Source organism: Canis lupus, chromosome 14, assembly GCF_048164855.1.
Source record: "Canis lupus baileyi chromosome 14, mCanLup2.hap1, whole genome shotgun sequence".
NCBI classification, from domain to species: domain Eukaryota; kingdom Metazoa; phylum Chordata; class Mammalia; order Carnivora; family Canidae; genus Canis; species Canis lupus.
This window is the reverse complement of record NC_132851.1, coordinates 54,120,185-54,696,900: the sequence shown is the minus strand read 5'-3', so window position 1 is coordinate 54,696,900 and position 576,716 is coordinate 54,120,185. Positions and strand designations below refer to the sequence as shown.

Genomic DNA, 576,716 nt, shown 5'->3' with positions numbered 1-576,716 from the left:
AATGATAAAAATGTGTTGATACTCCTTGTTCAGAACTCCTATGTGATCTTGAGGAAGTTATTATTATTATTATTAAAGCATAGTTGGCGGGATCCCTAGGTGGCGCAGCGGTTTGGCGCCTGCCTTTGGCCCAGGGCGTGATCCTGGAGACCCGGGATCGAATCCCACGTCAGGCTCCTGGTGCATGGAGCCTGCTTCTCCCTCTGCCTGTGTCTCTGCCTCTCTCTCTCTCTCTCTGTGTGTGTGTGACTGTCATAAATTAAAAAAATTAAAAAAAAAAATAAAGCATAGTTGGCACACAATATTGCAGTAGCTCAGGTGTACAACCTAGTTGAGGAAGCTGTAATCCTTGACTTTTTCCTAAATTGAAAATAACTGAACCTGAAGATCCTGTTTCAGTTCTAAGACAATTTATTGCTACATATAGGATGAGGAGTCATGCTTAATTGTAAAACATATAAAAGACACATTTTAGTTGAGTTTTATGGATGCACAATAAAATACAATAAAAATATTTGATTACATACAATTTTTAGTATTTATAACTCAATGTAATTACTGGTTTTGAAAGAAGAAAAATCTACAAGATGTTAATTAAGATTTCTATCTATAGCTTTGATATTTCACTTTTAGTTTACTTAGGTAAAATATTGAGTATTTTTTTTTAAGTAATCTCTACACCCAACATGGGGCTCAAACTCACAATCCTGAGATCAAGAGTTGAATGTTCTTCAGAACATTGCATGTTCACTATCTGACTGGGCCAGCCAGGTGCCCCAAATCTTGAGTATTGAAAGAAGGGGAAAGTATATGTAGTAATTGAATTTGCTTCATTACTTCTGAAAACTGCTTATTAAGAACTAATACATTACCCATTTTGATGGTGCAGCTCCTTTTATATGTTGAGAGTCCTTTAAGCAGTTTTTGTAATTCAATCTAGAAGATAACAGATAAGGAAAATGACCAGCAAATTGAAGATCTGTCGTTAAGCAACTATTTTTACACTGTTTCATTCAATGTTTTACTTATTAATAGAATATTTTGCATGCTAAATTCCCATCTTTAGTAGTTTCTTGTGTCACAGAATAGCATCCTTATGCTTTTATCAGGTAATTGTAATGAGATATGATGTTACTTTACCAATATGGTGTTTGTTTTCTATCCAATTTTAATAGGTCTTAACCATGCTTGCAACATTGGAATAACCTGGAAAGTCTTTAGAAAAGATTACTATATCATAGATTCAGAGATTCTGATCATTTTGATTGGGGAAGAGTCAGGCATTAGGTACTTTTGAAAAGTTCCTTAGATGATTCCAAAGTGGAATCTGGACTGAGATCCACTACCATAAGTATTGCAGACTATATATATTCTGCACACAAATATTTAACAATATATACTATTGTAAAATATGAAATAACACCATTATAATCTTATAATATGTTATTATTATTTATAATTTCTATTATACTATATTATACATACACATAGATATATAAATATAATATATCGGTATTTTCCTGATACTGGTATATTATTTCCTAGTTTGTTATGAAACCAGTTTGTATATTTCATTAACTTCTGTCCCAGAGTTATATTGTGAATAAAGTACAAAATATTTCTTCATAAAATATGAATTAAATTGAAAACAGCGTTAAAAATAGTCAAGTTTAACAAAAAGAAATAAAAGGCATTCAAATTGACAAGGAAGAAGTCAAACTATCCCTCTTTGCAGATGACATGATACTGTACATAGAAAACCCGAGACTCCACCCCAGGATTGCTAGAACTCATACAGCAATTTGGCAGTGTGGCAGGTTACAAAATCAATGCCCAGAAGTCAGTGGTATTTCTATACACTAACAATGAAACTGAACAAAGAGAAATTAAGGAGTCAATCCCATTTACAATTGCACCCAAAAGCATAAGATACCTAGGAGTAAACCTAACCAAAGAGGTAAAGGATCTATACCCTAAAAACTACAGAACATTTCTGAAAGAAATTGAGGAAGACACAAAGAGATGGGAAAATATTCCATGTTCATGGATTGGAAGAATTAATATTGTGAAAATGTCAATGGTACCCAAGGAAATTTACACATTTAATGCAATCCCTGTCAAAATTCCTTGGACTTTCTTCAGAGAGTTGAAACAAATCATCTTAAGATTTGTGTGGAGTCAGAAAAGACCCCGAATAGCCAGGGGAATATAGAAAAAAAAAAAAAAAAAACAGAGCCGGGGCATCACAATACCAGATTTCTACAATAAATGGTGCTGGGAAAATTGCACAGGCACGTGCAGAAGAATGAACCTAGACCACTCTCTTTCACCATACACAAAGATAAACTCAAAATGGATGAAAGATCTAAATGTGAGACAAGATTCCATCAAAATCCTAGAGGAGAACACAGGCAACACCCTTTTTGAACTCAGCCACAGTTAACTTCTTGCAAGATACATCCACGAAGGCAAAGGAAACAAAAGCAAAAATGAATTATTGGGACTTCATCAAGATACAAAGCTTCTGGGCAGCACTGGTGGCTCGGTGGTTTAGCGCCTGCCTTCAGCTCAGGGTGTGATCCTGGAGACCCCGGATTGAGTCCCACGTCAGGCTCCCTGCATGGAGCCTGCTTCTCCCTCCTCCTGTATCTCTGCCTCTCCCTCTCTCTCTCTCTCTCTCTCTGTCTCTCTTGAATAAATAAATAAAATCTTAAAAAAAAAGATACAAAGCTTCTGCACAGCAAAGAAAGTCAACAAAACTAAAAGACAACCTACAGAATGGGAGAAGATATTTCCAAATGACATATCAGATAAAGGGCTAGTATCCAAGATCTATAAAGAACTTATTAAACTCAACACCAAAGAAACAAACAATCCAATCATGAAATGGGCAAAAGACATGAAGAGAAATCTCACAGAGGAAGACATAGACATGGCCAACAAGCACATGAGAAAATGCTCTGCATCACTTGCCATCAGGGAAATACAAATCAAAACCACAATGAGATACCACCTCACCCCAGTGAGAATGGGGAAAATTAACAAGATAGGAAACCACAAATGTTGGAGAGGATGTGGAGAAAGGGGAACCCTCTTGCACTGTTGGTGGGAATGTGAACTGGTGCAGCCACTCTGGAAAACTGTGTAGAGGTTCCTCAAAGAATTAAAAATAGAACTGCCCTATGACCCAGCAATTGCACTGTTGGGGATTTACTCGAAAGATTCAGATGCAGTGAAACGCCGGGACACCTGCACCCTGATGTTTCTAGCAGCAATGTCCACAATAGCCAAACTGTGGAAGGAGCCTCAGTGTCCATCGAAAGATGAATGGATAAAGAAGATGTGGTCTATGTATACAATGGAATATTCCTCAGCCATTAGAAATAAGCACCATTTGCTTCAACGTGAATGGAACTGGAGGGTATTATGCTGAGTGAAGTAAGTCAATCGGAGAAGGACAAACATTATATGGTCTCATTCATTTGGGGAATATAAATAATAGTGAAAGGGAATAAAGGGGAAAGGAGAGAAAATGAGTGGGAAATATCAGTGAGGGAGACAGACCATGAGAGACTCCTAACTCTGGGACGCGAACTTGGGGGGTGGTGGAAGGGGAGGTGGGCGGGGGGTGGGGGTGACTGGGTGAGGGTCACTGAAGGAGGCACTTGACAGGATGAGCACTGGGTGTTATGCTATATGTTGGCAAATCAAACTCCAATAAAAAAATAATAAATAAAATCTTTAAAAAAATACCCAAGTTTAGGAATAGAAAAAAAAGCGTAAAGTTTTTGATATTTGTAAGTACTGTACTTTGAATATGATATTGTTTTAGGTCCATGAAGTCCTCTTGCTTTCCTGACCAAAAGGTCATTTTGCTATTCTAGCCAAATGAGATTTGAACAGAGATCAAGGTGTACCTAACCTTGGATTTAATTCTTCATGGAAAATACTTTTTCCATGATTCTGATGTGATACATTGTTACATTCTCTAGAGGATATTTAAGGATATTTACATTTCAAACTGAATATTAATCTACATCTTTGGTCTTTGCATGATGATAATGACTTGCCTCCTGTTCTCAAGAAGTGGCCAGGAATATCATGTACTTATGTAAACCAAATGCCAGCCAAGACCTAATTTTAGGGTAGGATCTGAGTAAAAAAGTCAGCAAAAGAGACATTATTTTTTAAATTTTTAAAAAAGATTTTATTTATTTGAGAGAAAGAGCGAGTGAACGAGAGAACGCGTGTGCAAGCAAGCCAGGGGAAGGGCAGAGGGAGAAGGAAAGAGAGACTCTCAAGTTGAGCACGGGGCCCTACACAGGGCTCAATCTCACAACTGTGAAACTATGACCTGAGTCCAAATCGAAAGCTGGCTGCTTAACTGACTGAGCCACCCAGGTGTCTCGAGAGACATTATTTTTAATATTACTTTTTCTTATTGTATTACTAGTATAAATAATTTTATTTTCTCTATTCTTGCTACTATTATTATTTTTTCGTTATTATTTACTGCCAATGACTTCTATTTGCAGAGGTGGGATTTATGACATTTTGCTCATTATTCTGTAGGTGAGTGAGGTTTATAATGGGAGAATGTTTTCAGCTCAGCAAGCCTTAATTTAATACCCATTATAAACAGTGCATAGATTTGTGTCCATGAGGATTAGAAAGGTAATGAGACAAATATCTGTCCTCAGGTGTTTTATAATGATGGGAGATACAACTCAATATATACAGTTTAGAATGCTGAGAGGACTATAATAGGGTATGATAATTAATATTAACTTTTAAATAACTATCCTTGTCTTATATTTTCAAAACTATTAGTGCATGCAGTTTTTGCTCTAAAATATGATTATCATCATAGGTGGATTTGACTAGACAGAGCAGAATATGATTATGGTTCTCACACATAAAAGATACGCAAGCCAATTATATAAATGTGTCCTAAAAATTATAGTATTTTGACAGTTTTTTGAGATTTGTTTTTACACATGAAGACATATAAAATGTAAATTTTGCAGGAGATATTCTTTTGATATTGTAATTTTAGACTTGTAATATTGACAGATAAGAGACAAACTTTCTAAGTTAAAAAAAGTCATTTTAATGAAACAGAGTGTTAGTTTTGCCCGTTGTGGCCATTGTTGGAGTCCCATATCCCAGTGACCCACCTGAGATTACATGCATGAGCAGTGAAATTTCCAGTGTGTTTCTGGCTTTCTTCACAAGGCCTGGGATTCTTCTCTCCTTTGCCTGAAGTCTTTCCCTAGTTGTGGTGCGAGCTTTGTTCTATAGCACATGGCAACTAGGAAGTGTGAGATCATGAATATTCTCATAGGAAATTCTTGTCCAGTGGGGAAAGTGGTCTTAAAGAAATGCTTCATCCCTTTCTCAGGTGGAATGATTCAGGATGCATGTTTCATGTCATCTCTCTGAGTGTACCCAAAAGACTAGAACTCCATAAAAGTAACCTGCTTATTGATGCTCTCTCATTTATTTATTTTTTTTTCTTTCTTTCTTTTCCCATTTTAAAATTTGTGCTTCTAAGATCACTATTTAAAATCATCCCCTTGTGTAAGCATTTGTTTTGGGGGCTACCAATACAAAGACATCTCTCAATATTTATTCTTACCTACTCTATCACAGAATAAGAAGCCTTGAGTTTGGGCTGTGCCATGGCTTTTCACAATGATTTCTCTGCTCTTTTTGCAGCCGTAGATGATCATGTAACCAATCTTTATTAAGTAGAATATGGGTAGAAATTTTTGTGCCCTTAAATAATAGGAATATCTTGTCATCTATCCTTTTCTCTTTTCACTCGATAGAGGTAAGCCATCTTGGCCATATAGAAGAAGGTTTACTGCTTTTGCAAATTTGGGAACGACAACAGAAACCTGGATACCACAGACCAGAGAGCCTCTGTAGCAGAGTACAACGCTTGTATTTAAGGTATTACTTAAAAGAGAAACAGGCTTTTCTCTTATTTCTGTATCTCTCTGTTACAAAAGCCCAAACTATATTGCAATTATTGCATCGTCTACACAGATTAAATATAAATGAATAGGATTCTCACAGATTAAATATAAATGCATAGGATTGTATCTAAGAGCAGAATTATATTATAAGCCTGGTGAAAACATTTTTTCTTTAGTAACATATATCACACCTAGATAGAAATAAGACTAAGAATTCTCTAAGAGATGATGCTCACCTCATTTTAACACTCTAAATGTGAGAATTTTAACTGAAATTGTCAGGTAGAATTGTATCACTTCAGGAACTACTTCAAACAATACTTGAAACAATTGTTTAGCTTCCGTAGTTATAAAATGACATAGAAGTAAGAAAATACAATTGAATCTTCTCTCTGGAATGAGAACATTATACATTTTATGATGTATTGACTTCAGCATTCAAATATTCAACAATAAAAATAGTTTGTTGGTTGTGATATGAACTTCCAGTTCTTCTCACCTAAGGACTTCGTGGTGATGAGCGACTGAGCAATCATATGCATTTTTTTTTTCAAGATTTACCTGCCGACTTAACAAATCTGTATTTAATAAACAATCTCCAGGCATTTGATGAACACCAGAGGATGGAAAGCAGAGTATTAGTGAGCAGTGCTGATGGTTCTTTGTGAATTGGCCATTCAATGTTTTTAGGATACTTATTTTTCGTTTTCAGAATATTTTTGGTCTCTCATAGCATTTTGTTTCAAGCATTGAGTTTTTATCAAATATTTTCCGTGAATATTTTTCCCTGTGATATTTCCTGCAAAGTGTCTCTGATTATTTTACTAAAGAATGGCTTCTTTCTCTAATTGGAGTTTGCTGTTCTGCATTTGTGTTGCTGTTATTTTCTGTTTCCTGTATGCTCTTGGGTAGATTAGGGGCATTATGTTTATTCCTTCACTCATTCACTCACCCACTTGTTCATTCATTCACTAATTCAAGCAATGTCCCTTTTCATTTGGGGATCAAACTGAAGACATGCCTTGATTAATATCCTGAACACCCACCTTGTGGCATTGCATTATTTGTAACCATCCCATATCCTTGAAGTGGACTTCATTTGTTCTTATATTCCTGCCTTTGGTGATTTCCACTGTAATCACATACTCTCAATATTATTCTACAAAAACATTAGGTTTCTTTTAAGCTAACTTAAAATTGAACTCCCTTATTTGCTCTGGATATAGTCTCCAATTTGTTATTAATGACTTACATTCACCTTGACATGTTTGAGATTTCTAGTTTTGCCTGTTCATTTAAAAGGTAATTGTTTTGGTCCTTCTCAGTAAAGTGAAGAAGGAAAATACGGAAATTTTGCTAGAACAAGGCTGTGGAGAATCCTCAGAGCCATTAATGGAGAGAAAGTTTATGTTCTGAAAAGATCAGTGACTTCTGTGGGCTGAGATTATTTTGAGCCCTGGTTTTCTCCATCATCAAGTCCTCCTGAATACATTATTGTTAATCTCTTTGTTAACCTAATGAATTATTCCATATATAATACTCACACTTAAGTAGTGTCATAAGGGTAAAAGAAAAAGGTTTTTTATTAACGGAAATGTGCAGACTAAAATACAAAATGAAAAGCATATTATTCTGTTTTCTTTTGGCTTCCAGTGATTTCAGTGAAAAGACATCAGAAGTTTAGTGCTTAGACTTATCTTAGTTCATCGCTTATAAAAACAACTGTGTCTCCTGTTTGAATTTAATGTAAAATGGACATCCTGAATCCATCCCAAAGTATTTAGGGATTATAAACACTTTAGTTTTAAAATCATGTCTTATACTACATATGAAAGACACTTGGCTTTAATGATTTATTCATCATTTCCTCATTATAGTCTTCTTCAGTCCGATATAAGGAAGTGGGTATCTGTTAAGTCATGCAGGAATGAAGAGCATGATAAACATTCCTATTCTGTTCTTTATGCTACTATTCAGTGAGGAGATTCTGGAGTACATGAGGCAAAGGAAATTTCATCTTCTAATACATTTAGATCACATTTCAAACTGCCAGAAGTGGTTCGGCATCTTTTCTCTACAGCCTGGCAAATTAGGCTATTTTAACGTGATAAAATATAGTCTTGATGAAAACTTTTATTTTTAGTTTTGTATCTTATAAAGGAGGCATACAAAATCACTGTGTCTGTGTATGTGAGTGTCTGTCTACCCCCATATGCTGTCATAGACAGTTGGCATTGCCTTGGCAGCTTTACAGGATCAAATTGCTGCATTCAGTATTCAGTGAAAGCAAAACCAGCACTGCCTCTTCTCCCCATCTGTAAATGAGAGAAAATCAATCTCTGTAGGTTTGAGTCTTTTGTTGTAGTCAGATAGTTATAAAAATTATAATAAGCTCCTTTGGGGAAGGGAAATGTTCATTTGATTTTGTAACAACAGAGCCTTGCCAGTACCTGGCTCATAGGAGGTTCTCAATAAATCTTTTTTAATCAATGATTTTTTTTAAAAGAGAAATTGTATCATTCCTTCTGGATTGTTTCAGAAGTTTAAAAAAGTATAGTAAACTACTTGGTGATGAGAATAGCTTCAGAACCGAGGTAACTCATAGGAGGCTTTTGTAAGATCTCACTTCTGTGAAGATTATTCTGCTTTCCTTCTTCCTTCCAGATCTCCTATGAATACCTCTCATTGGTGGGAATTAACCCAGAGATTCTGGGAAGTGTAGTTCCCAGGCTTTCAGCCCCTGTGGTATAGGAGAGAGCATAGAAGTGGAGGACTCTTGCTGAGTTGCCAAAAAATAATCCAGCACAGCTTTCTAGGCACAACTCTTACATGAATTACCTGGAAATGGCTGTATGCCGCACATCAAGTAGAATTCAGTATGACTGGTCCAAAATTTAGGCTTATACAAGGATTAATTGCATACTGGTTTCAAAAAAATATGTAACTTATATTTATTTTATCCTAAAGATTTATCTTTATTTTGAAATCATTTTTTACTAATTTTTAGAATGCTTCTACTAAGGGGCACCTGTGTGGCTCAGTGGTTGTGTCTGCCTTTGGCGCAGGGTGTGATCCCGGGATACTGGGAAGGAGTCCCATATCGGGCTCCCTGCAGGGAGGCTGCTTTTCCCTCTGCCTATTATGTCTCTTCCTCTCTCTCTGTGTCTCTCATGAATAAACAAAATCTTAAAAAATAAAAAAAAAAAGAATGCTTCTACTAAAAGCTAGGATAAAAGTGTCTTCTTTAATGTCCTGAATGAGGTATGTTATCTGTCCCCCACCCCGGCCCACAGTCTCTTCTGTCAAAAAGTAATAAAAAAGTTTGGAAAGAATGTTCTCCCCACCAAACCTTAAATACTACCTAGTATGCGGTAGGTGCACAGTATCTATTTGCCAGACGAATAATGAAATAAAAAATCATTTGGGATATCAGTGTTTAAAAAGTTTTAATTTTGTTATGAAACATCTCTTTGATGTGGCTGATAGCTGAAAAATGAGTTTGGCTTCTTTTTATGTTATTCTTCAATGTTGATTTCAGTGCTATACCTTGCCTTCTAGGAAGCCATCTCCAGTAGAGCCTACCACCAGATACCTTCTTTCTATAGATAGGAGCAAGATGTGTTGGGAATTGGTGTAGGAATAAATGCAACAGTATTTTGGAAAGACAAATGACTTGAGTTATAAGATCTATGTCATAAACTGTTATTCACCTATCAAGACTGAGATTTCTATGATTTAGACAATTTCTTGCCTTTTTCCTTTTTTCTCTGCATTCATGGTATTTTCTACATATTTCATTCATGGTATTTTCTATATATTTCAGTAATGAAGTATGTAGAAAATAATGAAGTACATTCATTCATTTTATATGAATTCAATTTGTCCACATTCATTGTCTGCTTTGCATTAGGTGTTATACAAGGATTAACATACAAACAAAAATGTAGTATCATACCTCCTTTCAAAAATTTCCAGTTTAGTTGTGGAAATAGATGGTAAACTAAAATTTTAATATTTTGAGTGAAATATAGGCAAAGAGATATCCAATGGCTGCAGTAAAAAACAAACAAACAAACAATAAAACTGACAATGCATTTAATGTAGAGAGAAGTTTATGGCTGGAAGTATATGGCATTCACGTTGTACACCTAGCAATTAATTCATAGGGTCTTAATTGATTAATAAATTCCCAGAGCAACTTTATCAGTAGTAATAAATAATTAAAAGTCTATTTTTGTGGAGCACCCGGGTGGCTCAGTCAGCTAAGCCTGAGTCAACCTTCAGTTCAGATCATGATCTCAGGGTCCTGGGATAGACCGCCTCTTCAAGCTCCTTGCTCATCGGGAGTCTGCTTCTCCCTCTCCCTCTGCTGTTCCCTTCTTGGGCTCTCTCTCTCTCTCAAATGAAAAAAAAATTATTTAAAAAAACCCCGATATTTTTGATTGATCTAAATGTCACATGACATATTCTGTTTTTAAGTACAAATTTTAAACATTTCATTTGTATGTAATCCTGTACTAAATGCTGAGTTTTTCCGAAGCTCTTTTGTGCTCAGCAGGTTAAAACCCAGTACTGATTCTAAATTGGAGGTAAATTGGGAAGTTTGCTTTCATTTCTTGGTAGTGATGGAAATGCAGTGTTTCCATATCTTTGAAAATCAGTTCCTCCTGTGCTACCATGGCTACCTTTGGTTTATATTTAACTGTAAAGATCATATTGGAAGTGATTCCATGAATTTTTCAATGGGCCCGCTCAAATCTAATTCAAGGTATACTTAGAATAAATTTTGGCCCACTTGAGAGCACATATGAAGGATTTCGCTGCCAGTTAGGTACACACTTGACTCATCCTTAACTCATACACTGATGCATGTTCCCGACGCATGACACCAGCCTCCTACAGCTTTCCATCCCACAAACACACTACTGACTCCACATGGCACAACACCCACCACTCCTCAGGCCATCAGGATCACTATAATGTATTTTCACAGAGATATGCAAGAAAGAACACACACAGCTCTCCCACACAGCTCGGAACAATCATGCAGAGGGAAGCACAGTCTATTCTGGTTTCATATTCCTGTTCTCCAGAGGTGAGTGGGCAGATCCAAAGATGATGATGCTGTAATGATCTTTATGGTCATAAAAACATCTTTAAAAAATATTCAGCCGATACATTCCTAGGGTTATTCAGTCGTTAAAACTGACTCTTAGTTGATATGGATCAATTCACCCACTTTTTAAAATAAATGCTTGGTCTTTGGCATAAATTCTTCTCTGTAACTATCAGCCCCCTCCCTATGAAGGTAGCCAATCTAGGTGGTCAAGAAAAATCTACTCCTGCATTTCAAATGCCAGCAAGCATATTATTGTCTGCATTTGAATCCCTATTAAAAACAAAACAGAACCAAGACAATAAGTTGGGGCACATTCAAGTCAGGACACTTCACAGATAACAGAAACAAGAAGGTAATTGTTAAAACGTGGGAAGATGTCCTTTAGGCGTTCAGGTATTTACAGGCTTCCTCAGTTTCAGCGTTGATATTTCACGAGTGCTCTGTAGCAATAAACTGAGAGCCAGGAGACCTGGCTCCTCCTCCCAAATCTGCTGCTTAGCGCTTGTGTGACCATGACAATTGACTATATTTCTTAGTCTCAGCTGTCTCCGAAGTAAAACTGAGTATCCAGTTTTATATGATGCTATCTAAATGTAGTATAATACAACTGGAAAACACACACAAACACACACACACATTTTTATTAGATATATCTCTCAAAGAAAAAATTGGGAGGAGAATGTAGGGAGAGCTATAACATTTATTGAACATCTTATAATCATCTTACATAATCCTCAAAACCGTCATAGAGTTAGGCCTCTCCCCTCCCATCTCTCATTATTTACTGGAAAACAGAGCCCAAAAAGTGGGAATACAATGTATAATGTTCCCAAAGTAGTAAATAATGTAACTAAAAGCTCAATGTATTACACTAAACTATCTGGAATTATCAGTCTCTGACAAGATAGTATTTTAATTATGAGTGACCTCTATTTCAAATTTTAGGAGATATTTAAGTATTAAGGAAAACTATAATTATTAATAGCTTTTATCCTAGTAAAAGTATTGTACTGTCCTTGTAAAGTGATCTTTTATATTTGAATGTTTGGACTTTACTTTTTTAAATAAAGATTTATTTATTTGAGAGAGAATGAGAGAGCAGAGAGAGAGGAAAGGTTAGAGGGGGAGAGAGAGAGAATTGTAAGCAGACTCCCTGCTGAGCACAGAGCCTGACTTGATGCAGGGCTTGATCCCATGACTCTGAGATCATGACCTGAGCCAAAAGCAAGAGATGGATGCTTAACCAATTGAGGCACCCTGAATGTTTGGACTTAAAATTTTTTTTAATCTATGTTAAATTATTGAGTGGTGGACATTTTTTGTGTGTGTGTGCATATTAATACATATTTCTGGTTCCTTATAAGGGAAATTTCTGGTTAAAGGGTCTGAACTATTTTGAATTTCTCTATTCATACTAAAAAATTAATTTCTAAAAAGAGTTGTAGAGAATTACACTTTCATTTGAGTATATCATCGTGTCTGTCTCTAGCACCTATACTAGTAATAAAAATCACTTTTACTAAAGGTATTTACTAGTTTGATTAGTAAAAAATGCTATTTATTTTTTGCTTTAATTTACATTTAACTATCTTGAAGGTGAACATCCAATTTTATATAGATTTTTATATTGCCAACTTTATCTATCTGGGATTTATTTTGTTGTAATGAGGTGAGGTGAGGATATAGTTGGAACTTTTCCCTAATTGGAAGCTCATTTTTTTGGACATTGTTTCTCACCATCCTCTCCTTATTGATCTGTAGTACTTTATTAATAATATATTAAATTTGTTTACTATTAATACTAGAAGTTGCTTCTAGAGAATATATAGCCTTGTAAATGTTTTTGCCAGAATGTTACTGTTTTCATAATTATAATTTAAAAATATGTTTTAATAGCTCACAGTAAAGTTCTCTTATTTTTATGAATATCTCCTAATACTTTTGTTAGTCTCACTTCATTCTTTGGATACAGTTCAGGTTAAACCCACACATATGTTTTAAAAGAAAAATCACTTGTGTTTTCATTGCAAGTATATTACATTTATTAATATATCTGACCAGAGTTGATATCTTTACATTACTTAATCTTCTCATCTGGGGACATGATATATGTCATATATCCTAGCCTTTTTAAAAACTTTCAGTTATTACAAGTTATGGACAACAGATAAGTAGAAACTATAAGGAAATTAGAGTCAGGATCACAGGAAGGTAGCTGAGTCAATTAAGTCAAAAAGTAGTAGAGAAATGACCAGAGGATTCTTGCTGCTGAAGGATAACAACACAGTGAGAACTCAGGAGCATCCTTAGTCATCAACATTAGTCCAGCTTCCAATAATCTTTGGTTGCAATTTCAACAGTATCCTAAGAGAATACTCTTGGAAGCCTGGCTGTGGGCTGTTCCTATTTTGTTCTTATATTCTGGTTTATTTTTTAAATTAATGCTTATCCTCTGAGATAACCTCCTCATGTCTTTTTTCTCTCTTCCTTTGTAAAAATGGAAATATAATTAATATACCAGATTATATTAGTTTCAGGTATATAATATAGTGATTCACAATTCCATACATCACCCAGTGCTCATCACAACAAGTGCACTCCATAATCTCCATCACCTGTTTCACCTATCCCCTAACCCATCCCCTCTCTGGTAACCATAAGTTTGTTCTGAGTCTTTTGAGTCTCTAAGTTAAGAGTCTTTTTGTTTGTTTCTTTTTCTTTTATTCATTTGTTTTGTATCACAAATTCTAAGTACAAGTGAAGTCATATGGTATTTATCTTTCCATGACTGGCTTCACTTAGCATTATATACTCTAGATCCATGCATGTTGTTGCAAACGGCAAGATTTCATTCCTTTTAATGGCTCATATTCCATGGTATTTATATACTACCTTTCTTATCAATTCATCTCTGAATGGACACTTGAGTTGCTTCCATAATTTCAACTATTGTAATTAATGCTGCAATAACATAGGGGTGAATATTTCTTTTTGAAATTTACATTTTCATTTTCTTTGGATAAATACCCAGTAGTGGCATTTACTAGATCATGTGGTAATTTTATTTGTAAATTTTTGAGGAACTTACATATTGTTTTCCACAGTGGCTATACCAATTTGCATTCCCACCAGCAGTACATGAGGATTCCTTTTTGTCAACATCACTGCCAACATTTATTTCTTGTGTTTTTGAGTTTAGCCATTTTGACAGGTGTGAGGTGATATCTCATTGTGGTTTTTATTTGCATTTCCCTGATAATTAGTGATATTGAGCATCTTTTCATGTGTCTGTTAACCAACTGTATGTCTTCTTTGAAAAAATGTCTATTCATGTCCCTTGCTCATTTTTAGATGGATTATTTGGGTTTTTTTTTTGTGTGTGTGTGTATTGAGTTGTGTAAGTTCTTCATATACTTTGGATAGTAACTACTTATTGGATATATCATTTGCAAATATCTTCTCCCATTCATTAGGTGGTTTATTTTGTTGATGGTTTCCTTCACTGTGCAATAGCTTTTTATTTTGGTGTAGTTCCAATAGTTTAATTTTGCTTTTGTCTCCCTTCTTAGAGAAGACGTACCTAAAAAAAAATTTCTATGGCCAATGTCAAAGGAATTACTGCCTGTGTTTTCTTTTAGGGATTTTGTGGTTTCAGATCTCACATTTAGGTCTTTAATCTATTTTGAGTTTATTTTTGTGTATCATGAAGAAAGTGATCCAGTTTCATTCTTTTGCATGTAGCTATCCAGTATTCCTAAAACCATTTTTTGAAGAAACTAGTCATCATTTCTTTTCTCTGCCATGTAAAGTTTTAAAAGATAGTAATTACTTATTCTTCTAATACACTATGAAATTTGACTTGCTAATATTTTATTTTCAAATTGTGCATCATATTCATAAGTGAGATTTGATTACTTCTGTTTGTATCATACAGTGGCGCTCTTCACTAATCCCTTGTTTGATTTGGTTGCCTCAGCATTACGTAGCACCGGGAGTGATTTTTACAAAAAAGAATGATACATGTAACTTTATGGTTGAACACTTGGAATATGAACACTTGGAATGTGTGTGTTTTCCCTCAAGTCTTTAAATATTAAAGTAGGGATCCCTGGGTGGCGCAGCGGTTTGGCGCCTGCCTTTGGCCCAGGGCGCGATCCTGGAGACCCGGGATCGAATCCCACATCGGGCTCCCGGCGCATGGAGCCTGCTTCTTCCTCTGCCTGTGTCTCTGCCTCTCTCTCTCTCTGTGTAACTATCATAAATAAATAAAAAAAAAATTAAAAAAAAAAAATAAATATTAAAGTAAAGAAAATGTTTTAGAATTATAGTAAAAAATAAATGTTGCATTTGCCAAATGTATCCTGATCTATTTATTTATTTACTTACTTATTTTTTAAAGTAAATACTTTTTTAATTTATTTTAAAAATTTTGTATATATTTTTAATGGAGTTCGATTTGCCAACATATGGCATAACACCCAGTGCTCATCCCATCAAGTGCACCCTTCAATGCCCATCACCCAGTCACCCCCACTCCCTGCCCACCTCGCTTTCCACCACCCCTTGTTCGTTTCCCAGAGTTAAGAGTCTCTCATGTTCTGTCTCCCTCACTGATATTTCCCACTCATTTTCTCTCTCTTTCCCCCTTATTCCCTTTCACTATTTTGTATATTCCCTGTATGATTGAGACCGTATAATGTTTGTCCTTCTCCGATTGACTTACCTCACTCAGCGTAACACCCTCCAGGTCCATCCATGTCAAAGCAAATGGTGGGTATTTGTCGTTTCTAATGGCTGAGGAATATTCCATTGTATACATAGACCACAGCTTCTTTATCCATTCATCTTTCGATGGACACCGAGGCTCCTTCCACAGTTTGGCTATCGTGGCCATTGCTGCTAGAAACATTGGGGTGCAGGTGTCCTGCCGTTTCACTGCATCTGTATCTTTGGGGTAAATCCCCAACAGTGCAATTGCTGGGACATAGGGCAGGTCTATTTTTAATTCTTTGAGGAACCTCCACACAGTTTTCCAGAGTGGCTGTACCAGTTCACATTCCCACCAACAGTGCAAGAGGGTTCCCTTCTCCACATCCTCTCCAACATTTGTGGTTTCCTGCCTTGCTAATTTTCCCCATTCTCACTGGTGTGAGGTGGTATCTCATTGTGGTTTTGATTTGTATTTCCCTGATGGCAAGTGATGCGGAGCAATTTCTCATGTGCTTGTTGGCCATGTCTATGTCTTCCTCTGTGAGATTTCTCTTCATGTCTTTTGCCCATTTCATGATTGGATTGTTTGTTTCTTTGCTGTTGAGTTTAATAAGTTCTTTATAGATCTTGGAAACTAGCCCTTTATCTGATAGGTCATTTAGAAATATCTTCTCCCATTCTGTAGGTTGTCTTTTAGTTCTGTTGACTGTTCCTTTTGCTGTGCAGAAACTTTGTATCTTGATGAAGTCCCAATAGTTCATTTTTGCTTTTGTTTCCCTTGCCTTCATAGATGTATCCTGCAGAAGTTGCTGTGGCCAAGTTCAAAAACGGTATTGCCAGTGTTCTCCTCTAGGGTTTTGATGGATTCTTGTCTCACATTTAGATCTTTCATCCATTTTGAGTTTATCTTTGTGTCTGGTGTAAGAGAATGGTCTAGGTTCATTCTTCTGCATGTGGCTGTCTAATTTTCTCAGCACCATTTATTGAAGAGACTGTCCTTTTTCTAGTGGATAGTCTTTCCTGCTTTGTCAAATATTAATTGACCATAGAGTTGAGGACCCATTTCTGGGTTCTCTACTCTGTTCCATTGACCTATATGTCTGTTTTTGTGCCCGTACCACACTGTCTTGATGATCACAGCTTTGTAATACAACCTGAAATCTGGCATTGTGATGCCCCTGGCTCTGGTTTTCTTTTTCAATATTCCCTTGGCTATTCGGGGTCTTTTCTGATTCCACACAAATCTGAAGATGATTTTTGGGGATCCCTGGGTGGCTCAGCAGTTTAGCGCCTGCCTTTGGCCTGGGGCATGATCCTGGAGTCCCGGATCGAGTCCCGCATCAGGCTTCCTGCATGGAGCCTGCTTCTCCCTCTGCCTGTGTCTCTGCCTCTCTCTTTCTCTCTCTCTCTATCATAAATAAATAAATAAAATCTTTAAAAAAATGAAGATGATTTGTTACATCTCTCTGAGGAAAGTCTATGGTATTTTGACAGGGATTGCATTAAATGTGTAAATTGCCCTGGGTAGCATTGACATTTTCACAATATTAATTCTTCCAATCCATGAGCATGAAAAAATTTTCCATCTCTTTGTGTCTTCCTCAATTTCTTTCAGAAGTGTTCTGTAGGTTTTAGGGTATAGATCCTTTACCTCTTTGGTTAGGTTTATTCCTAGATTTCTTATGCTTCTAGGTGCAATTGTAAATGGGATTGACTCCTTAATTTCTCTTTCTTCAGTTTCATTGTTAGTGTAGAGAAATGCCACTGATTTCTGGGCATAGATTTTGTATCCTGCCACACTGCCGAATTGCTATATGAGTTCTAGCAATCTTGGGGTGGAGTCTTTTGTGTTTTCTATGTACAGTCATGTCATCTGCAAAGAGGGAGAGTTTGACTTCTTCTTTGCCAATTTTAATGCCTTTTATTTCTTTTGATTATCTGATTGCTGAGGCTAGAACTTCTAGTATGATGTTGAATAGCAGTGGTGAGAGTGCACATCCCTGTCATGTTCCTATTCCTGATCTTAGGGGAAAGGCTCCCAGTGCTTCCCCATTGAGAATGATATTTGCTGTGGACTTTTCAGGATGGCTTTTAAGATGCTGATGAATGTTCCCTCTATCCCTACACTCTCAAGAGTTTTGATCAGGAATGGATGCTGTATTTTGTCAAATACTTTCTCAGCATTTATTGAGAGGATCATAGGTTCTTGATTTTTCTCTTGTTGATATGATCTATCATGTTGATTGCTTTATGAGTGTTGAACCAGCCTTGCATCCCGGGGATAAATCCCACTTGGTCATGGTGAATAATCATCTCAATGTGCTGTTAGATCCTATTGGCTAGTGCCTTATTGAGAATTTTTGCATCCGTGTTCATCTGGGATATTGTCTATAATTCTCCTGTTTGGTGGGGTCTTTGGTTTTGGAATTAAGGGGATGCTGGCCTCATAGAACGAGTTTGGAAGTATTCCATCTCTTTCTATCTTTTGGAACAACTTTAGTCGAATAGGTATGGTTTCTTCATTAAACGTTTGATAGAATTCCCCTGGGAAGCCATGTGGCCCTGGACTTTTGTGTCTTGGGAGATTTTAGATGACTGCTTCAATTTCCTCCCTGGTTATTGGCCTGTTCAGGTTTTCTATTTCTTCCTATTCCAGGTTTGGTAATTCGTGGTTTTCCAGAAAGGCATCCATTTCTTCTAGATTGCTGAATTTATTGGTGTGTAGCTGCTCATAATATGTTTTTCAAATTGTTTCTATTTCCTTGGTATTGGTAGTGATCTGTCCTTTTTCGTTTGTGATTTTATTAATTTGAGTCTTTTCTCTTTTGTTTTTGCTAAGGTTGGCTAATGGTTTATCTCTTATTAATTCTTTCAAAGAACCAACTCCTGGTTTTGTTGATCTGTTCCACAGTTCTTCTGTTCCACAGTTCTCTATTTCATTGAGTTCTGCTTGAATCTTTTTAATTCTCTTCTTCTGCTGGGTGTAGGTTTGATTTGCTGTTCTTTCTCCTGTTCCTTTAGGTGCTAGGTTAGCTTGTATATTTGAGTTCTTTCCAATTTTTGGAGGGATGCTTGTATTGCGATGTATTTCCCTCTCAAGACCGCTTTTGCTGTATTCCAAAGATTTTTGAACGGTTGTATCTTCATTCTCAGTTTCCATGAATCTTTTTAATTCTTCTCTAATTTACTGGTTGACTCTTTCATCTTTTAGCAGGATTCTCTTTAAATTAACCTCCACGTGTTTGAATTTCTTCCAAATTTCTTCTTGTGATTGAGTTCAAGTTTCAAAGCATTATGGTCTGAAAATATCCAGGGTACAACCCCAATATTTTGGTATTGGTTGAGACCTGATTTGTGACCCAGTGTGTGGTCTATTCTGGAGAAACTTCCATGTGCACTTGAGAAGAATGTGTATTCAGTTGAGTTTGGAGGTAAAGTTCTGCAAATATCTGTGAAATCCATCTGGTCCAGTGTATCACTTAAAGCTCTTGTTTCTTTGGAGATGTGCTTAGATAATCTCATTTGCAGCCGAGAGTGCCGTGTTGAAGCCTCCCAGTATTAGTGTATTATTATCTAAGTATGACTTAACTCTGGTTATTAATTGATTGATATCCTTGGCAGCTCCCACTTTAGGGGCATAAATATTCATGATTTTTAGGTCCTGTTGTTGGATAGATCCTCTAAGTATGATGTAGTGTCCCTCTTCATCTCTTACTACAGTCCTTGGGATAAACTTTAATTTAGCTGATATTAGGATTGCTACCTCTGCTTTCTTTTGAGGACCATTTGAATGGTAAATCATTCTCCAGCCTTTCATTTTCAGGCTGTGGGTGTCCTTAGGCCTTAAATGAGTCTCCTATAGATAGAAAATAGATGGGCCTTGCTTTTTGACCCAGTCTGAAACCCGTGTCTTTTGATGGGATCATTTAGCCCATTCACGTTCAGAGTTACTATTGAAAGATATGAATTTAGTGTCATCATAATACCTATTCAGTCCCTGTTTTTGTGGATTATTTCTTTGGGCTTCCTCTTTCTTTTACAGAGTTCCCCTTAATATTTCTTGCAGAGCTGGTTTGGTGGTCCCATATTCTTTCAGTTTCTGCCTATCTTGGGAGCTCTTTATCTCTCCTATTCTGAATAACAGCCTTGCTGGAAAAGTATTCTTGGCTGCATGTTCTTCTCATTTAGGACCCTGACTATATCCTGCCGGCCCTTTCTGGCCTGCCAGGTCTCTGTGGAGAGGTCTGCTGTTAATCTAGTAGCTCTCCCCATATAAATTAGGGATCTCTTGTCTCTTGCTGCTTTAAGGCTTTTCTCTTTATCTTTGGAATTTGCAAGTTTCACTATTAAATGTTGAGGTGTTGAATGGTTTCTATTGATTTTAGGGAGGACCTCTCCCTGTTTCCCTCCCCACATTAGGGAAGCTCTCAGCTATGATTTGTTCAAATATGCTTTCTGGTCCTCTGTCCCTCTTGGTGCTCTCTGGAACCCCAGTTATATGCAGATTTTTCCTTCTGAGGCTGTCATTTATTTCCCTTAACCTTTCCTCATGGTCTTTTAATTGTTTTTCTCTTTTTTCCTCAGCCTCCTTCCTTGCCATCAACTTGTCTTCTATGTCACTCACTCATTCTTCTACCTCAATAACCCTCATCGTCAGGACCTCCAGTTTGGATTGCATCTCATTTAATAGATTTTTAATTTCTGCCTGATTAGATCTAAATTCTGCAGTCTCGAAGTCTCTTGAATCCTTTATGCTTTTTTTCCAGAGCCACCAGTAGCTTTATAACTGTGCTTCTGAATTGGCTTTTTGATATCGAATTGTAATCCAAATTCTGTAACTCTGTGGCAGGGAGTACTGTTTCTGATTCTTTTATGGTGAGTTCTTCTTTCTAGTCATTCTGCTCAGTGCAGAGTAGCTAAAAACGAGTTTTACTGGAAAAAGGAAGAAAAACAGAAAAAAAAAAAGAAAAAAGAAAAAAAGAGAGGTACCCTCTGGTTCTATATACTGTAAATCCCTCGACTTCCCTGGAGCTTCCCAGCGCTGCTCGGTGCAGAACTTGCTCTTCCCCTGTCCTTCCAGCTGGTCTTCTGGGGCAGGGGCTGCTGTGCTGGTTCTCAGGTGTGTGCACCTGGGGGAGCTGCCCCATCCCCCCCCTGCACCAGGTGCACGGCTCAGCGGCAGCTGTAGACCCTTTGAGGCCCCTGTTACCTGGCGGTGGCCAGGTCCCCAGCCCTGGAGTCAGCTCCCCAGGAATCACCGCAGTCTCCCGGTCCGCAGGGGCCTGGGTGCTCCCGGGGCGGGGGGCGCTGCCCTGCACAGCTGGGGGCCCCGGGGCAGGAGCGTCCTCGCTGTCCTGGGCCCTCCCCGCCTCTGCCTGTCCCGGGGGGAGCAGGAGCCCGGTGTCCCCGGCGCCCTGGGATCGGGGCCTGCGCCTATGGGTGGGTGGCTGGGGCTGCACCGAAGGCAGCAGGTGCAGCCCCCCCACCCCCGCCCCGAGCCCCCGCCGGACCCCCGGCTTCTCCCCGAGGCCCCCCGGAGCCCCCGCCCGACCCCCGGCTTCTCCCCGAGGCCCCCCCTAGCTCCCCCGACCCCCGGCTTCTCCCCGAGGCCCCCCGGAGCCCCCGCCCGACCCCCGGCTTCTCCCCGAGGCCCCCCCCAGCTCCCCCGACCCCCGGCTTCTCCCCGAGGCCCCCCGGAGCCCCCGCCCGACCCCCGGCTTCTCCCCGAGGCCCCCCCCAGCTCCCCCGACCCCCGGCTTCTCCCCGAGGCCCCCCGAGCCCCCGCCCGACCCCCGGCTTCTCCCCGAGGCTCCCCGGAGCCCCCGCCCGACCCGGCTTCTCCCCGAGGCTCCCCCAGCCCCCGCCCGACCCCCGGCTTCCCCCCGAGCCCCCTCCCGACCCCGGCTTCTCCCCAGGCCACCCCCAGAGCTCCTGCCCGACCCCCGGCTTCTCCCCGAGGCCCCCCCAGCCCCCGCCCGACCCCCGGCTTCTCCCCGAGGCCCCCCGAGCCCCCGCCCGACCCCCAGCTTCTCCCCGAGGCCCCCCGAGCCCCCTCCTGACCCCCGGCTTCTCCCCAGGCCACCCCCGGAGCCCCTGCCCGACCCCCGGCTTCTCCCCGAGGCCCCCCCAGCCCCCGCCCGACCCCCGGCTTCTCCCCGAGGCCCCCCGAGCCCCCGCCCGACCCCCGGCTTCTCCCCAGGCCCCCCCGACCCCCGGCTTCTCCCCGAGGCCCCCCCGACCCCCGGCTTCTCCCCGAGGCCCCCCCATACCCCCCCCGAGCCCCGGCTTCTCCCCGAGGCCCCCCCAGCCCCCCCGACCCCCGGCTTCTCCCCGAGGCCCCGCCAGCCCCCGCCCTCTCCCACTCGGCCGCGGGGTGCAGCCTCTCCCCGGGCCCCCTCCTCCGTGAGTGACCCTGGGAGCCTGGAGGCCCCGCGGCCCCTCCCGGTCCCGCCCGAGGTCCCTGCGAGCGCTTCTCCGCGGAGGAATCGGGGGTCGGTGAGGTTCCCGCTGCTCCGGGCGGGGCTCTCCTGTCCCTGAGGCTGTGGCCTCAGCCCGGCTCCTGCGGGGGGGGGGGGGGTCCCCCACTGGCTTCTCTCCCCCCCACCTTCCTACCTTGTTAGAAGCACAAACTTCTCTCTGTAGCGTTCAGGCTGTTCTCTCTTTAAATCTCAGGTCGAATTTATAGGTTTTCAGGATGATTTGAAAGTTATCCGGGTGAGTTGGGACAGGTGACGGGGACCCTACTCCTCTGCCGTCTTGCCCTGCCCTCCCCCCCCAAAGTAAATTCTTAGGTGCAATGTTGGACTTGAACTCATGAGCCTTAGATCAGGAGTCGCATGCTCTACTGACTGAGCCAGCCAAGCACCTCAATATTTTTCTTTTTTAAAAAAACTAATCTCTACCCCCAATGTGGGGCTCAAACTTACAACCCCAAGACCAAGAGTTGTGTACTTTACTGACTGAGCCAGCCAGGTGCCCCATCCCACTGTTTTATTCTAGTTATCAGTGACTTACCACTGATTACTTTCTTCAATGAAAGTAGAACTAAATAGTTACTGAATGGACAGTGACAAAAACAGAAAATTTATCAGTATATTTATGTTTTTTTAATAATAAATTTATTTTTTATTGGTGTTCAATTTGCCAACATACAGAATAACACCCAGTGCTCATCCCGTTAAGTGCCCCCTTCAGTGCCCGTCACCCAGTCACCCCCACCCCCCGCCCTCCTCCCCTTCCACCCAGAGTTAGGAGTCTTTATATTCTGTCTCCCTTTCTATCAGTATATTTATCGAACGCCCACTACATTTTTCAGAACTGGGCTAAGTACTTAGTATTCATAGATTTATATAACTGGTTGCCTATTCTTACAGATCTACAAAGTCTAGGAGTAGAGAAAATATATATGTCATTTATTATAATTCAGTTCAAAAAGTGGTATAAAAAATATATACAGGATGTTCTGGGTTGATGAGAAAGTACACTGAGTACCTTACTTTTTGTTGTACCAGGCCCTGTGGCAAGTTATAATAAAAAACCAGCACACTTTGGTGGCTGGAGAATCTACACTAGTTCAATTAAGTCCATGTCATATACCATGCATTTATCTGACCAGGGGTAAATTATTTAACTTCTGTGCCCCAGTTTTCTTGTCTATAAAATGGGAAAAAAAATACAATCTTCATAAGATTGTTCTGAAAATGGGGATCCCTGGGTGGCTCAGCGGTTTAGCACCTGCCTTTGGCCCAGGGTGCGATCCTGGAGTCTCGGGATCAAGTCCCACGTCCGGCTCCCTGCATGGAGCCTGCTTCTCCCTCCGCCTGTGTCTCTGCCTCTCTCTCTCTCTCTCTTTCTCTCTCTCTCTCTCTCATAAATAAATAAATCTTTAAAAAAAAGATTGTTCTGAAAATTAAATTACTTAACATATTAAAATGAAGCCTAGCATATAGTAAGCAAAATATAATATTAGCTTCTATTATGAAGAAGATAAATGGAAGCGGAAGAAGAAAGAAGAGGAAGATTAGGAGATAGGAGAAGGAAGAGAAGCAGCAGCTATTAGTGAATGAAAGAAATAGTAATCTAGGCAATCCAAACTTCCCGGAAAACATTGTATGAATAGTACCAGATGAATGCATGATGTTAGATGTGAGTAAGGGATCAGCAAAGGCTTCCCAGAGGCAATGACTTCTAAACTAAATCCCCTAGGAGGAATCGGTAAACACCCAGCAAACTTGGCAAATTTGAGAGAGAAAATCACTGTTGAATGAAGAAGAAAATTCTGTAACCTACCAGAGGCAAGAGAATGCATGACTGGAACACAGAGTGTGAGGTTGAGGTTGAGTTCTTTTTTTTTTTTTTTTTAATTTTTATTTCTTTATTCATGAAAGACACAGAGAGAGAGAGGGAAAGAGAGAGAGAGTGAGGCAGAGACATAGGCAGAGGGAGAAGCAGGCTCCATGCAGGGAGCTCGACATGTGATTTGATCCCAGGACTCCAGAATCCCTGGCCGAAGGCAGGTGCTAAACTGCTGAGCGACCCTGGGATCCCTGAGGTTGAGTTCTTTTTTTTTTCTTTTTCTTTTTTCATTTATTTATATATATATATTTTTATTTTAGTTTGGTTTGCCAACATATAGCATAACACCCCATGCTCATCCCATCAAGTGCCCCCCTCAGTGCCCATCACCCAGTCACCCCAACCCCCCCGCCCACCTCCCTTTCCATTCCGAGGTTGAGTTCTTATAAGAACTGATGCTGGTTGATCTAAGTGGGATCATGATCAAGAAGGATCTTTGCTAGGACTCTTGCTAGTTGCAAATGAAAGAAAAGCTAGTCCAGAACAACTTAAATAAAGAGAAAATTTTTAAGTTCTTACAAATGGAAAGCCCAGGAATAAAGATGGTGGGGTTCAAACAATGTCCTCAGGGTCTTCTCTTTCTCTGTCCTTCCACGGTTTTTCTCTAATCATTTATTATCTCTGAATGAAAAGATTTACCTTCATAGTTTCAAATACAGCAGGGAAGACATTTCTTTTTTCTTTTACACATACCAGGGGTTGGCAAAGTAGTGTCTGAAGACCAAACCAATTCTGAATTCATTTATTGTAATGGACTGAATGTTTGTGTTCCCTTATCTCCCAGATTCGTATGTCAAAATCTTAACCCTCAGTGCAGTGGTACTAGAAGGTGGAGCCTTTGTGTGATTAGGTTATAAGGGTGGAGCTCTCATGGATGGGATGAATGCTTATAAAAGAGACCCCAGAAAGCTTTCTTGCCCTCTCACCGACGTGAGGATAAAACAACAAAATACTGTTGACAACCTAGAAGAGTGCTTTCCTGAGACCTGACCATGTTTGCACCTTGGACTTGAACTTGGAGTCACCAATATTGTGAGAAATAATTTTCCATTGTTTATAAACCACCCAGTCTGTGGTATATTGTCATAGTGGTCTGAACTAAGACAGCCAGCAAGCTAAGAATGCTATTTGTACTTTTAAAGGTTTGTGAACAAACAAAAACAAACATGGATACATAACTGAGACGGTATGTGGCAGGACTCTTAAAGCCCAGCATATTGTCATATGGCTCAACTCCCTTTCTCCAGTCTAAGTTCTGTGATTATTGCAGAGCCTGACTGAATTGGCTTCATGCCCACACCGGACTAAAAATGAAACCAGCTTAATCTGAAACACCTGGACTGAGAGCTGAAGAGGTATAGCTGCTCTGAGAAATATCAGAAGAAGATCTGGGGCCATAAAATTATCAACGCCTGATATGCCCTTGCAGGCCATCTTGAAGACAAGCTACTTTGTCTTGAGACCATCAGGTTGCTACTGAAGGCTTTTTATGGTGTGGACTTGATTGCTTACATTTGTGTTTGAATGTAGTCCAACATTAGGACTAATTTCAAAATTTTAACCTATTTCCTGTGAGTTTTTCTGGCCCTTAGCACTTGCAGAATTCTTTCACCTGCAACTTAAGAGCCTTTTCCCTTGCCATATTACTCCGATGAGTATGACAGCAGGTTCTGGAAGCACAGAGACTAGGACTCAAAAGAAGCTTCTGGCCAAAGTTCCAGACAGAGGATTTAGATGCATGCTAGCAGAGCAAGTTTCTCCCCCTTCTAGAAACTAGGTAAGATTCAGACTGGAAATAGCCATGACAACTGAAGAAGAAGAAATGGCATTTCCTCCTGGAAGAGGGGTGGGATGGAGTGGGTGCTGTGGATTAGTAGAAGAGTTATCTCTTAGAGAATGGCTTTTCAAACATTAACGTACATATGCGTCACCTAATTCATTGTTAAATATTTTAATTTAGTAGGATTGGGATTATGCATCTCTTCCAAGATAACAAGAGTGAAATTTCTGGTGGTTCACGGACCCCTCTTCCCTTTGAGTAGCAAAGGTGCAAAGTACTAGGGAGCTACTTAGAAGTAGATTCAGTGCCTACCTCTTCTTGTAATTGTCCAGGGAGAACTAAGATGTGTAGCAGTCAGCTCATTGGCCATTAATTCAAAGTGACATTTGCCTCACAGCCTTTGTTTCCCTTCAAGTCCATTGTTCCATTGCTTGCAAAAAGCCCAGAAACAGATGGCCCTTATAATTTTAATTGAGCCCTCTATTAGAGCAGAAAATAGAGGTTTGAACAAATTGGTAGTGGTGGATTAATGAAAGGAAAGCTTTGCTTCATGCCCACTATAGGACTAGATATAATCAGTTCAAAATTTCTCTCTGGGGATGCCTGGGTGGCTCAGCGGTAAGCATCTGCCTTCAGCTCAGGGTGTGATCCTGGAGACCCTGGATCGAGTCCCACATCGGGTTCCCTGCGTGAAGCCTGCTTCTCCCTCTGCCTGTGACTCTGCTTCTCTCTCTGTGTCTCTCATGAACAAATAAATAAAATCTTAAAAAAAAAATTTCTCTCTGAACTCCAGTACTAGTATGGGTGATGGATTGGAACAAGAGGCAAGACAGGAAATAAAAACACAGGATGCTGTAATATTCTAGAGGAGAAACAATAGTGTTCTAAATTGAGATGGAGACACAGCTGAGACAGATAAGAGATCTGGAAAGATAGTGTCAGTAGAACTGATGGAATTTAGTCCTTGATTTCACATGGGGCATAGAGGAGAGGAAGGAATCTTGAATAATATCTACTTAGAATTTGGGAAAATTTATTTCAATATTGTTTATTGAGCTAGAAAACATTGGAGAAGGGGCAGGAGGAGCTGTTTGGGACTAAATATTTAGGAACATATCTATGATGTTTGAATTTTGGGTGGAGACATGAAGCAAGGGTGAGAATTATAGAGACCGAGAAGCAGAGATTAAAAGGACTAATCCAAAATCCGATTCAGTGAACTACTGGAGCTGTGACTGGAGATGGGAGTAATGGGGCAGGGAGTAGAGAATAAAGTAAGACTTTAAAAGTAGGTGGGGGTAGAATAACAGAGGATTTTGAATGCTAAACCGAGACTAGCAAATTGTTTCTGAATTCCATTCCGGAATTTAAGCAGAGGAGTGACAGAGTCTAAGACAGAATTTAGGAAGAGAGAAAAGGAGGCATCTTTTATCAATGCATTTTATGTAACAGGGTTTATATTAATTATCTCGTTTCGGCATGGAGGATGAATGGCGTTGGGCTTGTAAAAGATGATGGCAAATTGCCACAACTCTAAGCCTGAGAGTTACAGCTCCATTCTTGAAACACAAGAAAGCTTTTCTTTGAGAAATGCGCTCTTGGTTAGTATTCATTTCAAGCTGGACTACATAGTTCAGTATGAGTATATTACCTTTAATACAATGACCTGTGGCCACCAGGCATCCACACTGTAGTTATTTTTTGGGGGGAAGTGAATACAAAGTTTTTGTGTACCTGTCATTAATACACTCCAAAATTTCCGGAAAATCTATAATGCTCTTATCAATACATTTATCCACATTAGGTCATCTAACTTTTTTATTGTAGATTTCCCTCTTGGAGGTCTTTACCTATACAATATAGATTGCTCTCTAGGCTAGAATATAGATACGTATCTTTTGAAACTTTGCTTTGCCTTAATTTTGGGAATTCCTTTTCTGCTACTGTTGAATTTCCTGATTCCTAGATACTCTCTCTTCCTCTTCTGGTTTATTCCTGATAAAGTAGACTTCTTAGTAGGTTCTCGATAAATGGTGCACGTGAGTTATAACTTTTTAGACATTGCATGTCTAAAATGTTTTTTATTCTATTCTTCCAATGACTAATAATTTAGGTAGATAAAGAATTTTATAGTGCAAATATTTTTCCTCAAGGATATTCCATTGTCCTCTCTCTGTCCCTAGTGTTGCTGTTGATATGTTCTGTATCATTCTGATACTAGATATTTAATGTGTCATTGTTTTTATTTTTATTACTAGAATCTGTTAGGATGTTCCATGTAGTTACAGAATTTTGTGCAACATGATTTGTTGAGAAAGTATTTTCTGTTTATTCAACTGGGCTTTCAATGGTCTTTTTCATCCAGGATCATATTTTCCTCATTCAAGGGAATGTTCTTAAATTATTTTGTTACTAAACTTCTTTTTGACTTTTTCTTTTCTTCCAAGAATTGTAATATTTAGATGTTGGAGTTCCTGGATTGTGCCTAATTTTCTTCTCTTTCTCTTTTAATATCTATTTTTTCTTTTGTCGTATTTTCTTGAAGATTTCGTTTTGCTTTTTAAAAAATATTTTATTTATTTATTGATGGGTGACAGGAGGAGAGAGACAGAGGCATAGGCAGAGGGAGAAGCAGGCTTCCTGTGGGGAGCCCAATGTGGGACTCGATCCCAGGACCTCAGGATCGTGGCCTGAGCTGAAGGCAGACACTCAGCCTGGGAGCCACTCAGGTGCCCTCTTTTTACTTTTCAAATTTCCTATTGATCTTAAAAAATTTCTTCTATTACGGTTTTAGTTTCTAAGATATCTTTATTCTGTTCTGATTATTCATTATTTATCATTTCCTATTATTATTCTTTGAAGACAAGGTTTTCTTTCATCTTTCTGAAGATACTAATCATGTTTTTCTTTTGAAGTTTTCTTTTGCTTCCTGTCTTGTTACTGTTTCTTCTGATTTATTTTCTAATATATTGCTATTTTTTTCTGAATGTGTTATAAGAGGTTTTTCTGGAAGAAATAGACAGAATTTTTGTAGACAGAATTCTAAGATGTCCCCTCAAATTCTTGCTCTTGGTATATATGCCTTGTAGAATCCTCTCCCTTTGGCTGTGGTAGACTTGGGAATATTGTGGGAAAGTCACTCCTTTGATTTTTATATATAGTCACTTATGAAATGTTTTGTTGTAAAAGATGGCCTTTTTGCAGAGTGGAGACAGAAACACCACAAAGTAGATTAGAAGCTCTGAGTATATGAACTGGCTATAATTAAAGTCACTTGATTTATGTCTGATCAAACTTTACATCCCAAGATTGACCTTCTTTACCATCTTTAAAAAATAGCACCTGTGGGACACCTGCATGGCCCAGTGGGTTGAGCCTCTGACTCTTGGTTTTGGCTCAGGATGTGATCTCATGGTCATGGGATCCAGCCCCTTGTGGGGCTCCATGCTCAGCGTGGGGTCTACTTGAGATTCTCTCTCCAACTCCCTCTGCCTCTCCCTTTTGTGCTCTCTCTCTCTCCCTCTCTAAAGTAAATAAAATCTTTAAAAAATAGTACTATCTCCTTACATTTTCTAAATTTGCTGAAAACAATCATCTGTATATCCAAAAAGCTTATCCAACTTGAACTAGGATAAATGCAAAGATAATCCTATCCAGATACATTGTCAAGATGCTAAAAGTCAAAAAACCTTGAAAGCAGTTAGAGAAAAATGATTCATACATATATGCAAATTCCAATAAAATTGACAGCTAACTTTTCAGAAACAAAGGAGGCCAAAAGGGAGTGGGGCAACATACTCAACATATTCAAAGTGATGAAAGTAAGAAAAACAAAACAAAATTGCCAACTAAGAATCTTATATTTAGCATGATTTTCTTTTAAAAATTGAGGCACTTGAGTGGCTTAGTTGGTGAAATGTCTGCCTTCTGCTCAGGTCATGATCCTGGGATCCTGGGATGGGGCCCCACATCTGGCTCCCTGCTTAGCAAGGAGTCTGCTTCTCTGCCTTTGCCCCTCCCCCCCGATTCCTACTGTCTCTCTCTTGTCTCTCTCTCTCTCTCCCTCTCTCTCAATAAATAAATAAATAAATAAAATCTTTTTTAAAAAACTAAGGTAAATAAAGACATTCTCAGACAAGCAAAACTGAGATAATATGTTGCTAAAAATTCAGTCTTACAAAAATACGAAAGAAAGTACTTTGGGCTGAAAGCACCTGATACCGTACAGTAATTCAAATCCACACACATGCAAAAAAGTATCAGTAGAGGCAGTTATGTGGGTATTACACATGGCAACATAATTGCATATCTATTCTCTCTTTTTAAAAAACTAATTTAAAATTACTTGCATAAAACAATATATATGTATGTATATAATTACATTCTTGAGCTTATAGCATATAGAAATGCAATGTATTTATCAAAAACAGCACAAAGGAGATGGGTGGGAACAAAGCTTTATGAGCAAGGAAATGACACCAGATGGTAGTTTGAATGTACAGGGAAAAAATGAAGAGAATTAAAAATGATAAATAGGAAGATTAACATACAAACTTCAAAAATACATATTTCTTCTTCTTTCTTCCCTTATCTTTAAAAGATATGAGTATAAAATATTAATATACTAATGTAATGTAGGGTCTGCAACATATATGTATATAATATGTATAACACATTACAGAATGGGGAGGTGCAGCTATGTATGAATAAAATTGTTATGTTTTACTGGAATCAAGTTAGTATAAATCTGAAGTAGATTTTGGGAGTTAAGATATACAAAGCTCCAGAGCAATCATTAAGAAAATAATTTTTAAAATATAATAAAATTATTAAAAGAATAAAATGTTACTAGAAAGTATCTATTTAATACCACAGAAGAAAAAAAATACCAAAGAAGTCAGTGAAGGAGGGACAAAAATGATAGGAATCATGTAGATAACAAAATGTAAAATGGTGGATATAAATCTAACTATAGTCACAATAACATTAAATATGAATGAATTAAATAATCAAGCCAGATCATATCAAATTGCATTAAAAAATCCAGAACTCAACTATATGCTGTCTATAGGAGATACATTTTAGATTTGAAGATATAAGTAGGTTGAAAATAAAAGGAAAATATAATAAAAGGATTTATCATGCAAGCAACAGCCATAAGTGAGACGAAGCAGCCATACTACAATCAGACAGAAAGAATTAAAACAAATAGATATCTGAAAAGCCTTAGAGTAGTTGAGTAAATATAACCATTTTCCTGAGAAACCAAAGTGCAGTAACTGAAGGGCTTTTTTCTGGGGCTGAGCACTTAGTCCAGAGAGGAATACTCCAGCCTCTGTCCAGGGCCAGGTAGATATGGGTTTGGTGGTGTTGGTAGATCTACGCTAACTAGGAACTTATTCTGGGTACTTGAAAGGTAGGTCGGCCTGAGAGGGACTTAAGTGTTTCAGACGTGAAGTTTCATTTCTTTTTCAAGCTAGTATCTTCCTTCCACCCTAAACTGTGCCCATGTTCTCAAGTCTAGAATTTTTTCAGGTTCAATCTCTCTAAAGCCTGGATCCTCTGCTAGGTTGAGACTGAGTAACTGCCTAAGTGGGAAATGTAGGGAAAGGGATTTAAGGGGGACATATTAAGATTTTCAACTTAAAAGAAAAGTAATCTTTTTTTTTTTTTTTTAATTAACCCTGACCCATATTTTGGCCTTAATCTTTTCAGGGCTTTCGAATAGGAATTTCCTTCTTCCTAACTGCCATACCAGTTACCTTCCATCTGCTATTTATTTTCCAAATATTTACTTCTTTTATATATTATCTCCTCTTTGTCTTCTTGGATTTATGCTCCCTCCCCTTACTATGATTTTAGTGGGATTTGGGGGAGAGCAAAGATAAATGTAATTATTTGATCTACTGTGTTTGATCTTAAAGTATAGCCCCTTGAAAATAGTTCAGCAAAGTAAAAATAATACAGCTCAGTTAAACAGATCTTGGTTCAGATGCTGAGTCCATCTCACACTGATGGTATTGTAATAAATAGCTTACATATTTTCTCTGGGCCACTATTTTCTCAATGGGAAAACATACATAATACTGTCTACCTCATGGGCATTACGTGAAAAAAGATACATATATATAGTACTTTCATGGCTTGTTTCTTTGTGGCTGTAATCATTATCATCACCATCATCATCATCCTGGCTCCAAATAAAATAAAATAAAATGTGACCCAAGTGTTTTAGATCAGTGTTGAAATTCTTCAGCTACTTAATAATTTATTATTATTTGATTTGAAGAAGAGTCTTCAAACAACAAGGGCCAATATAGTTCAAGCTACTGCTCTGCTGTCTTGGTAAGAAAAAAAATTTGCTTTGAAGAGAATGTGAATCATAATTTTGGAATCTATTAAATGTGAAGTGGAGATGAGAAAACAGAATTCTGTTTTGTTTTGTTTTTAAAATTATTTATTTATTCATGAGAAACACTGAGAGAGATGCAGAGACACAGGCAGAGGGAGAAGCAGGCTCCCTTTGGGGAACCTGATGCGGAACTTGATCTCAGGACTCCGGGATCAGGACCTGAGCCAAAGGCAACACTCAACTATTGAGCCACCAAGGTGCCCCTGAATTCAGTTTTGAGGATTGAGGTGGGCTGAGGTGCTAGTTTATAAAGTGGCCACATAGTTATAGTGGCATAATAAGAATTTAAATACTTAGAAATATGAGATTTGTGAGATGTCATGAATTATATATGATACTTGAGGAAGAATTCAAGATATATAGGTTTTTTTGGGTCCATTTTTCAGCTCATTGCATTTAAAAATTTTTCATTTTCCTCTTCTTTGTCTTACGGTTTTAAATATGATGGCTTTATGGCCATAAGTCTTCCTTGATTAATACTACTTGCTTGTATTCATGATGGGTCGTGTTGTCTTTAGTAATGAATAATTCATTCATAAAATAATAAGCACATTCTCATCATTCCAAATGAACCATATGAGTGTTAAATAGAAAGTTAAATAGCTCCTTGACATTCTCATGAACCAGTAGTACCAGAGTAGAATCTGATTGCCTAAAATGATAAGAACTAAGAACAATAAAAAAGAATTAAATCTTCAGGAATCAGAAGAAATAAGGGCAAATATCTGATTGTCGTAAATAATAAAAACTTGCTATTCAATATTTAATGTGTACATCAATGTATTTTAAGGTGTGATTAGTATCAAAAGCGAAACATCTTTTATTTGAACAAGAGCTTTCCAATCTTCATAAATGTTTCTGTATTTAGAGAATTTTATTCAGACAAAATACCTTTTGAATTGAAAACTACCCATTAATTAAATATTTTTTGAGTGGCTGAGTTGCACATATTTCATGCTACAGGATTTAAAATTATTGTGTTTTAATGCTAATTAATAAATTTGCCCATGTATTTTGTAAATATCCCCAAGGAAGGTAGTCTGTAAAATAATAAAATTGCTGAAGCACAGGTATTTATCACTGATCCAATAATATTTTATGTACCCTGTAAATGCTATATTATGAATTTTATACTTCCTCTATCTTTGGTGCAATGTACATTCAGTTTTTTTCCCCATGAAGTGAATTTCACAATCAGTAGATATCTCTGAACAATATTTTGTTACAGCTTCATGAGTCCTGTAGGTTTACCGAGTCATGTTATTTTTTCCCCCTGGGTAGTGATAAGGAACCAGATAATTTGAACCCAAATTATTTATATTTTTAAATCATTCTTGATATCTAAGATATAATTATCTTTTATTTACTAGATCTATCATATATATTGCTCTTTGCCACTTACTTTTAAGTGTATCACTATCTAATCTAAGTTTGTAGCACTATAGACATCAAAGTCAAGTTCAGAACTGGATGCATAGACTTAAGTAACAAAATGAAGGGAAACCTGTTGCGATTCTTGGTTTTGCATAATTAAGAGGGTAAAAGTAACTTTCAATCCTCCCAAATGCTCGAAAATGCTACCTTACATAATTAAGTATACACAAATATTTGATAAATATATGTAATAAACCTGTTAAAGAGAATTAGTTTTGTGAGGAACAGGATTACTCAGTAAAATAAGCTGGATAAAGGTATTGAAATTTTAAATTCTTTTTCTTTTTATTAGTTTCAAAGATAGAATTTAAGTGATTCATCAGTTGCATATGACACCCAGTGCTCATTATATCAAGGGCCCTCCTAAATGCCCATCATCCAATTATCCCTTCCCCCTACCCACGTCTCCTCCAGCGACCCTCAGTTTGTTTCCTAGAGTTCAGTGTCTCATGGTTTGCCTCTGTCTCAATTTTTATCTTATTTTTCCTTTCCTTCCCTTCTGTTCATCTGTTTTGTTTCTTGAATTCTACATACGAGTGAAATGATGTGGTATTTGTCTTTCTCTGACTTATTTTGCTTAGCATAATACCCTCCAGTTCTATCGATATCATTGCAAATGGCAAGATTTCATTCTTCTTGATGGCTACGTAATATTCCATTGTGTTATATACCACCTCTCCTTTATCTATTCATCCGTTAATGGACATCTGGGCCTTTCCCATATTTTGGCTATAGTGGATATTGCTGCTATAAACTTTGGGGTGCAGGTGCCTCTTCAAATCACTATGTTTGTATCCTTTCCCCCTGGGTCATGCGGCAGCTCTATTTTTAACTTTTTGAGGAACCTTCATACTGTTTTCCAGAGTGGACAGTGAAACAGTGAAAGGGGTTCCCCTTTCTCTGCATCCTCACCGACATCTGTCATTTCCTGAGTTGTTAACTTTAGCCATTCTCATTGGGTGAGGTGGTATCTCATCGTGGTTTTCATTTGTATTTCCCCCAAAATCAAATGATGTTGAACATTTTTTCATGTTTCTGCTAGCCATTTGTATGTCTTCTTTGGAGAAATGTCTGTTCATGTCTACTGCCCATTTCTTGACTGGATTTTTTGTTTTTCGGGTGTTTAGTTTGATAAGTCCCTATTAGATTTTAGATACCAGTCCTTTATCTGAAAAGACACTTGTAAATACCTTCTCCCATTTTGTAGGCTGCCTTTTGTTTGTTTGTTTTTACTGTGTTCTTCACATCAGCTTTTTATCTTGATGAAGTCCATTAATTCATTTTTGCTTTTGTTTCTCTTGCTTTTGTAGACATGTCTAGCAAGAAGTGGCTGTGGCTGAGGTTAAAGAGGTTGCTGCGTGTGTTTTTTAAATTCTTAGGCCATTTCTGTCACTGATCTGGTTTGGGAACTTGCACAATTAACTCATTCTGTTTATTTTTATTCTAAAATAGAGATTGCCACATCAACTCAACTAATGTCTCTATGAGAGAGAATAAGGAATAAAAAGGAATTAGAAGTGAACGGCCAATGACTGTTATTGAACCTCTGCATAGCCTTGAAACTGGAGATGAAAAGGTACTTAACTTTTTACATTTACACATATTTGGGTTATTGGGTCTTTAGGTTTTTAAAAAGATTTTTATTTATTTATTTTAGAGAGAGTGAGCAGGGAAAGGGGCACATGGAAAGTGAGAGAGAGAAAGAATCCTCAAGCACATTCTTCACTGAGTGCAGAGTTGGAAATAGGGCTCAACAGGGGGCTTGATCCCAGGATGGTGGGGGAATGGGTGGAGGGAATTATATGGAGAGGAAAGACTTAATCCAGACCTGTAATGCATTGTGTTAACTGTATTTTTTCACCCAGTTTTTTTAATGAGGAGACAAATTTATATTCTATCATTCAAAAATACTAAATGAATGCTTAAAGAATATGTAAGATTGGGACACCTGTGTGACTCAGTGGTTGAATGCCTGCCTTTGGCTCAAGGCATGATCCTGGGGTCCCAGGATCGAGTCCCACATCGGGCTTCCTGCATGGAGCCTGCTTCTCCCTCTGCCTGTGTCTCTGCCTCTCTCTTTCTTTCTCTCTCTGTGTCTCTCATGAATAAATAAATAAAATATAAAAAAAGAATATGTAAAATTTTACTCAGGATTTTGGAGGATACAAAAAAATCAGACCCAGTTTTTATATCAAGGAAATTAAGCTCTTAAACTTACATGAGTAAAAATATTTGTAATACTAGATAGAGTGAAATAAGTGCCTTAAGAGAATGAGAGATAAAATGCTGTGCAGATTTTATGATATGCAATAAAATATATGTGGCCTGGTGTTTATACTCATATGCAAACTGCAATTTTTATTTTTCTTAGATGTCTGCAGTTTTTCATAACTGGTATTTCACTTGGTTCTCAACCAGGTGCTTAGGTTAGACCTATAATCAGTTACTTGTTAGTTCATGCTCAGACCAATGCAATTAACATCTCTGTGCCCCAGTTTCCTCATCTGTAAATTTGGGACAATAAAAATAGCATGTACTTCACATGATTTTTGTAAATTTAAATTAGATGTGTTGGTAAAACATTATGAACAATGTCTGCATTATAGTGAGGGGTAAGTACATGAGCTCAATTTCTTACTGATACTACTGTTTTTACTTGGCTTAGATTTAAAATGATGGTAATTTGAACTTCATTTTTACTTTTAAAACATTAGGATGCTCTCATCAAAGAACCTGACAGTAGGAAGTGACCAGCAGTTTTGGTCATAGAATCAGGCAGATATAAACTTAATCTAAAATTATGGATTAGAGGGACACCTGGGTGGCTCAGTGTTTGAGTGTCTGTCTTCGGCTCAGGTTGTGATCCCGAGATCCGGGATCGAGTCCCCCATCAGGCTCCTGCAGAGAGCCTGCTTCTCCTTCTGCCTATGTTTCTCCCTCTCTCTCTCTCTCTCCCTCCCTCAGTCTCTCTGTCTCTCTCTCTCTTTCTCTGTCTCTCATGAATAAATAAATAAATCTTCTAAAAAAATTATGGATTGGAAACAGTAAAATTACATATTCTATGTGACATGATTTTTTTGTTTTTTAAAAAGGCATAATTCAAACAAAAAGATTTTTAATTTTAAAAATCATAAGAAGGAAAATTTTCCACTTTTCCTGTGTTTGTCCTAAAGTATGTTATCTGGCTTATAGAGAAGGCTCCAGAGACAGGCTAAGAATACTATTAGTATGTATGTATACCCAATTTTGCTTCAGGCTCTTTCAACTATAATGGATATTAACAGTTCAAAATGTTTGCATATAATTTCTCAACTCTCTTTTAAAAATATTTTTTACCAAGCTGGAATCTATGCATTTTTTAATGTGCATGTCTGTAGTTCTATTTAAAAGCTGAATATCACCTTTCTGTTTTAATAAACATTTCTCAGAACTTTGTATGAAATGAACATTTTTATTATTCTATATCTATAGTTTGAGATTAAAGTTATAAATAACATCCTTTATATTGAGATATTAACATAAAAGAGGAACATTTTGGTAAAATGCATACATATTCCTTTCTCAGTTATATAGAATTTGAATTTGAGAATTTGTTGTGTTTGACATGTCATTATTAGCATTTTAAAATTAAAAAGGATTTGAGATTAAAAGTTTTAGACACAAAGGTCTCTTCATAGTTGTTAAAAAATTCCTGAGCAAAAAAAAAAAAAAAAAAAAAAAAAAAAAAAAAATTCCTGAGCATACACGATGGGAAACGAATAATAAATGTGTTCAAATAGAGATATATTTCACTGTAGCTTTACAGTCAGGTAGAGAAATATTTGTCAAATCTTTGGACTCAGAGTAATTTTTTATATTATTGTTATTATTATTAATTTCTATTAAAGAAATAAATAGCAAGCTAGTTGAGAATATTCAAGTAGATATTTAAGAGAAAGCAACAAATTTCATTTATATAAATGAGAAAGGCTTAGTAAAGATAATAATAATATGGTAATTGGGAGGGAATAATATACTAGAGCCTTTGGAAAGCCGAATTTAAATTTTCAGACCGTTTCCAACATTTGTTTTAATTCTTTTCATTCATAATAGTTGTTTCTCAAGGGAATGTTTTTATAATGAGTATTTCTTGACTGGAATTTCCTATTTGCTTTATTGTGGGATTATTTAATAAAACGTAATATCTATTATTAAAAATAAATAACATATATATAATTTATTATATGAAAACAACACATAAATTGTCATTATATACTACTAAGGTAAAATGTATAAGTCTAATTTTATGAAAAATGGGATCTATATGAGTAGTCATTTGTTGTTATTTTAGTTTTATTTATCTATAAAAATTCTCAAAACTAAGTCGGAATTAGAGTTTAAGAGCCTTCTTAAAAATAAGGATGGTTGGGCAGCCCAGGTGGCTCAGCGGTTTAGCGCTGCCTTCATCCCATGGCTGGAGTCCCGGGATCGAGTCCCAAGTTGGGCTCCCTGCATGGAGCCTGCTTCTCCCTCTGCCTGTGTCTCTTCCTCTCTCTCTCTCTCTGTCTATCATGAATAAATAAATAAAATATTTAAAAAAAATAAGGATGGTTGAATTTTAGTAGTGTGGGACTAGAGACGATTAAAACCCATGCAAGCAAAGGTGAGTATGATCCCAGCTTGGGACAGAGTTAATTGAAAACTGGTCTTGGCTGCAAGAAGAAGAGGGCTATCCAGAAAAATAAGTAGAAAACATTAGAGATGATAATTAACTGTAATATAACTCTAAAAGACAATACTTGAAATATTTTTTAAAGTAATCTCAGCTGATTCTTAGCTTTTGCCCCAACCCTTTATACAAAATGATAAAGGAGGACAATACCCTCACTTACACCTCCTGCTCCTTCCCTCCCACTCTTATCAAACGTATTTTCTAGCTATTACTTGGATTAATTTATTCTAAAAAATACAAATTATTAATATAATATAATATAATATGTATATAGTTGTCTATTTTTTTTCCATTTGTCATGCTCACCTTGGGCTTGATAGTTTCTTTCTTTCTTTAGTCTAGAATTCTGATTCTCAAATTTAGAAGCATTGACTAAATTTATCTGGTTAAGTCATTGCTCATTCATATCCCTCATTTTATCCATCTATAAAATGGGCTGCTTACTGAATTCCAATACCAAATAAACTTGAAAAATTTGTTGGTAAAAATGTCTTTCTTCAAATCAATTGCGGGGAAAATAATGAAGAAATATTAGTATACTAGAGACATGAGACTATTTCTAGGTTACAATGCAAAATTACATAATTTACATGAAACTGGTTAAAGAATAAATTGCACTGTAGGAAGTGTTCAATTATGATAACCAAGTCAACCACTTCTCCCCTTAGTATAAATTGAAAAGTTCTTGTCAGCCTGCTCAAACTACTAAAATTATTAAGAGACAGTAATGTTCTTGTTCATGCAAATTATAATGTAATTTGATTTTGCCTACTTTAATGAGAGAATGGTGTATTTCATGCTTAAATACAGGCTCACACACAACTAGTCTCTCAAATGCATAGATAATGCCTAATCACATTTTGAAATGTCTAATACCTACTTTGTTTAAGCTTGAAACTCTTATTTACTACTGATCATTGTTCTTAAAGGTATTTCCTGCTTTATTTTAATTCAGATATCTCTTCCTTACTTTTTGTTTATCCACTTATTACTTATAATGATTCTTCAGTTCTTTTATTTTATATATACATTTATTTGTATACATTTAAGGGGCACCTGGGTGGCTCAGTCAATTGGGTGGCTGACTTGATTTTGGGATTCTCTCTCTCCCACCTCTCAAATAAATAAATAAATCTTTAAAATAATAAATACATTTAAGTATATACATTTATTTAAAAAACTCCCATCTATAATTTATTCCCTTAAATTACAAAAGTGAAATGCGTTCAAAGGTAGATAGAACTAAAATACAATAAGCCTATAAGATGCCATGGGTTGGGATGAATAGTCATTTGAATATGTTCTACATGAGGGGAGCCTGGGTGCTCAGATGTTGAGCATCTGCCTTTGGCTCCAGTCATGATTGTGGGATCCTGGGATCGAGTTCTGCATCAGGCTCCCTGCAGGGAGTGTCTTTGCCTCTCACTCTGTGTCTCTCATGAATAAATAAATAAAATCTTAAAAAAAAATGTTCTACTTGAAAGGTGATACTGGAAGTTTGTTTTTCAAAATTGTTTGAGATTTCCTAATGAAATCAAATAGCAAATAGAACCATAATTTTGTCTGCTATGTTTCACTGCCACTGATTTTAGTTGTTGATTGAAACAGCAATTATAGGATGCCTTTTAAAATCCATGCTGAAGATGTTGGCAAGGATGAAGAGAAAGGGGAACCCACCTGCACCGATGGTAGGAATGCAAACTGGTGCAGCCACCCTGGAAAACAGGATGGAGTTTCCTCAAAAAAGATAAAAATACATAGAAAATAGATAAAAATAGATTAAAAAGATAAAAATAGAACTATCCAATGATCCAGCCAATTGGACTAGTAGGTATTTACCCAAAAAATGCAATACTACTTATTTGAAGGGACATGTGTACTCTGATGTTTATAGCATTATTAACAATAGCGGAACTATAGAAACAGCTCAAGTGTCCTCAATTGATGAATGAATAAAGATGTGGAGTGTGTGTGTGTATGTATGTATGTGTGTATGTGTGTGTATATATATAATGGTATATGTAATGTATATATATAAAATATATATAAAAATATATAATGGAATATTACTCATCCATCAAAAAGAATGAAATCTTGTAATTTGCAACGATGTGGTTAGAGCTAGACAGTATTTGGCTAAGTGAAGTAAGTCAGTCTAAGGAAGACAAATACCATACAATTTCACTCATGTGGAATTTAAGAAACAAAACAGATGAATGTAAGGGGGAAAAAGAAAGGCAAATCATAAAACAGACTCTTAACTATACAGAACAAACTGAGGGTTGCTAGAGGGGAGGTAGGCAGGGGGATGGCTTAAATGGTGATGAACATTAAGGAGGGCAATTGTGATGAGCACCAGGTGTTGTATGTAAGTGATGAATCACTAAATTCTATACCTGAAACTAATATTACACTGTATGTTAACTAGAATAAAAAAAATTAAAACATCCATGTTTAATGGTTTTAATATTCTTTTTCCTAGAATTTAAATCTTTTGTCATTCTATAAGCAACTGCCATTTTTAAAATCAATATCTTTGTTTTCTAAATCAACTTCAGAGGGGCTTCTGGCTGGCTCAGTCAGTAGAGTATGACTCTTGATCTCAAAGTTGTAAGTATTGGATGTGGAGCCTACTCAAATGAATGAATGGATAAGTAAGTAAATGCACCTTCATCAAAGCCTATCGACTATTTCTCATATTTTCACATATACTTACGGTTATAGCAAATGATACTCACTTTTTAAAATTTTCTTTTATTTTTTAAATATTTTATTTATTTAGAGACACACACACACACACACAAACACACACACACACACACACACAGACCCAGGCAGAGGGAGAAGCAGGCTCCATGCAGAGAGCCCAATGTGCAACTCGATCCTGGGTCTCTAGGATCAGGCCCTCGGCTGAAGGCTGCGCTAAACCGCTGAGCCACTCAGGCTGCCCGATACACACCTTTTAGATATAAGAAAGTAACAGAGAATATTATGCATCTTGTTCTTAGTTATAAATTTGAAATAATTTGAATAATTTAAAGTTAAGAAAATAATTTTTAAAAATATTAACTGTTTAATAAACAAAACAATTATTGCTATCTTCTTTGCCCTTGTTATATATTAAGAAAATGAACTCCATGTTTGAAATGAAGGTAAACTGAAGAGAGCTGTACAATTCTTGGAGAGGGAAAAGTGTTTTCCCTCAATTTACTAGAGAGTGTAAATGCTCATTGTCAGGAGAATCAGGTTTATATTTGTAAAGAATTAGATGTGAAACCATAGGATATATTCTCATTGTTTCATGTGGATATCCTTAATAATGCCTCAGGATCTGTGAAATCTGTTTTTCAGGCAAAGCCATATGATGCTGCCACAAATAAGTCTAAAGTGCTGCTAACTGGGACTACTGTATTGTGTCATCTCAGCCTAATTCATTTACAATCAAATAATAAGATCCAAGTAAAGCCCTGGTGTCTGTTTACTGCAGCTGGTATGATTGTAATTTATTTATATCAATGAAATTACAATAGACTTAGCAATTATATCACAGGTATTAATAGAAGATTACATTGCCTTAGAACTAATGAGCGAAAAGTATTGATGTTTTGGGATGGATGGATCCATAGTAAAGAACAGCAGATATTTGTTTGCCAGACTCTTATATGCTTTTATTCAATGGACATTTACAAAATTTCTATAATTCTTCCTAAAAAAACTTGAATAAGTTCAGACCCTAGATTTAAGGAGGTCAGAGTTTATAGGGATAGGGGTCTCTAAACAGAGTTATCTTCTAGGTGAACATAATCATGGGAGAAATAAATTCCACATTGTGTGGTCAGTGTGAGTTGTGATAACATTAGTGCTAAGAGTAAAAAGAGTGTGAGATGTGAGAGGTGGCTGACACTTTAGGTATATGGGCTATGTGCAAAGGCATAAAAATAGAAGTTACCTTCTTTTACAAGATTATGTGAAGTAACAGAAAGAAGCTAGAGTCTGTGTAAGGAGTTAGCATTGTGTGAGTGGAATTTGTAAGAAGGGGTGACAGTGAAGGAGTAGGTGAGCCTGAGAAGATAGTTCAGAAACTGCAAATATATTGAATGGTAAATTGTATGTATTTGTATGACATGAAAATCTCTAAAAGGTTCAACAGGGAAGTGACATGATCACAACTATGTTTTAGAAAGCTAGATGTGGTGCCAGAGTGGAGGTGTGACAGATGACTAGATAGCAGAGAGGAGAGAAAGAAGTGAGACTCAATAGGAGGCTCTGGAAATACTTAATGAGTGAGATTAAACGGGTTTGGGGTAAGGACATTATAATTGGAGCAGAGAAATAAACACATAGAGGTGACAAGGAACAGAAAAAAGAATTGGTAATGTTTCAGTATGTTGGATAAACATCCTGTTTTCAACTTATCAATTACATTTATCTCATACATATACATTTGTCTAAAAATTATTTTGTTCCTCTCTTGTGAGACTGACGAAGGTTTAGTAATCAAATGAGTTCTCAAATGGGCTCAGATGGGGATCCCTGGGTGGCGCAGCGGTTTGGCGCCTGCCTTTGGCCCAGGGCGCGATCCTGGAGACCCGGGATCGAGTCCCACATCGGGCTCCCGGTGCATGGAGCCTGCTTCTCCCTCTGCCTTTGTTTCTGGCTCTCTCTATCTCTCAGTCTTTCATGAATAAATAAATAAATAAATAAATAAATAAATAAAATCTTTAAAAAAAAAAAAAAGAATAATTCAAATGGGCTCAGATGAAGTAGAATTAGAATAACCAGCCAGACTGAATGGGAGAAGAATATAGTTTCATGGAATCTGCCTTAAGGTAGTTATTGCTGGAGTTTTCTAGAGATACCTCTGCATCTTAGATTACCCGAAGCATTAGCCCAAACTCTAGTCCCACATTCTTGGGGCTGGAACTTTACTGTTTTACATGGATTGAAATAACAAAATTGTAATTGCCTTTGTGTTTTTTCATGAATATTTTGCCCTGCTGCTATTAATCTGGTAAAATGTGAAATTCCTTAGATAGGAATGAATTTGGCTTTTGACGATAAGAAATTATAGATGATGACTAACGACTTGACAGGGATACAAGGTATGATTCCCGCCCCCGTGTTAGCATCAGAATGACTTTTGGCCCATCTTGCCTAGAAGGTTCCAGTCACATTCGGCATGGATTATGGCACACTGAGCTGCTGCTTAACGTGTTCTTAGAGCCAGAAGATCTCAGGAGGGATTCCCTGTGGAGGATGTTGTAATCTCCCACTGGATGCTTTTTCCTCCTCCTTTCTTCTTTTCTTTGCTTTGAAGAGCTGGACAAGAAAGGTATCCATGCTGAAAGCCGAGTAAACCCGGAGGGCAAGTGCTGACATTCATGAGATCAGAGTCACTTTTGCAAGAGCTAACCAGCAGGGTAAACAGTTTGCTATAGCTTTAATAAATGAGAGTAATAGAAATGGTATCAGATCGGTTAATCTGCACACTTTTCATTTTCATACACAGCTAGTAGTCACTGAGCTCTCTTTATCACACAATTATTTTTTTTCCAATTCCCTTTGCTCTTTCTCACTTAACTCCTCAGTCTGTATAAACCAAAAGCAACATTCTAAAATGTGATGTGATTATTGGGAACATTTTGTTGATAAAAGATGCTCACACAACAGGAGGAAATTAAGTTGTTACTGACATTTCTCCATAGAAAGTGGAAATCTCTGCAGCTGAAAGACCACACAGTGGAATTTCCATTTAGCAAACTCTCTATGACTGTGAGAACTTCCTGGTAATATCAGATACTGCAACTTCAGACATATAGACTTAAATGAATAAATGGCAGTGTTGAATATGCTGTGGTGCAGAATTCTAGTTCTCTAGGGAGTGTCCAGTGTCCTACATAATAAATCACAGGAAAAGATTAAAAATAAATTAGGACAATGCTGTACTTCTATTTTATTCTTACACTAAGAACCTTGGAAATAGAGAAAAGGTTATTTCTTACTTTATATTTTCAGCCAATTCTCTGTAAGAAAGCTGGATAAACACTACACGTTTGAGAAAAGCCTTCAAAAACAACATGTTTTAATTTATGAGCATTTAAATTTCATCCAAAGCTAGGATTTAATTACAATCCAAGATTGAATCAGCAGGAAAGTGCCCCTCATGATGCTAGATCTGTTCCTGTCCACAATGGTGGTCTTGGATGTTTTAAAGAATTCCAGATATGTGGAAATTTTACCTTTGCTTTAGATTAGAGATGGAAGCCTTTTCCAAGCTGGCCATTTATATATTATAGTAATATAGTCTGAACCTATCATAAGTCATCCTATGGAAATTTCCTTTAAATTTTACTATTGATAAAGTCACCAATGCCATGGGAAGACTAGATGTCTCATTACTGCATCTAATGTAATAATTTAGTAAAATAGCATTTGTTTTTCATCGTGCAATATAGTAAGATTCAGGTAAAATATTTTTCTATGACTTTGTTAGTCAGTTAATGTCTATCAAAGATGAGAAAATTAAAAAAGTTATGCACATTGAGACCTCTCTCAACTTTATGTTGTTTTCACACATCTGAGGGGATATTTTGATTATATTATTCTGATTTTCTCTCTTGACTTTCTGTTTATAAGGACTTTTATGTGGCTAAACTGAAGTTTCTGTTGGTTTCAGATAGTGGATAGATGGAATTAGAATTTATGCCAATATGCAAAGAGTAAGATTGAATTAATGTTTAATTTCTGAACCCCCCCAAACTTATTTTTCCAGAAGAAAATAGGTTTGAAAGAAGACCTTGGAGTGGATTTTTTCTGGATTTTCTTAATGTGCCAAAGTCTATACATTATTGGCACAGACTTCTGAAATTTTTCCTTAAGTGTGGAGGGCACAACCTTTATGAATAGCCATTATTGGCTTGGTACCTGTAGTAGGAAGATATAATGTAAAAGCAATAGACAGCTCAAAGCTCGTCCTTTTTGGTCCCAAGGAATTTTGAGAGATAAAGGGAGAGAAAGGCAGATAAAGAAAGAAGTGAAGGGATCCCTGGATGGCTCAGCAGTTTGGCACCTACCTTTAGCCCAGGGAGCAATCCTGGAGTCCCAGGATCAAGTCCCACGTCGGGCTCCCAGCATGGAGCTTGCTTCTCCCTCCTCCTGTGTATCTGCCTCCCTCTCACTCTATGTCTATCATAAATAAAGAAATAAATCTTAAAAAAAAAGAAAGAATGAAAGAAGTGAAGACTCTAGGTCCCAATCTCTCATTTTCAGACTTCGTCTTGGACAGGAGAAGGTGTGTTTTATAAGTTAAAGGAATTGCCAAGGGTAGGAACACTTACCTAGATTCATCTCTGGAACTCTGGAAGGAGATGTCCGTAGAAAACTAAATTTTGTAACTTAGCATGGTTTACCTGGAGAAGAGATGTGGTTTAGCTTTCTGATTTGCTTCAAGTGAGTATGAGGTATGGGTAGGATGCTTGTATGACCATGCTCCCACTGGGAACTTTTGAGGTGATGTGATTGTGCTTCACTGATTTAGAGGCTTTTTTTTTTTTAAGACTTTATTTATTTATTCATGAGAGACGAAGAGACATAGGCAGAGGTAGAGGCAGGCTCCATGCAGGAAGCCTGATGTGGAACTGGATCCCAGGACTTCAGGATCACGCCCTGAGCCGAAGGCAGGCGCTCACCAGCTAAGCCATCCAGGCATCCTTGATTTAGAGGTTTAGGGATGGTTTGCCTATTCCAGGTTCTGGATGGAACATGTGGAAGAGATACAAGGAGATTGACAGTGTTGGCAAGGGCTGAGGTGAGTCAGAGTTCACCACTAGGCTTTGATGAAGTCTTGCAGAGCCCTGACAATGAATTACACAGGACATTCCAGCACCCTTCCTACTCTGAAGTCATAAGGATAAAGTAAGCTCCCTGATATACCCATACCTTACTTTAAGAAAGAAAAGAATAAAAAGGCAGGAACGTAAAGATGGAACATCTACCAGAAAAGCCTGAGTAGACCAAAACACCTCCCCAAAATTAAAATAAAAGGCCCACAAAACTTTAAAACAGTTCTGTATGGGATTTGAACTTTTAAGTATAAAAACCAGAAGTAAATTAAATAGTATTATATGGTGGGGATGGTTTTCTTCTGTGTGAGATGGTCTCTGGTAGAAGATTAGGCCAGATTTAAAGAATAAAAGAGCAGTATTTTTCAGTGTACTTTCGAATACTGTGGGAGAAAATTTAACAATCCTACATGTTTATATGATGCTCTGTACTCATTTGGGTCTTAAAACCACAGCAAAATATTTCTCATAGCATTTGACAAACATCATAATATTTGGGAACTTTTCCATTAAAGCAAGGACAGTTTATTAATGTATTAGGGTTCTATCACTTTAGAACCAATTATTACAAATTTAGCAGCTTAAAACAATGTACACTTATTAGCTCATAGCTCTGTAGGTCAGAAGCCTAGGCAAGCTCAACTGGGTTCTTTGCTTGGTCTTCTGAGGCAGAAATTGAAGTGTCAGCACATCTGAGCTCTTACCTCGAAGCTCTGGGGAAGAATCCACTTCAAGCTCATTCAGATCACTGGCAAAATCTAGTTCCTTATGGATTGTAGGTCTGAGGTCCCCATTTCTTGCTGGCTGCCACTTGAGATTTATTCTCTATTCCTTGAAGTGACCTGAGTTTTTTCTCATATGGTACCCTCTGTCTTCAAACCAGCAATGGCATCTCAGATCTTTCTCATGATTTGAATCTCTCTGATTTCCTCTTCTGTTACTAGTTAAAGAAAACTCAGGCCTTTTAAAAGGTTCATGTGATTAGATTTGGTTGATTCACTGGAATCATCTGCCTTTGGATTAACTAAAAGTCAGTTGATCGGTAACCTTCACTAAGTCTTTAAAATCACTTTTGTCGTGCAACCTAACATAATCATAGGCATTATATCTCATCGAATTTCCAATCTCAGTTTTGTGGATTAGGGAAGGAAATCATGGAGGTGGGGATAGGGCAAGGAGGACCATTTCAGAGTTACTCCCACCACTATGAGTTTTTTTGTGTACTTTTTCATATAACAGTAGACCCTAATAATAAAGTACTGTTGACTAGGAAAATAAATAATACTGTTGATAACAGCCATGATTAAATTATTAAATATTAATAGTCAACATGATTAAAGATCCCTAAATGTATGATTGCTTATCATGAAAAAAAATTATTGAATATAACAAACTCTGGTATGTGCTGATGACATGCTCAGGCAAATTGTATACAATGACTTTCCCTGTAAAACTCACAGATTATAGGAAAAGACAGATGAATAGGTAGATGATTACAGCACAACTGATAAAGATGATCATATATAGCCATATAAAAAGTGCTATAGAAAGACAGAAGCCTGTGAAGTCAGTGGATAATTCATCAAGAAACATTGAGAAGATCCTAATTCTTGTTTGCTCAAAGCTTAGAATTTTCCTCCATATGATAAAACAACACAGGTTCCTTATGGAAAGCTGGAAAATACAAAAGAAATAGAATGATAATAACATACAATCCAACTATCTGAAGATATCTTTATATTGTTGACATATTTCTTTTATGTCATATTTTTGTATACATATTTTATAAAGCTAAGGTTATAGTTAAGGGTGTACTTCATATTCATTTTAGCATACCTCTTTTATATATAGTATATTAACATTTTCTGTATATGAAGAATTTTATAAATATTAGTCTCAGTTATTTAGCAATATTTCATCATATGGAAGGACCAAATTTTAAGTGACCATTCCACTTGTATATTTTAGTTGTTTCTGGTATTTTGTAAATATAAAAAGCTTGAAGTCACTGTTTTTTCACATTGTGGTCATGGAATTGACTCTAGGGAGAACTGTGAGTATTCATAGGGTAAAATGAAAATTCGATTTTACATATGTTGGGAATAATTATAAGTAATTATAGATGTGATGATCAAAATCAGTACTATTAATTTCTTATATGGAGGGTTATACAACTTAAAATAGTCAAATAACTTCTTTAACAGAAACAATTACATCTGAGGATAGTAAAATAACAGTCTTCAAAATTGTTTTTCACACTTTTGTAAGTATATAGTATATATTACAGTATATTTTACATATATAATCTCTTTAAATGTAATATAAAGTGATGTATATATCTCTCTGTATATAACATATATTACATATGTATATAATGAGAGAAAGATGGGGGCAGTGGAAATTTTAAGGAATTAGCTCAAATGTTTGTGGAGACTAGCAAGTCAAAAATCTGCAGGGTGGGCCCACAGCCTGGAAACCCAAGGAAGAGTTGGAGTTTGAGTCAAAGGCAATCTGCTGGTAGAGGTCCTTCTCTGTCACGGTGGAGGTTAGTTTTTTTCTTAAGGTCTTTAAGTGATTGGATGAGGCCTACTCACATAAGGTTTACTGACTTAAATTTTAATCCCATTCAAAAAAATACCTTCCCAGAAACGTCTAGAATAAAATATTTGGGTACTGTGACCTAGCCAAGAGGAAACATAAAATTAACCATTTGAGGTGCCTGGGTGGCTCAGTCAGTTAAGTATCAACTCCTGGTTTGGCTTAGGTCATGATCTCAGCATCATGAGATGGAGCCCCACATGGGAGTCTGTGCTCACCATGGATTGATTCTGCTTGGGATTTCTTACCTTCCTCCTCCCTCCTCTGCTTTCTCATAAATAAATAAATAAATAAATAAATAAATAAATAAATAAATAAATACAATCTTTAAAAAAGAAACCCAAAACTAACCATCACACAGAATAATTATGAAGAGTCATCAGCAAAAATTTGGCTGTTTGAGGTTTGACTATGGGTTCTCTGTGTTCTCTGAATTGAATACACTTAAGATTTCTTTTCTAAGAAACATAATGACATGAGGAAAAAGTCTGAAAAATAGCCAAAATATGGAGAGGGAGAAGCAGACTCTGTGCTGAGCTGGGAGCTCTATCCTAGGACTCTGGGACCATGCCCTAAGCTGAAGGCAGTTGCTTAACCAATTGAGCCACACAGGTTCCCAACCATAAGTGACTCATTTTTTTTTTAAGATTTTGTTTGTTTATTCATGAAAGACACAAAGAGAGAGGCAGAGACATAGGCAGAGGGAGAAGCAAACTCCTTGCAGGGAGCCTGATGTGGGACTTGATCCCGGGACTGCGGGATCACGCCCTGGGCTGAAGGCAGATGCTCAACCGCTGAGCCACAGTGGCATCCCCATAACTGACTCTTAATGATAGAGAACAAACTGAGATTTTATGGGGGGAGATAAATGGGGGTCTCGATGAGTGATGGGTATTAAAGAGGGCACTTGTGATGAGCACTGGGTGTTGTATGTAAGTGATGAATCACTGAATTCTACTCCAGAAATCAATATTGCACTGTAGTTTAACTAACAAAATTTAAATTAAAAAGAAAAAGTCTGAGAAAAAGTTATCATCAGTATTGAGCTAGTAGTAATAAATGGTACCTGCAAGTGTCCTTAAAGGACAAAAACTTTTCTGCTTTTAACTGTTCTAGTAGGAAGATGAGATATTATTTACTACTTTGATAAATATCTCTCCAATGAGGCCTATTGGTGGTAAAGGTCATATTAATAAATAATAATTTGAATTAGACAATATTTAAAGGGAACACAGTGTTCTAATTTGGGATGCATACAATTACCCAAAGAAGAATAATCGAAAAAATTGACTAGCCTAAAATTCTTTTCTGAGTACAAACTATAGGGGAATTTTCTTATATGAATAACCAGGGAAACATTGTAATTAATATATTTCTATATGTAAATTGTTTGAGAAGCTCTTGAAAATAGGTCTTTGACTTGCTTATTTAAAATAAATCCCTAGCTATTTTGTCTATACCATACATTAATAGAATATGAAAAGGATTGGTTAGATGAACTAAGGTAAACTACAGTTTAAATCCCTTTTAAATTATTGAAAATTCCAAGGGATTGTGAGTTAATAAAAGTTATTATGCTTATGTTAATCTTTGGAATGTATTTTTCCCACAGAATTCTATGGTTTATTTTTTTGTCAAATAACTTTTATATCAAACATATTAGTAGGAATATTATTGGTAGTTTAATACTTTAGAAAAAACAGCATGTAAATTTGTATAAAATTTTAGTCTTATGTACAGGAATGTTTTTTAACTTGGGTATAACAGTGCTTATTTTGGGGAATAGGCCATTTAAAACTGACCTCATTTAATATTTAGCAGTATTAATCGAAGTGGTTCTTTCATAAATTTCCCCCAAATGAAATGAAATACAGATCTCAAGTCTTACAAGGGATAATAAACTAATAAAATCATGGAACGAACTCAAAAAAATCAATAATAGAATTATCGGTTTTCTGACCTAATCTGAAACCTTCACCTTGGTCAGAGCTTTTTAGTCCTGTGATTAACTAGGTAATCCTAAATCACATGGCCTTTATCTGAATAAGACAATAAAGGTTTAGCATATAGAATGCAAATCCTATCAGCCATGTAATAGGTCCTATACCTCAATTCTAAATAATACTTAAGGAAAATTGTTTGAATTAAGAATTACTTAAGAATAAAGATTAAAAACCTACCATTCTTTTAATTTAGCATTATAGCTACCCTCACTTTGTGATTCTAAAACTGCAAGTGAATAATATATCATACATTAATCCTAAATATTATTATTTCTTTTAAATTGCTTTTGGGTTTACATTTTAGAGAAATGTTAATATTTTTCCAAGTGAAACCAAGAGGAAACTAGCATTTATGTTTTATTCTATTTTTTCCAAATTACAAATGTTTTTCTGACCTTTAAATACTCATGAGGGGAAATAAAATGAGCATAAAATATTTGCCTTAATTGTTTTGCATTCTGTTGCTTCATTATGAATCTTAACAGCTTAATTATTCCCAATGTCATTGTAGGGGAAAAATATCAAACAGGCCACTGAAGGGACTATGGGAGTTTCAAAACCATTTCTGAAAGCAAAAGAAGATCACATAGGTGGCCCCCTTTTATTAATATAGATAACTTGACTGAATTACTCATAATGCAGCAGTTACTATTTTTATGCCAAAGTCTTAGGGAAAGAAGAAACGGTTTTCATACCATTCTTATAAATGGATAAAGACTACTCTTTCAGAGGCTAGTGGTTTCTCTGGGAAAATTGTGATTCAACAAAATATAGAATACTTTCTGAGATTATTTTACTCTAAATGATCAATACCATTTTCAAGGACTGTGGAGATCACAGAAGTGAGTTCTTTTATCTCCACAATTTCTTATATACACATTTGTTAATAAAATCTTTAAAATTATCTCTATGTTCTGAATTCTGGATTTTAAGTAATACAAAGATATTTACTTAGGTTACTGTTCTGTGATGACTTTAAAGAGTACTTTTCTTTTACAATGTGAGTAAATACATAAGGTATTTTATACATATAATATGCAACTGGTGGAGTATGGAGTGGTAGGAAGTGACTTACCCACACATCCACTATAACCTCTTGATTTGTTTTAGCTCAGGATACACAGCAAACAAGAATGAAACATGTTACTATGGCTTTCTCTTTCTTTGTCTTTTATCACCTTCTGGGCACATAGATGCTTTCTGTGTAGGAGGAGTTCTATCAGACTGAGAACGAAATCAAAAGCTTTCCTCTTTCCTTTTATTCTCAAACCTAAACTAGCATTCATGAAGAAAGTATACCAGCTTCAGACCTCTAACGCAACAGCAATAATAAATATTGTATGCGTAAAGGTACAAATATAAATACTAATCTTATTAATGATAACGGTAATATTTTACATTTACCAGATTCCAGGTATGTTGTTTAGATTTTATAATATTACCTGATGTAACTGTGGGAATGATTTCAATAGATGAATAACTATTATTACTGTTATTTAAAAATATTATTCTTCAAAAAAATATTCTTCTCATTTGTAAGTGTGGGAAATGGAGGCACTAAAAGCTTGAGTAATTTGCACACAGTAAATTAAATTAAATGGCTGGTTGGAAATACTGGACTTTTAAAATTCATGAGTTAACTTCAATATTCCCCAAGAACATTTGATTTTGTAGCCCAGAGAGAAACTCATCTCATTAAAAATTTTCCTGCCAGTTGCAGCGTCCCCTTCATTTCTTCTACTTTCTTTTCAACTATAGCCCCTCCCTCACCCTAACATCTAACACATTTTCTTTTTGTATTTGCTTTTTTTGTATAATGTATGTGATATATATAAAATGGTATTCGTAATACTTACTGTGATGGCCACTTTTATGTGGCAACTAGACTAGGCTGTGGTCCACAGATATGTCATTCTTCTTGTTAAGGTATTTTTTTTTTGGATAGAATGAACATTTAAATCAGTAGACTTTGAGTAAAGTACTGTTTTGTTTTACTTATTTTTTTTACTTTATAGAAATTTATCATACTTGCATGTTATTTTAGTTTTTTATAAAATATATATACTTGTATATATTTTAGTATTTTAAAATTTTATTTTTAAACCCCAAATTATGATCTAATAGTTCATCTATGCTGTTGAATGTAGCTGTAGTTTATATCACTGCTCTATAATATGCTGCTGTATTACTAAATACTGTAATTTAAAATTTATTCTTGTTTATGAACATTTACTTTGTACCAATGTTTCGTGCATTTCTATAATCCTTCTTGTGCATGTGTCTTAGTATACATGTGAATGAGTTTCTTGGAATATATCTTGGAATCAAAGTATTGGGTAGCAGGGTATATGAGTGCTCCATTTTTTCAAAAAATGCACCTTTCATTTCATGAGTAATGTATAGGTGTTTCCATTGATTCACATCCTTTCCTAAAACTTTCCAAGCAAGTTGATATGAAGTAGGATCTATTTTTCTTTCTTATAATATGTAAGCATTTTTTATTCTGGGCACTATATTTTTTTCAGTTATATGTGTTACAAGTATCTTATCCCACTTTATGGCTTATTATTTCACATTCTTTGATATATTTTTGGTAAACTGAATTGAAGTACTCAAGTTAATATTTCTTTATCTATCTATCATCTATCTATCTATCTATCTATCTATCTATCTATCTATCTATCATCTATTATTTATTTTTGGTGCGAGGAGGTTGGGTCATATTTAAAAACCAATTTCCTCATCCCAAATTAGAACTGTAATATTCTGTGGTTTTATGCATACATATTTTTTGGATTTTTTTCTATAGTTAATTCTTTAATCCATCTGAATTTCTTTTTTTTGAGAGGGAGAGAGAGAGAAAGAGGAGGGGCAGAGGGAGAGGGAGAGAGAGAATCTTAAGCAGGCTACATGCCCAGCACAGAGCCCGATCTTACAACCCTGAGATCGTGACCTGAGCCAAAATCAAGAGTTGGACAGTTAACTGACTGAGCCACCCAGGTGCCTTTTATCAATCTGAAATTGATTCTAAATAAATGAAGTAGGAATTCTTTTTTTCTTAAATGGATTCACCAGTTTCCTGACAACATTTATTGACATCTCTTCTACCTTCTCTCCTTACTTCTTTACCCCCAATCTGGCTACTATATTCACATGTGTCCCAGTTCAAGTTCTCTAATCTGTTGCATTGATTGGTTTTTATCTCTTGGCACAAATGGTACATGTCCAAATAGCATAACTTTGTGATGGGTTTTGATATCTGGAAAGAGAAGTCCTCTCACTTAATTTTTCTATTTTTGTCCCAATTATTCTTTCTTTTTCATACTTCCACAATAACTTTAGGATCTGCATTTGAAATTCTTGTTAGAATTTTACTGAGTTGGGGTCCCCGGGTGTCACAGTTGAGTAAACATCTGACTCTTGGAGCACCTGGGTGGCTCTGTGGCTGAGCATCTGCCTTTGGCTCAGGTCATGATCCCAGGTCCTGGGATTTAGTCCCGCATCAGGCTTCCTGCATAGAATCTGCTTCTCTCTCTGCTTATTTCTCTGCCTCTGTGTGTGTGTGTCTCTCATGAATAAACAGATGAATTTTTTTTAAAAAAAAGCATCTGACTCATGGTTTTGTCTCAGGTCATGATCTCAGGGTTCTGAGATCAAGGCTCACTTTGGGCTCTGAATTTGCCATGGAGTCTGCTTGGGATTCTCTCTCCCTCTGCCCCTCCTTCCATGTTCTCTCTCTTTCTAAAATAAATAAACAAATCTTTAAAAAAATAATTTGATTGAGTTGATTTTGTAGATTAAATTGGTGTAACTTTACGTCTTTTCCCCAATTTAATGTTTTTGTCCATAAACACAAGATATATCTCCATAAACCTTTAATGTCTGTCAACAGATGTTAATATTTTTGTATGGGTCTTACACATCTCTTGGATATTTCCCTGGGTATCTCATCAGTTGCTAATATACAGTGTATATTTTAAAATAATTATGTGTTGCTGATGTATAGAAATGCAATTTATTTTTAAAATATCAATCACCTAGCTATCTAACTTGTCAAACTCTGTGATTATTTCCAATAATTAGATTCCAAAGTATTTTCGATTTTTCATGTAGATAGTCAACACATAAGATGACTCTTACTTACTTTCCAATTTTAAGTCTTTCTTTTTCTTGTCTTAATGTAAAAGCATGGAAAAAGTCTTCACATTATGCAATATATCCAGAATCTGATCTTGTCTGACCAATTGCCCAGTGTCCATCTGGTCTAAGACATCCTTTATTTTTTCATGAGGATTATTTTAATGGCTTCCTAACAGTTTGCCCTTACCTGGCTCCTACTCTTTCACTCACATTTTATCCTCAACAGCATAGCCAAATGGTTTTACAAGTCTCTAATGGTTTTACAGCTCTCCACGTTTAATTTAGAGTAAAAACCAAGTCATTATAAAATGTACAATGCTCTATAAAATCACCCTTCTCTTAATCCCCTTTCTCTCACTTTATCTTCAATCCCCTGTTTCCATTGCTTGCAGCAAAAACTATTAATTCCCCACCTCATACCACATAGACTTACCTCCTACTTGACTCATAGCTATGGTGATGGGTATTTCAAATCCCCACCAGTACCGTCCTACTTCAGATACTTGTGTACCTAGTTTCTCTGCCCGTAGACTGACTCTGGCAGCCAGGAGATTGCTGAGCCCATTGCAGGGCAGCCCAGAAGTACTGGATATGTGATGTCATCCCTTAGCCTGTGGGGGATGGAAATCCATGGATAGATATTCCTGCTTCCATCTCTCTTGCTGGGGAATTCTAAGATGTTGTGTACATGCATCCTCAGCTAGTCCTCAGCAGGACTGAGTTTCATCAACTCACCTTAGTTTAGCCATTTTTTCTCTGCTTTGCATTCCTCCCATTCTTTTGCATGCTCTTCAGGATCACCTCTCAAATAACCTATGAGTATCCAAATCCTTGATAATGGGATTAATACCATGGAAACCTAGTCTAGAATACTGCCTTGGCCATGCTGACTGACCTCTTTGCTACTTTTCAAACAGAAAGGCATGTTACTGCCTTAACACAGTTTCACTTTCAGGAATGCTTTTCCTTCAATGATTAATTTCCTTCATTGCTTTCATATGATTCCTAAATACTTTCTTCTTAATGGGGCTTAGTGTAACTACCTATTTTTGAAAAGTTTTTATTTAAATTCCAGTTAGTTAACATACAGTGTAATATTAGTTTCAGGTATAAAATTGAATGATTCAGCACTTCCATATATCACCCATTGCTCATCACAAGTGCTCTCCTTAATCCCCATCACCAATTTAACCCATCCCCTTCCACTCACCTCCCCTCTAGTGACCATCAGTTTGTTCTCTATAGTTAAGAGTCTGTTTCTTGGTTTGCCTGTCTCTCTCTTTCTTTTCTTTCCCTTTACTCATTTGTTTTGTTTCTTAAATTCCACATATGAGTGAAATCATATGGTATTTGTCTTTCTCTGACTTATTTCACCATTTTGCTTATAATAGTCTCTAGCTCTATCCATGTCCTTGCAAAAGGCAAGAGTTCATTCTTTTTTATGGCTGAGTGATATTCCAGTGTGTGTGTGTGTGTGTGTGTGTGTGTGTGTGTGTGTATCACCTCTTCTTTATCTGTTCATCAGCTAATGGACACTTGGGCTTTTTCCATAATTTGGCTATTGTTGATAATGCTGCAGTGAACATCAGGATGCATATATCCTTTTGAATTAGTATTTTTGTATATGTTGGGTAAATATCTATAGTGCAATTGCTAGATCATAGAGTACCTTTATTTTTAACTTTTTTGAGGAACCTCCATACTGTTTCCCAGAGTAGCTGCACCCATCAGTAGTTTGCATTCCCACCAGTAGTGCAAATAGTTTCCCCTTTTTTTCCACATCCTTGCCAATACCTGTTGTTTCTTGTCTTGTTGATTTTAGCTATTCTGACAGATGTGAGGTGATATCTTATTGTAGTTTTGAATTGTATTTCCCTGATGAACAGTAATGATGAGCATTTTTCATGTATCTGTTCACTATCAGTGTGTCTTCTTTGGATAAATGTCTATTCATGTCTTCTGCCCATTTTTTAAGTGGATTTTTCATTTGGGTGTATTAAGTTTTATAAGTTCTTTATATATTTTGGATACTAACCCTTTATCAGATATGTTTGAAGATATCTTCTCCCATTCTGTAGGTTGTCTTTTAAGTTTGTTGGTTGTTTCCTTTGCAGAAGCTTTTAATTTTGGTGAAGTCCCAATAGTACATTTTTGCTTTTGTTTCCCTTGACTCAGGAGATACATCTAGTAAGAAGTTGCTACAGCTGATGTCAAAGATGTTGCTATCTGTGTTCTCCTCTAGGATTTTCATGGTTTCATATCTCACATTTATGGTACAATGACCTCTTTAATGCTACAACCTGTGTCACACACCACCCTTCCACCTGTGTACTCCTGACTTTCTTTAATTTCCTCTACTTTTCTTCTGTTTTAAACATAGTTCAGATTATAACATTTATCATATTTATTTAACATTTATAAATCTTTATCATATTTTCAGATTCTATCATCTAGGTATTTATTAATTATGTTTACTGTTTGTTTTCTATTATCCCTTACCAGAATGTAGGTTACTTGGAATTGGGGATCTTTATATGTTTTATTCACTTATATATCACAAATGCCTATAAGAGTACCTACTATAGGTTTAATCAACATGTTTTTAGTAAGTGAATGAGTGGATGAATCAATGGACATATTTGAGTCATTTGTGATGTTAAAGATTTTAATGTTTCTCCATTAAGAATATTTGCTGTAAGGTTTTGTTAAATCTTTATCAGCTTAAATAAATTAATTTCTAGCTATGTTTTGAATCACCTTTTCTGGAAGACTTTATAATGATGGAAAGACATATATCTTTAAAGTGATAGAGTGATAGAACTCTCCTCCAAAACTATATGATCCCAGAGGGTATATCTTTGTGTGTGTGCATATTATTTAACTATTGTTTCACAGCCTATAATTGTTAGAGGACAATATAGTCCTAAATTAGGTTTGATGTTTTAATTACTTAAGAATCTAGTAATTTGCTTGTAACTATTCAAATGAATGACATAAAATTGTTGATCTCACTTTATTTTCTTTGTATTCTCTGATACATCTGTGTACTCTTGGTTCCCTTATGTTGTTTATTGGTTACTTCCCCCCTTTTTTCTTCATCATCAGACTTTCCCAATTTTTGCCTATTATTCCTTCCAATATCAAGCTTTCAGCTTTACTTTATCTTTGCTTTTAGATCTTTTATTCTACTCTTATCTTTTCTATCTTCCTCTTTCTACTTTCTTTGTGTATACTCTACTTTTTGTGTTCTTTTTCTAATATCTTAACCTGGATATTTATTTCATTAATTTTTCACATCTTTCTTTTGCAATATAACCACTTAAGACCATAAATTGGTACTGATTTCATTATATTCTGCAAGTCTACTCTTCCGTAACTCTTTCAAGAGAACCGATAAATATTTTATTTTTAGAACTTCAAAAATAGGGCAGCCCGGGTGGCTCAGTGGTTTAGCGCCACCTTCGGCCCAGGGCGTGATCCTGGAGACCCGGGATCGAGTCCCGCGTCGGGCTCCCTGCGTGGAGCCTGCTTCTCCCTCTGCCTGTCTCTGCCTCTCTCTCTCTGCGTGTCTCTCATGAATAAATAAATAAAATCTATATAAAAAAAAGAACTTCAAAATAGTTATAACCAATCCAGTGAGTTTTTTTGTAGTTCCTACAATATGCTATGTGCTATGACAGTGTTGAATAACTCATAATCTTAATTCTAAGCCCAGCAAGCTCATATTTTAGTGAGAAACAGATACATAAAACAGGCAATTTATAATCTAGAGTCATAGGTGCAACACAGGGGGAAAAGGTAGTATAGGAGCAGAGTTAAAAGTTAATATCTTTTCCAAAGCAAGCAATGGAAATTATAAACAAATATTCAATTATTGAGGAGCTATTCTGAAGTGCTTCAAATGTGATTATTAAAATGGAAAAGAAAATTGCTGTTTTTGCACCATAATGAATTTTGATGGACAGGGGAAGAGAGAATTCTTCACAGTTATTTCATAAGTTTTCATATTTGATAATGTCTGAATCATTTAGTACTAAATAGTTTAGTTTTCACTATGATTTCTTCTTTGATTCCAGAATTGTTTGATCATGTAGTTCTTATTTTGCAAATATATGAGGATTTTAAAAAATTATATGTTATTAGCATCTAATTATATTAATCAGCGTTCTCCACATAAACAGAACCAATAGGATGTATGCATAGCTTATATGATTTTGGAGCCTGACAAATCCCAAGATCTGCAAGATAAGTCACCAAGCAGGAGACCCTGGAGAACCAATGTTTTGATTGAGTAGGAAGGCAGGAAAAAGTTGTCCCACTTTATAGACAGTCAAACAGGAGGAATCTTTCTTTAGTAGGGAAAGGGTCAGCCTTTTGTTCCATTTGGGCTTTTGTTCTATTGGAAGCCTACCTATGTTAGGGATGGCCACTTGGTTTATTTACGCAGTCTACCTACTCAAATGTTAATCTCTTCCAGAACCATCTTCTCTGATACACACAGAATAATATCTGATCAGATGTCTGGGTATCCTGTGGCCCAGTCAAGTTGATGGATAAAATTAACCATCACATTAACCTTATTTCATAACGGCTATAGAATGTGGTTTCTATGACAAGTCTTTGAAATTTGTTGAGAACATATTTATGGCCAATTTGTCATCTTATTTCATGTGAATTTGAGAAGATAGGTATTCTCTAATAGGTACAGAGTTTAAAGATGTGTGTGCATGGACATATGTGTGTATGTTTGTGTGTGTATATATATAATTGTATGTATATATTATACATATATATAATTGTATGCTTTGAACAGGGTATTGTTTTAGCAAAATAGAAAACTGAGTGGTTTTTTTTTTAAGATTTTATATTTATTTATTCATGAGAGACAGAGAGAGAGAGAGAGAGAGAGAGAGAGAAGGACAGAGGCACAGGCAGAGGGAGAAGCAGGCTCCATGCAGGGAGCTGGACTGGGAACTTGATCCTGGATCAGGCCCTGGGCTGAAGGCGGCTCTAAACCGCTGAGCCACCAGGCTGCCCTGAGTACTTTTTATTTAAAATTCAGGGACAGCCCGGGTGGTCAGTGGTTTGGCGCCGCCTTCAGCCCAGGGTGTCATCCTGGAGACCCAGGATGGAGTCCCACGTCGGGCTCCCTACATGGAACCTGCTTCTCCCTCTGCCTTTATCTCTGCGCCTCTCTCTGTGTCTTATGAATGAATAAATAAAATCTTAAAAAAAAAAAAAGATTCAGTGTGGCTAAGAGTTTTAGAATTCATACCAACAAAACTGAGACTAGATTCCTAGACTTCTCAATTATGTACTATACTTTTATTAATAAAATTTTGTATTTAAAAACAATTAAGTTATCTTTTACTCATTTATTTCACATTTTATTCGCAACATTTTCTGCATAATCATTTTTTTTTTCTCTGTGAAGTGTCCTTAAGTGTCCTTTCTGGTTTCTTGAAGCCTGCACTTTGGAATCATAAAAGAGGAAAAGAGACATACTCTCTGCTATCTGTAATTATAGTTATTCTCTGAGGCAAAGAATACAGAATGGCTAGGATGGCTGGATAGAGAATATTGGGAATCATGGGGAAAGAGGAAATAAAGGAAAACATAAAGCCCAGAATAATTTTTTTAAAAATGCTAGATTAGGGGTGCCTGGGTGGCTCATTGGTTAAACCTCCAATTCTTGATTTTGGCTTAGGTCATGATCTCAGGGTTGTGGGATTGAGTCCTGTGTTGGGCTCCATGCCCAGCAGGAAGTCTGCTTGAGATTTCCTCTCTCCCTTTCTCCCTCTTCCCACTCTCTCTCTCTAAAGTAAATAAATAAATATTTTTAGAAAATTACTTAGAATTTTTCCTACAACTAAGATAAATCATCAATTTCTAGACTCAGTTTATTCCTTTTGAATGCAAATATGCTTTCATACACTCATATCCTTTTCAAATTTGCTCTGGATGTCAAAGTGAGCCAGAGCTTACCTATGTTCCTTTGGTCCATATAAGTCTGAGAATATAGCATAAATTATAAGAAAAGTTTCTACCTGATATAAGTACCTTGTTGTTATTGATAACATAACCCATACTAATTTTAAAACCTAAACAAAAGTAAGTAAATGAAACTTATAATGCTCTGGCCAATACTGAGTCTAATACTTCTGCTGCTGTCTTGCTATCGCCTCAGTTCGTTACTTCAGTTTCAAACTGAGACTTAAACCATTGAAATGTTTAACCCTAGACTGCAATGAACAATTCTAATTTTTTCATGAGAGGAGCATTACTGATTCATAATCATAATATCATCATGTCTTTCCTTTTGGAGTCTCTGGTAGATATATAGGCTTTGTTATTTGTTAAAATGAGAGTGAATAAAACTATATACATATATATTCCAACTATGACAAATAGCTACTGGAAAAGTATTTGCTCTTCAGAAACATTTTTCATATTCTGTCTGCCTAATTTTAGTCACATAAAATGTTATAATTAGCCAATTTACATCTTAAAATGCAAGTAAGAATTGTTTTGCATGTTTTCCACAGATCTCCTAGCATTCCTTTTCCTCATGTTTCTGTGCATGGAAGTTGTCCTCGTGTTTGCTTCTGCTTTTAATAACTTGAGACATTTACAGAGTACTGCCTTTGCGTCTCGGAGGTCTCTTTGCCCAAAACATCTGGATGATGCTTCTTAAGTAATGACCAATGGAGATTGGAGTCCACAAGCCTCAGCCCCTTGCCGAGGCTCAAGACAACTCATGGACAACTTGTATTCCAGAATATCTCTGCAGAGTCAGGCTGAAGCTACCTACCATTCTAAGACTTGGGCTCAGATGGCCTGCCTATTCTTACTGCTCTTACTTCCTACCACTTTAATGGTTTTCCCAAAAGCATTTCCTTATAAATCACTCACATATAGATCCTCAAATCAAGGTCTACGTCTGGGAAGTTGGCATAAAGATATTTAACCTTAAATTCACAGGTAAAATATGTCTCTTACCTCATCTTTAATGAGATGTAAAATATACCTGAGTTTACTCTTTAGACTCTAATAGTTTTGATTTAGGCTTCATTCTTGTAATACCCATAGTAACACAATTTTATGCCTTGCGTTTCATTCACAATTTATCAAGTTACAATCCTAATTTGCAGATGATTCAAAAGCCATTGCATTTGAAAGTCCCATTATATCTACAGAGATATAAAAAACTAGACTTGAGAGTACCAGAAATTACTAAGAATTCTCTGATGTATACTTTCGAGTGTGCAGTCACTTGTTCCCATTGAATTCTATGTAAGAATATGAAATTCTTTGACTTCGTGGCTATTTTGAGAATTCCTGGGCTATTGAAATTAATGGACAATCTTACTAACACTAATGCTAGATCAGTCACTGAAAAAAAGCTACAAAAATAAATAATGTATTTTCCTTTAGAGAATTTTCTGTATAGTGTATAGCTAGGGAGATGGTTTTCTTGAAAACGGGTGAGCAATTAGTCATTTGATATTGCTGAAGCTCAAATATTTGTAGTAGGTCAAAGTAGCTGGAGGTTTCCTAGGAGGAGAGTGTACTGCTGGGATAAACCAAACAGGAGAAAGAGGGTTTTTACAAATGATCACACCATAAAAAAAACAAAATAGAAATTACACACCTAGAAATCATTCAACTCCTGTCATAGAGTACAGGGGACTGAGTAGAATAGAAAGTGGAAAATAAAGAACCATGAACAATCAAACGAAATGGAAGCTTTTGAAAGTGGAAAGATGGAAGAGATACTTATTTTAATATATCACAGTGGTCATAACACTATGTTATGTGCAACAAACCTAAGTTATGTGATTAAAGGTACTCTGTTATAGATTAAAACTTAATTTTTAAAATTATAAAACCTAAATTCCATTTCCCCTCTAAACATGTAGGCAATAGTTATGAAGCTTGTTTTTATCTAGGCTGCAAAGAAAATCCCAGTAAACTATAAAAATTCAAGACTGTATAAGTCATGTTTTATATTATATAGAGGTGCAAATAAATTTTTGAAAAACCCCCAAAAATAATACATTTAAAAATCTGGGCAAAAAAGGAAATTCAAATTATAATTTTAAATGTGAGTCATAAGCTTTTCTCCCTTGTAAAGTATTCAAAATTAGGTAGATGCATGATTTGTTAATAAAGATAATATGACTGCATATCAAAATTTTGGTGAATAAATATGATTTTTTTTTGTTTTGGGTAAAATTACAAACATACATAAACTCATTTGTTATATACGTATATGATCTTATTTCCAAATAATTGAGTAACTACTGGTCCCGTTTATGTTGATAAAGTGGGGAGAATTCTTAGATTATACCCAATAACCTTAGCCCTCATGTAGTGTTTTCCCTATGGATGTGCATGTGAATGTCTTCCCACATTCCCTGTGAATATGAGATATTACTTTCCTGATTATGTTATACTGTACATTAAAAAGGAGCTTTTCCAGATTGGGCCTGAACTAATCAAGTAAGTTATTTAAAGGCAAAGAGTTTTCTCTGGTAGGTAGCAGACAAAGAGATCGGAGAGCAACACTCCTCCTGGCTCTGAGGGCACAAACTGCCAGGTATTGAACTGCCTAAGAGGGTCCTGTGTCAAGGAACAATGTGTAGCCTCTAGGACCTCAGTGCAACTCACAGCACAGGCAACAAGAAAGCAAATACCTCAGTCCCAAAGCTGCAAGGAGATGACTTCTGCCAAAACCCAAGTGATCTTGGAGACAGATATTTACTGAATCAGGCCTCCAGATGAGAACACTGGTTGGCTGACACTTTGATTTCAGTTTTGGAGACACTGAGCATAGGATCTAGCTAACAGCCCTAACTCACAGAAACCATGAGATAATAAGTTAGTGTTGTTCTAAGTTGTTACATATAGGGCCCTTGAGTGGCTCAGGTGGTTAAGTGTTCGCCTTTGGCTCAGGGCCTGATCCCAGGATATGTGTTTACATGATTGTAAGCATATATACATTCACCCGTTATATGCATAGATGATAATTTGCAGGGTAAGTACCAAAATGTCAATGGAAATTTTTGATGGTGCAATTGAAGTGATTTACATTTTCTTATTTTCTATAGTGAATATTGTGTAATTAAAAAATATATACATAGGAAGCTAATAAAATGCTATCCTAGATTTAATATGAGGTCGTGGACCTTTAGTTTTATTTTCTTTCCCTTTTCAAAAAATTTCATTGTTGTTATCTTTATTGAACTGCTAAAAACATTTATAATATCTACGTATTAGAATTCTTCAGAGAAATAGATTCAGTAGGACATAAATATATCTAAGAGGAGATTTATTCTAGGAATTGGCTCACTTGATTCTAGAGGCAAGGAATTCCACAATCTGCTATCTTCAAGCTGGAGAACTAGGAAAGCTGGTGATATAATTTAATCTGAGTCTGAAGGTCTGAGAACCAGGGGGCAGATGATATAGGTCCTGGAGTCTGAGGATTGGAGAGCCAAGAGCATCAATATCTGAAGGCAGGGGGATCCCTGGGTGGCGCAGCGGTTTGGCGCCTGCCTTTGGCCCAGGGCGCGATCCTGGAGACCCGGGATCGAATCCCACGTTGGGCTCCCGGTGCATGGAGCCTGCTTCTCCTTCTGCCTATGTCTCTGCCTCTCTCTCTCTCTCTCTCTGTGTGACTATCATAAATAAATAAATAAATAAAAAATATCTGAAGGCAGGAATATATCAGCATCAACAACTCACAAAGAAAAAAAGAAAATTTGCCCTCCCTTTGCAGTTTGTTTATTTGGCCCTCAACAGATAGAATGATGCCCACCCATGTTTGTGAGGGCAGATCGCTTTACTCAGTCTACTGAGTCAAAGGCTAATATCTTCCACAAACATGCTCATAAACATACCCAGAAATAATGTTTTAGCAGCTATCCAGGCATCCCTCAGCCCAGTCAGGTTGACACAAAATTAGCCATCACAATCTGTCTAATATATCAGAATAATATAAGTAGGGGTCACCCTCGAACCACATATTGAACCAGAAAGGCCACAACATGAGTCCCATGGTAGATCTGTCATATATAAATCAATATCAAGGATGTATTAATGCCTCAACAATGCCCTTATAAGCACTGGGGACAACAGTGAAGCAATGTGTCCTTGTCTAGTTGACATTGGAATACTGTTTATACACAGTACACATTTCTTTGTACTGTATTTACATAGCTTAATGGGGTTTTGAAAGGTCAGAATTAGAGCTGTAGACATTTGGAGCTGTGAATTACATACAGAGGCGTTGTTGAATTCTTAATTATATTATTAAAGACTTTACACAAGTCTAGTTTCTACCAAAGAATAGATTGCTTTTGGTATACACCAATTTAAAACTTTTATTTTCACTTCTTTTTCAGACTTCTATATCAGATAAGAAATTACTATGTTCCAGCTTCACATAAAATAAAAACCTGGTCTTTCTGCACTGTTCTATATTTTCCTGTAGTATATTTGACTTTTTCTAACTGGTGAATACCAAGAATTATCACTGGAACAAGATGAATGTGTTTTCTGAAAGTATTATGGGAAAACACTGGACATGTAATACTAACTGAATAAAGACACTGATTAGTTTAAATTGTGTTTCCATTAGTTTTTTAAGTTTCTCATATGCATTTTTAAATAATCCCAGAAGGAAGCCATTGAAACAATTGAAGATCCAAGTGACTTCAAGAAAAATGACTATGCCAATGGGAATTTCGCAGAGTTTGCAGCAACAGAACAAGTGAAATTTCTCCAGTCATGGTGACTTTATTCTCTTTTATGTTTTTCCTATTAGAGCATGTGTGAGAATCAAGTTTCCTACTTTCAAGTGAAACTACATTTATTCTCTGCTAGGAAAGGTTTGTTCTTCATCTAAGAATCTCATGAATTGGAAGAAAATAAATAAAAAATTCAGAAAAGGAAGTGAGTCCTTACCAATAAGCAATTGCTTTGCAATTTTAATGGAAAGTGAATGAAAGGCAAATGAGTTTTCAAAACTATTTTAAGTTTTAATAAGTTTTGCCTGACTGCTTTTGTGAGAATAAATATAAGATATTTGGGTAACCTTAGGCTGACTATTAGACCAAAAACATTGTTTTAGTTCAAAAATGAAATATTAATGAACAGAAATTGTTTGATGATAACAATAATAAGATAAACTACACAGTGCTAAGACTATAGCTAATATATAGGATGAAAGAATAGAGTTCAAAAGGCTCTTCATAGGCTAAATTGAATGGGACAAAACTTACTGTGAATAAATATATACTACATAGGTTTGTACATAGGTTTAGTAATATATCTACAAAATAAAGATAGGGAGATCTGGTTGGCCAAAGTTCATGTGAATGAGTCTTGAGGTTTTGTATTTTTCTTTTGCTCTTCTAGAGCAATAACATTACTAATACTATCTCCCCAAGCTTATGCCAGCTTAAGATCCCTTAATACTAGTATTAATACTACATTGATAGTCCTTCGATTAAGAAGGAAAGTTGATCCTCAAGGATCTGCCCCAGTTATAACCACATCTGACCTATTGTATTCAGTTTTGAAAAGTTGTAGTTTACAAATAGAAAAATACAAAGGATGGTGAGGAGTCTCTAATTTTTGGTATATGAAAAGTGGTTTAATGAAATTTACTTCTTTGAGAAAGAGAAATAATATGAAAGTTGTATCATCATAGCATAATAATTAACTTGAAGAGCTGTGCAACCAGTCTTCTTGGGTTTAATCCAGTGCTACTGGGCAAGTTATTTAACCTTTGGTAGATTTCTTCAATATCCTTCCGCTCTCTTCCCACATCTGCAAAACAGCATTGGCAACAGGGCCTAATTTATAGAATTGTTGTTAGCATGCATTAAGAGATATACACTAAGCATATAGAACCATTCCTGGAACATTGTGCTCGATAACTTTTGGTTATTATTGTAGTTCTTCTTAATATACTACTAATTGGAAAGAAGTTTGTATGGAAAAGGAATTAAGAACTCTGGTTTTATAGGGAAGAATTATTAATGACAGGTTAAGCTTAAAGTAAAGAAGATTAACTCAATATAAGAACTTGGAAACAAGGGTGACTGCATGGCTTAGTCTGTTAAGCATCTATCTTTGGCTCAGGTCATGATCCCAAGGTCCTGGGATTAAGTCCCCACATGGGGCTCCTTGCTAACCTGGGAGCCTGCCTCTTCCTCTGCCTTCCACGTATGTGCACTTTCTCTCTCTTTGTCAAATAAATAAATAAATAAATAAATAAATAAATAAATAAATAAAATATTAAAAAAAAACAATTTGGAAACAAAGTTAGCATGGTCTTCCTAAATAAAACAATGAATCCCTATTCCCAGATAATTTTTAAAAGCAGACAACAAGGGTCATACATATATGAGGGAATCCTAGAGTGAATGGGAGATTGAAGGAGATAATCACTATAGTTCATTTCCACACAGAAGATCCTGTGTTTCCAAAATGTTTTGGAAAAACACTTTCTGATTGAGAAAATAAATGTTTAAAATATAGATTATATTCTATTTATCAATTATACTTCAATAATGCTGGAAGAAAAGAAGGAAAATAAAATATAGGCTATCGTAATTTATAGAAATTAAAATAATATATTGTGTCCTAAATATGCCCTTATTTGTTATTAAGAAGCTATTACATTAAAGAAAGAAGCTATTAAATTTATATTTTATATTAAGTAATATTGCTATAAAGTAATTCTGAGCCATGGCCAAAAGCAAAGCATAGATGACATTGATAAAGCAACCTTTCTAACTGTTGTTGCAGGGAATCTGAGTGAAGAGATTAGTTGACAAAGAGAGAGGAAATTTTGATTCTCTATTCTTTGGTGCTTTGAAAAATCATGCTTCTGAGTATAAGAATCCTCATATGCACTCAAGGGATCCCTGGGTGGCGCAGCGGTTTGGCGCCTGCCTTTGGCCCAGGGCGCGATCCTGGAGACCCGGGATCGAATCCCACATCGGGCTCCCGGTGCATGGAGCCTGCTTCTCCCTCTGCCTGTGTCTCTGCCTCTCTCTCTCTCTCTCTGTAACTATCATAAATAAAAAAAAAAATAAATAAAAAAAAAAAGAATCCTCATATGCAAAAAAAGATTATTAAATATCAACTTTTCCAAGTTCTTTGAAAAAAATCATATATTCAATGATTACTCATTGGTTGACTTTCCTATGTGGGTATTTTCAGATAGTTCTATTTAATGTTAAAGCCATTTTTCTTCACTTATGCAAACTCACCAGCTTTCCCAATGGAGTTATCAAGTAGAAAGATATTAATCTGCATGTACATTGTAAACCAAATATATTATAGCTTGAATTAAAGTATAGAGTTCTGTTTGTAATAATGAAGTCTTGGTCTGTAACCACAGTAAAGGAGCAAAGTAGTGAGCATATGCTGTATGATTTCTATGTTCATGTAGTATCAAGGGTACCATGATGCACACACACACACACACAGCACAGACACAGACACACAAATTGCCTGTGTGTAGCCAGAGAGGACTTCTGAATGATATTAATTGACTGCATATATAGTATCTCCTAAAAGTTCCTGTGAATAGTCTCATTACTCCTAATGTGAGTTAAATTCAAATGGATTCATTTATGGAGAATTTTAAGATTCTCTGTAACCTTAAATTTTGTGTTTCTTCTACCTCTGGGGCAGAGGAAGCTGTGAGACAGCATTGTGATGAAATGAAACAAATAGATTATTTTACCACAAAACCTAAAATTTTCTGTAGACAAAAACCAAAAGAACTTGGTAGATTCAGTTGCATTTTAATTTACATGTTGACCTAGCTGAGTTTTTCTCTTTAAAGCAATGAAGATGAAACCAGTGGCTTGGCACCACACACATTACAACCAATAAAAAGAAAATGAGCTAACTCCCTCAAAGGGGCATTACTCTTTTTCTGATTGAGCTCTGTATAATGCTGTGCTCTGTGGAAATTTTAATAGTGTCACACAGTGAAGCAGGCTAAGGGACCATAAAACCTTGCACCTTATCTGTGCTTGAACAGTAACCTACCATTGATCTTTTTGTACTGCTATGCTAACTGCAAGTGCAATTATGAGATTGAACCTAATTTACCATGTGGATCTACCCAAGTAGAATGCCAGCCAAAATCAAGTTCATATTCTGCATGCATTCTAAACTAATACATTTAACATTTACATTTGAGCAAGTATTTACCATCATACTTCTGAGGTCTACATTGTCAAATATAACAAAATTTTAGAAGCTCATATGAAAATTACTTCCATATTGAATTATCTCTGCATTGTTTTTGCCCTCATAGATCTGTGCCTTTCCTTTGAGATGTGTTGCATGTGGGCAGATGTTTAATTTGGGATGATTTCCAGTTGTTATTTTTTAAAACTCATTATCAGAATTCTCTTCATTTTACAAAAATACACCAGAAAAATGAAGATGCAATTTGGATAAAAAAAGACATTCCAATAATTCTTATTTTGAGGTAGAAGAAAGAATAGATGTTGAAAATATAGTGAAAGCTTGCTTGAAAGTAAGGTTTTTAGTCTAAGGCATATTTGTTAGCAATTAGTCTTATTTATATATGTAAACATCAGTTTTAATTTTTATAAATTTTCAGTTTTTAGTTTGATAAAATTAGGCAGAAAAAAAAAAAAAACATTGAAAAGCCAGAGTGAATTCAATGAGGTCAATTACCGTAAGACAAGCATTTGAAAATTCTATTGAAAAAGGAATTTGAACAAATGTATTCTTTAGTAATAACTGAATTATATTAACAGTTCAGGAAAGTGAAAATCAGAAAAAAGTTATGCAATAAAAATATTAGAAAAAAGCAAACAAATATTCAATTTAGTCAAAGCAGTCTATCTCTATAAGTAAAGAATGACTACAAAATAGTATCTACTTCCATGACCTGGAGCAGACCTAGTTAACGGAGATGTTACCTTACTGAGAAGAATTATTATTGCTCTTCATTATTCAGTCATTCACTTAGTCATGCACTCATTCATTCAGTCATTCAATCAAGAAGTCATCATGGGATGGTTAATATAGGTAATCTACCACAGTAATTTGCAAAAAAAAAAAAAAAAAAAAAAAGAAGAAGAAGAAGTAGAAGAAGGGGGGCACAAAATTTCCTGGAGTTGTATCCACACTCCTTGCATTATAACTTTGTAGCTCTTTTCTGTATTTGGTGGAGTCTATTTTGTCAGTCCTTGAATCTGAATTGGCATTGTTGCCGTTGTTGAACAAGTGATGTAGCAGAAGCAATACTGTGCTAGCTCTAAGTATTAGCCTTGAGATGCCTTACACACAAGGACCTCCCTGGAAAATCTGTCCAACTACCACAGGTACAAGGCTGAGCAAAAACCTGCCAGATCATAGATCATAAGATTGCCGTGGCCTTGACTACCTTGTCTTCATGCAACAGTCAGCCAACCCTTGTGAGTACAACTATCTCACTGACTGCAGACATGTGAATGAGGTCAACCGAAGTAAAAGGAACTTCCCAGCAGCACCTGGCTCTAGGTGACCCACAGAAAAGTGCACTAAAGTTTAAGTTCCCTGAGTTCCTGAGATGTTCGCTTTACAGTAAAAACTGATAGTTAATCAGCTCGTTTGGAAAATGATGTATATATAAATCATTAGATAGTTATACTTTTGTAGCTAGATTTTATACGGTGTCCTTATTGCAATGTTTTTACTTTGTGAGAGTAGGAGTATGAATTTAGAAGTTGGTAAATAGATATTTTAGCTCATTTTCTTCTTTGGATTAAATTTAATACAGCCAAAGCATTGCTTCCCTCAGGAATTTGTCACTGTTTTCTCACCTCAGGAAGGGGTTTTCCTTATATAACAGGGACAAAATTCACCATCTCAAACTAGCTGAGAGCACAGCATGTGCTATTCAACAATTCTGGAAAAAATTGCAGCCATTGTTTTATATTTCTAGTTTGTGAGATCAAGGAATATTTATCTCCTTATGGACTTTCCTACTTTTATTCATGAATTAAAAAATAGAGTTAAAATATTTTGCCATCTGTTTCTTTTTTTTTTTTTTAACAATATAAGCATATGTCAAGTTGTTACTGGGGCTGATTTACTTTATTCAATGAGATATTGAAATTTTTCTACTGTAATTCTTTCAAAGGTTACTTAATTACATTTCTAAGCTCTGCATGTTGGGAAAAATCTTTATGTGTGTGGGAAAATAAAATTTGGAATAACAGGGCAAAATACTGAAATTTAGATGAACTATATTATATCAAATAAGTTCACATAAAAAATCTGACCATCAGCCAGTAATTTTAATAGGTACTATTTTAAATTTATCAATATTATTACAAGAATAATTTACAGCAGAAAGTAAAATAGGTAACTGAGAAATATTTGAAATTAATAAACATTAAAAGAGTTAGTTATCATAAAAGACTTATTTCATACAAGCAGTCTGAGTAGTTGACTTGCTTTTATTATAATGAATATTTCTTAAAATTTGTGTATTTATTCAATGGTCTTTATAGTATTACTGTAAATAGTCAATTAGTAATGTTAATTCCTTGTGAGATGTGCAGGGGTTAATATAATCTTATACCTCTTATTTTATTATTGTTACTAACGTAACTCTACTATTGGCTTTTGTTTACATTATTCTTGAATGATGACAGACAATATGGATATTTTCAATTGTTACTATTCTCTTTTGGGATCCCTGAGTGGCTCAGTGGTTTAGTGCCTGCCTTCAGCCAGAGCGAGATCCTGGGGTCCCAGGATCGAGTCCCACATTGGGCTCCCTGCATGGAGCCTGCTTCTCCCTCTGCCTGTGTCTCTGCCTCTCTCTCTTTCTGTATCTCTCATGAATGAATAAATAAAATCTTTGAAAAAAAAAAGATATTTTCAATTGATACTATTCTCTTTTGAACTTCTATTAAGCTTCTATTAAAATATTTTAAAAATGATGGTGGAAGGGAGTTAGGGACAGTGAAAGGTAGTGGTTTTTGTATAAAAATGTGGGTATACACATGCATCTATGAAGAGAATAGAATGGATCCAAGAAGAAGTCACATTCTTTCTCTTTATAGAGATTCAAGTGAGATTTATTTCATTTATCAATAGATGAACTAATTATAGTTTGATAAATTGGGATCTTTCTGCACTTTAAAAACTATCTTACAGAGTCTCTGATTTTAGCTTTTTATGCAGTGTCTTAGTCATCAGATTCATTTTGGGATAAATAATTTATAATATATTTAATACATTTTTATGTGTATTTAAGTATCATGGAAAAAAAGATCTTTCTAATTAGCCAAGTTTAATATGACTCTTTACCCTCTGATTTGGGTTCAATTTTTATGAATATTGTGAGCTATATATTTCATATTTATATTTCAAAATCATAAGAAAAACACATGAACACACATTATCATCTTGAGATTCAGCTGATCTTCAAAGTTTTGAAGAGCTGTGAGTTTTGAAAGGTTTCTTTGCATACCAACTGGAGAAATATAAAAAAACTGATAGATATTTTTCATGGGAAAGGAGAATGAAGAAATAGTGAAAAAGTGAATAAATAGCTCTTTCCAGGACATTTTAAAATCAATGTCACTGATCTTTTAAAAATCTATCTATTTATTTATTTATTTATTTATCTGTTTATATGAATTCAAATTCAAAGTGATTATATAACAAAATTTGGAAATTTATGTTTAACAAGTCTTGCTACTATGCATTAAGAATTATTCTTATTTAAAAAAATTCTTATTTGATATTTCACAAAAAGTTCTTCAGCATTTTTTTTATTTTACTGTTTGAAGGAAAATGTAATTTTTTCTTAAAGTTGCTGAAATGTAAGTTTTTTTCAAGGTAACAAATCTTGAAAAGAAAGCTTGTGTGACCTTTCTTGGAATAATGGGGTGTCTTCAAAAATGATTCTCTTAGTTAGAAATTAAACATAATTTAAATCAAAATTTTCAGTCCAGGACTAATTTTATTGTTATTTATTTTACAAATAGTTTTATAAACCATGATATGGCAATCTTTAATAGTATACTCTGTTGGTTTAGGCATTTGAGAACAAAATGTTCTTGCAGATGTTTACTCCAAAACTCTTTCCATCAGTTAACTGTAACTTCAAAAAACCACAAACATTTTATAAAATGCACTAAAGAGATTTTAAAAATTTATAGGTCAGAGTTGGACCAAATACAGTTGAACTTCAAACAACATGGGGGTTAGAGGCAGCGACCTCCTACATAGCCAAAGTTCCAAGTATAACTTTTGACTTCTCCCAAACTTAGCTACCAATAGCCCACTGCTGACTGGAAGCCTTACCAATAACATAAACAGTTGATTAGCACATACTTTGTTTATATATTACATACTGTATTTTTAGAATAAAGTAAGCTAGAGAAAAGAAAATGTTATTAAGAAGATCATAAGGAAGAGAAAATACATTTATAATACTTTATTGAAAGAAATCCATGTATAAGTGGATTCCACTGTTCAAACCTGTGTTGTTCAAGGATCAACTGCATATTAATTATCGATAATCTTCAATCAATGCTCTAAAACAGCAAGACATATTCTTGGTTCTTTTTCAATGTCTTTTCTTAATTTTTCAAAAGAAGTTTTGATTGGATTTTTTAAAAAAAACTAAAGTTGGATATTTGTGAATAATACTCTTTTGGGGCAAAATTACATGAATTCAAAAAAACTAGTATCTGTAGTGCAATGACTATTTACCACGGACAGTGCCAGGCAGTTTGTTATACGTGACATTTATGATATGGTTCAATGGATGAAGAATAAGAGAGAAAAAGAGATAGGAATTTCAGTTGCTAATTGATCTTCATTTTCAAATCATTTTCCCGATATTTCTCTCTTCTTTTGTGTTGCTATCCCCACATCATTTCTGTGGAAACAAAGCTCTATTCACAATTAACAACCTTGAAAAAGGGTTAATTGTTAAAGTCTGCCTTAATTTCAGATTTTATTACATTGTAACCATTTTTTATAGTTTAAATATAATGAAAACAATTAATGGTGGCTTTGGTAAACATTTTTGCAATAATAAGATAAATAATAATATGTAACAGTAATATTGACAATAATGATAATCATTTCAGGCAGAAAATATGGTCTTTGAATGACAAAAGATTGTAATTGTAAGTAAAACAATTTTGAAGCAAATCTCTTTGACAGGCTGCTGTTTTTCTGCTTTCTAATATTTATTCCAAAGCCTATTTTGTAATGCCACCTGTACTCGTTTGTAAATATTCAGGCTAAGATCACATGTTTTATTGTCACAAACAGGGTAATAGCTTGCACCTGGACTAGAAGAAAAAAAAAAATCACCAAGAAGACCTTGCTGGAAAGGAATTCAGCCTGTGAGGGGGTGGCTTGTGTACTTGCCCCTTGTCAGGCCTGTTATTTATGTTTCTTCAAGGTGGGAGAGATAAATTCTCCATTCATAGTTATCCAGCCCAGGTTTAAAAAGTAAAGAAATTTCATTTTTTGCCTTTCAGTCCTCCTACTGGAATTTATCATACACCACACACAGACACACACACTACCAATGACAATAAAGGTGCTTGCTCAATGTAGTTTAACTTAAGATCCAAGGCCTTTAGAAATATGTAAATGTTCTTTTAGTGACTGTGAGTCACTGCCTGTTATTTTTTGTTGGTTTCCCCCTTGTATATTTCAGAGTAGAAATGCAATTATCCAGGTGATTGGTCTGTAGGAGGAATGTTTTAGGCAGGAATGGGTGTTTGACCAAAAATCTCCAAGGGGCTTAAAAGGAGGGGGAGCAAAACAGTTTCCAAGATATTTTCACTTTCCAAGTTGTTATAGAATGTGCTTGCATTATTGCAGCTTCTGGAGTCCAATAAGCTCACTAATAATTGTAGTCATCTCTGAATAGCTCAAGTGGGAGCAGTTGTTTCTCACAAATTCCCAAGTAAAATTCTGTACTTATGAACTGTTCCATTCTGGGTACATGTCAGGAGTTACAAGTACTGGATTTTTGCGGAGAATTGATTATTCTTATAAGAAACAGTGAAGGTGTAGATGAGAGCTTCCCAAAGAAAGGATTAAAAGGCAATTTCCCAGATACCTCTTCTATTTTCCTTTGTTATACAGCTGATATGGTACCACAAATTGAGGGGAAGAAAAAAAACAACTAATAAAATTAACAGAATTGATTGCATCGTCTGGCATCCAAGCTGGGGGAAGCAGAAGAGGAGTGGGGAAGAAAAACAAAAAGAAATATTACTTTATAAAAACACAGAATCGATACACCAGAAAAAATATTCCAATAATTTAGAGATTAGACATTAACATGCATGAAATTGCATGAATGCTTCTAAAGTATTGTTCTTTGTAATTTGTAAATTATATTGCTCTTTGTATTCTATTTGAAAGAGTAATTTTATACCAGTTTTCCTCCATAACATTTGTAACTGCAATGATTATGACAGACCATGGAGTAGCATTGATTAATCCATGCTTAAGGGTCCGATTCGGCTTTCTATGTTCTAGGACCAAATGGAGTATACAGATGGTACAGAATGAAGCAGGCTTCAATTACTGGTTAGAGCTATCAACAGGGAGATCACATCCTCCTAACCTTATAGTGCCTATTCTGAACTGAATTCTTTATAAATTAGTTTACAGTAAAATGGCACCTAGTAGGATGAACTAATTTATTATATCATCTTCTTCCTCAGCATTCAAAATTTGCTATTCACTATTGTCTGATATATCTTGTTCAATGCTATAATGGAATTACTGTCATTAAATTCTTTGAACAAACTATACTTTAAAGAATGTAAGTTGCCATCATCACCTTATTGTTAATAAGTCACAGGGACCCCTGCTCACTTGATATTGATCCTCAGCATAACACCATAGTAGATGACCAATTAAATGTTTAAATTAATGATCACACATTTTAGTGGACTTATGGTGTTTATTGCATTATATGAATATGGAGTATAAGTGAAAGCATAATATTTTATTTTATTTTAAAAATATTTTATTTATTTATTCATGAGAGACAGAGAGAGAGAGGCAGAGACACAGGCAGAGGGAGAAGCAGGTTCCATGCAGGGAGCCTGATGTGGGACTTGATCCCGGGACCCCAGGATCACACCCTGAGCCAAAGACAGGCGCTCAACCACTGAGCCACTCAGGCTTCCCAAAGCATAATATTTTAAATTCCAAATGGAGAGCAGCTCGGGTGGCTCAGCGGTTTAGCACCGCCTTTAGCCCAAGACGTGATCCTGGAGACCTGGGATCGAGTCCCACTCAGGCTCCCTGCATGGAGCCTGCTTCTCCCTCTGCCTGTGTCTCTGCACCTCTCTCTCTCTCTTTCTCTCATGAATAAATAAATAAAATCTTTAAAAAAAAAAGTCCAAATGGTAATCAATGAAGTTTCCGTAAAATATTCAGATTCTTAAATTATTTGTGGTAGTTTTACATAAGGCATAATCATCCTTCTGGATGGGCTCTCAAGAACCATGGAATTCAGAATCCAAACCTTAGATATAAATTTTATGAATGAGTAGATTAATTCATGGTCAAGTTATTTATTTATTATATCTATAAAATGAGGTTAATTCCATTGGAATGTGTAAAATGTTTGTTGTATGCATATATATTATATACTATATATTATTATTAATGCTCTGAATAATGATTTAAAAATACCTTGAATAGTATTATGTAGACTTGATGTATGTATCTACCACACCTTGTTGTATATCAGGCTATTCACACATTTATATTACGAGCCTGGTAATATAAGGCATTTTTAGTTGCAAACCTGCAAAGCTACTTAAGGTGTCAAAATATGAGGGATATCTCAGTGCTGAGCGTTTGCCTTCAGCTCAGGTGGAGATCCTGGGGTCCTGGAATCAACTTCCTGTGGAACATTGGCCTCCCCACAGGGAGCCTACTTCTCCTGCCTGTTTCTACCTCTCTCTCTGTGTCTCATGAATGAATAAATGAAAAAACTTTTAAAAGATGTCAAAATATGAAATAAATACTATTATAAATTCCAAATATCACAGCATGAAATTCCTCATAAGCCATTTGTTTGCACATACCAGATTTCTATAGTTTGTAATGTCTGGGACATCACTATTGGTTTATTTTGCCAGAGAGATACTTTTGATAATAAAATATTAGTTGCCTTGCAGTTTAGAAATTCAGTCCATTTGAATCAACCATTTGGCCTAATTAAGTGTTGAAGGAGAAAACTCAATTTTAAAATAATGTGTATCTGAATAAATCATTGATATTGATACCTGTTAAAATATCTGGGAAGGGTTTTGTAATTCCCTTTGGTTGTCTCAAAGATTTCCAACACCACGTTGCTGCAGACAAAATGAATACAACAGATCTCATTCATCATTTCAGAGTTAAGAATATAGAGGCTTCCTTACATTTTCCTGAATTTTCCTTAGATTAATGAGATGTATAGATAATTTTAAATTTCTGTCATATGGCTTACTAGTTGTATTGCTTTTAGGTAATGTGTTACCTCGATACACATCTGTTTACTCTTCTACAAAGAAAGAGGTATGAGCATAAAGAGAACATGTACAATGTGTGTGGCATGGAGGAAGCACATCGTGTGCTGAGTCTGTTATTGTACTCTAATGAGAAAATACATTGGGAAAACAATGGCACATAAAGTAACAGATAAACCAAAAGGCTTGGTCATTTTGTTTTGGTGTGCACTATGTGTTTGTCCAAATGTTCTATACATGTTTTTCTATTCTCATTTTACCTTGAGTAATATCGCCATTATTTTTCCTTCACTGAATAAATGCCAACAGATGATAGTTTTTTGAGGTCCAAAGCACTATGGGCATTATTATATGACTCCATGGACTCCTTATATCTAGGTTATGAAAAATAAGTTATATGTTCTTGTCAATCCATATTACCACATGACACTAAAATGGTGTTAAACTGGTCCACTGTAATTTTACATCATCTGCACCTGTGTTATGGCATTGCCCACCTAAAGGGAACAGTGAGGATAACATAAATCTTGCTATTCAGCTCTGCAAGTGATGAATGATAACCACATTGTGAAAATTATGAAGTAAAGAAGTAAAATGTTGATCAGAAATTCCATCATCTATCCCATAACTAGAGTAAATTCCATACATTTCTCCTCTCATTGTGTTACTTGTTTCATTTTAGAGATGGTTTTCCCAGCATCATCAAATCCTGTAAATTGTATTGTTTATAGGCAAAAAAATGTGACCTCATTGTATATGATTTTGCTCAAGAAGCGCCTGGGTGGTGCAGTTGGTTAAGCATCTGACTCTTGGTTTCGGCTCATGGTCATGAGATCCAGCTCCCTCTACCTTGGTGCAGTTTGGTTGAGATTCTTTCTTTCTCCTTCTGCTGCTCCTGCTCATGCTCAATCTCTCCCTCTCAAAATAAATAAATAAATATTTATGATTTTGCTCAATTAAAATGTATGATCTGGTTTAAAATGTTAAATTCTCAGTGTTTTACTCTATTTTGAGAAGGATTGCAGAATATCCCAGATTTGACCTGACAACAATATACTTTCTTACCACACAAATTAGAATGTTTATTGTCTCCTTTCCACTTCAACCTTGGCACAAGGTGTGAAAAATAATTGTTTCTGTATTTTATTGCCATCTGTTGTATGACATTACGATCAACTGCCTTTTTTTTTTTCTGTTCATGGTGTTTTTTAAGGTTTCTCTTTGGCACTCAGGTCATACCATCTGATTTTGCGGCTCTGTGCCTGTGGGTGGACATCTGGAATAGTTGGCTTAAATAAGTTTGAGCTTGTTTCTAGTTTAGGTAGAGGCATAGTTCTCAATGGGTATTTCCTTAGATTATCTGTTGCAGTAAATTGGTTTTATTCCAGTAGAATATCTTCCATTGCACTTGTTTTCAAAGCCATCCAGTCTCTTGTGTAGGATTCTGGTTTCTTTCCAGTTCTTGCAGCTGTAGGTTAGTAATATGATTACATTTGAGTTGAATATTCTCAGTTTTATATCTGTGCTTTTAGTTTTTGTAGACTTCTTATAAATAATTTAGGAAATAGTTTCTCCTTATGCTGAACAGTATTCTATGAATTCATAATATAAAGTGGTTTAAGTTCTAGATTGATGTTAATCTGAAGAGTGTTATGTTAGTCTGATGTTAGTCTAAAGAGTGCTTGGTTTGGCATAATCTAAACATGAGATTTACTAAGTTAGTTGGATTATTTGAATCTTTTGCTAAATATAATATCTTTGTACTTTCTCTGTAGGTTGCTTAAAAGACAATGTCTGTTGCATGTAGTTACCTCCCTGAATGGTCTCCCTACTGATGTCAACATAAAACAAAGATATTCTCCTTTGAGGATTTGAAAATAAGTGAACTAAGTCAGTGTAGAAAAAGGACAGCAGAGTGAGGATAGGCCCCTGATACTACAGATCCAGTAAGAGGGAAGTGCAGTGTTGAGAAAGCCATAAACAAGGTTTCAAGAAAAAAGTCAGAGAAAAATTAGAAAATTAATTATATTTCTTTTGTGTTTCAAAATATGGATTAATCATCATTCCAGAATCTTCTAAATTATTAGGAAACTGTTATTCCCCGAGTACTTTGAAAGGAGATTTAAAAATATATATATATTTGCTACATTTGACCTCATCAGAAAAAAAATGTAAATACTCTCTCTAAACTGTGCCTGAATACAAGCTGATTTATCAATTGCTCTGCCTTGAATTGCCTGAAGCAAAGCTGATCCTGCATAAAAGGAACAAATGTTCTCCTGTTGACACCATAAGTTAACTTTTTTGCGCAGCTATCATGATTTGCACTCATTATCTTCTATGGAGCTCACTTTGTGCTAAATTCTTGAATGTGACTTGCAGTACACTATTTGTTCTCCTTTGGTTTACTCTCTTCAGGTGAAAGTTCAGTATTTCGTGTTCTGCCTATATTAGTATTCTTTTACAAATTAAATAAATGATTTCTATTATTTAAAAAGCCTTTTCACTTTTTCAGTATATACTTCAAAACAGCAGCAATGAAACCTTCCATATACCACAAGGAAATTCCTGTAACAGGTCAGCAATAATCAAGAAATTGTATGTAGATAACTTTAAATCAGAATTCTTATAATGATTTCAAGACTTCTCAGATGTTTTTATTCACTTAAAATACAGAATTTATGTATCACATCACCATCTTTTCCGACTCAAGCAGAAAAACAACAACAAAAAAAACTTTTAAATTTTATTTTCTTTTGGGATGCCTGGGTGTCTCAGTGGTTAAGCGTCTGCCTTCCGGCTCAGGGTGTGATCCCGGGATCCTGGGATTGAGTCCCACGTCGGGCTCCCTGCATGGAGCCTGCTTCTCCTTCTGCCTGTAACTCTGCCTCTCTCTCTCTGTCTCTCACGAATAAATAAAATCTTTAAAACATGTTTTTTAAAATTTTCTTTTAAATTTAATGATTTCATTTTATTAAATTTTATTTCACTTAGTTTATTAATTTATAAGCTAAGCTTATAAATTAAAAGGATATTTTTAACATTCATTATCAGAATAAACGATTCTTAAATGTAGAATTCACAAGTATGTATCATATGCCTAATCAGGGCATAGCTTTCCCTCAGATGTTTCTTCTTGAATATATGAAAAAATAAAAATCTCAGAATCTACTAGATAATTCTGATGATAACACCAACAACCACTTAAGAAGGAAGAGATAGAAACTAATTAACATTTTATTAGAACAGTAATTCTGTGAATGCTTAATTGATTGCTGTTGCAATACCCCTAGGGGATGTTTGAATATTTTGAGAGTTGGAATAAAATTCCCATCCTCAATAGGAAAAATTAATTTAAGTTCAAATTAAAATAAACTGCATCAAACCACTATTTTTGAAATAGACCATTTGTTAATTTCAATGTGAATTCAGAATGTAAATATAAAATCAATGATAATCTGTAAGATCATAGATACCAAACTGTAAGGAAATCCACTAGTTTATACACTCTGAACTCTCACCTGTTGAATAAATGAATGGATGGCTCTTGAGGAGAAAACTTTAATTATCAGAAAGATTCCGTAATATTGAATCCCAATTTCTTGTAAAGTTGGATAATAAATTAGTATTTGTGAATTTATAGGAGTGGTTAAAAAATAAATGTAAAAATAATTTGGTAGCAGGATTCAGTAAAAAAAAAAGTAATGTAAAAATAATTTGGTAGAAAGATTTAGTTAAAAAAAACCCACAAAACTTATTTGTCACCTACTTTGTGGGTGTAGGTGAAAAAGGGACAGTTTTCCCAATCTATACAAATGATCTTACATAGGTACAGGGCAAAGTTGTGGACTTAAACGTCCAGAATTGAAATGCTAAGTGTATGAAGTAGTTGCAAGTGGAATGTCTCATGAACCATAATAATTTACTCTAACTCAAATTTTAACGATATTCTGGATATCTGGCTTTTAGGAATGCCATTGCTTTTGATGGTGAATATCAAACGTTTAACTTGGCTTATTTTGTAGACTTATGAACATTAGAGAATTTTTTTTAAAGTGCCTTCGTTTAGTCCCCTCCCTCCCCCCCGCCCTGCTCAAATTGTGACCTATATGGGTGATTTTACTTCACAAAAATGTCTTTCTTACCATTCTGGTCCCACATCCATTTCTACTAATTTGTAAGCTAAACTAGTGGACCCTACCAAATTCAATGATCTATATGTTTTTTTAAGTTATTACCTTTGATATGATTTGTTATGTGACTTTTTAAAATATGTTTTATTACTATTTAGGTATAGCAAGGCTAAAAGAAGATTGTCATTGAAAACATTGTTACATGCACAGTTTCCAAAAGGAAGGGGCACACCATGCCACAGAAAGACACATAGAAAAACAGGTTCTATCTAGAGGCAGAAGGAGCGAGGAGAAAATGTGGGCGAGAGACTATATTGTAGTTCTACAGGAAGGAGTATGTAGGATAAGCAGGGGGTAAGACTGGTTAGTTTGAATAATTTCTGTGGGCTCTGAAAAAGAGGCACTGTCATTAGTTGTCTGGTACCTGGTCCTGGAGTCCAGGAATAGTGGCTCTGGTTACAAGGATGGGCTCTAGATTGCTTGATTTACATTTAAAAGGCACATTCAAGAGCGCCTCTGGGAATTGACTAGCTTTGGGAGGGGCAGTCCCTCCAGAGACAGCAAGGCCTTTGCTGTCAAAGCATAAAAATGCAGAAAATAAAAAGTTATGATTAATGGAGTAGTAATAAGTAACTAGAATATGTACCCCCCCCACACACACAATTTTTTAACCAGAATTATTGATGTAAGGAAATCTCAAACTTAGGACTGTAAGATTGGCAAAAGCTGGAAGAACAAAAGACAAAAAGCCTGATGGCATTTGAGCAGCTGTTGATGATAGCTTAAGGAAAAGTGAGTACAATGTTATTGGAAGCTAAAGACCAGGGTATACTTGTGTAGTTTAGAGAATTATACAGAAGTTGCCTGCAGAAATGTGGAAAATAGAGAATATAACTAATGAGCTGATAACTTTGCTAAGACAATTTCCATGCAGAGTAATTAAGGTACTTCTTGGTTTCTTTGCATTACCATTGTTAAGTTCAAGAGGAAAAAGATAAACTTAGAAGGAACTGGTGAATACCAATAAGCAAGTATTTGTTGATTTTGAAAATAAACTTGTTCCCCATTCACAGCTCTGCAGATGCAAACAAGGCTAAATTTAAGAAATTTAAAAAGATCATAGCATATTGTCATAAAAATTCGATCTATAAATGAAGACAAAATACAACTGTGTGGCCCTTTGTAATGTGTTCAGGATTTAAGGTAGTACTCTGGTCAGGCAAAAATTCCTTTTCATATCTCATTGATCCTATGTTAAAAAAAAAAATAAAGCTCCTAAGCCTGTAGTGGACGTAGCCCTAAAATACCCCAATAGAAAGTTATTGATATAAAAAGTCTATTTCAAGGAGACTTGTGAGTGTGGATTTTATCTAATTGAGTAAACTATGATAAGATTTATAAGCAATCCATAGATTCTTTAAGAAAATGATATTGGTGAAAACACTGTGAGCTTGGATGAAAAGACACAAAGGCATTATCAAATGAAAAGATGCCTTCCAGTGATGGTCAGCAATCCTTAGCTTTCCTTGGCTTGTAGATGCATTATTCCAATTTATGCCTTTGTCTTCACATGGCCATCTTCTCCCTGTGTCCCCTGTCTCTGTGTCTCCCCTCTTTTTTAAAAGGACTACTGTCATATGAATTAGGGCCCTCCTTAATCAAGTATGACCTCATCTTAAATTGGCAGATTATATTTACAGAGACTTTACTTCCAAATAGGGTCAAATTCACAGGTACCAGACATTGGTACTTCACATATCTTTTTGGAGGTCTCAATTCAATCCGTAATACTCATGAGCTAGAATACTAATAAACGTACTATTTGTAATAGCATAAAACTGGAAACTCTTCAGTTACTCACCAACAGTCAAATAGATTAATCAATCATGGTATATTCATGCAAAGATGTACCATAAAACAATGGAAATTCGCCTACAACTACAGACAGCAAAATGAAAAAATCTGAAAAGCATAATGCTGAGCCTAATAACTAAAAAACAGTGTATGTGGTATGATTCTCCTTAAATAAAATATAAAACCAGGCAAATCTCTTTAATTAGAAATCAGGAGATTGGGTATACCTAAAAGGATTAGTGACTGGACAGGAGTATGAGAAAAGCTGTCGGGGGTACGGGAAATCTTGTTCAGTGATGTGGGTGCTAATTACATGGATGAGTTTATTTTGTGAAAATTCTTTGAAATGTACACTTATAATACATGAACTCCTATGAATGTTTTAATTTTGATTAAATGATTCTTAAAATTAAAAAAAGAGATGCCTTTGGATCCTCAAACTCCTGTAGGTAGGAAACAGGTGAAAAAAACCCATTTATTTGCAAACACTTTTTTTTTTTTTTTTTTTAATGGCAAATGAAGAATAACTTAGAGGAAGCTACTAAAACCTAGAATGCAAAGTCAAGAGCTATGAGAAATCTTTTCTGGCAATGTGTGCCCAGGTGGAATTCAGAATTTATATGGACCTGTAATTTCTTGATGCCTTACATTTTTTAATGTATGCCTTACATTTTTAAATAACTCTTTTAAAGAGTTATTTATTTGGGGGGAGGAGAGAAAACACAGGGAGAGACAGAGGGAGAGAGAGAGGGAGAATCCCTTGCTGAGCACAGAGCTGGAGGAGGGGCTCCATCCCATGACCCTGAGATCAGGACCTGAGCTAAAATCAAGAGTCCAGTGCTTAGCCAACTGAGCCACCCAAGCATCCCAAATTTTCCTACCTTTTAATCTGAAGGATCTATTCTATAGCATGTCTAACCATGATGTGTTGGGGTTATGAGGTAGAGAATTTCACTGACAATTGGATCTGATTTTGATCATGAGATCCTGGACTTCAGTCTTGAAACTAATGTCATAATGGGATAAGACTTTGGGGGATCTTGAAGGAGGGATGGTTGTATTTTGCACATGAGAGTTGTAAGAATTATTATGACAAGAGAGTAGACTGTGGTAGACAATAGTTTCCAAAATTTGGTTTCAACAATATTTCTCGTTATACATACTCTTCTAAAAGCTTGCCCATTGTTATTTTAACCTGGTAATATGAGTCCATCCTTAAAGTTTGATGAATTAGAACTAAATGATCATTTTAAGATAAGATAAAAATTCTCACTCTATCTTTACACTAATGTTTGTAAATGTATAGATTTTTAAATATCTCATTTTGATTGATAGTTATAAATCAGAATAGATAGAAAAATTAAATTGGAAGGGCTTCTGGTTGGCCTGGTCAGAGGAGCGTGTGATTCTTGATCTTGCAATTGTGGGCTTAAATTCCATGTTGCTGTAGAGATTACTTAAAAACAAAATCCTAAAAAACAAAAACAAAAACAAAAAACCCTAAACTGGAGCAACACAGTTTGGGTATCACCAGATTATTTCTCCTAGTCAGTGACCATGCTTTCAAGTCAAAGAGGTGGTTTACAAAAATGACCTTTCCTAGGAAGTTCAATTTTTCCTCAAATTTCTGTGTTGCTTAATGATCTTTTAGATTGTCCTAAATATACATAGGCAGATACTCTGACAATTGTGTGAAAACAGAAAGGTTGTGAATTCCAGTGCTTGTTGTTACAAAATATATTATATGAATTGCCATTCAGATTGCTTTTTGTTTTCTGTACTACTCTCTCATGTTCTTCACAAAATTAACTTCATGAATATTTTTATTTTTTAAAATTATTATTTTTTAGGGATCCCTGGGTGGCGCAGCAGTTTAGCGCCTGCCTTTGGCCCAGGGCGTGATCCTGGAGACCCGGGATCAAATCCCACGTCAGGCTCCCGGTGCATGGAGCCTGCTTCTCCCTCTGCCTATGTCTCTGCCAGTCTCTCTCTCTCTCTCTCTCTCTCTGTGTGACTATCATAAATAAATAAAAATTTTAAAAAACCATTATTTTTAAAATGATTTTATGTATTCATTTGAGAGAGAGAGAGCACAAGCAAAAGAGAGAGGGAGAAGTAGGATTTCTGCTGAGCGGGGAGCCTGATGTGGAGCTCGATCCCAGGACCCCAGGATTATGATCCAAGCCGAAGAAAGACACTTAACTGACTGAGCCATCCAGGTACCCCTAAAATTAACTTAAAAAGACAAACAAACACATATCTTAACCACTCCACTACTTATTCTTATTTTAAAATTGAGGAAACTGATACATAGAAAATTTACGCAGTGAATTATTCACTTTACTGAAAGTCACAGTGAATAAGTGGGGAACACAATTTGAACCCAGGCACTTTAATTTCATATCTCTACTCTGAACTATTACAGTATTATATATATGAAGTGAATCTTTGTATTGAATCAGCAGGTACTAAGTGAACATATTAGATTGAACTACATTTTTGACCCTTAAAAATGTCAATTTCATGTTTCAACCAATAACAGTTGAGGTATCATTTGAGCAAGAAAAAGAGTAAATAACTTAATTTTCTGTGAATGAAAAGTCACAATGAGAATAAGAAGAAAATATGCAAACTACAGGATAGTAGATTCTCTAATGCCCAATGATAACTGTGCCTTCAAAAAAATGATGGGAAGAGTGATTCTTGATGTCTTGACTTTCTAATTAATTTAAGGATCCCAAGATGGGCAATGAGAGGAGGCCCCATGGTTCCTAATGGATATGTAAATACAGCTACAGAGATTCAGTCTGTAACAGAGTCAAAGACTGCCGTCTGGCTTCCCAATGAGAGGCACATCCTTGGTCAACTAGTCTGGGAGCTGATTGGTTAACTGGAAGCAAATCCCTAATCAAGTAGTTATTTCCTTGGTAAGGTATTCTTAATCAGCAGGGAATAACAGCACAAAGAGGATTTAATTTTGGATTTTATAGGTTGACAACAGTTTTTCATTTTGCTTGGATTTTGACATGGGATACATGTATATTTTCAGATGCTAGGCAGTGAATTCGTTCTTTTCCGCCTCCCCCAGATAAATAATTTACCTTAAAACTATATCCTAGTTGAGGGAAAGGTTGGATGTCTGCACTTCTCAGAGCACCTCTGACTTTCTCACTTTTCTTGAACAGTGTGATCTTGGATAAAATAATTTTTCTATGTGTTCATGTTTTCAATTAAATTTATTTACTTGATTTTGAACTACCATGTAACTGATCATGTGATGAGATGATAGAGATATGTCTTTGGCTATGATATTGTCCCTGCAGTTTAGGAGAATTAAGAGTATCAAGAAAATCTAAACAGATTATCAGCTTCTATGTTTGAAAACAGTTTTAAAAAATATATGAAATAACAGATAAAAATTGTTTTTGAAAACATATATTGTAACTGTCGCAGTATTATAAAATAAAATGTGGTTATAGTAATAAATAATAATGGTATACTTATTGAGCACCTACTCTGGGTAAGCCCCGAGAAGTTCTCATCTTGGCTTTGAAGTGCCAATTGCTGCAAACTTTTCTCTCATATAGCAGCATCTAGAATTTTCCCATGGACCCCACATTATTAGTCAAAGCTCTCAGAGATAGTTCTGCTATGGAACAAGAAGCATAGGTGGAATTTAGAATTATTAACATAGCATAAATAATTAATGCTTACTTTGATGAGAAGAAAGTGAGGAATGGATTTTTGCATAAGAGATTTAAAGTAAACTTTGTTAGCGAGTGTGATGAGAAAGATGCATTAGGCAAAATGTATAGATATATATTTATATGCTATATAGAATAAATCTCTAAATATGTACCTTATTAATGTATTTGTAGATTAAAAATATATTCATATTTTATTATAGGCTTCAATCTATTTATAACTAATATATTTAAGACATTTTATTTCACAAGCTCAAATACACCTGAATCAATACTTTTAAAAAATAATAATAATAAAAAAAGACAGGGAAACCAAGGGAAAAAAATGAAAATCTCAAAGACAAAGCAAGGAAATTCAGCTTGTAAATAGCATGGAGAAAAACAATATCTGCCAAAGGCATATAAAGGAGTAAAGAAGATTGACTCAGAAAATGAGTCCAGTGTTTAAAGAGCATGAAATGAAAAACAATATACAGTGTGCTGTTATAATGTTTTAAAGCATTATGGATTTTATATTGGTGTTCATGGCAGTATCTAATCTGCCTTAGAAACTTATTTTGACATTGTCTTGTACTCAAGATGCACATCAAAGAACCTTTTCTACCTCAAGTCTATCAGAATCAGGCTCAGGAATAGACATCATATCTTAATATGCTCAATTGTCATGTTTTACCAGATCTGAACTATGATGACGTTTTTGGGTGACATGTAATGGGAGTTAAACAATTGTGAATTTCATTCATCAGAAAACAAAACATAGACATGTTTGTGCAAAATACATTCATTGCCACATGCTTGATGGAATGCCTCAGTTGACTTTCTGAGAATTTAGAGTGCAATAAAAGTGAATTAGTGATGATATCTAGCATCTTTGTAAATAAAACATAACTCTGTAGGAGCCGATTAAGTATCTGGGTGGCTTAGTCGATTAAGCATCTGCCTTTGGCTTAGGTCATGATCCCAGGGTCCTGGAATAGAGTCCTCCACTGGGCTCCCTGCTCAGTAGGAAGCCTGTTTCTCCCTCTCCCTAGTACATACACATGCACATGTTTACCCTTCCTCTGTCAAATAAATAAATAAAGTCTTAAAAAAAAAACCCAAAACATAACTCTCTATACGTCTTTTTTTTAAGAGTGAAAACAAGTCATTCATCAACTTTTTTGGGGAATAAATTTAGCAATAGCCAACTACTGCCTACGATTTGCTAGTTTAATTTTAGGGGGAAGATGGATAAGAAATCCTGAAAATTCATTCTGAATATCTTTTGCTGCACTTTTAAAAATGAGACCAGCCCATTATAAAGCCTCAGTCAACATCACAGGACCAAAAAACTTACTTTGCATTCTCTGAAAACATAATTTAATTCAGCTTCAGTTTTATGGATTTATCTGTAATGAGAATCTACCAATTAATTGTAATATGTGTGATTCAATTTAAAAGTTACAATCGAGCTTTTGTGGTATAATTCTACAGTAAAGCAAATTAATGCATTTTAGACCAAAGTTATTACTATTTATTTGTTTATTCTAAAGGTGATTATAGTAATGACTTTCGAAAGATAGAAATATCAAGAAAGAAAAAATTATCTTATTAAAAAACATGGGATAATCCTCAGTCATAGTTATATCTGCTAACTGGCTTCTTAGATATTATATGTTTGTATATAAAATAGTTTATGCTCAAACTTGGTATTAGCTAGGATGATATATATTTTAAATGGTGATACTTTGTAAAGTTAAATATATTTCTCCCCACGTATATACCCTCATGGTCAAAATTGTCTGCAAAAATTCTGTGCCTCGGTTTTCATGGTTTGAAGTGGAGGGCACAGATTTTACAAGTGTGAATCAATATTGGCAATAAATATATATTGTGGTTTTACCACTCAGTTAAAAGACTCATATTGCCAAAAGTGTACTAATTATTATTATACATTCAGAAACCAAGCCATTGGTTTTTTAAATTAATTTTAAGTCTGTATTTTTGAATAATTTATAAGTAAACGTCCAAAGTAACCAATGGTATCTCACAAAGGGCTTAGTAAGCTTTAATTCTACTTATTGAAATTTTATTATTTAATTGCCATTAATGGAGACAAGACAAAGTGCTCAAAAATATATGGGATCTGGGCAATGTGTACATTAGAATGAATTAGAGTTCTTGTTTTGGTTCTTGATCTCTCACACATTGACTGGAACTCTTAGACAAGTTATGACTACCTTTTTATTCATATAGACCTGACATGTCAAAGAAGCATAAATAATAAAATAATACATATGAAATATCTTTTAATTGGACAAATATTAAAGAGTATGAAAATGCAACGGAATATGACTAAAGCTCTATCAAACGAGTTCAATTTTGACTGGCATTTCCTGAATTATCAAACAGAAACTCAGGAAGATTTGGTTGCATAGCTTTAGCCAGTGTGAGAAGTCAAATTTTCCTTCAGTGTCTCTCTGTTGCATCCTCTATGCCCTTCTTCTGATACATTGTTCCCCTTTGTCCAATGTGATCTCATTCAGTGCAAGAAATTCAAACATAATCTTCACGTTAGTGAGGCTCTAATTTATATCTTCAGGCCAAATCACTCAATTTGACCCTCAAATTGATATCTTCAGGCCAATCTGTCCACTCCCCATTCTCTTACACATTTTAATTTTTTTCATGAAACTTGCAAAATTCATAGTTATTTCATTTTTTTGTGTATTTGTTTTTGTTTTGGTCTTCCTCACCGTAACATAAACATTTTGAGCTTAGTTGGTTCATAGTAAGCAATTAGTGTAAGTACAGAGTTACCATGTCTAAAACTCTTGTGTTTCTCTTACACACTTCTCCTGTCTCCCAAATCCTTCCCTCACTGAGTATTCTCTATGTGACTACATGATACTAGCAACCACATAATTACATTGGTTAGAAATCTAGGTCCTTACCTTTCCCTCTCTTCTAATATCCCAGTCCATCAATAAATCACCAATTTCATCTTCAAGGTATATCCTATAAAGCACTATCATTTCTTTATTCTAGGAAACCATCATCTCTCACCTGAATTATGTAACAGTTTTCTAACTTGCCTCATTTACCTCTACACTTAACTAGAATTCATCTGTACAATATCAAGAGTGATTTTTGCTAAACATAAACCTAATCATGCTATTCCATGCTTAAACATCTTCAATAGTTTTGCAATGTACTACTAATAAAAAATTCCAAAATAATAATCTGCAAATTCCTGCTTGTTTTGTGAATCCTCATTGTCTTTTCAAGATCATCCCTTGATGATCATCCCCTCATTTTTAATTAAGGCTTTGCTAAATGAATAATTTAATTTCTTAACAGTTGCTATTTTTCTCTTTCTTTCTGTGTCCAATCAAGCTAGACTTTTCTCCATCTCTGGGACAAGGCATTCTCTATTCTACCTTAGGGTATTTGCATACATCCTTTCTTTTATCTGGAATATTTTTCCTTCTCTCTCCAAGTGGTGAGTTCTATCTCCTCCTTAATATGAATGTTTCAGAGAGGTCTTTGCTGATCTTCTTCTTTAAATTACGCACCCAGCCCTCATGTGCTCTTTCATGTTTCCTTCATAAAACTTACAAAATTAATAGTTTTTTTTTTGTTTTGTTTTCTTGTTTTGTTTTTGTCTGTCTTCACTGTAATATAAAGTCTTTGAAACTAGAGACTATGCTGATGTAGTTGGTTTAGCTCCTGGTAAACAATCACTAATTACTATGGAATGAATGAATTCCTGAATTCCTTTTGTCTTATAATGTAGCTGACTCAAAAAGCATATCAAAGGAACCCCCCCCCCCATAGATTTAGTAAACAGCAAAGCCATAATTAAAAAGAAATATTGAAAAAAATAAATAAATGAAAAGGAATTTTGGACAGTCCAATTAAAATGTGGTGTTAATATTTAGGTGTCACATATTCGAATATTAGTACAAGTCAAAGTTCCTTTAAAGAAAAATTAACACAATTCTAATTAGCAAAAAAAAAAAAAAAAAGAAAGAAAGAAATTTATTGTTTCACATGAGATAAACCATGATTAATTTGGACTGGTTGGGCTGGATTCAGGGGCTACTGGACACAGGGGCTCAGAGAGCATCATTTGCCTCCTCACCTGATGCTATGATGAGATAAAAATTTTCTGATTTCCCAAGACTTGCATTTTGCTGGGTGGGTAATCTTAGGAGAAACAAAAGAAACCCAACAGCTTATTGAGTATCTTAGGTAGACTGGTTCAAGGAGGATGGTGATTGGCCTGCATTGGCTATACTGCTGTTTTGAGTCAATAACCTTCCCAAGGAATACTCCTCTTCTCTGAGCCTTGGGTCATATGCTCATTTGTAAGAGAAAGGTACAGAAAACAGTTGCCTTAGAAGAGCAGGAATGCTATTAGATGAAAACCAAAGTATGCTAGAAATAAAGGGCAAATTATATTTCTTCCACTTATTTCCTGCCAAAAACTGGGGCTGTTTCATTTTTAATTAAGGCTTTGCTAAATGAATAATTTAATTTCTTAACAGTTTTGACAAATGTACTTTAATAGATAATTTTTGTTATCCCACTCATGTACATTTTGCCTACAATGTTCAAGTCATAATATGTAGGTAATGGCTACTCTGTTGACAAGTATGAATTAACTTCTTCATCTTTCATGTACAAGAGACAAATATAAAAATGCTCAAATCCAAATTTATTATTTAAGCTATGCATAGGATTTGGCTCACAATACTCCTGGGGTATCTTCGTATCCAGGAATGCCAGGCAAAAATTAAAATTTAACCTTTTCCAGATACTTCTGAATGTGAAAGAAAATTGAATATAGACTCAACGCAGTTGGAATTGAATCATTACATCTATAACTAGAAATAGTACTTGACCTTTGATGGATTAGATTTCCCAGAAGTTTAATATAGATATTAGTATTTAATTACAAAAAATGTAGCAAAGATTAAGAACATAATAAAGCCAGAAAAATCTTCTTATACATATATATTTTCTATTATGGTCAATTGCGTTTTCAAAAAGCATCAAAGTGAGAAATGACAGTTATAAAGAATAGAAAAATCTATTTTCATCATTTTAGTCCTTTCAGTGAGAATGTGCTAAAACAGATTTTGCCTAGGGCTCTAACATCCATCCCTGAACAGAAATAATACATTTGAGGACTTTTGCATGGTTTTTGATATTTAAAAGTGGTCTTTTTGAAATTTTGTTTCTAAGTAGATATTATTTACGGTTTGTGGCACATGATGAATTCAATCTATAAATCAGCCTCCAAGCACACAAATCTTGTTGGCTGCCATGTTAGTAAATCAACTCACCTAAATAATCTTGAGACTCTGACAATGATGCGGGCTCTGCACTTGGAAATTTAGCCATTGCCTTACCGTGAGCTTGATCTTCTGACGTTTTAATGGATTGAGGTCCTATTTCTGATGGTTCAGTTTATACGTGGGCATAAACTATTTTGAGCACATCAGAACTGAGAGCTAAGAGCTGATGATCATGTTTGGAGTCAAACTGTCCTTTGGATTAAGTAGGGCAGGGTAAAGTGGACATCTAAAGAGTTTTCATTACGTGTGCAATTAACTGCACTAAATAATATCATATATATGTATAGCAAAACAAAACAAAGTAACACTAAAGCAATGGATAGCCCCTAGGGCAGGGGATAAGGCGAATATTTCCAAGAATTTACCCTGTCTCTTAAAGTCCACTACATTTACTATTTATTGTGTGTGTGTGTGTGTGTGTGTGTGTGTGGATTAAAAGAAAATGAATGGTATTACTTGAAGGCATAAAATCAACTTCTAAGAAATGGGGTCTTATATTTGAAGCTTTAATTATTTAATTCTACTTTCTTTCTAATGTCTGGAATTGTTTGGCAATAAATTGTGTTCTATCCTGCTTCAATTACTAGTCTTTTCAGATCTGACTGCACTTAATTACTCAAGATGATCTGCTAAAAGCTACATCTGGAAACAATGTCACTCTCTTTGTTTGGCATTTAAAAGTTGGACTTAAGTTGAAGGAATACTTTTAACCACAAAGCTTTGGGGAAAAATTAGCATTGCCAGAATCTATGCATTTAGTTTAAATTCTTTATGTATTTACCTATTCAGTGTTTGTTTTCTAAACTGCGCAGGTGTCTCTCTATCTTTATCTTTTCTCTTTACCTTTATCGATGCATCTAACCAGAGTTTCCAAGATAATTGCCCCTCTGGTATTAAAAGCAGATCTACTCATCAATTTTATATGCTGAGCATAGTATGCAAAATAGTGAACTTAGCCTCTGGAATGTCAAAGGCAATAGAGGGTGTTCACATTTGAGGGTGATTTTAATTTTAGAAATATCACAGGAACTCTTTAGAATTTGTCTTATAAAAATAAAATATATGCTTCTGTTCAGTTCATAATTATTTGGCCTCTTCACAGAGTACCTGGTGGACATAGTTCACAACATGTGGAACATGTGAGTTGGGCAGATTTTATAATATTTTGGACTCTAGATTTGCTTTATACCATAAAGATACCTGGACTTGCTGTTTTTTTTTTTTTTTTCTTTTTTTTTCACCTGGGCTTTAAAAGATTACTGTGGTAATAATGTTGCCTTGCTTGAGGGTGAATCATTACAAAGGTAGCAGTAATATTAAATTAATAGCATATTTAGCCAAATAATGTATTTTTAAAAACTAAGGATAATCTAGATACTAGTGAAAGAAAATACAATTTAATGCAAAAATAAGATAATTTATGGGGTGCCTGGTTGGCTCAGTCACTTAAACCTCTAATTCTTGGCTTCAGCTCAGGTTATTATTTCAGGGTCATGAGATCGAGCCCCATGCGGGGCTCCACACTCAGCATGAAGTCTGCTTGAGATTTTCTCCCCCTCTATCTCCCTCGCCTTCTGTCTCTCCCCCTGCTTGCACATGTTCTTGTTCTCTCTCTCACTCTCTGATACAAACATAAATAAAATCTTAAAAAAGAAGATTATTTCTATTGCCTTTTTTTCCTAATAATATTATTTCTGATATACTTTTCGATGCTACAGTAGGAAACATGGTTATGTTTTTTACTTCACCATGATATTAAATATTTTTGCTTATAGCAAATAATTCATTTTTAGCAGAAATCCCTGTTTCTTAAAATTCATTTTCCTAAGTTTTAAGTAATTTGACAAGGCCAACCTTATGTCATATCTTAATAGATTGGCTGAGGCTGGAACGAAATGTGAATTAGATAGAATGCAATTCATTTCCGATATTTGATTTATAAGGCAGAGTTAAATTTGTTGATTAAGAGGCAAAGTAAAATCAAAGAAGTCTGAATGACACTATTCAGAAGCTCAACCATTTTGTATTCTTGATAGCAAACTAATCGTCAAATAAAGATTACTAAAGAATTGGCACTGTGTGTCACTTTGGCACTGAAATTAATGCTGTATTTGGCAGAAATCAGATGTGCATCATCCATCACAGAAGATGATCAGTTTATGTCTTCAGAATCTACTAGCTGCATGGCTAGATATTGCAGGGTAAATTGTTTATGTTGTTAATTATATCAATAGAGTATTACATTATATCAGCTTATCCATTTTGGAATATTTGTTCTGATGGTAATGTATGCATTATACAGTTGAATCAATTTAAAATCAACACTGTGCTGCAGTGTAGAGTGTATAAATTGTATTACCTTAATAGAGCACTTACTGATGGGAAATAATTTAAGATTGAATGGTCAACAGAGGTCTTCTCTTTGAGTGCAACACTTCTAAGTCTTAGTGAAATTATTCATGGTTGAGAGATGAAAGGACTAATGTCCTGATATCTGTGTTTCTATTACAATTATGCTGCAATCGAAAGCATTTTCTATACAGCTTGTAAAACTTATTATTAAAGAAAAGCCACTCGTTCAGGTAAAGTTCTACTGATAGTTGAGGTGATATTCAGAAGAATAAATTAGAGTTAGTTTCCCAAGTTTTCTGTTAACTCTGGTGTATATCTGTCATTTCCTCATGCTGTCATGAAGAAAATACATTATACTTTTAAAATATGAGAATACCGTGAAATAAATCCTTCTTGGACATATATGTTGTAACAATAAGATAACAAATTACTTTTGATCTAAAAAAAGTGGTAAGAGTTTGAATACTTCTAAACTTCTTTCCCTTTCTTGCTTTTGGTGGATAAAAAAGTAATGGAGATAATCTTACATATCTGGGTTCAATGACCTGGATCAAGCAAGGATTGTAATAGCACTGGATTCAGAGTAAACAATTAAACAATTAATTCTAATAAGATGGGAAGGAAGGGCACCCGTAGGTGGCTCAGTGGTTAAGTGTCTGCCTTTGGCTCGGGTCATGATCCTGGGGTCCTGGGACTGAGACCCACATTAGGCTCCCCACAGGGAGTCTGCTTCTCGCTTTACCTATTTCTCTGCCTCTCTCTCTCTCTCTCTCTGTGTCTCTCATGAATATATAAATAAAATCTTTAAAAAATAAATAAATAAAATGAGAAGGAAAATATGATGCCATCAGATGCAGAGAATTTGAGGATATGGAGATGTAGACTAGAGAACATGAATATAAACTGCATATTCTTACTTTTGCAATCATTATTCAGATTTAACTGCCTAACTGCTTTCTGGTCATCTGTATGCATTTGATAGGAATGAAGCATGATGAATAAAAGTGAACATGCTTCTCTATAACTCACCATACTGACATAAAATGTTGACTACCTTTACTTTGCAGCAGATTTAAGGTGGAACACTAAGGGACAGGAAGTATTCAGATATTTGTAGAGGTTTTCCAAATAATTTAGCATAATAGAAATAATGTTAGCAAGCAGTTAACAAAGATATTTGGTAAGTATGTCTCCTTGATATATCTACGAGAGCTACATTGATAATTTAATTTTTCCTAGATTGTTACAAGATTATACCACTGCTATGGTGCAAGAAGTTAGAGCTGTACTAAATTTGAAGTAAAATTATGTCATGAGGATACTTCAAAAAAAGGTTTCCACCAATCTTTATTTCCATTTCTTTCAAGTAGAAGGAAAATTATATTCTGTTCCACTAACATATCTCATATGGTATCTAAAAATATCACTATGTTTAACGGCAAGAAAAAATTGTTAGCCCATATAAAAATGTACTGTAACTGTACATTTGATTTTCCAGGACTAGTCAGTGCATGCAAATATTTATTTCTTCTTCTTTCACTAGTAGCCCCTGCAGATTTCTAGTTTCAGCTGGCTTAAGAATTGTTTTTCTTAACATGTTTTTGAGCTACTCTCAATTTCCATTTTTAGTTTTTTTCTGTATCTCATTGCCTTTGGAAGAAATGAATCTACTTTCAGCATGTTTTCTCCTGCTTTCTGATGGAGAAAAGGGCGATAACTCAATCCCATGCCATCTCCTTGTTCCATTACCCAGTTTTCTTTTGGTTCCTCAAGGGGCAACTGTGGCTCTCATAGGCTTGTTGTTCCTTTATTTATCTGTAAAACCTTTTATTCTCTATCTCAATGCCATCTGTAGTCCCCATTTCATTTTCTGCCTTTGCTTTCTGGATCGTTTTTGTGTGTTCTTTAAATCAAACAGGCTGTTTCTGCAAGGTTAATATCCTATGTACCTTTTCTTTTTTTTTTGTCTTTGATCATTTTCTACATTTCCCTGGTCCTTCATATGGCTCATTTACAACTTCACATAAAAGTTTATTTCTTTGAATTCCCTGAAATCAACCCATGAATACTTTATGTTTTCTCCTTGGCTTTATCCCACTTAGGACTCCATTTTTTTGGCGTATTTCCTTTAGCAGAACACACATTTATCCCACTGTGCCTTTTTCCTCCTGGGGTTTGTTTGGCTGCTCTTTAAGGACCTTCTGTAAGATTTTTGTTTTGGAACCAACAGATCCACATTCCATTCAGAATGAAAACTCTTCAGCTGTTTTATTTTATTTCAAACCTATTTCTTCTGGGGCAGCAACAAACATTTCAAAATGGCTTTTACTTCTTTCCTACCACACAGTAAACAGATCTCAGGAAGGGATGAGATCTCTCACTTTATATACTCTTTCCTGCTTCCTGCTATCTGAGGGACACTAGCACGGTGATCAAAAACGTATTTTCACCCAGCTGTGTACAGCACACACACAAATAATGCAGAGGCTTTTACAAAGCTATTGCTAAAACTTTTAGGTGCACTATGGTAAACTGGAAAAAATCTTTCCCTAGAGAACATTGTAGACTAACACATGCTAATAATCTTCTTAGGCTAAATGAACTGCGAGGTTGTGTTCAGTTCTCTTTCATTAACAACAGAGGATGAATCGACTGAATTGTAGCCGAAATAATTTGCAATTAGACTTCCAGAAAGCCATACGATTCTAACCATAAGGGTGTGAGGTTATGGACTGCATCATACAAAGATATGAGAGAATTACTGACGCTGGTGATTTTTAAAATCAAGGAAGGTAAATGCTTTTGGAAGGTATGGAATGCCTCAATGTAGGGGAATGGACAATATTTCCTTTGGGAATTCTATTGTCCCTTCCAGCACTATAATTTTTTTGATTTATTTGGATAAAAGTTTTCTTGATGGTGAGCCAGAAATTCTGTGTGTAAATTTTGCTCCTGGGACTATGTTCCAGCTGCAGGATGCTGAGTTTATGCTCCTGTCAAAACACTTAAATTTCTGGAGAGTAACTTATGGACTAAGAGAATCTAACCAATGGAGTCATTAGCTTTTCCTCACTTCATTTAGCCAATATCTCTATTTAACTCTTTTTCAATCCCAGTGAAAATAGTTTCCTCTTAAAAATTCCACATTGGTACTTACTTCCACATTTGTCCATATAGAGACATATTTCGGGTGAAGGGTTGGACTTTTGTGTTTTCTTCTTTGTTATTTTCTGGGAGAAAAGTTCAAATTTCTTTTATTTTTCCTTTAATTTATTTACTAACTTAAAAAAATTTAGTTTTAAATGTTGAAAACACCTCTGTTTCCATAAATTTGTGAGTTTCTAGCATTGCCTTTTAATAAGGCCATATATAATGCAGCCTTTAATTCGGCAATTTAGTTTAATAGCAGGATAGAAGCATTTATGTTTCTAATTGTTATTAATGAATAAGTGAGTTCAAAGTATTGTTTTTAGTTTCATTCTTTAAATAAAAGCAACATCCCTATATATCTTGACCACACATAGCAAAGTTTTGGAGGAACACACTAGGAAGTGTTATTAATGGCTACCACTGGGTTATGAGACTAGAGGTCACACGAAGGAAATAGGGAAGATAGAGAATGTTTATTTAACATTATATACACCTTTGCATTACATGTAATCATGACTTTGTGATTTTATAAACTTATTCTGTATTGCTGCAAAACAACACCAACTTTAGTCACCATTGTGTCAGCAACCAATTTGCCATAGATGTTTATAAGGCTCCTTTCCCACCAACATCAACTGGAGAAAAAGAAAAATTGTTGAAGCATTTGTTTCTCCTTCCCTCAACTCAGGAATAAATTAAAAGCAGAATCAAGTCACAGACATATTCCAGAACTCCTTCTAAATAAGACATGTCAAGAAAACTAGCCTATCACTGTAACTTTTCTCTCTTATCATTTCTTTCAGAGGAATTATCATGCAATGCCAACTATGGTGGATGAACAAACCCCTTATTTTTGTTTACTAAAATGCAGGGCAGAGACAAAGGCAGAGGCTAGCTCTTAACTTGGTGTGCTTGCCACACTGGAAAGCAGTTCTGTGTAGTTGCTGCTGTCCTTTTTCCCTCTAGATCTGCATGTGACTGTTGAATTTAAGAATGGGGGTTGTCTCTTCTCTCCATCTGTCAACACTCTAAGAAGGCTGGATGAAAGAATCTGAGTTCTGAGTATCCGACAGGTAAAATACGGGGTTGATGGGTCTCAGACAAGGTCGAATATACTTCATTCTTGCTTGAATTTTAGCTGCAACAAATTCTTTATTGCAGCAGTAGGGAGGAGGCCATGGAAATCTTGCTACTTAACTTATTGCTGCTCCTTAGAAATGACCTCCACCTAGACTCCTGGCCTTCATTACAGCTTTGTAACTAAATCCAGTTGCATTTTCCTTCACTACAAAGGTCCTTCCTGTTCGTTTGTCCCTAGTTCCCAAAAAAACACTCTACTCAGTTTCACTCCCAACAGGAATGTGAAATTTCTTCTGCTTTAGTCACCACTGTGAATGTCAGGGAGGGTCTTGGCTTTAGGCATTATATAGCCTTGTCTTCTTTCCCCAACCTTGTCCTATGAGATTGGAAGATTTGGTTGGAAGGTGGATACTTCACACTAGTTTCAAGATCAAATACTTGATTACTCAATCTGTCTTAAGGCAGTAAGTTCAAAGAAAAAAAAAAAACACTAACCTCAGAAAAATAAATTGTTGAGAAATAAATTAAAACTCTTTCAGGATTAGGGGTGGTGTTTACATATGAATGGTCAGTTCCCTTCTCAAAACTGTAAATTAATAATCCTGTGTTTCGAAGGCATAATGATGTCACCATATTAAATCAATACTGTTGTCTTTAGCTTGACTGCTAGATGAGAAAAAGCTATTTTCCCCATCTTGCTTTCAGAGCCATTTCTTTCCAAAAACACAAATTTCTAAGACAATATTCTTCTCTATAAAACATTGTTTAATAATGACTACATTAGCTTAACAGGCAGAGTCGAGGTTCTGATAATTTATATAGGAAATATATAAATGTACAGATAAAAGTAGGTAAAATCAGATCTTAAACATAGCTCTGAAATGTGTGTGGATACAGTAGCAATTGCACACTTGAAGGCTGAGACTGAGCAGGACATCCTATTTTTAATTGATCTTTACCTATGATTTGCTGTTATTTAACCAACTCCAACTCTGTATAGCTACAGAAAGGAACATAATGCTTACATCCGAGAAAAATAGGATGTTGCAGTTTTAAAATACAATTAATATAACACAAGTATTCCATTCTTGTTTCACTGGGAAGGAAATGGATATATAAATCAACCAAAAAAGAGTTCATTTGGGATGTGGGCATTAGTGATAAATGTTAATCAATCAATGAGAGCTTTCCAAGGTAGAAAGTAAGATAGCCCAGTGCTGAGGAAGTAAAGAGCTTGGAAGAGTGTTGCAATGAAATATAATTTGCACCCTTCAGTTTTTCAATCTCTCTTGTAACTAAACTTTCTGGTTGTTATAATAACCTCCCAATTGATTTGTTTGTTTCAATCTGGCCAACAAATATTTCATTTTCCAGAGTGATCTTTCTGAACAGTCAAATCAGTCACCTCACTTTATTAAAAGCTTCTTGTTACGTGTAGAATAAACCTCACTGTTTACTATGGGCTGCAAGCCTTGTAAGGATCCCTACTTACCCTTTCAGTTTGACCGTTTTGTTCCTCTTCTCTTGGCTCCTATGCTCCAGGGAGAGCTGTTTTATTTTATTTATGTGCTTATTTTTATTGAACTATAATTGACATATAACATTACATTTCAGCGTACAACATAATGATTTGATATTTGTTGATACTGTGAAACTATCTCTGCAGTAAGTCTAGAAAACCTCTGTGGCAATCCATTGTTTCTCACTTGTTTTCTTGTAATGAGAACTTTTAAGATCTACTATCCTTGAAACTTTCAAATGTGAATTACAGTACTATTAACTATAGTCACCATGATGTATATTACCTCCCCGTGACTTATTTATTTTACAACTGAAAGTTTGTACTTTTTTTTCTCCCTTCACTCATTTCTTTCAAACTCCTCCATCAACCTCTGGCAACCACTGATCTGTTCTTTGTATCAGTGAGCTTTTTATTTTATTATTATTATTTTTTAATCAAAACCACTTTTTAAAGAGTCTACGTACAGGTGAGATCATATGATATTTGTCCTTCCCTGTTGGAATGGTTTCACTTAGGATAATGCCCTCAAGGCTTATCCATGTTGTCATTTATGGCAAGATTTCATTCTTTTTTTATGGCTCAATCGTATTCCAAATAGTATCCCACATATTTCTTAATCCATTCGTCCATCAATCGACAGTTTGGTTGTTTCTATATCTTGACTATTGTAACCAATGCTGCATTGAACATGGGAGCAAATATATTTTTGAGTTAGTATTTTCATTTTCAGATAAATATGATTAATAAGTGCTATAGCAGTATCATATGGTAATTCCATTTTTTATGTTTTGAGCAACCTCCATATTGTTTTTCATAGTGGCTGCACCAATTTTCATTCCCACCAACAGTGTACAAGGGTTCTCTTTTCCCCACATCGTTGCCAACATTTCTTATTTTTTGTATATTTGATAATAGCCATTCTAACAGTTATGAGGTGATATCTCATTGTGATTTTGATTTGCAATTCCTGATAATTAGTGATGTTGAGTACCTTTTCATGTACCTGTTGGTAATCTGTATGTCTTCTTTGGAAAAATATCTATCCAGATCCTCTGACCATTTTTTTTTCAGATTTTTTTTTTTTTTTTTTTTTGCCATTGAGTTAAATGAGTTTTTGTGTATTTTGGTTATTAATCCCTTAGATATATGATTTACAAATATTTTGTCTCATTTGGTAGGTTGCCTTTTCATTCTGTTGATGCTTTCTTTTGCTCTGCAGAAGCTTTTTAGTCTGATCTAGTCCTACTTGTTTTCACCTTTGTTACCTTTGTTTTTTGCATCAAATCTAAAAAAATCATTGCCAAAACTGATATAAAGGAGCTTATTACTTAGGTTTTCTTCTAAGAGTTTTAAGGTCTCATTTTCAAGTCTTGCATTTTGAGTTAATTTTTGTGTATGGTGTAAGGTAGTGGTCCAGTTGTTTTGGTCTGTGGCTGTCCAGTTTTCCCAACACCACTTATTGAATACATTGTCTTTCCCCATTGCATATTCTTGGCTTTTTTGTCATAAACTAATTGACCTTATATGCATGGATTTACTTCTGGGCTCTCTATTTTGTTCCCTTGATCTATATGTCTTTTAATGATAATACCATACTACATTGATTACTACAGCTTTGTAGTGTAGCTTGAAATCAGGGAGCATGATGCCTTTAGATTTGTTCTTCCTTTTAAGATTGCTGTGGTTATTTGGGGTCTTTTGTGTTTCCATACAAATTTTAGAATTGTTTATTTCTGTGGAAAATGCCTTCTTTTTTTGGACTTTTGACAGGGATTGTACTGAATCTATAGATTGCATTGGTAGTGGACATTTTAACAATATTAATTCTTCCAATCCATGAACCTGGAATATTTCTATTTGTTTGTCTTGTCTTCAATTTCTTTCATCAATGTTTTATAATTTTCAGAGTACAAGTCTTTTACCTCCTTACTTAAATTTATTCCTAGGTATTTTATTCTTTTGATAAAATTATAAAAGGGATTGCTTTCTTAATTTCTCTTTCTGCTGCTTCACTGTTAGCATATAGAAATGCAACAGATTTTTGTATATTGATTTTGTATCTCGTTGCTGTTTTAAAAACATTGCTATCTTCCTTAGATTCTTTGTATTAGTTTTCTTGCTACCTGGATGCTCATGTGCAAGATCTTTGCATAGTTGGTATCTTTTTATCATTCAGGCTTCAGCTTTGATGTCATCTTCCAGAAAGGCCTCTTTTCATCCTCAGACTAGTGTAGTGTCCCATTCCCATTCATTCCTAGCACAACATCTTGTTATATATTTTTCAAAAATGTTTTGTATCTGAACTGTTTATTGCATTATGGTTTTATTGATCTATTTCATGCTCATTGTCTGTCTTCTACAACTAGACTGTCAGAATGTAAGATCTGTGATGGCACACATATTCTCTGCCATATTTACCATGGCTTGAACAATGCCTGCCACCTAGTAGGTGCTCAGTACTTGTTGAAGAAATGAAATGAAACTCCAGGATGACTCAGTATTTCTTCCAAAGGTGACTTTTCACCATAATATACTCCATTTATTAAGTATTTCCTAAAACACAGGACTCTCTGGGGGAAAATGTGATCGGGCTCTTCAATTGTGTATGATTTTAAGTATATAAAACATAAATATAAAAGTGACTTAGGAAAAATAAAGATAATATATCAAACCATTATGTTGTACACTTTTAATATATAGAATTACATTTGTCAATTATACTTGAATAAAAACAGGGTGAAAAAGAAAAAGATCTTTGTCTTAGAGTTTAGTAAAAAAAAATCAACAAAAAATGTATTTGCTAATTGATGTTAATTGATGAATCAAAGAAGCAAAATTTGCAAGATAGTGCAAAAAAATGTTTAAGTAGAATAGAAAGGTTGGGGAGCTGGCATGTCTGGGGATCAAGAAATTTTTAAGTTCATGTTTCTTTAAGGATGAATAGTTAAAGACCTAAAATGTAAGTTAAAGGATAGGTACATATGGATTAAATAAAAATTTTAGGATGGAAATAAAGAGGCCTCTTTGGATTAATATATAAATGCAAGCTATAAAATAAATAAATAAATAAATAAATAAATAAATAAATGCAAGCTATGGTATTACTACCGGCATATTTTGAACTTTTATTATCAGTGTGAATTGTTATATATAAAAATAGTTATAAATTGTGTTTTTAGTTGTCTAAATTTTTATTTAATATGTATTTGTGTATTAACTCTACTATGGCTACCACTAATAATAATAAATAACACTTTTTATTATTGAATAACAATTCATTAATACTGAATGAATAAGAAATGAATAAGAGAGTGACCTAAGTGAGATAACACTGGTAGGAATCAAGGCTGAGAGTAAGTTGGAATTCATAAGGTCAGAGAGGAGCCATGTGAGAATATAGCAATAGACTCATCTTGAATTATATTCATTGAGAAAACAGGGGACTACTATATCATTCTCATTGTCTGCACACAGTGTTAGAACAAAGTGGAATAAAGTTAATGTCTTCAAGGGAGAGAAATCTGTCATTTTCCTGAGTGCAAAACTGCATCCATAACTCTAACAGGACATCTTACAACTTGAAACATATGGCCAACAAGCTCTGGCATATTGCTGAAAGTAATCTGACTGAGCAGGCAACTTTCACCTTTCTGATGAAAGTAACCATAACTCCTGGAGTTGATGTAATTTTGTGATTTAGAGGACCAATCTCAATCATACTTGGACATTCTGCTGCTTTTCCAAAAGCACTATGCAAATTGGGCAATACTGTTTGTTCGGACGTTTTTTTTTTTCCAAATTGGACTCAAATTGAATACAGCTCGATGTTACTTTTATTTTTGCCTGCAAGTAATACATTCATATGGGCTTATGTTAGAAAAAAAATAATTTGTGAGAGTATACTACTGTGAAATCCCAGTTCACTTTGAGAGGAAGTGGAGAAGGCATTGATGATGTATTTAGGCTGTGAGTAATGCATTCTTCCATATTATGAAAATAACATAGAATTTTAATTCATTTATGGGAAGATTATTAGTCATTTGTGAGTAGAAAAGGAAAATAATATTAACTTTTTAATATTTTATTTTTAAAAAATATTTTATTTATTTATTCATGGGGGACACAGAGAGAGAGGCAGAGACACAGGCAGAGGGAGGACCAGGATCCCTGCAGGAAGCCCAATGTAGGACTTGATCTCGGGTCTCCAGGATCACTCCCTGAGACACCCAGGTGTCCCAATATTAACTTTATTTAAAAAAGATTTATTTATTTATTTTAGAGAGAGGGAAAGAGAGAGAGCGAGAGAGCACATGAGCAGGAGGGGCAGAGAGAGAGACAGAGAGAGAGACTCTCAAACAGACTTCACACTGTGCATAGAGCTCACAACCCTGATATGAAACCAAGAGTTGGTCACTTAACCCACTGTACCATCCAGGCACCCCTAATGTTAGCTTTTTAAAAATGCCTTTTTAATACTAGAAAAATCTAGTGGAAATATTTCATTTATATTCTTGGTAAAATATTTCATTCCGAAAAATTTCTGAAAACATTTAGAATAAAAATAAAAAATTATTGATATTTCTAAGGAATTTTTTTAGTATTTAAAAAATCAGGCAAGCAAGCTGCTTTGAAAACTATAGACCTGGACAACTCATTGACATCTGCAGACTTAGTGCTCTTTTATTTTTGTTGGTGTTGCTTTTCATTATTTCCTATTAAAATGTCTATTGAAATACATATTTAGTAGCTAAGTTTTAAAATATCAAGAAACAGTGGCACATTTGCATCATTTTATCATAATTTTATGAGATCGTTAGGTATTTTGCTCTAGACTTTTATTAACAGCTTGTACTTTATGAAAAATATCTCTATCTTTTTAAAAAATTGCATGTGTCATAGCTTTTAAGACCAATTGCCTTAATGGAGCACCCAGAATGAAGGCTAGAGATAATGTTCAATGGACTGGTAGCCTGAAAGCATTGCCAAGTCAAATATGAGTAGGATGTGGTCTGTTAAAAGGTGGCATTAAAGCAGAAAGGGGATGGGATGTGCTAGATTATGAACACTCAGCTCCAATTGGGAAGGGCAGTTGGAAATCTCAAGCTAAAACATGAGCTAAGAACTAGTGACAAATTATAAAAATCCAACATTAGGTAGCGCAAAAATCTAGGTTTGGTATTATAATTTTTTATAATTTACATATATACAGTTTATAAAATTATTAAAATTTTATGTTTTAAATAGTTTTATATATAATTATAAGATAGCTAGTAAACTACTATTAAAAGAAATCTATAAATGCCTTAAAAGATCTGGTTTCAAAATATTAATCTTTTTAGGGTATATGAATTATTACTTCTAATTTTAAATAAATAGGGAGAAACCATTCAACAGGAGTTGGCATCATAGACGGGGAATGCCCCAGAAGGAACTCTCCTGAATCAGAGAGTAGGGTCCTTTGGTTCCTTCCTTCCTCCCACTCTCTAGTTACCCACCCACCCTTTCGTTGGCTACATTATTTTTATTTTTAATTTTCATTATTTATTTTTTAAAGATTTATTTATTTGAGAGAGAAAGAGTGCATGAGTGGCAGGAGGGGCAGAAGGAGAAGACGAAGGAAAGAATCTCAAGCAGCTACTTGTTGAGTGTGGAGCCCAAAGCAGGTCTCTGTTTCAAGACCCTGAGATCATGTCCCGAGCCAAAACAAGAGTCTGACACTCAATTGACTGAGCCACCTAAGTGCCCCTAGCCATCCTTTTTTTTTTTTTTTTTTAGAAGCTGGAGAAAAAATAGCTGGAGGTAGGGTAGAGCATAGGATGATTCTACGAGGCAACAAGGAAATGACTGGTAGAAGCTAATATTCTTTTTATTAGTTTCTTATTGCTGCTATAACAAATTACCATAAATTTAGTGGCTTAAAGTAACAAATTTATTATCTTATAGTGACTCTGGTGGTCAGAGTCCAAAATGGGTCTTATGAGGCTAAAACAAAGGTGTCTACATAACTGAATTTTTCCGGAGACTTTAAAGAAGAATATATTTCTTGCTTTTTCCAGCTTCTAGAAGCTATCTGCATTCCTTGGCTTGTGACCACATTACTCTCATCTATGATTCCATCCTCATGCTTCCTTTTTAAACTCTGGGCTTCCTGCCTCCCTATTTATAAGGACTCTTGTGATTCCATTGGATCTATCTGGATAAATCAGGATACTTTCCCCTTTTCACGATGTTTAATCACTTCTGCAAAGTCCCTCTTGTTATAACATGTTCATAGGTTCAAGGGATTAAGATATTATGACATTCTTGAGTGGAGGGTGTGCAAGTGTTTGTGCATATTCTGCTTACCATGTCCCTTTCCCCGATTTTGTAGTTTAATTTTTGTTGTTGTTGTTGTTTTCCGGTCTGTAACTGCCCACTATAGAGTTGTATTATACAAAAGTAAGATATGAATAGATTACGATTTTTCTGATTTCCTGTCATTTGGAAATTTTCAATTCACAAATATAAGCCACTGTTACTTTTTTAGAACATTTTAAATGCAAGACCAAAAGGATAAATAAGCCATCAATATTTATTGAATGAATTTTCTGATACCATTCTATGAGAAATTTCAAAGTAGAGGTTAGATATATATAAAAAGTTGAAGTTATAATAATGTTACTTTTAGAATATTAAGATAACACTATTAATATATATCTTTACTTATGAAAACAATTACAGGATATGTTAATAAATTAAATGGTAATCATTTAGAATAATATTTAAAAAGTCTATACTTTCAAAAAGAATCTTATCTATTAAATAACTGGCTGGTGTTAAAATATGTGCTTGTTTCATACATATTTCTTAAAAGATAAGTATGTAGTATCACCCGACCCACATTCTCTATAGGGCTATTGGCCCCAAACTCTTTTTGTTTAAGATCTATATGAGAAACTTGAAATTTATGCTCCCCCTCACCCCCCCGCCATTTCTCCTTTCCAGCATTTTTTGGGTCCAAATTCTACACTCTTGATTTAAGATCTCCAAGTTTAAGACTTATCTTTATGGTTTCAGGGAGCATAGATGGATACATCTAAATCCTCAAAGCCAAAAGTAATATTAGGAGTTCTCATATTTCTTTCCATGAATATTTCTAAGAGCAGATTTACCCCCATTTCAGGCATAGACTGTAGTGTCAAGATGCAGGAAGTGGTCTGTGAAGCAAGCAGAAGTACAAGCGTATCCAGCAAGAGCATTTCATTCAGGAGGTGCCAAAAAGCAGAAAGAATAAGGAAAACACAGGCAATATTGGATGTGAGAAAGTAAAGCTACATCATTTGTAACTCAGTTTCCCAACAAAAGGCAGGAAGAAAGAATAATGTAGCTGTCCATCACCCACTTGAAACACCAGTTAAACTCCGAGAAGAGTTGGCGGAAAGGTTGCCTATTAGAAGTGCATGGATCTACGGGGAACCATGATGTCCTTCTAAAACTGAATGGATAAACAAACTGTGGTAAAGGCATACAATGGAATATTATTCAGTGATAAAAGGAAATGAGTTATTAAGCCATAAAAAGACACAGAGGAAGCTTAAATGCATATTTGCACAGGGAAAGAAGCCAGTCTAAAAAGGCTACATACTATGTGATTCTAACCGCCTGCCAGGCAAAACCATAGATGCAGGAAAAAGATCAATGATTGTCAGAAGTTCGGAGGAAGGAGGGAGAAGGGGGGAGCAGAGAGGTACAGCACAGGTTTTTAGGGATGAAACTATCCTGTATGATACTGTCATGGTTCGTAAATGACATCATGCATTTACCAAAACCTGTAGAACTACAACACAAAGGGTGAATCCTAATGTAAACTGTTGACGTTGGCTAATAATAATTTGTTGATACTGGCTCATCAATTATGACAGATGTATCACACTGTGCATGATATTAACAACAGGGGAAAATGTGAAGGGGGAGGAAATTCTCTGAATTTTTTTTTTCTGGAATTCTCTGGGAAAAAATGTTCATAGATCTGTAGTTTTGCTAGTTGGAAGTAATGCTCTAATCACAGAGTCTAGTGGTCACCTAGACTGATACAGAGATTCTGGAGTCTACCAAAGGAGTTAGTTTCCAGGTTGAGTTTTGGTGGACTACAGTCTTGATGCAAAGGATCATAATGCAGACTTGTTTCTTGCCTTCGTGAGATATCATTCCTTCAATTTTTGTCAGTGCACTTTGGACCATCCCTTCACAGATTATCTGAAGGGAAATCATTTTTATGTCCTTCACAGATCTCTTAAAGCAAAGAGCATATCCCATGAAATAGACACACACCCCTTTGACATCTATCTGCAGTCTACCTTTAAGGGTATTTCATTAAAGTATTTGTGATTCCTGGAATTCACCAGTTGTAGCCCAACTCAGCCTATATTTACACCTCTTAAGCCAAATTCTTTTGGGAGCAGTCCTTAGATTACTTAAAATAACCTTATCTTGGCGACACCACTGGTCGTCATTAATTTATTTGTGAGTCCTCTTCAAAGGATGAAGTTTAAAGAGTGACTACTTCACTGTTAGAGAATACAGCTGAATTAGCGGAGAATAGAACATTGTCATCAACATGTCTAAATATTTGTGTGAGTCTGTGCTCTCTGGGTTAAATAGCCTATAAAAGTTAAAATAAAAATTTTATATAAAAGCTACATTTGTATTAAGAGTATATATAACATAAAAATCAGCCTGGGTTTCTTGTTCAGCACATTTAAATCTGTAAATACGACAAAGATTTCTCCTGGGAACTAATTTTTCTTGATTTTTATAGAAAATTAATTGCACATTTATCTGAAGTCAAGATTAATAACATATTCTCTTTAATCTCATACATAAATATTTATAATTGGCTTTTAAAATTATAAAATTATAAATGCTGCTCAAAATAAAATTAATAGTTCAGAGAAGCATATGGTGAAAAAATAAAGATTTCTCTCTTAAACCACAATTCCCCAGTCCCACGTCCCAAAGTATTTTCTATCTAATGATTTCTAGTGTATCTTTCCAGAATTATCTATCACATACATGCTTACATATAAATATAAATATATAATCTATGTAATATACATATAGAGTATGTAATGCATACTTTAAAAAATATGACGAACATACATTTTGACATCACCACATGTAATGCTCCACCAATCATGTGTATATGGTATGAATGTGTGTATGTAGGATTAGTATGTTTTTGTGGTTCAGGAATGTGCTTCTGAGAGAAGAATTCAGACTTTCCTTCAATTACTGTAATGTATTTATAATGATAATCACCTGATACAGCAAACAGCTTTGTCCAGAGTCATATAGCTCATATCTTGAGAACACAGCAGAAGTTACTACAGATCATTAGGTTTCAACGGTGGATTTCCTGAGCTCATGTCAGTCTTGCAAGTCTTGGCCTCATAATTTTACTGCAGTCTTGGAGTGTTCCGAACATGACACAATACTTCAAAAGTTTACATCTGGCTTTTGGCCAAATAATATAATCTTAGTTTGACTGTCAGTGGAAAATATTCAATTAGACAAATGTACAGTGGAATGATCTCTTTATATAGGATTCAAACTCAACAAAACATTGCCATATAATTTCAGTAAGACTAAATTTCTCATAAAGCAATGTCACTCTGAATGTTAAATGAAATTAAATATGCTTTATTTTCTGGCAATAGCCTTATGGATAGATTATAAACCTCCTCCATTCCAAAAATGTCTTATTTTTATGCCAGAAATCCAGAATTAGAAGGCAGCAAATTGTGGTCTTTAAAATCCTCATGAGAGGCCTTGGTAAGTGGAACTATTTGTAGTTTTTGGCTACATAATAGGCAGCTTGATAGTTATGCAGTATCGTATTCCATTTTTCCAAATAAAGCGTTTGCATATCTAGGCAATTTGGAATGGTAAAGCAGATTTAAAGACTAGTAATGAGTAGATATTTATAACATTTATTGATAACTAGTCAAAGTTATTTGCCAAATAGACAAAAGTATTAAACATTTACTCAAGACCCAGTGGCTTTTTTTTTAAGATTTTATTTATTTATTCATGAACGACACAGAGAGAGGCAGAGACATAGGTAGAGGGAGATGCAGGCTCCCTGGGGAGCCTGATGTGAGACTTGATCCCAGTACCCTGAGATCACAAACCTGAGCCAAAGGCAGATGCTCAACCACAGAGCCACCCAGGTGCCCCAAGACCCAGTGGCTTTTAAAAGCCTTATGATGACCACGATATTTTGTCTTGCATACCCAGTGCTACTCTATGCAATAAATTAAACACATGCACATACATACACACACACACACTTCCATCAAGTGATTTATAATGAGAACTCAGTTTTAGTCATTTAACACAAATCCAAGCCATTTGTTAAAAAAGGAAAATGCATAAGATAGGGAAGTCTTGGGAGGTGAAAGGCTAGTTTTTAGTTGCATGTACATAGCTTAAGCTTGCTTTGAGTTTTAGATATGGAACTTTTGATAAATAAGATAATGGGGAAGAGGAACAGAATCATGAGAAGAGGATGGTGGTTGGGTGGGAGAGGTTTTTTTCCCCCTTTTATTTGTTTTTGTGTGTAAGATTCTTAATTGTTCTTTCAGCTTTTTTTTAATGCAGCCATTACAATGCTGATATTGTTTGATTGTTGAAATTGCCTGCAGAAATGACATATGTTAACTTTGGAGATCAGAAAAGTGCCAAGAATTGGATGCTCCAGTCTAATAACAGGTACAAAACAAGATATCAATGTACATCATTTTAACACTAGTGTGGGATTTATAGGTGAGAGTTATATTGGCTTATTCATGTCAGGAGTCCATGATCTTCATTCTGACTTGTAAGAGGTTACTCTAAATGTTGCAAGACACCCCAAAACGTAAAGAGTAAGTCTAGCTACCAAGAAAAATTGAGACATAGGTAAATTATTGTCAAAGCTTCTTTTAATATCACCAAATGTCTCCTTTTAGTTCTTCCTTCTCCATTGAGGACTATCCAATATACAATTTTCATGCCTTTTAATAAATTGACTCATTCTACATACATTTCCTCATCTTTCTGAGTCTACAAAAGTACTTTAATATTGACTACTTGATTTTTCCTAATCCATGTTAGAATACCAGTGAATGTTCAAGGACTGGAGAAGCACATCCCCAAAGATGTCCATTCCTTTCCTGTTTTTTTTTTCTGTTGGAAATATGTACATATTATAATATGAATCATATTATTATATCTATATCTATCTATATATAGATAGAGAGAGAGAGAATACAAAAAAGGGTAGTAGTTCTATTCTACTTTTCAGAAGTTTTGAAACAATAAAACATTAATTACATCAAATTCAAAGAAGTATTATACATTAGGCTGAAATTTTAACCCCTGTTGAATTAAATATTTCAACTTTTGAAGTCTTGCTACCCATCTTGCTCTACCAGAAAATTTTAAAGCCCAGAAATAAATCCAATTATACCATGTAAAAGGGCCATTGGCAGCATGACTTACACCTCACTATTACATTTTCAGATAGAAATTTCCCCTCGTAATTAGAGAAATTAAATTTCAAAGATGTTAAACCCTGAATTCATGCCTCCTGATTAACCCTTTCAGCAACAGAGGGCGTTTGTGTGCTAATAATAATAGCTTTAGCCTAAGGCTTTTTCTCCTGTTCCTAAAAGGAATTAATCTTATCTCAAATCTATTGTGTTTTTCACTGTTTCAAAATTCACATGGGTGAATAAGAAATAAAAATAGTTCTGTATCACCTTCAGCTGGGTTTATTGTGAGCTCTGATACCAGGAAGAGAATAGGGCACTTCACATCTGTAAGAGTCAACTCTGTATTGACATCCTTTGCCTTGATTTCACACATGACCAAACATATGCTCCTGTCTGTATTTTTTCAACACAAATGGGATTCCCATTTTTTTGCTCTCATGCTATAGTGACTACCACTGCTACCTTCTGAGAAGGCTTTCTCCTGGTATCCTTATTGAATTAGCGAGAGGGCCATTGTCAATAGATTTTGAATTTAAGGTGCTGTTATTGACATTTCTAAACATACACTTTCAGTGACTCCAGGGGATGAAAAAAAAATATTTTTTGGCTGCTCCATGTGGTGTGTTCCCTTTCAGTTTTAATTTTCCAAGCCATAATATCTTTCTATTAGTTATTTCAGAGGCATGAGAAAAGCACTTTCAATTTCTTATACTTCTAGAGCAAGGATTCCTTAAGTTTCCATTTTCCCCTGATTTACCCCAATCCTCCCAAAAGTTTAAATTAAAAAATAAATCCAAACTACTTTTACTTGCACATGTTTCTTTTCTGTTGTTTTTTTCTTAATTTTTTTTTTTTAGATTTTATTTATTTATTTAATCATGAGAGACAGAGAGAGAGGCAGAGACATAGACAGAGGGAGAAGCAGGCTCCTCATGGGCTGTCTGATGTAGGACTCGATCCCGGAACCAGGATCACGTCCTGAGCCCAAGTCAGATGCTCAACCACTGAGCCATCCAGGTGTCCCATCTTTTCTGGTTTTGATAGGAGGAATAACATTTTGCTGGTAAATGTTTTAGTCCCCTTTTTTTGTTGTTGTTTCAGGTTTAGGTATTTATTCCCTGCGCATATTTTTCTATATTTTGCCTCAATTTCTTCAAAAGCCAAGTACTAAGAGGTGTCTTCAAATAATCTGTTAATTTAAACAAGCAACTGAAACAAAAGGAAACACTTTCGTAGTACCCTTGTCTTGATTGTGGCGTTTTTGCTTGGGATATAGATTTTTATAATAGGGTTTGAGAAATGATTTCATATGGCTTTTTTTTTTTTTTTTTTTTTTTTGGTGGATTTAATCTTTCCTGCATTTTCTTTTCCTGAACCTTCACACAGGGTGGAACTGCTTGCCCTGGTACAATACCATGATCCCTTTGAAATTACTAAATGGTTTCTGAAGTATTCTTATCTGATCTTTCTAGTATTCTTTTTCAAATATATTCACATCTAAAAAAATTGACCCATTCATGAAGAATAAATTCCTCAATTGCTCCAGTTATTAACTCCTTTCTATGCCTTTAGAAACAGACTAAAAATTTTCTTCATCTTGTCTTCTTCCTCTTGGGAAGTTCGGTTTCCTTTATGAAATCTTAGCACATTCTATTAAATCCTCTTCAATCTTGGGCACATTCTCTAAGGAAACAAGATATCTTAACTTCTCCATTCTCCTTTTTAAAAATATTTGTAATTGGGTATTTCATTGTTTCTTTTTCATGTCTACTCCAGCTTGGTGTCTAAGACTTCTCAACTTTCTCCTAAGAAAATTTGTCTTTCCACAGGTCAGTTGGTGTGCCTCCATTCATTTTTTATTTCCCTGTCCCATTATTCTTATTGAGGATGTATGACTTTTTTGTTCTATTTTAAATGTATCCTATGTTTTAGTCAGTATGAAAATAGAAGAACTGTGAAAGCTGGAGATTGTCGGTTTTCTCTCTGTTCTATGCCAGACCAGCTGCTATCTAAACTGGCTATCTAAATCTGGATTGATCTAAAGAGTGCACTTAATTAAACCACTTAGCTTGTACTTAGGAATACCTATTAGAAGTGTTGATGCACTTGATGCACACCAGCTTATACCCTGACCTCAGATGCTAGGAGAGTTTGATTTCTTTTGATTGCTTTCTTTCTAGGAATTGAGTTCCAGTTGTTGGAAATAGAGAGGTACCCACACTGAGGGTAATTTTCCCTATTGTGGACTAATTTTCTCTGTAGTTCTTTTTAGTGGCTGTAATTTCTTTTACAATATTCCATGAGACTCAGGGCCAAGAATAGGGTTTGGTAGCTCTCTGTTGCTGCTTCCCAGCCATGTTCCTCAAATTTCTCTGTATTCATTTGCTGGCATAACAAAGTACCACAGACTGAGCATCTTAAATAATAGAAATTTATTGTTGGGATTCTGGAGACTAGAAGTCCCAGATCATGTGTCAGCAGAGTTGTTTCTTCTGAGGCCACTCTCCTTGACGTATTGATGACTGTCTTTTCTCTGGATTTTCAGGTCACCCTCCTGCTGTGGGTATCTGTGACCTAACTGCTGCTTCTTATGACACCAGTCATATTGAATTAGGACCTACACTAATGACCTCATTTAACCTTAACTTGCCTCTTTACATCCGATAGTTACCTTGTGAGGTACTAGGAATTAGGACTTCAGCATATGAATTTGTGATGGGGAGACAATTCAGTTCATGACACCCTCCACTCATTCTTGCACCTTTGAAAATCAAATTACTACTGCCCTGATTCTCTTGGTTGCTGATAATCTCCAACTTGATTATTCTTCTTTGTTTAGCAAAAATATAAGCATCTTAATTGCAAGCCTTCTTCTCATCTTGAATAATTTCAAAGCCACATCAATGTTTCATCCTTCAATAATCTAGTTTTTCTATGCAGTTCTTTGATTGCTTCAGTTTCTCTCTTCCACAATCACACTTTAAACCCTATCATCCCCCTACCTGTTCTGTTCTCACAGTCTCTAAATTAAGTATGCCATTTTGCTCTCATTCACCTTGTTTATTCTACTACTGCCAGTTTAACTCTCAGAATCATGAGAAACCATTTATAACTCTAATCTTTTATGATATTTCAGACTGCTTCTTAGTTTTTTCTCCTTATCCAAATTAAATTTCATTGTTATTAATTTCAGCTATACACTTGCAAATATACTAAATATCCTTGTTTCTTATTTAAAAAAAAATTATACCTGTATGACAACTCCCAGCCATGGATAAACTCAATTATATCTTATCCATATCCCAGCATGGAGAGAGAAAGTCCATTAAAAACAAATTCCGCTATAAATGTAGGATAATTAACTCTACAATGCCTGTCAATCTTAGATTTCTCCCTCCAATTCATTCATTGAACTATTTAAAGTTTTTTTTTTTTTTTTTTTTCTCTTCACAAACTCCAACTTTCTTTATTTTCTACTCCATTCCTGACCTTATCTTCCACTGCACGGAGTAAATAGAATCACTCATGTTTTTCAAGTCCAACATACAAATCTATTTGGAACACACCTGTATATCCAACAGCCATTAAGACCTTTTTTTTGTAGTTTTCAAAGGACTCAAAAATATGAAGTTTCATTTCCCCAAACAAAACTGCCTCCTTCTAATGTCAGCTGTGTGATACTTCTAACTATAAATAAGACAGAAATCTGGATACTCCCCTTGACCCTCCTTTTACATTTTTTCCAAGCTATGTAGCTTTTATCTCTTAAATATCTTTTTTCTCTCCATATCATTCACTTCATTATCCTGCTATTAATTACCATTAAATATATTTCCTAAAAAGCACTCTCCTGTTTATATCTTACAACCCTAATCCATTTTTTAACATTGCAGCCAGAATAGACTCTTCAAAACACAAATATAATAATGGCCCTACTCTTCTCCCTCTGTCTAAAATTTGTTGATGTTTACCAGTTTTTCTTAGATTAATAGTAATCTGTATATTGAATATAGGTCTTAGTATAGTCTCTCAAGCAACCCCCTTCTTGCATCATCTTTCCTTTGTGTTCCAGTTCTTTTTTTTTTTTTAATTTTTATTTATTTATGATAGTCGCACAGAGAGAGAGAGGGAGGCAGAGACACAGGCAGAGGGAGAAGCAGGCTCCATGCACCGGGAGCCCGATGTGGGATTCGATCCCGGGTCTCCCGGGTCTCCAGGATTGCGCCCTGGGCCAAAGGCAGGCGCCAAACCGCTGCGCCACCCAGGGATCCCTGTGTTTCAGTTCTAATCTTCTATCTTATTATAGTTCATTGTACATGCTGGATCCCTCTTGTTGCAATTACACGGTTTTCCTTCTGCTCTATCCCTTTTAAACTGGTCATGTCCTATTTATCTTATTACAGTGTGAAACATTCAGAAGATTCTTTTTTTAAGATTTATTTATTTATTTATTCATGATTTAATTATTTATTCATATTTAATTATTTATATTTATTTATTTATTTATTTATTTATTTATTTATTTATTTACACAGAGAGAGGCAGAGACACAGGCAGAGGGAGAAGCAGGCTCCATGCCGGGAGCCTGATGCAGGACTCGATCTGAGGACTCCAGGATTGCGCCCTGGGCCGAAGGCAGGCGCTAAACCGCTGAGCCACCCAGGGATCCCCATTCAGAAAATTCTTAATAAATACTTCACAAGTTAATAACTGAATTAATGCATAAATGAAGATCAATATCTGAATGGGAGAATACATGTATATCAGATTAACATAACTTTTGGTATATGTGATGAGTGCTCAGGTAAATGAATGAGTCATTATGGTGAATTTGAATCGCATGCAGATTCATCAGTGTCAACTATAGTCTTCTCACTGAACTTAACATCAAATCAATCACTTTAGCGTATCTCTCACTCAGAGAGAGAGGCAGAGACATAGGCAGAGGGAGATGCAGGCTCCCTGCGGGGAGCCAAATGTGGGACTCAGTCTTAGGACCCCAGGATCAGACATGAGCCAAAGGCAGACACTCAACCACTGAGCTACCCAGGTTCCTCATTTTCCTTCAATTTTTGACAAATGAAATTAATTGCACTGCTTTCTGCATAGAAAATTGTGTTGCTAAGCTTTATTGGTGACATGTCCAGGACTAGTGAATTAATACGGATCTTGAAAAATGAATTAATGCAGATCTTGAATTTATATTATTGATAGCCCCAAACTGTCAAGGAGGGAGCAATAAGGTATATTGTTCTCTGTGCCTTCAAATCAAGCTGAAATTAATTTGCCTTGACTCTGCAATAGTAGGTACAAATAACATGTTTTCACATGTTAGTGAAGTACTTTAGATGAAAGAGTTACTCAGTAATAGAGTATTAAATAAATACAATTTTTAAATGAATAAATGAGCTAAGTAGGGTATATTTAGATTTATATATAGACAATCAAATGATGATTTTAAATTTGAAAAGGGAGACTAAAATTCATAATATTCTGGTTATTTTAGATTTTTATATGATTCTTAACATTTGCTATGTTTCTCATTTGCTATCCACCAGGTAAAATATGCCATCAACATTTTATAATTTTTTATTTTCCCTTTATCTTTTTTTAGATATTAGAATTTAAAGAAGAGGAGATGGTTTTTATTTGCTAACTCATTTAAAAGTATTGGCAAAAATTGCACAATTCTGTTAAAGAATGGAAATAGAATTAGCGGTCATCTATGTGAGGAGTACTTTTTTTCTGCTTAATATGTGATGGCCTTGTTCTTTCTTGGGAAGAAAGTTATATATAAATTAAAGTTAAATTCCTGCTAGCAAGTCTAGCTCAAAATAAAATATGGAGAAATTGCATTTGAAAATATGTGCTCAGAAATATTTCAGAAGACATCAATTTGAAGTGGATGATTACTTTGAGCCTTCTTGGTCACAATCCTTACCTTGCTCTTGATAAGTCTGCTGACGTTACCAGACTGCCCTTTAAAAGCCTAGTGTGAGGAGTTCAAATCTACAGAGCTTTCCTAATCTTTAACCCTTTTTCTTGGATTGCCATCATTACTTTATTTGAAATATTGACATTTTTGACATTTGTCAAACAAATATTCAATTTTAATTCATCTTCCATTTAGTTAAATATTGTGGTATTATAAACCAATAAAGAAAATATAAAAAAAACAACATAACTTCAAGAGGGCTGAATTTATATTTATGGGTGGAATTGAAAATTAATTGTATGACAAAATATCCAAGTAAAATATATTTATTTTGTATTTTGAAGAATCACAATGAAAAAGGACAATTCCCAAAAAGAAAACAACTGCCATTCCTTAATTCTAAATTTTTACTAGTTACAAGGACACAAAAACAACAACAAAAATTAGTTATGTTTATTGACAAAAATATTAAAGCCCACAGAAATAAGATCAGGCTCAGTCTAATTAATATGGAATAATTTTCATAGGTGGCTACGAGACTAGTGGTTGGTATGCAACATGGGAAGGATACCATTGCAATGAACAAACAAAATGCTGATACACAGATAATAATATATGAAAATAATATTCAACAATAAAAATTAACGCAGGAGAAACATTTATAATAATCAGATATTGCTTGACAAAAAGTACAGAACCATAGATGGAATAGGAAAACAGTAAAATTACTGCTCCATTTTTAGCAAGCCAATTATTTTGTGCAGCAAAAATGACTTATTGAGTGACTCTTGAATGAGGAAGCATAAACAGATTTCCCAAACCAGAACAATGGTGGGATGAAGGGGTGGGATGGGAGAGGGAATATTGAAGGATATATGGGGGGGAATTTGCACCATATGCTCTAATTTGGATTTGGACAGCTTTTGGAAGTCTTTGGTAGTAAAAAGGATTTCTGCTTTTTGTCTTCTTGATGCAGGGTTTACATTTTGGGGGAAAACCTACTAGTTTAAGGAAACAAATGAAAGGCCTTCTGGTTTGAATATTTATTTTAATGAGGAGAAAGCCCATTTGGATGAAAAAGGTGAAGAAAAAGCAAGTTTATGCTCCCCTGATGTGCTCTATGATCACGTCTGTCTTATCCAGCTCTAATTTTCTTTGAATTTAACTCATCTGTATGACCAGACATCTGTGAGTATTTATGCCTTTTTTGGTTATGTGCTGTCCCGTTCTGGCTATCCATCAAATCCAGAACAGACTTCCCAGCAACGTTTTCTACAAAATGTAGAGTAGAATGATAACTGATTAGCATTACGTGATAAATGGACATTCTTCAGCTGAAACTGTAAAGTGCAAAACAGCTGAGACAACATATGAGCAGGAAATATAGTGCACAGTCTGTCTTTTGGTTCCTGTTCACACAGCTAATTTTTTTACAGCTACAATTCAAAGCTATATACAGCTTGGGTGTATATTCTATCCAACAAATTAAAAAAAATACGCTGATGTCCTTTTGTTTGCACATATTTGGAGGAAGAAATTTTGATGACATATTACTAGGATGGTATGTTTCTTAGTGGCAAAATAAAAAAGGTAATAGTCAAGGTTGCTGATTTTAAGTCTTCTAGAAATCCTGAAGGACTTAGTGCTTCCCACAGAAGTGCTCTAGGACCGAGTCTCATGTTGTTTTATTCTCGCAACTCAAATTAATCCCTTGAGGAAGCTCTGAAATAGAGATTTAAAAACCCAAAGCTTATAATGGAAATGAGAAAGTGAGATTGGTTAGGTCTGAGGTGGAACTCCCACCCTATCAAATGGCCCCAGCTACTCACCAACAGGCAATTGTTGGAAGTTGAGCAGTGTTCCCAAATATTCCTTTTTTTTTTTTTAAGTTAGATATCCAGATATACATATTTTTTTAAGTCAGAAGCTTCCTAACTTAAAAATATTGATGTATTCTTTTAACCAAACACACGGAACACTGAACATCAACTGCGGCTGTTGGTTTTTAATCTTGATCTTAGATATTTTAAAAAAGCTTGGGGTTATATAGTGCTAACAAAAGCTGACAGATGAATATAGTTAAAATATACTGAACAACTATTAAAGTTTAAGCACAAGTCTTACATTACGTTGCATCCACTACCAACTGTCTTGGTTGATTTATCAAAACAGCAATGTATGTTAGAGTATTAAATTAAATAGTAATCTATCACCATTATTTTTTATTGATTAATACTTTACCAGTTAGGCTGGAAGAATCCTAATAGATTCTCTCATCCAATTCATCCACAGTAGAGATGCAAACAATCGAGAGTTGAAGATTTGGGTGGTGAGACCAAAGCATTAACAGAAAACTAATAAGCAACGACTGGCACTGGCACGTAGGTATTTCTCCTACATTTCCTTTCAGTGCCCTCTTCACTACATAAACCTTTTCTAATTCCTTTTCTAATTGCAATAATGGGAAAAGGATTAGATGATAGTTTACTTAGACCAGCTGTGAGGAGGAGGAGCTTTAAACAAATAGCTTAAAGCAATGTCAAGGAGAGTGTTTACCTTCATAAAAGGACTCACCGCTTCTCATACTTCAGGTGATTCCAGTGCTTTCAGATCCTAAGAGTGACAAGGTGGTTCTTTGGCATGATAGGTACAATTTTTTAAACTTAATAAATAGCAATTCTTGTCAACTTATTTTGTTATTTTTTCCTTAACAGTTATACAACTGAATTTCTTTAACATTTTAAACCTAAGACACTGTAAATTCAAATATGCAGGCTAATATTTTAGCTAATCAAAACTAGCAATATTTATAAGTTTTAAAAATTGGCCTGTATAATTAATATTTATTTTACTTCAGAGATTAAACAAATCATATTTGTCATCATAGTGGTCCATTCATTAATGTCTAAAGTCTAATAACCGTGTCAAAGCTTTAACATTTCTAATTGTTGTAATTCTTCATTGGCCTCTGGGTGTTCATTTCCCTCCTATGGATCAGAATAAATTAAAATTTAGATAATTACATCTATTTCATCAGGAAATAATAATTTTTTCTATTTCCTGTGAAGCATAATACTAGTATATTTTTGTGCATGAAGGCATGCACATGTATCTTCTAATTAAATTTTATACTTCATTCAAATCATGAACTCACTAGTTTTGGTAGAATTATACTAGATTTTGTGCATTTAAAAATTATTTATTTATTCATGAGAGACACAGAGAGAGTCAGAGACAGAGGTAGAGGGAATAGCAGGCTCCCTGCTGGGAGCCTGATGCAGAACTGGATCCCAAGACCCCAGGATCATGACCTGAGCCAAAGGCAGATCCTCAACCACTAAGTCACCCAAGTACTCAGGTGCATATTTTTTATTCTGTTTGGAAGACAATTTGCAATAGCATCTAAAACCTTTACAATATGTTCTGTTGAAATTTTAAGGATATATTTATTTTATTTTAATTTTTAAAAAATATATTTATTCATGAGAGACACAGAGAGAGAGAATGAGAGAGATGCAGGGACATAGGCAAGGGAGAAGCAGGCTCCCTGCAAGGAACCCAATGTGGGACTCGATTCCAGACCCTGGGATCACACTCTGAGCTGAAGGCAGATGCTCAACCACTGAGCCACCCAGGTGTCCCTTGAGGATATATTTAAATATGACATTTGAGGGATTCCTGGGTGGCTCAGCAGTTGAGCCCCTGCCTTTCATGCCCAGGTCGTGATCCTGGAGACCCGGGATTGGGTCCCACATCCGGCTACCTGCATGGAGCCTGCTTCTGCTTCTCTCTCTGCCTGTGTCCCTGCCTCTCTCTCTCTGTGTGTCTCTCATGAATAAATAAATAAAAATAAAAATAAATAAATCTGACATTTGATCTTTAAAAAAAACATATTTGAAAATTTGGTAAGGTATTTAAAATATTATTTTCCCAAAATCTTTTATAACCTGGTAAGATTTTTATTTAGGCCATTTTCACTTCTAAAAATATTCAAGAAAATCTATTACATACAATGAGTAAAAACTCAGTGTGAAATAACTTTAATCATGTTTGCATTTTGTCCTTTGAGATACCAATTGCATTATGCTGCCCCAGGAATTCCCAGGTACCATATTTTAGTTGTATCACCTTATGTATATATGATTTATCTTCTGGCTCTAACCTTTACCTCTACAACATATTTTGTGTCCCATTTCCAAAGATTACATAATAAATCAATTTTTAATATGCTAATGACTGTAAAATATTAGGTCAAGTAAGCTTAATAGTGGATATTCCCAAATAGTGCCCTATCTAACATAGAAATCCAGTTTTATAGCTATGTTAGCCTTGAAGATCAATCCTAGGGCTGTTAGCTGCCAGATGATAAAATCCGTCCTCTGCTTCTTTTGTAATATATCTGGTCACCAATATTACCAGTTACCTTATTCTGTTTCATATGCTACAATCCCACCTGTTTTCAAAAATCCTCAGTTGCTAATACCATGAACACTTTTAATGCCTTGGATATTGCTTCATCCCTCAAACTTGTTTTTTTTTGTACTATTTCTCTGGTCTTCTTCTTTGGTTTTCCTCTTTAAGATTTGTTCTAGTTTCCTTAAAACAAAATAAGTTTGTGTTAAGCAGGAAAGATGGGAAAATCACGCAAGATTGAAACACCTAACAGTAATTTAGAGAAATAATACGCAAAGTAATTCACAAAATTAAATCATAGACTCTCAGTGTTGAAATGTTGTTTCAGTATTTAGAATGTAAACATGCATAGCTAAAGTGAACTCAGCTACCTTTAATGTCAAGAATTTATGTTGATTTTTTGTGGGCACAATAATATTTGTTTCATGAAGTGGTTTGAGTGCTTTCTCCAGAGAAATGTTAAGTAAAAATATTCCTAGAGGAATGTATGAAATGTTAATCATTTTTCTTCTAAGTTTATCTATCTTGAGAGTCTCCAAACAATATTCCCATGACATTTGGTGAGATTTCATTTCAATACTTAAACTGTCTTTATTACTGTTTTCCAGAACTATGATTTTTTTTCCATGGTATTTTGGAAGTTTGATTATATTATAGGAAAACTATTAATATTCTATATGTAGAATAGTTAGGGTTTCTATTTTCCTAATCCCAGTAAGTGCTTTAATTAAGCTACACAGTTCAATGAATAGAAGTATAACAAGTAGGTGTGAACTTCAAAGATCCAGACAAAGGCAAAGCTTAGATATTCCCTGCATTCCTTTCTCCCACATATTACCTGAGGCAGATGGAGTGAGAGGAGTTGTCTAAACATTGCTGTTGTGTTACCTCATTCTTTCCTCATTATTTTCTATTATTTCATAATCATCTTTATTGTTTAATACATTACATGTTATTTTCCACCTGGTTTGTCCTCACATAAAAAGTCAGTGCATAAACAACAAAGACACTTCTCATTGATGAATGTATATGGCTCTTCAGCAACATGCAAGGACTAGTATATTCTGCAATGGATGAAAGAGTAACTGGGTACATATTGTGGTACGTATGCAGCTGTTCGGTTATATCAACATCTTTTTGTAAACCAAAACCTTCCAGATCATGTATGCTTAATAAATAAGAATTGCTTAAAGATTGCCTTTCATATAATAGAGGATAAGAACTCAAAGGTATTTCTGAGGTTTAGGAAAAGTACATACTGCCCCTTCCACTACTCCAGCTGTCTGCAATCTTCTTTTTTCCACTGATCAATGCTTGCAATTCTACCTCAGAGCTCAATTTCTGTTTACAGCTTTTTGGCATGCTAACAATAATTATTACTGGGAGATTAATATCTCAAGTGTTTAGTCATTCATGTAAATTTTAAAAATAGAGGACAATTTTTAGTGGGAGCTTGTGGAATGATTATGAGAGTTCCAGTAATCTTAGATGAAAAAAAAAAAGGGTGTTAAACATTTCAGTATTTGTTTGTGTGAACATCAAGGAAACAATTGAAAGATACACACTAGGCGGCTAAAATTGGTAATCATGAAGTTGAGCTTTGGCTGGCATGATGAAGAGGGATCGATAAGTGATTTTTAAAATTTGTATTTTTTTACTTATAATAAATATGTATTGTTTTATAATAAATATGTATTGCTTTATAATAAAATATACTAAAGAATGAAAATAAAAAATAGAGTGGGGGATAAGAGGGCCATTAAGTGGGAAGAGGTCCTTTACAGGGAGACATCGTTCCTTGCGGTTTTCATGATTTTACTCAGAACTACTCTGTGAATGTCACAGGGTGGCTATGAAATAAATTTAATGTGGCCCATTAATGAAGGTTTTGTGAATGTAGTATGTAGGTTGGAAGGTTCAGCTGTGATGATTCCCCAAACAGATGGTATTAAAAATTATTCTGGAGTACTGCTAGTTTAATTAACCTACTATTGTGGCTGCATATTATCATCTGGCGCTAGATGAGCAACCCTGTAGGAGGGCCTAACTTCACTCCTGTGTAAACAACAACAACAAAATAAATAATACAGATTTGACCTTTAAACACTGTTACAATAAATCTGCAAAACCAAAAATTGATTTCCATGAAAAAATAATACACTTGTGAAATGTGAAAACAATTTTACATGAACAATACCATATAAATTAGGACCACCCTTTCTAGAAAGGAGGGCGCTATGCCATATAAATCCAAAAGCTCAAAAATCCCTCATTTGGAAGAGTGTCTTAAGAAAAAAGTCAACAGCAAAAAGAAAATTTATGTGTACTAAGATTCTAATTTTATCATTATCTTTATCGTTGAAATATCATTGACCTGATTAGTATGGATAATTTACTTGTTAATTTTAGCATATTATAATCATGTGATAATAATATGATACTTTGTATGTATTATAATATCTTTTATATGGAAAAGATTAAGGATTAAAGAAGATGTTAAAATGAAAATAATGGTGGAATGATGAATAATATTCTTGAGCATTTATAACTTTTTCATCTGAAAATAAAAAACCAATATTTTTTATGGCTGAGTAATATTCCCACACATTTACATATATATGTATTTATATACTTATACATACATATATAGTACGTGTATATGTATATACTCTTTATCCATTCATCAGTAGATGAACACTTGGGCTGAAATCTTGCCATTTGAAGTAACATGTATGTAGCTAGAGAGTATTGTACTAAGTGAAGTAAGTCAGTCAGAGAAAGACAAATACTGTATGATTTCACTCATATGTGGAATTTAAGAAACAAAGCAAATGCAAAGGGGAAAAAAGGAGAGACAGAGGCAAACCAAGAAACAGACCCTTAACTACAGAGAACAAACTGATGGTCCCCAGAGGGAAGGTGGATGAGAGGTTGGGTTAAATATGTGACGGGGATTAAGGAGGGAACTTGTGATGAGGATCGGGTGTTGTATGGAAGTGTTGAATCACCATACTGTACACCTGAAACTAATATTACCCTGTGTGTTAACTAACTGAAATTTAAATAAAATCTTAAAAAATAATCTTGATCTAGAAAGGAAACATCGCAAAATAATTATGTAGCAAGGAGTCCCATACATTTGGCTATGAGCAAATCAGCTACTTGCATCTTTTTGTTTTTATATAAGAGCTGCCAAAAATATTAACAATCAGCCTACCTTAAGAAATCTTACTTCATGGGTTTGGGGCAGTGCCCAATGCTGGAGTTTTTAAAGAGTTTGTTTATTTTTATTATTATTAATTTTTAGGTGCACGATTCACTTGTATTATTTTTAAAGTGTACATGTGTTGAATATTAACAAAGTTGTACAGCTGTCACTGTCTAATTTTAGAACATTTCAACATCACCGAAAGAAACCCATCACATATCATTCCTGAAAGCTGCTAATCTAAGTTTCTGTCTTTATTGATTTGCCTGTTCCTGACATTTCATATAAATGGTATCGTGCAATACATAGTCCTTTGTCTAGTTCCTTTCACTTAACATCATGTTTTCAAGGTTCATCCATGTTGTAGCAAATATGAGACCTTCATCCCTTTTTAAGACTCAATAATAGTCCATTGTCTGAATATATTGTATTTCATTTATCTATTCATTGATTGATGGGAATTTGTGTTGTTTTTCACTTTTTTGGATATTATGAATAATGCTGCTTAGAAACATTATATCCAAATGTATGTTTGGGCATGTTTTCAGTTATTTTAAGTGTGTACTCTGGAGTAAAATTGCTAGGTCATATGGCAACTCTATGTTTAACTTTTTGAGAAACTGGCAAACTATTTTCCAAAACATCTACAGAATTATACATTCCCAATGTCTGAGGACTCCAGAAGTTTCTCCACATCCTTGCTAATGCTTGTCATCATCTGTCTTTTCATCCGAATGGATGTGCAGTGGTATGTCATTGTTGTTTTGGTATAATTTCCTTGGTGACAAGTAACATTGACTATCTTTTAAGTGCTTATTGGCCATGGGTATATCTTCTTTGGAGAAATGTCTGATTTTCTTGTCAATTTTTAAATTTGTTATCTTTTAATTGTTGTGTTACAATGGTTCTTTATATATTGTAGATACAACTCCTTTATCAGATATATGATTGCAGATACTCATCCATTGGATTATCATTTCGATTGTTCACTTCATTGCAGTCGTTATGATAATAAAAATATATACTATAGATACATATATTCAAAAGAATATAAATTTGGGGCAGCCCCGGTGGCGCAGTGGTTTAGCCGGGGTGTGATCCTGGAGACCTGGGATCGAGTCCCACATCGGGCTCCCTGCATGGAGCCTGCTTCTCCCTCTGCCTGTGTCTCAGCCTCTCTCTCGCTCTCTCTGAATGAATTAATAAATAAATCTTAAAAAAAAATTGTGTGTATCATAATTTCACTTCTTTGAATAAACCTAAAATTGGATGTGATGATGAAAACAATAATGTTATAATGGTGGGATAATGAGTAATTAAATACTTTTTGTGCATAATAACTTTTTTGGCTCTGAGTAAAAATAGTATGAGAGATGTACACATATGAAGGGACTAAATATAAAAAGGAAGTACAAAAGTTTAAATTTTTATGTAGTTTTATTTATCTGGCTTATTTTTTGTTGTTAGTGCTTTTGGTATCATACTTGAGTAAGCAATACCTAATCTTAGATCGTGAGGTTTGTTTTTACGTTTTCATCTTTTAGTTTTAGCTTTTATATTTGATTCCATGATCCATTTTGAGTTATTTTTGTATAAGGAAGAGAGGCAAGTTTATTCTTTTGCAGATGGTTATCAAAGTACCATTTATTGAAAAGACTGGTCTTTCCCCTCTTGATTATCTTGTCACCTTTGTCAAAATCAGTTGACCAAAAACATAAAGATTTATTTCTGAATCCTCAGTCTATTCTTTTCATCTATATGTTTATTCTTGTGTTAGTGCCACATTGTTCTTAATTACTATGCCTTTGTAGTATACTTTGAAATCAGAAACAAATTTATTCCTCTTTCCTCAAGTTTTCTTTTTTTTAATTTTTGGATATACTGGATCCTTTGAATTGCTATATAAACTTCTTAGATCAGTTTGTCTATTTCTGCTATAAAAAAAAAGATAGCTGGGATATTTATTGGAATTGTACTGAATTAGCAGATCAATTTTGGAAGTATTTCTAAATGTTAGTTTCCTGGGACTGCTGTACCAAGTATCACAACACAACCGACCAAAACAACAGAAATTTATTTTCTCACAGTTCTGGAAACTAGAAGACTGAGATCAAGGTGTCAGCAGAATTGATCCCCTTTGAAGGCTATGAGGTAAGATCTGTTCCATGTCTCTCTCCCAGATGTTGGTGGTTTGCTGGCAATCTTTGAGGTTCATTGTTGGGGACATTCTCTGTTTGTCTTCATATTGTCTTTCTTCTATACACATTTCTTCTTATTCACATGGCATTCACTTTTATAAGGACATCAAAGTTATTGGATTAGGAACCCATCCTATTCCAACATAATCTCATCTTATTTTAACTAGTTATGTATGCAACAACACAATTTCCAAGTGAAGTCACATTCTGTGGTTCTGGGAGTTAGGGTTTTAACATAAACATTTTAGGTAGACATAATTTAAGACATAACACCACGTCATTAATATTTGATCTTCTGATCCCGTACATGGAATAATTTTTTCATTGATTTATGTCTTCTTTATTATCTTTCAATGAAATTTGATAGTTTTCAGGATATACATATTACAGTTCTTTTGTTGAACTGATTCCTAATTTTTTATTATTTTGATGCTATTGTAAATGGAATTATAGTTGATCCTTGAACAATGCAGGCACTGGAGGCACCAACCCTCCATACAATTAAAAATCTGTGTACAGTGCTTTCTTTGGCATAAAAATATGTGAATAAATGTTTGACTCTCCCAAAGTGTAATTACTAATAGCCCACTATTGACTAGAAGCCTTACCAATAACATAAGTGGTCTATTTTTTTTTTAAGATTTTATTTATTTATTCATGAGAGAGACACACAGAGAGAGAGGCAGAGACATAGGCAGAGGGAGAAACAGGCTCCCTGCAAGGAGCCCGATGTGGGACTCGAACTTGGGAATCTGGTGTCATGCCCTGAGCCAAAGGCAGGCGTTCAACCGCTGAGCCACTCAGGCGTCCCATAAGTGGTCTATTAATACATATTTTATATGTTACACATATTATATACTATATTTTCACAGTAAAGTAAGCTATAGAAAAGAAAATGCTATTAAGAAAATCATAAGCAAGAGAAAATATGCATATGATACCACACTGTATTTCTTGCAAAAACAAAAACATAAAAGTGGGCCTGTGCATTTCAAATATGTGTTGTTCAAAGGTCAACTGTACTCTTTAAATTTCATTTTTAGTTTGTTCATTGCTAGTGTATAAATATTCAGTTGATTTTCACACATTGATCTAGGATTCTTCAACACTGCTGTGTTTATTTATTAGTTCTAATAGTTTTTGTATAGATTCTTTAGGATTATCTATATGCAAGATCTCACTTTCACCTGTGAGTAATGTTACTTCTTCCTTTCCAGTATGGATGTCTTTTATTTCTTTTTTTACCCAATTGCTCTGGGTGAATCTTCAATACAATGATAAATAGAAGTGATGAGAGCAGAGATTCTTATCTTTTCTAATCATAGGAAAAATGTTTGCAGTCTTATGCTATAAAGTATGGTGTTAGCTGTGAGTTTTTCCTTAATGTTCTTTTTGTCAATCAGATTGAGAAGTTATTACCCTTTATTTTTAGTTTTTTTTTCAGTATTTTTATTGGGAAAGGGTATTGAATTTTTTGCATTTGTTTTTTTCTGCATCTATTGATATGTTCATGTATTTTTTTTTTTTTTTTACTGTGGTTCTATGGTGTATTACAACGATTGATTGGGTATATTGAACAAACCTTGCATTCCTACAATATTGGTTAATATATATATGATCCTTTTCATGTTGCTGTAATTATTCAGCTAGTATTTTGCTGAATATTCTTTGCAATCATATTTGTAAGAGATATTGTAGGAGGCCCTTTATTAACTCTTCCAGAAGTAGCTCCTTGACACTGGCACTTTTTAAGAGCTCATCAAATTTTTTTGTTTGTTACTTTTAGTTTAGTGAGCAAAGCTGACCATGTCAACAAGCCTGAACTATCTTTGTTCTTGAATAAGTAAGAACTACATTTACTTACTGAACCAGACAGATTTCTGGTATGATTCAGAACTATTAAGGTTTTTTCTTCTCCATTCCTGAGCGGTCAAACCTCTTTATCATTCTTCTCTTCTATCCCTCTCCTGTTACTTTATCTGTACTTTGGAATTTTTTTCTCATTTATGCCAGTCACAGAAGATGTTAGACTATATTCTTCTAGATCAGGGCAACTTTATTTTGTTTTTGCTGAAATAGCCGAGCAATATTATTTTACTCATTATAAACTATGATTAACTTGATCCTGCATGTCCTATGCATGGTTTCTAACATATTGGTGTTTTGAGGGTTTGCTTTTCTTGGGAAAAGATACTGCATGAATTCTTTAATGTTCTTCGCTTTTCTTACACTTACAGTGATGTCCCAAATCAATTAATTGTATTCAGTGAGAAAATAAAACCTAGTCTAATTGTATTGAAATTATAACTTTGGAGTTATAACGTGTCATTTCTATCATAACCTCCACGTTGCAAAGAGATGCTAATTGTTCTGAATCATGTTAAAATACTAGAAGTCTCTGTGATTTAAGAAATACAGTCTTTGCTTAGTAAAGAACAAGCCTGGTTAGTATGATCCCCATTATTTTATATTCTTATTTACTTCGGTACTGAGCCCCTAAATAGGGCAGGACTGCTTGGGTTAGAACTGAAAGCAAAATATGTCCCGAAAAAGGAGAGAAAAAATATAAAATGTTAGTGCTTCCTGGGGTTTAGTGCTAGAGGGTGGAATATGGAGGTGGTGGTAGATGGCATAGATCTATGTGCTTTGAGTATCATGTATATCTTGGCCATATATTCCCAGTGCAGTTGTGAGAAATGGCCAATGCCTGTCTCAGAGCAACTCTGCTTTGGGGGCCAAATGTTTCCCAGCATTTTGTGAAAATATTTCCAATGGATAAATGGATAAATAAATGACATGGTTAAATATCTCAATGGAAATATGGTGTACTCTTTCACAATGAAACAATGAATGAGTCTTCCTGATATATTCACTTCAGTAAAAGGATTAAAACAAGGAATCTTGTCAGTGGAAAATAGAAGATGAAAGAATTGCCAATAATAGCAATAGTGAATCTCTAAAAGAACAATGGAAGGCTTAAGTCCATATTATATTTTTTGTAAGCAGGGCTTTGCCAGTCAGTCCTCTTTCATTTGAACTATCTGCAAGTGATTGATGGAGGCAGCCCTGATGGAACAAGAGGGAAAGAGCCTGAGAAATGCCTGTTACGTATGTATCTACCTACATGTTTTTACAGTTTCCTTGGCTCATTGCATTTTTCCAGTTATTATTTTTACTCTGTGACTTCTTTCTTCTACTATGTTTCTACTTCTGAAAATGCTCTTGTTAAATCAACAATGACATCATCGTTCAATCCAGTTCACTTTCCACTCTCTTTTTCTTATTGGGTCTCTTTGCCACACTTAATACAGCTGATCCCTCTCATCTTGAAATTCTTTCCTTCCTTGGTTTCCAAGCCTATATTATTTATCCTTTTCTTCCCCCCTCATTCGTAACCACTTGTAAGACTCTTTCTGACTTTTCTTTTTCCATGTCCCTTAATAAACTACTTAGGAGTTCCATCATCAATCCTCTTCTCATCTGTGAGTTCACCTGGGTAGTCTAAAGTTGATGACTCCCAAATTATAATTCCTAAACCAAACATTTTTTTCTGAGATCCATACTCATATTTCCAATAGAAATTTTGATAGTTCTTCCTCAATGATAAATGATGTCTTGCATCTAAAACAAAAATATTTCTATGTTCCAAAACCTGCCTTTCTTCCTGTATTTGTATTTTTCTATATTTGTTATTTTGTTTAATGACATGGACTACAATCCAAAAGATATTCTAGTCTACTCTTTACTACTCATTTACCACATCTAGTCAGTCATGAGGCCATCTTGAGTCTATTTTATTAATGCCTCTCAAACCCCTTTTCTTTCCTTCTTTATTGCCATGGTTAAAACAAGTTCCCTAGTAAATATATTTTTTTATGGAATACAAGAGGTTGGAATGAGGGGAAATAAAGCAGGAAAGGAAAGAAAATGAGTCCATTAACACAATATCTAGCTGAGTGCCTCTCAGTGTTACTGTTAGACACTGAGAACCCATCTCCTGAGATCCTATAACCTATGTTTAAGGACTGGGAAGGTGAGAGGTTAAGGAAATGTTGGAAGAATTTATCAACCTGCTAGTTAAAGATTTGTTCCAGGACTTTTATAGACTCACACTTTTGGGTGACACATATATGAGTGTCAAGTGGGACCACCAAGGTCAACAGGGAAGCCTCAAGACTAGAGACATGAAACATACAACAATCAAGGCCATCTGGGGAAGTGCTGTCAGATTGCAAACATCTGAGGTCTGACAGAGCCACGCAGAGATCAGAGATCGCTGAGCCTGAGTGGATCTGAATTGTTTCATAAGAGGTGCCTGGCACACTTTCTAACTCTTTTTCTTTCACCTAGTCTATTTTCTGCAGTGCCACCAGCCTCGTCTTTTAAATTGTGAATCCTACCAATCCAATCTTAAAATCCTTCAGTGATTCCACAAAGCTCATACGACAAATTAGAAATCTCTTAACATCAAATAAAAAGGATTCATGACCAAATTGTACTTATCTTTGTGGCATTTGTAACACTCCTGCACATTTTCCCAAAGAAACAACCATGGGGAATTACCAATATTTTACGCATGTTTGTTGACTTATAGTTTCTTCTGCTAAGGATGCTCCATTAACCATTGTTTTGCAGTGGCACGAACATCCCTTTTTATGTAATACACTCTTTGCCATCTTCTGACATAACTAAGCAGTTCTTTTTTTCTAAACTTCTCTAACCTCTGGTTCATACTTGAATATAGCACACAACAAAATGGCTTAAGAAATAGTTTACAGGGGATCCCTGGGTGGCTCAGCCTGTATTTCCTATGCTGGTTTGGTGCCTGCCTTCGGCTCAGGGTGTGGTCCTGGAGTCCTGGGACCGAGTTGCGCATCGGGCTCCCCGCATGGAGCCTGCTTCTCCCTCTGCCTGTGTCTCTGCCTCTCTTTCTCTGTGTCTCTCATGAACAAATAAACAAAATCTTAAAAAAAAGTTTACATATCTATATATTGCTTTCTATTCAGTTTGGTATTGTCTGGGATTAGCAAAATCCCTACAATAATTAAAATTGTATTTAATGAAGTAGGTCAAATGAATGAATAAATCTTATATTTGTCTTGCCAAAATCGTTTTAACTTGAATTTTAGTCTACAATAACCACTTTTTATGTGATACTTCATACACATTTATGTGTGTGTGTGTGTTTCTTTTATGGTGTCGGTTGTTTTGTTTTCCAGTTGATTCATTTATGCTCCAGTGCTCTGATTTTTCAGCCAGATTTTAAACTATGAGAACAGAGCGTTTCTTCTACTTTGTGTTTCCCATAACATTGTGCAGAGAAAAAAGCTCAGTAGTCACCATTGACTTTCTTCAACAAATGAATGAATAAAATAAATATTTCACTTGCATTACTCATATTGTTGCTTTCCTTCTTTCTTTCTTTCTGTTAAGTATCAAAAGTTTGATGCGTAGTTCAGGAAGAATTGTTTCCAGCTCTTTCTTTTCCCAGTCATTCTGTTTTATTCTATTTGTGAGTTGGTGAAATTAGTTCTGAAATACCAAAAGCAGTTTCTTCTGCATTCTGTGACTATTTTAGATATCAAGAACATTTTAACACTACATTAAGAGAACTGCGATAGTGTTTTCATAACCTGTGGTGAATCTAAAATTTTTAGCGAGCTATGCAATGATTGATAAGAATTACTAATACAGAACTGTGGAACTGAGCTATTGGTCAGAGATTTATTGTGCATAGCATGTGCATATACATGAATGAGAATTGTTCAATATTTTCGATATAATGAAGAGAATAAATATTCTCTTTCTGAATCAATTGATACAGAATTTTCATTCTTCCTTCAATATATGGAAGAATGTGAAAAAGTATCTCTAGGAAAACTATCTTATATCTGATATGTGATAGAGAAGTAGGGCTAATATAAGGAAATGGATAGTCCTATTTATGTAGTGAGGTTACTCCCTTCCTCCCTCCCTCCCTTCCTTCCTTCCTTCCTTCCTTCCTTCCTTCCTTCCTTCCTTCCTTCCTTCCTCCCTCCCTCCCTCCCTTCCTTCCTTCCTTCCTTCCTTCCTTCCTTCCTTCCCTTTTCTTTCTACTTGTAGTTGCAGTGCTTTTATTATATAGAAAGATAGCTTTTAAGTTAGAATAAATATGATAAAGTGCCTGATCTCTGTAACTAATTCATGAAGATGTTGTGTTTTTAAAATCTCATGTGAAAAACAAAGAATAATTTTAAACAGAACAATTTTTGTAATTGAAGTATAACTGACATACAATGTCCTATTATTTTCAGGTGTACATTACGGTAATTTGATATTTTTACATATTACACAATGATTCCCATAATGAGTCCACTTACCATCTGTAACTATATGAAGGTATTATGGTGTTATTGACTATTCCCTATGCTGTGTATCACATCCTGCTTTCCAGCCCCTCCCTCCTTTGGTAACCAGACATTTGTTTCTGTGTCTATGAATCTGTTTTGTTTTGTTTGTTGTTTGGTTTGGTTTTTAGATTCCACATAATCATGTGATATCAATATGGTATTTGTCTTCCTCTGATTTATTTCACTTAACATATACCCTCCAGATCCCTCTATGTTTTTACAAATGGCAAGATTTCACTGGTTTTTATGGTTGCGTAATATTTCATTTTATATATACCACATCTTTATTCATATATCAATGGATATGTGGGTTGCTTCTCTACTTTGGCTGCTGTAAATAATTCTACAATAAAATAGGGATGTTTATATCTCTTCAGATTGATGTTTTTATTTTCTTTGGATAAATACCCAGAAGTGGAATTGCTGGATTATATGGTAGTTCTATTTTTGATTTTTTTTTGAGGAAATCTCCATGCTGTTTTTCAAATGGTTGCACCATTCTGCACTCCCACCAATAATGTATGAGAGTTCCTAAAATAGGACAATTTTCAAAAAGGACAAATTTGTCCTATCTTGTTTCTGTGTTATCTAACATATACCAAACAAATGGGAAACTTTCTCTTTTGCTTTATCTCTTCCCTTTTCACTTTTCTTGTTTTCCTCTTGTATTCTCTGAGAATAAGATTGATTTAGGGCAGCTTGGGGAAAATAGGGAATAAAAAGCTATCTGAAAAAATCATTCTCTTTTAAATCCTGAGTTGATTCAATGTGCTATGCTTATTTTATTTCTTTACTCATTATTTCTATTACTAGCTAGTTGTCATTAATTTGTTACTAATTTTGAAGGTCCTTCTATGTAGCGGGTATATATTCTCCCTGTTTCCTTTAAAAGTCATAGTGCTTAAAGGAAGGAAGTTTGGTCTAGGACCCTGGAAGTGTATATTAATATAGGCTTGTATGATATGGACAATATATTCCCTTATTCAGGGAATAGTAAGTGCCAACGCCGACCAAAATAAGACTAATACAAAGTATTTTACCACAAACAGTTTCTGGCTAATGTAGGAAGAGTATGCAAACTTATTTCTACCTCCACATCTACTAAACATAGGAAGAATAAAAGACTTGTATGTGTAATAGCTCACATAGATGAAGAGGTCTATTTTGGTATTTAACAATATTTGTTATGATGCTGTGAAACATATTAAAAATAATTAAATAATAGTAATATCACATGAATGGCTTAATAAAAATAAAAGCAGATATGAGTATCAAGATCTGAGTAAATCTTACCAACTCCTGGCATGTGCTGAAAGAAAATCATTAAAAATGTGTAATTGAGAAGTTATTGAATTTACTTCAACTAGATTGGTTTCAAATTGGGAAGTAATTTACTTTTGAGGTCAGGTGTGCATTTTAAAGTAAAAAAGGTGAATTACATTACTATTATTAAAAAACAAAATCAACTGACCTTATAATAGGGAGATTAACCTGAATTATGTGGGTGGGCCCAATGTAATCATATGAATAGTTGAGAGTGGAAAGGCAAAAAAGTCAGTCAGAAATGTGTCAGAAAGGGAAATTAGAGAGCTCTGAAGCATGGGAGGAATTCCATCAGTTGCTGGAGAGGGACTGCATGGAAAGCATTAGAAGGAATGTAGGTAGCCTCTAGGAACAAAGATTGACTTTCAGCTGACAGCAGGTGAAGAAATGGATCTTCCCAACAACCTGAGAAAGCTTGGAAGGAGATTCTTCCCCGAGCCTTCCAAGGAGCACAGTTGGCCCACACCTTGATTTCAGTCTTATGAAATCTGGAGCAGAGAAACCAGCCAAGCCAAACCAGACTCTGACTTAAGGAAAAGTGAGATAATCATTTGCATTGTTTTAAGCTGCTAAAACAAACAAAACAAAACAAAAAACTACCCAAAAAACAAAAACATACGTGAGAACTCCATTGTCTGATGCTCTGTGTCAGGAAACATAGACTGGCATAGACGGTCTTGGAATGAAGTCTTTATTATGTTTTTGTTGCCAATTTATAGTTATTCTTTTGATCTACTATTATCAATGATTTCTAACTTTGGTTGAACATGAAAATAACCTTATAAATTAAAAAATAATCTAGGTCTTACTTCTAAAAATTTCTGATTTAATTGGTCCAGAGTAGACCCTGGAATTTTTTTTTTAAACTGCTTCAAGGGTTAATAATGTTTTATCAGGTTTAAGAACTGCTTGAACCTCATTAGTATTTTGTGTTTTTAAACATACAACTTCAGATTTGATCTTCCCTCTATGAAATTGGGAGAATAAATATTGGTAAAATAAACTATCAGAAGATCTTTATTATTTTCTTTATGCTCTATGTGTGATAATTATGTACTGTTTGGTCTCAGCTTCAAAGACACCATATTATAGTCTGCTGCATGCTGAAACCATGGACACAATGTTTTCTCCTTTACCTGCTGGTTCCTGCTAGGTCCTGCCAGTAGGTGGATGCCACAGGGAGACTAGAGGGTTGGAGGTGGAGGAAGAGACTTTCTGATACTAAGCAACTCTTCTTCACCTACAGGCAGAGGTTTGTCACAATGGAAGCAGCCAATTCCAAGTTACAGTCATTAGAGACATCTTCCTCCAAGTTCTGATCCAGCTCCTTAGGGTACTTCCTCTGACGCTGCAGTAATATCTGAACATTGTTCCCGATGCAGAGATTCTAGTCACAGTCCCCCTGGCCCCTTCTCCAAGATTCTAAACATTAGTAATTTCAACTTTGTCCTTTTGTTTTCCCTGCCCTGTACAAGCATCTGCTTCCTGCATTACTACTTCTGGATGCCTTAGTGTTTCTTTTTAACTCTTCAGTTCTCTAATATCTGGTTAGCACTTATTTATATTCAATTCTCTAGCTTGTGTGACCTCTACGTTCAGACTGGATTATGACCAACAGAGTAGAACTGAATCACTGGCTAATCAAAATGTCTAAGGCATAATTCAGTTTCTAAAAGAGCTCTTAGTGTTATGGGAAGAAAGAGTTAAGTGGCCTTCTGATGTTGATCCCAAAGGCACAAATTTCAGCTCTTTGGTTTAAAAAATGAAATGAAACAAATCTTCTTTTAAAATAGTGATCTCATTCTAGCCACACATACATATATTCTTGAATTGCCTGGTGAGGTTCTTCATGCAGACCAGGCAGGGTAATGAGTGACATGTTATAATAAGGGTGCAGTGCAGAAGAAAACATGATGAAAAGATTATAGTATTAGAAAAGGAATCAGTACTGTGGACTATTTCTAAATGTATTTCTGAACATGTAATTTCTATTTGATTGTTTCTTCTCCTAAAACAGTAAAATAGTTATTATTCTTGTCCTACTTACATCATAGGTTTTTTGACAGAAATAAGAGATCATCTAACTATATTTTGACAGATAAGAATTGTTACATTAATAAAATATTTAAGTGTAGATAATTTTAAAAAATTAAATTGTATAAGAAAGGGCCTGGGCATATTATTAAACTTTCATTGACTATGTTCATTACTTTTCAGCTCAAGTGCAGGGATAACAAATAGTCTTGTTTAATGTCTCTCCATAGTCGTATGCAGATAGACACATTTATTTTGAACCATTAGAATAGCATAAATTCCCATTTGAAATGCTAGCCTCTGGAAGTCAGATACTTTGCCTCACCTTCTTACCCTTGTCCTTGAATAATACTGATGCTGTCAATATCCAGGAAAGAAAGCCATGGTCATAATCACTGATACCAAGAACTGAGTGGGGGCTCACAAATTTGAGTAGCATGTTCAAGGAAATGACTAAAAAGATATGCAAATATTTAGATCCAAAATTAAATACAAAAATAATAAACTTGAAGTACTTTGTAAAGTACTTGGCACATAATAAGCATTTTTAAAAGATTGAAAATGGTAATTTCTAATATTTGAAGCAATATTACCATGGCGGTGTGCTAGTTTTAATGCTCTCATCAAGGTCAGATAGGTGGGACAATACAGTGACATCTCAGGACCTAGGCCTAAAGTGCCAATTGTCCAGTCAAGACACTCTTCACCTTGGTTCTCTGATTTTGAGAAAAATCCCTTTCTTTCTGTTCTACAAAAATAAATCATGGACTATATATTGTCAAATGATTCTGTGACATCTTTGAGAGTTTGAGACTAAACATTTAGAGACTGCTTTTGGACACAATTTTACCTCCTTTTTGCTTCTGAGAATTGGCTCTTGTCTGCAGTGGATATCAGCTGTGGCTGCACCAACTGGCACCAAAGAAGGCTCATGTGGTGGAAATATATAGAAACTTTCCATTTGGGGCACAAATTCTACCCCTTGCCGTATTTTGTGCCAAGAAGAAAATACGAAAGCAATCTTTATCTATAGCACACCAAATATAGGAACAATTCTTCCTAAGCATTGCAGAAAACATTATTTATTGAATCTGTGATCATCTTGGGCCTTCCTGTTAACCAATCTTTACAGCCCGAGGGGCACACTTGAGTGAGAAGCAACTCTTCCTACACAAGATGCGTTGACAACAGAACACGACACCTGACATTCTCCGTCCCTTCGTGCCAGGCAAATCTGAAAACCCTGCTGTTGCCCTCCTCTCATCCATGTTACCTTCTGTCTCCGTTCTGCAGAGGCACTGATAGCAGCAAGCCTCAGTTACTGCAGTTGTCTTGGCAGGAACACTCAGATGTGCTGTTCTCTGGCTGCTTACTCTGACTATTGGCAGACAGGATGAACAGGCTGCAGAATCAACCCCATTAGTGTCAACCTAATCCCCTGTAATGGGATCCACCCTGGCCAAGATGAGGCACTATTCCCCATCCCCACCCTCATGGAATATGTCAGCCCAGCACAATATCGAGCAGCTAATAGAAGGGATGATAGCATTGTGTTTGCCGCCACCTTTTGAGGAAAACCAGAACAATGCCATTGGGGAATTGGGTGTTGTACATGTAAAAACTGAGACAAATCTTAATTTTCATAGTGAAAGGAGATTATCGAGATACCTTAGCATGAATATTTCTAGATGTACCTTTTTTAGAGTAACACTGGTTGCCACTGCTAATATAGTCCCAATATTCAAGAGCAAATATGAGTTTTTTAAGCAGGATTGTGTATATGTGTGTGTGTGTGAGAGAGAGAGATACAGAAAGAGAGAAGAAAAGGAAGAAAGGGTGAAAAACAATGAGGATGATGATCATATGTATCATATTTTCATGAGAGGAGGGACAGGTAGAAAATTATTGTTTGCTGAGGGTAGAGGCTTTGAGATTGACAAGAGATGGCACAAGATTTCTGATTATTAGAAGTCCTTAGAATGTTTTATTAAGTGAGAAATAAAGTTTTTAGGTTATGTTTTATTTCAAAAAAAGAGGAGGATCTTGATGAACTTTTGCAGCCCCTTACCATCAAGTTAAAATTGCCTTTCATAGCCTAATGAACTTCTTTGGTCACTTTTCTGCCTCTCCAGTTCAGGTCATTTTGAACGTCAGAATATACTGGGACACATAGCAACCTGTGCTCTTGGAAATAATACAGAGCAGCCAAAGTCTAAATTTCAGCAGAAAAACAATAAATCACTTTGAATGTTGTTCAACCAATGACAATGGCCTTGTACTCCCAAGACATGATGGACATTGAACAACAGAGAGAAGCATCAGAAGATGAACAGCTTGTCTCTGCAATCTTCAGCAATGTCAACATAGCTACTGACAGTCATAAGCCCTTGGGATTTCCAAGTTCTGTTGACAGAGCTGTGATCTTTACCAATACACTCCAGCAAACCTCGGACCCCTTCTGGTTCAGCTGCTCCCTGATGCTGCACCTGTGCACGTACCTGTGGGCCTAAAAATAGAAGCAGCAAAAACTACATGGAAATCAAAAGCAAATCCTGTTGTTTTCACAGTTTGTGTTTCCATCAAACTCCTTGTAAGGACACCCACCCACTTAACATACTTTCCCTGATTTTATAGGTAGCTGCAGCATTGGGTTCTTATTTCTTTCCATTTGAGGATTTTTTTTTCCTTCAAGAATTCAAAGTTTTAGAAAGCTGAGTCATATTTTCCTACGTTTTCAGGATTATGTAGGCCTCCTCTGAAAGCTTTATATAATAAAGGTTTTCAATTGGGAAGAATAGGGAATGGTGGACAGACTAAAGATGCTGTCATTAGAAGTGGTTAAGATCCTCAGTGGGAGACTTGGGAGCTCAGAAGGAAGAGCCACAGAGTGAATGGACCTGAAACAGTCTCTATTTATCTTCCAATCCCTATGCATAGTTAGTGAAACCAGGAGAATTCTTGATCTTCGTGAGGACTATGCTCAGTTTAGACCTTAAGGAGGATCTGAAGATCCTGTTTGTTAGCTTTTGTCCCTAGAATTTAGAATCATTTACATCAACCACTGCTTCAACCCAATTCAGGTCATATTGAACAAATGGGAAACAATGAATATGAAGGATATTTTAATTCCTAACAGAGCTGCCTCTTTAGAAAAAAAAAATATTTATCTATTCTTGAGAGACACACAGAGAGAGGCAGAGACATAGGCAGAGGGAGAAGCAGGCTCCATGTGGGGAGCTTGATGTGGGACTCGATCCTAGGATCCTAGGATCACAATCCGAGCCAAAGGCAGACACTCAACCACTGAGCCACCCAGGTGTCCCAAGAGCTGCTCTTTTAAGTATGTATCTGAGCACAATAAGTAAGATTTTACTAGAGACTTGTATCTCCAACTTCAGCAGTCATTTCTGCTTATAAAAATGTCGCATTGTCCATCTGGAATTTAGGTTTGTGATAAGAACTATGCCAAAGAAGCCAAAGCAGTTTATATACCTTCCTCTGCCTTCAATAAAAACTACACCCTAAACATGAATTGTGGTGAAATTAATTAATAGTAATATATATATCAGCAAGAAAGTCCAAACATTTATATTCCTGAATCTTTGGGCTCCTCTAGCTAGCTTGTCCTTCCCTACCTTTCTCTCTAATACCATTATGTTTGCACGTAGAGCTTCAGAACAGTGCAGATGTCCCTTGAGTCATCCCCTAAATGACATTCAGGAGGCAGAGTTAGTTTTAGACACTGCAGAAGCCTGGCAAGTATTGTTATGCTGAGAGAAAGCAACAACAAAAAAAAGTATAACTCTACTCTTCTTTCAGACAGTTTTAGTACTTTCTATGACATCATAAAAGCAGAGTTGAGAAACATTGTATTTGAATACTTTGATTTGAAGGAACATTATAAAATGATTCATAGCCATCTTTGGCCATGTGGATCTGTAATTAAGGGAAATTTAGACCACAGACATTTCTGACTTCTTATTGCATATGTTATTTATTTATTTAAAAAATATTTTTTTAATTTTTATTTTTTAAAGATTTTATTTATTTATTCATGAGACACACACACACACACACACACACACACAGAGGCAGAGACACAGGCAGAGAGAGAAGCAGGCTCCATGTAGGGAGCATGACGTGGGACTCGATCCCGGGACTCCAGGATCAGGCCCTGGGCTGAAGGCAGGTGCTCAACTGCTAAGCCACTCAGGTGTCCCGTTTTATAAAAAAAAATATTTTATTTATTTACTCGTGAGACACACACACACACACACACACACACAGAGGCAGAGACATAGGCAGAGGGAGTTGCATATATTATTTAAGCACAATGATAAGCCATTCCTTTTTGTGTTTAGTAAGTATAACGATTTTAAAGATTCTTCCATGTTGTCGGCTGAACTAATAGTTCATTTTGTAAATTGCTCAGTAGTCTTATAATGTACACATATACCACCATATATTGTTTATTCACTTGTTAGACATTTGGGTATTTGCCAGTTTGTGACTGTTATGAATAATCATTTTTGACAACTCTTTTGTGTACAGATGTCTTAATTTCTCTTAAGTAAATACTCAAGTGGAATTATCAGGGCACAGTGTAGGTGACAAAATTGCTTAATTTTCCAAAGTAGTATCATTTTATATTTCAACAGAAATTTGAGTTTAATTTTAATGAAGCTTAATTCATAATTTTGTATAGCTATGACTTGTCATGTCCTTTTAGTATATGTGCTGCTGAAGCGGGCAACTTTGTCATGTCCTTTTAAGGAAATACTTGTCTACTTCATGGCCTTGAAGGTATTCTCATGTGAGTTCCCCCAAAAGTTTATATTTTTGGCTTTCATGGTTAGGTCTGTGATCAATTTTAAAATAATTTTTGCATATAGTGTGAGGTAGCTCTTGTTGTTCATCTATTTTACATGTTTATCCAGTTGTCCCATAACATTTGTTGATTTCCATTTGCCCAATGAATTGCATTGCATCTCTGATGAAAAATAAGTTTCTGTGAGTTCTATTTTTGAACTCTCTATTTGGGTCTATTGAATTAATTTTCTGTCCTTACACCAAAACTTCAAAGTGCAACTACAATACCTTCTTAGGAATTCTTGAAATCAGGCAAGGAAAATCGTTCAAATATGTTCTTTGTTAAAAATGTTTTTCCAGTTAGAAGATAAATAAGTTCTGGGGATGTAATGTGTACATCATGTTGATTATAGTCACCAATAATGTATTGTATATTAGAAAGTCACTAAGAGTAGATCTTAAAAGCTTTTAATGCACACTACAAACTGCAACTAAATTAGATGATGTATGTGTTGACTAATCTTATTGTGGGGATTAATTTGCAGCATATACATATATTAAATCATCATATCGTATATCTGAAATCTATGCAATGTTATATATGTCAGTTAAATCTCAATCAAGCTGAGGACTTTTTTTTTTCAAGTGATTTTGTTTATGCAAGATCTTTGCATTTCTATATAATCTTTGAATTAGTTTCTAGATTGCTTCCAAAATCTTTATTAGGCTTTTGAGTAGGACTATATTGAAACATATGGATCAATTTGGGGAAATTGATATCTCAATAATACTGAGTCTTAAGTTCCATGAACATGGTATATATATCCATTTACTTAGACCTCTTTTAATTTCTTATAATAGAATTTTGTAGTTTTTAGTGTAGAGGCTGTGCTCAACATTCATTAAATCTATTCCTAAGTGTTATGTGAGCTTGCAAATTTCTTTTTTTTATCAGGGATCACAGTCTTGCACTGTCTGTTCTCTACTGTATGAAAACAGTTACCTCATCTATTTTGTCTAGTGTCTTATTTATTTATTCCAGTAGTGTAAGTCTGGCAGCAGTTACTCCCTCATGACAAGGAATGAAAATGTTAGAACAATCCTTTTGAAAGAGAAAATATTTTATGTCTTCCTCTTTTCAAAACCTTGCTGTGGATCCCCATTTCAACTGCAGTGAAAGGCCTTACAAGTTTCTAGGGTCCTACACAATTCAGATACTATCCCTCCCAAGCCAGATGATTACATTTCTTCCTGTTGTGGCTATCATTCCAGATGCATTAGCCTTATGGTTCCTCAAACTTTCCAGGCCAGATACAATGGGTCCTTTGCTCAGATGTCCATTCCAGCCTCTAATAATCCTGCATAGATATCTGTTTGGTTGATTCTCCCTCCTCCTTCAAGTCTGTATGTATATCTCATCTTCCCACTAGGGTCTATCCTGATGACCCTAAGTAATACTCAAATTGGTCTTTCCTCTGCCTGAATATACCAATCCCTCTACCTTATTCCACGTTTCTTTCTGCCAGCAATATTTGTCACTTTCTAATGTACTTGTAACCAACTTTTAGAAAAATGTTTGTTCTTTATTGTCTTCCTTAGTTTAGCGTATCTGACAGTGCCCTGCCTGCACCTAGTAGATCTCTTACTGTATTATTGTTCATACCTAAGTGCCAGTTTCTCCATCTTTGGGTTTGATAACTTCCCTCTGGATCTGTAGAAGACTGTTCTGTGTGTGGCAGACTGAAGATGTGGAGAAATTAACACTCCAAAAGCAGCTCTTGACCAACTTACAGAGTTACTCCACAACTATGACAGGTCCTTCTGTGCATAATACTCAAGGCTGTGTTTAATTTCTATTTGCCAGAGCTTCTGTATGATACTAAGTGGAAATCTATTACCATGGTAATTGACATAACAATATATCATGGTTGGTTGCCTTTATATCCCTAACTCAATTGTCTACTGTTATTCTTTCCAACACATCTATTCCTAAATAAATTATTTGCTCTCAAATTCAAGATCTGCTTTTGAGGAAGCTTAAACTAAGATATCAACTTGAGTGTAAGTTTCATGAAGGCAAGGATTTTTTCTTTTATTACTACTATTATTATTTTAATTAATGTATCTCAAATCCCTATTTCACTTATTATGTTTAGAATTTTGAGTGTCAATTTTAGAAATGTAAAATAAACCTCATTACTATGTACACTTTAAGATTTCTTTAATAATTAAAAATATTTCTTTACTAAATAATAATTTTATATTCTTAAGGTTTTCTCGTTATCTATACTTATTTTATGAATTGGTTTGTTCTTTGCAGTTGTGGGGCAGAGATTTAAAATATTTTTAGTATTCAGTATTTTTGCAAGTGTTTTTCCTAGTTTTTAAAAAATCTTCCAATATATTTTATATCTAGGAATTCTATGTTTATGTAGTTAAATCAATTAATGTTTTTTGTCTATTACTATAAATGTACTCAAAATATTAAGTTATGTTTTTCCACTATTTTATGTCTTCTAAAATTATGTTCACTTTTTAAAAAATAGGTTTTATTTATATATTTGAGAGAGAGATAACACAAGCAGAGGGGAATTTTATTTTTTATAAAAGAGGGAAAAGTAGACTCCCCACTGAGCAAGGAGCCCAACACAGGGCCCTGAAATAATGACCGAAGCTAAAGGCAAATGTTCAACTGACTGAGCCACCAAGGTACCCCAAATTATGTTCACTCTTAGTTTTACCCAAAATCTATTTATATTTAAGATGACTATTTCTCCTTTAATATAGATAACTAATTACCACAGCACTGTTTCTTGAATATATTGAATTGTATTTTGAAGAATGAATAGGAGTTAACTATGAGGACAAAGAAGGGAAGGAATTTTCAGCAAACATCCTCACATGATAGAAGACAAAAAAGTACAATTAAAAAATAGTAGAATCTAGGACCTATAAATAATTTAGCACATGACTGAAAAAATTAGTTTGAAACTCTATACTTAGTTCTGGATTCCATTTCTATTATACTACTATGTCTTTTAAATGAGCAGATGGTGCCTGTGGCAGAGATAGTAATGCTCACCAAGTAGTCCACGTGCTCCCCTATATATCCTAGCATCCCTTGCAATTATGTTAAGCCATGAGATTAGTTCTGTACAAAGAACTATGAGTAGAAATTATGTCAGTCCTGTCTGGGCTGATGCAGTAAAAAGTATGTGACTATTCTATTCACATTTTCTCCTTCTGTGAAACTGTCAGAGGAGCTGTGTTGAAAATGCTAGGTGAGATGCCAGAAACTTCATCAGCCTAGAACTGTATATGCAGAGTCCCCAGACAATCTGTGTGGGACATTTAATGCATGTGAAAAATAAGCCTTAATTGTATTTGTTTTCTAAAATATAGGAGATAACTTTCTGCAGCATTGCTTACTTTGTTTTGACTAAAACTGTATCTAAAACCACAAAATTAAATGGAACTCATTATCCTTCATTTCAAAACTATTGCCCCATCAAGATTTCTAATTTCTGTTACTGAAGGTCTGGCTCCTTTGCTTCATGGGAATGGTCTGAGGGCTAAATAAATGAAAACATTTGGGACACTGAAATTTAGCAACCTCACAGTAAGTCTTTGGTACCATCATTTATATTTTTGCTAGTTACTTGGGTGCAGAATCTTGGACTTGCCTTGGCTTAAGCCTTATTCTAATTTCATTAGTTACCAATATATTTATTCTATCTCCTAGAGTTAGCATTAAATCAAGCTGACTTCTATTTCCACTCCTGCCACCTTAGTTCAGGCTTGACTTAGTGTATTGTTATAGTCTTATAGCTGGAGTGTCTTCCATTATAAGATTAGTTTTGCTATTATGGAGGAAATACAGGCAATCAGATTTCTCTCAAACTTCAATTGCTGAGTACTTTCCTATTGCATACTAGGGCTAAATTTTCATTTCAGTTTTTCTGCAATGAAAGCCCAACTTACACTTAAAGTTGATTGTATATCATACTCTACAGACCTTCTTTTCTAGCCCCACTTTATTGCTATCCTCAAAACGCTTCCTATATTTTTCTGCTTATATGCTTTATGGGGTACAACTGTTAGTTATTATAGCAAATATTCTAAATCTTATTTAAGTTCCAAATCAAATATTACCTCTTCCTAAGTCTTCCATGAATTTCCTAACTAGAAGAAACTTCTGCTGAATTCTTAAAGCACATTGCATCTTCCTGAACTTGCTCTGTATCTTTTTCACATCTAAAATATACTACATATTTAATATAGAACTCATCTTTAATTTTTATCACCACTTAAAATAGCATCCTAAATCTTGTGGGTTAACTCTTTCTTGAATATAGATAAGGGTAAAAGCTAACAAATGATAAGTTAGAACTTTGCATGCTGATTTCTGGAAAATCTATTTCTTTTGCCGAATTTAGTTGTTATTTATGTCTTTATTTAGGATCTATTTTTAATTCAAAGCATTGAATTAGATCTAATGCATTTTATTAATTGTTAAATAAAACATTCAAGTTATCTGCTTTTACTTTTCTACAAGGTAACATTTACGTCATTATTGTCTTAACGGAAAATCAGTGACAGATTCAAATTTCCCTTGTACAAAAGCCTGGATTAAAATATATTTCTGAAGGCAACCTGAAATAGCAAAATTAGAAAAAATGATTAGGGACACTAAAGGTAAATACTGCTACCCTTTGAGGAGGAGCAGAAGATATGAACGTTGCTCTAAAGCAACTGCAATTATAAATGTTAATAAGAAGCCATGAAAGAACAAGAGCTATAAATGAGTCTTTTAAGAAGTAGAGAAATAGGATAAATTGTGGTACTATGGCTAATCACGATTAACAAAATGGAAAATAATTAAATAAATCAAATGAGAACACATATAGTGATAAACGAGGTTAGACTTATTCAAGAACTCTATCGTTAGTAGTTTCTTTCTGTTAGTGAGGAAAAAATAAGGAGAGAAAGAATTTCTCTGTGAAAATAAAAGATAGGCGTCTATGCCCTATTATACTTATTGAAATGGTGGTCTAACAGTGAGCTATCCATAGGGTTTAGAATCTACAAATAGGCAAATGTCCTTGAATCCTGAGGGATGCAGCCTCTGTCGGATGACTGCCACTCAAGCAAGTACTTAGAAGATTCAGGTCACTAAGGACTAACCTTTTCCTGCCTGTGTTTTCCTTTGCCTAGTGTGGCTATGAATTACACAGCAGGGAAGGAGTTTGTCTGTGCTTATTAAAGACACTCAGGATTGAACACATATGGTTTCTAATACCTAAGGTTAACCGTAGTAACTCTTTAGAATATTCCTAAGGAAATAGTGGCCTATGATACTAATAATTCTTAAAAATATACCTGTAATGGTATAAATTATTAGATTCAATTCTATATTTAAAAGAAAACAATAGAAAAACTGACTATTGGCCTAGGAAACATGATCTAATTCTAAACCCCAGGATTTGTGTTGTGTCCACATATACCTCTGAAATAATAGAACTGTTAGCCCTGTGCCTAGAGCTCTCTAAGACTGAGCTTATTAGTGTAATCTGTCCAGAAATGAATGTACTGACTTGTCTTATTTAGTTCTTCCTATTCAAATTAAGTTAGAGCCACAGACTTAACCAAGTCACAGTTATGTGCCAACATTAGCAGACCAACAATTACTGGCCTTGGACACTGTTTGTCCTAATGCCTATTGCTTTAAAAGGCTGCCTACATATTAGAGCTGCATTAGTATGGGAAAGATACTAGTAAAAAAATATATAGGAGTTCTAAAGACACAAGATTCATATCTTCTATGCTGTTCATAGGTACTAAAAATTACTGATTTCTGGTTATTACTAAATTACACAAATCTCCTCTTGACCTAAGCAAGCTGTCATCTTATGGACTCTTGAAGAGACCATCCAAACTCTGCTCCAATATCTAATAACATTTTCATGCCTATTATGAATAGCTACATCTACATATATTTACACTTCGTTCCTTCAATAGATGTTGAGAATCTCCTATCTGGGAACACTGTTTAAGCATTAGGTATAAAAAATTGAGTAAGATAGAAAAGGTTCAGTATAAAGATTATATTTAGTGGGAAAGGCAGACAATAAACAAATAGGTAAATACAAAATAAGCAGTATAATATCTTGAATATCAAAGAGGATGGTGTACTAGAGATTAAGTAGACAGTAAAGTTCTCCCTATGGAGATAAAATTTAAACTGATTCCTGAATTTTAAGGAGTCAGCCACTTAAATATCCTAGGATAAGGGCCTGATATTTGAATGAAGTTAATATATTTGAAGAATAGAAAGAAAGTCAGTATGATTAGAGTGGTGGTGGATGTGGTGAGAAGTTGGCAGTGATAGATATTGAGGTATATTGTATATGCATATGTTAAATTCTAAGTGTAAAGGGAAACTTTTGGTTGGTTTTAAGCAAACGAACAATACAAATTGATTTATATTTTGAAACAAAATCCTTCTGTGCTCTGTTGAGAATGGATTGGAAAGGGGCAAGAGTAGAAGCAGAGAGATCAATTAGAAGTTTGTTGCAATAATGTACGTGAAAGATGATGCCTTGGGTGAGAACAGCAAAGATGATAAAATATGAAGTTCATCAGAACCACTTGAGAGAAGGGTCCGGGTTCTAAAGAAGAACACAGTTCTTCTTTAGACATGTTAATTTTGAGATGCCTATTAGAATCTCAAATAGATATAGCAAATAATTCAGTATATGACAGTGCAGCTCAAGTAAGACAAGTCTGAATGCATACATCTAGAGGTCAAAAGGACATCAATATATTTAAAACCATTAGCTTGACAAATAATAGGCATTAGGACAAACAGTGTCATAGAAGATTCGGGGAAAATAACAGGTTCTAGATCTCATCCATGAACAATGAGAAGTCTAGTAGAAGTAGAGAAACCAGAATAGGAGACTGAGCAATAGGAGCCAGGAAAGAAGGAAGAGAACTAGGAAAGAGGTATCTTGGATGTCTGGAAGGAAAAATAAAAGAAAATAAACAAAGCTACAAGAAAGAAAGGATGGCCAACAGTGTCAAATATTTTTGAGTGGCCAAATAATATAAACACAGAAGAGCAATCCTAGGACCAAGATGGCAGAAGTGGGGTAGCATCACAGGAGGACTTGGGGTCCAGAGATAATTTATTTTATTTGAACTTGTTTTCCTGCTACTGGCAATGCTACTATAGTAGCAAATTGCTGTTGTAGAAAAGGGAATCATTGCGGAGTTTAAATTTTAGAGAGTACCTCCAAATACAGGAATTTGGGATTCATTTTGGCTAAATTGATAATTTTGAGCTTGTGCACTGCAAAATTAGAAACAAAATTCAGAATTGCCCGATACAGCATTAATTCTGTAACAACTAACCTGAAAAAGCCAACCGGTATGATTCATTACATTTCCTCAATAATAAGCACTGTGAATGTGGTTGCCATTGATTAATTTATCATCCTGCAGAGTGTTAATTTTGTGGGATGGAATTAATATTCAAAATTGTGCTACTTTTATACTATTTAATTAGAATGAGTAATATAGTCAGAGTAGAAATTTTGAGTTTGAATATAGCTTAAAGAGCTTATCTAGTTCTTTTATCTCTATTATCTCTCTAGGTGGAAATTTGGTTATAAATTGTCCAAAGCCACACAAAATAGTTGTAGGTAGTAGAGAGGTTATAGAGCCATGATTTTCATAGATCCTATCTTTTTAAACTTAACTAATAAATATATAGAGTTAATTGAGTATGATGATTCACACTTCTAAATCTCCAAATATTTCTTTGGAAAACATGTTTTTGTTTTACTGAAAAGAATAAATGTGTGTTTGTGTGTGTGTTACATACATACATACACACACATACAGCTTAGGTTTTTTATCTTCAGTGTTCTTGTAATGTATTTTCAGAATGTGTCTTCAGAAATGTAAATGATTGTTATGAAGTAGTAGCAATATTTAATGACTGCTTTTTGGAGTAGTATATTTACTCATCAATCTTATTTTTTTAGAGCAACCATTTATTGAACGCTACTTTCATGCTACACACTCTGTATTCATTACCTGGAAATTTGACAGTAGTCAGCAAGGTAAGTGTTATTTTGCAGTATTATAGATTTAAGAAATAGAACTCTAGACGTTTGAAGTAACTTTCCTAAGCTCACTCACATTCATTGTTGGTGGCTGAATCTAGATCTGAACGTGCATATGTGTGATTTGAAAATCCTAGTTTTTTCTTCTGAAAACACTACCTTTGTCAACTACTGAATTTCCAGCTGCAAAAGATTATATAGGAGTACATAAGTGCCCTTAGATGTGGGTCACTTTAAAATAATTTTTGTTCTGGGGGAAAATGATATAAAAGAGGAAATAAATTTTAGAATTTTAACATCTTAGAAGTGCCATAACGTTAATATGTTGGAAAGTAGTATAATATGATAATATCATATCTGGATTTGTATTTGCTTAGCAACTTAACATGTGTGTACTTTTAGGCTAACAGCATTAACTCTGAATCTGAGTTCTTCAACAGCAAAAGTTTGTTATAATAACTACTTCAGAGTTTGTGAAGTTTGAATTACACATATTTTGACAGTACATAAGGGCATAATGTGCTATTCCTCAAAGCTTGAGGATAAGATTACATTTTGAGAATAAAATTGTGGAAAATCCACAAAAAAAAAGTAAGATTTATCTGAGGAAATGAAAATGCCTATATAGTAAAAATTTAATGGTGAATCTTAATGATTAATCATACTGGAAGATTTCAATTTAATTAAGTTGTAGACTCTCCAGTGGTGAGCCCTTGTTTAACAGAAAAAAAAAAAAAAGTTGACATTAGAGAAAGCATCCACAAATTTATTTGAACCACTAAAATAGGAAGAATTTAGTCTCAAAATTTTTTAAGATAGTCCATAAAAATGGGTTTGAATATTCTGGGCATCGAAGAGTGTAGATTGTTGAGAAGTAGGTAGATAACAAGGCTTTATTGTAATTGAGTAAAATAACTAAGATTTTTAAGTTTATTTTATTGCAAGTGAAGAAATACATATCGTAAAGGTTCATACTAGAAAAATACGTAACATATTATACAGTTATTTCTTTTTCCCAATAGCTATATTGAAGTGTAACTGACATACTGACAATGGCATACATTTAAAGTATAAATTTGGTAAATTTTGATATAAATATATACCCAAGAAATAACCAACACAATCAGTATAGCGGCCATAATTATCACCTCCAAAGTTTCTCCGTGCTCGTGTACTATCTCTTCTGCTTCTGCCTTCCACTGCCAATCATCAAATAGACTTATGCTTTCTGTCACTATACATCATTTTGAATTTCCTATAATTTTTCATAAATGGAGTCATGCAGCATTTACTCATTTTGCCTGGCCTTTTTAAAATTTACCATAATTATTTTCAGATTTTCCATGACATATATATATATACACTTCATTTTTTAAAAAAAGTAATAGAGGAATACTCTATTATACATATTTATTATAGTGTTTCTGTCCATCTGTGTGTTGGTGGATAGTTGTGTTGTTTTCAGTTTTTGGCTATTACAAATAGAGCCATTATGAAAATTTATGCACAAGTCTTTGTATGCTCTTATACTTTCACTTTTCTTGTCAAATGCCCGGTCAAAGTATTGATTTAAAAGGTAGGTATGTATTTAACACTGTAACATACTTCCAAAATGTTTTCCAAATGAAGTAGAAACATTTTACATTCTTACCAACAACATAAGGGAGTCCTAGTTGTCAACATCCTTACTAACATTTGATATGATCAATATTTTAAATTTTAAATAGATGTATTGCATCTTATGGTTTTGATTTATGTTTCTCTAATGTTTAATGACATTGAGCATCTTTTCATAAGCTTATCTGACATCCTTATGTTATCTGTATTGAATTGTTTGTTCAAATATTTTGCCTATTTCTTTAAAAATTTTTTAAAAAATTTATGTATGTATGTATGTATGTATGTATGTATGTATGTATGTATTTGAGAGAGAGTACAAGAGCCAGTGAGCAGGTGCAGAGGGGGATTCAGAAGAAAGGAAGAGAGTCTCAAGGAGAATCCATGCTGAGCACAGAGCCTATTGCGGGGCTTGGCCTTATGATCCGGAGATTATTACCTGAGTCAAAATGAAGAATTGGTCAGCATTTAACCAACTAAGCCACCCAGGTGCCCCTATTTTCCCATTTCTAAATTGGGTTGTCTATAATTTATTGTTAAATTTTGATAATTATTTATACATTCTGGATAAAGTCGTTTATCAAATAGGTGGTTAGAAAATATTTTTTCCTAGGGGTGGCTTGTCTTTTCATTCTCTTAACAGAATCTTTCAAAGTGAAGTTCCTAATTCTATGATCTCTAATTTATCATTTTTTAATAGATGGTGCCTTTGATAGTATACATAAGCTTAGATAAATGCCTAGCATGAGTTCAAAAGATTACTATATTTTTTCCCAGATTTTTTCTAGAAATTCGATTGTATTTTTTAATTATGAAAATTTCTTTTTTTTAAAGATTTTATTTATTTATTCATGAGAGACCCACAAAGAGAGAGAGAGAGAGAGAGAGACAGAGAAACAGGTAGGGGGAGAGGCAGTCTCCATGCAGGGAGCCTGACGTGGGACTCGATCCTGGGTCTCCAGGATCAGGCCCTGGGCTGAAGGTGGTGCCAAACCACTGAGCCACCCGGGCTGCCCCTAATATGAAAATTTCAAACATATGCAATAGAAGAGAACTGCATGTATTCATCACCCTTCTTCAACAGTTATCAATTGATAGCCAATCTTGTTTCATGTGGATTCTTTCCCTCTTCCTCATACTCCCAAGTTATTAACATTTTTAAAGTATATTATTGATGTATAAGAGAAGTCTACAAATCATGAGTATCTATCCCAATACATTTTCACAAAATGAGAATATTATACTGTATGTTTTCATTGTATGTATGTGTATACATTCAGAATATCCATCAAGAATTTAAATATTGCAAGCTCCCCAGATTACTCAAGTTCTCAAAGGAATCTCTATCCTTCCAAATGCCATGCATGAATTTTGTCTGTGGCTACGTTTACATAATGGAATCATATAGTATGTCTTCCCTTACATCTCAGTTATTTTGTTCACTGTATATTTATTAATTTATCTGTGGTGTTTCATATAGTAAATTGTTCATCTGATTGCTATTTAATATTTCATCATATGAATATAACAATTTATTGATGGATTCTGGTGTTGATGGACATTTGGACTGTTTTCAGTTTTTGGCTCTTACGTGTAGAGTTGCTCTGAATATTCCCATATATTTTGTTGTTATTGTTGATCACATACATACATTTTATTGGGTACATAGCTAAAGATGGAATTGCTGGCTAATTGAGTACATATATGATTAGTTTTAGTAGACACTGATAGTTTTTATAAGTAGATGCACCAGTAATATATGAAAGAATATTGCATCGATGCATACCATATAAATCTGAACAATAATTTTTAATCACTTAATTGCCTTATTAAGTATTCTTGCACCTGTAGCTAATGAAAAAATATTGTTTAATTCTATTATTCACTTAACTGCCATTTGCACTTCTTTTTCACAAGTTATTTCTGTGAACCTGCTCAATCCATTGGTTCAACCATTGAATTTCTAGAACTGCCAAGCTAAAGACTGAATCCTTAGATGAAGAAACTGACCAAAGCCCTTCTACTTTCTTATGTTTCGATAGAGGGCTATTTGGTTCCCCTAGATATTTTTTTGTTTATTTCATTATAACTGCAACAGGTTCAAAACAAAGCAAAACATGGTAGTATCTTAAAGCCCGGTACACAGATGTACAATAAATGTGATTCTCCTCCCTTCTATTACAGTAATCTTTTTACAATTTCCTTTAGTATTTTCATTATTGTTAACATCTAGCCTTTTATAAAACATGCCTCCATGGCCACGGCTTTAGTTCCATCTAGACAAAAAGTAGAAATCTATTGCCATGTAACTCTTCAAGCTTCAATGACAAATCAATACCACATCTCTATGAAACAAGTATATTTTAACAGTGTTTTCACAAAGGACTTGACCTACCCCATCTTTATGTAAGTTTGTGACCAATCCAAATAGCGATATAGATTTGAGGAAAATGTTCTCATGTTAGGAAATCCTGTTGAAGGCTTTGAAATGAGCTCATAATAACAAAAAAATAAAATAATCATTTTGAAAATTTGAGTAACTCACTGTTGCTACTGCATATAAACCAGATACTGAGTCATGGTTTTCAGTATAGTGAAAAGATTATTTGGATTGCACAAAGACTTATTTTATACTTAATTAGTTATTATTTAAAAACCATTGCATTTTTGTGTGTTCATGTCTGTCTAGATTCAATATTTATTCCAGTTAACTGACAGAAAGCCAGAGAACGCAGTGAAAACATAGTAGCAGTATAGTGTAGTCTAGTGTTCTGTAGGACTTACTGCCACTTGTGAATAAATATTTTCACATTGGATAATGAAAGACTAAATTGATTACAGGTTATAAACCAATTAGGTGGCCCTGAAGTGATTGAGGAATACAAGATTAGAACAGAAGCAAACATGAAGCCTGATTTGCACATAAATAATGTAACCAAAGAGATGTAAAAAGCAAAGCCACTTATTTTTTTTCTCAAGTCATTCACTAATTTATATTTAGTCCTCTACACAAACCTATTACAAAGCAAAGGGCAAATGATAGAACTTGATCCTTTGATATTTATTGATCCCAAGTAAGTACTAATTACTGCTGGAGATACTCTTAGAGGAGAAAAGGGAATTAAAAACAAAGTCCTCTGAGAGATTATACTTCAGTCAGTCATGCGTAGTATGTTTTTTAGGAAAATGCAAAACAATGTAGAGTTTCTGAAGTGTTGAGTGTAACGTTCATTTTATTGTGTTTTTAATGAGATAGATAACCTGTTGTGTTCTACTTAGTATGTAACCTATTTTTAAAAATCTTCTAATTAAGTCTATGCTGTTAGAATGCTTCCCATTTCTGTATAAGGGCTGTTCAGTAGTCTGGTTATTACTGGTAGAATCATTCCCTTTCCTATATAGCAAAATCACCTGTGCAACTGAATATAGACTCCATAACTTTATAGCTGGATATTTAGATTTAAAAGGCTTAGGATAGTGGTTCGGGCATTTGTATTTTTAAAAAAGCTCCATAGAGAATCCTGATTCCAAGGGTTAGTTTGCCATTCAACTCACTTTTTCCCCTGTGCCTGCCATATGTCTGTGGCAGTAAATTCTAGCAGCTACACACCAGAATTATTGTTCTCTTCTTCCTTGGCAGACAGATTGCATTTCTCAGCCTCCTTTACAGTTAGGTATGGCCATGTGCTGAGTTCTAGCCAATATGGTATGAACGGAAGTGATTTGTGATTTCAACAAAAAGATCTTTCTATTACGGCTTACATGCTCTTCCCTTTTTGTCAGTTGAATGCTTTTTCCATGACCAACTTTTATAGCCATGATTTGAAGATTCCAGACATACCATCAATCCATGTCCCTAAATCAATATATAGAGGAGAACACTTCTGCTGACATAGAAATTCCTTGTGAACAACCAACAAATTTGTATTGTGTTTGAGACATTATTTAAACGTGTAACTATTTGTTATAATTAACCAGCTCTAAATAATATAGTACCCAACAATCTACTACTTACTAAAATATGTAGGGGGAAGGCACCCATGTCTTGAAATAATTTCATATTTTTGGTGAATTGTTTCATTATATTAAAAAGGTACACATTAAAATAAATCTTATAGAAAATTCCTGATTACTTCACCAAGGTAGGCAGCTCAAATATACAAAAACATTATTTAAAAATAAGTTTACACTTCTATATGACAGTAAGGGACAGCATTACAATTAGGGTTTCGATATAGCTCCAAATAAAGAAAAGCAACTTCTAAAATTCAGCCATGTCAAAAGAGTGAATGAATGCCCAGGGTGGCAGCGAGGGGGGGAGAGGGTCACCTCCAGAAATGTTTGGGCATACAAAGTTTATAATACCATTGAGTGGGCATTTGTCAGTCATGTGACTATTATTAGAATCCTGAAATTATATAGTACAAATGAACCTACTAGAATATTATTTACATGTTAAGATTTTCCTGAGTCATTTCAATATCAATGTCTGCATTTATAAAACTGGTATTGAAAAGCATTTACCACATAAACAGGTACTGAGGATTAACTAACAAAAGAAAAAATACTGGAGCTTAAAAATGCCACATAATTTCTAAAGAATGACTTAAAATATTTGTAAATTATAAGAGTTTCTTTTTATTTGTTCAACATTATATAATTATATGATTTGATATACTACAAAAAGAGACTAAGTTTGTTTGCTTTTATGTTTGCTTTTTGTTGTTGCTATAAGTAACAGTGCCAAATAAAACAAGAAATGGCTCTTCATTCATGGTAGGAACAGTGAATTTATGTTTCTTTTACTGAGTGCAGATAGAATCCACTCCTCCAGGACAATAGAAAAATGGGGTTAGAATGATTCTCTTCCCCTCTCCAATCTCCTTTTTAAAATTTGATCACTTCCATAGAAAGGATGCTAGACTGAATTAATCATTAATATGATTTGGAATGGCAAATCCTTTCCTTTTTTTTTCTTAAAGATTTTATTTATTTATTCAGGAGAGACACAGAAAGAGAGGCAGAAACATAAGCAGAGGGAGAAGCAGGCTCCCTGCAGGAGAGGGGGACTCGATCCCAGGACCTGGGACCACGACTCAAGCTGAAGGCAGCCATTCAAACACTGAGCCACCCAGGTGTCCCAAATCCTTTACTTTTATGCTCAGAAAAACAGGCATTCTTTGAGATATGATCTTTAATCTACTGCATACATGCAGTAATCTGTAGACAGATCCGGAATAATGACAATTTTTATTCCTGAAGTCATCTTGCCAATTATCTCTTCCTTTGGTGGTTTAGCTGGTTATTTGCCATGCATCTCTCCCATTTCCAATGACTCAGTACTACATGTTATTTTTTTTTGTAACACGAACAGGTGCCACCCACAGAAAAAAAATAAAAGTAATATTTCATAAGAAATCAGTAAAGTAAATGTTTTAAGAACTTTTCATCGCCTAACATGCTTTATGTTTCCCATTTGCTTCTGGCTGTTAAAATGTTACACAAAACAGCAGGCTAAATAAGACAGATTTCCAAGGAGCTGAGCTATAAATTTCATGACATATTATTTGATGAAGGTAAATAGTGTCATTTTCTACTTTATTAACTTCATGTGATATACACTCTGATCTTAAAAAATTTATTATATTTGGAAGAGAGAAGAGATAGCTTGTTTAGAATCCCCTATACCCATAATTTATTGGGCCTTCTGTGACTGCTATGCGTCTCAAATTCTGATCTGTTAATGTTATCTAGTATTTGGCTAATGGGATATATTTTGTCTTTTCTTTATCTAAAAATGTGACAAAAGAAGACTAAGAGATGTCTTTCCAAAGGGCAATGGAATTTATGAATCATCAAATAGGTAAAACAGCTTTCTTTCTTTCTTTCTTTCTCTTTCTTTCTTTCTTTCTTTCTTTCTTTCTTTCTTTCTTTCTTTCTTTCTTGGAAACAATCCATTTCTATTTAAAAGACTGTCATTATCCTAGTTCTGTCATAGTTTTTCTTACTGTAACTTTGGTAATTTTCAAGCAGTATGTGTGAATTTGACCTTGACATTGTTAATCCTGGCTGTGCTTTGCCACAACTTTATCTTCATTTCCTTCCTCATAGCCTCAGTAAATAGATTGTGATTAATCAGGCAACAGAATAATTTTCAGCTCATATTTTTTGAGCCTAAGCAATCAGATTTCTTATTTCTCTGGGAATTATTAAACAGGATGCTCATTAATATTAGTGAATACGTGTAGCATTTTTCCTTAACAAGGACACTGAGTGTATATTTTCTATAAGGAAAGATAATATCTTTAGATCAGTGGTCCTCATCATTTATTATTTTCTGCAGAGACACACTCAACTGCTCAGACTCCCATGACATTCCCATGGCATTATGTTGGAGGACTTTTAATCCCCCATATGACTTCACTCTTTCCTACTCATTCATGAATCCCTAACTAAATGGCAATGAATTACTATTATAGGATTATTACAAAGAGCTTTATATAAATACTTATTTTGTGGGATGTCTGGGTGGCTCAATGGTTGAGCCTTCAGCTCAGGGTGTGATCCTGGAGTCCCAGGATTGAGTCCACATTGGGCTCCCCACAGGGAGCCGGCTTCTCCCTCTGCTTATGTCTCTGTGTCCCTCATGAATAGATAAATAAAAATCTTAAAAAACAACAACACTTTTTTTGCAAAGCAAATTATTTGGGAAAAGCAAAGCTTTGAATATCTCAGTAGCTAATCAGTTAACATTCCCCTTTCTCACCAATGTAGCACACCAGTACCTTACTCATGGTTGAGAATTATGGCTCTACATGATACCTAAGACTGAAGACATAGACTCAACACTGAAAACTCAGATTAGCCAACTGGCTACCTTTGTGTACCTCTTTTATAGAATATGCTGTTAGGAAATTAGTAATGATTCATGTTAGGGAAATAGGGAAAAGAGAAGTCCAGTTAGACTTCTTGGTGACACCAGTAGAGTAATGAAAGAATACTGACACATTATGCTCTTGTTTTTCTTTATACTATGACTCTCAAAATAGAAGAATGAGAATCTTGTCAACTTGGAGGAGTCCAGAGATGCTTTGGGCTTAATTGGTAAAGACAAACAAGAGCAAAAAAAAAAAATAATAATAATAATAGTTTCCCCATTACAGTGAAATCCTGATTACTGAAGGAATTATTTGCCTGAAATATCATTTCAGGTCATGTATTCTTGTCAGTATTTGATGAATACTAGGTACCATATTTGATTAAAGTTCTTTGACATTTTCTACTATGCCATTTAATTATAAGGTAGAAGGAAAGACGATTTAAAAAAACTTTTTGCATTCTTTTAAATACACAAAGCAGATATGAGCCACAGAAACAATGAATCTAAGGAAAAGGAAGAGATTCTTAAGAAAAGGGCTTAATTCATAAGCCCTTAAAATCAGTATGCAAAATTATGGGTATATGCGCACTTTTGCTGAGAAGAGAGTTCATAATCTTTATTGGTTTCTTAAGTGGGGTTCATGATCTATTAAAAAACTAAGGACCAAACACTACTTTAATATTAATGTTTTATAAGAGACAGAATAACAATTTTCTGGTAGACGGGAATGAAAATGGTGTAGGTTGCCAAGTTAGATTGCTTTGCAGCCATTCTGACTGTATTTGCCACAATAGTATTTCCTTTTTAGTTGAAGGAAACATTGGACACATAATCACAAAAGTTTTCACAATATCAGATACAAACAATTCTACAGCTGATCATATTGTGAGTATTGCTCTGTTGCATCTCTCTTTTAAATTAGACCAAGTTTGGCAAACTATGGCCCATGGTTCAAATCTGACCCACAGTCTGTTTTTATATGATCTACCCAGCTAAGAAAGCTTTTATATTTTTAGAGAATTTGCCACAGAAAACACGTGTATCCTGTAAAATCTAAAATACATATTATCTGGCCCTTTATAGAAAAAAGTTCACCTTTACCAACTTGTGGATCAGACAATTCAATAAGTCTTTTGGACAGTAGCTAATATTAATGAGGGTTACAAACTGCCTGGGTATGTCCTGCCTGAGTATTTATTGAGGGTTACAAACTGCCTGGGTATGTCCTGGTGATGTATCAGCGAGAAAAAAATGACCCAGATTATTTGCTTTTGTGAATTTCATTTAGAGGTTATTTAGAGTACACAAAAATAAAGTAGTAGATCAATAAATTGAATAAATCATATAGTACGTTAGAAAGTAATAAATGCTGTGGAGAAAAATGGAACAGGATATGGGAATTGGGAAGTTTTGAGGGACAGGTGAGATTTGCTCTTGCATAGGGTGATTAGAGTTGACCTCACTGAGAAAGTGATATTGGTGCAGACTTAAAAGAGATAGGTAGTAAGGCCTGACACTTTGGAGAAAAGGTGGAACCAACAGCCAGTGCAAAGACCCTGAGGTTGTATTTTATGTTCAAGAAAGGTGGTGGAGAACAATTAAGAATTGACTTTTTATATTGGTAAAACATGTTTTAGTCTCTCTCAGGAATAATTTTTCTTAAACACGTATACTTTAAATTTTACCACATGTGAATATATCTTGATGTTATGAAAAATTCACCCAAGCTTAATGAGTCATCTCGATTTCTGATTTAAAATGTTATCCAAAGGTATACTGTTCAGGAGTTCAGAATCTGATCTGATTCGGCAGAGTCACTCAGTTCCTAAGGGAGTATCCTATCCATATGATAAGGCATAGATTAGAATCTTTTTTTTTTTTAAGGATTTACTTATTTATTCATGAGAGACACACACACAGAGAGGCAGAGACATAGAGGGAGAAGCTGGCTCCAAGAGGGGCGGGAGCGTGATGTGGGATTCGATCCTGGATCCCGGGATCATGCCCTGAGCCCAAGGCAGATGCTCAACTGCTGAGCCACCCAGGTGTCCCCATAGATAAGAATCTTAAACTGGCATTAATTCTTATGTTTAGAATAGTACAATATGAAATAAAAAATAGAATATAGGGTAGCCCGGGTGGCTCAGCAGTTTAGCACCACCTTCGGCCCAGGTTGTGGTCCTGGAGACCTGGAATCGAGTCCCATGTCGGGTTCCTGGATCGAGCCTGCTTCTCCCCCTGCCTGTGTCTCTACCTCTCTCTCTCTCTCTCTCTCTCTCTGTCTCTCATGAATAAGTAAATGAAATAAAAAAAATAGAATATAGCTGCTGTGGAGTATACTTGTACTTGTATGATTAAACACACAATAGTTTTTAAAGTTTTTATTTAAATTTGTTAGTCAACATAGTGTTACATTCTTCAAGTATATAATATAGTGATTCAACAGTTCCATACATCACCCTTTGCTCATACAAGTGCATTCCTTAATTCCCATCACTTATTTAACACATCCCCCATCACCCACCCCTTTGGTAACTATCAGACTGTTCTCTATAATTAAGAATCTGTTTCTTGCTTTCTTGCTTTGTCTCTCTCTTATTTTTCCCCTTTGTTAATTTGTTTTGTTTCTTAAATCCCACATATGAATGAAATCATATAGTGTTTGTCTTCCCAACTGACTTGTTTCACTTAGCATGATACTCTCTAGCTCTACCTATGCCATTGCAAATGGCAAGATTTTATTCTTTTTTTTATGTCCATTATGTATATATATTCCATTAGATATATATAAATATATATATTTATGTCTAGATAATATATATATATATATAAAATGGCCAGGATATATACTTTAAATTTTAAAGTATATATATACACACACTCACATATACATGTATATATGTGTATATATATCCTCTTTACCATTCATCAATTGATAGGTATGTAGGCTGCTTCCATAACTTAGCTATTGTGAATAACACTGCTATAAACATAGGAGAGCTATGTATCCCTCTGAATTAGTGTTCTTATATTCTTTGGGTAAATACTCAGTAGTGTGATTGCTGGATCATAAGGTAGCTCTATTTTTAACTTTTTGAGGAACCTCTATACTGTTTTCCATAGTGGCTGTACCAATTTGCATTCCCAAGAATAGTATTCCTTTTTCTCCACATCCTGACCAATATCTGTTGTTTATGTTATTGATTTTAGCCATTCTGACAGATGTGAGCTGATATCTCATTGTGGTTTTGATTTGCATTTCCCCGATGATTAGTCATGTTGAGCATCCTTTCATGAGTTGTTGGCCATCTATGTCTTCTTTGGAGAAATGTCTGTCCAAGTCTTCTGCCCACTTTTTAATTGGATTATTTAGGGGGAGAGTTGAGTTTTGGATATTTATATATTTTGGATACTAACCCTTTATCAGATATGTCATTTGCAAATATCTTCTCCCATTCTGTAGGTTGCCTTTTAGCTTTGATTATTGATTGATTCCTTTGCTGAACAGAAGCTTTTCATTTTGATGTTGCCCTAGTAGTTGATTTTGCTTTTGTTTCCCTTGCTTGGGAGATATCTAGAAAGAAGTTGCTATGGCCGGTGTCAAAAAAGTTACTGCCTGTGTTCTTTTCTAGGATTCTTATGATTTTAGGTATCACATATAGGTCTTAAATCCATTTTGAGTTTATTTTTCAAATGGTGTAAGAAAGTGCTCCAGTATCATTGTTTTACATGTAGCTGTCCAGTGTTCCCAATACTATTTATTAAAGAGACTTTTTCCTCATTGTATATTCTTTCCTTCTTTGTCAAAGATCAATTAACCATATAATTATATGTTCTTTCTGGATGTTCTATTCTGTTCTATTGATCCATGTGTCTATTTTTTGCGTCAATATCCTATTGTTTTGATTGCTGCAGCTTTGTAATATAACTTCAAGTCTAGAATTGTGATGCTTCCACCATTGCTTTCTTTTCTTTTTTTTCCCCAAGATTGGTTTGGCTACTCAGGGTCTTTTGTGGTTTCATACATATTTTAAGACTTTTTTGTTCTAGCTCCGTGAAAAATGCTGTTGGTATTTTGATAGGGATTGCATTAAATCTTTAGATTGCTTTCAGTAGTATGGACATTTTAACATTTGTTCTTCCAATCCATGAGCATGGAATGTCTTTCCATTTTTTTGTGTCTTCTTCAATTTCTTTCATCAGTGTTTTATAGTTTTCAGAGTACAAATCTTTTGCCTCTTTGGTTAGGCTTATTCTTAGCTATCTTGTTATTTTGGGTAAAATTGTAAATGGGATTGTTTCCTTAATTTCTTTTTATGCTATTTTGTTATTGGTGTATAAAATGCAACAGATTTCTGTACATTGATTTTGCATCCTGCAACATTACTGAATTTGTTTATTAGTTCTAGCACTTTTTTTGGTGGAGTCTTTAGTTTCCTATATATGATATGATATAATCTGTAACAGGGAAAGTTTTACCTTTTCCTTATTGATTTGGATTTCTTTTATTTCTTTTTTGTTGTCTGATTGCTGTGGCTAGTACTTCTAGTACTGTACTGCATAAAAGTGGTGAAAATGGACATCCCTGTCTTGTGCATTACCTTTGGGGGGAAGAACTCAGTTTTTCCCCATTAAAGATGGTGTTAGGGATCCCTGGGTGGCTCAGTGGTTGGAACCTGCTTTAGGCCCAGGGCATGATCCTGGAGTCCCAGGATCAAGTCCCACGTCAGGCTCCCTGCATGGAGCCTGATTCTCCTTCTCTTTGTGTCTCTGCCTCTTTCTCTGTGTCTGTGTCTCTCATGAATAAATAAATAAAATCTTAAAAAAAAATAAAGATGATGTTAGCTATTGGCTTTTGATATATGGCCTTTATTATGTTGAAGTATGCTTTCTCCAAACTTATTTTATTGAGAATTTTTATTACAAATGGATATTGTACTTTATCAAATGCTTTTCTGCATCTATTGAAATGATGATATGGTTCTTATCCTTTCTCTTATTGATGTGATATATCATATTGATTGATTTGTGAATGTTGAATCACCCTTGCAACCCAGGAATAAATCCTTCTTGACCATGGTGAATGACTTTTTAAAAATGTATTGTTGAATATTGTTTGCTAGTATTTTATTGAGAATTTTCACATCCAAGTTCATCAAGAATATTGGCCTGTAGTTTACTTTTTTTATTAGTCTCTTTATCTGGTTTTGGTATCAGGGTAATGCTGGCCTCCTAGAATGAATTTGGAAATTTTCCTTCCTTTTCTATTTTTTTGGAATAGTTTGAGAATAGGTATTTACTCTGCTTTAAGTATTTGGTAGATTTTGCCTGTGAAACTATCTGGTCCTGGACTTTTGTTTGTTGGGGGTTTTTTGCTGACGGATTCAGCCTCCTTGCTGGTAATCAGTCTGCTCAAATTTTCTATTTCTTCTGTTTCAGTTTTGGTAGTTTATATTTCATCAGTGTTTTATAGTTTTCAGAGTAAAAATCTTTTGCCTCTTTGGTTAGGCTTATTCTTACTCCTAGCTTCTAGGAATTTATCCATTTCTTCTAGGTTGTCCGGTTTGTTGGCATATAGTTTTTCATAATATTCTCTTATAATTGTTCATATTTCTGTGGTATTGGTTGTTAGCTTTCCTCTCTCATTTGTGATTTCATTTATTTGAGTCCTTTATCTTTTTTTCTTGATAAATCTGGCTAAGGTTTTTCAGTTTTATTGATTTTTTTCAAAGAACCAGCTCCTGGTTTCATTACTCTGTAATATTTTAGTGATAGAATCTGTTCTATTCACTAATCTGTTTTTTAGTTTCTACATAATTTCTTTCTGCTCAAATCTTTATTAGTTCCTTCTATTGGTCTTAGGTTTTTTTTTTTTTTTTAATTTTTCACCCCCCCCCCCTCCGCCCCGTGGTCTTAGGTTTTGTTTATTGTTCTTTTTCTAATACCTTTAGGTTTACGGTTAGGTTGTTTATCTGAACTTTTTCTTGCTTCTTGAGGTAGCCCTGTATTGCTATAAACTTCCCTCTTGGGACCACTTTTGCTGCATCCCAGAGGTTTTGAATTGTTGTGTTTTCATTTTCATTTGTTTCTATTTACTTTATAATTTTTCTTTTATTCCAGATTGACCCATCCATTGCTTTAGTAGCATGTTATTTAAGCTTTATGTATTTGTGGTCTTTCCGGAATTGTTCTTGTGGTTTACTTCTAGTTTCATAATGTTGTGGTCAGAAAATATACAGGGTATTATTTTGATCTACTTGAATTTGTCAAGGTTTGTTTTGTGGGCTAATATGTGATCTATTCTGGAGAATATTCTGTGTGCACTTGAATAGAATGTGTATTCTGCTGTTTCAAGATGGAATGTTCTGAATATATCTGTTAAACCCATCTGTTCAGTGTGTTATTCACAGCCATTGTTTCTTTGTTGTTCTGTCTAGATGATCTGTCTGTTGATGGAGGTGCAGTGTTAAATTCCCCTACTGTTATTGTATTATTATTATTGATTAGTTCCTTTATGTTTGTTATTAACTGTTTAATGTATTTGGGTGTTTCTATGTTGGATGCATAAATATTTACAATCATTGTACCTTCTTGTTGGATTGTCCCCATATGATGTCCTTCTTTTGTCACTTGTTAAGGTCTGTTTTAAAATCCATTTTGTCTGATATAACTGTTGCTACTCTGGCTTTCTTTTGCTATTTGCATGATAGATGTTTCTTCATCCTCCTTACAATCTGCAGGTGTCTTTAGGTCTAATATGGGTCTCTTGTAAGCAGAATGTAGATGGGTCTTTAAACATACAGAAAATATTTTATTAATTTTTGTTAAGGATCATGACTGCATGAGTTGCTGAGAACTTGTATGGATGTCTTTTAACTCTGCACTAACCAGTGTAGTACTAGCCACGTGACTAAATTTAAATTTGTAGTTAATTAAAAAAAGTAAACATTCTGTTCCTTAGTTATACTAGCCACATTTCAAGTGCCTAATAATTACATGTACCAAAGGTTGTGATATTGAATGGCACAGATTATAGAACATTTCCATAATCATAGAAATTTCATCAGAGAGTACTGCTCAAGCAGAAATACTGAATATGAATACACTTAATAGAAGTTTACTGAAGAACTGAGATTATAAGAATGAAGATGTCTCTAAGGACAAATATTTCACCTAAGGGAATAATATATGGGAAAATTGGTGAACCAACCATTTAATGCCAGATAATATTTTGCATATTGTAAGCCTTCTATAAATTATTAAATGATGTCTAAGTGAGGAGCAATGTTGCATTATGACCAAATAATTCTAATACATTTCCTGAAATCTAGTCTAGTGTTATCCTTTTTTTCCAGAAAAACAACACATTCAATTTAAGTAAATTAGCTATTACTATTAGAACTGGTTTGTTGACTCTATCCTCTTTTGAATCTTTTGCATTTTTCCTTTTAATTAGATGATTTCTAGATATTTACAAGTTATTTCCTTATTAAGTGCTCAGAAATGATCTTTATTTCAAAAACTTTGCAAGAAATGATATAAAACAAAATATTTTACATTTACCTTAAGATGGTCATCCCTCCCCTTGAAATTTAATGATCAGTGCTCTAAGACAGCACTGCGATTCCTTTAATTAAGAGAGGATAATTTTCTAGCACCATTATTGAGGCCAACACTAGAGCAGGAAGTCATTTTGGCTCTGGATTAAAGAAATATCAAGTGCTTGGCCCCTGAAGATTCGATTCAAAGGACAAGTAGAAAAATGATAAACTTCAATGCACCATCCCATAGATTGTGATGATCTTTGAAGAAACCTAGACATGAGCATAATGGCTTCATCCTAAATATTCCAAAGTTCTTCAGCTACTGCAAAATTTAAAGTGAATAAGAAAAAGATTGAGAGAGGTTTTTCATATATGGAGCAATTAAATGTCAAAGCCCTGAGATTTGTACCTTGTATTGGTTGCAACCTGTAGCAAGTCATAATAGAGACTACAAAATAGGGTTGGTAAACTTAAGCTGGAGAGAATCCTATTTTTTTAAAGGAAAATAACAGTGATGGACAGAAGAGCTCATATGTTACTATTTTCCTAATTTTTTCTTCTACATTCATGAGAAAAATATAAAAACATATGGCAAATTTAGGCATGAAAGGCTAAGGAATGAAATAACATTTCTAAAGGGACTTTAATATACCCATATAATAGCATTTATAAACTAGGACATGCTACACTATGGTTTGCTTTCAGACCATTGCTCAGTATACTGAGAAACATATCACATACTAACTGGCAAATGTGCAGAACCTAATGATTTGATGTGGGAAAAATATTTTCATATTAAAATGTACATTTGGCAAATAGGAACATTAACAATAGGATTGTGGGTAACTTGCCATATGTCTCATACAATGAGTACTTATTATTTTTTTTATTTTTTATTTTTTTACAATGAGTACTTATTGATCATATAAACAGAAAACAGGACAGAACTGAACATTTTTACAATGGAAAACTCTCACACATTTTCTAATGTATTTTTTTCCTATTTACTTCAATAGAAATATCTGGAAAAATAACAAAAAGGCACAGAACTTGGACATTTCTGTTAGGCTGTATCATAATAGGTAAATGGATGCTGCTGTATCAGCTGTATCATTGGACATACATTTCAAGGTGTATCTGAAATGTTTATATTGTCAATATGTCCAAAGGTTCCTAGATGAAGAGTAGTCTTTGAAACATAAAGTATCAAATTTCCAGCATAAGGATTTTTTCTTTTTTTTAAAAGCAGAAACAAAAAGACCAAACAAAATATTTTAGCTAATATAAATATTTTCTCCCCAAATCTTGCATCTCATTCTTTAGTTGGTCAGTGAGATGCTGGTAGAGTGAGAGAAATTCCTGATACTTTCACTAAAATGTGCTACAGTTATGTCCTGCATCTAAAATTGTAGGACAAGAGGACAGATAGCCAGAAACAATTATGAAAAGACATAAAAAGAAAAACAACAACTAATATCTAGGTAGCCTTGCACCCTATAGATTTAAGATGAAGTTGTTACAAAATGCTTTTGTTGCACTACAGAAGATGGTGGGAGAAAATACAGTCTTAATTCAGGTCGCATAATCATTTTCCGTTAAATGTTTAGAAGTCCTGCTTTCTTCCACAGCACAACAATTACACAGCAGAGCATAATTATTTTACAGTCAATTGAGTACACCAAATGGGCATATTTATGAAACCTGATTTATACTTCATACTTGAAACACTACATGAAGCGTGGCTTTACCTCCCACCAAACCTGCAGTCAGTAAAACTGTCAGAAGAACTCTTTGCTTCAGCCCCAAAGCAAAATAATTTAAGTTTGAGCAATCCTTTTGAAATGTTAGTACTGCACTTAGCTTTTTCCTATCAAGTGTACTGCAAAGAGCAAAGGCAAAGAAAGTGATGTGGTATCTGTGGAGAGGCTCCATAAAAGTTTTATGGCTTTAGTTCATGCCCTGATTCTTGCTGTGGTGAGCAAGTACATTTTTCATTAGCCTATCCCACAAAGCAATGAGACAGTCTACATTTAAGTAATGACCTTCTCCATATAAACCCAAACTTGTTTTCCTTGTGCTTCAATAACTAATAATTATTTATGAAGGTTTGCATAATTACCTAAGATAGTACAGGAGTTTAGCCACATTATGACCTTCATAAGAACTTCTTTGAACATGTTATTTCCAAGTTTTCAAGGAGATACTCTGCTTCTTTGTTTTTTGTTTTTTTGTTTTTCCTTCACACATTTGTACAGTTGCAATGCTGCATCTATTCACAGTGATGACTTTCTGGTACCACCAGTGAATTTGAGGAGGCCTCTGAAAGTATTTAAATTAGGCATTTCTCTTTTAGATGCAAGAAAATGCCAGGCTGATATTCTAAGGCTGTTAAAAGAAGTCACAGAACTAAATAATAGGTGATTTTGTTGAATTTGCTGATTAGCCATGTGTAATGTATATGTTTTTCTTATTAATTGCCTTATTCTATCCAATTGCATAAGAATATCAAGTCTTCTGATTTCACTCAGGACTGAAAGAAGGGAAATGCTTATTTAGAACTAATGAGCACAGTGTGGTCCTTGGTTTATCTGTAATTCTTTATCTTCAGCGTCTGAGCATGGCCTAATGTGGGGACTATAAAACCAGATTCCTTTATCTGTTATTGACTTTCAAATGAAAAAATATTATTCACTCCTTTCGTAAGACCTGTGCACAGCAGCTCTTGTTGATGGCCTCCAAGCGCAGTAAACTAACACATTAGGGTAAACAGATGTTTTCTCTATTAACAGTATCAACCATCTGGCTGCAGGCCAAATCAAGTCTGGGGAGTAATTTCAACTGGCCTGCCTGTTAATGTGAAAACTGACTAAACAGTCTCTCCTGCTAATCTTCCCATCCTGCAGAGGATGTTTCTTCCAGTGTATGATTCACAGAAGAACAGGAAGGAGAGAGATCATTTCAAAGATTTAATTAATTCTTAGCTGCAATTTTATTCAATTATCTGTTTAAAATATAAAATGTACAGCATTCAAGATGCTAAGATCTAAACTAAGTATGATGTGGAGAATTAGGGAAAATGTAGAAATAAATTGTCTTAAACACTGGAATCAGCTGCAGTATCTAATTTAATCTTTATTTAAAGAACCCCAGTCCCTGGGAGACCATGAAACTAGGTTGCCAACTGTCTACTAAAAAATAGAGGAACAAAAGTAACGTTTGCTAAAAATAGGTAAAATCATGACCCTCTCATATATTACTCATTAAATATTGTTTATTCAGATATAATTGCCTTAGTTCATTTCAGTCTTTCATGTAGTAAAGACTCTCTAATTACATGAATGCAATATTAATACAGACACTGTCTCTTAATCTAACCTAAACAAATCAGAATAAAACAAAGAAACGTCATAATTCATATCAGTATTATTTTGTAAAATCTCAAACAAGATTTAGTAAAAATTAATCTCTTTAATTTATTCCCAGGGACTTGTGATAAATACCCACTTCTGCAGAATTTCCTTTTGTTCTTATTTATTAGTTCATTCTCTGCCTCTAAATCATTTTATTTTTCTAACCATATTTTATATATATATATATATATATGAAAATTAAATCCCAGGACGAGACATCTTTGTAAATAGATGAATAATTCTTCTAGACTAGACATTACTTAACTGATATTGACCTACAAAATGGCATCTTCATGTAGCTAAACCTAATATAACTATTTCTTGTCCTGTGTGTGGACAGACTAGAGGATTGACTAGGAATTGTGTTATAAGGATTCTGGCTGCAAGTTTATTTCTGATGGTTTTCTAATGGTTCCATGGGATTTTTTGAATGAATCAACTAACAGAGAGGTGCAGTGTGATGAAGGCACCAACAAAGCATCCTGCATTGGAGAGAACTTCAGAAGAATAGATATAGGTGTAAATCCTGAGTTAGGCACTTATAAGTTGTCTATTCATTGAACAAATGTGTACCCAAACTCCCTTTAAAAATTCATTAAAGTGCTTATTATGCTCCGAGTACTGTGTTTAATACTTGATATACCATAATGAAAAAGATTGACTAGTTTCTTGACCTCCTTGAATGTCTAGTCCAGTGGAGAAATGGGTACCAGGTGGCAACCAATCAAATGAATATAACTGAACATTGAGATCCCTGCTATGAAGAAGAGTAATAGAGTGATGTGACAGCAAGTAATAGGATTTGGGTTTTGTAGTTCAGTTGGTATTGATGGATCAGACAATACTTCTCTGAAGAAGGGGCATTTAAACTGAGACTCTGAATCATAATGGAGGCAGCCATTTGGAAATTGGCAGGAAGAGTGATTGAAGCAATGGGAGTGGAATCTATAAGCCCCATAACAAGAAAGAGCTGAGCTCATTAGAAAGTTGAATGAAGGAAAAATATGTCACCTTTTAGGTAAGATTTTAAACCTCCCAGAAACTTCAGATGAAAATCTGTAAAACTAGGTCTAGTATGACCTAACTTGTATACTTGTTTGGGAATAATAACATGGTTTGAATCCAGCAATCTGACTCAAGAGACCATCCTCTTAGCAATAACACTGTATTTCTGGAATGGCATAAGTGTGCCAGACAAAAAGTGTGCAAGACATACTGTTTGCTCTAGTGAGTGTAAAATTACTCTATGTGATATATAAATATATCAATCTGACCCAGTATAGGTCTCTCCTACATCTACAGGTAAGGTTATTTTGATGATTTATCTTTAAAACCAGAAGAATTTTGAGAGTGAAAGTGCTTGATTACGTGGGGACAACAGGTGTAAATTAACATTGTCTTTGTCAAACTGGGATAAATGGTTGTCATACATAGAATGTGAATTTGCCATTATTGGCCTGAGGTCATTTTTTAGTGGATACAGCAGAAGTGCTACTGTTTCATGAATTTCTTAAGTCAGGAGAGAATTTAGAGGCCATTAATTCCAATGTCTTGTTTTCTGAATAATTTGCTTTTAAGTCCCAGAGAGATGAAATTACTTGCCCAAGATAAGAGCTGGTTAGTTCCAGAGCTAGACTAGAAACTCAGTGATTTTTTTTAGTATTTCAGGCTGTTTTAAGGCAAATGTGTATTTCTTCAGCTGGAACTAAGTGGAATGGATAGACTTTTACTTATCCCATCACCACTGGCAGGGATTTTTTGGTTTTTTTTTACCTTTTTTTTTTTTTCTTTTTTTTTTTTTAACTCATCAGCTCATAGATAATCCTAGGAACATTTTAGAGAGATACTATGAGCAGTATTATGGACTGTGTAATCAGAATGCTCTAGAGAGGGTTATCTGGGTGGCTCAGTCAGTTAAGGGTCCAACTCTTGGTCTTAGCTCAGGTCATACTCTCAGGCGTTGTGAGATGGAATCCCTGGTTGGGCTCTATGCTCAGTGGGGAGTCAGCTTGAAGATTCTCTCCCTCTGCCTCTCACCCTCCTATGCATGTGTACGTGCATTCTCTCTCAAATAAATTAATTTAAAAAAGAATGCTCTAGACATAGGTTGTTACCTTTGACCTTGTCATTGTTTAATTTAATAGCCATAGGCCAGCCAATAACTCTTTATAAGCCTTGATTTCCCCACATTAAGAGAGAGGACTGGAAAAAAGAATTCCTTTAAAGTCCTTTCTCTGCTTTAAGTTTTGTGAGAACAATAGTCTGAATTTGAAGAAAGATAGTTGGTAAAGAGAAAAGTGAAGATACCACAGACAAATTTCAATTTTGCCAAAGGCTAGATCTGAGTCTGTTGCATGTTAAATCACATGATTCTTGAACTGGATTAGTGAGTAGGTAGATAGAGATATTGATTAGGACACTAGTGATTATCCACTAAATTATGCATGACTGAGTTTAAGTAGACCAACAGGATACTTTTGGACTGTTTCCCACAAGTCGAACTAACATTGACAGCTCATTTTCTGGAATCATGTGGGACTACTCAAGGCTTACAAATGGGCAATAATGGGGGGTTAAAAATTTAGATCCTAAAATAAAGGACAACTAGGGGACTGGAAAAAGAGTTCTAACATTATGGGGATTTTTAAAAGTTATTCGTGTCTCAAGACATCTATTTGCTTCTATATTTTTATATAACGTGGAAGCAATTTCTAAGCATTCGTGTTGTTCAAATTAGTAATAATAATACAAGGACTACGGGTACATTTTTAGGTACTCAGTTCTGGAGTCAAATAGATGGGTTTAAATAGTTGATTGCCTGATTTAGAGGATTGAGGTGAGAATTGAGTGAGATGTACATAGAGTGCAGAGTTACCCTCATTGTGCCTCAACTGGTTTGGTTTTTCTTTCCATTCCTTGATTGCATTACACCCTCTTCAACCACAGAGATTGTGGAAAATATTGTAGATTGGCTCATTCAACTCTTGTTGTCTCTCTCATAACATACCTTCCTTTAAACCAGAGTCTAAAAAAAATTAAAGAGCATATTTTCATAGATTTCAGTGCATCAGGATTCCAGTGAAACTTTCTTCCACCAAATAGATACACATATATGAGACTAGGAAGGCAAAAATAAACAATTAGGATAAATGAGAATAGTCTTTTATTCCTACATCTGTTAAGAAGATCTTACTATATGAATGTATGAGCATTTGATTTTCATGACTGTCAAATAGCACATGGTGACAGATCAGTGACATCTCTAGTGATAGTGTTAGGCATATCTTCTTCTAGTTGGGTCATTTGATGTTAAGCATCAAGTTTAGTTGCCTGGACTTCCCTAAAATTTTAAGAGTTAGTAACAGACTATATAATAAGGGCTCTTCTGTTTAAATCAACTAGACTGGACTTTGCTATCTACAACTAAGAATCCTGAAGTAATATAGAAATTTTGAACATTGAAAGACAGGGTCCTCATTAAAATATCTTAATATAAGGTCATCTTTATTCATATGTGTATTCATTCAAAATTATTATTGAGTATAAGACACGGGGTTAGATGCTGCACATAAACTGTTGAATTAAAATAGGCTTCAACCCTAGATATGGAAGCTAAAACCTACATCGAAAGATATAATGAACAAGCAAATAGATAAATATATGCTCAAATAATAATTAGTGCTTTGAAGAAAATCAGTAAGATGAGGTGACATAATAAAAGAAGAAGTCATTTAGATCAGAAGAGTTTCTCTGAAGTCTGAAAAGAAACCAGGTAATACAAATGTGGGAGGTGTGTATCTGTAGGTCTGAAGCTGAAAATGTGCTTGGTGCACTAAGAAATTCTGGTAAATTTTATAGTTACCGCTAAAATAACAGCTGAATAAAAGAGTGGTTAAATAAGTAAAATCTACAAGTTGGCAGAAATTGATGGATATTTAGTAAACTGATAAAATGGAATCCTAAAACATAGAAAAGCCAGCAATGATGACTTATTTCAGGCAACTGACTACCTACATAACTATTATATCAAAATACCATAAAGAATCTCTTTTTTTTTTCTTAAAAGGGGATGCTGATGATCTCTCAGACAACACTAGATGCTCCAATAAAACATTACTCAAGTGAACATTATGCTTTCATTAGAAATCATGTGACATATTTATGGTGGTGGAACTCCTATGACCTCATATGATAGAAAAGTAAGGTGAAGAACTAATACAATCATAAATAGCAAAACGAGTAAGCTAAAGAGTGTAGAATGTATAGAATGTCCAGTTGAAACACTATCCTCTCGCCACTGCCAAGAAGACTGTTATTATTAAGTTTTCTGTTATTCTTCTACACTATTTCTAACTTTACATAATGCCTTTTATTTTATTATATAAAGTTTCCTCATACAAGGACTTACTGCTCTTGAAGTCCGAAGTGATGTGCTGAAGAGTGAGCAGTTAGTTCCTGCAGTTGGAATAAAGAGACCTGCGATTAACACGTTAGGAAACAAACTAGATCTTCAAGACTTTTGAAGGCTACTGCTTATACTGACCAAGTGGTGTGAACTGCTTTCAGTGTTCACAGTTCAGATGCAGAGCCTTCAAAGATCAGGCACATTTTCTTACTTTCGAATGTCCATTTGCTTGTGAAACAAACTCCCTGTCTAACCTCTCCTTGGCTGTACCTTTGTCCAGATAAACCTGGCATAGCATCTTGTGAATGGGCACACTGCCATCATGGCAGATGGACCTGGGCAAGCAAGTTCAAGAGCCAGAATGTATGTCATATTTGACTAAGAAGGGCACATTGACACCAGTGTGTGTGGAAATAGCATTTGGTGTACATTCTCGCTCCCTATGGCCAAGGGAATATGACCCACCACTCTCGCTGAGCAATAAATTAGCTTTGTAAATCTAAAATATTTAAGCCTAATCACTACAGAGCTATTGCCCAGAAATTAAGGCCAGAATTCAGGCTTCTTGGAGGAGAGGAAAAAAATGTAAAGCTTTGTCGTCAAGGTGTTTTTGAGGAAAATATTGGATATAGATATTTCGTCCAAAAAAGCATCATCAACCACAAATATTATATTAATCATTATTCTATTCAGGCCACTTATAAAGTAGCACACCTTATAAACAATATTTCAGAGAAAAGATTTATGGTTTTCCTCTTCACATAAGCACATTATCTGAGCAATAGTGATTTTACATCTTTTTTGTATAACCTATTAATATATCTCAAGCTATTTCCCTCCATTTCTTCAATCTCACCTTTTGTCTCCAATTGCCCTACTGTAATTTACATTCTACTTCATCAGTAATGAATATTTTGAGAAACATGTACCAAATCATTATTGACCTCACCTCCACACTCCTAATCCTTCCACTCTTGTGATCTCTGCCAATGATGTTATAATTACTCTGGTTTAAAACGTTAAGGCCATCTTCAACATTACCTTATCTTTTATTTCCATATCTCATTATTCTTCAGAATTTTCTAATAATAAATCAAGCCTCTCTTTTCCAGTCACATTTCTATTACTTTAATTCTAGGACTTACCACATCTCACCTGGACCAGAAGAGTACTCTATTATTTAGTGTAATGGCTTCAAAGTCAGAAAAATCAGGTTATAAATCCAGGCACAACCACTTCTGCATCTATGTAAGTTTTGTGTGTATACATACATATTCAACTGTTTTCTTTTTTAGCCTAACTCATTAAAAATTATTTTATAGAAAGATCACAATAAGTCACTCCTAAACACTTCAGCATATAGCCACTAAGTATAAGAACATTCACCTACATGATAACAATATGGAAATGTTTTGGAGGCAAAAGTGGAAGGATTTCCTGATAAGTTGTTTGTGGGATATAAAATGAAGTCAAAGACGTTCCTAAAGATTTTGACAGGAGCAACTGGAAGTATGGAACTATCACTTACATAGACCAGGAAAACTGCATTTAGAAGCCGGTTTGGGGTTAAACTTCCTCATTCTTGTCTAAAGATTGATTTGGTCAGGCCATCATCTAAAATTCTTAAGTGTGGAAAGCTCCTTAAAGTTGAGGAAATCTTGCATGTGGCAAAATAAAATAGAAACCCAGGTTCCAGAATATTTTTGGTGAAATAGTTTAATAGGAATCTCAAATGAAAAATGTAGTCATTCTATCCAGCATGCTTTGGCTCTCTGCAGCAGAATATCTCAATCAGGTTGCTATAAAGTTCAGAAAATGTAAAGGTTCCAATATGAAGAAGTATAGACTAGGGCAGTGTCCAGAGTTGGCTGTGTTAATGATTTGGACTGTGGCCAAAAATCCCAGTTCTTTCTACGTCTCTTTTCTATCATCCTACTTGTGGACTTCACTTTGATTATGGTTCCCATCATCTTAAAACGGCTGCTAGAAATATCTCTGGCAATGTGTATTTGTCCGTGTGTCCAGTGGAGGAGCAAGGGAGAAGACTCTAGACCAAACATGGATTATCATTCCCTTTTTAAGCACGTTAGGTCCACTTGAGTTGCCATTTCAACAATTACAGTCATCAGGATCACTCTCCAGACTGGGGATGAGAGAGAGAACAATAAGCAAGTAAATAAATAAATAAAAAGATTTTGGAGGGGGAAGAAGACATGTAGACAATGAACAGAATCCGTTACTTAGAACGTTCTCTTACCTCTCCACATATAATCCATCTCCTGAGATATATACTCTTCTTACTTTTTCACCATGGATTAATTTTTCCTGTTCGAGAGCTTCATATAAATTGAATCAATCATACAGTGTGTACTCATTTGGGTATGGATTGTTTCTGCATAATGTCTGTGAGATTTATTAATGTGTCTATGAGCTGATTTTGTTGTTAAGTAGCACTCTATTGTATGAATGTACCACATGGTATTGGGTTTTTTTTACACTTTTTGGAATTGGGGATAAAGCTACTATAATTACTATGAAAAGTCTTTAGGGGACTGCACATATTTTTATTTCTATTGGGAAATACGTAGAGGTAGAATTACTGTCTCATAGGATAGATATATATTTAACTCTGTGTGAAAGAACACCTACTCAATCTTTCTTCCAGGTGATTATGCATAACTTGTCTTGAATATAACAGAGCAGAGACTAGGCCTACAGTGTTAGCATTTATGGCTATGGATTTGCAAAGTAAAATTTAAATTATTATGAACTAATTCATCTCCAGATTACTATGTGTCGGAGAGGTGTGAGACATAGGTCTTGTATATTGAGAAGGTACACAAATTCTTTCCAGGGTTGACGAATACAAAGCTGCTAACATATGATATTGGAAGCTCAGAAAAGAAAGTATGTATGAAATGAGTACTCAACACTCCCTTGAAGTTCAGAAACTGAGTCTTCAGTAACGTTCACTCATTAGAGTAAAGGAAGGGCCAGGACACAGGACTGGAAACAATTCCTCATTTTGAAATAATATGAAACTTCAGGAAAAGTAATATCCACTGAATGGCTTGTGTTTTCAGTGAGTTAGGAAAGGCCTGGCTCCTTGCTTAATTACAGACAATAATCAGTTTTACCTCCATGCTACATGCAGTCAACATTATCCCTGGTAGGTCAGCCTTTGCCTCACCGGCATGTTCCTTCATCACAAACTGATCATTTCAGTCTGTGCATGTGTCATCATCTATTATAAACTGAATATTTGTGTCCTTCCAAGATTTGCACGTTGAAATCTTGACTCTCAGTGTGATTGTACTAGGAGCCAGGGCCTTTGGGAGGTGATTAAGTCATGATAGTGGAACCCTCATGGAGGGTTATAAGGATCAAGTGCCTTGTAAAAAGAGACCCCCCAGAGAGCTCTCTTGCCCTTTGTGCCATGTGAGGACACAGCAGCAGAAGGCTGTCTGTGAACCAGGAAGTGGGCTCTGACCAGACATGCAATCTGCTGGCACCTTGATCTCGGATTTACCAGCCTCCAGAACTGTGAGAAATCAATGCTGTTTAAGCCACACCAGTCTGTAGTAGTTTTGTTGTAACAGCCTGAACAGACTAAAACACCATCCATCTGGGGTGCTGGTGAAGTCTAAGATATGCAATTCTACTACTTATGTAGAGTTCAGCAAGTCTATTCAGCAAGTTCTATGTATTATCTTGGCCTATGCTTTACCTTGCTATGAACCCTGAAAAATGGACATTTGCAGATTAAGAAAAACTTCTTTCCTTCTCCCTTCCCTTCCTTTTTCTTTGTTTCTTTGTTTCTTTTTCTTTTTTCTTTTCTTTTCTTTTCTTTTCTTTTCTTTTCTTTTTCTTTTCTTTTCTTTTCTCTTTTCTTTTCTTTTCTTTTCCTTCTTTTCTTTTCTTTTCTTTATTTCTTTCTTTTCTTTTCTTTTCTTTTCTTTTCTTTTCTCTTTTCTTTTCTTTTCTTTTCTCTTTTCTTTTCTTTTCTTTTCTTTTCTTTTCTTTTCTTTTCTTTCTTTTCTTCTTTTCTTTCTTTTTTTCTTCTTTCATCAATGATTTAAAGCTGAGTTTTTGTCTATATGCCCTAGCTTCATGATCTTGTAAAATAACATTGTGTACTTCTCCCTTTCCTTATCTCCTAGATAGAAACTGTTTGCTCTGTGTGATTCTACTTTATCTAACATGCTCAAAAGGTCTTCACCATCAGTTCAAAATGTATTCTTGTTACTCCATTTATGCATGTGCTCAGGGGCATCCTAGGTACTAAATGAAAGCTGGTGCACAGCCAGACTTTAAAAGTGTCAACTCTGTTTAAAGTTTGTTTCCTTTCCTTTACATACATGATACTACCATTTGTTATTGATAGACAAATCTGAACAGTTACAGGCCTAATGCAATAATTGTTTCCACTCTGTTTTGAATAAAACCAGTAGATTGAGGTCATTGTTTTTATTAGAGAAAAGATGATAATACGATGATCATATTTCTAGCTTGGGATCTAGGTCTCTGTTTTGATGCAGTAGCTACTGTGGGAATCATCTGCTCTGTGAGATGCAGTTATTTCTGGGGCGCTTTCTGTATTTCTGGGGTGATCATGAGGTATGGGGGTGTGTATCATCCTTTGTAGCCCCTTTGTTAAAATAATTGCAATTTCCTAGGAAAAATAGTTTTCTCTCCTTTTCCTTTTCCTTTTCCTTTTTCTTTTCTCCTTTCTTCCTCCCTCCCTCCCTCCCTTCCTTCCTTCCTTCCTTCCTTCCTTCCTTCCTTCCTTCCTTCATCTCAGATAGGTAGATAGATCCATTGCTCTAACTCTCTGGGGCCCTCTTTACGTCCCCAGTCCATCACAGGAGGCCAGTCCACTAACAAGACGCTTCATCCAGCCAGCTTCACCCTTTTCTCATCATTGCTATCAACTTCTGCCACTGCCAATCATCATGCCAGATCCAGTCGGCTTGACTTTTCCCTTCATTTTCCTACATCATTACTTATACGAGATTATTGCATATTACCGACACTTAGCAACAGGGAAGCAAAGGGTAATTAGAGCCCAAGGAAGAAAAATTTCACATTCAAATAGAAACCACTAACCTAAAAATTGATCAGCTCTTCCATGCCATAGGGAATATCTTGCTGACTGTATTGCTTCATTAGATCTCAGCTTGTCACTATCTCCTTGGGCCTCTTTCTCTAACCTCATATCCTTTGCTACTTCCACTAGGCTACCAAATTCACATCCTCCACATTGCAATTACTTCCTCATGCAGAATAATTTCCTCTCACATCTTGCTCTCACTCATGCTCAGACACTGAGAATCTCAACTTTCCCAATGTTGTGGAGTCAGCAAGTTTCTACTAAGTGTTTAATATAGTAAAAGCAATGAAAACGGTTTTCTTTCCTTAAGAGCAATACTTAATCCTGCTATATCACTAGTTACCTCTTTCTCTCTATGTGCTGAGATTTCTTATCCATATCCTCATTCCAATTATAATTTAATCAAAGTTCTGAACTCAATGATTTAAATTATTTTTGAATAATCTCAGTTTAGAAAGCAGTGAACAGGAACCACATTGCATTCAGATTAAATTTTCCTTGAGATGGCCCAAAGTAGTTTTCTCTTTATATTTAAATATTAAACTGGCCACATAAGAAGGGGTTGCCAAGGGGTATACAACAATTATTAGCAAAATAGCAAATCATCATGAATCAAAGTATCAATCTTGTACTATTTTTTTTTTTTTTAGCTTTGTAAATGACATGGTTAACGGGCGGTTTGGGGGCTATACGCCAAAAAATGCTTTTTTCATACAGCTACCCCACATTTTTTGATGCTGTATTCCTAAAGTTGATCATGGAAAAATATATTGGTGACCACATCAGTTTCCACCTCTTTAACATGACTTGAATATTAAAAAGGTTCTTTCTCAGTCTGCTGAGCACCTTGAAGAGAGATAGCTACTTATGACACCACTTCCACAAAGCACTTAGGAAAGACCTAGAAACTAACTAATGTTAGCTATCATTATTAATGAGAGGTAGCATAGAGAGTAGTTAAAAGTCTTTAGCTCTGGAAAGAGACTGCCTGGACTTGAATCCTGACATACCACTCACTACTTGCTGTGATCTTAGGTGTTAGCTTAAACTTTCTGAGACTCAGTTTCTTCATCTGTGGAAAAAAAAAATGTCAGTAATAATTACAACTATATTAGGACATTGTCCAGAGAATTAAATTACTTAATACAATGTCAAATGCTTAGAATGGTGCTGGTGCATTGTCGGGGCTTAAAATGTCCCTTCCTCTATTTTGTTTTTGCCACATGTGACCTGGACTCACTTTATCTATACATCATGACTTTGATTGTTCAAAATTTGGTGAAACCCATGGAACTGTGGTGAGTATTGCATCTCAGTAGTAGCAGTAGTGGGAGTGAGAGCTGGTGTTAAAGGCATCACTGCTACCATAGATTAGGTATAGAGCTTCCAAGGAGGCTCTAAAAAGGAGTCGTACTGGAGAACCTGAAGTATGTGTGTGATGAAACCAGTGGTGGTTTGGGGTGTTTATTCAATGTCCAAATTGAGAAAAGAAAAGAAAAAAAAATAGAGTCCAGGGCTGAATGGAAATCAGTATCTTTTATCTGAAGATCCAAGGATACTCACAATTTTAAACAAGTCATCATTATAGGAAGAAAATGGCAATCTTGCCATGTGAACCATTTCTTCTCTTTTTTCTTCAGTGCTCACATTTGAAAATGTTGCTAGTTTAAGTGTGTATAATGATTTGCATTTATTCATCATGTTCATGTTTTGGCAAATGGAGGTCATGAAGATTTTATTAGGAATTTCTGAATGGGTTACAGGAGGCTTTTTTATTCCACTTCTGCGAGTTTTGCCTGGTTTTGGCACTAGTTAGAGGTGTTTATACCTGGAATGGGTCAGGTGAACCAGGGTAAGGGTTAAATCATATCGCTGGGAACCCTATTTTGGTTTTATTCAATTTTGTGGATCTGTCATTCTTTAGTTTCTGGAATTTGGGTCTGGAATTTGTTGACTCTGTTTGGCAGTATGCAGGTTCTGATTTGTAACGGAGGGCTGGGAAAATATTCCTACATCTGCTGGGAGGTAGGAATTGAGCCAGGGCAACTGCTTGAAAGCATTTGACTTTTGACAACACAGACCGGCTGTTTTTGCTTCCACATATGCAGGTCTGTGAACAAAGGCAGAGAGGGAAGTAATGAGTGGTATTTGGCCTCTTATTTACTATGAAGGGACTGTGCAATTTACTGGCATCTCCAAAAATCTAGCTGTGTAACTCTGTGGATTTATGCATGGAAGTGGGTATAAAACTGAGAAAATGGGCAAAAATGAGCAAAAATCCCAGCATTTTCAGATCTTGGCTGGATTAATGAAGTGGCCTCCATATGAAGCAGACCAAAAAAACCCCCAAAACCCCCAAAACAACAAACAAACAAACAAACAAACAAACAAACAAACAAAACTAAAAAGGATTCAGAAGAGGAAGAAAGCCAAAGTCATACAAATCCACAAAACCAGAACTGAATGCACGATCTTCTATCAGGCTGCTCTAACATTTTCAAAGCAATAAGCATCATAGAAGTGCTAGTGACAGAGTTTACATCCAGAGCAAACTTTTCTCTTACATTATCTTGTAATCAAGTTGCATGTTTTAATTGAAATCAGACTTTAATGCTGACTGTACACAGATGTGCATTCTTAAACGAAAATTCCAGGATAATTTTTCGATTATGTCAGGTAGGATACTATGTGAACAACTTGTTAGTACACTTCACTGGTGGTAAGGGACAGACTTACTGCAGTATTGAAAACAAAACAGTGTAAATGTTGGAAATCTAACTGTTTAATACTGGAAATAGAAATGGCTTTAGAAATTACTCCTTTGGTTGTATTTAATAAAGTGAGATTTAGGTTACTTGCCTCAATTAATTCCATTGTTCACTCAAAGCCATTTATTCAGTGATTTCTGCATGCCAGACACTTTACTGGCTCTGTAGTTACTGCTGCATATGGCTTGTTTCTTAGCTTGGAGAATATCACATACTAAAGAAGAACTGACACTGAACAAGTGATCATGACAAACCAGAATTAGGCATTCTCTGATAGAGTCATCAAACATGTATGTACACACTGTCAGATGGCTACGGCTCAACTGTAATTTCCAATGATTATAAACGTTTTAATTTTTGGTTATTCACCTCTCTGAGCCTCAATTTCCTGTTACAAATGGAGATAAAAGTCATACCTACCTCATTTGGTTGTTGTGAATAAAAAAAAAGCAATCCCTATGATAAGTGTAAAAGTACCCAGCACATAGTAAGTCCTTAACATATATTTTATTAGTAGCTTTGATACCAATCTCGGAAATGGAGAACAGGTTTTATTTATTTATTTGTTTGTTTGTTTATTTATTTATTATAGACATAGAGAGAGAGAGAGGCAGAGACACAGGAGGAGGGAGAAGCAGGCTCCATGCCGGGAGCCAGACATTGGACTTGATCCCGGGACTCCAGGATCGTGCCCTTGGCCAAAGGCAGGCGCTAAACCGCTGAGCCACCCAGGGATCCCCTAGAGAACAGGTTATAAACATTCTTATCTCTCATGATATCTTATACATAATAACCTCATCCATGTATTTATTTCATTAGTTAAAAAAATGTCATAATGATGTTTGTACGGATCCTAAATATTCATCATTCATGACATTGAATGGTATCTATATGCTATTTTTATCTCAGTATTACACAGCTAACTCGCATCTAATATAAATGGCCTCAACTCCTCTTATATTTAACTTAAACATTCAATATTTCCACTTGAACATTCAATATTTCCATTTGAATATTCTTTAGTTAGGGTTGATTTAGCCACATGTGACCTAAAACAACAACAAAAACACCCATAAATAACAGCATATAAGCAACGTAGAGTTTATTTTTTGCTTCAAGTAAGAGAAGTCTAGATGCAGGGTATCCAGGACTGGTTATGATCCAGGATCCAGGGCCTTTCTGATTTTCTTCTTAATACTTAAATTCAAGGTCTCTTCCACAGCTCCAAGACGGCTACTCAAGCATCTGCCATCATGTCAGCATCCAAGAGATTTGGAAGGATAAGGGGATGAAAAAGAAGAGTTAAAGATACCCTCTTGATACTTGTGAAGGAAATTTCTCATTTAGCTTCCTCAGAACATTTGTTCTTCTATCTTTTTAGCCATAACTTAGGCACACGGCCACAACTAGCCTTACAAGAGGCTAGACAGTGTGGTCTTCTTGTGAAACATCCATGTGTCTAGCAAAGAGTGCGAGTCTAATATTAAGAGAGCAACCGTAATGGAATGAGATGGTGGAGGAGAACACATTTATCATTCAGGCAGTTTGGATAGAGCTGAAGTAGAAGGAAAGATCATGAACTCCAAAGCTGACTGCTACCTACTGGTGAGATGACTTTGGGTAAGATGCTTAATTACTCTATGCCTTAATTTACTTAGTAGGACACTAGATATGTTTCAAGAACAAATGAGTTGGTGCATGTCAGCACGGAGAAGAGTGCTGTGTATGTGAAAAGTGCTTATCTTAATATATGGAAAGCCACTGGAGAAGACTGAATAGGAGAAAGCTATCATCTGATCAAAGTGTTGAAATGATCACTCAAAATATATGGAAAAATATGTAGAAGGAAGAGATGTACGGGTGTAGGGAAAAGAGTTGGAAGATTACTACCATAGAAGCAGTGATAAACAAGATGGTGCCGGTGGAATTATAAGAAGTGGTTATGTTTAGGGTATATTTGATGGTGAACAAATAGGATTGACTTATGTGGGCTGCCAGATAAGAGTGAGATATCTTTTTTATCACTCTACCATCATAATCATCATGTCACTTCAGTCACATTATATACCACCACGATATCTTGTGCATGATAAGGGCTACACACATGCCATAGTCAATTCAGTTTGAAAGTTTGCTGCTCTCTCCAACGATTTTGGGGATCTCATACTCATTCCAGACACATACTGACTTATACAATGATCATTATGTTATAATCCTATAAATATAGTGGAAGGCGTTCTAATTAACATGTAAAGAAGTCATGTCATTGAAGTGAATTGAACAACTCCTACTAAGAGTTTAAAACCACTATTAGAGGGGATCCCTGGGTGGCTCGGTGGCTTAGCTCCTGCCTTCGGCCCAGGGCATGATCCTGGAGCCTGGGGATCGAGTCCTGAATCAGGCTCCCTCACGGAGCCTGCTTCTCCCTCTGCCTGTGTCTCTGCCTCTCTCTGTGTGTCTCTCATGAATAAATAAATAAAATCTTAAAAAAAAAAAACAAAAAACTGTTAGAGTTTTTGCTTCTGCACCATGCTTTAAATACAAAGACATTTGAAATAGATGATATTACTATTAATGCAGGGTCAGTATGGTAGAATGAAAAGAATAGGACTTTACAAAGCAGGTTTAAATACCAGCACAAATATTTAACCTTCTAGGTTTTCTTATTATTTGAGTGTTTATTTCCAAATATTTCCAGTTCAAGTCTCTGTATGGCACATTTTCTAAGGCCTTGTATGTCTTGGATTTTTGTTGTTGTTGTTGTTGTTGCTGCTGCTGTTGTTGTTATGCTACCCATTTAAGTTATAATTAAGGTATATATCAAATTATTGGCTCAAAATTGTCTCCCTTTACTATTTTAGGAATATTATACTGTCTTCCTATATCCATTGACATTTGACATCCCTTGATCCTTGCACTTCTATAGGCGATCTCTTTCTATGGGCTTACAGAGTTTTCTTTTGTCTTCAACATTTTCACATTTCACATTATCTATCCTCATTGTCAATGTATAGATTACTTAGATTGGGGATTTTTCATCTTTCATAGGTCTGTTTTTATGCTTTTAATTTTCCGGGGCTTCCGTTATCTGATATTGGCGGATGCATCTCTCTGTGTATATCCTCTATGTCTCTCTAGCCCTTCCTGCTACCTTGAGGAGACTTCATGCATCTGATCTTCTAACTTACTAATTTGTTCCTCAGCAGATTCCATCTTATTACTAATGCAATATATTGTTTCATTTGTTTTACCCCATTTTTCTTTTTGATTCACCACTATAATTGATTTCTGATTTATTTTGCAGATCTTTTAAGTGCAAATTTATTATTTTAAATTACTTGTGTGTCCATTTAAGTAGCTCTGTTTTGAATAATATATTTTCCTGCAGGTTATTTTATATTTAAGGTAGTCATATACCTCAAACAGTTCAGTTACTTTGGTGGGTGGCTTCATGCCCTTCTGGGGCGAACCATCAGCTGTCCTGTCTGCATTGCTTATCAGAAAAGACCAAAGCCAGAAGTTATTTGTGTTGGTCACGTGAAGTGTAGGGAGAAGAGCACACTGAGTGCCCCGGTGGGTCCCCAGGCCTCTGCTGGCTGGCATGGCATCTAGTGCTGGGCACTGGCCACGGAGGCAGCGAAGGGTCAGGCAGGCTTGGGAGGAGAGATGCCGGCGAAGCGTCCGATGAGGGGCAGCTGGAGGCGGGGCTGCCGACCGCCCGCTGAGGAGCCCTCGGGGGCCCGGCCCTGGGGCACATCCGCGCCGCCGGGCACCTGGCGCACCGGGGGAGCCGCCGGGGGACGCGCCCGTTGGGACCCAGCCTGCCGGCAGGTCACGCCACCCCCCTCGGCCACACAGGCCCCGGGGGACGCTGCTGCGCCTGGCAGGGCCACCCGTCCGCCACACGGCCCCTGGCCCTGCCCCCCCCCCCCCGGGCCTGCCCATCCAACGCGCCCTGGACGCTTGGGCGCCGCGGTCCTGCCCCTCCGCGCCCTCCCTCGCCGGCCACGTCCCCCGGGGCAGCCCCTGGCTGAGGCCGCCCCCTGCTCCCAGGACATCCTCGCGTGGCAGGCGTCCCGCAACCCGGGGACCGTCCCCAGCCCTGCTTGGGCCTGACGCTGTGGCAGCGGGTCCCCTGTGGGGCTGCGGGAGCCTCACCCCCCGAAGAGGCCCCCGTGAGCTCCATTCGGGGCCACCTCGGGCGTCCCTGGAGGCAGCGGGAGGAGGAAGCTGAAGGGGGGGGCGGGGAGGAGGACGCAGATTGGGGGGACAGCCCGAGCCCACCTGGGCTGGGGAGACTCGGGAGGGGAACCGGGCGGGCCTTACCCCTGAGGTCACCTCCGCCTCCTGAGGGGGCTTCTGGCTCCTCCTTTGCCCGTTTTCTCCTTTATACCTTCCTTACCTCCCACTCGGGCATCCTGTGTCCCTCCCGTGGCCGGGGGGGGGGGGGGAGCACCGCATGTCTCTTCTGCATCCTCGTCCTCCCCAGGGCTTTGGCACCTGCTGTTCCTCCCCTTGCCTGCAGTCCTGTGGCTCCCTCCTCTGCCCCCCGCACACCGTGGATCCCTCCACGGCACCTGCCCTGTGAGGCCTGCCCTGAGCACGCGTGAGGCCCCAAGTCCCCACCCCACCCCCCTGCTCCCGGTGCCACCCAGCACCCCCCTCCCCGCTTCCAGCGGTCCAGGCAGGCCCGTGTGGAGCCTCCGTGCACCCTGCTGTTGGGGCAGGGACCCGGTCTGTCCTGTGAGGTGCCTTCCTGTAGCTGGAGCAGTCCTGGCCCAAGGGAAGGAAGGAAGGGGCCAGGAAACATTTGCTTAATAAATGAACCCATCTGGTTTTGTGCCACTGAAAAAAAAAAAACAAACAAAAACAAAAACAAAACAAAACAAAAAAACCAAGAAAACAAAAAAACTCCACATGTGTGGCTGTGCAAAGCCACAACATGACAAAAATTGTCTTGAGTGTGGTTATTATAAACCCTTATGGAGAAGCAGCTTTGTGGGAGTATTGTCTCCAGGCTACAATCCAGTCATACCAGATATTTCAAAGGGAACTAGTGGAGGAATGAATTTTCACAGTTTTCTGGTCAATCCTCTCCTATTTCCTTCAACTTCTCATCTCAGTAGGGAGCAGGATTTGTGCTCACCTGATGAATCTGCCGTGGACTTCTGTACTGATGTCTGGACTGCTGGTGTTAATTGCTCTGATGGAAAGGGCCTGGCATGAACTTTTAAAGTCTGTGCTGGGGAGAGGTAAAAATAGAATGTAAAACTCGGTTTCCAATCTGTCCCTGCCATCTATGATTGTCCTTACCTTTGGGTTGGCCCACTGGCCCTCATCCTTCTTGCATCTAGCACATACCAGTTGAAGAAAATGGTCTATCTCCCCAGGGGTTTGTCATTTCTATTGTTGCTGGGTTTTTGTTGTTGTTGACTTTAATTCCTAGTTCAAGTCCAAGTTCTTCTCTGGCTTCTGTAGCTTCTCCAGAGTGATTTCAAAGGAAATAAGTAATTCATGCCAGTTCATTATTTTGTATAATCCTTTACTCTTTTATATGCAGAAGTTCACAGGCCTTCAGAAATCTTCAGGGAACACATTCTAACCTAAGTATATCTATTCATGACAGTGTGATCTCTCATTTTCATATTCAGGCTTCATTTTTATTTTTATTTTTATTTTAAAAGACTTGAGAGAGAGAAGGAGCATGAGCAGGGCAGAAGCAGAAAGAGAGGGAGAAAGAGAGGGAAAGAAACAGACTCTCTGCTGAGCTCAGAGCCAAATACCAGGCTGGAATTCAGGACCCTGAGACCATGACCTGAGCTGAAATCAAAAGTCTGATGCTTAACTGAGCCCCCCAGGTGCCCCATATTTTTAAAGTTTTGCTTAAATCCATCTCCCAAGACAGAATTTTTTCTTATCCCCCCCCAATTATTGGACAATGAGAGATGTGTAATATTTGTAAAATATTATTTGTAAAACTGCTCATACTTATGCAAATTGAAAAATTACATTTCTAAAATATAAGCTCTATTTCTGTTGTCACATGTGTGAGATGATAAAACAGTAGGCCTGCAATGTGATGCATCATAGTTACATTTTGTCTTTATTGTCATGGCTTTGCAAAAACAAATACTTTACTAACAAAGTAGATAAAGCAGGGCTTGGCTACAGAAAATTGCAAATAAAGTTAGAGAAAGTGACAGCTCTCTGATCTTCCAAATATTGTACAAACAATTGCTGTGAAAAGAGATGGTTATTTTTTTCTACCTATTTATTTTTCTTCCTTCCTGGATGTGTTGAAATGAGTTTTTGTTTGATTATGAAACAGTATATATTTCAGCAATCCAAGCACAGTATAGAAAACCGGATAAAGATTCAATGTTTCACTTTTTTTGTTTGTTTCAGGAGTCCAAAGCCAATTATAATGATAATATATTCATTAATGAGCTTATCTAGATGAAGCTAATGGACATGATTCATTGAACTTTAAAGAAGCACATTAAGTAGTTATGGGAATTTCTTAATGATTGAGAAACATCCTAGGCTTGATTAGAAAGGGGGAGTTTGAAGGAGGGAAATCAAATATGTGCCGACTTTCTAGGCTAGCCCCTCACTCTACTATATAATTTGGAAGTTAATCTGGCACATTCCGCAGTTGTTTAAAACACATTTATTGAATGTTTTACAACTATGTGTTTTCCCTGTTTGCCTGGGTAGGTGACCTTTGGTTCAGCTTCTGCGTATGTACACAATTTAATTGAAGCTTTTAGAGAGTTCTAAGGAAATGGAATTAGTTTTCAAGATGTTGTCTCTCGGAGAAATCTAGCCAGGAGGCGTGAAGGTTCTGAGGTTAAATAGTTGTCTGTGTAATGGCAGGACTATAGCATTTATTTTCTCTACTCCATTTTCTTTTCTTTTCTCTCTTGCTGTATTTATATTTCTCTCTGATTGATAGATATGTATTGTGAGATAGCTAGAAACAAGACCAGAATCAACTGGATAGGATTGGAATATGACCTTAAATAAATCAATTTCAGATTAGATGTATATTAAAGCTAAGAGATTCAGTTTATATATTATTAATACTACAACCACCATACACAGTGTTATCAAATGAGACTGATTTAAAAATGCCACACACAAAAAACATGCCACACAGCAAAACATGAACTTAGGAATTCTTTCCAAAGCCAATACTATTTTAAAAATATTTTTTTATTTTATTTTATTAATTAATTAGTTTTTTAAGATTTTATTTATTCATTCATGAGAGACAGAGAGAGAGAGAGAGGCAGAGACACAGACAGAGGGAGAAGCAGGCTCCATACAGGATCGTGGGACTCGATCCTGGGACTCTGGGATCATGCCCTGAGCCAAAGGCAGATGCTCAACTGCTGAGCCACCCAGGTGTCCCTAAAAAAATTTTTTTTAGTGTAAAAATTATTTGTATAATATGAATTAGAATTTTTATTGCAAAAGTTATTCACAACCAAGTCTAATTAACATCATAAAAGTTAACATATTAGGAATATGTTTATATGGTTGGTACAAAAATGAAATGTAATTTAGAGAAAAGAAAAGAACTTTTATAGGCTCTAAACCTATTGAGATGATAATTTCTGAATAAGGAATTCCAGGTGTGATCGAATACAAATATCAGTAAAATAATGTGTAAACTTAAGTGACAGGGAGTGCTTGTTTTTATTTAAGTCCCCACTATGTTTGTAACTAAATCAGACATTCTTCTAGAGTAACGCTTTTTGCAAAATACTCCCAATTCATTTCACAGATTGGGAGAAAAGATGAAAAAGGAATGAAAGAAGGGAGAGATGTTAAGTCCTGTTTTTGTGCAAACTCAGCTAGACTGAAAACCCAATGATTACCCAATGATTACACCCAGACACTTAGTTTGCTGCTTAATACATGACAGAAAAAAAAAAAGTTTTCTTTTTTGACTGACTGTGTCTATCAGCTCTTTTTTATTAGAATCCAGAAACATGGGAAACTGAGTAGAGTTAGATGCTAAGAGAAAAGAAAAAGATAAATATGATTTAATCGGTTCAAAGTTTATCCACATACAGAATAACAGAACTTGGATATGAATTTGATAGGTAATCCCTAAGCATGGACTCATCCCAAGATTACATCATTTGGTAATATAAAAGATGTAAGCATAACATTCCCACCCCCCAAATGTTTGCTGCTACTGTAGCAATGATGTCTTAGTCGTCTTTTCAACTTCAGATGAAAAACCCAAGCTTTGGTGTTAAGTAGCTATAGAGGATGATTGTCCATTTCTTTTCTTCCTTCCTCCCTCCCTCCCACCCTCTCTCCCTCCCTTCTTCTCTTCTTCTCTCTCTCCTTCTCTTCCTCTCTCCCTCTCTCCTTCCTTCCTGTTTTTTCTTTAGTTCAGCAGTATGAACCCTCTTCTTATGTTTGGAGAATTTTCTACTCCATTGACCTTAGTTGGGTAGGGCCTACCTGCAATCTAAGCAAGACTCTTCAAGCTTTATGGCAGCTGAAGCATGAATAGAACTGTTACTAGCGCTCAGAGCTGTATTTTAGCAGGGAAGGTGGAGTATTTACCTGGTCATGGAGAGGCAGCCACTTGTTCCCAGTTGCAGATGTGCTGTATGCCAGGGTCCACAACCAGTGTCTGCTGGTAGAATGTGCTTGATTCCATAGTTTTCCATAAATGAATTAGCTGTATGATCATAAGCAGGTCAATTAATCTCTTGAGGATCATACATATCAATTTACATATTTATAAATATAACTTATTACATCCTTCAAACAGTATAAAAACAAAATAATGTTTGGGGAATTACTTTGTAAACCAGCACAACTAAATTCATTTAATTTTACATTGACAAACAGTATTCCTAACCTTTTGGATGTAATCCCCTTAGGGTAGATATAATGTGATGGTATATATTGTCCACCAACTACCACAGCACATCTGTCATTGTCCACATAGAAACCAAATAATTATACAAATTCAAACTGGAAAAATTTATCACAAGGAATTGGTTGTAAAAGCATTAGAATGGTTTGAGAAGCAAAAGGGGGAATGTGACTTTACTTAGACTTCAGTAATTATAGGAAGCCTTTACTGTACCTATTGCTGAAAAAATAAAAGGGAGAAGTCTGATCAGAGATCAGTAATTGTAGAGCCCATTCTGTCCCTGGAGCTGACAGCCTGGTGTGGGATTAACTGCTAAAAGATATCTGACATTACATTAACTTTTAGAACCATTTTAATGTATATCCATTTAAATATCATTTTGCTTAGCAAGTTATTTTTTATTGAGAGGTCTATTAAATTGTTGTCGATTGCAGGTATATTTTTAGGTGGAATTCTACTAAGGGTGACTATCATATTCTGTCCCATTTCAACCACAAAGCAGATAAGAATATTTAAAACATCTTGACATTTCATCAGTTTCATATTTTGGGCCTGTCTTTGGGTCAAGCTCTACAGTCCTGGCTAAGGGGTTAATTACTTTTCAAAGCAAGTACCGTTATACTATCAAGATTCAGAGTGGGAAGGAAGTCTTTGTGACATTATGCTTTAATTTAGCATGGTATGGAACTGATACCTTATTCTCTCTTTAACTTCTATCAGCAGTTCTGATATAGCTACTAAAAGAACCAAAATGCTTTCCCCAATGATAGTATATAGAAATTACACGTATATAGATATTGCATGTACACCACTGCATACTAAAGACATACTTTATCATGAAGAACTAAATGTGTACTTAAAATATAGCTATAGAGGTAACCATATTGGAATCAGAGAGAAAATTCAAGTCAACTGTACTAAAAAAGTTTTAGGGCAGGTATTCTTCAACACCTAAGTGAGCATCAATGAAAAATAATCTATCTAAAATGTCAATTCAAAAGGGCATTTGAGAGTGTATTTGTAGTTAATCCACTCTTATGGACACTTTAGGATAGACCACTATCAAAAATCAATAGATCAACCACTTATTTTATTGATAAGATAATAAATTAATAAAACTTCCTCTCTTTGTATAAAAATTCTAATAATCTCTCTTATACATATTTGTTTACTTGCCATTTAAGGAAACAAAATGTTAATAACATTTGTTGAGTGCATACTTAAGACTAATTGTCTTCCTAGGTACATTGCATATGCTACTGATTGTGTTTATTTTTACTTATTTATTTTTATTTAGTAATCCTATGGAAGGGTTATTAACCATTTTTTACATTTAAGAAAATTGAGACTCAAGAAAGTTATTCCAGGAGGTGGAGGAGCTGAGATCAGAAACCACAGTGCTCTGATTGCAAAGCAAATATAAATTTCACTGCAACAAATTACATGAGAAATTATTTGGAGGAAAAAATAAAAGTGTTATTTCCTACAGATGATAGGCATATGTAATTTTTTTTCCTATGCTTTCAACACATAAAGAAACTTTATGATATCTAAAGCATATGCATTTTTTTATAGATGAAAAGTGCTGCAGTTGGAAGAGAAAGTTTTTCTTATTCTCCCACATATTGTAATCTCAATCTCATAGCAACACTGGTGAGGTCTCTGGCTTCTGTAGAGAAGCAGGGGAAACCATCCTGGGACCGAAATTCAGATTTATAAACAGGCAGAAGAGAAGACGCCATAGACACAGTAGCAGGTATAAAGAACTATTTAGATTATTAAGTTATTTGAAGATAGAAAAAAATGTAGTTCTAGGGAATACAGCAATAAACAGAAGTCCAGACCTGCTCTAAGCATGGGGGTTGTCAAGAGCTTGGCTGAACTGGAGAAAGCGGAGCTGCCAGGTATCACAGTAGTTGTTTAGGGCAACCAATCAAAATGAAAGTCACAGCCACACCTTTAATCTCTTACTATAATGGTGTAAGCAAGAGGCTGAACAGGAGTGCTGGCTCCCACAGTGTTTTGCCTTTCCAGATGGGGAACAGATGAAATAGCACTTACCTGGGGTGCATTATCTCACTCCCAAGGAGCCCTGCAAGAAAGGCCATTTAATGGACAAGTGGGCTGAGCAGAGGGAGAGAGAATGAATGGCTGAGCACTGAGAATTGAGAAAAATGTTTCAAGATACTCCCTTACCCATAAGGAGGTCTCAACGGAGGCACCTGGGGCAGGGTGGGGCTCAGCTGAAGGCCCTTTTAAAGAGGCCTGTGAAGGTGTATGGGCTAATAATGTAGTGCTGCAGAAGAGCTGGCCTGGCCAGGGAGTTGGGGTGGGATGGAGACAAGATCTCAGCGCAGCTCCAGGGATGGTGATGCACCGGCTGTGCACAAGTCTGTGGGGGCAGCTTCTCCAGGAGAATTGCCAGCCAGTGCTCTCCTGATTCCCTTGGTTGGGCCTGAGAAATCCTGCACAGAATCTCAGCCTCGAGCCAGACTTCTCAGAGTTAAGTGGGGTGCAGTGTTCTTGTCTCAGGGAGGCAGACGATATGGTGGACAATTGGGACTTGACACTGTTTTTGAATGGAAGAGGCGCACCAGTAGGCACCAGGGAAAGTTAGCTACAGAGAGTGGCACACTTAGTCACTAGGTCTCAGGCTTTGAAGGACCAAAATGATAAGGTCAAACAATATTTTGAGGCATTATAGGATATGTTTAGCCTCTTTCCTTTATTTAGAAGAAAGGGGAACATAGTAGTCTCCGTGATATATTTTTTCTCCAAATAATTAAATCCCAGAGTGAGAAGAGGATTTACAACTAGTGTTACGAGATGGAAAGGATGTTTCTCTTGCCTAGAAAAAAAATCACTCTGGGTAGTGGAAAAATGGAAGGGAGAGTATATGGAAATATGGAAGTCCTAGAATTGAGAGGTAGCAAAGTCTGAGAGAGGGATGTGGTAGGGGACATCTCAGAATCCCAGGCAGCCATGACCATAATTTCCCTGCTATAAGTATAACACAAAAGAGTTAATATAGCCAACTGATGACAGAGGACCTTATATCTCCAGCCTTCTCCCTTAACCAAGAGCTTGGCACTACAGATAAACGTAGGCCACTTGCACAATGCTGGTGTAGCGGTGAGAAGGAAAACATGGTTAGCCATTTGAGAATAGATTTAGAGTAAGCAATGGAGCTGCGTTGGAGAAAATTAAATTCTCATGTGAGCAGAGATTCACATGTGTTGCTATGATGCAGGCAGAAGTTAATATAATAATAAGCCTTTAGTTTCAATGAGCATTTATTGTGTGCCTGATGTTTTGAATATTTTAAATATCTTAGATCTGATCATGAAAATCCTTTGAGATAGACAGTATTAATATCTGCTTTTTATAGTTAAGTTCATTGAATCATGGGTATAGAAAGTAATATTCTCATTCTTTGGAAAGTTGGTAAGAGTAGCTCACCTCAGACTTGAACATAAGGGTTGACCTGTAAAGATGTTCCCAATGCTGTGAAGGAATTAGGTGAAAAACAGGACTGGCCCTTGCCAGTAAAAAATAATTACTCGATCTTGGATAAAAATAGAGACAAGCTTTCAGAAATGTCCCTTGGTGCTGTATCTCCAATCTCTCTGTAGAAATTTGAGTGTGGCTAGAGATAAGGGTTGTGTTGGGCCTTGCAGAGGGAATTCAGATAATGTGGTTGATGAACGAGAGATCTGTGTGGAGGGCCCAGTTTAGAGACCATATCTGTCTCGTCATCAGTTATTAATGTATCCCTACTGCAGACACTGTGCTAGCAATAAGATGGCAGTGGATAGATCCTTAATGTCAGCTGAATAAATAAACTGATCTTGGGCAATCACCTTTTACTGAAGGCCTCAGTTTTCCTATCTGTAAAGTGGAAAATAAAAATGTCTGTAATCCAAGGTTTTTTTTTTTTTTTTTTTTTTGGTTTGGTTTGGGTTTTTGCTTTTTTGGATGAGATGATATAACAGAGTGTTTTGTAAAATTTAAGGAACTATGAAAATGTAAGATATGGTTCTTGTAACCATTTTCCACGACAGAATTTTATAGAAATAGAAATTTGAACTTTGAATCATTATGTAAACCAGTGCTTGCCAAAATCTCTGTGTAAACGTGATATCTGAAAGAGAGAATGTAAAGAACAGGTCACTTATGTCATCCTCCTTAGAAAGTAGTTTTTCTAAACACATCCCTTGTATTAATTTAGAGCATGATAAATTGAAATACCTGGATATCATTTTAGTTGCTCATCCAAAGTCCTTCTCGAACTATCCCTTAGTTTCATGTCCTGGACTTTATCTGCCAGGGCTTATTAGAAGACAAGGCCTTTTGAGAACTGATTCTGTATCTGTTATAAAATCCCATCTGAAAACCCTACTCATTATGATGTTAGGAAGCACAGGGTGGGTGCTGCACAGACTTGAGTGCAAAGAAGGTATTTGGTTTCAGAATGCATTTGAGTACTCCCATTTGTCCAACAATAAAATCTACATTTACAGTATTTTCCTTATTGCCTTAGGTGTCAGGGAAAAACAGGAGCTAATTCTAGAGCCTACTTGAAATAAGTAGATTATCCCATGTCCCTGATTTAGTTCTGTGCTGTCTTCAACATGCACAAAGTTTCTAATGGCACTTGCCATTAAACATACAAAAACCACTGCTGTTAATTTTTATTCTTACATATGCTTATTTTCCAAGGAACTTTCCTGATCTTTAAGTTGATCATACAAAAGAAATATTCAACTCAAGGCTTGGCAGACAGCAAATTTTAGAGCATAACATGTACATTCCTCTCCCAGTCTGGTTCTCAAAGGTCTCACATCGTCTTACTGTTTCATTTCTCACATTAATATGTTTAAGAGAAGGATTGTGACGACTTATTTGTCATGTGATATGAGAAAAGATAATTTTATAAATTACAATAACTCTAAAGCACCAGAGAGCTTAAATTCTAGGAGCCATATGAATAATATATTACAGTGCCAGTTAATTTCCACAGACAGAAAATAGCATATGTAAGGAATTATAAATTATTATTTTGAGAGGATAGGATTTAAAAAGTATAATGCCACATTTGGGTGAGTTTCAGGGGGATGTAATGCTATTAATATGCTTGCTGTGGTTATAGTCATGTCATGGAAATAGATGCTAGGAAGCATAGAGCTCACCTAATTGAAGAAGTTGCAAAGTAGCTTCAAAGTAGCATATGAAGACATATTTTGCTAGATGGGGATGGTGAATCTAGGTTAGACTTTAAAATGTCTTTAGCATGACAATTCATACTTGGTTGAAATTCTCTTTCATTTTGATTAACAACTAAACAAGCAAACAGTAAGAGAGATCAACGTTTAAGTGTGGGAGCTGCTGTGCTGCCTGCCTTATTCCTCCTGAGGGCAAACTCCAAGTTCAGTCATGAATGCCCCTGTTGTATAGTACAGAATCTGTTATGTAAGAGGGGAGACCATGAGAGCAGGGCTATCAGGCTTCTTCTTTTTAAATTTTATTTTGTAAACGTTAGCCTGAGGACAAATCCAAATTATAATCAAGGGTCTCTCCTATTACCAGTAAGGTCATTCCTCCATTCTTGCTTTGCCAGTGTTCTCTAGCTCTTATATTGTTTCTTAATGCCATCATCTGGCCTAAGGCAGGCTGGCGCATAGCCTACCACAAATATAAGAATGAAAAAACAAACAGAAAGCAGAGCAAACCCTTTTAGATGGAATTATAAATATACTATTATATCTGGATATTTATTTTCTGGGGATTCTCCACCCAGAACCAAAAGAAACCTTATTTAAACAATGAAATCCATTGTTGCAGATGAATAATTTTCTCTATGGGGGACAAAAAGACACTAGATAAAGATATATATATATTTTTACAACTGAAGACTACTGTAATTCATTTTACATAGAGAATACTTAGAGTTGGATACTTTGAGCAAAAACAAACTATATATGAATGATTTTGATTATTTTATTTGAGATTCAGTTTAGGACTTGGGACAACTTGTTGATTTTTTTAAGACCCCTCCCCTCCTTGGAACTTATGACCATAAGATATTATAATAATAAAAAAATACCAGTACACATTATGTATATGATTCACAGCATAGCATGGGTTATAATTCATATTATTTATTGACTAGATGTAAGACTTAGAGAGGTCTATGAAACATTACCTGGCACAAGAAAATACAATCAAATGAACAATGACTTAGCTGTTTTTCTTTGAATTCTGGACTCCTCATTTTCCAATGTTTATCTGGCTACCCAAGCTAGAATGGTTTTAAATTACAAGACTCTGTAACTTTTTATAAAGTTCTATTATAACAAACTTTCTGAAATAGCCAGTTATTTTTTTTATAATGATATTATTTAAAATTAATATGATTCATAAACCACATTTACTTGTAGAGGTCCTAGAACGATATACAGATATTATGATCAGATTTAGTAGTGGATCAATGAAAATGGTAGCAATTAAAATATGTATATAACCCTTCTCTTTTCTATTTTCTGAATTTTCCCTTAGTGTCCCTGAGATTTCTTAAGTGGTTTGGGATTTTGGGATAATAATTTTTGCAGGTTGAGAGGAAAAAAACCGAACTGAACAAATATAGGGAAGAGTAGTTAAAAGATAATTAATTACCTCTTGGTAGGAAGAAACAAGAGATAGCCTATTAATTTGCAGCCTCACATTGCACCATTGTCGTTCCCACCTGTCTATAATACAAAGAGCAAGTGCCTGTTCTACCAGTTATCTATTATAGCATGACAAACTAGCCGCAAACTTAAAACAATCAGCATTTCATTGACTCACAGTTCTCTAGATCAGCTTCTAGGTGCTTATTCTGGTCTGGATTAGCATGGTTGATATCTGTGGTCAACTGGTAGCTTGACTGGTGCTGAGTCTAGGCTGATTGATTTTTTTTTTTTTTTTTTTATGTCGGCAGCTGGCAGGTCCAAGAATGCTCAACTTGCTTCTGCTTCATGTGGTTCCTTACGCTCCTTTATGCTGGCCTGGGGCTTTTTGACATGTGATGAAAAGTTTCCTAACAGTAAGAGGGAAGAAGCCATAACGCAAAAGTGATTTTTACGCACCTGCTTACATCTTGCTTGCTAATGTCTAATCAGTTAAAGGGAGTCACATGGCCAAATGCAGATGTAACAGGTGGAGGGATAGAGCTCATCACTTGATACAACAAAGTCATATTGCAAAGATGCATGCATAGAGGGATAAAGGAATTTGTGGCCATTTTTTTTTGTTGTTGTTGCAATCTACCAATATATGGTTAGACACAATAGAAATCTCTGTTTCTATAGACTTTATAATTCTTTGTAAAACTCAACAATATTTTTTTTCTAAGGGTAATGAGTTGGGATCTGAATATAGCTTTATTATAAAGGATATTTGTTTGTAGATATGGGCATTCTAATAGAACTCTCCCTCTGTTTTAACATCTTTGTGTAAGAAAAAGCAAAAGAATAAAATTTGATATAAAAATTAGATAAGTATTTAGCCTTTGGGTCAGTTGCAAATGAGATGCTCAATAGTAAATTTTGATTGCCTTAAAAAGAAACATCTATAATGTAGTGTCCATAGAGGGAGAAAAGGACAGAAATTGAATTAAGCTAACTGCTTTTCTGTCAAAATTGAAGCTTTATCACATAAAGTATAAATAGGGAAAAAAAAACCATATAGCATTGCACAAAGAAATAAATAGATGTGTTGACTATTTTAACTGGAGTGGGGAGAGCTATTGGACTTTCTAACACATCGACACAAATGTGAGTGCACAAGATGATAGTGACATTCTGAATCATGATTTTGCTTTGCAGCTCTGTTCATGCTGTTCTTTCACATTATAGCTACCAGGTGGTTATTATTCACTGTTTAAGACAGGAAATGTACGTGGTAGACTAGTCCTAGACAAATAACAGGTTGCTGCCCCAGAGAACTTGCAGTTAAGAGACATGAGCAAGTATAATATAAAACAAACAAGGCAAGAATACTGTCTCCTGCAGCTAAAATACTTAATTCAGGAAAATTTTTTGGATATTGGTGAAAGAAAAGAGGACTCTTGGAGAAAAAATATTCTAAGGGTTATTATTAACCCTTCCTCAATATCTATGAGTTATGAAGCTACATAGGATGCTGAGGTGTCATCATGTCACCTGGGCCAAAAGGGTTGCATATCTATATATGTTAAAATATGCACTGGAAAAAAGGAAGCATGAGCAAAAACCATATGAAAAACTTATAGTTTTATGAATAGTTATAACAGGGAGTGGATCTGCTGATACTTTTAGAATCATGAAGACAATTACCCTACATTTTATTTTTAGTAGATAACTCATTTTTTGTAGATCTTACTATACACACACACACACACATATATTAGATATCTCATACTTTATAGCAAAATTTTGTATTTGTAAATTCTTTTGAGGGCTATAAATTCTTTCTAAGACTATGTTTTCTTAAAGTAAAAGATTATTAGAGGGACTACCTTAGAGTTCAAAATTTATCCTAAAAGATACCAGTGATCTTAAAAGATTTTTAAGAGTAAAAACAAATCAAATTTACATTCTAGAAGTATCACTGTGGTAACAATGAAATGGAAGTTACTCGAATTAGAAGGATATGACCATAATCCAGTTAATAAGGAGTGAGAGCCTGTAGAATGACAGGAGAAATAGTAAAGGTGAAATAATGATTTCAAGGGCTTTAGAAAAGGAGAATCTGTAGGTCTTAGTAATTAAGGAAGGGAGTCAGCCATTGAGAAGGGAGAAATCTAAGGTAATCAAAAGTTAATGACTCAATTGTGGTGGTACCATTTGTTCATTGAGTGTGGAAAAAGGGACATGTTTTGAAATCTTGTGTTGAGGTGTCTGTGATACATCCAAGTGAAAAATGTTCAGAAGGTGTGGGATGTGTAAATTTGGAAATGAACAAGAGCATTCTGAACTAAGTATACAAGTGTTAGAAAGAGCATATACTCATTCAGACCTGAATTATTTGTCAAATGTGTACGGGAGCTGCAGGTGCTGAGCTAGGTGCTGATAAGACAGTGGTCAACTAGTCACCTCTCTTCAAAGAGTGTACAGTCGTTGAGCAATAAGAACAACAGTTTAGAGTTATAATTGGACATTGATGTACATGACAAATGTACTTGAATTGACTAGCTGGGTGAAAATGAACATCTCCAGTCACCTGTTTTGCCAAAAATGGTAATTTGGGTCTCCATAGGGTTTGTTTAAAAACTATCATTATTTCCCTTCATTGTTCATGTTTTTTTTCTAGTACAAAAATAATACATATACAGTATGCAAGGTACATGTAAGCAAAATAAAATAATTCACAAATATTTATAGTGTGCATAAAACATTATCAGATACCATGGTATTGCTGATAAGGAATATTTTGTTCTCTCTCCTCCAAAAATAAACATGCTTGCCTTGCTTCTATCAGTCTGGAGTTTTAAACATGTAGTATCTTCTTTTTTTCATTCTTCTCCACTTTCACCTTATTTATTCCTATTTGTCTCTCCACTTTCTTACTCTGAGATGCCTCCTTTAACTAGTTAACTTGACAGTATCTCTAAAATGGCAATTTGATTGAAAATCACTGTTTCCAGTCACAGGATTTCAATTTTGGTATTGATGATTTAGGCACATGCAATTCATGATGAATCATCGTACATTTTGTCCATTCTTTTCTGGTTATTTCTTATTTATTCTTATTTAAATCAATTTTTCAGCATCTTCTGCATTATAATCTTTGCAATTATAAAATATTCACAAAATTTTATGGGATTATTTAAAGCAAATTAAATGATCAATCATATTGACTGAGATGAGAAGCTAGAAAGCTTGGCAGGTCTTAGAAGTCATTTGAAACATGCATTTCAGCTGATTATTTGAAGATCAAATTCTAGTAATTGACCTTTGCTGTTAGTAGCTTTACTTCAGTGACAATTGCGCTCTAATTTTAACTCATTGTTGTCACATACCTGGTAATATCAAAAATAGAATGGCAGACTCAATAAATAATATTTATTAGTCTTCATTATATGCACAATCAATATCAGGGAGGATTTAGCTTTTAACTCCTTTAAAATAGATCTATAAGTTGATGTCCTATCTTTTAAATTCAGATGACCTAGGGATGTAAGATCCTGTGGCCAGAGAACCAAAAGAGCATGAGCATTGGTGCTCAGAAGCCTCATCATCTCCAACTCTAGGTCACAATCCCAGGTCCAGAGAATGAATCACCACCAGGAAAATGAATTTGGTCTTTTTCCTTGATTATAGGGTGACTCTTTCTATAGACTACATGAGGTCTCCTAAGATTTTATCAAGTTATGTTTCCTCTCCACTCTGTTCTTTTTTTTTTTAAGATTTTATTTATTTATTAATAAGAGACACGGGGGGGGGAGAGAGAGAGAGAGAGAGAGAGAGAGAGAGAGAGGCAGAGACACAGGCAGAGGGAGAAGCAGGCTCCACACAGGGAGCCTGATGTGGGACTCGATCCCAGGACTCCAGGATCACACCCTGGGCTGAAGACATCGTTAAACTGATGAGCCACTCGGGCTGCCCTCCACTCTGTTCTTGACCTTACAACCACTCTGTTGGAAAAATTGTAAGAGACAAGATGGCCTTTTAAGTCTAGAGTTTCCCAATTATGTCTGTGTTCACAGCATACATGCCTGAATAATGAATCATGGATCAAGCCAGAATGATATCACTTTTTACTTTCCTGCAATGAGCTCCACACTGAGTTTCATTAACCCTTCCAATGCCTGGGTCCTTGCATAGCCAGGGTGTATTTCTTAGTCTAGATATCCTGGATTATACTTATAACTATCTCTATTTCAAACAAAGGACTTTGAATACAACTAGAGCTTTTTCTTTAGTTAAAACCTTGATCAGAAACATAGAGACTTGAGTCCTACATTGTAAGTTCAGAGGAAGAGAAAATCAAGGTCTTGTTCAGAGTTTTATGGCCTCATCCAGACAGATAATATCTTGAAGGCAGAACTATGATTTACCCTGTACTCTGCTTTTGAAACATAATTATCAACTGCCTCCTCCGGATTCCTCTAAACAATACATCACTAATGCCACGTATTCATTAAATTAACAAATATTTGTTAAATATCCAGCATATGCCAAGTACTGTTTTAATGCATACAGTAGGAACTAAAATCAATAAAATTTCTGCCCTCGTAGAGTTTATTGTCTTGTTTTATTCAGAAATACTCATTTATAGACTACAGCATTTTAATGCTGTATTTTGACATACAAATTTTACTTAACTGAAATTACTTAAAAAGATAGGAACATCACAAACTGTCACGTTATCCTTCATAGCTGGGACATCAGACATGCAGTCAAACGTAAGTTGACCTCATGGTATCAAGGTATCAATTCTCTGAGAGTAGGAGTATATAGCCTGTACATAGGAGCTAGTAAGCTGGCAGGACTTGGTCCATAGTTGACATCATTTTGATGTGATTTAACCAGGTATGTGACAACTATGGGTGAGAATCAGGGATCATCTGTCACTGAAGTGAAGTTTCTGATACTGATGGTCAAAGTGATCCTCGGGTCACATGCTGACACTCATGTCTCATAGTCCTTGATGACAGAACAGTTGGCCATCAGCAAAGATTCTCACCTTTATCAGAACCTTATTCAGCACAGTGACTGAGACTGATGTTACAATAGAAAGTTCTTAAGTTTTCTTTATCTTTAAGGTTATTCTGCGTAAGTCTAAAACGTCTGGTAAAACTTATGTTTGCCTGGGGAGTGAAGTGCATTTTTTATTTCCTGGTTCCTGATGATAGGTAACGATGGTCCAGTGCTCCCCCTGTCCCTGGTGATTGACCTGAACTAGAGAAAGGTCAGATTTGTTTTTGACTTACATAAGAAAACTGAGGACCCAGATATGGTAGAAGGGATGGGTGGGGGGGCAGATAGTTCAGATTACAAAATGCTTCTGGGACCAGAGTTATAAGGCAACATTAACCAATTTGGGGGCTGAAAGGGCCCCTGGAGAAGAAGTATGTATGTAGCAGGGTGATGCAGGTGATAGGCCATTCTAGGATTTTGAGGTTGGTGATTCTACTGATCTGGGATAGGCACAGGGCATTAAGTTTGCTGACAGTGACAGAATAGTTTACCAAGTAGAAAAACAGCAAAATTGTGGAGGTTGATAACTCCTATTGTTTCATTGTGACTATTGAATAGTAAAGGGACAAGTTCACTAAGGAATTTAAGCATGAGAATGACAACACCAGAATTATGGTTTAAAAGTATTAATGTTGTGGGATGCCTGGGTGGCTCAGTTGGTTAAGCATCCAGATCTTGATTTCAGCTCATATCAAGATCTCAAGGTCATGGGTTCAAGCCCACATGGAGCCCCACCTCTGACTCTGTGCTCACCACAGAGTCTGCTTGAGATTCTCTCTCCTCCTCTGCCCTCCCTCCCACCACTCACATATGTGCATGCACATGCACTCTTTATCTCTCTCAAAAAAAAATATTAGGGTACTTTGATGACTCAGTCAGCTAAGCATCTGACTCTTGGTTTTGGCTCAGGTAATGCTCTCAGGGTTGTTAAATCAAGCCCCACATTGGGCTTTGTGCTCAGTGTGGAGTCTACTTGAGATTCTTCCTTATGCCCCTACCCCTACTCACTTGCGCTCTCTCCCTGAAAGGAAGGAAGGAAGGAAAGAATGAATGAAAGACATAAATAAATTGTAAAAAAAAAAAAAAAAAGTATTAGTGTTGCTTCAGAGTGAAGACCTACTGTGTTTCTGTAGTATAATACAAATACTTGCTCCATTCATGGTCAACTTCAAGCTACTAATGCTTTGAAAATTCATTAAATAAACCCAAATTCCTGAATATTTAACTGCTGGTTCTCATAAATTGGTAGGAGGTGTTTCTAACCCACCACTTGCCACAGAGTGGTATTTTAGTCATTTAGTTGTTTTTCTTTTATGGTTAATATCTTATCTAGAGTTAGGACATCCTGGTAGGAGGCTGTTGCAGGTATTCAAACATGAAAACATAGATGATGATAGATAAGCTAGTGTAATTTTATGGAAAGAATGGATCTAAAGCAAAAAGGTAACGTGGTTTTAAATTTTACAAATGTAAAAAAAAAATTTACAAATGTGCTGAATTTTCAGAAGGATTCAAGGATGACTACAGGCTTCTTAAGTTTGAGTATGTGGATAGATGGTGGTCCTACTTACTCAGAAAGGAAAAAGGGAGAAGAGATGGCTTTCTAGGATTAATAATCAAATTCAATTTAGGATATGCTGGACTTTAGGTATTTATAAATCTTCAATGAGATCTGTTCCAGTACAGAATTGATGATTGTTGGATCAGGGTCTCCAATAAGGTGAGTGATGACAAAACTGAGAACACAGCTGGTGAACAGTCTATCACTGAAGGACTGAGGGGAAAAGATAGGGAAAATATAGATCCTGATAGCTTTGCTATTGGCCTGGAAGGAAATTGAAAGAGTTCTTGGCTGATGTCCTTTATTTACTCAGTAAAGTAGACTGAGGCTGAGGCATAAGTAATATAGGAGCTTTGAGAAGACAGGCGAAAATTTAAGGAAAGCTATTAAGGAGAATTCATAGGAGAGACACCTGAAAGAAAATTTCCTAGGGAGTATTAAAGACCCAAATAAAAGTGGATTTGTAGTGCTTTTGACTCAATGCTTTAAATAATTACCTTTTTAGTATTTAAATAATGCCTTTTTAATAACCAGAGATTTATGTCTTCCCTAATGCAAATTTTCTACTCATTCTACTATCCCACACAAAAAACAAATTGCTGTATATTTCAATAGCAAACTTTTAGAGTGCTTTACCTCTAGGGGTTGTGTTTTTTTTTTTAAGATTTTATTTATTGATTTATGAAAGATACAGAGAAAGAGAGGCAGAGACATAGGCAGAGGGAGAAGCAGGCTCCATGCAGGGAGCCTGATGTGGGACTCGATCCTGGGACCCCAGGATCACACCCTGAGCCAAAAAGGCAGACACTCAGCCACTGAGCCACCCAGGCCTCCCAGGAGTTTTGTATATTATTCACTCCTTTAATCTTCTTGGTAACGCTAGAAGGCAAGTGCTATTATTTTCTTCATACTGGATGAAGAAAACTAGTTATAGAGGATTAATAACTTGTCCAAGGTCATATGATACAGCAGAGATTACAACCAGTTCTATTCGTGCCAAAGCTGGTGCTTTTAATCATGTCACTTGTCTTTCAATGTAGACAATCTATAGAGTCTCTTCATAAAAATCAGTTATTTTATCATTATTTAGACTAAGTTAAGATTAAAATAAGAAAATGTAAAAACAAAAAATTAAGGCAATAAGTGAGCACCTTTATTCAATCTGATTTGTTGGTACTTGATGAAGTACTTAATAGTTCAACACAAGATATAATCACAGATGGCATAACCTTTATTTATTTATTTATTTATTTGGCATAACCTTTATTAACATTAAAATTTATTATTTAGGCAATTGAGTTATAGCAATTTTATTAATTTCAAATCACCAATTAAAAATATCTAACTTAAATAATATATTTTTTAAAGAAACAAGCCAACCGAACCAATATTTATAGCTAAAATTTTAATTGCCAAAGAGAGCTGATCAATTTATTTGCATGTCTCACAATTTTTCTTTCTAAATCTGGCACATAGTCTCTAAAATTTTGTAATAGCAGCATACCTTAAGTCAAAATTTAAGCTATATTAATAATAAATTTAAAAATTACATCTATCTTGGAATTAGTGTAGGATTATCTATGCAATAGAAATTTTTGTCTTTCCATCTATTTTGCTATGATACCACTGTTTGCTGGGAGTACATAAACTTTAGTCTTACCACTGCTTAAAAGCATCAATCCAAAGAACATCATGCTTTTAAAAATGGCCTGTGGCATCCCAAACTCATTTATATTGTATTAGCTACTAATTCAGTAATGTGCTCCTTTTTTGTTGCTCTAATAACATGAACAATGAGTTTGAAAAAACCTTATGGTGCTTATTTAAGAATGAGAATTAAGTATATTTTTAAAGAGTTTCCCTACTCCTATTTTCTCTTCACATATCAATTTAATTCATGAACATTAAAGTTGTACTATGTGCCAGACAGTGTGCTAAGTGCTGGTGATACAAAGCTAGATGAGACATATTCCAGGGGTTCATTGTGTTGTAATAAAGATAGATATAGAGTGTGAGACATTCTAGAAAAGTATGTTCATTAAACACAATATTCATTAAATATCTAGTTAAGTGCCAGACTCATGTACATAGTACAGTCTCTGAGTATTGAAATATTTAACCTTGAGAAAGTTAGGTGAGTTTCCCTGAGGAAGAAGATCTCTAAGCTAGGCAGTACTATAAGGAGCAACATATACCAAGGTATAGAGATGTGGAATAGCAGATGTTGGCAATATTCAAGTTGTGTGATTTTGTTGAATTATGGAGTATAAAAGAGAAAGTGGATCAAGATTCACATCAGGAAGGGTTGTAAGCTCTTCCTTAATTATTTCTGTAGTCTTTTCTGCTCTCCTATCTTCAGGTGTTCTCAATCCCATATCAAATCAATCCTGACTATACAGCGAGATAAAGATCTTTTAAAAGTCTGGTACCAGCTACCTTTCCATCGTTGGTAACTCGTTCTTTCACTCCAGGCAAATTTGGTCTTTGCTGTTTTCTCCTAAAATATTTGGCATTTCCTCACCTTGCCTCTTTGTTCCTGGTGTTCCCTATGCCCGAGAAGCTGTCCATGTTTCTCATGATTCTACCCTTCCTTGAAGGCAAACATCAAGGGGTACAATTGCAAGAAATGTACAGAGATCTCCATCTGAGTGTTATCTCTTGTCTTCCTTGAACCCCTGAGTTCCTATAATTGCAGATGTTTTTTCTCTTAGAAAATTTTCACAACATCGAGCTTTAAATATTGTGTTTTCTTCTCCATAAGTTTAAAAGTTCTTTTAGCTCAAAGATGTGTCTTATTGACCTTTTTATTTCTTGCTACCTATATTAATTAGAAAAGCATAGCATATAGTAAAAAAAAATCCCCAAATTTTATTTCATGCTTATGGAAAATCCTGGGAGAGTAGATGGGTTAGCTGTACAGCTCTCCTCTTTACACATTCAAGCAAGCCAGACTGTCAGAGACTCTGCAATTTTTGCTAAGTCCCTTCCAAGGCTAACATTGACACTAACACTCCAGGAAGCCAGAAGGGAGAGTGGGCATTGGATGTAAGGAAGTTTTTATAGGCCTGGCACACCTCACTTAAATTCTCCTTGCTGTAGCTTAGTCACATGGCTACATTTAACAGAAAAGGAGTCATACATTTGTAATCCAAATAATTTGGGTGTTCATCTATCAGTTCCAGCCATGTTTTGATGTGTGGCACCTTATATATAACAGCCACTATTTGTAGAACATTTATTATGTCAGACAGTTTTTCCTAAGTGACTTACATATTTCATTTGCAAAAGCTTTGTAAATGTAGGTGCTTTCATATCTCTCAGAGTTGAAGAGATTTAAACAGGTAGTATTTTTTTTAAGGTTTTATTTGTTCATGAGAGACACAGAGAGACAGAGACATAGGCAGAGGGAGAAGCAGGCTCCCTGCGGGAAGCCCGATGTGGGACTCCATCCCTGGACCTGGGATCATGCCCTGAGCCAAAGGCAGATGCTCAACCACTGAGCCACCCAGGCGTCCCTTAAATAGATAGTTAAAAAACAAAAAACAAAAAACAAAACAAAACAAAAAAAACCCACAACTTTCCTGGGGTCACATAGCTAGGATGAGGTAAAAGCAGGGTTTGATCTGGGTCCACATCGGCATACTGCCTTTAGTAAACCTATGCATACTGCCTCCAGAAGAGTAAATTCCAAAGATATTAGTTGAATTAATACAATGTCAAGTATTTAATGTAACTAATCAGCCTTAAGACTGAAGATTGAAACGTTAGTTCAGATTTCACTTTCAAAATATACAGAATAGGGAAATGGTTTATTTTAGCTATCCTCAAGAGAAATTTTAGGGGCATACCTTAAAAATGTTTAAAAAACACTTTTGTGAAAAACAAAAAACAAAAAAAAAAAACAACAAAAAAAAAACACTTTTGTGGTGCCTGGGTGGCCTAGGTAGTTAAGCGTCTGTCTTCAGCTCAGGTCATGATCCCAGGGTCCTGGGATCAAGCCCCATTGGGCTCCCTGCTCAGTGGGGAGCTTGCTTCTCCCTCTCCTTCTGCTGTCCCCTGCTTGTGTTCTCTGACTCTCTCTCTCTCTCTCTCTGTATATATATATATATATATATATATATATATATACAGAAAATATATATACATATATATATTTATATTTATATATAAAATAAATATAAATATATATACATATAATATATATTTATAATATAAATATATATACATATATACATAAATATATATACATATAATATATATTTATAATATAAATATATATACATATATACATTTATATATATATTTTATATATATATATAAAATAAATAAGTCTTGAAAAATATATAGCTTTAGAGGCACATGGGTGGCTCACTTGGTTGAGCATCAACTCTTGATTTGGGCTCAGGTCATGATCTCAAGGTTGTGGGATTGAGCACTGTGTTGGACTCCGGGCCCAACTGAGAGTCTGCTTGGGATTCTGTCCCCATTTCCCTCTGCCCCCGCCCCCGCTCCTGCTCTCCCATCTCTGAAATAAATAAATAAATCTTAAAAAAACCCCAACACTTAAAAAAGACATTATGGAATGGTTATTGTATCATATTGAGTCTCATCATCAACATATATGGAGATATTAGGCAATAGGCAAAATTTCATATTTCATTATTTCATATAATTCTTAATAGATAAAAAAAAAGTCTACAATAAATATAAAGGCAGCTTACCTACCCTTTGTTTAAAAACACTGCCTGGAGGTGACTGGTGTGCCAGACATCTTGGAGACGCTGTATTGATAGCTGAGCCTCTGAGTGAATCAATGGATTTGTGCCTTGAAACCAGTTCAAAAAGCATTTTTACCAATCCATTGAAGGATACTGAAGGTAAATTGTAATGGAAAGGCCTTTAGTGAGTGGGGTCATCCATTCTTATAATTTCTTTTTACTTTTTAATACAAACGTAACCAATATGTCTTCACATGTCATCAGTTTTTTAGTTTGCATCAGATTTATGCTCTATTTTGTGTTATCCCCTCTACTGAGAAAAGCATGTATTGATCTCACTTTGGCCAACTGCAAGCTTAGTCTTCTTGGCTCAATCAACCAAACCCAAAGCATTTTGCGAAACATTACGTAGAATGATTTTATGTGATGTTTCTTAAGTCTTTCCCTTATTAATTGAGAGAAGCATATTTATTGCTTCATAAGCCTAACTTAAATATTAGGGTTGGGTTTACGTATGGATATTTGTATTAATATAGAGATAAAGTAGTGACTGCCATCTTTTGAGTTCCTAACAACTATACCGTCTTCTTTTGATAACAATACTTCAGTTTTGTCTGGGGTACTAGTCATTTTTCCATCCTTACTTGAGGCAAGTCAGTTACCTTTTGGGGTCGGCCTCTGCTCATGCCTGGAGATAGGGTCGCATTGTTTGGCTTGAAGATAGGCTAAGGAAATTTAAGATCGAGACTAGGGCTATTGTTAAAGGTTGGCAAACTGTTTTCTGGGAAAGTAAGAAGCTGGACTTAAAATGGCCACATCTCTTTCATTCATCTCTTAACTTAATCACTTAACAAATATTCAGCATGTACCTAACACAGGCATGTTGGATACAGAAATGAACAAAATAGACAAAAGTTCTGAACAATCAGATGTTAACAGTCAGCCTGAGGATGGAAATTACACAGGTGAAGTAGAGCTGAGAAATTAGAGGATTGGGGTTTGGTTGGCATTGTGTCCCAGGATTAAGCCTGCCTGGGCTTTCCATAGACACTAAAATTTGTCTTAGTGTCTTTCCATAGACACTAAAAATTCTGCTTCATAGCCAGTACATTTCCTTCTTAAAGTATGGGTCTAATCTGTTACTTGCTTTCAAAAGCATCTCATAGAATACTCAGACTTAAGCTCATTCATGCTATAAAAATAAGTTGAGTATTTAATATGACTTGGACAATTGGCCTTGTTATTATAAATTCCCCTGTTTTTTTCTTGCTATCACTGGCTGGCATTTTAGTCCATTTTGAACCTTCTGGAAAAAAAATATATGTACCACAATATGATCTCTATTTTATGGTTGAGAAAATTGAGTATCAGGTACTAGAAAATATAAATGTCATTTTGTGTTCCTGGTGCCTGGGGCTTGGGATATAAATCAGGAAAGAGAACTGGCTTGGGTAGATGTATTGCTAATCTAAAGTGACTATAACTACTTTATATTGATCAGAGGTATAACTTAACATTTACTGTCAACATAATATTTTTAATTATTATGTATAATGTACATTCAGACAGATTGTAAATATTTTAATTTAAAAAAATTATCATTCATCATATGATTTAAGCAAAAAGTATCATGCCTTGGCAAAATACTTTTAAACTAAAAATACAATTTTGTGATGATATTTTACTTATTCTGCTTATAACCCTCCTTACTCTGCTTCACAGCTATTTGTTTTTAGGTGTGATACTATATTTGCTTCCAGTATGGGAAACAGGACTATCTAATCTACAAAATATTTATTTTTTTTGGATTATGCAATCAATATATGCTATTACATAAAATATAGAAAAGTTGAAAGTAAATAAAAATCATCCTTACTGCTTCAGTCAACTGATATTCTGGTGCATTTACTTCTATGAAGTATTTAAATAAATAGATAAATTTTTCTTAAAAAATATTTTAGGTGAGTTCTTACTCATAGTGTTAGACGTTTATTTGCATCATCTATTCCTGTGTTTTGAGTACTTACTCTCTTGATTGAATATATTAAGAACAAAAGTCTTTAGTGGCTCCCCATTATTGTTACTGATATAATTTATTAAAAGTTCCCCTGATACACAAACTTAGATTGTTCCTAATTTTTTCTTCCTTCCTTCCTTCCTTCCTTCCTTCCTTCCTTCCTTCCTTCCTTCCTTCCTTCTTTCTTTCTTTCTTTCTTTCTTTCTTTCTTTCTTTCTTTCTTTCTTCTTTCTTTCTTTCTCTTTCTTTCTCTTTCTTTCTTCTTTCTTTCTTTCTTTCTTTCTTTCTTTCTTTCTTTCTTTCTTTCTTTCTTTCTTTCTTTCTTCCTTCCTTTCTTTCTTTCTTTCTTTCTTTCTTTCTTTCTTTCTTTCTTTCTTTCTTCCTTCCTTCCTTCCTTCCTTCCTTCCTTCCTTCCTTCCTTCCTTCCTTTCTTTCTTTCTTCCTTCCTTCCTTCCTTTCTTTCTTTCTTTCTTTCTTTCTTTCTTTCTTTCTTTCTTCCTTCCTTCCTTCCTTCCTTCCTTCCTTCCTTCCTTCCTTCCTTCCTTTCTTTCTTCCTTCCTTTCTTTCTTTCTTTCTTTCTTTCTTTCTTTCTTTCTTTCTTTCTTTCTTTCTTTTCTTTCTTCTTTCTTTCTCTCTTTCTTTCTTTTTCTTTCTTCTTTCTTTCTTTCGAGACCACAGGTGGGAAGGGGCAGAGGGAGGGAGAAAACCTTAACCAGGTTCTACACTCAGCATGGACTCTGAGATCATGACCTGAGCTGAAATCCAGAGTCTGACACTTAACCAACTGAGTCACCGAAGTGACTGTAATTTTTATCATTTTATTTTACTTTTTAAAAAAGATTTTATTTATTTGAGTAGGATAGAGAGAGAAAAAAATCTGAAGCAGAATCTGCATTGAGCACAGAGCCTAACGCAGGGCTCGATCCCACAACCATGAGATTAGGACATGAGCTGAAACCAAGAGTTGGGCACTTAACCGACTAAGCCACCCAGGCACTTCAATTTCCATTGTTTTAAACAACACTACAGTGTTCTCTCTTACACCATAATATTTATAGCATCTCTAAATAATAATAAAAATTTCTAGAAGCTTATTTACAAAACAAAGAAAAAAAAGACAAAAACCCCAGACTCTTAAATATAGAGAATAAACTGGTGGTTGCCAGAGAGGTGAATGGGAAGTTGAGTGAAATAGGTGATGGGGATTACAAGTGTGCTTATGGTGATAAACACAGAGTAATGTATAGAATTGTTAAATTCTTTTTTAAAAGATTTTATTTATTTATTCATGAGAAACACAGAGAAAAAGAGGCAGAGACACAGGGAGAGAGAAGCAGGCTCCATGCAGGGAGCCCGATGTGGGACTCCATCCCGGGTCTCCAGGATCAGGCCCTGGGCTGAAGGCAGATGCTCAACCGCTGAGCCACCCAGGCATCCCGAATTGTTAAATTCTTATATTGCACACCTGAAACTAACATAATGCTATATGTTAACAACACTTAAATAGAAAAAAAAAAAAAACAAAAAACCAAACAGACCTAACCAAACCACGAAAATGTACGACCTGTTCCTCAGTATTTCCAAACTGCTTTACCTTGCTATATTCCCCCCGAAGCACTTACTATCTTTAAAAATATAGCAAATAATGCAATTAATTATTTATAAATACTTAAGGCATGAAGAATATTTCATCTTAAATTAATTTCTTAGCTTATTACCAAAGATAAGTAAATTATCTTTTCAGGTACTTTACTCATTTTTTCTCCAGAGACATGTTTTCGGGTTTTGTTTCCATTTTGCTTGTATTCTTTATATAGTTAACCTTTTGTCTTTCTTTCTATTTTTAAAAAAAAGATTTATTTATTCATGAGAGACAGAGAGAGAGAGAGAGAGAGAGAGAGGCAGAGACACAGGCAGAGGGAGAAGCAGGCTTCCTGAGGGGAGCCTGATGCGGGACTGATCCCAGGACCCTAGGATCACGACCTGAGCCAAAGGCAGACACTCAACCACTGAGCCACCCAGGCGTCCCAACATTTTATCTTTCATATTTACTGCTAAATCTCTATTTTTTGTTTTCAATCTAAGAGGTTTTTGGTATAAAAAGATTTATGTTTGCATGGTGAGAAACTTTTTCATTTTTTTTCTTTGTGATTTGTTGTAACTCTTTGTTCAAAAACGTCCATGCCTATACTTAAATTATTTACATAATATTTAAAAACACTCTCAGCAAATCTTTTAGCACATATGATATCAATTTCTAAGTTGAATTTGTTAATCTAGAACTAATTTGTTGATTAATTTATATTAATATTATATATTATTATATATAATTATATTAATATATATAATAATATATTAATTTATATTTTTAAATTTTATATTTTAATTTATATTTTCCTTACTGATTTTGATTTCTATATTGTGTAATTATTTAGATATAATAAAATTTTCTCTGCCATTGATTCTGGGTTTTATGGAACTATTTATAGATTTTTCCTCTACTGCTATATTGTATTAATATTTATAAATATGTCTTAATATCTAATACAATGTCTATATCACTTTTCTTTTTTGAAATCTTTTCTATCTATTCTTAACTATTAATGTTTACAGGTAAAACTTTAGAATCATGTTTTTAAAATTCCATAAGTATTCTCTTTGTATTTGTTTTTTTTTTTTTTTTGGACTATAAATGAAGAAAAATGTTCATACCTTTCCTGAAACATGTGTATCTCCATTCAGTTTATCTTCTGTAATAACTTCACATATGTGTTTGTACATATGTATGTATATATTTAAGTGTCTTTGTCTTTCTGTATAGAGTACAGAAAGAATATAAACTGTTAGATATTTCAATTATTAGGGATTTATTTTTTTAAAGATTTATTTATTTATTTATATGAGAGAGACAGTGACAGAGACGGCATGAGAGAGACAGAGAGAGATAGAGAGCAGAAACAGGGAGGAGAGAGAGAAGCAGGCTCCCTGCTGAGTAGGGAGGCTGAGGTAGGGCTCCATCCCAGGACTCTGGGATCATGACCTGAGCTGAACGCAGATGCTTAACTGCCTGAGCCACCCAAGCACTGCTCAATTATTAGGAATTTTTTAATGGATATACCACTTTGATTGTTTTTGTATGTGTTTTTTAAATTTAATTTTAAAGAATTTCAGTATAGTTAACATACAGCATTATACTGGTTTCAGGGGTAGAGTGCTTCAACAATTCCGTACATTCCCAGTGCTCATCACCCCAAGCACACTCCTTAATCCCTATCACCTATTTCACAGATCCACCCCCCACCTCCCCAAACCATCAATTTGTTCTCCATAGTTGAGTCTGTTTGTTGATTTGTCTCTTTTTTCTTTGGAGGTTTTATTTTTTAAATTCCACATATGATTGAAATTATATTGTATCTTTCTTTGACATTATGCTTAACATTATGTTGTTGCAAGTGGCAAGATTTCTTTTTTATGGCTGGATAATATTCCTCTGTGTGTGTGTGTGTGTGTGTGTGTGTATGTTTGTATCACCTCTTCTTTACCCATTCATCAGCTGATAGACTCTTGAGCTGCTTCCGTATCTTGGCTATTGTAGGTAATGCTGCTATAAACATTGGGGTGCATGTATCCCTTTGAATTAGTGTTCTTATATTCTTTGGGTAAACACTCAATAGTGAGGGGGCACCTGAGTGGCTCAGTTGGTTAAACTTATGACTCTTGATTTCTGCTCAGGTCAGGATCTCAGGATCCTGAGATCAAGCACTGTGTCAGGCTCCCCGCTCGGTGGGGAGTTTGCTTGTCTTCCTCTGCCCCTCCCCCCTGCTTGTTGTCCCTCTCTCTTTCTCAAATAAGGAAATAAATCTTAAAAATAAAATAGCCAGTAGTACAATTGCTGGATCTTAGGGTAGTTCTATTTTTAACTTTTTGAGGAAACTCCATACTGTTTTCCAGAGTGGGGACACCAGTTTACATTCCCCATGCAGGGCTTGATCTCATGACCCTGAGATCATGACCTGAGCAGAAATCAAGAGTCAGACTCTCATTAGGGAAATGCAAATCAAAAGTATAATGAGATGAGTGATGATATTTCCTCATGTGTCAATTAGCCATCTCTATGGCTATTCGTTTCTCCAGCCAGCTTTAATTGGTTTATTTGGTTTTGAGGTGTTGAGCTATATCACTTTTTTATATATTTTGGATATTCACCCGTTATTAGATAGATCATTTGCAAATATCTTCTCCCATTCCATAGATTGCCTTTTAGTTTTGATTATTTCCTTCACTGTGTAGAAGCCTTTTATTTTGATGTAATCCCAAGAGTTTATTTTTACTTTTTTTTCCCTTGCTTTAGGAGACATATTTAGAAAAAATGTTGCTATGACTGATGTTAGAGAAATTACTGCCTGTGCTCTCTTCTAGGATTTTTATGATTTCACGTCCCACATTTAGGTCTTTAATCCATTTTGAATTTATTTTTGTGTATGGTGAAAGAAAGTAGTCTTTATTCTTTTGTATGTAGCTGTTCAGTTTTTCCAGTACCATTTGTTGAAGAGACTGTCTTTCTCTCATAGGATACTCTTTCCTGCTTTGTCAAAGATTAATTGGCCATATAATTATGGGTTTATTTCTGGGTTTTATATTCTGTTCTATTGATCTATGTGTCTATTTTTGTGCCAGTACTCTGTTTTGATTACTACAGCTTTGTAATATAACTTGAAGTATGGAATTGTCGTGACTCCAGCTTTACTTTTCTTTTTCAAGATTGCTTTGGCTTTTTGGGGTCTTTTGTGTTTCCATGAATATTTTAGGATTATTCTAATTTTGTGAAAAATGCTGTTGATATTTTGGTAGGGATTGTGTTAAAGTGTAGATTGCTTTGGGTATTATAGACATTTTAACAATATTTGTTCTTCCAATCCATGACCATGCAATGTCTTTCCATTTCTTTGTGCCATCTGGAATTTCTTTCACCAGTTTTTCACTTCTTTGTCTAGATTTGTTCCTAGATATCGTATTTTTGTGTGTGTGTGCTATGATAAGTGGGATTGTTTTCTTAATTTTTTTCTGCTGCTACATTGTTAGTGTATAGTAATAGAAGAGATTTTTGCACATTAATTTTATATCCTGCAACTTTATTCAATTTGTTTATTAGTTCTAATAGTTTTTTTTGGTTACCTTTCAGGTTTTCTATGAATAGATCATGTCATCTGCAAATAGTGAAAAATTCCTTTTTCCTTACTGATTTGAGTGCTTTTTACTTATTTTTGTTATCTAATTATTGTAATGAGGACTTCCAGTTCTATGTTGAATTAAAGTGGTGAGAGTGGACATTCTTGTCTTGTTCCCAACTTTAGAGGGAAAACTGTCAGTTTTTCCCTATTGAGTATTATGTCCACTCAGGGTTTTTCATACATGGTCTTAATTATTTTGAGGTATAAACTCTCTAAACCCACTTTGTTGAAGGTATTATCACGAATGGATATTGTACATTGTCAAATGCTTTTTCTGTGTCTATTGAGGTGATCATATGTTTTTTATCCTTTCTCTTATTGATGTGATGTATCCTGTTGATTGATTGCAAATATTGAACCACCCTTGCATCTGAGGAATAAATATTTCTTGTATGTAGAGAATGATTTTTTTTTAATGTGTTGTTGGATTCTGCTTGCTGAGAATTTTTGTATTTATGTTCACCAGAGATATTGGCCTCTAGCTCTCTCCTTTTTTGTGGTGTCTTTATCTCGTTTTCTTATCAGGGTGATACTTACGTCAGAATAAATTTGGAAGTTTTTCTGCCTCTTTTATTTTTTGAAATAGTTGGAGTAGAAAAAGGTATTAACTCTTCTTTAAATGTTTGGTAAAATTTGCCTGGGAAGCCATCTGGTCCTGGACTTCTGTTTCTTGGGAGTCTTTGATTACTGATCGAATATCCATGCTGGTAATAAGTCTGTTCAAATTTTCTATTTCTTTCCGATTCAGTTTTGGTTGGGTATACGTTTCTAGGGATTTATCAATTTCTCCTGGGTTTTCTAATTTGTTTCCATACAATTTTTCATAATCTCTTACACTTGTATTTCTTTGGTGTTGGGTGTTATTTCTCCTCTTTCATTGTTGATTTTATTTATTGACTTTTCCTTCTTTCTTTCTTTCTTTCTTTCTTTCTTTCTTTCTTTCTTTCTTCTTTCTTTTTTTTTTTTCTTTTTGGGTAGGCTCCATGGCCAGTGTGGAACCCAATGTGGGGCTTAAACTCATGACCCTGAGATCAAGACCTGGGCTAGGATCAAGAATCAGATGCTTAACTGACTGAGCCACCCATGCATCCCAACAATTGTTATATCTTCTTGTTGGATTCTTCTCTTTATGATTATATAGTGTCTTCTGTCTTGTTACAGTCTTTGTTTTAAAGTCTATTTCATCTGATAGAAGTATTGCTATCCCAGCTTTCTTTCTACTTCCATTTGCATGATAAATGTTTTCCCATGCTTCACTTTTTTTTTGCTTTTTTTTCCCCCATCCTTTCACTGTCAATCTGCATGTGTCTTTAGATCTGAAAAGAGTCTATAGTAAGCAGTATATAGTTGGGTCATCATCTTTTTATTTCCCCCTACTCTGTCATCATATGTCCTTTGATTGGAATGTTTAGTCTATTTACATTTAAAGTAATTATTGATACCTATGTATTTATTACCATCTTGTTGCTTGTTTTGTGGTTGTTTTTATAATTTTTCTCTGATCCTTTCTTCTTTTTCTTTTTCACAGTTTGTTGGTTTTATTTAGTTATGTGCTTAGATTCCTTTTTATTTTTCACATATCTATTGCTGTTTTTGATTTGTGGTTGCCATTTGGTTTATATATAACAACTTCTGCATATTACAGTCTATATTAAGCTGATGGTAGCTTGTTTTTAAACTCATTCTTTATCTTCTTCCCTCCATATTTCAGATATTTGGTATCATCTTTTACATGATTTTATTTTGTGATTTCTAGTTTTCTTATTCTCACTTCTCGTTTTTATTTCCCACTCAGAGAGTCCCCCTTGCCATTTCTTTTAGGGCTAGTTTAGTGTCATGAATTCTTTTAACCTTGGCTTTTCTGGGTACCTCCTTATTGGTGCTTCTATTTTGAATGATAGCCTTGTAGGGTAAAGTATTCTTGGCTGCAGATTTTTTCCCTTTCAGCCCTTTCAATTATATCATGCCTCTGTCTTTGCCTGCAAAGTTTCTGCTGAAAAATCAGCTGGTGGCCTTTTGGGGGTTTGCTTTGTCTGTAACTGTCTATTCTCTTACAACCTTTAAAATTATTTATCAGTATTTTTATCACATTAATTATTATGTGTCTTAGTTGGACATCTTTGGGTTGAACGTGTTGGGGAGATCTCTGTCCCTTCTGAATCTGGATCTCTGTTTCCTTCTTCAGATTCCAAAAGTTTTCAGCTATTAGTTTTCAAATACATTTTGTTCCCCCCTTTCCCTTCTTCTTGGATACCTATAATGCTTGATGGAGTCATTGATTCTCTAAGTCTATCCTTCTATATAGTATTTGTCTCTCATTTGTTCAGCTTGATTGCTTCCCGTCATGCATGCTCCAGGTTACTGATATGTTCCTCTGCTTCCTGTAGCGTACTATCTATTCCATCTATTATATTTTAAATTCCATTTATTAAATTCTTCATCTCTGCTATGTTATTTTTTCTCTTTGTCAACAGTCCCCCTTTTGTCCTCCACCCTTTTCTGAAGTCCATTGAACGTCTTTACAATCATTACTTTAAATTCTGTATCAGCCATATTACTTCTTTTTCTCTTAGATCTCCTGCTGTGATTTTTGTCTGGTTCTCTCATTTGAGAAATATTTCTCTGTTTTCTCATTTTGTCTACCTCTTTCTGTTTGTTTCTGTGTGTCAGGAAAGTCAGCTACATCTTCTGCTTTTGAAGGTAGTGACTTTATGAAGAAGAAGTCCTACAGTGCCCTGCAGTGCAGTGTGTACTAGGGCACACTCCTGACTTTAGGGAGTTCCTATGTGTATTGTTGGCATCCTGCTATTGTGTCTGAGTCACTTTTCCTTTCAGTTTAAATATCTGCACTGACTCTTCATTGTGGGCTGTGTTTGCTTTCTGTAATATTGGTAAGATATATGCAGGCCAGCTCTGAAGGGGTGTGACAGCAGAAGGGTTTGGGGGCAGGGCAGCAATAGCAGATTTTGCACTGAGCCACTAATCCTAGGCCTATCTGCTGAAGTACAGTGGCTGCAAGGTGTAGTATTTGAAGGCTGAGACTGGGTGGGGTGTAGCCTTAACAAAAATTGAGCTGAGGCCCCGGCAGGCTTGGAGTAGGTGAGTCCTCTGGAGAACTCGTGGGAGTGGTGCGCTGCTAGCAGGTTAGGTAGCAAGTGTCTGTGCAGCACCACCGCACACAGGTGACACTGTGTTTATGCTGGAGACCAAGGGAGGGAAATGGTGCCTGCTGGCTCCTTTGTTCCCAGAGAAGTACCCTCAACACACTCCAAAATCAGTATAAACAGATCTCATTTGTTGCCTTGTGCAAGCTTTTCTATGTTGCCTCTCCTCAGGCTGTTGTCTAAAGCCAGGGACCTGGCTATCACTTGCCCTCTGAGTTTTCCTGGTACTGAGTGAGCTGACTTTTAAAGCTCCAGGCTCCAAGTCCCATTGATTATACAAATCCACAGAATCCAGGCTTTATGATTTTCAAGGCCAGATATTAGGGGGATTTGTTTTCCTTGTGTGGGGTCCCTGGTGCTTTCGCCTCTCTGTAACAGCAGCTCCTGACCACCATTTCTGCCCTTCCTAACCTCTCTAATGCAGCTTTTTCACATTTAATTGTGGAGTTCTATCAGTCCTCAGATTGCTCTCTGGTTTATCGACTTGGATTTGAGTGATATCTGGTTGTAAATTTGGCAGGGCGTGAGCTTAGGGTCCTCCTACTCTGCCATCTTCCCCCAATTACTAGGAATTTTATACTGAAAATTAATTGCTTAGAGCACGATCAGAAAGGCTGGAGGAGTGGGAAACAGGGTCACCTGATTTCAAGAACACTCCTTGCCTGCAACCCAGAATTCAGGAAAATGCTACTACTTTGTCTACAACTGCCTTTTCCCCATAATGCTTTGGCTACTAGATGCAGAGTATAGCCACTAAAGCTGTGTCTCAGTACTCATGTTACTGATGTTGCTTGTAGTCAGAGAAACACCTGGAAAGGGCTTCTGCTTAATTTGTCTTCCAAATCTGAAAAAATACAGTTAATTAGTGAAATATATATTTTGCATCCAAAACCTTAGCTTCATGTAGTCTAGGAAATGTGGTTTTTAGGTTTGAGTCTCTGCAGAATTGGAAGTAAATTAATATGTAATATCAACCATAACCATCTTTCCATCACATCTTTGACACATTACTGCTGATGCATAGTAAATCTTTGTCTGAATACTTCTTATATTGAGTCTATTTTAATTCAAGTTCGTTTTATGCAACACTAATTACAAAAACAATATAAATAATCTATAAATACAAAGAATATTTGCACACGAGCCTGAAAAATTTAGATTAATTTATAATTTAGGGTCTGAGTTTATAATTTAGATTAATAAACCATGGTAAATTATAACATTAAAGATAGAGTGAAATCAAAATGGGATTCATGATTGGTACATATTTGATAGATTTTATTTTCTTCTTTATGTTTCTTTTTTTTTTTTTTTTAGATTTTACTTATTTATGAGAGACACAGAAAGAGAGAGGCAGAAACACAGAGAGAAGGAGAAGCAGGCTCCCTGCAGGGAGCCTGATGTGGGACTCGATCCTGGGACTCCAGGATCATGCCCTGGGCTGAAGGTGGTGCTAAACTGCTGAGCCACCCCAGGATTCCCCCATCTTCTTTATGTTTGTTTTCCTCTTAACCTAAAAACCAGTTATTCATATTCTTGGTTGTATAGTATATAATGGGACTTTTGTTTTTCCATTTGTTGTGCTCCTTTCTGATATATTATACTGTGAATCTGGAAAGAAACCAATAATGTATTTGATAACATTTTCCCTACACATCGATTTTCGATATCCCAGAAATCAAATTATCTTCTATTGTCAATATAATTAATACTGTAAATGTGACCAGATTACATAAGTTTTGATTCAGAAAATGATATGGATTAGTTTATAGATGATTTACTCAAATATGTATAGGAATATTTTAAGTTAATGTTTGTTAACTTATTTTTAAGATTTTTTAAAGAAAGATTTATTTATTCATGAGAGACACAGAGTGAGGAAGAGAGGCAGAGATATAGGCAGAGGGAGAAGCAGGCTCCTTGTAGGGAGCCTGAATTGGGACTCAATCCCAGATCCCAGGATCACGACCTGAGCCGAAGGCAGGCACCCAACTGCTGAGCCACCCAGGCGTTCCTATTTTTAAGATTTTTAACAGATTTTTGAGTATACTTTTATTTTCTACACTAACATATAACAGTTAGAAAAATTATGATAGAGCATTGCTTATATAACTTCCATATTTCTGCATTTTAAAAATATTCATTTTAAAAATGAGTATTATAAAAGAAGCATTCTGTCCTGATATTTATTATTGACCATTCTTTATAGTAGTTGATGTTGGGATGGGAGAAGCAATTTAGAACCTGCTGTTACCAGTGGTTTCCCTGTTTTTCTATTATATCCTTGCTTTCAGTTCATACTAGTCAACAAAGAAAAAGCAATGATGGCACCAACTATCAACTTAAAAGAAATTCCTTTTATGAAAATGCCTCTCTCTATTCTTAGTGTGCCATTTTATTTTGCAATACTTATGTGAGTAATGTCAGTAATATTTGGATACTATTCAGTGTTCTCTATAATTTCAGTATAACTCAGTGCAACATACTTATTATACAGTAATATTTGATGAGGTTGATGATTTAGTATTTCTAATTTTACTATTAAATGAAAAAGTTTGCCAGTGGAAGAGTTGGTTTCTGATTTATTAATGATGTATTTCAAAAGGTATTATCTCTATAATATATGATGTCTGGATATTTTTATGTATAGTTGTGTGTGTGAATTCACAATTATATCCTTTACCCCAGGCATTGCCTTTATTTATTGCCATGCATAGTCTCTTATGCCTAACCAGCAGTTGTCTGTTCTGTTTATTTTTGCCTTTTCTGAGTCAAACGCACTAGCAACTTCAAGTGCTAATACCACAAAAACAGGGTGTTCAGAGTTCAAGATTAAACTAAACTGAAAGTTAATAAATCAAATCCTTACCCAAATACAGTCCTCACAATGGCTGTGTTTTCTCCCTTATTCTCTTTTGTTTTTACCTTTTGAATTTGAAGAAGGCTGTACACATGTTGATTTGTGACTATGAATGTTAGAACTTTCTGTAGATATAGTAGCTGAGGTTCACTCAGTGGTATTATGCTTGTAATAGAGAGAAAACTGAACTGGGACTCAGGAAATTGGATTTCTAGCTTCCTCTGATCTGTTGAACTGAAAGAAGCTGTGTTTTCTTTTTTACCTCTTGGACTGAAAAGGCAGTTAGAGCTGGAGGGAGAATACTGTTGAGATTAATACTGTGATTGAATATGACAATTATATACAAGTTGAAGACAAAGGAGTTTTCTAAAGAGGAAGAAATTGTAGAGTTGGGCTTCTTGATAGGAAATATGAAGCCCTGGAGGGCTGCTATATGGATGGAAAACAGTTAAATAATATACTTAACATGCACCTGTTCCATCTTCTGGATAATCAATTGATTTTGACAAAAGCCAACTCTTTAAAAGACTAAAACTTCAAGATAGAGTCCTACATTTAAATCCTAGCTTGATGTATTAAGCTACATTTAGCAAAAGAGGTATATGATTCAAGTTTTTTTTTTTTGATTCAAGTTTTAAACTAACTAATTTATTCAATATTTACTGAAAATCCAGTAACAGAATTACTAGTCTAGGAACTGGGAATACAGTAGTGAAGAAAACAGGAAAAAAATGAATATTGCTGCTCTTGTGGAATTTATATTTTAGTGAGTTTCAAGTACCAAGTATTAAGACTCAAAGATCAGAAATCCTGAGACTTTACATTTTGAAAATCCAATAGAAAAATGGAGAAAAATGTGTTATTCAAAAACTTGAATATTTACCTCACAATAAACAAATGTCAATAAATACATGAAAACATGTTCATCTTAATTGGTCATCATGGATATACATGTTCATCTTAATTAGTCATCATGACTATACACATTAAATATCATACTACTCCACACCATCAGACTGCCTAAAATGAAAAAAAGATCGTAAATACCAAGTGTTTGTAGAGAATTAGTGTCCAAACTCTTGTATTGTTAGTAAGTGGAAATGGCTATAACCACATTGGAAAACTATCTGGTAATATTTCTCAAAAGTAAGCATATGCATACTCTAAGAATCAGAAATTCCATTAGGCATATACACAATATAGTAGATATAGAAAACATGCATCACACTGTTCATATCAACACTATTTGTAACCAACAAAAACAAACTAGCAAAATATCCGTAAGCAGTAGATAGAAAACAAACTGTCAACAACAACAAAAAATCCTTCCTTTACATGGTATCACCATGAAATGAATCTTACAGACGCAAAGTTTTTTTTTAATTTATTTTTTATTTTTTATTGGAGTTCGATTTGCCAACATATAGCATAACACCCAGTGCTCATCCCGTCAAGTGCCCCCCTCAGTGCCTGTCACCCAGTCACCCCATCCCCTGGACCACCTCCCCTTCTATTACTCCTTGTTCGTTTCCCAGAATTAGGAGTCTCTCATGTTCTTTCAGACACCAAGTTGACAAGCCAAGCCAAATATAAAAGAATACACACTACATGGTTTCAGCTGTATAACATACAAACCCAGGGTGAAGCAATTCTATGTTGTTAGAAGTCAGAATAACAGTTATCCTTAACTGCAGGGGTTTTGCGACTGGAAGGGAACACTAGAGGCTCTTCTTGGTAATATTAGGTAATATTACGGATTTATACTTGGTAAAATAGTTCTTTATAGTCTGAAAATTTACTGAGTTGTACACATACAAAACATTTACTTTTCTATATGCATATTATATTTCCAGAAAAAAAATAAAGCTGTTTCCTGACTATACCCTACTGAGTTAAGTTCACTCAGTTAACTGGTTATAAAATTGTTTTGCCCCATTAAAAATGGAGATCATTCAAAAGCTAGAATGAGCTTATAACAGACTTAGCAGTCTTTGTTTCATGAACATTGACAATCATGCAGATACTAAATATGATAGCAAGACTGGAGGTTTTAAAGAAACTTTCCTGACAAAATAGTAATCATGTAAAAAAGAGTGGTAGTAATAATGAAAAAAATAGTACCTCCCAAGAATTTAAAGTTTACTATCTCTTTAACAGAGACATGATATAGAAATAATTTCCTACATGATATTTATTATTTGATAATAAGTAATGAAAAGTATGAATATCTTAGGAATTTTTGGAAAGAGGATTTTACATAGAGGAGCTTTCAAACTATGTTGACTTTGTTCTAATCTGGCTGTACTACCAGATAATTGTATAGTCCTTCTCAAGTCGTTACATGATCTGAACGATAGTTTTCTGTAACCTATGTATTACAATGACTAGATCTTGGGGGACATATGACAGTCTATTGGATCTATGAGGGTTGTACTGTACTTGTTCATTGCTTTCTCTTGAGACCAGTTTGTTACCTGGTAAACAGTAGCCGTACTAAATTAATATTCGGAAAGTAAGTGAAAATTGTACATAGATGTTTAATAAACGGTTCATTTTGTTATATATAATTTATATCCTATATTCGAATTTATATATTATTTAATTTTTACTGACTACTCTCCAAAGAATGTATAAACATTTCCAGATATAATAATCCAGTATCTCAAAATTAGTATGCAGAGTAAGTACTCCAACCAACGATATCTCCTACCAAGTCTAGTGCTTTTCTGACTCTAGGGTAGCAAAATATATGGTTGTTGTATACATGTGGAAAGAAATGTAGTCTCATGGGCTTTTAGGGCTACAAATGGTCTTCATGAATATTTATTCAAGTCTCTGTCAAGCATCCTTGTCAAACACATCTTGATTAAATCCAGTATCAGGGACTCTTCCTCCACCAGTGGGTACTCTATAAATCTACAGCTACAGCTGTTAAATATTCCATATACTGATTTCAAAACTGCCTCCAAAATTGGTTATACCCTCTGGAGCAACAAAAAGTAAGTCATATCCACTGCTACATGACCATCCTTCAACAATTTAAATAAAACTAAATCTTCATATGGTAGAATTTCTAGATTGTTCACTATTCTGTTTTCCTACCTTTGGCTTTTGTATATCTTAGAAAAGTGGTTCCCAGTCTATAAGTAATTGTCAAAGAATATAAGACAACCAAAATATACTCTCATCTGAGCATAGCCTCATTTTTTATTTAGCCTACAATTTTATTTTTAGTGGCCACATGACAATATGGATCTATAGTATCTGCATTGTGGAAGTTGTCTTTTTCAAGATGTTGAAATGAAAATTAAAAAAACGAAATGGATGAAACTCAAAAACAAATTTTATACCCCCTGAATCTGGCAACTACTAATCTGTTCTGTTCCTATGATTTAGATTTGTTTTTTAAGATTCCACATATAAGTGAGATAATACAATATTTGTTCTTTTCCTGTTTGACTTATTTCACTTAGAATAGTGACCTCAAGGTCCATCTATGTTGTCACAAATGGCAGGATTTCTTTCCTTTACATGGCTGAATAATATTTTATCATATATATTATGTAGATGCATACACACATATTTGTATATGCATATATCTAATATCTTCCTTATCCGTTCATCCATCAATAGACATTTTGGTTGTTTCCATGTCATGGATATTATAAACTATTTCAGTGAACATATGAGGGTGAAAATATCTTTTTGAGTTAGTGTTTTTATTTTCTTTAGATAAATATCTAGGAGTATGATTGTTGGGTCATACGGTAATTCTATTTTTAATTCTTTAAGGAACCTCCAAAGTGATTTCCACAGTGGCAACACCCATTTACATTCCTACCTGTAGTGCACAAGGATTTCCTTTTCTCTACATCCTTGCCAAAACTTGCTATTTCTTATCTTTTTGATAATAACCATTCTGATAGTTGTGAGGTGATATCTTATTGTGGTTTAGATTTTCATTTCCCTAAAAATGTTGAACAGCTTTTCATGTACCTAACAGTCATTTATGTCTTTCTTGGAAAAATGTCTACTCAGATAAAAAAGTATATAATTTTCAAGTTCATGTTTTTTTTTTTTTTTTTGTGAAAGTCATAATGGTCACATTCATTCATTAAACAAGTATTTATTGACTGCCTATTATATATTAGTGCTTTTCTAGTGCTAAGGATAGAGTAGTAGATAAAACAAAGATCCCTTCCATCAAAGAACTTATGTTCTAGTTCAGAAAAATATCGGCCAGGACATAAAATGGTGAGCTGTCATCTGCTTTTTCAGAAATGTACATTTTTTAATGAATAATTTTAGTGTTCTAGCCCCAATTATTGGCTATTATAGTTAATAGAAGAATGCTGATATTTAAGTAAGGTTATTAAGAATCATTCCCTCAGTGAGCAAAGTCCAATGAGTTAATAGTTTTATATTGTTCCTACTTAAATGAACTTTTATATAATTTCATTTTCTTTGAGAAGAGCTGTAATTAAAACTCCAATTTGCAAACCCTCCAAATAATGTTGATTCTGGAGTGGGTGGAAATTCTTTCTGAAGTCTATTCTCTAAAGTAAAATGGAAAATTACTTTGACTCTGTTGAATTAAGTCAAAAAAGGAGGAGGGCAGATATTTAATATTTTTAATAGGAACAGTCACTATATCTCAAGCATCATTATTTGAATTTGCACCCAGCAAACCATTACATATTAATTTAGAATAACTTTACAATTTTGGCTATTGGTGTAGCTAGGGTTTAACATCTCATAAATGAAAAGTGTGTATTAAATGCCTAATGGTGGTGCTGAGACTATACTTAATTCACATACTCTTAAGACTATATTCATCCAGACCAAAGTAGCAGGAGAAGGAGAGGTTTATGCAAAAGTAGGGGCATATAGAAAAATAATTAAATCACAAGTGGGATAGTAATTTATTTTCTTTTCTTTTCTTTTCTTTTTTTTTTTTTAAGATTTTGTTTATTTATTCATGAGAGACACAGAGAGAAAGAGAGAGGTAGAGACAGGGGCAGAGGGAGAAGCAGGCTCCACGCAGGGAGCCCGATGTGGGACTTGATCCCGGACTCCAGGATCACACCCTGGGCCAAAGACAGGCGCTAAACCACTGAGCCACCCAGGGATCCCCCAGGGAGAGTAATTTCATTACCTTATAAAGTAGATTACCAAGGTTAATTACAAAGTTTAACTCACCATATTACTAACTTCAATTACTATATTTTTAAAAATAATAACATGCCTTGTTTGAATGAAGCAACATATTAAATGCAACCCCCTAGCACCATGAAACACTAAAACACACAGCGATTATTTGACTGTGGGTGAGTTAGGTTGGACTGCTGCCTAAGCACAACATTTTTTCTCTGAATGCTAAACTTGGTCATCATTCAACATCAGTTTTCCAACAATAGGCACATGCATTTTATTTTTTATTTCTGTTGTACATCAAATAGCAGTATCTTCAACTATATTTACATTTAATGAGTATTTCTTCCAGTCCTCTAAGATTTCTTTGGCATCTCTTTCCAAACTAACTGTACTTAAGTTAATATCACTGCAAATGACTTTGTATTCATCTGCTTGAGCTGCCATAACAAAAAATCAACTGCTGAGTAGCTTAGATAACAGAAATTTATTTCTTACTGTTTTTAAAGGCCAGAGGTCCCATATTAAGGGGTTGGCAGATGAGTCTCTGGAGAGACCTCTCTTCCTGGCTTATCGATGGCTGCCTTCTTGTGTCCTCACATAAGCTTTCTTCTATGTGCATAGAGAGAGAGAGGAAGAGAGATGGTTCTGGTTATCTCTGTTGGATGTTAGACGTGAGTGAGGAGGGATAAAGCAAGGGCTGGCCAGCACCCTCCATGCCACCTCCAAGGGTTAACAGCCATACCTTCAGAGCGACCGGATGGGCTAACAAAACAGGAAAAGCCACAGTGGGACTTCCAAGAGCTGAGCATATACACAAAGAGTTCAACTTGCCCTTAAATACCTTTAAGGTCACAACAAAAGCTCATTAGACACTCATAAATACACAATACATAAACTAATATAACAATGCATCATGGGTAGGCACATGTGCAGAAGCCAAAATGTAGATGACCACTAGCTATCAGTCAAAAATGTCAATCAAAACCAAATTTACATATACATGAAGCAGGCTTAAAAGGATACAGCTAGAGCTTCTCAGGGGCATTGCTACTCTTGGTCTGGCCATGGCCCAATTTCACTCTCATAAGTGTACTACACTTATCTACTCCATGAACTTTCTCCCCATTCTCCTCTTAGGTATCCAATTTGGTGCATATGGGACAAGAACCCAGCAACCCAGTAACATTTCTTCCTCTCCTTATAAGGATACCAGTCCTATAAGATTAGTACTGTACCTTTATGACCTCTTTTAACCACAGTTGCCTCCATACAGAACCTATCTTTAAATACAACCACCCTGGGAGGTAGGAACTTCAACATATGAATTTATAGCAGTGGGGGGAATACAATCAATCTGTAATAGATTGTTTAAATCATATTTTTCATTTTTAAAAAGTTTAAAACCATTTCTTTTTCTAGGAAAATTGGGAAGACAGTATAGAGTATTTCCACATGCCTCTCAGTTTCTTATTAACATTTTATGGTACGTTTGTTACAATTAGTGAATCAATGTTTATACATTAATTAAGTCCAACTTTACCCATATTTCTTAGTATTTAACTACTGCTCATTCTTCTTTCCCTTTTCTCCCTTCCTGCCTTCCTTCCTTCTTTCCCTCCTTCCCTCCTTTCTTCTTTGGTCCCAGTGTTCCAGTCAGGATATCCTATTGCCTTTAGTAATCATTTTACATGAGGCTCCTCTTGACTGTGACAGCTTATCAGAATTCCCTTGCTTTTGTCGACCTTTAGGCTTTCGAGAAGTACTAATTCGGTATTTTGTAGAATCAGTTGAGATTTTTCTTATGTTTATCTCATGATTGGACTAGGGTTATACATATTTTGGCAGAAGAACATCATATCAAGTGTACATAGTATCAGTGTGACATCATTGGTGATAATCTTGATTACTTGCTGACCATCCATTTTCCAAAAAGACCGTTCTTTTATTGCAGAGTGGTATTGAAAACCAAGACCTGGGGGCTAGCTACACTTATTGCTATCAGGATGCTGCTAATTCTAGGCCCTCTCAGCTGAGAGAGCGAGGAAATTTATTTGTGCCTGTAATAATAAACATCTGTTAATAGCTATAGATGTATAGTATGAATATTAAACTAAAGGTCATATTGGTGTCTTCAACTCTAATCAATTATAACATAGACCTTTCTAGTCTTCTCTTCTTGCTTGTTTGTAATCTTCCACTCCAGCAGTCAGTGAGAAACATCACTCCCATCATCTGCTATCCATTTACTTCATTGTTAAATACCAGTCATGTGTATAGAGGTATTGTTAGTTGTTAACCTCTATAGAAAACAACTCTATCAGCTATAGTACAGTGCTTATGTACTTTGCCTTTATTTTATACATTCTACTGATTTTCAAAATATGGTCAGCAATTTTTCTTCCCATCCCTTGCTGTGAAGGTGTTTCATACATTTAAAATACAGATAAATTGTTTTTTTTTGTCTTGTACTACATTCTATTCTGGGGTCCGGCAATCTCCTAAATAGCTTTTTAAAATTTTTGTACATTTAGGTTTACTTTGTGCCATAACATTTTAAGGGTTTTTACAAATGCATATTGTCACATATCCATCATTACAGTTCCATGCAAAATAGTTTTCTCCTAAAAAAAATAAGCATCCCCAAATTTTTAAACCTATTTAAACAAATGCTATCCACTGATCTATTAACCGTCTTTTTAGTTTTGCCATTTCTATAATTCATATAAGTGGAGTCATTTAATATTAGGCTTTTTAGACAGACTTCCTCTACTTAGCAATATGTATTGTTAATTCATCCATGACTTTTAGTGGCTTGTAAACTCATTTCTTTTTATTGCTGAATTACTGTATTATTGCATCATCATTTCTGATATCGGAACTACACTGGCTCTCTTCATGCTCTCTCTCCCAGTTTTGCTTAGCCAGACAAGAGGTTTATCACCTTGTTGATCAAATAATTAGCTTTCATTTTTGTTGATTGTTCTCTATTGTTTTTCTGTTTTCAATTCCATTGATTATTCTGCTGACATTTTTCCTTTTTCAACCTCCTTTAAGCTAATTGCCTTGCATTATCTAGTTTCCTAAGGTGAAATCTTAGGTCACTGATTTTAGATCTCCCTTCTTTTCTAATATATCCATTTAATGCTACATATTTTCTTCCAAGCACTACTTTCACTGCATTCCACAAATTTTAATAGGTCGTACTTTAATTATCATTTAACTCAAAATATCTGAATTTTTCACCAAACTGCTTCTTTGATCCATGTTTTCTTTGATCTCAAAATATTTAGCATTTTCCAGGTATCTTTTTATTATTAAATTTTAATTTAATTTCATTGTGTCTATTTATTTATTTATTTATTTATTTATTTATTTATTTATTTATTTATTTATTTATTGTTTTAGAGAGAGAAAGAGGGAGCAAGAGCAGGGGGCAAGGAGCAGAGGAAGACCAAGTATCTTAAGCAGGATTTTTGCTCATCATAGAATCTGACAGTGTGCTGGATCTCAGGACTCTGAGATCAAAATCAGGAGTCAGATGCTTAACCGACTGAGCCACACAGGTGCCTCTAGTTTAATTCCACTTTGATCTGAGAACGTACATGGTATGATTTCTATTCTTTTGAATTTTAATATGTATGTATTTTTATTTTATTTTTTATTGTTCAGAGTGTGCTGTATCTTGGTGAATGTAACATTTTGGATATGTTGTATCATGTAATTTAAAACTGAAGTATGTGTATAGCTTGTAGTTTTATGTTAATCTGGCTGGGAGTGTTCAGTTACCATAGGTGTGGGTGCCAGAGGCTTCCTATTTCTTGTTTTTATCTTTGTTTTTGACTTTGGACTTCCTAAAGTATTCCTTTTCAAAGAAGGGCTTATGTTGTTATTGGATAAGTGGCATTCCTCTATTATTACAATATAACCCTGTTCGCATTGTCGTATGGTGCTGCGGAGGGAAAGTGTTCTGCAATCTTCTGATTAAACCTTAGTCATTTAATGGGCTTGTGTCTCTAGGGTCATGTGAACCTCACAAGTGTTTCTCCAGTATACAACATTCCACTCCCTGCCCTTTTGGTGTGATAGGGGAGCTTACAGGTAGTGGAGGGGAGGAATTCTCTTCCCCCAGCTGAGATAAGGTTCTGATAAAGTTCTCACCCCACCCCCTGCCCTGCCCTGTAGGTGTTTGTTATGGAAAATGCTCTGGGTATATTTCCTGATTACTCTTTCTTCCTCCAGCCTGAGCCACAAGGGGTTCTTTCTTGGCTCTTCACTTTCAGATCCTGGTATGGAACCTGAGGGTAAAGCCTATGAAAGTGTGAGGAGCTCTCTAAGACTTCAGCTTCCAGAAACATGTCACTCTCATGTTAGCCCATGTCAGCCTGCAGCAGTTCATCAAATTGCCATTCGAGTGTTCCGACCAGTCTGTGGCTCCAGCACCTTCTGTTCTAGTTAGGCAAATCTCAGTTGTGACTATATTTTCATATCCTGTTTTTGGGGTGCCCTGAGATCTCAGTTCTCTGATAGGTTAAAGAAGTCATTGACTTTTGGTTTATTCAGATTTTTCTTATAAGAGTGGAAGTGACAACTTTCAATCTATTTATGTGTCACAACTGAAATCATATTAAAAAAAAAAAGTTATGTGGCCAGATGTTTAACCAAAATCTCAATATAGACATCTGTAGCTAATTAGACAATTCAACAAAATGCTAATAATTTTATTTATATACTCAGAGCAAATATTCCTCTTTGATTGCTGCAGCCAGTTAAATCATATGTGGTCATTATAGGTGGCAACTTCTGAGTTCATGTTAGAAGCTAACTTTTTGTTCTTGAAATTCTTACCATTTGTGTAGCTTAACAGTTATTATAAACATCCAAGTTAAAATTTCAAAATAACCAGATTATAGCTGTGGTAGGCAGATTCCTAAATTAGCCCCCAGGATTCCCACCAAGCTGGTATACATACACTTTATTGCATCTCCTTTAAGAGGAACTTGAGCTATGATGAGATATTGCTCCTGTGATTATGTTACATTATATGGCAGAGGGATTTTAAAGATGTAATTAAGGTTGCTAATCAGTGATTTTGAGTTAATCAAAAGAGAGATTATCCTGGTTCAGCTGAATTTAATCATGTGAGCTATTAAAAGGGGTCAGAAAGATTCAAAGCAGGAGAGATTTTTACTGCTGACCTTGGAAAGACAAAATCCACATTGTGAACTGCCTATTGGGATTGCTGCCTGGCAAGAAATTGAAGGTAGTCTCTAAGACTGAGAGTGGTGTCTGATTAAAATCTAGAAGAAAATGGGGATTCCAGCTCTAACAATTATAAGGAACTGAAATCTTCTAACAACTGGTAAGATTGGAAGAGAATACAGAACCTTAAGGAAACAGCGACTTCAACCCGTAAGACCCTGAGTAGAGGTCCCAGCTAGCTCACACATGACTTTTGAACCCCAGATAATTCATGTCATTTTGTACATTGGTGGCAATTTGTTTCATAGCAAAAACAAAACAACAAAAACAAAGAACAAATACAAAAACTGAAAGAAGTACAATATCAAAATATTTGATATTTTTCTAATAGCCCTAAGTGGAAACATACTCAGAGTTTAGAACTAATATAATTAAGTCCCAGTTTCATTCCTATAGTTATAAGTTACACAAATACAAAAAAAAAGTATCGACTTAATTTATCCATTAATAACATTCTTAGGTATTATTTTAGTCAGAATACTACAGATTAGGTGGCTTTTAAAAAACTGAAACTTATTTCTCACAGTTTTGGAGGCTGGAAGTCCAAACTTAAGGTGCCAGCATGATCAGGGTCATGAGAAGACCCTCATCAGGGTCACAGCCTACCATTTCTTGCTATATTCTCACTTAGTGGAGAGGGCTAGGTGCTGTCCCAGGCCTCTTTATAAGGTCACTAATCCCATTCATCAGATCTTCACCCTCCTGATCCAATCACCTCCCAAAGTCCTCACCTCTTAAATACTATCACCTCAGGTTTAGGTTTTCAACTCATGAATTTGGGGAGAACATAAAAATTAAGCCTCTAGCAGGTGTGTTAACAAGTGTGGTTTTGATGTGGTTACTCCAGCCAAAAAACAGGCAAGCATCCAGCAGCACCATGAAGCTCCGAAATATTAAATTACCAGTTTTGAGGCCAGATGGTAGCAGGTAGGCAGTGTCTGTAAGAGCTGTGTGCTTCAAAGTATTTATTTACCTAATTCTGAATTTAGAAAAAGTAAATAGGACCGAACTGTATGTACAAATTTATAGTACAAAAATGCTAATTAATATGTTGAAGGAAGATCAGGTTGATAAAGAAGAAAAATTCTAAACTGATAAGTAAAATGGCAGAGAACATGAAAGAAAGAGTGGTGAGAATACAAGCTAAACACTCTAATCAGATGGAAATACCACCTGAGAAAAATTAATAGGTAGCTTCCATATCTTGGCTATTGTAAATTATATTACAGTAAACAGAGGGGTGCATATATCCTTTTCAGTTTAGTGTTTTCTTTTGATGCACAGTACTACTCAGTACTGGTATTCCTGAAACATATGGTATTTTTATTTTTAATTTTTTTTGGGGGGGGAACTTTATACTGTTTACCACAGTAGCTTCACTAATTTACATTACCACCAACAGTACATTAGGGGTCCATTTCTCCACGTTCTTGCCAACACTTGTTACTTCTTGTCTTTTCTATTCTAGCTACCTGACAGGTGAAAGGTGATAGTTCTGAATTTCCCTGTTAATTCATTATGTTGAGCATCCTTACATATGTTTGTTGGTCACCTTTATGTCTTCTTTGGAAAATGGCTATTCAGGTTCTCTGCATATTTTTTAATGGGATGTGTGTGTGTGTGTGTGTGTGTGCGTGTGTGTTGAGTAGTAGAAGTACTTTCTATATTTTCGATAATTTCTTATCAAATTTATCATTTGCAGTGTCTTCTACATTCAGTAGGGTGTCTTTTCGTTCTGTTGATGGTTTCCTTTGCTATACAAAAGTTTTTTTTTTTTTTTGTATAGTAACAATAGTTTATTTTTGCTTTTGTTTCTCTTGCCTGAAGAGAGATATTTAGAAAAAATGTTGCTAGAGCATATAACAAAGAAGTTACTGCCTATGTTTTCTTTTTATTTATTTATTTATTTATTTATTTATTTATTTTTTTGCCTATGTTTTCTTATAGGAGTTTTATACTTTCAGGTCTCATATTTAAGTCTTTAGTCTAAAGACTTTTGAGTTTATTTTTGTGTAAGATGTAAGAGAGTGGTCCAGTTTCATTCTTTTCCATGCTGCTGCCCAGGGTTCCCAGCACTGTTGCTGAAGAGATGATCTTTTCCCCATTGTATAGGGAACTCCCTTATTGTATATTGACCATATAAGTGTGGGTTTGTTTTCTGGGTTCTGTTTTTATGCCAGCACTGGTAATCAACAGTATTAGCAGAGCTTTGTAGTATATCTTAAAATCAGGGATTGTGATAACTCCAGTTTTGTTATTCTTTTTCAAGATTGCTTTGGCTATTGAGTCATTTGTGGTTCCATACAAATTTTAGTATCATTTTTTCTAATTCTGTGAAAAATGCTCTTGGTATTTTGATAGTGATTGCATTGAATCGATAGCTTGCTTTGAGTAGTATAGGCAGTGATATTCTTCCAATCCATTAGCATAGACTATTTTTCCATTTGTGTCATCATCAATTTCTTTCATCAATTCAATAGTTTTCAGAGTACAGGTCTTTCACTCATTTGATTAAGCTTATTCGTAGGTTTTGTTTTGTTTTGTTGCAAATGTAAATGGGATAGTTTTCTTAATTTCTCTTTCTGATGCTTTGTTATGGATGTACAGACATATAATGGATTTCTGTATATTAATTTTAAATCTTGCAACTTTACTACTAAATGCATTTATCAGTTCTATTTGGTGTTTGGTGGGATCTTTATGATTTTCTACACAGTGACAGTTTATCTTCTTTCTTACAATTTAGATCTTTCAATTTATTTTTCTTGTCTGATTGCTGCAGCAGGACTCCCAGTAGTATGTTGAATAAAAGTGGTGAAAGTGGACATTCTTGTCTTGTTCTTCAACCTAGAGGAAAGAGTTTTCCACTATTCATTATTATGTTAGATGTGAAATTTTATTATGTTGGGGTAATTCCCTCTAAACCTACTTTACCGAGTTTTTATCATGGATGGATGGATATATTTTGTCAAATGCTTTTTCTACATCTGTTGAGATTGTTATATGATTTTTATGCTTTCTTTTGTTAATGTGATGTATCAAATTGATTTGTGAACACTGACACACCCATGCTTCCCTGGAATAAATCCTACTTAATTGTGGTGAATGATTTTATTTTATTTTTTTAATGTATTGGTGGATTCAGTTTGCTAATATTTGGTTGAGGATTTTTATATCCATGTTTATGAGAGATATTGGCCTGTATTTCTTTGTTTTATAGGGTCTTTATCTGGTTTTAGTATCAGGGTTAAGCCAGCCTCATAGAATTAATTTCAAAACTTTTCTTTGATTTTTTTCTTTTTGAAAGTAGTTTCAGAACAGGTGTAAACTCTTCTTTAAATGTTTGACAGTGGGACACCTGGGTGTCTTAGCGGTTGGGTGCCTACCTTGGCTGAGGTCATGATCCCAGGATCCAGGATCGAGTGCCGCACTGTGCTCCCTGTGAGGAGCCTGTTTCTCCCTCTGCCTGTGTCTCTCTCTCTCTCAGTCTATGTCTCTCATGAATGAATAAATAAATCCTTAAAAAAAAAAAAAACCTTAGAACATTAAAAAATAAATAAATATTTGATAGAATTCACCTGTGAAGCCATCTGGTCCTGAATTTTGATTTGTTGGGAATTCTAAAATTACTGATTGTTTCATTATTAGTAATTGATTTGTTCAATTTTTTTTCTTTCTTCCTTATTCAGTTTTGGAAGATCATGTATTTCTAGGAATTTATCCATTTCTTCTAGCTTCTCTAATATGTTGACATATGATTTTTATACTATTGTAATCTTTTGTATTTCTGTAGTGTCAGTTCATTCTCCTCCATTTCTATTTCTTCCTCCCTTCCTTCCTTCCTTTCTTCCTTTCTTTCTTTCTTTCTTTCTTTCTTTCTTTCTTTCTTTCTTTCTTTCTTTCTTTCTTTCTTTCTTTCTCTTTCTTTCTTTCTTTCTTTCTTTCTTTCTTTCTTTCTTTCTTTCTTTCTTTCTAAAAAGATTTTATTTATTTATTCATGAGAGACACAGAGAGAGGGGCAGACAAAGGCAGAGGGAGAAGCAGGCTTCCCTCAGGGAGTCCAATGTGGGACTCGATCCTGCGACTCTGGAATCAAACCCTGAGCTGAAGGCAGAGGCTCAACCTCTGGGCCACCCAGGTATCCTTCTCATCCTTCATTTCTGATATTAAGTCCTCTGTTTGTTTTTTGTTTTTTTTTTTTTTCCTTGATGAGTTTGGCTGAAGACTCATAAGTTTTGTTTATTTTTTCAAAGAACTAGCTCTTTGTTTCACTGATCTCTTGTATTGTTTTTTAAGTCTCTATTCTTTATTTTGCTCTAATCTTTATTCTTTCCTTGTACTAGCTTTGGGCTTTGATCTTTTTTTTTTTTTTTTTTTTTTTTATAGCTCTTCTAGGTGTAAGATTAGGTTGTTTATTTGAGATTTTTCTTGTTTCCTGAGGTAGGCTTGTATTGCTATAAATTTTATATCTGCTTTTGCTGTGTTCCAAAGATTTTAGAGCATTGTGTTTTCATTTTTCTCCATACAGTTTTTTATTTCCTCCTTGATTCCTCACTTGACACATTCATTGTTTAGAAAAATAATGTTTAGCTTCCATGTATTTGTTTTCATTTCAGCTTTTTTCTTATAATTGATTTGTTTCATACCACTATGGTCAGAAAAGATGTTTATATGATTTCACTCTTAAATTTCTTGAGACTTGTTTTATGGCTCAACATGTGTTCTATTTTGGAGGATGTTCTATGTGCACTTTGAAAAGAATGTCCATTCTGCTGTTTTGGGATGCAGTGTTACGTGTATATCTGTTAGGTCCATCTGGCCTAAAGCCACTATTTCCATATTGCTTTCTATTTGGATGATTTATCCATTAATTCAGTGGGGTTTTAAAGTCCGCTACTATTATTGTGTTATTGTCAGTTTGTCCTTTTATGCCTGTTAATGTTTGCTCTATGTATTTAGGTGCTCCAATGTTGGGTGCATAGATATTTACCATTGTTATATCCTCTTGGGATTTATCCCTTTATCATTATGTAGTGACCCTTTTGTCTGTTGATACAGTCTTTGTTTTAAAATTTATTTTGTTGGACATAACTATTGCTACCACAGATTTTTTCCGCTTCCATTTGCATAGTAATGTTGTTTTTTTTTTTTTTCCCAGCACTTCACTTTCAGTCTATCTTTGTCCTTAGGCCTGAAATGAGTTTCTTGTAGGCAGCATATAAATGGGTGTGATTTTTTTTAAACCATTTAATTACCCTATATCTTTTGTTTGGAGTAGTTAGTCTATTTACATTTAAATAAGGTGGATAGGTATGTATTTACTGTCTTTTTGTTAATTGTTTTCTTTCTGTTTTTCTCTGTTCCTCTCCTCTTGTTCCCTTCTCTTGTAGTTTGGTGGCTTTTTAGTGTTAAGGTTGAATTCCTTTCTTTTTTATTTATTTATTTTTTGTATATATATGTTTTGATCTGTAGTTACTATTAGGTTCAAATACAACATGTGTGTAGTAGTTTATACTAAATTTATGGTTGCTTAAGCTCAAACACATTCAAAACACACTAAATTTTTAGTTTCTCTTCCATGTTTTCTGTATATTGTGTCATATTTTGCATCTTTTTATTTTGTATATCTTTTGACTGAATTTTGTAGATTTAATTGATTTTACCACTTTTGTATTTTAACCTATATACTGGCTTTATAAGTGGATTAATCTTCTACATTTACTATATGTTTGGTTTTACTAGTGAAATTTTTTCCTTTCATAATTTTCTTCTAGTTATGGCCTTTTACATATTTTTCTTTTTTTTTTTTAAAGATTTTATTTATTTATTCATGAGAAACACACACACACAGAGACAAAGACAGAGAGAGAGAGAGAGAGAGAGAGGCAGAGACACAGGCAGAGGGAGAAGCAGACTCCCCTTAGGGAGCCTGATGTGGGACTCAATCCTGGGTCTCCAGGATCATGCCCTGGGCCAAAGGCAGGTGCTAAACCACTGGACCACGTGGGATTCCCCTATTTTTATTTTTTTTTCTAATTGTATCCTCCACATTATTATCATTTTCTTTATGGTTCTTAACTTCTGTAGTTTGGGACCTTCAAACTCCCATAAGGCATCCCTTGGAATTAGCATCTCCATTAGTCACAGGACCTTTCAACTCTTACAGCCAAAGTCAAATTCCTTGATTATACCTTCTCCATTTTTTTGCAAATTGATTCTCCACCAAATTCTCTATGAAGCATAGCCTACATTTTTCCTTATTACTTTCCTGCTTAAAATGGTTGATATACTCATTTGGCTCTTTTTTCTCCCCCCTTGTACTTAGAGTGACTCATGTTCTGTCTCTCTTTAACTCCATCTCTGGAAACTAGTGCCATGACTTTGTTTAGGTTTGGGTGGGATTCTTTGGGTTTCAGTTGTGTTAGCTTCTTTTTTCTACTGGCTTATCTCTTTTTACGTGATAATCCTATGAGTAACCAGATATTCATGATATCTGGTGGATGTAGTTTAAGATTGACAGTTACAGTATTTTCTATAATAAGTTGAGTTTTTCCATGTGATTTCTGCAGGTATACATGACTGCTATGTTTCTGTTTAACTCCATCATAAATAAAATTTTGTGGGCATGATAAATGTCATGAACATAATACTGAATATGCATGAAAAAATAAGTCCTCATGCAAATAACAACATTAAAAATTTTTTTCTGACTCTTTTCTTCATCTGAAATAATTAAGTTAAAAATATTCCTTCCAAATTCTTAATAGAGAAAATCCAATAATCAAAAATGTTGATTCTCTTAGATGCCTTTTAAAGTAAGAGACAGAAGCAAGATGTGGTGGGTGTAGAAAGAGGTGAGGGAGGAACAGACTCTCACCCAGGCCCTTCAGGCATGGGAATAACACATGGAGATGAATTCCCATAATACTTGGTTTTGAAAACCAGAGAGGCCTCATTTTGAGAGTTCTTATCATCAGTGGGACTTAACACTTGGAATATTAAAAATCCATAGGCTTGGCTCTGGAGAGCCTGGAGGGTGATAGGAAAGAGTCCCTAAAGAGACAGTACAATAAACAACCCCACAAAGATAGAAGAAGCAGCAGTTTGGAAAAACTGGGGCAAGGACACCTGGGTGGCTCAGCGGTTGAGCCTTTGCCTTCAGCTCAGGTCGTGACCCCAGAATCTGGGATCAAGTCCCATATCGGGCTCCCTGCGAGGAGCCCGCTTCTTTCTCTGCCTCTCTCTCTCTCTGTGTCTCTCATGAATAAATAAATAAAATCTTAAAAAAAAAACAAAAAAACTGGGGCATATGGGGGGAGAGGGGTGGATGTCTATACTAATCTTAGAGCCTGTGTGGAAGGGGCAGGGATCTTTGGGAGACTTCTTTCGGATCAAAAGATCTGCTGGGCACCATATCCCTTCCCACAACACAGCCTAGATATACTTACACCTGTGGGAACCACCTCAGAACCAATACTCTCCACCTAGCTTTTTTTTTTTTTTTTAAGATTTTATTTTATTTATTCATGAGAGACACACAGAGAGGCAGAGACAGGTAGAGAGAGAAGCAGGCCGCACGCAGGTAGTCTAATGTGGGACTCAATCCTGGGACCCCAGGATCACACCCCGAGTCGAAGGTAGATGCTCAACCACTGAGCCACCCAGGTATCCCTCTTCACCTAGCTTGCTAACAGCATGCTCTGCTTTTGTGTGCCTTCTATGTGGTCAGTCATGACAGGAGTTTTCCTGGGTGGCTGCAGGTCCCTTCCTACAACAGATTAGCAAGGACCTTGCTGTACTGCACCCAGCCCCAGCAACTCTCCTGCACTCTCCCTCTCCAGCCCTACAGCAATTTTCTAAGACAGTTCCAGATCTCTTCCCATGGCACACCTGCCCAAACCTTGCTAACACTGCAAGCCCCATTCCTGTGTTCTCCTGTGGACCTACCCCTCTAATATACCCTTGGCCAAAGCCCATTCAAAACAGTGCCACAACACCAGCAATGTGCAAGCAGTCCTGATAGTGGCCAGCACCACTCTAAAGTGATTGCTGCCATTGAGAGAGGGGAGGATAACAGCATATACTAGTCCAATTGCTACACAACCAGTGGGCTAGTGACAGACAAATGGTCTGACTATAGGCCCCATCCACCAATGACAGCTTCTTAGGGGACAACACAGGGTAAGCACCTTACAGTTTAGCACTACTGCATCTCTGGCAAATGCTTGGTCTAACTCAATTCAAGCCCAGGGCAGTCCCAGACTGACCCGTTAACAACACAGGGAATAAGCCCTGCCCACAACAGGCAAAAAAAGCAATTGCAGATAATTTGATTGAAGGCAGAGGTAGCTCAGCCATAATAGGAGGGCGCTTGCAATACACATAGAGATATCCCTGAAGTGCCAGATTCCAGTAAATAGGAAACATTGCATTGCAGGGCACTACATATCTTGTTCTTCCTAATGCCACCACTTCTTTTTTTTTTTTTTCTTTTTTTCTTTTTTTTTTATGCCACCACTTTTAAGAGCAGGAGACATACCTGACTTTCCTAACATATAGAAACAGACATATAGTTAGGTTATCTCAGCATTGTTTACAATAGTCCAATTGTGTAAATAAGCCAAGTGTTCATCAATCAATGAATGGATAAAGAAAAGATATGTATACAGTGGAATATTATTCAACTATAAAAAGATGAAATTTTGCTATTTGGAATAACATAGATGGATCTAGATAGTATAATGTAAGTGAAATCAGTCAGTCAAAGAAACACAAACACAAAAATGATTTCCACAAATATCATATGTAGAACTTAAGAAAGAAAACGAAGAAAAAAAGAGACAACCCAAAAAACAGACTTTTACTATAGGGAACAAACTTGTGGTTACCAGAGAGGAAGTTGATGGGGTGGGTGATAGGTGAAATAGGTGAAGGGAATTAGGAACATATTTATCATGATGAGCACTGAGTAATATATAGAATTGTTCTAATCATGATATTGTATACCTGAAATAGATATAACACTGTATGTTATCTGTACTGGAATTAAATTAAAAAATAAAAAGGGATACTTTTTATGTCTTTAATAATAAGAGATATATTAAGTACATTTTCTTCCCTTAAAACTGTGTTAAATTTCTATCTAAATTCATACTACAATAACCACTACTTAAACAGCTTTTCCATTTCACAGTTCTTTCTGCTTTTTTTCTTTTTTTCTTTCTGCTTTTATATGCAAATTGACTTGTTATTAAATAATTGGATTAATTTTGCAGCCAGAGAAATTAATGTTTTATATATATATATATATTTGTTGTCAGGTATTGTAAAAAGAAAATAAGTTTACAGAGGTTTCCTAGATTGGAAATCTATTTACAACTTTTGAATTTCCATTACTACTACCATATAGACTATCTTGGTAGTAGACTCAGTGTTCAAGTATCTATTTTGGAGGCAACCTCAGCATCTTGAAGAATCTACTTTTCCAAAACTATGTCTTAAATAACTTTTCTGAGATGGATATGTCAGTAAATATAAAAAAATAAAGTGAAGGGTAAATTGGCTTGCCTAAATAAACTATCCTATTGCACTATAATAAAAACGCAATTTTAAAAATCAGAATTCTGAGAAAGAATTGGGGGTTGGAATCTAGAGAGAAAATATTTTTATGCATCATTATATTGATGCAAATATCTTCCTCACAATGATACTATGCAATAGTTGTTTTCCCTATTTTAGTAGATGAGGGAACTGAAGCAGAGAAAAATCAATCAATCAATGTAGGATACTCTTGATACCATGGGGCAAGAGGTGGCTCAAACTGGCCTGTCTCCCATGCAGTAGAGAGTCTGGCAGGGCTTGTCCTTGGAGTTCTTTATTTTGTACAAGAATTTCTACTTTACTGGGCTTGCTGAAGATGTCCAACAAAGATCCATGTGAACAACATAAGGGACTCATTGGACAAGACACACCAAATTCTGGTTGTATGTCCATTCTTACCCTTTTTTCCTTTTTTTGCCTGTCCTAGGGACCAGGTCCATATAGGTCTGGCCAAGTGACCAAATAATCTGCGTAACTGTTTAGGACTGGGTTGATTGGGCAGCAGATAACATCCCAAATAATACCAATGATAGCTAGCATTGTGATAACTAATGATAATAACAAAGAAAATCTTACAAGATTTTGAGAAGCTGAGTCACAAAATAACTAATGTATATAGTGCTTATGACTTACCAAACAGTTCCCAAGTTTATTATTTGCTTTATTAAAGCAACCTTGTTTAATATTTTTTTATTTTTCTCAACTTTAAAGAAAAGGAATAAGATTTTCAGACTCTGGGTCACATAGTCAGTACTTGCTAGAACTAGGTCTTCTTATTCCAAACTCTTGGTAAAAAGTCTCCTTAAGACTCACTGGCTTAAAAAAAAAAAAAAAAAAAAAAAGACTCACTGGCTTAAAATAACACGGTTGACTTGCAGGTTCACAATTTGTACTGGATTCAGCAGGCCGGTTATTCTGCTGACTGTGACCAGGCTTACTCAAGCAACTGTTGTCAACTACTGGTCACCTAGGTGTCACAGCTCTGAAGATTGGCTAGCTATCAGCTGAAGTGAAGGGGAAGACTGAGCCACACTCTGTCTCATCCAGAAAAGTTCCAAAATCAGCAAAACAAGGAAAACCTCAATGTTCAATCACTTTTTAAGTCCTTGCTTGTGTCTCATTGCTGCTGCTTACTTGGTCAAAGAAAGTAACATGCCCAAGTTCTAGTATCAGTGTGTGAGGGGACCATATGAGGGCATTGATAGACAGAGGCATGAAAAAATTTGAGACCATTATTGCAGCGATTTACCATAGTTGCTTAAAAGAGAACCCCCCTCCCCAATTCTAAAAGGTTATTTTAATTTTATTGCTTTCTGAGGAAACATTGATTCAAAAGGAATGAACAAACTTTTCAAAGGTTATGAAGGGAGTGTGATGTAGTGTAGTCTCTAAAGTCTGGAGCAACAAATATCAAAGATGTTCTATAGAACCTTGATTCTGGGAACTGCTCCTCAAAAAGATGGAATTTGTCATATGTTTAGAAAATACCCCACTTTAGTCTTGAGCCTATGTGATTTTCTTTGTCAACTTGACTGGGCCATGGGAGGCCCCAGCCTTTGATCAAAGATTATTCTGTGTATGTGCCTGTTAGTGTGTTTCTGAATGAGATTAATGTTGGACTGAGTAGCCTGAATAAAGCAGATTGCCCACACCAGTGTGGGTGAGCCTCATCCAATTAACTGGGCATTTATCCAACCAACCTGAATAGAACGAAAAAGCTAAATGGGAACTCCTGCTGTCTGTTTGAGCTGGGACATTGGTTTTTCTGCTGCCTTTGGATTCAAACAGAAAAACTGACTCTCTTTGGGCCTTAAACCTGCTGTCTTTTGGACTGAATTTATACCATTGGCTCATTTCATTCTCAGATTTTTGGAATCAGACTGGAAATTCACCCTCAGCTCTTTCTGGTCTCCAGCTTGTTGACTATAGATCTTGGGTCTTCATAGTATCTATAGTATGTGAACCATTTTTTTTTTTTCAGGCTTTCTCCTTCTCTTTCTCTCTCTCTCTCACACACCTTCTATTGGTTCTTGTTCTCTTTAGAACCTTGAATAATACAGCATGTTATACATTGACATATTTTATATACTAATGACTCTAAAATTGGCTGGAGTGAAAAATAAAAATTGTTTATTTTTTAATATGAAATAATTTTCAAAATGAGTAGAAAAGACTTGAGGTATGTTTTGGTTCTGCTACAAACTGTGACTTTCAATATTTATGTGAAGCCTTTAGGTAAGTTTCTGATTCCTTATCTGTAAAACAGAAAGATTGAGAAAGTACTTCTAAAGGTATTCACATGCTAAATTTTCTCTAGAAACTACTAAAGAAATCAAAATTATTATTACTATGCTTAAATGACTATTTGAACTTTATATATTGTAAAACTACAGAACCCATTATTATACAGCATCTATTAGTATTCTGAGAAATTAATCTTCCAGTGAACATATTTTATAAAATATATTTAGGAAGTAGAAAGACCAGGAAAATGGCAACTTTAAAAACTTTGTATGGTGAAATTTTGATCTGCACATATAATTTGGCTGTGTGTGTGTGTGTGTGTGTGTGTGTGTGTGTGTGTGAGACACATCTGAGGACAAAATGAAATGGCAAAATGTGTTTATTTTAGACATAGATGTGTCTAAGAAAAAACAACAAAAAAGAGGTTTCAACAAGAGAATTCTTCTGATTACACCTTTTTTCGAGAAAGGATGATTACTGGATATCTTGGAGGAAACTTTGTATCCTAGTAGGAAGACAATATTAAAATAATAGTAATAACGGTACCATGCAATTCTCAATCACCATTCCGTTTCAGAGTACTTACATATCTGTTACCCCATTTGAAAAATGATTCATGGACAAAGAAGCAGTACAGTTGATTCAGCCATATAGTTGTAGGCTGCTAGATGATTTTTGGATAGGTAAACTACAAAGGAAGCAGAAAAAGCTTTTCTTTCACCCTGGTCAAAGGGCATGGACGTCTTGTTTTTGCAGAATAAAAACACAGGCTGGCGAATAGTAACTAACATTGACAAAACAGATTACACTAGAATATAAAAAAAAATAAAGCTATAGTTTCTGTGTGAATAGTTTTTCTGTCACTGCTGTGGACTGGACACTGCATTTAAAAAATATTTCCCTACTCAAAAAATGAAATCTTGAGATGTCTTTGGAAAGTGTTTTAAAGGGGGTATATTTATTTCTTTTAACGCCCCTCCCCCAGTAAAGCATATATTATCAGCAACCAATGATTTTAAATATATATCAAAATGTGATGACTCGAATACTACTTCTTCTCCAGTTGGCTTGTAATTAACATAGGCTTCTGTTATTTTGCTCATTCTTTTGCTCATTCTTTTGCTCTCTGTGACCTATTAGCACAATGATGAGGCAGCAGACACCTTCTCTAGCTGTTATATTAAGGATCATAAAAAAGTTACTACTATTTTTCTAACTGAAAATATAACATGTAACTTTTTAAACTATCTGATCTTGAAAGTAAAAATAATATGAAGAAACACATTTTTGAATACTAATTTCCAGTGAGTAGTAAAGTATTACTGGTACTAATGCTGTTTACTTTTGACCTTTATAGTCACATTGTCTGTCCCATGATCAGCAACTTAGAATGAATCTAGAATAATTATTTTCTGCCTTCTTACAGGCCCCAGGCAAGATGTTAAAGGATGAATCCCTTATGCACTCAAAATCTTTACTGGGACAATAAATTAATTCGAGTATCATATTGAGAAGGAAGAAATGAAGTTTCATATTTATTAAAAGTAAAACAAAGAAAAACTGTCTTTAGAATTCTCTAATATAAAGCTTAATATTTAGTCACCTCTTTTCCAGACATATTTCCGTAATTCACTCTGCCATCACTTCTCTCCCCGTAGGTTCCAGAATGTAGTTTAAATTCTGCTTCCTTTGTGAAAATTTTCCCATAGTTTATCTGAAAGTAAATTTTTCCTTTTCATCTTCTACGTCCATATTTTCTACCGGGCCTGTGTTGTCGTTTTTTAACATATAAGTGAGTAATGTCAAGATTAAGAGTGTGGCCATCCATCTAAAAAGTCAAAATTCAAGTGCTAAGTGCTTGCTCTTAGCAACGTTAATTTACTCTATACATTTGGGCAGAGTTTTAGTGCCCTCATATCTCTCTCATTTGATAAATATGGGGTAGGAAGAGTTTATATGTCTTTTCAGGTTGTTAGAAAACAATATGACCCTTGGTATGTATAGTCTGCTTATTAAAAGATGACAGTGAAGTCACCTGAGTGGCTCAGTCAGTTATACATCTGGCTCATGATTTTGGCTCAAGTCATGATCTCAGGATCATAAGTTCGAGCCCTGTGTTGGGCTCTGTGCTCAGCAGCGAGTCTGCTGGAAATTCTCCTCTCCTCTCTGCCTGCCCTCTCCCTAAATAAATAAATAAATAAATAAATAAATAAATAAATAAATCTTTAATTTAAAAAACCTATCTTTTCTTAATCTTCATCATTCTCAACATTTTCAGTGTCATTTATCTAACTACATTTTAGTCTCAAAAGAATGAGAAGAGATCCTTAATATTTTTTTGACTTCCACATTGCCTGATATAATGTCTTGCTCATAGTAGATGCACAAAAAGTAGTTGTTAATAGCTATCTGACACCAGTGAAGAAGGAGGAAAAAGGAAAGTTAAAAGGTAAGATGACTTTATATGGACAGTGGTAATTTTAAAATTAATATCCTAGAGTCAATATTTAGCCTGTATATTAAATCAACAGAGTAAATGTTAATGTTTTTGAAAAGATTCTTGCAAGGAGTGCTCAAATAAGCTGTAATTCTGCTGCTATGAGTATAATATTTAAAATACTAGAGGACCAATGAAGAAAAGATCTGCAATGTTACAAATGTGTAAAATGGGAGGAATATATAAAGTAACACGTAGATAATTATCTATGGTTTTCTAGGCACTATGGTCAAGGCTGGGAATCAAATGATCATAGCTCATTACCCTAAAGTAGCTCAAGATCAAGAGGGCATATGACTAAGCAATAAATTATGGGAGGCTGATATGCCCTACATAAATGTTTATACAGGACGCTACGGAGGCAGAGAGGAAGGACATGCAAGCAATCCAGGGGAAGGACACTGAGAAATATTTAGGAAGTTGTACTTGAGTTAAATCTTGGAGACTTAGGGAAACATGCCGAGAGTCTGCTGTGATTGCTTAGGAGAAGTATGACCAGTGTCTTGAAAAAGAGGCTAAAAGGCAAAATTGGAAAAAGGCATGAATCAGAAACAATACAGAAAAACTCCATGATAGTTCACTCTGAATGAATCCAAGTTCGTAAATAGTGGAATTAGTGATTAGCTTCCATCCTTTGATCAACTTCTACTCTTGAATAGGAGTAGTCTAAAGTCTTTTCCTTCTGGAGAGAAGGTGAGGCCAACTAGGAAAGTAGCAGGCACCTACACCTTAATGAGGTGTGTAGCCTTATATCCTCATTATTCTCCTGTATCAATCCCTGCAGATTTGGTCAACAAATCAGGTCCATTGCTAGGCAGATTCCTGAATCACTGCTTCTGTCTAGAAGTGCCAGCGTGTCACAGGATGGAGTTATCACCATTTATATTTTAAGCTGGAGTGGAAAACTACCACCAGGTGGCACCAAATTGCAGCCAGGACTTGGATGGATTTGGATCTCACAGGCTCAGATTCCCTGACCATGAGCTATACAGGCTTACTCAAGTCATTTTATTAACCTCACAAAAATCTAACCCAGCATTTTAAGTGATTGAATTTTTAGACCCTACATCTCATAGCGTAGTAGGTATTTTAGTGCATTTTCAAATGAGAGAAGAAAATTAAAGCCCAGATAAGGAAGACAATGTAAAATAATTCGAGTCTGCTGACTCACCAGTTAATGAAGTAGTTCATTGGTAGAGAGGGAAGAAGGCTGATTTACAGAAGGAAGGATGGAATTCTGGCCTTCGGTATTTTTTTTTTTTTTCCTTCAGTATTTTTAAGTTTCTGTAACAGGCATCCACTAAGGAATGAGAAGAGAAAAGGAGTGAGAAAGGCCATTTGAGTGAGCAGAAAGCCATTTTACTGGTTTATTTCATAAGTAAATGCACAAAGACTGGAGAAGTGGTAGCATCATCAAGAGGAAAAATAGCTCTTAATGTTCTTTTTTTGTTTGGTGTTGATGCCCAGTTTCAAGACTAGTGCAGTTAGATTTGAAATGGAAGGGAGGTGAGTGGGGGGATGGGGTAATGGGTGATGGGCATTAAGGAGGGCACTCGATGTAATGAGTACTGGGTGTTCTACACAACGGATGACTGACCTCTACATCTGAAACTCTATGTTAACTAGTTGAATTTAAATAAATAAAAAAAAAAAAGAAACATACAAACTAATTTCTACTAGATTCTTTCAGAGAGTGGCATTTTAATCCTTGTTGCCCTTTGATAATAGTCAGAAATTTGCCATGTCATCAGCCCCAGGCCCTAGGTCTTGATCCTAATTTTGACATCCCTCTGAATCTCCAGGACTCTGTCTTCCCAGTGCGACGTTGAGGGCGAGCTCTGCCTGGTGACATAGCTTTTCCATTATCTCATCAGGCATTTTCTGTCCTCTGCCACTTAGCTGATATTATTGTCTCTTGCTATAAAATTATTTATGCCGGGCAAACTTCCCTCCCAGGTAAACTTTGCCCCTGCTACTCATAACTGATGCTGCTGTGGAATTTCCCCCAGAAGATTCCTAAATTGAAGGAACTCTTAATCCATCTAGAGGTGTTCCACTAGGGCCCAGCCGTGAACAAGAGCTTTACCATATGTGTCTCAAGACACTGTCTTTTCTCAGCTTTGGAAAGTTGGACGTTGAGTAGAGTGCCAATCTATATACCATTATGCAGGAGTAGAATCTGCCCCTAGTGCAGTGCCTCTGGACTCTGTACTTGGAAAACAGTAGGGGAGTTCTCTTGAAACAAACAAACAAATGAACAAAACCTCACTCCAACCAATTTTAAAATCAGCAGATCTGAGCTAGCACTGGAGCCTTTTTTTTTAATAATAAATTTATTTTTTATTGGTGTTCAATTTGCCAACATACAGAATAACACCCAGTGCTCATCCCGTCAAGTGCCCCCCTCAGTGCCCGTCACCCATTCACCCCCACCCCCCGCCCTCCTCCCCTTCTACCACCCCTAGTTCATTTCCCAGAGTTAGGAGTCTTTATGTTCTGTCTCCCTTTCTGATATTTCCTACCCATTTCTTCTCCCTTCCCTTCTATTCCCTTTCACTATTATTTATATTCCCCAAATGAATGAGACCATATAATGTTTGTCCTTCTCCGATTGACTTATTTCACTCAGCATAATACCCTCCAGTTCTATCCACGTTGAAGCAAATGGTGGGTATTTGTCATTTCTAATAGCTGAGTAATATTCCATTGTATACATAAACCACATCTTCTTCATCCATTCATCTTTCGATGGACACCGAGGCTCCTTCCACAGTTTGGCTATTGTGGCCATTGCTGCTAGAAACATCGGGGTGCAGGTGTCCCGGCGTTTCATTGCATCTGAATCTTTGGGGTAAATCCCCAACAGTGCAATTGCTGGGTTGTAGGGCAGGTCTATTTTTAACTCTTTGAGGAACCTCCACACAGTTTTCCAGAATGGCTGCACCAGGTCACATTCCCACCAACAGTGTAAGAGGGTTCCCCTTTCTCCTCATCCTCTCCAACATTTGTGGTTTCCTGCCTAGTTAATTTTCTCCATTCTCACTGGGGTGAGGTGGTATCTCATTGTGGTTTTGATTTGTATTTCCCTGATGGCAAGTGATGCGGAGCATTTTCTCATGTGCATGTTGGCCATGTCTATGTCTTCCTCTGTGAGATTTCTGTTCATGTCTTTTGCCCATTTCATGATTGGATTGTTTGTTTCTTTGGTGTTGAGTTTAATAAGTTCTTTATAGATCTTGGAAACTAGCCCTTTATCTGATACGTCATTTGCAAATATCTTCTCCCATTCTGTAGGTTGTCTTTTAGTTTTGTTGACTGTATCCTTTGCTGTGCAAAAGCTTCTTATCTTGATGAAGTCCCAATAGTTCATTTTTGCTTTTGTTTCTTTTGCCTTCATGGATGTATCTTCCAAGAAGTTACTGTGGCTGAGTTCAAAAAGGGTGTTGCCTGTGTTCTCCTCTAGGATTTTGATGGAATTTTGTCTCACATTTAGATCTATCATCCATTTTGAGTTTATAGCACTGGAGCCTTAATTATTATTTTAAAGTACCCTAGTTACCGGAGTATGTGTAGACGGTATTGAGAACCACTTCCGTAATACCTTTAGGAAAGATCAAATGATTGCTCTTAACATTTTAACCTGCTACTTAGGTCAATTCTTTACTTAGCACATGCAGGGATACTGTTTGCTGGAATCCTGTACCTACTTTTGTTTTATGATTTATATGCTTTCTGTACTGTATGCTGTTTTAACATAGTTTTCCAGATATTTTTCATAGTGGTCTTTGTGAGAAATATAGACCTGCCAAATATATCCACTTCTCAAAAGTCTTGTCCCTCTGCCTCACCCTGAGTTGTATAATCCTACCTTTAAGCATTTTTCCAATCTAACATCTACTTCAAGCTTGAACTCCATTTATTATAGTTCTTTCCAACTTCCTTTCTGTATGGTTAATTTCAGAACTATTATGTTTGGTTTTTACATGGTAAGCTGCAAAAGCAGGTATTCAATTTAGTCTGCATCTTCCATCAAAGAGCTGTGTGCCATTACAGAACTGTGTTTACCTGAAGCATGGAGCAACTTATTTTAATTTGCACAATTTTGCCTTATGGGATAGTCATGGAGCTGCTTAAAGTTTTCTCTACCTTTTATTGGAATCCTAATTCGATATACTTTTCAGATGTGTGCCCAGGGCGCAAGGAATCCTATATTTAAGCCACTAGTAAAGGAATCACTTTAGAACCGACTCAGTCATTCATGTAGTATATTATAGTACTCTTTCCAGTTTTTAAAATCTCAAGTTTTCTGCAACTACTTTATATGCCTAAAGCAATCCTTCGGTGCAGGGTTTTAGTTACTCCTATCTTAGCTACTTCAACTGCACGTAAAGAGGGCAAATTTCAGTGTTTCCCTGGACCCTAAATCTTATCCGCTAAGTCATTCTGGACTTTCTGTGATCGTGACATTTTGTACTTTTGTCAAAGTGCTGCTACCTGGTTGGTAATGACGAGTGAGGACGTTTATCTTTCCTGTTAACTCTCTTTAAGAGCAGTTACATTCAGATTTACCTCATCTTCTTGGTCTTGCAGATCATTTTCCAATTTATATCTGTTTAGTATCTTTCTAAGATTCAACTTTTCCCTGGAGAAAATTTTTCTATTTTCACAGAATAATTAGTGTTTCTTCTGTTTTAATTATTTTCCTGTTCCTTACCTGAGGTAATTACACCATGTTTACCCAATTGCCTCAGTTTCTCCTTGATCCTCTGAGCAAGTATGATTCCTAAACTCAAAAGTTCCAAGCACAGGTTTTATAAGGACCTCCTCAGCCTTTGCTGTCCAATCATTGAGTTATCTACTTAAATACAAGTAGACAAGATATTCTCATAGGTTCTCTTCCTTTTTGTTTGTTAAGAAAAATATGGCACTCATTTGTGAATAAAGCTACATCTGGAAAGCTAAAACCATGGTTAGAACTAGTATATTTAATGAAATTTAATGGTCAACTTGAGGTGAAAGACAGAGAGCAGGACTTCTGCTGTCAGGCAGATCCCAGATACAGAGAAATCAGATGTTATGTGTCCATTTAATTCTCATAAGTCCTATCTGTAATCAGATAGGTCAAATCTTTGGAGAAAAAATGAGTAAACAGGTAGCAAGGCACTATGGAAGTTTCTCCAATGGAAGATCATTGTGTGTGGAAAGAAACAAACCTAATACTAGGTGAGTGGGACTTCCTTTGAATGAATGAGATGAGGAACACATGGGTAGGGGAGGGCAGTGCACCATATTATTAAATGTCTCAAAGTTATTCTGAAAATTATCGAGAAGGATTGCTTTGTCAGAGATTAATGACAAAAGGAATCATAATATATGACTGTTAGCTAATTGGATTTTTCTTCAGTCTTACAGTTGAGAGTTCTCTCAATTGTAGTGATATGGAAGAAGGCTAGCAAAATTCAAGTATATGTAGAATATTCTAACATTTACAAATATATTAGAATACATGTGCTTTCATTTTATTTCAAATTACTAAATAATTATAGAAAATTTTCAGCAATATTGAATACTAGAAAGGATAGCTAATCCAATAAAACAATTAGAGGGACACCCGGGTGGCTCAGCAGTTGAGCGACTGCTTTTGGCCCAGGGCGTGATCCTGGGGTCCCAGGATTGAGTCTCACATTGAGCCTGCTTCTCCCTCTGCCTATGTCTCTGCCTCTCTCTGTGTCTCTCATGAATAAATAAATAAAATCTTAAAAAAAAAATAAAACAACTAGAATGATACAGTTCAGCTTTATGAAAAATTAAGGTCTGAAAGAGTTAACTCTAAAAAAGTGTTGGTAGAATGTAGGGATTAGGAAACTATATGCAGCTGATTGAATAGGGTTTATACAAAGCAACATGCTAAATATTCAGAGCATATTACTGAATGAAACATGTAAAAATTGACTTATTTTTATAGCTTAATACTATGCATACAAATTAATAAACACACGTGAAACAATCATACATAAAATAAGAGCACATGTTCTAGAAGATTTATAATATGCTAGAATAAAATGGCACAAATAAATAAATCAAAAGACAATTCTTGAACTCCCAATAGAGATTAGTGAACAGGACAGCCCAGGTGGCTTAGCGGTTTGGTGCCACCTTCGGCCCAGGGCATAATCCTGGAGACCCAGGATCGAGTCCCATGTCGGGCTCCTTGCATGGAACCTGCTTCTTCCTCTGCCTGTGTCTCTGCCTCTCTCTCTCTGTCTCTCATGAATAAATAAATAAATAAATAAATAAATAAATAAATAAATAAGTGAATGAAGAATGTGTGATTAATGCAATTTTCTTTTTAAAGTCCCAAACAAATAAAATCTATTTTAATGATATATTTTCATTTGTATCTTAATTTTTTCTGATGATAAAAGTAATAAGTTCTTTTAATTGAGAATTAATAGAAGTTTTGAGAACCAGAACACAAAATTGTGACCACCTTACTCCTTCCATATCCTTGCAAAAAGAAACACTATTAAAGTTTTGGTATTTTTTTAAATCTGATTTTCTTATAGATGTTATTCCATCTTTTTCTCATAATATTATTAAGTATTCTCCAACATTTTAAAAAAACACACTCTCTAGAAACATATAGTTCAATGGCTATATAAAATCATTTTTCAATTACAAGCCTCAGAACAGTTTCTGCAGAGTCCAAATAGAAGTTACCTGTTATTTTTTCTAAGAAGCTAGTCTTGCATAATTCTGAGTTTTGGACTTCATGTGATCATATATCTATGTCAAAGGAGGATGGGATTTTATAATGTAAAGTATGCATATATACAGAGGAGGCTTAGGTACAGGTAACAAAAATGGAATTTTTCTGTTCTTTTCAGAATGGTTAGCATGCTCCTGCCTTCCACACATACATGTTCCAACCAGAAATGCCTATTTCCTTTGAACCAGAGGGAAAAATAGCTGTAAGAACTCAGGCACAAAATATCTGTTGAGATATTAATTTTAATCCTGAATGCACTGTTAAGCTAGTGACGGGGGTATACCAGATACTAAAATAGTGGAAAAATTGCTCTCTACTGACAGGAATGTGATTACTTGGAAAGGAATTCAGTTTGTGTGGGTGGGAAATGACAAGAGGAAGTTGAGAGATTTTTTTTAAAAGATGATTTGTGAATCATCTGCTTAGTGGTAACCACTGAGAAGATAGAATCAATGACTCATAGAGAGAGTCCTGAGAAAAAAAGAGATATTATAAAATGGATAATGGCTTTGGTGAAAACTAGGTGTTCTTTTAGTTAAATATCAGAGTGAAAAAAAAGGAAAGGAAGCATTAAAAACAACAACAAATGACCTGAAGGAGATGCAGTAATGTGTAGTAGCATAAAACCAAGGAAGGTGTTGTTAAAGCTATCGAATATCAAAAAGAAATCAGAGAATTTAAATAATATTCCTTGTATTTTAAGATTAACTTGAAAATGCATAGACTCTAATGCTAAACATTGTAGAACTGAGGAAAATAAATTATATTGGGAATTGGGACTTAGATTCCACATTTAAAATCCCAGATTTCTGAGACTTGGGGAAAAAAGCCCGATAGCCTCCTATGTATTTTAGCTTTTCCATTTGTAAAATAAAGAGATTAATTTATTGATTTCCAAAACTCTTTTCAGTTGTAAAATATTAGAATTCTGAGTGTAGCAAATGTAAGGGAAAAAATTATATGGAGTAATAAAAATGAAATAATTTTGACTCATCATGCACATTAGATTGAGAAACATGCAGAATCATTAAATTTATGATTTTATTTTACATTTATATTTACAGTTAATTATATTATTAAATATGTTTAGTTATATTTATGATTTTATTAATATCCACTTTCATATATAAATATTGATCTATAGCTATTCTATAAAATTGTTTATTTATACTTTTCTATCTTTTACCTCTAATCAAAGAATATCTTAGGACTTAGGCCAAATGAAAGGGAAAGAAAAACAAGACTCTGCATCATGCCAGCCACATTCTTTGTCTATTGGGAAGTAGCCACAGCACAGGATAGGGGACACAGTCCTGACATGAGGCCAGAGGATATGACAACAAAGGGCCATAAGTCTCTCCTAGGGCCAGATGTGTATATAAGGCATGTCCTTCTTCCTGACATTTGTTTCCAACCCCAGGGAAAATCTGGGGAAAGAGGTAAGTAGTTGAGATATTTGAGTAACTAAGTAATTTTTCTAGTAAGAAGACTGATCATTATCTAAATGGACTCCCTAAATCATGTATTTTAGTTTAAATTATTTAAATTCTTAAATAGACTCTAAATTATTGAATTGGATTAAGTTTTAAACCCAAAGCATCAGGGATCCCTGGGTGGCTCAGCGGTTTAGCATCTGCCTTCGGCCCAGGGCATGATCCTGGAGTCCCGGGATTGAGTCCCACATCAGACTCCCTGCATGGAGCCTGCTTCTTCCTCTGCCTGTGTCTCTGTCTCTGTCTCTCTCTCTGTGTCTCTCATGAATAAATAAATAAATAAAATCTTAAAAAAAAATAAACCCAAAGCATCCAAGCAAAAATATTTCCTTGGACATATGAATGGAAACTCAGGGAATAGCCATCATTGGTCATAGGCAAACTAAATTAGGCATATTTCTCTCAATACACGTGACATATTAGGAGTTAAATTTTGACAACCACGTAAATTGCCATTTTATAAATCAGAAATCTTAGGCTGTATTCTTTTCCTGTTGTGTTCAGGTATATTGCTGTCTTCTAGAATACAGGTTGTATAAACAGAAATAGCTTCTTCTATTTGTCTAAGCTATGAAGTTCAAGGGAAGGGACCTCAATGAGATCAGCCAAAGATTTCATTAATTGAGATTCACATACAGGCAGTTTGAACAACATGGCAGTGAATTCTAATAGCTTATATAGCTGCTTCATTTTATGCTGGGAAACTTTTTCTTAAGTTCTTTCCTTCATTTATTCTTGATCAGATGCCCTCCATTTTCTAGGAACAGCCCTATTAACAGAAGATAGGAATCCAAGGAGGTGCGGGTATATACCATAAGGTATAAATAAGTCATACGTAGTAGCCCTTTATTTATTAAAACAACAACAACAACAACAACAATTGATTGTCTATCAAATGTCACATACTGCTCTGTGTGGTAGGGATAAAAGGATGAACGAGACAGATATTGCAATGAGGAGAGATAAAGACAATAAAACAATAAATAAGATAGTTTCAGATTGCAATAAGTGATGTAAAGAAAATAAATTCATATGACCAAGAGTCTGTAGGGTGTGGAAATTTCTTTGAAGCAAGTGATAAAGGAGGGACTCTGAGAAGAAACTGTTTTAACTCAAATTAGAATCATAGTCTAAGACAAGGGGATCAGAGAATTCAAGCAGTGGAAATAGAGCCTTATAGGTCAAAATTGGCTATAGGTTAAGTTTTTGTATGGTGAGGTGCACGGGGTGGACAGCCATACAAGATGAGATTGCAGAAATAGGGCTAAATCTCACAAAGCCATGGTAAGTAGTTTGGATTCTCTTCTAAATGAGAATATGTAATGGTTTATATTGGTGCTCAAATTCCCTGGGATCTGTCTGACCATTTTGGGGCATATTTCAGCTTCAGTAAGTCTTTCTTCCAAGAGTCTTTCTTCCAAGTGCCTGTCACTCTTTTTTGGAGGAATGCTTTTAGTGGCTGGAGCCTGACTTGCCCCTACTGCAGAGAAATATCTGAAATTTTATGTCTGTTACCCCCTAACCAATAATTAGGTAATTCATGGGTGCAGCTTCAAGCTGAGGAAATCCTGAGACTTAATATTCTCTCCAGAGTTTTTCTTTGAGATTAAGTTGAAACGACCCTCTCTGGGATTTAGCCTGTGATCACATCCTTGCCTGGATCTCTTCTTTTCTCTGTTTTGTTCTCCCAGTTTCTCCTGGGAACACTTTCTCATAGTTCCCCTGGGAATATTTTCTTATAAAATCACTTGCATACCAAAACTCATCCCACACTCTGTATCTGGGAAACTCAAACTCTGACAGTTGGAAGATTTGGGAGGAATCTATAAAGAAGGACAAAAACTGACTAATATTTCAAAAATATCACTGTGGCTGCTGTGCAAAGAAAGACAGTGGAGGGTGAGGGAGGCCAGTGAACGAGGGACAAAGGTAAGCAGGTTATTTCAATAATCTAAACTAGATAGCAAGCTATGAATTGCCTACACTAAAATACTCTAAAAAAAAAAAAGTATGCCCATTGAAGGGACTGTCATGCATGATGCATTGAGGTATAAAAAAGAAAATGATAAATTCTATTTCCTTGTTTTAGTCTAGAAATAAAAAAAAAATGGCCTTCACTACTCTTTGTCAGTTGACAGAAGTGTACATACACTTTGAAATAAGTTTAAGGATGTGTTTAAGATTTTGTGTGGAGGAGGGGTGCCTGGGTGTCTCAGTGGGTTAAGTGCCCAACTCTTGGTTTTGGCTGAGGTCATAATCTCATGCATGAGGCTCCTGCTCAGTGCAGAGTCTGCTTGAGACTCTCTCTCTCCTTCCCCCTCTGTTTCTCCCCCACCTCTCTCTCTCTCTCAAATAAATAATTTAATAAAATAATAATTAAAAAAGATTTTGTATTGAGGAGATAGGTCGTCAAAATTATTTAGAGAACACTGGTTTTAGACACCAGCCAACTTTATGGTCTCTATTAACATGTAGTCTATTCTAATAGAATGCTTTTCTTGTGTGTGTCTCTTGAGAAATGTCTTTGTCTTTAATCTTTCATTTTGAGGGATTTAATTATTTGAGTGTTTCTCTAGGTTGGCTATTATGAAGAATGAGACTATTCAATTTCTTCTGAAGAAATGCATAACTAGTAGTAGGGACAAGTCTGGTAATTCTCTATTATTTTCTGAGGATAAGAAAATTAAAAGTGCTCCAGATGCTTTAAGTGTAATTTTCCATCTACCATAAATTTACTTTAAAATGCTTTCTTCAAACAAGGTCAGGGCATTAGTGCTCATTAAGGACTATATACATGCACAGCTTGAGAATTCATCAGAAAACCAATCAGTTGTTTGAACTGAAAGAAATTCTATAAAAAATAGTGAACTTTTTCCCACTCACTCAGCAATCTACTGCCACCTTTTACATCAGATATCATTTTAAAATGTAGATTTTATTAATCAGGTATTGTAGAGCCAACATCAGGAGACAATTGCCATTGAATAGACAGTTTGTTACAGTTACCAAAAGGAGAGATGCTCCACGCTATGCAGGGCCACACGCGGAAAATACCAGCATCGGGCAGCAGGCTGAAGAAGCAGAAAGAAGATTTAACAATAGCCTTTTTTTGTGATTTCTGCAGGAAAAGCAATGCAAGACAGGTAAATACATTTGAATTTGACAAGTTTGGATAATTTCAGCAGGCTTGGGGGTTTAAGGGCTGTCTCTAGGTGTCTGTTACCTGTTCCAGAAGTGATTAGGACAGGGAGGTAGTGACCTCCAATATAGGAGTCCTGTGAGAGCTAGACAAAAGAGATGATTTAGGATATAGTCCTCATTGGTTGATTTGCATGTGAAACAATGCAGCCAAGTCCATCACTTTCTCTAGAAATTGTCTAGCCTCAAGAATGTCAGTCTCTCCTGTGTCAGCAAGGCCCCAAGATGTCAAAGAATCAGAAAGTACAGAACATAAAAAGAATGATCCATGTAATCAAAAAGAACATATGTTTTTATGATGGAATAAAAGAAGGAAAAGAGAAATAAGTGAGAGTGAAATAAAGAGGTAACTGGAGAGAAGGAACAGGAAAAACAGGGAAGGAAGAACGAAGAAGATAAATATCATTTCATCTGACTAATTCTTAGGCTGGAATGATTTTAACATGATATTCTAATAACAATTCTAAAAGTTACTTTACCTACTTTTATTATGTGGATTGACTCATTGAACAGTAAAGAAAAATGCAGCTGAATAGGTTTAAGACAACTGAATGACTGCATATTTCATAAAAATAACTCCATTGGAAATACAATGAATGTATTTCAACCTAAGTTTTTGCATGACATTTTTTTGTAAATTGCGTTTGCTTGAAGATTTATTCCTTCAATGAATAATGGAAATTTCTAGTAGTCAGAAACTGAGAACTTGACAGGTGTCTGAGAGAGAAGCTGGAACTCTTATTTCTAATAAAATATGGAGAACTTATAAAATTATAAAAGCCATATATTTTCTTGCTGATTTTATTTTTTCCCTTTTCTTGTTGGACCAAGACTTTGTACATTGATTACATTTAAGCATCATTTAATTATTATTATTATGAAGATTCTAGGTGTTACAGGCATCACATCTCCCTTTTGAGGTCTCCTTAAGCTTTGACTCCTTTTTTTTTTTTTTAATTTTTATTTATCTACTATAGTCACACAGAGAGAGAGAGAGAGAGAGAGAGAGAGAGGCAGAGACACAGGCAGAGGGAGAAGCAGGCTCCATGCACCGGGAGCCCGACGTGGGATTCGATCCCGGGTCTCCAGGATCGCGCCCTGGGCCAAAGGCAGGCGCCAAATCGCTGCGCCACCCAGGGATCCCAAGCTTTGTCTCCTAATGAAACTTTTGCCACTATGAAAAACTTCCAGTATACTCACTTTCTCACATTTATTTCTCATCTGAAATCTCTAAATATTTTCCATATGATTGTGAGAATGAATATAAATCAGGCCATATGCGACAATTGAATTTGGACCTATAATCTCTGTAGTAACTAGCCCAAGATACCAAATTGCAACCTCTGAAACAGCAGACTAGGCAAGGCTTTGTGACGGACAGCTCCCCCATTTTTTGTGTCTCAGGATCATCCAAGGGACGCCAAGTATGCTCCCCAAACCAACCACAGAGCAACATAAAATGCCCCCACTTCTAGGTAGCCCTTGTCAGGTACATGCCAACAACTTCCATTCACAACACAGCTTGAGCCTTTCTCTTTTCTTTTTCTTTTGTTCACTATAAAGCTTTTTTACTCTCCTCCCTGAGTCAAATCTCTGTTGAAGGTAAGTGATAGTGGCTGACTTCCTTGGGCAGCAAACTTTGAAATATTAGCCTCTACTTGTTCTCATTTGAATGGTGTTCATTTATTCCTATATGCTTTTTTCTTCTTTTCCTGAGACTGATATCCTTTCACTAGTTTTCCTTATGATAACTTTCCTTATGATAACTTTCCTTCCTGTCATAACTTTCCTTATGATATTCAAGGAAGTGATGGCATCTTTCTTTAGTAATAGGTATCTTTTTTTCTTAAGAAGTATAATTGATGTATATCAGTTCCGGGTATATACTATATTGACTTGATATTTGTATATATTGCAAAATGATCACTATAATACATCTAATATCTATCATAATATATAGATACATTTTTTTTCTTGTGATGAGAAGTTTTAAGATTTACTCTCTTAGCAATTTTCAAATATACAATATAGTATTATTAACTATAGTCACCATGCTCTATATTATATCCCCAGGACTTATCTATTTTATAACTGGAATTTTGTATCTTTTGACCCACTTCACCCATTAGGACCTCACTTCTGGCAATAACCAGTCTGTTTTCTGTGTCTATGAGCTTTGTGTTGTCATTGTTTTTAAATTCCACATACAAATGATATACAGCACTGGGCCTTGTTTGTCTGACTTATTTCACTTAAGATAATATCCTCAACCCCATCCGTATTTTGCAAATAGCAAGACTTCATTCTTTCTTATGACTGAATAATAATTTCACTGTGTGTGTATCTGTGTAAAACACATTTTCTACATCCATTCATCCATCAATGGATACTTAAGTTATTCTCATACCTTGGCTATTATAAATGATGCTGCATTGAACATGGTGGTGCATATATTTTTTTGAGTTCGTGTTTTCGCTTTCTTTGGGTAAATACCCAGTAGTGGATTTGATGAATGCTATGGCAATTCTATTTTTAGTTTTTTGAGGAACTGCCATATTGTTTTCCATAGTGGCTGCACCAATTTATAATCCCACTCACAGTGCTTGAGAAGTCAGTTTTCTCTACATCCTCACCAACACTTGTTATTTCTTGTCTATTTGATATTTCTTTGTCTCATTGTGGTTTTAATTTGCATTTCCTGATGATTAGTGATGTTGAGCATCTTTTCATGCACCTGTTGACCATTGGTATGTCTTCTTCGCAAAATGTTTATTCAGATCCTCTGTCCATTTTTTAAATTGGGTTGTTTGTTATTAATTGCATATGTTTTGGATTTTAACCCCTTATCAAACACATTATTTACCACTATTTTCTCCCATTCAGTAGGTTGCCTTTTCATCCATCCATTGATGGAGACCTTTGCTCTTCAGAGAAGCATTTTAGTTCTATGTAGTTCCATTTACTTATATTTACTTTAATTGCCTTTGCTTTTGGTACTAAATCCAAAAATTCATTGCTATGACCTATGGCAAGGAGTTTACTGCCTATATTTTCTTCTATGTGTTTTATGGTTTAAGGTCTTATGCTCAAGTCTTTAATCTATTTTGAGTTAATTTTTGTGTATGGTTTAAGAAAGTGGTCCAGTTTAATTCTTTTGCATGTGACTGTCCAGGTTTCCCAACACTATTCATTGAAGAAACTGCCCTTTCCCAATGTATAGGTTTGTCAAAAATTACGAATTCTGTATGCATGGGTGTATTTCTGGGCTCTATATTCTGTTTCATTGGTCAATGCATCTGTTTTTATGTCAGTACCATACTGTTTTTATTATTATAACTGGGTAATATAGTTTGAAATCACAGTCAATCCAACTCCATTCTTCTTTCTCAAAATTGCTGTGGGTATTTGGGTCAGTAGTAAGTATCTTTTTTTTTAATAGGATGATATCATATCAGGTAGGAGGAGTACAGGTGAAAATATGACCTGAGGTAGATGAATTTTTCAAGACTCCTATACTTTTTACAATTATTTGTTTTTACCTGAATTCTAACATATGATAATTTTTAATCAATGGTAAAAACCTTTCCTTATCTTCCCTTCGAACCAAAATATTTCCAAAACCTTTTGGGGGTAGTAGAAATAATATAGGATTATATATCAAAGATCCCGGGAAAAAATGGAGTTCTTCAATTAAAATTTCTTTAACATCAGGCAATTTATTTAACTGCTCTGAGTTTCAGTATTTTAATCTGTCAATGATGCTAATATGGCCTTCTTTATAAGATCAAATATAAAAAGCAATGCATGGAAACGTTTTATAAACAATCAAGTGATTCACATATATCTCCCCTTCTTTGATTTAAAAAAAATAGTTTTAGTAAAATAAATATAACAACATAAAATTTGCTAACTTAACTTTTTTTAAATATACAGCTTAGTAGTGTCAAGTACACTCATACTGTTGTGCAGATAATCTCCAGAACTCTTATTATCTTGCAAAACTAAACTGTATGTTTATTAGGCAACAACTCCTATACTTCCTATATTTGTATATTAGTGTGTGATAAATCCTTAAGGTCAAAGGATATTGTTTTGACTGTAGATTCAAAATTCATTTTGTAGGAAGATTTTGATGGGCATGGAATAACTTTATATTGATCCTTAAAATGTCGCAATTCCGGCTTTATTTGCCAGTTATTCATTGTGACTATTATTGTCTCACATCTGTTCTCGTTCTATTCCTCTAAAACCAAAATGACATTTCCAAAACTAAAATGAGATCATGGATCTTTTGGTGGCTTCCTGATATTCTGTGCATAACACTAAAATCTTTAATATAGGCCTACCTAATTTTATGTGTTTTGTTGTGCTTTGCAAATATTGTATTTTTTAATAAATTGAAGTTATGTGGCAGCCCTGCATTGAGCAAATCTGTTAGCACCATTTTTCTAATAGTATTGCTCCTTCATGTCTCTGTGTCACATTTTGGTACTTCTCACAATATTTCAAAAATTCTTTTCCTGTTAGCCTTCTTGCTAGTTCATTGAAAGCATCATTTCTTTTTCTTTAGAGGGAAACAGACAAAATTTCAAACTTTCTCTCTCTCTCCCTCTTTTTTTTAAGATTTTATTTCTTTATTCATGAGAGACACAGAGAGGCAGAGTCATAGGCAGAAGGAGAAGCTGGCTCCCTGTGAGGAGCCTGATGTGGGGCTTGATCCCGGATCCTGGGATCACACTCTGAGCCGAAGGCAGACACTCAACCACTGAGCCTCACCCAGGTACCCCTCAAACTTTTTCATTATTATTTTTATAAACTGTGTTGGTGATCTTAGATGTTACTATTTTAACTGCTTTGGGGTGCCATGAGCTTCACCCGTATAAAACAATAAACTTAATAAATGGGGTGTGTTCTGACAGTTCCACCAACTGCCATTCCCACATCTCTTTCATTCTCCTCAGGCCTTCCTATTCCCCAAGGCACAGCAATATTAAAATGAGACTAATTAATAATGCTACAGTCGGCCCTAAGTATTCAGGTGAAAGGAAGAGTCACATGTCTCTCACTCTAAATCAAAAGGTAGAGATGATTAGACTTAGTGAGCAAGGCATGTTGAAAGCCAAGATAATACTAAAACCCCAGTCTTTTGTGCAGATACCCAAGTTGCCGAATGCAAAGGAAAAGTTCTTAAAGGAAATGGAAAGTACTACGCTATTGAAAGTGATAAGAAAGTGAAACAGTCTTATTCTTGATATGGAAAAGTTTTAGTGGTCTGGACAGAAGATCAAGCCAGCCACAACATTCCCTCAAACCAAAGTCTAATCCGTGGCAAAGCCCTAACTTTCGTCAACTTTGTGAAGGCTCGGAAGATGCAGAAGCAAAGTATAAAGCAAAGTTTTTTTTTTTTTTTTAAAGATTTTATTTATTCATAGAGACACACACAGAGAGAGAGAGGCGCAAAGACACAGGCAGAGGGAGAAACAGGCTCCATACAGGAGGCCCCACATGGGACTCGGTTCCGGGTCTCCAGGATCACACCCCAGGCTGCAGGAGACACTAAACCGCTGCGCCACCGGGGCTGCCCTAAAGCAAAGTTTAAAGCTAGTAGAGGTTGGTTCATGAGGTTTAAGCAAAAAAAATCTAACTCCTTAACAAACAAATGTAAGGTGAAGCAGCTGCATGCTGATGTAGAAGCTGTAGCAAGATATGCAAAAGATCTAGCTAAGATAATTCATAAAGGTAGCTACACTAAACAACAGATTTTCAATGTAGACAAAACAGCCTTATAATGGAACGTGATGCCATCTAGGATCTTTATATGTAGAGAGAAGTCAAAACCTGGTTTCAAAGCTTGAGGGGATTCTCAAAACTTTAAGGTTAACTCATTTGGGACTACAGAGGCTAGTGACCTTCAGTTGAAGCCAGTGCTAATTTACCTTTCCAAAAATCCTGGGGCCTTAAAAATTATGCTAAATTTATTCTGTGGCCTATAAGCGAACAACAAAGCCTGGGTGATAGCATATCTCCTTATTACAAGCATGGTTTACTGAATGTTTTAAGGCCACTGTTGAGGCCTCCTGCTCAGGAAAAAACAAAATTCTGTCAAAATATTACTACTCATTGACAATGCACCTAGTTACTCAAGAGCTCTGATGGAGATGTACAATGAGATTAACGTTGTTTCATGCTTATTTATACAACATCTATTCTGAAGTCCATATATCAAGGAGTCATTTCGACTTTCAAGTCTTATAATTTAAGAGATAAAACTATAATTCCACTAGATAGTGTGTCCTCTGAGGGATCTGGGCAAAGTAAATTGAAAACCTCCAGAAAAGGATTTACTATTCTTGATGCCATTAAGAATATTCTTAATTCATGGGAAGAGGTTAAAATATCAAGATTAACAGGAGTTTGGAAAAAATTGATCCCAAGCCTCATGGATGACTTTGAGACATTAAAGATTTCAGTGACAAAACTAACTGGATATGTGGTGGAAATAGAAAAAGAACTAGAATTAGAAGTGGAGACTGAAGATGTGACTAAATTGCTGCAATTTCGTGACAAATCTTGAAGAGATGAAGAGTTGCTTCTAAGGATGAGCAAAGAAAGTGGTATCTTGAGGGGGAAACTACTGGTGAAGATGCTATGAAAATTATTGAGGTGACCACAAAGGCCTTATATTATTTCATAAACTTAATTGATAAAGTAGTGGCACGGTTTGGGGGACTGACTGATTTTCAAAGAAGTTCTACTCTGGGTAGAAAACAGCATCATACTACAGATAAACCATTTGTTAAAGAAAGAGTTAATCAGTGTAGCTAGCTTACTGTTATCTTATTTTAAGAAGTCGCCTCAGTCACCACAACCAATAGCAATCACTACATTGATCATTTAGCAGCCATCAACCTTAAGGCAAGATCCTCCACCAGCAAAGATTACAACTTGCTGAAAACTCAGCTGATGATGAGCGTTTCTTAGCAATAAGGTATTTTTTTAAATTAAGGTATATACATTGTGTTTTAGACATAATGCTATTATTTCATACTTAATAGGCTACAGTACAACTTAACTTCTATATTTACTGAGGAGCCAAAAAATTCATTTGACTCACTTTATTGTGATATTTGCTTTATTGCTGTGGTCTGGGACCAAACCCCAATATCTCTGAGGTATACTTTCGGCCCTGTTAGATCTTGCAAGCTCTGATTCCAGGCTATTTCTTTGGTTTCATATTATAAGAATATCTTTCATGTACTGATTAAGCCTCATAAACTTTTGGTTCCTGGAGGAGAGGTCATGCTTTTTTCACACATCCTTCTTTCGTACGTATATATGCTGTGAAGGTTTTTGCCAGTCCCCTTCACTTAGGGACATTTCCAAAGAGCGGGAAAGAGGGTTTAGAACATTTCATGAGGTCACCTTGAAATCATTTTGTAACAACAACGACGACGACGACGATGACGACGACGACAAAACACTGTTCCATATTTCATTACCAATTAGGTCCCCAAAAGCTAATACAACTTCCATGGAATGAGATGTTATTGGAGGATAGAGACACAATACAACCTATTACAAAGCTTACAAGTACCAAATGGCAAGAATGAGAATAACACCTAAAATATGAAATGACTTTATATTTTAGCATAGACCAATAACTCAGACTCTATTAGAACTGGAGTAAGCCATAAGTCAGTAATACTGTTCTAAAATACTTGTGATGTAGTTGATCAGCTGGGGAAAATTTTTAGTGTACAACAGAACAATGAACAATTGTTTTAACTGTCTCCCTTGTTTACAGACTTGACTTTTTCATGTTAATAAGTATCCCTGAAGCTAAGCCTTTAATATCATAGATAATACCATTTAGTTTGTAATCCCTTTTTCTAAAGATCAAAGATAGCCAAACAAACCAAAACAAATAGTGCTAAAATATTTCATAAAGTATAACACAAAGGCCCAAATAGAGGTTTGCTATTACACCAACCCATGACATGGAAGACTTAAGTTCTTTTGAACAGCAAAAGAGAGTGGTGTGACATATTAATACCATGAGAATGATAAATTATTTCCTTATACTCTGGAAAACCAGCTGTGCTGAGACTTAGCAACAGTCTCAAAATAGAATGGAATGTGTGAAAATCTGGTCATTGTTGTCAACTATTTTCATGTTCTTTATTGTGATTTCCTTATATAAAATGTATCCACTCCAAAGAAATTATGTGCTACTTGTCAGAACAATTTAGAGTCATAGAGATAGAGACAGACAGAGAAAAAGAGAAATATTTTCTTCAGGCAACTGGCTGTAACTTTTTGATTTGTATTAGCAGACTTGGTTGCCAGTTACCATGGTAGTTAAACCACGCTCAAAATTTTGACAGATCCTGGAAAGTAAAAACAGATTCTCTAATTAAACATAAAAAAGATGAAACTGGTAGACTTTTAAGGACTTTAAACCTATAATTTATGTATTAATCCGCACCAATTAATGATTGACCTTTGAAATACTAAAGAAAGGAACTAGAGCTAATTTCTTCAGTAAGTTGTTTCAATTCTAGGATAGAGAAAAAGAAGTCTAAATTGGGTAGGAAATGATAATATTTGTAATAGTTGTGATTTATTTTGGTCAGTTTGTTCTGAAGTATTGGGGGGTGTAAAGTATGTACTTTTGAAGAATTAGCTTGTTTTTTGTGATTTCCCACTCTGTCAAGAGGTTAGTAATTTCAAGGTTTTTTGACCTAAAAATCTACCACTAAAGATTTTGGTTTTGAAAGAATAACTGGGGGGATCCCTGGGTGGCTCAGCGGTTTGGCACCTGCCTTTGGCCCAGGGTGCGATCCTGGAGTCCTGGGATCGAGTCCCGCGTCGGGCTCCCTGCATGGAGCCTGCTTCTCCCTCTGCCTGTGTCTCTGCCTCTCTCTCTCTCTCTCTCTCTCTGTCTATCATAAATAAATAAATCTTTTTTTTTTTTTAAAGAAAGAATAACTGGTTCAGAGGCCTAGTCCATGCTACTCATTATGGTCGACAAACCTCTCCCAGAAGCTCCAACCTGTCTTGCTAGATTTTACAATATACCTGCCCTTTACACCTCAGAAACACCAAAGTGCTGATCATTTTCTGTTAATATCTTATGCTTCCTGAATCCAAATTTCTGTTTATAATCTTACCTGTGTTTGGGTTTCCCCATCATTGAAAATGAGATTGAAAACAGTATCAACAGCAAAAAAAAAAAAAAACATTTTAAAACACAATAATGGTTTTATTACTCTTCACAATATCAAGAATATGGAGTAAAATCAAAACAAAATGAAACAATTTATGCTTTGTGTGATGCACAGAAACTAAAATTCTCTGAAATCTCTCCTAATTTGTAAAATGGCCATAATGTCATTAAATTTGATGGGCTATTTTAAGATTGAGATAAAGTATGTAAATCAAGTCTATTGTTTAGTATATTATAAAACTTGAAGTTTTATAAACTTGGAATGTCATAGTTTTTTCAATCCTGTGGCTTACCCAACAGCAAAGCAAATTGATTCTATTTCAAAATATATCTTTGAAGGGGCACCTGGATGGCTCAGTGGTTGAGCATTTGCCTTCAGCTTGGGGCATCATCCTGGAGTCCTGGGATCGAGTCCCACATGGGGGTCCCTGCATGGAGCCTGCTTCTCCCTCTGCCTCTGTCTCTGCCTCTCTCTCTCTCTCTGTGTCTTGTGAATAAATGAATAAATTTTTTAAAAAAACAACAAAACCCACAAAAATGTATCTTTGAAATGATTATTTCTCAATATCTTCCCCAATATTACTCTAGTCAAATGAACAATCCCTCTTCATGAAATCATTAAAAAAAAATAAAGTTGGTTTACATTATTCCACTTGTTAAAGACCTGCAGTGATTTATTTCCGCTTTTAAAATAAAAAGGAGTCTACATTATTCCTTTCTAGACTGTATTATTGGGTCCTTAAGTTATGAAGTAATCTCAAATACATACTGAAACAAAACACCCCTCAAACTCCAAACCAAAATAAAAAAAACAACCAAACAACAACCAAAACAACACCAACCTCTGGGCCTTTTCATTATCTATGAATGAAATATTCTATGCAGGTATTCCAGTGGCTTATTTCCTCATTTCAGTGAGGTCTTTACACAAATATTACCTCTATTTCTGTGAAGAATGTCATTGGAATTGGCACTTGCATAGTAGTTTTGGATAATATGAGCTTTTTAACAGTATTGCTTCTTTTGATCTGTGAACATGGGATGTCCTTTCATTTGTTTGTGTTGTCTGATTATTTTCAAAAATTTCTTACAGTTTTTGTCATACCGATCTTTTTCTTCCCTTGGTTAAATTCATTCCTAAGTATTTGTTTTTGATGCTATTTCAAACAAAATGGTTTTCTTTATTTCTTTTTCAGATGTTTTATCATAAATATTTAGAAATGCAACTGATTTCTGTATGTTGATTTTATATAATGCAACTTTATAAAATTCATTGATGAGATCCACCAGGTCTTGGTTGAGATTTTGGGATTTTCTATGTAAAAATCTTATCATCTGAAAAATGACAATTTCTCTTTTTTATTTAAATGGCTTTTGTTTCCTTGTCCCTATTCCTCTAGCTGGGATTTCTAGTACTGTAGTGAATAAAATTGGTGAGAGTGGGAATTCTTGTCTTGTACCTGATCTTAAAGGAAAAGCTTTTAATTTTTTGCCATTGAATATACTGTAAGCTTGTTATATATGGCCTTTATTATGTTGAGGTATGTTCATTCTATACCCAAATTGTTCATGCTTTTTATCATGAAATGATGTTATATTTTCTAACATACTATTCTGTATCTATTGAGATGATCATATGATTTTTATCTTTTCACTGATGTGATGTATCACATTTATTAATTTTTATATGTACATCCTCTTTGCATCCCAGGGATAAATTCTATGCGGTCATGATCTGTAACCCTTTTAATGTGTGGGTTTGCTAATATTTTGAGAATTTTTCTGTCTATACTCATCTTAGATAGTGGTCTATAGTTTCCTTTTCTTATAGTGTCCTTATCTGTCTTTGTTATCAGGAAAGTGCTGGTCTGATAGAATGAGTTTGGAAGTATTCCATCTTTAATTTTGAGAGGAGAGTTCTTTTCTTTTCTTTTCTTTTCTTTTTCTTTTTTTCTTTCTTTTCTTTTCTTTCCTTTTTTTCTTTTCTTTTCTTTTCTTTTCTTTCTTTCTTTCTTTCTTTCTTTTCTTTTCTTTTCTTTTTTCTTTTCTTTTCTTTTCTTTTCTTCTTTTCTTTCTTTTCTTTCTTTCTTTCTTTCTTTCTTTCTTTCTTTCTTTCTTTCTTTTTTTTCTTTCTTTTTCTTTCTTTTTCTCTTTCATTATTTATTCATGAAAGACACACAGAGGCAGAGGGAGAAGCAGACTCCCTGTGGGGGACCCAATGCAGGACTCCATCCCAAGACCCCAGGATCACACCCTGAGCCGAAGGCAGATGCTCAACCACTCAGCCACCCACATGCCCTGTTAGTTCTTCTTTAAATGTTTGGTAGAATTCACCAGTGACACTGTCCTAGAGTTCTGCGTTGGGAAGTTTCAATTAGTAATTCAATCACTTAACTTATTATTGGTCTGTTCAGAGTTACTTTTTATTCCTGATGCAATCTCAACACATTGTGGATTTCTAGGAATTTATGTAATGTATGTAGATTGTCTAATTTATTGGCATGTGATTATTCACAGTAGATTCATCCTATATATTTCTGCAGCATAAGTTGAAATTTCTCCTCTTTCATTCATAATTTTATGTATTTGAGTCTTCTCTCTTTAGCAAAAGGTTTGTTAAATTTATCTTTTTGAAAAACCAGCCCACAGTTTCAATTAATTCTGTATATTGTTTTTCTTGTCTCTATTTCCATTCAGAACTTTATTTTTCCTTATTTCTTCTAACTTTGGACTTAATTGTTCTTTTCCCCCTAGTTCTTTGAGGGACAAACTTAGGGTATTAATTTGAGATCTTTTAAATTTCATAATGTATATATTTTCAGCTTAAATTTTTCTCTCAGAACTCTTTTTGCATCACTACATGGGTTTTAGTATGTTGTGGTTCCATTTTCATTTATTTTGAGACATTTAAAAAAAGATTTAAAAAAATTTATTCATTTGACAGAGATAGAGCACAAGCAAGGGGAGCAGCAGACGGAGGGAGAAGCAGACTCCTGGTTGGGCAGGGAGCCCAATGTGGGGCTCGATCCCTTGACCCTGGGATTATGACCCGAGCGGAAAGCAGCTGCTTAGCTGACTGAGCCACCCAGTAGCCCCAATTTTGAGACATTTAAATAAAAAAAAATGTATTTGACCCATTTGATTTTCAGATGTGTGTTCAGTTTCCACATATTTGTAGATTTTCCAGCTTTCCTCTTGTTCCTTCCTAGTTTCATACTATCACGTTCATTGTGTTATTGGTATGATTTTAATATTATTAAATTTACTAAGACTTTTTTGTGTCCTGTCATATCATCTATTTTGTTTGTAAAGAAAAATGTGTATTTAATTGCTGTTGCATGGAATATTCTGTTCTGTAAATGTTTAAGTCCATTTGGTCTAAAATATGGTTCAATTCCAAAGTTTCCTTGTTCATCTGTTGGAAGATCTATCCATTGCTGAAAGTGGTTTTGGGGCTCCTTCTTGTTGTTGTTGTTGTCTATTTTCCCCTCAGATCTGTTAGTGTTTGCTTAACATATTTAGGTGCTCCGATGTTGTGTGCATGCATATCCTGATGTATTGATGCCTTTATCATTATATAATGACCTTCTTTGTTTCTTGTTACCATTTTTGGTGTAAAGTCTATTTTGCTTAAGTATGACTATTTTCTTTTGACTGCATTTGCATAGAATATCTTCTACCCCTTTGCTTAGAGACTGTGTTTTTATTTTTTAAGCTGAAATGAATCTCTTGTAGATAGCATATAATTGGGTCCTTTTTAAAAAATAAATCATTTTGCTACTCTGTGCCTTTTGAGTGGTGAATTCAATCCATTTACATTAGAATGACAACTGATATGTAAGGACTTAATAATGCCATCTTATAATTACTTTCTGATTATTTTGAATTCCCACTGTTTCTTTTTCCTTCTGCCTTCTTGTGTAAATTGATTATTTTTGGTGGTGGTATGTTCTATTTCCAGTTTCTTTGTCTTTTGTGGCTCTACTCTCAGGCTTTTTTTTTTTTTTTTTTTTTTTTGTGGTTACCTTGTGGATTACATAAAACATCTTAGAGATAAAACAGTCCATTTTAAGCTGATAGCAACATATCTTCAGATACCTATAAAGATGCCACCCTTTTACTTCTCCCTTTTATATTATTGATGTTACAATTTAACTATTTTAGCCATGCATTCATTAACAATTTAGACTAGTTATAGTTTTTTTTTATTACTCTTTAACTTATATAATGGTGATAGATTAACACCCCATCCTAATATAGACTTATAGTTTTTTGACTTTCTATTCACTTTATCAGGGTATTGTGCACTTTCATATATTTAGGTGTCAGTGATTTGTGTCTTTTCGCTTCAGCCTAAAGATCTTCTTTCAACATTTCTTGCAAGGCAAGTCCCATGGTAGCAATTTTTTCTTTTGTTGGAGGGAATAATTGAGAAGGTGTGACTGTTGCTTAACTTGTGAGCTGGACCTGGGCAATTGGAGGCTCTTTACCTTCCCTGTCCTTTGAAATTATGCTCTGCCCTCTGTTCCCACAGGGGAATCCATTTTTCAAGGACATAGCCTTGAGAGAACATTATGTTTTGAGCCCCTCTGGATGGTGTATGTAAATGAACCCAGTTAAAACTTCTATGTAATATTAAAAGATTCTGGTAGGCAGATGTTCAGATCTACTCATCTTGCAACCACCTAAGACAATACTTATAAGTTTCCTTGCTTACTAAATCTGTCACCTATGAATCAAGAGTGGTCTGCCTCTTTCTTCAGTCTCTCCCTGCCCTCTGTGTACAGGAACCAGATCACAAAACAACCTCTTTCAACATTTTGAATATGTCATTCCACTTTTTCCTGGATGACAAGGTTTCTACTGAGAAATCTGCTGAAAGCCTAATTAGTTTTTTTTTTTTTTTTTGTAAGTTACTTTTTTTTCTTCCCCTGGCTGCCTTTAAGATTCTGTCTTTATCATTGATTTTTAAATAGTTTCATTATAATGTTTCTTGGGGAAGCATTCATTATTTCTTTAAGTAATCTGTGTCTCCTCCCTCTCTTCTTCTAAAATCCCAATTACTCTAATATTTGCCTTTCTGACTGAATCTGATAGTTCTCATAGGCTGTTTTCACTTTTAAACAATTTTAGTTTCTTTCTTCTTTTAACTGAATTCTTTATTCCTATTCTTCAAGTCACTTAATGTCTCTTCCATCTGGTCTGTCTTGGTACAGATGCACTCTTTTGCATTCTGTGTCTTGTTCATTGAATTTTTCTGCTCCAGAATATTTTGGGCTTTTTTTAAAAAAATCATTTCAGCCTCTTTGATAATGAATGGTTTCTATTATCTATTAGTTTATTCCTGATTTCATTGTTTTTCTGAATTTTCTTGTAGCTTTTTGAATTTTTTTCATAACCGGTATTTTGAATTATTTATCAGTTTGTGATATTCTCTGCCACTGAGTGCCTTTGTTAGAGAATTACCATATTCTTTGTGTGATACTATATTTTCTTGATTTTTACATATTGTTTGTTGCTATGTGCCTCTGCTTTTGTATTTGAAGCAGCAGATACCTTCTTAACTAAACTTTTGTTTCTTTTGGTTCTTATATTCATCAGGCTGACTATTAGAATCCCTTCATTTGTATTCCAGAAGGTAATGCTATAGCTCAGTTTTGTGGCTTCTTCCTTGCTTGATGATCTTTGCCTGTTTTTGGAACAAGCTCCCTGGCTACTAGTATCCCTCTCCTGGGTGCACTAGATACAATATATAAGGAACTGTCCCCAGAGTGTATAGGGTTTAGTACTTGGAGCTTTGGGGGTGTCAGTAGACCCATTGGGGAGATCTTCCAGTGGGGTACTCCTGGAGATTTGTGGGCAGACTTCCTGTTGAAGTTCTGAAGCAGACAGCAAGAACTGGGTTCTTTTAGTGTCCCTTTATACTCTTATCTACTTCTTTCTCTTTTTTCTTCTTCCCCCCAATCATGGCAGTTGCTCCTCAGAAATTAAGGTGCTACTAAAGAGAAATGGGCTTTCCAGCCACAGTCCACACAACTTGAGTAGCTACGCAGTCACTTACTACCTTACTTTCCACATCCTCCATGAGAAAGGTCTCTACTTTCCACCTCCTCTGTGGGAGAGGTTGCCACTGCCTGCCAAACAGCTTAGTCTTTGGAATGTCAGCCTGGGATGAGGGTGGCTCTGGTGAGTTCTTCCCTGTCCTCTGTATCCAGACTCTTCTTTCCTCACCCCAGTGGCATGCTATAATCTCCCACCAGGCAACCAGGACTTCTACAATTTATTTTTCATATATGTGTACTTGGCCAGTTTTTTTCTCTCATTGCTGCAAGTAGGGGTGAGGCAGGTTTGTCAACCCTCTTGGATCCGCAGCCCTTACTGAGGTCTTGTTTATTTTCAGATGCACAGGTGAGCAAGAATATTCTTGAGTCCCTTAGTGTAAGGTGCTGAGGCACTTTTGCTCAGTTATGGATGTAATTGTTAAAAAAAATAAAGGGGAGGAGAGAGGAAAAAAGAAATGACTTATGCTTCCATGATGCTGATGTCACTCCTCCTGAAGTACCATGTTTAACAGTCTCACTTGGGTTATGCTGGCACCACTCTTTTGGTTTGGTGAATTCTGCAAGACTGAAAGCAGTATTATGAAAAATCCTGAATTCCAAGCCAGAGAGTTAGTTCCATTTCAGTTGCCTATCCTGAATGATTGGTATAAAAAAGAGGATTCTAAATAGCAAAAAACAAAAAGCCAAGAAAACAGATACTGTGATCTCTTATTGAGGGATGAGGTCTAAAGATCTTAACTGGGGTTTGACTTCAGAGCAATGTTTTGTTTGGTTCTGAGTTTGTGGGTAGGCTAGTAAATGGGTGTTTAAGTTGAAGGTAGAGTGAGTATTTAAAATAAAGGTAAAGGAGTTGAAGAAACAGAGTGTTCAGGTCATGTTAAAAATGAAAGGCATATGGGAACGCCTGGGTGGCTCAGTGGTTGAGCATCTGCCTTTGATTCCAAGTGTGATCCCAGGGTCCTGGGATCGAATCCCACATTAGGCTCCCCTTGAGGAGCCTGCTTCTCCCTCTGCCTATGTGTCTGCCTTTCTCTGTGTGTCTCTCATGAATAAATAAATAAAACCTTAAAAAAGAGAGACACATGAAACAAATGAACACAAAGTTTAAAGGAACAAAAATAACAATAATAAGACAAACATTCATGCTCAAAGCAGCAGGATCAACATTATCTGATTAAGTATTTGAGAAGGAAAGAAATCCACAACACAAAGAGAGTTATTTTATGATAATATATTGAAGTCCATACCGAAGATATTAGTGTTCAGTGTAACTGAATGACATACCAAAACATGTAAAGTAAAAACAATTAAAAATACAAAAAAAGAAATGACAGATATACCATAGCAGTAGGAGCTTGACTACCACCATTCCTGCAACATAAAAAAAGTGCACAAGAAAAAGATCATACTTTTAAATATCTTGTAGTCTTTAGTTAAGTGTGACATGGCTGTCTGAAATGGGGGTTATTCTACTGGAATTTTATATGGTTGCACACTCTTATCAACACTTGTTATGATCTACCTTTAATTTTAGGTCTTTGGGAATATGTAGGAGTATTACAATGAGGTTTAGAAGTTTTATTTTGCATTTCTCTCATGACTGATGCCACTGAACACTTGTCATATGATTATTAGCTATTTGGGTATATTCTTTGTTAAAATTTTTGTTCAAGTATTTCATCCATTTTTAATGTAGGCTTTCCTTTTCTTACTGATTTGTAAGAGTTCCGTAGGTATTTCAGCTGTGGTAATTTGGAAAAAAACATACATATTAAAGGAACCAGAAGGAAAGTAGAGAACAATAGAGTAAGCAGGAGACAACTTTAGAATCTAAAGAAAATAATCAATGTGAGAGGATGGAGAATGAGATGTTCACTCATAAAATAACTACACACTGTTATAAAAGAGAATCAGTACAGAAAGAACAATTTGGGAAAAAAAGTAATAGTGAAAATAAGGCATTTAGTAGTGGTTTTGAAAGAAAAAAATCACAGAAAATGTAATTAAAATGCAATAGAAGAAATATAAATAAATGCAAGAAAAAAAAGAAAAATTAAATGATCATTTCAGGATATTAGAGATTCAAATTTTAAGAGTTCTAGAAAGTGAGATCATGGAAAATGGGAAAACATTTTGAATTGTAGAAAGTAGAGCCTGGGGAGAAGATTCTGAAAGTTTTCAGGAAGAAAAAAACCAACAACAAACTGGTTCATACAAATGATCATGAACCTGATACTAGAAATTCTCAGTTGTTATAGCTGGAAATTAGAAATACAGGAAGCATCACTTCTACAATTCTGGGAAAAATATAATTTAACCAAAATATCAATATTTCCATAGTGGAAGATGTAAATATTAACTAGCAAACATAATTTTATTATATATTTATATAGATATTTACATATGCATATTTGAAGAAAGCAAAGAGGAGGACTGAGGGAGTGTTTGTAAGGAAGCTAATTAGCTTCTATCATAAAGGAAGCAATGAAGTTTTAAAATTGAGCAATTCTCAACATCAGCATATTGGTTAGATTGTGTAAATATCAGGCAATAAAAACAGCTGAGTTGAAAATGGTTGTTGAATTGAATAGGGCTAACACAGTATGGATTTAGAGCCCTAAATTTCACTAAAAATAATTTGGATCTGTATATATATTTGATGGGAAAATCACCAATAGGAAAATATTTACTGGAGCTTTCGTGTAGGCAAGTCTCATTAACTTAGATATTTGAAGACTTTTTGTACTTGAATATAATTAGTATTTATATAAAAAGGGATTGGTACTAGTGATTAAGACTGATGAAATTGCAGTGATTGATGGGTATATTAATATTGGGAACATCGTTCAGGTTAATGTACTTTTGCAATACTTAAGGGAATTGGAAAAAATGAAGAATGTGAGTAATTGAGGTCATTTCTCATATAAATCTGGAAGACTGCAGAACTCACATAAGTGGAAAGATTCCTTTGAGTTTGCTGATGCAAGCCAAGAGATCTCCCTACTAATTATTAGAAATAAGAGAGATTGTGTGGAGATAAGATAACGATTTATGGGCTTTCCTAATAATTTGGCAGAAACATGACCAAAATGCAGAAATACTCGTTTGCAGTCATTGAACGAAATGAGATTTGGTCATTTTTGATATCAAGGAGTTAAATAAACTTCAAGACTCCTCAGAAAATATCTTATGTTTGATATGTATCCCTGAGTTATCCCATGACAAAGAAAAGCATTAATTTTAATAGAGAAATAACCGTTTTGTCTTTTTTTTCAGCTCAATACATTTTGTTCAGTAAGTTAGATTCTTAAGTATGTGCTTATATACTATGCATCAAATAGTTCCTTAAGCAAAGTAAACAATAACATTCTTCATTCTTTTCTCTCCTCTTCCTTATTATTAGTCATGATATTGGGCACTTACTGCAAGTGTTTTAAAATACACTTGTCAATATCATAATGACTCAGGGAGTTTCAGGAATATTCTACACATGAGGAAATTTATATTAACAGATATAAAATAAAGTGCTCAATATCATAACACTAGTAAATGGAAAAAATAGAGCAAATGCAATTCATTTCTATTACATCATGCTGTATCATTTTAAACATATATTTTTTCATTCAGCAAGTGTTCATTGAATATCTAGTGTCTGTCTTGCTCTCTTCTTGACAGTGAAGGAGAAAAAATGCACTCCCTTTCTTTATGATTCTTATAATTTAGTGGAGGCAGTATTTGCATAAACACATATTTTGGGAAGCATGGAAATTTGGCTTTGGCCTTAATATTCCTTTTTGGGAATTCTGTACAAGTTGAGAAAATGTATTAAGAGTAGAATGCCACTACAAAATACCATGAGGGAGAAAGACTCCGAAAATCTATGATAAATCATTTTCAATTCTGATACAAAAGAGAGTAAGAGGAAAATTTAAGTTAGAGAAAAAATGATATACTATAAACCATATTTTGTTTTCACTTATTAAACTTCAAAAGTTTTCACAAATTATATAGAAATAAATATTTTTTTGATGATTTCAAGTCCATAGAGGCAAAAATTTTGAACAGAGTCTTATTGAACTGGCTTATTTTTGTCGATGATTATCAAAGAATTTTTGATTTAGCCCAAGCTAGAATTCTAAGCAAAGAATTCTATCTTTAAAGCTAGAACAGAAACACTAGTTCTTGACATACATTCTGCTGCATATACCATCTAAAAAGTTAGAAATATTACTGAATTGGTATTTTTCTTATTTTCAAAATGACAAATTTAAATATAAAGATACAACCATACATTTGTTTTAAGTTTAAGTCTGAGTTGTGAAACATTTAATCCTTCTTTACTTGTTGAAAAACTTCTAGATCTCACATAGCTAACAACCGAATGAATCTGATGGATAAACTATTTATGGAATGGAAAATCAGTAAAGCAAATGTCATATAACTGTGACTGACAATGAAATAAATGTGGTGAAGGCTAGGAGTGACATATAAATAAGAAGATGATGGGTAGTGTTTTTTGTTTTCCACGTTCTTCAGTTATATTTTAGAAGAGTAATTATAACACATTTTTATGTAACAAAATTACTGCCCTTAAGCAGGAAAATAGTTATCACTCTACTTAATTCAGAAACATTTACAAGATATAAAATAAATGATGGAATTGCTTTGTCAGATATCAGATGTTCAAACAAGATGGAATAGAGGCTATTACATTTTTTAAAAGATTGAATTAAAGATTTAACACTATACTCTGCCAATAACAATGCCAACTTTCAAGACAGCTTGCTTATAGAGAACATAGTTTATTTGTTAGAATATGCTAAAGAAGTAACCAAATGAGTGTGACTTGAGAGCAAAAGTATTTCATGCATTCTGTCTTCTATAAGGAGTCTCCCAACATTTTGCTTCACAGAACATGCTAAATTAGCGTGCATGGAATGAAAGCTGAGATGTATGTGGGAATTTGGAGATTTGTTATATTGAAACCAATTAAATTTCTCCATTGCTATATTTTTAGATCCAAGATTAAAAGAAATTTTATCTCAGGCAGTAAATGTAAAACAACAACTAAGCAAAAATATTCCTGATAAGATAATATGTGAAGGCATTTACAAGTCTTCTGAAAATAGACAGCATCTTCTTGAAGCTGTGCAAACAACTCCAATCTGAGAAATTGATTTGAGGAAATAACAGGAATCGATGAGCTGATAAATCTCTCCCTAGATGAAAAACTTTCATAGTTAGTGCAAAACATGACCTTCAGCAGTAGCCTACATTGACAGAATGTATTTCCAAAGAATTGCACACCTACGAACCACATTGAAAGTTAGCGGAGTTGTTTTCCAAAAAATTTTCAAACCATTAAAATTGACATTTATATTATTAGTAGTAAACTTAACAGTAAACCTGTTAGGAAACTTTGAAAATTTTTTCTTCAACTCCCAAAAGTTCATTCTATGATGGCATTAGTTGGCCTACCCTAAATACTGATTTTAATGTTCAATATTTGGCATTCAACCAAAGAGTGTATTGAGGGCACATCTATAATTACAATATGATATAATAACCTTGCAATAATGTTTTTATTACAAAAATTATTAACTAATAGAATAGGTAGTAGATTCTCTAGTAGGACATCAAGAAAAGCTTTATACAAGTGTTTTGAGTAAGTTTGCCAAACAATTACTTTTATAATGGTATTAAGAAAGAAACAAAGAATGATAACCAATTTGACATAAAATTAAGTTATTACAGTTATATTTACAACTGTAATAAAACTGTGTTCTTTTTGGATAGTATCATTATGTCTTCTATGTTGTTTGTACAACCAATCAAATATGCATCATAAAAATGTGCATATTTAGTGTAATATATATAATATATTGCATTTGACTATTTACATGAATGTTTGGTCTTACCTTTAAAGGAAACAGAACAGTTTTATTTATGCCTATTGTGAATCACCAAAGAGTATACATTTAACTCCATATTCCAGAAAATATTAATAGTTTTATCTCTCTCTCTCTCTTTCTCTTTTCTTAGGCTTAAATACGTTTGTTTCTCTTGTGATCCTTGGAATTTGTGGGTGTTTTCGAGGTCTACAAATTAAAACTAGGTAAGATAATACTATTATAGCTTCTCTTTATTAAGTTAAAGGATAAATTTCTGTTTGTTTTACTCAATAGGCAGAGAGAGTAGAATAAGGGAGGAAAAAAAGGAACAGAGGAATATAATAGTTACTAGCTGACTTCCAGTTCTAATCATATAGTCCTCTCTTGTGTGAAAACAGGCAGAGAGAAGCCAGGAAGCAGCATCCTATACCCCATTGAGAGAAGCCAACTGAGCTTCTGCTCTTGACCAGTGCAGGGAAAAGTTCAGGCAATACTAGTACTGGTGAAACAATGTAGAGGTCCATAATGTGATTCACTATGTCAAGTGAATGTACTATGCTCACTAAGAGAAACCTTGCATAGATGTAACCAGTTTTTCAGTGTGAGCATTAGTTTTTGTAATTTTTATTTTTTTAAATTTCAAGTATAATTAACATATATTATTATATGTTTCAGGTGTACAATAAAATGATTCAACAATTCTATACAGTACTCAGTGAACATCATAAATATACTCTTTTTTCAGTTTATTGATTAAAGTTTTAATTCCAGTTAGTTAATATACACTGTTTTATTAGTTTCAGGTGTAAAATATAGCGATTCAACATTTCCATACATCACCCTGTGCTCATCATGACAAATGTACTCCTTAATTCCCATCGCCTGTTTAACCCATCACCACACCCCTTTCCTCTCTGGTAACCATCAGTTCTCTATAAATAAGAGTCTGACTCTTGATTTTTGTCTCTCTCATTCTTTTGTTCCCCCCTTTGCTTGTTTGTTTCTTAAATTCCATGTATGAGGGAAATCATATGGTATTTGTCTTTCTCTGACTGGCTTATTACATTTAGCATTATGTCCTTGTGAGTGTATTTTTTACTTTGTACAAAAAGTATTCTTTTTTATGGTTGGATAATATCTATATCTATATCTATATCTATATCTATATCTATACCCCATCTTCTTTATCCATTCATCAGTCAATGGACATTTAGGCTGCTTCCATATCTTAGTTATTGTAGATAATACAGGGATCCATGTAACCTTTTGAATTAGTGATTTTCTATTCTTTGAGTAAATTCCCAGTAGTGCAATTCCTGGATCATAGGGTAGTTATATTTTTAACTTTTTGAGGAACTTCCCCATACTGTTTTCAAGAGTGGCTGCACCAGTTTGCATTCCTACCAACAGTGCATGAGCATTCCTTTTTCTCCCCATCCATGCCAACACCTGTTATTTCTTGTATTGTTGATGTTACCCATTTTGATAGATGTGAGGTGATATCTCATTAGAATTTTGATTTTCATTTTCCTGAAGGTAAGTAAGTGCTATTGAGCATTTTTTCTTTTTTTTAATAATAAATTTATTTTTTATTGGTGTTCAATTTACCAACATACAGAATAACACCCAGTGTTCATCCCGTCAAGTGCCCCCCTCAGTGCCCGTCACCCATTCACCCCCACCCCCCGCCCTCCTCCCCTTCCACCACCCCTAGTTCATTTCCCAGAGTTAGGAGTCTTTATGTTCTGTCTCCCTTTCTGATATTTCCCACACATTTCTTCACCCTTCCCTTATATTCCCTTTCACTATTATTTATATTCCCCTAATGAATGAGAACATATAATGTTTGTCCTTCTCCGACTGACTTACTTCACTCAGCATAATACCCTCCAGTTCCATCCACGTTGAAGCAAATGGTGGGTATTTATCGTTTCTAATGGCGGAGCAATATTCCATTGTATACATGGACCACATCTTCTTTATCCATTCATCTTTTGATGGACACCAGGCTCCTTCCACAGTTTGGCTATCGTGGCCATTGCTGCTATAAACATTGGGGTGCAGGTGTCCTGGCGTTTCATTGCATCTGAATCTTTGGGGTAAATCCCCAGCAGCGCAATTGCTGGGTCGTAGGGCAGGTCTATTTTTAATTCTTTGAGGAACCTCCACACAGTTTTCCAGAGTGGCTGCACCAGTTCACATTCCCACCAACAGTGTAAGAGGGTTCCCCTTTCTCCACGTCCTCTACAACATTTGTGGTTTCCTGCCTTGTTAATTTTCCCCATTCTCACTGGGGTGAGGTGGTATCTCATTGTGGTTTTGATTTGTATTTCCCTGATGGCAAGTGATGTGGAGCATTTTCTCATGTGCATGTTGGCCATGTCTATGTCTTCCTCTGTGAGATTTCTGTTCATGTCTTTTGCCCATTTCATGATTGGATTGTTTGTTTCTTTGGTGTTGAGTTTAATAAGTTCTTTATAGATCTTGGAAACTAGCCCTTTATCTGATAGGTCATTTGCAAATATCTTCTCCCATTCTGTAGGTTGTCTTTGAGTTTTGTTGACTGTATCCTTTGCTGTGCAAAAGCTTCTTATCTTGATGAAGTCCCAATAGTTCATTTTTGCTTTTGTTTCTTTTGCCTTCGTGGATGTATCTTGCAAGAAGTTACTGTGGCCGAGTTCAAAAAGGGCGTTGCCTGTGTTCTCCTCTAGGATTTTGATGGAATCTTGTCTCACATTTAGATCTTTCATCCATTTTGAGTTTATCTTTGTGTATGGTGCAAGAGAGTGGTCTAGTTTCATTCTTCTGCATGTGGATGTCCAATTTTCCCAGCACCATTTATTGAAGAGACTGTCTTTCTTCCAATGGATAGTCTTTCCTCCTTTATCGAATATTACTTGACCATAAAGTTCAGGGTCCACTTCTGGGTTCTCTATTCTGTTGAGCATCTTTTCATGTGTCTGTTGGCCACCTGGATGTTTTCTTTAGAGAAATGTCTGTTCATGACTCTGCACATTTTTAATTTTTATTTATTTTTTCCTTTTTATTTATATTCAATAGGTCAACTTATAGTACATCATTAGTTTTAGAAATAGTGTTCTGCACATGTTTTAATTGGATTACTCATTTTGGGGGTGTTGAATTTTATAAATTATGTGTTTTGGGTACTAACCCTTTATAGGCTATGTCATTTATAAATATCTTCTCCCATTCCATAGAATTTGTTGATTGTTTCAATTTTGTTGATTGTTTCCCTCCTTGTGCAAAAGCTGTTCTGATGAAGTTTGGATAGTTTATTTTGGCTTTTGCTTCTCTTGCTTCAGGAGATGTATCTAGAATGAATTTAGTACAGCTGGTGTCAAAGAAGTTACTGCTTCTGTTCTCTTTTAGGACTTTTATGGTTTTAAGTATCACATTTAGGTCTTTAATCCATTTTGAGTTTATTTTTGTGTATGATGTAAGAAAGTGGTCTAGTTTCACTCTTTTGCATGTTGCTGTCCAGTTTTCCCAACTTCATTTGTTGAAGAAACGGTCTCCTATTGGATATGTTTCCTGCTTTGTTGAAGATTGGCCATATGACTCTGGGTATATTTTTGGATTTTCTATTCTGTCCTATTGATCTGTGTGTCTATTTTTTTTTTGTCAGTACCATACTGTTTGATTACTACCACTTTGTAATATAATTTGAAGTCCAGGATTGTGATGCTTCCAGTTTTGTTCTTCAAGATTGATTTGTCTATTTGGGGTGTTTTGTGGTTCCATACAAATTTAAGGATTGTTTCTTCTAGCTCTGTGAAAAAGTCTGTTGGTATTTTTTGATAGGGATTCCATTAAATCTGTAGATTGCTTAGGGTTGTATAGACATTTTAACAATATCTGTTCTTCCAGCCTATGAGCATGGACTGCCTTTCCATTTGTTTATGTTAACTTCAATTTCTTTCATCAAGGTTTTATAGTTTTCGTAAAGGTCTTTCACTTCTGTGGTTAGGTATATTCCTAGGTATATTGCTATTTTGGGAGCAATTATAAATGAGATTGTTTTCTTAATTTCTCTTTATGCTGCTTCATTATTGGTGTATAGAAATGCAACAGATTTCTGTACATTGCTTTTGTATCCTACTACTTTACAAAATTCATTTATCAGTTCTAGCAGTTTTTTTTTTTTTGGTGATATCTTTATGATTTTCTACATATAGTATCACATCATTTGCAAATAGTGAAAGTCTTACTTTTTCCTACTGATTTGAGTGCTTTTTATTTTTTTTCATTGCCTAATTGCTGTGGCTAGGACTTTAGTACAACATTGGATAATATTGATGAAATTGGACATGCTTGTCTTATTCCTGACCTTAGGGGAGAAGCTCTCAGTTTTTTCCTATTAAGGATGTTACCTGTGGGTTTTTCGTATATGGCCTTCAGTATGTTGAGGTTCATTACCTCTAAAGCTATTTTGTTGAGTTTTTTTCTTCTTTTTCTTTTTTTTTTTAATCATGAATGCTTTGATTGATGCTTTGTCAAATGCTTTTCTGGCATTTATTGAAATGATCTTTTTTTTTCATTGTTTCTCTTATTGACATGATGTATCATGGTGATTGATTTGTGAATGTTGAACTACTCTCGCAATTCAGGTTTAGGAGAGGGGCAGAGGGAGAGGAGAGAAAATAATCCTAAGCAGGCTTGATGCTTAGCTCATTGCAGAGCCTGACAGATGGCTCAATCTTACAACCCTGAGATCATGACCTGAGCCATTCAAAGTGTCTTTTTTAACATGTTTAGTGTTCACAAACTCCTTTAGATTTTGCTTGTCTTGGAAACTCTTTCTCCTATTCTGAATGACAGCCTTTCTGTGTATGTGTTTTTGGCTGCATATTTTTTCCATTTAGCAATGAATATATCATGCCACTCTCTTCTGGCCTTCAAAGTTTCTGTGGCAGGTCTGCTGCTAACCTTATGTGTCTACCTGTGTAGGTTAAGGACCTTTTGTCAATAGCTGCTTACAGAATTCTCTATCATTGTATTTTGCAGGTTTCACTATGAAACCTGGTGTTGAACTGTTTTTGTTGATTTTGAAGGGAGTTTTCGGTGCCTCCTGGACTGAAATGCCTGTTTCCTTCCCCATATCAGGGAAATTCTCAGCTATAAATCCTTCAATGAACCGTCTGCCCTTTTATCCCTCCACTCTTCTTCTGGGACTCTTATAATATAAATATTATTACACTTTATGGAGTTGCTGAGTTTCTGAAGTCTGCATTTGTGATCTGATAGTTTTCTTTCCCTCTTCTTTTCAGCTTCATTATTTTTTATAATTTTATCTTCTATATCACCATTTGTTCTTCTGCTTCTTTCATCCTTGTGATGACATCCAGTTGGTTTTGCATCTCAGTTATAGCATTTTAGTCAGCCTGACTAATATTTAGGTCTTTTATCTCTGTATCAAGGGTTTCTTTGGTGTGTTCCATGCTTCATTCAAGCCTAGCTAATATTTTTTTGACTGTTGTTCTAAATTCTTGTTCAGATACATTGCTTACATCTGGCTGTGATTTCTTCTTGATCTTTCCTTTGTGGAGAGTTCCTCCATCTCTTCATTTTGTGTAAGTTTCTGTCTTTTGCATGTTATAAAAGCTTGTTATATTTCCTGTTCATTAGAGTAACACTATATTTAGAAGGGATCATACACTGTCCAGAGCTTGGTGCTTCAGGAAGTGTTTCTAGTGTATGCTGTGTGCACTCTGCTGTTGTGTTATAGCTGCTCTTTCCCATAGGTCAGTCTTCTGCAGAGTTCCTCCTTGTTTTCAGTAGGGACCTTTAAGTAGGTGTGCTTTGATTTTATGTTAAAATAAGCCTGATTAAAAAAAAAAAGATGGATCCATAAAAAGAGAAAAAGAAAAATACAAACTTACAAACAAAAAATTGCGTCTGATTCCAAAGAAAAAGAAAGAAAAAAGAAGTCTGTTCCAGAAAAAAAAAAGAGAAAAAGAAATGAAAAAACAAACACAAATATAAAACTATAGACCCGATTCCAAAGGAAAAAAAAAAAAAAAAGCCTGTTCCTTTTTCCACCAGAACTGAAGCTGATGCTTTGGAGTACTCTATGATTAGTCAACTTGGTGCATGCAGGGGTTCTGTGCTGACCTTCTGGCGAATAGGCCCACTGTGCTAGCTTACGGTCTTGCCCTAGTAAGGATGTACCAGCAGGGTGCAGGTGGGTGGAGTTTGGTGTAAATGGTTCCAGCCTCCACTGGGGGCACTGTGTTGCTCACTGAAATCTGACTGTGCTGTTTCAGGGGGTGAGGGGTGGGGAAAATGGCATCACCTACTCTCTCCACCCCAGAAAAGGGAGCTCATGCTTGCCACCATTCAGGAGGCCTTCACAGAAAAGCAAACAATCTCCCTTCTTGTGTCCCAGGCTTCCATCATATCCTTGCCCCCATCCAGTCTGTACATGGACCATCAGCACACCTGGTGCCACAGTTCTCCTATGTTCTTATTCCAGTGCATGGCTGGGATTTAAAACTCCAAATCTTAAAGGACCCAGAGGACATGGACCCACTCTGCTCCTTGGGAGGAGAGCCTCACTGTGCTGTGTCTGCTGCTGTTTCGTCACAGAAAAGCAGTTGCACAGCTGCACAGTTGCTTAGAGTTTATGATGAAAGTAGCGATCAGGTTATCTGCTTTCTGTACACATTTCTGTCACTTGCTGATGAATGTCCATTCAATGGCACCGACCAGGTCTTTTGTCCTTGGAGATGCAATATACCCTCTTCCAAATGTGCTCCAGGAAAGGAATAATTCTCTTCCAATGTGACTCAGTGGATCCCTACATCATGCTGTCTGCTCCCAGGCCTCTGCCTTCCTTCTCCTCAGCAGTAGCACTATGCCCATCTGGCTAACTACAGTGAATTTGTGGGCTTCTAAAACCCAGAATTTGAGTTCTATTTGTGAAAACTTGCAGTAATCAGATCCTCTCAATTCCCCAGTCAATGGTTTTGGGGAAGTGTTTTTCTTGGGTTAATCTGATGTACTGTTCTGTCTTCCCCCCTCTTTCTCTCCTCACTATGCAAAAAGGGTTCCATCCCCTCTGCAGCTCTGTAGTCTTTCTCTTCCCCAATTCATATCTTTGCACCTTGTACCTACCACTTTCTTTCCCTCGAATTCTGCAGATTGTTCTCTTAACCTTCATATCAATTTCCTAGGTGTTCAAAATGATTTGATGTAAACTAGCTATGTTCACAGGATGAGGCAAGCCCTGAGTCCCATTGCTACTCTACTATCTTAACTCCATCCTGCTTCTATTCCTTCTGTTTTTGGATGGAATGTTCTGGATATATCTGTTAGATCCATTTGGTCCAATGTGTCATTCAAAGCCACTGTTACTTTGTTGATTTTCTGTCTGGAAGATCTACCCAATTGATGTAAGTGGGTTATTAAAGCCTCTATTATTATTGTATTACTATCAATATCTTCTCTTGTGTCTTAATAGTTGCTTTGCATATTTGGGTACTCCCAAGTTAGGTGCATAAATATTTTCATTTTTTACAAAATATTTACAGTTCTTATATTTTCTTTTTGGATTGCTCCCTTTACGATTATGTAATGTCCCTTTTCTCTTATTACAGTGTTTTGAAGTATATTTTTGTCTGATATAAGTATTGGTACTCTGACTTCTTTTCACTTTCATTTGCATGATAAACACTTTTCTATCTCTTTACTTTGAATCTGCATTTGCCATTAGTTCTGAAGTGAGTCTCTTGTAGGTGACATATAGATGGGTGTTATCTTTCTATCCATTTAGTCACCATATATTTAAATTGGAGCATTTAGTCTATTTACATCCAACATAATTTTTGATAGTTATGTACTTATTGTCATTTTGTGACTTGTTTTCAGGTTGTTCTTTATAATTGTTCTCTGTTCCTTTCTTCTCTTTCTCTCTTCCTGGTGGTTAGACGGCTATCTTTAGTGATCTTTGATTCTTCTTATTTATTTTTTGCATATCTAGTACCAGTTTTTAATTTTTGGTTACTTTTAGGCTTATATATAACACCCTATGTGTATAGTAGTCTATATTAGGTTGATGTTCACATAAAGTTTGAATCATTCTAACAGCACTCAATTTTTCCTTCCCTCCTACCCAAATTTTCATGTATATGATGATATAATTTCCATATGTTTATTTTGTGTATCCCTTTACTGATTTTTATAAATATAATTTATTTTTCTTGTTTTGTGCTTCAACCTCCATATTGATTTTATTTTTTATTTTTTAAAAAGGTTTATTTATTTATTTATTCATTCATTCATTCATTCATTCATGATAGACAGAGAGAGAGAGAGAGAGAAGCAGAGACACAGGCAGAGGGAGAAGCAACCTCCATGCCAGGAGCCTGACGTGGGACTCGATCCTGGGACTCCAGGATCGCACCCTGGGCCAAAGGCAGGCGCCAAGCTGCTGAGCCACCCAGCGATCCCCCATATTGATTTTATAAGTGATTAATTTACTACTTTTATGATGTTTGCATGTACCTGTGCAATTTTTTTTTCTTGTTTGCTTTCTAATTCCTGAGTATGGTCTTTCACTTCCACCCAAGAATTCTTTTTAATATTTCTTGTAAGGCTGGTTTAGTGATAGTGAATTTCTTTGACTTTGTGTGTGTGTGTGTGCAGGAACTTTTTTTATCTCTTCTCCTGTTCTAAATGATAGCTTTGCTGGATAGAGTACTGTTGCTACATTTTTTTTTTTCCTTTTCTTTCAGCAGTTTGAGTATATAACTCCATTCCCTTCTGGCCTGCAATGTTTGTGCTTAAAAACTGAAAAATCAGCTCATAGCATTATGAGTTTTTCCTTGAATATAACTTTTCTCTTGTTGTTTTAAAAAATTCCCCTTTATCCTTAATTTTTACCACTTTAATTTTTATGTCTCTTGGTATGGACCTCTTTGGACTGATTTTATTGGGGGGCTCTCTGTGCCTCTTGGCTCTGGATTTCTCTTTCCTTCCCCAGATTAGGGAAGTTTCCAGCTATTGTTTCTTATTACTTATTATATATATGTAAACTATATGCCCCCTTTCTCTCTCTTATCCTAGTATCCCTATAATGTGAATGTTTTTATGCTTGATGATATTGCTGAATTCCCATAACCTATTATTTTTTATTATACCTTTTTCTTTTTTCTGTTCAACTTTTTTTTTTTCCATTATTTTGTCTTCCAGCTTGCTGATCCATTCTTCTGCTTCCTCTGGTTTATGATTTATTGTCTATTGTACTTGAATTACCTCTGATGTGTTCTCTTTAAAATACTTTCTCTTTTTTTATTGAAGGTCTCACTGGGATCCTTCATTCTTTTCTGAAATCCAGTAAGTATCTTTATGGCCATTACTTTGAATTATCTATCAGACATATTACTTATATGCAGTTTATAAGCTCTTTTGCTCATTTTGTCTAATACTTTGCATCTGTTCCTTATATAGGAAAGTTAACTATGTCTCCTGCACTTGAAAGTAGTGGCCTTATGAAGAAGAGATCCTGCAGGGCTCCAGTGCAATGTCTCTCATTCACCGGAACCTAGCACTTCAAGTATGTCCCCTATGTGTCCTGAACGCTTCCTCTTGTTGCAGTTAGGCCCTGTTTGTCTTCAGTTCAACTGGCTGCAATGGCCCTCTTTGCCTGTTTCAGGCAGGGTTTGGTCCCTGTGCTGGTAAGGGGCTGATCTGAAGTTCTCTTGGGCTTGAGTCGGGTTAGACCAGATGCTTGTTTTCAGCCCAATTCCAGAACTGTGGTCACACCAAACTTCAGGTTACTTTCCTCATATATTCTCTGAGAGGTTTTGTTGGTGGAAAGGCCCTTTGGTCAGAACACATGCCTGGCCCCCAATATATCTGTTGGTGTTGCAGTGACCTGAGCTACTGGGTTCTCTGTGTTGCACCTGTGAAGCTTTTGGTGGTGGACAGTGTCTGCAGTCAGATCAGCTGTCTGCTCCCAACCCATTGTTGGGACTACATTCAAACTACTGTGTGTAATTATCTTCCCCTCATCCCAGGGCATGAGTCACTTTGGAATGGTGCTGGTCTGTTTGGGCAGCTTACAGAATGATAAGTGTCTGCTTTCTTTGGACTTTTGCAGAGTGGGGTGGGTGGGATGGGGTAGTCCACAATAGAATGCAGGGGTGGGGCATTCACTGTTAGCAAGCTAGGTGTGGAGTGTGTTTGTGCTTGTTCTAACAGCTGTCTGGGTATCTAGCCCAGGATTGGGGGTAAGTAGAGGAGTGATGTAGGCAACTCTTTTTGTTCTTTGAGGAGTAGACTCCTAAGGTTCTCTGCCCCTCCAGTGTACAAATTCTGAGATTAGTAAATAAATCTGTTTATCACATACACCAGGTACTTTTCAAACTACTGATTTTATGTTGTATATTGGCAGGATTATTTGTTATGTTGTTTCTTTAAAAGTGGGAACTGTTTCCCGTCACCCTTGGGCCCTCCCAGAACTTAGCCAGATGATTTTTAAAGTTCCTTGTGTTAAGCTTCATTGATTGTAAGAACTCATAAAGTTAAACCCCTTTGGATTTCATAACCAAGTGTTATGGAGACATATTTTCCCACCTCTGTGTCTGGGTACATGGTATGGAGTTTGTTCCTCTCCCTTCTTTGTGCTTGTGGTGTCCCTACCATTTGTGGTTAATTTGAAAGGTTAGTCTCATTTCTGACCACATCTCTACCCTTCCAACCATTTTCAAGGTGGCGTATGCTCTATGCTTAACTGTGGAGAGTCTGTTCTACCAGTCTTTAAGTGGTTTTCTGGGTTAGTTACACCACTATGGCTGTTATCTAGGTATATCTGTGGGATAAGCTAAACTTAGGATCTTCCTACTCCAGCCTCTTCCTAGTCTACTCCCAGTGTGAGGATTTACATAAACATTTTACATATAATGCAATTTGTTTATCTCTTGATTTTAGCTTTTGCAATATAGTTCTTTTCCAAACCTTTTCAGACTTCTTCCAAAGTAGTTCAACTGAACCACTAGACTAAGTTTTCATCTCTAACTTCTCTTTACTAATTTTCATATGATTATTTTTTTTTAGCAGTGAGAGAGGACCCTATAATTAGGGCTTCTGGGAGCCACTGTTCTATCCAGTATGTGGTCTAACTCCTACTGTGTTCTTGATTTCCTTCACTTTTGTGGTCATAAGATTATAATCATCACATCCCCCCTCATTTTTATTTCAGATATTTTTTTGCTAATGTCTTGTAACCTCTTCATGTTTCCAAAATGCACCGACTGCAGACGTTATATTTCTACTGACAAATCTCTAATAGCTTGCTGCCCTTCAAAACAATAGATTTCAATGTTGTCATTGCTACCTATCCTACACTAAGCTATAAAGAGATTTACAGAATTTCCTTGCATATCAATAAGATCAGTAAACCCTGGTAACAAGACAGGCTTCACTGGAAAACAATCTCATTATCCATTATGCATGTTTTATTAAGAAAAATAAACAATTATTTTTGTGGTATATTAAGACAGTGATAATAAATGGGATTAATAAACAACTTACCCTAGACCTCCTAATGTTTCATATTATTTTCTTTCCTCATTTCTAAAGTGCCCCTCTTCACACATATAATCCCCTATATTTTGCAAGCCTCTCTTCAAGTATGTTAAGATCACTTAACATGAAGCTAACTAATGGTATTAATATTTAGCCCACAGAGGTCTTTTTGTTTAGTACTGATTTTTTTAAGAAGTGATGGTGCATTAGTTCAAATGCAAAAGTTTTATCATTAAAAAAGTGTGATATTTAATTTTTAAAATATACACTATTCCAAAAGGCCTCTACAGCATGAATGCTTTTCTCTAAATCACTGTGCCATTATTTTCCAGACAGCCTGGTCTGAGGTAATTAGTTTTGCTTCTCTTTGTGAAATCCATTGAGAGCAGGTCAGTGGATAATGAATGTGAATCAGAAAATCTTCAGCACATTCATTTTTAAACAATTCCTCACAATGACTAGTTGTTTCTGGCATAGTCCCCACTGAACAAGAGCAGCACAGGGGGCCAGGATGCCTGACCCAGGGTCCCTAGCACTGGATGATGTGAATCAGGTTTTGGCACATTCTTTTAATATTTCAGGTTTTTTTCTAGTTAGGCACACAGAAGGCATTTTCTGTTCATTAATTTAATTTAAATTTTATGAAAAAAGACAAGATTAAAATCAAGTAATTTGAGGAGTTTGTTGGAAACATAATTCCTTGAAATCATTTTGGGACCAGGAGACTTGAATGGTACACCTAAATTGAATAGTATGGAAAATAGCCTTAAAAGGTTAACAAGAAGATAAAGCTCATTAGGTGACACAGTTTGTCCCTTAAAATAATATTAATTTTGTTTTATGGGTTCCTGTGAGTAAAAGTAGTAGTAAAGATCATTCAGAAAAAGGACTCAGGAGTAATCTGGTTGTTTTCTTAAAATAATTTTCAGGTTTTACATAAGAATTCTTAATGCAAAGCAAATTTGACACATTTTGGACCATTTTTACAAATGCTGATGGGTGGATTCATCAATTTTAATATAATTGTATTGTATTACATATAACATAATTTCACTCATATGGTTAAGTAACTAGTTAGTAACATATTTCATTTGTGGTTACTTAATGCAACACTTGATTTAGGCAAATAAATAAATGAATGTAAATAATGTAAGTAATAAGTAATTACTTTCTGATTCTAAAAAGCCATAAGAAACATGAAATATTCCCATTTACTATACCTCTGTTTATTTAGTTTTTAGAGTTTTGTGATGGCAAGGCTTTTTTCCTCCCTCAAAACAGGATGTCTCATCCTTTCCCCCACCTTCATCTTCAGTCAGAAGTATGGCAATGGGAGGCATTTCATGATCCAGAAGAATGAGTTAGCAGTGGAGGGTCTATTAGTTCGGGACTTGAGGTTGGACCTAGTGAGGGAAGCTTGGTGTTTATGTCACTTACTAATTCCAGGAGATCACTTCATCAGTCAGCATACCTATAATTGATTCCAGGTGATGTTATTTTTATGCCTAAGAAGCTATTACCTGCAAAAGATACATCCAATAATTTGGATCATGGGCAGAGCAATGATAGCCTCTAGGGTCTCAGGTTCTCATTGGAAGTTGGTCAGTCAGTCAATCGGACAATATTGAAGAGAGTATAGAGGTCATAAGGCTATTCCTAGACACTATGGAAACTCTACTGTCCATAAAAATCAGCTAGGATGTTTATTGCAATGCACTTTCTCTCATGCCAATCCTAGAAATAATGATTTAGCCGATAAGTTTGGAACCTAAGTAGGTAAATTTAAAATACATACTTTTAAGATTAGAACAGCTTTAAATTTATAGAATACTTGTGAAGATAGTACAGAGTTCCCATGTACCCATACAGAAGGAGCTATGTTTTTACTGAACAAAGATTGATGATTGCAATGAGTATGTTTTGATACTTTCACATTAAGAAATACTAGGTTACACTACTGAAGAAGACAAACGGAAAATGTTTGGATTTAGGCATAGCTTGCTCTTTCTGGGAATATCATAACCTGGACTGTTGGAAAAAATTCTGTGAGCAGCCTACGGTGGTGGGAATTATGAAGGAGCTGATAGTCATTGCCCATGAAATACCAGGACTGGAAATGTGACTAATTGTAGGCCCTCCAAGATTGTGAGACTCCAAATAGGAACAGTCCTCGCCTGAGCCTGTAAAAAGATGATTTCTGTAGGTCCCAGTAAAAGTAAGCAGGAAAAGCCAAAAAGTAAGATTTTTTTCTGATATACTGGACTAGCTACAAGATATATCTTACTAGAAGACCTCATTTATTGAATTGTCTGATACAATGTTATTACTTGTTTATAGGATCCCCTAATTAGTCAGGTAATATATACTATTGTAAAATGACATGAAGTCTTCAAAGTGTAAATGATGCTCCAGTTTTCTTGCTTTCAGAGTCCTATTTGTATATCATTCTGTATACTTTATTTTGAACTACTGGTAAAATATATCTTAAAAAGTGAGTTAGGGATTAATTTAATGCAAAGGGAGCAAATAATGTAATATACAACTTTGTGTTTATAACAATTTTTAAGGGAATGCTGAACAGATACTTCTGAATATAGGATTTATAAAATAATTTCATAGTTTAATTTATGGACTAGTCTAATGCTTTAATGGATGTGCCATGGAAATGAATGTAAATTCATCATAATGAAAAAATTGATAGATTTCTGACAATGCTGTGACAGCTGAATTAATGTGTGTGAAGTGCCAGTATTAATGATAAACATTAATAAATACTGCATAAAATTGGATTAACAATGATGTAAAACAATCTTTTGCTCTTATACAAAATCCATTTAACCGGGCAGAGATATTTTCTTAGGCTGAATATGAACACTTAATTCAAAATAGAGTAGTTAGTACCAAATTCTAAAGGAGATTTCATATATGTTGCATAAGCTTATATTCATAAGATATATTTTTTCTTTGACTTCTTCAGGAATCATAGCTTTGGTGCTAAGAGCTCATATTTATTTATTATTTTTGAAAATAAATTGAGTACTCAAAGTATTAAGAATATACAAAATCTACAATATCTATCAGTTTATGATTCCCTCTTTTTAGTAGGAGAACACTAATAACCTCTCCCATGCCAGCAAAATCTACATTTCAGTAAGGGTCCTACATTGTATATTAGTTTTTGAGATGTTTTAAAGCAAAGGTACTTTGAATTATTCCAAGTATCATATTAATTTTTGTGATTGATGAAGGGAAGATGATAAAAATAAGGCATACCTGCCATTGTCTTTAATCCTTTGGTGAATTATGTGGCATTGAAAGCAGATGGTATAAGCTGAAACACTGTTTAATTCAGAATAGCTGAATCTTGCCTATGGTCTTGCCTGTGGGCAGAAGGAGAAGTAATATATACATATTTTTAAAGATTTAAAGAATACTATGCAAATAGTTTACCACATCTCATTATTTGAAGACAGATCTGTCTAAAAAGGCCAAATTATGACTGGGAGTCCATGCTATACGGACTTTTATCATTTTTTATAGAATCTACCACATTTTAGATTTCAGCCTTTGCCAAAGTACACATTCCCTTAAAATGAGTCACGCCATTGCTTTTGGCTCAGGATTGAGCTTGTCTGATCTTATTGTTTTTCTTTTTTTCCCCCAGCATTCCACACTATGCTTTTATGGTTTACAGTAGCTGTTTTAAAAAATATATATATTTGGGAAAATCATAAGGTATTGTTAGATGAAATGGATAATAATTTTATGCACATATAAATTTAAGGCTAATATGTATACAGGTGAGAAATTTAGTCTCATCCAGAATCTACTGAAAATTATTAAATCTTATAAGTTATATTTATGTGCTTCATTAGAATCTAAATAACATTTTTTCTTAGATGTGAAGTGACTATGTATGACCTTTTTTTTTCTAGAATTTTAATTCTCAGTATAATTCATCCTAAAAGACTTTCTTTTAATTATTTTATTACAGAAATTTAAACCATACACTTTAGAAAGAATAGAATGAATAGAACCATGAATTATAATGTACCTGTGACTGAGTTTTAGTAAGAAATTGATCATTCAGTTTCAGTCTGAACAAGTATATATACTGAATACTTAATAAGCCATGATAGTTTTTTCCCAGAAGTTTTTATATATCCATTTGCATTTATATGCTCCAAATCCTATAGGGTAGATATTATTATGATCTTTTTCTAATGGAGAACATGAAAATAGGTACAAAGAAGTGGACCACTGATGGACAAACACTGAATCTTTCAGAATCTGAATCTGGCACTTGACTCTTTAATTTTAGGTCTAATTCTTTTTTTTCAAAGCACCAAAGAGAAAAAGTCAGTTCTTTCTGTGAGACCAAGGATAGAGCAGGAGGGTGAGGACAGAGGTTAATTGGAAAGAGGCAGTAAGACCTTCTTGCTATTCAAAGCGCCTTCCCTGAGAAAGAGATAGTGAGTCAGAAGGGGATACACATTCTTGGGGTCCAGGATTCTAGACTGTCTCCTCTGATAGTGACTTGTGAGGATGGTCACTGTGGTAGATGGTTCTTTTATGAGATTTATAAATCTGATTGGGAAAACAGAGTAAGATGATCTTCGCAGACAAAGATGCATCTAAAATGTGTCTGAACTATAAATTATCCTACATATTACTAAAATAGAGACCTGTTTTTAGCCAACAGTAGCAAGATGTCAATAAGTAAGATTTTATTGTTTTAATGACTGTTTACATATTAATGTTTAATAAGAAAAATGACTTTCTATTAAGTTGGAAAATTCCACATAACAAGTAGTAAGCCTTTAATAGGACAGAGACCAAGTGAATTGTGGAAAAGCACTGTTCATGCTCGACCTCTTTATTGGACCATTTTTCCCATGAGGTTAAAAGTTCAAATACTTGACTTTTTGTATGCTTAGCTAATCTTCTATTTATGTCATAAAACTATCAAACAGTGGATCTTGAAATTACAGAAATTGATACCCCTCCCCTCCCCTCCCCTCCCCTCCCCTCCCCTCCCCTCTCCTCTCCCTCTCTGTTGATCTAGACAGGCAAATTCATGGGATTTTATGATGGAGAATGACCTTACAATTTTCCTCTTTTCTAACAGTTTTAGGCAAGTATTCATTAAACCATCTGAACATCTCCAATGTTGAGAAACTTGCCATATGCAAGAGTTAATGTAGACTTCTTATTAAGAGATACATCAAAATTTTTCAAAACAGTGTCACATAATAAAGGCCATAAATAAAATAGTAATACATAGGTTACTATGATATCCTAAGTCCACTCATTTCATTTCTGAATTGATATACTTTTAAATACTTACAATATATCTTTAAGATATGGTTTGACAAAATTTTCTTGTAAAGGGCCAAGTAGTAAATATTTTCAGCTTTGCAAGCCATAGGGTTTCTGTTGCCACTACTCAACATATAGTAATGTTGAGTAATGTAAAGCACAAAAGCAGTTTTTCATGGTACATAAATGAATTGGTGTGGCTGTGTTTGAATAAAATTTTATTTACAGAAATGGGCAATAGATCAGATACAGCCCAGAGGCCATCGTCTGCCAAGCTTTTTTTTGGAAAAGATTACTTCAATTCTTTTATAAAAATACCATTCAGACAAGAAGAACACCTTAAATCCAAGATGAGAAAAGTATTCCTTATAGAAGGACGTTGTGAGCTCCATACTTCCTTGACAGTTCATCTGGACTACCCACCTGATCATTATGGCCTACACAGTGGTAGAATGATGGCATTTAGAAGGTCACTCTTAATGAGAGTGAAAATTTAAAAAGAAGATCAAGTTTGAGTTTACAAGTGAAATATTAGTCTATCAAAAGAATATGTTGAAAAAATTTTCAGCTAACTTTAAATGAAGACGTGACACCTGCTGTATTATATTATCATTTTGAATAGCAAAAACCATACATATTTATATGGTGTATGAAGACCTTGTCTGACAGCGTATTAGAAGATCTCATTAGTATAGATTCATAGCACTTTAATTAAGATAATAACATTTTATATAAATAGAGCCTTAAAACACAGCATAGAATAATTTGGAATTTAAATTAAAAAGTGTAAAATATTTAGACAATTTTTAAGATTTCAATAGCAAATAGATATATTATTTCAAAATTATACATAAAGAAGCAGAAAACAAAAAGAATTAATAATTTTAAATACTATTCTATTAAAAGTAAGTGGCGAAATGCATTTTTAAGCTGAAAATTAGAAATAGTACAAAATATCAAAATTTAAAAACTTTTTTTTACATGAACAAGAAGAGTATCCTCATAGGGGAGGTTCAGTCAGTTGAGTAGACAACTTTTGATTTCAGCTCAGGTCTTGATGTTGGAGTTGTGAGTTCAAGCCCTGCATTGGATTTCACATTGGGCATGGAGAATACTTTAAAAAAAATAGTATTCTGATAAACTTTTAGTTTTAATAAGTATATGTGTAAAGTGTTATATTAATAGCTGATATCATAGGGGTCCCCGTGTGGCTCAGTCATTTCAGCATCCAACTCTTGATTTTGGCTCAGGGTTGTGAGATTGAGGCCTGAGTCACGCTCTGTGCTGGCCATGGACCCTGCTTAGGATTTTCTCTCTCCCTCTGCAGCCCCCAATCATAAAAAAAAAAAAAAAAAAAAAAAAAAAAACACAGTTGATATCATAAGTTTAAATAAGGTTTTGAAGTCTATATACACATGAAAAAACTTAAATCTAAAAGATGTTAAGATACATTGCAATTTAGTCATTTTCATAAGTATAAACAGAGCTGTGTTAGCATCTAATGCAGATTCACAGAATTGGCAATGACATTAAAATATATTGTTCTTTTCTTGTCTTTCTCTGTAAAATATACTAGAATTTTTATTAGGTTCACCAGGCACTCATCTATGAGGAGGTAAGCAGATGGGGAGACAGGAAGAAGAGATTAGAACTTGTAGCAATGTAAATGTAGAAAGAAATGGGTATATTAGTAATATATAATGATACTCAGCTTTTGAAATTCAAAACAAGGACCATATAATTGGACAATAAGCTTTAAATGTGTCCCAAGGGAAGCTTTCTTAAGTTTCTTTTACTCCCATTTAGTACCTGACTTATCACCTGGTTTGGAGTATTAAGTGCACAGAGGTCAGAGCTATAGGGCACCACTCTAGAACACGCCTAGAGTTTAGTTTAGGCATGGAAAGAAGCCATAATATAAGGCATTCAAAGTGAATTCAATTCTTTCTGCCTGGGGGGAATGACAATTTGGATAACGAGAAATAGGAGACTGGAACAACCAGCTAGGTACTCAATTTCCACTTTTCTGACTCTGGGCTGAGAGAAACAAAGTATATAAAATGAAATGAGAAGAGTGAGGGCCAAAAGTGGTCCTAGACTTACCTCTGGCTTTTCTTAGGAATTCTGGAGAGAATCCAAATTTCAAAGCTTTTCTTTGTTAATCTGGGATGCAGTCCCAGAAGTCAGATGGAGGTAGGATTTCAGAGTTAGCTGTTCTGAGCCAGAGTCAGTATCTACCACTGACATTTAGAACTGGGCTAAGAGCTATTAGGGCTGCTGTAGAGCCACGTGGGAAGAAAAAGGTAACCCTGCAGCAGAGCTGTGTGGACCTCTGGGCTAGTGGACTGGATGAAAGATCGTTGCAAATGTAGATACCTGAAACCAAAACCCTCAGTTCTTTTGTTTTAAAAGATTTTTATTTATTTACTTGAGAGTGAGAGTAGGAGAGATCATAGAGGGAAAGGAAGAGGGAGAACCAGAGCAGTGAGCTGGACACAGGGCTTGATCCAGGACCCTGGGATCATGACCTGAAGTAAAGGCAGATGCTCAACCAACTGAGCCACCCAAGTGCTCCAAAGATTTCAATTCTTAAAGAGAATATCATATTAGCATTTCTGGATGGTAAAAATAGTTCATCAGTTTTTTAGATTTCAGCATCAGAAAATGGCAGGAAAATCAATGATGAATGGACACATGACATCGGCAGAACAGCTGCATATGATCAAAGTCAAGGATAAAGTCTCCCTTATTTTCACTTCAGTGATCCACAGTCACACAGTTGTCAGTCCTTACTTCCAAAGGCCATTTAGAGGAGGAAACAGACAGAAGGATTGACATCAGGTACTAAACAGACATACATGACAGACTGAATATTCTTTTATTTTAAAAAAGACTGAACATTCCTTGAAGGTGTTCCTATAATTATCACATTGGTTTAACTTTAAACCAAATTAGACATTCAAATAAGTTTCCCCACCTTAGCAATAGGTAATGCTTAGATGGAACATCAGCTTGATTATATATTAAATAAAGAAATTCTGTACAACTGAACTGTAGTGAAGTTATCATTTTGTGACCGGCATTCAAGGGCACAATTGCAATTCATAAATGTCTTCCTAATAGACTAACATAAATACTGCAATTGTGCTTTATACTTTACATAGTAAAACATAATTTTAAAAATTATGGTAACCTAAAGACAGAACATGAAACTTATTTAACAAATACATAAGTAAGACTCACATTATTAACATATTGCTTAAAAATTTTCTGTGCCAATTATTAACTTAGCCAATGTAAGTAATTATGTGCAATATCTACAAAGTATTTCTTGTGTGCCTTTGTTCTGTCACTGGCATTAAAAATAATAATAAAAAAAGTTCTCACTTTAGAGGAACTTCTTATTTAAGAAGTTAGAATTTGAGTGCTTATAAAATTAGATATTAACACTTAAAATTTCAGCAGATAAAATACTGTACAAATGTAGAAGCTCGGGGGAAAATCACCATTGTTTTACCTTAGAGAATTCATAGGCCGTTTATAACTACACATAAGGAGAAATATTGAAGTCGACATGAGAGAAAAGCAAACAGACAATGATAGAAGTGTAGCAATTAGGCTTGAGGATGGGCTTGGTTAAAGAAAAAAATGTACGGATGAACAGCAAGAAAAAAACAATATTTGAAAGTATATATTTAATATTAATGGTTCTATTATTGAATTATTTTCTTTGCTTGTATATAATTTGTCATAGACCTAGTAAATAAAAATTTTTAAAAGATTGTGTTTATTTATTCATGAGAGAGAGAGAGAGAGAGAGGCAGAGACACAGGCAGAGGGAGAAGCAGGCTCCATGCAGAAAGCCCGACGTGGGACTTGATCCTGGGTCTCCAGGATCACACCCTGGGCTGAAGGCAGGAGCTAAACCACTGAGCCACCTGGGCTACCCTAGACCTAGTGAATAGAAGATCCATTGAAATAAAATATTTTAGCTCAGTCTCAAGCATTTTCCAAAACTGAAAGACTAAGACAATGTCAAATAAGAATAGGCACTGAATGTCAGATTAAAGAGTTTAGGCTTAATGAAATAAGAAATGTGGTAATGTAAACAGATTTGTACATCAGTAACTTTTCATGGAATTTATTTTATTTTATTTTAAAGATTTTATTTATTTATTCATGAGACACACACACACAGACAGAGACATAAGCAGAGGGAGAAGCAGGCTCTATACAGGGAGACTGATGTGGGACACAATCCCAGGACACTGAGATCACACCCTGAGCTGAAGGCAGATGCTCAACTGCTGAGCCACCCAGGTGTCCCATTCATGGCATTTATATTTGGAAGGCATGATGAGTAAAAGATAAGTAATGTAATATCAATATATATGCAAGAGCTTTTGGAATCCTCAGAACTAGCTCTGACTCTTGGTTTGCTGAAGCTGTATTACATTGATATTACTTTCCTAATCTATAGGATTAGATTAGGGTAATCATGATATCTGCATCTAATCATGATACACCATATGTTTATGAGAATCCCAATACATTGGTACCAAATATATATAAAAATTCTATATGCATTTCAAGAAATGTTATTAGAATAGTTTTCTCAAACTTAATGATACTTTGTAAAGCCTTAAGTGTGCAATTAAATATGAAAGCCCTTTAAGAAGGGAAGAGGGGGATTCAGGGTGGCCATGGCTGCTTATTCAAGATTATTCCTCTCTACCCTGCAAAAGTAAGAATTAGTGATGATGCAACTTCAACATACTCGGAAGAAATGCTATACTATTTGATAAATTAGGAATTAGATATTTGCAGGTGATATTTCACTAAGAATAAGACTTGTGATTCAGGATAGAATAAGAATAGGAGGCATAATGTATTAAAAAAAAAACCCTTACTAGCTGAGGCGTGACCCTAGAATTGTGTGGCACATATTTTAATTATAACTCTGATTGAGTTTATCCCAATCATCCATAACAGAGGAGAATTAGACTTTTTTTAGACTATTAATGACAAATTAATTACATAAAACAAAGAACAAGTTCACATATTTTACTTTCTGTATACTTACTGTTTTGTTACATGGATAATGTATTTTGTTCATCCTTTCAACAACTACTGGATGCTGAACTGGAGTCAAGCATATACAAGGTACAATGGATACAGGTCCAAGAACAATACTATTTTTTAAAGGAATTCACACCATGAATATATAATAGTATTATAGTATTAATAAATCCAAAGGTTAAATGAAAATACACATTTCCCAGAAGAGAAACAGACTTTATGAAATGTTAGCATGCAGTTACAGTGTTTTGGAAGAAATGACTTCTTGTGGGAGGGCAATATTGACATCCAAAAATAGAGACCTGGGACATGAAGGATAGTGCCAACACTCACTTTGCCTTTCCTGAGATATAGCCAAGACTCTCTGAACACTGATAGAGAAGGGTAGAATAAATTAGGAGTTGAGATTGAATGTGTGTTTTCAGTAGTCAATGACCATGAAGTAACATAATTACAGAGGTATGGGAATTTGGTGGGTTCATTAAAACAATCACATTTTTGGATCACTGCTTTTGGGTATAATTTGAAGGTAAAGGGGAATGTTAGAAGTTTGAAAATGTTAATTTGAGTCATTGGACAAATATGGAAATATATGACTCCTTTTGGTATCCCGATGTCCATCAGTGGAGTAAAAAGAATTGAATGGAGTATTTTTAAAGAAATCTTAAACAAGGGATGCCTGGGTGGCTCAGCGGTTGAGCGTCTGCCTTGGGCTCAAGGCTTGTTCCTGGAGTCCTGGGATCTAGTCCCACATTCAGCTTCCTGCATGGAGCCTGCTTCTCCCTCTGCCTATTCTCTGCTTCTCTCTTTCTTTCTCTCTCTCTGTGTCTCTCATGAATAAATAAAATCTTTAAGAAAAAAAAAAAGAAATCTTAAATAATGGGTATAGTCTTTATGAACCAAAAAGGAAACTCTTTCCCATACTTTTTTTTGTTTTTTGTTTTTTTTTCTGGTGTAATTATTTAAGACAACTTTTCAGAAAAAGTAGAATTGGGGGCAAAGTTAAGGAGATTGGAATGTGGTGTGATATATTTTGCAGTACACAGTATAAGTTTTCACACTGTGGGGGACACTGAGTGCCCTTCTATATAGGGAGTATTCCTAGAAAATGGTATCTTTCAAGCACGTAGAAAATGGATGGAATAAGACTAAAATTCTCAAATTGTTGGGCAATTATAGATTAATACCATTGGCAGAAAGGGCTATATGCCTTGAAAATATTTGTAAATTTGATAAATAGTTCATGAAGACTAACATTATTAATGTTATTTCATGAAAAATTCATCTAAAGGCTGGACAAGCACTGAATTTCCTAGATTTGATATTAGCCTAGATTATGGTAAAAATATAGTCATTCAAATGTATTTTACTTCTGAGTTTTATCAAATATGTGTAGTATTTGCTATAGTATATTGCTGTGTGTTATGAATGATACTGTAATATTAGAAAATTTTGTTATCCTCATATTTTCTTAGGATTTTAGCTCTATATGCCAACATTTCTAATTTTATGTGATTAAAAAATAAATTTGAGGTAATATAACATAGTTTAAGTCCTATCTAAGATTATATAGTCAACCATGTCCTTAGGCAGAATTAATCTAAGGGAGAAAGATTAAGGCAGTGGATATCCAGTTAGATCAAAAAAGAATAGATTTTGGAAAAAATTATGAAATGTCAAATGTGTTTGAACCCACCAGATACTTATAATCTTAAAAATGATCTCAATATTTCTAAATCCTTTAGCAGCACTGTTAACATTCTGTAACATTTCGTCCTCACCATTTTTCCATTCCTCTGTTAATACTTCAAAAGTAGATTTTTTAAAAAAGATTTATTTGTTTGAGAGAGAGAGAGAGAGTGCCTGAGAGTGGGAGGAGTGGTAGAGGATAGAATCTTCAAGCTCACTCCCCACTGATATTGGAGCCCACCGCAGGGCTCAATCTCACAATCCATGAGATCATGCCCCTCAAAATAGATTATTAATTAAATGTACTTCAGTAAGCATATACCATTTTTGAAAGTCTTTATTTACTAACCCTAAATCCTATATCTTGCTGTGATTTACTTAATATTTTTAGGATGGCTCTGAGTTTTTTTACATAAACAATCATGTTCTCTATGAATAAAGACAGAGTTACAACTTCCCAATTTTTATGACATACTTCTGTTTCTTGACCTTAAATATAAGGTCATAAGAAATGATAAAAGTGAAAAGTCTTGCTGGATAAAACAGTTTTGCATTGCTTGAATAAATCAAATCTTGTTACAATAGATGCCCTTACTTTAAAAATTACTGTATTTTGGGCACCTGGGTGGCTCAGTAGGTTAAGTGTCCAACTCTTCATCTCAGCTCAGGTCTTGATCTCAGGGTCAAGCCAAATTATTAAAAAAAATAATAATCCTGGGTTTAGCTTGCTAAAAGATCAGTTACGATTTTAGATCGTATACTCATGAGAAAAAATGACCTGTAACTTTTTTTAGTAATCACTCTTAAACTGGCTTTAAAAAATTAGCTAAAAATGTTCCCCCCTTTTTTTCCTAGTCTGGGAAAGACTGTGGTTATTTCTTCTTTAAATGTGAGAATATACTAGTGGAACCATCTGGGCATGGAGTTTACTTTTTATTTTGTGTGAAAAGATAGAATTAATTTCTTTAATAGATAAAGGGCTATTTAGATTTTTAAAATTTCTTTCTGTTGATTTTGGTTAATTTTGTATTTTTCTTATCATTTTTAAAAATTTCACTCAAATTTTTATGTTTATTGGCAGAAACTTATTCACAATATTCTGTCATTAATTTTACTACCTGGCACATTTTATATTGCATTTTTTCATGGTCCTTCTTACTAGTGATTTTATAATTTTATTGCTTCACAGAATTAACATTTGACATTGTTTCTATTGGATCTTACTTGCTGGCCTTACTCTTTTCTAACATATGTTTTTGGAAGTACACATGTCTTTTTAAATCAGATTCAACTATATACCACTAAATTTGATTTTCTGATAATAAAAAAATTTCTACCTTTTCTGCTTTGAGTTTTTCTTTGATACATAGGGTTAAAACTATATTTATTTTCCTACTATTTAAAGATTTTCAAATTATCTTAGTGTTTTCTTGCTTAATTTCAGAGCACAATGCAAAATTTTGAAATTTGCTAACAAATACTATTTGAATTTACAGATTGCCAATGTATGTACATGTCCCAAGAACACTAGAAAAAATTTTGCATTCTGAAATTCTTGAGTATAACATTTCATTCATATCTATCAGCTAGTTCAAACTTGTTAATCTTTTTCAAATCCTCTATATCAATGTCTCTTGTTTGGTCAATTACTGAAAGGAGGTGGAGGTATGTTAAACCTCACTTTGGTTGTGCTTTTGAATTTTTGTTGTCTTAATTATTTATTTTGAAATTATGATATTAAGTCTCTTGCAAAATTCTAATACTTATATCTTCCCAGTAGATTGGCTCCTAAATTATCAGAAAATGATTCCTCTTTATTTCTAGTAGTGACTCTTGCTTCAATATCAACTTTTCTCACTTTCTATTAGTCATTTATATCTTTTTTGTTAGGCTTACCATTTGCCATCTTGTATCCTTAAATCAGGGATCTCTTAAAAAAAGAATTAAAACTGAGTATTGATTTTAAATCCAGTGTGAAAATGTCTTTTAATTGATGTGTTTAGTCCACTTAGAGCTGTTTGGATTTAAACCTACAATCTTACTATTTGTTACTGACTGGTGCCGCTTGTTCCATACTCCCTTTTCCCTCCTTCCTTGACATTTTGGGGATTATTTGGGACTTTTGTTATTATATTTTTCTCTTTATTACCTCATTATTTATACATTCTAAAACTATCTTGAGAGTACCTTGGTGATTATGATATGCCTTAACTAATTTTAACTATTATATGCAGTAGTACATTAACCACATTTTAGATTGTGTGGGAATATTAGACCCTACTCCACAAAATATGGCCCATAGATCAACAATATTGGCATCACCTGGGCCCTTGTTTAGAAATGCAGAATTCTTGGGCTCCATCCAGACCTGCTGAATCAGAGCAGTTTTACAAGAATTTCATGTGTAACCAGTGCTCCTTAAATTCAAGGGGCATTGCTTGCCATACAGTTAACCCCAACTACCCTTCCTCCTGCCCTTTTCTATTATTGTGGCTATATAGTTTAATTCTAAAATACTTTAAAATCTCCCAAGTCATGATTATTACTATTTAACTAGCAAATAGATTCACCCATCTATTTACCCACATATTAAATTGAATCACATATTTATTCTTGTTTCCCTCCTTCCCTTCTTTATAGTCACATCTGGAATAATTCTTTATGTGTCAGAATTCCTTCAATATTTTCTTTAGTGTGGATAAGCTGATGTTTAACTTAAAAGATAGAATCACTAGGTATAAAATTCTACTTAATGCTGCCCAAAGTAACTAGCACAATGTTTATGCCCTAACAGATGTTCTATATATTTGGTGAGTTGTTTATTTTTAACAATACAATTACTTAATTGATTTGTGTTTAATTTACAGCAGAGCAATGGAATGTTATTTTTATTAGAAAAAAAGTGAGTTTTTGCTGAATGTAATAAAGCAATACTCTTTTACTACTTTCTGATTTTGCAAATAATCTTTATAAAACCTAATATTGATTGCAAGTCTCAAGGTCTTTATGAAGGTCACAAAAGTTAAAATGTTAAATCACTTCAAAGCTTAACAAAATCAAATGAATATGTAAAAGTATCCTATGTAGGAATATTTCATTTAAGGCTGGAATACTACAATGCATTGTAGTATTAATTTTGTGATGGACTTACATTTAATTATAGGTGATCATGAATAGCTTGAAAGCAAAACAGGACTGAAGTGTGTACAAGGAATTGCAGTTTCTCATGATATATATACATCTTAATTGAAAAAAAAAAGTGATTGACCCTTGCAGCTATAGAAGCATTGTTAAATAATGCACTAAAACTTAAATATCCAGTCATTGTTGTGAATATTATTGCAAATTAAAAAGATCATCTAGATTTGACAATATCTACAGAATTTCATTTTGAGCATGTGTCTTCCATATCATTTTGGCACCTTTACTGTTTACAGTGACAAGTGTCAGTGTTCAGCAAACAAACAAAAAACCTTAACATAAGTTCTTGTTATGACTATTCTAATAGGTTTCATTTTATATCCTTCATAATGGGAAGAATGAGAAACTGACAATATTTTTCCCTGGAGCTAATTTTTATTGCTGTTTGTAGTCTAAAGTTCCCACAAGTTAGCAATATGTTATTTATTTTTAATGGACACAGACTGAACATCTATTACATTATATAGATAGGTAGAATTTTGGAAAATTATTTAGTAAAGCTTAATTAACTGCTACCAATTTAGATTCTAGTCTGCTTTGAGAAACAGCCAAAGAAAGATATTTTACGTGTCATTCTAATGTTAGCGTACTCTTATGAAAAGGAAATTCTTATCTACCTAAATTTTACTGATATAAGTAAAACTGATTAAGTTATGATATAACTTAATATCCTATTCTTCGGTATAAAAATTACTTGAAGTTAATAAGAATACCAATGACTGAATCAACCAACCTATTTATTTTTACATACATTTTTACAATTTTACCGATGAATGAGGTGATTTTCTTCAGAGCCATATGGGTCATTTGTGTCAGAAATAGTATTAGTTTTGAAATTCTTACTCTCGGTCAAGAACCACCTGCCATACCACTAGTATTTGTCATCTCAATGGAGCTGATGAGGATTTTGTCAGGTTCTATATATGACATCTAGTGGGTGATAAATTTTTAGAGACAAATTGACATATGATATTGTGTAAGTTTATGGTGTGCATCATGTAGATTTGCTACCTTTATATATTTCAATATGATTACCACAAAATTTTCAATGTATGACATCTTTTGAGTGATAGAATATTGTCTTTTTTTTTTTCATCAAGGAACTATATAGCACCAAAATGTAGAAGCTTAAGATTTTTGGAATGATGTAATTACAGAACAAAGAAACATAAGTGAGAAGGTATTAAATTTGGAAAAAAAAAAAAGCAATGAGGAGGAGTATGAGTAAATACTATTGTTCATCATTTTGTTATGGTGTTTGAAATATTTTCAATATTATACTATCAACGTTAAAAAAATTATCTGTTAGCCCTTCCCAACTCTTTGTCTTGTCAATTTACAAATCTCTTGATTTGACCTTGTTTTCTTTTAAAGATTATTTATTCATTCATTTGTTCATTCATTCATGAAAGACACAGAGAGAGAGAGAGAGAGAGAGAGAGAGAGGCAGAGACACAGGCAGAGGGAGAAATAGGCTCCATGCAGGAAGCCTGATGTGGGACTCAATCCCAGAACTCTGGGATCACACCCTGAGCCAAAGGCAGGTGCTCAAACACTGAGCCACCCAGGTGTCCCTTGATCCTATTTTTAAAATAATTTTGATGAAAACTTAAAAATCATGAATTGATGTCTCATTTTCCTAATTATTGGTATTTATTTATATTTAGTTAGTAATACAAACTTAATACCAACTTAGTTAGTTAGTAATACCAACTTAATACTTTTTAGTTAGTAATACCATTTTTTATTCCTTTTGCAGCACCTATGTCCCAAGGACTTTATATGCATTTCTTACCAAAAGCATAAAAACAAAAAATACCCAAAACCAAAACAAAAGCAATATTTTATTCCTGATTTGAGGAGGAAACTGATCCTCAGAGAAGTTATGGTATGTCTTTACTCACCAGGTAGCTATGAGAGCTTCTCTTGACTCCAAGACAGCAGAATTCAGCTACATTATTTTTTCTACTGCGTCATCTTTTTTCAACTTTTTTTTCCCAATTTTGAGTTTATTGAAAAATAAGCATACATTACTATATAAATATAAGACAGATAGCATAATCATTTGATTAATATATATTGTGAAGTGATTACCACAATAGTTCAGCTAACATCCATCCTCTTATATAAATAAAAAGGTAAGAAAGAAGGAAAAAAGGAAAAATGTTTTCCTTGTGATGAGAACTCAATACTTACTCTCTTAACTTTCCTGAATATCATATAGCAGGGGTAACTATAGTCATCCTGTTATACATTATGTAGCTAGCACTTATTTATCTTATAAATGGGAGTTTGTACCTTTTGGTCACCTTCCTTCAATTCTACCTTTCCCCACACTCCCCCCACCCCCTGCCTCTGGTAACCAGAGATCTCATCTCTTTTTCTATGAGTTTGGTTTTTGTTTGTTTAGATTCTACATATAAGTGAGATCATGCAGTATTTGTCTTTCTTTGACTTATTTCACTTAGCATAATGCCCTCAAGGTCCATTCCTGTCGTCACAAATGGCAGGAATGACTCATTTTTTATGGCTGAATAATCGTCCCTCATAGATGATAGATAGATAGATAACAGAACTTTATCCATTCATCCATTGATGGACACAGATTGCCTCCATATCTTGGGTATTGTAGATAATGTTGCTGTGAACATGGGAGTGCAGGTATCTTTTTGGATTAGTGTTTTCATTTCTTTTGAATATATTTTCAGTAGTAGAATTGTTGTATCATATTGTGATTTGATTTTTAATTTTCCGAGGATCCTCCATACTGTTTTCCATAGTGGCTGCACCAATTTACATTCCCACCAACAGTAGACAAGTGTTATTTTTTAATCCACATCCTTATCAGAATTTTTTATCTCTTGTCTTACTAATTTTGAAAATGTGGGGAGAACTTTTTTTCATGAGTTTCCTGAGACAAGCACAGAAGGTTTTAGGATCACACACATTAATTAGTCATTTGAATATCTCCATCTTATCCTGATAAGTATTGTCAGAACAAGGCATTGAAGGGAATATTTACTATAGGCCATTTTGTGTTTCATTGTTAGTTGCCAAAGGCTGCCTTCTGGACACTGGCCATTTTACGATGGGAGAGAAATCAACAGTGCATCATCTTTTATTCTGTCCTAGCTGTTAACATTTCTTGCCCTGACAGCAGAGAAGTGGCATTTTGGTCCATATTATTCTGTTTCTGTAGTAAATAACACCAATGGAAGGAAGTGAGCCCTACAGATTATCTTCCCTTCTCAGCTAACAGGTAGTTGGCAATTTTCCAAATGCTATGGTTTTTGTAAGAAAAGTATGTTTTTTTCATTTTACTAATGTAACAATGGGTATATCATCAAACCAAAAAATTAGGATTCCCTGTGTGAACCTACTATAAGAAAACTTTTTCTTTTGGAGAAAATATTTAACAAAAACTATCTTAGAATTCTAGCATTGAAACAGACCTCAGAGAGGTCTCACTGTGAGGACAAATTATTGCATATTATTTTGTTTTTAATTTCCAAGGTGAAAGAATTTACCAAATAATTTTAAACTGTTTTTTTAATTGTAATAATTTGTTTTTCTTGAGGTATAATTAACATATACTGTTAAATATAATGATTCAGCAATTCTGTATGTTACTCAGTGCTCATCAAGATAAGTGTACTTTTATCTCCTTTATCTATTTCACCCTTCCCCCATACACTGCCCCTCTGGCACCCATCAGTTCTCTGTATTTAAGAATCTTTTTCTTAGGGAATAGAAGGGAAGGGAGAAGAAATGGGTAGGAAATATCAGAAAGGAAGACAGAACATGAAGACTCCTAACTCTGGGAAATGAACTAGGGGTGGTGGACGGGGAGGAGGGCAGGGGGTGAGGGTGAATGGGTGACAGGCACTGAGGGGGGCACTTGACGGGATGAGCACTGGGTGTTATTCTGTATGTTGGCAAATTGAACACCAATAAAAAATAAATTTATTATTAAAAAAAAAAGAATCTTTTTCTTTGTCTCTTTTGTTTGTTCCTTTTGTTCCTTAAAATTCCATATGAATAAACTACCAAAACTGGAACAGGAAGAAATAGAAAACCTGAACAGGCCAATAACCAGGGAGGAAATTGAAGCAGTCATCAAAAACCTCCCAAGACACAAAAGTCCAGGGCCAGATGGCTTCCCAGGTGAATTCTATCAAACGTTTAAAGAAGAAACCATACCTATTCTCCTAAAGCTGTTTGGAAAGATAGAAAGAGATGGAGTACTTCCAAAATCGTTCCATGAGGCCAGCATCACCTTAATTCCAAAACCAGACAAAGACCCCACCAAAAAGGAGAATTACAGACCAATATCCCTGATGAACATGGATGCAAAAATTCTCAACAAGATACTAGCCAATAAGATCCAACAGTACATTAAGAAAATTATTCACCAAGACCAAGTAGGATTTATCCCCGGGACACAAGGCTGGTTCAACACTTGTAAAACAATCAATCTGATTTATCATATCAGCAAGAGAAAAACCAAGGATCATATGATCCTCTCATTAGATGCAGAGAAAGCATTTGACAAAATACAGCATCCATTCCTGATCAAAACTCTTCAGAGTGTAGGGATAGAGGGAACATTCCTCAACATCTTAAAAGCCATCTACGAAAAGCCCACAGCAAATATCATTCTCAATGGGGAAGCACTGGGAGCCTTTCCCCTAAGATCAGGAACAAGACAGGGATGTCCACTCTCACCACTGCTATTCAACATAGTACTGGAAGTCCTAGCCTCAGCAATCAGACAACAAAAAGACATTAAAGGCATTCAGATTGGCAAAGAAGTCAAACTGTCCCTCTTCACCAATGACATGATACTCTACATAGAAAACCCAAAATCCTCCACCCCAAGATTGCTAGAACTCATACAGCAATTTGGTAGCGTGGCAGGATACAAAATCAATGCCCAGAAATCAATGGCATTTCTATACACTAACAATGAGACTGAAGAAAGAGAAATTAAGGAGTCAATCCCATTTACAATTGCACCCAAAAGCATAAGATACCTAGGAATAAACCTAACCAAAGAGGTAAAGGATCTATACCCTAAAAACTGTAAAACACTTCTGAAGGAAATTGAGGAAGACACAAAGAGATGGAAAAATATTCCATGCTCATGGATTGGCAGAATTAATATTGTGAAAATGTCAATGTTGCCCAGGGCAATTTACACGTTCAATGCAATCCCTATCAAAATACCATGGACTTTCTTCAGAGAGTGAGAACAAATTATTTTAAGATTTGTGTGGAATCAGAAAAGACCCCGAATAGCCAGGGGAATTTTAAAAAAGAAAACCATATCTGGGGGCATCACAATGCCAGATTTCAGGTTGTACTACAAAGCTGTGGTCATCAAGACAGTGTGGTACTGGCACAAAAACAGACACATAGATCAATGGAACAGAATAGAGAACCCAGAAGTGGACCCTGAACTTTATGGTCAAGTAATATTCGATAAAGGAGGAAAGACTATCCATTGGAAGAAAGACAGTCTCTTCAATAAATGGTGCTGGGAAAATTGGACATCCACATGCAGAAGAATGAAACTAGACCACTCTCTTGCACCATACACAAAGATAAACTCAAAATGGATGAAGGATCTAAATGTGAGACAAGATTCCATCAAAATCCTAGAGGAGAACACAGGCAACGCCCTTTTTGAACTCGGCCATAGTAACTTCTTGCAAGATACATCCACGAAGGCAAAAGAAACAAAAGCAAAAATGAACTATTGGGACTTCATCAAGATAAGAAGCTTTTGCACAGCAAAGGATACAGTCAACAAAACTCAAAGACAACCTACAGAATGGGAGAAGATATTTGCAAATGACATATCTGATAAAGGGCTAGTTTCCAAGATCTATAAAGAACTTATTAAACTCAACACCAAAGAAACAAACAATCCAATCACGAAATGGGCAAAAGACATGAACAGAAATCTCACAGAGGAAGACATAGACATGGCCAACACGCACATGAGAAAATGCTCTGCATCACTTGCCATCAGGGAAATACAAATCCAAACCACAATGAGATACCACCTCACACCAGTGAGAATGGGGAAAATTAACAAGGCAGGAAACCACAAATGTTGGAGAGGATGAGGAGAAAGGGGAACCCTCTTACACTGTTGGTGGGAATGTGACCTGGTGCAGCCACTCTGGAAAACTGTGTGGAGGTTCCTCAAAGAGTTAAAAATAGACCTGCCCTACGACCCAGCAATTGCACTGTTGGGGATTTACCCCAAAGATTCAGATGCAATGAAACGCCGGGACACCTGCACCCCGATGTTTATAGCAGCAATGTCCACAATAGCCAAACTGTGGAAGGAGCCTCGGTGTCCCTCGAAAGATGAATGGATAAAGAAGATGTGGTCTATGTATACAGTGGGATATTACTCAGCTATTAGAAACGACAAATACCCACCATTTGCTTCAACGTGGATGGAAGTGGAGGGTATTATGCTGAGTGAAGTAAGTCAGTCGGAGAAGGACAAGCATTATATGTTCTCATTCTTTTGGGGAATATAAATAATAGTGAAAGGGAATAGAAGGGAAGGGAGAAGAAGTGTGTGGGAAATATCAGAAAGGGAGACAGAACATAAAGGCTCCTAACTCTGGGAAACGAACTAGGGATGGTGGAAGGGGAGGAGGGCGGGGGGTGGGGGTGAATGAGTGACGGGCACTGACGGGGGCACTTGACGGGATGAGCACTGGGTGTTATTTTGTATGTTGGCAAATTGAACACCAATTAAAAATAAATTTATTTAAAAAATTCCATATGAATGAAACACATTAATTTGTTTTAATTGAGTATAGTTGACACAATGTTACCTTAGTTTCAGGTATAAGACATAGTGATTCAACAAGCTTATACCTTATGCTATGCTTACCTCAAGTACACCTACCATCAGTCCCTATATAACACGATTACAGTACCATTGGCGGCATTGCCTATGCTGTACCTTTCATCACCATGATTTATTCACTTCATAACTGGAAGCTGGTATAGCTTCCTTCATCCATTTTGCCCATCCCCTGTGGCAGCCTTCAGTGTATGCTCTGTATTTTGTATTCTCTGATTTTTGTTTGCTTGTTTCATTATTTTTTTAGATACCATATATAAATGGAATCATGTGGTGATTGTCTTTTTTTTTTTTTCTAATTTCACTTAGCCTAATACCCTCTAGGTCTATCCATGTTTTTGCAAATGACAAGATTTCATCCTTTTTATGGCAAAATAATATTCCACTGTGTGTGTGTATGTGTGTATGTACCTCTTTTTCTTTCTCTATTCATCTACTGATAGATCCTTGGGTTGCTTATATATCTTGGCTATCGTAATAATGATGCAGTAAACATTGGGGTGTATATGTCTTTTTGAACAACTGTTTTTTGTTTTCTTCTGGTACATACCCAGTAGTGGAATTATTCAATCATATAAATAGTTACTGTAAATTCTGAGGAAACTCCACACTGTTATTCACAGTGGCTACAAATTACATTCTTACCAACAGTGCACTTTTCTTCACATCTTCACCAACACTAGTTACCTCTTGTCTTTTTGATTCTAGCCATGGTGAAAGGTGTAAGGTGATATCTCATTTAAATCTTGATTTGCATTTCCCTGATGATTACTAACTAATGTTGAGCTTCTTTTTTATGCCTGTTTGCCATCTGTATGTCTACTTTGGAAATGTATCTTTTCAGGTTCTCTGCCCGTTTTTAACTGGACTATTTGATTTTGGTGTTGAATTATGTAAGATCTTTATATATTTTGGATGTTAACCCTTTACCAGATATATCATTTGGAATACCTCCTGCTATTCAGTAGGTTCTTTTCATTTCTTGGTTCCTTCACTGTTCAAAAGCTTTTTATTTTGGTGTAGCCCCAACAGTTCATATTTGCTTTTGTTTCCCTTGCCTAAGGAAACATATTGAGAAAAATGTGGCTAAGGCCGATGTCAAAGAAATTGCTGCTTGTGTTTTCTTTTAGATTTATGGTTTCATGTCTCACATTTATGTCTTTAATCCATTTTGAGTTTATTTTTGTGTTTGGTACAACAAGTGGTTTAGTTCCATTCCTTTGCATGTAGCTGTCCAGTTTTCCCAGCAAAATTTGTAAACAAAACTGTCTTTTCTACATTGCATAATCTGGCCTCCTTGTTGTAGATTAATTGACTTTATAAATGTGGATTTGTTTTTGGGCTCTATTCTGTTCCATTGATCTATGTGTCTACTTTTGTGCCAGTACCATACTGTTTTGACTGTAGTTGTATAGCATATCTTGACATCTGGGATTATGAACCTCTAGCTTTATTTTTCATTCTCAAGTTTGCTTTGGCTATTTTGAGTCTTTTGTGGTTTCATGCAAATTTCAGTATTTTAGTTCTGTGAAAAATGCTGTTGATATTTTACTAGGGATTGCAGTATATCTGTAGATTGCTTTGGGTAGTCTGGACATCTTAATAAATATTAAGTTTTCCAATCCATGGGCATAGAATATCTTTCCAGTTGTATTGTAGTCAATTTCTTTCATTAGCATTTTGTAGTTTTCAGAGTATAAGTCTTTTACCTCCTTGGTTAAGTTTATTCCAAGGTATTTTTTTTTCTTTTTTGTGCAATAGTAAAAGGGATTGCTTTCTTAATTTCTCTTTTTTTTTAAGAGAGATTATTTATTTATTTATTTATTTATTTATTTATTTATTTATTTATTTATTCATAGAGACACACACAAAGAGAGAGGCAGAGAACCAGGCAGAGGGAGAAGCAGGCTCCACGCAGGGAGCCCAACGCAGGACTCAATCCCAGGTCTCTGAGATCAAGCCCTAAACCACTGAATCACCCAGGCTGCCCTTAATTTCTTTTTCTGCTACTTTATTTTTAGTGTGTAGAAATACGACTGATTTCTGTGTATTAATTTTTTATTCTACAACTTTAGCGAATTTATGTATTATATTTTTTGGTGGAACTTTAGATTTTCTATATATAGCATCCTGTCATCTGCAAATGAGAAAAGTTTTATTTCTTCCTTACCAATTTGGATGTCTTTTATTTCTTTTCTAATTGCTGGGACTAGGACTTCCAATATTGTGGTGAATAAAAATGATGAGCATGGACATTTTTGTCTTGTTCCTGATCCTAGAAGAGAAGCTCTTTTTTACCATTGAATATAATGTTAGCTATGAGTTTTTCATAGATGGCCTTTATTATGTTGAGGTATGTTCCCTCTAAACTCACTTGGTTGAAACTTTTTATCATGAACAGATGTTGAATTTTGTCGAATGGTTATTCTGCACTTTTGACATGTTCACGTGATTTTTATCCTTTGTTTTGCTGATGTGGTGTATCAGTTTGATGGGTTTGGGAATATCAAACTATCCTTTCATCCCTGAATAAATTGCACCTGATTGTAGTGAATTATCCTTCTAATATATTGTTGAATGCAGTTTGCTAACATTTTGTTGAGTATTTTTGCACAACATCAGGGATATTGTTCATCGGGGATATTAGCCTGTAGTTTTGGAGTTTATTTCTGTAGTATCTTTGGTTTTGGTATTGAGGTAAATGCTGGCCTCAGAAAATTTATTTGGAAGCTTTCCTTCCTTTTCTATGTTTTGGAATAGTTGGGGAGAATTAAGTATTAATCTTTCTTTAAATGTTTTATAGATTCAACTGTGAATCCATCTGTGCCCGAACTTTTGTTTTTGGAGAATTTTTTGGATTACCAGTTCAATTTCATTACTAACTGGTCTGTGCAGTTTTTGGTTTCTTCTTGATTTCACTTTTGAAAGATTATATGTTTTTAGAAATTTACCCACTTCGACTAGGTTGTCCATTTAATTGGCATATAATTTTTTAGACTATTCTCTTTATACATTGTATTTCGGTGGTGTTAGTTTTTACTCCTATTTAGTTTCCAAATTATTTATTTGTATCCTCTATCCTTTTTTCTTGATGAATTTGGCTAAAAGTTTATAGATTCTGTTTGTTTTTTTAAGTTTCTATTTCATCCATTTCTACTCTGATCTTTTTTTTTTTTCTTCTACTAACTTTAGGTGTTGTTCTTTTTCTAGTTCCTTTAGGTGTAATGTTAGATTGCTTGAGATATTTCTTGTTTCCTGAGGTAGGCCTGTATCACCATAAATTTTCCTTTTAGGACTGTTGCTACTCCTTTCCAAAATTGTGGATTATTGTTTTTCATGTTCATTTCTCTCTACACATTTCTTTTTTTTTTGTAAATTTATTTTTTATTGGTGTTCAATTTGCCACCATCAAGTGTCCCCCTCAGTGCGCGTCACCCAGTCACCTCCCACCCCCCCACCCCCCCCCACCCGCCAACCTCTCCTTCCCCCACCCCTAGTTCGTTTCCCAGAGTTAGGAGTCTCTCATGTTCTGTCTCCCTTTCTGATATTTGCCAATCATTTTTTCTCCTTTCCCCTTTATTCCCTTTCACTATTTTTTATATTCCCCAAATGAATGAGACCATATAATGTTTGTTCATCTTCACTCAGATTGACTTACTTCACTCAGCATAACACCCTCCAGTTCCATCCACGTTGAAGCAAATGGTGGGTATTTGTCGTTTCTAATGGCTGAGTAATATTCCATTGTATACATAGACCACATCTTTATCCATTCTCCATTCATCTTTCGATGGACACCGAGGCTCCTTCCACAGTTTAGCTATTGTGGACATTGCTGCTATAAACATCTTGGTGCAGGTGTCCCGGTGTTTCACTGCCTCTGTATCTTTGGGGTAAATCCCCAGCAGTGCAATTGCTGGGTCGTAGGGCAGGTCTATTTTTAACTCTTTGAAAAACCTCCACACAGTTTTCCAGAGTGGCTGCACCAGTTCACGTTCCCACCAACAGTGCAGGAGGGTCCCCCTTTCTCCACATCCTCTCCAACATTTGTGGTTTCCTGCCTTGTTAATTTTCCCCATTCTCACTGGTGTGAGGTGGTATCTCATTGTGGTTTTGATTTGTATTTCCCTGATGGCCAGTGATGCAGAGCATTTTCTCATGTGCTTGTTGGCCATGTCTATGTCTTCTTCTGTCTCTACATATTTCTTAAATTTCCTTTTTGATTTTTTCATAGACTCATTCATTGGTTATTTAGTAGCATGTTGTTTGGCCTCCACATGTTTGCATTTTTCCAGCTTTTTTTTCCCCTCGTGATTGATTTTTGGTTTCATACTATTGAGGTCAGAAACATTGCTTGATATGATTTCAATTTTCTTAAATTTATTGAAACTTGTTTTGTGGCCTAATATGTGATTTATTCTCAGGAATGTTCCATGTGCACTTGAAAAGATTGTATATCCTGTTCTTTTTGTATATAATGTTCTCTCTATATTTGTTAAGTTCATGTGATCTAATGTGTCATTCAAAGCCACTGTTTTGTTATTGATTTTCTGTCTGGATGATCAATTCATTGATGTAATGTGAGTTAAAAGTCACCTACTAGGGATCCCTGGGTGGCGCAGCGGTTTAGCGCCTGCCTTTGGCCCAGGACGCAATCCTGGAGACCCGGGATCGAATCCCACGTCGGGCTCCCGGTGCATGGAGCCTGCTTCTCCCTCTGCCTGTGTCTCTGCCTCTCTCTCTCTCTCTCTCTCTCTGTGTGACTATCATAAATAAATAAAAATTAAAAAAAAAAAGTCACCTACTATTGTTGTATTGGTTTCAATTTCTCCCTTCATGTCTGTTAATATTTGCTTTATGGTTTTTGGTGCTCCAATGTTCAGTGCATAGGTATTTACAATTGTAATATCCTCTTTTTGGATCAACTCCTTTATAATTATGTCATGCCTCTCTTTGTCTTTTGTTACAGTCCTTGATTTAAAATCTGCCTTTTTTTTTTTTTTTTTTCTGATATAAGTATTGCTATCCTAGATTTTTTGGCTTTCCTTTGCATGGACTGTTATTTTCCATCTTTTTGCTTTCAGTCTTTATATGTCTTTAAGTCTAAAGTGTCCTTTATAGGCAGTTCATAGATAGATCTTGTTTTGTTTTTAAATTCATTCCACAACCGAAGTTTGACCTTTTTTTTCCTGCTTATAGAAGTCCATTTAACATTTCTTCTTAGGTGGGTTTAGTGGTGCAGAACTCCTTTAACTTTTGTCTGGGAAACTATTTCTCTTTCAATTATCTTATCAATTTTGAACCGGCCTAGATAGAGTAGTTTTGGTTTTAATTTCTTCTTTATTTCAGCTCCGTGAGTATATCATGCAACTTCCTTCTGGCCTATAAAGTTTCTACTGAAAAATCAGCTGAAAACCTTATGGGGTTTCCCTTATATGTGACTTTTTGCTTCTCTATCATGGCTTTTAAAATTCTCTATTTTCTTTATCTTTTGCCCTTTGACATTTTTATATATTATGTGTCATTGTGTGGACATCCTTAGGTTCAACTTTTTTTTGAGTTCTATGCTTAATGAACCTGGATGCTTGCTTCCTTCCCTAGGTAATGAAAGTTTTAAGCTATTATTTCTTCAAATAGCTGCTTTCTCTCTTTCTTCTCCTTCCATTACCCTTATAATATGAATGTTTGTTTCCTTGATGTTGTCCAAGAGATCCATTGTCCTATTAACATTTAAAACATTTCTTTTTTTGTTGTTCAGCTTGGATGCTTTCCATTACCCTGTCTTCCACATGTCTATTCCATTCTTTTGCATTTGCTAATCTACTGGTGATTTCCTCTAGTGTATTTTTTCACTTCAGGTATTGTATTCTTCAACTCTGATTGGTTCACTTTTATATTTTCTGTCTTTATTGAGCTTCTCATTAAGTTCTCCCATGCCTCTCCAGCCCAGTGATCAACTTTATGTTTAATACATTAAATTATTTACTAAACACATTGCTTATCTCCATTTCATTTGTTTCTTTTTCTGAGGTTTCATCTTGTCCTATTGTTGGAAGATTATCCTTAATATCCTTCTATACCCCCATTTTGCCTGACTTTGTGTTTGTTTTTATGTATTAGGTGTAAAGCCTACTTCTTTTCAATTTGAAAGAATGTTCTCAGGTCATCCTCAGTGTAGACTATGTGTGCCTGATGACTATGGCTGGCTGGCTGAGCTGCATCTGGCATGGATTGGATCCTGTTGCACAGTGTGTTGAGGCTGCCTTGGTAGGGTATCTGGAGCTGAATGAACATGGGCCAGGGCAGTCTCAGGTCTCTGTGCAGAGGGCACACTAGAAAGACAGGTGCAGCTGAAATGGGTCAAACTGAAGGGTCCCAGGTCTCTCTCTACAGGATGCAACATGGCAGGATGGCTGAACTAGATGCAAGCCCATGTGTCCTGGGGTGCTCAGGGTAGGGAGTGCCCTGGCAGGCCAACTAGGGATAAGGCTATTGCAGGCCAGGGTGTCAGAGTATATTCCATGCAGGGTACTCTGGTGAGGTGGCTAGAGCCAAAGCAAGTGTTAACCAGGAAGTCCCTGAGTCCTCTGCACTGGAGGTGCCCTAGAAGTCATTTGGAGATCAACGTCTATGGGTCTGAGGTGTTCTAGTGTGCTTTGTGTCTGTCTGTATTACCTTGGTAAGACAGCTAGAACTGTAGTGAGTGCTGACCAGGGATATTCCAAAGTGTGCAATGCTGGGGAAATCTTGATGGGATGACTGGAACTGATCTGGCCAGATAGCTGGCCAGCTAGTACACAGTGACACTGCTCTCATCATAGTGGAATGGGTATGTAAATTATAGCACTCACCAGTCCCTCTGACCTGAAAAGATTAAAGTAGCTCCCTCATCATTTGGCAGGAGTACAGGGGGCTAGTCCCTTTGTATTTTAGTTGCTATTTATTTATTTATTTATTTATTTATTTATTTTTACTATTTTTAAATTTTAAATTCCAGAATAGTTAACACAGAGGGTTAAATTAGTTTTGGATGTACAACATAGCAATTCAACAATTTTATACATTACTTAGTGTTCATCATGATAAGTCTACCCTTAATCCCCTTCCCCTGTTTCTCCTATCCTTTACCCATCTCTCCTCTGATAACCATTAGTATATTCTCTATGACTAAAAGTTTGTTTTTTGGTTTGTCTCTTTTTTGTCTTTCATTTTTGTTTAAGTTCCATATAAGAATGAAATCATTGTCTTTCTCTGACTTATTTCACTTATTATTATACTTTCTAGATCTATCCATATTGTTGCAATGACAAGATTTCATTATTGTTATGGCTGAGTAATATTTCATTATATTTCCAATTAAAAAATAAAAATAAATAAACAAACAAACCTCCAGCTTTGTTCTTATTTGGTGGAGTTTTAGGGTTTTTTATTTGTAGTATCATGTAATTTTGCAAATAGTAAAAGTTTTACTTCTTGCTTTTCAGTTTGGATGCTATTTATTTCTTTTCCTTGTTGGATTGTTGTGGCTAGAACTTGCAGTATTGTGTTGAATCGAAGTGGTGAGAGTGGACATCCTTGTCTGTTCTTGATCTTAAGGAAAGTTCTGTTTTTCACCATTGATATTAGCTGTGAGTTTTTCATAGATGACATTTATTATATTGAGGTATGTTCCCTCTAAACCTACTTTGTTGAAAGTTATTATCACGAATTGTCAAAGCATTTTTTGCATCTATAGAAATGATTATAGGGTTTTTATCCCTTCTCTTATTGATGTGATCTATCCCATTGATTTGTGGACATTGAATCACACTCGCATCCCAGCAATAAATCCCATTTGGTTGTGATAAATGATTTTTTAATATATTGCTGGATTCAGTTTGCTAATATTTTATTGAGGATTGCTGCATCTATGTTCATACAGATATTGGTGCATAGTTCTCTTTTTTTCTGTAGTGTCTTTATCTGGTTTTTGTATCTGGGTAATGTTGGCCTCATGGAATGTAATTGGAAGTTTCCCTTCCTCCTTAATTTTTGGAATAGTTTGAGAAATATAGGTATTAATTCTTCTTTAAATGTTTGGTGGAATTCACGTGCAAAGCCGTCTGGTCCTGAACTTTGGTTTGTTCAGAATTTTTGGAATATTAATTAATTTCATTATTATTAATCGATCTGCTCAAATTATTATTATTATTTTTGGAATATTAATTAATTTCATTATTATTAATTGATCTGCTCAAATTTTCTATTTCTTCCTGATTCAATTTTGGGAGGTTGTATGTTTTTAGGAATTTATCCATTTCTTCTAGGTTGTCCAGTTAGTGGACATATGATTTTTCATAATATTCTCTTATAATCCTTTGTGCTTCTGTGAAGTTGGTTGTTCGTTCTCCTCTTTCATTTCTAACTTGGTTTGAGTTCTTGCTCTCTTTTCTCTTCCTGATGATTCTGGTTAAAGGTTTATCAGTTTTGTTGATCTTTTTATGAGTCACATGAAAGTTTCGCTGATATATTCTATTATTTTTCATCTTCATCATTTCCTTCCTCTGCTGGCTTTAAGATTTGTTTGTTCTTCTTTCTAGCTCCTTTAGGTGTAAGGTTAGGTTATTTATTTGAGATTTTTCTTGCTTATTGAGGCAGGCCCATATTTTGCTGTAAACTTACCTCCTAAAAGTTTTGGACTATCATGTTTTCATTTTCATTTTTCTCCATGTATAGTTTGATTTCTCTTTGTTTTCTGGCTGGCCCACTCATTGCTAGTAGCATGTTATTTAACCTCCATGCATTTGTATTATTTATGTATCTTTGTTACTGATTTCTAGTTTATAGCATTCATTTGTGGTCAGAAAAGATTCATGGTATGACTTCAATTTTTTTTTTAATTTGTTGAGGCTTGTTTTGTGGCCTAATATGTGGTCTATCTTAAAGAATTCTCCATGTGCACTTGAAAGAAATAAGTATTCTGATATTTTAGGATGGAATGTTCTGAATATATCTACTAGATTCAGCTAGTCAAATGTGTCATTCAAAACCAGTGTTTCCTTGTTGGTTTCCTGTTTGTATGATCTATATTCACTGATGTAAGTGGGTTGTCAAAGTCCCCTGCTATTATTTCATTACTATCAATTAGTTCATTTAGGCTTATTATTAGCTGTTTTTTTTTATTTGGGTCTTCCCATCTTGGGTGTATAAGTATTTATAATTATTATGTTGTCTTGTTGGACTATTTCCTTTATGATTAGATAGTATCTTTTTTGTCTCTTGTTACAGTCTTTGTTTTGAAGTCTGTTTTGTCTGATATAAGTATTGGTACCCCAGCTTTATTTTCTTTTCCATTTCTTTCTTTTTTTTTTTTTTCATTTTGATATCTTCTTTATGTAGGAATGTATATGAGGTGAATTTTCTTGACCCCACCCCCCATTCAGAAACCATTATCTGGAAACATACTGAAATACCAATCTTATTAACTACTAAAACACTTAGTCAGAAGTCTCAAAATTAATCATTCATAATTAAAATATAGCTTTTCAAAATGTATACAAAACTGGGCTATCAACAATGCTTGTATAATAATATACACTTCCATTTTTATTTTAAATGCTTTTCCATCCCTTCACTTTGAATTGGCATGTGTCTTTAGGTCTGAAACAAGTCTCTTGTAGTCAGCAAATAGATGGTTCTTGCTTTTTAATCCATGCCAATACCCTGTGTTTTTGATTAGGGCATTTAGTCCATTTACACTCAAAATATTTATTGATAGTTGTGTACTTACTGCCATTTTGTTACTTGTTTTTTGGTTGTTGTTGTTGTTTTTTTTTCTCTCTCTCTCTCTTTCTCCTTTATTTTCTTGTTCTCTAAGATTTTGCTAGTTTTCTTGAGTGCTATACTTGGATTCCTTGGTCTTCACTTTTTGCATATCTATTACTCATTTTTGATTTGTGTCTACCATTAATTTGTATGTAATATCTAATGTATATGCTAGTCTATATTAAGTTGATGGTCACTTAAGTTTGAATCCATTCTTTACTCCTTTCCCTCCTACATTTTAGTTATATGCTTTCATATTTTATATTAATTTTATAAATCCCTTGACTGGTTTTAATATCTATACTTAATTTTACTTCTTTTGTGCTTCTTACTTTTCTTACTCTTGCTTATGGTCTTTCCTTTCCACTCAAACAGTAAGTCCCCCTTAACATTTCTTGTAAGATTGGGTTAGTGGTGATGAATTCCTTTAACTTTTGATTATTTGGGAAATTCTTTATCTCTCCTTCTATTCTGAATGATAGATTTGCTGGATAGAGTATTTTTGGCTGAAGCACTTTGTTTTTCTTTCTTTCAGCACTTTGAATATATCATGTCACTCCTTTCTGGCCTCCAAAGTTTCTTTAAAAAAAACCTGCTGATAGCTTTATGAGGTTTCCCTTGTGTGTATCTGTTCTCTTTTCTCTTGCTGCTTTTAAAATTTTCCATCACTAAATTTTGGAATTTTAATTACTATGTCTCTTGGTGTGGATCTCCTTGGGTTGATTTTTTGGGAGGCTCTGTGCCTCCTGGATCTGGATTTCTGTCTCCTTCCCTAGATTCAGGAAGTTTCCAACTATTTCTTCAATAAATTTTCTGCTCCACATTCTCTATCTTCTCCTTCTGGGATTCCTATGATGCAAATGTTATTACACTTGAGGTTGTCATTGAATTGCCTACATTTATTATCATTTTTTTGCAGTATCTCTCTCTCTCTCTCTCTCTCTCTCTCCTGTTCAGCTTGATTGCTTTTGATTACTCTGTACTTTAGGTCACTGATCCATTCTTCTATTTTCTCTAATCTACTATTTGTACACTTTAGTGTCTTTTTAATTTTGGTGATTGAGTTTTTCAACTTTTATTGGTTGTTTTATGTTTTCTTTATTTGTTAAGAGTCTCACTGACATCTTCACTCTTTTCTCAAGTCCACTGACAAAATTCATGACCATTACTTTAAATTCTCTATCAGACATATTATCTATCCCTGTTTTATTTAGCTCTCTTGCTGTGATTTTGTCCTGTTCTTTCATTTGGAATATATTACTCTGTCTCCTCATTTTTTTTTCTAATTTGCTGTGTCTGTTTCTATGTATTAGAAAAGTCAGCTATATCCCCTGCTCTTGAAAACAGTGGCCTTCTGAAGAAGAAGTCCTATATTGCCCTAAAGTACAATGTCCTCCTTGAAGAACTTGGTGCTTCAGGGTATTGCAAGTGCACTACTGTTGTAACTGAGCCACCTTTCCCTTTAGTCCTGTCATCTGCAGTGGTTTACATTGCCTGATGTGGACAGGGTTTGTTCCCTGTGTTGTTAGTGAGCCAATCTGGGGCTGTCCTGGGCTTGATTTGAGTCAGACAAGGCATTTGCCAGATATGTATTTGTACTAAACTACAAGGTGCTTACCCTGTGTTGTCCCCTAAGAGCTTTCATTGGTGGATGGGGCATATAGTCAGACTATTTGTCTGCCCCTAGCCCACTGGTTGGGCTGAAGTTGGACTGGTGTGTGGTTATCTTCCCCTCTTCCTGGGGCAATAGTTACTTTGGAGTGGTGCTGTTCCCTTTTAGGGCTGCTTGCACATTGCCATGTTTGTTATGCCCCTTTGGATGGGCTCTGGCCAAGGGCATATTGGAGGGGGCAATCCACAGGGTTATGCAGGAGGGGGCATGGTGTTAGCAAGTTAGGTACAGAGTGTGCCACTGCATTGGTTCCTACTTGTGGCTATGAGTCTATGCTGAGGGTAGGGGGTGGGCAGGTAAATGGTGCCCCCTAGCCTTTTTGTTCTTGGAGAAGTCTCCCAAGGATCCCTACCCCTCAGCATATGTTCTGAAATTAATAAATAAATTTCTCCATATGCCTCAAGTATTTTTTCAAACAACTGCTTCTGTGCTGTTGTATCTACAGGGCTGTTGGTTGTGCTCTCAGTTTTCTCTCACCCTGGTTCTCCCAGAGCTGAGCCTGCTGATTTTTAATGTTCCAGGTGTTCAAGCCCACTGATTGTAAGAACTTATGAAATTAAGTCCCTCTGGTGTTCAAAGCCATATGTTTTGGGGCTTCTTCTTCCCTATGGGGGCTGGGCTTTCTGGTGTGAAGGCCAGTTTCTTCCACCTCTCCACATCTGTGGTGTACCTCCCTCCTGGGGACAGTTCTACAGACCCATTTGGCTCCTGACCTTAGCTCTGTCTTTTCTACCCTCTTTGATATAGCCTCTTCTCTACATTTAGCTGTGTATAGTACCTTCTGCCAGTCTTCAGGGTTTTTTGTTTTTAGTTATCTGCACTGATGTAGATGTTACCTAGTTGTACCTGTGGAACAAGGTGAGTTTAGATGACTCTGTCATCTTCCCTGGAAGTTTGTCTAGCTGGTCTTTTAAACTTTAGCTTTTTGACGTGTCCCCAGCTCATGTGGGCTGGGGGCCAGCCCCTGCAACCAATGGAGAGTTCCAGCAGCTCCCCCACTGTTTGGCAAATTTCTAAACCTGGCTCCTTTTTATTTTGGTTGCCCTTTCTTTTGTGCTGTGGCTTTTCTCTGGAACCCAGGCCAGGTGAATCTGCTCACAGTCCCTCAGCACTATCCCTCCGCACTGCAGTGCAACATTGGTGATGGGGGTTGCTTTTATTACTTTGTCTCTGTCTCTTGCCATTCTCTATGGGGTCTCTCTGTTTTTGTGTGCAGAAGCTATTTATTCAGTTCTCAGTTCCTCTTTAGGAAGAATTGTTCTATAGATCATAGAACCATAACTCCCACTGCGTCATATATATTAAAGGAGGAAATAGGTCCATCTGAATCAATTAAAATTGCCACGGTAACATTGTAGAAGATAGATAATTGGACTCAAGATGGAAAATTGAACAAATTCTTTGCTTTTAAATTTGAAGTTTGGTAGCAAATTATAAATATTTATGAATTGTCTTTTAAGATTTATAAAATCATTTTGGAAATAATATAGAAGTCTTCCTTTTGCATTTATTGCTGAATTTAAACAATAAACCTGCTTCTATTCAAAAAAGTATGTCTAAGAAATGCTGATATAAACAAAAGTAGACTGGATTACTTTCTCATCCAATCTGGAAAATTTTAATAGGAAAAATAAAGATGATTTATAAAGCCATTGGATGGCATCATATCTAAGAAAGATTTATGTTTTATACTTACTCATAGATGAAACTTTTTATTAAAATATTTCCTCTTTAGTTTAGATTTTTCAGTTGTGCACCTTGGCTATAGAAAATTGAGACACTATCCATATTTTTTATGGATTCATTCTGTGAGATGAATGCATATGTTTTAATTTACTCAATGATCTATATTTCTAATCTAATTATTATAATTTTATCTTTTTTTAAAAGATTTTATTTTTTCATTCATGAGAGGCAGAGAGAGAGAGGCAGAGACACAGGCAGGAGGAAAAGCAGGCTCCATTCAGGAAGCCCAATGTGGGACTTGATCCTGGGACTCCAGGACCATGTCCTGGGTCAAAGGCAGATGCTCAACCACCGAGCCACCCAGGCATCCCTATTCTTATTTTTTTTTTATAGTTATTGGATCATGGTAATGGGTATGGTGATATTAGGCAAGATTCTGTACTGCATTATTTTTAAGCAGTTCTGATTAATTAGAGTTAATGGAAAATATCAGAAGAATTATATTTAAGGAGTAAAAACAATTGATGTCCTAATAAGCCATGCTTGCACAGAGATGAAAATGCCATATATAAGCCCTGTGTTATTTTTTTGCTGCATAAAAGTGTATCACAGATTTAGTGGTTTAAAATGAGACTTATTTATTATGTCATAGTTTCTGTAGGTTAGTAGTCCACTTACAGCTTAGCTGGGTTTCTTTTATTTTTTTTAAAGATTTATTTATTCATGAGAGATACAGAGAGAGAGGCAGAGGGAGAAGCAGGCTCCCTGTAGGGAGCTGGATGTGGGGACCTGATCCCAGACCCTGGGATCACATCCCCAGCCAAAGACAGACTCCCAACCACTGAGCCACCCAGGCGTCCCTTAGCTGTTTTTGTTGAGTCTCATGAGCCTGCAATCAGGCATCAGTGGAACTATTCTCATCTGGAGGCTCAACTGGGAAGATTCTTCTTTCAAGCTCATTAAACTAAGCATCAATTGTTGGCATAATTATTTCTTGTGGTTTTATGACTTGAGGGCCTTGTGGGTTTTGTTCTTTTTATTTTGTTTTGCTGGATCTTGGCTAGAGACCATTTAACTTAGTTGACTTATTTCACTTAGATAATGTCCTCAGTGTTTACCTATGTTGTTGCAAATGGTATGGTTTCTTTCTCATGCTTGAAGAGTATTTTATTTATATGTATCTCACATCTTTTTTATCCATTTATCTATCAGCGGACACATAGGTTGTTTTCATATGTTGACTATTGTAAATAATGCTGCCACAAACTTGGGAATACACATCTGTTCAATATCGTGTTTTCATTATCTTTACATATATACCCAGAAATAAGATTGCTGGAGCATATTATGATATAGATTAGTTTTTCTATATTTTTAATTTTTTGAGAAACCTCAATAATGTTTCCATAGTGACTGAACTAATTTACATTGTCAACAACATTGAAGGGTTTCTTTTTTACATAAACCAACAATACTTATTATTGTCTTCTGATAATAGTTATTTAAAAGATGTGAAGTGATATTTCATAGTACTGTTGATTTGCATTTCCCTGATGATAGTGATATGGAGCATTTTTCATATACCTGTTGGTCATCTGTATGTGTTTTGAAAGAAATGCATATTCAGTTTCTCTGCCCATTTCTTAATCATATTGTTTTTGTTGTTTCTTTTGATGTCAATCTTTTAGGTTTGATTTAATCCCACTTGTTGATGTTTGATTTTGTTGTTTGTGCTTGAGGTGTTGTATCTTAAAAAAAAAAATTCTGCATGTGTTTACCCAGTTCCCGATACCATTTGGTGACAGACTTTTTCTCCGTTGAGCATTCTTTGTTCTCTTGTGAAAAATTTCTTGACTCCCTATGTGAGAACTTGTTTTAAGGCTCTCTATCCTGTTCCATTGGTCTGTGTCTCTAGTTTTATGCCAGTACCATACTGATTTGATTACTATAGTTTTGTAATAGGTTTGATAGAATAAGAAAGTATGAGTACCTCCTGATTTATTCTTCTTTCTCAAGGCTGCTCTGGCTGTTCTGGATCTTTTATGGTTCCACATTACTTTAATATTTTTATTTTTGTGAAAAATTCTATTGAAATTTTGATAGGGGTTGCAATGACTACAATGATGGCTTTAGGTAGTATGGATATTTTAACAGTATTATCCCAGTCAAGGAGCATGGGGTGTTTTCCCATTTTTTTGTGTGTAGTCTTCAATTTCCTTCATCAAAATCTTGCAGTTTTCATCACACAGATCTTTTACTTCCTTGGCTAAATTTAGTCCTAACTATTTAATTGTCTTTGATACTACTGTAAGTGAGATATCTTTTTTTTCATTTCTTTTCAGATATTTCTTTTCTTTTTTTTTTAAAGATTTTATTTATTTATTCATGAGAGACACAGAGAAAAAGAGAGGCAGAGACACAGGCAGAGGGAGAAGCAGGCTCCACGCAGGGAGCCTGATGTGGGACTCCATCCCGGGTCTCCAGGATCACGCCCTGGGCCGAAGGCAGGTGCTAAACTGCTGAGCCACCCAGGGATCCCTTTTCAGAAATTTTCTTGTTTGTATCTAGAAACCCAAGAGATTTATGTTGACTCAAAATCTATAACTTTATTAAATTTGTTGATTAATTCCAACAGTTTTTTTGTTGAGTCTTTAGGATTTTCTACATCTAAGATTATATCATCTACAAATAATGACAATTTCACTTCTTCCTTTTTCATTTGGATGCCTTTTATGTCTATGCCTGATTGCGTACCTAGGACTTCCAGTACTCTGTTGAATAAGAGTGGTAAGAGTGGGCACCCTTGTCTTGTTCCTGATCTTAGAGGAAAATTATTCCCTGCTTAGTGTGATATTAACTGTGGGCTTGTTGTATTGATCTTTATTATATTAAGGTATATTCCTTCTAAACTCAATTTGTGGAGAGATTTAATTATTTTAATTTATTAATTTAAGATATATTTTGTCAAATCCTTTTTCTGCATCTATTGAGATGATTATATAGTTTTTACATTTCATTCTATTAATATACTGTATCAAATTTATAGATTTTCATGTGTTGGACTATCTTTGTATCCTAGGGATAATTCCCACTAGATCATGAGGTATATTCTTTTAACATATTGTTAAATTATGCTAATATTTTGTTAAGAACTTTTGGAACTGAGGAAGGTCCAAGATGGCAACAGAGTAAGACCCTGAACTCAGTTTCTCCATGGACATATAAAGCAATCTACATACAAAGCAATTACTCCTGAAGAACTGAGGGCTGATTGAATAACTTCTGCACAGCCAAAGTTAGAGGCACCACATAAAGAATGGCAGGAGAGACAGAGACATGGTAACAAAGGGAACCCCATCCTCGATGGTGCAAACTGTAGTAGAAAGGGATAGTACTAAGGGACCAAAGCCAGGTCCCTAACTATTTTAAACAACTAAAATATAAGTGAAGTAAATGTTGAGTATCCATCATAAAGTGGGGGACCTGTTGGACTACTCTTTGGGATTAGAAGTGCTGGCATTCTCTAGGGTTTATGCACCTTCTTCACCCAGATAGCACAAACAAAAGTAGGATCCAGCCAGCCTGCTGCCTCAGCAAGTACTAGGCCCCTAAACACACCAACCCCATCTTTCTCCTCAAAGCAAGCCTTCTGTACCCATCTGAATTCTAGCCATCTTACCAAAGTGGTTCCAGAATAGCACTCACCAAAATACCACCTGAGAGTTGCCACTGTAGCTCCAGCTGTCTTGCCAAGATGACACAGGCACAAAGCACTCCTGGACACTTGAAGCCTGTATCCACCTTGGCTACAGACAACACACTAGGGCACCCCCTTTGCAAAGTACCCTTTAGCTCCAGTATTCCCACCATGGTGTTCCTATTTCATTCAGCTCAAGCCAACTGCCAGGGAAATCTCTGCATGTAATCCCGACAGAACCCTTGACCCATGCCCACCTCATCTCCAGCCTTCTTGACATGGTACCCCTGTGCAGAATGCCCCAAGAATCTTAAGCCTGACTCTTCTCAGCTCCAGCTGCTCCACAGGTTGGCATCAGAGTGGAGAACACCAGAAATATTAGTTTTTATTTACTATATCTTTAGACAAAGCTGTCAGGCAGAGAAAATCTATACAGGGGATATTCCTACATAAGGCTTCTCCTTAGGAGAAGCAGCTATTCTTGGTAAGTTATAGAAATAAGCATAGAAAGTAAAACAATATGAGGAGACAAAGAAATATGCTCCTAATTAAATAACCAGACAAAATTTCAGAAAAATAACTAAATAAAACAGAGAGAAGCAATCTAATTGATATAAAGTTCAAAGTAACAGTCATAAAGATACTCACCAGACTTGAGAATAAAGTGGATATGAACTGAGTGAGAACTTCAACAGAGAGAAGACATAAAACCCATCAATTGGAGAATACAATAACTGAAATTAAAAACACACCAGATGAAATCCATAGCAGATTAGATGATGTAGAAGAATGGATTAGCCATCTGGAAGACAGGGTAATGGAAAGTACCAGCAAAAAGATAAAAAGAGAGGATAGGTTAAATGGCAACTTGGACAACATCAAGTGTACTGACATTTATATTATAGGGACCCCAGAAGGTGAAGGGAGAGAGAAAAGAACAGAAAACTAATTTGAAGAAATAATAGCTGAAAACTTTCCTAACCTCGGGAAGAAAACAGATATTCGGTTACAGGATGTCTCCAAACAAGATGAACCCAGGGAGGTCCACATCATGACACATAATTAAAATGTCAATGATTAAAAATACGTTGGCCTTCTACATGCTGAAAGGAAAACACCTACAACCAAGAATACTTTACCTGAGTATTGAAAGAGTGATAAAGACAAAAATTAAAGGAGTCCATCACAACTAAACCAGCCTTATAAAGAATGTTAGAGGGATTTCTTTAAGTGACACAGAAAAGGAAGACCATAATTAGAAGAAAATTATCAAAGAAAAAAAATTCACAGGTAAAAGCAAACATATAGTAAAAGTCATAGTTCAATCATTTATAAAACTAGCATGAAGGTTGAAAGCTAAAAGTAATAAAATTAGTTATAGTTAAGAGTATAAAATTATATACATAAACCATGCAGGGGGTAGTAAAATATAGGGCTTTTAGAATGTATTTGATCTTAAATAACCATCAACTTACCATAGACTGCTATATAATTAAGATCCTCTATATGAACCTCATGATAGCCACAAAACAAAAACCCTGTAATAAATGTATAAATAATAGAGAAAGGACTCCAAGTGTAACACTATAGAAAGTCATCAATCACAGGGAAAGAGAGCAAGAAGAATGGAGCAGAGAACTACAAAAACAAGGAAAAAAATCACAGAATGACAATAAATACATACCCAGCAACAATTACTTTAAATATAAATTTAGGCTTCAATCAAAGACATAGGGTGACTGAATGGATAAAAATAGCAAGATGCTGTATATGAGAGACTCACTTCAAACCTGAAGATACAAACAGAAAATTAAAGGAGGGAAAAAGATATTCCATTCAAATAGAGTTGAAAAATAAGATGGAGTAGTGTTACTTAGACAAACTAGACTTGTAAGCAAAAACTATAAAAAAAAAGACAGGACCTGACACAATGATAAATAAATCAGTCTAAGAGGAGGATATAAAAATTATAAATACCTATGTACCTAACATAGGAGCACCTAAATACAAAAAGAAAATATTAATAGACATAAGAGGAGGAATTTACAGTTATATAATAATAGTAGGTTTAATATCCCACTTAGATCAATGGATAGATAATCCAGACATAAAACCAATAAGGAGACAGTGGCTTTGAATGAAACATTGAACAATATAGACTTAACAGATAGTTACATACATATTGTTCAAACCCTAAACAGTAAAATACACATTTTTTTCAAGTGCACATGGAATATTTTCCAGGATAGACCAAATGTTAAGCTACAAAACAAGTCTCAATAAATTTATGAACATTGAAAGCATATCAAACGACATTGCTGACCAGTGGCAATCAATGATTTGGGGAAAAAGCTGGAAAAAACACAAAATATAAAGGTTAAGTAATATGCTGCTAAACATTCAATAAGTCAATGAAGAAATCAAAGAGGAAATAAGAAACATGAAGACAAATGAAAATGGAAATGCAATGGTGCAAAATCTTTGGGACACAAGAAAGACACTTATAACATGGAAGCTTACTGTGATATAGGCCTAATTCAAGAAAGAAGAAAAATCTCAAACTATCCTACCTTAAACTTAAAGGAACTAGAAAAAAAGAATAAAGCCCAAAGTTAGTAGAAAAAAAAAAAGGAAGTAACGATTAAAGCAGAAATAAATGAAATAGAAACTTAGTAGAAAAAAAAAACAACAACAGAAAAGATCAATGTAACCAAGTTGGTTATTTGAGAAGACAAACAAAATTGATAAACTGTTATCTAGGCTCAAAATGATAGAGGACTCAAAATCAGAAATGAAAGACATAACAACCAATGCCACAAGAATACAAAGGATTATAAGAGACTACTACAAAGAACTATATGACAAATTGAACAACCTAGAAGAAATTAAAAAATTCTTAGAATACAACTGTTCAAAACAGAGCCAGGAAGAATAGAAAATTTGCACACTGATTATTAGGAACAAAATTGAATTTGTAATTAAAATTTTTCCAAGAAATAAAAGGCCAGGGATAAATAGCTTCAAAGGAAAATTCTACCAATTTAAAGAGTTAATACCTATACTCCACTTATTCCCAAAAGGTTGAAAGAGGAAGAAAAGATTCCAAAAATATTCTACGAGGACAGCATTACCCTGATACCAAAAGCAGGAAAGACACTACAAAAAAGAAAACTTCACACCAATATTCCTGATGAATGTAAATGCCAAAATCCTCAGTAAAATAGCACATTGCATTCAATAATACATTAAAAGGATCATTCATCAAGTGGAATATATTTCAAGAATGTAAGGATGGTTCAGTATCTGTAAATCACTCAGCACAATACACCACAGTAACAAAATGACAGGTAAAACCATATGATTCCCTCAACAGATGCAGAAAGAGCATTGACAGAATTTAACATCCATTAACCAAAACAGGTTGGTAGGGAACATACCTTAACATAATAAAGGCCAAATATAGCATAACTACAACTAACATTATTCTCCATGTGAAAAATTGAAATCTTTTCCTCTAAGATCAAGAACAAGACAAATATGTCCACTGTCACAACTTTTATTCAAAATAGTATTGGAGATTCTAGCCACAGTAATTAGACAGGAAAGGTAATTCAAAAAAATCCAAATTGGTAAGAAAGTAGTAAAACTGTCACTATTTGCAGATGAAATGACACTATATATATATACATATATATGTATACATATATATGTATATATATATACCCTAAGAGAATCAACCCAAAAATGCTATTTTAAGTAATAGATATATTCATTAAAGTTGCAGGATATGAAATGAATACACAGAAATCTATTGTAATTCTATATGCTAATAATGGGTAATTGGTGAGATGTGGTAAAAACATAACGCTTGTGCACCATTAACAGAAATGTGACTGGCTGTGGTTACTCTGGAAAACAATATGGAGTTTCTTCAAAAAATAAAAATAAAAATAATATATGAACTAGTAATTCCATTACAGGGTATTTATCCAAAGAAAAGAAAAAGCAGTAATCTGAAAAGATATGGAAGCAGCCTAAGTGGCCATTCATAGATAGATAGATCATGAAAATGTGCTATGTAGGCATGTATGTGTATTTGTACACACATATCACACACACAGACACACACACACACACACACACTGGAATACTACCCACAAAAAATGAAATCTTGCTGATTGCAACAATATGGACTAATGTAGAGGGTATTATGTTAAATGAAAGTCAGAGAAAGAGAAATACATGATTTCAATTATACGTGGAAATTAAAACAGATGAACAAACAAAAATAAAAATAGACCTAAATACAGATAAGTGGTGGTTGCCAGAGGAGAGAGGGGGAGAGGTATGGTCTACATAGGTGAAAGGGATTAAGACGTATAAAAATCCAGTTATAAAATAAGTCACAGGGATGAAAAGTACAGCATTGGGAATGTAGTCAATAATAATTTAATAACATCTTATGGTGATGGATGGTAACGACACTTATTGTGGTGAGTATTGTGTAATGTAGGGAATTATTGAATCACTGTTGTACACATGAAAGTAATATTACATTGTATGTTAATTATAATTCAATAATAAAATTGTATCTATATTAATCAAGGATATCAATTTATAATTTTCTGATCTTGTAATGTTCTTATCTAGCTTGGTATCTGGGTAATGGTAGCCTTGTTTGGGAATATTCCCATTTCGATTTTTTTCGGAAGACTTGGATTAGGATTGGCATTAATTCTGCTTTAAATGTCTGTTAGAATTCACCAGTGAAGCCATCTGGTCCTGGGGTTTTCTGTATTGTGAGGTTTTGATTACTAATGAGTCTTACTACTCATTATTCTTCTGTTCAGATTTTCTATTTCTTCATGATTCAGTCTTGGTAGGTTGTATGTTTCTAGGAGTTTTTCTGTTGCTTCTAGGTTAATCAAAAAAATTTTTTAAATTATTTATTTGACAGAACACAGGCAGGGGGAGTGGCAGAGGGAGAAGGAGAAACAGACTCCTCACTGAGCAGGGAGCTGGATGCAGATGCGGGGCTTGAACCCAGGACCCTGGGATCATATTCTGAGCCAAAGGCAGACGCTTAACTGACTGAGCCACTCAAGTGCCCCTAGGTTATTCAATTTTTGGCACATTCCTTGTAGTCTCTTAGGATTCTATGTATGTCAGTGACATCTTCTTTATTTTAGTCTTCTTTTTTTCCAAGTTAGTCTAGCTAAAGTTTTGTCAATTTAACAGACTCTTAGTTTAGTTATTATTTTCTATTATTTTTTCTCTTCTCTATTTCGTTTATTTCTACTCTGATCTTCATTCTTTCTTTCTGCTAACCTTGGGCTTGGTTTGTTATTCTTTTTCTACTTCCTCAAGGTATAAAGTTAGATTGTTTATTTAATATATATTTTCTTAATATTTGCATTTGTTACTATAAACTTCCCTCTCACAACTGCTTTTGCAGCATCCCATAAATTTTGGTGTTATTTCCACTTTCATTTGTTTAAGTATGTTTTTTGATTTCCCTTTTGATTTCTTCTTCAATGATCGTTCAGAGGTGAACTGTTTAATTTCCACATGTGTGTAAACATTCTAGATTTCCTCTTTTTTTGATTCCCAGGTTCATACTATTGTGGTCAGAAAAGGTACTTGGTATGATTTCAGTCTTCTAAATTTGCTAAAATTTGTAAGAGTCAAGTCCCACTTTGTCACTTTCTACTTCAGGGATCTTTTTCTTCCCTATTCTTTCTCCTAAGTTGCCAGATACAAGTTCACTTATTAAAAAAGCAGCATTTAGTAATATTGGAGATGGTTTTTCTCAATCCACTTTGTTGACCACTTCTCAGTAATAGATTGTCTTTTACCTGATCTCGGGTATTGGTCTCTCCTCTGCAGGATCTGCGGCTTTGTACAAAATTCTTCCATGATCTTTGTTTCACTTGACCGGAGCTACATCCCATGAAAATATTATTCTTTTCCAAACTTGAGAATTTTTCCACTCTACTGGCCATTTCAGCTACTCGCAGTATCACTCTTCAGGTGCAAAGCAAAATAACTCTCAGCATGGAAGGCAGCATTTTATAAATTTCTTTCAAGATTATTCAGTTAAACAAACATCCTTCAATAATTACTAATACATTATTCTGGTACTAGAAGAGAAGAATTGACTGGGAGTCTGTCCCCTATACCCAAATATTTAACGACCTGCTGTTTAGAGGAGATAATGTATTATGTTAGACAGAACCAGAACAACTGTTTTGTATCTTATCTTCCTTCAGTTTCTAAGCTCCGACTGCATAGTTTTGTTTATGAGAATCAAGCATGACAAACTTTTTGCTAGGTGTAGACCTTAATTCTAGGTGTTCCTCAGTCTGGGAAGCATTCCTGTAAGACTATCTCCTATTTATTATTTAAATCTCAGCTCAAATGTTGCTTCATCAAAAAGCTTTGTAAATGCCTCTGCTTAGAAGTCCCCTAGTCACTCCCTGTTACTTTCTTTCCCCCCCAATCCTATTATTTCACCCTTTTATCCCCCTAATACACGTATCTGATGGTTAATTGACTTTTTTCTTCCTTTTATTGTGAGGGTAAGAGCTTGGTTTCATGTCTCATTTGTCTCCCAAATACAGGCCAAGGCCTGACGTATGATAAATGGTTGCTTAATTAAGAAATAAAATAATGAATATACACATGTGGTTCTTATCTCTTATTTAGGTGTGACAATGGCATGAGAAACACAAGCAACTTTAGAAGATACTCCATACTGACTGGTGTTCAACTGTTTGTAATACTTTATTCAGTTAGGTATATTGGATGGCAAATGCAGGTAAGTCTACTATACCAAATACATTATTAAATTTATGATTATGGATGCCTGGTTGCAATTTTTAAATAGGCTTTGTACCAGATATTACTTTGTTTTAACACAGTAGAATATTATTTTTAACTACCAGAGGAAATTAAATTTGACTTCAATTAGAGAAAGTTAAGGGAATTAAGGCCTCTATAATATGTAACAAAGAAAAGTATTGAAATATAGAAAATTAGAAAGATATTATAAAAAGATGCTATATTAAAAGTATTAAATTATAATTCCACTTCTAAAGGAAATGACTTACCAGGCTCTGCTATAAAAGGGGAATATAGATATTCTGAAAATGAAGCAAGAGATGAAAGAAACAGAATATAAAGAGTTACTTAGAGTTTAAAAAAGCAAACTGAAGTAGAAAGCCAAATATAGAATGAGTTTATTATTCATAAATATCTATTAAGATTATAATAAAAAAGCATTTACAAAGATATCATTCTCATGGGGGAGACAGTCTAACAGAGAAAAACTCTAGAAAGTGAGAACATTAATGCTCATGTTAAACCAGAATAGTACTATGATATTATTTGTCAATTTTCTCATTAAATTGTAGACAAGTGCGAAATAAAAACCGTGAAAAATTGTCAGTTGACCAAAATCAGATAAAAGAGTAGTAATTAGAAAAATTTACCATATGCAAAACAGTGGGACCTGTCGACCTTATTTTATATGGTTTTCAAAGGATCGTTTTATGTATGACCAATTTTGAAAAATCCTCAAGGCATGAGACTTTACTGGCCTGTATATGGAAAATCATTCAGTAATGAAAAGTTCCTGAAAGTCTATAAACAGCCATAGTGAATATAATTAGAAGGAGAAGTCTTATGAGGTACCACAGGTCTGTTGCTCCATTGTCATGCTTAAAATCTTGAACAGTTTGAAAAAGTAAAACTATTCAAATGATCTTTGATAATACAGGGTCAGGCACTACAAAAACAATTGAAATTAGAAATATTTTTAAAGACCTTTAGGCTATAAATTTAATTTTTCAAAATCTGGCATGCTGTAAATAGCGACACATCTATATCATACAAAGATTTCTGTATCTTCAATTTAACAAAACTGAAAACCAAATGCGTCTTTATATTTTAAATTTTATCTGTTATCCCCACTGGGATGTGAAAGAGAGTTGACAAAGGAGAGGTGAGCAAAAAATAGAAATGAAATTTGAGGAAAAAAGGTAATAGGATATTATGTGCCACATGAAAGGCAGTTACTGCCCTTTTTTGCTCAGCTTTCTGGTTGGATTTTTATCAATTTTATCTTTCCTAAAGAAAAAAGGTGTCTTTTAAGAATCTAAAGGGTAGGAGCAACAGTCTCCTACACACCACCTTCTAAGAAAGATTGTCATGGACATCTACCAAATTTATAACAAAACAAGCTTGATAGAGAAAGAGATGGATCATGATATCATCAAACTGTTAAGACTTTTGCCAAATGGAAGCAACATTTATGTGGCTTGTGTTGAAGTCCTAATCCCCATGTGATGATTATTTGAGGGTAGGTCCTTTGGGAAATAGGTTTAGATCAAGTCATGAGGGTAGAACCTCTGTGATGTGGTTAGTGCCTTTATAAAAAGAGACCAAAAGGCTTACTCTTTCTGTTTCTCTGTCATAGGAAGATCAACCAAGAAGGCCTCTGTTGGCAAACCAGGAAGAGGGTCTGACCAAGCACCAAATCTACTAATACCTTGATTTTGGACTTCTTAGGCTTCAGAAATGTGAGAAATAAATGTTTGCTTTTAAGTCATCCAGTCTATGCTAAGTTGTTACAGGAGCCTAAGCTAAGACAATCTAAATATAAATTAATAACACATCACTATATGTCTCTGTGTGTGTGTGTATGCTTTTCTTTGCTATTATAATATGATGAACTGCACATAAATCCTTATTTAAGCTGTCCTGGAAAGATGAATAAGAGGGGAGAAAAGAATTACCTTTAGCTGTGGATATCTGGTTCATATCTTACCCAAATTAATTGACTTCAAACTATTTTGAAACATCATCAAGAGCATGTTAATAACCCACAACTAGTTAAGTTATGCTCTAATCAACGTCATTTGTATTTTTAAATAAGAAATTTCATATATTATTTTCCTGTTATTTTGGTCCCTAAATATCTTCCAACTATCTCTTAATCAAAATTACAAAGTAAAAAGTGAGGGGGCACCTGGGTGGCTTAGTCAGTTGAGCTTCTGACTTTTGATTTTGGTTTTGGGATCAAGCCCTGAGTCAGACTCCCTGCTTGGGATTCTCTCTCTTCCTCTCCCCCTACTCCTCATCCTTCCCCTACAACATGTTCTCTGTCTTTCTCTTCTTTCTAAAATAAATAAATACATCTTTAGGAAATTAAAATAAAATCACAAAATAAAAGCCAAATACTTATTGTTTTAGGGCTTGTGATGTTAATTTTATGTGTTGGTTTGGCTAGGCTAATGGTGCCCAGTTGTTTGGTCAAACACTAGTCTACGTGCTTCTGTGAAGATATTTTGTAAATGTGATTAACATTTATAATCAATTGTCTTTAAGTAAAGCAAATTTCCCATAGTAATATGAGTAGGCCTCATTCATTTAAGGGCCGTAAAAACAAAATTGAGGTTTCCTGGGAGAGAAGGAATTCCTCCTCAAAACTATTCTAGAAAGATTGCCTGAATTTCGTGCCTGCTGGTCTGCTCTGTGGATTTGTGATGCAAGATTTGAATATCAAATCTTACTGGAATTTCTATCCTACCAACCTGACCTTATAGATTTTGAATTTACCAGGCTCCATAATTGCGTAAGCCAATTCCCTAAAATAAATCTACATATCTCTGTCTATCTGTATTTTATTGTTTCTGTTTCTTTAGGGAACCCTGACTGATAAAAGGCTCAATACATTCCCTGGAATGCTGGGATATACTGACATCTATAAGCACAATGTCCTCCTTACTGTGTACTGGAAATCATACTTTTACATTATTTCAGCTATACTGTAAATGCCCGAAGTACACTGGTGGACTTCTTTCTTTTAGAGAAATCTTTAAAATGAACATGAAGTAATGCTGTGACTATATAAATACAAGACTGTTATTAATAATGCTAATGATGGAACGTCTATAAATTAGGTCACAGAACCTCAACATGGATTTGTTCCTTTTTTTCCCTACAAAACAGGTTATCTTTGATAAATACTATCCATACCTATGAAATTGTTGGAAACTTACAAGATACTGGCATTTCTGGTTATTCTTTCTAATTAACATTTTTGGTGAAACAAGAATTGTTAAAATATGGTACTTTCCTCAACTTCTCTGTATTTACTTAAACCATCAATATAAGTGAGAATTTCAGAATATTTTGAACAGTGACTAAGAAGAATTAAATGATTCATGTCATAATTTTGTCTATGAGTCATGGGATAATATGCTAGAATCATGTTACGTATTATTGAACACTTTAAGCACTACTTATTGTAAAAATTCTCAATGGAAACATAAAAATGCCAAAATTTTTGCTTTTTCAAATTTAGGCATGAAAGAGGGCACGAAAAAGTTTTTAAAAGCAAATGGTAACATAAAAGAGGGTGTGAGAAGTTGTCTCCAGTTATTGTTTCTAATAAGTAAATTTGTATCACACTTTGAAATTTATGAAACACTTTTACATATGTTTCCTATATACCTAGAACCTACAACAAGCTCAGCCAAACATGATTTTTTTCATGACAGTTACCTCAATAGACAATTCATGAGAAGAAGAGGGTACTACCTAGGAAGTTCTACCCAACAAGACACTGGTCTACACTTTATTCTTCAAAAGAAAGTACTATGGTATTGTATGTGAGCAAATGTACTGTGCTATCTGAAAAATATAGCACAGAATAAAATTACAGAAAAACATCAAGCACAGAAAAAGAGCTAAAAATGTTCTATGTTTTCCTTATTCCTTTCCTTATGTGAGAGTCTTTGTATGGGAAGTGATCTTTATTTATCAGCAGAAAGCTCTAAAGATTATTACACTTTATGTCAATAGAGAATTATTAGGGTCACATGGTGCACTCATTCAGTTCTCTTTCTCTCTCTCTTTTTTTTGGAAATAGTTCAGTGATAATAGTTATCACTCCCATAGAACATTCCCATAGAAAGTCAGGAAAATGAAGGAACAGAGGAATATATTCCAAATGAAAGAATAAGATAAAACCTCAGAAAAAGCCTTAATGGATGAGAGATCATGATTTACCTGATAGAGTTCAAAATAATAGTCATAAAGATGCGCACTGAACTTGAAAGATAAATCAATGAACACAGTGCTTCTTTAAAAAAAGAGAAAATATAGAAAAGTACCAAAAAGAAGTAACAGAATTGAAGAATAACTGAAATGAAAAACTACAATAGAGGAGTTCAAGAGCAGAATAGATGAATCAGAAAAATAGATCCATTAACCCAAAGACAAGCCACTGGAACTCACACAATCAGAACTTGAGAAAAGAAAAAGAGAAGGACCAAAAAATGAGGATAGCTAAAGGATTTGTGGGATAACATCCAGCAGACAACATTCACATTCCATAGGTTCCAAAAGGAGAGAGAAAAGGGGGCAGAAAAACTATTTGAAGAAGTAATAGTTGAAAACTTCCCTAACTGGGGAAGGAACAGTCATCCAGATACAGGAAACTCAGTGAGTTCCAAAATAATAAACCCAAAGAAATCAACATCAAAATTATGAAAGTTAAGGATGAAAGCCTTAAAAGCAGCGATAGAAAATCAACTTGTTATATATTTACAAGAGAACCTCCATAAGATTATCAAATTTTTCAGCAGAAACTTTTCAGGGGAGAAGAGAATGAACCAATACATTCAAAGTGCTGAAAGAAAAAAATCTTCCAACAAAGAATGCTCCACAGTTCTTCAGAATTGAAGAAAAGATAATTAATTTTTCAGAGAAGCACAAGCTAAAGGAGTTCCTCAACCATAGACTGGCCTTGTAAGAAATATAAAAGTATAAATCTCGCTGGCAAAGATGAATATATAGTAAAACTCAGAATAACTCAATGTTGTAAAGGTGGTAGTTAAGTCACTTGAAAGCTACTTTGAAGGTTAAAAGAAGTAGTAAAAATAACTAGAACTACAAATAAATTGTTAAGGGATACCCAAGATAAAATTATGCAAATTATGACATAAATGTCTGTGTGTGGGGGGTGGGTAAAAATGTAGAGCTTTAGAATGTGTTCAAACTTCAATTATTGACTTAAAATAGACTGTTATATGTAGGTTTATGTAAGCTCCATTGTGATCACAAAGCAAAACACTATAATAGAAGCACAAAAGGGAAGGAAGGAATTCTTGGCATGTAAATACAGAAAATCAAGTCACAAAGAAAACAAGCAAGAGAAAAAAACAAGATTCTGAAGTATAAATAGAGCCAGGAAACAACAAAACGGCAATATACATATCTATCAATAATTAATTTAAATATAAAGAGATTAAATTCTTCAATCAAAAGATAGAGTGGCTGAATGCATAAAATAACAAGACCTATATATACTGCCTACAGGGGACTCCCTTCATATCTAAGGACTCATACAGACTGAAAGTAAAGGGAAGGAAAAATAGATTCCATGCAATGGACACCAAAACAAAGCTGGGGTACCTCTCTCTCCCTCTATCCCTCTTCCCCCTGTTTCCTCTCTCTCTCTCTCTCTCTCTCTCTAAAATAAAATAAAGACATCTTTACAAGAACTCAATTACAAGAAAAATAGAAAAATCACAAATATTTGGATAGTAAACATCATGCTACTAAATAACAAATGGATCAAAGAAGAAATTAAAAGATAATTAAAAAATACCATGAGATAAATGAATCTAGAAACACTGAAATTTGTGGGATTCAGCAAAAGCAGCAGTAAATGCTTACCTCAAGAAACAAGAAAAACCTCAAAAAAGTTTATAATTCAAGGAACTAGTAAAAGAACACTAAATCCTGAAGTTAGTAGAAGGAAGGAAATAACAAATATCATGAACAAAATGAAATAGTGATGAAAAAAAAACAATAGAAAAGCCCAATAAAGAGTAGTTCTTTGAAAAGATAAAACAAAATTAACAAACCTTTAAGCTCCTCAAGAAAAAAAGAGAGGACCCAAAATCAGAAATAAGAGATGTTCTAATTGATACTACATAACTCATCTGTGTATCTATATGCTAATATGGATCCATCAGAGAGATTATGAAAACATTGGATCAAAAAGAATAAGATATTTAGGAATAAATTTAACCAAAGAGATGAAAGACCTATACACAGAAGTTATAAGACATTGATGAAGGAAAGTGAAGACAATACAAATAAATTGAAAGATATTCCATACTCATGGATTGTAATAATTAATACTGTTAAAATTTCCATGGAATTCAAAGCAATACACAGATTCAGTGCAATCCCTATACAAACTCTAATGACATTTTTCACAAAGATAAGCTATCCTGAAATTTGTATGAACCCACTAAAGATCCTGAATAGCTAAAGAAATCTTGAGAAAGAAAAACAAAGCTGAGGGATCATGCCCCTGATCTCAAACTGCATTAGAAAGCTATCTTAATCAAAACAATATGGTATTGGAGCAGAATAGAGAGTCCTGAAATAAACCCATGCATATATATATATATGCATATATATATCTTATGACAAAGGAGCCAGGAATATACAATGCAAAAAAGATAGTCTCTTCAATAAATGATGTTGGGAAACTGGACAGCCACATGTAAAATAATGAAACTGACCACTTTCTGACATTATACACAAAAATTAACTCAAGTGGATTAAAGACTGAACACAAGTCCTGAAACTCTAAAACTCCTAGAAGAACACACAGGCATTAAGCTCCTTGACTTCAGTATTGGTGATTATTTTTTTTTTAATTTGACATCAAAGCAAACAAAATAAGAGCAAAAGTAAACAAAACAATCACATCAAACTAAAAAGCTTCTATTTTTTTTAAAGCTTCTTCAGAGCAAAAGAAACTGTCAATAAAATGAAAATGCAACCTACTAAATGGAGAAGAGATTTGCAAATTATATATCTGATAAGGTATTTATATGCAAAATGTGTAAGGAACTCCTATAACTCAATATAATTAAAATTGAGCAAAAGACCTGAAAAGACATTTTCATGTAAGACTGATACATGAAAAGGTGCTCAATATCACTAATCATTAGGAAAATGTAAATCGAAACTGTAGTGAAATAGTACCTCACACCTTTTAGGATGACTATTACCAAAAAGACAACAGAAAACAGATAACAAGTTTTGAAGAGGATGTAGAAAAAAAGGAACACTTGTGCACTGTTGGTGGGAATGCATATTGGTACAGCCACAATGGAAAACAATATAAAAGTTCCACAATCGATCAATCAATCAATCAATGAACTACCATATGATCCAGCAATTACACTTTCAGGGTATTCATCCGAAGGAAATAAAAACTAACTCAAAAACTTATATGCTCCCCCATTTTCAATACAGCATTATTAGCAGTAGTCAAGAGATGGAAGCAACCTAGGTGTCCATTGATAGATAAGTGGATAAAGGATATTTGCTATATATATACAATGGAATACTACTTAGTCATATAAAGAAGGAAATCTATTTGTTAAAATATGAATGAAACTTATGCCATTATGGTAAGTAAAAGAAGTCAGATCCTAAAAATACTGTAATATCTCACTTATATGTAGAATCTAAAAATAAAAAAGCAAAATGCTCACACTTGTAAGTATATCATAGAGATTGCTGGTTGCTAGAAGAGAGTGGGTAATGAGTAAAGGGGGTTAAAAAATACAAAGTTATAAAATAAATTATTCATGGGGATATAACTTAAAGCATATGACTACAGTTAACAATCCTCTATTACACATTTGAAAATTGCTGAGAGTAGAACTTAAAAGTTCTTCTAAGAAAAAATTGTAAGTGTGCAGTGATGGGTATTAACTAGTTTTACTGTGATCATTTCACAGTATTACAAATATTGAATCATATTGTACACCTGAAACTAATGTTATAGGTCAATTTTATCTTAAAAAATCATTGCTAAGGCAAATGATTTCTCCACATGCAAAACACAAAGCTTTACTACTTAAACAATAGTTTGTTTAAAGCATAATTGAGATTCTTTCATTAAATTATGATTCAATCTAGAACATGTACCTTTTTTTTATCAGTGCACAAAAACACTAGAATAATTTTCTAGATTAAGGTATTTTAGCTTATAATATGGAAAAAAGTTTGCTCAGAGGGAGAACCACTTGTAAAATTGGGGACAGAATTTTCAAAGTTAGAGCCAGTATTTTTTATTTAGGAAATGTTGTTTGAGGATTTATAATCTAAATTCATGATGCTTTGGCAAATTAAGTGATCAATTTATTAAGATACTCTATTCAAAGAACTGTCTCTTTGCGGGAAAAAATGCTAGGATATGACCTTTGAAGATGGATAGTTTGGTAAATACACTTCTAAAAAAAATGTGAATGAGTTCTGTGTTTAGTGTTTGTTTAAAATATATTAGTGTATTTTTTATGTAATGCATTTCTGAAAGAGCACTTATATTTCAGTGATTGTCTAAACATTTTTTTACTTTGAAATGGAAAGTTTTTATAACAACATACTATTTAGAAAAAGTACAGAAGTTCCAAAAAAGGTACTATGTATGACATTTCATTTTAATGTATGCATTTTGCAGTATTCTAATAGTTTAAACATTACAGTTGTTGATATGTATATTTTTATAGCAAAGAAAGAATTTTATTCCATCAAACTGGAAACAAAAAGGCTGTCTTTCCACAGATTTGTCAACAGTACTCAAGTATGGTACACATATGAATAAGTAATAAACCACAAGAAAACTAATGAATGCTCTCAGAAAATTTACCCAGAGTTATTTTCCTTCATAATATCTTCATTGGAGACAAGTGCTTAAACAGCAGCATCATTAAAATCTTGTAGTCAGTACAAATGGAGCAACCCTTCACTTTTAAGATTTGAGTGGTTTATCATTTTCAGGTACTCAGAAGGCAAAGAAATAGGCTATTGTGTATCTTTTACAGTAGAGAAGTTTATTTTGGATGTGCTTTATAACTGGAATTCCCTTCTGAAACAGTTTGAAAATATAACCGTTTCTATTTATTGCAATATAATTGTAAGACTGATGATTCCTCCTTTGCAAAATTCTAGTGTAATTAGTGTATCTCTATATATCTATTTAAAAACATGAAATTTCAAAATAAGACTTTATCATGTGGATGTTTTCCTCCTGGATAGAGTAAGATTGCTTTATTTGGGGGGCAGGGGGTGGATAGGGAATTAGAAAATAAAGGGGAAATAGTGTTAATGATAGAGAGTACCTGATGTAATTTTCAGAGGATGCTCCAGAATTTCTAGGAGACATTTGGAGATAAGAGATCTGTTTTAAAGATTTGAAGCTGTCTACATTTTTTAACATATGAATTTTTGTTTTGTGGCTGGGGGCAAATGATGGTGAATTGGGGAATGGCTACAGGTAGCATCTACCTGTTATTGTTCACTTAATCTATAGACTGTTGTAGAGGAATAAGTTAATGAACTGTGTTCATCTTACTTGGGTCAATAAAAAACGTTTACACTCTCCTATTAAACAAATATCAGTCTCTTGGGTCTAGTTTTTATTCTATTGGGATATTAAAAAAAAAAACAAGTGGTTTTAGCAGATTTAAATCTAAATAAGACAGAAAACTGACTTGAGTGGTACTATAGCAATACTTTAAAAAAATCCTAAGGAAACAAATTTTCACCTATAATTCTCACCTCAATAATCGATTAATTGATAGGCTATCATAAAGATATTCTTAGAACATTATGGACTTAGTACTTTTCCCTGACATGTATTCCTTCTTAGGAAACAATTTTGGGATATATAGCCCAGGAAAACTAAGAAACAAATCAAATGTATTTGAGGAACTCAGGCACAGACCAGCAGGCTGTCAGCAGGTGTACTGTGGTACTGGTCAATAATTAGTTCTGGATCTAATTAGGAAAAGCAGTATAGGGAAGGCAAGGGAGTTACAGGATAGCCATGTCCTGTGGCCTCTATTGTAAGCATTACAGATTGGAACAGCAGGAGAGATCTAAGAAGAGGCTTTCTGAGGAGGGGGTCTGTGTAAAAGGCAAAGGGGGACTTATAGATTATGTGATTTAGAGTCAGGGTAGAAGTGCTCACTTAAGGTCATCAATTCTGTAGCTAGGTTACATTCATTAGTTCTGTACTTCAATTTCTTCATATGTGCAATTGGGATGATAGGGTTATTATTAAAAAATTAAATGCATGTAATAAAGCAGTAAGAACAATGCATGACACGGAAAACCAATCATAGGAGCTAAAGGAAAGATGAGGATATGATAAGAAAAATGAAGGGTTTAGAAAAAACCATGTACAAGAGGGACTAATCTTCTAAAATGTGGCATCACTTAAAAAAAATAACACAATTTTTCATTTGACCTTGATCCTAGGTACAGATGTCACCTTCGAAGGCCAGGCTTATAGTTTTCCAATGGATAACGAAATACTATCATTCTAACTCAAAACTTGACTTGATATGGAAAAAGAGTCATAAAATCCTAAAGACACAAATATAAATTTCTAGGAACTAGATTTTAGAGCAACCTCAAGAAAAAGTAAGTTACTGGAGAACAGAAGGTAAATGATTGTCACCATGGCAATGTAAAAGTGAAAGATGTGCAGCTGAGAAAGTGTAGGTGGTAAAAAGGGAAAAAAAGTAGTATTGCTTACTAATATTCTTATCTGATAAAGTATTAAGCAAAAAGAACTTTTCATATATTGATGGAGGTCCAAGTATATCATTTTCAATTGCAACCTATAGAAAAATTATACATATATCTATATACAAAGTTTCACTTAATATAGCAAAATCCTCCTCATTCATATGAAGCAATATGTAGATTATCCCTAGATTGCTGATTTATCACAGCATAATGGTAATAACCTAAATTAAAATCTGCACCCACCAAAAATATCATAACTCAGATCTTTAGCATAAGTACAAGATGGAGAACACTGTCCATATGAAAAGTAACTACCTGGGACGCCTGAGTGACTCAGTGGTTAAGCGTCTGCCTTCAGCTCATGGAATGATCCTGGGGTCCTGGGATCGAGTCCTGAGTTGGGCTCCCTTCAGGGAGCCTGCTTCTCTGTCTGCCTGTGTCTCTGCCTCTCTTTGTGTGTCTCTTATGAATAAATAAATAAAATCCTTAAAAAAAAGAAAAACAGCTACCTGTCCATATGAAAAACAAACACTCCAGTCCACCAGAAGCAACTCTAGATCTCACACCTAGGTATGATGGATCACAGGTACATTCACTCAGAAAAACAAATCCCATTCTCAATGGTATATATTGAGAACAAATCTGATGTCACATAGATTGATTCTATCCTTAAGAAATCAGAAGGAAGAAGGTCAAATGTTGTGGGGCCCAAGTGAGCAGTGTTGTAAGGCACCACTTCTGTGGAATAGGGGATGACTTGGAAGGAGGAAGCATCTTTTGGAGTTTTGGTTGTAAAGATAAAGAAGAAAATGGGAAAAGAAATTATCCTGCTGAAACACAGCAGATTACATATTTGTAAGTCACACCATTTATTAATTTCTCTGTATTGGTACTATAAAAATTATCTAATTTGGTGGCTTAAAAATACACAAATATTTTTTTCTTACAGTTCTGAAGAGCAGAAGTCTGAGATTATTTCCATTAGGCTGAAGTCAAGGGATTAGTCCAAAGTATTATAGGACTGCTTTCTTCTGGAGGCTTTAGGAGAGAATCTGTCTCTTGCCAGTTTGAGCTTCTAGTGGCTGCTCGTGGCCTTAGCTTTCAACCCCTTTCCTCAAACTCAGAGTGCATCACTAAAAAAAAAATCTTCCATCATCACTTTTTTATCTCTGATTTCTACTGTGTCTTTCTTCTTGGAACCATTGTAATTACATTGGATCAACTCTTATAAACCAAGATAATCTCCCCATCTCAAAGGGCCTTAATCAAAAAACTCTTTTTTCCATATAGGGTAATATAGGGTCTGGGAATTATGACATGGAGATATTTGGGTACCTGTTGAGTTTATCCTCCTCCACCTCCAAGTAAAACAGCACTATAAATAAACTGCAATTTACTACACCAATGGAAGAGGGCAGTCTTGAACTAAGAAACTTTGTTAGGCTCCCATACTTGCACCTGTGAGTTCACACAACTGTCATAGTTCATCCAAAGGGAAATAAAATTAGGAAATGAATGGAAAGTGGAAAACAACATTCATACAGTGCTTCAGAAAAAAGAAGAAAACTAGAAAATTAAAAAGTATTCTGAATAATAAAAATATTTTCCCCAGTCACAAATATAAGACTGAGGGAAAACTACATCACAGTATTCTAGCCTGAGTAAAATACACTTCAGCAAGAATTTTCAAATATAAATAATGTCTTAAATCAGGAATTCAAAAACTCAGAACATAAATGTATAAAAAAACAGAACAATGTAAGACAAGAATTAACCAAACTCAGGAAACTGTTTAACAAACATACCACAATATTTTTTAAATGATGGCTAAATTACAACCACCTAAGAGACAATATACTCACTTAAATTTAATGAAGGACATTGAGGAGAGGCTTGAAAATCCACAGGAATATGAGGGTGAAATAGAGAAAGAAAAGTCAGGAAAAAAAAAACATTCATACATAGTAGAGGGCTAAGAAAGTCTATAATACATAAAGTACCTAGAAGAAAAAAACAAAGTGAAACAATGTAAAATAAATAATATATAATAACAACATCAATCTACACATCAAAAGGAATTAAAAAGAAAGCTAAGGAATTAGACCAGATAAGAAATACAATACTTACATACATAAACATAAATGTGACATGATAAAATGGTAGAATTGGGATAAACTATATAAATAGAATAAATAAAGATAAATGAATTTCATTCAGTTGTTTAAAAGATTTGCAAATTGCCACACAAAATTCAGCTCTGTGTTGTATATAAGAAACCTACCTATGATTAAAGGATTAATGAGGTCTAAAAGGACAAAGGAATGCTAGAAAAATATTTAAACATTGAGAAATTAGAGGTTGAATCCTAGATATCGAACTTAAAAATTCAGGATAAAAAAATTTGTCAAGTAAGACAGCTTGAGATTCTGAAAGCCCCCATTCACAATAACATATTAGAATTTTGAATATATTTACTCAAAATAAGATAGTAATAATCATCAACAAAAACAGGAGGTTCAAGAAGAAATAAACAGAAACACACTAATAGGGACTTAACTCACAGTTAAATACAGGTCTTGTGAACCAAACAATACGGACATAAAGTCATCAATGGCCTACCCTTAGAGTAGATTTTAAGATGATGGCTCAAATATTATATCCTATAAAAGAGAATATATCTTCTGCTCAAGTACACATAGAATATTGACAAAAAATGACTATACATTACTTTTTAAAACAATATTAAATTCTGTGCTATAGAAAGTTACACTCTGATAAAAATGTAAAATGAAAAGTTAATGAAGTGAAAATTCAGATCTTTTCATGTCGAAATTTGAAAGCTATCTATTAAAATACTTTTGTAGGGACTTGGGTGGCTCAGTCAATTAAACCACCGACTGGATTTTGGCTCAGGTTGTGAGATCAAGCCCCACATAGAGCTCCATGCTGGGGGTTTAGCCTTCTTAGGATTCTCCCTCTCCCCCTGCTCCTATCTATCTCTCTCTGTCTAAAAAAAAAAGATAATAGTAAAAATAAAAATAAAATATTTTTTGCATGGGGAGTTCTGGTCCAAGATGTAGATACAGGAAAGCTTTCAACTTACCCCCTCCATGGACATACCAAATGGCTGAATGGCTTTTGCAATGGCTTTTGCAAAACAAAGCTAGAGAGACCACATAGAGAATGGCAAGAGAGATGGAGACAAGGAGACACAGTAACAAAGGGAACCTCTGCCCCAGATGCTGAACTGCCAGTGGGGAGAGATAGTACCTGAGGCTACAAGCAGTTTTACCCACTCTGGAGCACACAAAAAGAACCAGTTTAAAAGGATGGACCAGCTCTAGAACCCTATCAAACAGCTAGGAGCTGCTAGAACTCTCTAGAACTGAGAAGCTAGTGAGTGCAATGGTTTATGTTCCCCCTCCATCTTGATAGCATGGGCAGAAACAAGATCTGGGCACCCTAGCTAGCCTACTGCCTCAAGAGCCCTGGGTTCCTGACTCACACCAGCCCCAGCCATCCCACTAAGGCAGCCCTATGACCCCCTGGTTGATGCCTGCTTCATAATCACCACAATTCTTAAGACACTAATTCTGCTGATGGACAAAGAAAGTGTCTACAGTGGTAAGATCAGCAAGCCATGTTATAAAGTGGCCTCCAACCTGTGGTATTTCCAGTATTGACCTGGTCTGTCACTTTCCCCTACCACTCTCCACTGCTTTTGCACCATTCTCTTCCCCATACATATACATATCCCTTTTTTATTTTGGGATCCATTATCCTTCACCCCTTATTGCTGCCCAAACCACATGGGCTGGGGGCTGAGACTGGATGGACAGACACTTCTCACTACCCATACCCTTCCTGTGTGTGGTTGGAAAACTTTTTTGATTTTTGGTGGATTTTTTCTCCCTGAATATAAAAGATTCTACTAACAAAAAATAAATAAATAAATAAATAAATAAATAAATAAATAAATAAATAAATAATATAAATGGTTTAAATGCTCTAATCAAAAGACATAAGGGGACAGAATGGATTAAAAAATTATATGCTGCTCACAAGAGACTCCCTTCAGATCTAAAGACACATACAGATTAAAAGTGAAGGGTGGAAAAATATATGTCATGCAAATGAAAGGGAAAAAAAAAAGGTCAGCATTTGTTATATCAGACAAAATACATTTCGAAACAAAGACTGAAAAAGAGATAATATTTTATAATGATTAAGGGATCAATCCAACAAGACGTTATAATAATTGTAAATTTATTTTATTTTAACATTGGAACATCAAAATATATAAATAGTAATACATATAAAGAGAGAAACTGACAGTAAAACAATAACAGTAGGAAACTTTAACACCTGACTTATATCAATAAGTAAGACTCATCCAGACAGGAAATTAACCAGGAAACAGTGGCTTTGAACAACACATTAGACAGGATGGACTCAAAACATATATATAGCACATTTCATCCTAAATCGGTGAATACACTTTTTTTTCAAGTGCACATAGAACATTCTCCATGATGAATCACATGTTAGGCTAAAAAACAAGTCTCAATAAATTTAAGGAGACTGAAATCATAGTAGGGATCTTTTACAACTACAGTGGCATTAAAACTACAAATTAATTACAAGGAAAAAAATCACAGAGAAACAGAAACATCTGAAGGTGAAACAATGCTACTAAACATCCAGTGGGTTAATGAAGGACTCAAAAAGGAAATTAAAAAATATATAGAGACAAGTGGAAATGAAAAGATGATGATTCAAAATATTTGGGAAACAGTCAAAGAAGTTCTAAGAGGGAAGTTTATAGTGACACATGCCTACCTCAAGAAATGAAAGGTTTCAAACAACCTAACTTTATGCCTCAAGAAACCACCAGTAGAATAACAAACAAAACCCAAAGTTAGGAGAAGTTACATAAAAAGAGAAGAAATAAGTGAAGTAGAAATTCAAAGAAAATATAGAAAAAAAATCAATGAAATCAAGAGCTGGTTTTTGGAAAAGATGAACAAAATTGACAAACCTGTAACCAGACTCATCAAAGGAAAAAGAGGACACAAAAAATAAAATCAGACATGAAAAAGAAATAACAATTGACACCACAGAAATACAAAGAATTATAAGAGATTTCTATGAAAAATTCTATGCTGGGATGCCTGGGCGCCTCAGCAGTTGAGCATCTGTCTTCGGCTCAGGGCATGATCCTGGGTCTGGAAAATCGAGTCCCACATGGGCTCCCTACAAGGAGTCTGATTCTCTCTCTGCCTCTCTCTCTGTGTCTCTCATGAATAAATAAATAAATAAATAAATAAATAAATAAATAAATAAATAAATAAATAAATAAAATGTATGCCAACAATTTGGGCAACCTAAAAGAAATGGATAAGTTTCTGGAAATATACAGTCTTTCAAAACTGAATCAGGAAGAAATAGAAAATCTGAGCAAATTACTAGTAGCAAAATCGAATCGGTAATAATAATAATAAGAAAAAACCACCTTCCAACAAACAAAAGTCCAGGACCAGATGGCTTTACAAGTGGATTCTACTAGACATTAAAAGTTAATACCCATTATTCTTAAACCATTCAAAAAAATAGAAAAGGAAGGAAAATTCCAAATATGTTTGAGAAGGCCAGCACTAACCTGATACCAAAATAAGACAAAGGCACTACAAAAGAATAGAAAAGTACTGGCCAATATCCCTGATGAATAATAGATGCAAAATTTTTCAACAAAATAGAGCAAACTGCATTCAATAATACATTAAAAGGATCATTTACCACAATCAAGTAGAATTTATTCTGGCAATGCAAAAATAGTTCAATGTTCTCAAATTAATCATGATACACCACAATATAAAGGATAAAGATCTTGTGGTCATCTCAACAGATTAAAAAAAAAAAGCATTTAACAAAATATCCTTTCATGATAAAAACTCTCAACAAAATGGGTTTAGTGGGAATATATGTCAACATAATAAAGGGCATACATAAAAAACCAATAGCTAAGATATCAATGGTGAAACACTGAGTGCTTTTCCTCTAAGATCAGGAAGACATGGATCCCCACTTTTATTCAGCATACAACTGGAAGTTCTAGTTACAGTAGTCAGACAATTAAAAATATGAAAGACAACCACAGTAAAACTGTCTACTACTTGCAGATACTATGATACTATGCATAGAACCCTAAAACTCCACCAAAAACCAAGTAGAAGTAATCAAAGAGGTAATAAATAATTCAGCAAAGTTGCAGGATACAAAATTAATACACAGATCAGTTGAGATTCTGAATGCTATAACAAAGTAGCAGAAAAAGAAATTAAGAAAACAATTTCATTTACAATTGCACCAAAAAAGAATAAAATACCTAGGAATAAGCTCAACTAAGGAGGTGAAAGACCTATACTCTGAAAAATGTAAGACCCTGGTGAATGAAATTGAAGATGGCATAAACAAATGGAAAGATATTCTATGCTCATGGATGAGAATAATCAATACTATTAAAATGTCTATAGTACCCAAAGCAATCTACAGATTCAGTGCAATCCATATCAAAATGTCAATCTCATTTTTTACAAAATTTCTGTATAGAACCAAAAAAGAACCCAAACAGCTACAAAAATATTGAGAAAGAAGAACAAAGCTGGGAGTATCATGATTGCAGATTTCAACATATATTCAAAGCTGGAATAATCAGAACAGGATAGTACTGGCTCAAAAACAGATACATAGATCAATGGGCCAGAATAGAGAACCCAGAAATAATCCCATACTTATATGGTCAATTATTCTATGATAAAGAGGGCAAAAATATACAATGAGGAAATACAGTATCTTCCATAAATGGTGATGGGAAAACCAGATAGCTATATGCAAAAAAGTGCAATTGGATTACTTTCTTACACCATATACAGACATAAGCTCAAAATAGGTGAAAGATGTAAATATGAGACCTGAAACCATAAAACTTCTAGAAGAAAACATAGGCAATAATCTCACTGACATAGGGTTTAGTAAAATTTTTCTAGCTATGTCTCCTCCAGCAAGAGAAACAAAGCAAAATCAAACTATTGGTACTATAGCCAAATAAAAAGCTTTTGCACAGTGATGAAAGCCATCAATAAAATGGAAATGCATCCTACTGAATAGGAGAAGATATCTGTAGATGATATATCTGATGAGGGGTTAATATCCAAAATATATAAAGAACTTATACAACATAAACATCAAAAAACAAAAAACAAATAATTCTAGTAAAATCTAGGTGGAAGACCAAAAGAGACATTTTTTCCAAAGAACGCATACCATATAGATGGCCAACAGACACATGGAAAGATTCTCAATATCAGGATACGTCAGGAGAATGCAAATCAAAACTACAATGCATTATTACCTTACACCAGTCAGAATAACTAGTTTCAAAAAGATAAGAAATAACAAGTATTGGTGAGGATGTAGAGAAATAGGAAATCTTGTGCTTTCAGTGGAAATATAAATTGGTGCAGCCACTGTGGACAGCAGTATGGATGTTCCTCAGAAAATTAAAGATAGAAATACCAAGTGATCCAGTAATTCTACTACTGAATATTTACAAAAAGAAAATGAAAACAGGGCCCCTAGGTAGCTCAGTGGTTGAGTGTCTGCCTTTGGCTCAGGTCATGGTCCCAGGGTCCTGGGATCAAGTCACGCATCAGGCTGTGGGGAGCCTGCTTCTCCCTCTGTCTATATCTCTGCCTCTCTATGTCTTTCATGACTAAATAAATAAAATATCTTTTTTTAAAAAAGAAAATGAAAACACTAATATATATGTGTGTGTAAATATATATATGTATATATGCCTCTATGTTTATTGTAGCAGTATTTACAATCAAGATGTGGAAACATCTGGGGCATCTGTGTGGCTCATGAATAAATAAATAAAATCTTAAAAAAAAGATATGGAAACATCCTAAGTATCTATTAATAGATGGAGAAAGAAGATGTGGTATATATAAAAATGGAATATCAGTCAGCTATAAAAAATGATGAGGTCTTGCCATTTGGGAAAACATGGATGGACCTAGAGGGTATTATGCTAAGTGAAGTGAGTCAGAGGAAAATAAATACCATATAATTTGAGTTGGTATGGAATCTTAAAAAATAAAACAATGCACACGCGCACACACACACACACACACACTCACACACAAAGCATTAAAAAACCTATAAATCCAAAAAAAAACAAACGTTGTTTGTCAGAGGGAAGGGGGTTGGGGGGATAAGCACACTGGGGAAAGGGGAGTGGGAAGTAGAATCTTCTGTCATAGGATAAATAAATCATGGAGATGAAAAGTACAGTATAGGGATATTGTCAATGGTATTATAATAGTGTTTTATCATGACGGTAGCTACACTTGTAGTGATCGTAACATAACACATAGAGTTGTGGAATAACTATGTCTTACACTTGAAACTAATGTAACGTTGTATGTCAATTATACTTCAAGTAAAAAAAAAAACAAACCTTGCCAACTTGGTAGTTTCTTAAATGTTAATTGTAAAGTTGATCTGAAAGCATTTCTTTTTTTTTTTTTTTTTAAGATTTATTTATTCATGAGAGACACACAGAAAGAGGCAGAGATGTAGGCAGAGGGAGAAGCAGGCTCCATGCAGGGAATCAAATGGGGGACTCCACCCGGATTCCAGGATCATGCCCTGAGCTGAAGGCAGATGCTCAATCCCTGAGCCTCCCAGGTGTCCCTATCTGAAATCATTTCAATCAACTTCTGTGTCTCTTACATTAAAATCCTATGGTTGGTCTTAGACTTTGAAGGAATCTTTTTACTACACACAATTTTGTAACATCATGCATTGATAATTTGGAATATCTTGGCATGCTAAGTTATGCAGATCTTCCAAATGTTGACATCTTTACTATTTAATATTTTTTTAATATTTTAAAAGTATAGTTGTTAATATTGCCAGTGATTTTATCGAGTCTTAAATACTAGCAAGTTGCTGAGCTCACAGTGGCATATATAAATTTTCCAAGATTCTAACTTTCACATGAAAGCTCTAATTTTGTCATTAGTCACAAATACTGTCAGCTATTTCCTTGAAGCAACAGGCTCACTTCTTCCTTTTCTTTCCTCTCAAAAAATATTAGCAAAATATCCAAATTATTTTTTTAAAGATTTCATTTATTTATTCATGAGACACACACAAAGAGAGGTAGAGACATAGGCAAATGGAGAAGCAAGTTCCCGGCAGAGCTCCTGATGTGGGACTCAATTCCAGGATCCTGAGCCAGAAGCAGATGCTCAATCACTGAGCCTGAGGTGCCCCACAAAATATCCAAATTAAATGTGAGGTCTGGATGTGTTAGTTTACTTAACAGGAGAATCCTTTTACAATGTGTACATATTTTAAATTATCACATCGTAGACTTTAAATATCTTAAAATACTATTTGTCAAACATATGTCAATAGAGCTTAAAAACTTTTACCTAAAAACAGACAAACAAACAAACAAACTAATAAAATAAAGAACTTCTGGATGGAAGGGCAAATGCAAACCAAAAGTGTAGAACTTATAAACTATAATAATATAAACAATACTAACAGAATATATTTAAAGTAGTAGACAGGAGAAAAACATAATGCTTTACATACTCTACCAATGAAAATTAAAGAATGTAGGTATGAACTAATTACCTACTCAATAAAATAGAAAAGGTACAAAGTGAATCAAGAGGAAGGACAAGAAGTGCCTAGGTGGCTAGTCAGACTCTTGATCTCAGCTCAGGTCTTGATCTCAGGGTAATAAGTTCAAGCCCTACATTAAGCTTCATGCAGGGCACTGAGTGTACTTAAAAAAAGAAAGAAAGGACAAAATAGGGTGTATCAAGAAAAAAGAAAATAAGGCAGAACAAATAAAAATAATATAGTTAATAAATCAATTTGTTTATTTAAAAGTTAATAGGCAAACATAAAGAAAGGGAATTGGGGGAAAAACAGTTAAAAATTACAAAGGAAAACTAAATCTAACAGCCAGAAATTAAGAAAATTTAGATATTCTGTACTAGCCTATCCAAAAAATTTTGAAAATCTAGGTAAAATGGATGATTTTTGAGGAAAATACATGAATAGAATTTGATAACAGTGGATTGAAAAATGCAAAACCAGACAGAAGAGAGAAAATTATAAAAATATACTCCACAAAAATTTATCAAGTTCAGATGATTCACTGAGGATATTCAGGTAATTTCACTGGGGGTGTTTAGCAACATCTAAAAGACCAGAAAATGAAATTTCTATATAAATTGTTCCAGGTTATAAGAAACTGATACTTAAACCTGAAGAATGGAGTCCCCCTCAGGTAAACTATTTTCTAATCTTAATTATTAATGTTAATGCAAAAATCCTAAGTAAAACATTGGCGAACAGATTTATGAGAATAAACATCCAGAGAATAACATATTGTGATTTAACCTATCATCTTGAGTTATACTTGTTTATCTCAGAGCTGCTCATTGTTCGAAGACTAAACTGCCTCTCTGCAGTCGTTGTGCATACAAAGGATTCTGACAAATGATTCAAAGAAAAAAACACAGTGAAGACATGGTGAATGGCCTCTGAACTACAAACTAACCTGCTAATGAAACGTTTCTTCAGGAGAGTCTACCACCATAGTAAGGATCTGGACCATCCCTGGTGGTCTCTATTACAGCTTTGACCAAAGACTGAACTTAAAAGAAGAAGAAAAAGAGAGAAAAGAAGGAAGAAATCCCTTCCCAAATAGAAAAGATCTCCCTCATAGTCCAGCCAAACCAGTATGGGGTTTTAAGGAGTGTTCTGGAATTGTGTTGCCTGCTGAGGAAACATGGGGTTGATTTTGGCCTTAGAAGATATTATTTGTATTGTTTCAAAGGCGGGAAGTCAACAACATTTTGTTGACTGAAGTGAGTCTACCACGGATCTGCTGACTTTCAAGATAGGAAGCAGCTACTAACTCATTTCTTTTCAGAAGAATTTTCACTGTAGTGATCTGTCGTTGAACAATCAAACATGAAGATCAGTATCGTTTGTCAAGATTAAGTAACTCCCATTAATTAAAAGTTTTAAACCTCTTTTGTGTTCACTTGCAATCGTTGATAGAGATGATCTTTCTTAGAACTCTGAGAAATCATTATTTTATCTCTTGGAACTTGTGGATCAGAAGATGCCCTGTTTTAGCCAAGAAGAACAAGTTTAATATTTTGTGTTTTCTATTTAAAAGACCTTTTTTTTCCTATCATAAACTTAGCCCTGTTGATAAGCCCACAGAATCTGAAACATTTTGTGTGTCATGTACACCTCCCCAGGTATCTGATAATTCATGTGTCTTCATTCCTTCAACTTTTAACATCTCTTCATAAAACAGTATGCTTCATTTATGCTTCACTAAGTGCAGTTTACTAATAACTATATGTTATTTCTTCTGGGAGAGGTAGAAAGAAGGTATGCTTTGACTTATTTTTCATTCAGCCGTATGGATTTATTTTGGATGTATTAAGTATTTTTATCGTTGTGCAGCAGAATAGAATATTGTGGCAGAGACTGGTAATCACCTACCCAAGATCTATTCTCTTTTTTTTAAAGACAGAACTCCAGTTTGAGTTGAGGTTCTCAATGAAAGCCGTATGACTCTCTCAGCAGTAGTTCCCCAAGAGATCTAGAACTCACTCCTGAGGCTTTAGGAAAAGACCTTTAAAAGTGGGCCCTTTAATGTCTTGTGATCATTTGTTCTCCCCATCTCCTTTCTTTTTTATCTTTTCTAGAATGGGTTATGATGCTGGAAGTGGAGAACCATTTTCTGAAGTGCATACTCCTCAGTTGCTGAATAACGGCAGTGGAAGGTACCTGGGACAGAGAAAACATCATAATGCCACTAAGCCAGCCCTGTATTTCCTTCCTCTAAATTTATTGTTAAATGATAGGGAATAAAAAAATAAATCCCACTGGTTTGTTTAAATGAAGTGTGCATGTGTGTGCTTATTATTTCCAACTAAATGCATCCCTAATTTTTACAAATAGCTCTGACTAAATGCTATTACTATGTGAAGTAATATCAATTTATACTTAGTAGTCCTAAAAGATAATAAAATTGCATTATTTTACAGTGACCTCATGTCACATATTGTGGACTTTAGCAAATATACTCAAGTTTTATGCTAGAAAAAAGACACCGGGAAATAGTTATTTACAGGGTATACCTTTATGAGTCTAGGTTGGAGAGAACTTTATTTTTCTTGTGTTTGAGTATTTTTTTTTCAAGTGGCCAGGAGGGTGTTACTGGTCTGTGTGTTCAAACAACAGAATAAAATGCAGTTCACACTTTTTTTTTTTTTTTGGAATATATGAACAAAAAGGTCAACTAAATCTTTCACAGTTCAAAACTGTTTTGGCATAATGTAGACATTGGGGATCCAAATGACATTATAGAAAATAATAATGAGATACTTTTCAATGATTCTTTATAAAGAGGACATTGGGATCTGTAGTCATGAAAATTGCAACCACCTTTTAAAAATCGTACTATGACAAGAGATATAGCTTTGCATTTATTATTCTTTCACCAAGAGCAAAATTTACTCTTATTAAGTGCTTCTGCTTAACCAACCTTAAAATAATTTAATTTTGATCATTAATTCCTTATTAAAATACTAAATATAACAAAAGAGGGACAGATTTGATTGAATATTAAGGAACCTTTTGATTAACTCTGAGCTGAAAGCTTGCTGCCTCATCTTTTTCTTGTCATAAGAACACTCTCCTTTTTCATTATGTAAAATTAGTTACATTGGAGCAGTTATTTAGAAAAGAGCAAAGAAAATATTTGTTTTTTAATCATTGCACCAAAGTTTTCAGGCCTCCTGCTTCTTCTTCAGGAATCTCCAAGTTAAGTTTATTTGAACACTTAAATGATCATTATTAAATATATAAACAAGCACTTAGGAAAATATATTTCAAGGATCCTGGGTCTAACAGCCCATCACACTTATGTTAATTTTAGAGGGCATTATATTAACAAATGAGCATTTACAATGACACAAGCGCACACTCCTTCTTAAGATGATAATCATTCCACCACAGGTGTGATTTCACTATGGCCTCAATGGCATTCAGAGCAAACTATCAGGAGAGCGGAGTCCTAGTTTTGAGTCTGTGTGCATAGTAGCTCTTGGATCTTGGGAAAGACTCAAATGCTTTCTAGGTTTAGTTTCCAAATAGTGAAAGAAGATACTGACATATATGCTGTTTAAGATTTTACCTATATCTGGAGAGCAATGAAATTTACAGAAGGATGGTAGGACATATTCTTTTATTCTTGATGCATTTTCCTTCCAGGTCATGTATGAGTTTCATCATTACCTCACTTTTCTGTGTCTATAGCACAAGCGAGTAGGGACAGCATAAAGAATGTTGGCCTTGGAATTAGAAGACCAGAAAAGAACTGGACTGAGTAACAGTTTTACTGCTTAGTGCCTGTGCAACCTTTACAAAGCAATTAACCTTTAGACACTCAGTTTTATAATCTGCTAAATGGAGATTACTATTCCTCCAGATATAAACAATGGATAAGATAACTTTTCGAGACACCTATTAAAATGGGTAGCGCATTGTATGAAGTTAATAAATATTAGGCTAATTACAAGTATACTTTAAAAACAAACAGATAAACTCTGGCATGGAATACATTGGCTAATTATGACTCATTAGGTAGGTGGCTCAAATGACTTTATCAGATTCCGGGATAGAAGGAATCTTGTTTGTTCATATTATAATGCCAGCATCTTGAATTAGTTTGCCCTTAAAATTGCCTCCTTATTGAATTTGAATAATATTAACAAAGTGCCTGTACTCTGAAAGAGTAGGCGGGACAGTTTGTATATTTTGACGGAAGTCTTAGGAAGACCGTGCATGATTTAGGGCTGCATGGAAGAGCACTTTCAGAAGACTTGTGGAAGTGAGCTGAAGAGGCATATCTTAAAGTAAAAGGAAATAAACTGAGGCAAATAGAATACACTGAAAATGAAATTTTCCTATATGGTTAACCAAATGGGTTTGGGGTTTTTGTTAGAAGACAGAGAAGTTATTACTATCCCTTGAGGCTTATATTCCATATACATTATATTAATATAAACTATAATCAAGGGAGTCTTTCTATTTTTGTTTTTTTTCTAATAATTTCCTCTGAAAAATGGGTAAAATCAAATGCCATTTTAAAATTTTCTAATTGTTTTTCTATACTGTTGAAATTAACTCACTTTTGATCTTTTGCCATGATGTATTCATACTACAACATCTCTGAGTTCTCTAGGAAGGTTTTCTTAGTCTTATATTAATTCTGCGGTCTTTGTTATCAAATCTGCCTCTTAGCTGGGAGACATAGTATTGAAATACAACTTACGTATTAATTATTATGTTTACTTGTGACACAACCAAGTGTAGACCTCTGTGAAAAAGTTTTTCTTGCTCACTGGTCTCCAAACATCAACGGAGTAATAGAACTAGTATTTTTCAAAGTAATCCCTATGGTTTGGTCATTATGACAACCTGGGCTAAACCAACTTTTCCTGTCCTAGAATCTGATAAAGTCATTTGAGCTACTTAGCAGTGATTCATAATACACTAAATAATTCCACATCGGGGTTTGTCTATGTTTCAATATGTGATTTAACACAGATGAATACCAATCCAGCCTCTTGTCCCCCTCCAGTTACAGTTACTATTTCCACTTTTAGGTCTGAAACATTCAGTTATCTATTCTGGTCCTCTTTTAAAAGTTTTTGAAGGCTCATGATCTTATAAATGTCCAAAAGAGAATTTTAAAATTGCCTGCATATTGAAGTTTAAGTTAGATCAGATGACACTGAGGAACTTCATGTTTTATTTTTAGGCATCTCTGTATTTTTCTGTAGACATAATATTAGAAAAATGTTTTTTTTTGAGATATTATGTATCATGACCATGTCTCTTAAAATCTTTAATGTTTAAAACTTTTCTAATGTTCTCAGTTGGGTGAGAGAGACTGTGAGAGACTGGATACACAAACAATGGCCAGATTATATATTAAAATAGGCCTCTGACCCACAGTCTGTAGTAACCAGCTCAGTAAATCAACTCATTGTTACAGTCACCAATACATGAAACCATCCTATTATTTATAAGCCAAACTTGTAGAAAGCTAGGCCACTATCTCTAGACAATATTCCACAAAGCCAAACAATAGCCCCTGTAGCAGTTGGCCCCAAATAGCCAGGACTTGATTAATAGTTGATAGCTTCCCTAATAAGTGTCCTGCTTCCAACTTTGTTTCAACCAGCAAAAGCTAACTATGCACCCCTACCCAAATACACATGATACCTCCCTTCTCATAAGCCTGCCAATACCCATGTCATCAGGACACACCTGAAGCCTTCTACTTTTTTTTTTTCCCCTCATAAAGTTTTCCTGCTCATAATCCTGTCTTTGAGTTTCTGTCAAAATGCAAGTGACAGCCTGATTCCCTTGCTAGAGCAAGCTCTGAATAAAAAGCCTTTGCCTGTAGTCATTTGGTTCTTTTTTTCTTTTCTCTTTCTATACTTGCTTAGCCTCCATAAAGTGAGTTTGCTTTAATACCTTTGATGTGAACATTTTTATCTGTTAGGATCTATGCCAGGCACAAAGTTATGACAATAAACTAGAGAAGTGAAGTTCATACCTTACCCAACACCTAAATGGTAAAGAAAATAAGCAAACAAATAGAAAATATTAATATTATGGGTTGACTTTGAAGACAAAGACATAAATTGTTATTGTAATACAGAGTGATCTTCAGGAATGAGACTATGTAGCTAAAAAAGACTAGTATATATATATGTCTTTAATAAAAATATTTAAAAAGATATTTAATTAGCACCAATTACCTCCTTTATCTTTTACTTTTAAATTTATTTACTAAAGGGTCTTTTTTTCATTACTGTGGCTTTATAGTATTTGCAATATGCACATGCCTTCAGATTTCCTATTCTGATATTTATTGAGCGGAGCATTTTTTCCCCTTTGAATTAATGAGATTAGACACTTCCTTGAGTATTTTATCAATGTTTCCTCTTAGATTCTCATGTTTTTGACATTCTGTATGGGTTAAAAGGAAGATTTTTTTTTTTTTTTTTTTTTTTGTAATTTGGACTTGATAATTAGTATTCTCCAACTGTCTTACATTTAAATAAGGTCATTTAATTTTAATTTATAAAACATTCTTTGAAAAATTTTGAGCATGCTATTGAACAAAAAAATTCCTTCTTCTTCTTTTGGGGCTAAGACGGGGTATCTGCTATCCAGTATTGTTAGCTGCTTAATTCTTTTTGAAATTTGATTACTATTCAATAGTGTTAAACTATTGCTCCTCAAAGTCTGTACTTCAAAAAAAATGAACTATACCTAAAACTATATCTAACATAATTATGCCAAATTCATAAACTTATTTTTGATCAGGTTGATTCATAATGAACTGCAGAAAAGTCTAGTATTTGTTCTTCACAGATGACTATCCCAATTATGCCTTTTTTTTTCATTCTCTTTTTAGTAGCTGGACAAATAAGTTGTCTCAACTGGTTCATCATGTGACATTTTTAGTGATTAGAAATCCTTCTTTCTAATTTAACTTATCTTTGATAATAGACTATTGTCCATACTTGATTATTTGTGGTTAAAATTTGGGGATGTGCAAAGTGTCTTGACAAGAAAGAAGAACATATGAGTAACTGCAATTGAGAGAGCTAAGGTTGGTTTATAAACACATAGCTGGTTGTGAATTTTAAGTGGCATTTTATGAGAGAGAAAACAAGGTTAGCAAATTCTTCCAAAAATGTAATTTCCAGATAGCCACTGAGTATTTAGTTATAAAACATATGAATATATCAGAACACACACACATTTTAGATTAATTAAAGAGTGGTAAAGCCTACACAAAAAATAAGGAAAATCACTTAGAGGAAAAGAACTAATCACAGACAGCACTCTAAATAGATACCAGTGATGAACTCCCAGTAATTTTGGAGAATATCTTTAAAACCAGATAACATAATGCATCCAAAGACTAAGTTTTTTTGGGTGTGATTGTAGACAAGCTATCTTCACTTTCAGGATGAGAATCTAGCTAGAAAACCCTCCTAAAACCAATATAAAGTCAAGATTCTAAAAATGCTACAGTCTGAGAAAAAAACCAAGATAGTCAGAAGAAAGTTCCCCAGTAGAAGCATAACCATCTTGTACTCAGCTTTGAACGGTGCTGACAGTGGTAAAAGGTGAAAAAGACAAAACAATAATAGCAACAACAGCAATAGCAACAAAACCCTTGTGTGATTTTTCCAAAGCCACTAGCTTATCTTCACTTGGGTTTGGGATCTAAGTACCCACTAGTTATATATCCTCCTCACCCGTTCACTGGAAAACAATAGCAACAACAATGTGAAAGGACCATTTTTAAATTATAGTGCACACTTTTTAGGCAAATCCTCAGTACCATGGAAAAACAACTGCTAGAGAAGTCAGTCTCAATCCAGGTTGGCTGGTACCTCTCTGTGGGAAGCCCCCAGAATTGAAATTATTCATTTAACTACAATGAACAAAAATCACATAACACAAAAATGACAAGGCACATTTAATAAGAGTAATAAAAATCAGCATATTTTCAGGGAAAAAAAAGATAAAAAGACCAGAATTACAAAAAAATTCAGATGAAGATGTTCATATTACCCAATCTTTATTATTATCCAAACTTTAAAAAAATGTTTTGAATGTTTTGTTTCTTAAATTCCACATATGAGTGAAATCATACAGTATTTGTCTTTCTCAGTGACTTATTTTGCTTAGCATAATAATCTCTAGCTCCATCTACCTTGTTGTAAATGGCAAGATTTTTTTTTTAAGATTTTATTTATTTATTCATGAGAGACACAGAGAGAGAGGAGAGAAAGAGAGAGAGGCAGACACACAGGCAGAGGGAGAAGCAGGCTCCACACAGGGAGCCTGATGTGGGACTTGATCCCGGGACTCCAGGATCACAACCTGAGCCAAAGGCAGATGCTTTAACTGCTGAGTGACCCAGGCATCCCACAAATCGCAAGATTTCTATCTCACCTCTTCTGTATCCTTTTGTTGAGGTGGGAGAAAGAATGGGTTAAATAGGTGACGGGAATTAAGAAGTGCACTCGTAGTGATGAGCACTAAGTGATGTATGGAAGTGTTGAATCATTATCAGGACGCCTGAAATGAATATTTTGTTTTATGTTAACTAACTGGAATTTAAATAAAAATTTTAAAAATCTTCTCTATGTTTAAAGGAATAAAAGTTGGATTTTAATCAATGAAAAAGAAGCAATAATATACTAAAATACTCTAAAATATTTGAAAAAGAACATGTAGAACTTCTAAACATGAGACAATAGGAAGCACAGGATTGAGTTCCTTTTAAGAGGGGGAACAGAGAAAATGCGCTTCATATTTACTTCATATTCCTACTAATAACAAATTTAAAAATACAGAATGGGACACAGTGGACACAATAAAGAGCAACTGGTGAAAAACTAGTGGAACAGGAACAGAATATGAGGTACCAATGTTCTTAAAACTTGACAGTCAAGGGATCAGAGGAAGTGGATGCAGGGAAAAGTCCTCAGAAGTCTGCACAGGAATTTCACCAAGGTAGTGGCTCACTGTTAACCTATGTGTAGGGCAAAACTCTGCAAGGCCTGGAAAAGAGCAGGTGCCATGAAACTAGTAGCTGAAAAAAGACTTTGGAGATGATTTCACTGTGCCAGAGAGATGCTGGTGTTCTTGTCTGGCAATAGTTTTAAAACTGGTGCATAACTTGATAATTTAGTTGAGATACCAGAAATATTTTATTTTAGGATATAGGGCCATGCCCTGGGAATAAAGGAAACATTCTAAAATGAAAGGCAAAACTGAACATTTCTGCATTAATGAAGTCCAGTTAAGCCTTGATGGGATCCTGGTGATATGCCAGAAATGTAACTGACCGCCTGAACAAAAGACAACATTTTTTTTGGAAGAAGATAACATAATCCAGAACCACTGCAATAAATCATTTGAAGTATCTAGCATAATATAAAAAAGAACAAATTATATGTGTGAAGCAATAGAAAAGTATAATGCATAAAAAGGAAACAAAAAATAGAAACATCAACAAATGACCCAAATTTTGCAATTACCAGTTAAGTACATTAAAATAATATATTAAAGGATTTCATGTAAGGATGGGCAGAAATGGTAAAGAGAGAAATGCAGGGAAGAAATGGATTCTCTAAAAGAAAAGCAAATATAGAAATGGAAATTTCTATATCTGAAATTAAGAATTCATTGGAAGCATTTAACAGCACACTGGAAAAGAGAAACAAAAAACAGGGAAGTAAAACAAAGAAACAAAAAACATTAAGAGGATAAGGTCCAAAAAAATTTCTAAATCAAGATCCAAAGAAATAATAGAATATGAGAAAAGTAAGAGCAAAAGAAATAATAGATGTTTTTACAAAATTGTTAACACAAGTGTTCACAACTAAAAATTTTATAGTCACATTGTAAAACTTCTGGAAAACTTGAAAAATAATCAGAAATAAGAAACAAAGAAAAATTATTCAGATGAAAGTTGATTCCCCAAGGTTATCAATGGTATTCAGATAATAATCCGAATACTGTAGAAAATAGAAAGTCTCAGGCAACTACAATTGTGTATCAAGTAAAGCCACATTTAAAAAAATGGATGTAAGCAAAATTAATAATTTACAAACAATAGAACCTTGGTATGGAAAATACCTCAAGAATTTACTCTGACAAGCAACTGACTCCAGAAACATTTAAGAGAAAAAGAAGAGAAAAGAAATAATATACTAGTAAATGTGTAGGTATTTCTAAACAAGCATTTAGTGTACAAAAAGATCACTTGAATAATGTCTAATTTTTGTGGTTTAAAAATATATCAAATTCTGGAAATGCTAGTAGGTAAGTGGAGTGAGGGAAATGTGACTGACATATGATCCTTTACATATTGAGCAGAAAGCAAACTTACAAGTTAAGGGAACTGTAAAACTAACAGTTCAGGTTAACATTTCAATGGTAACTATTTAAATAGAAATAAAATGTTTATTTTCCGTATGGTAAAAAAAAGGAATTAAGGGTCAGAATGTGAAAAAGTAAATCAGTTTGAAACTGTGCAGTAACTGCAAAAACACCCAGAGATACAGCATGTCAGATAGAAATCACAAAATACGATGAATATAAGTAATGACCATAGTAGTCACCATAAATATAAATGGATTTAACTCTCAATTTTAAAGACAGAAATTAAAAGACTGGGGAGCACAGACCCACCCTGTCCAAGTATATGTTATTAGCAAGAGATATAATAAAGCCTAAAAGTAGAAAAAGGCTTAAAATAAAAACATAGAAAAATGTACCAGAAAAAGTTAATTATTAATTGTGCTTTAATATCTGTTTTATTTAATATTTATATTACCGTCCAGATTCCAAGACAAAAAACAATAGAAATTAGTATGTGTTCATATCATGGGAAAAGTTTTAATTCACTGGAAGGATATAGCTATTAGACTTTTTATGAACCTAATAAGGAAGTTTCAAATTAAAGTAAGTATCAGAAAATTGCAATAAGAAAGCGGAAAATCTATCATCATATTGGAACACTTTGATATATATCCCAGTAATTTAATGAGCAGCAATATATTTATTAAAGATACAGAAGATGTAAAAAATTAACATATGTGATCCAATTGATATACAGACTCTTCAGTCAACTATTAGGGAATGCATATTTTCCTTAAGCATGTGCAAATCAGTTATGAAATTGAGCATAAATCATGCATTAAAATATGAGCCAACAAATCCCAAAGAACAGATTTTTATACAGATTCAAGTATTTTTACCAAAATGCAATTGTTAGAAATCAAAAACCACAAAAAGAATAAAAAATAAACTTTCATAAATCTACATATCATATACTTTTCTAAATAAAATCTGAGTCCAGATGGAATCAAAATGGAAATTAAGCTACTATAATGAAAAAACTGCTTATCAAACTTGTGAGATGCTCATAAAGTAGTGGTTAGAGGGAAATTTGCCACCTAAGTAAGGTGCATATATTCAATAAGAAGAAATACTAAACAAATATACTAAGAATATGCCCTAAGCATTTTGAAAACGGGCAAAATGCCCTAAGCATTTTGTATACCATACAGAGATAATAGGAAAATAAAGTAGTTTAAATTAATGACATAGAAAATCAAAATATAATAAGATTTTAAAACTCACAAAGTGTGGTTCTTAGAAAAGACTAATAAAATTGATAAAACTTGTAGTTTAATCAAGAAAAGATATAGTGCAAATAAAAATATTAGAATACAAAAAGATAGAACTTTAATAACTGTAGCCATTAAAATATTAAAAATAAACTTAGACAAATTGTATACTTTCCTAGAAAAAAGTAAATTATCAAGTCTGACTCAAGAAAAATAATTCCAAATAGCTCCTATAATCACAATCATTAATTTAGAATTTTCTCACAAAGGAAATACAGATAGTTTTGAATGTGTATTACACTCTGTCCGACAATCAAGACAGTTCTAATCTTTTACAAACTCATCAAGAGGGAGTAGAGAAAGAGGAAATTCAAATTCTTTAATTCTAGCATAAATTTAATTCGCAAACCAGATGGAAAAGAAGTCCCAAATCTTAGTGATTGGAACAATAAAGATTTATTCTCTATTTTGTGGGTCAACAATCTCAGAGTTTGCTTACCTGCTAGGTTTTGGCTGGGAGTGTCCCTCAAGGCTGAAGTCACCTGAGACTTACCTGGAAGACTATCCATTTACAAATTCAGTCAAGTGGTTGTTGCAGGCAGAGACGACATTCTTTCTTGCTGCATGGCTCCCTTCATAGGGCTGTTCACAACGTAGCAGCTCCCTTCTCCCAAAAAGAGGTACCCGAGAGGGAAGTGTCCAGAACAGTAACCAAGAGGAAAGTCACAATACTTTTAGACACTACCGTTGAAGTGGTATCCCATTCCTTTTGCAGTCTTTTATTCATTGAAAGTGAGTAACTATGCCTACTCTACAAAGCAAAGGGTTACACAGGCATGTGAATACTGGCAGGCCAGGATTCATAGGAAATTATTTTAAAGGCTGCCCACCATACCACATAAAGAATGTGAGGTCCCATAAGTTCATAAACAGAGATGCAAAAATCCTTAATGAAATAATTGTAACTAGATTGCATCAGTGTGTTAAACTAATACATCCTAATGAAACTGGGATTGTCCACTAATATAAAAGTAGTTTAAGTAACATTAGAATAAAAATATGGACTACTTTGTAATGTATTGTATTAACAGTATAAAAGTGGAAACAATGATTAATTGAATAGATGTGGGGAAAAAAAACCAATGATAAAATATAACATCCACTAATAAGAAAAAGCAAATTAGATGAAGAGGGAACTTTCAAATCTCATAAACAATGTCAGTTCAGAGATTTACAGCAAACATTATATTCAGTGGGGAAGTAAAAGAATCACCTATAAAATAAACCTATAAAATTAAGAAAGAGACAAAGATAGCCATTTTCATGGTATTTATTCAGTAATTTCCTGGAAGACTTAGAGAACTCAGAAAGGAAAATAGCTAAAGAATATAAAGACAGCAATATAAGAAAAAATTAATATGGCAATATTATATGATTGTCCATATATACCTAAACTACTGACAGATTTTAGGTAAAAGTTCATTTTGTTGAATGTTAGGTAAATATAAATCTTGTATTTTTACACCAGAAATAACTAGCTAATATAATTAAAAATAAGATACTTACAACAAATAGAATACCACAAATATATAGGAATTATTTTTTAAAAAATATATATATGAGCCCTTAGCAAAAGTGTAGCTCTGATAAAAATTATAGAAAATTATCTGCATATAGGGACTGGTATTGCATACAAAAATAGAGCAACAAGAAAATAAGATTTTCTAGTAGAAGTTACAACAGATAATATATGAACATTTTCCTTTCTGTCTTCATTTATCTATTATTTCATAATATTAATATTTAGCAGTATTGCTTAGTAAAATATATTTTTTTCATGTGGATAAAGTTTTTAAAAACCTATTCAGTCGAAGAGAAAAATCTGAGACATTTCAGTGAAAAACAATAACTGTTTTGACCGAATGTTTACTTAAAATATAATAATAATAAAACATTTAAAAAACTATGTTAGTTACAAATTTCTGAAGGGTCAAATCTTGTGCTACAAAACATCATTTGAGGACATTATTGCAACCCAGTGGCATTTAGGCTAAATTAAAATAATGCAGGTCACTTCCGTCTTGGTATTCAATTGCCATGCAAGTTTGTTCTTTTGTATGACAACTAAAAAAAATAGAAAAAAAATTTGGATTTAATATTTTCCTACTCCGTACAACTAAAAAAGTCAATCACTTGTTCTGAAATAGGTTCCATATTTTGTGTTCTCTACTTTTCTTGTTGCCCTTGCTACATAGCCTATACTATGTTGTCACAGAGAAAAGCAAAAAAAGGCAGTGATGTTCTGTGAACTGAAATGGAAGAGATTTACACTGTTATTTGTTTGGAAGTGTGTGAACAAAATGATTTAGCTCTAAGGATTTGTGCAGAGATGTGTAACAGATTGACCTCACTTTGAAGGTGACAATTCAAGTTACTACAAAAAAAAAAAAAAAAAAAAAGAAGAAAGTATAGTTTTAGAGTCATGATTACATTATATAGGAAATTAATTAATGGGATTAAATAAGGGATTAAATCTCTGAATCGATACTCTCTAAATTTTGATTCTTCCTTTTCTTTTTTTCTCTGTATGGATTTTTAAAACAACTTTATAAGTGAAAGATGGCAGTAATGTTCAAGCACAGATCTTAATGTATGTTAATGAAGCAGAAATGAGGATCTTCTCATGGACTCAGACATCTCTATAGAGGATTTTCTTGCAGGGGATTAATTCCAGTTATGTTCTCTTCACTTTGATAATAAATTAAGATTATATTATACTTCTCTTTGATTTTCCTTGCCATATTAAGATAATTATTATGATGCTAATTAGCAAATTGTGTGTTTGTTCACCAATTTATTTTGATTTTTTTTAAGTACAGGAAGAAATTAAGAGACATATGACATAATCACCATAATAGCGTAGCAAGCAGAAGAAAATGGATGAATGAATATGTATCTAGTTAAAATTATTTGGAAGGCAATTCTTTATTTTTTGAAGTAGAGGGTAATGATTTACCTATTCTTGGTGGAAAGTTCTATTAAAATGGGCAATACAGTAAACTCATCTGAAATTTGAAACTGAATTGACAATTACTATGACAAAGGTGAATTATTTTTTATTCTATGAAGGGTTTTTCTTGCATTGTTGACTCATTGACAATGAGGTTTGTTTGTGCTGACATTCCAGAAATTTCTAGCCTCGTTGCATGCAGAATGTGTCTGCACAAATTATTTATTCAAGTAGATTAGCCAAGTACGATATTAGTGGGTTTTTTTTAAAGATTATATTTATTTATTTGAGAGAGAGAGAGAGCAGAGAGAGGCCGAGGGAGAAAGAGAAGGGGGCTCCCAGCCGAGCCTGGAGCCCAATGTGGGGCTTGATCCCAGGACTGCAGGATCCATACCCGAGCTGAAGGCAGATGCTTTTACTGACTGAGCAACCCAGGTGCCCCACTATGTTAGTGTTTATGTACAAGAATAAAGCCATTAAAACTTCTTTAAAAGAAGATTTTGCTTATTTCACTAAGATTAAATTTGAAGAACAATGAAATTATATTCTTAACCTCTTTTCATGCCTACAAAGATACCTGGCATGTGCTACACATGCAGTTACTAAAAATAAATAAATACATAAATGAACAAATGTCATCCAAGATCCATAAGTGGTTCTTCCTGTTTTTATTTATTTGCTGTGACATTAGCAGACCCATGTTTCATGTTGGTGGTGTGACAATCTTAGATTGGCGTTGGGGTAGAATGTGCTGAAAGGGAAGCAGAATCTCCAGGTGACCAGTCACACATTATAATGGGATAGCATAAAATGACACACAGAAATAAAACAAGGGTATTGGCAACCTGTCTGGCACATCATGTGCCAATTTTTTTTCCCTTTAGGAAGTCTCTTTTTAGTGACTGTGCAGTCCAGTTGGTACTGGAGTTTGATTTGTGGCTGATGAAGGCAGCTCACGTCCGAGTGCCAACACAATCACCTGGAAGGGAAGGATATCTGTTATCATTTAGATCCATAACAAAATCTGATGTTTACACAAAGACCCTTGGCACAGGAGCACCAAGCCTTGAAGCCAAGCAACCTCTGCCATTAAATGGCTTAAAAGAGGAAGAAAAAATGGGATGATTTTATTCTTTGGTTTGGTTTGATCAAGCTGTGAATAGATAGTAATTGATACTTCTAAAGCATAAATGGCCTCATAGCTAGGGTTGAATTTAGGTTTTTGTTGTTGATATCAATTCTCCTGAGGAATTAGTCTTTAAAAATCATTTTCTTTTTTTTCTTTTTTCCTTTCATATAGTAAGAGATTCTGGGCCTGGTCTCACAAACCCTCTTGTTTGGGTCTCCTCCATGAAAGACCCACACATGACTTATAACTCACATAAAGTCTGAATGGTTTTTTTTTGGGAAAAAGATTACTGAGTGTTAAGAGTTGTCCGAATCTTTTTTCTGGGAAACCTTAAGATTTTAGAGCTAGACCACTGCAAATGGAATTCCCATGGTTTTGTCAACATAGTTTTATTAACCTCTAGACTGGCTTGAAGAATGACCCTGCAAAATTCATGACCACCTGGAACCTGTTAAGGGGGTCTTATATGGAAATATAAATATTTGTTCTTAACAAATAATCAAGTTAAGATTAGTTTAGGCCCTAAATATGATTCATGTCCTTAGAAGAAGAAGGAAATCTGGACAGAGACGCTGACTGACACATGGAGGGAAAAGGCCATGTGAACATGGAGACACAGCTTGGAAAACCAAAAATTGCTGACAATCAACAGATGCTGCGAGAAGCAAAGGAGGAATTCTCCTCTGGAGTCCAGAGGGAGCATGGTCTTGCTGATATTTGATTTTACACTTCTAGCCTCCAGAACTGTAACACAGAGAATTTTGTTGTCTTAAGTCTTTATGTTTGTTGTAGGAAATAAATATAGGTTTGGGTACTGGGAAATTAGGTGCTACTGTAACAATTACCTGAAAATGTGCAAGTGGCTATACTCAGCTCAGAGATATTTTTCCTTTGCACAAAGAAAAAATGTTCTCTCGAAGGTTATGGGTAGAGACTGGAAATGTTTGGAAGCACATTATTATAAAACCTAAACCATCTCGAAGGGACTGTTGGCAGAAACATGGGAATTAATGGTAATTCTGGTGATGACTCAAAGAAATGAACATGCTGCACAAAAGCTCCTACCATATTGTCATAACCAGAATGTTGCTAGAAACATGAACATTATTGGTGTTTCAGGGGAGATCTTTGATGGAAATGAGGAACATGCTATTAGAAACTGAAGTATAGGCTTTCTTTTGCCATAAAGCCGCAGAAAAATTATTATTTTTTGATGTTCAATACAAGGTAAAACTTATGAGTGATTAACTTGGATATTTAGTTGAGAATATTTCTAAGCCGGGTATGGGAGGTACAACCTGATTTCTCCTTGATGCTTAGGTACATTGTGAGAGGAAAGAGATAAATTGAGCAATGAAGTGTTAAGTATAAAGGAACCAGTACTTGATTATTTGGAAAATTCTAAGCCTATGCAGATAGCATGCGTTGGAATCAAGGCCAAGGATGTAGTTGAACAACTAATTACTAAGGTAATGGACATGTGATTAGGCATGTGACTTCTAGATCCAACAACCTTCTCAGCAGAAGCCAGATAGAGATGAAGTTATTTAGAATGGTTCTGTGGAGAACCCTGCTGCCTAATGGCATAGAGCCCCTCAACACTAACAGAAGACAAACAAGGTTTTTGAGAATTTTATAGCAGCAGAAATACTGCAAGCTTAGACTGAAAGGGACAGAGGTGGGATGCACGTTTGTTGTTTTAAGCCACTGATTTTGTTTGATTTATTACAGCAGCCCAAGGAAACTAATATAACTTCTAAAAGAAAAAAAAAATTCCATTGAACAGTTTTATACCTAGGGAAGGATATGATCTATAATGATCTATAATTTATGATATGATCTATAATGGAGGGGAGACGGCCAAGATTAGCTACATGGCCTCTCTGTCTTTTGAAAAGTATCTCTAGTGTCTTACACATTGAGACCAAGCAGAAAGGGTATGTATGTATCTATCTATATCCATATTGATTACAATCATTACATCCATATCTATGTACCCATGCTTATAATTATGTCTACATTTATCTCTCTCCATAAAAGAATAAATAATGTCATAGAAAAAGAAGAAAACAATCAAGAGAACAAAATATAAAGGAACTATAGAGGAAGATATAAACCAACAACCAAAGAGTTCAACAATACTCTATAAATCACAGGCGTAGTGGATTGACAATTTATATGCCTTTGGGTGCTATATGGGCAAATTAATTTGTGCAATGCTTATATATTAAACATATGAAGCTATTTTTCATTTATACAAAGAAATGTGTTTTCCCACAATTTTCTTAAAACTGTTATTTCAAAATGCTTTTTAGTTCCATCAAAATAAATTTTCCCACTTTTGACTGAGACAGTGGTATAACTAAAGGGTCTTTGTACCAACTACTTAACTCTACCAATGCGGAGTAAAAGCAGCCATAGACAACACATGAAAAAACAAACGTGGTTGTATTTTATTCATAGAAAAAAAAAAAGCAGCAAGCTGGATTTGACTCATGGACCCTAGTTTACAAATCTCTGATCTAGAGGACAGCAAAATTAATGCTTTTGTTCTCTATCAGAAAGATTGAAAGTCATCTATGTGATATGGTATCTGCCATTAAACTCCAATTCTAGACTACACATATGTGGATTATGGTATTGTCCACTTTACTAGATAAGCTTCAGACCTTCTCAACCCTGATCTTTTTTACACACTGCTGACCAAATGTATAATTCTGAAATTTTCTTTCTTTTAAAAAATATTTATTTATTTATTCATGAGAGACACAGAGAGAGGCAGAGACACAGGCAGAGGGAGAATCAGGCTCCATGCAGGGAGCCTGACATGGGACTCGATCCCTGGTCTCCAAGATCACGACCTGGGCTGAAGATGGTGCTAAACTGCTGAACCACCTGGGGTGCCCAATTCTGAACATTTTCATTTCCTGTAAAAACATCTGCGTAGGATTTCCCACTAATAACAGAAAGAAGTTCAAACTTCTGCCTCCTGGCCTCCAGACTTCTTTAAAATTCTCTCTCCTTATGCCCTTTAATATAGTTTGTTAAACTAAAATAGACCCTTTATGCAGTCCCCTTCTCTTTGGTTATTCTTTTCCTTCTAATTTGAATTGTCCATATTCACAGTGGCTGAAATGTCACTTTTCCTTTTTTCCTCTCTCTTTAGATATCTCTCCTGTTAGAACTCCCATAACATTGATTTCATTCATACTTTCTTATGGCATTTCATTATTATGTTCTGCTTGTATTCTTTGTATAACACATTATCTTTTTTTTTATCATAAGATTTTTGAAGATAGGACTAGTGTTTGACTCGGTCTTTGACTCATCTTAACTTGTTTCCAAAGAGTCTCTCACTATGTGCCAAATATTTTTGCTTTGAATTAATGTACATGGGAAAACTGTGACATAGCTTTACTTAGAGGAGTGGAAGTCTATATTATTTTATTTATAGATTTACTCTGAATCATCCTGTTTTTCACAGAGCTTAAATCATTCTTCTTGAGGTCCTTTTTTCTTGCTCCAGCTATTTTACATATATGTAATACATATATATATATATATATGTACACATATGTGTATTCTTTTATGTTCTTTAAAAGATATTTGATTAAGTATGAGGATTCTTAAGGAAGAATTTATCTGTTTAGGAAAAAGTGAGGGCATATTCAAGAACCAGAATGCTAAACACAGCATTAGCTTTTATCTTGACTCCTTTATTTACTTGCTGGCTGACCATGAAAGAATTCCTCAAATTCTTAATTTCAGACATTTAGTCTGTAAAAAGGAAATAATAAAAATAGCCACGTCATAGAGTTTCTGTTAGGACTAAGGGTTTAGCACAGATGAGCCATATTGTTGGCACTTCAATTAATTTTTGAGGATTAGTATCATTAATCAATATAAGTGTTAGCCTTATATATAAAGAATGTTACATATAGTGTTGGGTTTGTATGCTCATCATTTGTCTCACTGTAATAGTTTTCACTTTTCAAACAACTCAAGCTAGATTTTCATTTCTATTGATTTCTATGCTCTGTGGCAACAGCTGTTAACATACTCCAGTAGTGCAACAGAAGCAAATAGCACATATGGTTCCTATGTGGTGTCGAGGACAGCTACTTCTAATTATGCTAATATGTACAGAAGCTATAGTTAACTGAGCAAGTTAAGCATAACACAAGTTGTAATAAGTCAGCATTACTATTTATATTGAGTAAAGTCATTTACACCAGAATGTAAGAAATATTTAAGAAATGAGAAATGATCAGAATCTATTTTCAACATAGAAACACCATAAATTTTCAGGTTTTGTGTGTATGTGTCTCTTTTCCTTTTAAAGTAAAACAGTATGATATGCTTCTCTGGCTACATCTTTTCGTAAATTGAAGAAAAAGTTACTAAATTCATATTTAACAGATTAGAGTTATCTTACTTCATAAATATAAATCATCACTAAATAAAACATCATGGGCCACAGCAATAAAAATACAGTAAATGCTTAAGATCTGGAAAATTATTCCATTTTCCTGCTATACTTAGGCATTTAATAATTCTTTTTTTTAAAGCGAATAACACACACTTTCCATTCCAGATGTGAATCCTTTCAGAATTGGATTTTGATAGTTCAGTTAGTTTCTGGGTTATGAAGCCACTGCCTCTGTGGGAACTTAGTTTTGGAAGCTATAACATATGGTAAATCCACTAGTTGCTAATATAATCCACTAAACTATATTCTCAAAACCTGGAACATACTTACTCATGTAATATTTGAATATTTTAGTACTAGCTTAATATGTAGAAGCTTAATTATAAATCATATTCTTTACCATATCAAAGTAGAAGCTCCTCTAAACACAATATAGATATTTTGTAGATTATTCTCACCAAGAAGCAAAATTTAAATATTCAAGTTTTTAAAATACCATATGATTTCACTCATAAGTGAAATTTAAGGAACAAACAGATGAACACAGAAGAAGGAAAAAAAGAGAGAGAGAGAAGCAAACCATAAGAGACTCTTAAGGATAGAGAACAAACTGAAGGTTGAGGAGAAGAAGTGGGTGGGGGATGGGCTAGATGGGTGATGGATATTAAAGAGGGCACTTGTGATGAGCACTGGATGTTATAGGTAAGTGATGAATCACTAAATTCTATACCTGAAACCAATTTTACCATATATATTAACTAACTAGAATTTAAATAAAACATTGAATTCTAAATAAATAAATAAATAGAATTTATTGCTCCTAAGCCAGCCAGGCAACAGATGCTGCTGTTATAATGCCTCAGGGTCTTCGTTGGAGAAATATCTGGTTGAACACAAGGGCAAGACAGTAAATGACACAGTGAAATTGTAGGTCAAGCACCCTGAAGCTAGGTAGTATTCCAAAATTGAAGAGGTAGTGGCCTTTGTATTCCAACATCCAAAGGAACCATGTTAAATGATTGCAGGAGTGTGTTATGGACTGGTGTCAAATATACATGTAGTAGCCTTCCTAAAGTCTGTAGTCTTATGAGTCTAGAGACCTCATGTCAAAAATAAATGCCTTCTGTTTCAGATATATTTTCTTTCAAGCCAGTAGAATGAAAAGCCACCTGATTATCTCTGTCATAAGTGGCTAGCCACTTAAATGGTTCTCAATATTTTTTAGTCAACTGGAAGGTCTGAATATCCTGCAGATTAAGTATCCAGTCTTGCAGAATCCTTACCACTTTTGTCACTTTCAGCTAGATTTTGTATTCTAGTGATCCTGATGAAACTCAATAAATGGAAGCTCAAAACAAGCGTGGAATAACTTGTGTGTGTATATAAATATATAAAGATGCAGGGAAAAAAAACACAAGATGTTACTCAGTAAAAATATTTGTGATTAATGTGAAAGAATCTATGGAAATTTAGCAAGATGTTTCAATTTGATATTAAAAATACATTGATGGGCGTCTGGCCGTCTCAGTCTGTATAGCATGTGATTCCCAATCTCAGAGTCATGAGTTCAAGCTCCACATTGGGCATAGACCTTCATAAGAAAAAAAAAAAGAAAAGAAAGAAAGAAAGAAAGAAAGAAGAAAGAAAGAAAGAAAGAAAGAAAGAAAGAAAGAAAGAAAGAAAGAAAGAAAGAAAAGAAAAATAAAAAAGGAAAAGACAATGTATAAAATAAGCCTACTTAAGGCATCATGTACTAAAGTAAAGATAATCATTCACCTTTACCTAAGAATCTCAGTGAATCGGAAACAGTTGGGGACATAAGCATTTGTGCTGCAGTATTGTTTGTTATAACTAAGATTTGAGTATTTATTCACATTGATAGAGAAAGAGGGAGCAGAGAGAGACCATGCAAGAGAGGGTGGAGAGAATTGTGCACAGAAGAAAAATATCTTTATAATCTAGACCAAAAGAATTATGACTGTCTTACAATAGTCACACTGATAGTACGTAAGAGAAGAGAAGTGCTTAGAGATCAGTTATGACAGGTTACAGAGAGCCACACCTTTCATGGGTTTCAGTTTCCTCGCTTGCTTAGCCAAATCTATTAAACAATTTGAGCTTTGCTTTGTTAAGCTATAAAACTAGAATAATTTTAACTACCTCAAAGAATTATGATGAGAATTCAATGAAATAATAAATACTGGCTGTTCTGGTATAATTTTTAAAATATTTTTTTTTATTTATCTGGCAGAGAGAGGGGGAGCGATTGGGGGGGGGGGTAGAGGGAGAGAGAGAAGCTGACTCCCCGCTGAGCAGGAAGCCTGACATGGGACTGGATCCAAGGACCCCTGGATCATGACCTGAGCCGAAGGCAGATGCTTAACTGACTGCGCCACCCAGGCACCCTGTTGTGGTATAATTAACAGAGTAGGTGGCATAGAATAGATGCTGTTTAATGCTGGTGTGTCTTTTTTTTTTTTTTTTTGGCTAGCTTATATAATAATCCTACCGTTAATGTAGCAGACCTGTGAATTGTCTTTTCAGAATGCTTCTTCCTATATGTCTGGTCATCAGCTGAATGAAACCTCAGTCTCTTTCACAGAATAGTGGCAGAAAGTCAGTGCTCTCATCATGGAATGTTACCACTTAAAGATGCATTTTTTTTATTTATAATGTCATTTTATGAGGTTAATCTTATGCTGATAATGTATACAAGTCTTCTGGACTTCTAATTTTTGTCTCCTCTTCAATTGGTTGTTTTTAAAAAAGTTACATGTGGGTCATGCTTATCATTGTGAAAATATATTTTAAAAATGTGTCCTACATCTTAGCAATGGGTGGATCTTGCATGATATTGCTCTGGACTTTCTTCCCAGTTGACCTGAATATTATTCCTTTTACATAGAGATTCAAACCTCACCATAATGAAGCTCATGGATTTCATCTGTGTATAAGATTATCACGAGACTTTGTTACTGTCCTGTTGAAATTTTGAAATACGCTATGTCTATGGTCCACTTGACCTGTCATCCTAAAGCATGAATCAATAAGGGACTTGATGTCAGTCTAGCATGTCTCATGCCAAAGCCATGACTTTCCAAATACTTCACAGGCTCTTCTTTAAATAATCCATTTGAAGATTGTATCTGGTTCCGGGTTCACTGGTCTGTATTTTTTCATCATTTTTGCCCTTTCAAAAATGGAAATACCATTACCCCATATATTTTCTTCCACAACTTTCCAGCTCGTTCACAGTTACTCAAAAATTACTACCAATGCTTTTACAATCTTACTACAACTTTTCTCAGTTGCCTGGTAGGATTGTTTCTATGGCTGAAGATTGAATTCACTGAAGAATATAATAAGTATTTTGTTTTACTATGTCCTCAATCATCTTTAGCTTCTGTTCAGATTATACATTAATCATACCTTTCCTAGGCTGAAATTCTGCTTTTGACAGAGGCAAGGGAAGTGAAATTCAGCTTTTATAACTCTCTCTGTCTGCTAAATTTACTATTTCAAGCTGCGAATATATCCTTTCTTTGTTCTTCTTACTTTAGTGTAATTAGCAACTTCTCACCACCCCCTCCCTTTTTCTACCTTATCATTTTTATAAGACTCAAGGCATTCTGGGTAGGCACACCTGACCCTGAATACATCACACTTCCCTTCACCAAGGAATCAATCTTTATGCATAAATAAAGGTGTTTGGCATCTAACTTTAACTATAATCTACGCTCACATACTTGTTGCCTGAAAGTTACTGGTGATGTTGGTTTCACTCTGTGTGGAAAAAAAAAATATTATTTAGACTTCTGTAAATATGTTTTGAACGGGTCATTCTAAAAGGACTTGTGCATTTACACTTTGGCATTTAGAGACTCCTCAGACAAACTGTTATGACAGTAAGCCTAAAAATAATTCTAAGAATTCTGAAAGTAAAAATAAATAACCCGTCTTAAATAGTGTTTCCTGGGAAACAGACACTGACATGGAGATTGGCCGACCCATGGTTTATTAGGGCTTACTTTCAGGATCAATGCCTATTATGGAGTGAGGGAAGAAAGACTGAAATTAGTGGAGGTTCTTAAGCTATGCAGGAAGCTCTGAATTTGAGAGGTCTTTATACTAAGCAAGGTGGTCCATATTTCTAACCTCTGCATTGACCTGAAACAAAAGAGGACTTCCCCTGATGAGATAACCTCAAACAAGACACTTGTATTTGGTCCAGGGCAGTTTTTGGATGATGAATGCCTAACTGTTAAGGGGTATCTGGAAAAAAAAAATAATGCCACATCTACCGCAATTCACTTCTCGCGCCACTAAGATCCATTTGCCTCATATAATAAATAGAGCCCATCTTTGAACAGATTCTCAGGAATTATGATGAGTCTTTAATTCCTGGGGAAACTTATAGGAAAAAGGTTAATGGAACAAACTATAAGCAGTTGTCTTACTGCAGTTGGTCTTAGGATTGCGGCTGATACTTATCATCTCTCTCCTCTACTACTCATTTTAGAGTCTCCTTATCTTTGTTTAGAATCTGATGGTATAGGTGCCTTGCTTGGTAAGCCCTCATCCCTGCATTCTTATCATCATGCCTTTCTCGTGTTATATCTTTTATATTTGCTAATTTATGGTAAAATCTGGGCACGGGAATACCCACAGGTGCACCTATGGATGGCAAATGTATTTTTTCTTGGTCCCAGCATAATGGGAGCCTGCTTTCCCCTGACACTTCAGGTCACAGAGAATCAATTTCAACTCAGACCCCGCATCTAACGGTCCTGAAATGTCAGAGTATTCTCTACTCCCCACCCCTGCCCCGGGAACAGTTATGTGAATAAATAACTACAGGTCCCATTGGGGAAGGAATATAGAATTACTACCTTATATGTTTGCTGCAATGTTGCAGGGTCCTTGTTCTTAGAGAATCTTATCTCTCAGTGAGTGAAATCCAAGTCTGAAAATTGAATCAGGGTCTTTGGGGATCAGCTGCTCCAAGCAACTGGTTATTCAACTTGATTTCTTTTTATTTATAGATTAACACCTTTGTTGTTCATCTATATTGTTCCAAGGTTGCTGTGCTGGTTTTTTTTTTTTTTTTTCAAGCACAAGATCTAATTGACTTTATTAAGTGATTCATGAGTTGGACAGAATCTTATCTAGCAGGTAGAGAGGTATTCCCTGCTGTGTTCTATTAATCATGCCAATAACTGTGTCTCAGACTACCATAGCTTCCATCTGACCCGGCTACTCATGCAATAATTGTTCCCATTTATTATGCCTCTACTTGGCTTCTATTATTAGGGGTCTCAGTTCTGTAACAGCATCTCTTACCCTTATTTCTAACCTATAGAGCACAGTCCCTATTGAGAGTCTCACCAAAGTGTTCTCTCCAGAGCATTCCTTATTTCTTTGGTAAATGGAGTATCCTCTGGATTCCCTTAAGGATAGTCGTCAACTGTGTATCTATTCCAGCACTCCAGCTTCTCTGAGCCTATGTTCTCTCCTTCCACTCTCTACTGTGGCAGTTCTGGCATTTCTACTTCACATGGTGTGGGTTATCAGACACTACTTGCTTCCAAGAGCCATCCTAGTTGTGTATTATTAGCACTGTGTCCTGGGGCCCTATTTGTGGTGTTAACTCCTAAATCCTGGGAGAGTGCCTGTATTGATAAATTCTTATTTATCCAACTACATATTCTGCTCTTCTTAATCCAGCACCCTTAGGATCCATTCCCAATTACATTCATGCTACTCTTGCTGGTACATGTTCTGCAGTCCCTTTAGGTTATAATACCTTTTCTTCCTTAGCAGACCTGACATTTTTCTGACCAAACTATATTTGCACTTAATTCCAGTTATTGGTCTAATGCCCAGGAGGAAAGATGAGGATGGAATCTGAGGGGATGGTGGCATGTTGTGTGGTGAGGGGCCTTGCTTCATCTTCATGGAAAGAGAAGATAACTAGTTTAAACAAGAGAAGTGAGTCTGTCGTGTAAGCCCTGAGGGTTCAAAAAGACTTAAGATTTCAAAAAATGTTGAGTATGGCAATATTAATGGTTCTATTCCAAGTCTCAGGGTCTTATTCCTTCCTGATAAGGACTCTGATATTAATTTATTAGCTCCACTACCCTTATAATAACATCTTGGGCAAGATCTTTAATTTTCGGGCTGTCCGGGTGGCTCAGTGGTTTAGCACTGCCTTCGGCCCAGGGCGTGATCCTGGAGACCAGGGATCGAGTCCCACGTTGGGCTCCTGCACGGTGCCTGCTTCTCCCTCTGCCCGTGTCTCTGCCTCTCTCTCTCTGTGTGTGTGTGTGTGTCTCTCGTTAATAAATAAATGAAATCTTAAAAATAAAAAAGATCTTTAATTTCCTTTACTCTCTAGCTACAGGGGATAATATTTTCTTTACTTAGCTCTAAAGGGACCCTGTTACCATCATCCTTTTATTTTCCTTCAAAAGGATATATAAGCCTTTAAAATAACAATACAATTCCATAGTACTTGTAAATACTTTTTTCCCCAAAGCCTCACTAACACCTGAGATATTCTATTTGCCAGGACATTCCTTTACATTGGTATACCACCCCAACTTATCATGAGTAAAAGTTTCAACAATTTCACCACTACTTACTTACTACTATATACTGAGGGCTATTGGCACTCTTCCCACCTGAGCTGCTCTTCATTGCTACCTGACTGGAAGCCCAGGTTCCAAATTCCAGTTTAGAATCTACTTCCTAGGATGACTCCTGGCACCAACTGATATAGGTCAGATTTCTTGGGAATCAGAATCTACAAATAGATGGATTGCTCCAGTGTGCTCTTGGGTATACCATTTTGAGAGAGTGAGAGAGACAAGATTGAAGTGAGAAAGACTTTGTACTTTGATACAAAAACAAAAGAGACTTCAGCCAACACCATAGGGAGTGTTGAAATTCTGGTGGTTCTTCCAAGATGTTCTACATTCAATCTTCAGATACCATATGCCCTCAGGACAGAGCAAATGCTTAGAGGAGGCAGCTCCCTTGTCTAAGAAAACTTTTACCTGTAAGCTGTCAGCTTGCAGCTCTCCCAGCAGTTGGGGAATGAGTGTCTCAATCTACAAGGGTCATTCCAATGTGCACTACAATATCCACTACTTGATCTTATGAAGTTTACAAGCATCGCAGGATAAAATTTATTTCTATAGGGGCTGGGAAATGTGACATAATGGGGCAATATACTGAAATGTTGTATTACCCATTGTATTTGCAGCCAATTATTGATAATAGTGCACTAAATGAAATATTCAGAATTCTCAAAAAAAGGACTTACAGAAATGTTAATTTGTTGATGAAAGTTTTTTCATTCACATTCACTTGGCTTTAAAGCTTAGTGAACTAATATGATTATCATGCTTTCAGTTTCATGTAACACACTGCCCCAAATGTGACTTAAATAATTTAGACATGGATTTACTGAACAGTAAAATGTGAGACTAGCATTTTGTAGGGTTATTTCAGAAACCCAAGCTCATCAGCTGGGGGCTAGGTCCTTCTGTATTTTCACTTTGTCCTCAGTGCAACTCTAAGCATTTCAACCTGTTAGAAGTGTTTCCCAAGTAAGAAGGAAGTGGGTGGGGGAAAAACCACTTGTCCTCCATCTCTCCATTTGTCAGAAATTAAATTTTTTCCTAAGCCCGTTATGCCTATTGTTCAGAAATTTTTCACTTGATAGTCCTAGAATTTCAAAAATGGATGAGAATATGCCAGTTAGCTTAGACCAATTCAATGACTGCCTGGAAGAGGGCATATTTTCTCCCGTCTCAACAAAACTGGCATCTACAAAAAAAGAAAAGAGGACAAGGAAGTTGAATAGGCAACCGATTTCTTTTGCCCCAGTTACTGCAGAGGAGTCAGGCTCACGTGTAAATAAGGACGTGGAGGATCATAGGTTCACATTTAAGAAATGGCAAAAGATTGGGTGTCATTGTATCAAACAAAATTTTATTAACTCACAAAGGAACAATTCTCTAAAGTGTTGAAGAAAACACTGCTCTGGGACAGTTTAAGTAAATCTAATGTCTTACTAATCATTATGTGGCATGTTATTTATGATTTTGCATGAAATATACTCCTATTTTGTCATCATTTCAATGTATGGCATATCAATATATCAGTTGAAAATGATGACAGGTAAATTTTCACTTCATTTTAACTAGGTAATGGAGTATATGGCTCATCACTGACAGCATAGTATTCTTGGTTTTCTCTGTACATTTTCATAGTACATTCAGTTAGGGCATGTACATTTTATTTTATTTTATTTTATTTTTATTTATTTATGATAGTCACAGAGAGAGAGAGAGAGAGAGAGAGAGAGGCAGAGACACAGGCAGAGAGAGAAGCAGGCTCCATGCACTGGGAGCCCGATGTGGGATTCAATCCCGGGTCTCCAGGATCGCGCCCTAGGCCGAAGGCAGGCGCCAAACCGCTGCGCCACCCAGGGATCCCAGGGCATGTACATTTTAAAAGAACTAATTACAGGGTGCCTGGGTGGCTCAGTTGGTTAAGCAGCCAACTCTTGATTTCTGCTCAGGTCATGATCTTGGAGTCCTGGGGTCAAGCTCTGCATTGGGCTCTGTGCTCAATGTGGAGTCTGCTTGAGATTCTCTCTCTCTCTGCCTCTGCTTTTCTGCCTCCAGCTCATGCGCTCTCTCTCTCTCAAAATAAGGAAAGTCTTAATAAATAAATAAAAGAACTAATTACTCTCAAATGTGGTTGTGAATGAGTGAAAATGATACCTGCCTCTTTAACTTTGTTGTGTCCCTGTTCTTACAGCTCTCTGACACAGCTTAGTTTGGCTTTCTATCAGTAAAAATTCATGCATGTAGCATTTTTGGCTTCTGTTTTCTAATAACTCCCTCTGACTTTTAACATTGCTCCCAATTATTCTGATTTCTTTGGCTCCAGTTCTTTGCTCCGAAAACTGAAGCAACACTCACTGCTGTGTGAAGGCAGGTATCTAACCTGTAGCCCTTTTTCAGTTCAGCTCACCAACTGAACAGCAAAGAGTTTCAAGTTCAATCTCTCTCACACTAAGATTTTAAAGTTTTTTTTCCTACAGTTAATCCTTTTAACAAATAATCTAAATTTTTAAAAATTAAAACAAATTTTAGAAACTACTTTTTCCATAAGGAAGTTTCTCTAAAAGAGAAACCTCTATGTTTAAATTTCAATCTATATGTTTTTCTTTTTTTTTTAAAAAAAGATTTTATCTATTTATTCATGAGAGACACACACAGAGAGAGAGAGAGGCAGAGACACAGGCAGAGGGAGAAGCAGGCTCCATGCAAGGAGCCTGATGTGGGACTTGATCCCGAACCCCGGGATCACGCCCTGAGCCAAATGCAGACACTCAACTGCTGAGCCACCCAGGTGTCCCAATTTATATGTTTTTCAATAAAACTGATTGTTGTTTTATATTTTTTTCAATTTCACTCCTTCCAGGGTACTTTTTTTTTTTTTTTTTAAGATTGATTGATTTGAGAGAGGTGGGGGAGGGGTGAGAAAGAATATATAATCTCCAGTAGACTTTCCACCAAGTGGGGAGCCTGAGACGGAGCTCCATTCCTCAGCCCTGACATTCTGAACTGAGCTGAAATCAAAAGTCTGCCACTTTACCGACTGAGCTACCCAGTTGCCCTTTGGGTACTTTTTAAGAAGACTCCTTACAATGCTATACTTTTTAAGAATACTGGTTCATGATTATATTTTCATCCCACAATATTAAAATTGAGAAACTTTATTTGTAGATAACATGATTTTATATATAGAAAATTCTAAAGACTCCATCAAAAAAATTATGTCTAATTAGTAATTCAGAAAAGTTGCAGGATACAAAATTATTAGACAAAATCGGTAATGTTTCTATATACTAACAACAAATTATCTGAAAAAGAAATAAAGAGAATAATTCCATTTACAATAGCATCAAAACTACAAATACTTAGGAGATAAATTTAACCAAAGATATGAAAAATCTCTACTCTGAAAACTACAAGACACTGAAGAAAGAAATCAAAGAAGACAAATAAATGGAAGGGTATCCCATAGTTCTGGATCAGGGTAATTAATATTGTTAAAATGTCCATACTTCCCAAAGCTATTTATAGATAAAGACAAAAAACAATCCTGAAATTTATATGAAACCAACAACAAATACCCCAAATAACCAAAGCAAACCTGAGAAAGAAGAATGCCTTTAGTTCACACTTCTTGGTTTCAAGCTATAATATACAACTGCAGTAATCAAAACAGTATGGTACTAGCCTAAAAACAGACACACAGACCAATGGAACAGACGTGAGATGCCTCATAAATCCATGCATACGTGGTCCACTAATATTTGGCAAGGAGGCCAAGAATACTTGATGGAGAAGAGAGAGTCTCTTCAATAAATGTTACTCGGAAAATTGGATATTACATTAAAAAGAATGAAACTAGACCGCTATGTTAACATCACTTACAAAAATTAAGTCAAAATAGATTAGACTTAAATGTCAGGCAGGAAACCATTGAATTCCTGGAAGAAAACATAGGAAAAGTTCACCAACTTCCAATTATAAGATAAATAAGTACTGGAGGTGTTATATATAGCATGATGACTACAGTTGACCCTATTGTATATCTGAAAGTTGCTAAGAGCAAATCTTAGCACATCACAAGGTGGTAGGTTCACAACACAATGAAAAAAAGCCCTTTTTTGGGTATCTATATAAAATGATAGTTGCTAACTAAACTTACATGGTAATCATTTCACAGTATGTACAATCAGCCAAGTCACTATGCTGTATGCCTTAAACTTATATAGTAGCATGTCAATTATATCTCAATAAAACTGAAAGAAAAAGTAAAAGGATTAGAATGAATAAGAGGAAACGTTAGGCATAAAATTTTTTTCCATGTTATTACATGTGATTGTGTGAATCTGTGTGTGTTTTTAGACTGGTTCAGAATATAAAATATATTTTTTACTTGGAGATTGTGATTAAGGAGTTCTGAAGTCATGAGAATAAGTTACATATTAAAAGTTTCCCAGTTCAGAAATAAATTAAAGGCATTTTTATTATATAATGTCAAAATAATATACACAGAAGGAAATTAACCCTACCCATCACTTTTGAAAAAGTTTAAAATGTTAATTAAAACTGCATGGAAAGTCTAAATATGATTTGAATGATTAATACTATGAGAAACATTACTTATCAGTTACTATAATTTATTCTAAAATTATAGATAGTAAATCATCAATATTATTATTGTACAAATACAAATGTATTTAGTGCAATGGCAGAACTAAGAATTAAATCAAAGACTACTTATTTCTGACCTCAGTTTATATATATATATATATATATATATATATATATATATTTTTTTTTTTTTTTTAAACAGGGGAAGGGCAGAGGGAGAGAATCTCAAGTAGGCTCCAAACTCAGTGCAAAGCCTGACACTGGGTTTGATCTAACAATCCTGAGATCACAGCCTGAGCCCAAATCAAGAGTTGCTGGAACCTCAGACCTTAGTTATATTTAAAACAATAGCGTGGGCGGCCCGGGTGGCTCAGCGGTTTAGTGCTGCCTTCAGCCCAGGGCCTGATCCTGGAGACCCGGGATTGAGTTCCACATCGGGCTCCCTGCATGGAGTCTGCTTCTCCCTCTACCTGTGTCCCTGCCCCTCTCTCTGTCTCTCATGAATAAATAAATAAAATTTTGAAAACAGAAAAAACAATAGTGTGATCTAACTTTAAAGATTGTTTTAATAAATTAACTAGAATGCCTTTAAAATACTATATTAAATCTCTGTACAAATTTTGCACTATGTTTCACTAAGCATACTAAAAATTATAAACCCTTATTTCTTTGTTGTTCTAGAACATGAAATAATACTATTAATTCTGCTCTAATTTTGATCTTTCTAGAGAAATTATCAAGAAATGAGTATTAATTATTTATAGAATGTTCTTGACTACACATTTCCATGTAGTCTTATATTGAATTTGCAAGATTACTTTCATACATTCTATATATGGAATTTATTTTGAGATGTCCAATTAAGAAAAGTGTAAGAATTTGTCCTATATCAAATGAGTCAAAGAAAAAGCCATATGGAGTTAATTATATATTTTTTTTCATTTTATTTTAGACAGTGATTCATAGCATGCAGTAATTTCCACATTCCTTGGCAACCAAAGGATTATTTGGGTCAAAATGCCCATTTAACTAGAAGTCAATGCAGAATGAGATATGCATTTTAGTAAAGATTTTCTTTTTTCCAAGGTATAATGAGTAATGCCACCCATTAAAAGTTAATTTACTTTGTTAATTTAGTAATCAAATATGTAATTATATTTATAGGTCAATAGATGTGAATTGATTTGGTGGTGGCACAGCTTGAAATAATACATACAGAACAGAAAAATGAATCCAGAAATGGGGACCTGCCATGTTTCCTCCTGAACACTACTCGCCATGTGCCCCCATTTCCTATTAGAGTCCACATTTATTCAACAAGCATTCTGATGGTTGCCTATGCTACAGATGGAATGCAAAATAATAAAATTATGATTGCTGGTGCACATCTTGAAATAATAGATTTCCTTATTAGAACTTTGCATCCAGCTGTGATATCTGAAAGAAACTGACATGGTTTCTAATTGAGCTGGCTAAATTCATGCACACATGACCCTTTGGTGTCTCCAGCCAAGGCCATGTGTAATTTCATAATAGCCTATGATTCAAAGTGTTTCTTTATAAAATTGCATGAAGTCCTTTTAAAATGACATCCAAGAACAAAGTCTTATTTTATTTAAACTTTGTTTCTCTTCATTTAGAATACAGCTTAGAATAGACTACTTGAGCTTACATTTTCTTAGTATTTCAAAGACAACTTTATTTCTTTCTGCATTAGAGATCAAGTAATGGTGGCAAATAAGCTTTGGAAGCCATGGAAATGATACTATTATTCAACGATTTTTTTAAGTAATTGCATAAATAATGAATACAATTAAAATATTAGAATTAAACTTGATATAGGAATACCTTATGGGAAAACATGCAAATAATAAACACATGCCAGGAAATTTTACCTAGTAAAAACAAATTTTTAAACAGTATTTCTATTTAGTAGAGATTACTGAAAAGATGAACCTCAGTTGAGAATCCTACTACATTAAAAGGCTGAATTCAGTTCCAATGTTTCTGTTAATTCTTTGTGCTATGAAGTGGTAAAGGCATGGGATAGATGGCTTTTGTTTACTGGAGAACTTTAATGAGGTTTTATACAAACATAGATCAACCCAGAGCCTACTTTATATTGGAGGGTATTAACACATTTGAGCATGATGCATATTAAGAATTAAGAAGTGTTTGTGTCATAAGCTGGTTTATAAGTTAGTGTTTGCTGTATAATATGCCGTTCCCAAACGAGAGATTTAAAACAGCAACTACATATTTATTTCCTATTCTGCAGACTGAGTTCAGATGGATATTTTTCTGATCTATACCAATTTTGTCTGATATTGCCTGAACTGCTCCTGTATCTTTGGTTCATTGATATGTTGGATGGAGCTGGCTGGTTAATAGCTTCAGGTAGGAAGGCTTGGATGACTGAGACTTGTTCTGGTAGGCTAACAGATGCTCATTTATTTACATGGAAAACTGTAAAGTTATTATAATAGCAATATGACAAGCCCCCAAACACAATCCCTTGGCCTCTTCTTGCTTCATATTGCTAATACCCAAATTAAGATTTCAACCAATGAATTTTGGAGGGGACACAATTTAGTCTGTAACAGCATTCTGAGGACTAAAAATGAGATAATATATACATAATCTATAGCACAATGACTAAAACCTAGAAATGTTCAGGAAAGTCAGCCATTATTGTTATATATCACAAGCATCATTACTCTATCATTTAGAAGTGACATTGAAAAACTTGAATAATATGGGTATGACATTAACACCATATACAGAATGAATAATAGCAACAAACCAGCCATGTATTCCTGAATATTCTTATTTACTATGTAGAAGAAAATATTTGGGAAAAATAACAGGAAAGTTATCTTGAAAATATTATTATATGTGTTTTATAAAACAGAGAGTAGAACAATTTTTCTTTGTCCCCTATGACAGAATTTGGATAATCTGGTAGAAATATTAAGTAGGAACATTTCAGCTCCATGTAAATAAGCACACTTTGCTGATCACAGAGTAGGTTTCTGTAAAAAATGGTGAGGTTCACATGTTGGAAATATTTCAAGCAAAGGACAGACTTCATGCTCTGGGATGTGGTTTGGTGATAGATTGGCTTCAATGACTCTAAGGTAAATTCCAATGCCTAAACTGTGATGTTACTGATTTAAATCAATGAGGTTATGTGGGATTGAGATCATTTAGAACAATGCAGTACAGACTGAGACGTAAATGTTTTTTGAACTCAAACTAAATTGAGTTGAGCTCAGCAACTGTCTGTAATTTGAGAGATTCTTCTTGATTTCACATATTCTTTGAAATCAAATTTAGTATTAAAATTAATGATATATGGGACACCTGGCTGGTTCAATTGGTGAAGCTTGTGAGTCGTGATTTCAGGATTGTGAGTTCACAGCCTGCATTGGGTGGAGAGATTACTTAAAAAATAAAATCTTTTAAAAACTAACTAACTAAATAAAATAAAATCTTAAAAAAATACAACTAACTATACATAATAGCTTTTTAATAGAACCTACAGGGTAATTGGCTGAGAGAATAATTTTGACGTATCAGTGATCTGCTCAGGAATATTGTGTTTTTATTTTCATTTTTGCTTTTTCATAATTTGAAACCAGAGCTAAGTCTATACATGTAAAGTATCTCAATATTAGCTGAAATTCTTCAGAATGTTAGATGCGTTTTGACTTCTATAAGAGAAAATAATGTTAATGATTGAATTTCTCCCAAATACTAGTTCTCCTGAAACAAACACCTGATGCTTGACTCTGTTATTTTTTACACTGTTTATCTCAATATATCATTAATTTCATATTTAAAAAATTAATTTTGTAAAATTTAGAATAATCTTAATTCAACCAAACAAAATGTTGATTACCTTCTATTTCAGGGAAATTATCATAACCACATTTTATTTCGTGATTAATTTTCACATTTTTATTAGCCAAAATTAGTAAAGTCTATATTAGAGTAACAAGTAAACTGAAATATCAGTGAATGAAAGCTACATAGATTTATTGTCATGGTGTGTTTGGTACCATGGCTTTAGTAGCTTTCTGGAATTTTCTGGTAATTCAAGAAACAAGATGACTTCCATTCTGTGCATTGGCTTGTTAAATACTTGTTTTATGATGTCACTACAGAAAAGTAGGAGCGGTATAGAGAAGGTTTTAGACCCAAATCTCCAGGTACTATATATGTCCAGCAAATGCCAATTGCCAGAACTCCATCACACAGCCTCAAAACAATTGCAAGCACCAAAGCTGAAAAATCATATGGTCTTTTATGACAAGGAGGAGAAAATGAAATAGGAAGTTGTAAAACATATAGCATGAGCTCTGCTATCATAAGGACATATTCTTAAGAAAGAAGAGGGTCAGAACTTTCTAAGCAAGTGAGATCTAGAGGAGTGAGACTAATAAAGGACAAAGCTGTGGAGGTAGCTGAAATTAAGGAAACATGTACTGATGAGAATCTAGTCACAACCTTAGTCTAGTAAACGAGGGAGAGGAAAATCAGTGGATTATTAAAATCAAGGGGCCAGTTCAGTTATTGAAAAAGTGATATTGGAGCAAGTAAGTAGAGAGATAAGGTCAGCATGTGCTGGGCCTGCTGAGTAGAAGAATCAAACATGGTCAACTGTATCAATTTTCAAAGATATATTTAACGCTCTCTCTTAAGCAAGAATATACATTCCCATGCTTTTAAACTCTGGGCTGGAAATATAACTTGCACTGACCAATGAAATACAAATGTAAGTAACAGGTGTCGCTTCTAGTGAGTAAGTGTTAAAAGCCAGTGTGTATTTTTTTTAAGATGCCTTTCCCTCATTCTCTGAACATTAAAGCTGTGTTGAGATACAGACTCTGTCAGCCTGGTATTTTAAGCAACTGAAATGAACAGATCCTCCTCACCACCCGGTAAACATGCGGTGTGAGCTAGAAATAAACTTCGTAGTTTTAAGTCACTGAAATATTCAGGATGTTGGTAATTGCAGAATAGCTTATCTCTTTCTGACTGATAAGAAATAGAGACCCAGAATAGGGTCATGATGTATCAGAAAACTACCTTATGTATTTTGTAATCAGGGAAGAATCCTATTATTGAGGCCTAGGAAAAGGTAATTCATATTACGCAGAAGTTTAACATCCATTTGGATAAGTTGGAAAGCCGCTGAGGTAGTTAATATTTCCTACTTTTCTAAGAAAGAAGGAAAAACAAAAGAGACTAAGCATGTGGCTCACAAAAGTATGATAAACTCAAAGTACCCAGCATTCCTTAGTGTGTATGTAATTATAGACACGATAGCTATGCCACTATGGGCATAGAATTCTACAATAATGTACAAGTAGATGATACACATAGATGACTCTGTCTATCTTGTTGATTGCTATTATTCCAAGCACATAGAAAATGCCTAGACATAGTATTGTCATAAATATTGCAAAATGTTTCTTATAATATTTTGTCTTTCTAAAAAAAAGAAGAAGAAAAGAAAGAGGGGAGGGATGAGAGAGAGGGGAAGAAATGATACCAAAATTATTATCTATATTTGCTCTTTCCTTTTTAATTTTTTCATATTTTTCTTTTTTTTTTACCAGTAGAATTAAAAGTAATGAAGTTTAACTTATGCAGCTTTTGAGTCTTATAGAATCTAGAAATACTTGTTCTCTTAAAAACACTGCCTACCACATAAGCTTTGGCTGCTCCAAAATGGTATCCTGATAATAGACGAAGTCGTTGACCTTGTTCTTCATTTATACTGATTCTTCCATGAATAACTTCTCCATTATTGATAGTTTCTCAAATTTTCTCATTAACTCCACCCTTTGCCCCAGAAATTGACCACCACTCTTTATTCTCTGTATGAATGGAAAGGTCTGTATATGGAAAGTCTATCATTTATTGGATTTTCTATACAAGTTTAGCCTTACCTCTTCCTGATATCTTTTTACCTTTGTCTTGAAAAAGTCTTCAATTCATTTTATGGTTTATTTTTTGCCCCAGTTAATTTATATTTACCTTCCTTTACTTAATTACATAAATGGAATACTATTGTTTGTCAGAAATCTTGCTCTTACTAACTTCTGTTCAAAAACTTTCTTCTATATAGAAACTCTGGGACATTATTTTATGACCCTTGAACAGGTGATTAAGTGCCCGCCTTGCTTATTTCTCCGACAATTAAAAAAATTATATCCATTTAAATAGAATTTTTTTTCTCTTTCCAAATACTTTAGACTTTTCCAGGTTATGCTGTCTCTGTACTGAAAAAAGTAGATATTTTAAAATTGCCAGTATTATGATACTCTAAGCATTTTTTTCAATTCTGCTGATTCATTTACATCTTTTGTTAGTATATTATATTCAGTTACCATTCTTATCCAGATACTTTAATCCAATTCTTTATTCTTATAGAATGGCTCTATTATCTTATACAATAAGCTTTTTAAACCTGTTTTTCCTCCAGCTTTATTGAAATATAATTGGTGCATAATGTTGTATAAGTTTAAGGTGTGCACCATGTATCTATTACAAAATGATTACCACAATAGTGTTAGTTAACACTTCTATCATCTCACATAGTTTTTATGTATGTGGTGAGAACACTTAAGATGTATTCTCTTAGCAAGTTTCAAGAGTACAATACAGTATTTTTAACTATAGTTATCATAGGGACGCCTGGGTAGCTTAGCGGTTTAGTGCTTGCCTTCCGCCCAGGGTGTGATCCGTAGTCCCAGGATCAAGTCCCACATTGGGCTCCCTGCATGGAGCCTGCTCCTCCCTCTGCCTGTGTCTTTGCCTCTCTCTCTGTGTCTCTCATGAATAAAATAAAATCTTAAAAAAATTTTATTCATCATAGACCCTGAAACCATAAACTTCTTAGAAGAAACTATAAGAAAAAAAAAAAAAACTCAACATTGGTCTTGAAAGCAAACTTTTTGATATGACACCAAAAGCACAGTAGATAAAAACAAAAAATAAGCGGGACTATATTAAACCTCAAAGCTTTTGCATAGCAAAGGAAACAACAAAAGGAGAAGGTAAACTATGGAATGCAAAAAATATTTGCAAACCATTTATCTGATGAGGGGTTCATATCCAAAATATCTAAAGAGCTTCATGCAACTCAGTGGCAAACAAACAAATGGCAACAAAAACTAATTTAAAAATGGGCAGAGGATCTGAATAGAACATTTTTCCAAAGAAGATAGATAAATAGCCAATAGGTGCATGAAAAGATATTCAACATCACAAATCATCATGGAAATTAACTCAAAACTAGAGTAAGATATTCACACTTGTTAGAATGGTTATCATTAAGAAAACAAGAGATAAGAAGTATTGGCAAGAATTGGAGAAAAGAGATGTCTTGTGCACTGTTGGTTGGTAGCCACTATGAAAAACAGTATGGAGGCTCCTCACAAAATAATTTTTTTCAAAAAATTAAAAATGGAATTACCATATGATCTAGCAATTCCACTTCTGGGTATATATCTAAAAGAAATGAAGTAAGGATCTTGAAGTGATATCTGCATTCCCTTGCTTATTGCAGCATTATTCACAATAGCCAAGATATGGAAAAACAATCTGAGTTTCCATATGAATATATGTTATATATGGAATGTTATTCAGCCATGAGAAGAAAATCCTGCCATTTGTGAGAACATGGATGGACCTTGACGATGCTAAGTAAAATAAGTCAACAGAGAAAGACAGTATTGTTTGATCTTACTTATTATGTGAAATCTAAAAAAAGCTGAACTCATAAAAACAGAGAGTAGAATAGCAGTTGCCAGGGACAGGGGCTGGGAGGTGAAAATGGGGAAATGTTGGTCAAAGGGTACAAACTTCCGATTATAAGATGAAAAGTTCTGGGGGGCCCAATGCACAGCATGTTGACTACAATAGACTTTTATTTACTTTTCACCCTCTTCTGGATTCATTTGAAGTGCTTTTAAATACTAAAAATGTCTTAAATGTGGAAATGGCATTCATTATATCTTTAAAGAAATTTTCTTTCTCGTCTGCTTTTGATAATATACAAATTTAGAACCCTAATATTTTTCATCCTGGCTCCTGACATTTTATGAAAAATAAAATTTTTATATATTCCAAATATCTATATATACATAGTAAAACTCCTCTGGGTAAAAGCTATAATAATTCATTCATTTATTATTGTATTTGCTTATTGATTTATTCTGCATAAATTGTTTTGAGAGCCAAACAGATACCAGAAACTGTGACAGATTCTTTGGATACAAAGACAAAGAAATGTTGTGTCTGCTTTCAAGTAGCTCGCAGTGTAGTAAGGAGATCCCCTTTCTGTCATTTAATACATATTTACTGAGCATCTAATTATTATGTGCCATCCACTGTTCTAGGTAGTGAGGATACAATGGTGACAAGAGAGGCAAATACTCGTGTCTTTGTAGGACTTATATTTTAGAGAGGGGAGGGAAGGGTAGACAACCAAGAAACAGCAATAATAAGCGTTTAATACATTACATTATAAAAAATGCTTTAGAAAAATTACAGAGGCCCCTGCATGCCTCAGTGGTTGAGTGTCTGCCCCGGGTCGTGATCCTGGGGTCCTGGGATTGAGTCCTGCGTCCAGTTCCCTGCGTGAAGCCTGCTTTTCCCTCTGCCTATGTCCCTGCCTTTCTCTGTGTGTCTCTCATGAATCAATAAATAAACTCTTAAAAAAAAAGAAAAGAAAAAGTGGGTCAAAGAAGACTAAAAGTGGGAAGAAAGAAAAGTATATGGTATTAAATACTAGTCAGGAAGGCCATATTGAGAAGATAAGACTTATATAAAGATTTAAAGGAAGTGAGGGTATTAGCCAAGGAAGTGTGGGAAAAGTGAGTTCTAAGCAGAAGGAACTTCTAGAACAAAGGTTAAGGTGAACCAAGCCAAACTCTTAGTATCAGTGTGAATGGATTAATGTGAACGAAGGAAAGAAAAATAGGAGACAGGGTCAGAGTGATAACAAGGGACAGAAGATGTAGGTTATTTTTAAAACTTTGGCTTTTACTATCAGTGCAGTTATTTTGAGCAGAGGAGGAACACACTATGATTAATGCTCTGAAATCATCGATCAGGATATGCATGCAAAATACAAGAAAACATATACAAATAAAGATGCATATAATACAATGTTATAATTGCTATAATAGTATAAGGCAGAAAAAAATAATACAAGGCAGAAAGGTAACTCAAGGGCAGGAGTGCTATGTCTGCTGTCTTCACAGAGGTTGAAGAAACCCATGTACTTACTTCCCCTTTTATCACTTGACACAACAATAGTGACTTTTTCTAAGAAACGGCTTTCTCCTGTGAAGTCCATGAAGGCAGAACCTTATCTATCTTGCTCTCCACAGTAGCCTAAGTGCCTTATACATTGTCTGATACATATAAATTAGTTTTTGATGAATGAGGAGAATAGGAGTTATTCAAGAATTGAAGCAGTGGCCTTCCAGATCACACACACACACACACACACACACACACACACACACACACACAAGGTATATAGGTGGGCTCTGTATGGCACTTTGTTACCCCCTTTTTAGCAATGATGACACAGGACTAAAGATCTTTAATTGACTATTTTTTTCAACTATAGGTATAATGTCATCTTTGCTTCCTAGTCAATCAAAATTTATACTTGTTTTTCTTTCCATGGGTTGCATACATACGCTTTAAATCAGAATTATGGCTGTATTCTCTAAGTGTTTTCTTGGATCTTCTTAGGTTAATACCTCTCTAAGGGAGCTCAACTGCTCTTACCTCAAATACTCTCTCTATGCTAATGACTCCCTTAAATCTGTCTCAAGCTCCCACTTGTTCCTGAGCTCCAAGGCTCACAGATAACAACGTATCCTAAATACTGTCATTTAACTTTCCCACAGGTTTTTAAAACTTGCTCTCTATCCATTTCCTGACTGGATTTTTGTTTTGTTTTGTTTTGTTTTGTTTTGGGTGTTGAGTTTGATAAGTTCCTTAGAGATTTTGGATATTAGTCCTTTATCTGATAAGACATTTGCCAACATCTTCTCCCATTCTGTAGGTTGCCTTTTAGTTTTGTTGATTGTTTCCTCCTGATAAAGTCCTAACAGTTCATTTTTGCTTTTGTTTCACTTGCCTCTGGAGACCTGTCTAGCAAGAAGCTGCTGTTGCTGAGGTCAAAGAGGTTTCTGTGTTCTCTTCTCATATTTTGAGATTTCTGCCTCACATTTAGGTCTTTCATCTACTTTGAATTTATTTTTGTGTATGGTGTGAGAAAGTGGTCCAGTTTCATTCTTCTGCATGTTGCTGTCCAATTTTCCCAACATTATTTGTTGAGGAGACTGTGTTTTTCGCATTGGATATTCTTTCCTGCTTTGTCAAAGATTAGTTGGCCATAAAGTTGAGGGTCCATTTCTGTTTTTTTTTTTTATTTATTTATTCTGTTCCATTGATCAGCATGTCCGTTTTTGCACCAGTACCATACTGTCTCGATGATTACAGTAATACAGCTTGAAGTCTAGAATTGTGATGTCTCCAGCTTTAGTTATCTTTTTCAACATTCCTTTAGCTATTTGGGGTCTTTTCTGGTTCCATACAAATTTTAGAATTGTTTGTTCCTGCTTTGTGAAAAATGCTGGTGTTATTTTGATAAAGATTACATTAAATGTGTGGATATTCTTACACAGTTGGTGGGAATGCAAACTGGTACAGCCAATATGGAAAACAGTGTGGTGGTTCCTCAAAAAGATAAAAATAGAGCTACCCTACAACTCAGCAATTGCATTAGTTGGTATTTATCCAACGGATACAAAAATAGTGATTTGAAGGGGGCACATGCACCCAAATGTTTATAGCAGCAATGTCCACAATTGCCAAAATATGGAAAGAGCCCAGGTGTCCACTGATGGAGAAATGGATAAAGAAAAAAAAATATATATAATAGAATATTACTGGGCCATCAAAAAGAATTAAATGTTGCCATTTCCAATGAGATGAATGGGATTAGAATGTCAGACAAAGACATATACTATATGATTTTACATGTGGAATTTAAGAAACAAAACAGATGAACATAGGGGAAGGGAAGAAAAAATAAAATAAGATTAAAAACAGAGAAAGAGGAAAACCATGAGACTCTTAACTATAGAGAACAAACTGAGGGTTGCTGGAGGGGAGTGGGTGGGGAGATGGGGTAATTGGGTAATGGGCATTAAGGAGGCACCTGATGTAATGAATATTGGGTGTTATATGCAACTGATGAGTCACTAAACTCTATCTTAAACCTATTAATAATCTACTATATGTTAACTAATTTGAATTTAAATAAAAAAAAAAAACTTTCCCTACCTCTCTGACTTTTTTTTTTTTTTTCTATATTTCATTGAATGGCACTAAGAACCACCAAATTTCTTAAGTAACCTGGTCTTTAGCTTGATTCCTTCCTCCTCTTTGCTGTGCACTTTCAATCACCAAATTCCAAGTATTCTAGTTCCAGATGGCTAGTGAATTTGTCATTTCTTTCTATCCCCATTGGCAACCTTCTTTCAGTTCCACCATCAACTCAGACCAAACCTACATGAACAGCACAGCATTTTTGCCCCGATTTCAACTTCTCTTCACATTTCTGTCAGGATGATCTTTGCAAAATGCAAGTCTTATCCTGGCATTTCCTGCATGGATGCATGAGACTATGAGAATAGGAGCCACACATTAAGGATGGTACAGGGACTACAAATAATGAAACTGAGTCCTTGATCTCTAGGAAATAGCCACACCAGCCATGGCCTTCTCAGCCCCATGTTTTTTTTTTTTTTTTTTTTTTTTTTTAATAAGAGAGAAAAATAAACCTTTGTCTTACTTAACCACACATTTGGTTTTGTGTTACATGCCGTGAAATATAATTTTAATTGCAGGATGACCACATGATTTGTCAGAAAGGATAAAAATATTTAAAACAAGGCCCCTTTTTCAAAAAATTATTATGACCTTCAAGGTGTTGACATCAGAGCATTAACCAAGCACAGGCCTCCATTAAGCCAACATTCCTATGAGACTGCATAAATCACAAACTCATGAAATCAGAACTGTTGATTGAATGATTCCTGTTGCTCTCTGGTAAATTACGAAGTTCTAAGCTTGCTTTACTAGACCCTTCTAATCTGGCATTTGCTTGTCTTTCCAGATTCTTCCCTCGACACTTGCAATCTATGTTGCAATCATAATGAATTGTTATCAGCTTCCTTGTATCCCTGGGTTATGCCTACCAACAAACCTCACCTTATGTCTTTATCTAGCTAACATTTATTCACCTTTAATGATTAAACTTCGAGGTCACTTCTTTCCAGGAGCCTTCTCTAGCTTTACAAACCCAGCTTAGAAGTTCTCAATATAAATTTGCATTGAAATTTGTACTTCTTATGCATTCATAAAATATATTTTTAATTATTTTATGTCCAACTACACTGTAGTTGCAGTGCATTCTTTGTGAATGAATCATGTATCCCTTACTCAATTTTATATTCTTTGCATCTAACACAGAATTTGGAATATAGAAGCTGCTTAAATATTTGCTATTGGATATGGAATGAAAGATACCTTTTAAGAAGTAGAAGATTATGAATTTTATTTCCAAGATTGTTTTCCAGTGTTTCAATAGGCAAATTTAAAGATGAGGATAAAATAGTAAATCAGATAGATAAAAACTGTTAGCCTTTGAAAGGTAACATGTTTAAATGTATGAAGTCCATAGTTAATACTCAAAGCCTAATGGGACACAAAAAATGCCATTTATCCCAGTTGTAGTATTCAATATGCAGGGTGCCATAGCCAGTGTGGTACTGAGCATCTAAAACCAAGAACCCAGATTAATATTTTTAAATGTGGTATATAATGAAAGAATAATGTCTATGGAGCTTTTAAATAAGTCCCATTTTCATTTAAGAAATGCTTTTAGTCCATCCAAATATTTTTTGTGCATGTATTAACATAGGGTAGGGGTGCCTGGCTGGTTCCGTTGGTAGAATGTGTGACTCTTGACCATGGGATTGCGAATTTGAACCCCACACTGGGTGTAGAGATTACTTAAAAATAAAATCTAAAAATAAACAAACAAACAGAAAACACAGGGTAAACTTCAGGAAGTTGGGAGGTGTTTAGGGGAGGGTGTAAAAGCCAGTATACCTCTCACTGACAAGTCACAAGAATTAGCAGCTACAGATCCAAGAGAAATCAGTGCAGCCAGCTGGCACCTTATCTTTTTAAAATGTGCAGAAGTAGTGGCCTTTTTTGGTCTGGGTATGTATGCTTGCTACTGTATGTACTTAAACTGACCATTTCAATGATATAAAACAATAGGGATTCAATTATTTACTGGATTTCTTACATCTATCAAAACACTTGTTTCTAGCTAGAAAACAGGATTCTTCTCTGTCCCTTAAACATTACACATTGGTCTCTGATTACTCAGAATTTATCTAACAATAATTTCTGAAATTATGACTTTGGTTAGCTATAAAGTGAGAGCATAGCTATGTGTGTGTGTACCCTCTGTGTGCATGTGTGTGTGTGTGTGTGTGTGTGTTGGTTAATTTGCTTTCTGAGTTTGAAATATAGAAGCTCATTTTAATTTTTCAAAATCAGTTGCCATTAATTCACTTCTTTTGAGTCTGATTTATCTTTCAATTGCCTGGCTTAACTGCAACTATGTGCTTGCTTGTGTTCACCTGTTCTTTCACTTGTGCGCGCGCTCTCTCTTTCTCTCTCTCTCTCTCTCTTTTTTTCTCCATACCTCCTTTCCTCCCTTTCCCTCTCCCTCTCCCCCTAATAGAGTTTAATTCTGTTTCTAATGACCCTTTACTTTCTTTCCTTTTGAATTTCTCTCCATTTCTTCTTTTAGATGTTTTACCTAACACCTTTCTTTTCATCCACTAATCAAGGAAAATGCATTTCTTTTCTTTGGAGGCACATGCCATGCCTCTCCTTCCTCAGTCTTCCTACTTCTGCCTTCTTTCTTATCTCTTCTTTATACCTTGCTAGCCTGTTTTTCCCTGTTTTCTATCAACCACTTTTTGTAATCCCCCTGATGTTTGATCTTTCTTATTTCTCCCTCCACTAGCATTTTGCTCTTTTCTTTGGACAGTGCCACATAAAGGAAACCTGAGACAAATCCAGAGAGAGCTGTTTAAACCTAGTTTGTCTCTTGGTCCCTGCTTAGCCTTGGAAAAGTAATTGGCCTTCTCTGGGTCTCAGTTTCCTTCCCAGTGAAACTGAGATCATAACAGACATCTTCTGTGATTGTTGCCAAGATTAGAGATAATGAAGGTAAAGAGCCAGGCTTGTTACCAGCACTCCACACTAGAGAGCCGTTCTTGTAATTTTCATCATTACTGCCCCAGTAGCATTACTGTATTCACTAGTGTAGAGGCTAGTAGTTTTGTTGATTCATTTTTCCTTTCAAAGTAGACCCTTGAAGCTGCACAGCCAAGCTTGCTTCCATTTAAATTTGACATGTTTTGGGGCAGTTTGTACAAAGAAAAGTTAAATCCAAAGGTTACATTAACTGTTTTTTTGTTTTCATTAAAACAAAAAACCAAAAATCCCCCACAATATGTATTGGTCTTCTATATAGCAAATGTTATATCTAGCTATCTTTATGTCTTCAGACTCTGTTTCTGGTGGCCAATTATCAGCTACATCCCTGTTCTGTCCTAAATCTACTTATACAAGTAGATAAACAGCCTTTTTTGGAAATGGTATGTTATCCTTTTACTGCACACTTTAAAGTAGACGTAAGTATACTTACTTTATACTTACTTTTCCTGGAACTAAGATGACATTATTTTTAAACTTAATTTGGGTAATTTAAAAACAGAACTACCCAGAATAAAATTCAGGGGCTGCCCACCAAGCAAAGTTCCTCGGGGCGATGTGAGCAGATTCACAACACTCAATCTCACCAGCAATCAAAGAAAAACTATTGTCCCTTCAAGTCCCCTCCTAAAAAAGCAAGCCCAGGACCTTGTTTGACTCTTGGATATCAGAGACAACACATATCCTACTTGGGCATGCTCCTTGGTCTTTTATATGGACTAATCTGCCTACAGATTAGTGCAGCCCAAACCAACTATCTGCAGGGGAAGTTTTCTATCAAGCCATGGCATACTCTCCATCAACGGGGCCACACAACTCAAAGAAAAATTCTTGAAAGAAAAATTCTCTTTGATAATTTTTCAATTGGAACCTCTGGGGAAAAAAGTCAGCCTCAAGGACAAATAATCCTTATGGTTTTGGATTTATTATTTCCCCTACAGAGATTATTTCCCATCAAATTTACTTTCTTTGGAAAGCAGTTATTAACCTGAAGGGTCAATTTCCAGTGAGAGCTCTTTGTGGGTTGCAGAGGACTCCCTTCTTGCTGTATCTTCACATGGCAGACAAGGGGACAGTTGGGACTCTCTGGTGTCTCTTCTTAAAATGCCATTAATCCCATCATGAGGGCCCCATCCTCATGACCTCATCTTATTCCAATTATTTCCAAAAGACCCATCTTCAACTACCATTGGATTGGTAGTTAGAGATTCAACATATTAATTTTGGAGGGACATAAACATTCAGTTTATAAAAGTCTGCTACTAGGCTCTCATCAAAACTGAACACCTGACCCAATATCCTGTTAGGAATGTGGAAAATAAGAGTGGCCAAACTGGCTGCTCTCCAGCAATCTGCTATGGTCTGAATGTTTATATTTCCTCCTCCCACCTTAATTGATGTATTAAAATCCTAATGCTCAATGTAATGATATTAAGATAAATGAATGGGATTAGTACTCATAAAAGAGACCCCATAGAGCCCTTCAACAACCTCTGCAATGTGAGGATCCAACAAAAAGTCTATAATCTGGAAGATAGCCCTCACCTGATCATGCAGGTACTGTCATCTCAGACTTCCAGTCTCCAGAACTTTGAGAAATAAATTTCTGTTGTTTATAAATCTCCAAGTCTGTAGTATTTTGGTATAGCAACCTGCATAGACTAAGACATAGTGCTTCCCAAGTCAAGGACTAGATTCAATTATCTGAACAGAGTTGAGAACCCTGAAGCTTACCAGCTTGAGAGGCCATGTGGAAGGCAGTTCCCCCTGAGTATCCCAAATGTCATAGGTCCATGTGGGAGGAGTATCTAGGAACTCTAATGACATTTTCTTTTCAAGGGTGACACATATGCACTTAGCACTATGCATCTTGTTTAGAAGCCAGGCATTAGATTGCCTGCCCCCAAGACCATGGTAGGTTTCATTGTAGGGACAGCATTAAAGACCTTTAACTGTTAAAATAAACCAGTAGATTATCTTTGAAACAGGCTACTCTTAGTTACAAGAGAAATTCCCAGAGGGATAACTAATTAATTATATACACCCAGAAGATGTGGTAGTCACCCAATTAGAAAAGGTGTTATGAAATTTGTCCCAGACTTCAGTAGGCTGAATTCCTGAAAGAAAAAAAAAAACAAAAAACAACAAAACAAAACAAAACAAAAAAAAAAACTTCACTGGCTGTTTGTCCACTAATACCTATTTCTCAAGTTTTCTTCTTGCTTTGTAAACTACACTATCCCTATTTCTTTTGTCCTGGCCATCCCATCTGTTTCTGTACTCAGTAGGTCTGCAAACTCTGTTCTCTTCCCATCACATCTTTTCCCTTCTCCATTTTTCTGCTTCAATAACTTCAACTCTCACCTACATGCAACTAATGTCCATATCCATATTTTTCTCTTAAACATCTTTTGTCAGGTCTACCCCATATATCCAGCTGCCAGATATTTTATGTAAACATCTCACTTAATCCTCACACTAACCTATCATGTAGTATTTATCCCCATTTTACAGATACTAAAACTGAGATCTGAAGAAGTCCTGTAACAAAATGGCAAAACCTAATTTTGAACCCATGGGTTAAACACTGTTCTTTTCCACTTCCCTCCTCATCTGTGTGATTAAAAAAAAAGAAGAAAAAGTAAATTAGGATTACCCTTAAGACTCATACCATGCATACCATTTGTTGTAGAAAAGTTTGAATTTATTTTCTTGGATACAAGAGACACTATGACATGGTTTTCCAATAATTTCCCAACTCATAATCTCAGATTGGATCATATTGAACTACTCACATTTTTCTGAAAACAACAACAACAACAACAACAACAACAACAACAACGACAACAACAACCACCTTGTTTTTCTTTGCCTTTGTATATTTTAAGTTCTTTGGAATGCCCATTTCTTTTTTTAATCAATCTAGAACATTTATTTTAGTATTTTTTTCTCTTCCTTAATTCTTTAACCATTACCTACATAGAGTATCTTCCAGTGTGTCGGCATATTGTAACATTTTTTAAATATGATATTTGTTTCTCTGTCTTCCTAGATTTTGAGCTCACCAAAGATAGGGATACATACATAATGTAAGCTTGATTTAAACCCTAGATATTTACATTTTATTAAGTAGATCAAGTAGCTGTGGTATTGGCTTCTGGCTTTGAAAAGTACGTCAGCCACATTTTGTTTATATGGTATTAAGCAAATCTGTTATTTTTCTCATAATAATGTTTATGCTTAAATTTGCAAAATTTCTTAGCTGTTAAAACTCTGGATGTACATATAATCATTTTCCCTATTCTTTCCCCAGCTGTCTTGGGAAGAGCAGACTAGGATCTTCATCACAGTGAAAATCCTCCTCCCCCATTGCTCCTGGGCTTCTGGCATCATAGGAGCTAATGTAGAGATTTCCTTTAATGTATAAGAAATCATGAGATCATTATAAGTGTGATAGGAATTGGACACTAGAATATTTCTTCTGGGTTTGAAGCCAATTATTACTATAGAGAAACAAACAACCAAAAGATCTAGATCTAATAATTTCATCAGTTCTCTTGTTACTATTCTTAGTTGCCTCTACTTAACTGGAAATAATTTCACTTAAAAAATTCCCATGGCCCTAACATTAAAATCTTCATTGGCCCCAATTTTTTTATTACTGTGTTGAAGAAACTCAGTGAGCTATTTCCTGGTGATTCTTTCTACTTTCTGTCCTGGGATAGGCATTTGTTTCATGGCAGTATATGCTAGAGCAAATACAAACAGACTCTTGACACTCAAGACTTGCATTTAATCCATTCCATTTCCAGGGTTCTTTAGCCACAGTATTTTTAACTCAGCTTTTCCAAACACACTGCTTTAACAAATATTCTTTCAGATGTGACAAGTGAGATCACTCTGGGGAATTCCCTGGATCTTTCTATTATAGTCCCTAGCTAACAGATTTTGAAAGTTTCAACCCACACATGTTTCTGCTATGGTAACATCTATGCTAATAATAAGATAAAAAATGTATTTCAAAATCCTGCACTGAACTATAAGTCAAATTGCATTTTTATAGTCATTGTTAGAATGTAATTTAGAATATATATATGTATGTATTTTATATATGTATATATATAAAATCTAGAAGACATTAAGGAAACCACTCAACATTTTTTGAAAAAATAAAAAAATAATATCAGGCTTTGGTGAGAAATATTGCTTCTAAGTGTTGTTAACTCTTTATTTATATATTTTGTCTTCAAGTATTTGAATCTATTGGAGCCTTTGTAACTATTGAATACTGAATATATGTTGTATTTTTTTTAAAGATTTTATTTATTTATTCATGAGAGACACAGAGACAGAGAGAGGCAGAGACACAGGCAGAGTGAGAAGTAGGCTCCATGCAGGGAGTCTGATGTGGGACTCAATACTCGGTCTTTAGGATCACACCCTCGGCCGAAGGCGGTGCTGAGCCACCCAGGCTGCCCAATAAATGTTGCATTTTTATTTATTTTTTTTTTTTTTTAAATGTTGCATTTTTAAATCGTAGTTTATTCCAAATGTATTAAGGCTAAATGCACAATATTTGATTTATAAATATGACTTAAGCACCTGCTGAAATTTCAAAAAAATATAATAAAAATCCAAAAGCTATTATATAAATGAATTTTAATTGAAGATGTGATACAAAAGTAAGTCACTTTTTAAAATTTGTGTTTTACAGAGAGACCCCTAGTGTCACAAAGACATTCTACATGTTACTTTGGATAATACTATGGCCCTAAGATATAATTTCCAAAAGAATCAGGACTTTGTCTGCTTTATTCACAGTTGTAATCTAAAAGGTCTAACAATAGTGCTTGACATACAGTAAACACAAAATATTTGTTGAAAGAATAAATAATCACTTCTTGACTTTCAGATCAATAGATATAAAGTTTTGGAATATTAACCCCATAATTCATCATGATCTTCTTTGCTTTTTATTAACTATTTGGTCCTCATAGGAGATAGATAATACTCCATTTTAATTCATGGAAAAGACTGAATAAAGAGACAATTGATGAGGATTGTTTTTTGGGGGACAAAACAATGAGAAGGTGAACATTTTTACAAGGTAAAATAAGTTGATTCTGTTGCATTCTATGATAAGATTATTGTTTTTCTGTCTCATTTTTTTCTTGATCAAGAAGCAAAATAATGAAGTAGACAAAAAATTGAAGTTCTCTTCTGGAATGGCTCTGCGGGCAGAGGTTGGAATTCCAATCTTTATCTTTTTTCTTTTCTTTTTTTTTTTTTTTTGGAATTCCAATTTTAGAAGCAAATTGAAAATATCCCCTTTAGCCAGTCACTCTTCTTGTCCTCTTGCCCTGTTGCATTTTTTCCTCCTTGTAAACCATTCTCTATTCATCCTCACATCTACCAAAATGGATCTAGACTTCACTTAATCCTGAACACCTTGAGACCTACCTTTTAATTGTAATCTGTAAAAGTGTTCTTTTTTTAAAAGATATTATTTATTTGGCAGAGAATGAGAGAGAGAGAGAGCACAAGGAGGCAGAGTGGCAGGCAGAGGGAGAGGGAGAAGCCGGCTTGCTGCTGAAGGACTCAATCCCAGGACCCCCAGATTATGCCTGAGCTGAAGGTTGACACTTAACCAACTGGGCCACCCAGGCACCCTGTAAAATTGTTCTTAAAATTTAAACCTATATAAATGCCTGAAATTCTTCTACTTTAACAAGTCTAAAAATCCTTGGGAAAATTTTTAAATAGCTCCCAATTTAGCTAGGATGACTTAGAATGTCAGTAATTGGGTTGCAAAAGAAAGTTTTTGCAGTTTGATGTTTAGATCCCTTTAAAGGTGACTTCGATGAACACTGCTGAAGAGATTCCAAAGGGCTGCCTGGACATCATGTAAAGGGCTCCATCTCCTTTAACAATGGAACAGAAAATTCTGCAAAATCTGCTATCTCCTGCAACTTGACATCTGACCAACTGCTACAAATCATTGTTTAGTTAGCCTGACAAGTAATAAGATGCCCTGAGGAACTCTGCTTTGTAGCTATCTGGCAAAATAGTTACTCAAAAAATGATATTTCATAAGGGGCAATGTATGCGTAAGCCTTTTGGAAACACTAGTGCTTTATACGTGTTAGTTGTTTCATTACCCATAATTGAAGTTGTCATGACTTATTGTTTTGGGGGCTGGGTGAGAAAGTATTTAATTCACGCTTCCTTTTGCATTGGCTCATGCATTTTGCATTGTATGTCTCATGGACATGGACTGGGACAGCTTTCCGCAAAGCTTCCTCTTGTTTGCAATGTCTTTGTGGGAGATTTCTTAAGATTACATAGCTACTTACAGAATGTGGCATTTTAGTTGGTAAATGAATTATTTGTGAAGGAAGGTCACTGTGCAATGTATTATTGAAAACACTGAAGATGATGCCGTTTGCTGACTTTTTCTGAAAATAGTGATTCTTGAATATTTTAATATTAATTGAACCTGGAGTTTGTAATGGAAAAAGTTCAGAAACTGGAAGAAAAGAATTGGAGTCTAATGAGGAAATGCTAGAAGGCATGCTCATTAGTGCCCACTGGAACTTTAACCCACAGGAGTACAAGTGCCTGTTCTCTGTGTCAGTACTAATTCACATATTCATGCCTTGACTCACAAAAGGACAGAAAAAAACGAATTCTCTCCCTAGTTGTGTTCATTTGTTATCTCCTTGTGTGTGTGTGTGTTTGTGTGTACATGAATGTGTGTACTTGGAAGTAATCATTTAGTATTTCAGTTGACATTTTTGGATGCAAAATACTTGCTAGTGGTGTATTAGCAGTTGAGATTTTTCTGCCCAGCTCCTTAGTTTCCATTTATCAATTTATTTTACTGTAAATCTGTTCCTTAAGCAGCTACTAATGAGAGGTGATCTCTCAGCAGGTAATAATACAGGCGAGGGGCAGGAGAGGGAGAAACCCATCTCTATGCGATCCTCTCCAATTGACATCTGCTTAAATAACGTAGCTCAGGGAATCTCTGCTGCCTAGTCAGCAGCAAAATGAGCATCAGCCTCTGTGATGAACCGACTTCCCTTACACAGCCCAAATTTCTATGGAGAAAATGTTTGTCTATATAGCAATATTATCCCAGATATATATGTTAACTTATTTAATATGATCTCACCTTGGTGCAACTATTGAAAATACACACATACACACACACACACACACACGCCCTTGATTTTTTCTAGCGTAGTTCTACGAAATATAGAAACAATTCCTTCTTACTAAATTTTTCTGAAATGTTAAATTTGCATTCTGTGTTAGAAAGCAGAATAGATAGGGGAACAAGCCAACACTTTTGTCCAGGATAAGATAATTTTTCCTCAAATATATACTGTCAAGGGTTCATTGAACAGTTCGGTAAACTCACCTTAAAGGTCCGTAGAGATTATATTGCTTTTCCAAGAACCTGCCATGGACTTTGAGAACAGAGCATTCAGATGGAAGGTCTTGACCTTGTTGCATGATTCTATAGTAATTTTCACTCTTGACCGGGGATTATATGTATGGATGATGTTCTGTGGCTATTGCTGCCTCAGGTCATTTGGGCTGCTCTTAACAGAATACCATAGACTGAGTGAGATTTAAACAATAGAAAATTATTTCACCCCGGTGGCTTAGTGTTTGAGCGTCTGCCTTTGGCATAGATTATGATCCCGGGGTCCTGGGATCGAGTCCTGCATCAGGCTCCCTGCAGGGAGCCTGCTTCTCGCTCTGCCTGTGTCTCTGCCTCTCTCTGTGTCTCTCATGAATGAATAAATAAAATATTTTTTAAAAAAGAAAATTATTTCTCATAGTTCTAGAGGCTAGTAAGTCCAAGATCTAGAAGCTGGGAGATGTGGTATCTGGTAAAAACCTGCTTCCTGGTGTACAGCTATCCTTTTACTATATCCTCACATGGCAAAAAGGGTGAGAGAGCTCTCTGGAGTCTCTTATGAGGATACTAATACCATTCATGAGGGCCCTGCCATTATGACCTAATCACCTCCCCAAAGGCCTCCAAATATCATCACATTGGAGATAAGGTTTCAATAAATGAAATTTCGGAAAACATAAAAATTTAGCCTGTAAGATTTAATAAAAGATAAATTTCTGGCCAAAAATTAGGCTATCACTACCTGAAAAATGATGCCATCAAGAACCAGTCTCCTCCCTCCTGGTCCACAGTCCTTAGTAAGGCTGTTGCACCTCCAAGCATTGAACACAAAGTTCAGGAGCAGTGGAAGTAGCAGAAGCAGCAGAACTGTTTCATTGGACAAGAGTTGGAAGTAGGGCCATCAGGCCAGTAATGAAATTGAGTTTTGGCCTTTACAATCTCTAATAGTACATGTGTGCAAACTTCCATCTTCCACAGGTCAAAATGGTTTTGTTTTCTTTGCTGTTCTAGAAGCAGTACTCCTCTAGAAAGCAAACATTTGTATGAAGTAGAAATGCCCCCAGTAAAAGTTGAAAGAATGATACTGAAAAATAACATGTATATAATTTCATAACTCGACATATATTCATAATTTATAGAAATACAACATGGAACAACACAAAAAGAATGATCCTATAGTGTCAGAAGTGTTTATCATGGTGGAACACAGGTAGTGGATTTGTTTAAAACCCGGGACCACTGAACCCTAACGACCTATAGTCGTGCCATTCTGTGTCCTTTCCCAGGCAAAGCTCCAACCGCAGTCTAGGAACACTGAAGTACGTGCAAGCCAATGAGGGTTTTATATTCATAAGAACCAGAGAACAAGACTCATTAATGTACTTACAAGATAGAAAAAGGAGCCAACGATGTGTCTCTTATTTCCCCACTGAGAAATCCATCAGCTTTCTTTGTTCAAGAGCTCAATTGGCAAAAACCTTTTCTGTCTATTCCTGAATGTTATGTCCTCGGTAGTAATCAAAGAATAACAGTTGGAAACATTTTCTTAAAATATTTATCTTGTGTCAGTTGTTATTGTGAGAGGCTTTAGATTTTTTTTTAAAACTTTTGTGTTACTTAGTACGGAATATTTTTATACTGAGCTATGTCTAAAAAAACCAATAAAATTTAAGAACAAAGACTTTTGAAGCTAGAACAAACTTCAAGACAATTTTTTCAAGCTTTCCTGTCTTCAGGCAGGCAAGTTTATACTATACCTATTTTAAGGAAGTTATCCCAAATCCAGCATGACTTTAATCAGTGGTTTATGGAAGAAAAGTTCAAAATAGTGGCGAGAGGAAGTGACGGTATCCATTCCAGGCAGTCAAATCAGCAAAGCACTGGCTATTGGGTGTCCAAATGCAGATTATAGAGGCAGAGATTTTGCAAATCCTCTTTAAAGGATGTCATTAGTGAGGCCTGACAACAGATAAGCTGGCACTGTGTGTTGTATGATTCACGACTGATTGGATGGAAGGAAGGAATTAAGGCAGGAAGGAAGGAGGAATGTAGGTGAACTCCAACCAGCAATTGAGTTCAATAGCAAATCCTCATTTCAAGTGCCAAGAACAAGCCATTGCTGAGAGTTTATGTAACTGGAGCACAGACAAGCAGCAATAAGATAGGGACTAGTTCCTCAGACTATTCATTTGTTCTTAGCCAGGGGCATTTTAAGACTCCTATTCAGAAGAGTGATAAAGAGACATGTTTTCTGTTCTGATGTGGGACACCAGTTGAAATAAATGAATTTCTGTCTTGTTCTTGGGTTTCTACCTGGAAACAGGAAACAAAGAAACTGGTCCAATTTCTAATACAAGAAGAATTTTCAAGAACCATTTTATCTGAAAAGAGGTTCCAAGGATACAAGGGCAAAAGACTATTGGAAACCCAATTCTTTTGGCGAGGCCCAAGTCAAGGACAACTGGGTCAGGAGGCTGGGGTTTTCCATGGCAACAGGCAGAAATGCTCAGAAAACAGAATGAGCTCAAATCAGGATTATCAGGGCACTTGATTTTACTCAGTCACCTGGCTGACTATTTCAAATTATTATTTTTTGACAAGTTGTCCAACATACAATGTTTAAAAATTCAAGAAATCTTGCAGGTTTATAACAGCAACAAAAAGCAACACCTGCCTTATGTCTGTCCACCTCTGATCCATGCTTCACAGAGGCAACTGTTTTAAATATTTCTCTTAGTAATCACCTCCATATTTCTAAACAGAATGTTTAGATGTTTTTCTACGAATTTGCAGTTTTAGTTTTAATATTATCTTTTGACTTCCTATAAGACTCTTGTACTCCTGCCCTCAGCTCTTCTTGATATTCCGTAGTCCAGAATTTCCTTGGCTCCATCTCTTCAGAATAGAACTATTCCCTTTAGAATAAACTATTCTTCTGGGGGTTTATGAAACTTTATCTGGAAAACTGCTTCATATAAATGTTTTTAAACCATACTGTTTGTCTTTCTCTTTGTTATTTTGTGATGTATTAATCTTTTATATAATTTTAATGAGGTTTTATGAAGCAATGAAGGAAAACATGGATGTTAAATCTACCATAATTAACCAGGATTCTATAGTCGGGTCCTGATTAAGAACAAGAGTGATTCTGGAGCAGTGATTCTCAACCAGGGACACTTGACAATGTCTGGAGATATTTTTGTGTGTCACAACTAAAGGGTGTTATATATTCAGTGAGTAAAAATTAGAGGTGATGATAAGTATCTTACAATGCAATAGATGCCCCCCCACACCCCTGAGGGAAAAAAGTTCCAAATGTCATTAGTGTTGAGGTTAAAAAAAACTGTTCTAGAGGGAGCTTAAAATTTTTCATATACATGTAGCTTAAAGTTCTTAAAGAATTCAGGGATTTGAATATGAGAAGCAAAGTTAAATGCTAAAATCTATAGTAACCAATAGTAATACTTTTATGCAAAAAAATAGAAATAACTGAATTTTTGACCATTTGTTTAAAATATTTTAATAAATATTTAGACTAACATTTATGCTGATATAAAAGTTTTAATGCAAAGATAAAAATCATATAATCATCTGAATAAGATGCAGAAAAGGCATTTGACAGAACTCAACATCTATTCATTAAAAAGAAAAACTGTCAACAAAGTGAGTTTATAGAGACCATAAACGCAATAGTGGCCATGTAAAAAAACCAAAAAACCAAAACAAAAACCCAGAGCTAAAATCATACTCAATGATGAAGAACTAAGAGTTTTTAGCTCTAGATCAACAAGCAGAAAGACAAGTATGTTCACTCTCGATACTTTAATTCAATATAGTATTAGAGTCTGAGCCACAGCAATTAAACAACAAAATTAAATAAAAGCATCCAAATTGCTAAGGAAAGAGTAAAACTTCCAGTATTTGCAGGTAACATGATACTATACCTGGAAAATATAAAGATTCCACCAAAAAACTATTAGAACTGATAAATTCAGTAAAGTTGCAGGATAAGAAATTAGGACACAGAAATCAGTTGCATTTATACACATTAATAATGAAGTAGCAGCAAGAGAAATTAAGAAAACAATCCCTTTTACTATTACACCAATACAATACAATACAATACAATACAATACAATACTCAGGAATAAACCTAACCAAGGAAGTAAAAGACCTTTACTTTGAAAAGTATAAAATACTGGTGAAAGAAATTGAAGATGATACAACAGATGAAGAGATATTCTACAGTCATAGATTGGTAGAAATAATAGTGTTAAAACGTCCATACTACCCAAATCAATCTACAGATTTGATGCAATCCTTATCAAAATATCAATAGAATGCTTCATAAAACAAACACTAAAATTTGTATGGAACCACAAAAAAATCCGGAATAGTCAAAGTAATCTTGAGAAGAGCAAAGCTGGAGGTATCACAATCCCAAATTTGAAGATATTCTTCACAACTATAGTAATCAAAATGGTATGATATTGGCACAAAAATAGACACATAGATCAATAGAGCAGAATAGAGACTCCAGAAATAAACCCACACATATATGGTAAATTAATTTACAACAATGGAGGCAAGAATATACAATGGGGAAAAGAGTCTCTTAAGTAAGTGGTGCTGGGAAAACTGGACAGCTACATGCAAAAAGAAAAAAAATGAAACTGGGCAACTCTTTTGTACCATACATAAAAATAAACTCAAAGTGGATTAAAGACCTAAATGTAATACCTGAAACCAAAAACTCCTGGAAGAAAACCTAGGCAGTACTCTCTTGGACATTGCCCTAGGACCATTTTTCTTGATACCTTTCCTTGGGTAAGGGAAACAAAAGGAAAAATAAATTATTGAGAACTACACTAAAAAATTGCAACCTATTAACTGGGAAAAGATATTTGCAAATTATATATTCAATAAAGAGTTAATATCCAAAATATATAAAGAAATTATGCAATGCAACACCAAATAATCTGATTTTTAAAATGAACAGAGGACCTGAATAGACATTTCTCCAAAGAAGACCTACAAATGTCCAACAGACATATAAAAAGATATTTAACATTAATTATCACGAAAATATATATCAAAACCATAATGAGTTATCGCTTGACACCAGTTAGAATGGTTAGTATTAAAAACATGAGATTACAAGTGTTGGCAAGAATAAGGAGAAATGGAAACTTGTACATTGTTGGTGGGAATGTAGATTGGTACAGCCACTGTGGAAAACAATATGAAGATTCCTCAAAAAATTAAAAATAGAAATACCGTGTGATTCAGTAATTTCACCACTAGGTATTTACCCAAAGGGAAAAAAACCCTGCTAATTCAAAAAGATGTATGCATCCCTATGTTTATTGCAGCATTATTTACAATAGCAAGGTATAGAAGCAACCCAAGTGTCCAAGTGTCCTCAGTATATATACACACACAGACAATGGAATATTACTCAACCATAAAAGAAGAATGAGATCTGGCCGTATGTAACAAGATAGATGGCACAAAGGGTTATTCTACTAGGGGAAATAAGTGAGAGAAAGACAAATAGCAAATGATCTTACTTATACGTGGAATACAGAAAATAAAACAAAGACAAAGAAAAGCAGAAACAGACCCAGAAATACAGAGATCCAGTGGTTGCCATACGGGAGGATGGCCCATAGGGGATGGGCAAAGTGGTTGAAGGTGAGTGGGAGATACAGGCTTCTAGTTATGGAGTGAATAAGTCACAGGGATGAAAGGGACAGCAGAGGGGATGTGGTCAATGGTATTATAATATGTTGTTTGCTGGCAGATGGTAGCTACACTTGCTTTGAGCACTGCATAATCTAAAGAGCTATAGCAACACTGTGTTGTACATCTGAAACTAACGTAACATTGTGTGTCAACTACACTTCATTTCAAAAAGTTGGAAACATTTTAATGTAAGAAGTTACCAGGAAAATATGTACGTTTTTCTTAACATAAGTAGAAAAGTAAATCTACCAGGACGGTTCTCAACACTGTATGCTTGCTTGCTTGCTTATTTATTTATAAAAGATTTTATTTATTTACTCATGAGAGACACAGAGAGAATCAGAGACCCATGCAGAGGGAGAAGCAGGCTCCCTGTGGGGAGCCCGATGTGGGACTCCATCCCAGGACTCCTGATCATGCCCTGAGCCAAAGGCAGACGCTCAACTGCTGAGCCACCCAGGTGTCCTTGCTCTTTCCTTTAAAACTAAGATCATCCTCATTTTACAGATTTACAGACTTTTTTTTTTTACTTTATATATCTATAGCAATTTATTTCCTGCCCTTCTAATAATGTTTACATATTGTCTACTTAGCAGTGGGTCATCTATCTTCTTTGACTGTTTAGTTTTCATCAAAGTACCCCTATTCACTCCTTGCATAGATGGTATCTGATTTTTCTTCCCCAAATACCGATTACCTCCAAATAAACTAATTTAAAGATTAAAATAATTAACACATTTTCTGACTTCTAATAAAATTTGAGTTTTAGGAATGCATTTTAAAAATTTTATCTTTCCTTTAACTTCAGTTTAATGAATATTAAAAATAACAAAAGTTCATATGTATAATAATATATAAAAGTTTTAAATACACAATATGCTATATATGTGTGGTTATCAAGATAATTTCTAGCTGACATTTATTGAAAAATTACTATGCACAAGGCATATTACATATATTAATTTGTTTGATATAAATTGATCAAACTATTTAATCTACCTATATGGTAAGCACCATTTTAAAAATGAGGGAATAAAAGGCATAGAAAGAATCGGCACATTGCCAGATATTACACAACTTTAATAGCATAGTCAGGATTTGAACCCTAAGAGCCTAATTTCCTTCTTAATTGGGAAGTATTCAGCTTTAGCCCTTAGGGGAACATTTCTCTTTACCCTAAGACCCTCAGCCTCTACTGTCTGAAACCTATGTAAATTATCTTCCTGACATACAGGGCTTTATTTTTGTCTTGATTTTTCTCTATTGAATGAAAAGTGCCGTAATTACCCTGAAACCAGTCTAGTATTTTAGAGATTTTTCAAACCAGAATCAAAGTGGGATTGAAATTTTTGGGTTCTAATCTTATACCCAAATATTCTGATCTCACCATTGGTAGATCCAAACCTCCACCTACCTACTTTGAAGGCTTCATACACATGCACAAAATTGGCATGTTTCCCATAGTTTCCTATCCAACTGAAGTGGGGGCACGTTAAGGAAAAGTCATAGGTTTCCAAATAGGAAGAAACGTTAGGAAAATCTCTAGTTTATCATTCTTATTTAGAGAAGAAAAATATTCAATTACTTCAGAAAAATATTCTCCAAAGGCTTACTTAAAAAGATTATTTAATTGGGATGCCTGGGTCGCTCAGCGGTTGAGCACCTACCTTCGGCCTAGGGTGTGATCCTGGAGTCCCAGAATCGAGTCCCACATCAGGGATCCTGGGTGGAGCCTGCTTCTCTCTCTGCATATGTCTCTGCCTTTTTCTTGTGTCTCTCATGAATAAGTAAATAAAATCTTTTAAGGAAGGATTAATAAATTATTGTGGCCTATGCACATTTATTAAAATATCAAAAATATTTAATCAAAAATATTTGCTATTTCTTGATAAATTTCGTAATTATACAATATGATATTTAAGTTGACAGTTTTCTACAAAATTATCATTCTTGCAATTCAACAATTTCCTATTGGCATTTATTTATAAGTAAAAATGCATAGAAGTCAATGTTTTAGTAAATAGAAAGTGCTGTCCTTGCTTCTAAGTATTTTAAATAAAGTACTATGCAAGTGTACATAATCTGTTTTTGAACAGATTAAATTATAATTTAATATAATTTAATGTGTTTGGTTAATCTATAATTATAGAATCTTTCAGACTACTGCACATAGCATTTAAAATTTATATATGAGATTAAAAATATGACGTGTCAAATTCTGAGGCCAAATTAGGAAAGAATTGCTGTATCCAAATGTTAATACATGGTGTCTTTAAAGTTTAAAACAATAACAACCCTCTACATACTAAAAATTAACTTTAAAAATTAGTGTTGTATGACAATTACCCAAGTTAAACAGACTATAGTTAAGAATTTCTTGGTTAGGAACGTAGATAGTCATACAGACCTTGGTTTGATGACTATCTCACTAGTCTAGATTTTATCTATTATTAACGATAAATAATTAAAATTATCTAATAATTAATTAACTATTAATTTTATCTATTATTATTAGAGCTTTTCAACTCATGCTGACATTTAGTTCACTGATTAATAAGTTTTAGAAATGATTTTGTGGACAATACTTTGTGTTAATTCCCAATGCTTAAATTTACTCAGTTTGATCAATGAGCCAGATATGGCATTCTCTTGACCCAAAATGCAAACTTCTGAAATTTGTTTTTCCAGATATGCACCTCATTGAAATATTTGTACTTTTGTGACTTCTTACTTTTCTAAATCTGTGTTTTTATTTGAAATATAGTATCTGTAAACTAAGCTAAAGATTGGCGATAATAAGTCTTAAGCAAATTACTGAGTTATGGCATTTTCAGGAGATAAATCTTTGTTCTACAAAATTTAAGATTTTCAATTCCGTATATTGCTAAAATCCTTTAAGCTCAAGTTAGCATATCGATGAAAGTTAGGATAAATATAGTTAGGATAAATATATAAATTTTTTTTTGCTATTTACTGTCATTTTCTTTCTGAAAAGAAAGTTGCTTTGATTCACACATTTCAAAATTGTGCTTGACTAATTGAAGTTGTTACCTGCATTCTTGGTATTTAAATAATAGAGTGAGCAACAGTGAACAAATGATTGAGAGATACCCATTTTTTGCATTCTCTTATTTCACCTTTTTAATGAAAAGATACTTAGAAAACTAAGAAACAAAACAGTCTAAGTGTTTAGGTTGGCATATCAAGAATTATCTATGCATCCAAAAATAAAATTGTGGGAAAGCAAGACTCTGCACCTGAAACAAACAATAAGAACAGGGACATGTATAAAAGGCAACAGCTTTATGCATGTGACAAAAGCCAATTAGTTGTACTATTCCTCCCTACTGAAAACACTACATGCTGAAAAACCAACAGTGGTGGATAGAGAGCCAGGCTTGTGGAGGTCAGTTCTCCTCACTGCCCCCAGGTAATCCTCCTCTGAGACCCCTGCAGATAGTCACATCCGCGGTTCCCTGGTGTCCCTCATGTGATTGTTTTCTTGAGGTGTTATTCCTTCCTTGTTTCTGCATACTTTACATTCTATGGTAATAAAACCATGAGCCAATTCTGACTGGGGGCTCCAACTCGGCACCTGCACTTCTTGGCGATGCCTGACAGTGTAGCCCCTTCAGGGCTCTCTTTGTTCCAAGATACTGGACTCTGAGTGATCATCTCTCATCAGAACAGGCCACAAGGCATACAATGTTCCTCAGTAATATCAAAATAGAACAGAAGGAAGGAAGAAAGAAAGACCCATTGATTGGCTATATGGGAGAGCACTTTAGTTCAATGAACTCTGAGATAAAGTAAACATAAAGCTATTGCAGGACAGAATATAGCTATTACAATGAATTTAGGTTGAAATTTCTTCATCTAACTAATGAATGGGAATTAAAACACTAAAACTTAAGTATAAAGACCCTCTTTTCTGAGGGTTAGCAATGAAGGTTTAGTAATGCAGTCAAGTAAACACAGGGAGGGACAAAGGATTTCCATTCTTTAGAAGGCCAAGTTCCATAATTTTATTGATATAAATGGCTTCTTTGAAAGTCTTCTTTTTGTGAGGCTGCCAGAGAATACGTCTACTGTATCTTGATTATGGAGATTTTATTTATATGGCAACTATTAAAAATCAATGACATGTGGCAACTTACTTTTTAATATACTTTTGCTTTGATTGAATTTTGCTCTGTATGGAGATGAATGGCGATTGGCTTACTAGCTTAACTTTGTTCAGGAATGCTGCTCCCATTTGTAAAACTTAAGTCAGTCTTCACTTATTTTTCCTGTCCTCACACTCTCAGGATTTTATAATGACAATATATCTTGGTAGTGGTACATTCGTGTTCCTTTTTTAAAATGAGGAGAAAACAACAACAACAACAACAACAACAAAAGGATTCCTCAGTGAGATAAATCATCAGTCATATCTTCCTCAACTGAGCTCCATCTTTCTGTGCTTAAGGAGCCATCAATAGATATATATTACCTCAAAGCTTTCCACTACTACAGCTGTGTCAGAAAATATAGACAAGCATAGGTTTGAAACCTAGATTTTACATATTTATTTCTTACGTAGAAATATTCATGTCTCATCGTATCTTGAATTGTCGCATGCCTCGTCAGTTTTTGTAACTATAGCAATGCTTTTAAGATTATTTTTTAACCTAATATTTAAATAAAGACTAACACATCAAGAGCCTTATCTATATTCTCAGTTTTTCTCTGCCCTTTCCAAGGCTGTCCTCTCTCCATGATTGCCAAAATGACTGTGGGCTAGAGGAACAAAAAAATATTGAGATGTGGACAGAGCTAATTAGCTTTAGAACCCTAGTAAACCTCCTTATGTGAGAGCCATAATTGTAAATACAAGCCTGCTTCAAACCACTTTCATTTGAGAGCAATCATAACGAGTACCATCTGCCAAAGGGGAGAGAAAAGGCTGCTTGGAGCAGTTGGCTTGTAGGATGAACTGCAACTCGTATCATTGTGTCCTAGCTCTTTGTTTCAAGAAAGTATGTTTGATTTGACAATGAGCTCTTATGTTTTCTTTTAAGTATTGTTTACATGGGAGTTAAACATCAAATAAACAACAGGCATTGATGTTAAAAAATTCAGAGCTGATTTCCTTTATATTCTTCTTTCATCTAGCAGAGGATTATACTCCATTGTTCCTATTTGCATTCAAATCGTTTGCATATGTTGTAATTAAAATCTTTGAAGTTTACTGATTACCAAAATGTGTAGAACAAAGTATCATCTTTAATCAATATGTGCTGTACAGATAAATAATATGTATATAAAATCCTAGCAGGCACTGTTGGATAATAATAGAAAAAATGTATTTTTTCTATTATTAAGGGCCCTACTGTCTAGGTTTCAAGACAAGATACATACATAATAATGACGACAACTAACATTTTTTTAAAGATTTTATTTATTTATTCATGAGAGACACACAGAGAAAGGAAGAGACATAGGCAGAGGGAGAAGGCTCCATGCAGGGAAGCCCGATGTGGGATTCGATCCCAGGACTCCAGGATCACGCCCTGGGCTGAAGGCAGGCATTAAACCGCTAAGCCACCCAGGGATCCAGACAACTAACATTTTTGTTGTGCAGTATAATAAAGGTAGCTGCTCATTTAGATGCTTTTTTTTTTCCTGGTAATGACACAGTAACATTTAATTGCAAATCAATATATAGTATGATTCAATGACCATATATGGTTCCCACACAAGTTCTACTATTGTTGAGAGAATGGAAAGTATAATGTTGATCCACGTGAAGACATCAAAGAAGAGAGTACATAAGCATGTTTCTGACATAGGTAGGAATAAATTATTAAGAAGGAATAAATAAGGGGAGCCAGATGGGGATTCATTTAGGAAGATTGAAAAGCTGCTCAAGGACATGGCCTATTTCAGAAGGTGCTCATTAATAAAGATACAAAGAATGTCCAATTGAGGAGGTGGAGCTAAAACTTAAGTGCCAGTTTGGATAAGAGAATAATCAGTCAATTAGCCTGTGGCTAAACTATGATTTAAGAGTAAAATAGTTACCTTGCTTTATTTTTTATTTTTTTTTATTTTTTTATTTTTTTAGTTACCTTGCTTTAAAGTCAAGGCAATAGTTGGAGTGGGGATATAAGGCATGGTCCTCTGGGTACCTCACTTTTTTTTTTTTTTTTTAACAACCAGAGCAGTTGTGAAGGGTCTGTTTTATTTGTTTATGATTCTAGGTAAGGTTCTCATTGAAGAAAGGATTTCATATTCAGAAAAATTACTAGGAATAACAATGAGTGTTAGAGAATTCTAATGAAGTCTAGATAAGGCTAAAGCAGGAAGAAGCATTAACAGGACAGAAAAATCAGAAGAAAATGCAAGTGGGACTTACAGATAACTAAGGAAAGGAGAGTTTTGAAAAGGAGAGTGGTGATCCTAAAGGCTGCTGAAATTGCCAGTGGCGTGAGTCCAAGAAAGGCTGAGTGGATTTTGTGATTAGTTGCTCACTAGTAACCTCTCTGATTACCTTTTCTGAAGAGAGTAGGAACAGAAGTAAGTAAAGAATAAAATGAAGGTGGAAATGATGGGGAATTTTGTCAATATGAGGAAAAAATCTTAAAAAAGAGGAAAAGATAAAAGGAGAGTCAGAAGACTCAGTGGAATCAATTAAATCATTATCACCAACAGACAATGATTATCACTCAAACACAAACTAAATGTGTTCTATTAGATTGACACTGCCCAACAGAACATTCTGCAAACATAGGGATGTTGTATTTCTGCACCAATCAATACAGTAGCATTAGCTGTATGTGCTTATTTAAGCACTTGAAATATGGCTAATGCAACTAAGGAATTTAATTTTTAATTTCATTTAAATTTAATTTTAAATTATACACCCACATGTAACTAATAGCTACCATATTAGATAGAAGATACAAATACTGATATAAACAGCAGAATATCACTTTTTGAAACTGAAGGATAATTAATATAAAATAAAATGTATAAATCTTAATTGATAAGTTTGAAAGTTGATCATTCCCATAAAACTACCACCTAAAACAAGATCTAAAATTTTCCATCAGCTCAAAACATTCCATTCTGTCCTTTTCCAATCAATTTACCTCCCACTTCTGAGAGCACCCACACTTTCTTCATTTAAATAGATTCTCACAGTATTTTTTCTTTTCTATCTGGCTTTTTTCATATAACAAAATAGTTGGTATTCATGCATGTTATTGTGTATGTCAATTCCATGATACGGATAGACTATAATTTGTTTATCTACTTTCTTACTGATGGATACTCTGTTGTTTCCAGTTTGGGACTGTTATACAACTACTATTGATAACCTGGAGGGGAAATGTTAGATGTGGCCATTTCTAGTGCAAGTTGGAGAACACTCCAAATGGCCTGGCTTATGAGATTGAACCACCTACGGCAAAATATGGCTTCAGATGCTACTTGATATAAGTGTTCACACAGTGCCATTAATACCTAACTTCTCTTTGTCCATCTTGGCTCATCTTCCTATTCCACTTAGGGTCTGGTGTCATGATGGCAAAATAGCTGCAACCACGAGCCTCACATCCTTATAAACATATATAAGGATATATAAAATATATAAATATATATATAAAATAATATAATTCTGTAAGAGATAATTGTTTAATCGCTTTTATGAAAGCCAGATATATCTCCAAGAAGTAGGTAAAACCATCTAGATTTCATGGGCATAATGTGGTGGGTAATTTGCTTGCCAAAGGAGTATTAATTTTTGAAGAAAATTTTGGGGAGACAGAGACAAGATATATAATCTAGTGGTTTAGATGCTGAGTGCTTTGAACTAAAATTGTAAGTAGCAGCAATATCACCTATCAGATACCTGATTTGGTTCCTATATATATATTTTTTTTTGTATAAAATGGGAAGAATTTATTATATTCAAAACACTGTTAGGTTGTTGTGAATATTAGATTATGTAATTTATGCAAATGTTAGCACAGTGCCTGCTATATATAAAAATATGAATGATCATTATTATTAAATATGTTCAATGAGTTCTATAAATGGAGAATTTGAGATCATGAAGAATTTTTATTTCATACTTGAGGATTTGAAATGTCTGCAGCTGACTTCTTTTAAGCTTATATACCGGTAAATTGCTGAATCAGAGTTAATACCATCCCTCCCCCCCCCCTTTATTTTCTGTCCATTCTTGAAATATTCTTTCAAGTCCTGGCTTATTATCTTTACCTACTCTTTTTCTTTGAGACTTAAAAAAGAAGTATATTTACAAATAGACAAGCACAATTAACTCTCCCTGATGATCCTTGCAGGATACAATGTTAGTAATCAGGAAACAGTCTAATCTCAAAAAAACCCCAACTGGATTTCTTTGGTCGTTGTGACCTCTTTTGTTGTTTTGTTTACCTTTTATCTCTCCTACCCTCTTTATTCCTCCATTAATTCTCAGTTCTCTATAGGGGCAGCCCCAGTGGCTCAGCGATTTCATGTCACCTTCAGCCCAGGGCCTGATCCTGGAGACCTGGGATCAAGTCCCATATCAGGCTCCCTGCATGGAGACTGCTTCTCCCTCCATCATGCTTATAAATCATGTATTCTTAAGACACATGCCTGTGTCTCTCATGAATAAATTTAAAAAGCCTTTAAAAAAATATGGAGGGTGATCCCTGGGTGGTTTAGCGGTTTGGTGCCTGCCTTCAGGCCTGGGCGTGATCCTGGAGTCCCAGGATTGAGTCCCATGTCGGGCTCCTTGCATGGACCCTGCTTCTCCCTGTGCCTGTATCTCTGCCTCTCTCTCTCTCTCTCTCTCTCTCTGTCTCTCATGCATAAATAAATAAAATCTTAAAAAAAATATGGAGTCTTCCTAATGGGTATTCTAACTTACGCTCACTATTTAATTTACACAAGAGTCTACTGCATAGCCAAGAAGGTGCTCCTGAGAAGTGAAGATTTCAGTGAACACCAAAGACATCTGTACCATTGAGGAGATTGCTAACCCCTTCTGGAGCTTTACTACATAGCATTTTCTTTCTTCTCGTTACCATCTTGTCCATTCCCACCTCCTCCCACATAGAACAGAGCACAGGATCCTGTGTCAATGCATTCCTAAGGGTGGTCAAAAGGAATGTAAAGAGAAATGAAGGTAAGAATTGATTTAAGAAGGGAAATCTAAGACAGCAATTGCCATGCATCAATTTCTGCAGTTCCTTGGGGCTGCTATGTTTGATATGTGGCTTTTCTTGTACGAGGAGTTACCTTAAACTGAAGAAACAGAAAATGACATAGAAGATTTGTTTGATTCCTCCTAGGGGCAATGGCCAATCTTTCTTTTTTCTTTTTTTTTTTTAAGATTTTATTTATTTATTCATAGAGACACAGAGAGAGAGGCAGAGACACAGGCAGAGGGAGAAGCAGGCTCCATGCAGGGAGCCCAATGTGGGACTCCATCCCGGGTCTCCAGGATCATGCCCCGGGCTGCAGGTGGCGCTAAACCGCTGCACCACTGGGGCTGCCCAATCTTTCTTCTCAAAGTGTTGTAATGGAAGTTTTCTGAGGAGCAAATAGCCCCTCCCATCAAGCTATAAAGAGTAACATCTGAAAGAACCCGGGGATCCTTGAAACATGAAAGGGCTCTGGGAAAAGGAAGTGTGGGTAGGAACGGGAATGGCCTCAGAAAGAGAGAACTAGAGATAAAGATGTGCTAACAGATGAGTTTGAAGAAAATCAAGTAGGAGGGGAAAAAAGGAGCAGGTGAAAGCAAAGGACATACCAGAGTTGATGACTCTAGAAAAGCCAGATCTATTGATGGCATTCACAGTGGGAAACTGTGACTCTTGCAGTGGAAATACGTTTGATCCTGCAATGTACCCTTTATAACATTAACTGAAAGAATAATCAGTTAAGACCAAAGGGATGAAAAAATGGATTGAGGTGTAGAGCTAGTATTCCAGACTAGCAAACCCTTGGAGTTCTTTGGTTAGTAGGTAATGGAAATTCCATTTATGTTTTTAACATTTCTCTGTAAGTATCTGTAATTAGTTCATGTTTTAACTGATTGAGAAATCTGGTTATAATTTTGCTTATAGTACACTAACTGAGTTATTTTTAAGTTGTCCTTTGATTTTGAGGTGTGAATTTGAGAGTTCTAACTAATACTATTTAGAACTGAAATACATAAACCTGTAAGCACTGTTCTGACACTTCGGTCATTATACTTCACCTTATTGATGTAGAGGGCAAATCATTACTTTAATTTCTACAAAGACTGTTATTGATATATTATGGAAGATAATTAGATTATGATCTGGCAAGAAAATTTACTTATTTTATACTTCCGCTAATATAATTTGGATACATTGTTCAGGAAAATGAGAAGTTTATAGCAGTATGGAACATCATCACTGGGCAACATGATCTTCAGCTTTACTTTATGTAAAAAAAGAGCTACACACTATTTTCTTAGAAGATTTTATTTATTTATTTGAGAGAAAGAGAGAGAGCAAGCCAGGGGATGGGCAAAAGGAGACAGTAAATCCCAAGCAGACTCTCTTTGAGCTCAGAGCCTGACTCTGGGTTCCATCTCAAAACCTTGAGATCATGACCTGAGTCGAAATTAAGAGTCGGATGTTCAACGAACTGAGCCACCTAGACATCCCTATGCACTATTTTTTAAGTATTTGACATACAACTTAGGTAGAAATGGTTATGTGTTTTAGTAAGAAAATAATCTACTAATATTAGCATTTACTAAATGCATGGAAACTATTCTGGGTATTTGGTATTGCCAACAAAATGTGATCTCAGTATTTTAATGTCTACCATTTTCTGCTACTGTTTCTAGGAAAATTGCAACACATCGCTCCCTTCCTATATTGAAGTCCTTTGTTTGATTTTTTTCCTTTAGTTGATTTTTAAGTGATTTCTGTATAAGATGGTATTCAATGCCTAATAAATATCAATACATTTCCCCAAATAGCTTTTTAATCAACTTCAGTTCAAATTTTCACTTATAATTATTTATAAGAGTGTTTGCCAGAACTCTATGGACAAGTTCACATTTCTGTTTGTCAAATGTTGATTTAGTGTCATTTCTCCTTGTTATCTTATAAGTTGTTTATGAGTCTGGTCAAGCTGGTTTCTTGCTTTATTGTTACAACAGTTTTTCCAAACTTCTTATTCAATCACAGAAATTTACCAACCAAAACCCGAAAACTTTGATGAATCATGGCGTGCATTTTATACACACTTTTCATAGTATCCTCTTACTTCGGTCAGCCTCTGGTTAACCTATTTGGTTATTTGTTGTTGGTATTTTACTAAGAGTCATAATAATGAAAGTTAAGCCATCCAATGTACTTTAATGGAAGACCCATGCCATGGGGAAAAAGACAAAAACTGGTGGATCTTTTAGAAATTAATTTTAGTAATTATGAAAGTTTTCTACAAATCCAAAACTAGAGCAATGCTGAATAAACATAAATTAATACCGACAGATTTTTTGAAGATTTTATTTATTTATTCATGAGAGACACACAGAGAGAGAGAGACAGAGACAGAGACAGAGACAGAGACAGAGAGGTAGAGACACAGGCAGAGAGAGAAGGAACTCCCTCCATGCAGGGAGCCTGAGGTGGGACTCGATCCCAGGACTCCAGGATCATGCCCTGGGCTGAAAGCAGGCACTAAATAACTGAGCCACCCAGGGATCCCCATTTTTTTTAAAGAAATATTTCTACTTTTCCAGGTAAAAAAGTAGTAGTATTTGACATCTACTAGTTGATGAATATTAAAACGTACCCATGATAAAGCAGTTTTTGGTTTCATGTTTTATTTTCTACCAAATTTTCATGATTGCTTTCTTAAAATAAATGTTGAATAGCCATTGCTTCAGATATGGGGACCTGTTCTTGATCTCCATACTATGTTTTGGATACAGCAGCTGCATGATTGGAACTTGTTAATATTTCCCCTTGTTTTACAAATGTTACTTTAAGGAATTATTTTATACTTGGGTAATGCTTAATACTAAGAACTCTGCACAAATAACATATTCAGTTTATACAGCTACAATACAAAATGCTAAATTATTTCCATATTTGATATATTAAGTTTCCATGTTCCTAGCCTTGAAAAAGTTGTTATTGTATTTGCATAGCTGTATATCTGGAAGATCTTTTCCCCAAAATTCTCTGGCCACCTAGAACTTCTTCTAAGTGTTCTTTAAACTGAAGGCTTTATTGATTGTCTGGAACCTAAATGACCTTAATGGGTATCCCCCAATCTTCTCTCTTCTTAGCTTGTTTTGTTTTTTTTTTCACCTCAGTGTGATTATTCACATCTGTTTTTATTCCTTATTTATTATTATTTTTTTATGGACTTCTCCTACCATCTTGAGACTTCCAGGACCTTGTGCCCTCTCTTCCTCCTCAGTTCTAATGGCCTGTGTCCTTCCATAGGATATGCAACATTACCATACATTTTAGACCACAGTCATCAACATCTAGGTAAAAGTGATGCAAACGAAAATAAATCTTATTTTCTTCAGGTCTGTGTACAAATACTTATGATAACATTTTTTACGTACAGTGTAGCCTCATGAAATACTTTGATGTCAACTATTATTTCTCAATTGGCTTTCAAGGTTCTATGTAAAAATGGTGTTATCTCCATTTTTTTAGAGGAGAAAGTGGATACCTAGAAAGTTTATATTACTTGACCAAAATCACTGAGATGATATATCCAATGAATGGGAACTTTATAGTAACTCCAAGCTAAAGCATTTTATGCTACATTGGGGCAATATTCTAATCAGAAATTATTCTTGAAGTGTTACTGAGATCAATTTTTAAGGATATTATCTCTGAGTTTCCCTAAATCTGCAACCTAGGCATGTATGTTTCAGGATTTGCTACCATGTAACTTTAGGGTCCTAGACAGAGGTTGAGGGGGAAATTTTACATCACTAGAGTCAAAAGATATTTATTAAGTGACTTCTCTGGTTGGCATTATGAGGTATTGAAAATAGCTGAAATATGAACTTATGCACACAGAAGTGGAAAGAACTGGGACAGCATCAATAAATGTGGTATTATTACTAAGATATGGTATGTGGTGTACCACATGGTATACCTGCTAAATATGTGATCAATGATTAAGTGAGTCGAAAAGATAAAAAGTGCTTTAGAAACAACTGTAGGTACAATTTGTTGAACACTAGTTATGTCTATATACAAGAAACTGCAAATACACATCTGTATACACACCTACATACATATAGACTTAAAGCAGTCTTTACAAAATGATGTGAATTAGATATACTGTCCCATTCTAATGATTAAGGAATCTGAAAATTTAAAAAAAAAATCAAGAAATGTGTCCAAGGTCACAAGATAGCAAGACACAGAATTAACAGTTAGATCAGTCCTGTCTGTTACCAAAGCCCAGCATGTTTCAATGCCTCAATAAGTGGGGAAACTGCTGTAGGAAAGTCTGTTCAGGAAACCCTCCTGAAATGAGTGAGATATGTTGGGCTTTTAAGCGTTAGTAAAATTGGGATCTATGAAGAGATAGGAGAGAGATTATTAAGAATTGGAACAATAGCAAGCATAATGCACCTAAAGGAATGAAATCTTTATAAGATATTTGAAGTGCAGTGAGAATATAGTGCGGTTGGAATTGTGGTGACACATTAGGAACACAAGCAGATGCAGACAGAAAAGCAAGAGCATTGTTCAGGGCTTATAATATTTTGATTACTAGGTGGAAAACCAAGAAGACTAATTTATGTATCCATTGAAAAAAATTAATAAAATTACTTTAAAAGTCATTAAATTAAAAAAAGTGTTTATAGCAATTTTAGGTTTATAACAAAATTGAGAGGAAGATACAGAAATTTCCCAGATACCTCCTGCCTCCATCCATTCATATTTTCCTATATTTCCAACATCCCCCCCCCACGAGAGTGGTACATTTGTTACAAATGTGTATAATTTTGTACATTTGTTCAACCTACATTGATAAATCATAATTACCCAAAGTCTATAGTTTACCTTAGGGCTAACTCTTGTTATTTTATATTCTGTGGGTTTGGGCAAATGTGTCATGATGCATATCTCTCATTATGATGTCATACAGAGTATAATCACTGCTCTAAAACATCCTCTGTGCTTTGCTTGTTTATCCCCTTTTCCCCTACTTTGCCATTGATAAATTTTAATAAAAAGTATCTTATAATTTGTACTTTAGACTAATTTGATGTTGATGTTCTCTAGGGATGTGAGAAAACATATAATATTTAATTTTTCTTAGTTGTCATTTGGAATAATTCATTCATTCATGCAGCAAATGTAAAAGAAGGATCACAAGAAAAATTGGAAGAAGTCAAATCTCAGTCTTTGAAGAGAGAGAATAGGGCATAAAAAATTATAAGAATTTTTAGTGTAAGTAGTAGGAACACATGTGGTCCCATTCAGTCTACTTTTTCTAAGTACCAGCTAAGAATGAGGTATTAGATTATTAGTTTAATCCTGTTCCAACAGATAGAGAAACTGAGAGAGAAAGCACATTTTAGACAGGGATGAGTTTGATATTATGCTATAAAGTTTTAGGAATCATTTAATTTGTAGGTTTGCCTGAAATATAGAGGTCAATATTTGAAAATTTGAAAATGGTCTTGTTAAGGAGTATAGAATTTAAAGAAGTGATGGTAATGCTTTTCAGCTTGCAGAATATGTTCTTTTGAGGGAAGGAACAGGAGCCTGTGAGGAAAATAAAGACTAATGAGTAAAGCAAAACCAAGAATGTTGCATTTTCATAGACGAAGGACAGTTTATAAATTTTGGAAATATAACACTAACGAATCATTTTAAGTCCTTTGGAAAATGAAAGACATATATACTTTTTATAACTTTTATTTTGTCTTTTGGCTTAAAGAGATTTTGTTATGGTTTTTGTTTGCTTCTCAAGCACATAATTTCCCTCAAAAACTGTAGCCTTCAGAAGAAAGTTCAGATTCCTGTTTAAGATTTGTTTTAAGAGGTTTTGTATAGCATTCTTACAAAACAAAAAATAATGCTTTGCTGTTTAAGAAAGAAAAACTTGAAACAGCTAAGAAAAATAATTTTTACAAAAATTACATTTTCTAAAACAGCATGTTATGAAAATGTGATCCACTATTTCTTTATACAAGGATTTTCAAAAAATGCATGAAATTTCTAATATCTCAGGAACGACACAATAAAAAATTATGATATGGACGAATTGTACAGCTCCCATTAATCATGACAATCTATGTTAGCAGAATCATCTTTTTTTAATATTTTATTTATTTATTCATGAGAGATACTGAGAGAGAGAGAGAGAGAGAGAGGCAGAGACACAGGCAGAGGGAGAAGCAGGCTCCATGCAGGGAGACCATCGTGGGACTCGATCCCAGGTCTCCAGGATCATGCCCTTGGCTGAAGGTGGCGCTAAACCGCTGAGCCACCCAGGCTGCCCAAGAACCAACTTTCTTAAAATGTTTAAAGCACTATTGCCTAAAACTTACTGTTTTGAGTTGCTATAATTTTTCATGTACAATTACTTACCTGATACTAAGAATATATCCTAAGTTTACAAAGAAATAGGTAATAACCACAAAATTGACTTGGTACATACCTTCCCTTAAGGAATTTATAGATGATGGTTCTAAAGTATGAATTGTTTTTTATAGCATGACATGTAAAGTTGAATTGTGTGATCTGAAGTCCATAAAAACATTTCTTTTTTTTTCATCAAAACATTTCTAAGGCCAAATTGTCTTCCTGAAATTGCTATGCACATTTCACATTGCTTTATATACTTTAATTCTATTTTACTCCAATTCCCTGAAAAAATTGTCAAAATGCTGCCGTAGGCTATGCAGCATAAGTCATAGAAGAGTCCCATGCCATTGATGATTGCTGCCCAGAGAAATTTGATAATTCTAGGTCATATGTTTATGTATCATTTTTATATATGTATAATATCATGCATATATATGCATAATGTATATATTTAATATCACATTCAGTAACAGTTTTATTTTCTGTGTTTATCCTCATAACCTCCTTTCAGAGCAGTTTAAAAACAAGACAAACCAAAGATATATCTCTCTACTGTTCAGATACCATAGTAATGGCTTAGTTATAGAAGCATGGGAGATGCTGAATCACTAAGTAGTCCAAAATTGGTATGTTATTGGCTTAAAATTAAGACACCTGAGTGTAATAACTTGGAGTTTTTAGTAGAACTCTGTGTCTTTATTTAGTAAAACTACATATCTTTCTTAAGTCATATGATTACGGTGTTAATTAAATATGCAATTAAATATCAAGGGCAAAAGATTAGCATCGGTCTTCATAAAAGTATTTTTGAATTATAACATAGATTTATGGGCTATATTTGGTGAAAGTATTGCTAGAAGTGGAGTGAACTTGAGGACTTAAAACATACTGATAGGTTACTTTGGAAAACAACTCCTACAAATTCATGAGTAATTAAAATTGGGAAACTGAAGTGAGCACAGAGAAATGTTTTTGTAATTCTGGAAATGGCAATGGGTGGATAGATGTTTGTAATGCAACTGATGGTTTTCTCTAGAAAAATCTAGAGAGAAAAAAAAAAAAAAGAAAAAAAAAGATAATACAAGACCATGGGCTATCTGGGGAAGATGGAGTAACAGGACCTAAGCTCATCTCCTCCCATGGATACAACTAGACAACACCTATATCAGTGTAAATTACTCAGAAAATGACCCAAAGTCTGGCAGAACAGACTGTTCATAGCCAAATGTAGAGAACTGGCCACATCAAAAAGGGTAGAAAAGACAGAGACATGGTCAGGAGCTAAATGGATCCATGGGACTGTCCCAAGAGAAAAGAAAGAGTCCCTCACACCAGGCATCCCAGGCACAGGGAAACACACAAGGAAGATGAATCGCCATCTTTGAAAATCAGAGGAGCATAAATTTGCAAATTCTGTGATCAGCAGGGTTAATACCTGGAACTTTAAAAATCAGCAGGCTTGCTCTAGGAGACTTGGGAGAGTAAGGAGAAATGGAGTCCCCACCTTTAAAGAGATAGCACAACAGATAGCCCCATAGAAATACAACATAGAAGTAGAAGTTTGTAAACTGCTTGATGTATTTTGAAAGGAGATTTGTTTACTAATCTTAAAGCATATGCTGGAGGATCAGGGATCATTGGGAGACTTCTCCAGGAACAAAGGTGATGGTAGACCCCATTTCCCTTCTCTGTCTGACAGCCTAGGTACACAGACATCTGCAGGGACCAAAATAGCACACTTTCCACCTAGCTTGATAACAGCACCCCAATTCCATGCTTCTATGGCTCTGTCTCCTCTAAGCCCCCCAATGTTGATAGGAATTTTGGGTGGCTGCAGTGTAGAACTTGGCTGTCACTGCATAACTAGCATTCTTCTCTAGACCCACTCTCTCCATCCCTGTCACAAGAGCTTTCTAAAGTGGTTTCAGGTCTTCTCCCACAGCAGATCTGCTAAAATCTTTTTAAAATTGCACCCCACCTCTGCATTTTCCTGAGACCTGTCCATTCCAATACACCCTTGGCAAGAGTACATCCAAAGCAGTGCCATAAGCTGGTTGTGTGCAAGTGGCCCAGACAGGGTTTAGTACTGCCAAAAGGTGACTCTTTCCCCAGGGAGAAGAGAAGATAATGATACACACTAGTCCCACTTCAGTCCTAGAAATGGGCTGGAGAGGGACATCTTGCCTGATTGTAAGCCCCAAAGTGTCAATGAAAATTTCTCAGGACACAGCAAAGGGAAAGCACCCTGCAGTTTGGTGCTACTGTAGCTCTGGCAAATGTCTAATCTGTATCAATACAGTCCAAGGAAACCCCAGACTAGCCCACTAACAACACGGGGAACAAAATCTGCCTGCAATAAGCAAAGAGAGCTATTGGAGATGACAGGACTAAAGGTAAACCCAGCTCAGTCATAACAGAAGGGCACATGCAACACATAGAAGACATTCCTGAAGTGCCAGGTTCTGGTGAACAGGGGACATCACACTTCAGGGCACTAAGGGACCTCTTATTCACAAGGCCATTACCATCAAGAGTAGGAGATATAGCCAACTTTCCTAACACATAAAAACAGACACAGAATTGGACAAAATGAGGAGACAGAAGAATATGCCCCAAATGAAAGAACAGGACAAAATTAAACAAGAGAGCCAAACAAAATACAGATAAGACCTATGCTTGTTAGAGAAAGCAATGGTCATAAAGATACTCACTGGACTTGAGAAAAGAGTACAGAACATCAATGAGACTATTAGAAGGGATAGAAAACATAAAAAGAACCAGAGATGAACTCAATAACTGAAGTTAAAAATACATTAGATAAAACAAACAGAAGGCTAGAGGAAGCAAAAGAATATAACAGCAACCTGAAGGACAGGGTAATAGGAAGCAATCAAGTTGAACAGAAGAGAGAGAAAAAAATTAAAAAATGAAAATAGACTTAGGTAAATTGGCAACACCATCAAGGGTAAAAACATTCCCACCACTGGGATCTGAGAAAAAGAAGAAGAGAGAAAAGGGAGAAAAATATGTTTGATGAAATAATAGCTACTTCCCAAATCTGGAAAAGGAGACAGAAATCCAGATCCAGTTGGGACAGAGAGCCCCTAACAAAATCAATCCAAAGAGGTCCACATCAAGGCACATAATAAGTAAAATGGTAAAAAGTAGTGATAAAGAGAGAATTTAAAAGCAGCAAGACAAAAGAAAATAGTTACATACAGAGGAAACCCCAAAATGCTATCAATTGATTTTTCAGCAGAAACTTTATAGGCCAGAAGAGAATGGCATGATATACTCATAGTGTTGAAATCAAAGCAACAACAACAACAAATTGCAGTCAAGAATACTCTAACCAGCAAAGCCATCATTCAGAATAGGAGAAATTAAGTTTCCCAGACAAAGTTAAATGAATTCATGACTACTAAACCAACCTTATAAGAAATGTTAAAGGAGACTCTTTGAAGGGGAAAAAAAGACCATAAATAGGAGCAAGAAAAGTAAGAAGCACAAAAGTAGTAAAATAATTATATCTATAAAAATCAAAGGAGTCACAAAGTAAAAGAACGTGAAGGATAAAGAAGATATGATCTATCTATTGTCTACAGATATATAATAGAATATTACTCAGCCATAAAAAAGAATGAAACCTTACCATTTGCAACAGCATGGGTGGAGCTAGAAAGTATTATGCTAAACAAAATGAATCATTCAGAGAAAGGTAAATACCATATGATTTCATTTAAGAAACAAAACAAATGAACAAAGGGGGAAAAAAAGAGAAAGAGACAAAAACCAAGAAATATATACTTAACTATAGAGAACAAACTGATGGTTACCAGAGGGGAGGTGGGTGGAATAATGGGCCAAATAGGTGATGGGGATTAAGGGGTGTACTTGTGATGAGCACTGGGTGTTGTATGGAAGTGCTGGCTCATTGTATTGTACACCTGAAAGTAATATTGCACTGTATGTTAACTAACTGGAATAAATATGTAAAAGTGTAATAAAAATAAATATGTAAAAAAAACCCACAAAGAATGGTGGCTTTGAATGACACATTGGACCAGATGGATCTAACAGTATATTCAGAACATTCCCTCCTAAAACAACAGAATACACAATCTTCTCAAGGGCACATGGAATATTCTCTAGAGTAGAACACATTAGGTCACAAAACAGGCCCCAATGAATTAAAAAAAGACTAAAGTCATACCATGCATCTCTTCCAATCCCAATACTATGAAACTGGAGTACTTGCTTTGGTGGCACATATACTAACTGTGATGACACAGAGAATATTAGCATGGCCCCAACACAGGGATGACACAATGCTATGAAACTAGAAATCAACTACAAGAAAAAATCTGGAAATAACACATATATGTGGAGGTTAAATAATAGTAAACAATGAATGAGTCAACCAAGAAATCAAATGAAAACACAATGGTCAACATCTTTCAGATGCAGCAAAAGTAGATCTTAGAGGGAAGAATATAGCAAAGCAAGCCTATCTCAAAAAGCAAGAAAAATTTCCAATAAACAACCTAACCTTATACCTAAAAGACTAGCAAAGGATCAAATAAACCCCAAAACCAATAAGTGGAAGGAAATAATAAAGATTAGAGTAGAAATAAGTAAACTAGAAACTAAGGAAACAATAGAACAGATGAAGAAACCAAGATGTGGTCCTTTGGTAAATCTTTAGTCAGATGAGAAAGAGAGAGAGAGAGAGAGAGAGAGAACTACAGGCCAGTATCTCTGATGAATAATAGATGCAGAAATCCTCAAAAAAATATTAGCAAACTGGATCCACTAATACATTAAAAAAATTATTTACCACAATCAAGTGGGATTTATTCCTGGGATGCAAGGTGGCTCAATATTCACAAATCAATTGATGTGATACATAACATCAATAAGAAAAAGGATAAAAACACTATGATCATTACTATAGATGCAGAAAATGCATTTGACAAAGTACAACATCCATACATGATAATAATCCCCACAAAGTAGATTTAGAAGGATTCATCTCAACTTAATAAAGACATATATGAAAAAAAACCATAAGTAACATCAATGGTGAAAAACTCAGAACTTTTCCCCTAAGATCAGAAATAAGACAAGGTTGTCCACTTTTACCACTTTTATTCAACATAGTACCAGAAGTCCTAGCCACAGCAATAAGACTAGAAAAATAAATAAGACATTTAAATTGTTATGGAAGAAATAACACTTTCACTATATACTGAATTACATGATACTATACATGGAAAACCCTAAAATCTCCACCAAAAAGCTATCAGAACTTATATATGAATTCAGCAAAGTTGCAAAGTAAGAAGTTAATACTCAAAAATGAGTTGCATTTCTGTACACTAATAATGAAGTAGCAGAAAGAGAAATTAAGAAAACTATTCCACTTACCATTGCACCAAAAAGAATAAAATATCTGGGAATAAACTTAACTAAGGAGGTGAACGATGTATACTCTGATAAGTATTAAACATTAATAAAAGAAATTGAAGATAACACAAACAAATGGAAAGGTATTCCATGCTCATGGATTGGAAGAGTAAATATTGTTAAAATGTCTATTCTACCTAAAACAATCTACATATTTAATTTAATCCCTATTAAAATACCAACATCATTTTTCACAGAACCTGAGGAGAAAATGCTAAAATTTGTATATGATCACAAAAGCCTGTAATAGCCAAAGCGTTCTTGAAAAGAAGAACAAAACTGGAGGTATGACAATCCCAGATTTCTAGATATACTACAAAACTGTGGTAATTGAAACAGTATGGTATTGGCACAAACATAGACACAAAAATCAATGGAACAGAATAGAGAGCTCAGAAATAAGCCCACAATTATATGGTCGATTCATCTTTGACAAAGGAGACAAGAATATGCAGTGGGAAAAAGACAGTTTTTCCAACAAATGGTATTGGGAAAACTGGATAGCTACATGCAAAAGGATGAACCAGACCACTTTCTTTCACCATATGGAAAAATAAACTTAAAATGGATTAAGTACCTAAATGTGAGACCTGAAACCACAAAATTTGTAGAAGATAGCACAGGCAGTAAATTCTCTGACATCATCCATAGTGACATTTTTCTAGATAAATCTCCTTAGGGAAGGGAAGCAAAAGCAAAAATAAACTATTGAGACTACATCAAAATAAAAACTTTCTGCACAGCAAAGGAAGAAATCAACACAACAAAAAGACAGTTGACCAAATGGGAGAAGGTATTTGTAAATGAAAAATCCAATAAATGTTAGTATCCATAATATATAAAGAACTTATACAACACCAAAATGAAAAAAAAAATAATTCAATTGAAAAATGGGTGGAAGACATGAACAGAAATTTCTCCCAAGAAGACATACACATGGCCAGTAGACATATGAAAAGATGGTCACTATCACTCATCACCAGGGTATAGCAAATCAAAACTACAGTGAAATATCATCTCACATCTTTTAGAATGACTAACATCAAAACCAAAAGAAATAAATGTTGGCAAGGTTGTGGGAAAAAAGGAACCCATGTACACTGTTGGTGGGAATGCAAATTGGTGCATCTACTGTGGAAAATAGTATGGATCTTCCTCAAAAAATTAAAAATAGAATTACCATATGATCTAGTAATTCTACTACTGTGTATCTACCCCCAAAATATGAAAACACTAACTCAAAAAGATGTGTATATCTTTATATTTATTGCAGCATTATTTACAGTTGCAAAATTATGGAAGCACCCTAAATGTCCTCAATAGCATGAAATATTACTCAGCCATTAAGAAGGATGAAATCTTGCTATTCGTAAAATATGGATGGAGCTAGAGAGTATTATGTTAAGTGAAATAAGTCAAAGAAAGACAAATACCTTAAGATTTCACTTATATATGGAATTTAAGAAACAAAACAAATGGAACAAAAAACAAAGGAAAAAAGGAGACAAACCAAACAGACTTTTTAATGAAAAAAAATAGATTTATTTATTTGAGAGAGAGAGAGTATACAAATTGGGAGAGGGGCAGAGGGAGAGAATCTCAAGCAGACTCCATGATGAGTGTTGAACCTGACACAGGGCTTAGTCCCGTGACCTGAGATCATGACCTGAGCCAAAACAAGAGTTGGCCACTCAACCAACTGAACCATCCAGGCACCCCCTGCTCCAAATAGACTCTTAACACAGAGAACAAACTGATGGTTACCAGAGGGACGGGAGGTAGGAGGGGGGATGACTGAAATAGGTAAAGGAGATTAATAGGGTGATGAGTACTTAATAACACACATAATTGTAAAGTCACTATATTATTCACTTGAAATTAATATTACATTATATGTTAACTCTAGTGGAGCTAAAATTAAATACTACACACATACATACATACCACACCCCATAATCTGCTGAATATGCTGAGAGAGCAGATCAATAGCAGAATAGATCTACAGAAAGATGTCATATTTGGACATGGGCACCTTTCTTTTTTTTTTTTTTTGACGTGGGCACCTTTCTATATGGAAAATGACAGTTTAAGATAGGACATGGCGAGATCTATGTGCAGCAACTGGGTAGTATATTTATAAAGATCAGAAAAGAAAAAGATTATTGATTTTTTTTTAAAGTTAAGACCTTGTAACAAAAATACTATTTTGAGAAACCAAATTGAGACTACTGTTCTATTTTCAGAGGTTTTATAAACCATAATAAGAATACAGAACATCAGAGAATGATGAGAAAAATAACTACCATATGATCCAGAAAGTCCACCTCTGGGTATTTATCAGAAGAAAATAAAAACACTAACTTGAAAAGTTATCTTCACCTCCATGTTCACTAAAGGATTATTTATAGTGGCCAAGACATGGGAATAACAGTAAGTGTCCATCAACAGATTAATAGATAAGGTAAATAGAATATTACTCAGCCATAAAAAGAAGGAAATTTTGCCACTTGTGACAACATGGATGGACCTCAAGGGTATTATGTGAGCTGAAATGAGTCTGAAAGATAAAGACAAATACCTTTTGATCTCACTTATATATGGAGTCTGAGAAATGAAACAAAACAAAGCAAAACCCGAGCTCATAGAGAGAGAATAGTGGTTGCCAGATGTAGAGAGTGGGAAGTAGACGGTGGGCAAAATGGGTGAAGAGGATCTAAAGGTACAAATTTCCAATTATAAAATAAATAAGTCAAGGGGATGCAATGTGCCATATGGTGATTATAATTAATATTGTACTGTATATTTGAAACTTAAGAGTAGGTCACATCAGTTCACATCAGGTGCCACCTTGGGTTACAGGTTTCAAGAATTTGGAAAGGGGAATTTTCTATCCTGATAATGGCCTTGGCAGTGTTCTCAGCTGCCAGTACGAGGTGGTAGGCACAGGTCTAAGCCAGCTTTTGTGGCCATGCTGAATAATAAGCCTGAGATGCTGTCCTCCTTCGCTACAAAGCCCTGGACACTCACCAACCAACCAGCTTTCCTGGTTGTACCTACTATGTGCAGGCCTTTAGAAGAACAGGTCACTTCCTTAGGTACTTTTAAAAAAGTATTGGAGGGAAAGTTAATACTGAAGGCAAAACTAATAACGTTCTGATAAACCAAAGCCGAGGCACTTGACCAAGGTCACGGACCCTAGAAGGGTAGTTTCAGGATTTAAATACATTAATCTGAGTTAAAATACAAATCTTTCAGGAAGGCTAAATTCAGTGGGACCTGGCCAGTACCAGTGTAGTTTCTTGCTCCTCTGCAACTTGTACTCTTGGCTCCATATTCATCTCATGTTCCTAGACAGCAGCTACTCATACTGATCTCTAGGATGTTTCATATGCTTCCAACACTCTGTCCAGCCCTTCTCCTTCACCTAGCTGATTGTTGGCCACTCGTTTGTTCTCAGCATTAAAAAAAAAAAAAAAGTCAACTTATTGGGGAGGATAGATTATTTGCCCACTCTACTAATATATCTGAATCTGAATATATATATATATATATATATATATATATATATATATATACACATACATATTTGTGCACACAAACTGAGTGTGGATATTTCAGAGAGTCAAGCTTCAGGTATAGAAACAGACCAGCAGGAGTTACAAATTAAGAGGTCTATTGGAGGGAATTCCTTTGAAGGATTGTGGAGGTTGGTTGAGAAAAGGCGGAATTACATGAGGCAGGGTCAGGAAAGGCAGGCTGGAACCCTGCTGGCTATGGCTGAAACTACTGTCCATAGATGCAATTTCTTCTTCATCAGGGAAGCCTCAGCTCTGATCTTAAGGCATTTCAAATGATTAAACCAGCCCATTCAGATTATCTGGGAAAAATCTTTTTTACTTAAAATCAACTAATCGTAGATTTTAATCGCATCTTTGATTAAACACCTTCACAGCAACACCTACATTAGTGTTTGACTGACTAACCAGGGACCGTAGCTTAGCAAAATTCACACATTAAAAAATTATCATAGGGCAGGGCAGCCCGGGTGGCTCAGCGGTTTAACGCTGCCTTTGGCCCAGGGTGGATCCTGGAGTCTCAGGATCGAGGCCCACGTCGGGCTCCCTGCATGGGGCCTGCTTCTTCCTCTGCCTGTGACTCTGCCTCTCTCTCTCATTCTGTGTCTCTCGTGAATGAGTGAATAAAATCTTAAAAAAAAAAATTATCATAACATTTCACATAGTATGTAAGTTTAGGAGTCAACATTATATTTACTTAATGCCACATCTCTTTTTTTTTCAATATTGTTAGCATCTATATCCAGGATTGAGTTTTTGGATCCTTGGAGACTAAAAAATTACAATGAATTAATAAGTATTATTATGATTTTTTGAATGTTCATGAAAATCATTGAAGTTATGAAACATCTGTTTTATATAACTGAACTAATTATTCAGACATATTTACTCTTATTTTGTGGTTTTAATATTTAACATAACCATAACCAATTTTTTCAGCATCCTGGGGGAACTTTTTTTATTACATTGCTATTCTTCTGGGAAATATTTAATATATATGTATGTGTAAGTATATTCATATATGTATATTACATATATGTGTACCAATCTGTTTAAGCTATTAATATACATTTTATTCCTGTCTTATGTTCTCAGCCAATGAGAGCTAGTAAACAAAACTGTTGTACCTATTATTGGTCAAAAATTTTCTTACACCATACAACCAACACTTAGGCCATGAATGCTAGATTCAGTTATCTTAAATTCAGTAAGATGTGGAGTTTCTGTTGTTTACTGTGGCTTCCAGTTAATATTTTCTAATTTAACATTTTTTGCACTCTAGTGCCCCCCCCAAAAAAGTGTACTAGTGATAGTATAATGCATAGTGATAGTTTAATGCATCCAAAAAGTAAAGTTCAAAAGATTTAAGGAATATATACCACACACAGAGATAAAGTTGAATTGGAAATTGGGGTTTATAGAATTCCTCACACATGCTAGAGATTCAATAAATATCACTTCTTCCAGTAGCATTACTCATTAATTATAGAAAATGTAGCTGGGAGCATCTATGGTCTAAGGCATGCATTTTCTTTCTTTTTTTTAAATACATTTATTTTTTATTGGTGTTCAATTTACCAACATACAGAATAACGCCCAGTGTTCATCCCGTCAAGTGCCCCCCTCAGGCCCGTCACCCATTCACCCCCACCCCCCCCCCGCCCTCCTCCCCTTCCACCACCCCTAGTTCGTTTCCCAGAGTTAGGAGTCTGCATGCTCTGTCTCCCTTTCTGATATTTCCCACACATTTCTTCACCCTTCCCTTATATTCCCTTTCACTATTATTTATATTCCCCTAATGAATGAGAACATATAATGTTTGTCCTTCTCCGACTGACTTACTTCACTCAGCATAATACCCTCCAGTTCCATCCACATTGAAGCAAATGGTGGGTATTTGTCATTTCTAATGGCTGAGTAATATTCCATTGTATACATAAACCACATCTTCTTTATCCATTCATCTTTCGATGGACACCGAGGCTCCTTCCACAGTTTGGCTATTGTGGACATTGCTGCTAGAAACATCGGGGTGCAGGTGTTCTGGTGTTTCACTGCATCTGTACCTTTGGGGTAAATCCCCAACAGTGCAATTGCTGGGTCGTAGGGCAGGTGTATTTTCAACTCTTTGAGGAACCTCCACACAGTTTTCCAGAGTGGTTGCACCAGTTCACGTTCCCACCAACAGTGTAAGAGGGTTCCCCTTTTTCCACATCCTCTTCAACATTTGTGGTTTCCTGCCTTGTTAATTTTCCCCATTCTCACTGGGGTGAGGTGGTATCTCACTGTGGTTTTGATTTGTATTTCCCTGATGGCAAGTGATGTGGAGCATTTCCTCATGTGCTTGTTGGCCATGTCTATGTCTTCCTCTGTGAGATTTCTCTTCATGTCTTTTGCCCATTTCATGATTGGATTGTTTGTTTCTTTGGTGTTGAGTTTAAGAAGTTCTTTATAGATCTTGGAAACTAGCCCTTTATCTGATATGTCATTTGCAAATATCTTCTCCCATTCTGTAGGTTGTCTTTGAGTTTTGTTGACTGTATCCTTTGCTGTGCAAAAGCTTCTTATCTTGATGAAGTCCCAATAGTTCATTTTTGCTTTTGTTTCTTTTGCCTTCATGGATGAATCTTGCAAGAAGTTACTGTGGCCGAGTTCAAAAAGGGTGTTGCCTGTGTTCTCCTCTAGGATTTTGATGGAATCTTGTCTCACATTTAGATCTTTCATCCATTTTGAGTTCATCTTTGTGTCTGCTGCAAGAGAGTGGTCTAGTTTCATTCTTCTGCATGTGGATGTCCAATTTTCCCAGCAACATTTATTGAAGAGACTGTTTTTCTTCCAGTGAATAGTCTTTCCTCCTTTTTCCAATATTAGTTGACCATAAAGTTCAGGGTCCACTTCTGGGTTCTCTATTCTGTTTCATTGATCTATGTGTCTGTTTTTGTGCCAGTACCACACTGTCTTGATGACCACAGCTTTGTAGTACAACCTGAAATCTGGCATTGTGATGCCCCCAGATATGGTTTTCTTTTTTAAAATTCCCCTGGCTATTTGGGGTCTTTTCTGATTCCACACAAATCTTAAAATAATTTGTTCTAACTCTCTGAAGAAAGTCCATGGTATTTTGATAGGGATTGCATTAAACGTGTATATTGCCCTGGGTAACATTGACATTTTCACAATATTAATTCTGCCAATCCACGAGCATGGAATATTTTTCCATCTCTTTGTGTCTTCCTCAATTTCTTTCAGAAGTGTTCTATAGTTTTTAGGGTATAGATCCTTTACCTCTTTGGTTAGGTTTATTCCTAGGTATCTTATGCTTTTGGGTGCAATTGTAAACAGGATTGACTCCTTAATTTCTCTTTCTTCAGTCTCATTGTTAGTGTATAGAAATGCCACTGATTTCTGGGCATTGATTTAAGGCATGCATTTTCCTTAGTAGATTCAAAGAAATAAGAAGAATGACCACCAATATGCAAAGCAGGAACTTAGAGCTAATTTACTAAAAGTGCCTTTGCTAGAGATGCTTTGCCCCTCCTCTCCACTCCAGGCATAATATGATATGCAAGTCCTGAGACATTTTTAATGTGAACATTGTTCTCTATGCATTGGGTGGGAAATGTTGGGTGGTTAGGGAAAAAGGTAACAGAGCAGTTTATATAATTATACAATATATAAATAACAAACTACAATTTCAAGGAGTTGTCACCTGAGACGTGAGCATATGATACCTGTCAAGCGCACTGTAAGGACAGCAGCAAAGGGGCTGTCATCAGAATATATTGAAATTCGCAAAAGAGAGGTACAGATAAGAAGCAGAAAGAGGTGGGTTTGATTTGATCTCAAAGGAAGGGTTGAGTTTGCCTAAACAAAGAGGAGTGAAGCCTCTAGTTGGAGGGAGAAATATTATGCAGGCTTTAGGGTCCCTGTGAAAAGGGCAGCCTGGTTGCCTTTGAAGATCTGGGTGCAGGACAGTAGGGGATGAGGTTGAAACAGTGGGCTGTGGCCAAACTGTGGAGGAACATACATATCAGAAAACAGAGTTGGAATTTATCCTTATAGGTAATGATTCCTCAGAGAAGCATCAGCACAGTGAGTGGTGACAAGAATAATTGAACATGAGAATTTGAGAGAACACTTTAACTTAATAAATGTATCAGATGTATCACTTACCATAATGGACAGAATAAAATGATTTATTTTAGTGCTGGTAGTAACACATGAAGCCAGTGTTCTAATGAAAATGATTTGGCTTAATGAATTAACTTGTAAACCTACTGGACAAGATATATAATGCTATGTCAGGTATTAGGCTTCGCACACTGCCACTTTTCAAAAAATGAAATGTAATAATGGGACTTGTCAAGACTCTGAAGTAATAAATGTCATTAAACTCAGAAGACAAGGAGATCGCTTCACTTTCATTTGCCCAGGGACCTGAAGTCCCAATGTCTGAGGAAAACCTAAAAGCCTGTTAATAAATTTATATTTAAAAGAATGAATACATTAGTTAATGCCTGATTCAGATCTCCCCATCATTAAGGACAGGGAGTGTGTCTTACGGTGATTGGTCTCTCAAAGATGTATAGAAAAAACACCCTTCTCCTAATCACTGAATTAAAAAGAATTCTCTAGCACTAGTTTAATCACTACCCTATAATCAAATCAGGCATGAAATCAAGTTTTGATTATATATTATTCTTCCTATTATGAACAAATTGCCAAATCACTAGGAACGCCCCTAAGTATGGGGGAGGATGGCAAAGGATGGGCGAGGCAAACAGTTTATTTAGTAAAACAGAGAAATACAATTAAATTTCTGTGAAATTTACAAAGTTATTAATTTTTTTTTTTTTTGCGGAGGTGGGGGGACTTTCCTGAAAGAACTTAGATTACTCCCTACAATACATCTTAAGTCTACCCTAAAGGGCTGCCATCAAGTAGAGAAATAAAACTACTTGTTTTGTAAGAAATCTCTGCCCAAATGCTTCAAAATATAGCACCTTCTTTTAAAGCAAAGAGAAGGGCTTTCTAGTTGTCTATATTCTTATTTGATCTTCCAAATAAAAGTATTACTTGCTACTGCATTATTTTTCTTAAGATCTTTATGGAAAAAAAATGGAATCTTGGTTATCTTTATATACCCCCTCCTACTACAGGGGTTACCATGATTACAGTGCAATTAAATATTACTTAAGTGACAAAAATAAGCTTTTATTATGTCTCTTTAGTGTAAATATTCTAAAAGTTTAGTAAGCTCTTATTTTTAAAATAGTTCCTTGTACTTGAAGATGATTCTGTCCAAAATTTTTAGTTCTGAGAAGATTTTTGGTTCTCATCATATAAATGACAGCATAACTGAACATATGATTCTAGGGATATGTACTTTTTTCCTTCAAGATTTGGATATAACAATATCTTTTTCTGATAAATTGAACAAATTGTAGGCCAAACATTTCTCTACCCACTTTCAGCCAGTATCCTTTTATTTTTAAAGTTATTGTCACTTCTCAAGCTCAATATTTTATTCTTGTTGTTCACTTGACCATAGTTTATCCTGATGCCCCTCTCTGTCCATTGTTGATTTCTGTGATTATTCTCATTAAATCATTCCAGTCACAGTCCTTAAATAGCCTTTTTGAAATGAATTACAAATTATTCTTTACCCTGTATCTATACTTGGAATAAAATGCCCTGTAGAAATAATATGATTTTGGAGGGTCAACTGTGTAATTTTTTTTATGGATAGCATAATATTCAATTCAATGTTTTGCATATAATTGTCCTACCAAAAAATCTGCAGGGATCCCTGGGTGGCGCAGCGGTTTGGCGCCTGCCTTTGGCCCAGGGCGCGATCCTGGAGACCCGGGATCGAATCCCACGTCGGGCTCCCGGTGCCTGGAGCGTGCTTCTCCCTCTGCCTATGTCTCTGCCTCTCTCTCTCTCTGTGACTATCATAAATAAATAAAAATTAAAAAAAAACTATCAAAAAATCTGCATAACTCAATAAATGATTAAACAATTCGTCTGCCAATCACTCGCCCTATTTTATAAAAAAAAATAAAGTTAGTAATGCATTTTTTTTCTAATTTTTAACACCTTCTATCCATTTAATAAAGCATACTTGGTTATGTTGAACGATGGTATATTGTTGAATTGATGCAGGGACACAACAGATGACCAATAATTCTTTTTTAAATTGAATGACTTGATGTGCCAATTAAAAATCTTGTTTGATTTCTAGTTTTGAGAAGATTTAATTCATTAGAGCTCTGCTAGCCTGAGAGGGTACTTTCTCCCATCCTTAGTACCTGCCTGCTGACATCTTGAACAGGTAAAGTATATAAATCCTGTAATGGGAAAATAGGTCTTATAATGGTGATGTGAAAAACAAGCTTCTGTAATCAAACATCTCTTAATTTCCCATTTGCTAATTAGTAGCTGTTATAACAAGGATATGAATCTCATTTTTCTTATCTTTAAAATGGAATGTACCTTTTCCATACAGTTGTTTTAAGAATTTAATGTGACTATGTAAGTTAAGAATTTGGCATGGTGATTGGCCCTAAACATGACCTTATGTAGAAGAAAATATTTTTATAATTAATTTTTTTCTTCTTATAAAATCACTTTTAATTAGAGGTTTAAATAAGAATAGTTACAGAAAACCAAAAAGCTTTTTGCTTTTAAAAACATATGTAAAGAATTTTATTATTATTATCATTTTAAACCATTGACATTCAGCTAATTTCTGGAGATTTTTTTGTTCAGATATTGTACCTTTACTAGGTTACTTACAAAATGACTTACAGGAGCAAATTCTAAAAATCCTCCCATTAAGGTCTTCATAAGAACCTGTGTTAGTGAAGCAACTAACCGTGAACTTGCTACCAATTTCTGTGACCCATGACAGACTAAGCAAATGGTCTTTTTCAAAATGAGCATATGGATATTCATCACTCATTTTAATACTTGCTGTACACCTTCTTACTTTCTCTCACCTAATAGGGCTTTAGATTTCATGTTATTGGGAGTTGTAAAAATAAATAAATAATTTTAAAAGCCCCATTGGTCTCTCAAATATAGTTTAAAAAGACACTAGTACTGTAAGTGGAAACACTGAATTGGAATTACCATTCTAAATTTTGTATAGAAGAAGCTCTTAGATTTTTTTTTTCACTTTGAAAAATGGCTTAGAATCCCATGGATCAGTGCCTTAAAGAGCTAAAAGTTTACTACCCACTTTGAAGTTTAATTAGCATTCTAGCAATCAAACCTTGTTTCTTCTTTCCTCTTGTCCTACTTCATATTGATAACAGGGAGAACTCTACCAACCATGCACAGCCCCTTACCCACACTTCAGTTAAGTTCTTCCTACCTGACCCATGAAGCTAGGACTACCAAACTGCAACTTTCCTCCATGTACAGAGATACTTTTGAAACATTGTATGATGTAATTTTTTTAAAAGATTTTATTTATTTATTCATGAGAGGCACAGAGAGACAGAGAAGCAGAGAGACAGGCAGAGGGAGAAACAGGCTCCATGCAGGGAGCCCCACGTGGGACTCTATCCTGGGACCCCAGCATCATACCCTAGGCTGAAGGTGGTGCCAAACCACTGGGCCACCAGGGCTGCCCCTGATGTAAAATTTAATGTTATTTTCAAGTAGATTAAGGTGCCTCCAGAGTACCCATATTGATAAACAGCCTACTCTTATACAGATGATGGTTTTCTATTTAAAAAAAATATATAAAAATCAAGCAGTGCACATATTTGGATGCAACAAACACCTCCCTTACTATATAGAATTTTCAAAAGACTCCACAGGATCCCTGCCTTCATGGGCTCTGCAGTAGCAGGCCTATTTACTCCTACTGTGGCAAGCATATGTCTTCAATGTTCACGTTCGGTTTACAGCTTTGTCAGGCATCAATTGCAGCAAATGTCTGCTTTTCTGTATTTGATTATATCTTTTGTTCATGCTTTTCCTCCAAGCCTTTGAGTCAGAGGTTCTCAAGGACTAACACAGGAAAGGGCAAATGGAAAGTGAGATATGCACACGGCTTACATTCTCAGACCTGGTCTAGCCCCTAACATGGCTCACCAGATCAGGGATCACTGAGTTTTCTATCCTTTGAACCCAATCCAAATATATTTGGTATAAAATTGACCTCTACATTGGGCAGTTAATATAAACACATTGCTAGCTTTACTTTTCTTAGCAGACATCTATTGAGATTTTTTTTCACTCTTTAGCATAGGTAAGCCATAGGATAATAAGTACATATACAAATTCTTAGGATTTTAACTTTAGCATCTTATTGAATTTTTATGTAACAACATAAAGCAGCTCAAATCTCCATGTTGACAAAGACAAGATTTCTGTTACTATTGGTTACACACAACATTTTTCATTTATTTATATTATCAGCTCCTCTCGCAGGCTAATGTTTATATTCACCCTAGACCTTGATCTCTAGGAAACAGAATCTGAGGCAAAGGTTATCACTAGTATTCGACTGAGGAAGTACAGTCCCAGGGCAACAAGAGACAGGGAAAATGGAAGTTAAAACAGGAAAGTATGGAGAGCAATGCAAGTGATAGGTTACTATCAGAATATAGAAGAGAAAAAAAATTAATAAGATTTGAAGGTAGCACAAGATTCTTTAAGGAGAAGATAGTTAACCAGTCAAAAAGGATAAAAGTGGAGTTCACAGGTGGATAAGTAGAAAACTCATTAAAAGAAATTACACCAGATTGTTAAAACAATTGGAGGAATGATAGTGTTTGGCATATCATGAGATCAGCAAGGTGTTTTACTTGAGAGAATGGTAAGAGTTGAGACTGGGGCCTCGTGAGCTCAGCTTAAGAATTTTAGTTTGATCCCCACCCAAGGCAGTGAGGAGCCGCTGAAAAATATTCAGATCAATAACAATACAGATTCCGAGTTTTGGAATATCACTCTATTTGTTGCATGAAGTTTTTGGAAGTATCCAGACTCTGGGCAAACTTGTCAGGACTTCATTGTGTGGAAATAAGTGAAGAGCAACCAAATGAGAACAAGCCATGGCTATTTATTCAGAGCTTGTCAACAACCAGGGAATCAGCCACTGTCACCTGTATTTTGGCACAGCCTCAAAGATAGGCAGATGGATGGGCAGTGGAAAAAAGGGAAGCTTCAGTTATGCCCTTACTAAAGGCTATTGGCATGGGGAAATGGAACGTGTTTTAACTGGAAGCAAGGAATCCTGTGTGATTGGTTTAAGGTTCATGTTTGTCTTTCTCTGTTTGGTCCTAAGTCAGAAGCAGGGATAGAAATTAGAAAAGCATCAATTAACCAGATCTTACCTATTTGGGGCCAGTTATTATAGAGGTTATTGTTTAGCCCCTGAACTGTTACTAGAAACTGTGTTCTGACTTCCTAAAAATCTGACCTGTAGTAGGCTGGCTTCCTGGGCTATTTGCTATAGATAAAGGAGCTGGTTTCCTAGGGAGGTTGCTACAGGTTGTGGGACACAGAGTTCTGTTTTTATACATGGCCTGGCCATTGCCTGTTTATATATTTAGCCTCTCGGTAGTTATAATTCAATTAACACAGAAGGATTGAATAGAAGCAGTGACACTAGTTATGGAATTAGAGGGACATTTCAGAAGAAGTAGTAGGAAGATTTTTATACTAACTTGGACACAAAGGGAAATAAACACATATTTCTGTTTGGGGCAAAAATCACAGTTGGTATAGCAGTAATTAGAGCAAGAGGACCACAAGCCATAAAATCAGTAATAAACAAATGAGACTACACCAAACAAAAAAGCTACTACACAGCAAAAAGCAAACAAAAATCGGGGATGCCTGGGTGGCTCAGTGGTTGAGCGCCTTCCTTTGGCTCAGGATGTGGTCCCGGAGTTCTGGGATCAAGTCCCACATAGGCTCGTGCATGGAGCCTGCTTCTCCTCTCTCTGCCTCTGTCTCTGCCTCTCATGAATAAATAAATAAATAAAATCTTTAAAAAAAATATAAAATGAAAAAAAAAAAAAACCCTACAGAATGGAGAAAGAAAATGTTTGTGAATCATGTTATCTGATAAGAGACTGATATACAAAATACATTTTTATTTACAAATAAAAATATTTATAAATCATGTTATTTGATAAGAGATTGATATCCAAAATACAAACTTTTACAACTCAATGGGAAAAATAATCTAATTAAAATGGGCAAAGGTCCTGAATATTTTTCCAAAGATGATATACAAATAGTTAACAGGTACATGAAAATTTGCCCAATATCACTAATCATCAGGGAAATGCAAATCAAAACCAAAATGAAATATCATCTCATGCTTGTTGAATAACTATCATAAAAAAGATGAGGTAAGTGCTGGTGAAGATGTGGAGAGAAGGTAACCTTTGTGCACTGTTGATGGGAATGTAAATGGGAGAAGACACTATGGAAAATAGTACAGAGGTTCCTAAAAAAAATTAAAAATAGAACTACCATATTATCCAGCGATTCCACTTCTGAAATATATCAGAAGGAAACAAAAACACTATATCCAAGAGAGATCTGCAATCCATGGTCACAGAAGCATTATTTATAACAGACAAGACATGGAAACAACGTAAGTATTCATCAACAGACGAGTGGATAAAGAAACTGTATACACACACACAAACATACACATACACGGTATTTATTCAGCCACAAAGTAGAAGGAAATGCTGCCATTTCCAACAAAATGGATGAATCTTTAAGCCATTATGCTAAGTGAAATAAGACAAAAACAAATGCTACATGATCTTACTTGTATGTGAAATCTAGAAAAAAAGAAAAAAGAAAGAAAAAAAAACCCGACTGATAGAAAACAATCAGATTTGTAATTATTAGAGGTGGGGGTCTGGGGGAAGGAGAATTGGGTGAAAAGGTACAAACTTTCAGTTTCAAGATAGGTACTAGGTATATACTGTACAACATGATGACTATAGTTGACACTACTCTATGGTACGTTTAAAAGTTAAGAGAGTAAATTCTAAGAATTCTTACACACACAAAACTTTTTCTTCTTTTTTTAATCTATGTGAGATGATGAATATTAGCTAAATATATTGTGGTAATCATTGTAGGCACTGTACATCCAATACTTCCATAATGTTTGGTGAATAGGACATCCTCAAAACAGTTGTTAATTAAATAAATTAAATATAATTGATCTAGCAGTCAGAAGAAATATAATACCTAAAGATAAATAGAGCACTTCGGGTATTACAAATCATAGTCATGGATGATATTGCATAGGTTAAGTATCTTGAGTTAAAATGAATGTCTTCTTCTTTTGATTCCATGAAGAGGTGAGTTTGAGTTCAGGTCAGAAGGAAATATTAATCAGATGGAGAGGAAGAGTGTGGTATGAGAGGGAGGAGGGCAGGTAAAACATTCCAGGGAAAAGATACTACACATATAAAGGCTGAGGAAGATGGGAATTTAAAGAATGGAAGGCGAGTACCGAAGAATACAGAGAACAAGGAAACTGAGTTGTGTGGTAGTCAGCCCAGGCATGGAAGCCAATGCTATTTCATTAAGTGACCATGTTAATGAATTTGGTCATTATCCTAAATATAATGGAAAGAAAATATGCTTTTAAGCAGGGTCAAAGGCATTACCAAATATGCATTTTGAAGCTATTGCTCTGGGGGGGGTGTGTCTGGGTGCTCAGTTGATTAAGCATCTGACTCTTGATTTTGGCTCAGGTCATGATCTCAGGGTCATGGGATCGAGTCCCACATCAGGCTCCATGCCTAATCAGGGGATTCTCTGTCCTTCTCTCTCTTCTCCTCCTCCTACTCCACACATGCACACTTGCCTTCTCCCAATAAAATAAAATAAAATAAGTATAAGTATAATTGTTTTTTTTAAACTATTGCTCTGGGTTTAGAGGATAGAACAAAAGACACATACACATATTGGAATTGGAGAGAAACATCAGGATGCTATTGTAATAGCTGTTGAAGCCACAGGGCATTATTTCCATAAGAACTTCAATCAACTACATGGACACAGTTTTATATTCAGAAAAATATAAATTATTTAGTACACAGAAGTTCTTAAAATGTGAAGTGTGTATATTAGAATCAATTGTGTTGCTTTTAAAAACACTGTACAGGTCAATCTTCCGTTCCTTTCTTTACTCTGATTTCTCTCAAAGCTAGAGTCACACACACATTAAAGATTCACAAATGATACTGATAAGTTCTTTTGATATGTCCCAATAGCCACTTAACAACATGTTACTAAATAACCCATGGATCAAAAAAGAAACCAAAAGAGAAATAACAAAATACATTGAGACAAATGAAAATGGAAATACAGCATAACAAAACTTATAGGAAGCAGCAGAAACAGTTCTAAGAGAGAAGTGCATGGCAATAAATGCCTGCATCAATAAAAAGACAGTTCTCAAATAAACCACCTAAATTTACACCTCAAGGAACTTGAAAAAACAGCCCAAAGTCAGTAGAAGAAAGGAAATAACAGATCAGAATGGAAAAAAAAAATAAAGATTAAAAAGGCAAAAAGGTAATAGAAGAGATGAATAAAACTAGAGCTGGTCTCTGAAAAGATAAACAAAATTGACAAACCTTTAGCTAGACTCACAAAGAAAAGAAGGGGGAGTGCTCAAATAAATAAAATAAAAAAATAAAACAGGAGATGTTATAACTGACACCACAGAAGTACAAAGGACCATAAGAGATCTCTATGAATAATTATATGCTAACAAATTGGACAGGCTGGAAGAAACAGGTAAGTTCCTAGGAACATAAAACCTACCAAGACTGAATTATGAAAACAGAAAATTGAATAGAGTAATTCCTAGTAATGAGATGATACTAGGAATAAAACAAAACAAAACAAAACAAAAAACAAAACAAAACAAAAATTAAAAAAACCTAGGACCAGACAGCTTTGCTGGTGAAATCTATGAAGCATTTAAAAAAGATTTAATACCAGTTTTTCTCAAACTCTTCCAAAAAATAGATGGGGGAACATTTCTATATGTTTTATGAGGCCAGTATACTTGATACCAAAACCTGAAGAACCACAAGAAAAAAAAAAAGCCAATATTCCTAATGAACATAGATGTAAAATACTCAACTAAATATTAGCAAACCAAATTCACAATATATCAAAAGGTTAATATAACATGATCAAGTGGGATTTATTCCAGGGATGCAAAATGGTTCAACATCCCAAGTTAATCCATGTGATAAATCATATTAACAAAGATGAGAATAAAAAATACAATAACTTCAATATATGAAGAAAAAGCATTTGACAAAATTTAGCATCTATTTATGATAAAAACTCTCAACAAAATGAATAGAGAGAAAATGTTACTCAGCATAATAAAGGCCATATATGACAAGTCCACAGCTAATATCATACTCAAAACAGTGAAAAACTTAAAGATTTTACTGTAAGTTCAGGAACAAGACAAGGATACCCACTCTCATCACTTTTATTCAATATAGTAACGGAAGTCATAGAGATACTATTCAAGAAAAAGAAAAAAAATCATCCAAAGAGAATGGAAGAAGTAAAACTGTCACTCTTTGCAGATGACATTGTATTATAGACAGAAAACCCTGAAGACTTCACCAGAAAAAATAGAATAAGTAGATTCAGTAAATTTTGAAACACAAAAATCAATACACAAAAACCTATTACATTTCTATGCACTAATAGCAAACCATCAGAAAGAGAAATAAAAAACCAATTTCATTTACAATTGCATCAAAAATAATAAAAAACCTAGAAATAAATTTAACCAAAGAGGTAAAAGATCATACACTGAAAACTGTAACACTTGGTAAAAGAAATTGAAGATGACAGAAATAAACTGAAATGTATTATTCTATGCTCATAATTTGGAACAATTAATATTTTAAAAATATTCATCCTAGCCAAAATAATCTACAGATTAAATGTAGACATTTTTCATAGAAATGGAACAAACAATCCTAAAATTTGCATTGAACCATGAAAGACTCTGAATAGCCAAAACAATATTGAGAAAGGAGAACAAAACTGGAGGCATCATACTTCCTGATTTGAAACTGTATTACAAAGCTATAGTAATCAGAACTATGGTATTGGCATAAAAACAGAAACATAGATGGAAGAAACAGAATGGAAAGCATATACATAAACCAAATGATATGCTGTCAACTAATTTATGATAAAGGAGCCAGGAATATACAGTGGGGAAAAAACAGTCTCAGCAATAAATGGTGTTGAGAAAACTGAACAGCTATATGCAAAACAATGAAACTGGATCATTATCTTACACCATACAAAAAAATGAACTCAAAATGGATTAAATATGCAAATGTAAGATCTGACACCATAAAACTCCTAGAAGAAAACATAAGCAGTAAACTCCTTGACATTGATCTTGGCAGTGATTTTTTGGATTTGACACCAGAAGTGAAAGCCAAAAAAAAAACAAAAAAAAAAAAAAACAAAAAAACAAAAATCAATAAATGAGATCATTTCAAACCAGAAATCTTCTTCAAAGGAAACTATCCCAGCAAAGGAAACCATCATTCAAAGGAAAAGGCAACCTACTGAATGGAGAAAATATTTGCAAACCATATATCTGATAAAGGGTTAATATCTAAATACGTAAAAAAACCTCTTACAACTCAAAAGCAAAAGAACATCATCTAATTAAAAAGTAGAGGATCTGAATAGACACTTTTCCAAAGAAGACATATCAATTGCCAACAGGTATGTGAAAGGTACCCAACGTCATTAATATTCAGAGAAATGATAATCAAAAGCACAGTGAAATATCATTTCACATATCTTAGGATGACCATTATCAAAAGACAAGAAATAACAAGTGCTGGTAAGGATGTGGAGAATAGGGAATCCTTGGGCATTTCTGGTGGAAATGAAATTGGATGAAGTCACCAAAGAAAGCAGTGCAGAAGTTCCTCAAATAATTAAAACTACTATGTAATACGGCCATTCCACTTCCTAGAATTTATCCAAAGAAAACGGTAACACTGACTCAAAACTATTTCTGCACCTTAATATTCACTGCAATATTATTTACAATAGCCAAGACATGGTAATAACTTGTGTCAATCAAAAGATAAATGGATACAAAAGTTGCAAATTAATTTGTAAAAAGTTGTAATATTCCATTATACATACATGTACAAAATAGTACAGTATAGTCATCAAAATAAGAAAATCCTGACTTTTGTGACGATATGGATGGCCCTTGAGGGTATTATGCTATTAGAAATGAGTCAGAAAGTGAAAGACAAACACTGTAATGACTTTACTTATATGTGGATTCAAAAAAATAAATAAGCTGCAAACTTATAGATACAGAGAACAGATTGATGGTGTTGCCAGAGGCAAGGTGTGATCAAAATGTAGTCAAAGATACAAACTTCTAGTTATAAAATAAATAAATCATAAGAATGTAATATATAGCATGTTGACATAGTTAATAATACTGCAATGAACTTTGAGAGTTGCTACAATAGTAGATCTTAAAAGTTCCCATTACAAGAAAAAAAAGTGTTTAATTCTATCTGATGGATGTTAACTGAATCATTTTGCTGTATATTTGAAACTAATATGTGTCAATTGTTCTCATAAATACATAAAAATAATGAATAAGAATATAAAAATAGTAACCTATTATTTGATAAGGAGTAATAAACCAAAAGAGTGTTTCTTAAAAATAGTATGTAAATGGCCTACCTCACTATCAGTGAGGATGTTTGATATAAAGGGTGTTTTTCAGATCCAATCTCAGACCTACTAAATAAAAATATCTTAGATTTGTACCTGGGAATGTATATATTTAGACTTGTCTCATATTGTAGTTATTATGAATGGAAAACCTTAAGAATGCCAATATTAAAGAAAAAAATGAATAGTAAGATTTTCTAAAATATTCCATAAATATTGCTTTCCTTAACTAGTTATTGATGAGTGATGTGAACTGCAGAAAATTTGAAGTTATATTATATGGTGACAATCAGGAACACAGTGCTACATGTTATTGATTGATTTCTAATATATAGTATGATCCCCAAATAGCCAGATGGCCCAGTTGAAATTTCTATACAGAAACTGAGGAGTGTGAAAAAAGTTCTCACCAATATGGATGATTATTCCAACTCTAATATGACTTGACCCCAGTATGATTCCTTTTCACTTTTACAACAACCTTCTGAAAGATTTTCTTAATAATTGCTAAAATAAGACTATATTGCTATAATAAGACTATTGCTATAATTGCTATAATAAGACTAGTATTCAACTTTTACTAAATACATTGCTCAAGGATATTTTACAGAAATAGATTTAAAATATGAAATATAAATGTATGCTTGCTAAATGTAAAATTCTGCATCTATCTAAAGATAAAAGAATTTAGAGTATTTTTAGGCACATATTACTTTGGATATCCAATGGTTATTTCCCTTTCTTAGCAGCAAATTTATATTCTTTTGGAAAATGAATACTTTCAAGTTATGCATTGGTGGAATTGTTGAACAAAGTTTTCTACTCTCTCACTACAAAAATCAAAGTACACTTGTAGATTTTCCCACTAGATTCATGTTGTTATCACCAAAGAATGTTCACGCAATAGACTTATTCTCTTCACAGAGAAACTAGAACAAGTGGTACATGGAAGAAGTTACTTAATTCATTTCAGTAGCAAAGCCTCATGTTAAGTGGTTCCTAGGACTTTCAGGAGCTTATTCCTATTTCAAGCCTATTTATTCTCCTCTAGTAGAATACATGTGTTTTAGGGATAAATTATTTCACAGGTGTGGTAAGGAATTAGCATGCTGCTGTGGTTAGGGGAATTAATTATTTCAATTAAGAGTTCACATAAGAATGTATGATTATCTATATGCCTATGACCTATAAACTTATGTATATATCTCCAAGTCTAAATAGCATACTTACTCATAGTTGATAAACACTGAAGTGCCCCAAAGTGGGGAGGGACAAGAGAAGGAGAGAAAACTTAATTCTTTTAGTGAGGATACAGATATTTTCTTTAGAGAATCAAACTTCAAACTCTGGGACTGCTGCTACACATTGTGTGTACTGATATTAGTACCACCTGTTAAATTATTTTTGTGACTTTTTGAGAACATATATTTCATTTTATCATGGCAATTTATCATCAGAGACCATGAAATCAAAGCCTCTATTTGTGATCAGAAAAAGTAGGCAAGGATGCCCACCTTCACCATGTGTATTCAATAAAATACTGGAGATCCTTGCTAGAACAATTAGTCAAGAAAAAAAAGGCATCCAAATGAGAAAGGAAAATTCTGTTTGTAGAGGACGTAATCTTACATGTAGAAAATTCTAAGGATGCAACAAAATTCTGATTAGAACTAATAAATTCAGTAAAGTTGCAGGATACATAATCATATAAATGGAAAATCAGTTACATTTTTGTGCACTAACAAAGAATTAAATGAAAGAAATTATGAAAATAATCCCATTGAATGTGAACTGGTACAGTCACTCTGGAAAACTGTGTGGAGGTTCTTCAAAGAGTTAAAAATAGAGCTACCCTATGACCCAACAATTGCACTACTGGGGATTTACCCCAAAGATACAGATGCATTGAAATGTCGGGACACCTGCACCCCAATGTTTCTAGCAGCAATGTCCACAATAGCTAAACTGTGGAAGGAGCCTCGATGTCCATTGAAAGACGAATGGATAAAGTTGTGGTCTAGAATACAATGGAATATTATTCAGCCATTAGAAACAAAAATATGTACCATTTGCTTCAACGTGGATGGAACTGGAGGGTATTATGCTGAGTGAAGTTAGTCAATTGGAGAAGGACAATCATTATATGGTTTCACTCATAGGGGGAATATAAGAAATAGTGAAATGGATTATAGGGAAAATGAGTGGGAAAAATTAGAGAGGGTGACAAAACATGAGAGACTCCTAACCCTGGGAAATGAACAAGGGGAAGGGAAAGGAGAGGTGAGCAGAGGATGGGTGACTGAGTGACAGACACTGAGGAGGGCACTGGATAGAATGAGCACTGACTGTTATACTATATGTTGGCAAATAGAACTTCAATAAAATATATATATATATATTATATATATTAAAGAAAATAATACCATTTATAATAACATAAGAGTATAAAATATTTAACAATAAATTTCAAACTAAGGATATGTAAGACTTATAAACAGTAAACTACACGACACTGATGAAAGAAATTAAAACACAAATAAATGGGAAGACATCCCATGTTCATAGATCGGAAGACTTAATATTATTAAAATATTCATATTACCCAAAGTTATCTACAGATTCCATGTATCTCTATAAAAGTCACATTGGCATTTGTTTTTACAGAAATTGAAAATCCCAAAACACATATGGAGTCACAAATGACTCTGAGTAGCCAAAACAATACTGAGAAAGAACAAAGCTGGAGGCATCACACATCCTAATTTCAAAATAGATTATAAAGCTATAGTAATTAAAATAGCATAGCATTGACCTAAGGAAGGTATACAGACTAATGAAAGAATATAGAATACAATGAAAGAATATAAGAATACAGATCCCAGAAATAAACCCAAGTACATATGGTCAACTGATCTTAGACAATGTTATCAAGAATACAGCAAAGGGGAATGGATAGTCTCATCAGGCAGCAGTTTTGGCAAAGCACATATCCAGACACAAAAGAATGAAATTGGATCTTTATCTTACAATATACACTAGAAAATCAACTCAAAATATATATTAAAGACTTAAATGTAAGGCCCAAGACTCTAAAATTCCTAGTGGAAAACACAGAAGAAAACTTCACAATATTAGGCTTGGCAATGATTTCTTGTGACACCAAAAGCACAGACAACAAAGGCAAAAATAGACAAGTGAGACTACATCAAACTCAAAAGCTTCTACATAATAAAGGAAGGAATTAGCAATGACAAAATAATCTACAGAGTGGGAGAGAATATTTGCAAGCCATATATCTGATAAAGATTAATATTCAAAATATATAAGAAGCTCCTATGACTCAATAGCAACACACACACACACACACACACACACACACACACACACACACTAACCCAACTGAAAAGTAGGCAAAGGACTTGAATAGACATTTCTCCAAGAATGATACATATGGCCAACAAGTATATGAAGAATCTCAAAATCTTTAATTATGAAGGAAATGCAAATAAAAACCACAAGAAATCACCTCACAGCTGTTAAGATGGCCCTTACTAAAAAAATAAAAATAAAAATAAATGGATAAATAGGTAAATAAACCAAGTGTTGGTACGATTATAGAGAACTCTAGTGGACTGCTGGTAAGAATGTAGAATGGTTCAATTTCTGTAGAAATAGCAATGAAGAGCAAAGATAGAGGATTTAATGGTTGCGGTGGATCTGGTTTATGCACAAAGCATGGTAAAATCAGTGCATTCTCTCCCTTCAACACATAATGGGTCTTAGTAAATATTTACTAAATGCAAAAATGGTAAAGTATGAAAATGAATCAATTGGGGGGAGCTTAAGCCTTATTTCAGTCTGTATAAGCTGCTTTAACAAAAATACCACAGACTCAGCCTTAAATAACAAACATATATTTGTCACAATTCTGGAGACTGGAAAGTCCAAGGTCAAGGTGGAGGCAGATTCATGTATGAGGCCCACTTCTGGTTCATAAGTGATCTTTTCACTGTGTCCTCACATGGCAGAGAGGAGTGAGAGGTTTCTGGATTCCTTTTTTTAAGAACACTAATTTCACTCAGGAGTGCCCAATCATCATGATCTAATCAAATCCCAAAGGCCTTAATTAACCTAAAATACTACCACATTGAGGTTTATGCTTTTAACATAGGAATTGGGTAGGGGGAGGTGGACAGACATACTCAGTCCATAACAAGCCTGAAACACTGATACTAAAGAAATTTAAATATGTGTTTGTTTTTTACTGAAGAAAAAAAAGGATGTGCTAGATTTTTAAGTCTGATAGTTGGTTCCAAATAGTATTATCTAGATTATTATTATGATCATGTCCAGTTACTTGAAGATACTAGCAATTGTGTCAAGTCTAGTACTCCCTGGATATCAGCCACTAGTTACTTTGAAAATGGACACTCTTATGTATTCTCTTTACCTATTTTGAAAATTTCAAAATTGTGGACGTTTTTCTTGAATATGTTCATATTTTCTAAATATTCTTTTCAGGAAAAAAGTGCCTTGACATAGATCTCGACAGTGATATTATGAACATGACACATAAAGCACAAGCAATAAAATAAAAAATAAACGAGTGGGACTAAATTGAACTAAAAAACTCCTGAACAGCAAAAGAAATGACCAATAAGATGAAAAGATAACCTATGAAATGGGAAAAAAATAATTAGAAACCATATATCCGATAAGGGACTAATATCTGAAACATATGAAGAACTCCTAGAACTCACTAGCAAACAAATGAAAAACCCAAATAATTCAATGAAAATATGGGCAAAGAATCTGAATAGACAGTTTTCCAACAAGCTATATAAATGGCCGATAGAAAAGGTGCTCAATGTCATTAATCATTAGGGAAATGCAAATTAAAACCATGAGATATCATCTCATGCCTGTCAGAATGGCTATATTCAAAAGGACAAGAGATAAGAAATGTTGGCAAGGATGTGAAGAACAAGGAACCCTGTACACACTGGTGGGAATGTAAATGGCTGCAGCCAGGATGGAAAAAAAGTATGAAGGTTCCTCAAAAAAATTAAAAATAGAACTACTCTATGACCAGAAATATTACTTTTGAGGATATATCTAAAGGAAACAAAAATACTATGTCAAGAAGATACTTGCACCTCCATGTTCATATAGCATTATTTATAGTAGCCAAGACATGGAAACAATCTATATGTCTAAAAATAGATAAATGGATAAAGAAAAATTGGTACACATGTACACACACATACCCAGCAATATTCCCAGCATTAAAAAAAGGAAAAAATAAAAACCTGCCATTTCAACAACACAGATGGGCTTTTGAGAGCATTATCCTAAGTTAAATATGTCAGAGAGAGAGAGACAAACATTGAGTGATCTCACTTATATGTGCAATGTAAAAACAAAAAACAAAAACTCATAGAAAATGAATCAGATTCATGTTTATTGGAGGTGGGGATGGGTGGGTTAATGGGATGAAGATGGTCAAATGGTACAAACTTCCAGTTATACATCAAATAAGTACTAGGGATGTTATCTACAACATGATGACTATAGCTAACACAGCTTTGTGGTATATTTGAAAGTTGTTATGAGACTAAATCTAAACAATTATTGTCGCAAGGAAAAAAACACATTTTTCCTTGATCTTTTCTTGGTATCTATGTAAGATGATGAATGTTAACTAAACTTATTGTGTGATCCTTTCACAATATATATGTTAAGTCATTATACTGTATACCATAAACTTAAAAAGTGATGTATGTCGATTATATGTCAAAAAAACAAAAAAATATTGTCTTACCGCTTTTGCAGACTTTTTTTGAAAGTTTCTATCCAATGGAAAAGACTATTACCAATTATCATTTTTAAAAATTCATCAGTTTCTACAAGTTTTATTCTTATTCTCTTCTAATGTGCTCTTAAAATGCTAAGAGCTAAGACTCATGTACTTATTACTAAAATGATATAGACATCTCCTGCATGCACTTTTTGAAATATTCTTGAGTTCATTTAGGAAAAATATCAATAAAATACTCTTATTTCCTGATTTTTAATAAAGTTATTTAAAATAGTAAAAGGGGGATCCCTGGGTGGCTCGGTGGTTTGGCGCCTGCCTTTGGCCCAGGGCGAGATCCTGGGGCCTGGGATCCAGTCCCGCATCGGGCTCCCGGCATGGAGCCTGCTTCTCCCTTCTCCTGTGTCTGTGTCTCTCTCTCTCTCTCTTTCTCTATGTCTATCATTAAAAAAATAAAATTAAAATAAATAAATAAATAAATCTTTAAAAAAAATAAAATAGTAAAAAGAAGATTCTGATAAATTATTGCATGGAACTTTCAAACACATTGAATGATATTCTCCTTTCAAGGGCGTTTGCTCCTATAAATAGACTTATGTTGATATCAGTGGAATTTGCTATTTGACTAAAATGAAAAATGTAGGATAGATTTAAAAAATTATGAACTCTTGAGATTGGGAACATAAGGAGGCAACCCACGGAGGCAAAGTGGGCCAATAAGAAGTTTGAGAAAGTTGGAGGAAAATTATTGAGGTTTCCTTTAGTAGTTTTTCTTAAAAGGAATAAAAAAAGTCTTGTAGAGGTATTTTATAGATAATAGAAAGTAATTGAAAGTCTAGAAGCTGATGTATTCCTCTAGGAAAAGTAATATGTAGTAACAATGTAAAAAGACATAATATATTATACAATTCAACAAAGCCAGTGGGAAATTGTATTGAGTACATTGGCCTTTGCTTAAATCACAAAATCAATAAAGATTTTCCTCTGTATGGAAAGGCTTTCTGAAGATAAATTCAGGGTACCAACACTAAAGAATTATCCTTTTTTATCTACAGTATACTGGAAATAAGACAATTTCGCAGGTGGTACAGAAAACATCTTTTAATATTAAAAACATTTGGAAGAATACATAGGCACAATCATTAGTAAAACAATTATTAAACATCTAGTGTGTTTATAACACTCTGCTAGATCTTTAGGTGTAAGATTTTAGGTTTTTTTTTTTAATTTTTATTTATTTATGATAGTCACACACACAGAGAGAGAGAGAGAGAGAGAGAGAGAGAGATAGGCAGAGACACAGGCAGAGGGAGAAGCAGGCTCCATGCACCGGGAGCTCGACGTGGGATTCAATCCCGGGTCTCCAGGATCGCGCCCTGGGCCAAAGGCAGGCACCAAACCGCTACGCCACCCAGGGATCCCAGATTTTAGGTTTTTAATTGGCATTTTGCAATTTGCTAATATAAATCCCAAAATTTCAATAGAGTAAGAACCTTAAATTCTTCTTTTAGCCTGAGTTCTCTCCCCTTATTTCATATAATGTTTAAATATATTACTATGTAGCTTCTTTTTTCTTGCATAAAATGAGTTCATCATGAAAATTAATTACTGTATCAGTCATGTTGTTAGGTAGCCTTCAGAATGCAATATACATTTAATAGATAAAAGAGAAAGAAGTAAATCATTTGCAAGCATTCTAAAAAAAACTTCCAGACATTATTTCTCAAGAAAAATCAAATCATTGAGGCAACATGGAATGAATTAAGATACAGATCAAGATGCCTGCGATAACAGCTTTAAAACATGCATTTAACATCAGAAGCCTTAAATGTTAACGCAGTGATCTTACTGGGCAGTGATTAAGTTTCTACACACTCAGTTACTTGAAGCACAGAATGAATACTACAAATATTTTATAGAAAATGGTTGAGAGATCCATAGGAAATAATAGTTTTCACTGGTGAGAAGAAGGACAATGAGGTAGAGAATAAAAGATGCTTTTCTGCCAGTCAGAGCCTGTCCTTCTTCTTACTAATGCATATACATGCAGGAATGCATTCTCAAACATAAAACTAATTAAAAAAATAAACAGAAAAGGCAAAATATGAAAGAAACAAGAGTAGGCCTAGATTAGTCCCTCTTAACACACAAATACAACCCAAAATTCAGGAACTATTTCTTCTTTTTAAATAGCATTCTATTTTGGGAGGGGGGAAGATTATTCCTGTCAAAAGGAAAATCTATTTTTAGTACAATGTCAAAAGCTCATTGCCATTCAGGAGCAAAGAAAATTAAATATGAAAATAGGCGATAGCAGCAGCTATTAGCCCTAGTGATATTACATTTCCCTATTTTCTCTCTTAATTAGTTGCAAAGAATTATTAGCCTACCACAAAGTCTCTCTGCTCTATACTGGTAGTATACATTTGTACACTTCATTGTATCTGTGTTGAGAATATTTATATATTGTGTTCCTGAAGAGTTTTGAACATGAGTTAAAGGAAGTACCCATTTAATACCAAGTTATTCAAATTTAATAATTAGTGGACATGGTTAATTTATTTTACAGTTTTATTTTGTTTGTACTCTATCAGCTTGTTGTTTTTACCTTTTTAGGAAACAACACCTTCAATGTCTTTGATATGGGATTTTTATTTTATTTTTATCTATATAGTTATTTAGAATGAGAGAGAGTGCACACACGTGAGCGGGGGCGGGAGGGGAGGGCAGAGGGAGAGAATCTTAAGCAGATTCCATGCTGAGTGTGGGGCCCATGCAGGGCTTGATCTCTCCACCCTGAAATCATGAGCTGAGCCCAATCAAGTCAGATGTTTAACTGACTGAGCCACTCAGGACATGGGATTTCTAAATATGGGATATTTAGAAATGTATAATATCTTTCTTTAGAGCAACATAAAGTACTTTCCAGATGACCATGCCTCACTTCAATACCACCAGAGAGTTGTAATTAGTGATATTTTAAATTTAGCTGTTAATAACTTTTTAAAGCTATTAATTGTAAATTCCCTTATCAATGTTGCTAATGTGTAATAATATTATGACATCTATTAAATGCCATGACACTGTGTAAATAAAAATAGCACCTAATCATAGTGAGCCTATGAATACTGAATATAATTGCCTGGAGTTGGCACAATTTCTTTTATTTTTAAATTTTAAATATTAAATATGTGATATGTAAATATTAAACAACACACTACTGCACAAGCAATGGGCCAAATAAGAAATAAAATGGCAGATCAAAATATGTCTCAAAAGAAAAAGAAAAGAAAATAAGCTATAGGATACAGCAAAAAGCTGGTGCTAGAGTGAAATTTAAGCTATAAATGTATTTTTTTTAAGTGCAAATAACATTACAGCACAAGGAACTAGAAAAAGAAGAAACTTAGCTGAAATTTAGTAGAGGAGGTAAATAACAAGGAAAAATCAGAAATAATATAGAGACTAGAATAAACATAACATTGAAAATAATGACCAGTTTTTCCAAAAAAAAAAAAAAAAAAAAAAGCAAAACTGGCAATTCTTTAATACATTAAGAAAAAAAAAAGAGACAAGTCTCAAAAACTAAAATGGAAAATGGAAAACAATAACAGATAACCATAGAAATGCCTAGTACGACAACATATTACTATAAACAATTGTATACTAACAAATCTGATAACTTAGAAAAGCCAAAACCAGATAATTCCCCCTCCTGGATCTGGATGTTTATTTTCCCAGATTAGGGAAGTTTTCTGCTGTTATTTCTGAAATATATTTTCTGCTCCCTTTTCTCTCTTTTCTTTTGGAACACCTGTAATACAAATGTTACAATGTTTGATGGAGTCACAGAGTTGCCTAAGTCTATTCTCATTCCAATTCTTCTTTTTCTCTTTTTTCAGCTTCATTATTTTCCATTATTGTGTCTTTGGGTTACTAACTCATTCCTCTGCTTCTTCCAGTCTTGTGTTCATTACCTGTTTCCAATATCACTTCTTGTATTCTTCATCTCTGATACTTTTTTAACTCTTATTTCTGTTGTAAGTCTCACTGATATTTTCTATTCCTTTCTCAAGCCTGGTTTGGACTGTTGCTTTGAATTCCCCATCAGTCATGTCATGATATCTGTTTCACTTAGGTCTCTGGACGTGGGCTTATCTTGTTCTTTTGTTTGGGATAAATTCCTCTGACCTTGCATTTTGTCAAAGTATCTGCCTTCTCTGTGTTAGAAATGCCAGCAACATCTCCTGCTCCTGAAAGTGATGCCTTTATGAAGAGGAGGTTACGTAGCACAACTTCTCAAAGTTTTTTAAACATTAGGGCAGTGCTTATCTTCACCAACCATCCACTTACTCTAATAATGCCATCTATAAATGTGCTGACAATCTTCTGTCATCCCAAACTATGTTTTAACACAACTTACATGTGTTTTTCCAACATAATATATTATTCAAAAGAAGGAGTGGAAATAGTCATTGATAGGTTAAGAAGACATACCTTTATTTATATTATTATATTTATTTACCTTTCTTAATAGTTTGTATGGGGGCAGCTGGGTAGCTTAGTAGGTTAAGTGTCTGCCTTCAGCTCCAGGTCACGATTCCAGGCCCTGGGATTGAGCCCCATGTGGGCTCACTGCTCAGCAGGAGTCTGCTTCTCCCTCTCCTCCCCATTCTCTGTTGCTATCTCTGTCTCTGTCTTTCAAATAAAGAAATAAATACTTAAAAACAGTTTGCATGTATTCAGGGCTATCACTCTGAAGTGAGATACTGAAGTGTTTTCAACCAAATTAGCTTCTACCTTGTTATACATTTTAAGACTTCAGGATAGCAAATATTTAGTGTGCCTGTTTGGCAGTATCACAGATGAAATATATAGATTGTGTAAATGTAGCTTTTCCCCATATGACAGTTAGGAAATCAATCAATCTATCTATCTATTGCTATCAAATTTTAGATATCTGATGGCTGCCAAAAGTGAATTGATTGGTAACAAAAACAAAATACACCAATTGACCAGAAGAGTTAATAATTGATGGTTTGCTGTTTCCTGATTTGTGAATAGCAGCGCATTAGGTCCTATCAAGAAGACTATTAATAGTAATTGAAATACATACATAAATGGGAAATACAGTGCAAATATGTTAAAGTGTAGAACATAAAATTTGCCAAATACTTGAAGAAGAAATTAAGTACTTTAGCTCTGAAAGAGAAATTGAGTTCATTGAGATAACTATATGTCCCAAAGTCTAGTAATTGTTAAAATGAGTGCACTAACCAGAGATATTTAAATAAATATTTTAAAGTTTAGATGTTTGAAATAGTAGTAGTGTTGATTCCAGTCTGGAGAAAGATTTACACAAAGTTCATGAACAAAATATTCAAAATGTCTCAATAGCAAAACAATCACATTAGGCAGTCTGGAATAGAAATTCTGCACAGCCAGTAATGAAAGATAAGTGTAATAGATGAGGGAGGGTAATAAGAAGCTGATGGCATGTACTTGAAAGATGCAAAATATAACAAGAGCATGCCAATTCTTATAAAGAAAAAAAAAATTACATCTGCATAGTCTACAAATCAGATATCCTGTTGTAGACTTTCTAGGTAGATCATCTTGTAGCTCACACCCATTAAGCTTGGGTGGTGAGGCCTACAAAATGCTCTTAAACTGACAAAGAACTTCTTTTCCCTCCCTAGAATGCCAAGTTGGGAATTCCAGAGGTGCCAATGCTTATCAGTAACTTTTGATAAGATCCTGAAATGTAGACTTGGCAATTTTCCTTGGAGAAGTGATAAATGAGCCAGGGATCAGTTCTTTAATGTATTTTATTAATACAATTAAGGCTCATTGATTTGACTAATGATTTCCAATAATGTAATACTTCATATTTGTGTCTAATTTAAGGAGCTGTGTGGACTCTAGAGCATTGTTTGGCTCCAAATCCTGTTGAAGGAAAGAAACTGGAATTAACTTTTAGGTAAAGAAATATATTAATATGACCTGAATTTCACTGAAGTAAAAATTAAAGAACTAAATTACTTTTTTTTTTTTTTTTTTTTTTTTACCTCACAGGGAAGATTCTTTATTAAATGTTGGAGTTCCTCAATGTCAATTCATAGACTATTTCTTTTTCATTTTGCATCTTCTGGAGTAATCTCATACATGACTATTATTCCAATAACTAGTTATATGTACACTAACCACATATTTTATCTCCAGCCCAGGCATCAGTGCCTTTGATGAGTTTTTGATATACGGATACAGCTGTGTACTTGGCATGCACATGGGTCATTCAAAGGTACTCAAAACTCAACAGGTCTCAAAACCAGTTCCCACACTTTGATTGTTTCAAGTCCAACCAAATGGCAATAGTATTTGTAAAAACAAACAAAACAAAAACAAAACTAGGAGCTTGGATTAATCCTCACATCTCTCAATTTCTTTACCAAATATTACTTAATGCATTTCAGACTGTTTAAGGTAATTTCCTTTATACTTTTATGTATATCCTTTAGACTCTTCTTTTCTCAGTTTTTGCTAGTTTTAAAATGTTTACTTTGTTTAAAACATCCTTTTATCATAACTTTTAAAAAGTATTTTGGCTTCATGTAATATTTAAGACTGTCAATTTTCTCTTAGTGCATTGATGTTATTCCACTAGACAGTTGACCCTTGAACAATACAAGTTTGAACTACATGGGTCCACTTATACCTAATTTTTAAAATGAATACAGCACACTACTGTAAATATGTTTTATATTCCTCATGATCTTAATATTTTCTTTTCTCTGGCTTATTATAAAAATACAGTATATAAAATATATTACATACAAAATATGTGTTAAAGAACAGTTTATGTCATTGGTGAATCTTTCAGTCAGTATTAGGCTATTAGTAGCTAAGTTTTGGTGAAGTCAAAACTTATACGTGGATCAGCATCCCTAACCCCTGCATTGTTTATGCATCAGCTATATTCTGGCTTCCATTATTTCTGATGGAAAGTTCAGGAGTCACCCTAATATCAATGTCACTGAAGTTAATTGTCTTTTTCTGACTGCTTTCAGGATTTTCCTTGTGTCTTATATGTTTTATATTTTAATTTGTTGTGTCTGGGTGTATATTTTCTCTTTCTATTTTTTTGAGGATTCAGCAGCCTTCTCAAATCTGTAGAATGTTATATTTAATAAATCACGAAAAATCCTCATTCATTTGCTTATTGAATATTGTATTTGTTTTGTTTCCTCATCTCTTTCAGAAGCTTAAGTTGGATGTACTTTAGATATTCTTTTTTCTTAAGGTCTCTACTCAATGTTTTCATATTTTTAAAACTGTTTCTCTGTTACTTTTTTAAAAAAATATTTTATTTATTTACTCATGAGAGACAAATCTAGAGAGGTAGAGACATAGGCAGAGGGAGAAGCAGGCTCTCTGTATGGAGCCCAATGTGGGACTTGATCCCAGCACCCCGGTATCATGACCTGAGCCAATGGCAGATGCTCAACCACTGAGCCACCCAGGTGTCCCTCTCTGTTGCTTTTTGGATAATTTCTTTACCTCAATTTTTTAGGGTACAAATTTCCTATACCTTCTCCTAGTCCATTGCTAAAAATAATTACATTTTTATAAAGTATATTATAATTTTTTGAATATTTATATATATATTTGTTTTACTCATATATCCCTGCCGATTTTTAATTCCTAGACCTTTGCTCATAATTCGAATTTCTTTTTGTTGTTTTAAACCTATTTTAACAATGTGTTTTATAATTTCAATATCTGAAATCTCTGTGCATCTCAGCCTTGGCTTTTTTCTTCCCTCATTCATGATATACTGTTGTTTTTGTTGCTTTGCTTTTGCCACTATAATCTTATTATCCTCAAGCTTTAGCTCTAGGTATTCCACAGAAGGTGAAAGCCTTCAAGAAAAATGTATTTGCTTTACTTTAAAAATATGTGGGAGCACTTCCAACTTTTAATGATTTTAAACTAAATTCCCTTCTTGAGGTCACATGACCTCATATGTTGGATTCCCTAAGGAAACTTCCCTCCTTTTATAGTAAATTAATCCCAAGTATCTTGTTTATCTCTCCCTATCTGAATATCAAACATAATAATTAGCACATATACTGGATGTTGTGAATTTTATTTAATACATTTGTTTTAAACTATCACAGTCATGAGGATTTAGGCAGGCTCCAAGTGGTATATCTGAAATAATTAATTGAGTGCACAGGGTGACTAAGAATGTAAATAGCATCCTCAAGCCCCTCTTTTTAATTGAAAAAAAAAATAATGCTGAGTCCTATCTCCCGGTGTTTATAGTTAATTTCAGTTAAATAATTTGGTGTGAGAGAAATAATTTCACCATATGCAAGAAAAGCATAAAAGCAAGTAAAATTAAAGAACACACACAAAAAATCTATTTCAAACCATTTACAGAATGCTATTTGTTAAATTTAACATGAAAATAATTTTGTACAAAAAAGATTTCTTACCAAAATTCCATTGGAGACATTAGTTAGAGAAATTCCCTGTAGTACTAAAACTCATTTTTCAGTGAACACTATAAAATACATTTTATTTATTTATTTATTTATTTATTTATTTATTTATTTATTTATTATAAAAGACATTTTAGAGTGTTTTCTGGATATGCTAATCTTATACACACACAATATCAAATGTAAGAATTATTACTTAGACGCACAGGGAGGTTATTTTTCTGCCTTCTAAGTCTGATTTTGATATTCTGATATATCATGTGCTAACAAAACACACCCTTTTAGAAAATATTTTCTAAAGGCCACCTTGAATTTAACTGAACTAACGCTGTTATTAACTAACTAAACAACCTCTTTACCGCTCTTCACAAGTAAAACATATAATCCTATATTTGCAGAAGTTCAGCATAGGACCAATATAAAAACAAAATAACAAGTGAACAAAGAAATGTACATTCTTGTCTTTTAAGAGGCTATAAATTACTTTTAATGTTAGATTAAAAGGCTCATTGTCATTGATTGCTGTTTCCTTGTTTATGTTAAGTATAAAAAATTCTGCACACTTAGCTAATACAGCTCTTTAGTTTTAATTTTTAAAAAATATTTTATTTATTTATTCATGAGAGACACAGAGAGAGAGAGAGAGAGGCAGAGGCACAGGCAGAGGGAGAAGCAGGCTCCATGCAGGGAGCCCGACGTGGGAATCGATCCAGGGTCTCCAGGATCACGCCCTGGGTTGCAGGCAGGCGCCAAACCACTGAGCCATCTAGGGACCCCTGCTAGAGCTTTTTATTAATAAGAGAGTACTTTGCTATTTAATGAAGTAATTCTATTAGAATCAGAATGCAAAGAAAATGGAGAAAATTTCAATGATAGAAACAAAAATGGCCTAAAATACCAATATCCAAAAGAATAATGTCTTGGAGTGGATAATTCCAAACTTTTTCTCTGACATAGGTAAATTATCTAAAATATATAATTAACAAATAAATATAACAAATATATATAACAAATGTACAGAAATACCTACATCACACAAATTCCATAACTCAGACAATATCTAATTTGTAATTTGTTTTAAAATATACACATATACATACATATATACTGGAGATACAGTTCATGCAACTGTTCTCTTAATACTTTGATAAGGCACAGCAAACACATGTACATGATCTGTTAGTTTCATATGTTTTAAACTACATAACTGATCATAGCATCCTCTTACCTAGTCTAAATGACTTTCACAGTTTACAGTCTCCTTATTACCAAAATTCGAATCTTCCAAAGGCGCTGTGTTCTGGAAAGAGAATTTTCATCTTATTTTTATACCGTAAACTTGGGTGCTGATAATTGTTCAATTCACAAGCATCAGCCTTGAGAGACTAACCAGGTCAGAGTCTATAAGCTCCAATAATAGCTACCACTGTTTATAACTTTATATTTTATAGAAAAATACAACCACTATTACATTTCTGAGGTAGATATTAGTAACAGAACTGTATACATTTAGGGAAGAAGCAGACCTGGTTAAAATCAGCACTGCAGTTTTTGAGTTCTATGGTATCTGAAAAGCTCATCAATATCATTGATTTTCAGCTTTCCCTTCTTTAAAATCAGATATTACCCATCCTCTGTATTTCTTAGAATGAATTAAATAAAAAATGCATATGTTAATTGTTTAGCATTTCACTAGCATATAATAAGTACTTAGTAACTATTATTTATTCCATGTTATTTTTTCTATTCATTCAAATGAAAAAATGGAAGCATGGAGAGATAAAATCACATATCCAAACTTACTCAAGTGGCATTAAAAGCAAAATCAGACCTTGAATCCCAGTCTTTCACACTCAGTACCATTTTCATCTATTTCCCTTCTAATGTTGAGCTCTCTGCTGACAAGGGGTATGAAAGAAAAATAACAGATCTAACTGTGGCTCTCAACTCAGAATTATAGAATGAGAGGAGAGCTAGATATTTTTCCTATGCCTTATACTGTGTCCAGTATAAGGGAAGGGGCTAGAATCTTTAGTGTGTAAGGGGTTAACTAAAATAAAAAGGAATTATCAGAAATTAAAAACACACACACACACACACACACCAAGAAATGAAATTATTCTCCTTAACTGGTGGTTCCAAACACATTTAGAAAAAAATTAACACATTTAGAAAAAAATTAACAAGCATAGGAGAGTTTTTCTATCTATGCCACTCTACCCTATACCCAACCAATTATGCACAATCTTATTTATGATAATATATATTTTTGTCCAAATTCTAGATATGGAGTATTTTACTATGCAATATTATAGCTTAAAATGTATTTGCTATATTACTGTAATCAAAATAGTATATATAAATTTAATATGAGCAAATTATATGTGAAATATAAACAATTCTAATGCTCTGGTTAAATGAATTAATGTAATCTTGGATAAATTTGACAATGGACCATCTCTTTAAATGGGTGTTAACTGGCCTTATCATTTTAAAAGCAGAAATAACTTTAGAATTAGATTAAAGATATGGACCCGAGAAGATTCATATTTGTGTTAAGACTCTGTCAATACTGAAGTTAAAAGTAGAATAAACTCCAAATAAATAGACTTCCAAAGCCACCCATCAAACAGCATGTCTGAGATCTAAAAATCTGTTTAATTCAACTAGATAAGTACACACACCCCTCAGAAAATATATTAACTATCCTAAATGCTTATGTTGGGTGAAATATAAAACTCAGTTGTTTTGTTTTTACTGGAAAATCAAAATATTATGCAAATGATTTGGTACCTCCCTATAACTATATCCACTCTTCATTAAATGCAGAAATAGTAGAAAGCTCAGGAAGACAGATTGAAAACTCAACTTGGCAAAGCAAGGTAATGTGTGGTAACACTTGTGGAATCATTACTAGCCAGGGTCTGGTCCTCAATGTTTCTAGGCTTGACACTTGATTTGAATCTGGTCTGAGGAGACTGATTTATTATTATTATTTTTAAAGATTTTCATCATGTATTTGAGAGGGAGAGCACAAGCGGGGGGGGGGGGGAGGGAGAAGCAGGCTCCTCACTGAGCATGAAGCCCAATGTGGGGCTTAAATGACAGAGCCACTCAGGGGCCTTGGGGAACTAACTATACTAGATACAGATTACAAAGCAAATTCTTATTCATTGCTTAGCTGTGAAAGATAGAACTTTACCCAGAAAACTCATGTTCTTCCAACCCGTAACCTTTTATATTATCCAGGTCACAAGGAAACAAATTCATAATCAGAATCTGTCAGTTGTGTTTTAACATAGCATCCAGGTAAAGAGATATAGACCACTGTGAGCAGGTGGTCTTAAATGGTGCTAGTGTAGGAGTGAGTCAGTCTTCAGATTTACCTGGGGAGATAACAAGTCTACCTTATTCTCACCCTGATAGAAATTCAGGGGTAGTAAAGCACATTCAGTTTTTACAAAAATAAGTATACCCTAACCAGCATGGGAAGTTTGAAAAAATTCCTTAGGTGGTCCTCATACACAGTTTGAGAACTACCAGTTTTTGAGAGACATTTCTTCCAGGCCATGGGAAAGCCCGATGAACTATCCATATTGTGTTGGAGAACATTCTATGCTTGAAAAGTCATACTCATGTCTGCCAGATAGGCAGGTACTAAGCTTACACAGGGAGACTTAGATGAACCTGATAGATCTACTTCACTTATCAGGTGCTGTGTTAGTCCTTTTTATTGATTATCTCTTACTCTCATTTTATAGATGAGGTATTTGGAATGAAATAGATTCAATAACTTGGTTGTTGGCACATAGGTAATGAGTACCATAACTAGGATTCAGACACTCATCTGCTTAAAATTCAAATCCTTATAATTCACTCTCCCTCACTAGAGACGGTATTGGTAAAAACAAGGTATCTGATTTTTCAGAGCATTGTTTTGCACTTGACAAATATAGACATGACATAGTGTATTTTTTGTATAACCGTATAATCGATCATATTTTTGGTCATGTTTTAATTCTGATGATAAACTTTGGTTGGATTCCAGTGATTCCTAAATTCCCATCACATTAAAAGAAGTTTTGGATGGATTACTTATAAGAGGAATGAAAACATACCCAGCTATGGTTAAACATCAGTAAAATGATAGGAGTAATATTTTAGCAACTAAATATAATTTGGATAGTCTCGAAGAAGAAATCGCTAGATACTTCAGAGTACAGTTTCAGCCTTAATCTTACAAATACCAAAACTTGTCCTTCTAAGTGAAAACATTCCTTGTGTGTGTGTGTGTGTGTGTGTGTGTGAAACATTCCTATCTCATTTTCTGGTAAAAGAGAAACAGCAATGTAGATTCCAGTTCTTTTGCAATATTGTGAACAACTTTAAGAGATGATCCTGACAGGCATTCCCCGCTGCCCCGATTTAACTATACACATTGTTAATCTCCTGAAAGTTCTTATTTACACAGTCGGATTCTCTATCTTGTGAAATGATAGATATGATATATTAACGTCATTGGAGAATAAGTTGGAAGCAATTGGGTATCCTGAGAACCAGAAGAAGGAAGCTTTATGACCCTTCCAAATAAACTTTTGCTCTCTAGCAAGAGTAGACAATTTAAAAACATCTGTACTTTCAGTGGATTATGTGAACTTCTATTAAGAAGGCTGCATTATGACTTGTAATAAAATCCAGTGTTAGAAGTACCCAAACAGTATCAGAATGCTCATTGGAAAGGATACTGAAGTTCCTGAGAAGGTAAAGTAGAGAGCATTTTCTCTTACGGGCTTCAGTCTCCATTGCCTCTGACACCCTTGCCATGACCGGATATATTCTTTCTTATGGCATTTGAAAGCAGCACAATATCAATTTCACATAATTTAAATGAGAACCGTGTTCTATTGCATTTGTGCTTATGCTGTAAAATCAAGATTCATGAGGGCTCAAGGAGAATCAGGCTATGAATGTGTTATAAGTGAGAACGCTAAAGGCCGTAAAACTAAGAAAGTCATGTTATGACAAATTGCGATTCCCGTTACAAATACAGATCTGAAAAATATATGTTATTTTGTAAGGGATTATAATGAATAAATATAAGAAATTTATACCCACTTAGATTTTTTTTAGCATTTGAAAAAAATGAAACATTATTTCAAAATATCCTAGGAATGATTGCTAAGTATCAGAATGCTCGTAATGATTTAAAATGGAGATATATGTAGTCTTCACAATGACACTTGTATGGGCTTTATGGACATCCCTATGTAATTGATCTATGCTAAAATAGATCTTTTTCAGATAGATGATAGCTGCCTCAAGATATAGCTTTCTGAATTTGTATAGACATAAAGGTCTTGGTCCCTAAATCTCTGTCCAGCAATTAAGATGCTAATTATTTTTGTTCAATTTTGCATTTACCTTATTTCCTCTGCTAGAATCATACATTATCCTCTGAACAGCTTTTTGTGACATTTCTACTAAATAGGAAATCTTGGTTACTGAGCACAGTTTTGTGCTTTGTTGTTTTTTTTTTTTTTTTAACTTTTTACTTAAATCCCAGTTACAGTGTCATATTAGTTTCAAGTGTAGAATTTAGTGATTCATCACTTACATAAAGTACCCTGTGGTCATCACAAGTGCCCTCCTTAATAGCCATCAGCCATTTAACCCCTGTCCACCTCCCCTCCAGCAACCCTGTGTTTCCCATAGCTAAGAGTCTGTTTTATGGTTTGCCTCTTTTCCCCTCTATGTTCATCTGTTATATTTCTTAAATTCCACATGAGATAAATCACATGGTATTTGTCTTTTCTGACTATTTCTCATAGTATAATACTCTCTACCTCTATCCATGTCACTGCAAATGGCAAAATTTCATTCTTTTTTATGGCCAAGTAATATTCCATTGTATACATATACCACATCTTTCTTTATCCATCTATCAACCCAAGGACATTTGTGTTCTTTCCATAATTCAGTCATTGATAATAATGCTGCTATGAATATTGCAGTGCATATTATCCCTTCCAATCAGTATTTTTGTATCCTTTGGGTAAGTACCTAGTAGTACAATTGCTGGGTTATAGGGTAGTTCTATTTTTAACTTCTTGAAGAACCTCCAGACTGTTTCCAGAGTGGCTGCACCAGTTTGCATTCCCACCAACAGTTTAAGAGGGCTCCCCTTTCTCCACATTTTTGCCAACAACTGTTGTTTCCTGTACTATTAATTTTAGCCATTCTGACAGGTGTGATGTGATAGCTCACTATAGTTTTCATTTGTATTTCCCTGATGATAAGTGATGTTAAGCACATTTTCATGTTTCTGTTAGCCATCTGTATGTCTTCTTTGAAAAAAATGTCTCTTCATGGCTTGTGCCCACTCTTGTGGATTATTTTTTTTTTGGGTATTGAGTTTTATAAGTTCTTTATATATTTTGGAAACTAATCCTTTATCAGATACGTCACTCGCAAACATCTCTTTTTTTATTTTTTTTAAATTTTTTTGCAAACATCTCTTATTCCATAGACTGCCTTTTAGTTTTGTTGATTGTTTCCTTTCCTGTGCAGAAGCTTTTTATCTTGATGAAGTTTCAATTAGTTTATATTTGCTTCTGTTTCTCTGGCCTCAGGAGACATATCTTGAAAGAAGTTGCTATAGCTGATGTCAGATGGTTACTGTCTGTGTTGTCCTCTAGGATTTTGATGGTTTCCTGTCTCAGGTTTTCGTTTTCCACCCATCTTGAATTTCTTTATGTGTATAAGAAAGTGATCCAGTTTCATTCTTCTGCATGTTGCTGTCCAGTTTTTCCAACATCATTTGTTGAAGAGAGTTTTTTCCATTAGATATTCTTTCCTGCTTTGTTGGAGATTAGATGACCATATAGCGTGGATCAGTGTCTGTGTTCTCTATTCTGTTCCATTGATCTATGTGTCTGTTTTTGTAATCAGTACCATACCATCTCATATAGTCTTGATCACAATAGCTTTGTTAAATAGTTTGAAGTGATGCCTCCAGCTTTGCTTTTCTTTTACAAGATTTCTTTGGCTATTCGAGGTCTTTTGTGATTTCATACAAATTTCAGGATTGTTTGTTCTAGCTCTGTGAAAAATGCTGATTTTGATAGGGATTGCATTGAATGTGTAGATTGGTGTACATCAAACAACAAAACATACTACCTAAAGCAAACAGCAAAGTGCTTATTCTTTCAGCCAATAAATTTTAAATATATTGTAATAACTTTAAGTACTAATATGTATTTTCTCTATTTGTTTTGTGTATCTGAATCTATGTATAATTAATGGTGTGATAAGTACTAAAACTGCACTTGTTTTATTAGAATTGGTTATGAATGGGCTTTGTGATATTTTAAATAATTTTTGACTAATTTCATGTGCATATGACACATGCTGCAAAAGTCAACATATTTAAGCAAAAACATTGTAATTATGCTCCTCATTAAAAGTATTTCAAACCAAGGTGCTTTGACACATTGAAAATCAATTTACACACACACACACAAAATTTGGTAGCGTATGTTTGACATAGATGGCACTATCTAAGGCAAGCGTGTACTTAGTTTTCTAATGGTGCTTGAATTTTTAACTGCCTCATTGTAAAATTGTGTGAATACTAAGTAAAAATAGCTGGATGGTCCTAGTTTGTCAAAATGGTTTAAATATTAAACAATCACGTGTATGGTCTTTCACTCTGTATTTTCTGCCCTTTCGTCCAATACCTTTCTCATAGAGGTTGATACAAATAAGCCTCTCACTCATAGTCATAACAACGGTCTTCTGTTCCAATTATTTGAGTCTCATCACCTGATAAACGCTCCTCCATCAAGGTGAACTAAGGTCCCCTTCTTTTTTTGTTTTGTGTTCTAGCCCACTTTTTTTCAAATTCAGGGACATCGCAGACATTGTTTTCTCTGTCTAGACTCCTTTCTTCAGTCCTCCTTTGGCTCTTTTTCTGCTCTGCCAATGGGTGTTTGGTTAAATGTCACTTCCTCAGAGCAACTTTCCCTGGGTTCTCAATCTGAATCAAATTTCTCCTACTATTCCCCCTCAATTAACATGCTATTTCCTTCATACCACTTACACCATTTATAATTGTGCATTCAACTATTTAGTTGGAATCCATTTTACTAAAAAAAAAAAAAAAATCCAATGAAACAGAAAAAAAGTCCACATGGACAATTTTCATGGGTTTTGGCTTTACCATTGCACCAAATACTCAGTCCAGGGACAACATTGTGAATGAAAGAATAAAATCTTGTTTTATTTGCCAACAAGGTAAGGCAAAACAATGCTCTGTGAAATACCTAAAAAAAAAAAAAAACTGCTTTATGTATAATACTCCAATATGATCTCTAATGAGGACAAGTATAGTAGAGATTTAGATTCCAGACAATTATTTAAATCCCTCTTATGGTACTTATTAGCTATATAAGTAACCAAGTTATTGAACATATTTTATTCTAATTCCCTCACATATAAATGAGAAAGATCTAATACAGTACCTGAAATATAACATGTACTCAATAATCAGCAGCTATTAATATTGTAAAAATATATTACAATAAGATCTTTTTTTTCCTAGATTTCACATTGACATGTGAAGCTCAAACTGCTTTCTATTCTAAAACTGATCACCACTGCTTCAAGCAAGTCATTTAGTGATTTTGATCTTACTTGTAATTTCTTTTCCAGAATTGTGATCTTAACTACAATTTAATATTCTGTTGGGATTATGCAGCACTCTATTTTGCAGATAGGTTTACAGATCAGGTTTTGCAGAATCTGCAAAAGCTATTAGAAAAAAATATATATATTTTTAAAACCTATTTTTCACAGCCACTACCCTCTTGTTATTGTGTGAGCCTTTAGTATGTGTACATGAATGACCTGGCATATACATTGTTGAAACTGATGCTTTGTTTACTAATGTGGCAAATATTCTTCTGGGATTTTCGTATTTCTTTTTGTTGGGATTAAGCTCAAAATTATAATCAGGGTTTTGGGTAAACTTCATGGTCTTAATGACGTGGAATAATTAAAATGATGAGTAAAATAACATTTTTGGTTCAGTGATTTTGTTTTAACATATGCTCCTATAGTTTGGTGAATAATTTGCTATTGTTTCAGATACTCCACATCAGACATATACTAACTTTTTTTCTATTACCCAATTAAAATTTTTATTTCTGTTGTAAACATGATTCCACATAGATGTAAAGCAGACAGTAACCTGTGCAAATAATTAAAGTAAGATATGTGAAGATATTAAGTCCTCCCCTACCCAGGTGAATACATATTAGGAGGAAAAATAATTTAAATCTAAAAACTGATGAAAGGTATCTGTGGGAAATTTTTTTAGAAAACCTAACATGTTTACCTTATTCTTTTTCATCTCTTCACCAGCTCTTCAAGATAAAAATGGGTTACTAATCAGGCATTGCACTTCTGAGAGATTTCTTCGGTCACTACTTAATTATATATAAAATTTACAATGCTTATGTTGGTCTTTAACCTAAAATTCACAGGTGATCATTTTGAAGATTTGTACATTCCTTTAGCATTTTTTTAAATTAAAAAGGTAAAATTTCTTTTATTTTTAGCACTATGTAATATAAATGTCTCAGCAAGCCGAAGTCATTAAAAGGCACATAAGATGCCATTTGATCTATTTTTTTTTTCCCCTCTGAAAAGAGTTGACAAATTGAATGCTTTTGGAGACTGAGATCTGTCAGCACCACACTGAGCTTTCCTTCTTTCATTCTCTTATCAGACAATGACAATGATTAAAAGTGATGAACAGCAGATGCATTTGAATCTATAATTGAATTTCTTTAAGCAAAATGACATCTCTCATTTTGAATTGGCTTGTAGGATCCTGATGTTCAGCAAGAGCAAACATTCATACTAGAATGACTTATCTGTGGTCCCAGGTTGACTCCTCTAAACACTTATTGCAGCTGGCAACCTTTAGATGGGAGACTAAAGCCAAATCATAAGAGACCTGAAACTTGTGTCATATTGAAATGCAAGATATGTACTGGCCTTGGAGTACATATTACGCATTTGCTTTTCAGAGGATTATGTTTTTTTTCCTCCATTGATAGAACCAGATGTTGCTATTAATACATCTGGGAAACACATTTTTCTTTGTTTTCTGTCAGATGAGAGGATGCTATCAACTCTGGCAAAGTGTCAACTGATGTTTCTTAAGCTGCTGAGGGCACTTGGAAGGTAGATGCTGGTTAATCACAGGATGGACTTCAGTGTTTCAGGTTACTGGAACTTTGACCAAGCATTCACATTACTGTATGTTGCATTATTAAGGGAATCCACAGTCCTCAGCAATTTAATGTGTACTGTGGATGTGTCTCTTATCTGACATTGCTAGTGTATTGCCTGGGGAAGTTTTGAACATGTCAATCATCTGAGTTGATGACCAAATGGGATAGTCACCAGTCATTTATCTTTTAGATACCGAGACTAAATGTGTTGTCTCTCTGAGACAATAGGATACACTCGAAGAAATATATATACATGCATGCATATATATCAAAAATCAGAAAACTAGACTTTTAGTTCTAATTTTGTGACACCGTGGCTGGTGGCCTTATTTCTCAAAGTTCCTAGAATTATAAAATAGAGAAGCTGACAAACTAATCTCTGAGACCCTTTGATTGCTAAGAGTCTATGATCTTCTTTGCCTTTAACATTAAGACAAGATTGTTAACTTATAACTTACATGTTTTTTTTTTTTTTAACAGAAAGCACCGTATTTAAATGCCTCTCATCTTACTAAGGAGGGAAATTGTGATGAGCACTTGGTGTTGTATGTAACTGATGAATCACTAAATTCTACACCTGAGACTAATATTACACTACATGTTAACTGGAATTTAAATAAAAATTAGAAACTCAAAATAAATATATAAATAAATAGACCTCCTATTTGCTGCCTGTCACTCTTCGATTCTCCCATTCTGACACTTTAAATTGAAATGTGTTTTCTGTTCCACAAAACTTTAGTATTCATATCCATTTGCTTATTTTCCTACAGCAAAGCCTAAAAAATATATAGAAAATATTAGTATAATGATATTTAATTATTTTAAGTATTATTTTATCATTCTTCCTATGAAAGTCAATGAAATGAAAATGTAAGTGAATTGCCTAAAGTTTCACCATTAATAGCCAGAATTAGAACACAGTGTTGAATCTAGGTCATTTGTTTTAAATGTTTAAAAACCATATTAATGTACTCTTTCTATAAACTTGGAACTAAATGAGATAATAACTCAAAGTTCGATTACTCTGTATGACTCTGTCTTCTCAAAAATTGAAGATCTAAGGTTCTCCATGCTGGTGTTGATATAGATAAAGCATACACACAAAATCTAGACACACTGGGGAAAAAACAAATGTAGGCAGCAGCAAAATGCAAATGGTAAATGAAATATTTAGGATAGTTATAAGCTACATACATATTACATACTACATACATATTGCAGTGTTATTAGACATAAAAGGTTTTCTTACCTTCTCTTTAACAGTGGAATCTTCAAGTAAGATTCAAAGTTCAAAAATTATGAGACGTTCAAATAGTAGTTAAAGAAAACCAAATTAGGAGCAGCAGCCCTGTGCTCCCAGGTGAGGTGTTTGCTGCTCTGGGTAAGTTAAAGCCACTCTAGGTCTTGGTTTCTTTGTCTATAAAACAAGGATAGAATAGAGAACCATCAATGCTTCTTAATTCCAAAGTTTTGTGATAAGATTTAAAAAAAAAAAAAAAAAGCTCAGTAAACTCCTTAAGGAATCTATCAGGAAGGCAGCCCGGAACTATCCACTAATAGTCCAAGCCCTGATTCTGGGATGCCTCCACTGCTGATTGTTGGACCATACTGAACTCTTCGAGCCTCAGTTTCTTCATCCATGAAATCAGGATGACATTAGTACTATCCCCCAGAGAGCTTTTGTGATGACTAAATGAGAAAACATGTTATGCTTCCAGAAAAGGACCTACAATAATAACTCTCACATTCATGAAGTGCTTAGAAAAGACAATAATCTTTCAGAAAATTAGCTATTATTTTTACTAGGGGAAGATTGTGATTTTATAGATATATTCACAGAGATATACAAAAATATAGGATGTGGCTCAGCGGTTAAGCGTCTGTCTTTGGCTCACGGCATGATCCCGGAGTCCTGGGATCAAGTCCCACATCAAGCTCCCTGCAGGGAGCCTGCCTCTCCTCTATGTCTCTGCCTCTATGGGTTTCTCGTGTATAAATAAATAAAATCTTTAAAAAATTACACAGGATGAGCGCTTATCTCATGCTATTTCTTGTTCTTGGAATAGTCTTTTAGCCAAACTTCTCTAGAATCTTCTTTGTCTTCCTTCAATACTTTTTTTTTTTTTTAAGATTTTATTTATTCATGAGGAACACAGAGAGAAAGGCAGAGACACAGGCAGAGGAAGAAGCAGGCTTTCCTAACCCTAACCTTGCAGAGGGCCTTATGTGGGACTCTGGGATCACTCCCTGAGCCAAAGGCAGATGCTCAACCACTAAGTCACCTAGGCATCCCCTTTCAGTACTTTCTATAAAATGTCACTAAACTTGTGGATTTTTCTGCTGTTTTGATATGAAAGACGATTTCTTTTTATGACACTTTTGCTCTGCACATTCCAAAATTACTTATTCTCCTTTTGGTACATTTGTTACTTTTCTGTTGGAATGAACCTCTAAAATTTCCTCTTTTAGAAAAGCATTTGTTGAAATTTTATGGTCATTTTTAATTTTTCATTTTATCTACTTTCCATACTAAGTTTCTTCATTCTTCCTCAAATTTTCGTTGCCATTGTTTTCTATGACACTGGATTTCCTTTGTGTTTTTATCTGTCAGATACTCCTTTGCAACTTGACATATTTACTCTACTTTTTTTTCTTCCCAAGTTTTGAAAGTAGGGTTTCCTTCATTTGCAAACTCATTTAATCCAAATATCACCTTTAGGTAGCTGATGCCAAAATCTATGCCCTCCTTTCCCCATCTCTTCACCAAAGACCTCTTTCTAAATGCCTGTTAAAGATTTCCTTGTAGATTTCATACATATCATGCAAGCATTTCAAGCTCGATTTATCCAAATAGGACTCAATGTATTTTCCAATCCATCTTCTAATTTATCCTATTCCATAATTTTCAATATTACTTAATGCCATTTTATTCTTACTTTTTATCTCATATATTCTTAAAAGCCACAACTGTTTAAACCTTTCTTAAAATATATAATTCCTTCTATTTGGTTATTCAATAAATGATAATGCAAAACAATGGTTTTATTTATCATCTGCTTATTCTTAAAATATTTAAAGGAACCTACAAAATCATGTGATAGAATAAGATTAAATTAATTTTAAAAATAGGAAAAATGAATCAAATTGTCATGCTGGTTAAATCATGCCCATGGTACTAATCTCATTATAACCTAATTTTGTTACATACATGCCCTTATAACCAAATGCTTGATATAATAGCTACATTAAAACTATAGTTGAGGGCCCCCTTGTCTCAATGTTATATAAAATTATCAATAAATGAAAATTGCCAATATTTATAGTCTATGTAATAGATAGCTTCTAACTTGTATGATTTATAAATTCTTTTCACTTATATAGCTTTATTTCAAAGAACTTTTATTCACAAGTATAAAAATATTTTCCTTTTTCTCTTTAGATTTATAGCATTTGGGTTTTAACATACTTCTCTTGTCCTTTTTGAAAGGCATTTTGGATATTTTATTCATAATAATATTCCTAAAAATATTCAATATTTTGTTAAAGATTTTCAAAGTACATTTAAGGTCTTGTTATTCAAAACCACTTTGTGAATGAGGTTATTAAAATGTATATGTTTTTCATTTATGGATTTACATTTAAAGAAATAGAAAACAACTTGGTTAAACTCACAATTAGTAAATGGCAGAATTTGGACTTAATCTATATTTTCAGATCCCCAATTCAATGTTTCTACTCTATGCATCTTATTATTTGGGGACATATTTTATCTTTGACTTATTTAACTCTCAGAGAAAAGGATTTTACCCTTATTAACTACCATATGAATTTGTTACCATAGCCAGAATAATCTTACTAAATCTTCCATCTGATCAAGTCACTTCCCTGTTTCACACATCTTTGCTCTCAGATGATCCAAACTCCTTAGCACAAGGCTCCAGATTACTTCTCCACTTTCCTCTCTCATGTAGCCCCCAAGTGAGCATACTGTCACACACTAAATATTTTCATTTCTTTGATATACATGCTTTTATAGCATCCAGATTTCTCCATATAATGTTTCCTTTGGTGCAGAGGTGATGTTCCTACTCATTTCCATGACTGGACTCTTCAGGTCTCGTTTATATATAATTTCTTCTGGGAGTTCTTGCTTGATGACCACTTAACTTAAATGCAAGCTAGGTAGTTTTTCAATGGGCTCCCATAAGACTATACCTCTTTATCATGGTATTTTTTCCTCATTATTTTTTTAAGATTATTTATTTATTTATGAGAGACACAGGCAGAGGGAGAAGCAAGCACCATGCAGGGACTTGGATGTGGGACTCGATCCTGGGACTCCAGGACTACATCCTGGGTTGAAAGGGCACTAAACCACTGAGCCACCCAGACTGCCCATTCCTCATTATTTTTAATTCCCCACTTATATTACAGAATCTTTCCCTAAACCTTGTTTTTTTTTTTTTTAATATTCAAGATTTATTTATTTGAGGGGGGGCAGAGGGAGAGAATCTTCAAGCAGACTCCCCATTTAGCAGGGAGCCAGATGTAGGGCTTGATTTCACCACCCATGAGATCATGACTTGAGCTGAAACAGAGAGTCAGATGCTGAGTTATCCAGGTGCCGCTCCCTAGATGTTGGTTATCATAGCCTTAGTGCCCCAAACCTAAAGTAGATGCTGAATTAATGTTCTTTGATTGAATGAATTATAGCTTTCCTAAACTGCCCTGGTTTTATCTCCTTCAAATTTATTTATTGGTGAACTCAGTTTTTAGCTTGTTCTCATATTTATGAATTGTCAGGTTTCAGGGTAGATGAACTGTAAGCCAAAATCTCTATGTAAGTTAGGCATTAAGAGCACGTTTTGAACCAAATCCAGTAGAATCTTGGTATTTATGGATTTAAGACTGGTAGCTTCTATAATGATGTGCTGATCTACCAGAAGGCTAATGAAATATTGTAATACTTCATTTAAAGAAGAGCATAACATATAAATGATATTAACTCCCTCTCCAGTCATTTCTGGAACAAGATGAATACAAATATAAATAAATAAATAAATAAATAAATAAATAAATAAATAAATAAAAATATATTTACAAAATTGGTATTCAGAAAGATACCCAGTTATATTAGGTACAAATAGCTTATGTGTATACTTCAATAGCTCTATTGGTATTAGTTTTATCCAAGATCAATAAATGTTATAGAAAGGGAAAAAAATTAATAGTATTCTGATCATTTTTTGGTATTTTTTTTCTATTTTAAGTAATTTTTTAGATGGGTCTATAAGTATTGTAAAATTAATAGTTTAAAATTTTATATTCATATAGTTGAAGGTTTTTGTGTCCAGTGTAAGTTTTCTAACTGTCTCTTATCTCATTTTTCACTGTCTGCTTGAACTTTTTGTTACAGTTTACTTTTCTTTCCTCATAATATACTACTGTCTTTAGTTGAGTTTGAGAGTTCAACCTCTTACTGCTATCAGTTTTTGAGTTCCTTTCTCTTTTCTGCCAAGGCCTTTATAATTAAATAAGAATTATGTCCCCTCTAATCAAATTCCAAACCCTACAGTAAAATTATATTGACTTAAATCAACAAGCGTCTGAAGCAATTTTTCAACTCTTATATTATTTTAATTGCTTTTCTCTTTTATAGTGACTTTGTCCTTCAGTATCAGATTAGGCACTGAAGTTCTCTAGACCAATAGGATGGCACAAAACAATTTCTACCTACATTTTCATGGGAAGATTGGAATACTTTCTGAAGAGATATAGAATCTGAATTGAGGAGAAAAAAGAAAATCATATATTTCTAGATTGATTGCTTTTAGGATCATATTCTTGTAATGATAAATTGTTATAAATTACCAGTAAATGGATATTAAATAAGAAACAACAATTTCAGCAAAGTTTAAGTAATTTACTTTTCTAAATATACAATGTCTGTATATTATTGAATGAAACTATTTTCAAATATTGGATAATCTTGCATTTGTTAAGTTGTACAAGGGAAAATGTGAGGTATGTAAGTTACATACCATGGTATATTTAAACTATAATAATCAGAAATGTTTTAAGGTAACATACTTGAAATATTTGTACATAATAAACCCATATCCATATGGTCAAAGTTGAATTGGTTACATTATATTGTAGTGTTTCTTTTTACTAGAAAAGCAAACATATAATGGCAAATGATACTCTAAGGTCATGTTGTATTATTGTTCAATATTTAATAGTTTCTTCTGAATAAAAGACATACATCTACATTTGCTTTTCATCCTGAAGAAGTGCGATTGTTTATATATACTGAAAATAACTTATACTTCTATTAAGAATAGGCTGAATTTAATTTTTTTTAATTATTAAATTCTGTTGCTTACTGTCAATGGGAAAAATGTTACAAATTATCACAACAGGACAGGTGGGTTGAAATTAGCAGAATATAACTAGTAAGATTGAAAACTTGTGTCCAGTTTAAATGAAAGAGTCTGGAGATAATACACATATTGATAGGATTCATTATTCATCAAACACCAAACATATACAGTATAGTAGACTGGAAATCCAATGGGTGTAGGAGGTAAAAAATTCTATAAGAATAGTACCAAAAAACATGGTCAAAGAATTCTAATCAGGGATGTCTGGGTGGCTCAGTGGTTGAGCATCTGCCTTCGGTTCAGGGTGTGATCCCAAGGTCCTGGGATCGAGTCCCACATCGGCTCCCAGAGGGAGCCTGCTTCTCCCTCTGCCTGTGTCTCTGCCTCTCTCTCTCAATGTCTCTCATGAATAAGTAAATACATCTTTTTTTTTAAAGTTCTAATTAGTAACAGAGATTATTTCCTTCTTGATCTTTATTATTCTGTCATTTTTAAAGAGGTAATAACATAACCACTAGGATTCCAGAGTACAAACATTTCTCAGACTTGAACATATTTCCAAATGCTATTAAAAGGTTTTATTTATTTATTCAAGAGAGACACAAAAAGAGAGGCAGAGACACAGGCAGAGGGAGAAGCAGGCTCCATGCAGGGAGTCCAATGTGGGACTTGATGCTGGGAATCCAAGATCATGTCCTGAGTCAAGGCGGATGCTCAACCGTTGAGCCACCCAGGCGTCCCAACCACTCCCTAATTATGCAAACACATTCTTGACTTCAGGGGGCCTCACTCTTTTTTGTATACTTTCATACAAATCTGACCTCTTTTTCAAATTCTCCTTCCCTGTTTTTCTTTCTTCTACTTTTTTTTTTTTTTTTTAAGATTTTACTTATTCCTGAGAGACACAGAGAGAGGCAGAGACAAAGGCTGAGGGAGAAGCAGGTTCCCTGCAGGGAACCTGTTATGGATTCAATCCCAGGACTCCAGGATCAAGACCTGATCCAAAGGCAGACCCTCAACCACTGAGCCCCTCAGTGTCCCTTTTTCTTCTGCTTTTGATTCCAATGATATTAATAACTTCTATGTCTTGTTCACATTTTCTGTTCTCATTTATTTAACATGTACTTATTAAGTTCCCACTGTGTGCCAGAAATTGGTCAAGGCAATTATAAACAATATATTTAATCTTTGTCAGGGATTTGACATTCTAGTGGGGAGGGGAGACTCAGAATGAATAAATAATGTTAATTAATTAATACTAAGTTAATGTAGTAGGTTGACTTGTATCCCTTCAAAAGATATGTCCAAGTCCTAATCCCTGTTACCTATAGATGTGACATAATTTGTAAAAATAGTCTGCATATTTTTTTAACTTAAGAATTCTGAGGGATCCTTGGGTGGTGCAGCGGTTTGGTGCCTGCCTTTGGCCCAGGGCGTGATCCTGGAGACCCGGGATCGAATCCCACTTTGGGCTCCTGGTGCATGGAGCCTGCTTCTCCCTCTGCCTGTGTCTCTGCCTCTCTCCCTCTCTCTCTCTGTGACTATCATTAAAAAAAAAAAAAAAAATTAAAAAAAAAAAAGAATTCTGAAATGAGATCATTGTGAATTGGGGGCAAAGGTGCTAGAGTAGTGACAGTTGTCTTTATAAGAAGAGGAAAGGACAAAGAAATACTGAAGAAAGGCTATGTGAACACAGAAGCAGAGACAAGTTAAGGAGCCTCAAGCCAAGGTTAGCAGCAGCCATCAGAAGCTAGGAATGGGGCACTGTACAGACTCTCCCTTAGAGCCTCCTAAGAGAACCAATTCTTCCAACACATTGATTTTGGATTTATGACCTCCAGAACCATGAAAGAACAATTTTCTGTTGTTTCTAGCCACAGAGTTTGTGGTAATTTGTTATCGTAGCCCTAGAAAATGGATAGGGTCAAGATGCTGAGAAGTAGTATTGAATAAAAGAAGAAAGTTAGAAATTGTGAAGGTATGTAAGAGGTTGCAAAGTTAAAGTATATAACACATTTGGCTAAAGATCTGAAAGAGGTAAGGGATTGAACAATGTGGGAATCCAGGGGAAGGCATTTTCAAGTTCAGAGAACAAGGGAGCAGAGCATGGCTATGCACTAAAGGAGCAGCAAAGAGAACAATGTGGGTGGGCCAGTAGGAGTGAAGGCAGACAGGGAAAATGATTAGCAACATAGCTGAAGCCTGTGACTGCTTCATAAGGTATCCTATAGGTAATGGTTTACCCAATGAGTGGGCATTCTTGGATCATTCACAGGGTAGCAAGGTATCATGATCTAGGTGCTATATTGAAAATACTCTAGTTTGAAGAGGGTAAATACACTATTAGGGAATCAATTAATAGGCTGTTTTATAATAATTCAAGTGAGATTATTATATGGGCAAAATGATGAGATCAGGACAGCAAAGAGTTAAACAGGACAGGATTTCCCAACAGATTGTGGAATGTGAGAAAAAATAAGTCATGGATAAGTTCATATTAACTGGAAGAATTGGAGTTATTATTTAATAATGGAGAAAGAAACTAGGGTGGCTTATTCTAGGGGAATTAGTAATTTGATGCTACGTATGCTAACAATGTGACCAGCTTATTAGGGATTTCTGTTTTCCTCCCTTAGCTCCCTTGGTCAATGGACTATATTCCACCATTACCTCAACAGCCACACATTGATCTCTAGATCTGGACTGTTTCTGCTTCTCTACCATTCAAGCATTTTACATTTCATTTCTTATTTCCTTCCTTGACAAATACAAATGTCATTTATCCAGTTATTCAGATTATAAATTGTGACATGATCTTTGGCTCATCCATCTTTCTACTTACAATTAATCAGCAAATAATGTCAGTAAGTACATCCCTAAATTTTGTCTCACATGTCTTCTAGGACCCTGGGCTCTAAAGTATACCATCCTTAACAATCTTCCTTTCAAACAACTATCATAATTTCCTACCAAGTTTTGTTCCTTTTGCTTTTTTCCTTTCTCTTCCAAGTTCTATACTGATTACAGATTTGCCAGGCTATTTTCCATTTTCAAACTTATTAGAAAATTTTATGTGGCTAACAGGCTCTTCAGCTCCTTCCTAAAGTGCCTAACATTCATAGAAATATATAATGCCTGAAACTAATCTATTAACAAAATCTTTATAAAATTTAAGCAAAATGCAGAAAAATATTGGAACTGGATGGAAAGTTACAATCAAGGATGCATACATCCTCTTCTTAATGAAATAGAGATTACAAAAAGAAAAGGAAAAACAAACAAAAAGAAATAGACAAAAATATTTTTTTTGGATGACAACAGAATTTTTCTTGTAACATACCCCTGCGTCTTTTAATTTATTCAGAAACTTCAAAATTTGGCAAATAAAGAGGCATTGAATGGTGATTGGGTTAGGGATTGTAGGTAGTAATATATTGTATCTTGGAAAACTTACATTAACTACATATTAAGTTGAAAACAGGTTAACTGGTGAATGTAAAAGAAATTGGATGGATTTTCATAGCAATTCTGAAAATAAAATCTTTATATGAAAAACTCTACTATGAAATTAAGAGAATGTTACTATCACACGTGGAGTCAATACTCCTACATCAGATGAAAAACTTCTAGGCATTAGAAACATGACAAGTTATTAAGAAATAAGTTAAAATAAACATTCAAGTAAGTTATTTGAGTAAAGCTTTTATCAAATGATTAAAAACACAGTGAGGATGAAGAACATGCCATACAACTTGTCCATTGGCAAACTCCAAGGTTTTTTTTAAAAATGAGCAAATAGAGGGGAAAAAATAGGAATGGAAGATATCAGTGATTATGGCAGAATAAGGAAATGCAAATATCTGCTCCTCCATAAAAGCAATGAACAAAGTGATAATAACTGTTAAGAATCAACTTTTTTTTGTAACTCTGGAAACTAACCAAAAGCTTATAGCAATTATAGAAATGCTTATTCAAGAAAAATGGCTGAAAATCTGTAAGAATAGAGTCTTATTACCATTTTACCTTACACTAGTCCTTCCCCCAACTTCCCAGCCCAGTGGTCCATTTGAAAATAACAAAACATTTCCAGTACCAGTACTGAAAGGAACAGAATTGATCTTCTTCCCAGATAATTATCCTTACTTCATCTGTCTCATAACTCCTAGGGAAGTTTAGTCAAAATGCTTATCTTTGTCTTCCTTGGTTCACAATTTAGCCTGCACTAAAACCATTATCTGGGAGGTATTTGTCAAAAACACCTGCAGGTAGATGTTTTAGTTACTGAGGCAATAAACAGAAATTGGGCAAACAATAGAAGACCTGAGGGAATGAGATGCTTTAGGAGGATAAAGGCTTTCAAAAGCCCAGACACATTTCTGAGAATCTAGAAGGCTGCATGCATGCTCAGCGTTTGGGGCATCCTCAGGAAAGACATAAGTCAATGTTAAGCTTTTACTTCTGGCTAATCTTGAGGCCCTCTGCAAGCAAAAATCTAAGACTGAGGCAGAGTTGTAAACTACTTGTCCGAGTGTGAAAAGTGTGCCACCAAACATTCACAAAACCCTCTGCAAAGACTGGGAAATTTTTTGGTTCCAGGCACGTGAGAAAATCTCTATCCAATCACTAGCCAACCACTAAGCTAATGGAGCAAAGATCGCAGTGGCCACATGACAAAGAACACAGACTTTGTAAAATTGTTTTATGCCACTTCTGAACTAAAGAATGAACAACAAACAGCAACAAAAACAAATCCTGGGGAAGAATCTTATTTTCAGAGTGTCCACGTTATAAAATTCAGGATGTCAAGTTCTCAACAAAAAAATTATGTGTCACACAAAGAAGCAGAATATATGGTCCATATACAAGGAAAGAAAGTTACCAATAGAGATGATCTGTAAGGAGGCGCATACGTCCTTATAAAGACTTTAGATAATCTATTTTAAATATATTAAGATCTAGGGGAAACCATGTCTAAAGAAATGTGTGTTTGTGGATATATTAAACCTTGAAAAATTGCACTTAAACATATGTGTACACACATACAATTCCTGTCCAAAAGTAGGTATTTTACATTTCTTTTCTAGTTTACCTCTTAATGGTGTTTCTAATCTAAGTTAAAGTCTAATCCATTTATATATGTGGGAAAATGTCACCCAAAACTATAAGAGGGTGACCTTGCTAGTAATACAGACCAGGATTGTAGACTTCCAATACAATGTGCTTAAAATATCACATTTCTTTTTGTGATATGTTTACTGTCTCCACAATCCTGGATACCGTAGTGTGTAATTTTTATTTCTCCACGTGTTTCAATTTACATTCTTCTGACAATATCATAGTATGACAAAATTTCAGTGCGGACAATCTAGGTGATCTATTTCAGCTTCATTGTACCTTCACCTTCAGTGATTTCAAAGACCATTGATATTACCTAACTAGATCCCCAAGGTAGCATCTCCTTCCTGTTTATAATTGATAATCTAAATCTCAACAACTTTTACAGTATCACATATTTGTAGACTATATTTTTCAAAGTATTTTCAGAAACACGTTTACAAACATTAAATATTTATCTAAATTGTAATGATTTTTAAACCTAGAGGATATATGCTATCCTTATGTCATGACTAAAATATTTAGGGAGAGACTCAGCCCATAGTGATAGAGACCCAAATATTTTGAAAAAAAAAAGTATTAATATTCCAGGTTACCAATTTTGAGACTTCATCTGGAATAACTTGGGGAATAGGCTTTTTAAATATTTCATATATTTCAAAGTTTTTCTCCTATTTTTCTATTTGCCAACAAGAATAATAAACAGAAGCAACAAAGCAGGATCCATCATCTAAATTTCATTAAGAATTATAATAGCTATTCAAGATTTAATACGTTAAAACAAAGGTCAGGGTTCTGAAAATCAGGCTTTGATATTTCAACAGGGAAATTTTCATTTCTCAGTTACATTTCTTCATTTTAATTTCAGTTGATATCTTAAAGGAAAAGCACACATTCACTTTTAAATTATTTTTTTTCCCTATAATGCATTATAGTTTCTTTTCTGGTTAACAGCAACAGAAAAAAAAAAGTGTTATCATTATATAGCTAACTAAATCAAGGTTAAATCTTTCTTGTAGGTATTCAGGGTGAGAGATCAATAACAATTTTCTGTTTGTTCTTTGAATTCAGCAAGTATATGAAATGATATACCAACACTACTTCATTGAAATTTTTACTTGTTTTCTCTCCATAACTTTGCTTACACAGTAATTGTAGACTGCACATAATGTATAAGCAGCATCTAAACAGCATAACCTCAAAGGAAAATTTTGGAGGTTAATTGGCTATTTAACTAAACTGCATTGAATATAATCAATTATAAAATATAAAATAGCATAGCTACTGTGGAAGATAGTATGGCGATTCTTCAAAAAAAAATAAAAAATAGAACTACGATTTATGCAGTAATCCCACTACTGGGTACTTACCCAAATAATACAAAAATACTAATTCAAAAGGATATATGCATCCTATGCTTATTGGACCACTATTTACAATAGCCAAACTAACTGGAAGTGACCTAAGTATCCATTTATAGATGAAATAGATAAAGAACATATGGTGTATTTTATATATGTTATTTTTATATTTTATTATTTTATATAAATATTTATATATTTATATAAATTATACATAAATATATATTTTATTGTGATATATATCATTTTTATCACTGGCAACAACATGGATGGATCTAGAGAGTATAATACTAAGTGAAATAAGTCACAGAAAGACAAACCGTATGATCCAACTCATATTATTTCATTCATATAGGGAATTTAAGAAACAAAAAGGAAAAAAAAGAGAGACAAACCAAAAGGTGGACTATTAACTACAGAGAACAAGTGGATGGTTACCAGAGGGAAGATGGGTGGGGGATGAGTGAAACTGGTGAAGGGAATTAAGAGCAGTACACTCATACTAATGAGCACTGAGTAAGATATGGAAGTGTTCAATCACTATATGGGATACCCAAAACTCACATAACACTGTATGTTAGCTACACTGGAATTAATTTTTTTCAAAAAGGTGTAAGTGACAATTAACTAATATAAACATTAAACTTGCAAGACACTGAATCTTGGTTATTCCCACTGTTAAAAGAAATGGTAATTCTATGACACAACAAATGTATTAACTAACACTACAATGGCAATTATGTTGCAATATAAATGTATTAAATCAATATGTTGTACACCTTAAACTTCATCATGTTATATGTCAACTATATTTCCATTAAAAGAAGGAAAAAAACTGGAAAACCAGAGGGGAATATAATGAAAATTACATGAACAAAGTCCTTCAACTTTTCCAAGGAACTACCATTTTAGGCAATACTCATCTTAGACTGCTATCTTAGAGTGGAGGGACAATATGTAAGGTATACATCAGTTGTTAAATTTATCAATGAAGCCAGTTCCCTCTCCCCCCATCTCAGCTCAGTCTTGTACAAGAAGACAAGTCTATTGTCAGTACTCAAGGCTACATGTCTGGCAACTTCCAGTGTATCACTGCTGAAACAGTTTACAAATCCCGAGATGATGGGCTCATTTTCAAAAGATATTATCCACTCATGAGAAACACAGAGAGAGAGGCAGACACATAGGCAGAAGGAGAAGCAGGCACCCTGTGGGGGAGCCCGATGCGGGACTCGATCCCAGGACCCCAGGATCACGCCTTGAGCTGAAGGCAGACACTCAATCACTGAGCCACCCAGCCATCCCTCATTTTCTACCAAGTTTCAGGTTTCCTCCACATTTCCAAACAATGTCCTTGATGCCCATGATTTAGTCTAAATTAGTAGCTTTTCTTCTTCCTCTATCTCTGGTAGATGAAACAAGAACACAAGACTAAGAAGCTAGTAGCATAAAACGAAAAAAATAATCCAGTCAGGAAATAAACAGAAGTCATGAACAGACATTTCTCCAAAGAAGACATGGAAATGGCCAACAGACACATGAAAAAAAAAATTCAACATAGCTCAGCATCACGGAAATAAAAATCAAAACCACAGTGAGATACCACCTCACATCAGTCAGAATGGCTAAAATTAAGTCAAGAAACAACAGATGTTGGTGAGGATGCAGAGAAAGGGAACCCTCTTACATTGCTGGTGGGAATGCTGGCTGGTACAATCATTGTGCCTCAAAAAGTTAAAAATAGAGCTACCCTATGAACCAGCAATTGTACTACTGGGTATTTACCCAAAGGATACGAACATAGTGATCTGAAAGGGCACCTGCATCCCAATATTTATAGCAGCAATTTCCACAATATCCAAAATATGGAAAGAACCCAGGTGTCCTTTGACACATAAATGGAAAAAGAAGATGTGATGTGATGTGTGTGTTTGTGTGTGAGTAAGAAGATGTGATACACTGGAATTTGCCAGACACGTTGCCTGAGTACTGACAAAAGACTTGTCTTCCATATACACACACAATGGAACATTACTCAGCCATCAAAAAATTGAAATCTAATCATTTGTAATAATGTGGATAGAAAGAGAGGGTATTATGCTCAGCAAAATAAGTCAATTAGAGAAAGACAGTTATATATGATTTCACTCATGTGTAGAAGTTAAGAAACAAGACAGAGGGTCATAGGGAAAGGGAGGGTAGAATAAAATCAGACAAAATCAGAGAGCGAGACAAGCTTTAAAACACTTAACTATAGGAAACAAATTGAGGGTTGCTGTAGGGTAGGTGGGTAGAGGGATGGGGTAATTGAGTGATAGACATTAAGAAGGGCACTTGATGTAATGAGCACTGGGTGTTTTATGCAGCTGACAAATCACTAAACTTCATCTTTAAAAGTAGTATTACATTATGTTAATTAATACAATTTAAATTTTAAAGAAGTTAGAGGCCTAAATGTACCAATTTTCTGCAAACTTTCTCACTTACATCAAATAGGTAAGAGAACTAGCACAAAGATATACCCATAGATCAGTGAAACAGAATAGAGAACCCCACCAACATATATGGTCAATTAATCTGTGATAGAGGAGGCAAGATATATGCAATGGGGAAAAGACAGTGTTTTAAATAAATGGTTGTAGGAAAACTGGACAGCTACATGCAAAAGAATGAAACTTCAAGTGGTCCAGTTTCATTCTTGCGCTTGGAACTCAAAGTGGATTAAAGACCTAAGTGTAGGAGCAGAAGCTATAAAACTCCTGAAAGAAAACATAGGCAGTTATCTTATAGACCTCAGCCTTACCAACATATTTGTGGATATATCTCCTCAAGCATGAAATACAAATAAAAAATAAACTACTGGAACTGTACCAAAAGAAAAAGCTTTTTCGCGGTGAAGGAAACCATCAATAAAACGAAAAGGCAACCTACTCAATGGGAGAAGATATTTGAAATGATATCTGTAAGGGGTTAATATTCACAATATATAAAGACCTTACATAACTCTACACCAAAATACTCCCAACAATTTAGTTTGAAAATGGGCAGATGACCTGAATAGACATTTTTCCAAAGAAGACATATAGATGGCTAACAGACCCATGAAAACAAGTTCAACATAACTAACCATGAGGGCAATCCAAACCAAAAACCACAATTTCAGATATCATCTGGCATCAGTCAGAATGACTAATTTCAAAAAGACAAGAAATACCAAATATTGGTAAGAATGTGAAGAAAATGAATTATTTGTGCACTACTGGTGGGAAAGTATATTGGTACAGCCACCTTGGAGAATAATATGAAGTTTTGTAAAAAATTAAAAGCAAATACCACATGATCCAATAATTCCACTACTACATATTTTTACCCAAAGAGAAAAAAAAAAAAAACACTAATTCAAAAAGATATATGTATCCCTATGTTTATTGCAGCATTATTTACAATAGCCGAGATAAGGGAGCAGTTCAAGTATCCATTGATAGATAAATGGATAAAGAAGTGGTGTGTATACACACATGTACACCAGAGTATTACTCAACCATGAAAAAGAAAGAAATGTTGTCATTTGTGACTACACGGATGGACCGATTATGCTAAGTGAAATAAATCAGAGAAAGATGAATACCATATGATTTCACTTATATGTGGAATATAAAAGAAGAAACAAATTAACAAACAAGGAAACTGTTAAATATAGAGAACTAGTAGTTGCCAGAAGGGAGATAGGTGAGAAAAATAGGTGAAGTAGGTGACGGGGATTAAGAGGTACAAACTTACAGTTATAAAATAGGTAAGTGATAGCGATGAAAAGTATAGGATATGGGAATATGGTCAAACGATGTATAGGGACAGATGGTGACTACATTTATAGTGAGCACTAGTACTGCATAAAATTGCAGAATCACTATACTGACACTATACTATACAGTGTATATCAACTGTACTTCAATAACGAATTTTTAAAGAGGAAAAAAAGTATGTAAGTGATATATTGCCAAGTCAGTACAACAGTGAAATATCTTGAGACAATGTCCAGTAAAAATAGCAAGAAACAAAACAACAATAAATTAACAAAACCAAAAATATGATAGGACAAATCTGGCTTTTTCACTTGCAGAAATATGACTTTAGACGAATAATGTATTAGCTGTTTTCACATTTTAGAAATATGGAGAAGAGTCATTTACATACTCCTTAAAGGTTTGCTGTGGTGATTGAATAAGTCAATAGCATATGCAGTGACAGACACAGAAAATGTATTATCAGTTAGTCGTTATTTTAATCATTTTGTATTTTTTTCAAGAAACTCACTTATTAATATATTTGTATGAACGCTTAGTAACCAGAAAGATATGTAAAAAAATATATATAGGGTTTTCGTGTATTTCTGTGTTTTGCTCCTTTTTATTCAGTAAAAGAATTCCTATCTCGTATTTTCTTCATGGATGTGGTTCTGCATCTACTGCTGAATAGGGAGGAAATCTTTTATGGCTACATTAACATCATATGGCCAATAAGGGTTATTTTGTTCACTCTAGAGCCATAATTTATTACATTGGCTTTTTATTAGTTTAAAGAAGTCAATACTAGCATTCCCTACGCACTAATATGGTCAGGCTTTTTGTTGGGAAACAGCTATGAAGTTCTCAGTGAATTATATTCTATAAACATAATTTGATGATGTTTTAATAGCAAAGGTTTGGTAATAATTATGGTTTCCAATGTGCTGAGTAGAAAAGCTCTTTAATGTCTTGTGCTCTTGAAGTCTTAACTCTGCAAGATGACTCTTGCTAAATATCCGGCACAAAGTCACCACCAGGAAGTGAACTTTATACTTCTATTTGTGTATGAACGTCTTTTCCAAATGTTGAAGCATTTAGTCTTATTTCTAACTAACAGAGTGATGACAACACTTAATTACATGCTTATCAAGTTAATATGACAGTAACTGCCATAGACAGTGGTGATAATTTCCCACATTCTTCATAAATGTTGCATTTAAATTTGTAGAATAAAAAATTTCAAATAAAGTATTAATATAAAATCTTAAAACCTAATTACTGAAGTAACAATACTAATCACTTGTAAAAGCTGACACTTTATAGTACTTATTACTTTGGGAATCTAAGAAAAACTCCTAACCTTTAAAATTTGTATGTATATATACACGAACATATTTAAGATGTTATACTAAATATATTTACATATAAATATATACATTCCTTTGGTCACTTTACCATACATTACCCAGTTAATATCTCATATAAGAAATTTATAAAAAAATATTTCTCATAAAAATATTCTTTGCTAATTATTAAAACAGGATCTATCCAAAAATGAAATTAAAGTAAATCATTGTCCTTTGATAAACACATTTTTTAAAAAAAATTTCAAGCACATTATTTATTTATTTGTTTGTTTGTTTATTCAATATAAAGGTTCCAAGGTCAGAACCTGGACTTTTTTTTTTCTTTTGTATTTTTTTTATTGGAGTTTGATATCCCAACATATAGAAAAACACCCAGTGCTCGTCCCACCGAGTGCCTGCCTCAGTGCCCGTCACCCAGTCACCCCAACCCCCCCCCCCCCCCCAATTCCCCTTCCACTACCCTTTGTTTGTTTCCCAGAGTTAGGAGTCTCTCATGTTCTGTCTCCCTCACTGATATTTCCCACTCATTTTCTCTCCTTTCCCCTTTAATCCCTTTCACTATTTTTTATATTCCCCGAATGAATGAGACCATATAATGTTAGTGCTTCTCTGATTGACTTACTTCACTCAGCATAATACCCTCCAGTTCCATCCACGTTGAAGCAAATGGTGGGTATTTGCCATTTCTAATAGCTGAGGAATATTCCATTGTATACATAAACCACATATTCTTTATCCATTCATCTTTCGATGGACACCGAGGCTCCTTCCACAGTTTGGCTATCGTGGCCATTGCTGCTAGAAACATCGGGGTGCAGGTGTCCCGGCATTTCACTGCATCTGTATCTTTGTTGTAAATCCCCAGCAGTGCAGTTGCTGGGTCGTAGGGCAGGTCTATTTTTAACTCTTTGAGGAACCTCCACACAGTTTTCCAGAGTGGCTGCACCAGTTCACATTCCCACCAACAGTGCAAGAGGGTTCCCCTTTCTCCACATCCTCTCCAACATTTGTTGTTTCCTGCCTTGTTAATTTTCCCCATTCTCATTGGTGTGAGGTGGTATCTCACTGTGGTTTTGATTTGTATTTCCCTGATGGCAAGTGATGCGGAGCATTTTCTCACGTGCTTGTTGGCCATGTCTATGTCTTCCTCTGAGAAATTTCTGTTCATGTCTTTTGCCTATTTCATGATTGGATTGTTTGTTTCTTTGCTGTTGAATTTAATAAGTTTTCTATAGATCCTGGATACTAGCCCTTTATCTGATATGTCATTTGCAAATATCTTCTCCCATTCTGTAGGTTGTCTTTTAGTTTTGTTGACTGTTTCTTTTGCTGTGCGGAAGCTTTGTATCTTGATGAAGCCCCAATAATTCATTTTTACTTTTGTTTCCCTTGCCTTCATAGATGTATCTTGCAAGAAGTTGCTGTGGCCAAGTTCAAAAAGGAAGTTGCCTGTGTTCTCCTCTAGGGTTTTGATGGACTCTTGTCTCACATTTAGATCTTTTATCCATTTTGAGTTTATCTTTATATATGGCGTAAGAGAATGGTCTAGTTTCATTCTTTTGTACGTGGCTGTCCAATTTTCCCAGCACCATTAATTGAAGAGACTGTCCTTTTCCAGTGGATAGTCTTTCATGCTTTGTTAAATATTAGTTGACTATAGAGTTGAGAGGCCATTTCTGGGTTCTCTACTCTGTTCCACTGATCTATGTGTCTGTTTTTGTGCCAGGACCACGCTGTCTTGATGATCACAGCTTTGTAGTACACCCTGAAATCTGGCATTGTGATGCCCCCGGCTCTGGTTTTCTTTTTTAATATTCCCCTGGCTTTCGGGGTCTTTTCTGATTCCACACAAATCTTAAGATGATTTGTTCCAACTCCCTGAACAAAGTCCACAGTATTTTGACAGGGATTGCATTAAATGTGTAAATTGCCCTGGGTAGCATTGACATTTTCACAATTTTAATAATTCCAATCCATGAGCATGGAATATTTTTCCATCTCTTTGTGTCTTCTTCCATTTCCTTCAGAAGTGTTCTGTAGATTTAGGGTATAGATCCTTTACTTCTTTGGTTAGGTTTATTCCTAGGTATCTTATGCTTTTGGGTGCAATTGTAAATGGGATTGACTCCTTAATTTCTCTTTCTTCGGTCTCATTGTTAGTGTATAGAAATGCCACTGATTTCTGGGCATTGATTTTGTATCCTGCCACACTGCCAAATTTCTGTATGAGTCCTAGCAATCTTGGGGTGGAGGCTTTGGGTTTTCTATGTACCGTATCATGTCATCTGCGAAGAGGGAGAGTTTGACTCCGTCTTTGCTACTTTGAATGCCTTTTATTTCTTTTTGTTGCCTGATTGCTGAGGCTAGGACTTCCAGTACTATGTCGAATAGCAGTGGTGAGAGTGGACATCCCTGTCTTGTTCCTGATCTTAGGGGAAAGGCTCCCAGTGCTTCCCTTTTGAGAATGATATTTGCTGTGGACTTTTCATAAATGGCTTTTAAGATGCTAAGAAATGTTCCCTCTATCCCTACAGTCTGAAGAGTTTTGATCAGGAATGGATGCTGTATTTTGTCAAATGCTTTCTCTGCATCTATTGAGAGGATCATATGGTTCTTGGTTTTTCTCTTGTTGATATGATCTATCACATCGATTGCTTTATGAGTGTTGAACCAGCCTTGCATTCTGGGGATAAATCCCACTTGGTCATGGTGAATAATCTTTTTAATGTACTATTGGATCCTATTAGCTAGTACCTTGTTGAGAATTTTTGCATCTGTGTTCACCAGGGATATTGGTCTATAATTCTCCTTTTTGGTGGGTTCTTTGTCTGGTTTTGGAATTAAGGTGATGCTGGCCTCATAGTCATCAGGGATATTGGTCTATAATTCTCCTTTTTGGTGGGTTCTTTATCTGGTTTTGGAATTAAGGTGATGCTGGCCTAATAGAAAAGTTTGGAAGTACTCCATCCCTTTCTATCTTTTGGAACATCTTTAGTAGAATAGGTATTGTTTTTTCTTTAAACGTTTGATAGTGGGTATGTTTATGACATAGATTATAGTGATGGCTTCGTGTATGTACATTTATCTCCAAACTCATCACGTTTTATTCATTAAATATATACAGATTTTTGTATGTCAGTCATACCTCATTAAAGTGGTTTGAACATCAACAACAACAACAACAACAACAGCAACAACAAACGTTTGATAGAATTCCCCTGGAAAGCCATCTGGCCATGGACTTTTGTGTCTTGGGAGGTTTTTGATGACTGCTTCAATTTCCTCCCTGGTTATTGGTCTCTTCAGGATTTCTATTTCTTCCTGTTCCAGTTTTGGTAGTTTGTGGTTTTCCAGAAAGGCATCCATTTCTTCTAGATTGCCTAATTTATTGGTGTGTAGCTGCTCATAATGCATTTTTAAATTCATTTGTATTTCCTTGTTATTGGTTGTATCTCTACTTTTTTATTCATGATTTTATTAATTAGAGTCTTTTCTCTTTTGTTTTTAATAAGGCTGGCTAATGGTTTATCTATCTTAATTATTTCAAAGAACCAACTCCTGGTTTTGTTGATCTGTTCTACAGTTCTTCTGGTCTCTATTTCATTGACTTCTGCTAGAATCTTTATTAACTCTTTTATTCTGCTGGGTGTAGGTTTGATTTGCTGTTCTTTCTCCAGTTCCTTTAGGTGCAAAGTTAGCTTGTGCATTTGAGTTTTTCCAATTTTTTGAGGGATGCTTGCATTGTGATGCATTTCCCTCTCAGGACTGCTTTTGCTGTATCCCAAAGATTTTGAATGGTTGTATCTTCATCTCATTAGTTTCTATGAATCTTTTTAATTCTCCTCTAATTTCCTGCTTGACCCTTTCATCTTTTAGCAGGATGGTCTTTAACCTCCATGTGTTTGAGTTTCTTCCAAATTTCTTCTTGTGATTGAGTTCAAGTTTCAAAGCATTATGGTCTGAAAATATGCAGGGGACAATCCCATTATTTTGGTATCAGTTAAGACCTGATTTTTGACCCAGTATGTGGTCTATTCTGGAGAAAGTTCCATGTGCACTTAAGAAGAATGTGTATTCAGTTGTGTTTGGATGTAAAGTTCTGTAAATATCTGTGAAATCCATCTGGTCTTGGGTATCATTTAAAGCTCCTGTTTCTTTGGAGATGTTGTGCTTAGAATATCTGTCATTTTTAGGAAGCACTGTGTTAAAGTCTCCCAGTATAAGTGTATTATTATCTAAGTATGTCTTAACTTTGGTTATTAATTGATATCCGTGGCAGATCCCACATTAGGGGCATAAATATTGATGATTGTTAGGTCTTCAAGTTGGATAGATCCTTTAAGTATGATACAGTGTCCCTCTTCATCTCTCACTACAGTCTTTGGGGTAAATTTTAGTTTATCTGATATAAGGATGGCTACCCCTGCTTTCTTTTGAGGACCATTTGAATGGTAAATGATTCTCCAACCTTTCATTTTCAGGCCATAGGTGTCCTTAGGTCTTAAATGAGAGTCTTGTAGACAGCAAATAGGTGGGTCTTGCTTTTTTATCCAGTCGGAAACCCTGCATCTTTTGATGGAATCATTAAGCCCATTCATGTTCAGAGTTACTATTGAAAGATATGAATGTAGTGTCATCATAATACCTATTCAGTCCCTGTTTTTGTGGATTATTTCTTTGGGCTTCCTCTTTCTTTTAAAGAGTTCCCCTTAATATTTCTTGCACAACTGCTTTGGTGGTCACATATTCTTTCAGTTTCCGCATATCTTGGAAGCTCTTTATGTCTCCTTCTATTCTGAATAAGAGCCTTTCTGGATAAAGTGTTCTTGGCTGCATGTTCTTCTCATTTAGGACCCTGACTATATCCTGCCAGCCCTTTCTGGCCTGCCAGATCTCTGTGGAGAATTCTTCTATTAATCTAATAGTTCTCCCCATATAATTTGGGAATCTCTTTTCTTTTGCTGCTTTAAGTATTTATCTTTAGAATTGCAAGTTTCACTATTAAATGTTGAGGTGTTGAAAGGTTTTTATTGATTTTAGCGGGGGACCTCTGTATCTCTTGGATCTGAATGCCTGTTTTCCTCCTCTAATTAGGGAAGTTCTCAGCTATGATTTGTTAAAATACACTTTCTGGCCCTCTGGCCCTTTTGGCACCCTCTGGAACCCCAATTATACATAGACTTTTTCCTTCTGAGGCTGTCATTTATTTCCTTTAACCTTTCCTCATGGTTTTTAATTGTTTTTCTCTTTTTTCCTCAGCTTCCTTCCTTGCCATCAACTTTTTTTATTTCACTCATTCTTTCTTCTACCTCATAAACCCTTGTCGTTAGGACCTCCAGTTTGGATTGCATCACATTTAATTGATTTTTAATTTTGGCCTGATTAGATCTATATTCTGCATTCATGAAGTCTCTTGAATCCTTTATTCTTTTTTCCAGAGCCACCAGTAGCTTCATAATTGTGCTTCTGAATTGGCTTTCTGACATTGAATTGTAATCCAAATACTGTAACTCTGTGGCAGAGAGCACTGTTTCTGATTCTTTCTTTTGTGGTGAGTTCTTTCTAGTCATTTTGCTCAGTGCAGAGTGGCTGTATGAGCAGGCTGCATCAAGAATACCGACCACGACCTAAGTAAATTTCACCCTAGATGATTCTGCCAAGGGCAGAGACCAGAATTTGAAAACAAAGATCAGAACGAAATAAAACAAAAGGACCACTAAGGTGAAAAACAAATTTTAAAACTAAGTAGTAAAAAAATAAATGGCCAGGAATCCTAAGAAGAAGAGAAAAGAAAAAAAAGAAAGGAAAAGACACAGAAAAAAGAAAAAAAAAAAAAAGGAGAAGAAAAAAATAATAGAGGACTGGGAGATGGTGGTGGTGCTGAAGTTGTAGTGGAGAGAATATGTAGGCTAGCTGAAGGGTTCTAGAGGGTGATCCTCTTGTTTCTGAGTATATTAAGTTCTGTATGTTAGAAGATGCTCAGTCCCATATTTATATAAACCAGAAATACTTGTAGAACGCCCAACATTGACCACCAAAATATACATGAGATAAAAGAGGGGGGCAGAATGGGAATGAGGAATCGCATAGAATGAACCAACATGGTATGCCACCTGGTTCTGTGTGCATGCTGGTCATGTTTTAGAAGGTATTAACTTCTGTCATTGTAGAACAAAATGAGGCAGAGAAAAGAAAAAATACAAAACAAGGAATAAAAACATATATTATATATCTCCCAAAATTAAGTTGAATATGTTGAAGGGAATCTAGAAGTGGAAAATATATCTAGGACCTGTAATCATAGAAATATGAAAGTCAAAAAGGAAGAATCTTAAAAATGAAGAGATGGTAATCTATTGTAGTTAAGGTGGAAAAAAGAGAAAAAAATGGAAATTTATAGTCTGATATAAAAACAAGTTGTACTGGGAAAAGGAAGAAAAAAAGAAAAGAAAGGGAAAAACAGGAGGGGTACCCTCTGGTTCTATATACTGTAAATCCCTCGACTTCCCTGGAATTTCCCAGCACTGATCCGCCCAGAACCTGCTCTTCCCCTGTCCTTCCAGCTGGTCTTCTGGGGCAGGGGCTGCTGTGCTGGTTCTCAGGTGTGTGCACCTGGGGGAGCTGCCCGCCCCCGCCCCCCCCCCCGCCAGGTGCACGGCCCAGTGGGAGCTGTTCACCCCGAGAGGCCCCTGTTCCCTGGCGGCCCCGCTCCCCCAGGCACAGGGTGACCCCAGGAGGGACACCACCACCGGCGGCGGCCGGGTCCCCAGCCCTGGAGTCAGCTCCCCAGGAACCACCGCAGTCTCCCGGTCCGCAGGGGCCTGGGTGCTCCCGGGGCGGGGGGCGCTGCCCTGCACAGCTGGGGGCCCCGGGGCAGGAGCGTCCTCGCCGTCCTGGGCCCTCCCCGCCTCCGCCTGTCCCGGGGGGAGCAGGAGCCCGGTGTCCCCGGTGCCCTGGGATCGGGGCCTGCACCACGGACATCGAGCTCCCGGGGTGGGGCTCCCGAAGGCAGCAGGTGCAGCCCCCCCGCCCCCCCACCCCCCCCCGACTCCCGGCTTCTCCCCGAGGCCCCCCCGACCCCCGGCTTCTCCCCGAGGCCCCTCCATCCCCCCCGAGCCCCGGCTTCTCCCCGAGGCCCCCCCAGCCCCCGCCCTCTCCCAGCTCGGCCGCGGGGTGCAGCCTCTCCCCGGGCCCCCTCCTCCGTGAGTGACCCTGGGAGCCTGGAGGCCCCGCGGCCCCTCCCGGTCCTGCCCGAGGTCCCTGCGAGCGCTTCTCCGCGGAGGAATCGGGGGTCGGTGAGGTTCCCGCTGCTCCGGGCGGGGCTCTCCGTCCTGGGGGCTCTCCCGGGGCCTCAGCCCAGCCCCCGGGGGGCCTCCCCCACTGGTTCTTTTTTATTTTTATTTTTCCACCTTCCTACCTTGTTAGAAGCAAAAACCCTTCTCTCTGTAGCGTTCCGCTGTTCTCTCTTTAAATCTCAAGTTGAATATTAGGTTTCCATGACGATTTGAAAGTTATCTAGGTAAGTTGGTGGGGACAGGTGACCTGGGAACCCTACTCCTCTGCCGCCTTGCCCTGCCCCCTGATAAACACATTTTCTATCACTTCAAATAACACAGCTCTTGAATTTAATAATTGAGAAATATCGTAGTTGAAATTCTACGAACTTATCTGCTTCCTCATCTTTAACTTAATATTACAACTCTTTACTCCCTAGCACAACAGTTTGTAAAAACAAATCATTTTATTTTTTTTCCCACTTTTAATTTCCCTAAAACATTTAAAGTAATGGTAATAATGTATTGGGTGATTATAAACTACAGACAAGTGAAATGAATAACATCAATGTCACAAAAGTGAAGAGAGAAATTGGGAATACTTCATTATCAAATATCTTTAGTATGCATAAAGCAAAAATTAATAGAAATGAAAGAGAAATAGACAAATCTACTACCATACTTGGGATTTCAAAACACCTTTTTTTAGTTAATTGCTAAACATAGTGGGCAGGAAGTCAGTAAGGATGTAGTTGATTGAATAAGACTATAAATCAACATGATCTAATTGACATATATAAAGTATTTTTTTTCTAACAACAAAAAAAAAAATACATTTTTTTCTAACCTGACTTGGAATAATCACTAGGCTGGATTACAGTCTGTGTTATAAATCACATCCTAAATTTAAAAAATACGAACCATACAAAGTGTGCTCTCAGACCACAATAGTATTAAAGTAGAAATTATTAAAAGAAACATAGTTGGAAAATCCCCAAATATCTGAAGACCAAACAACACACTTGTATGTAACATGAAAGTCAAAAAAGAAAGAGTAATTTAAAAATATTTTAATGAGATTAAAATAAAAATCCTACTCATTAAAATTTATTAGAATATAGCAAAAATGGAACCTAGAGGATTATTTACAGCATCATATTCATATATTAGAAACAAAGAGATATATAAAGTAATGACCTATGCTTTCATTTTAGAAAGCTAGAAGAAGTAAAATAAGTTGAAAGCAAGCATAAGCAAGAATACAACTGGAGAAAAAATTAATGAGATTGTCAATAGGAAAACAATAGAGAAGAACTGATGAATCCAAAAGCTGGATATTTGAAACAGCAATAAAATTAGTAAAATTTCTCATCAAGTCAAACAAGAAAAAAAAAAAACACACACACACACACACAAGTTACCAACATCAGAAATAACATAGAGGTTATCACAAGTGATCCCATGGTCATTATAGAGATAATAAAGAAATATGATGAGTAAATTCTATGGCTTTCTTGATAGGAGAAATAGATTGCTCTCTTGAAAGACATATTACCAAAACTTACATGATAAAAAACATCCTATACTTAGGCACATATATTTTTTAAAAATGAAGTCAGTGATTAATACTCCTGAGAGAGTGAAGCCTGGGTGGCTCAGTGGTTGAGCGTCTGCCTTTGGCTCAGGGCTCAATCCGAGAGTCCCAGGATTGAGTCCCATATTGAGCTCCCTGCAAGGAGCCTGCTTCTCTCTCAAAGACTAGGTCTCGGCCTCTCTCTCTCTCTCTCATGAATAAATGGATAGGATCTTAAAAATAATAATAATAATAATAATAATACTCCTGAGGGAGAAAGTTCAAGGCTCAAATGGCCTCACTGGTCAATTATTCTAAACATAAGGAAGAAATTATTCCAATTCTGCACAGTGTCTTCCAAAAAAAATAGAAACAGGGGCACCTGGGTGGCTTAGTTGGTGAAGTGTCTGCTCTTGGTTTTGACTTAGGTCATGGTCTCAAGATCATCAGATCAATCCCCACACTGGGCTCTGTGCTCAGTGCAGAATCTGCTTGATATTCTCTCCCTCTCCCTTCACCCCTCCTCCCATTTGCACATGCAAGATCACTCAATTAAATAAGTCTTTAAAAAATAAAAACAGAAGGAACTCTTCCTAATTCATTCACTGAAGCCAACATTAACTTACTTTCAAAGTAAAGTTCAGACCAATATCTATCATACAGATGTAAGAATTTTCAAAATATTAGCAAATCATATCCAATAATGAATAAAGATAGTTATAAACCATGAACAATTATACAATCATAAATTCCATATATGCAAAAAATAATCAATATAATCTTCTATATAATAGGCTAAGGAAGAAAAATTATATGATCATATCAATTGATACAAAAAATAATTTGAGAAAACTAAATCCATTCAGGTTTAAAACTTTCAGAAAACAGATATACAGGAGAACTTCCTCAAGGTGATAAAGAACATTTACTAAAATGCCTACAGCTAATTTTATGTTTAATAGGGGATACAGGATATTTTGCCTCTATGGTAATAAGACAAGAATGTCCTCTCTCACTACTTCTATTCAAAAATCATACTGAAAGTCCTAGGTAATGCAATATGACAAGAAAATGAAAATTTTATAGAAGAAATAAACCTGTGTTAATCACATTTGACTTGATGGTCTATGGAAAAAACTCAAAGTCTCAAAAATAAATTGTAATGAATAAACAAGCATAGCAAGAACAAAGGTATGTAAGTCAATCACTTTTCTATATACCAGCATTAAATAATTGAAATTAGAATTCCTAAAAATACCATTTACCATAACAGCAACCAATGAAATACTTAGATATAAATGTAAAAAACATTTGCAGAATCTATGTGTGGAAAACTTCAAAACTGATCCAAGAAACCACAGTAGATCTCAATGTATAAAGGAATATGCCACAAGCATGGATTGGAAAACTCAACATTCTTAAGATGCCAATTCTTACCATAATGATCTATAGATTCACTGGAATCACATTCAAAATCCTAGTAAGCAATTTATAAAGACTGACAGGCAAAAATCTTTTAATAGCCAATATAATACTGAAGGACAAAGTTGGATTTTGAACTTGAAAATACAGGAACTTTGAAATACAGGGTTTCAAGATTATAAAACTACAGTAAGCAGGAAAAGTACTGGTGAAGAATAGACACACGGTCTAATGGGATAGAACTGAGAACACAGAAATAGACCCTGCCAGCCGATCTTTGGCAAAGAAACTGATGAAACTTAATGGAGAAAAGAATGGTTTTTGAACGAGTGGTGCTGGAAAAATATGGCATCCCTATGTATTTATATGCCCAAAAAGAAAAATCTAGACACAGACCTTACATCTTTCACATGCACACACACTCACACACACACACACACACACACACATCAAAATGGACCACAGATTTAACTATAAAATGAAAAGTATATAACTTCTAAGAGAAAACAGGTGAAAATTTATGTGACCTTTGGATTTGGTAAAGAGTTCCTAAATATATTGCTAAAGTATGATCTGTGAAAGAAAAAAATAAGTTGGACTTTATTAAAATTAAAACTTTTGGTTTGTTAAAGATCCTTGTAAGAAGAGATGATATTTGCAAGACACATAAATGATGATGCACTGGTGTTCAAAACATAGAAATTTAAATTCAATAATAAGAAAACAACTCAACTTAAAAACTGGCAAAAGATCTGAATAAACAATTTGCCAAAGAATATACAGAAAGGAAAAATAAGCATATGTCATTTTGTCATTAGGAAATGCAAATTAACACCACAGTGTAATAGCACATATACCTTTAGAATGGCTAGAATTCAAAAAGGCCCTGACCATACCGGTTGAAGAGGCAAAGTAACAGGAAACTTTACTCATTACTGGTGGGAGTGCAAATTGGTCTAGTCATTCTGGAGGATATTTTGGCAGTTTCTTACAAAGAGAACACAGTCTTACGATTTGACCCAGCAATTACACACCTAAATTCTTCTTTATTTGAAAATTTGTATCCACAGAAAAACCTTCCCATGAATGTTTATAGCAGATTTATTCAAAACTGCCCAAATTGGAAGCAACCAAGAGGTCCTTTAATAGGTGCACGAGTAAAGAAACCATGGTATATCCATAAAACAGAATAGGATTCAGTGATAGCGATAAGCTAGCAATACACGCATACAGCATACACACACACACACGCACACACACACACACTGTTGAATCTTAAATGCATATTTCTGAGTGAAAGTGACTAGTCTAAAAAGGCTGCATATGGTATGATTCAAAATAGATGATATTCTGGAAAAGACAAAACTATGTATATATTTTAAAATATCAGTAGTTTTCAGGGGCTGAGGGAAGTGGGGAGGAGGGATGAATAGTGAAGCCCAGGGAATTTGCAAAGATGGTGAAACTATCCTATTGGACCCTGTATTGACAGATACACAAAATTATGCATAAAACTTTACAGCACATACAGAGAATCTTGATTTATGCAAGGAAAAGTATCATTTAGAAGACTGGGGGATCCCAGGCGAAAGTGCAGAATGTGACAGCACAATCTAACTGGAGTAGAAATGTGTGATGTAAACCCACTGGAGGGTAGGAGGTAAAGGTACTGACCTAGGTAACCGTGCAAATGAGTTGAAGCCCTTTTTAACTTGGACTATTTTGTCAGCAATGTTTATAAGAAAACAGCCTTGGAAAATAGGGACACTGTCTTCCCAGGAGGCATAGAGTAGGTGTGTATACTATGCAGTATAATAAATATAGTTTCTCTCTCTGGGACAAAATGCAAGCAGTTCTACTGCCTAAAAAGAATCTGGTTTCCTAAGCTTGCTGTTCTTCTCCTGTAACACAATCCTCAGTTAATAGTCACTTCCTGTCCCCCTTCACATTACCCTGTGAGAAATGCGACTATGGCTACTGTTATTGCTATGAGACAGTCTGCCCTTTGTCTCTAATAGAAGAGATGTCGTCTGTATTCTAACAGCATCCATCAAATGTGGCAAACTAGTCAAAGACAGAAAGTAGGGTGATGTATCAGACACTTCACAGTCCTTTATGTACATACCTAGACAAATATGGTTATCAGCTTAGCTACCTTGAATTTATTTCAGTAACTTAGAGAGTTGGAAAGTTCTTTGGTGCAAAAAAACTGAAGCACATGTTATGGGTCTCTTCCACTAGTTTTTGTGAGTCAAGTATATTCCTTAATGTCCAACTAGTATTATTAAGAACTACAGTAGTTAATGAGTAAATGACCATTGGTTGATTAGACTCTATAGAGTATACTAGGGTTTTTTTTTTTCCCCTAACAATCACCACAAACTGGTTATAACAGCACACATTTATAATCTCACAGTTAAATAGATCAGAAGTCTGATGGGCTCCATTCATTTTTATGTACTAGGACCCACAAAGGCAGAAATCAATATACCAGCCAGCCTGAGCTGCTATTTGGAGGCTGTGAGGAAGAATCCACTGTCAGGTCACTCACAGAATTAAATTTCATATTATTATAGGACTAAATCCCTGTTTCTTTCATGATGATTGCCTGGGAATTGCTCTCAGCTTTTCGAGGTGGCTTGCCTTCCCTGGTTTGAGGTTCCCTTTCTCCATCTTCAAAGCTAGCAATGGGTGGTTGAGTCCTCCTCATGGTTTGAGTCTGACGACTCCCTCTGACTCATTTCTCTTGCTGCTTCTTACACCACACCTCTGACAGACTCTGCTGCCTTCCTCTTCTACTTTTAAGGGTCTGTGGAATGACACTGAGCATACCTCAATCATCCAAGATTATCTTCCTATTTAAGGTTGTCAGTTTATTAACTTCCTTAATTCTGATTACAGGGTTTCTCTCTTTCTTCTCTCTCTCTCTCTGCCATGTGACATAACACATTTGCAGGGATAACATAAGAACCAAAATCCTATGTATTTACACTAGGGCACTGAGTATAGGCATCATCATAGACTGAGGATATTCTATGGAAATTTTCTAAACGATTAGTAGTAGAGTCATGAAAAGTTCAGTTGGGAAATGATTTTTTTTTCTGACAGGAAAAGTTGTTAAATGTTAGTATAGGTTATTAAAAGATTATATAATCTCTTCTGGGAACTTCTGAGGTTAGGATCAGACACTTGTCTTCCAAGATAGTTTTGAACTCAGTTTCCCTAAAAACTAGAAATAGACTGAATTCCCTGTCAAAGTTGCTTACCAGTTAGGCTTTTAGAAGTTAATAAAACTATGCAATAAAAAACTGAATCACTTTTGTTTTAAATAGACTATAAATTCTCTTAATATTCATGTATTCCAGGGAGGTAATTCAGGAAAGATGTTGTTCTGTATCAGATAAAATTTTTTAATCTAGTTTTTGTGTCTAAAGTTAATCTTCAACTTTTATAGTTAGAAAAACATTCGAAATTGAGTATTAAAATATGAAATAAACTTCTATAAAAACAAAGATCAACATCGCTCTCTCTTAGCCTTCAAATATTTTGGTAGGAAAAGATTTAAGTTAATTGTCTACAAAAAGTATAAGACTAGTTGACTAAAGCTAGTTTTATGTGACCTTGACTCTCCTTTTGCAGAGAAGGGTTGAATTTTGTTAAGTTTTTTTTGTTGTTGTTGTTGTTGTTTTAGCTATATAATGTTGCTTCATTAGGACTAATTTCAAAACCTTTTTAAGCAATGTTTTATAAAATTCCCTAATAGGAATCAGCTGGGTTACTCCTTAAAAAATAAAAGTACCTGGGAGAAATTTCAGGCCTCATAATCACACGTAAGAGACAATCTGCAAAACTATCTTTTATCAGGTAACCAGATGATTCTCATCATCTAGAGAGGTTCTAAAAAAAAGTGTCAAAATGAAATTAGCTAGATGAAAATACACGAAGACTTTCTATTGGATATTGAATTTACTCCAGTGGTTCCTTCTATAACATACAACCCAGAAACTGGGCTAGTGTTTGTAATATGGATACACTTTTTTTTTTTTTTAAGATTTCACTTATTTATGAGAAAGAGAGAGAAAGGGAGAGAGGGAGAGAGAATGCAAGTGTGTGTCCATGTGCACACAAGTCTGGGAGAAGGACAGAGGGAGAACCAGGCTCCCTGCTGTGTAGGGATCCAGGGCCCTGGTATCATGACCTGAGCTGAAGGCAGACACTTAATGAACTGAGCCACCCAGGTGCTCCTGGATTCATTTTTAAAAATAAAACAACAGGTTAAAATGTATATTAAGAATTCTGCAAAATTTATGGTAAAATAATAGAAAGCTACATTGTTGTCTAGACCCGTGTATACTCTTAACACTCAAATTTTTAAAAGAGCATTTATCTTTGGTTAAATAGCTACTTAACATTTTTTCAAATTACAAAAATATGTCTGCTTGGTAAAGATTAAACTAATTCAGAAGTTTACCCCCTCCCATACCTCCCTTCCTTCCATCTCCGGGGGTAACTAGAGTTAATAAATTGGTCAACTTTCTTTAGAGATTTTTGTTGCATTTACAAGCAAGTATGTACATGTTCAATTGCTTATTTTTCTTCAGTGTAGTGTGGGTTAGAATACCACTGATATTTTTCCAAAATCATTCACCGAATGGAAAAAAATTGAATAGTTTTTTGAGGCAGATATCTTTGTGTTGTCTTGGAATTTAATAAGAATGTTTCTAGCATGTTACTAATACAGTTTAATATTTGTTTTGGATTATTATATGAGAGAACTTCTATCTCTGTAATAACTTCTATTTTAGTCTTAGCATGCTAAGGTTTATAATGAATGATTACTATGTTTATTAATTAGGTTTTTCAAAATTATTTATTTACTCATTTTTGCTTGTGTGATAATACAATGACTAGACTTCCTGATGTATACCTAATTTTGCATTCTTGAATTCCTCATTGATATGTAATATTCTTTTTAACATCCATGAATTTAAATTTGAAATGTTTCATGTAGAGCATTTACATGTACATTGAAAATAAATTTGACCTAAGATTTTGTTTGATTGTTCTTACTCTTCTGTTATTTATTTTTTTAAGCCTTCATTTAAATTCTAGTTGACATACTCTGTAATATGAGTTTCAGGTGTACAAAATAGAGATTCAACACTGCCATACAATACCCAGTGCTCATCACCTGTTCCACCCATTGTTCCACTCATCTTCTCCCTGGTAACAGTTTGTTAAGAGTGTTTCTTGGTTTTCCTCTCTCCCTTTTTGCTGCTGCTGACCCTTCCCCACTTTGTTCATTTGTTTTGTCAATCATGTGGAATTTAGGACACAAAAGATGAAATCTGTTATTTTTTAACCAAAGTTTTAAAAAGGCTTGCAAATTTCCCTCTGGCAATTATTTTTTAAAAACTTTGCACAATAAGGAGAAACTACCAGGATCTTTTAGCAAACATTAAACTAAGGAGCAAACTTACTGGGTTTAAACATGGCTCCCCCATTTCCTAGCTTTAGCATTTCAGGCAACTCATTTAACATTCTGTGCCTTAGTTCCTTCATAGTATTCTTGAAAGAATTCAAAAAGGAATACATATAAAAGGTTCACAACACCCTGACACATAGTAGCACTTCAATTTTCAACAGTTATTATTGCCACTTACTATGGACAAGAACATGTCAATTGATGTCTGTTATCAACATTCTCATTCAAAATCATTCTGAAGATTTTAGCCAATGTATTAGGATGAAGGGAAGAAAATAAAATATAAATACCAAAAAGAGAGACTAAAGAACTAAAGAACTATCCCAACTATTAGAAGATATCCATGCAGTGATTAGTTTCATGGTAAATGTGAGGACAAAATGACTCATGTCTAAAGTAATCGGTTGAAAAAAAATTATAAAAAAGAAAATCTTTCACTGAAGAAATAAATATTTTTCATTTCTAAATACAAGTATAAGAAATGTGCAAGATCTATGTGATAAAAAATATTGATACATAAAATACCTAAATAATTAAAAAATACTATTTGCACATGAAATGATTAAATAAAGAGATAACTTCTGTCAAAATTGTTATGTACAGTTAGTACAATTTGAATCAGATTCCCAACTTGAAGTCATAACAGATTGTTTATCAATTTCACTTATTAGAATAGAGGAGCAAACTAATTTAACCAGAGCAGAAAGAACATGTCTAAGATCAATGGTTGTATATGAGATTGTGTGCCTTTGAATCAACGAATATTGTAGAGATTTGTGGATCTGCAAAAAAGCTCTAATATTACATTAGATAGCACTTTAAGCCAATCTATATAATCATTATCAACTCTATCAACTGAATAATCATTATCAACTCTTTGAGCATAACATTGACAAGTTTAGAATCTCCACCATAAGAAATTAAACATTTAATGATTAATTAAATATGGAGTAAAGTAAAAAAATATGGAGTTAAAATCTTGAAGATTAAAGGCCTACATGTCAGTCAGACTTCAGACACACTACACTAGAGTAATCTGGGTTATAAATTCACAGGGGTTATCCTTGAGACTTCATGAGGGTGCAGAAACCTGCCTTCCTAACTAGTCCTCCTGTTGTTTCCAATGAGGATAATTGTGAATTTCTAATCTTAGCTCCCAAAGGTCATCATTTATGAGAATTACCTGAAGAATTGGGAAAAAAAAACCAGATTTCCAGGCTTGAAAATTCTGTCTCCCTTGAGATTCTGTTTCAATAGATCTAAGCAGGGAGCTAGGACTCAAAATTTTAAAATAAGCATTTTAAGTTGAAGCACTAAAGTCTAAGACAAACATAGCTTTAAGTTATCGTTTGGCCAATAGTAATTTTAATTGTAAATGTTATCTCCAGGCAAAATATGATTACCATGTGTAGATAGAATTATCTCAGGGAAAGATTCCAGGTGTTTTTAGGAGGCAATTCTGAGTCTAAGATTATTAGGAACAGGTGGTTTTATATAGATTGGCTTAAAGTGCATTGTTTGGAGAGGATTTTTAGTATTTGATAATTAATTAAGGTCACTAGTGAGAGAGTGGAGTCAACATGACTATTGGTAATGGAATCTGAAGAATAACCAAGTTTGGAGAGATTAAGATATATTTGTATTATCTTTATAAACTTTACTGGGTAATAACATAGGTGGGTCTAAAGTTCCCAGAACATATAAGGCTGTCTTTAAAAGAATAATAAAAAAAAAAACATTTGAAATACTTGATAGGAAAAATTAATGAAGAAACAAACTTAAAATAGAGTTTTTGAAAATGTAAACATTTCAAGAAGAAGCATACACTACAAATGTATTGAAAGAATGAAAATGTAAGTATTTAAAATTATTAAAGTCATAGTGCCTTAATTCCTCAAGGAAAAGCTAAATGTAGCAGCCCGTACTGTAATAATTTTTCTTACACATTCACAATGAATATGCTCATTGTACCAATCCTCCATTTGTAACACAAACCTTCATAATCTTTAACTGAACTATTCATCAATTTTAAGTGTTATTTCTTCCTCAATAACTATATTTGCAATACAAATATAGGGTGCAAACACTAGAATAACTAGTATTTAGCCCCAAATAGGTATTCAGTTACAAATCACATAAATCCAATATCAATCAATTTTAGCCCTTTGAAATACCCTTTTATAGCTACCACCTTTACCTTGGACCACTTTTCGTTTTTGTTCAAAAAAGATTTTTAGTACGTAGGAAATCATTCTATGAAATATGTGTGCTCCAAAAGAGCTCTCTAGGATTCTCATTTTATAAATTGAATATTTTAAGTGAATAGAATGCTTAAAGAAATTCCCCAATGAATCTAGCTATAGCTGAAAGAGTTTTATAATCCACTCCTTTTTATCTTTTTTTTTTAAAGCTCTACTTTTCAAATTGGAGTTTTCTTATATCATTGATTCACAAAAGCATAAAGTCAGATCTCTTAGTCAAATCTCTAATACAATAAAAAAATTGTGTAAGTCATATCACCAAGAGATATCAAGTATATTGTACGTCACTGTGGAAGTATACTTCATATAAAATGATTGACTTATTTTTCATTATTGCCAATTATTTTTTGCTTAACCTTAATAAATATACTTAAAATTTAGCCATTGCTTTGCGATATAGTGTATCTTTAGTTTTTATGCCACCTGTTTTATTAAAACCCCTGAATATTTCATGACTATCTCCTTTAAAGCACAAGAAGACTATTAAATTAAACCTATTTAATGATATCTTAGACTCACCCATTTTCCACCAAAAACAAAACCAGTTACCTTCAATATTTATCCTATCCTGACCAGGTCATCAATGAGAATTAGACCTAATGGCATTGGGGGCTTTTCTTCTTAACTTAGTGTTAAGTCTAGACTCTGCAAAAGTGTGTAGGCACATTCTCCATACAAAACTCTTAACCATGGGAAATGAATAATCTCTTTGAACCACCTTCTATTATACACTATGGATTTTAATCTGAATTCTCTCTGAAAATGGATCTTGGCCCTAATGGCCTAATTTCCTCTGAAGATAGACCCTGCTTATACTAAATGTTAGCCATTTCTTTTTTTGTGTGTCTACAACATCAGCAAAGTCACCCACTCCATTAAATCTCTTTAATGCCAAACATGTCAAACAAGTTCAAGTTCACTATATTTCAGACAATATCATGTTGGGTTACCAATCATTCCTCAAGGAAAAAAGAGACACCCCTACAAATATTAATCATTCTTAAATTACCTACCACCTAGATTGAACTATAATTCTGTTTATTTATGTTATGTTCTGGCCTCATAATATCAGCATGTTTTAATACTGTTGGTATAACTCAAAATCTTGATTAATGACTTCCTTCTTCAATAAAATTCTCTGTAGGAAATACTAATTAATCTTATTTCATCATCTTATTAATAAGCCATTATTATTCATCTTTTGTAGTTGAGCTCATTGCTTAACTAGGATTTTTTTTAAATACTTGCTTCTCATTAATTGTCTATCCAGTTTCAGACATATGAAATTTAATCCAATTGCTACCTTTCCTTTACGTCGAGAAAGTCCTTCAATCACTGATTCTGAGTAAAACTGGAAAATAAAACTCATTCATTTTCTACGATTAACATAAAACAATAGCAACAATTCTGTACCAGTAATTAACAATTTTATTTCTTAGTGTATAAGTAATTCACCTCACCAGCTATTAAATGATGAAAATTAGCAATGAAATATTTTTGTCCCAAACTATAGCCTTTTCCTTATGTTGGAACATTTAATTAAACTGATCGTATATTGAAAAAAAAATTAAACATTTCCAGACGTAAGCAAAAATGAGTTCACTAAACTTAGAACTCATGCTTACAAAGAATAGAGACAAAGTTAATAATCAAAACTATTGATATGTTTTAGCAGTCTGGCTTAGTTAATCCTTCATTCATATTGAATTTGTGTAAACATGTTCTGTGATCACAGTGTTCAGTATAGATTGATTGGAATTGTGCAAACACCCTTTGCTGCTTTCTTGTCTAGTATTTCTTACACTTTTTAAAAAATATTTTGTTGTCCTGAGTTCATTTTTAAGTTACTTAATGAGTTTTACATAATAAATACCAGATGTGTACTTTCTTTAGTGGAATATTGATTTTTTTGAAAAGTTGGATTTATAAATGTTCTGTACCCAGTTGCAATAGATCTTATACTTTTAAATCACACGTATACAATTCTACAAGGTTTAAATAACTGAAGAAACATTGCTGTTCCCACTGAAAGAGTCTTTCATTAAAAGTGAAATTAAGTTACCACAGATTTAGATGGGTATGGGAATGACATTTTACCACTTAATTATAACCTCTTATCCATCACTTCCATCTCTATGTAAGTCTTATGAGACACTGCTTTGATTTTGGAAGTTCATGGGTTTTTTAAAGATTTTTATTTATTTGAGAAAGAGAGAGAAAGTGAGAGAGAGAGAGAGAGAGAACGAGTGCATGAGAGCAGGAGTGGGGGGAGGACAGAGGAAGAAGCAGATTCCTCACTGAGTGACAGCCCCATGGAAGGCTGGGTCCCAGGACCCTGAGATCATGTTCTGAGCTGAAAGCAGACACCTAACCCACTGAGCCACCCATGCACCCTTGCACCCTGATTTTGTAGGTTTTTTTATATATAATTAAAAGAGTCCAAAAAATAGAAATGCAGATTTTCCTACCTGTTCTTCATGATATAGAGTAAGATAAATTGTTTACCTAGATATCCAAATCACCACATCTGTAAGTTTGTAGGGATTGGCTGTTGTTTGATACCTATTTGCCTTTAGGCATTTATTTGAATGTCAGGCTCAAATAATTGAAATAATCATGCTGCTCAGGTTAGCGCACACTTTTAGTTTCATTAGTTTATTCATGGGCCCTATCTTGTTTAATTATCAAAATATCCTGATCCTTAACACTTCTTATAACCTCAAATGCTATCACTTCAGTTGGAACCATCATCATTTTTGACATGAGTTGATGTGTTAGAGAGTCTCCCTTAGGGCACTGCACTGGTCATGATCTCTGACTGCAGTGTTCTCCTGCATGTGCTCATGAATAAATCCTCCAGTTTCTTTAACACTTAGCTCAGATATCTAGCTCTCAGTATCTAAAATGTAACCCTATAACCCAACCCTGCCAAAAGCCTTGAAACCTTTGATTTTCCTCTAGTTTTTAATATCATGACACTTTTAACTTCCTGTATAACTTACTCATATTGTTTTCTGTTTATTATCTGTTGCTTGTCAGCCAATATTGTTTTCTATTTTTTTCCAGTTATATTGAAGTGCTAGAATAGGGTCTGAGCTATAAAAGAATAAATGAATGAAGGTTTCATCTTATGCTAGACTTGTATCTTACCAAGACTTATGAGAGCAATTAATATTTGTGTTCTACAGACGGATATATCAGCATGGAAAGATCAATGCAGTGGACAAATATGATGAGGTTCCACTGTGAAATCTTTTTGTGCTATCCCACTCCATGGTGAATAAACTTTCCATATGTTTCAAGTCCTTACTTATTCTTTCTACCTCTTTGTCTTATATAATGCCTGGCCCTTATCCAATTACACTGTTTTACCTGTAGCTTTTTCAGATGGAAGTTGCTTCTGCTGCCATAACTCCACAAAATGTCCCATTATAATTACCCATCATTCCAGTCAGATTCTGACATAGGGTCAGATATGAGATCAGACCCTCCTCATTGCATGTTGCATCTTCCAGACCATTGCTTTTCTAAGAAAAAGAAAATTCCAGCTCCTCTAAGGTGTACACCTTTATTGAAGTCATACTTATGTGGCATATTGTATGTGCCAAACATTATGACCAGAATTGCACATACAATGTAGCTAATGAAATCAATATATGCCATACTCCATTCTTCCTATTTACATTTCTTAAGTTCCCAGTTATTTGCCATCATTCTTTGAAGTTTTATTTTTTCCTATAACTTTCCACTGTTCTAAGTGACCTTCAAAACCACACACAAATTACTGAATATCCAAATTCTGACTTTCCTCATCTGTTTCTCTTCATCCATCTTTTCCTCTGCTCTACTCTAAATACCATTCCCGGTCAACCCTAGATATTTCTCATCACATGAAGTTATTCCATATCTAATATCCTTTCTCCAGATCCACTAAGAGATTACTTTCTCCTGACCTTCAGGTGCTAGTTCAGACTTCTATACTTCTTCTGGAATATCTTCCAGACATCTGGTCCAATACCCCTCCCCATTTTACTAAATTATGACATTTATCCCATTATGTGTGATTATTTAATATGTTTTCATCTGCTTCACCAAAAAGGCATCATTCAGTGTCTCCCTATTAGAACTTTGCTGCTTTTAAATTCCACCTAGCAAATTTCTTTATTTTAACTAATCTATAGTTAATTTTCTTAACATACCCATTATTTGTATCCCATCTCAATTCCACATATTTTCATATGTTATCAAGTCCCCTTCCTACAAATAGGTAACTGGGAGCTGCTGAAGAAAGTATAATAATAATAATAATAATAATAATAATAATAATAATAATAAAAAATAGTAATAGAATGTTTACCTTGTACCATTTGCTATTTTAAGTGCTAACATATACCAACTTCATTATCCTCACATCCATATAATGTACTCTCATAATCCATGTTTTAAAATATGAATAAATAGAGATAAGAAGAATTTAAGTAATTTGACCAAAATTACATGGCCATTTGTTGGTACAACCAGATTAAAATCCAGCAGCCTAGTTCCATTGTCTGCTCTTTTTTTTTTTTTAATTTTTTTTTAAATTTTATTTATTTATTTATTTATTTATTTATTTATTTATTTATTTATTTATGATAGTCACAGAGAGAGAAAGAGAGAGAGGCAGAGACATAGGCAGAGGGAGAAGCAGGCTCCATGCACCGGGAGCCCGATGTGGGATTCGATCCTGGGTCTCCAGGATCGCGCCCTGGGCCAAAGGCAGGCGCCAAACCGCTGCGCCACCCAGGGATCCCCATTGTCTGCTCTTAACAACCCTACCTCTTCCTAGTAAGAAAAAAAAAATCACACACTCAGATGACTATAGATAACTGTAATTTTTATCATCTCTTATTTAAACTGGTTTTTCCCACTGCCAGGTAGTCCATCTCTTTAAAAAAAAAAAAAAAAATGGAATTTGATATGAAAAAGCCAAATGAAAATTTGCTTCTCTACCAATAGCTCCATAAAATGGAGTACTATCCAACAATAAAGAAGAAAAAATATTAATGCAAGATATTGCATGCATAAACCTCAAAACCGGGTATGCCTGAGTGGCTCAATGGTAGCTTTATCCTTAACTTTTTGAGAACTTACCAAACTATTTTCCAATATCGCTGCTAGATTTTCCCATCCAACAGGAACATATGAAGCTTCTTGTTTCTTCATATCCTTGTCAACACTCATCATTGTTTTTTTTTTTTTATTATTATAGCCATCCTAGAGGGTGTGAAGTAGAGTAGTCTCTCCTCATGGTTTTGATTTGCATTTGCTTAATGATTAATGATGTTGAATATTATTTAACATGTTAATTAGAGATTTGTATATCTTCTTTTGTGAAATATCTGTTAATATTTTTGCCCAATTTTTATTGAGCTATTATCTTCTTGAGTTGTAACCATTTTTTTAATATATATTCTGGATACAAATCTTTTACTGGATATCTGCTCCCAGTCTGTTGCTTATCCTTAGTAATTATTTTGAACTTTTCTATGATACTCAGATCGTTAATCCTACCATCTACCTTATCTTCCCATCATGCTGAGAAAAATTAGTTTCCATTTTCCAAAGAATATACATGTCATCAAACTAAGTGCACTCACTTAACTTAACGCCAATGTACTGACACACATAATTGCATTTTCATCCATGGTATCCAAGTTCTTCCTGTTATACGGTGTTGATTCTTCTCCTCAGTTTTCAGTTTATGCTCTGGATCTTATCCTTTCCTGCTATCTCTGCTACCTAAATCTATGTACTGTTTCCCTCTCATCTCCTGTTCTTTGAAGTCTTCTGACCCATCTAACTTCTTCCCATTAGAGTTCAAATATGCTTAATTCTCTCCTATGTTTAATTTTTTAAAACTAAACTCCCTCGGTTCCACATCTTCCTGAAAACAAAGCTCGTTTTTTCTTTTTATAATAAGTCCTTTCATTATTTTTTATACTCCCATTCCCAATTATTCAGCTTTCATGGTCTCTTCAACCTCATGCTGCTAGTTCTACTATAACAGTGAACTGTCTCTCAACCGTAATTATAAACTCTTTATTAAAAAATACATGATTTTGTTTTCATTTTATTTGGCCTTTATCAATATGTGATAATATTGAATTATCTCACTTCTTTTAGTTTCTGGGATATTACATGTTTCTAATTTTCCCCTTCCCCCTCTGCCCTACTACTTCTCTATAAACTTCTTTTCAAGCTCACCACATAAAATTGGTATTGTTTATAATATTTTCCCTTTCTTCTGGGTTTACACACTCTTTACTTATATAATTTCAGTTATATATATTCTGAAATCTATCAAATTTGTATTTTTAGTATAAAGCTCTTTATTAAACTCTAGTAAACTTTACAATCAGCTACCCATTTCTATTTGGATGACATTTAATCACCACAAATTTATCATTTCTCCAAAACAAAACTCATCATCTACACTCAGAAATGTCCTCCTTTTCCTATACCAGACATGGATGACCTCACCATCCATATAACAATGGATAACATCATAATCCATATTTTGCCTTCAGTAGAACTTGGGTATCAGAGTCTTGTAGCAATTTAATCACTCCAATATAAATGGGTAGCTGGTAAAAGGTATCTTGGTAAAAAAGAATGCGATTACAAATAAGCAAATGAAAATAAAAGAAAATAACTCCATTGGCAATCAAGATGCTAATTAAAATAAGATGTTATTTATTCTCTATTAATTGGTAAATTTTTAAAAGAATTTTAAAGCAATATTGTTACTGCTTGAGAAATATATATCTCCTTATGATATTAATAGTAGTACAAATGGTCATCCTGTCTAGGGGACTATTTTGCAAAGTGTTTTTTGATCCATGCCTTTCATATTTGTACATGAGGCTAAAACTATCAATGTGAATAAAATATTTCTATTACAACTGTTGTAGGAAAAGACGTTAGGGTTTGAAGCTAATAGCCAAGAAAGAATTCTTGAGATGTCTTTTGTGTAAAAAGATGATTTTATTAAAGCACAAACACAGGACCTGTGGGCAGAAAGAGCTGTGCGGGAGTCATGAGGAGTGGCCCATTATATACTTTCAAGTTGGGAAGGGGTTAAGGATAGTGTAAGTCTCTAAGGAATTTTGGAAGCAAGGTTTTCAAGACCTTGAGGGGGCTAGCTGTTATTGGAAAAAGGTCATTTGTTATTGTCTAATAAAACCTGCATCATAAGACCCTTTCGACCCTTTAGATTGGTGGGTCAAATGCTTCGGGAATGATTGCCAACAGGTAACTTAGGGATGGGGCAGTGGGTGCAGGTAGAAATGAAGGTAGTTTCCAAAGGAATTTTTATATGTTAAAGTAGACTTACAGGGCCCAGGATGTTGGGCTAAGGTCACTTTTTCCCCTAACAAAGTATTAACATCTGGGTGCCAAGTTTCTAGAGGAATGTCACTCTGCCTGTTTCAAGGACTTGTTAATGGGCTCTAATTAGTAAGGCAATTTAATCATTTTTCTTCTGCCTTAGTTTCTCACATCAATAAAGACACTTATTAAACAAACATTAAATTAGACCTACTCTAAGGGGAAGAATGTGTAGTTAATATTTACCAAAGATAGCTTAAAATGTTCATGCAGGGCACCTGAGGGCTCAGTCAGTTGAGCAACTGCCTTCAGCCCTGTTCATGACGCCACAGTCAGGATCCCCTTGCTCAGCAGGGAGTCTGCTTCTTCCTCTATCCTTCTCCCATTGCTTGTGTGCTCTCTATGTCACACTCTCTCCCCCACTCAAATAAATAAATAAATAAATAAATAAATAAATAAATAAATAAATCTTTTTAAAATGTTCATGCCTTTACTAAGTCAGCATATTAAAAATCTAACATAATTACCTTTTTGGTGATATTGGATACTTGAACATTGTTCAACATGAAAACACAATACTACATTTTTAGAAAAATGTACTAGTCCAAATCCCCCCCAAATCCAAATGGTGTATACAAATGGAATAACTAAAAAGAATTTGAAGGTGACTATTTACAAAAACATGGGGATGGTGAAGAAAAACAGGGAACTGTGAAGCCTCCAGGCAACCCCTCCCCCCCAAAGGGAGGCATGTCATCAGCTGTAGTATTTAGGGGGTTAAGAGGTTAGAGAGGTTACCAGAAGCTGAAGACAGTGTTCCAGACAAACAGAGCAACACGACAGGAGCTGGACCTTCAGCTGGGAACACAGTCATAGTCAATTTTGTAGCCAGACAAGAAAGGAGCCAGAAAGGATTGGTCATCTTCATTGTCACCTATCCACTAGTTTCCTTTCCAATAGTCCTGAACCCAAGGGGAAGACCAAGGGCAATAGAGCCTGTAGACTCAGTCCATGAGCTTCAGTCTCTTCAGGCACAGAACAGGATAGATAAAGGTTGAGACTGATTTTGGAGATAAAGGGACAGTTTGATGACATAAATATTTTTAAAAAGTCAAACATAAGTAAATTTATTTTTAATTTAATATTGAATTTTTAGAACAAATTTGATGGAAAATGCTATTGGGTGCTAAAAGACATTAATTTTCCTGTACATGAGTAAAATTTTCTTGTAAGGAAGTTTTTTGCTAACTACCAAACAAAAAGTTTTAACAGTAAAGTTTCTGCCATATTGTGGCAGAGATTATAAATCCAATGTGATAATACTTGATTGCTTGATAATTAGTCAATATATTTTATTGTTTCCCACTTACATGGAAATGTAGACCTATTTTAGTTGATTAAATTATGACTTTTTAAAAAATTTTACTCTCAGGAAATTAATAGGGAATCCAAATAAATTATTATGTGAGATCTGTCTTATGTTTTTATTACTTTCTCCTCTTTCCCCTACCAACCCTTCTAATTCCAAGTATATATTGCAGCTATGAAACAAGGTAAAAATGTCAGGATGCTAGGTGAAAATATTGCATATTTGTTATAGATAACCCTAATAAGGAAATAATTGCAGTGCTTTGTTTTTATGCTGATATTAGATATTATGTAGATCTAGAAATTTCTTTAGTAGCTGTGTGATAAGCAGCCACAATTCAGCTGTGACAAAAAAAAAAAAAAAACACAAATTTCAATACCAGGATAATAAGCATGGAATATTTAATCTATTATAATCTTTCATCTATTTCCATGATGCCACAATAATACAATCAAGCTGATTACAATAGCCTGTTTAAATTGAATTTTGTATCTTGTTATTGACATATTCAATTATAAGTGTTATCTTTGCTCAATGTCAAGGTTCAAATACTTTATTAGAAAAGGAGATGATAAGGTTTCTGGGAATACTACCAAAATAGTGTACATATTTATTACTGAATAGCTTATCAAACATGGAAGGATTTAGTACAATTACAAATTTGACCCAAGATAATTCATATTGACTTTAAATCACAGAAATTCTCATCCATCAGAGACTAGAGAAGAAAACAAAAGGAAGCAAAAATCAAGTTTTGACAAGAAATTATGAGTTCAATCTTCAGTAGAATTTTATTGAGTGCCTGCTTTCTGAAATAACTGAAGTAGATATTATAAAGTAATGCAGTTAAAAAAATAAAGACACTTTCCGGAAGAACTGAAAATATACAGAAAATACACAATTATGGGTGCTATATGAAACTAATTAAAATAATGTATTCAGAAATGATATAATGCCTATTAAAATATCTATTAATATCTTTCCTTTCTTTTTTGCTTTTCTACCACCTTTCTGATATTTACTCAGTCTCTCTACTATTCACAAGCACCAAATTAATATTCACAATTATGCTTTATTTCTTCTCAAAATTGTAGATAACATCCACTCGTTTAGGGTATTAAACCAGCTGCAATTGAATATTGCAGATTTAATTTAGTGCTCTCTCGAAAATTAGCTTTTTCAGCCATGTCGGTCTATTATATGCGTATAAAATTCACTTTATGCATCCTCTTCCTTGGTAGTCTATGAGGAGGTACTTAGCAATAAATGAAGGTCAGTGTTGGTATATTACAGATTTAGACAGCTGTAATGCATATTATACTATGATAGCCAGTGAAATATGTATTTTAGTTTATTCACTTGAATTAATATGTTACTGAAAAGGCTCAATACTATAAAAATATTACATAAATTAACCAATATGAAATCATTGTTGGTTCTTTCAATATCTCCAGACAAAGACCAAGTAACTTCTGTTGGCAAACAGAATTCATATTAATTTCACCAAAACTTATAGCAGACCACTGGGATTAGAGAATATTCAGGAAGCTGTAAGAGGAGTTTGTCATAGAACTTGGGCGTGTGTTCTTTTGCAGGGAGGCTTTTGCATATTATTCTTGCTTTTCTTGTTCATATGAAATTGTCTTTGATATTATCTCATGATAAAAAATAATATATATTTGTATTTCCTCCATAAAGCCTACTTTTGTTGACTGATATTAAACAATCAACAGGTCAACAGATATTTGCTGAGGTCAGTACTGAGTTCTGATTCAATAGTTCCTTGATTTATTTTGAAGGGAGACACATTTCAGATTATGCAAATAAAATTGAAGCCAGTATATGAAAATCATATTATAGTTATATTAAAAATTAAGATTTCTACTTGTAAATATTTATTTCAATCAATGCAGCTATTATCATAAAATACCAACAATGGAAAAAAATGGAAAGTACTATTTTGTTGTCACTATTCTTTAAAATCTATTTCCCATTTATAGGCTTTCATGAAGACACTCATGGAATGATGAATTTTATTAAAATACAAATCATCAAGGAAACTAAAATTTATAAGCTGGTTGTATCAGTATTGCTTTCATTGGAAATAACAGAAAATTATAATGTAGTTTAAACAATAATGGATTTGTTGACCTCAATAATAAGAAGTTCAAAAGAAGCAGGCCAGGGTCTATGCAGCAGTCCAGTGATGTCATAAATGACCCCTGCTCCTTCTCTCATTTTGCCCTTGCATTCCTGGTGTGTGATTTGTTTCAACATGGCTACTTTCATGTCTAGGCTTCTGCCTATGTTCCAAGAAAGATGAAAGTGCAAGGCTCCAAACCATCACCTCTTTAAGTTTTGGCTTTTTATTAAAAGAAATGGGGGGAAAGGACAATGATCCACAAGCACTTCTGCTTATATCCAATTGGCCAGAACTCTGGCACCTGGCCACCTGTAACTGCCAGCCAATCTAAAAATCGTGAATATTTTATCATTCTTATCTTTATGGTAAAGGAGGTCAAGAGAAAGAGGAGGTTGTCAACGATGTTTAGGAGATATTCTATAGTGGCTACAAAACTTAAAATATGTACAGAAAAAATATGTACAGATACAAAAAAGACACATACACATACACATTTTAATTATATATATGTTAGCTTATAATGCTGAAAATTTTCTTGATGATTTGTATTTTATTTATTTTTTAAAGATTTATCCATTTGCTCATGAAAGAGAGAGAGAGGCAGAGACACAGGCAGAGGGAGAAGCAGGCTTTTCACAGGAGCCCAATGTGAGACTTGATCTGGGATCCCGGGATCACAACCTGAGCCAAAGGCAGCCGCCCAACCGCTGAACTACCCAGGCATCCTGATGATTTGTATTTTAATAAAAAATACTTATGATTGTCTTTTTGAAATCCTATGAATATGAGATATAATTACATACAATTATTTTATATATATTTAAAGCTATATTTATATATCATGTATGTGTATACAGGAAAATACATGCAAATAAAAATCCATTATGCATTGAAATAAGTTACTTAAATATTAAAGAATATATCTTTAAAAATTAATGATGACATCATTCTTTTCATATCAAAGTAGAGAAAAATGCAACTATAATATTCCTAAGCAATGCTTAAAGACTCAGTGTGTAAAATCTAGAAGATGGCATTTTTTAAAAAAGATTTTATTTATTCATGAGGGACACAGAGACATAGGCAGAGGGAGAAGCAGGCTCCCTGTGGGGAACCTGATGTAGGAATCGATCCCAGGATGCCAGGATCATGACCTGAGCCAAAGGCAGACACTCAACCACTGAGCCACCCAGGCGTTCCTAGGAGATGGCATTTTAAAATGAGGTAAGTGACACTCATAAAGAGGTAGGTAAGGTTTAAAGTTACATTTAAATTTAAAACCTGAGAGAATAATTGCAAAATTGGATTTCCAAAAGAAGATTAAATGCAGTTCCATTTACCTTGTTCCACAGTGTATTTCCCTGGGCTCTATTTTTTCTGTATTTTGATAACTCATCTAGAAGTAGGAAAGATTAAACCAGACTCCTTATTGGTAAAAATAGCAGATGTGTGTTGTTGATTATTCATTTTCCACTATGGCAATGATCAAATATCTTTTCTCTGGTCCCAGGTCAGACTTTGTGTGCACAGTCTTATATTGCCTACCAAAAATTTACCTATTGCACTCTGATGGGTCTGCCTCACGTATATTAATTCTTCCCTATTTCCTACTTAGTTTGTAAGTAGTTACACTCTTGTATGGATTTGAAGAGATGACTGTGCTGTAAGAGGAAAATGAAATTTTATTGGCCATCCCTCGCAACCTCCAAAAACCATTCACAAAGAAATAAATTGCTATGCATGTTCTGACTGGTAGAAAGATGAGGTTTTGTGAAGATTAGAATGTTTTAATTTAATCTAGCTTCATCTGTTTTGTATGTATTGTGGAATTTTCTCATATTCTGTCCTTATGTTGCCTGTCTTACTTGAATTTTATTGGTGTTAAATATTTTTTTCATTTCCTCATTTCCACTCCCATTTTTTAAAATTGGGAATTAAGAGAAACTGATTGGAAATAAAAGTTCTAGTGTATACTTTAAAAAGGAGAATCATGACAGTTGACTAGCTAATGGAAAAATTAATGTGAAAGGAAACAAGATATTTATTTATTAATAAATTTATTAAAATCAAGAAAATTTTGAAAATGCAATTAAAAATAGATTCATGGATATTAAACAAGGAAATAAATAGGCCCAAATATATTTCAAATGGGAAGCGAGAGTTTAGAATAAGATTATAAAATATTCGGTCTTCTTCATAGCTAATAGCTAGATTGACTATGGGTATTTTCAAATAATTTCTAGTAAGTTTGTTTTGAAAATTGCTATTGTTAAAGGGTACTATCTTTGAATTTACTAGCCTTTCCCTGACCTGCAAAAACTGAATATTGACTTTTAAGTCACCATGAACAATATAATGAGCCAAGATCTTCTAGATTTTTTTGATTATTTCAATACTTTACAAAACAAGTCAGAAACAAAGAAAGCAATAAAATAGAGGGAAAGAGGAAAATGTTACTAAAAGATCATTTATCTAGTTCACATTATAACTCATAAAGTTGAAATAATAAATTCTTTGTGAATTCCTAGGCTTCTCAATGTCCCATTAAATAAACGTCTTTGAGGATAAATTTTAAGATATTAATTTATTTGGAAGCACCAAAAAATTGTTTAAATATATTTTGGCAAATGCTTGCTCAAATTGCCGCTACTAAAAAATGTCTAAAACAGAGACAAATTTTAGAGAACGTTTAATAGTACACAAAAGCAGTTACATCAATAAAATAAGACTTTATTTATTGGTTTAAAAGATATTAAAATACCTTGACTTGTAGTAAGAGGTACATATGACAATCATACACACATGTACATATGCATATTAATCGGGATATAGAGTATGATGTGATTCAGATTAGCAAAACTTCTAAACCAAAGGCACTAGATGAGGCAACTTGTTATAAAAACGATTTTCACTCTTCGAAACTTCTAATGAAAAGAGACTGAGATAAAATAAAAATAACAGATGAAACTCCTTTGCTATATTTAGTCATGCACTTTGGATACTTTTTCCATGTCATTTTTGGCAGTGATGGAGAATGCTAATAGGAAAAAAAAATAAGACAACACCAATTATTTTGAGGGCATGCAGTTAGGTATACAGCAACTAACCTGAAGCTTTGTGGATTCCAGATGGGACAAGTAATCAGATTACTTGTGGGTGTTTTAATGGTACCCAGAGGGTATCATAAAATCACTTACCATATGTTTAATATCCATACAGCTCTGTTTCTTTGAACTGCTACTTTAATCTTCCTTTTTATTTACTTTTTATTACCATACACTTAAATTGATGTCTTATCTACCGATAAACTTACAGGCAGTATGTGAACACTCATGCACGTGTCTTATCTCTCATTTTCCTGTATTTCCTACTTATTTCATTGATATTTTAGTTGTCTGCCCTATAATGTGACTGTCATTCAGGTTTTTATATCTGAAGTTTCCATTCTCATGTCTGTTTGCTGAATTTACTTCAGATTGGGGTGATTAGGAATATAAAGGACAGAAATCAAATTGTCATGGGTTGAAAAAAAAATAGAAGGTATAGAAATAGCAAGTAAGCATAGATTGTCTATTGATAAGTCGGAATATTTTAAGTGGCTCTAAGTCACATTTAATAGGTTTCATGTATGCCTAAGTGCTAGGCTAGCCTACATCATAATGGTCTGAGATAATTCATGGATTATTTGGTTGTTGGTAAGGTGATTTTAATAGTGTTACATTTTTTTTCTTTCTGATAAATTGGGTATTTTTTTTCAAATCCAGCTCTAAGACGGAAAGGACCATCAACCATAAAAAATTCTGCTAGGGGGATCCCTGGGTGGCGCAGCGGTTTGGCTCCTGCCTTTGGCCCAGGGCGAGAACCTGGACACCTAGGATCGAATCCCGCATCAGGCTCCCGGTGCATGGAGCCTGCTTCTCCCTCTGCCTATGTCTCTGCCTCTCTCTCTCTCTGTGACTATCATAAATAAATAAATTTAAAAAAAAATTCTGCTAGAGGTATAACATGTAACATTACTATCACAACAGAGAGAGCATGGATCATTCAAGACGAAGACAATAGAAACTAGAACATCATACATCCACTCATGTAAATACATACGCAACTGACAGCTACACGTATAATACACAATATTTGAGCATTTAATAGGGAGAAAAGTGAGATTTCTCCCTCCATTTTGTAAGCAAATCTCTGAGTTTTAGTTGAATGTGGCTACTCAGCTAAAGAACACGTCCTCAGACTCCCTTGCAGCTGTCTGTGGCCATGTGATTCAATTTGAAAGGAAATATTGTGGAGGTAAGCAAAATGTGCAAAGTGAGTGATTTTCTTAAAAACCACGACACATGTCTTTTACTTTTTTTTGTTGTTGTTGTTACAAGCTGAGAAATAATGGATTACAGAGTAAATGTGAATGTCATACATGGAGGACGGGAGACATATCCCACTAACTCATTAGAGAACTCATTTCTTAACTGTTATGTGTGAAAGAAATATTCCTCTGTTATCTAAGCAAATTAATTTAAGATACTATATTTTATGAATTTTTGTTACAGTAATTTAGCTTGTACCATAGTATATATGCCTTCTAATAAATCAATTGTAATTGATATGTTGCTTAAATTAGAAAGTAATTGGTTTATAGATTAAGAGCTTCTTTATGGTTATTAGTAAGGGATCTAAGTGGTTAAACTAACAGAATCTACATAACTTATAGAAGTCGGTCTTCATACTGTTCATTGCTGTTAGTCTGTAGCATCTTAAAGTCATTTCTTAGTCACTGAGAGACTACATATTTTTAGCTTTATTTTTTCCTATAACAACGTATGATAAGTGCAAGAGATTTATCTATGATATAGCTAAAATACGTTCAGATATGCCCACACAAAGTCAGTGTAATTTGGAGTTTCTATTTGCTCCCAAGTGTTAAGGATAACACTTGTTAATGATATATATATATATATATATATATATATATATATATATCATTTATTTATTTGACAGAGAGAGAGAGAGAGCAGACGCAGGGGGAACAGCAGGATCCCTGCTTAGCAGAGGGCCCTATGTGGGGCTTGATCCCAGGACCCTGAGATCATGACCTGAGCCCAAGGCAGACTTTTAACCGGTTGACTGAGACATCAGGCTCCCCATTGAGGATATTTTTGTTTCTCAAGATTCATAAGGTATTTCTGATGGTTAAATCTTTTTTTTTTTTTTTTTAATGTCATGGTGTGCTTGGCCTTGCAATGTCATCTTTCAGTGACATCTTTTCATCTTAGTGTTCAAGCCAAATACATGTGTTATAGTATTGCATATATGGATCACTATTATTGCTTTATCTCTGTGGATTTGAAATATATATATATATATATATATATATATATATACACACACACACACACACACATTTTAAATGGCATTTGTTCTACATTTATTTGGCCTTTAGTTAAGAGGAGCATTTAAAAAAGTGTATTAATTAAGCATTTACATTTATTCTGCTGAATATACACTATTCTTGTCAAACTGTTTTTTCCATTGAATATTTTTCTCTTACTGATTTGAAAGCAATTTTTATCTATTTAGAATATTAAATCATCATGATATATATTTGTGGCAAGCGCTATTTTTGTATTTTAGTGAAAAATATGTTTTCTGAAATCTCAATTTTGGCTTACCTGTCAATAAGCTGATCTCTGTCAATTGTGCTGCCTGCCAATAAGGCTTAATCAATTAGGCTAGAGAAGAAGTGAGATATGATTTTAAAAAAAAGACAAAACATAATACAAGTCATTTTGCTTCTGAGGGACAATGGAGCATAAAAGTGTAAGTAGGAAGAACAAGAGTTTTTATCCCTGCCACCCCCAACATTTGTAGGTAAACATTAAGATGTGCAGTCTTTAGAAACACCTTTTAATTAGGCGGTGGCCTATGAAGGACTAGATAGTACCATGCATCTTTAGGCCTGCCGTTAGAAGTTTCTCTACCTCCAAAGCAAGCTTGAAATAAACCACTTCTTCGTAGGAGTGCAAAATGGCAGCACACATAAATAGATAAATGAAACTGAAATTGGTGTTTACCACAACCTCTGTAGCTGATTACCTGCAGAGATTTTTAATTTAATAGTAACAGGATGCCAAAGATAACATCTGACATTTACTGAGGTAGTGGAGGCCAAATACCAAGGATACCCTACATGTAGTGACTTGTAAGAGAAAATAGCCAGAAATTTTGGTTCTAAGAATATATGCCAACACCTCTTGCCCAAAATGCAGATAGAACCAGTCTTCTCAAACTATCCAATACAGTTACAAAGAACACCACGCACTTCCTCATTGAGATGTACAGGTGGTCCAGAAGACACTGTGGAGCTCCAAAGATTCTTTCATTTCATCACTAAGAGGCCACGTAAACCTCAGCTCTCCCATCTTTAAAGCCATCTCTGAGTGGAGTTGCAGGAATGAGAGGACATCAAAAAGACTGAATGAGCATTTCGTGGAACCATACTAATTTTATGTCCAACATTAATGTTTAAATAATAACACTGTAATAAAGGGAAAGAATTTAACTAAAATGCAGTGTGTGTTCTCTGTTGTTTGTTTTCTGCTACTCGGCAGCTTTTGGGTCACAAGGATGAGTGATAAAGAGGCTATTTTTCCTTCCACATCTGAGCAGAGGGAGGATATTTGTTTCTTGTTACAAGTAGCCTTAGTCAAGATGGAATCTGAACACATGAGCCAGTTATCAATTTGTCTCCTCTCAGCTCTAAATGTACCCTCCCTTGCCTTGATTTGTGAGGCTGGATTTGGGCCCTGCTAACATCTCTCCTTTGCCATCCAGCGCAGCAGTGAGCCTTGTCAGAAGATACTGGCATTGGAGGGAAACTGCTGGCAGAAGGGGCTTCTTTTTCCAAGCTCTGGTGGTTTGCATCATCTTCCGATAGTGTTCCTGCAGCCATCAGCAACTGCCTCCTTGGTACCCGCAGTCTCCTAATCAGTGAGTGTGTTTCTTACCAGTGATGTACAAGAGACCCAGTGGTATATCAGCAAATGTTGCTGACACCTCAGGAATTAGACTTCTAGCATTTTTGCTATCATCTCTAAATATAGATCCACAGCAGCACCCCAATAAAAAATTTCCAAGAGATTAAAATTTCCAAAGCATATAGAATCAGTCATTCATTCCACAAACTTCCCTAGAACACTTTTTTGTGTGTGTGTGCGAGACACTGTGCTAAGGACTGGGACAAGACTACAAGTAGAAATATATTTATGGCTCTCTTGAGGTTTACATGGTAATATGAGATACAGTGAATGCATAAACAAAATATAACAGAATAAGTAATGCTTTTAAAGGATTCTACAACTTCACATAGTGAGAAATAGGAATTTCATTGGTTGGCATGCATTTCTATGAAAGAGAAGCAAGAAAAGGATTATGTTTATAGTCACTATTTTAAACACATTTATCATTAAATTATAGTTAATGGTAAAATCTAACATGTGGAGAATAAAAAATAAATATCCATAAATCAAATAGGGAATTATTAAAATATGATTTTGTAAGCTATAAATATAATGTAAATGAATAGAAATCTGCAATAAATATAAAATTATTGTCTTTTCCTTGTTTTTGCCAGCATCTAACTCCCAAAAACTTGCAAGTAAACTCTCTGGAATTTTTGGTTACACATCAGAGATTTCTCATATCTTCAACCTTTGTAATGAATGTTGTGTTCACCTTTTTGCTATAACTGAAACTGAGCTTTTTTTCATTACTGTATTCCTTCAAAGTTTTTTGTTTTGTTTCTCCTTTGAAATCTTTATCCCTCCAAGCCAGGAGGTACAATAGATGTCTCTCTTTCTCCTCATTGTTACTTCCAGGTCATTCTTCCTTCCTTCACATTTCCTAGCCCATGAAGGAGTTTTGGCTCTCATAGCTTCAAGATATACAAACCACCAAGCCCTTTATCATGGATAACTATTAATTATTCTTAAATTTTAAATAAATTAAAATGTTTTAACCTATCTTTTATTCCTACTATTCCTTTTCAAAATTTGGATGACTTCACTGTTCTTGGAAGTGACTCTTCCAATATATTGTCTTTGCTTTCTCTTCTCCTCAAGGATTTTTCAATTCTCTTACCCACTACCCTAACTAAGCCACTTACTGCCACCCCCCACATTGTGTTTGCCTATGTATGTGATTGGTAATAAGTTTAAAGACTTTGTACCTATGTCTAAATCAATTGACTCTCTAACTGAAGGTGAAATGGAGGAAAATGGAAAAAATCAAGAGATTCAATAGAAGGAGAATATATTAGTCTTGTTGAACTATTCAGTATAGCTTCAGTATTTTCGGACTTTCTATTAAGATCCAGAATGTTGCCATTTATTGAGATTGTGTTTGGGGAAGATAGCAAGTTGAAGTTCAACGTTTTGTGTATTAATTTTGTATCGGCAGTTTATTATGTGTGCCTATAGATCAGAAAAAGAAAGATGAGATGCAGAATATAATTTGAATATTTTTTGACACTTGGGATAAACAGGGAACAAAATAGATTTAAAAAAAGAAAACCTGCCCTTTTGAAACCCATATTATAATTGGAAGCGACAAATAATGGGAAAAATACATAAATCAGTGGTATACTATATACATCAGAAATCTCCAAAGACTACTTCCAAGTTCAATAATTTATTAGTAGGGGGCTCAGCATATAGTTAGACTCATGGCTATGGTTTATTACAGTGAAAGGATACAAACTAAAATAAGCAAAGAAAAAAGGTGCAGAGAAGAGTCTGGAGGAAACCGGGAGCAAGCTTCTAGAGTTCTCTTCCTGTGGAGTCATGCAGAACTCACTTAATTCCCTCACCAAAAAATTATAACAATACATAATTAAATATAATGGATATTATATAATAAAGTGTTGCCAACCAGGGGAACTCATTAGAGACTTGGTGCCCAGAGTTTTATTGGGGGCAGGTCATATGTGCCCTCCCTCTCTGTCATATACCTAAATCCCAGTCTCCCAGAGAAAAATACAAAAACAAAACAAAAACAAAACAAAACTTTCAGCATAAACCATATTATTTACACAAACAGTTTAGTCATGTTGAGTCATTTTCAGAGTTAATAATATTGTAGGAAACTTCCTAAGTTCTCAGATGCCAGGCAAGCATCAATCCTGTAAGTAGATCTTTTAAAGGATAATAATCAGTCCTGCTATATTAACTCTTCTGGATAATATCTAATGAAATTTCTAATTTCTAATGAAAGTGATAAATGCAATTATAAATAAATAATAACAAAAAGTGTATGGAGTTTAGAGTGCTGGGAGTGAGGATGGTTTGCTATTTTAAATAGTGATCAGAGCACACCTAGTTGAGAAGGTGTCATTTAAGCATTTGAGATAGGAATGAGCTAACCAATTAGATCTGTTAATATCTGCAGAGGGAATAGTCTCCACAAGGACCATCAAAAGTCCAATACTAGTGCCTAGTCAGTCATTGATAGGATTGTAAGATATATCAGAGAAGAGGAGAAAAAAACAGATTATTTAAGATATTTTTTTTAAAAGATTTTGCTTATTTATTTGAAAGTGAGAGGGAGAGAGAGAGCAAGCATGAGTGAAGGGAGAGGCAAACAGAGAGGGAGAAGCAGGCTTCCCGCTGAGCCAAGGAGCCTTATGTGGCTCCATCCCAAGACCCCAGGATCATGATCTGAACTGAAGGCAGATGCTTAATCTACTGAGCCATGCAGGAGCCCCTATTTAGGGTATTGGAGGCCATTTTATAGGGCTTGGGTTTTATCTGAGAAACATGCAGAACTTTGGAGGGCTTTTAGCAAAGGAGTAATATTAAGGATTAAAATGGCTACAGTGTTGAGTGTAGCTTACCTGGGGCAAAGGTAAACTAGGAAAACCAGTTAGATCATTGTTAAGATAATTCTGGGGGGGAGATGGTAAGAGATTTGTTAGAATGGTTAGCAGTGCAATTGAGAATAACCTCATTTGATATACACTTTGAAGTTATAGCAACAGATTTCCTTGAAAGATTTTGTGGTATGAGAGAAAGAATAAGGTTGACTCCTGGGTTATTTGTCTGAAATGAAAAACTAGAGTTCCTATGCATTAAGATGAACAAAAATGAAGATGAAATAGACCTGGTCAAAAAGATCAGAAGTTGAGTTTATACCAGTTAAGCTAGATATATTCATTAGATGTGTATATGTAAATATTTGTAAGTAGTTGACTATGTATGTCTCTGGAGTTCATAAGAGAGGACAGTGCTGGAGTCATAAATGTAAAAGTCATCGTCTAAAGAAGAGTAACATAACCAAGAGACTAAATTTCAACAGAGAAGAAAAAAGAACCAAGAATTAAGTCCTGGGGCACTCCATTATTAAGACAGTGGGAGATGGACATGAATCAACAATGAACTCTGTCAAAAACCAACCAGTAAAAGAGGGAGGAAACTGAGAATGTGGGCTAATTTGGAAAACAAGTATATAAAGAAAAAGGCATTATTACCTGTGTCAAATGTTATTTAATAGGGCAAGTAAAATTAAAGTTGAAAATTGGATATTGGATTTAGCAATTTGGAGGTCATTGATGGACCTGACAAGACCAATTTGGCTGAATGATAGGGACCAGAAACCTGATTGCCATAGGTTTTAGAGAAAATGTAAACTAGACATTGCTGGGTATTTTCTGCTAAAAGGAACAGATAAATTGAAATAAGAGGAGAAAATTTAATCTGAAGTATTTTTCCTGTTGTCATCTTCCTTCATTTCTCCCTCCTCTTCTTCCTCCTCCTCCTCCTTCTCCTCTTTCTCCTTCTCTTTCTTTTTAGAATGGAGAAATATGCTTATGGTAATTGTCCATTGTAGAGTTGGGAATTGAGGAGTGAATAGATGACAGGGGATGGTATCTAACGAAGTGGTAAGGAATTGGCTTGAGAAAGGAGCATTGATCTGTTACTGGAAAGGAAGAGTATATGGGAGCAGATGCTGATGGACTTCCACATGTGGTGGTGGGAGTCTCTTAAGGTTTTTAGAATTCAGTTTTCTCTGTGAAGTAAGAATAAAGGTCATTAAGAATGGAGGGGGACATGGAGGTTTTGAGGGGACTACAGAAAGTAGAGAAGAATGCTTGGGGACAATGGGGAAATGAGTAGGCTGGAGATACTGTGATTTCTAAACAGTTTTGCACCCCCTGGAGGCTGGCCATCATGATTTATAAAGGGACACCAATTAGTGTGATTGCTGCTTTTATTCTGTTAGATTTATCTGCATAGGTTTACATTCAAAGCAAGTAGGTCACTGCATTTAAACGAGGTTATGGCTTTTCCATGCATGTAAGGCCCAGTGAAAAAGGGATCAAGGAGTCAAGGGTATATGAGAGGAAATGATTATGAGAACTGACCATAAAATGTAATGTGGATAATCAGGAAAGTCAGGCCATCGAGATGATCAAAAGGTGGCAGTAATTGGTAATGACAAGATCAAGGATTATCACCACGGAAGTAAGTGAATGACATACTAGATAATGGAATTACTGGAAGGTAGTGAATAATCTGGATAGTATGATTCGAAAATTGTTTTAAAGGAAGAAGGGAGGACAACTGTTTGCCAAAGTCAACCAGAATGAGAACACACATGACTCTAACTCAAACATAATGATATGAAAGAATTGGAAAAAAGAACAGTCGCTGCTCTAGGGCTTCAGCAGAAGCAGTGTGCTCAGGACGGGCCCAGGTTTCTGATACAGCAAGAAGGTGATGAGCATTCTCAGATAGTGTTTGAGGACATAGAGAAATTTGCTGATTAGGGATTGGGAAACGAAGGGCACTCTGGTAGGTTTTCATGGGTTAAGGAGGATTAGGAGATGGAGAGGGAGAAGAGGATGTGCAAAGACCTGTGGATGTTAGAGTAGAAGAGAAGGGGATGGCCTGAGACTGAGCTTCTTATGGGGTCAGGTGTCACTACCTACACAGTAAAAAAAAAATGTAATGGGATTCTTTCAGAATCCCATCTAAGGCATCCCATCTAAAGGCATTCAGGAATGGTGGTGATAGGGATAGAAGATGGCTGAAATTCTTCCAGTTGATGTAGTTTGGGATATCTGTGAAATCGGGGACTTACTCTGATCTTTCATGTCCTCTTTCTGTGGGTTTGGATAAAATAAAAATTAAGGGGGCAGCCCAGGTGGCTCAGGGGTTTAGTACCTCCTTTGGCCCAAGGGCCCAAGGCCTGATCCTGGAGGCCCGGGATCAAGTCCCACGTTGGGCTCCCTGCATGGAGCCTGCTTTTCCTTCTGCCTGTGTCTCTGCCTCTCTCTCTGTGTGTCTTTCATGAATGAATAAATAAAATCTTTAAAAAATGATAATAATAATAAAACAATGCTTGTGTTTGAAAGAGCCATGATGTGCTCTTTCAATTCTTAAAATTTAGAACAAATTGAAATTCTTATGTGCTGTCTAGCAAAAAGAAAATATGGTTGAACAACAACAACAAAATTTAGGCCAAGTAAAATTTGGAACTTATATGGGATCCCTGGGTGGCGCAGCGGTTTGGTGCCTGCCTTTGGCCCAGGGCGCGATCCTGGAGACCCTGGATCGAATCCCACATCGGGCTCCTGGTGCATGGAGCCTGCTTCTCCCTCTGCCTGTGTCTCTGCCTCTCTGTCTCTCTCTGTGACTATCATAAATAAATAAAAATTAAAAAAATAAAATCTTTAAAAAATTATATGGAATTATATGGTGGAAACCCGCACTATCTAACAGTGGAGTGGAGATAATATACGGTAAATCCATACGAACTTCTTCAAACATTGTGTAACACTTATCTTGATGTTAAAACAAAGTTTTTTGTTAGATATTTAATAAATTATATTAAATTAATTAAGCATACTGTAGAATATTGTCTCTCTAGCTTTAAATGTCTTTAAGTTTCAGCCCAAATTAACATATTATTTTAATTGTTATCCAGGATAAGTTGCCTTCTAGAGTAAGTGTAGTTATACCAACAAGTGCATAGTGTTACTGGGATTCTGTTGCCAGTATTGGTTACTTTTGATGTCACTTTTTATGAGGTCTAGGTGCACTGCCTGACAGATCTGACTTGGTAAACAGAACTGCTTTGCAATGGTGAAAATCATTTTTTCTCTGTAGACATGTTTAAGGTCATGATGTGCAAATGTTTATCTCTTGAAAATCTCAAAGGTAACTTACCCATGGGGACTCATTATTTCTCTCCCTGTTGAAATTCATGATTTTTTATCTCTAGACTTGCATCTGTAAAAAGTTGGCATGGGAGAGAAAAACTGTGTCTAGTGTATAATACAGCATATAAAGAGGCAACTTACACAAGTTTTATTGCCATTGTGGACACTAACTTTTCTACTGAAGGCATTCAGGATAGATTTATCTCAATTACAAAATAATTTAATTTTAAAGAGTTTCACTGTTTATTATGTATATATTTATTTTACATATACATATCAATTAGTATACATTATGCCCTAGTAACAAACAAACTCAGAATTTTACTGGCTTAAATTCACAAAGGCTTATCTCTTGCCAAGGACTGACTTATTTATTTTCTTTATTTTTGTAATGTCCTCACGGCTGGATTCAGGCTGGTAGACACTTGAACCCTGCTAGTCAACAAAACAATAGGAAATATGTTTTGGAGGGACGTGCTCTGCAATTAAAAGCTTTAATTGGAAGCCATGCATGACTCTTCCTTCAGCTAATCTCATGCCAGCACTATTCCCAAGGAAGCTAGAATTTCAAGCTTACACCTTTCAGAAAGGTGGAAAGCAATCAATATTTGGTGACTAGCACTAATAACCACTATACTGGTGCAATTATTCAGCACATTTTCTTTTTAATTTTTTTATTTTAATTTTATTTTTTTTTTTAGATTTTATTTATTTATTCATGAGAAAGAGAGAGAGAGAGAGAGAGAGAGAGAGAGAGAGAGAGGAGAGGCAGAGACACAGGCAGAAGGAGAAGCAGGCTCCATGCAGGGAGCCTGATGTGGGACTCGATCCCGGGACTACAGGATCACGCCCTGGGCCAAAGGCAAGTGTCAAACCGCTGAGCCACCCAGGGATCCCCACACATTTTATTTTTTTAGGAAAATACGGAGTATTAAAATTTACAATTTATAAGGGAGTTGATAAAGTGTTATTCAACTATGTTATAGATTATACCTGGAAACACATCAAGTAAGATATGCCATTGTGGGACTAGAGAGAATACAGATATTGAGAGAACATTATTTTTCCCAAAAAATGTTGAGATAATTGGTTTTGTCAATAAGAACACATCTTGATTAGGTTTCTGCAAACCTTCATGTTACTATGGTATAATAATAAAAGCATAGGCTAGAGATTAAGCAATATAGTGTCAAAATTTTTTTACATGAGAATTATAAAGTTTGTGATTTTGGCTTTATTTCTTTTTTAATTTCTCATAGCTTACAAGCAGCAAATGTCAGTAAATTAAATCTCTAGAAATAGAGTAAAGGGACTTAATTTTCCTCCAAAGTATAAATAGAAGAAACAAAGAGAGAAATACAAATTAATGGCTATAAGATAGTTGACTTGCTTTAAGAAATAATTACTAATATCAATCTAAATATTGGTTTTGACCATGTATCAAAGGAAAAATAAAATGTAAATATGAATATAATTATTTATAGACAGATTTTTGAGTATGGAATCTGTATCACTGTGTCATAATGTGTCACATTTTAGAATGTTTAAGTAAAACAAGTTTTTTTTGTCTTTTAAGATATTAGAGAAATAACAAAATTAAATTTTTTTAAAGTGTACTTTAGTGTACCACATGCAGATTTCTTTTGAAAATATCCAGGTTTTTGAACATTTAATAGCATGTATGGGGGAAAAAGAACTTGTAATTTTACTAATTTAAAATGTTGCAGAAATTGTGATAGTTTATTGGTACTTTCTACTCTGTAACCCATTTTACCCAAAGTTGCTTTTATGAGGAGATTTGTTGCACATATAGACTGTGGTTGTATACTGGAGTGTTTCTTTTGAAATAGGAAAATAATGTGTTGATTGAACATATGTGACCCCAGTAATATTGAGCTATCCACACTTGTATAGACAAAAATAAGAAGAAGAACAAATAATCACATTCCTCTTCTCCACAACAGACTCAATGAATGACAGGGGACCAAGAAATGACTGCTATCTCTCTAAAGTGCTTTTATACATAATGAGAAAGGAACTTTTGGCAATCATCTCTTCTGCAGGATCAGCTTGACAGATCATGAGAATTAGGAGTGTAAAAGTCAAGCTTGCATCACAACATAGAAAAATGTCAAAATTTTTTTGAAAAATGTCAAATTTTTAAAATTCTATTTTCTATTCTATTTTCCAACATTTCCTTTTTCAGCACCAATTGCTTAAGACCCTGTAATGACCTCCCATTGCTTTAAGAACAATTCAAGATTCTTAACATCAAGTACTAAGTAGTAAATTATCTAACCTTTGATTATGCCTGTAGCCTGATGTCAAGTTTCAGATAAAGAAAATATGATAGATATATATACGCAATGGATTATTATTCACCACAAAACAAAACAGAACAAAAACAGGAAATTCATGCCTTTTTCATCAACTGCAAGGGCATTATGCTAAGCGAGATAAATTAGACAGAAAAAGACAAATGGGTATGTTCTCACTTCCATGAGAAATCAAAGAAAAGCAAAATTTATATGATGAGAGAGCAGAATGATGATCACCAGTGACTATGGAGAGTGAGAAATGGAGGCCTGTTCGTCCGTGTACAAACTTAAAGCTGCTCACTTAAAAGTTAGAGAGTAGATCTTAATATTATCACTGCAAAAAATATAGTAATTGTATGAGAGGATAGAGGTGATAACTAATCCTGATGTAGTCCTTTTGCACTACATATGTGTGTCAAATTACCATGTCGTACACATTAAACTTACAGAAGTTTTTAGTCAATAATATCTCAATAAAGCTGGAAATTTAAAAAAAGATTCCGTATGCTTCGGATTTTCCTTTACTTCCTTCCAACTCCCCACCTCTTACCTTCCCTTAAAATGCCTATTTATCCTATTTAGTTTCATCCTCAGTACTCTCAGAAGATCTCTGAACCCTAAGGCCAAGTTAGAGCCCCTATTATGTAGCAACACCATATTCTGCACTATGGACTATCCAATATTTTCATTAATTAAGCTAAAACATTTTGGGTCCAGCAGCAAAACATGAGAGAACAAATTATGTCTCTTCTAAGATATTAGAGAAATAACAAAATTAAAAATTTTTAAGTGTGTTCTTGAGTGTGCCAAATGGAGATTTATTTTTAAAATATCCAAGTTTTTGAACATTTAATAGCATGTATGGGAAAACAGAATTTGTAATTTTATTAATTTAAAAATTTACTAAAAGAATAATAAGAGACAGCACGGACTACCATGGCACTAATTGACAATCCTATATGTATATATATATATTCTGAGAATAAACCCAATTACTAGATTGCATAGTATTCCATCCTGGCTCAGGTATTTTCCTTTTTCCTTTTTTTTTCCTTTTTTCTTCCCCTTTAGTTTTGGAAAACCACAAAATGTTTTCAGTCTAACAAAAGAAATAGCCAGTCTCCTCATTGAAAACCAAACCAAAGAAACCATCCTCTTGAGATATATGATCTACTTCTTTCTCCATCCCCAGCATTTTAAATTATTAAATGAAAGAATACACAGTTGAGTCTTGAGTTTTTACATTTATTTAACCTCATCATATCTGAAGTTAAAATCAAGAAAAGTAAGTAAGTGAAAAGTTTAGGTCTGAATGATTAAGAAGTTTCCCCAAAAGAATCTTTCTGAAACAAGGAACGTCTAGTCCAAGCATAATTTTCTGTGGAAGCAAATTTCTCATTTAAAGTGCTAAAAACTCAGAAATATCGAGGAATTCTTTCAGAGAATTCTGCTCTGTCAACCAAATGAAATTATTTTTCTAAGTGGACATACTGGTCCTAACTTCCGCCATTTCTTACTTTAGCATACAAAAATCAAGCTGGTAAACTACTTTGTTGGATCCTGGGGACCTAGCCACCTGATCTCTTCTTTTCTTTAGGAGAAATCATTGCATTTATATTTATGAATGTGTGTAGGTGCTCCACTAGAGTGTATGTTCCATGAAGGCAGACTGTGCATGTTTTAGACACAATTCTGTGCCATGACTCTGCCAAATGCTGACGATATATGTACTCAATAAATATTTGTGGTTGAATGTGTGAGATACATAGGAAAGTATGTGCATAAAATAAGCAAAAAGCATGTTTAGAACACCTAATGCTAAAAGCTTTTTTCCTCCAATGTCTTCACTTGCAAAACCACTTATTTTCTTCTATTAGAGACATTTTAGTACAAAAAAGTCTTCATTTTTGAGAATATTTACCAGTCAACATTTCTCATGTGTGTATAAGATCGATTTACTTATTCATTTGAGAGAGAACCTGCAAGTGCAGAGCTCAAATTAGGACCCTGAGATCATGACCTGAGCAAAAATCAAGAGTCAGACACTTAACCGACTGAGCCACCCAGGCACACAGGTCTCAGTTGACATTTCTTTTGCAAGGATGAATTAGACTTCAAGAGAAGTCTGAGTAGGCAAAATAGGTGAAGGGGATTAAGAGGTACAAACCTTCAGGTAGGAAATAAATCATGTGGGTGTAACATACAGAATAGGGAATGTAGTCAGTAATATTGTAATAACTTTGTACAGTGACAGATGGTTACTCGAATTATTGTGAGGGTCATTTCATAATGCATAAAAACAGTGAAATCACTACCCCTGAAATTAATAGGATATTCGATGTCAATTTTACTTCAGATAAAAAAGAAAAGAAAACAACCTCCCCAAAAGAGAAACAAAATTATGAAATCATCAACGGAGAAACCTGTGCCTTACTAAACTTCATTTTTCCATTTCTTAATGTTCTGCCATAATTTATGCCCTCAATAAATAGTTGCTGAATATTTATTTGTATATAGCCTTAAAAGAATTTAAATAAATGCAATTTCAGAGATGTGTTAATTCTCATGTGGAATAATTAAGAAATTATCTTTCCCTGTTTATGTAATATAACTCTTAAGAAAAAAAAAGATTCGCATTTTTATTTTAGTATTTTAGTACTTTAAGTATATGAACTACACTTCCCACTGTGTTATAATTACTTAAAATTTTCTACATGTATTAGTTATGTATTTTATATAATATATATTTCAATGTAGAGAGAATTTGCTTGTCTAAAATATGTTTTCTCAGTGTAGAATGAAAAAACGTTTTGATACCATAAAAATATGCGGTTTGGTAATAAATAATAGTTCTCCAGAGTGCAAATATATTTGAGGTCAATCATAAGATGTAAACTCCATCCACTCTTTTTTTTGTTTTTGGGGTTTTGGTTTTGTAAAAAATAATCCTGATTCAGTCAATTTTTTCAGACCATTGCTGTCCAAAGAACCAAATAACATAGGACTTTGATTTGCGTTTAGACTGAGAAATGCAATTGTAACATTTGTAGCAAAGAACTTTGGTTTGAAGTGGAAAATTAATTAATAAACCAAGCCAGAAACAATTTCTGAGGCCATTTAAGTGCTTTGATTGGCAATGTTATAAACTTTGGTTAAAAGGAAATTTAAATAGAAACAGAGAAGGAAATTTACAATGAAATAATTTCCGACATTGCATTAACTTCCTTTGTGTGTTTACTTTGCAATATGCCTGCATGATTAAAATCCTATTAGATTTATTTCCCTTTTAACTAATATATTTATTTTTAGCGAATGCCTATGTAAGTGCAGTATGTATATTCTCCGATAATATAAACTAAAAGCATGATTCTTCTTTAACAATTCATGTTAAACAATGTTACACAATGCATTTAATTTCACTGCAGTGTAAAAATAGAATTACCTTATACAAAGAAAAATTGCTGTCTTTGCTGCAAGAGAACATACATGGAACATGATTAGCCCTTTGGATTGAAACCTAGGTTTATTTAATAATGGAGGATTTGGATCTTGAAACAATAAGAGTAAAGCACCTAAGCTCATGAGCTTATTCTCATTTCCCAGGCAATTTCCATCTTCATTGAAAACCTGAAACTTAACCCATATTTATTATTGTAGCCTCAGACAAATTTGGACCATATTAGGACTACAAGCAAGCTTAGAATAAATGACCGTGTCAGATCTCAGCTTCTGCTTGTGGGTCTGGGGAAAGGGAAAAGGTGATATTTAAATTGAGATGGTGGGGAACCTGAGTGGCTCAGTTGATTAAATATCTGACTCTTGATTTCAGCTCAGAGTCATGACATCTAGCCTGGCATTGGTTCTGCTTTTAGCACTGAGTCTGCCTGAGATCCTCTCTCTTCCTCTCCCTCTGCCTCTCCTCCCAACTCTCAAAAAAAAAAAAAAAAAAAAACTTAAAAAAACTATAAATAGATAAATAGACTGAGATGGTGACTGTGCTATCCAAACAAACCACCAGGGAAGAAGGGAAGGGCAAACATCTGAAGTACTACTTCTAGAAATCAAAATAGGTAGAAGAAACTGGAATTGAAACAAATATTATAAATGTTTGTGGTATTTGATCTTGAGAGAGAAACATAACAAAAAATGTTTACACGTTTTAAATTTCTCAGTTAAATTATATGTTGACAATGTAAGGAAAACAACTGTAAGGTCCTCTTCCCCCCCCCAAAAAAAAATCCCAAAACATTTGCCAATTTACTGAAATTTAAAATATTAGTTTCTAGAGAGTTGACTACCACCCTCTCTCCTTCTTTCCTTCCCTCCTCCCTTCCCCCTCCTTTTTTTTTTGTTCAACAAACATGTATTAAAAACCTACTACATATTAAGCAGAATCTTAACTACTGAAGATAAGCAGATAAGTCACCTCAGAGACTTTTGGTCATGCTGTTCACTGCCCAGCTCCTGAACCCCAATACCTTTCTATATACAGGGCATTCTGGTTAATGCTCTTTGACATAAGGATCCACATCAGGCAACTCTCAGCATCACCAAGGAACCTGGAAATACCACTACTTGGCACATCTAGATCCTTTCCTTTTTTTTTTTTTTTTTTTTTTTAGATCCTTTCCTACTTAAATGGACAGTGACTGAAGAGGGACCAAATAGCTACAAACATCCCAGATTTGAATTGGAGCCAGGAGGGAAAGATGCCGGGAAGTTGACGAATGGTTTTGTCAGCAATATCCTGTTCCCTGGTTGAGGGGTGAAGGTAGTGTCATGGGCAGCGTTCAGAGTTCCATGTTAGCAGAAAGAGTGTCTTACTGGACTGCTTCTGAGGTGTGAATTTTGTTGTGCTTCTGGCAGTCGTTCCTTTCTTTCTTCTCATTGAAAGAACCAGAGGCTCTTGACAACTTGTACCAATTCTTGCAGTCATGTAGTATCTTCTCAATAAAAACAAAAAGTTTGTTTTAATTAATTAACGTCATTTTCTTTTGCTTGCAACTACAAATTCCTACCAGTAGAGTCTCAGTATTCAGAGAGTACACTAGATAGAAGATTAAGCCAGCCAAGAAGCCTGGTAAACTGCCATATTGCTCATGTGAATAACAATGAAAATGAAATCTAATGTGTGGAATAGAGAGATAAAGTCTCAATGGGTGGCCCGAGTTGCTTTCTGCCTGTTAATATTTGACAGATGGCAACATGCAGGATGAGCTGGGAAAATCCAGGAATGAGTAGCATTTGAGCTGCTTTTGGTGTGAAGCTACTATGGTTTAAAGAATTTAGATATTCAGAATCTGGAAGTATATCAGAGAATAACAAGGGATTTGGACAATTGGAGCAAAGATTGTGTGAAAACATGAAATGGAAGATGACACTAGAAACATGAAATAGGTTACAATTTTGTGAATCCTTGCATGCCTTATAAACATATTTGCATTCTCCAAACACCAAACCACAGATATGAGAAGCTCAGAGAGCATCAAGCAGGATAAATACCAAAAACAAAACAAAAACAAAAACAAACAAACAAAAAAAACCCATTCCTAGGAATATCATATATAACCTGCACAAAATTAAAGAAAAAAAAAATCTTGACAAGAGCTAAAGGAAAATGGGATAAACATCTCACTAGGGAGAAAAATGTTAACAATTATAGCAGATTTTCCGTTTTAAACTTTGCAAGCAAGAAGTAAGTGATATCTTTGCAGTGTTGAAAAAATTATCAACCTAGAATTCTTTATTTAGTAAAATTATCCTTCAAAATTGAAGGAAAAATAAAGATTTTCATGGACAAAAAAAAACTGAGTGAATTCATTTCCATCATACCTATTTTGCAAGAAATGTTAAAAGTTCTTCAGGCAGAACAAAAATGAAATAGGTGAGAAATTCCCAGCTCTTTTTTTTTTTTAATACATGTGGAGATTGTTACTTTTTTTAAGATTTTATTTATGAGAGACACAGAGAGAGGCAGAGACATAGGCAGAGGGAGAAGCAGGCTCCATGCAGGGAGCCCAATGTGGGACTGGACCTCAGGATCCAGGGAACATGCCCTGAGCCAAAGGTAGATGCTCAACCGCTGAGCCACGTGGTGTCCCAATTCCCAGCTCTTTCAATGTGGGCAGTACATAGTGACTTAATTCTAAAAGGATAGTATAAAAAGGGGGTAAAATAGTAACTTTATAGGGGCACCAGGGTGGCTCAGTGGTTGAGGGTCTGCCTTTGGCTCAGGGCGTGATCCCAGAGTCCTGGGATGGAATCTTGCAACAGGCTCCCAGCAGAGAGCCTGCCTCTCCCTCTGCCTATGTCTCTGTCTCTCTCTCATGAATAAATAAATAAAATCTTAAAAAAAAATAACTTTACAGTAGAGAAGGTTGACGCACACTCCTCAACATAACTTAGCATCAACAGTGATAAGTTATGTTAACTGTATGTACACGATGTGATGAGAATAAAAACTCTGTTATACCTATCTCTTCAAAAGCAATAAAATCTCAAAATGATCAAAACAAGGGAAGTCTGAGAAACTGTCATAATCTAGAGCCACCTAAGGAGACGGGATCCTGGGACAGAAAAAGACAAGAGGTAAAAACAGAGGAAATCTGAATAAAGTATGGACTTTAGTTATAATAATGAGTCAATATTGGTTAAGTAGTTGCAACAATTGTGCCACACATGTAAGATATTAACACTATAGGAAATTGAGTGTAGGCTATTATCTTTGAAAAATTTTTATAAATCGAAAGTTATTCTAAAAATAAAAAAAGTATAAATCAAAAGTTATTCTAAAAATAAAAAGTTTGCTCTTTTTTAAAACAAAGGAAAACTAAAACAAAAAAAAGACTTTGGTAGCTTTGCAAGTATGGGGCTGAGCACATTTGTACTATCTCTTTTTGGATTCATAGCTGCATTATATTCCCTACTTCAGGAATAAATCAGTTTATATGTACTTTATAAGGATTAGAAAAGATATTCTATCTGAAAATCTTTAAGAAAGAATTCTTTATTCTTTTTAAAAAAGAGTTTATTTATTGGGAAGCCTGGATGACTCAGTGGTTGAGCATCTGCCTTCAGCTCAGGGAGTGATCCCACGATCCTGGGATCGAGTCCCACATCAGGCTCCCTGCGTGGAGCCTGCTTCTCCCTCTGCCTGTGTTTCTGCCTCTCTCTGTGCATCTCTCATGAATAAATAAATAAATTATTTTAAAAATATATTAAAAATAAAGATTTTATTTATTTATTTGAGAGAGAGAGAGCATAAGAAGGAGGAGCAGCAGAGGAGGAGGGAGAAGCAGGCTCCCCACTGAGCAGGGAGCCCAAAGTGGAGCTTGATTTCAGGACCCTGGGATCATGACTTGAGCCAAAGGCAGATGCTTAACTGACTGAGCCACCCAGGCACCCCAATTCTTTATTCTTTTAAGCATAATTCTGTCTAATGGTATAGACACAGAATTGAAAAAAAGACAAGCAATGTTGAGACTTCATTGTTACTATAAAATTCTGTGAAATAAGTATAGGATGCAATGACATCATCTTATTAGAAGCAATATGAAATTTATTAATCCACTAATAATTTTTATTTTTAAATTTCTTAGAAAAATTGATTATAGTTGTTCCACTCTGAACGTTAAAAATGTGTAAGCCTATTTAGCATCTTGTTGAGGGAATTAAATAAATATATTCCAGTTTCTCTGGAACAGCTTTAATTTGGAGATTCCCAAACAATTATTCAAACACCAGAGCCGGATTTTGAAGTGGGGAGATAAAGAACCCTGCTTATGTGTATCTGGGAGGATTTAGCTTTATGAGCAAGATAGGAGCTTAATTTAATCCCTTGATCAGAAAAGTAGTTATAGATCTGGGTCATAGATTTCATCCACATGTGGGCCAGAGGACTTTGCTACATAAATTGAATGGAGGCTACTCCTGTGACACCATTTAGTAGGGTATGTTAGATTGGACCTCACGGACAGAGTTCTGTTAATCCTCAGAAATTTTATGGAAGTACTTTTATTATAGATGGAGAGGTTTCATAATGTGGTGGGACATGTCAGAGGGTGCAGGGCACTCCAAGCAACAGGTAGTCAGTTTGTAGTAGAACTCAGGGTTTGGATTGATTGATTGATTGATTGATTTTATTCATTCATGAGAGACATACAGAGAAAGAGAGAGAGAGAGGCAGAGACACAGGCAAAGGGAGAAGCAGGCTCCATGAAGGGAGCCAGATGTGGGACTAGATCCCGGGTCTCCAGGATCAGGCCCTGGGCTGAAGGCGGCTCTAAACCGCTGAGACACCTGGGCTGCCCAGAACTCAGGTTTTTTATGTATACTTTCCCATCTTTACATTGCCTCCCCACGTTTTAAAACTTGGCCCAGTACTTTTGTTTCTTCTTCAGTATATTGGGAGTAGAACTATTACAGTTTGGATTATGTTTAATCTTCTTTCCAACCCCAGGTAGGTAGACATCCTAATCCCAAGCACCTCAGATTCTGACTTTATGTGGAAATATCATTACAGAAGAAATCCAGTTAAAATGAGGCCATTAGAGTAGTCCCTCCTTCAATATGACCAGCGTCCTTATAAAGCAAAGGAACTTGGACGTGGACAGACACCCTAGCAGAGAGCTGCTGTGAAGACATAAAGAGAACTCCACGTGAAGACAGAAGCAGACCAAGGTGATGTTGCCACAGCAAGGAGCACCAGGGCTCACAGCCCCCACCAGAAGCTAGACAGAGGCAAGGAAGGATTCTCCCCTAGAGGTTTCAGAAGCAGCATAGTCCTGCCAAAATCTTGCTTTGGGACTTTAAACCTCCAGAATAGTGGGAAAATACATTTCTGTTATTTTCAATTACCCAATTTTTTACTACTTTGCTACAGCAGCTCTGGGAAACTAGTAAACTAATATAGTGAATATTCTCAAACTGCTATACGATAATTTCACTCATCTATTTCATTTGCTATAAGTTGATATTAAGCACATGTAAGAACTTTATATTTTCATCCTACTTAACCAAACTCTATACTTTTTTTTATGCTGTCAGTATCTTCCTCAAATTGACAGCTTTGCAGCCACTTCTGGGGAGTACACATTTTTTCTTTTATTGTTTCAGATGTTGCTGAGCTGTAAGGAAATGTTGCTTGCCTTTTTCTAGAAATTAAACTCTTGCTTGATTTCTCCACTTTAGCTTTTTTCTTTTTTATTTTAAGACTTTATTATGTCATCATTGTGTACCTGTCTTGATTTCCAGTTCCTGACACAGTTCTGGGCCCTACCTTTTTAAGGTTTAAAAGAATTGAATAATATTACTGAAGAACTCACAAAACAAAGCACTGGCATTATATTTAAGTATTGAATCACTAAATTATACACCTGAAACTAATATTGCACTGCATGTTAACTGATTGGAATTTAAATAAAAGCAGAACAAAGAGAATATTCTTATCTCCCTTCATTACAAGGTGGATGTGTGTACATATACCCAAGTGTGTGTGCATGTTTGTATTTCTATATGAATATGCAGGCATGAAATATTTATCTTTCTAATGATGCTTTTCTTTATCTTTCTAATGATGCTTTTCTTTAATTGTTAATAATGTTAATTTGAATTCTTTAAATACATAGATCTAGCAAAAGTAGCACAGAAATTTCCTGAGTGCCAGAAATCTGCCTGGGGCTACACATTTGCTACGGAAAATCCACATATGAGTATCTCAAAGTTAAGTCTGATAAGTTCCTTCTTTCCGTACACTAAATGATAAGTCAGTTGGCATAAAGATTTAATGTACTTTAAGAAACGAACTAATTGTGTTCTCTTTCCAAAAAAGCACTTCTCCAAAATTCAATCAGAGATAGCACAGCAACTTTGTTATGATAAACATGCTAACAAGTGAATTATCAGATACATGATTTGCATCATTAAGTTAATTAGTTGTTTCAGATACATATCCCTGAGTTTGAATCCTTGATTTTCATTTCATTTTGATAAGTTCTGCTGAAATGATTTCTAAAAGTCATATCACTTGTATTTCAAGTCCCAATAAATGCCTTAAGACCCCAGCTGCCAGTGGCTAATAGAATTGCTAAAGATGAGTCATTTCTACAGCTTTTTCAGGCGAGGCCATTTCAAAAGAAAAAAAAAAAATCATGACAAAATGTTCTATTATGTTCTATTAGAGCCAGTTCATGTAATTTTCATTTTTAACAACAAAATGTGAGTCTTTTATCCATTAATAAATATAATTTGGTACTTGCACTTTATATCACTCTAATTGCAACCCTATCTCTCATGCTAAAGGCAGACTCAAACTATGGGTAAGAGGAGGAATTTTTTTCTTTCATGAGAGAGTTTAATGATGTAGTCACAATTGTCTTGGTCGCTTAGTATTTGCCTTCCTTTCAAAACACAATGCTCCAATTTATCAAGTAATCATTCTACCTGCTTTTTATCTCTAATTTCACATATTCATCCAAAAGCTTTAAAAATAATTATTTTACGATCCATCTGCATTTGTATTACTTTCAAGTAGGATGGTTTATATCGAAATGCTTTTAGTTCTAGCCTCTGCCATTAGTAAGAAGTATGCAACTTCCAGAAAACATGAAAATGTAAAACACATGGAAGCTTTTATGAGATAGAGATATGGAAATTCGTACATCAGAAGATGAGAAATGAAACCTATATCCTTTTTCTGACAGTTACTGCTTTGAATTGGACCCACCTAATTCCATATTTGTATATATTGATTGGGTAGGCTATGAACACAACAGCTTTTTTTTTCTTTTTAGCATAAGTCAAAGGAAGGAGAACCAATATATAATAGAGCATCTTTTAAAACCATTACAAATTAATTAGACTTCTTTTAGTCAATACTTGTTGGCATTTGATATTGTAACATTTGCAATATTTCTGGATTCTTGTATCTGATTTCTCCCCCTAGGAAAATGGGCTTTGAATTATGGAACTTTTTCATGGAGAGTTATCTTGCAAACCAACAATTACCTACAAAACATGATAGACACACTGGAAGTACTGTCTCTCCAGTTTTCTAACGTTCCCTTAACTTTTATGTGACTAATGGAAGTGTCTTTATTTTTCATCCACCATAAGTTTTTTTAAATTATAATTTTTATATTTTATTTTATTTTTTTATTTATTTATGATAGTCACACACACAGAGAGAGAGAGAGAGAGAGAGGCAGAGACATAGGCAGACATAGGCATGAAGCAGGCTCCATGCACCGGGAGCCCAACTTGGGATTCAATCCCGGGTCTCCAGGATCGCGCCCTGGGCCAAAGGCAGGTGCCAAACCGCTGCGCCACCCAGGGATCCTAATTTTTATATTTTAAAACATAACACTTATTTAAACTTTTTATTGTTTTTAATAAATGTTATATTGTTGGGGCACCCGGGTGACTCAGATGGTTAAGAATCTGCCTTCAGCTTGGTCATGATCTTTGGGTCCTGGGATCCAGCCCCACAGCATTGGACTCCCTGTTCAGCTGCCAGCTTGCATCTCCCTCTCCTACTACCTGTCCTCTCCACTTGTGCTCTCTCTCTTTCAAATGAATATAAAATATTTTTTTAAAAAATAGATAAATGTTACATTGCTATCAGTAATTTATAAATGTGTTCACTAAGTGTTTGAAAACATTTTGGAAAGATGTAAGGAGATTTGTATCTTACAAACTATGCAGGTTTGGATACGTTATATGAACTCGGTGAATCACATTTTTTTCATCAGTCAAATGAAGATTATAATAGTAACAACCTCAGAGAGATAATACAATGAAGAAATAAGCATTAAATATCTGCAATCTTTTAAGAGCTCTTCTGGGAGCTGAGGATACCATTTTTAACGAAACCAGCAAATCTGCTATCCTAGGAGCTTACATTCTAAGGAGACAACAAAGTGGGTGAAAGTAAAGGACAAAAAAAATGAAATATAAAGATATGTAAATATATATTATATGTATTACATATTATATATTTTATATAATATATATACATACTAGAAATTATATGCCCAATTAAAAAAAAATAAACAGAAAGCAGGAAGGGGTTAGATGGGAGGATGTTATTTAAATTGAAGATGGATGGTAAAGACTTTTTGGCTCTGGTGACATTTGAACAGAGATCCAGATTAAGAGAGAGAGAGAGTCATGAATATATCTGAGAGAGAAGGAAGTGGTAAGTGCAAAAAAGAGAGTGTTGGTGTCTTCAAATTGCAGCCCACGGGCCATTATGGCCACAGCTGAATGAACAAGGGTGAAAATGGAATAGTTGATTCAGAGGTTGGTTGAAGAAGCACAGTATGGAGAAAAGGACAGACCGTGTAGATTACCCTACTGACTATGGATTTTAGGCAGAGTGAGGGCAGAAGTCATCGCAAGATCTTGAACAGGGAAATGACAGACTGATGAACAAGGACAGATGCAGGGAATTTGCTTAAGGTATATTCCCAAATTGGTCCCTGCCTGAGCACCCTGTGCCAGCTGTCACTGTCCAGGATGCTGCTCCCACCATTCTTTGGGGATATTCCCTTTCAGTCATCAAATCTGGGCTCAAATCTGATCTGATCCCATCAGGAAATCCCTCCCAGACCACCCCTCCTAAGTTTTTTTCCCACTGCCACGCCTTATGACATTGTCCGAATATATTTTCTTCATAAACACAGCAATATTTCACATTATTTGTTTATGAGCATTTCCTTCCCTATAGCAGGGCCACTATCTATCTTTTCTTGGCCATTGATTCCTCATTGCCTTACTGTGTAACTAGAACATGGTAACTGGATACCTAATGTTTCAGGAGGAAAGAATGAGTATTCCAGGTAAATAATTTTTTTTTTCAAAACAAGAGTTTAATAAATCTATAATACACTAGTGACAAGGACTTTCTCCCTTGAATTTCGTCAGGCCTCTCCAAGCCATCTTTTTGAGGAGATCTCACCTTGGCCCCCAGTCCTTATCAGGCCTGCAGAGTCCAGTTTTAGCAAAAATCCTGTTAAGTCTGTTTAGAGAGAATACCCCACCCTTAATATCTGATCATCCTGTTGGGTCTTCCATGAGAATCTTGCTAAGGTAGCTTGGCCAGAATCTTCTTCCCTTGATATCTTATCAGAGTATTTTCCCATCCAGGCCCACTTCTCCCAGTACTCCCCCCCACCCCAGTTCCTTGGCTATAAATCCCCATTTGTCCTTATATTTGAAGTTGAATGTGATATCTCTCCCCTATGACACTACTATTTCTGAACATTTGGATTGTTTTAATGTTTTCACTATAAACATTCACTATTTCTGAATGTTTCACCTATTCAGAACTTAGGTATAAATACATTTCTGCCTCTTTCATTAAAAGTATTTTTTAATATTCAAGATATATAGTGGATTCTGAGATGTAGTTAAGTTATCTCAGAGTAAGTTTATTCAAAACAATCTTTCTTCACTAAAAATAGTGAAATGAGGTTTATTAAAAAAAAAAAGCACACACAAAACTTTATGGAAACATCAAAATGTGATAAACTTAACAAAGAATTACCTGTCCCAAATTATTGCCACACAAGGGAGCTCAGAAAGATAAAGGGAAGTAGAAAGATTGCTTTTACCCTGGGAATATTTTCGACTTTAAACAGGCTATAAACTTGACATTTGATTAGAAAGGAGACACTCCTCCCGCTCTATGTTTACGTTAAGGTGTAGAAAAAATCATGAGCCAATTAAAAATTTAAAAACTTACTGTGTTTAATATTTAAAAAAAGGCACAAGGTCTTTTTGTAGTAAAGGAAGGAAAGAAAGAAAAAAAGAGGAAAGAAAGGAAGAAGAAAAGGAAATTACTACTACTCACTATACATAGATTTCTTGTAAAAAATGCATAAAATTTGTTTGTTTGTATTCTTTAACCTCTAGGCCTTTCCCTTGGCCTATTACCTCTTTTCTCCCCGCGCGCGCGCGCGTGTGTGTGTGTGTGTGTGTGTGTTCCTGGAAATAAACAATGTAAGTATGCATATTAAAAGGTCTAAGAGGGCAGCCCGGGTGGCTCAGCGGTTTAGCGTCACCTTCAGCCCAGGGCATGATCCTGGAGTCCTGGGATCAAGTCCCACATTGGGCTCCCTGCATGGAGCCTGCTTCTCCCTCTGCCTGTGTCTCTGCCTCTCTCTCTCTGTTTCTCATGAATTAATAAATAAAATCTTTTTAAAAAAATAAATAAAAGCTCTGAGAAAAAAGTTAAAAATAAAGAAAGAAAAGCTCTGAGAAATTCTGTAGTAACAAAACCACTTTTTCAAACTCATTTCCCTGTTCAATTCTTTTCTTTTATATATATTAATAGCTTCTCAAAAAATATGATCTTGAGTTGTAGGTACAGGAACTATGTATCACAATTATTTTATAAGTCTCTATTGCAGTTATAAGAATTAAATTAATATATTAAAACAAAATAATGGATTTGAATTACTGGGACCTAGAGCAGTGAGTGGCACAAGGTAAGTGCTCAAATATTTATTGGCTGAACAATTTGTTGGGTGAATCAAGTTATTATGAAATTGTGAAGTCATGTGCAGTAAGGGAATGTCTTAGGTCTACCTGTTAACTTTCACTTCATCTTTGTTTTTCTCACAAAATCTGAATTTTGTCACAGCATCAGTATTTGCACATGCTTTCACTTATTGATGACGGGACTTCAGGGGTAAACTGAGGCAATTTTCAAGGCTATCTTGTGACATATTTTCCTTGTGAAACAATCAATGTTGAAGGCTAAGCAGTTCTCCAAATTTCTTGAAACAGTGTTTAAGAAAGGTTATTTTTGTCCAAACTCTTATAAGATGTTGATGTAATAGGTTAAATAATTAGTGATGACAAAATTGTTAAATACAGGAAGAAAAATCTGTTCTTAGAAAAATATCTCAGAAAAACAAATATAGATAATACCAGGAAATGTCCATCCATGTTTTTTTAATACACGTATATTAAGAAAACAAGAGAAAAAATACTAAAGGAACAAACAAAAACAAGAGAAAGGATGGAAAGAAAGAAAAATGGATAGAGTAGTTATTCTGCTAGATGTTTTCAATTTATCAGTGTTTGTCATTTTGTCAAGAGCTAAATATATATTGTTTATGTATCATCAAGATTCAATGAGGACTTTAAACTTGGAAGGCTTAGAAAAAATATTTTTAAGGTTCCAGACTAGTAAAAATAACTCAGAAAAGTCTAGTTCTTTTTCTTTTTTTAAGATTTTATTTATTTGAGAAATAGAGAGAGAGGCAGAGACCCAGGCAGAGGGAGAAGCAGGCTCCATGCAGGGAGCCCGACGCAGGACCTGATCCCAGGTCTCCAGGATCAGGCCCTGGGCTGAAGGCAGTGCTAAACCGCTGAGCCACCTGGGCTGCCCAACATAGTTTTTTGTTTTTTTTTTTTTTAATTCCAATGTATACACTAATGCGTACCTTTCCTTACGTGCATGGACATCATTCTGCTGTTATGCTGAGCTATGATCATATCGATGACCTTATTGGAGACAGACTTGTAGACTCATTTGAGCTGAAACATGTCAACTCTGCAACCTGTATACTTCCCACTATAAATGATATTATGATGCTTATAAAGAAGTTTGAATTTATGATTATTGTCAATAGTGATACCTACAGGGAAATTTCATTTCAAACAAATATTGGATTCTATCATGTGTTTTTCTCATCAATATAATCATGATTTTTATCATCATCATTATCTTTATTTTGATTTTAAAACTACATGTACACCAGTGACTTTTACTCTTCTTTTTTGAGGATTTTGGCTTTATGGATACAGATTACTATAAGAAAATAATCCTTTCTCCAAGAAGTGTCAGTCTTAACTTCATATGAACTTGCTTTGTCCTTGACTTAATCTCTTTCTTTAAAACTGTGTTGGTTAAAATAATACATCCCTCCATTATATTAAATAGTGAAGACTGCTATGTACATTTCTCAAATGAATGAATTTTTCATGTACTCAGATCCAGGAAATTGTTTTATTGAATTTATTTAATTCTCTTAAAATAATCTGTAGAATCTGAGTGTTTTTCTGATAGGTAGCGTTGTTAAAGACATATCTAAATGTTATGTAATTTTTTAACTCATCAGAAGTTTGCTTTTATTAAATTTGGCATAATGTTCTAATGTATTATTTTCTCTCATTTGTCTTTTATTAAACAATGTTTCTTTTGAGTATAGGCAGTTTTTAAGGTGTGTGATCAATTTGTTTTTAGCAATACTAAATAGCTGCAGGAGCTTTCATCCACCTCAACAAAATTTTTATTGCAATTTGCTTTTAAGTTGAATACTGATAACAACTAAACAAAACACTCTGTGTCTGGGGAGAATAATGAAAACGTTGTTGATATATTTAAGAATGTGATTTCCATCCTCACTGCTCCAGGTTTTTAACGCAATAATTTCTACATGGAGCATAATTGCCTTTCTCTAATGATCTTACTTTGAAAGCGAAGTTCTAAATAATTTCACTGTGTCATCATTCTCTATTCTTTGTCATTTTTTTTTCTTTCGAAAATGGGCTCTGCTCTTTAAAGTGATGTTTTGTGTGCTATGGACAGGAAATGCAGGCACCATTTAATATATTGATATTCATCTATTAGTGTTGAGTCATACCTGAATATGAATGAATCAGCTAGATGGCTCTTCTCTGGTACCCTAAAGAACACGATTCGAATATTCAAGAAGTCAAACTGATTTTCTGTTGTTTACGTTGTGGTGTTAAGCACTGGGGGTTAAGCATAAACATATTATAATATGGATCCTAGAATGAGAAATAGAACCCTTTTTATTATTTTCTGTAAGGCATTTTGCAATTAGTCCACCAAAATCTCCACAGTGCCATCTTTCAATAGTCTGAGACCTAATTTTTCACTACTTTGCACTAATCAATAAATTATTTTATCCTTCAGTAGTGTCTATTAAAATTTCTTTGTGCAAAACTATTTATAGAACATGTATGAAATTGTGAGAGAAACAAAAGAAAGTAGCATTTCTGCATTACCTCTCCCATTCCCACTGAAGCTGCTTCGGATAACACGTACACATGTACACATACATTTTTGAGCAAAAAATTCAAATATATTAAATACTACATTTATCTTTGAAAAACTAAAAGCATAATGTGCATTTAAAGTTTACTGAACTCAACATTTTCACATTGCTTGACCATTGGATCTTTTCTTCTCCTGTTCATAGTAACATAAAAATCCCTTATAAAATGCTATTCTAGGTAAGGGGGAACCATTGATAATTTAGGGATTCATGAGAACAAGGATTACATATGTGTATATCACAGTATCTAGCCCATTGCCTTGCATGTTATAGATGGTCAATATACACTGGTTAAATAAATGAATAAGAGGAATAACCAGATCTCAGGTTGCTTCCAGGAGATTCATCTTGCAATAATATGTACAATAAAGTAGAGTGAGGAAAATTAGAAGTACTGAAGTTGCACAGGAAACTATCTCAACATTTAAGATAGTTGAGATCACTATAGTAAGTGCCTTGATGGGATGCCTGGGTGACATAGTGGTTGAGCGCCTGCCTTCGGCCCAGGGCGTGATCCTGCATGGAGCCTGCTTCTCTGTCTGCCTATGTCTCTGCCTCTCTCTCTCTCTGTCTTGCATGAATAAATAAATAAGTAAAATCTTAAAAAAATAAGTGCCTTGCTTATTCTTAATGCAATTCCTACTCTGTTTATATGCATAAGTTTCATAGTTCTATTAATAAAAATGCAGATAAATTTACTGCCTGAATTTTAGTCTTTCTACTCATACTTTATTTTTTTTTTCTACTTATGCTTTAATAAACACATTTGGCATGCTGTTCTGATACCTCAGGTATGGTTTTCTGGGGGCATTGAGTTTATATATCATCTCAGTTATTTTAAACTTCTCCATTAATACCACCAATGAACCATACCTAATGCCACAGACAAAACAAGATCACCAAAGAACATTTACTCAATCATTGTCAAAGCCATTCTTGCTGGAACTTGTTTTTGCTTCAGTAGACAGGTAAGACAACCCTGACTAAATACTAAATTGCGAGTTAATGTGGAAAAATTGGAGGCCAAATAGAATGAAAAAAAAAATGTCAAAGCACAAGTACAAATTAAGCCAAACTCCTTTGTATGTTGTGTCATTTTCTGCTTTAAATATCTCTTAAGTCTGTTGAAATCAATTTTTTCTTTAAAATTTAGCTCAAACCTGACGCTTTCAAGATTTCTTTCCAAATATCTACTATTGCAATGTGCCTTTCCCCCAACTTTCAATTAATTTACTCAGAAAAATCTTTACTGAACACCTACTACAAGTGAGTTACTATTCTGCATGCTAGAGATATAGCAGTGAATAAAAAAGAGCAAAAATCTCATACCATGGAACTTGCATTCTAATATGAAAGGCAGACAATAAGCAATTAAGGAAACAAAGTTTGTCAAGTAGAGGTAGGAACCATGGAGAAAAAAAAAATAATAGCAGAGCAAGTGGGCAAAACTTAATAGAGAAGCCATGCCTCTTTGTATGGTAATCATCTGTGTTTATGTCAGCAACATCATGGGTAAACTGTAATAAAAAGTCTGACTCAATCTTTTGTTGTTTGACTGCTGATAGCTTTAAGCCTCTCACCCCTTCTTCCCCTCTGCTCCACATCTGGGCAAGCTGATAAGAAAGCACATTCTTTGCTTTGGCACCAGTGGGAGTTTCAAATCATGCAGGCCCCTACCAGCGCACAGAAATCCCATCCCTTAACCATCATAGAAACCCTGGCCTGTCTCCTTTCCCTGCTCCTGTAAGTCCCCCTTTTGGACAAGCTTGAGAGGATTGTTCTCTCACCAGACAGCTCTTATTACCCTTTGTGTGTGATGTCATCAGCCTTGACATCAAACTTTCGGTAAGGGCCCATACGATTCTACCGAACAATGGCAACACTGGCAGACACGGATAAGGTGAAATAGGAGCCAAGGTCCAGAAGCATGAGGTATCCTGGTGTTTGGGTGAACTAAGCATTCAGTCTTAGTGGAATAAATATTATAAAGTATAAAGTGGTAGAAGATGAGACTAGAAGGAGGGCATAGAATGCATGACTAATGTATGACAGACTTCCTGGTGAGCATCTTGGCCCATATAGCAGGGTTGATGGGAACATAGGATTTGGAGTGAGAAAATCCCAGAATGGAACCGAGGTAAGTGGGAGACACAACTAATCTCACTGAGACTCAGTTTGTCTCTAACAGGTAACAGTGCATCCAAGCTGTTCATGATGTTCTTTCTCCACAATACTATCAGAATGGTGTTCCAAAATGCACAGATTTTATGCAAATCCCTGTAAAGGATTTGCATACTTCTCATAGCTTTCAGGAAAATATTCAAGCCTCATCTATACCCTATCCGATTATCCAACCCTATTTCTTCCTGACACCTGATCTATTGACCTGAGTCATAATAAACCATTCGAACAGGCTGGACTGTGCCATCTTCTCTCACACAATCAGCATCTGTGCACCAGCCAATCCTTTGTCTGGGATCACCTGCTTTAATATCTAAAAATGCTCTTATTTGACCTTGAAGTCACAGCTACGGTGAGCCTTTTTTTTTTTCTTTAATTCTTAGAGCACTCCATTCTCAGTCTGAGCTGCTCCTTCTTTATTCTGATGCATGACTTTTCATCATATTGCTTTTCATACTGTGTTATAATGGATCAACTTGTCCTAAGAAATAACTATCTTATTTTAAAAACTATGTAGTTTTTATTTCTCTCTATTCCCAGTGGCTGAAATATAATAAGTGGTAAATAAAGTTTTGATAAATGAATGAATGGATGAATAAACAATTCTGAAGTTACAGAATCAGATTTTGTTAGCAACAGGATGTGAAAAATGAAAGACACATAGAAAAGGCTTTTCTTTTGAGCGTTCCAGAGTGAAGCAGGCCAGGAATCAGCTCATACGACATTCTATTTTAGTCATATCAGATAGAGTAGTTGGAAATTCAGGGCTTCGGCTCAAAGATGGGGTCAGATACATACATGTGGCTTTGAGAATCAAGGATCTATGTGTATTTGGCATTTTAGGAATTAACCAAGAAAATCTGCATGGAAGATAGAATGTAAGCCATAGGAAATGTAGATACTAATATAAAAATAAAGAGTAGCCAGTAATATGCCTGAGAAGAAATAGTATTATGTGTGATTATTAATGTATCATTTGTTTCTTCATCAAATTATTAAGAGGGCTCCCAGTGTCTGGACGAGGTTAGGCACAGAGTGGAATACACAGTAAATATTTGAAAAATGAGTAAGTTTCCAGTAAGGTGAGAGAAGAACCAAGAGATCATGTGGGTGTAGGAACCAAGTTTTATATGTTGAGAAAGTTATCCATTTTTATGGTAAAATTCGTTGGTAGTGATGCTTGAATAGTACACACAAAACCTAAATCATTTTAATGTGAAATTTATAATAAACTAGTTTCTTTGTCTATTTGGCATTACCCAATTAATACAAGTGATTTCCCCCCCTCTTCACCAATAACTAAGGTTAGTTTAGTAGTTTTGGCTCTCTTTTTCCTCTGGCCCTCAATTTTATTAATAATTGTACCTCATTATTTATATGAAGTTATTCTCTATTTTTAAAAAAGATTTATTTATTGATTTATTGATTTATTTGAGACAGAGCAAAGCAAGAGAGAAGGGGGGACTGGTAGGAAGTGAAGGGGTAGAAAGAGAAGGATAAGCAGGCTCTATCTCAGGACCCTGGGATCATGACCTGAGCCAAAGGCAGATGCTTAACTGACTGAGCCACCCAGGTGTCCTTATTTTCTAATTTTTTAAAATTTATATTCTGTATTAAGATACAAGATTAAGATTAAGATTAATTAAGATATTGGTGATTCAAATGGAGCATATTTATTGCATTTAAGCTGTATTCAACAAACAATAAAACATTAACATTTGCTTACTAAACAATCTCTGAGAAACTCTTAAAACTATACTTCTCACTATTCCAATAGGTGTCTTAGCGTTTGTTTATTTAGTTAGTTTTTTTTAAGTGGCATTACACAATCTTTCGAAATAGGTATAATTTTACTCTTCTCATGCATTTTATTTTATTTTATTTTTTTAAAGATTTATTTATTTATTCATGACAGACTCAGACTGAGAGAGGCAGAGACATAGGCAGAGGGAGAAGCAGGCTCCTCACAGGGAGCCTGATGTGGGATTTGGTCCTGGATCCCAGGATCATGACCTGAGCCAAAGGCAGACGCTAACCACTGACCCACCCAGGTATCCCATTCTTAAGCATTTTAAATTTCTATGAACATGGTTACTGTTATGAACTGAATGTTTGTGTTTCCCCCAAAATTTGTATGTTGAAACCCTGCTCCCTAGTGTGATAGTAATATGAGGCAGAGCCTTTAGGAGGTAATTAGGATTAAATGTAGTGAAGAGGCCTCTCTCCTAATGAATAAGATTTGCACCCATAGAAAAATCATAAGAAAGTCTGCTTTTGGGACTCTTAGCTGTGTGTGGGTCCAATGAGAACACAGCCATCTACACCAGATATGTTAGTGCCTTGATTTTTGACTTCTCATCCTTCAGAAATTTGAGAGATAAATATTTGTTGAATACAGCTTAAATGCAATAAATATGCTGCATTTGAATCACCAATGACTAAGATACAGAATATAAATTTAAAAAAAATAGAAAATAAGGGCACCTGGGTGGCTCAGTCAGTTAAGCATCTGCCTTTGGCTCAGGTCATGATCCCAGGGTCCTGGGATAGACCCCACCTCAACCTCCCTGCTCAGCAGGGAGCCTGCTTATCCCTCTCTTTCTGCCCCTCCACCCCCTACCAGCCGCCCCCCTTCTCTCTTGCTTTGCTCTGTCTTAAATAAATAAATAAATAAATAAATAAATAAATAAATAAATATTTGTTGTTTAAGCCACTCAGTCTCTGGTAATTTGATTTTTTTTTAAGATTTTATTTTATTTATTCATAGAGACAGAGAGAGAGGGAGGCAGAGACACAGGCAGAGGGAGAAGCAGGCACCACACAGAGAGCCTGACGTGGGACTCGATACCGGGTCTCCAGGATCACGCCCTGAGCTGCAGGAAGCCCTAAACCGCTGCGCCACCAGGGCTGCCTGGTAATTTGTTATTATAGCCTGAACTAAGACAGTTACCTAATACATACTTGTAGCCAGTATATGCCCTTTTCAGATAAGGTTATTAGCCATCAGTTCATCAGGATACATTTGAGTTCATTACAACAAACAAATAAATGAAAACAGCACTAAATCAGCATGATAAATTATTTTAACCTACATATATTTCAGTAAACACCTGGCAATTTATTCAAGCATCCAGTGTTTTGATAAATGGATTTATTTTACCAGGCATTGACAATCTTATTTTAATATATAGTTTAAAACATAATCCTCCTACCGTTTAGTTATTCAGTTTCCTACATAGAAATACATTATTATACATAAGTCTGAAATTTTGTCACTGGAAACAGTTTTTTTTTCTGTCAGAATGAGGAAAAAATTGAAGGATAGCCAACATTTATTTTACTGACATTTTAATAGTTAAATTAAATAAAATAGAAACATTTAATAGTTATAATTTTTAGTGGGTAAATAAACTAGTAAATTTTAGCCAACATTTACTTTATCATCATAAATTTCAATGAAGGATGCTTTAATTAATTAATAAAAGTCATTTTCTTCTTGAGTGTTTGTTTTGTGCTAGGAGGAATATGAAGAATTTATAATATTTGATCTCTTTAAAGCCTCACAATTGTCCCTTAAGGAAAGAATTGTTATCATTTTTCTGGTGAGGGACTTGACGCCTAGAAAATTAAACATGCCTGTTTTCTCATGATGGAACTGGGATGTGTACAAAGTTCAGTAGGTACAGGCATTGTTTCCGTTGGTTATTTGAATGTTTGTTTTAACTTTAGGTTAACATACCTGTCTTAAAAGCTGATCCTGACACAAGGATTTGATGGTTAGTAGATTATCTGAGTAGTGCGCTGCAATATGACCCATAGACCTAGAGAGCAATGCTTTTGTCCAGGCTGTACCTCAGGGTCTCTTGTGCTTTGGAATGCTTTTCTCATTTTTTCTCAGTCACCCTCTGGTGGCTGGCAGTAGCCTGGGACAGTGGTGCCATATGGGCAGAGTGCCATCCATAGGTGCAGACTGCTTGGTGGCTGAAAATGCCTTTCTTGGACTTCCAGGTCTTGTTGGCACTGGCAGTTTACTGTTCTGATGGTGTGTACTGAATCCAATGTGATTTCAATTGTGAATCACATGGGATATAGTCCCTGTTTTTCCTTTTGGAGAGTTTTCCAACTTTTTACTCCACATGTGGGATTGGTCAGATGTGAGGTACTCTGTGACTCCCCCATATAGTTGTCCCAGGACTCTGGATCCAGGAGGACAGCCTGGTGAATGGACTGATCCTGCTGACCAACATGGTATTTCCTTCCTGCTATAGACTGAGATTGGATGGCCAAAATAGTGATGACATGCTGGTTTTCAGTGACTCTCACTTACGTAGGACACAGGTTGAGTTCAGGACTCTGGTTACCCATACTCCACTGTTAACTCTTGAGCTCACTTATCAGCTGTCACTTGAAGGTGCTCTGAGCATGATGTCACTTCCATCTGTAACTTTTAAGGTTGGTGGGGATCCAATAAATATATTTACCATGTGAACCCTTCGCTGTGGGCACCCAGAAGAGTGATAGCACTTCCTCTTTAAGTTTCTTGCCATGTGTCAGGCAATTCTTCAGGACTGGCTGCACCTGTCTCTTTTGGGGACTTTAAAGATATTTCAGCCAAATGGGCCTTTTCAGTTAATCCTTTCTTTATCTTCCAGGCAATGTGGTGATGTTATCCTCTCTCTGATCAGTCTTAAACTATGCCGAACTAGGAATGGATATTCTTTCATGAATGGGACAACTCTTCTTGACCCATTCATGGGCCCCTTGCCTATCCTTCCCTGTGGTAGCAGTATGTGGAAGGCACAGGAGTGAGCAAATGTAAGCTCGAGAACAAGAGAGATCTTCTTCAGTTTCATTAAGTCCTGTCTATTCAATTCTCAAAACAGTACCTGACACATGGTAGTAGTTTAACAAATATTCATTGAATAAACAAACTAATGAATCTTACTTGACTTGTCTTCCATGTAAGTTAATCCCAGTTCATGAAATAGTTTCTCTCCTGTCCTCTGGTACATTTATCCCTTTATGTTTTGTTCTTTGTACCACTCAAATGTTAGTTTGTCCCTGGTTCCATTCTTCATTTCTTAGTCTAGATACTCTCTTTAAATGGACTCACTTCCTTGTCTGTCTACATTACTCAGCATCTATAAGATGACAACTATGAAATGTGTTTTTCTAACTTAAAACTTCCTTCTAATATGCAGATAGTGGGACACATGGGTGGCTCAGTGGTTGAGCATCTGCCTTTGGCTCAGGTCGTGATCCTGGGGTCTTGGGATTGAGTCCTGCATCAGACTCTCTGCAGGAAGTCTGCTTCTTCCTCAGCCTATGTCTCTGCCTCTCTCTCTGTGTCTCTCATGAATAAATAAAATCTTGAAAAAATAATATGCAGATAGTATATATTGGATATCTTCACCCAGATATCACACAATATGTCATCTCAACACATCTAAACTCAACTCATTATATTCCTCCCCATAATTGCTAATTTTCCTGTGGTCCTTTACTCAAATATCTAGTCAACAAAACCTTTTACCTATAAATAAACAAGAGACATTACAGCATATGTCATCAATAGACTAAAAGTAAGATTAAGGAATATGCTATGAAAAAATTCTAATAATAAAAAAAAAGTCTTCTGACTATTATAAAGAAAGAAGTGGACTTGTCAGGTACAACATTTTACTCTTGTACCTGGCTCTAAATTTGAGCTGAGAATTTGAAAAGGATAACAAAAGGCAAGATTCAAAGTGAAGTGTCCAATGGAAGGAAGACCAATAATTCAGGGCTACTGAATTCATTTCATTGTGTGATATAATTCGTTCTTTTCTCCTTTTATCTCAGAATTATATTTTCACAGTCCAGGAACAATTTAAAATACTCAATTGAATTTGATTTGATTCAATTAAACAAATAGTTATCTTCCAGGTACTCTCCTATTGCATGTGAATAATACAGTAATCAAGACAGACATAGCCTTTATGCTCATTGAAAAAGCTAGTAGTAGAGATGATTTAACATTATTTCTGTGAGTTCAAACAATGTAGTCAGCAATCTTCTCTCTCCCTCTTTTATCTATGTTTTCCTTTTTATAATCATTCATGAACTAGTCAATATGGCTAAGAAAAAAGGTGCTCTAACTGCCCAGGTCCGGACCATTTGCTCATGGCTGGAAACTGGAGTTGGCATCAATCCTACACAGATCACATGAATAGAGCATTGGGGAGGGATAGTTTCTGAAAGGAAGAAAGAATGTTATCGGGAGTAGGAATACTGTATTGGAAAAGAAAGAACAATATATTGGCTATGTTCTAACACTTCTATGGGTGCCCAGAAACTTCCTTCCCATAAACTTTCCATAAAATCCATTTTAAAAATACTCTCTTTTTAACTAATGTAACTAACTATTCTACATACAGATGAAAACTTACTCATCTTGTCCCCAGAGGAAGACGACACATGCCTGCCCAGTTTCACATCCAGGATGATTAGCATTCCTTTCATTCAATTCCAGATGGAGCTCATCACAGTCCAGTAATCTGTGGAGAAATGATAAATTTTATAAACTCTCACACATCCATAATACAATGGTGTAGGAGAATGGCAGTAAAAGTTGCCATTTGGACTATGGTACAGGAAAAAGAATCACAATGTTCTTTCTGGCAAGCAGAGCAGATTCCTGTCCTGGAAGCGGAGTGAGTTCTGGGGGAGCCAGGTTGGTTGTCTGACCAAGAGTCTGCTCTCATCAGGTGTCCCTTAATTTACTGTCCACATGTAAAATAAATTTGTGGAAGATTTCCTTCAGGGCTGCATCACTTTATTGTATTCTTCCAATTTATTTGGAAGACTGAGGACTTTCAATGATAATCAATCATGCTTGTGACAGATTTAGATTTGCCCTTTGTCTTGAAACATAAGTTCTCAATTAACTTCACTTTGAATTGAAAGACTAGTAGCTTGAATCCTGAAAATTCTCTTTCCATTGGAAGGTATAATCCATGATTGCGGCGATTTTTATTTGTTTTATTCACTATTGCATCACCCACACCAGTAATATTCGTTTGATAAATATGTGTTAATGAGTGAATTAGTCCTTCCTCTCTCTTGTTCTCCAAATTCTATCATTTCTGCTCACTAAATAGCTTTTCGACTTGCTCATTCTCTGTCTCCTTTTTTTATCCTATTCCCATTCACTGTCACCTGCTGTCTGAAATTATTTTTTTATTTTTATTTTTATTTTATTTATTTATTCATGAGAGACACAGAGAAAGAGGCAGAGACACAGGCAGAGGGAGAAGCCTGTTCCTCGCAGGAAGCCTGATGTAGTACTTATTCCCGGGACTCCAGGATCATGCTCTGAGCCAAAGGCAGACCCTCAACCGCTGAGCCACCCAGGCGTCCCCTGCTGTCTGAAATTCTGTTTCAGCCTACTAAATAATCCCTCTTCCACTCCATTCCATTTTGGATACAACAGCAAAGCTGTAGTTTTAAAAGAGGGATCAGATCACGTTGATCCCAAGTTTAAGTCATTTCCGATTGCTTTTAAGATCAAGTTTAAAATTCCTACCATGGCCTATAGTCTGGTCCCTTTTATCCCCTCTGTACCTCTGCCCTCCCATTCCCCTGACTTGTCTCTCTCTCTCTTGTTCTCAAGATTGGAGCCATTCTGAACTCCTCTGGTTTACTAAATATTCCACAATGTTTCAAATTTGTTCCCTTCATTTACTATTCATTCTGTCTAAAATATCTCCTCTGACCTACTCCCATCTCTCCTCCCTTTATTTAGCAAATTCCTAGTTGTTCTACACATCAGGAAGATCTTGACAAGCTTTAAGTTAAATTCCCTTGGTAATGAACCCTTAAACTCAATTTAATAACATGCATCGCTCTTATAATTACTTGCTGAATGTCTGCATAGTGGACATCTTTTGTGTTAGCCTGCGCGCTGCTACTTCTGGTACAGAATCCTCCTTTCCTTTTGGGAGTTGAGTCATCCATTCTACTGACATTTTCATTGCTGGTAGTTCATGCAGGGTGTCCTGCACCCTGTTACTGGGCAGAGCACATGATTCAAACCTGGCCTTGGAATTTCACTTTTCCCTCTACTTCTTAGCTTTATGGCAGAGATAGGCCTCTGCCTTAGGACAATAGGACTAATTTGATCCTCTTCTTCCTAAGATGCTGTGAAAGTTCTATAAAAAAGAGACAATGATTATTATTATTTTTGAATAAGAGGTTTTGGGGGGAGGAATTTGAGAGATTCTTGGGTCCCACAAAAGGGAACAGTATGCTTCTAAAATATATTCAAATCTTTGAAATTTTAAGGCAGCAATACTGTTTCATTTTTAATTGACTCCTCTTTTTAGCTTCGACTTGATAAAGTTTTAGGAAATAATTAGATCCCATCTTCTTGCAGCATCCTCTTGAATTTAAATTCTTAGGATACAAAGTGGTGCTGAACAAATAATAATTACTTAGTACATATTTTTAAATTAAGAAAAACCAAATGAGTGAACAGTTCAGCGTGTTTTTCTTTTTTATAGTTTCTTATATACAGAGCAAGAAAACTCATTTTAGAGATTATTTTTCCATTCAGACCACATGGGGATATTTTTGTTAAGATCCTAAAAAATATATCCACCATAGGGAAAGATTAGAGTATTGTGGGATATGAGAAGTATCCATTTAACTGTTTTAATCACTATCTTTATTTTCCAGGCTAGAACATATTAATGATAGATTTTGTAGAATGGATATGAGAAGCTAGGTGATTTTAGAGTCATCATTAATTTCATGGTTTCTCATTTATCACAGTAAGTCTGTTATATCCCATTTTCCATATTCTGTCATAAATGCCAGTTCACTTAATCAATTTTGCTACTATGTAAAAATCTGATTCTATCACAGATATCTGTAACTTCTATTCAAATATTAGGTTGCATAGTATCTTTGAAATATATAGCGCATAGGCCAAAAGAGGAAGGAATGCCTAGAAATCCATTTCTAAAGCTCCTTTTCAAACACACAGGAATATATTCACATAGAAAAAAAATAAGATTCTATAACCACTCTAAAAATATAAATGACAATTAAATAGTTGTCAAAATCAAAGATGTTTTTAAAACAATTACATCACTGAGTGGAATAGATTTTGAAAGTATCATCGATGTTTTCTGCATGTTCCATTTCTCAAAAAAATCATACAAATAACATTATTCACTAGTAATCTTAAGATCTTGTCTAAAATAGTACTTATGCTGCTCAAGAAACAAGGGAACCATATCCTCCACAACTTTCCTTGGCCTTTTCTTCTTGGTCAAACAAATATAATTTAGAGATACTCTAATCCGTACAAGTACTAAAGAAAATTCCTCATTGTCACATTTTAAGAAAGTTACAAACTCTCCAAATTATTCTCATCTTCAGAAAGAATAGAGATAGAAAATTATCCCCATAGAATCATTTGGTTTAATAAATCATCTAATATCTCAGATATGACAGATATCATCTGTTTATACCATCCCTAGCTTTTTATGCTCTTCTAGAATTCTGAAACTTACCTTTCCAAGACTCACTTGTAGGCAGAATTTTGGTTTAGGTTACACTAATTGAGAGACATTGGAAGGTATGAAAGAAGTATTATGCTTCTGGAGTAGTAGTAGATAGAACCAAAAGAAAACCTCAGATGCAAGGTATAGAGGTTTATAGTTGTGATCCTATGCCTCTGCTTTGATGCTCATGTAGCTGAAATTTCTGATACTGAGATTCTAGTGCTTACTGATTTCATTAAGGCCAACAGTAATTCTCAGTGTCCACCTTCTAGTGCTACCAATGGCTCTGGAAGCGTATACTTCCCTGCATTGAATACCTATTTGTTAAATGCCTAGAGTCATGTTTCCTTGTATGAACTTCTCTAATGTGTATGCATGTGTATGTGTGTGTGTGTGTACATTTTTATACATCTGTCCATATGTGTACATGCACAGACTAGAGTGAAGATATTGGAGAAAAAGCCAATATTTGAGCCAATCAGGCTGAGAGTACCAGTGAATAATGAGGCCATTAAATGCCCCTGGAAGGGAACAGAGAGAGATTGTTCCCTGGGAGCAGAGAGAGATTGGCCCAATCAGTACTTGTGATAAGATGGTATGTGCCATGCACTCTTCTTTAGGTGCTAACATAGCTGCTTAATTGCTAAATTAAGTAAATTGCTTAATTGATTTGATGCTCACAAAATGTATTGAATAAAAATAAATGCGTGTTTATAAATAATCTACAGCTTTTTTGGTTACGTCTTTCAACATCCCGAACTGTCTTTGACATAACCTTGTTGAAGATTTGATTTTTAGTGTGAGCACTTGAACATACCTATTGGAACTTAGCACAAATACAGTGTATATATGCATAAAAAAACAACAAAGGGATAATACTGATGAAAAAATGTATAAATTATCAATGCAGTGTGATCATATCAAATTATTCTGAATTGAAAGAAATAATTTCAAAATAATATTGTCTCTGTTGGGGCACCTGGATGGCTCAGTGGTGGCGTGTCTGCCTTTGGCTCAGGTCATGATCTTGGGGGTCCTGGGATCGAGTGCCGCACTGGGCTCCTTGCATGTAGTCTGCTTCTCCCTCTGCCTATGTGTCTCTGCCTCTCTCTGTGTCTCTCATGAATAAATAAATAAAATCTTTAAAAATAAAAAAATAATAATGTCTCTGCAGTAAAAACATAGATTTATTTTTTATTCTTTTAATATTCTATATGATCCAAAAAACCTAGAGAGTTTTCAGTTCCATTTCAATTTAAAATATTGTAAGATTGTGTACATGAAATGCCTATTTCATATCTAATTGCGTAACACTTTCACAATTTAAGTATATTTAATAAATGTCTTTGACGCAGTTCTAAGATTCCATAATGATAGGTTGTGTTATAATGCAGAATGTGCCAAAGTCAAGCATAGAATAAGACTTGCAGTTATTGTGTTATGCCATTGCTACAGGGTTAGGTTTGACTTAAGAAAATTTGAATAGCATAAAAAAAGAGTTAAGTGAAATATTATATATGGGCAAACATGACATATAACAACTGTAGTAAAAACATATTAAGGTTGCCAATGTGAATACCAGACTACAGTATTAAACGCATATATTAAAATAGAGCTAAAGAGGCAACAGGGTAATGTCTACAGAGTAATTTCAAATGCCGGTTCATTAATTAAGCTTTTTGATGCATCTGTTATTTTAATAAAAGTAATTGCTTTAATAAGTATGAGTAACTATGAGTCTTTAGGAGAGAATTTAATTTTCATAAGCATCTTTAAAATCAGGTTATCAGTTTCATAGTCAAGAACTAAAATTAGCTACAAGTTTACCTATGGACACCCATGATCAGGGCATGTAAGCTACTTTAAACCTAGAGATTGCAATTTTTAAATAAGAAAGGAATTATAAAGCTTTAAAATTTATAATTTAGAAAGCTGCTCTTTCTTATTAATATCCTATATCATATTTGATTTTTGTTTGCTTATGAGTGAACTTTAAGTACTAGGTAATCTGAAACCAAACTTCTTGTAGTTTGGAATCAGCTTTTCTGGCAGATTCAAGCAACATGCAGTCCCTTATGAATGAAGAATAGAGTATGAGTTTGCTAGGGCTGCCATAACAAACTGCCACTTACTGGGTGGCTTAAACCACAGATACTCATTTTCTCACAGCTCTGGAGACTAGAAGTCCAAAATGAAGGTGTCAGCAGGTCTATTTTCTTCTGTGGCCTCTCTCATTGGCTTGCAGACAGCCACTTTCTGGCTGCAGTGTCCTATCAAGGTCTTTCCTCCTTGTGTATCCTAATACCCCCTTTCTATGAGAACACCAGTCAGATTGCATTAGGGCCCACCCTAATGGTTTCATTTAAAGTTAATTACCTCTTTAAAGGACTTATCTCCAGTTACAGCAGCATTCTAACATACTAGAGGGTTAGGACTAACATATAGATTGTGGAGTGATACAATTCTGTCAATAATAAATAGGGAGCACTGCATGATCAGATATGCCTATCTCAACTTATTTCTATTTCTGGATTTTTAATAGAGCTTCAACAAAAACTTGAAGACAAAAACAAAGGATCCTATGGATACATATCTGGATATACACTAAAATAGTTAACCTTGAATATAAGCAGATCTCATATGCTTTATTCAAGTATGGTCCTTATATTACCATCAATACTTTATTAGTAAAAATTAACAGTGAAGGTTGATTCACTTACATCAGACTCAGAGTTATCTTCTTGTCCCTCACTGTTCACAAAATATTATTTTATCTTTTACAAATATTATATTTTCTTTTACAAATTTAAAGTATTAGTTTCTAGAACTTCATATTTTAGAGGTTTCTGTGGTGCTCAGATTCCTACCTTCATTTGGTTTTTTTTCATCACTATAGGATAAGGGATTTCTATTTTAATTAGCAAGACATGCCGCTATAGCTGATGTCGATCCTTCTAATGCTGTTTTTCCACCTGTGTAATTATGATAATAACAAAGCTGTTCAGTGCATTATTCTCCCCTCTTTTCTGTCAAAGGATAAGGCTACCATTGATCTATGTTTTGGGGATAGTCTTATGCTTTTGCTGGGAAACACTAGCTTTTAAATGCACTAATTAGGGCAGCCCCAGTGGTCCAGCAGTTTAGCACTGCTTTCAGCTCAGGGTGTGATCCTGGAGACCCAGGATCGAGTTCCATGTCGGGCTCTCTGCATGGAGCCTGCTTCTCCCTCTGCCTGTGTTTCTGCCCCCCCCCCCCCCCGCGTCTCTCATGAATAAATAAATAAATTCTTTAAAAAATTAAAAAATAAAATAAGTGCACTAATTAGAGCTGTCCTCACCAGTTAAAAAAGATAAAATGAAAACACTCTTTGTTGTTTTTAACATTTAGTTATTCATAGTATTTCA

The 576,716-nt window shown here is 35.0% G+C and overlaps 2 long non-coding RNA genes and 1 other non-coding gene across 11 annotated transcripts; 2 read left to right on the top strand and 1 right to left on the bottom strand.

The window, feature by feature from the left end:
* Positions 1-245,492: 245,492 nt before the first annotated feature.
* LOC140604132 (uncharacterized) lies at positions 245,493-483,465 on the bottom strand. Of its 8 annotated transcripts, XR_012007159.1 has the most exons (9): positions 483,303-483,465; positions 472,981-473,052; positions 370,170-370,280; positions 337,739-337,771; positions 308,783-308,911; positions 294,864-294,970; positions 248,576-248,704; positions 246,511-246,735; positions 245,493-245,595 (listed from the first exon to the last, which is right to left on the bottom strand). It is a non-coding gene; the product is annotated as an uncharacterized lncRNA (long non-coding RNA). The 8 variants fall into 8 exon arrangements; XR_012007154.1 differs by lacking the exons at positions 245,493-245,595; positions 246,511-246,735; positions 248,576-248,704 and adding exons at positions 292,812-292,993; positions 297,891-297,990; XR_012007157.1 differs by lacking the exons at positions 245,493-245,595; positions 246,511-246,735; positions 248,576-248,704 and adding exons at positions 292,812-292,993; positions 297,891-297,990 and having other exon boundaries at positions 308,783-308,865.
* LOC140604133 (uncharacterized) lies at positions 280,194-360,252 on the top strand. 2 transcript variants are annotated; one of them, XR_012007161.1, is made up of 3 exons: positions 280,194-280,267; positions 337,335-337,446; positions 360,080-360,252. It is a non-coding gene; the product is annotated as an uncharacterized lncRNA (long non-coding RNA). The 2 variants fall into 2 exon arrangements; XR_012007162.1 differs by lacking the exon at positions 280,194-280,267 and adding an exon at positions 289,512-289,617.
* On the top strand, positions 436,872-436,976 carry LOC140604360 (U6 spliceosomal RNA). Its single transcript, XR_012007280.1, has one exon. It is a non-coding gene; the product is annotated as a U6 spliceosomal RNA (small nuclear RNA).
* Positions 483,466-576,716: the final 93,251 nt, after the last annotated feature.